General features: G+C 41.8%; 1 protein-coding gene and 1 long non-coding RNA gene across 10 annotated transcripts; one reads left to right on the top strand and one right to left on the bottom strand.

Moving 5' to 3' along the window:
- The first annotated feature begins 162,947 nt into the window (after positions 1 to 162,947).
- Positions 162,948 to 561,796, top strand: EBF1 (EBF transcription factor 1). Of its 9 annotated transcripts, XM_067732416.1 has the most exons (18): positions 162,948 to 163,135; positions 168,739 to 168,857; positions 171,032 to 171,188; positions 171,752 to 171,815; positions 172,447 to 172,502; positions 183,488 to 183,561; positions 193,018 to 193,086; positions 417,433 to 417,514; positions 434,924 to 435,065; positions 463,044 to 463,177; positions 481,886 to 482,012; positions 527,711 to 527,799; positions 544,296 to 544,361; positions 545,354 to 545,531; positions 546,198 to 546,377; positions 550,172 to 550,366; positions 550,719 to 550,787; positions 558,588 to 561,796. In XM_067732416.1, the coding sequence occupies exons 2-17, from the start codon at positions 168,766 to 168,768 to the stop codon at positions 550,784 to 550,786; spliced, it is 1,773 nt and encodes a 590-aa protein (XP_067588517.1). In that variant the 5' UTR covers positions 162,948 to 163,135; positions 168,739 to 168,765; the 3' UTR covers position 550,787; positions 558,588 to 561,796. The 9 variants fall into 9 exon arrangements, with proteins under 9 accessions (XP_067588517.1, XP_067588514.1, XP_067588512.1 ...); XM_067732413.1 differs by lacking the exon at positions 162,948 to 163,135 and having other exon boundaries at positions 167,846 to 168,857; positions 434,924 to 435,041; positions 463,047 to 463,177; XM_067732411.1 differs by lacking the exon at positions 162,948 to 163,135 and having other exon boundaries at positions 167,846 to 168,857; positions 434,924 to 435,041.
- On the bottom strand, positions 540,661 to 551,500 carry LOC137221946 (uncharacterized). Its single transcript, XR_010942215.1, has 3 exons — positions 551,183 to 551,500; positions 549,895 to 549,988; positions 540,661 to 542,207 (listed from the first exon to the last, which is right to left on the bottom strand). It is a non-coding gene; the product is annotated as an uncharacterized lncRNA (long non-coding RNA).
- Positions 561,797 to 576,716: the final 14,920 nt, after the last annotated feature.

Below are 576,716 nucleotides of genomic sequence, written 5' to 3'. Positions count from 1 at the left end.
CAGAAACCTAGTGGAAATTCAGGCAGAAGAGTTTCTTTGGGGTCACCTGTGGTGTCAGTGAACACCTGCTTGAGATGAGTCTTAAAAGACTGGGAATGCGGCCACGAGACAGAGGGCACAAGACAGGATAAGGCTGAGAAGTGTGAATCATCCTGCTATGTGCCAGGACTCGGCTGTCAGATCCACGTTGGCATGGAGGGCAGGGAGGGGAGAGGGGAGAGCTGTGCCTGGACAGGTGGGCAGGGATTGAAACTCGGAATGCCATTCATTCATTCATTCAACAAACATTTGTTGAGTGCCCGCTATGTGCCAGGCAGGTGTCCTGGGGATACAGCAGTGAATAGGCAAAATTCTCGGACTGCAGAGAGCTAACACTCTAATGGTGGAGACAGATAATAAACAGGATAAATAAGTAACATTATAATAATTAAGACGGTGATAAGTGCTAATCAGGAAAATAAAGCAGGGAAAGAGGTTAAAAGGTACTGACTACGTGTGTGGGGGGCGGTGAGAAGTGGCAATGTTCAGGGGTTCAGTCTCAAGAAAGGTGGCTAGGGAAGGTCTGAAAAGGAGACATTTGAGCAAAGACATGAAGGAGGCGAAGAGTGAGCGGTATGTATGTCAGAGGGAAGAATGAGAGAAAGTGGGACTTCCCTAGTGGTCCAGTGGGTAAGACTCCACTCTCCCAATGCAGGGGGCCCAGGTTCGATCCCTGATCAGGGAACTAAATTCCACATGCATGCCGCAGCTAAGAGTCTGTATGCGGCAACTAAGAAGTCCACACGCCCCAACGAAAGATCCCGTGTGCCGCGACTGAGACCCGGCTGAGCCAAAAATTAAAAAAATAATAAAATAAATTAAAAAAATTAAAAAAGAATGGGAGAAGGAACAGCAAGTGCAAAGGCCCTGTGGCAGCAGTATGCCTGGTGGGATTGAGGAATAGCAGTGTGACTGGAATGGAATGATCAAGGGGGAGAGTGGGAGGGGATGAGGTTTGAGTACAAGGGTAGGGGGCAAATTGTGTAGGATCTTGAAGACTACTAAGACTTTGGCTTTTACTCTGATTGAAATGGGGAGCCACTGGGGAGTTCCAAGCAGAAGAGGGACATGGATGGACTTTCATTTTAACGGTATCACACTGGCTGTTCGTGGGAAGACTGGATTAAAAGCAGAGGGTGGGGAGTGGAGGTGAGAGCAGAAGCAGGAATTCAGTTAAGAAGCTACTACAACAGTCCAGGCAAGAGATATGGCGCCTTGGATCAGAATGGTAGCAGTGAAAGGTAGGGAGGAGTGGTATGATTCAATTTTCTTATTATGGAAAATTTCAAACCATGAACAAAAGTAGAATAATACAATGAACCTCCACGCACCATCCCCCATCTTCAACAATTATCAACCTGTAGACAGTTTTTTAAATGTTTATTCAGGTCTTCTGCCCATTTTAATTTTTATTGGCCACCCGGCACGTGGGATCTTAGTTCCCCAATCAGGGATTGAACCCATGCCCCCTGCAGTAGAAGCACAGAGTCCTAACCACTGGACCACCAGGGAAGTCCCAACCTACAGACAATCTTGTTTCAATGATATCTCCATCCACATCTCCCCTCCTGTATTATTTGGAAGTGAATCCCAGACCTCATATCATTTCACTGGCTATATTTTGAGTATAAACAGGTCTTGCTAAAGGATAGAGTGTGATGTGAGAGAAAAATTAGAGTCAAGGACCACTCTAAGGCTTTTGGCCTTAGTACTGGAAGGATAGAATTGTCCTTAACTGAGAAGGGAAAGACTGGGCCAGGGCACAGTGTAGGCGTGAAGGTCGGGAGCTCGGCTTTGGAAGCAAACTTGAGTGTCTAGTGAGATCCGAGTTGGCTAGGGAGTTGCATATTTGAGTCTGGATTTCAGGGACAAAGTCTGGGGTTGAGATACAAATTACCAGCATAGATATATTTAAAGCCATGAGGCTGGATGGGTTCACCAAGGGAATGAGTATAGAGCAAGGCAAGAAAAGGACCAGTGACTGGGCCCTGAAACACTTAATAGTATTCAGTGATTGGGGAGAGGCAAGCATCCGGCAAACAAGAATGCGAAGGAGTAGCCAGGGAGGTGGAAGAAAAATCAGGAGTGTGTTTTGATAGCCAAGTGGAAACATTGTTCTAGGAAAGAGAAAGTGATCCACTGGGTCACATATCAGGTGAATCTGCGCTGACTTTGTCCTGAGGGCAGTGGCAAATCAGAGGAGCGACCAGAGGTGAAATGACCATTCTGGAAAGATTGGTCTGGCTGCTTCTGTGGGGAGGATGGATTGCAGGGGGCAGGGGTAGATATGTAGGGAGACGTGTCAGGACACTGTACAGTGATCCAGGTGAGAGGGAAGGTGACCCGGACTTGGCTGGAGAAGGGATGGGATTCTAGGTCTACCTTGGGGGAAGGGTGAACAGGACTTGGTGACTACAGGTAGGAGGTGAGGGAAAAGACAGGATGGCTATCAGCTCTCTGGCTTGGGTACCTGGGTAATGGATGGAGGGTACTATTAACAAAGGGAGGAAGATACAAGGAGGAGTGGGAAGTGGGGAGGTCTACAAGGGTAGCTGTTTAAGCCAGAGAGCTTTAAAGAGTTGTCCACATTGCCTAATGCTTCCGATAAGTTCAGGAATATAGGTCTGAGAAGCACCCAAGAGGCTACTGGTGATCATTGTGGGTGAAATGTAAGGGAGAGCTGGGAGCAGAAGCCAGATCTTAGGTGCGGGGTTGAAGAGTAAGTTGGGTGAGGAGGATGGAGACCAGGAGTGTAGATAACACTTTCAAGAACTTTGTTGTGAAAGGAAGGAGAAAGGCCAGGTGTTAGCTGGAGGAAGTGGTGGGGTGGAGGGTGTTTGTTGTCTTAAATACCATTTGGGGGAAAAAAAAAACCCTCAATCATGACACGTTTCAATTTAAACTTTCCAACTGGCTAACCCCAAACGGAAAGAATCACATTTTTAATTACGTAGATTCTAAAAGTCTCCATATTTTCAAAGTTTGGTAGTGCCTGGTCCTTAAGCAGTCCTATATTATAACTGTTTAAAGAGCAGTGGCAATTTCGCAAACCAAAGTCAACAATAAAGTGAGATTCCAAACAGTTGTCCTATGTTTATAATGACAGATAATGAGCTTCAAGGCAATATAAAAGTTGTTCAAACAAAAGTTATTCAAACATTCAGACCTTACACCTTAGTTTAAAACATTCTTTTTGAAATATAATTGATTTACAACACTATATCGGTTTCAGGTGTACAACATGGTTATTCAATATTTTTACAGGTTATACTCCATTTAAAGTTATTATAGGCACTTCCCTGGTGATCCAGTGGTAAAGAATCTGCCTTCCAATTCAGGGGACACAGGTCTGATCCCTGGTCGGGGAACTAAGATCCTACAGGCGGCAGGGCAACTAAGCCCGCGCGCCACAACTACTGAGCCCATGTGCCCTGGAGCATGCAGGCCACAACTAGAGAGAAACCTCCACACCACAACGAACAGCCCACGTGCTGCAATGAAAGATCCCACATGCCTCAATGAAGATCTTGCGTCTCGCAACTAAGACCCAATGCAGCCAAAAATAAAATAAATAAATAAATAAACCTTTGAAAAACTAAAGTTATTATAATATATTGGCTCTATTCCCTGTGCTGTATAATATGTCCTTGTAGCTTATCTAGTTTATACACAGTAGTTTGTACCTCTTAATCCCGTCCTCCTATTTTGCCTCTCCCCATTTCCTTCTCCCCACTGGTAGCCACCACTTTGCTCAATAGACTTTACATATTAGTTTTGATTCATTTCATTATTCATTTTCATGAGATATCTGGGAGTTCAGCAGCTTTCAAGATTTCGAAAGGAGGAATTCCCTGGCAGTCCAGCGGTTGGGACTCTGGGCTTTCACTGCCAGGGACCAGGGTTCAATCCCTTGTCTGGTATTTAGGAACCTTCAGGCCTCGCAGTGTGGCCAAAAAAAGAAAAAAAAAACGATTTAAAAAGGGAACATGGGGCTTCCCTGGTGGCGCAGTGGTTGGGAGTCTGCCTGCCGATGCAGGGGACACGGGTTTGTGCCCCGGTCCGGGAAGATCTCACACGCCGTGGAGCGGCTAGGCCCGTGAACCATGGCCGCTGAGCCTGCGCGTCCGGACAGGAGAGGCCACAACAGTGAGAGGCCTGCGTACCGCAAAAAAAAAAAAAAAAAAAAAGGGAACATGCAGTCTATTGTGTATTGGTTTTATGGTTTGTAGAAATGCCACGCAGTTGGGCACATTTCTATGGCAGTGGGGGAAGAGCTAGTGGTTAGGAAGGGTGTGGGCTGGGTTTTAGGAAGGAGGAAGATACATAAAGATAGGTTTTCTCTTAGCTTGTGTTCCTCCAAATGCAGAGCCTGAGACAAGGATTTGCATGAGACTTGTTTTGGGAAATGATCCCAAGGGACAGGTGTGGGGGATTGAGAAGGAGGAAAAAACAGTCCAAGAAATATCATGAAATTGATCACTACTGTGGGCAGCTGAGCTTTGATCCCACTGGGGACCCTCTAAGGAGCAATGCAGAACGTGCCTCAAAATTATTCACCTGAGAGGTGGAGGAGGGGAGTATGCACTCACTGCACTTGCTGGTTCCTGTCTTTCAATGGGCCGAGGCTTAACCCCTGGGGTGTTAACTCCCTGGAACTTCCATATTTGCTCAGAATTACTTGGTAGGCTTGTTAAGACACAGATTGCTGAGTCCCACTACCAGAGAACCTAATTCAGGTAATTCTGGGCTAGCTGCTGAGAATTTTTATTTCAAAGAGGTTCCCAGATGATGTTGATTCTGCTGGTCTGGGGTCCGTACTTTTGAGAATCAATAACTTAGAGGTTTGAGCTTTGAAAAGTGACAACATGGGGGAGAAGGACAGTTGACTCAAAGTTATGGAGTTGTGAGCCAGCATTCAGTGTTCTGGAATTGCAAATGTTTGGCCACGTCTGGTATGTTTTAGAGTGACGAGGAGAGACTGAGAGGTCAGCAAGAGCTAAATGGTCAAGAACCCTGAATGCCCAGCAAAGGAACTTGAACTTGATTCTGTAGGTAATAGGAGCCATTGGAGAATTTTAAGCAGGGGAGGATTCTGTTTCTATTTATGCTTCAGAAAGAGCACAGTGGTCTGGGTAGAAAGGGGTGAGCTAGGGGGACATGACCATAGAAGTCTACAAAATGAACAGCCTGATCTTGGCACTCGTGGGGATGTGGGACCTCTCTTAACGAGCATGACGGTGTCACAATCCTTGATGTGCAGTCTGAGAAGCTATTGATTCCACAGTTTCTGGCCCCAGAACCTGAGTATCTGATCCTCCATGTAAGGTCCTCCAGCCTCTTCAATCTTCTCTTTCAAGTCATGGATGGAGTCATCAGGGTCAATGGTGTAAGGCTTGCCCTGGCCGCTGGAGTCCTTCATGAAGACCTGGATCTCAGGAGGGAAGGTCTCCAGCACGTGGAGGCTCCTGAAAGGAGAGACAGTGGTGTCCACTGGGGTCACATGTCCTCTTGTTTTCATAGTTTTGCCTTTCCCAGAATGTCATATGGTTGGAATCATCCAGTGTGTAGTCTTTTCAGACTGGTTTCTTTCAACTAGCAATATGCATTTAAGCTTCTTCCATGGCTTTTCATACATCACCACTCACAGTAACAAATTATTTTTTTCTTGTGATGAGAGCTTTTAAGATCTACTCTCTTAGCAACTTTCAAATACACAACAATATTGTTAGCTATAGTCACTACACTATACATGACATCCCCAGGACTTATTTATCTTATAACTTGAAGTTGGTACCTTTGGACCACTTTCAGCTATTTCACCCACCTCCCACCTCTGGCAACCAGTCTATTCTATGTATCTGTGAGTTGTTTCTTCTTTGTTTTTAAAGATTCCACATATAAGTGATCTCATACAGTATTTATGTTTCGCCCTCTGACTTAATGCACTTAGCATAATGCCCTCAAGGTCTATCTGTGTTGTCACAAATGGCAGATTTCCTTCTTTTCATGTGGCTGAATAAAATTCCATCATCTATCTATCTATCTATCTATCTATATCTATCTATCTATCTATCTATCTATCTATCTATCTATCTATCTATATCTATATGTCACATTTTCTTTATCCATTCACCTGTTGGACACTTAGTTGTTTCCTAGTCTTGCTTTGCCTATTTTATTTTATTTTTTTACACACACTGCATGACATGCGGGCCTTAATTCCCTGACCAGGGATCAAACCCATGCCCCCTGCAGTAGAAGTGTGGAGTCTTAACCACTGGACCACCAGGGAAGTCCCCTGCTTTGCCTATTTTAGAATCAGATTATTTGTTTTTGTTTGTTTGTTTGTTTGTTGCTATGGAGTTGTTTGAATTCCTTATAGATTTTGGATATTAACCTCTTATCATACATGTGGTTTGCAAATATTTTTTCCCATTCCTAGGTTGCCTTTTCATTTTGTTGATTGTTTCTTTTGCTCTCCAGGAGCTTTTTAGTTTGGTGTAGTCCCATTGGTTGCTTTTTGTTTTTGTTGCTTGTGGTTTTGTTGTCATACCCAAAAAATCATCACCAAGACCAATGTTAAGGAGCTTTCTCTTTATGTTCTCTTCTAGGTGTTTTACAGTTTCAGGTCTTACATTTAAGTCTTTAATCCATTTCAAGTTAATTTTTACAAATGGTGTAAGATAGGGGTCCACTTTCTTTGTTTTGCATGTGGGTATCCAGTTTTCCCAACACCATTTACTGAAGAGACTATCTTTTCCCTGTTGAGTATTCTTGGATCCCTGTCAATTAGTTGCCTGTATGTGTGTGGATTTATTTCTCGGCTCTTGATTCTGTTGCATTGGTGTATGTGTCTGTTTTCATGCCAGTACCATACTATTTTGATTACTCTAGCTTTGTAGTATAATTTGAAATCAGGAAAAGTGTTGCCTCCAGCTTTGTTCTTCTTTCTCAGGATTGCTGTGGCTTTTGAAGTCTGTTGCAGTTCCATACGAATTTTAGGATTGTTCTTCCTATTTATGTAAAAAATGTCATTGGAATTTTGATAGGGATTGCACAGGATATGTAGATTGTTTTAGGTTGTACGGACATATACTCTCTGAGTGAGATGTGCATGTAAATGATTTGCCTAAGACTTATTAAAGCAAAACAAAAAAAGTCAAAGAAACTGCTACATTAGAAAATACTAAACGTGTAGAGTATGGGCGGCTGGTGTGTGCTCAGGATGACCCAGCCCCCTCCAGGCCAGAGAGATGGGTGGGAAGCAGCAATTACAACAGACAAGGATGACCCTCCCTGTTTACCCCTCCCTCTGGGCCCATTTTATTCCGGGCTGCATCATTTAAACTCAAAACACACTTTTAATATAGGGCCCTTGTAGCCATCTTGTTGTGCTACTCTTCACAACCCATGAGCAGGGTCACAGGAAACTGTCAACAGGTCTGGCTTTCCATGTTACCACTCATACAAGCCAGTGCTTTTCCACACTTGATCTACAGATCACAGACACGTGAGGATTATGCAAAAGAACAAGAACAAAGCTTTATTATAAGTTTCACATCGAAACAGGGTCCACACGAGGCCCAGCCTGGGAGGAGGTGGACACTGATGGCCTCGCCCCAAAATTATTGGCTCAGGCCAACTTCCTCCTCTTAAACCCCAAGGTAATGAATCGCGACCTGGAGGAGAATGACTTGCTCGATGGCCCAGTGGTTTTTTGTCCAGCCAAGCCCTGGGCAGGTGATGAGGGGGCCCTAAGAGCAAGGCTCCACCTTGCTGTACCCACTGCGGAGTTGAGGCTGATAGGAGTAGAGGCCGGAACCGACACACCCCTAAAGTCAGCCGTGGCTGGGCATGGGCTGCGCCCTCCGCTGGAAGTAGGGGGGATGCAGGTCATGTGGGTTTGCCCCTGGTCAGGGAACTAAGATCCCACATGCCACAGTGAAACTAATCCCATGCGTCACAACTAGTGAGCTCGCCTGCCTCAATTAGAGAGCCTGTGTGCCACAAACTACAGAGCCCACGCACCATGGATCCAGCGCACCACAACTACAGAGAGAGAAAAAATGAAAACCCCACATGCCATAGCTAGAGAGAAGCCTGCGCACCATAACGAAGGGCCCGTATGCTGCAGCTAAGACCCAACGCAGCCCAAAAAAATAATAAATAAATAAAATAAAATACATGAATAAATAATAAATAAAGCTTAAAAAAAGCTACTATACAACAATGTAGACAATCAACAAAATGAAAAGTAAACCTACCAAATGGGAAAAAAATGCAAACCATAGGTTGGATAAGGGGCCTGTAATCAAAATACACTTTTAAAATAACTCATAAAATGCAACAAGAAATCAAACAATCCAATGTATGAATGGGCAAAGGAAACAGATTATTTTTCCAAAAAGACATATAGATGGCCAATAAGTATACAAAAATGTACTCAACATGACTAATCATCAGTACAATGCACATAAAAACCACAAAGAGATATTATCTCACACCTGTTAGAATGGCTATCATCAGAAAGATGAGAAAATAAGCGTTGGTGATGATGTTGACAAAAGAGAACACATGTGAACTGTTAGTGGGGATACAATTTCACAGCAACTATGGAACACAATATGAAGGTTGCTCAGAAAAGTTAAAAATAGATCTGTTACATGATCCAGCAATTCCATTTCTGGGTATTTATCCAAAAAAAATAAAAGCACTTACTTGAAAAGAAATATGCACCCCCATATTTCTTGCAGCATTATCCACAGTAGCCAATATATGTAATCAACCTAAGTTCCTATCAAAAGATGAATGGATAAGAAAGATATGATATCTATATCTATATACTTATCTATATTCACATACACACAATGGATATAATTTAGCCACTAGAAAGAAGGAAACTCTATGATTTTTCACACTGATGTACCTTGGTTAAATTATGCTGATATAAGTCAAAAAGAGAAAGACAAATACTATGTGATATCCTTTATATATGGAAATGAAAAGAAGCCACACTTATAAAAATAAAGAGTAGAATGTTGGCCATGAGGGGCTGGGGTGTGGGGAATAGGAGAGATGTTGTTTAAGGATACAAACTTTTAGCTAATAGTAAATAATTCCTAAAGATCTGATGCACACGACAGTCAATACAGACCATGGTATTGTATTATAATCATCATACTTGCTAAGAGACTAGATCTTAATTTTTCTAACCATAATAAAGAAATAATAATTATGTGACATGACAAGCGTGATAGCTACTGCTACAATGGCAAAGAATAACACTTAAATGTAGCAAAGCACCATTAAATTCAAGTAATATTTTATGTTAAATATAAGAAAAAAGAAATGCAATAAGCATAATCAATATACAAACAGATCAAGCAGAATAAATTTTCTGTAAGTTAGAAGACAGTAAGTTGAATATATTCACTCAGAGGAGAACAAAGAAAAAAAAGAGTGAAGAAGGATTTTGTGATCTATAGGATACCATCAAAAGAAACCTGTGAATTATGGAGTCTTAAAAGGAAAAGATATAGAGAGAAGGCTTATTTAAAGAAATAGTTGCTGAGAACTTTCATAATCAGGGGAGAGATTTGCATATCCAAGTTCATGAAGCTCATAGGACACCAAACTAAAAACAAAAAAAAGAAAGAAAAAAAGAAAAACATTCCCCAAAGCACATTATAGTAAAACTGTCAAAAACAAAGAATCTGAAAAGTAGCAAGAGGAGAGAAGCTTATAACTTACAGGTGAAACCTCATAAGGTTATCAGTTGATTTCTCAGGAGAAACCTCACAGGCCAGGAGACAGTGGGATAATACATTCAAATTACTCAATGAAAAAAAAACTGCCAACAAAGAATATCCTCTCTGTCATAATTGTCCTTCTTAAATGAAGAGATTTAAAACTCTCCCAAAAAGCTGAGAGAGTTCATAATCACTATATCTGTGTTAAAACAATTCTAAAAGAGTTCCTGAGCTACAATAAAAGTAAACTAAATAGTACCATGAAAACATATGAGAATACATAAGACTTGTAAACATAAGTATATAGTTAAGGTAAGAATACTTTTAATAATGTGATATGGTGGTGTGTTACCCGGTTAACTTTAGTATAAAGGTTAAAGTATGTGATTATTAAAATAACTGCAGCTATAATTATTTGAATATATAAACAATATACAAAGAGGTAAGTTGTAACACCATATACAAAAAATCATGGAGGGGAGTAAAAGTGTAGTTTTGTGTTTGTGTCATGGAATTATATTATTATCAACATAAAATAGCCTGTTAAATCTGTAAGATGTTTTCTGTACACCTCATGGAACCACAGAGCAAAAATCTTATAGTAGATTCAGAAAACATAAAGAGAAGGGAATCATAACATACCACTACAGAATATCACTAATTCACAAAGAAAGGCAGCAACAGTGGAAGGAACAAGAAACAACAAAAAAAATCCAGAAAACAATAAGATGGCATTGGTAAGTCCTTAACTGTCAGTAATTACTGTAAACATAAATGTATTAAATTCTTTAGTCAAAAGTCATAGAGTGGCTAGACAGATAAAAGTACAAGATCGAACTATATGCTGGCTATCAGAGACTCACTTCAGAGTTAAAAACACAAATAAGCTCAAATTGAAGCTCTGGTACAAGATATCCATACAAGTGGAAACCAAAAGAAAGCAGTGGTAGCTAGAGTTATACCAGACAAAATAGACTTTAAGCCTAAAGCTGCAACAAGGAAAAATAAATAAGGTCATTATATAATGATAATGCTTTCAATTTATCAAGACAAAAATCAAAAATAAATATGCACCCAACAGTGGAGGATCTTAATATATTAAGCAAACACTAACAGATTTGAAGAGACAAATAGACAATACTAAAAAAAAAAAAAGTGAAGGGACCTTTAATACCCAACTTTCAACAATGAATAGGTCATCCAAAAAGAAAATCAATAAGGAAGTACTGAACCTGAGCTGTATATTAGACCAAATGGACTGAACAGAGAAAAACAGAACAGTCCATCCAACAGCAGCAGAATACATATTCTTCTCAAGTGCACACTGAACATTCTCCAGGACAGATCATGTGATGGGTCACTAAACAAGTCTTCGCAAATTTAAGAAGACTGGCATTGTACTAAGTATTTTTTCAACCATAATGGTAAGAAACCAGAGATGAACAGGACAGAATCTGGAAAATTTACAAATATGTGGAAATTAAACAACCTGATCCTAAATAATCAATTGGCCAAAGAAAAAAAATAAAAAGACCAGGGGCTTCCCTGATGACGCAGTAGTTAAGAATCTGCCTGCCAATGCAAGGGACACGGGTTTGAGCCCTGGCCCGGGAAGATCCCACATGCTGTGGAGCAACTAACCCCATGCGCCAAACTATTGAGCCTGCACTCAAGAGCCCGCAAGCCACAACTACTGAGCCCGCAAACCACAACTACTGAGCCCGCAAACCACAACTACTGAGCCCACATGCCACAACTACTGAAGCCCGTGAGCCTAGAGCCCATGCTCTGCAACAAGAGAAGCCACCGCAATGAGAAGCCCGCACACTGCAACAAAGAGTAGCCCCCACTCACCACAACTAGAGAAAGCCCGCACACAGCGAAGATGACCCAACATAGCCAAAAATAAAAACAAATAAATAAATTTATTTTAAAAATAAATAAAAAGACTGAATCATGAAGAAATGAAACAATCTGAACAGACCAAATTACTGTTAAGGAGACTGCATCAGTTCTTAAAAACCTCCCAATAAAAAAATACCAACACTAGATGGATTCACAGGTGAATTCTAACAAACCTTTAAAGAAGAATTAATATGAACCATTTTTAATTGGGTAAATCATATAAATCTACTTGTGGGTGATACACTTTGTATATTATAAATACACTAAGGGAGACATACTCACAATGATATAAAATTAGTTAGAGCTATTGGTTCTTAATCTCTGATTTCTTTGAAAAATTATTTGAGTTGAGCTTTATTTCATAAATTAAACACAGTTGAGCATACATTAATAATGAGATTCTTGTAAACTTTTTTGAAAATACAAAGAAGTGATAAAGAAGAGTATGTCTGTTACCTGAGTATGGAGTACAACGGAAACTTACAAGAACAAGGCTTGGCCAATTACAACCTCCAGTTGAAAAGCCAATATCTTTAATAAACAAAGGTGACAATGTTCATTTTCCAAAGAAAACTACAAGCAAAAAAAACAAAAAAAAACCAAACTAAGAAGAAATGGAATTTTCCAGATTTACCTTGATGGTTTATGCACAGTTTCTCGGAGAATCACACCAGACATTTACTAAAGATAAAATATATGAACTTCATAGTGGAGGAATCTTGCAGAAAGCACCTGAACCAGTGAACATCAGGGGTAATGGGACAAATGATTATCAGGTGACTGAAGCTCACAAGAAACATTATCACTACTGTGGTATTCTGGGTGAAAATACATAAGAAAATCATAATCTGAAACTATCATGAAAAAAATGTCACTTTCAGTCCACATATACCTCCCATGTTCCCTGACTGTTACACTGTATTTAAGTAGTCTTTCTTATCAATATACAGAGCAAATCTCTCCTAATTACTTTTTCTCCCAGAACCTTGAGTTATCTGGGCCACTAATGCCATCGCACTTAAAAGAGCATTTTCTTAATCCTGCTGTGATAAGCTGACGTTTCTGTTGTATTCAGAGGTACATTAATCATTCCACTTTCCCTTCTTCACTAATATCCAGCATCTGAAATTATGCCATAGGGCATTTTAGATATTACTGCCTTCCCATGTTGATCTTTCACAAAGAGAATCATTTCAATAGTTGAATGTCATTTATTCCTAGTGAGAATTCTCCATACTCTTTAGGGAACCTGGATGCAGACAATGGAGAAAAGGCTCTGGATCACAGGGGAGAGGTATTCTGAAGAGTGGACTTTGACTATCATAAGAAGGAAAAAAATAAGTAGTTGAAAAACAACTTTGCAAGGCCGCAACATCAGAAGTAGAATATTAAAAGTTTGTAGGTTTGTAATCCATGAGATTTCAGGAGGAAAAGCAGACACAGCCTCTGACCCAGGACAGGACAGTCACCTGAGAAGCTGCCATTCCCTCCTCAACTTCTTCCTGCTCTGGTCGTTTTGTCATGGACATTATGTCAAGGAACCACATCAGCATGTTGAGAATATGCCTTCAGCACCATCAGCACAGCTCCTTCACCTGTTCCCACCACAGCCACAGACAAAAGGACCTTGAAACGCTGAAATGCCAACCTCTTGAAAAAGAGAGATTCAGGAACGATGAGCCCCTGAATGGAGACCAAACTGTGAGCTTTTTCTTTCCTGTCTACACATACTCTCCCCTCAAGCAGATGCTCAGAAACTCTGCTACAGCACAGAGTAAGTGGACTATAATGCTCTGCCCCTTCCAGTCCCATGTAGAGCAGACACCAATGCCTCCCCAAAGGAAGAAGGACAAAAGACTGGAAGCAACTCTTACCCATTACCCAGCAGCCCTCGGGCTTAAACCTGGCCTCACATTAGAATCACCTAGAGTTAAAACAACACGGATGCTCCCACCCAGATCAATAGACAGACTCTGTGGGGAGGGCACAGATGATGTTATTTCTAAATACTCATCATGTAGTACTAATGGGAAACTGCACGGGAACCACGTAGCAAACATTTCTTCTGCAGCTTCAAACTGCATACAAATTTGGGGGGACTCAGTGTCCCATTGTAAGTTATGATCCTCCTGTGGGGCTGATGAAATGGCATCTTTAACAAGTTTTTTGTTGGAGCAGATGTTACTCCCTCAGACCCGTATTCAACAGCACTGAGCTAGAGATATCAGGCATAGCACACCTGAGACCACTGCATAGCATAGAGGTTTGGGTTAAGAACTTCCAGAAGTGCAGGTTCCCTGGGCCTTATTCCTAGGGGATGAGCTCCTCCAGGAATGGGTGTGGCCTTGCTGTTGCCTAAGGTAGATGCTGCTGTGTTGGTGGAAATCACGTGGTGGGTTTAGGGATGAGTGAGGGGTCACTCTTAGAAATCTACCCAAAGTTACCCTTAGTCCTCAGGTCTTCTAGCCCCCTCTCCTCTCAGGGCCCACTTGACCCACAAGACTTCTCGGGGGGCAGAGCATGACCACCAGTCCTCAGGTGAGCTGCGACTCCATACCCCAAAAGATGCAGGGCACAAAGTTGTTTACATCACAGATTTGTTTGAAAATAAACTGAAGGCAGCAATGGAGGGTGGATTAACATTTTGGGTTGGGGATGGACAGAAACTTTTGAAAATAATGCCATGAATGCACATCTGATTAACAAAAAAAGTCGTGATCTATATTGAGTAATAAAGCACATTATAAATGAATCAACAGATCAGAATAATTTGTTTATTGTGTGTGTTATAAACTGTAGTGTCACAGTTTGTTCTCCCAATCCCCACTTTATACTTTCTCACATCTTTAAAGCGCACTAATTAAATAAAAATTAGGGAAAAGCATATCTACTTTTTCAAATATTCTTTGAGAATATTGAATCATTTAAAAATTTTATTTTATTCTTTTCTAAAAATTAAATTTTTATACAATTTAAAAAGTTTAGCCAGGTCATGGAAGCAACCTTAATGCCCATTGACAGACGAATGGATAAAGAAGATGTGGTACATATATACAATGGAATATTACTCAGCCATAAAAAGGAATGAAATTGGGTCTTTTGTAGACATGTGGATGGATTTAGAGACTGTCATACAGAATGAAGTAAGTCAGAAAGAGAAAAAACAAATATCGTATATTAACGCATATATGTGGAACCTAGAAAGTGGTACGGATGAACCAGTTTGCAGAGCAGAAATTGAGATACAGAAGTAGAGAATAAACGTATGGACACCAAGGGGGGAAAGTGGCGGGGGTGGTGGTGGTGGTGGTGGTATGAATTGGGAGATTGGGATTGACATGTATACACTGTTGTGTATAAAATAGATGACTAATAAGAAAAAAAATAAACTTTTAAAAAAATAGAATTCGGAGGGGGGAGGGATAGTTAGGGAGTTTGGGTTTGCCATGTACACACTGCTATATTTAAAATGGGTGACCAACAAGGACCTACTGTATAGCACAGGGAACTCTGCTCAATAAAATAAATAAATAAATAAATTTTTATATAATTTAAAAAGTTTACTTTTCATTTATAATTATTATAAAATATTGGCTATTTTCTCTGTTTTGTAAAATACATCCCCACCCACAGCCAATATTTGTACCTCCCACTTCCTAACCCTTATATTGCTCCTTCACACTCTCCAGTGGTAACCACTAGTTTGTTCTATATATCTGTGAGTTTTCTTTTTTGTTATATTTACGGATTTGTTGTACTTTTTAGATTCCACATACATGGGATATCACACAGTACTTGTCTTTCTCTGTCTGACTTATTTCATTTAGTATAATGCCCTCCAACTCCACCCATGTTGCTGAAAATGGAAAACTTTTATGTTTTTTATGGCTGAGTAGGATGGCATTGTGTGTATATATATCACATCTTCTTTATCCATTCATCTGTTGATGAACACTTAGCTTGCTTCCATATCTTGGTATTTGTAAAAACTGCTGCTATGAACATTGAGGTGCATGTATCTTTTTGAATTAGTGTTTTGGGGTTGTTTTTGTTATCCACCCAGGAGTGGAATCGCTGGGTAATATGGTAGTTCTATTTTTAGTTTTGGTATCTTTTAATATATGCCAATAAGCATTTCATTCTCCACATACCAATGTAAATATTTAAATTTTAAGTGATTGTTTAAAAAGCCATTTAGGTTCATAGCAAAAGTGAAAACATGACAGAGATTTCCCATATGCTTCCTGTTCCCACACAGGTATAGGCCGCTGATGCTCAACACCCTACAAAAGAGTGGTACATTTGTATCATCAATGGATCTACGTTGATACATCATACTTGTTCAAAGACCATAGTTTACCTTATGGTTCTTCCTTAGTGATGTACATTCTGTGGGATTGGACAAATGCATAATGACAAGAATCCATCATTATATCAATAGTATTATACAGATTATTTTAATTATCCTGAGAATTCTCTAGACTTAAGCTATTCATTGCCTCATCTCTGCCACCCTGGGCAACCCTGAACTTTTAACTGTCTTATACATATGTCTTTAACATAATATCATATCTTTGGAATCATATATCTTGTACCATTTTCATACTGGTTTCTTTCACCTTGTAATATGCATTTAAGAATTCCAGGGCCTCCCTGGTGGCGCAGTGGTTGAGAATCCGCCTGCCGATGCAGGGGACACGGGTTCGTGCCCCGGTCCGGGAAGATCCCACATGCCGCGAACCGACTGGGCCCATGAGCCATGGCCGCTGAGCCTGCGCGTAGGGAGCCTGTGCTCCACAATGGGAGAGGCCACAACAGTGAGAGACCCGTGTACCACAAAAAAAAAAAAAAGAATTCCAGCCACTATGGAAAAGAGTTTGGAGATTCCTTAAAAAACTAAAAGCTACCATATGATCCAGTAATTCCACTACTTGGTATAAATCTGAAAAAAACAAAAACACTAATCTGAAAGGATACTTACACCCCTATATTGATAGCAACACTATTTACAGTAGCCAAGACACTGAAAAAAATCCAGGTTACCATCAACAGACTATTGACTTAAGAAAATGTGGTAGGGGGCTTCCCTGGTGGTGCAGTGGTTAAGAGTCCGCCTGCCGATGCAGGGGACATGGGTTCGTGCCCCGGTCCGGGAAGATCCCACATGCCGCGGAGCGGCTGGGCCCGTGAGCCATTGCCACTGAGCCTGCGCGTCTGGAGCCTGCGCTCCACAACGGGAGAGGCCACAACAGTGAGAGGCCCGCGTACAACAACAACAACAACAAAAAGAATTCCAGCCACTATGGAAAAGAGTTTGGAGATTCCTTAAAAAACTAAAAGCTACCATATGATCCAGTAATTCCACTACTTGGTATAAATCTGAAAAAAACAAAAACACTAATCTGAAAGGATACTTACACCCCTATATTGATAGCAACACTATTTACAGTAGCTAAGACACTGAAAAAATCCAGGTTACCATCAACAGACTATTGACTTAAGAAGATGTGGTAGGGGGCTTCCCTGGTGGCGCAGCAGTTGAGAGTCTGCCTGCCGATGGAGGGGACACGGGTTCGTGCTCCGGTCTGGGAAGATCCCACATGCCGCGGCACAGCTGTGCCCGTAAGCCATGGCCGCTGAGCCTGCACGTCCGGAGCCTGTGCTCTGCAATGGGAGAGGCCACAACAGTTAGAGACCCGCATACTGGAAAAAAAAAAAAAGATGTGGTAGGGACTTGGCTGCTGGCACAGTGGTAGAGAATCCATCTGCCAATGCAGGGGACACGGGTTCGAGCCCTGGTCTGAGAAGATCCCACATGCTGTGGAGCAACTGGGCCTGTGAGCCACAACCGCTGAGCCTGCGTGCCACGACTGCTGAGGCCCATGTGCCTAGAGCCCCTGCTCCACAACAAGAGAAGCCACTGCAAGTAGAAGACCACACACCATGACAAAGAGAGGCCCCCGCTTGCTGCAACTAGGGAAAGCCCGCACGCAGCCACGAAGACACAATGCAGCCAGAAATTAATTATTTTTTTAAAGATGTGCTTTATGTACCTGTATAATGGAATATTACTCAGCCATAAAAAAGAATAAAACAATGCTACTTAAAGCAACATGGATGGACCTAGAGAGCATTACACTTAATGAAATAAGACAGAGGAAGACAAATGTTATATGATCACTTATAGGTGAAATCTAAAAAGAAATACATAAATTTATATACAAAAGAGAAACACACTCACAGACATAGAAAGAAACTTATGGTTACCAAAGGGGAAAGGGAGGGGAAGAGGAACAAATTAGGATATGGAATTAACATATACAAACTATTATACATAACATAGATAAGCAACAGGGATTTACTGTATAGCACAGGGAATTTTATTCAATATCTTGTAATAACCTATAATGGAATGGAATCTGCAAAAAAAATTCAGTATGCTGTACAACAGAAACTAACATTATTTTAAATCATTTATACTTCAAAAGAGAAAAAAAAGAATTTCCCATATATTTTTATGGCTTGATACTTTACTTTTTTAGTGCTGAATATTATTCCATTCCCAGAATATACTAGAGTATATTTTTCCATTATCTACTGAAGGACACCTTGGTTTCATTCACATTTTGGCAATATTGAATAAATGTGCTAAAAATATCCGTATGCAGATTTTGTATGAACAAATGTTTTTAACTCCTTTCAGTATACATCCATGAGAACACTTTCTGGATTGTATAGTAAGAGTATGTTCAATGTTGTAGAAAGTGTCAATCTGTTTTCCAAAGTAGCTCTATTATTTTTCATTTCCACCAGCAATGAAAGATAGTTCCTATTGCTCCACATCCTCTACAGCATTTGTTGCTGTCATTGTTCCACATTTTGGCCAGTCTAAGAGTTATGTAGTGGTATATCATTGTATTTTTAACTTGCATTTTAATGACAGCATGTAATCTGGATTATTCTTCCATATACTTACATGCAAAGTGTCTGTATTCTCTGGTGAGGTGGCTGTAAATTGTGTTGGTCCACTTTTTAACTGAGTTGCTTTTCTTATTATTTTTCTACACAATCTGTATTTTATTTCTTTTCTTGCCTTATTGCATGAGCAAGGGACATCCTTGATTTTTAACTGAGTTTAGTGGGAAAGTTTCATGTTTCTTACCACTAAGCACAATGTGAGGTGAAAGTTTTTGTAGATTTTTGTTATCAACTTGAGAAAACTCCTATTTATTTCTATTTTACTGAGAGTTTTCATGAAGAGTGAGTGTTGGATATTTTTTAAAAGTCTTCTGCATCTATTGATATGATAATATAGTTTTCTTCTTTAGGTTGTTAATATGATGGCTGCAATTTGATTTTAGAATGTGGAACAGGCCTTGCATACCTGGGATAAATCCTTCTCATTCATGGTATACAGGTCTGTCAAAACATTGTTGGATTCAATTTATTAGTATTTTTTGAGGATTTTTTCACCTATGTTCTGGAGAGATATTGGTCAGTAGTTTTCTTTACTATTCATGTTTTTGTCTCAGTTCCCACGTTGTGTTTTGGTGTCAGGCATTCATTTGAGGAAATTCTCAGTCATTTAAAAATATTTTCTGTTTTCTATCTTTATTCTTCTCTTGCTATACCCATTATGTATATGTCATAGCATTTTTAGTTGTTCCACAATTATTGATTATTAGGTTCTATTGGTTTCTTTCCAGCCCATTTTGTCTTTTCTTTTGAGATTTGAAGGTTTCTTTTGATAGGTATTCAAGCTAAGGGATATTTATCCTCAGCCAGCTCTTTGGCTGCTAAAATGAAATACCAGAGACTTGATAGTTTATAAACAACAGAATATTTTATTCTCATAATGGCTGAGGCACTGTTTGTAACTAAGGCCCTGATGCTGATCCTAACTAGATACTGTTGCTGTCCCTAACGTAGGCCCTGATGCTGTCAATAACTAAGGTCCTGACACTATCCTTAGCTAATGTCCTGACGCTGGTCCTAACTAAGACCATGACGCTGTCTCTAATTCCCTAAGTCTGTCTTTAACTCATGGCCTAACTTTTTCCCTAATTATGCTATGACACTGGTGCTAACAAAGGCCCTGACACTTTCCCTAAGGCCCTGACATGTCCCTAAATCGATGCTGACACTGTCCCTAATGTAGGCCCTGATACTATCAATAACTAAGGCCCTGATGCTATCACTAAGTCCCTGACACTGTCTCTAACTAAGGCCCTGACAATGTCCCTAACTAACACCTGTACTGTCTCTTACTAAGGGTCTTAAGTTTTCTCTAACAGAGGCCCTGATACTGTCCCTAACTAAGGCCCTGAAGCTGCCCCTAACTAATGTCCTGACAATGGCCCTACCTAACACTCTGAGGCTGGTCCTATTAATGACCAGACCGTGTCCCTAACTGAGGCCCTGATGCTCTTCCTAAGTAAGGACTTGATGCAATGTCTACCTAAGGTGCTAACATTATCTGTAACTAATTACCTGACTCTTTCCCTAACTAACAACCTAACTTTGTCCCTAACTAACGCCCTGACACTAGTCCTAACTAAGGCCCTGATAATGTCCCTAAGTAACAGCCTGAACTGTGTCTAATTATGTCCCTCAAGTTATCTCTAACTGAAGCCTTGATATCCTCCCTAGCCAAGCCCCTGATGCTATCTCAAGATAATGGCCTGAGCTATAACTTATGAAGACCCAAACCTGTCCCTAAGACCTTGACACTCTCCCTAACTTGGGCCCTGACGCTTTCCCTCATAGACTAGTCTGTCACTAAATAACACCCTGATCCTGTCCATTAGTAAAGCCCTGAATATGTCCCTAAGAAAGTCTCTGAAGTGTCCCTAACTAACGGCCTGAACTGTCTCTTACTAAGGCCCTCAAGTTATTTCTGAGGTTTCGACAACACTGTCCCTAAGGCCCTGTTGCTGGCCCTAACTAACGTCCTGATGCTGAACCTAATTGAGGCCCTGATGCTCTTCCTAACTAAGGCCTTATGCTGATTCTACCTGAGGCCTTAAAACTGCTTGCAACTAATGACCTGATTCGTTCCCTAATTAACACCCTAATTTTGTCCCTCATTAATGCCCTGACACTGGTCGACACAACAACCCTGATGCTGACCCAGTCTAAGGCCTTGACGATGTCCCTAATAGCCTTAGATGCCCTCACTGTTGGCCTGACCCTGTCTCTAGCCAAGGCCCTGACCCTCTTCCTAACTAAGGTTATGATGATGTCTCTACCTAAGGCACTAACACTGTCTGTAATAATGCCCCAACTCTTTCCCTAACACCATGATGCTGTCCCCAATAGCCTCATATATCTCTCAATAATGCCCTGATGTTGTCTATAACTAAGGCCCTGAATATGTCCCTAAGTAAGTCTCTGACCCTGTCCCTAAGGCCCTGATGCACGTTCTACCTGAGTCACTGACACCATCTATAGTAATGGCCTGACTCCTTCCCTAACTATCACCCTGATGTTGTCCCTAACTGAGGCTCTGAAGATGTCCCTAAGTAACAGCCTGAATTGTGTCTAATTAAGGCCTGCAAATTATCTCTAACTGAAGCCTTGACATTCTCCCTAAGAAAGCCCCTGATGCTGTCTCAAGCTAATGGTCTGAACTATAACTTACATAGTCCCTAACCCTGTCCCTAAGACCCTGATGGTCTCCCTAACTTAGGTCCTGATGCTGTCCCTCAGAGCCTAAGTGGTCACTAAATAATGTCCTGATCCTGTCCATTACTAAGGTCTTAAATATGTCCCTAAAAAAGTCTGTGAGGTGTCTCTAACTAACAGCCTGAACTTTCTCTTACTAAGGCCCTCAAGTTTTCTCTGAGGTCCTGACACTGTCCCTAACTAAGGCCCTGATGCTCTTCCTAACTAAGGCCTTGATGCTGTCTCTACGTGAGACCCTGACACTGTCTACAATAATGTACTGCCTCTTTCCCTAACTAATACCCTGACGATGTCCCTAATAGCTGCAGACATCCCACAATAACACCCTGACACTGGCCCTACCTACAGCTCTGATTCTGGCATTATTTAAGTCCATGAGAATATACCTAAGGAACAGTCTGAACTATTTCTAACTAAGTCCCTGACAGTGACCCTAATAGACTGAGATATCTGACACTATCGCCCTGATCATGTTCATAACTAAGGTCCTGAAAATGTACCTAAGAAAGTCTCTTATGATATCCCTAACTAACGGCCTGAATTCTCTCTTACTAAGGCCCTAAGTTATCTTTAACTGAGGCCCTGACACTGTCTCTAACTATGGCCCTGAAGCTGTCCCTCATAGCATTTACTGTCACTAAATAACACCCCGATCCTGACCATTACTAAGGCCCTGAATATGTCCCTAAGAAAGTCTCTGATGTGTCCCTAACTAACGGCCTAAACTGTCTTATATTAAGGCCCTCAAGTTTTCTCTGAGGTCCTGACACTATCCCTAACTAAGGCCTGGTGGCTGGCCCTAACTCACATCCTCATACTGTCCCTTACATTGGTGAAGCTCCGATGCTCTTCTTAACTAAGGCTCTACCTGAGGCCCTGCCACTGTCTGTAACTAATGACCTGACTCTTTACCTAACTAACACCCTAATTATATCCCTCACTAATGCCCTGACAATGGTCTTAACTTTGGCCCTGGTGCTGCTGGCCCTAACTAATGACATGACACTGGCCCTTACTAAGGCCTCGCTCTGGGGTTGTCCCAGGCTGATGGGCAGTTTTCTCTTGACCACATCTCTAGCCAGCTGCCTGCCATTGGCCACTCTAAATAAGATTCTGCGATGCAGTGGTCCCACGTGGGATATGCCTGAGTAGGCTGACCTGCAGGAGGAGGGTCAGGACCACTCCACCCTCCAGGGGACTGCGGCTCAGGGTAGCAATCGCTCAGCCAGTGTCTGGACACAGGGTTCAGTGTCCTCGTTTGTTGTAAAACCCTTGGAGTTACCTCTAACATTTTTTAGATGGATCTCCCTATTGGCATATTTATAATATAAATTATTTGCCACATTAAAATTCTAATGAAAACACTCATTCTCATCATCCTCTTGGGCATCAGCACAAGGCAGAAATCATCTGCATTCTTTATTTATCCCTCTGATTTTTCCAGAACCTTTCTTTCGAGGAGAAATCTCTGCATTATGAGGGAACTGTGAGTGGTGACCATCAGGTAAACCAGATTCTGAAAAGCAAGAGGAAAAGAGACAGGGCAGGAGATGAGAATTCGTGATGGGGAGAAGCAAGGGCGTCCAAGTTTAATCTCAGGCTGAGAGTCTGGGTTAATCTCCAATGAAGTTAAGGACCACCAGGAGCTGGTCCCACTGGCCTTGTCACCTGGTGTGGCGATTGGGGACAGCCAAACCACCATGCCCACTTTCAGAGAAATAAAGAAGGTGAGAGGGCACCCCTGGGAGCCAGATTGAAAATGTTCATCTTGTGAAATTATAAGATGCCCTTTTCAGAAAAGTGAAGACTCTTCTCTTGGTTCTCAAAGATTTGCAAATACTCTGTGTCCTTCTGGAGGCATGCTGAAGCCTTCAGCCTTTGAGGGCAGTAATGGGAGGGAATGTGGGCTCAAAACAATCCATCACTCACTCCTTTAGGGTGCTGAGGATGACCAGTGTCCGGCCCTTGGGTGCTGTGGGGTCTGAAATCTCCTGATCACCTAGGACGGGAGGGGCCACACAGACACTCCACTGGACCACTGGGGGCTTGGCTGGTGGGCTACAGTCCTTTATCAGACACATGGTTTGCAAACATCTTGTGCCATTTTGGATGGTGGATTATCTTATTCCTTGTTCCTTTTATACACAATAGTTTTTCATTTTGAGGAAGCCCAATTCATCTATTTTATCTTTTGTTGCTTGCGCTTTTGGTAGCAGATCTAAGAAATCATAGCCAAATCCAAGGTCATGAAGATTTACTCTCATGTTTTATGAGTTTTATAATTTTGGTTCTTACATCTAGGCGTTTGATCCATTTTGTGTTGATTTTGTATATGGGATGGGGGGGCAGGTAAGGGTCCAACTTTATTCTTCTGCGTGTGGGTATACAGCTGTCCCAGCACCTGTGCTAATTGTTTGGGAGAAAATATTTGCAGATGATGTGACAAACAAGGGCCTAATTTCTAAAATATAGAAACAGCTCATACAACTCAAAAAAAATCAAAAAGTAGGCAGAAGGTCTAAATAGACATTTCTCCAAAGAAGGCATACAGATGGCCAATAGGCACATGAAAAACGCTCCACGTCGTTAATTATCAGAACAATGCAAATCAAAACTACAGTGAGGTATCACCTCATAGTGGTCAAAATGGCCATCAATAAAAAGTCTACAAATAAATGCTGGAGTGGGTGTGGAGAAAAGGAAACCCTCCTATGCTGTTGGTCAGAATGTAATTTGCTGCAGCCACTATGAGAAACAGTATGGAGGTTCCTCAAAAAACTAAACATAGAGTTGCTGGGGCTTCCCTGGTGGCGCAGTGGTTAAGGATCCACCTGCCAATGCAAGGGACACGGATTGGAGCCCTGGCTCAGGAAGTTCCCACATGCCGTGGAGTAACTAAGCCCATGCACCACAACTACTGAGCCTGCGCTCTAGAGCCCAGAAGCCACAACTACTGAGCCCATGTGTCACAACTACTGAGCCCATGTGCCACAACTACTGCAGCCCGCGTGCCTAGAGCCCATGCTCCCATCAAGAGAAGCCACCACAATGAGAAGCCCGCACACTGCAACAAAGAGTAGCTCCTGCTCGCCATAACCAGAGAAAGACTGTGCACAGCAACGAAGACCCAATGCAGCCAAAAATAAAAATAAAATAAATAAATTTATAAAAATATAAATAAAATAAAAATAGAATTGCCATATGAACCAGCAATCCCACTCCTGGGCACATATCCATACAAAACTATAATTTGAAAAGACACATGCACCACTATGTTCATAGCACCACTATTCACAATAGCCAAGACATGAAAGCAACCTGAATGTCCATCAACAGATGAATGGATAAAGAAGATGTGATACATATATACAATGGGATATTACTCAGCCATAAAACAGAGTGAAATAATGCCATTTGCATCTACATGGATGGATCTAGCGATTGTCATACTAAGTGAAGTCAGACAGAGAATGACAAATACCATATGATATCACTTATATGTGAAATCTAAAATGAGACACAAATGAATCTACAAAACAGAAACAGACTAACAGATATAGAAAGGAGACTTGTAGTTGCCAAGGGGAGGACGGGGGAGGGAAGGATTGGGAGTTTGGGATTAGCAGATGCAAACTATTATATATAGGATGGATAAACAACAAGGTCTTACTGTACAGCACTATATTCAATACCCTGTAGTAAACCATATGAATATATGTAATAAACAGTATGTGTGTGTGTATATGTATGTATATATATATATATGAATCGCTGTTGTACAGCAGAAATTAACACAACATTGTAAGTCAACTATACTTCAATGAAATAAATTTAAAAAAAATTAGGTGGAGATTATACCATCAATTAGTTTGAAGACACTTCTATAAAGTAGGCCTTGTTTTTCTTGTCCTTTCATCCTGGGACAAATGTATAACAGATAGAAACTAACCAGGATTACTCCAGGCTGAACTCATATCACACAGAACTTTAATTGTTGAACAAACCATTAATACCAATTATACCATGGGATGTCCTGATCCAATATCGTTCGTAAAACTTGTATCAAGCCTGCAGAATCCACTAAATTTGGAAATTCAAACTGAAATGAAGCCAACTAGCCCATGACTTCTCCAAAACTAGTTATAGAACAATCAATTGGAAACCATATGCAATCAAATGAATGTAGACAGAAACAACCATACCCTTCCTTTTTTTTCTTTGAGATGAAGATGGTATTTAAGGTGATGTCTTAGGCCATTTCTGGGTGTTACTCAATTTCCTGGGTATCTCCCATGCACACAGGAGCTACACATGTTAGTTAACTTGTTTGTGCAACTATATGAAGGCAGTCAATACCACAAGTGTATACGTAAAATGAATTAAATGGTAAATGTCATGTTTTGTATTTTTAATGACAATGAAAAAAAAAGTGTAGTGCTGCTATTTCTTACAACATAAATATACATGAAAAACATCCTTAGTGAAACAAGCCATACAGGAAAGGCCACCCAGATCCCATACTCATCTTGTCTGCTTTAAATCCATCAAGGTTGTCCAAATGAGGGAAAAACTCAGTAATTGTTCCAGAAAAAGAAAACTGTATCGGGATGGAAAAAGACATTTTTATACAGTTGGGACAACAGGGGAAAGTTGATGTGGGCCTGTATTCTAAATTATAATGTCGGCATCATGATTTCCTCATTTAGGGGTTATGTGTTGATTCCTAAGGAGGGTAACACTGTTTTGGGTAAAACACACTGAGTATTTTGTGTGAAGTGGCAAATGTGAATACTTTTGCCATCACTGAAACTTTTCTTTACATTTTAAATTACTGGAAAGTGAATTATTTTTCAAAAAAACCATGTCAGTACCATGCCAGAAAATCAGATAAGACAGCCATCAAACTTTGTTATAGAGGCCAAGACTTACCCAAAGTTCAACCACGGTTGTGATTGTTATTTCCTTTGTAGGAGTCCACATGGTATTAAGAGGCACAGTGGGAGGGACTTCCCTGGTGACATAGTGGTTAAGAATCCGTCTGCCAATGCAGGGAACGCGGACTCAACTCCCGGTCCAGGAAGATCCCACATGCAGTGGAGCACTAAGCTCCTGTGCCACAACTACTGAGCCTGCTCTCTAGAACCCATGCACCACAACTACTGATTCCTCATGCCTAGAGTCTGTGCTCCACAACAAGAGAAGCCACTGCAATGAGAAGCCCGTGTACTGCAACGAAGAGTAGCCCCCACTCACCACAACTAGGGAAAGCCCATGCACAGCAACAAAGACCCAACACAGCCAAAAATAAATGAAATAAATAAGGTTTTTTAAAAAAGTCACCGTGAGAGGAGTATATCAGTAGGTACCATGTCTTGGGTCCTGCAGATTACCGGGGATGCAGTAGAAACAGTGAGATTTTAACATTACAATTTTTCACATTACTTCAAAAAAATGTTAAAAAATAAATTCAGTAAAGTTGCAAAATATGGAATCAATATGCACAAATCAGTTTTGTTTCTATACACTTAAAAAGAATCATCAGAAAGAAAAATTAAGAAAACAATCTCATTTACAACTCCATCATAAGAACAAACTATTTAGGAATAAATTTAACCAAGGACATGAAAGACCTATACTCAGAAAACTATAAAGCATTGATAAAGAAATTGAAGACACAATAGAAAACAACATTCCATGCTCATCCATCAGAAAAATGACTATTAATAAAATGTTTATTCTACCCAAAGCCATCAACACACAGTGCCAGGAAAACTAGACACCAGGCTCCAAAGAACGACGCTGGTCACTATCTACACTGCACATAAAACTAAAACCGCACAGTATTCCACATTAAACCCTTTCTCTCCTAAGTCTCTGAAGATGCACCCTACCCACCCAGCAGTCAGCTGCACAGGAAGATTCTCCACACTTTCTCATTTTTTCCTCTCATGGCATCTTCTCACCAGTGGGTCCTAAGAAAAGCCAGCTCCAGTCAGTGTAGACACTGGCCCATGATCCAGAAACCTAAGCCCTGACAGGAGACAAACTCCTGTCTGCTTGTCACAGAGCAAAGTCTGTGTGCTGGATGCACCTGTGTCTCCAGGGTCAGACAGGTGGGTTCGTCGCCCCCTGTGGGATGTCAGAGAAGTGCCAGGAGCACCACACTCACAAACTCAGAGGCCTCACCCAGAATGCTGTTTTGCTGTATATACTAAGTTTGGAAATCCAAACTGAAATGGAGTCAAGTATCTCACTGTATCTTCTCAAAACATGGTTAAGGAACAATTAATTAGAAACCATATGTAATGAAATGAATGTAGACACAAACTTTACAACGTAAACCAAAATTCACTCAGAAGTGCCCATAGACAAGTTTAAATTACCAAAGTATAAAAATTCTAGAAGAAAAAAGAAAATCTAGGACTTCCCTGGTGGTGCACTGGTTAAGAACCTGCCTGCCAATGCAGGGGACATAGGTTCGAGCCCTGGTTTGGGAAGATCCCACATGCCTCAGAGCAACTAAACCTGTGCTCCACAACTACAGAGCCTGCACTCTAGAGCCCATGCACCACAACTACTGAGCCCACATGCCACAACTACTGAAGCCCGTGCACCTAGAGCCCATGCTCCACAACTAGAGAAGCCACCGCAATGAGAAGCCTGCGCATGGCAATGACGAGTAGCCCCTGCTCGCCACAACTAGAGAAAACTCGCATGCAGCAATGAAGACCCAACACAGCCATAAATAAATAAATTTATTTTTTTTAAAAAAAGAAAATCTACATGACCTTGGGTCTGGTGATGCATTTTAAACACACAACACCAAAAGTCTATCAACAAAAGATAAATAATTGATAATGTGGACTTTATAAAATTAAAAATTTCAACTCTATGAAAGAACTTATTCAGAAAACCAAAAGACAAACCACAAACTGGAAGAAAGTATTTCCAAAACACATATCTAATAAAGGGTATATACTCAAATTATACCAAACAATGTCATTAAAATTTGATAAAGAATGAAACACACACCTGTCCAAAGAAGATAAACAGATACTACATAAGCATACGAGAATATACTCAAGATGCTGGTAGAATGCATGTACAACCAACTTTGGAAGACGGTTTGGCAGTTTTTTCCAAATCTAAATAGTCTCACCTTAGGATCCAGGAAGAGTACCTCTTGTATTTAGACAACCGCTTTGAAAACCTGTGTTCAAACAAAAACTAGCATCAGGTAATGCACAGCAGCTCTATTCATAATGGCTAAAAGCTTAAAGATATCAGGATGTCCTTCGTCGATGAATTCGTAAGCAAATTAGGGCACGTACATGTCAAAGGGAGCAGAATACACCACCCCAAAATATGCCCATTTGACAAAAGGATTATTTTGGACTGATTAATTTAAAAAACAGCAGACCCAGGAGAATCTTTGAAAACCAAGTAGAAAATGCCCTTTTATGAGGTAAATTTACATTTATTCAGGATATTTCCATTCATAAGGGTATGTCCCTCTCTGGACCAGAGATTGAATGATGACTAAATAGCAAGAAAAACTTGTTGGGACTTCCCTGGTGGTCCAGTGGTTAAGACTCCACACTCCCAATGCAGGGGCCTGGGTTTGATCTCTGGTCAGGGAACTAGATCCCACATGCTGCAACTAACACCTGGCACAGCCAAATAAAAAATATTTTTTAAAAAAAGCTTGTCAGTGAAATAGGTCTGGATGTAAATCTGCGTAACAACCATACCTGTGTTTACTGTGCTTTGCCTAATAACCTCCCTTAAATGGCTTCCTCCATTCCCTAACATCTTTCTTCTGTTCTTAGCTGAAGGTAGCCTTTAAGGCAATGGCTTGGGCCAGACTAAGTTTTCCTGGATATCTTTCAAGTATACAGGAGGTGTGCATGGTATATATGAAACTTCTGATTGTTTTTCTCTAGTTCATCTCCTTTTCATTACAACAGGAATCTCAATAAAGAACATAGAAGGGTAGAGGGAAAATTATTTTTCCTCTCATATACATGCAATGCAATAGTATTCAGAGATACAAAGGAATGAAACATCAACCCACGCAAAAAAAAAAAAAAAAGATGAATCTAACACTTATATTGCTAAGTGAAAGAATCCAATCTGAAGAGCTACACACTGTATGACCTCATTTATGTGACATTCTAGAAAAGGCAAAACAGACATGGTAAACAGTTTATGGAATTTGTGGTTGAAAAGGTCCGTATGATACTTTAGTGAATACCTGTCGCTATGCATTTGTCTACACCCACAGATTTTTACAACCCAACAAGTAAATTATAATCTATTCAAATTTAGTTACTTCGGATATGGGAGTGTCAAAGACTGGCATACAGAATGTAACAAACAATCTAACTGATTTAGAAAGGTATGAAAAAAACTCACTGTTGGTGGTGGGACAAAATGCGCTGACATAAGTTAACTCTGGAAATGAGCAGACTCTGTAGGCCAAAGGCAAAATATGCCGTACGCACACAGTGGACTCTGTAAGTTCTTTCCCATGGAGAGTGGTAACTAATAGTACTGAAACAACTATATCAGTAATCGAATGGAACAAGCACTGAATTTAATGACAAATGGTGGAAGCCAGTTTTCTTACCACTGGAGTGGGAAGTCACAGACAAACAAAGGGAGAAGGTTACAATATCCGTGTCATAACAGATCAGGTAGGAGACATCAATATAAACTATCTTTAGCCTAATAGAGATACACATAGTTCCACGTGGAAATCTTTATAATTATGTGTATATGTATAGGCTGGGATACATGCATATATTTCCATGCACTGTCAGCTGAGCATATTTAGCTCCCACATGTAATTTTTTTTTTTTTTTTTTTTTGCGGTACGCGGGCCTCTCACTGCTGTGGCCTCTCCCGTTGCGGAGCACAGGCTCCGGACGCGCAGGCTCAGCAGCCATGGCTCACAGGCCCAGCCGCTCCGCGGCATGTGGAATCTTCCCAGACCGGGTCATGAACCCGTGCCCCCTGCATTGCCAGGCGGACTCTCAACCATTGCACCACCAGGGAAGCCCCCCACATGTAATTTTTTAATACCATTCTCTAATAAAAGGAACAAGGGCTCTTTGAAGAAAGGGATGATGCTAGGACTGAGCCAGTAAATATATGAAGCAGGATAATCTTAAAATATCAGAAAGTAAAGAAGTACCAAAAATTTTAAAAACCCACAAAAGAAAAATTATGTAAAATGAAAACAGGAGCAAGTGGAGAAAGCACTCAACAGCCAAAGCAAGAATGAACTAAGCCGTCTAATAATGTAGTGCTGGATTATACCCAAAAATTCACAATAATTATTCATGTGTCCAAACTGGTAACAATAAGTTACATAGTTTATGATGAATGATGTTAAATAGAACTCTCCTATGCAGAAAGCTTCTAACGATTCATATAAACACTCAGCTGTCCATCAAGGATGTGAAGCTAACTACTCTGTCCTCAAGTGTGGCTTCTGCATTATGACTTCCTCCTAAATAAGACACACAGGATGAACATGGGAAAAAATTAACTTCACTGTGTGAAAACTTCACAAACACTACCTCAGCCTGGTGACCAAAGTTAAGAATATAAGTGAGAAGTTCCCTTAAGAGCCTGTTCTCTTGATATATAGTGAAGAGAAAGCACTTTACCTCTGTGATCTGCTTTTACAAAGCCAAGTCTAATTACAACAAAAATACCAAGCAAATCCCAGTGCAGGGCAGTTTACACAGTACCTGACCAATCCTCCTCCACACTGTCAAGGTCATAAAAATAAGGAGAGTCTGAGCAACTGTCAATGCCCAGAAGAGACTAAACAGACATGATGACCCCATGTCCTTTGGGACCCTGGAACAAGGAAAGGTATAAAAAAGGGAACATGAATAGGGACTTCAGTTAATAAGAAAGTATCAATATTTGTTCATTAGTTGTGATGATTCTGTAGAAAATTAGACTGGAAAAATTAAAAGTCAAATAAGAGAAACCTATTGTAACAAACTGGAAATCTAGAGGAAATGGGTGATTTCCTTGTAAAAACACATTACCAAAATGGACGCTAAATTAAGGAAAATACAAAAAGACCAATTAACCTCTGAGGAACCTCTTCCCCTACTGGTTATCCTATCACTTTTCCAGGGTTTCCGTCTCCCAGGACAGGGAAGGAACAGTGACAGAGTTGTTTGGCAGCTCCCCTAGTATATGACCCCAGCCAGTGTCTTCATCTCCCCCAGCCATGCCTACCCAGTGAGGACACCTGAGGATGCATCAGGGATTACTGATTCGGATGTGTCAACTAGGACTTTTTTTATTCCCAGCAGCTGGACACACTTACTGAAGTAAAATAAATTAGTATGTATTGTAAGGGTAGAAATAAATTAATACTTGCAAGTGGCAAGTTTAAGAATGGATTTGGACCTGGCAGGTCCAGTATCTCACACTCTCTCAGTGTGATCTTGTTTCTCTCCAAACCTTTGTCCTGCTCAGTGTCTGTGGGCGACCCCATTCACAGGCACAGTCTCTCTCACTGCCCTTGGGCCAAGAGCAATTCTAGGCTGACAACCACTCACCATCCTTTTTCCAAGAAAAAGTTGCTCCTCTTCTTGGGTTGTAAGAAAAGTTATGGTTTTGAATATCTTTGGCCTGGCTTGGGTTTCATTCTCATCCTTGACCCATCACCAGAAGATGGAAAATGGGACTGGCTAGATGTGGGTTGTAAACCCATGTTTGAGCTGTGTGGAACATGGGCTCATCCTTCTGGAACTATTTGGACTGGAAGCAGGTGAGATGTAATTCCCAAAGGAAAACTGAGGTACTAGACTTGGGCATGAGAACAGATGCTGGCTGGGAGAAAGCAGCAGATTCTATGTCAATGAGAGCTCAATGCACAGCACAGAATCTGGCACAAAAGGAAGGAAGGGGTTCACTTAGGGTCAGGGGCTTCAGCTACTCAACCAGTGCTCTCCCAAGACTGCAAAGAGTTCTTTCACTTGCTGAAAAGGCAGGATAATTGTTGTTGGTAAACTCAAGTCTCCTGCCTTGGGGCATCAGGTCCTCACATCTCAGAGGCTGGCCCAGAACAGACCATGTGCCCTGAGAAGACACAAAGACCTCATTCCTGCCCCTAAGAGGTGGGAGCCCTTGAGTTATGGCATCTCCCTGGTCATATTAATTACCCATCCCTGAAAAACAATACTGCTTCTTTTCCAGTTTCTTCTATCTCCTTTACTAAGGGAAGAAACCAAGTGCTAGGGTGGTAAGGAAACTCTTGTACAATGAAGTAATGGGAGGCTCAAGAATTATTCCATGCCATGGAACCCATAATTGGCAGGATTTCCAGGGGCCACATGGATGCATATGGCTCTCCAAGACAATGCAATCTCAGTGTGAACCTCCCATTGGGAGGCCCAGTTACTCCCATAACTTTGATTCTTAATGAATATGAATGTCAAAATTTCTAACAACTAAAAGGACAAAGGATTGCAGGGCCATGGTCTGCTGTATGGTTGTTGTGTAATGGACACACTCAAATATTTAGAGGGTTATTACCTCTCTTGGCAGGCTATGAGGCTGTGAAGGCTGTGAAGGGGAGGCCCTTTTCTCAACCACATGGATGTTGGTAGTTGAAACATCTCAAAGGAATATCTACAGTGCCCAGGTAGCTGTTCCATTGCTCAGCAGCATGGTCAGCTCACTAATTGTCCATGGGGTCTTGACAGGGCCCAGGCCGAACTGAGCTAGAGGACCACAGATGCCTGCCTGAATGGTCAGAGGTCAAGGACTGTCCTGCCTGAGACTTGATGGTCTATTGACACCCACTCAGATGGGACAAGGGATGCCTGCAGTCCCAGGAGGGCCCCACCAGCCCTCAAGTAGGCAGGGGGCTGGGAGGTTGCTATACCCAGTCCTGCATTAATCCACACATGTCCACTGAGTACCCTCCTGTCTGGGCACTCTGCTGGAACTGGGACTGCCCAGGCAGAGTAGGGCCAGCACCACCTTTCCCAGATGGGAGGGCAGGAAGAAACCATGCATGACTTCTGACACCCTCCACAACCCTTGACTGACATCGAGTTCAATCTGAAACACTCAGAGACAGTACAGACATTTCATTCTTCTCTCAGAGCCCAGGACTGGGGGATAGAAAAACAGTGGTCCAGCTCAACTCCCTGACTCATGTGTGACCCTGGGCAAATCCTATCCATCCTAGAGACCTCAGAGAGGAGAAAGGAAGGGCAATGGGGGCCAGTTATGCTTAAACCTAACCCTAAAACTAAGGAGCCCTAATCTCTAACCCTAACACTCTAACCCCAGACCTGTAGACCCTCTACTCTGACTCTCAAACCCTGACCCCTGACCCTTAAACCCTGACCTGACTCAAATGCCAGACCTAAACCCTAACCCAGTGGATACTGAGGGACAACAGTACTCTGGAATAAACCAAGGGATTCATGACCTTGCATTTAGCAATAGTTTCTTAGATCTGACACTAAAGCACAAGCAATGAAAGAAAAAAAACAAATAATCTAGAGTTTCTCAAAATTACAAACCTCTGTACATCAAAAGAGGCTATCCAGAAAGTAAAAAGACAGCCCACAGAATGGAAGAAAATTTAGGCACATTATATATTTGATAAGAGTCTTTATCCAGCATATATCAAGAACTTTTACCACTCAGTAAAAGAGCAACACAATATTTGAAATGCACAAAGGACTTGCATGGACTGTTCTCCAGACAAGGCATACAAACGGTCAACAGGCACATGAAAAGATGTCAAACATCAGTAGTCATGATGGAAATGCAAATTAAAACCACAATGCGATACCCCTTCCCAACACTATAATGGTTATATTAAAAATAAATGAAAGTAACAAATGTTGGCAACAATGTATGGAAATGGGGACCCTTAACCTTTACTTATGGAAATGTAAAATGGTGCAATCTATGTGTACAAAATTTTGGCATTTTCTAAAAAATATAAAAATGTAATTATCATATGTTTCAACAACTCCACTCCTAGATATATACCCAAAGAACTGATAACGGGTGTTCAAATAAAAACTTGTACACAAATATTCATAGCAGCACTGTTCACAATAGGCCAAGGTAGAAACAATTAAAATGTCCACCAGTGGGTGAATGGATAAGCAAAATAAGGTAGATCCATAAGCTGCATTATTCTGTCATATAAAGGAATAAAGTAAAATTGTGCAACTGCTGTGGAAAATAGTATGGCGGCTCCTCAAAAACTTAAACATGGAATTAACATATAATCTCTCAATTCCGCTCCATGGTATATACCCAAAATATTAGAAAGCAAGGACTGGAACAGATATCTGTACCCCCATATTCATAGCAACATTATTCACAATAGCCAAAATGTGGAAGCAACACAAGTGTCCTTCAACAGATGAATGCATAAGTACAGTGTAGTATATACACAATGGAATATGATTCAACCTTTAAAACTAAGGTAATTCTCACACAGGTTGCAATGTGGATGAACCTTGAAGTCATTATGCTAAGTGAAACAAGCCAGACACAAAAAGACAAACATTCTATGATTCCACTAGTATGAGGTATCCAGATAAGTCAAATTCAAAGACAAAAAGTAGAATGTTTGCCAGGGGTTGAGGGGAATAAGTATTCAATGGTTACAGTTTCACTTCGGGAGAATGAAAACGTTCAGGAGATGGCTGGTAAGGATGTTTTTACAACAACGCAAATGTATTTAATGCTATAGACGTGTATACTTAAAATGACTTCAAAGATAAATGTTATGTGTTTTCAATCACAATGAAAAAAAATGATACATGTTACAACATGGATAAACACTGAAAACATCCTAAGTGGAAGAAGCCATACAGGAAAAACCACCCAGATCATTCTCATCTGGTACACTTTAAATCCATGAAGGTTTTTTAAATGAGGGAAAGCCCCAGGGATGGTTCCAGAAAATGAAAACTGGATTAGAATGGACAAAGACATTTCCACAAAGTTGGGGCAGCTGGTGAAAGCTGAAATGGTCCTGTGGATAGGATTATATTGTGGAAACCATAATTATCCCTCATTTTGAGGTTATGTCCTGGTTCCCTGGGAGACTGGCCCTGTTTTGGCTAAAACACACTGCAGTATTTGGTGTGAACGTAGAAAACTTTGTACTGCTATTTAAAGTTTAAACATTTGAAATTTACTAGAAAATACTTTTCAATACAGCCATGTCAGTAACATGGCAGCAAATCAGAGATGACATCAAACATTGCTAAAGAGGCCAAGACTCACCCAGACCAAATTCAAACAAAGCGGTGATGCTAATCACTTTGTCCACATGGTATTAAGAGGCACTGTGGGAAGATAATATTAGGATTCACTAGGTCTTGGGCGCTGTGGATGACCTGGATGTAGTGGAAAACAGTGGGATTTGTGAATTCTAGGTTTCCACATAAAACCACCAAAAAAATGGTCAGAACTAAAAAAATGAATTCAGTAAACTGCAGGATCATTTGTGATTCTATACCCTAATGACGAACTATCAGAAAGAGGAATTAAGAAAACAATTCCATTTATAATTTCATCCCTCAGAAAACTAGGAAAAAATTTAACCAAGAACTTGAAAGACCTGCACACTGAAAATGAAGACATTGATGAAAGAAACTGAACAGACACAAATCAATAGAAAGATATCCCATGCGCATGGGTGAAAATATTGCAAAAATGTCCATGCTACCCAAAGCAATGTACACATACACGAAACCACTACCAAAATTTCAATGACATTTCATAGAAACAAAACAATCTTAACATTTGTGTGGAGCCACAAAGGACCCAGAAGAGCCAAAGCGACCCTGAGGAAGGAGAACGGGCTGGAGGCATCTCGCTCCCTGACTTCACACTTCATTACAAAGCTACAGTCCCAAAAAAGTGGAATTGGCACAAAAACAGGCACACAGACCATAGGAACAGAGCAGAGAGCCCAGGAATAAACCTGAAGGCATGTGGTCAGTTAATTCACAAGAAAGGAGCCAAGAACATACACCAGGGAAAGGACAATCCCCCCAATAAACAGTGCTGGGAAAACCAGATGCCACACGCCAAAGAACAACACTGAACTCTGTCTATATCACAAAAAATGTGGCCAAAAACCCAGTTTTCCACATCAAGCCCTTCCCCTCCAGGGTCCTCTGAAGACAGACACCCTCAGCGGTCAGCCACACACAGGAACCTTCTCCCCACTTTTCCTCACCTTTTCCCTCAGTGCCATCACCTCCCGGCAGGTCCTGAGGAGACCAGGCTCCTGTCAGAGAGAAACGGACTCCACGATGTCCCAAAGCTGAAGGGCTAGCGGGTCCTGAGGAGACACGACTTCCGTTAGTGTGCACTCGACCCCGGGTTGTCCCAAAGCCCAGCCGTCAGCATGGACTCAGCCCCCCGTGTTCCAGAAGCCAAAGGCCCATTGGGTCCTGAGGAGACGGGGCTACCATCAGCTGTGCGCGGAGCCAAGTCCGAAGGCTGAACGCACATTCCAGCGGAGGGTCGGGGAAGCAGGCTCACGTTCCCTGCCAGCTAATGGGAACGTGCAGACCAAGCCGCCTCTCAATTCAGTGGAGGCCCCGCCCCCTGAGGACACTTCTGAGGCATCCACTAAACTGTGGAAATTCAAACTGAAATACAATGAAGTATCCCATGACTTCTCCAAAATAGTTAAGGAACAATTAACTGGAAACTGTATGAAATAACTGTAGACACAAACTTTAAAACTTACGCCAAACTCACTCAAATTTATTAACAGACATTTAAAATGTGAAACTGTAAAAATTACAGAGATAATCCTAGAAAATCTACATGACCTTGGGTTTGGTCTGGAGATCATGAGCTTTGAGTTTTAACACACAACACAAAAAGTCAATCCACAAAAGAAAAAAGTAATCATATGGACTTTATGAAATTAAAACTTTCTACTCTCAAAGACCTTCTTCAGAAAATCAAAAGACAAGCCACAAACTGGGAGAAAAATATTTGCAAAACTTGTATCTGATAAAGGATTTGGATTCAGAATAGACAAAGACCTCTAAAACAACCCCATAAAAAATGGGTTAGGATCTGAACAGACATCCAGACAAAAAAGATATACAGATAGTAAAAGTCATAATAAACATGGTCAACATCATACACCATTAGGGAATTACAAATTAAAATCATGAGATATCACAGCACACCTATTAGGACTGAGGTAGGAGATAGATGGGCTCCAGGTTAGACATTTACAACTGGCCTCCTGTTCACACTTCCTGGGGTGAGAAGAAGATGGGCTCCAGGCTGGACATTCATTACCAGCACCCTGTTTACATTTCCTGAAGCAAGAGACAAATGGGCTCTAGGACTACATGTTTATGACTGGACTCCTGTCTATATTTCAAGATCTGCACCTCAATATAAAATCCAGCAACAGAAACAGGGTAAATAACTGGACAATGGATATTTTTATGGCAAGGACAGAGTGGGACTAAACCCTGTTAAAAGATCAAGAGGGCATACATTTTCTATCCTTGGGGCAAGGGAAACATTGCACATGTGCAGAAAGGCTCCTTGGGGGTCAAAAAGGAAGGGGCACCACCCCGTAATAGGTGATGCTAAGGCCACCCCATAGGTCTCTGGGCTGTAATCCATCTTGGAAAAATGTTGCACACATATGTTGGGCAGAGTCCTAGGGCAGGGCTGGTGTGGAAAAAGAAACCGGGTAATTGGCCAGAGGTAAACAGAGACCCGGAAGAACTGCCCTGTATAAGTGACTTAACCGCCTCCTTACTGCGCTTCTCCTCATTGGGGGGATGCCCACACCCTTTCCCTCTGGGTGTGCATCTCTGCCTTGCTTCTGTCTTAACTAAACAAACTGTTCCTCTGTGTGCTCTCCCACCTGTTGTTGTGCTATGTCTCTAATAATAAACTTTGTACCTGTTTTTACAGTTTTGCCTCAGTGAGAAATGCATTTTTCACTGGGGGCAAGAGCCAGAGGGTATAGTGGCTAGCATTCCTAGTTTTCATCCAGGCTAGCCAGGTTCAATTCCTGGGCAGGGAATTAAGATCTCACTTCACGCCACCACTCACTGGTGCCTCTGCAAGATCAGGACAGCCAAATTCAAAATAATGACAAGACCAATTGCTAGAGGGTGAGGAACAACAGGAACTCTCCCTGCTTATTGGTGGGATGCATGTGCAGCCACTTTGTAAGACAGTTTGTCACTTCTTTCCAAAGCTAAACAAGTCTCACCTTGGGATCCAACAATCATGCTTCCAGTATTTAGGCAACTGCTTTGAAAATCTATGTCCAAATGCAAATAAAGATGCAATTATACACAGCAGCTCTACTCATAATGGCTAAAAACTTGAGGAAATCAGAATGTCCTTCAATAGATGAATGCATAAGCAAACTGGGGTACATCCATGTCAAGGCAAGTAGAATATGCCACCCCAAAATATGCCTCTCTGGCATAAGGATTATTTCAGTCTGCTTTAAAAAAAAAAAGGAATCTCAGAAAGCTGAGTAGAGATTACCCTTTTCTGAAGGACATTTACAATAGAGAAGTCTCCATTTATAAGGGTATGTCCCTCTTTGCACCAGAAATAGAAGGATAATGAAATCTCAAGTACCTGTTGTCAGTGAAGAAGTCCTGACTTAAATGTGCAAACAATCATACCCTTGTTTACTGTGCTACGCATGATAACCTACCATAACTGGCTTCCCCCTTCCCAACATCTTTCTTCTGTTTTTAGCCAAAGATGGTATTTAAGGTGATGGCTTTGGTCATTTCAGGGAGTGACTCATTTTTCCTTGGTATCTCCCCTGTATACAGGGGGTATACATGTTATTGAACTTCTGTTTTCCTCCTGGTAACCTGTCTTTTATTATTGGGGGGCGGGGGGGGGATCTCAACCAAGAACCTAGAAAAGTAGAGGGAAATTTTTTTCCTCCCATACATGTGCAGTGGAATACTACTCAGCAGTAGAAAGGAATGCACCATCAACCTATGGAAAAACATGGATAAATCTTCAGTATATACTGCTAAGTGAAAGAACCCAGTCTGAGGAGGCTGCATACAGTATGACCCCACTGATGACATTCTAGGAAAGGCAAAGGTACATACATGATAAGCAGATCATGAGGTGGGGGGTTTGAAGTATTCCACGTGATACTCTAGGATGGATACCCGTCACTATGCATTTGTCTAAGCCCATAGATGTGTATAGTCCAAGGGGTCAATCATATAATCTATTCAAATTTAGTTATTTAGAATGTAGGAGTGTTGCAGGATAGAATACATAATGTGACAGAATCTAACTGTATTAGAAATATATGGGAAAAAACTCACTGTAGGGGATGGGGTAAAAGGTGCTGACCTAAGTTACCTTTGGAAATGAATGGAATCTGTAGACTAAAGGCAAAATGGACTGTACATAAACAGAGGGCTTTATTTTATGAAATTCTTTCCAGGGTGTAGTAGCTAACAATTCTGAAACCTCTGCACATGTAACCTGGAAAGGAGCAATGCATAGTTAAATGGCAGATGCTGGGAGCCAGGCTCCTTGCTGTGGGAGTGGGAAGTTACAAGTTATCAAGGGGAGAGCCTCTGCCCTGGTAATCCTGGATCTTCCTGGGCTTCCTGGGAGGATGCTGACTGGCCGGGAGAATTTCACACCCCATCTTTCCACCCATACCTTCTGGAAACACTCAGTCCTTCATAATCAGTCAGTTGCAGATTTTAAGACATTATCACCCGTAGGCAGATAAAGGAGCATAAGGGTCTTGCTTACCCCTAAGCTGTCCCAGAATCCAGGCCCTGGGAATGGAGCCAGGTTGGGGATTCCTGGGCCTCTGACCAACAGGTGAGAGGAAGGAGGAGGACCAGTCCTGAGGGCAGAGGTTCCCTGAAGTCTGTGAGCCACGGTGCCCCGATGGGATACATTCCCAGTGCAGACATGGGCGGGGCCTGCAGTGGTTCTCTGTTCCCCCTGGGCCCTTTGATGAAGCCATGGCAGCACTGGCCCAAGAAGTCTCCTGGTGCTGTCTCAAACTCTGACACAGTGGTTTTACAAAAGAACAAGAGAATGAAGCTGAGCCCCTGATGGTCACTCCTTTCTGGCTCTGAGTTGCTTCCAACAGGACCGCAGTCACCTGCACGTAGTCAGCTGTGACTTACCTGCCCCCACTGGCCTTTCCTCTCCCTCCCTGCAATGATTCCAGTGACATTTCCAGCCTGGACCCCTCTCCCAGGCCAGACACCTCTGTCCAGCCACTGCATCCCCATCTCACCTTGGGGGCTAACAGGGCCCTCAGAGGACTGTGATCCTGCAGCTCTCCACACCCAGGAGCAGCCCCACCTTCCTGGTTTGCTGAGCCCAGGCACCAGGTGTAACCGAGTAGAACCCTATGGGGCCTTCCCAGGACAGACCCCTCCCCCACACCCACTGCTGTAGCTCCTGTCTGAAGTACCTGGATAATAGTATCTAATGAACGCTTCCTGAGTTGTTTTACAGATGCTAAAACCACCACCAAGTGGAAGAAATTAACTACTTGATGATCATGAACAGGTAGCCCCAGAGCTTCTGGTGCCTAAGAATTTACAGTGTTAACTGCCTGTTACCTCACCATCAACCAGAGAATTGTGCACCAGCTGATCACATACCCTGTGACACCCCCCTCCTTAAACTGGCCTTAAAAATGCTTTGCTGAAATCCCGCAGGGAGTTCGGGCTTTTAGAGCACAAGCCACCTGTCCTCCTTGTATTGACACTTTTACACTTAAAGCTCTACTTTCCTTCACCACAACCGGTGTCTGTTGATTGGCTTTACTGCACTCGGGCAAGCGGACCCAAGTTTGGTTCGGTAACACTGGGGCCTCCCAGGCTCTCACTGTCCTTGTGCCCCAGTGACTGTCAGCTCCTCCTCCAGAGTCTGTGGCCAGTCCCCACACTATTTCACCTCTACACCCACAGCCCTGGCCCAAGCCCGATCCCTCCATTAGGCCCTGAAAATGCTCCCTGCCCCCAGGTGCCACTCACATCCCACCCCAAAGAGAGGTCTTTCTGAAGCATAAATGAGACTTTGACTCTTTCCCACCTGTACACCCCCGCAAAGTTTTTCTCACTTTTTCTGATGTGTCTGGTGAGAGAGGCGTCCATCATGGCCCTGAGAGTCCCCGGCATCCCCACTAGGCTGTTGGCTCCTGGGTTCCCTGATAATGAACATCTCAGCAGGCCAGGCGACACGGCACAAAACCCCAGAACTGTTCACCTCAGGAAGGGACTAGCAACACACTGTCACTGCTTGATCAAAGAGAGCAGAGAAGTGTTCCCCAGCTGGGACACAAACTCTGCACAAACTCTCCCTGAGCCATCGCATGATCCCCGTGAGACTTGAGGGAAGGAGAGACTGAGGCACATGTTAGTTCCTAAGCAGAATGGTGTAGGCTTGGCCATGTCCCCCACAAATTCACATGTTGAATCCCTAACCCCCAGGACCCCAGGATGTGGCTGGATTTGGAGACGGGGTTTTCAAAGAGGCTATCAAGATAAAAATGTGGTCACTAGGGTGGATCCTAATCCAATAGAACTGATGTCCTACACGAGGAGATTAGGACACAGATAGGCACAGAGGGAGACCATGTGAGGACATGGGGAGAAGATGGCTGTCGACATGCCAAGGAGAGAAGCCTCAGAAGAAACACCTTGATCTCAGACAGCATCCAGGACTGGGAGATGTCTGTCGTTTTAAGCTGCCCTGTCTGTGGTATTTGTTTCGGCAGCCCCGAGCAGACTCACACACAGGGTAACTCAGGGCTCAGACTGGACAGGGCCCACTCTCCATTCCCCTGTCCGTGAGTTACCGGAGCCTCAGGAACTGAGGAGGGGGTCCCCGAGGGGAGGCACAAGATAGAAGATGTTAGGCATTAACATGTTGCACTCGTGTTAAACGTGCCTGAACTACATTCACACGAGATGGTTTTGTCCTGTATGTACATCGGCACCTTCAGTCTGAACTGCGGATATTTGGCTTCACCACCTCCACTGACAGCATTAGCTTTACGTGCGGTGGACCATCTCCTATAGGATTTCCGGAACCACAAAGCATCAAAGCTTCACAGGACCCAGAGTCTCTGCGCTAGCATCTGGGCGGCCCTCAGAGGAGAGCTGCCCAGCTGCCCATCAGAACCCATTTCCCTTTTTCCTGTTCACGGCTACCCTGCACCCCCAGCCTTCCTACCCCTTACAGCTGAGACCCAGTGTCTCGTGTTACCAAGGGGAAAGGGTGGAGGTGGTGAGGGGCTTGGCCAGCCTGCATTCTAGGATGGAGGGCATGATGTCCCCATGGTCACCCCACCCTGCTGGTTAGAGCCCTCACCTAGAAGCAGGGAGGAGAAACAAGGGGGACAGGGCCTGGCCTCTGACACCCACCTGCCGTGGACTCTAACAAGAAGGGGACAGAGGCATCTTCAGCTTCGGCCCATTTTTGGGAGACACTTTGTTCCAGCAACAAACCTTTGCTCTAAAAGCCAAGGTGCTTTACAAACCCCTCCCCAGCTGCCACAGAAAGTCAGGCTTGATCTCATCACACTTTTCGCAAACTCCAGCTCATGATGAGACCACCACTCAGGTGATGGTGCTTCAGAGTATCCCATTTAAAGGATCCCTGGAGTTCAGCCCTCCCAGCCCTACCTTCAGTTTAGAAGAGAAGCTTCTTTGACAACCTTGAAAAACCTGCTCAGTTTCCTTGACAACCAAGCTTCGCAATCTCTCAAACTCTTCTCCTTGAAACATTCCTAATCTAGGCTTGCTGTGCCTAAACTGACAGTGCTCTCATCACGTACCAGAAAGCAATTCCTCCAAGCCCATAGTTATTGGTTACATGATGCTATTGATTGTGAAATCCCAGAAGAGCCAGCTTTGCAAGGTAACCACTTCAGGACTTGGCACTGGGTCCCTTTCCACGGACAGAGTGGAGTGGCTGTTTCCACAGGCCCCATGGTGGAAGAGCTCACTTTCTGATGAAGCCAGGCTTTGATCCTTTCCAGGTGCCTCTAGGGTCCTCATCATCACCAGACCCCCCCACCCACATGACTGTTGTCTGTACCAACCTATATGAGACCTTGGTAATCTCCTAAAGTGAGGGTTATTTTATACACAGATAATGGATTGAATGGTGGCCCTAAAAGATGTGTCACCCCAGAACACGTGAACAAGACCATATCTGGGTAAAGGGTCTTCGCACATGTAGTTAAGGATCTCGAGGGAGGTCATCTTGAGTTAGAGTGGCCCCCAATCCAATGACAGCATCCTTGTAAGAGACAAAAGAGGAGAGACCTAGATACAGGAGATGCCACGTGAAGACAAAGGCAGAGATGGGAGGGATACCACCACAAGCCTGGGGATGCCTGGAGCCCCCAGTAGCTGGAAAAGGCAGGGAGAACCGTATCCTGGAGCCTCTGGAGGGACATCAGTCCTACAACACCTTGATCTCAGATGTCTGAACCCCTGGACTGGAGGAGGATGAATTCCTGTTGTTTTAAACCACCCAGCTTGTGGTCATTTGTTAGAGAAGACACAGAACAATCACACAGACCCTGCTCTGTAGGATCCTGGAAATGTGGGTCTCACTAAAGGCAGACAGAGGCTGGATTACGGAACACTTAGAGTCAGCATTGGGCCCCCAGAAATCCTAAAGCAGTGGTTGGACACCAGAATGTGGAGGGGTCAAGTCGGAAGCCCTAAGGGTGCTGTGTGCACACGGCCTCCCCAGGTTCTTACACCTGTACATGTGGGGGGTAAGTATTTCAATCCTGATTCAGGACTTTTAACATTACCATTCACATTGTTAATTAAGAACCCACCAGTAGAGACTGGTTCAAAATGGTGGAGTAGAAGGATGTGCTCTCACTCCCTCTTGCAAGAACACTGGAATCACAACTAAATGCTGAACAATCATTGACAAGAAGACACTGGAACTCACCAAAAAAGATACTCCACCTACAAAAACAAAGGAGAAGCCGCAATGAGACAGTAGGAGGGGCGCAATCACAATCAAATCAAATCCCATAACTTCTGGGTGGTTGACTCACAAACTGGAGAACACTCATACCACAGAAGTCCAACAAATGGAGTGAAGGTTCTGAGACCCATGTCAGGCTTCCTAACCTGGGGGGCCAGCAACGGGAGGAGGAATTCCTAGAGAATCAGACTTGGAAGACTAGCAGGATTTGATTGCAGGACTTTGACAGGACTGGAGCAAAAATAGACTCCACTCTTGGAGGGCACACACAAAGCAGTGTGCACATTGGGACCCAGGAGAAGGAACAGTGACCCCATAGGAGACTGAACCAGACCAACCTGCTAGGTTAGAGGGTCTTCTACAGAGGTGGGGGATGGCTGTGGCTCACCATGGGGACAAGGACACTGGCAGCAGTTCCGGGAAATACTGCTTGGAGTGAGCCTTCCCAGAATCTGCCATTAGCCCCACCAAAGAGCCAGGTAGGCTCCAGTGCTGGGTTGCCCCAGGCCAAACAACCAACAGGGAGGGAAACTAGCCCCACACATCATCAGACAAGCAGATTAAAGTTTTAATGAGCTCTGCCCACTGGTGCAACACCCAGCTCTACCCACCACCAGTCCCTCCCATCAGGAAGCTTGCACAAGCCTCTTACATAGCTTCGTCCACCAGAGGGCAGACAGCAGAAGCAAGAAGAACTACAATTATGGAGCCTGTGGAAGGGAAACCACATTCACAGAAAGATAGACAACATGAAGAGGCAGAGGATTTTGTACCAGATGAAGGAACAAGATAACCCCAGAAAAACAACTAAATGAGGTGGAGATAGGCAACCTTCCAGAAAGAGAATTCAGAATAATGATAGTGAAGATGATCCAGGACCTTGGAAAAAGAATGAGAGCAAAGATGGAGAAGATGCAAGAAATGTTTAACAAAGACCTAGAATAATTAAAGAACAAACACCTAGAAGATTTAAAGAACAAACAAACAAAGATGAACAGTACAATAACTGAAATGAAAAATACACTAGAAGGAATCAATAGTAGAATAACTGAGGCAGAAGAACGGATAAGTGACCTGGAAGACAGAATGGTGGAATTCACTGCCACAGAACAGAAAAAAGAATGAAAAGAAATGAAGATAGGATAGCCTAAGAGACCTCTGGGACAATATTAAATGCAACAACATTTGCATTATAGGGGTCCCAGAAGGAGAAGTGAAAGAGAAAGGACCCAAGAAAATATTTGAAGAGATTATAGTCAAAAACTTCGCTAACATGGGAAAGGAAATAGCCACCCAAGTCCAGGAAGAACAGAGAGTCCCAGTCAGGATAAACCCAGGGAGAAACATGCCGAGACACATAGTAATCAAATTGACAATAATTAAGGACTAAGAAAAATTACTGAAAGCAACAAGGGAAAACTGACAAATAACATACAAGGGAACAGCTGATTTCTCAGCAGAGACTCTACAAGCCAGAAGGGAGTGGCACAATTATACTTAAAGTGATGAAAGAGAAAAACCTGCAACTAAGAGCACTCTATCGGGCAAGGATCTCATTCAGATTCAACAGAGAAATCAAAAACTTTACAGACAAGCAAAAGCTAAGAGATTTCAGCACCACCAAACCAGCTCTACAACAAATGCTAAAGGCACTTCTCTAAGTGGGAAAAACAAGAGAAGAAAAGGAACTACAAAAACAAATGCATAACAATTAAGAAAATGGTAATAGGAACATACATATCAATAATTACCTTAAACATGAATGGATTAAATGCTCCAACCAAAAGACACAAGCTTGCTGTATGGATACAAAAAGAAGAACCATATATATGCTGTCTACAAGAGACCCAAATCAGACAGAGGAAAACATACAGACTGAAAGTGAGGGGATGGAAAAAGATATTCCATGCAAATGGAAATCAAAAGAAAGCTGGAGTAGCAATACTCATATAAGATAAAATAGACTTTAAAATAAAAAAATGTTAAAAGAGACAAGAAAGGACACTACATAATGATCAAGGGATAAATCCAAGAAGAAGATATAACAATTATAAATACATGTGCACCCAACATAGGAGCACATCAATACATAAGGCAACTGCTAACAGCTATAAAAGAGGAAATCGCCAGGAACACAGTAATAGTGGGGGACTTCAACACCTCACTTACACCAATGGAGATCATCCAGACAGAAAATTAATAAGGAAACACAAGCTTTAAATGACACAACAGACCAGATAGATTTCATTGATATTTATAGGACATTCCATCCAAAAACAACAGATTACACTTTCTTCTCAAGTGCACATGGAACATTCTCCAGGATAGATCACATCTTGGGTCACAAATCAATCCTCAGTAAATTTAAGAAAATTGAAATCATATCAAGCAACTTTTCGACCACAATGCTATGAGAATAATAATCAATTACAAGGGAAAAATACGTAAAAAACACAAACACGTGGAGGCTAAACAATACGTTACTAAATAACCAAGAGATCACTGAAGAAATCTAAGAGGAAATCAAAAAATATCTAGAGACAAATGACAGCAAAAACACGGTGATCCAAAACGTATGGGATGCAGCAAAAGGAGTGCCAAGAAGGAAGTTTATAACAATACAAGCTTACCTGAAGAAACAAGAAAAAATCTCAAATAAACATTCTAAACTTACACCTAAAGGAACTAGCAAAAGAAGAACAAACAAAACCCAAAGTTAGTAGAAGGAAGGAAATCATAAAGATAGAGCAGAAATAAATGAAATAGAAATAAAGAAAACAATAGCAAAGATCAATAAAACTAAAAGCTGCTTCTCTGAGAAGATAACCAAAAATGATAAACTTTTAGCCAGACTTATCAAGAAAAAGAGGGAGAGGACTCAAACCAATAAAATTAGAAATGAAAAAGGAGAAGTTACAATGGACACCACAGAAATACAAAGCATCCTAAGAGACTACTAAAAGCCTTGTAGTAGTCTCTATGCCATTAAAATGAACAACCTGGAAGAAATCGACAAATTCTTAGAAAGGTATAACCTTCCAAGACTGAACCAGGAAGAAATAGAAAATATGAACATACCAATCACAAGTAATGAAAATGAAACAGTGATTTAAAATCTTACAACAAACAAAAGCCCAGGACCAGATGGCTTCACAGGTGAATTCTATCAAACATTTAGAGACGAGCTAACACCCATCCTTCTCAAACTCTTCCAAAAAATTGCAGGGGAAGGAACACCCCCAAACTTCTTCTATGAGGCCCCCATCACTCTGATACCAAAACCAGAAAAAGATACTACAAAAAAAGAAAATAACAGACCAATATCACTGGCAAATATAGATGTAAAAATCCTCAACAAAATACTAGCAAACAGAATCCAACAACACATTAAAAGGATCATACACCATGATCAAGTGGGGTTTATCCCAGGCATGCAAGGATTCTTCAATACACACAAATCAATCAATGTGATACACCATATTAACAAATCGTAGAATAGAAAACATATGATCATCTAAATAGATGCAGGAAAAGCTTTTGACAAAATTCAACACCCATTTATGATAAAAACTCTCCAGAAAGTGGACATAGAGGGAACCTACCTCAATATAATAAAGGCCATATAGGGCAAACCCACAGCAAACATCATTCTCAATGGTGAAAAACTGAAAGCATCTCATCTAAGATCAGAAATAAGACAAGGATGTCCACTCTCACCACTATTATTCAACATAGTTTTGGAAGTCCTAGCCACAGCAACCAGACAAGAAGAAAAATAAAAAGAATACAAATTTGAAAAGAGGAAGTAAAACTGTCACTGTTTGCAGATGACATGATACCATAGATAGAGAATCCTAAAGATGCCAGCAGAAAACTACTAGAGCTAATCAATGAATTTGGTAAGGTTGCAGGATACAAAATTAATGCACAGAAATCTCTTGCATTCCTATACACTAACAATGAAAGATCAGAAAGAGAAATTAAGGAAACATTTACCATTGCAACAAAAAGAATAAAATACCTAGGAATAAACCTACCTAAGGAGGTAAAAGACCTGTACTCAGAAAACTATAAGACACTTATGGAAGAAATCAAAGATGATATAAACAGATGGAGAGATATACCATGTTCTTGGATTAGAAGAATCAATATTGTGAAAATGACTACACTACCCAAAGCAATCTACAGATTCAATGCAATCCCTATCAAATTACCAGTGGCATTTTTTACAGAACTAGAACAAAAAATCCTAAAATGTGTACGGAGACACAAAAGACACTGAATAGCCAAAGCAGTCTTGAGGGAAAAAAATGGGGCTGGAGGAATCAGACTCCCAGATTTCAGACTATACTACAAAGCTGCAGTAATCAAGACAATCTGGAACTGGCACAAAAACAGAAATATAGATCAATGGAAGAGGATAGAAAGCCCAAAGATAAGCCCACCTACCTATGGTCAACTAATCTATGACAAAGGTTGCAAGGATATACGATGGAGAAAAGACAGTCTCTTCAGTAAGTGGTGCTGGGAAAACTGGACACCTACAGGTAAAATAATGAAATTAGAACACTCCCTAACATCATACACAAAAATAAACACAAAATGGATTAGAGACCTAAATATAAGACCAGACACTATAAAACTCTAAGAGGAAAACAGGCAGAACACTCTGTTACATCAATCACAGCAAAATCCTTTTTGACCCACCTCCTAGAGAAATGGAAATAAAAACAAAAATAAACAAATGGGACCTAATGAAACTTAAAAGCTTTTGCACAGCAAAGGGAAACATACACAAGATAAAAAGACAACCCTCAAAATGGGAGAAAATATTTTCAAATGAAGCAACTGACAAAGGATGAATCTCCAAAATTTACAAGCAGCTCATGTAGCTCAATATCAAAACAACAAACAACCCAATCCAAAAATGGGCAGAAGACCTACATACACATTTCTGCAAAGAAGACATAGATTGCCAACAAACAAATGAAAGGATGCTGAACATAACTAATCATCAGAGAAATGTAAATCAAAACTACAATGAGGTATCACCTCACATCAATCAGAATGGCCATCATCAAAAAGCTCTACAAAGAATAATTGCTGGAGAGGCATTAATTGGAGAAAAGGGAACTCTCTTGAACAGTTGGTGGGAATGTAAATTGACATAACCACTATGGAGAACAGTATGGAGGTTCCTTAAAAAACCAAAAAGAGAACTACCATACGATCCAGCAATCCCACTACTAGGCATATACCCTGAGAAAACCATAATTCAAAAAGAGTGAAGGGCTTCCCTGGTGGCGCAGTGGTTGAGAGTCTGCCTGCTGATGCTGGGGACACGGGTTCATGCCCCAGCCTGGGAAGACACCACATGCCACGGAGCGGCTGGGCCTGTGAGCCATGGCTGCTGAGCCTGCGCATCCGGAGCCTGTCTCTGCAATGGGAGAGGCCACAACAGTGGGAGGCCCACATGCTGCAAAAAAAAAAAAAAAAAAAAAAGAGTGATGTACCACAATGTTCATTGCAACTCTATTTACAATAGTCAGGACATGGAAGCAACCTAAGTGTCCATCAACAGATGAGTGGATAAAGAAGATGTGACACACATATACAATGGAATATTACTCAGCCATAAAAAGAAACGAAATTGAGTTATTTGTAGTGAGGTGGATGGACCTAGAGTCTGTTCTACAGAGTGAAGTAAATCAGAAAGAGAAAAACAAATACCGTGTGCTAACACATATATATGGAATCAAAAAAAAAGTTTATGAAGAACCTAGGGTCAGGACAGGATTAAAGACACAGATGTAGAGGAAGGACCTGAGGACACAGGGAGGGGGAAAGTTAAGATGGGACAAAGTGAGAGAGTGGCATGGACATATATACACTACCAAATGTAAAAGCAGTAGCTACTGGGAAGCAGCCACATAGCAAAGGGAGATCAGCTCGGTGCTTTGTGAGCACCTAGAGGGGTGGGATAGGATGGGTGGGAGGGAGACGCAAGAGGGAGGGAATATGGGGATATATGTATACATATAGCTGACTCACTTTGGTATAAAGCAGAAACTAATAAACCATTGTAAAGCAATTATACTCCAATAAAGATGTAAAAAAAAAAAATGCCCAGAGATAAACCTACACAGCGATGGTCCACTAATCTATGACAAAGGACCAAGGATAGACAATGGAGAAAAGACAGTCTCTGCAATAAGTGGTGCTGGAAAAACTGGACAGCTACATGTAAAAGAATGAAATTAGAACACTCCCTAATACCATACACAAAAATAAACTCAAAATGGATTAGAGACCTAAATGTAACACCGGACACTATAAAACTCTTAGAGGAAAACATAGGAAGAATACTCTTTGACATAAATCACAGCAAGGTCTTTTTTGATCCACCTCTTAGAGTAATAGAATAAAAAACAAAAATAAACAAATGGGACCTAATGAAACTTAAAAGCTTTTGCAAAGCAAAGGAAACTGCAAACAAGAGAAAAGACAACATTCAGTATGGGAGAAAATATTTGCAAACGAATCAACGGACAAAGGATTAATCTCCAATATATATATAAACAGCTCATGCATCTCAATATTAAAAAAACAAACAACCCAATCCAAAAATGGGCAGAAGACGTAAACAGACATTTCTCCAAAGAAGACATACAGATGCCCAAGAAGCACATGAAAAGCTGCTCAACATCACTAATTATTAGAGAAATGTAAATCAAAACTACAATGAGGTATCACCTCACACTGGTTGGAATGGGCATCATCAGAAAATCTACAAACAACAAATGCTGGAGAGGGTGTGGAGAAAAGGGGACCCTCTTGGACTGTTGGTGGGAATGTAAATTGGTACAGCCACTATGGAGAACAGTATGGAGGTTCCTTAAAAACTAAAAATAGAATTACCATATAACCCAGCAATCCCACTACTGGGCATATACCCAGATAAAACCATATTTCAAAAAGACACGTGCACCCCAATGTTCATTGCAGCACTATTTACAATAGCCAGGTCATGGAAGCAATCTAAATGCCATAGACAGACGAATGGATAAAGAAGATGTGGTACATATATACAGTGGAATATTACTCAGCCATAAAAAGAAATGAAATTGGGTCACTTTTACAGATGTGGATGGATCCAGAGTGAAGTAAGTCAGAAAGGGAAAAACAAATATCGTATATTAATGTATATATGTAGAACCTAGAAAAATAGTACAGGTGAACCGGCATGCAAGGTAGAAATAGAGACACAGATGTAGAGAACAAACGTATGGACACCAAGAGGTGAAAGTGGTGGGGGTGGGGGGTGGGATGAATTGGGAGACTGGGATTGACATAGTATACATATTAGTGTATAAATAGATAACTAAGAAGAACCTGCTGTATAAAAATATAAAGTTAAATTCAAAAATTAAAAAAATAAATCAGGTTAAAAAATAAAACAGTTAAGACAAGTTCTTCCCTTCCCATAGACTTATTTATATGAATGAATTATTTCCATGCTTATATCTATAAATACAAAAACGAGGAATAACACCTACCTTGAACCAAAAAAAAAAAAAAAGAAAGAAAGAAAAGAAAAAATAAACCAGAACCCACCAGTTATGCAGTTGAAAACGCTATTGGGACACTTGCTCCAGAGGTAAACAATTCTGAAGTTGGTCAGAGGTGGGGAATCGTCTCCCATGCAGCCAGCAGCCTCCCTGCAAGGAGCGTCCTCATTGCAAAGCTGGGGGACCGTGCGGAGGTGTCCGTGAGTAAACGTGAGCTGAGTCCCAGGCCAGTTGCTGCTGAACTTTTTCCACCCTTCCCAGGTAAATCACTTGAATATGTACAAAGACTTTAAAGCCTAGAGGAAGGGGCTTAGGGCCACACCAGCAACAGCACGCAGGCCGACTTGGTGCCTGAAGGCCAGGCAAGATGGTCCTGGCCCCGGGCGCACTTCTGGAAGTTTTCCCTTCCCCTACCTGAGTTACCCCTCCTGTCCTGGCCCCCAGTGCTTTTTTCCTTCCTCACCTCTGCCCGGGGAGAAATTCCAACGGCAGGTATGGGTGACACATCGTCTTCCTTAGCAGGTGGCAGCCTGGCAACTCCTGCAGAACATCCAGCAGAGCCCCACTCACACCGGCCCACCCACAGAGCCGTGAGCCCTACTCCCTCCCACCAGCCCAGCCCTGAGACTGCTGACGGGGCAGAGAATATGGCGTCAGGCACAGCTGCAGGGGATCTTGCTGCCTGGAGTTGTGTTTATGTTGACCTCAACCCAGGCACACCTGGGGAGGACTGGCTGGCTGAGTCAGGCCGCACAGGTCAGCCAATCCTTGCCCATCAGAGGCTCACAGCTGCAGAAAATGGGCCCTGCTGCACCGACCAGGTCCAAGGAACAGGTGTGGCGTCCTGAGGGTCAGGATAGACAAGGGGCTGCAGCTCTAGCTTGTTTTCTAATTATTTTATCTGGCCCATGAGTGGGAGACAACTTCACGAAGACCCTCTCCTAATGACAGGAACCCAGGAATCAGGGAGAGGAGGGGTGGTGGGTGGAGACAGAGGTCTGGTGCCCCGGCTACAGTGGAAGTGTCTTGAAGATCAGGCGGAGGGAGGCCGCACAGAGTGAAGCCCAGGGTCACAGAGCTGTCCAGGAGCTGCTGTTTGTTAGTTCAGGTCCTGCTCTGAGGTGCTCTGTGTCAGCTCTGACCAACAGGTGAGCTGGGGGTGCTCTGTAACGAGGGCTATGTGCACGGTTCCTGTGTGCCCAGCCCTGCTGGGTGCCTGGCCAGGGGAGCTCTGTATCCTGGGAGGGACCTGACCACGAGAACCCCATGGGCTGGGAAGGGGACGTGTATATGGGCGTCCTCTCTGTGCAGCCTGCACAGAGTTGCTTAGCAACTTCTCTGTTGGCAGCGCTGGGATGAGATGAGAACCAGGAGATGCCGCGGGCCGCATGAACCCCTGTCCATCCAGAGCGATGAGGTCAGTAGGTGGGTGCTGGCCACTGTGCTGCTTGAGGTAGGCCCCACGGGTCCCTCTTGTTTCTTCTACCTGACACCACGGAGGTCTCCCCCGGACAGAGCAGACAGCCTTCCTGGGACAGGTGGGAGCTCCTGGTGACCCTGCAGGGGACACGAGAGGGATGGACCAGGCAGGAGGGGGTGGAAGCCCAGGCATAGCCATGGGGCTCAAGCCGAGGGGGCCTTTGTGGGTCTGAGCTGGGAGTGGACGAGCAGGTGGTGAGTGTGATCCAGGAAAGCTGCCCTGGTGACGTGAGGCTGAACCTGCTTCAGAGTGACAAGCTTCCGGATGATCCCAAAACAGGATAGTGAGATGGATCCTGTTAGAAGAAGTTAAGTGAATCCCCCCAAGAGGAGGATCTGTGAGCTGGCCCCGGGAGGGGGGTGAAGGGAAGAGGTGTGGAACCTGCTGGGAGCGGGCAGTCCCCCTGGGCGGGCGGTGGGTGCAGACCCCTCTCCGTGGCCGCACATCTGTGCTTCTGGCTGGATTACTTGGCTTCTCAGAGCCTCAGCTTCCTGGTCTGTTTGTGGGGTGATGGTAGCATGGATTGGCTAGTAATTTCCTCAGAACAGGGTAGAAAGTGGTCTAGTGGAAATTTCACGGAACACCGTCAGTATGGGAATCGCAGGCCCTGTTTCCTGCAGTTCTGTCTTCAGGATCGGGAGAGCAAATCCAAGCAGACTTGCAGCAGAGCCTGGGGATGGGCTCGGTTTGGTGGGTCCCCCGTTTGTGGAATCTCAGAAGGAGCAGGCTCCAGTGGGCCGTGGCAAGTTCGCCCCACCTGGAAGCATCCAGACCTCAAGGCCCAGCAGTCCCCAAGCCCTGTGTCTGGGCCCCCAGGAAGCAGACGAGACAGGCTGCCGTCCTCCTCGGCCCTCTTCCTGCCCAGAACAGGTGAGGTCCAGTCCGTCATTAGGGAGAAGCAGGGATGGGGGTGTCCCATGTGGGAAGAGGACACGGAGGAGCTTGTGTACGTGGACGTCCACACCAGGAATGTGGGTCTGTGGGACGCGGGCACTGGGAGGGGCAGATGGTGGGCCTGAGTAAGCAGGGCGGGGCCAGGGTTCCTGAGGAGGGGCTGCGACAAGCTTTGCCTGTGCCAGGCCTTAGACTCCCCTGGGCTTCCCTGTCCTGTTCACTGGGGAGGAGCAGCTGAGCAGCGTTGGTGGAGGGACCACTCTCGTCCCCAGGGCCTGGCAGCATCAGACCTTCAGGCTCTGGGTCGGGGAGCCTGAGGGGCGCAGGTCCAGCTGTGCCCACCAGGGAGGCCTGGAGGGGCTGGGCGGGAAGCACTGGTGTGGTCATCACCTGTACAGAAGCTTCCGAGCCAGTGTCCAGCGGAAGCTCTCACCTGGCATGTGGGTTTCAAGTCCACAGCTCAGATCACCTTCTAGCCGCTTGGTTTATTTTCTAGACACAAAGTCCTAATATCTCCTATGTCCCCTGCCCGTGAAAAGGCACGTGTGATCTGGCACCAGGTGCTGCCTCTTGTCCCCCACGACTGGACACTGAGCAGCCACTGTCACCGCATCATGACTGTCAGGGGGTGTCAGGCGTGGGGGGATGAGAGCACACAGTCCAGGCCCATGAGGGGCCGTGCCATCCATGGAGCCGGTGCTGCGGTTGTACGTGTTCCCTCCCCCCACCCCATGGGCAGAGACCACCGTCCCCTTACAGACTGTTACCAAGTTAAGTCATATGGACCTTGCTCAGGCCCTAGACTGGTGAGGCTCTCTGCCTCAGAGGGGAAGGTTTCTTTTTTCCGTTTGGGTTCAAGTAGGCAAATAACAAAACCAAAGCTGAGACCACCACAGCACAGGCTCCATTCAGTGGCCAGAGAATGGAGAAGCGGGAACTAAGTTCACAGATCAACTTCTTGCCCTCCTCGAGAGAGTGGCTTAATTTGAAAGAGGGAGGAGGAGTGAGGCTAATGATGAGGATGAAGAGGCCTTCCGGGGAAGGGGCAGGGCTTTTTCCAAGGGAGTGGGGTACCACCTCTTTTCACCCGTTTTTTGTCCTTCATGTCCAGTCATGGCCACCGGTAGGTATGTCACTTAATATGCTGATATAGTAAATTCAACCTGTGATGAGACGCAGGGTCTGTTGCAGGTCAGATTCGTTGCCATCTTGGTCCCAGCTGGTTCCGTCTGTTTTTTTGTTTGTAGCTTCCTTTCTTATCTCTGGACCCTTTAACTTAAATATATAGGTGAACTCCTGCTGAGGGTGGGGTGGAGGACAGCCCTGTTCAAGATGGGTCCACGGGTTTTGACCAAGGGCCTGGAGCAGCTCTGACAACAAGAGGGGGAGGCTGAGACGGGCGGTCAGTCTGACGCCCGCACTGGGGCCTGTGGTCGGCATGCGGAAGTGGTCAGTAGGGGGCACGTGTCAGGGAAGGTTGTCGGTGTTTACACAGAAGATGAGGATGTGGGTCCACATGCAGAGCTGCCTGCAGACGCTGCTACAGAAACTGCTGATTCTTTCCTGAGAAAACTGGTGGGGGGGCATTCAGGCAACAGGGCAATCTGCTTGCTCTGGATGTTCTTGTGGGGAAGTGGGGGCACAGCAACAGGGGCTCAGCCCACAAAACCCCAGAACCCCTCCCGAACAGCTCCAGAACCGCTTCTGGAATGGCAAGGAGAAGGGGGTCTTCCACCTACTAGATGTATAGGAAAGGGGTGGGGTCTTCAGGGCCACCCTCACCTTCAGGTACTGGCTGGGAGGCTCACAGAACCCAGCACATACTTGTGGCTTGTGTGCTCACAGCTGAGATGGGTCACAGCACGCAGTAGGGATGCACGGGAGGGAGGGTCCCTGTTCCAGTCAGCTCATGACCCTTCATGCCCGCTCCTTCCCTCGAGGGTCTCTAGGGTGTCTCTTCCCCTAGCGACGAAGGGCAGAACCATGACAGTTACCCCCACCCCCGTCCCCCCAGGGAAGCTCACTAGAGACTTGGCACCTGGCTGGGGGGCTGGTCATTTGATGTTCTCTGCCCTCACCATCCAAAATGCCAGTGCCCGGAAGGGGAGCCGGGGTTCAGCATGAACCACATAGTTTGTGCAAACAGCACAGGTGCTGGGGGCTGCCCATAACGGGAGGCGGGAGGGTTTAGATCAGGGCAGGGAGCTGCTCACCAGCTGAATTAACTTCCTGGGACAGCTGTGGCAAATGACCACAAACGGAGGCTCAGAACAATAGAAACCTGTCCTCTCTCAGTCCCGGAGACAAGATGTCTGAGGTCAAGGTGTCCCAGGGCTGCGCTCCCTCTGGAGGCTCCAGGGCAGGGTGCTGCCTGCCTCTTCCAGCTTCTGGGGGCTCCAGGTGTCCCTGGGCTTGTGACCACATCTCTCCCGTCTCTGCCTCCGTCTTCACATGGTGTCTCCTGTGTGTCTGTGTCTCTCCTCTGGTCTCTTAGAAGGACACTGTCACTGATTTATGGCCAGCCTGATCCCGGATGACCTCATCTCCAGATCCGTAACTAATTATGCCTGCAAAGACCCTACTGCCAAAAAAGGTTCCATTCTCAGATTCTGGGGGGCATGATGTGGACGTAAATTTTGGGGGGACCCCCCATTCAACCCACTATAGCACCCAGTTCCCAGATGCCAGCTGACCTTCTTCAGCATCAGGCTGGTGATGTTCTGTCTATCTGCACGGAGCTGTCTTTTGTTTCTTGTGGTAACAGTGAGGTTGGGTTGGGGGCGTTGCTGGCCGACCTCCTGGTCATTCCAGGGACCATGCTGAAGTGTCCTTCCCAGGAGTGTGGGACCATGGCCAGGGCTCCCTGTGAATACCCCACACTGACTGCTTGGTGGTCAGACACCTGCATGGGCTGGACTGGTCCCCGGCACCTTCTACCACATCCACAGCCTGGTGGACTCTGTGCAGGCCTATGACCAGGAGGTGTGGACCGTTAAGATCGGTGGGAGCCCTCCTGCCTGCCACATGGCCTCCAGCCCACCACAGACCCTCCAGTCCTGCCATGGACATCCCCATCTCATAAACTCCAAAGAGGCCTTCTGGGAGGTGTTAGAACTTGGCCATGAAGAAGACAGGGCAGGCCCTAACTGCAGCAGGTGAAGGCAAGTACTAGGGGTGCTTGGCTATTTGTCCCCCAAAGGCCCAGAATGTGGGCTCTGACTTGAGGGGTCCACCTCCACCTGGGCCCACCTGGGGGGGCCGCTGCAGAGAGAGCACATCCTTGGGTGATTTTCCAACTCTCTCCACCCCCAGCTTCACCCCCTGGCCCCCCCTGGCCCCATTAATAGTCTTTAAATTGTGTCTCTCACCCAACAGGCTTGCGTGGGAGATTTTAATATTGTGTGGGAGTCCAGTGGCCAGTGCCCATGTGTCCTGTGTGTCTTGGGAGGGGAAGGAGCCTCGCTCTCACGTTCCTGCCCCAGTGCACCTGGGGGCGGGGGCAGGAGGCCAAAGCTTTGTTTTGGCAGAAGCTCCCTTTCTGTGCACAAGTTTTCCCTCACTCCCGTTATCCTCACTGGAGGCTCAGGAGGCCACAGCATCGGGGCACCTCCAGCACCAGGACCCCACCCTAGGGAATTTCTCAAGAGCAGGGACCAGGCCTGGGGGCTGAGGGGAGGAGGGAGCCGACCTCTTTGGGATCCACGGGGGCTAGGATGCTTCCTACCCAGGAGGACCTTGGACTCAGCTTAACTACCACCCAGGGTCTCCTACCCCTCCCCTGGTAGGGGGGCCCTTCAGATTCCAGGGCCCCAAGATCCTCCCCACCGTCTTCTAACCCTGACTGCAGAGTCGGGGACCCAGAGACCCCCTCCCCGGCTTCTTTTTCCTTGGAGGCTCCCAGAATTCCATGAAGTTGTGATACTCAGGGTATATTATGGTGAAGGATGCAAGTTAAAATCAGCGAGGACAGAGGGGACGAGCAGGGTCCAGCATCCTTGACTGTGGCAGCCCAGGGAAGCCCACCTGAGTCCTGAGGTTCAAGGTTTATTGGGGTCTGTCACGTCAATGTGGGGACCACCTGTGCCTGACCTTGGCCTCCAGCCCCTGGGGCGACTCAGGAAGCCCCACCATGCATAACCCCGTCAGCACACAGCAACCTGGAGCGAGGTCCATGGAACACGGACATTCCCATCAGACTCAAGGTGACCTCTGGGGCCAGGAGCAGAGGCCCGGCCTATCTGTGGGCAGGTGAACCCACACCGCACGGGTCCTGATGCAGTGCCCATTCCGTGTGGTCAGCATGGGTGCACGCAGGTCAGCCAGTGTCTGTGTGTCTCAGCCCGTGACCACTGACCATGCTGTCCTGCTCTGCTCACAAGAGCGAGGCCAATGGAGGGACAACGGGGGTGGGAACAAAGCCGGGTCATGGTCATGCTGGGTGAGAAAGGGTCCACGGAGCAAGAATACTGCTGCCCTTGCCTGGTGAGCTGAGAGCTAACATCCGCCCTGTGGTCAGTCCATCTCCCCACATCAATAGGTAGAGCTGCCTTTCCTGCATCCTGGGGGAGGGTCATGTCTGTGTATACAGAAGGATGCACAGCAGAGCACGCAGCAGGCTTGATGCCTGTCCTTGGCATGTACTTGGGGGCTTGGTGAGGGTGGAACATACTGACAGGTCATGGAGCCTACCCCGGGGAGGATGTTGGGGTGAAGCCTTTGGGAGCATCTGGAGGGGATCCTCACCCGTCTGCACAGGTGGCTTGAGGACACCGACCAAGGCTGGGAATGGCGGCGGGGCCCAGGAAGGGTCCTGGGTCATCCCTGAGGCTGGACGAGGGGTGTGGAGCTGGGGGTGATGGCGGTGGCGAGGAGGGGCTGATCGCCGGACAGTGTGGAGAGGGACCATCTGAGGCAGTGGGGAAGGTGGAGACTGTGCCTGACGGGAGGACGGAGAGACCAGCAGGCAGCGCTGTAGGCGGGGTATCAGGGTTGATCCCTGCAGGGTGGCGCCCAAGCCCCACAGGGCTGGAAACCACCCAGTGTCCAGCAGGCAGCGGTGTAGGCGCGGGGATCAGGGCTGCTCCCTGCAGGGCGGCTCCTAGCCCCGCACCGCTGGAAGCCACCTGGTGTCCAGCCAGACCCCCGCCAGGAAGAGAAAGGAAGCCCCGTGTACACTGCTGAAAACACCAGTGCGGGACGTTTGTTCTCTTCACCCGGCGGGAAAACAGGCAAATTGAAGTGGAGAGTGATGGGGTTGAGGTGGGAAATGTGGGTGCTGGGAGCCTGGAGAGGAGGGTTTCTGGAGGGGGTGAGACCACAGGGCGCAGGAGAAGGACAGGGGGTGGGCAGGGGGACGGGCAGTGAGTGTCCGGCGCTGGAGCACATGCATCCTCCCTCAGGCCGGCCCCGCCTCCCCCGAAGGCTGGGTCTATTAACAGGGGATGCTGGAAGAGGGTTTTCTGTCTGGCTGGTTCACTGAAGCTGGGTGTTTGTGGGGACATGGGCCAGTCTGGAAGCCCCGGTGAAGACATTGTTCACTCTGAGGGAATGAGGCGGACACTCAGTCCCCGGTCTGTGGGTGGTCTAGTCCTCTGGTTGTCATGTCTCTTCTTGGGGGTCACTGGGGCTTTATCCTCACTCCGCGGGGTACAGGCAGGGAGGGATGGATTTGGCTTGGCCTAGCTGTGCCTGGGCTCCTGGGGAGGACCTCTCTGGCCCACATATTCACAGGCCTCAGTCACCCCTGCTTGACACCCCCCTCCCGGAACTTGGCACAAGGACCTGCCCTGTGAAACGGGGCGCCTGGGTCGGGGGCTGGTGGATTGCTTCTCAGATGGCCACACTCAGGTCTCCGGGTGGGTGCGGTGGCCTGCGGCCACTCACCGTGGTCACCACACCGCTGCAGCTCCTTTCTGGGGTCTGAGATGCCCCGGGGGTTGCTGGGTGAGGGGAGGAGGTCGCCGTGACAGGGACGTGTGGGACAGGGGTCCTGGGTCTCTCCCCGAGGAGGAGCGGGCGTCATGCCCAGAGGGGAGGCGGCTGGTGACGGTCCTGGGTGTCAGTAAGCACAGCGCCGCCCCCCGCAGGCCGGGTGTGGGATTCCTGCGGCCCTGGCACAGAACACCAGACGGGGTGTGGGGTTGGTACAGGGGCCGCCTACTCTCAGGCCTGGAGCCCGAGGTGAAGGTATTGGGGGCCCGCTCCTCTCGCGGGTTCTGGGGTCAATAGGTCCCATGCCATTCCCAGCCCCAGCTGTGTCTCTGCCGTCACATCGCCTTCTCCCCCATGTGTCTGTGTCCAAATTCCTCCCATGAGGAACCCCCCAATTACAGGTCAGTGACGTCATCTCAACCCCGGCACCTCTGCGGTGGCCCATCTGCACACAAAGTCCCATTCTGAGGTCCCTGGGAGTCCGTCTTCCGGGACCTCTTGAGGTGACCAATCCTGGTGGTCGACACAGCTCGTGGGGGCGTGTGGGGGGCGGGGCCCCAGGCCTGAATACAGGAGCCTCACGGAGGAAGTGGTGTCGTGACTCAGGGAAGATGGACGGACTGGCAGAGGTGAGAGGGAGGCCGAGGGGCGGTGAGCCCTTCCCTCCGGGGAGTGAGGAGTCTCTAGAAGGCCGGGCCGGAGCTGGCAGGGGGCGTGACGGTCAGAGGCGGACGGCCTGTTCTGCGAAGTGCGGGGTCACTTAGGGGCAGAGGCACGGGGGCCTCAGGGATGCCCTCTGTCTGCTCCTACGAAGGCGGCCGTCCGTTGGGCTCCCAGCCAGGTTGGGCCAAACGTGGAGCGGTTTGAAGATACATCCCAGGGCCGCCTTCGAGAAGTGCCTAGTACCTGGGGACACGGAGCCTCCAGCCTGACGGTGAGTGTGTGGGGTTGGTGGCACGTGGGGCTGCATCAGGGCCCTGAGGAGCTCGAGGTGCCTGCTTCAGGCCTCACCTGGCGGCTGTCCAGGGCCTCCTGCTTCAGGCACCGACCCTGGTCTGGGAGGGGCCAGCAGGTCCCCTGACCTGTCATTGCAGCCAAACTGAGGCTGCTGAGCGGCCACGACCGGAGCACGGCCTGTGGGTGGGATGTGCGTGGGGACGTCGCAGGACAGCGGTGGGGCGCCCGCATCAACAGAGGCGGGTCATCCACTGGACATACGACAGGAGTGAGCTGGACAGCAAGGCCAGCATGAGGCACAGCTCAGGTGGGGAGGCAGCTGCATGTCCTCCATCTTCAGCACCCAGACGTGTGTGTAGAGATGCTCATCCAGATACCGAGGGGCTCTTTCCTCAGATGCCTCGTGTCTCATCATCTGGCAGGTGTGGGGGTCCTAGGGCGACCGTGACAACATGCCACAAGCTGGGGGGTTCACAAGAGCAGAGATTTCGCTCTCGCAGCTCTGGACGCTGGAAATACAAACTGAAGGTGTGGTTGGTTCCTGCTGGAACTTCAGGGAATCTGCCCTGGCCTCTCCCGGCTTCTCTGGTTTCCAGAAATCCTTGGCGCCCCTGGACTTGGGGCTGCATCACCCCCACCTCTGCCTCCATCGTCACGTGGCTTCTCCTCTGTGTCTGTGTCCAGATTTCCCTCTTCTTATAAGGACCAGCTGTTGGATTTAGGGCTCTCCCTAATCCAGCATGACCTCATGTTAACCACATCTGCAGACACCCTGTTTCAGAAATAAGGCCTGATTCTGGGGTAGGAATGGATATAAATTTGGGGGGGGATACTATTGAACCCACAGTAGTAGGTGAGGTGTTAGAGGATGGAGGGAAAGAGAAGTGCCCACCGAACTGACAGGGCATCGTGAGACCGAAAACCGAGACAGGCAGCTCCAGGTAATTAAAGGATCAGTTTATCATTGGGTAGTTTACTCACAGGATGGGATTGGACAACAATTGGAAGGAAGCATGTGTAGCTGCACTCTGTATGGCCAAAGGGTCACCGGGACAATTTATGGTTAACTTGTGGGTGGGGGGTGCTTGGAAACAGGACGTACATTCCTAAGTCAAGGTTCATGAATGGGTAACTGGCCTCATGGGCACTGGGAACACATCAGTGAAGGTCTTCCTTGTTTGGGGACTAACAAAGCATAGAGGCCACCTGGTCCTGATAATTACTAAACAGCCTCTATTAACTAGAAAAGCCTTGAGGACAGAGAAGTGTTTGACCACACAGTACAGTCCTGGGTAAGGTCAGCGGAAGGACGAGCCCAGGATGGCATCAGTTATGCTGACAGCCTTACATGGTGGGGAGGCAGGGCTGGGCAAGGTGCGGGTTTGAGTCCCGCAGGTGCCCCAGAGAAAGGGACGCGGGCCGGGCAGTGGGGTGGGCCTTGCACCTCGAGCGGGACAGGGGCATGGCCCAAAGAAGTAACCTGACACTTGTTCTTAGGGACCCAGTCTATGCAGTGTGGGCATGCCTGTGTCCAGGGTCACATCCTGCTGCTTCAGGGCCCGACCTCTGTGTGACCTCTGCAGGCGGGCCTGAGTGGGAGTATATTGTGTCAGGAGCCTCAGGCAGGACACATCCTCAGGGTTTGGGGAGGATCCCCAGGAGGCCTTGGAGGTCAGTTCTGGTGGGGGAGGGGTAAGTGTTCAACTCTGCCACCATAAGGGCGGCGCCCACACATGAAGGGGGTGGTATTATCAGTTTACCTGAGAAAACACACTTTCAGGTCTCCTGTGCGTTACGGAAAAATCATGTTTCTAATATGCATGTTTGCAGGTAGCTGGAAGTGCTCCGGCCTTACTCTGTGGCTGGGCCTGTGCTCCTGCAGCTCCCAAGCACTGACTGCAGTGCCGTTTGCTTCACCTGGAAGGTCCCAGTCTTGGGGTGAGGGGGATCGGGCCACGGCCCTGGTGTCCAGGGCTGCAATCAGGCAGTAGACGGCCACTGGCCCCATGGGGCTGTTCACAGTGCGATGATAAATCCAAATGGATTCTGTCCTGTGCTACTGGGGACGAGCCCTGGGTCTGCTTCTGGATTGTCCCTGTGAGGGGTTGTTCATGCCCTCATTTACACTCCACGGCCCACACGAGGTCACCCGGGGCCCCAGAAATCACATGGGCAAGCAGACAGGATCTCTTGGCAGAAATGGAAATTCCTTGAGGTGTCAAGATGTTGATGTGACGAATAATTATTTTTTTAGCTGTGATTAAAATATATGTAACATAAAATTCACCATTTACCATTAAATTGAACAACTCAGTGGTATTTATCACATTCACAGTGTTGTGCCAGCACCACCTCCATCTGGTTCTAAAACATTCTCATCCCCCAAAAAGGAGACCCCCTTCCACCTCCCCTAGCCCACTAACCCACTTCCTGTCTCTGTGGATTTGCCTTTTCTGGACATTTGATATAAATGGAATCAGTTTGTGGTTGTTCTTGACTGAATGTTTGTGTCCCTCCAAAATTCACTTGTTGAAATCCTTACCCCCAAGGTGATGGTATTAGGAGGTGGTGCCTTTGGGAAGTGATTGGGTCATGAGCGTGGAGCCCCTATTATGGGATTAGTGTCCTTATAAAAGAGACGTCAGAGAGCTCCCTCACATCTCCTCCATGTGAGGACACAGGGAGAAGATGCCACATACAACCAAGAAGAGATCCTCACCAGAACCTGACTGTAGTGGCACCCGGATCTCAGACTTCTGTCCTCCAGAACTGTAGGAAATACATTTCTGTTGTTGAAGCCCCCAGCCTGGTAGTTTGCTATGGCAGCCCAAGCAGACTAAGACAGTGTCCTTCTGTGTCTGGCTTCTCTTACTGAGCATTGTGTTGTCGAGTTTTGTCAGCACTGTAGCGAGTGTCAGTGCTTCACTCCTTTTCATGGCTGAGTAATATTCTATTGTTTGGATGGAGCACATTGCGTTTATTTGTTCTCTGTTCACCTGTTGATGGTCATTTGGGTGGTTTCCACATTTTGGCTGTTGTGAATCATGCTGCTATAAACATGCATGTACAAGTGTTTGTGTGGACGTGTGTTTTCCTTTCTCTTGGGTTTATACGTAGGAGTGGAATTGCTGGGTCTTGTAGTGACTACATGTTTGACATTTTGAGGAACTGCCAGACTGTCTTCCAAAATGGTGGCACCATTTCACATTCCCACTAGCGCTGTTTGCAGGTTCCAAGTTCTCTCCTTTTTATTGTCTGTCTTTTGGATTCTAGTACCTTAGAGGGAATGAAATGCTATGTCATGGGTATTCTGTCAGCCCATCAGACACTCACCCCTTTTATACCAAGTACTTTGTAATGCTCCCCTCACTTTCTGAAATCAGAGGCAGAGATAAGATAATCTCTCTACACATACAATTTAAGTATAGTTATGTATATGTGTGTATGCAGCTACAGTTACAATAGAGAGGAGAATTAAAGATAAATACATTTTAATGAAATAATACATAATATAATAGGTGAATGCTTGGCTTAAACTACACTAAGTAATCAGATGTTTGCTTAAATTTTTCTTCAATTTAGATTTAAGAAAAGGCAGGTAACATTCAACTCGATTCAAACTTTATATTTAATGTTTTTAAATGAGGACAAATAGGCATTGTTGTATAGAATTCGAATTACTGTGGTGACAGCAATCCTGGTGCATTAACTGGCAATTCAGAAACTCTGAGCCACTTTACCAGGAGATTGGATTTTCCAAAATATCAGAGAATTCTTGGTAAACTTCTGAATAACTGTGAGAACAAGCTTTCCTAGAATCACGTCGTTGTTCTATTCCTGCAAAATTCAGCCTATCTTAAAGCCATATAGAAATAACTTGTGTGTAAAGTAGAACAGAGTCAGATGCGCAGCTCAGAAAATCACGGGCAGGTCCTTCCCAGGAAGGGTGGGCAGGCACAGGACAGCGTCTAAAACAATTGTCAAATGCATAGTTCTATAAGATCGGTGATTTTACTAGTATAACTCTAGATATGGGAAGACGCTACAAGAGGGAACCATTTCCTGGACCATAACAGACTAGTAGGACAGGTGACCCAGTGGCTTTGGGCTACTGTTAACAGGGCCTAGTCCAGTAACAGCACATTGAGTGGCCTATCAATGAAATCCTCACCTGAACTGGGAATGAGTGTTCCAGGTGCCGTGGGATAAATTGGTCATGAAATGCCTCCTAAACCTTGGTCAAAATTATGACCAAAAGAGGGGGGATTGTAACATAAAGAAAGTTGCCCACCATTCAGTTGTACAAGAATTAAGTCCTCAACCACCACAATCGCTGACTTACAGGACACCCTGAAAGGAATTCAGGGCTAAGATCAGGATGAGACACTTTGTACCCTGGGCCAGAAGTGGCCCTCAGAGAGTTCCACATTTTCAGGAGAAAATTTGTATGAACCTGGATTCTTGCCTCTTCCCACATTTAGAAAAGCACTAAAACCATTAGGGTATCTGTCCCTCCTGAATAGCATTAACCTCCTACCAAGCTGTGTGCTTGGTTGCACGTACCCCTTCGTCAAATTCACACAGATGTGTCACTTTTTAAATACAAGCAGTTCTTTTCAGCTTTCACGTAGAGAAAAGCCGTTCATGAGCAGCATTTCACAGGAGTGCAAACTGAACGGGCCAATCGACAGTGGTGAGATGGTCCTCGACACACGCCTTGTCCTACGTGGTCTGAGGTCCCACGTGGCTCTCTTTTCACCCACCGTATTGGGGGAAGATGAACCAGAATGTCTGGCCCTGTGTGTCTGACATGGCCGTGCTGGCCCCCCTGGATATGAGGCTCCTGGTGGGAGAAAGCACAGCCCCTCAAGTCCTTCTGTTTGGTCTCAGGTACAGGGACAAGCTCTCTGTGGCCCGGATGGCTTGGTGCAAGCAGGCACTGGCAGGGCCGGCCCCCGCTGAAGCTGCAAAAGAGGAAGGTCGCCGTCACCACGGAGGTGACCCTTTTCAAGAACTACTTGCCCAGGGGAAGTACTCTGCGCAGGTGCAGCCACTGCGCGGTTGCGGACGTGGGAGCTGCTGGGGCACGTGGTGGGGGAGGGATGCTCCACACCAGGCAGGGTCAGTGGCTCGAGCCTGTGGCAGCACTGCAGCCCTGTGGTGTTCAGCCCGCTAAGATGCCACATGAACCTGATCACGTGAGTGTGTACTGCACCTGATCTCAGACATGTGTGCTCACTGCTGACCCATCACGTGTGCCTGATGTCATACACACAGATGTGCTCACCTGCTCACTGCAGGCCCATCACATATACTTTATCACACACCCACTCACTGCTGCCTGTCGCCCCCACTCCATCTGGGTCGAGTCCTCTAAGGAGCTCGGGGTTGCCCTGCTGGACCTCATCAGCTGGTCCAGTGCTGCAGCTGCGAAGGGGAGCCTCACACGGGTGCTTCCTGGTGTCCTTCACACTGGGGTCCTGAGCCACACTCTCCTGCCCAGTCAGTTTCCAAGAGACCGGGCAGGCTCAGACCTCTTCGAGGGGCTGGCTTAGGTAAGGGGCTGGCTTGTTTCCTGGGCAACATTACTGTTATCTCAGACTGAAGGGGGATTGTGTACCGCCAGGGAAAGAGACATCCATGTCCTGACCCCAGGGCCTCAGGACATAACCTCATTTGGAAGTAGGGCCTGGTTGTGTATGTAGGTAAGACAAGGGCCTTAGGGTGGTCCCAATCCTCTGTAACTGTGTGCTTATATGATGAGTGGAGACAAAGACACAGAAGGGAAACCACATGAAGATGAAGGCAGAGATGGGAGGGATGAAGCTAGAAGCCCAGGGATGCCTGGGTCCCCAAGAAGCTGCAAGAAGCAGGAAGGACCCTCCCCTGGAGCCTCAGCACTTTCCACCTAGACAGTTAGTATGAGTGGGCCTGAAGTGAAGGCAGCACCGTGGTCCCTGACCAGTCTGTCTTGCCCCCTTGACACTGTGGGGAGCACCTCCCACGGAACGCTGACCAGTGAGTTGGTTTCCCATGAGACTGTAGGACGCTGGTCCCGTAAACAGGCAGGCCCATCAAACCCTTCCTCCTGGGCTCTGGTCACACACGGTGACTGTGCACCCTGTGGGGCTGGGCTTTCAGCCTCTTCACAGGACCCCTTGGTGTTGGTTCAAAGTTCAGCTTACACCCCAAGAATGACGGAAGGTGAAATCCTCATCAGCCCTGTGCGGTGCAGGCAGGGAGACACAATTAATTGTAGAGTTAAAAGCAGAGAGGCTAAGGGTTACTCAGCCATGGAAAAGGAGTGAAGCACTGACACAGGCTATGGTGTACATGCACCTCGAAAACATGATGCTCAGTGAGAGAAGCCAGACAGAAAAAGACAATTAGTGGATTCCACGTACATGAGACATCCAGAACAGGCAAGCCCACAGAGACAGAACGTAGACCGGGGATGCCGGGGCTGTGGGAAATGAGGGGTGGCCTCTAAAGAGTGGGCTTCTGGGGAGATGATGGAAATGTTGTCAAATGGATTATGCTGGTGGCTGCACAACCCTGTGAATATGCAAAACACCACTGAGCTTAAGACTTAAAATGGGTTAACTGTGTGGTATAGAAATTCAATCTCAATAAAGCTGTTATCAAAAGTGAAAAACTGGAGGCTTCCAGGCCCACCTCCAGAATCTGACAGCCAAGGTGCGGGGTCGCACAGGACCTGCATGTTTGAAAGCCCCATTGTGTCCAACCAGGTGGTCTGAGGGCACCTTGCGAAATTCTCCCTGTGGCATCAGAAGCGTGGGGCGCTAGTGTGGCTAGGCCTCAGGCAGAGAGGCTGGATTCTGTGGCCTTGCTGTCCTCTCTTAGGGAGTGTGGCATCATCTCCGTAGAAGGAGGTGGGTCAGCTTGAAGCCCGGTTCCCTCTTCTGCACGTTTCTTCTTTCTTTCCCAGCAATGATGCTGGCTGAGCTTTGCCAGAGCAACCAAGGCAAAAGCGTCATGCACAGAATGACTGAGAACTTTGACCAGGTGCCATGGACTCCTCAGAGGCAGTGACCCAGGACTGAGGCCCCAGAGCCTCCTTCTGAGTGTCATGGCCCCGGTGCCCCTCTCATGGGAGTTGTTGTCAGGCTTAATGGTTGAAGCAGCCATGGTGTCGAGATTTCACTGGTAGAAACTATTTCTTTTCTTCCTTGGGAGAAGCAGGTCTCCTTCTACTTTGTTGGGATACCCGCTTTTTAATAAACAAAAATGATAAGCTGTAAGTACATATTAAGGATTAGGTTATACATATGTAAAGAATAATCATAAAGATCAAGAAACAGAACCTGATGAGTGGACACCCAGGAGTGCCCTTCCCTCGTCACAGCCTCCTCCCCACCGTGAGGTCGCTGTTCTCCTGATGTTGTGTCAGTGACTTGTCCTCATAGCTTACGCCCAGGCACGCATCCCTAAATAACGCAGCCCAGCTTTGCCTAGTTCGAAAGTCCGTAAGTGGGTGGACCGTGCTTGCTGCTTTGTTGCTCTTGATGGCTCAGCATCGTGTCCATGAGATTCTTTCATCTTGTGAATATAGGGTTTTTTAAAAAATAATTTTTATAGTTTTACTACCTTTAAACAAAATGTACTCTGTTGCTGTGGAATATTCCTTCATAGGAGCGTGCAGGGTTCATTTCTGCATCCGCTTGTGATGGCCTTCAGGTTCTTTCAGGTTTGGCTCCTGTGGCTGCGGAGTCCATGTCCATGTGTCCTGGTGCAGGGCTGGGGGGGTGGTGTTCAGCTGGGAGGAGCACTGTGGGTCTGTGTGCACGGACTTCGCTCTCTGAGGCCTGATTGTTTCAGAAGTGTTTGCGCCGCCCGCTGCGCACCAGGCTTTCCATTGCTTTACATCCTGCTGATATTTGATACTGTGTCTTCATGTCTGCCATTCTGGTAGGTGTGTGCGCCGTAGTTTTCTTATGGTTTTAATCCCTCGGTTGTTAGTGAAGTTGTGAATCTTGTGGTATTCATGGATTACTTCCTGTTGTTTTTTAAAAAGTTTTAAAAATTTTGGTCAGATACACATATCATAAAATTTACTGTCTTAACCATGTTTAAGTGCACATTTCAGGGTCATGAAGTAATTTGCACTGTTGTACAACCCTGGCCGCCATCGTCCTCCAGAACATTTTCACCTTGCAAAACTGAAACAGTGCCCATTAAACACTCACTCCCCATTCTCCCTCCCAGAGCCCCTGCACCCACCATCCTGCTTTCTGTCTCTATGGTTCTGACTGCTGTATGGGCCTTGTATGAGTGGATCAAGCACTGTTTGTTTTTTTGTGTCTAGCTTACATCACTGAGCATAATGCCCTCAAGGTTCATCCCTGCTGCAGCCTGTGTCAGAATTGCCTTCTCTTTTAGGCTGAATAACATTCCCTTGTATGGATGGACCATGTTTTGCTTCTCCATTCATTTGTTAATGAACACATGTGATATCTACATTCATTTCTCATGTCATATAATTTTTGTGGAATAACATCGGAAAGTCCTATGAATCAAAAGTCATTTGCCATTAACTTTTTTCTTAAACTTTTTATTGTGAAAAACAGCAAAGCTAAGAAAAAGGGAAGAATACATGTCAGCTTCACTTGTGTTCAGGAATTAATGCTTTATGGTATTCACTTTAGTCCCTGTGTGTGTGCTATGCATGTGCATGTGCCTGTTTGCATACATGTGCTGTGCATGTGCATAGGTATGTGCACTTGCACACGTTAATGTGTGCATGGGCATATGCGTGCATGCGTGTTCGTATGCTAGTGTGTGAATATATTTGTGCTGTGCACGTGCATGTGTTTGTGTGTGTGCTGTACCTGCCTGTGTGCACACCTGTGTGTTTGCTGGAACCACTTGCAAGTTGGTTGCAGACTGAATTGTGCCCCACATATGTCCGCACGCACCTGCTCAAACAATCCTGCATAGCCAGGTAAAGGTCACAGATCTCAGGGATTTAAATGGATGGAGCAGGATGTCCTGACACAGAGTCTGTCTTCCAATGACTGTCACTGTCTCAGTAACATGCTTCACACCTTCTTTAAGCCCCATTCAGTGTCCAGCTTAGGCCCCCATTACATTCAGTGACCTGCCCTGGATCCCCTGTAAGCTACAATGTCACAGTTGGAGAGTCTGGCCAGGGCTGGGTGTGCCCCTCCTGTTGGCATGGCCTCCAGGCCCTTAACGTGGCTCCTGTGTTCCCATCTCTCAGCCAGGCCCCGACTGGAATGCGGCTGTCACCTCTTTCCTCACAGGGTCCCATCGCCCAGTCAAGGGGGTTCATTCTCCCCAAACACAGCATCAGGAGTGTAGGGGGGGTGACAGCCCCCGCTGGGTCTCCTTCATGTGAGACCCTGTGCTTTTGACAGAGCAGGCACTTTGCACTCAGGGGTGGTGGGGTGGTGGCATGCGGCCCACGATGGGCAGGCGAGTCACCAGGTGGGGATGAGCCACTGTGCAAGGAGTTCTGCGGTGGGTTCTCCTCTCCAACGGCTTCTGTGGCCCAGCCTCTCCCCGTGTCTCCCATCGAAGACAGCTCGGTGCCCGTGCTGGGTGTCAGCCCCAGGGCATGAGGTCATCTGACCGGGAGCCATAGGTGCCATCAGCCACACACCCCCTCCACCCCCCACACCTCCCGCACACGCTTCAGGGAAGCAGGACCTGAGTGCAGGGCTCTCAGCGGCCCTGAGTGCCCCGCCCAGAATCGGCCAGCGGAATGGACAGACGGGATCTCCCGGCCCGGACCATGCAGGACTGTCCTGCCTGGGCTTCCAGTGTGGCCGCCTCCTTCTGGAAGCCTGGGAGGCTGGAATCAGGCCACTTCTTGTCTGTCCTGGCAGCAGACTGGCCTGCACTCTAAGAAGTTCGTGACTCACCCGTGGATCCTGACTATCAGGTGGCCAGAGAAATTGGTAACATTTTCGTTTTGCCTGTTGAAATGTTTAATGACAACGATTTTGTTCAGTTTCCTGATGTGGGTGTCCAAAGATGAGAGACCCATGTGTGTGATCTGTACCTCCTATGAGATCAGCCCTAAGCTAGTTTAAACATGATCAAGTTCTGTCTACACGGTAGATTTAGACCTCTGCATGTCCTGTCTACTGATTATGTTTAGAGCTGACCATGTGTTGTCTATAATAAGAAGATTTAGACCTGACCGTGTTCTGTGTACGCTAGGACTATGGGAACCTGGGTAGAGACCTGGCCTGGCCTCAGTACTGGGAAGCTCCGTGCATGCATCTGAAGGTCAGTGCTTAGATGTCTGGGTCTGGAGCTGAGGTGGGCTTGTCTAGGTAACAGCCTCTCTTCTGAGTGTGGTTACCTGGTCCTCCCAAGGGTCAGTGCTATGGTTGGGGCCTTAGTCTTAATCCCTGCAAGGTTCACCTTCCCTGGGGCTTGTGGAGAATCTGCAGGGGGGCTACCTGGCAATAATTCCAATTCACCAGCACGTGCATGGTGCGTAGGGAGGCAGGTTTAGCTGGTGAATTGATTGCAGGGCACACAGATTGGGCAAAAGGCCGATGGGCAACAGGTGAGGCTGCTGCTGAGCTCTCCTTCCAGTCTACTGTCCCTACTCAGCAGAGTCCAGAACTGCCTCTCGTCTTTCAGCCCTGCTGTCCTCTGAGTTTTCTCAACATGTAAGTGAGACGAGAAAGGACTGAGCCTGCCAGAACCAAGGTAGTGTGTTCAACTCTAGCATGAAAGCTTTAAAAACTGTTAAACTGTCCCAGAGGACTTCTCTGGGACAAGTGTGGGGAGAGGAGACCCACCTTACACTTTTTCCCATCCCAGGAGGTCCCAGGGACCCAGCTTGTTTCCACAGTAGGGGAGCCACCAGCAGAGCCATGGTGTCCTGACCAAGGGGACGTGTGACCCCAGGTGCAGTGTCTGGGGAGGTGGGGTCACCTGGTGAGTGTGGACCTGTGACCCCAGGTGTAGGGGTTCTGGGGAGGTGGGGTCACCCTGGAGGCTGTGCATGTGTGAACCAAGGTGAAGGGTCTGGGGAGGTGGGGTCACTCTGGAGACTGTGCACATGTGACCCCAGGTGGGGGTGTCTTGGGAGGTGGGGTCACCCTGGAGACTGTGCACGTGTGACCCCAGTTGAGGGTGTCTGGGGAGGTGGGGGTCATGCTGGCGACTGTGCACGTGTGACCCAGATGGAGGGGTCTGGGTAGGTGGGGTCACCTGGTGAGTGAGAACGTGTGACTTTAGATGCAGGGTCTGGGGAGGTGGGTCCCCGTGGTGAGTGTGGATGGGCGACCCTAGGTATAGGGTGTGGGGACTGTGTGGGTCTCACTGCATCTGCATGTGTCGGGATCACATGTACGGGGAGACCCCATATCTGCTCTTTGCCTGAAGAGTTTCTTATCCCCTTTCAGATTTCCAACATCTGAATTAAGAGTGTTGCCCTGATTATCCTGTGGTTCCTTTTCTTCTCTTAATCTTGTCACATTCATATGAGGTCGGGCATGTTTGAGTGGGTTGCTGCTCTGTGTTCTGGTGAGTGACAACACTTGGTGGTATCATATTAATATCATAGCATATCATATGTCTAATGTATGGGGGTCACCACTGCCTGAGTCCCAATGGACAGAGGTCAGGTGAGCACAGACTAGCTCCCCACTAAGAATGGTCTCCCATGTGCCATGTGAAGATACTATGATGTCCCCTTAGGTGGGGGACTGTTTGGTCCTCTGACATTTGTGATGAAGGGGAGTCAAAATGGCATCTCAATTAACAAGACATTATTTTATGAATTTATTTTAAGTGAAATAAAACACACATCACATACCCTTTACCATCATCACCATTTTAAGTGCACGTTTCTGAGGCATCAGATATATTCACCTTCTCGTGGAGCCATCACCACCATTCCTAGAACTTTTCATCTTGCAAAACCAAACTTCCACAACCATGAAAGTCTCACTCCCCTTCCCCTCCCACTCGGCACCAATGTCCACTTTGGTCCCTGAGTTGTCGACTCCAGGGCATCCACTGGAGTGGAATCCTGCAGTGTTTGCTGATGGCTCACTTTGGAAGAGCTGACTTTCAGTCTGAAGCTCTGCCTGTTTGTATCTGAAGAATCTGCATTTAAGGAGAGGGTGTATGAGGAAGGGGGTGTATGAGGGACAAAGGTGTCTGGGGTGCAGATGAGCCAGGACCTGACCAGCTGCCTTTTGGGTCCTCTGGTTCCATCTCTTGGCCTGGGCCTCATCTGCATCATCACTGGCCCCACTGGCACCCCTGGGGTGTTGTTGTCTGAGTGAGATTCCCCTGGTGCCCCTGCTCTCCTTCCCTCCTCCTGCTGGTTGGGGAGGGAACTGCTTGCCATGTGGTCTCTACTCCTGAGGCACAAAGGACCCTGCAGCATGGACCTGCAGAGTGTGGGTGTGGTCCCAAGAGCATGGGACCCACATAGGACACAGCATTGGGGTATGACAAGTGCTAGGGCTGCCTCATCACTGACAGGGAATGTTGCCAAGATCCTGCTCGGGAGGGCGTGGTGGGTGGCCTGGGACCCCAGAGGCCCCATTCCTATCCTGGAGCTTGGACAGTGCATCCCCATGGGCTCCAGATTCACCCCATATCTCAGCCATATCACTCTGTCCTGTCTTTGGACTCAGGAAAATGACCTCTACTGATCATTGTCCACAACATAGGCCTGGCCCTGTCGGTATTAAGATTCTTTAATTTAGCCGTCCTGGGATAGCAGCTCTTTTTAGGTCTAAGAAGGAACAGCTCAGGAGTGTACAACAATTTCAGATGAAACTAATATTCAATGACTATCTCTATACTGCTAGGTTGTTGACTTCCATTAGTCATTATTCTCCTGGTTTTAGCTCTGATGTGGGGATTACAGAGGAGTCAACATTTAAATCTTCATAATCTGTGTATTTGTAGCTTCAGTAACATTACTGACCCATAGTTTGTATGGTTTGGGAAGAGTTATTGATTTCATGTAGCATGTAAAGGATTCACAATGATGACAGGGCAATTAAGATTACAATAATGGCTGGTAAATTGTTCAAATTTTCTCTACCTGTGCATCTATTGTACGTATATGAGTTAGTTTAGTTGTTAATATTAGTGAAATAATATAGAGGACTAGAGAACTTCTTTTAAAAATAACTATTAATGTGTGATTATGAAAATGTAAAAGTTCTTCCATAATCGGCGATGTTGCATCTTGAGAGCCTAGATGAAATTGATATGCCTTAGAGATATACAGGATTTTAGCCTATGATTTAACTTTGAAAAAGTGACATCACTTTTTACTTTTATCTCATTTATTGAGAAAGGCATAATTTTTCTGGTGTTGGCTTGAAACTGGTTGAAAAGGACTTGAGTACTTCCTTATTTTACATTTACGTAGGTAGGATCTTCAAACATAGTATATGGTGGAGGGCATCCATGTAACCATTCTAGGTTAGGAGTAGCAGTTTCCACTGCTGATACTTCTCGTTTGGACACAAAAGCTTTTCAGAGTATGAAGGTTATTAGCATTACTGGTGCTACTGAGATGAATGAGTCTAAAGACAAAATATTTCATGTTGTGTGTGCCTCAGCGTACTCAGACTAACGTAGTGACATCCCTGAGAGGCCAAGAAAGTGCTGCAGGATGTCATATTTACTACGACAAACATACTTGTGAAGTGAATTTTTGCTCATGCTGAGTTAAGTGTATAACCTGAGAATAGTGGGAATCAGTGTAGGCAGCCTCCTATAATAGTGAAAACTGCTCCCATGGACATTACGTCATGGAAGTGTGCTACTACATAGTGTGTATCCTGGAGGACAATGTCTGGGGATGAGTTGGCTAAGATGATTGCTGTCAAAGCACCTACTGTAAAAAGAAAAATCAAGCCTAAAACTCATAATATAGTGGGAGGTCATATAATACCTCCGTGAAGAGTTGCTAATCAGGAACTTCCCTGGTGACGCAGTGGTTAAGAATTCACCTGCCAATTCAGGGGACACGGGTTCAAGCCCTCGTCTGGGAAGATCCCACATGCTGCGGAGCAACAAAGCCCGTGCGCCACAACTACTGAACCTGCTCTCTAGAGCCTGAGAGCCTCAACTACTGAAGCCCACGTGCCAGAGCCCGTGCTCTGCAACAAGAGAAGCCACTGCAATGAGAAGGCTGTGCACCGCAACGAAGAGTAGCCCCCGCTCACCAGAACTAGAGAAAGCCTGCGCGCAGCAACGAAGACCCAATGCAGCCAAGAAAAAAAAAAAAAATTAAAAAAGAGTTGCTAATCAGCTAGATACTTTTACTCCTGCAGGGATAGAAGTAATTGTGGTAGCTGATGCAAAGTATACTCCTGAGTCGACAGCTATCCCTATGGTAAACATATGATGGGCCCACAAGAGAAATCCTAAAAAGCCAGTGGACATGACTCATACTATTCCCAAATAGCTGAAAGGCACTTTTCGTCCTAAATAGTATGTAATGATATGTGAGATTATAACAAACCTGGTAGGCCATGAATACAGACTTCAGGGTAACCAAAGAGTCAAAATAGGTGTTGGTATAGGATTTGGTCTCCTCCTGCAGGGTCAAAGAAAGTAGTGTTTAGATTTCTATCTCTTAACAGTATGGCAATTCTGGCTGCTCGGACTGACACTGGTAATTATAGTAATATGGCTATAGTTGGGGAAGATTAAACAAATACTGGTGTTTGGTATTGGGATATGACTGCTGGTTTTGTATTAAAGACTATAGTAATAAAAGTAATAGCACCAAGAATTGAAGAGACACCTGTTAAATATAAGGAGAAAATGGTTAGGTCAGCAGAGGCTCCTGTGTGGGCCAGATTGCTGGCTAGAGCTGAATATACGGTTCCACTTGTACCAGACCCAGCTTCTACTATTGGTGATATGAGTAGGAGTAAGAATGATGGGGGAAGTAGTCAAAAGTTTATATGATTTATTTGGGGAAATGCTACCTCAGGTGCCCCAGTTATTAGTGGCCTAAGTCAGTTTTCAAACCCTGCAATCATAATGGGTACAACTATAAAGAAAATTATTACAAGTGCAGGGACTGTTATGACTGCCTTACAGATTTGGGCATCTCCAAGTAGCACTCCAGGTTAGCATAGCTCAGCCTGGATTAATATACTTAAGGTGCTGCCTGCTACTCCAGCTCAAGCACCAAATAGTAAATATAAAATGCTGATATCTTTGTGATTTGTTGAAAATAATCAGCAGTGTATGAACAGAGGTAAAAAGACTGAGCTAGCATTCGACTGTAAATCTAAAGGCAGAGATTGAGCCCTCTTTCTCACAAACCCTGTGCTGAATCAACAAATTGAATTGTAACTTCAGAGAAGCAGCTTCAATTCTGCCCGTGATTTTCCTGCCTTTTTTCTTTCTCAAAGGCAGAAGTGGATTGAAGCCAGTTGACTAGAGGATTTGCCTGTTAACTAAAATTTCCTGGGGTTAAAACTCATCAATCTTGTAAGGATTTGGCTTATGCATTCAATGTTTGCTTTGCATTCAATTGATGTAGGATAAAGTCCTGCAGTCCTTATTTTTAGAAATTAAGCAAATTGTACTTGTTTAGGGTTTTGAAAGCTCTTGGTCTAAACTAACCTAAATTCCTAGTCCAGCACCAATAGAATGGGTGTTATGGGTAGTAATCGTGTGGCTATTGTAAGGCCAACTGGCCCGAGGCAGGGGAACACAATCAGATTCACAGGTTGCATCAGACCGAAACTCTCCGGAACACCCAGTTGCAGAAACTGACCTGGAGACTTTCCGGACCACCCAGTTCCAGGAAATGACCTGGGGACTTTGAACCCAGCCTAGCCTTCCTGCCTTTCGAGGGGCGGGACCAACCGTCCCCCAGGATACCCGAAAAGACCACCAAATAAGGAATACCCTGCGCCCTCCCAGATTCACCACACCCCTTTCCCTTCTTCCCCTATAAAGTCTTGACCAGCCCTCGCCCGGGTGCGACTTCTCTGGCCCCTTTCTCTCGGACCAGTGAACCTCGCTCAGGAGCGCTCCCTAATAAAGCTCACTTGAAGCTTTCCTCTGTTTCGCGGTGCCGTTTGTTAACATCCGACCTTACAGCTATTATGATTAGTAATGTGATAGGAAGGTTATTTGTTTTGTATGTTTGTATTTTTGTGTTGTTTATTGAAGGGAATATAGTTAAGTGATGTGGAGTATGTTAGCTGCAAGTAGAAATCTTTGCTGAGTACTCTGATGGCCATTAGTGTTGGTAGAATGATGTTATCATTTTTGTTATCTCTTGGATAATCATTCATTTGGGTCCAAACCCTGATAATGGTGGGCAACCTCCTAATGACACTGTAATGGTGTGGATAAGGATTGTGATGGGAGGTGTTTTATCTCATGTGTGTGATAATGATACTCTTGTAGTACATGATCTGGGTATAAATAGGAAGAAGATAGTGTTGTTATGATATAAATTAGTATGTTTAGGATTGTTATAATTGGAATATACGTTATAATAGCTGTTATTCATCCTATATGGGCAATTGATGAGGAGGGTGTAATTTTTTGCAGGTGAGTATGGCTAAGTCTGCCTCAGCCTCCAGCTATGATTTATAATATCACTATGATTAACAGTATGTTTGATGGATGGTGACGTGGTATAAAACTGATAGGGGTGCAATTTTGTCATGTTGATAGCATCAGGCCTGCTCTTCATGGAATGCCTTGAGTTACTTCGGGCAATAAGAAGTGAAATGGGGAAAGTCCCACTCTTTTTTTTTTTGCGGTACGCGGGCCTCTCACTGCTGTGGCCTCCCCCGCCGCGGAGCACAGGCTTCGGACGCGCAGGCTTAGTGGCCATGGCTCACGGGCCCAGCCACTCCGCGGTATGTGGGATCTTCCCGGACCGGGGCACGAACCCGTGTCCCCTGCATCGGCAGGCGGACTCTCAACCACTGCGCCACCAGGGAAGCCCGGAAAGTCCTACTTTTGTGACAAGAACGATTGCTATGATAGTGGATGCTGCTAGATTAAAGATTTGTGTAATTCATTGTGTTCTTTGACCAGAGTATATTAGATTAATGATAATAGCCATATAAGTAGTATTGATGTGGTGGATTGTTTTAGAAAATATTTGTTGGATGCTTCTGTAGCTTATGGGTTCATGTTTTTTATTAGAATGGGGATACCATTAACCAGTGTGAGCTTGTTACTACAATTATATTTCCTGAGATAATGGTCAGTAGAATGATAGTAAAAACAATGAGAGTTTATTAGTACAGGAAGGATATACAACAATATTTTTGGGGTATGGGCCTTGAAGCTTTCTTAGAGAACCTTACTATATAGCATGTGGTGTAAAGTGGTAGCATGGAGAATGTAAAATTCTTAGGAAGAATTCAATTCCAGGAATAAGAGCATTTAAACCTCTATCATTTACTCTGTCAAAGTAACTCTTTTGTCAGACATATTTCTTAAGTTTGTGGTGGGTTGCCTGGTATGATGACAGGTAGTGAAAAACTCTCATATACATAGGGCTAATGTTAGTAGTAAAAATATTTTTATAAGGGATGTATATGTTGATCATATCAAAATTGTGGGTAGGATGCTCGAATTCATAGAAAGGAGATTGTTAGATGTGTTTTAATGATGACTTGGGCTGTATATAATTCTTGCACGTAGGGATTGTCGAATGCTCCTAAACATAGAATGTTGTGCAAATGTTTATTATAAGGAAATTGACATATTCTCTAGGAAGGATGGGGTGAATGGGCCTGCTACATTTTCTTCATTGAAGCCAAATACAGGTTTTGATTCTACTTCTGTTAAATCAAGTGGGGCTTCGTTGGATTTCTTCTACTGCAGAGATAATCAAATTCTGGGTAGGAGTCAGGAGAAAATTAGTCATAGGTGTTCTTGTGTAATAAATACTGTTGAAAGTGTAAGTGATCCATTTATCAGTAGGACTGAGAATAGAATACCTGCTAACAAGACTTCATATGAGATTGTGTGTGCTACTGTCCGTAGAGCTCCAGTGAGTGAGTATTTTGAATCTGAAGCTCATCTAGATCAGAGGATGGAATAAATGGCTAGGCTTGATATGGCTAATATAAATAGTATGCCTACATTTATATTAATTAATGGATAAGATATGGGAAGAGGAATTAATGTTGTGAGAGCCACGGTTAAGGCTAGCATTGGGGCAATAATACATAAGTTGATGATGTTGATGGTCATGGTGGTTCTTTAATAAATAATTTGAATGCCTCAGCGATGGGTTGTAATAATCCATAGGGGCTGATGATTTGGGGCCCTTTCTGGATTTGTATATAGCCTAGGATTCTCCATTTAGTTAATATGAGGAATGCTATGGTGAATTAAATTGGGTAATTTGTGAAAAAATGTTGATTATAAACATATTCTTAGGAAGAGGACTTGAACCACTGCAGATAAAGGTTTCAGTTTTACATAATTACTGGGCTCTGCACCGTATCAAACCCTGTTCTACAGTAGGGTATGTATAAATTAATTGAATGTAGATTATATCATCATTTAGTTTGAAGACATTTTGTAAAGTAAGCAGTATTTCACTTGTCCTTTCCTACTGGGAGAAGTCTATAATAGACAGAAACCAACCAGGATAACCCAGTCTGAACTCCGATCACGTGGGACTTTAATCGTTGAACAAACAGACCATTAATAGCAGTTATACCATTGAAATGTCCTGATCCAGCATGAAGGTCATAAACCATATTGTCGATATGAAGTCTAGAATACGATTACACTGTTATCCCTAGTCTAACTTGTTACATTGATGAGTGTTTTAGAACAACAGGTGATAAAGCATTTTGACTTAGCTGGTCTAAATTTTAATCATTCAGAGGTGGTTTTATTCTCCAAAAAATAAATGGCGCATGGCTCAAAGCGCACCAGATTCAGTAGTTCTGGCTCATAGGCTCAGTAGTTGCAGCGCACTGGCTTAGTTGCTCTGTGGCACGTGGGATCTTCCCGGACCAGGGATCGAACCCATGTCCCCTGCATTGGCAGGCAAATTGTTAACCACTGCATAACCAGGGAAGTCCCAGAATTGCAGTCTCCCTTTTAATATACCTTAAATCCAAAGAATCCATTGAAAATTGTTACAGAAAATAAGAGAATAAAATATTGTAAGGACTATAACAGAAGCATATAGTACACAGTTCATATAGACACATCCCAAGCAGTTACAAAGTATATTAAAAGGGAGGTTGCAATTTTAAAATAATAAAATAAAATATACCCACAAACTCCCAATATTTCCTGAAAAGTTGCAACCTGAAACCCTACTGTAGGAAGCAGAAAATTCCAGGAGACATTCTACAAATGAAAGATCTAAACCCTGTGGTTGGATAAGGAATTCTGGAAGGAAGGTATCCTCACCCAAGGAGAGCAGGTTCCTATAGTTCTCTAACATCACATCCCTGTACAATTCCCACTGATCTTGGTCCAGGCATTCCCAGTCCTCTTGAGAGAAATCTATGGCCACATCCTGGAATGTCAGCAGTCCCTGAAATTAAAAGTACACAGTCCATGTGGCCACGGGAAGAGTTCATAATGTAACCCAAGAAGAAAACAACAAGTTAAAAGAACTGGTTTTAATTTAGAAGAGTGTTTTGAATTATCCACTTATATATATATATATATATTTACAAAGTAACATTCTATACCTTATTTCTAACTACAAGTAAAGAGTATGACATGTGATCCACAAAACCAGTATAGAGACTATACTTATCTGGAAAAGAAATTACAAAATGATGGTTTCAACACAGGCATATGCATTTTTGAGTGTTTTATTTATGTCAAACTGGATAAAATGTGTATATTTCTCAGACAGAAAAGACATTTCGAGGTAGAAATGTACCTTTCAACTATTCATGGGTACACAAGCACACTAGGGAGATTGTAAAAGTGCGGATTCTGATTCAGTAGCTCTGGTGGGCCCGAATTCCATTTTTTTAACAAGCTCATTTTTAACTAGTGATGCTGCAGTCTCTAATTCATTAACCACAATTGTGAATAGCAGAGAGATAATAAGGAAAGGTAAAAATTCATATTTAACTTTGAACTTAAAGTGTTTTATGGATTTTACACGTTTTATAGAATAGTAAGCACAACAGCAACAATCATTTTTGAATATTTACTACAGACTGTATCTTGCTAACTTTTTGTGTAGGATTACAGTAAAAAGGCCTGGGCTGCGGTCACAGTGGGCGGGGCCCCCAGTGCTGGCCGCCCCTCCAGGACCCCCAAAGGGGCCTGCGCGCTCCTGGCGGCTCCCTCCCCCCGCACCCCCTCCCTCCCGGAAGGCTTCGGGGCAGAGCCGTCCCACCCTCTGCGCCCAGAATGGAGCCCGCGCTTCCGCAGAGTTGGAGCTCCTGGCTTGGGTCTCTTCGCTCCGCCGTCACTGAACTGCCCCGGAGCCCGAGAGGAGGGCGGCCTCACTGAGGCTGCCGGCTCTGTAGGGGCCCCACCAGCCGAAGCCGCGACAGTCCTTGGGACCGCGCGCCAGGTAAGTGGACGCGGACCCTCCGCCTGGTTCGGTGCCGGGGCGGCAGAGCAAGACCAACTTCTGAGGGGCAGGGGTTCGCTGCCACCCGCCGCTGCTGTTTAGAAAGAGCTGCCTCCAGCATCTGGTCCTGGGGAACTTCGGTCCCTCCTCTCGCCCCTGCCCTCGGCCTGGCTCGCGGGGCCTGGTGGGCGTGGGGAGGGGGTCGGCCTGAGCGTCCTGAGGGGAAATCTGGGAAAGGGAGGCGCAGGGTCCGGCTGGAGCGTCAGCGCCTCTCCTCCTGACTGCGGGGAAGGCGGCTTAAAACTCATCCCTAGGCTCGCAGGCCCTTATTCAACCAAGTCCCTCTGAGCCCCTTCCTCCCAGAATTAAAGTACCAGGGGGGAGGGGACAGGGCAGGGGAGTGGCGCAGGTAATGGGGAACATCAAAAGATGATTGTTAACTAAGGAAAACCAGATATGCCAAGTTAAGGAATTTAGCGCTTTTCTTTGTATGGGAGGATGCAAGAGTCTGGGCTCACTGAAATCCTTCCTTTGATATGCACCTCAGCTCTCTGGGGCCTGCATTCTGTATCTGCATATCCTGAGTTTCCTCAGGGCCCACCGGCTCACGTTGAAGGGCTGCAAGTGCTGATGACTGTGACATCCTTTGTTTACTGAGATGGCAAGAAATATTCCATTTCTCACAGGCTTGAGGGGCAGACAGTGAAAAAGAGTCGGAGAATCTCACTCAGCATGTACTTTGGCTTACATACAGATAATATTTATAGTTAACTGTGCTAATAGAGGTTCTCAAGTCCAATCAACTTGTACGACTGCCCTCTATGTATGAATTTCATCAATATCATAAGATAAATGCTTATAGAATCGACTTAATCCATTTAAATAGGAAAATGATTTTTAAAGGAAACATAATAGAAATATAACAACAAAACCTTTACCACTAAAGGCTGGGTCTGGATCAACCTAAATAATGTTCCATTGTTAAAATATTGAAAGATGTATTCAATAGAAATATCGACAAAAATGACAAATAATAAGGGCAGCAGAATGTTGAAATGTTCTATCTTTATCATTAAAGTGGCAGAAAATCATTTATTAGTAGGCACTGGGGGCAGAAGATGCCTGATTTTATATCTTTGTCATATTTGTGCAGTTGTTTCAACAAGTAACTTAAAGACAAAATTGAAAAACAAGGAGGTTTGTGCCCGAGATCATGTTGATGTGAAACCAGGGATGGCCACCTTGTGCCAAGTGAGTTAAGTTTACCTGGCCAGGTAGACCGCAGAGCTCCTGAGAAGCCAGGGTTGGAATTTTTCTGCTGGGTGCCCCTTATGTTCTGGGACTTGATTGATTGTGAGTCATGTTTCGGGAAAGACCTGATCACAGGGAAAGGGTGGGAATAGAGTGATTTGGGGAGCAGCTAACAACATTCATCACGGCTCATGGCCTGATTGAATTTTAAAGAAATAGGAAAACAAATGCTTCTCATGGAATCAGAGAATGTGAGGGCTGGACAATCCCAGAAAGTGAGGAACACCTGTCCCATTTTCCAGATGAGAAAACAGAGGCCCAGCAAGGTGAAATCCCTCACCCAAGTTGCACCCGTCTCTCTTCCGCACTACTTACTTCGTGAAAGCAGGACTCTTCCTGTCTTGATCACTGCTGAACCCCAAAGAGGGCCAGGCATCTAGCAGCTGCTTCAAAAATTTTGGTTGACTGTAGGAACAATGCTGTTTCTTTCTTTCTCACTCTTATTCAGGATTGTGCCAAGAACTCACCAGGTTGCAGTGTAATTCGATAAATGTCATTTTTAATTGAGTTTTGTTGTGATGAGGACTTAGGCTTTGAAGGTAACAGACTTGGTTCAGATCTTGGTTCTGCCACTCAATAGCTGTTTGGCTTTGGGAAAATTACTAAACCTCTCTGAGCTTACTTCCTTCTTTGTAAAGTGGCGATAAAGCTATCTGAGCCAGCAGAGCACCTGCATCAGAGATGTGCACTAAATATTGGTCTTTCTCACTCTCCCACACCATCTCTCTGTTCTTCCCAGAGAAGTTGTACAGAAGTACTTTAAAAAATAATAATAATTATTTATTTATTTATTTTTGGCTGCGTTGGGTCTTCGTTACTACGCGCGGGCTTTCTCTAGTTGCGGCGAGCGGGGGCTACTCTTTGTTGCAGTGCACGGGCCTCTCACTGTGGTGGCTTCCCTTGCTGCGCTTGTTGTGGAGCACCGGCTCTAGGCACACGGGCTTCAGTAGGTGGCAGGCAGGCTCAGTAGTTGTGGTGCATGGGCTTAGCTGCTCCACGCCATGTGGGATCTTCCCGGACCAGGGCTCGAACCCATGTCCCCTGCCTTGGCTGGCAGATTGTTAACCACTGTGCCACCAGGGAAGTCCGATATAGTACTTTTTAAAAAGGGGTTTTGATTTATTTCAGATAGTATACATTTTTCTTGTAGAAAAGATTATTCCATTATAGAAACATAAACACGCAAAACCACTACAAATGCAATATTGTATGGATTAGATATTATCCGTCACATTTTATAAATAATTGGGCAAATGCCAAAGCACTAGCAACTGGGGAGTAAGAGGACTCAAATCTGGGGTGCCCCCACCCCAATTTCAAGAGCAGGGTGTGTTTTTCAAATCTGTATTTCATCTGGTCTTTGTTTCTCATCCATCCTCTGTGTCTGCCTTTCTCAAGAAGGCTCAGATCCTCCGCTTTCACACCTTCCTGGCTGGCTGTGCTGCAGCCCCCGCCCTGGAACATCTGCATGCATAGGTGTGCCTGCTCTCCCAGTGCATCACCAGCTTTGCCAGGGAGCTGCTGTATCGTGCACTGCTTGCTGTACCCCAGAGTACCTAGACCCTTCTGGTACATGAAGTACATCCTCATCACCATGTGTGCACGCCCATCCCCTTATCTTATACCCTGCCTCTAAGCCAGGCTTGGGGGTGACTGCAGTGTGCATTCAGCTATGTTAGGTGCTGGGATGAAAGTGAAGTTCCCAACTTTTGAAGTTGCAGGCTTGAGGGGCACACAGTGACTTAAAGTCGGGTCACCTGACTTAAAGGGGGGGCTGTTTGATTTAAAGCCAGGGCACCTGAATTGAAGCCTGCGTCCCTCAGTTGCAGGACGAGACCAACTTTGGAGGTGTACGGGTTCGTTCCAAGCCACCACTGCTGTTCAGGGAGAACTTCCAGCAGCACCTTAGTCCATGGGAACTTGGTCCGTTGTCTTGCCCCTGCCCTCAGAGGGGGGCCACCTGCTCTTATTGAGGAGAATCAGGGAGGGGGAAATGCACAGTCCTGGCTGGAGTTGCAGCAACCCTTGTCTGATGGCAGGGAAGGTGGGCCAGGGGCTGTGTGGTGTCCTGGGGCTGGACTCGCCAGATTGACTCAGCCTCTCAGCCTCCTTACCTCCCACCACACACCCTACAGTAGTTTCCAATAATATTTAATTGTGCCTTAGGTTCTTGGTCTTCAAACTCATACACAGTCTCACAGGTCCCTTGATTCAGCCAATTCTTCTGTGCTCTTTCTTCTATTAGATGAAGTACCAGAGGGAGGGGCTGGGGGATGGGAGTGGAGGGACCCCGGCAGCACTAGCCTCAGCTGACTAAAGAGAGCCGGGGCCTGCGCTATCACACATGTGTGAGGACCCTTAAGGTGGAATCGAGGGGGCCAGTTAGAAGCAGTCCTTGCTGCCTCAAGTGAGTATGGATCACCGTCGGGTGGGGAGCACGCTGACTCCTGAGAAGTACTGTTAGGAGGATGTGTTCCTCCCTCGGCTTCAAGGACATGAGGGGGCTTTGGAGCTCCAGTTCCCCTCCAGCCCTCCAGTCTGAATGCACCCCAGAGGCCTTGAAGACCTGCCTTCCTGTCCCAGAACTTGCCAGGCTCCAGAATCCAGACTGCAGAGATGGTGCCTGAGCGCTCCAGCTTAAGAAGTGCTGTCCCTGGGGACCCAACAGTGGAGGGAGGAAGGGTGAAGGGAGTAGGGGGTGGGGCAGGGAGGGGTGACGGCCCTGGAAGACTTTGAGAGGAATATATCCCCACCCCCATCCCCTGCCCGCTGCAACTGACGCATTGATGCCATAGGATCTCAGGGCCGTTTAGTCAGAGATGCCTCTGCTTCTTTACTCCTGTGTTCAAAACTATGCAAAACCAACTCTTCATCCTCTTGCTGCCTTGCCAGGACCTTTAAAGCACTGTTCTCTTGAAGCACTCATTCCCTAAACTGCAGTTTGGAGCTGTCCCAGCTATTTAAAAGTGTTCTCCTTAAACTGAGATTAAGTCCTACTCTTTTGGAAAAACGACCTTCACTTTGGAGGAGATCGTCTTTTCTGCCCATTAATTCCTTCTACTGCCCTCTTAAGAACCCCTTTGCTCAAAGAGCTTGGTGATTTATTTTTTGCTTGATGTCAAAAAAAAACCTTCCCCCACGCACCCCAAAAAGCTTTCCTGGAACATAAGTGTTTCAAAACCATGACAGAGTTTTGACATTAGTATACACTGGGTAGACTGCCTAGCAATCCCTCCAAGAGCCAGAGGTGAGCAACACCTTTACTTATTTGATTGGATGACCTTCAAGTTTAGGAAGGTCTCATTCTTATGACCCAGCAGATAAGACAGAGCCCTGGATGGCTGTGGCTGTGATTAGATAACTTCTGGTGATTTTATTTCCCTTACTGAGCTGCTGCTTCTAGGTTAAATTCATTTTATTACTTGTCCATTTTAAAAGAAAGACTGACAAAGTCACTGTAATAGGTCAGGAGTCTGAGCTCAGGGTTGGTCAAAAGTACTCACAGGGTGGAAGTTGGATAAAAATAGGTGGGTAAAATAGGAGGGTTGGCAAGTACAGCCAGGACACCCGTGTTCACCGTGCGTACTAATAAAGGCCAGAATCTCCTCATTTATCTCTGGTGGGAAGTTCTGATGGTTTCACAGGACCAAACTCAAATCATATTCAAACTAGGGGATTTCCCCTGAGCATAAAAGGTAGTATCCATCCCTAGCAGGAGTCACTGCAGAGGAATAAAGATGCAGATGTAGAGAATGGACTTAAGGACATGGGGAGAGGGAAGAGTAAGCTGGGATTAAGTGAGAGAGTGGCATGGACATATATACACTAGCAAAGGTAAAATAGATAGCTAGTGGGGAGCAGCCGCGTAGCACAGGGAGATCAGCTCAGTGCTTTGTGACCACCTAGAGGGGTGGGATAGGGAGGGTGGGAGGGAGACGAAAGAGGGAGGGGATATGGGTATATATGTATAGAATAGCTGATTCACTTTGTTATACAGCAGAAGCTAACACAACATGGTAAAGCAATTATACTCCAATAAAGATGTTAACAACAACAAAAAAAAACCCCAAAAAACTGTCAGTCAAGCCAACGGAGACATTGTATGTGTTTACAGTTGAAGAAATCCACAAGAGAATCCTTTATTCTGTATGCAATGAATGGTCCATTCGAAAAGAAAAAAACTTTCTAAAATGTTTTTCCATTTATTGTTCAGAACATCATTTTTATACCTCTGCATTTCTTACTCTTCAAAACCAAGTCATGTGAGTTACAGGGAAGCAGCTGATTGATTTAAAGTTGGGTCATGTGACTTAAAAACCAGTAGCAGCTGATTGATTTAAATCCCAGTCATATGACAAGAGGAGGGGGTACTAAAAACTGCTTTTTCATCTCTGGCTCAGAATATCATATTTATAACTTGGTTTTTCTTATGATTTAGAAAACTTGAGCTGTCTCTCCTTGGAATCATCAGGAGACAAATACAGTATTTCAGGTTCATTCTTGAAACCAACTTCTCACGGTTAAGGTGTATTGACTAAAAGATCTTCCTTCTTCAAAATATTCCAGACCTCTGTAAAACACTTAATTGTAATTGGAGAAGAAAGAAGAATGAAATCAGGCCAGCAGCTGCAGGAGGCCAAGGCATCCCCCAGGACTAGGGAAGGAGGAGGAGGAAAGGCTGAGAGTTGCCATTATTGCAGACAACCTCCAGAGGGCGCTGAAGCAGCGGCAGAGTCCACCTGCCACTCTCAGTTTGGCACTCCAGGGTCAGATTTGGGTTTGGAGATGGGGTTGCTGTAACCCCAAGGAGGTGAGTAGAGAGGAGTTGATTACCGGTCTCCTCTGACTCTCTGGCCCAAATTGCCTGGCTTCACAGCAGGGACAGAGTTTTGCTTTCAGCAACTGACGGAGCACTTCCAGGCTGGTCGGGTTGCCCAGTGGCCCGACAGCCTGATGGGCTGACTGCGGTGTGACCGCCCTTTGTTTCTCCAGAATCTGTACATCAGGAGGTGCATGGCTGCGGGAGCCCATTCACCACCTTCCCCCCAAGGGGGATGGCACCTTCCCTGGCTGTACCCTATGATCACCAGGTACTTGAAATGAATGCAAGTTTTTTGACTTCAAGGAAAAGCCCACATAACCACTTCTGCCTCATAATGTGTGCGATTTACTATAATGGAAGGACATTATAAAGAACAGGTAGAAAACTCACCTGTTGGTCTCTATGTAGGAGTTTATTTTGCACGAATCCCTCCTACACGAGTAGATAGCAGAGGTTTATTTTTGTTCCTGTGTGTGTAGTTGTGGCAGAGGATGTAGGTATGGTGATTTGAAGCCCTCCAAGAAATATTTTCAGAATTCTCAAGACTTCTCTTGATTGGAACCGAAAGAGACCTGGAAAAGGAGAAGAAAAGGAGGAGGGAGAACGAATGACTGTTTCTCAGTAAATTCACCTTCCTGGTTGATTGTTCTGTCTTCTCATTTCTTTTAACTTCTATGTATGTCTAATGGAATAATGTAGAAAGGCTGATTTTTATGCTTTAAAAGATTTTACATCACAAAGAAACTAGAAGTGTCTAACAGAACTTATTCAAATCAGTTTTAGATAGAGACTTTGATATTAAATTTGTATACTAAACTTGGTTAATCCATATTTTCTCTTTCTTTTTGAGTGAATATTTGTAACATATTTTTGTACATAATAATTTATCCTAGATATACAAAATTGTGAGAATGGGTAACATTTTTTACCACTTAAATGATTTCTTTTAAATGAATAGATTGTACACGTTAAATGCCAATGTTATGTCTTACATGTTGTTTTTGATTTCCTTGATTTCCAAAACTTGTGTTTATGTAATTGATTTCTATCTAATAATCTGTCTCCCCTTTATTGTTTCTCTATATCTTATTGATCTATAGTTAATTTACATTATTATATCAGTTTCAGAGGTACAACATAGTGATTCATACATGTTTAGGTTCTTCTCTATTTATACTTATTATAAAAGAGTGGCTATATTCCCCATGCTATACACTACATAATTGTAGATTATTGATTTTATACATAGTGGATTATACCTCAAAATCTCCTACCACTCTTTTGTTCCTCCACCCTATCTCTCCCTGCTGGTAACCACTAGTCTGTTCTTTAATCTGTGAATCTGTTTTTTTTTGTTGTTGTTTTATTCAATTTTTTAGATGTCACGTGTAATTGATAACATACCATGCTTGTTTTCTCTGCTGCTTATTTTACTAAGCATAATACCCTCCAAGTCCATCCATGTTCTTGCAAATGGCAAAATTTCATTTTTTGTTGAAGTCATCATAAAAAATCTTTTTTATCCCCTAACCTATTGATGAACACTTAGTTTGACTCTGTATTTTGGCTATGGCAAATAACACTGTTATGAACATTGGTGTGCAGTTATTTTTTTGAAATAGTGTTTTTGTTTTCTTCTGATATATACCCGAGTGAAATTGCTGGATATTATGGTAGTTCTATTTTTAGTTTTTTGTGGAACCTCCATTCTGCTTTCCACAGTAGCTGCACTAATTCACATTCACATCAAGAGTGTACAAGAGTTTCCCTTTCTCCACATCCTCACTAACCTTTGTTATTTGTGAACTTTTTGATGACAGCCATTCTGACAAGACTGAGGTGATATATCTCATAGTTATGATTTGCATTTTACTGCCGATTAGCTATGTTTAGCATCTTTGTGAGTTCTGGCTGTCTATCTGTATTTTTTCCTTGGAAAAAATGTCTCTAGGTCTTCTCATTTTTTAAAAAAAGATTTTGGGTGTTTTTTTGATATTCAGTTGTATGTGCTGTTTCTGTATTTTAGATATTAACCCTTGCTTGGTCATGTTTTTGGTGTTAACCTCTTATCATGTGCAAATATTTTCTCTCCTTCAGCAGGTTGTCTTTTCATTTCATCTTTGGTTTCCTTTGCTGTGCAAAATCTTTTAAGCTTAGTGAAGTCCCATTTGTTTAGTTTTGCTTTTGTTTCATTTGCCTTAGTAGACTGAACGTAAAACTGTTGCTGTCATTTATGTTGAAGAATGTTCTATATTTTCCTCTAGGGACTTTATGGTTTCTGGTCTTACATTTAGGTCTTTATTCACTTTTGAGTTTATTTTATATATGGTGTGCTAAAATACTCTAATTTTATTCTTTTCCATGTAGCTGACCAGTTTTCCCAGTACCACTTATTGAAGAGACAGTTTTTTCTCCATGCTGCCTGCTTTGTCATAAATCAATTAAATATAAGTGTGTGGGCTTATTTCTGGGATCTCTATTCTATTCTAGTGATCTTTGTGTCTGTTTTTGCTCTGGTGCGATTTTCTTTGATTACTGTCACTTTGCAGTATAGTCTGAAGTCAAGGTGCGTGATGCCTCCAGCTCTGTTCTTTCTCAAGATTGTTTGGCTATTTGGGGTCTTTGTGTTTCTATACCAATTTTAAAATTACTTTTTCAAGTTCTGTGAAAATGCTTTGGTATTCTGATAGGGATTGCATTAAATCTGTAGATTGTCTTTGGTAGTATGGTTATTTTAACAGTATTAATTCTTCCAGTCCACGCACCTGCTATATTTTCCCATCTTTTTCTGTTGCCTTCAACTTCTTTCACCAATGGCTGGTAGATTTCTGAGTATGTGTCTTTTACCTGCTTAGGTGTGTTTGTTCCTACATATCTTATTCTTTTTGATGTGATTGCATATGGTATTGTTTTCTTAATTCTTTTCTTTCTGGCAGCTTTGAGTTTTGCTTTTTCTTCTTTTTCTAATTCCTTCAGGTGTAATGTTAGGTTGTTTATTTGATATTTTTCTTGTTTCCTCAGAATAAGCTTGTATCACTATAACTTCCCCCTGTGAACTGCGTTGGCTGTGTCCCATAGATTTTGGGTCATTGTGTGTTCATTTTCATTTGTCTCTGGGTATTTTTAGAATCCCTCTTTAATTTCTTCAGTGTTCCTTTCTTCCTCTTTTATTCCCTTCATCTGTGATGTGAGGACTATCTTTAATATTATGTTTGGATTTCTTTCAGTTGTGTGTGTGTGTGTGTGTGTGTTTGTGTGATTATTTTAAGTTGCTGAGCTCTTAATTTCACATGGACACTAACAACCCTGCATTGTTACTCTCCTCTCCCAGAGTTACTGAATTTGACCTTATATTTTACATCTACTTGTTTTGTGTGTCCCTTAACTTCTTGTTGTGAATATAGATGATTTTTTTACTGTTTTCTTTCATCCTTCCTATTAGCTGTGTACATGGTTGATTTACTACCTTTGTTGAATATTTGCCTTAACCAATGAGGTTTTTCCTTTAGTAAGTTTCTTTTCATAATTTTTATGTTTCAGTCGTGGCCTTTTCTTTTTCACTTAGAAAAGCCCCTTTAGGATTTCTCATAAAGCTGGTTTGGCAATGCTGAGGTCTTTTATTTTTGCTTCTCTGTAAAACTTTAGATCTCACCATCAAATCTGAAGGAGAGCCTTGCTGGGTAGAGTATTTTTGGTTATAGGCTTTTCCCTTTCATGACTTTAAATATACCATGCCACTCCCTTCTGGCATGCAGAAAAGTCAGCTAATAACTTTAGGCAAGTTCCCATGATTGTAACTTGTTGCTTTTCCTTTGCTCCGTTTAATAGTGTCTTTTTATCTTTACTTTTTTTTGCCATTTTAATTACAGTGAGTCTTGTTGTGGTCCTCTTTGGGTTGATTCTGTTTTGGCCTTACTGTGTGTACTGGACTTTGTTGTCTGTTTTCTTTCCCAGGTTAGGGAAGTTTTCAGCTCTTATGTCTTCAGGTATGTTCTACACTGCTTTCTCTTTCCTTTTTGCTTCTGGGACCAGTATAATGCAAATGTTAGTATACTTGATGTTGTTCACAGGTCTGTTCAACTTTCCTCATTTCATTTTATTCTATTGTTTTACCGTTCATCTTCAGTGATTGCCAGTACTCTGTCCTTCAGTTTTCTGATTCATTCCTCTGGATCATTTAGTCTACAATAGTTTCCTTTTAGTGTATTTTTCATTTCAGTTATTGTATTCCTTATCTCTGTTTTGTTGTTCTTTAATGTTCTAACTTTTTTCAAACATTCTAACTTCTTGCTCTGGTTGTCGGTTCTTCTCCTGAGTTCTTTGATCATCTTTACAGTCCTTACCTTGAACTCTTTCTTGAGTAGATTGGCTGTCTCCACTTCACTTAGATCTTCTTCTGAGTTCTTATCTCGTTCCTTCATTTGGATAGTGTTTCTGTGTCACCTCATTTTTCTTAACTTGCTGTTTTTATTGCTATGTATGTAGTAGGCTCGTTACATTTCCTGACCTTGGAGAAGTGGCCTTTTGTAGGAGATGTACTATGTGTCCCAGCAGCCCATTCTCCCCTGCTCACTAGAACTATATGCTCTAGGTGTTCCCCCTATGTGGGCTGCTTGGGCTCTTCTGTTGTGGTGGGCTGACTACTGTGGGTGGTCTGGTAGGCTTGGCTGCCCCCAGAGTGCATGTTTGCCAGACCCTGCCTAGTATGGAGGCTGTCTGTGCTGCTTGGTGAGGCTAAATCATAAGGCAGCTGGCTGCACATCTCTGGGGGACACCAAATCTAGTGCTGGATCATTTATGGGTTGAATTGCAGTCCAGGTGATATCAGGGCTAGTGCCCAGTCACTGGTCCTGGGGCGATGCTGGCTACTGGGAGGAAGACACAGGTCCTGAGTTCTGGCTGCAGGACCCAGGAGTCACAGAGTTGGTGTTGGATCACTGTTCCTGACACAACTATCTGCAGGGTCTGCAGTATCCCTAATCTTGTATTGGCATTCTGATGGGCAGGGTCAGGACCCAGCTGAGTCCATGGCTGCTTCTGGCCTGCAAGTGAGTGTTCTGGTCACACCGGCTGCTGGGCTGTGGTATTCCTGGAGATGGTGCGTGCCTGTTGGTGTATGAGGCTGATCGCACTGCTAGAGCAGGTTTGCTGTTGGGTAAGTCCAAGCTCCATCTGGTCCCTGTGCAGTAAACACCTGCCAATGGTGAGGCTGATTCCGAGGCCAGAGCAGGCTCACTTGTCAGAGGGGCCAGGGACTCTGGGGCTGGTGCCTGTCCATTGAGGTGTGGAGGCTGGTCCTGGGGCTTTTGGTCGCTGGGCCCATGTCCAGGGGCAGCTGTGCATTGAGAGGGTCTGAAGGCAGCCTCTTTGCTGGTGGATGGGACTATGCTCCTGCTCAGTTAGTTGCTTGGCCTGCAGCATCCTAGTACTTGTGTCTATAGTCTGGTGGAAATGGGTAGGACTAGGTCCTGAGGCTAAAAAGATAGAGGGAGGATTCTGAAATTATGCTTGCTGGTACCAGTGGCCACAAGGTAGAAGGAACTCCCCCAAACTGCTGCTGCCAGTGTCTGTGTCCCTGAGGCTGTGCTGTAGTTGCCCCTTGCCTCTCTGGGAGATTCGCCAACATCAGGAGGTAGGTGTGACCCAGGATCCTTTCACATGACTGCCTCTGTTCTGATTCTCGGATCATGTGAGATTTTGTGAGCATCTTTTTTTTTTAAATTAATTAATTAATTTATTTTTGGCTGTGTTGGGTCTTCGTTTCTGTGCGAGGGCTTTCTTTAGTTGTGGTGAGCGGGGGCCACTCTTCATTGCAGTGCGCGGGCCTCTCACTATCGCAGCCTCTCTTGTTGCGGAGCACAGGCTCCAGACGCGCAGTAGTTGTGGCTCACGGGCCTAGTTGCTCCGCGGCATGTGGGATCTTCGCAGACCAGGGCTCGAACCCATGTCCCCTGCATTGGCAGGCAGATTCTCAACCACTGCGCCACCAGGGAAGCCCTGTGAGCATTTTTTAAGAGTGGAATCTCTATTTCCCACAACCCTCTGGAACTCTGGAAAATAAGCACTACTGGTCTTCAAAGCCCAACTTTCTAGGAACTCTTCTTTCCAGCACAGGATCCCTGGGTTTGGGAGCCTGATGTTGGGTTCATACCCCTTGCTACCTGGGAGCACCTCTGAAATTTTAATTATTTGCCCATTTGTGGGCCACCCACCTGGTGGTATGGGTCTTGACTATATTGAGATTTTCCCATTCCTTCCTGTCTTGTCGTGGTGCCTTCCTTATGTCTTTAGCTGTAAAACATCTTTTATGGTAGGTCCCGGCCTTTTTCATCAATTGCTGTTCTGTAAATATTTGTGACTTTGGTGTGCCCATGAGAGGCATCAAGCTCTGGGTCTTTCTATACTACCATCTAGGACAATCTCTCCACTTCATTCTTAAATCATATTATTTAATTTTTCTTAGTATCTTATTTGATTAGCGACAGTTTGAAATTTATTATCACTCATGTTTACTTCGCCTGTTTTAAAAAATTGAATAGTGCATTCATTCATTTTGAAATGTAGGTAGTGACCTGTGAATTTCCATACCTCAGAAATCTAGGATAGGACAGAAGCCTTTTCTACCTGTGTTACCCTCAAACTCTGCACCCCACCCCAGCCTGGGGATTAACCTCTTGCACCCATGCTCACCTTCTGTTTTTGGACTGTTAACCATCATATTGCATCTGTATGTGTGTTGACAAAGTGAACTCTAGTCTTTCCAGTTTTTGTGTTTTGTTTTTTGGTTTAGGGAACAGTCCTACTATGAATGTACATTTACTGCTCTGCTGAAGTTCATATATAAACCTGTCAAGCACATTACCAGAATTGGAATTGCTTGTATATATACTTTGATAAATTTTAGAGACAATGGTAGAACAGAAGTAAATTGTATTTCAAATCCCACAATATTCTCAAACCATGAAATCCCTTCCCCTTTTAATATATTTGTGTGTAGTTTATCTTTATGTTCATACTATATTTCCCAGAGATGGGTAAGTGTTATGTTTCTTGCTAGCACATTTACCGTGTTGTTCAAAGTCAGGCGTTTACTGGTTTTAGCATGATCATATTTCCATGAACTCGGAAATACAAGATCTTCTCTCACACTTTTACTCCCTGCTGTTTTATATTGCCCTCCTAATTCTCAGTCCTGGTCTTTCTTTCTGTTCTTTATCAACCTGGATAGGTTATACTATTTTCTCCCTTATTCAAGACCAACAGAATAGAATACGACACCCAGAAATAAACCCTGATATATGGCCAAATGGTTTTTGACAAGTTGCCAAGATTTTTCAAAGTAGAAAGTATAGTATTTTCAACAAATGATGCTGAGAAGTCTTGTTGTCAACATGCAAAAGAAGGAAGATGGACCCGTACCTAACATCATATGCAAAAATTGATGAAAACGTATCAAGAAACTAAATATAAGACCTAATAAAATAAAAAGTCTTAGAAGAAGACACAGGACAAGAGCTTCATGACATTGGATTTGGCAGTGTTTTCCTCAATGTGAAACGAAGGAACAACAAAAGTACAGCTGACAAAAAAATAAACAATTTGCAGTACATAATTTAAAAAAATGTGTATCAAAGAAATGTAAACAGAATAAAATGGCTACCCACAAGATGGGAGAAAATATTTGAAAGCCATCTATCTGACAAGAGATTTCTATTCAGAATATACAGAGAACTCCTACAACTCAACAAAAAGCAAACACCCTGATTCAAAAATGGATAAAAGACTTGAATAGATGGTTCTTCAGAAAGATGTACAAATGACTAAGCACTTGAATAGATGCTCCATATCACTAAATGCATGTTTATATATTTGTGTGCATGCATACACATACAAGCACACAGACACATACACAAGCAGAAAACAAGTATTGGTGAGGATGTGAGGGAGTTGGAAGCATTGTGCTATGTCAGTGGGAATGTAGAATGATACAGCTGCTTTGCAGAAGAGTATGGCAAGTTTTCAGATATTGAAAAATAGAATTACTACATGATCCAGGAATTTTGCTATGAGGTATACCCAAAGGAATTGAAATCAGGGTCCTAAAGAAATATTTGTACGCCAGTGTTTAGAGCAGTAATAATCACAGTAGCTAAAATATGAAAGCAACCTAAGTGTTCATCCACTAGTTCCTGGATAAGCAAAGTGTGGTATACCCATATAATACAATATTATTCAGTGTTAAGAAGGAAGAGATCTAGGAATATGCTACAACATGGATGAATCTTGAGGAAATTTAGCTACCAAAAATGCCATTTTTGTGACTTAGTGAGTCATAACAACTACTTATTTCAATTATATGGGGTACTTAGTGTAGTCAAAACCATAGAAATTGGGAGGGTAATGATGCTTTTCAGGTGGTTATGGAACAAAAAGGTAAGTTATGTTTAAAGGATATAGAGTTACAGTTTTAAAACGTAGAAAAGAATTAGAAAGATAAATGGTGATGTTGATTTCCCAATAATATGAACATATTTAATATCACTGAAGGGTGCACTTTATGATTGTTAACATGTTACATTTTATGTTATTTGATTTTACCAACATACAAAATTGGGAAAGAATGTAATATCAGGAAAGGGAGTGGACCTGGGATAGAGCAGAGAGTAATCGGAAGGGTGAGACACTGCATATGTTGAAGAAGAAGAGTTGAGGGTCTTCACTGGCCAGAAGAGACTTTATAAAAAAGAAAAAATAAATACTATGAGGGTGTATTAAATAGATATCTATGGGTGTACTGCTATCTCCCATGGGTTATCTTAAAGAGTCCTTAATAAAGTCCATAAGGTTTGTTGAGGCTTTTTAAAAAACTGGATTCCCTAGGAGAGAATTAGAGGGTGGTACTTAAGTCTATGTCTAGGTTGACAGATTTTGCAGGGAAGACGAACCTGAGAACAGTGGAGGTCCTGAGAATTTAAGTACCTGGAAATTAGAAAAAAAATAATAAAGGGAATTAGGAAAACTTTGGACTTCGAAGGTCATGTATTACTGAGTCAGACCTGAGGTTTCTAAGGAGTTATATACACAGTTGCTCTTTGGATTACTTGTAGGTAAAGATCTGGAAAAACTAGAGTCGTTTCCAAGTGTAGGTAAGATATAATGAGAGGATGGAGGTGGAAAGTAGGGAGGCCCAGAGAAAAGTGGGAAGGTCATATTGGGCCAAGATGGTGGTAATATCCAGCAGAACAGATGGTAGGGCAGACTATGGATTCATCTTTTTTATTTCGGTTCCCCACCTCATCCTTAATAATTCTTTGGGAATATTTCATTGTTCTGTGATGCAGGTACAGAATTCGAGTGAGGAGACTACACCTTCAGTGTCTAGCTGTCTGAGTCCTCAGTGTGCTTCAAATGATGGAGAGTTACTGCTTCTTTAGGAGAAGAGTTAGTACCTCGTAGCCAAGCTTAAGCAGGAGCTTATGCAATATTGATTCCATTTTATATATACTGTTGGCATGGAGGTTCCTCCTCCTCTTTTCTTGACCATTATGAAATGAATCTATATTTATCAATATTTGGGTATATCAGATAAATACATTAAGTAAAGGAATCTTATATATTGCTCCCTGCATAGTTTGCTCTTTCTTGTTTCTCTTTTAGCTTTACTAAATTAGCACAGGGAGAGACCTTGAAATGTTCTAATCAGGAGAGATTAGAACATCATATTTCTAGAGAGGTTGGTTGGACCAGTGAGAATCAAAGCTTCTGTTTCTACTTGGAAGTGTACCTGTATGGAGTAGAGGGCTCCAGGAAGTATCCTAGAATATTCCAATGTCCCTGCAGGAGATCATTAAGAGAGGCAGGATCTGGTACCAGATCAGTGTACTATGACATGTTTGTCAGTTCTCTGAGGTGAGATTCTCAGAGCCAATCCCATATAATAGGGCTGAGTGCAGAGTGACGAAGAACCTGTGAAAGCCTTTGATTGCATGTTAAAGATGAAGCTCTGATTTCAGGGAGAATTTTCTTACTTGACTGAATGTCATGCTTCTGTGGGGATCAGATTCTGTGCTTTTCCTCTGTTGATGACCACTGACTGAACATCATTAGAGGATCATGTCTAGACAGCATTCTTTGTTTAATTTCTTAAAGAAGAAAACATAGAAAACATTTTAATCCACTTTCAAATTGAGGATCAAAGGGAATGACATCAGTGAAAATGTCAGAGTAGGGAGCTCTGGCTTGTGTCCATCCCCAGAAACACTGACATATGTGGTAAAACCTGTCAAAATGATCTTATCAACACATGTAATTTTCTTTTCGCCCTGTAGATTTATCTTTCATTGAAACTTTACTTACTACAGGATGTGGAGAATAAACAAGGAAGTAGAAACTGTATTTCCTGATGAGAGAATCACTAAGTCACATTAGCTGTTCTGAGCTATGTCTTACTAACCGTGACTGTAATTAAAACAAACAAAACACTTTGTTTTTTGTAAATCAGTTCTGACATTTCCTCATTAAAGACAAGGTAACAGATACAGACTTAGATTTACCAGAATTGAGCAAAATTTTGATTGTACCTGTGTTGAATATATGAGCATGACCTGCTACAAAACTTCATTATACTTATTGCCACAACTGACAAGTTCCCTTTTTCCACTCCTGATATGTTGCATGTAAGGAACGCATAGGTCACTTACCCCAGCTGGTCACAGGTAAACTCTGCCACATGGATTACTGCCTGTTTTCCTGCTGGAAGACCCTACATTCTCGAGTATCATGCCTGAAGAGTATCTGGGCTCTTCTTTTTTCTGGATAAAGGTTAGATAATCACCTAATTTTATGAGAAATATATAAATTGTATTTGCATATTCTTCAGGTTTTTATTTATCCATTCTCTTTCAAGTCCTAAGTGCAAATATTAAAGTGATTTCCAAGAGGGTGGTAAATAAGACAGCTGCGTTTATGCTTCAAAATTAGCAATAAATCATAATACAATTGTAAATGCATTAATGTGTGATTAATATGTAGATACTTATGTAAGTGCAATTTTAGTAATGCTTTGTGGAGAGCTTCAGAATCTAGGTATTAAACAAAAAAAGAAGGAGTTCTTGAAACTCTCAGAATTATAGAGAAGTCTTTGTGCCTATAAATATCAATCTGAAATAATGCATTTTCTCAGAAATAAACTAGGCATAAAATTGTAGGAAAAACTTCATGAAATGAAAGAGCATGTGAGACGGCCATCCAAGAAAAAGAATATTCTCAGAGAATAATGAACAGTGTGGAGTTCAGCAGAAGGGTAATACAGATTCAGAGAGTAAAACTTCGGAGAGCCTAATATTTCAATAGTTCCTCATATTTCATCTTTGGAAAGACGGTAGTCATTTGAAATATGATGTTATAAGGTGACATTAACATACTTAAATACTTTCGTTTAAAAATGACCACTTAGAACCAGAATAAATGAAAGAAAACACAAAATTATGTTTCTGTTGATCTTTAAATACCTCAGGTGAGTGTTGATAATTTAAAAATACATGATGTCTTTCACTGCAAAGTAAAGGAGCTGTTACAGTGGAGGATTCTTGGACTGAATGTCAATATTATGACACAGTATGAGTGTGTTTCATGTTTGGTAATTGCAATCATTGTTGCTTTTGTTGTGGTCATCCATTTACAATGCTTGGTGTCAGTTTATTTATCTCTTATAAAAATAAAATACAGTGTGTGTGTGTGTGTGTGTGTGTGTGTGTGTGTGTGTGTGTGAAAAAAATACATGATGTCTTGAGTAAAGTTGTATGGAATTTGAGATCTGGAAAAAAGCATTTCTTTTCTGTAATGCTAGGATGCTAATTGGACATTTTTGCAAGAAAGAGATTTCAGGATGCAAATCTCATGTCTCTAAGGTGGGAAGTCAGTTCATGGCGGAACATTCTATTAAACTTGCGTGAGTGGAGAAATATTTCTTTGGAAGGGAGAGGTCACGAATCCCTTTTTAATAAAGTTAGTGGTTTATAGTATACTGAATGAGCAAAATGGCTATTTCTGAGCTTTAGAAAAAAATAATATAGTTTTTCTGCCTTTATATTATGAAGCTGATGTGAAATATCAAAAATTCTTTCTTTTGAAAAACAATAATCAATTTGACATAATTCATATATATTGAACCTGTGGTATATACACACAATAAAACTTACATTCAAAAAATTTTTCGCCCTTAAGAAATATTTTCAAGTGTAGTTGATTTCTAATGTGGTGGGTTTTTTTTTAAATACATCTTTATTGGAGTATAACTGCTTTATAGCATTGTGTTAGTTTCTGCTTTACAACAAAGTGAATCAGCTATATGTATACATATATTCCCCATATCCCCCCCTCTTGTGTCTCCCTCCCACCCTCCCTATCCCACCCCTCTAGGGGGACACAAAGCACCGAGCTGATATCCCTGTGCTATGTGGCAGCTTATCACTAGCTATTTTACATTTGGTAGTGTATATGTCAGTGCTACTCTCTAACTACGTCCCTGTCTCCCCTTCCCCCCTCCCCGTGTCCTTAAGTCTGTTCTCTACGTCTGTATCTTTATTCCTGCCCTGTCACTAGATTCGTCAGTACCATTTTTCTAGATTCCATATATATGTTTTATCATACGGTATTTGTTTTTCTCTTTCTGACTTACTTCACTCTGTGTGACAGACTCTAGGTCCATCCACCTCACTACAAATAATACAATGCTGTTCCTTTTTATGGCTAAGTAATGTTCCATTGCATATATATGTGCCACATCTTCTTTATATATTCATCTGTTGATGGACATTTAGGTTGCTTCTATGTCCTGGCTATTGTAAATAGTGCTACAATGAACATTGTGGTACACGTATCTTTTTGAATTATGGTTTCCTCAGGGTATATGCCCAGTAGTGGGATTGCTGGGTCATATGGTAGTTCTAGTTTTAGTTTTTAAGGAACATCCATACTGTTCTCCATAGTGGTTGTGTCAGTTTACTTTCGCGCCAACAGTGCAGGAGGGTTCCCTTTTCTCCACACCCTCTCCAGCATTTATACAATGTTGTGTTAATTAGTGCTGTGCAGCAAAGTGATTCTGTTACACATATATATATATATTCTCTTCCATTATGGTTTATCACAGGATACTGAATATAGTTCCTTCTGCTATACAGTAGGTCTTTGTGGTTTATCCATCCTATGTAGAATACTTTGCTTCTGCTATTGCAAAACTCCCAATCTTTCCTTCACCCTCTCCTTGGCAACCACAACTCTGTTTTCTGTTTTCTATATCTGTGTGTTTGTTTCTGTTTCACTGACATGTTCATTTGTGTCGTATTTTCGATTCCACATATAAGTGATATCATATGGTATTTATCTTTACATGTCAATTGCAAACTCCCTAACTATCCCTCTCTCCCACCCTCCTCGCCGGTAACCATGAGTTTGTTCTCTAAGTCTGAGTCTGTTTTTGTTTTGTAAATAAGTTCATTTTTATCATTTTTTAAGATTCTGCATATAAGTGATATCATACGATGTTTCTCTTTCTCTGTCTGACTTACTTCACTTAGTATCATTATCTCTAGGTCCATCCATGTTGCTGCACATGGCATTATTCCACTCGTTTTTTATGTCTGAGTAATATCTATTGTATACATATACCACACCTTCTTTTTACATTCATTTTTCAATGAATATTTAGGTTGTTACCATGTCTTGGCTCTTATAAATAGTGCTGCTATGAACATAGGGTTGTATGTATTTTTTTGCATTATAGTTTTGTCTGGATATATGTCCACAAGTGGGATTGCTAGATCATATGGCAACTCTCTTTATAAGTTTTTTTGAGGAACATCCATACTGTTTTCCATAGTGGCTGCACCAACTTACATGGCCACGAACAGTGTAGAAGGGTTCCCTTTTCTCTATAGCACCTCCAGCATTTGTTAATTGTAGATTTTTTAAATGATGGCCGTTCTGATCAGTGTGAAGTGATACCTCATTGTAATTTGGATTTGCATTTCTCTAATAATTAGTGATGATCATCTTTTCATGTGTCTATTGGCTATCTGTATGTGTTCTTTGGAGAAATGTTTATTTAGGTCTTCTACCCATTTTTCAATTGAGTTATTTGTTATTTTGTTATTGAATTGTATGAGCTGTTTGTATATGTTGGAAATTAAGCCCTTGTCAGTCTCATCATTTACTAATATTTTCTCCCAGTTCGTAGGTTGTATTTTCATTTTGATTATGGTTTCCTTTGCTGTGCAAAAGCTTATGTTTGATTAGTTCCTGTTTCTTTTGTGCCTTTACAGTAAGTTCCCTACATATGAACAAGTTCTGTTCCAAGAGTGCGTTTTTAAGTCCAATTTGTTTGTAAGTCCAACAAAGTTAGCCTAGGTACCCAACTTACACAGTCGGCTGTATGGTACTGTACCATAATAGGTTTAGAATACTTTTCACACAAACGATACATAAAAAACAAACACAAAAATAAAGAAAATATTTTTAATCTTACAGTACAATAACTTGAAAAGTACAGTAGTACAGTACAACAGCTGGTATACTCAGGCTGACATTGAGGGAACAGGTGAGGAGAGTTACTGATTGGAGGAGGGAGAGGAGGTGGGAGATGATAGAGGTGAAGGATTATCAGCAATAGGAGACAGAGGGCAAGCTGCAATTTCACTCATGCCTGACGTTGATGGCACAGATTCTGGTTCCTTGCTGGATTTAATTCTATCTACCCTCTTGAAAAAATGATCCATTGATGTCTGGGTAGTAGCTCTTTTTTTCTCATCATAGATGATAAAGTAGCACTGGATTGCATTCTGAATGGCTGCGCCGCCTTTGGGTACCATTCTAGGTATGGGTCCTGTGCCTCAAAAACTAACAGTGCTTCCTCAAATAAAGAAGATTCCCTTGCCGTTTTCTGTGTCGTGAATCTCTTCAGTTCTTCAGTTACTTCTTCCTCCTGTCCCTCTTCATCCTTTCTCTGGGCCTCCAATTCCATTAGTAAGCTCCTCATGTTGCACAGCAAGGAGTTCAATGAAATCATCCTCTTGCATATCTAGCTCCAGCTTCTCGCTGAGGGTCACTACGTTGCTGAACACCTCTTTGGACTTCTGACCTACCTTCTCAAATCCACAGAAATAATGAACTGTGGGCAAAGGTACTTCCAAACCCCATTGATGGTGACCGCCATACCCTCACACCAAGCAAAGTCAATGTTTTTTATGGCTTTGTAAATGTTACAGTCCTTCCAAAATTGTCCCAAGGTTGTTCCTGATTTGTCACTTACCTTTACTGCCTGACAAAAAGTGTGACATAAATAATATTTCTTGAAAGTCTCTATAACTCCCTTGTCCATAGGTTGGATGAGCAATGTAGTATTTGGTGGCAGATGTTCTACTGTGACTTTGGGATGAAAGTCATCCATGAATGGGGGATGGCCCAGAGCATTGTCAAGCAGCAAAAGAATGTTTTGCTGGGACATCCTTCTCCAAGAAATATTTCTCTACCTCTGGGATAAAGTGGTGGAAAAACCAGTCCTGGAAAATGGCCTGTGTAATCCAGGCTTTGGTGTTATGCTTCCACACAACAGGAAGAGAGCCCTTGCCTAAGTTTTTAAGGGTTCTTGGGTTCTCTGAGTGATATGAAGAGAGGCTTCAGCTTCATATCACCAGAAGCATTGCCACTAAACAACAGTTAGCCTATCCTTTGCTGCTTTATAGCCCGGCATCAATTTTTCCTAGTTACTGATGTAACTTCAGTCCGGCATCCTCTTCCAGTACAGTTGTGTCTCATCCACATTAAAAACCTGCTTGGGTAAATACACACCATCATCAATAATTTCTCAAAGTGTTTCATGAAGTTCCTGGACAGCTACCCTATCTGAACTTGCTGCCTCCCCACTTACTTTTACATTGTGAAGGTTGGCTCTAGCCTTGAACTGATGAAACCAGCCATGGCTGGCATTAAATGATGTGCCCTCTGATTCTTTGCCATGTTTCTTCTTCAAGTCTTCATAAAGGCTTTTAGCTTTCTCTTGAATCAGCATTAAGCTGAGCAGGACTCAGCGCTGTTGTTGATCCTGTATCTGCACACTGAGAAGTTTCTCCATCTCCTCCATCACTTTTCCATGCTTCTTCGATATTTTGTCAACATCACTGGCACAGCAGACTCCACATGTTCCATGATCTTGTCTTTGTTCTTCAGAATTGTGCCAGTGGTTGAATGATTCATGTTATAAGCATGAGCGATGTCTAACATCTTTTTGCCTCACTCCACTCTCTCAATTATTTTCACTTTTGTTTCCATCATTATTGCTTAGCGCTTCTTAGCAGTACCAGCTACATCACCACTGCTTTTACGCTTGCTTCCAGACATCTTGGGCTTGAAATAAATGTACTGTACTACTGTACTCTATACAGTACTGTAAAGTACACAGAAGCACAACCACTTATAGAGGATGCACACACGTGACAATGTATGCCAGACACGTGAACTAACTTACATGATTGGATGCAAATGGACGTTTGCATCTTTGAAAGTTTGCAACTTGAAGGTTCGTATGTAGGTGACTTACTGTATTTGTACTGCCTAGGGAGACCTACCTAGGAAAACTTTGGTATGATTTATGTCAGAGAGTATTTTGCTTATGTTCTCTTCTAGGAGTTTTAAGGTGCCATATCTTATATTTAAGCATATAAGACGTTTTGAGTTTATTTTTTGTGTATGGTGTGATGGTATGTTCTGACTTCACTGATTTGCATACAGCTGTCCAACTTTCAAAAAAACCACTTGCTGAAGAGACTGTCTTTTCTCCATTGTATATTCTTGCCTCCTTTGTCAAAGGTTAATTGACCATAGGTGCGTGGGTTTATTTCTGGACTGTCTATTCTATTCCATTGATCCATACATCTCTTTCTGTGCCAATACCATGCAGTTTTGATTACTGTAACCTTTTAGTATTGTCTGAAGTCAGGGAGGGTTATGCCTCCTGCTTTGTTCTTTTTCCTCAGGATTGTGTTGACAATTCTGACTTTTTATGGTTCCAAATACATTTTAGGATTATTTATTCTAGGTCTGTGAAAAATGTCTTAGGTAATTTGATAGGGATCGCATTAAATCTGTAGATTGCTCTGGGTAGTATGGCCATTTTAACACTGTTAATTCTTCTCGTCCAAGAGCGTGGGATATCTTTCCATTTCTTTGAATCATCTTCAGTTTTCTTTACTAATGTTTTGTAGTTCTCAGCATATAAATCTTTCACCTCCTTGGTGAGGTTTATTCCTAAGTATTTTATTTTTTTGATGTCATTTAAAAAGGGATAGTTTGTTTACATTCCCTTTCTGATACTTCATTGTTAGTGTAAAGAAATGCAACCAGGGACTTCCCTGGTGGCTCAGTGTTTGAGAATCTGCCTGCCAATACAGGGGACACAGGTTCGAGCCCTGGTCCAGGAAGATCCCACATGCCATGGAGCAACTAAACCTATGTGCCACAGCTATTTAGCCTGCACTCTAGAGCCCACAACTACTGAGCCCGTGTGCCACAGCTACTGAAGCCCGCATGCCTAGAGCCCATGCTCCGCAACAAGAGAAGCCACTGCAATGAGAAGCCCACCCACTGCATGAAGGGTAGCCCCCACTGGCCACAACTAGAGAAAGCCCGTGCACGGCAATGAAGGCACAAAGCAGCCAAAATAAATTTTTTTTAATGCAATGAATTTATGTATGTTAATCTTGTATCCTGCTACTTTGTTGAATTTGTTTATCAGTTCTAGTAGTTTTTTTGTGGAATATTTTAGGGTTTCCTTTATATATATTATCATGTCATCTGCATATCATGACAACTTTAACTCTTCCCTTCCATTTGGTTAGATTTTTTTCCTTTTTCTTGTCTGATTGTTGTGGCTAGGGCTTCCAATACTATTGAAGAGAAGAGGTGAGAGTGGGCATCCTTGTCTTGTTCCAGATTTTAGTGGGAAGGCTTTCAGCTTATGAACATTGAGTATTATATTGGCTGTGGGTTTGTCATAAATAGCTTTTATTATGTTGAGATATGTTCCCTCTATACCCACTTTGGTAAGCGTTTTTATCATGAATGGATGTTGAAGTTTTTCAAATGCTTTTTCGGCATCTATTGAGATGATTATTTGTTTTTTGTTTTTCCTTTGTTGATGGGGTGTATCACGTTGATTGATTTGCATATGTTGAAACAACTTTGTGATCCTGGGTGAATCAAATTTGGTCATGGTGTATGAACTTGTTATGTGTTGTTGGATTCAGTTTTCTAACATTCTGTTGAGAATTTTTGCATCTATATTTATCAAAGATATTGGCCTGAAATTTTCTTTTTTGGTAGTGTCTTTATGTTTTTTTTTAACTCTTTATTGAATGTGTTACAATATTGCTTCTGTTTTATGTTTTGGTTTCTTGTTTGTGAGGAATGTGGGATCTTAACTCCCCAACCAGGGACTGAACCCGCACCCCCTGCACTGGAAGGAGAAATCTTAACTGCTGGACTGCCAGAAAAGTCCCCATCTGTTTTTGTTTTTAATAAATTTCTTTATTTATTTACTTTTGGCTGCATTGGGTCTTCATTGCTGTGCGTGGGCTTTCTCTAGTTGCGGCGAGCGGGAACTACTCTTCGTTGTGGTGCACAGGCTTCTCATTGCAGTGGCTTCTCTTGTTGCGGAGCATAGGCTCTAGGCACGTGGGCTTCAGTAGTTGTGGCTCGCGGGCTATAGAGTGCAGGCTCTGTAGTCGTGGTGCACAGGCTTAGTTGCTCCGTGGCATGTGGAATCTTCCCACACCAGGGTTCGAACCCATGTCCCCTACATTGGCAGATGGATTCTTAAACACTGTGCCACCAGGAAAGTCCCCCACATCTGGTTTTGATATTAGGGTGATGGTGGCTTCATAGAATGTCTTTGGAAGTATTCCTTCCTGTTCAGTCTTTTCGAAGAGTTTGAGAAGAATCAATGTAAGTTCTTCTTTGTGTATTTGGTAGAATTTGCCTGTGAAACCACCTGAACCTGGACTTTTGTTGTAGGGAGTTTTTTTAAATTACAGATTCTATTTCGCTTTTAGTGATTAGTCTGTTCAAGTTATCTATTTCTTCTTGATTCAGTTTTTGTTGGCTGTAAAAAAACAACATACATTTTTAGATTATGTTAAGACCTAAATATTTACCATGTATTACACCACAAAAAAGCAAAGAAAAAGTATTAAAATATTTTTTCAAATAGAAAAAGTGTTGAAATATTGTTTAAGAAATTGGGATAATAATACTAATTACAATAATGACAAACTATTCTGAACTTAAAGACTATCTAAGATGCATATTATATACTAATTGTTTTATTGTTTTTAAATACATGGAATGTATTCTCCTTTCTAATTTAATTCTTTTATTTTACCTGTATATATAAATTTAGTTGCACATAATATAAAAAATTACACTTTATTAGGAGATATTAATCCATTTACATTTACTATTTTACTGAAAATACTTAGGTTTAGAGTTACCATGTTATTGTGTGCTCTTTTTTATTTATTTATTTTTTTAAAGATTTAATTTTGGGGTGTTAATTATTTATTTATTTATTACATCTTTATTGGAGTATAATTGCTTTACAATGGTGTGTTAGTTTCTGCTTTATAACAAAGTGAATCAGCTATACATATACATACACATATATCCCCATAACTCTTCGCTCTTGCTTCTCCCTCCCACACTCCCTATCCCACCCCTCTAGGTGGTCACAAACCACTGTGCTGATCTCCCTGTGCTATGCAGCTGTTTCCTACTAGCTATCTATTTTACATTTGGTAGTATATATAAATCCATGCCACTCTCTCACTTCGTCCCAGCTTGCCCTTCCCCCTCCCCTTGTCCTCAAGTCCATTCTCTACGTCTGCGTCTTTATTTCTGTCCTGCCCCTAGGTTCTTCACAACCATTTTTTTCTTTTTCTTTTAGATTCCATATATATGTGTTAGCATACAGAAGGTTTTGTATTTCTAAGAATTTGTCTTTTCTCTTTCTGACTTAGTTCACTCTGTATGACAGAATCTAGGTCCATCCACCTCACTACAAATAACTCAATTTCATTTCTTTTTATGGCTGAGTAATATTCCATTGTATATTGAAGATGTGCAACATCTTTTTATCCATTCATCTGTTGATGGACACTTAGGTTGCTTCCATTTCCTGGCTATTGCAAATCGAGCTGCAATGAACATTGTGGAACATGACTCTTTTTGAATTATGATTTTCTCAGGGTATATGCCCAGTAGTGGGATTGCTGGGTCATATGGTAGTTGTATTTTTAGTTTTTTAAGGAACCTCCATACTGCTCTCCACAGTGGCTGTATCAGTTTACATTTCCACCAGCACTGCAAGAGGGTTCTCTTTTCTCCACACCTCTGCAGCATTTATTGTTTGAAATTTTTTTGATGATGGCCATTGTTACCTGTGTGAGGTAACACCTCATTTTAGCTTTGATTTGCATTTCTCTAATGATTAGTGATGTTTACCATCCTTTCATGTATTTGTTGGCAATCTGCATATCTTCTTTGGAGAAGTGTCTGTTTAGGTCTTCTGCCCATTTATGGCTTGGGTTGTTTGTTTTTGATATTGAGCTACATGAGCTGTTTGTAAAATTTGGAGATTAAGCCTTTGTCAGTTGCTTCATTGGCAAATATTTTCTCCTATTCTGACAGTTGTCTTTTCGTATTGTTTATGTTTTCCTTTGCTGTGCAAAAGCGTTTAGTTTCACTAGGTCCCATTTGTTTATTTTTGTTTTTATTTCCATGTCTCTAGGAGGTTGGTCAAAAAGGATCTTGCTGTGATTGATGTCACAGAGTGTTCTGCCTATGTTTTCCTCTAAGAGGTTGATAGTCTCTGGCCTTACATTTATGTCTTTAATCCATTTTGAGTTTATTTTTGTGTATGGTGTTAGGGAGTCTTCTAATTTCACTCTTTTACGTGTAGCTGTCCAGTTTTCCAAGCAGCACTTATTGAAGAAGCTGTGATTTCTCCATTGTATATTCTTGTCTCCTTTATCAAAAATAAGTTGACCCTTTGTGCATGGACTTATCTCTGGGCTTTCTCTCTGTTCCAGTGATCTATATTTCTGTTTTGTGCCAGTACCATACTGTCTTGATTACTGTAGCTTAGTAGTATAGTCTGAAGTCAGGGTGCCTGACTCCTCCAGCTCTGTTTTTCTTCTCAATATTGCTTTGGCTCTTCGGGTTCTTTTGTGTTTCCATACAAACTGTGAAATTTTTTGTTCTAGTTCTCTGAAAAATTCCATTGGTAGTTTGATAGGGATTGCATTGAATCTGTAGATTGCTTTGGGTAGTATAGTCATTTTCACAATGTTGATTCTTCCAATCCAAGAACATGGTATAACTCTCCAACTATTTGTGTCATCTTTGAGTTCTTTCATCAGTGTCTTATAGTTTTCTGAGTACAGGTCTTTTGTCTCTTTAGGTAGGTTTATTCCTAGGTATTTTATTCTTTTTGTTGCAGTGGTAAATGGGAATGTTTCCTTAATTTCACTTTCAGATTTTTCATCTTTAGTGTATAGAAATGAGAGAGATAGCTGTGCATTAATTTTGTATCCTGCAACTTTACCAGATTCATTGATTAACTCTCGTAGTTTTCTGGTAGCATCTTTAGGATTCTCTATGTATAGTATCATATCATCTGCAAACAGTGACAGCTTAACTTCTTTTCCAATTTGAATTCCTTTTATTTCTTTTTCTTCTCTGATTGCCATGGCTAAAACTTCCAAAACTATGTTGAATAATAGTGGTGAGAGTGGGCAACCTTGTCTTGTTCCTGATCTTGGTGGAAATGGTTTCAGTTTTTCACCATTGAAAACAATGTTGGCTGTGGGTTAATCATATATGGCCTTTATTATGTTAAGGAATGTTCCCTCTATGCCTACTTTCTGGAGGCTTTTTTTCATAAATGGGTATTTAATTTTTTCAAAAGCTTTTTCTGCATCTGTTGAGGTGATCATACGGTTTTTATCCTTCAGTTTGTTAATGTGGTGTATCACATTGATTTGCGTGTATTGAAGAATCCTTGCATCCCTGGGATAAACCTGACTTGATCATGGTGTATGATCCTTTTAATGTGCTGTTGGATTCTGTCTGCTAGTATTTTGTTGAGGGTTTTTGCATCTATGTTCATCAGTGTATTGGCCTATAGTTTTCTTCTTTTGTGACGGCTTTGTCTGGTTTTGGTATCAGTGAGATGGAGGTCTCATAGAATGAGTTTGGGAGGGTTCCTCCCTCTGCTATATTTTGGAAGAGTTTGAGAAGGATAGGTGTTAGCTCTTCTCTAAATGTTTGATAGAATTCACCTGTGAAGCCATCTGGTCCTGGGCTTCTGTTTGTTGGAAGATTTTTTTTTTTTCTTTTTTTGCAGTACGCGGGCTTCTCATTGCTGTGGCCTCTCCCATTGCGGAGCACAGGCTCCGGACGCGCGGGCTCAGTGGCCATGGCTAACAGGCCCAGCCACTCTGCGGCATGTGGGATCCTCCCAGACGGGGACACGAACCTGTGTCCCCTGCATAGGCAGGCAGACTCTCAACCACTGCGCCACCAGGGAAGCCCTGTTGGAAGATTTTTAAATCACAGTTTCAATTTCAGTGCTTGTGTTTGTTCTGTTTGTATTGTCTATTTCTTCCTGGTTCAGTCTCAGAAGGTTTTATATTTCTAAGAATTTGTCTATTTCTTCCAGGTTGTCCATCTTATCGGCATATAGTTGCTTGTAGTAATCTTTCATGATCCTATTTTTTTCTGCAGTGTCAGTTGTTACTTCTCCTTTTTCATTTCTAATTCTATTGATTTGAGTCTTCTCCCTATTTTTCTTGATGAGTTTGGCTGATGGTTTACCAATTTTGTTTATCTTCTCAAACAACCAGGCTTTAGTTTTATTGATCTGTGCTGCTGTTTCCTTCATTTATTTTTTCATTTTTTTTCTGATCTGATCTTTATGATTTCTTTCCTCTGCTGACTTTGGGTTTTTTTTTTTGTTGTTGTTGTTCTTCTTTCTCTAATTGCTTTAGGTGTAAGGTTAACTTGTTTATTTCACATGTTTGTTGTTTCTTGAGGTAGGATTGTATTGGTATAAACTTCCCTCTCAGAACTGCGTTTGTTGCATCCCCTAGGTTTTGGGTCATCATGTTTTCCTTGTCATTTGTTTCTAGGTATTTTTTTATTTCCTCTTTTATTTCTTCAGTGGTCTCTTGGTTATTAAGTACTGTATTGTTTGGCGTCCATGATTTTGTAATTTTTTACAGATTTTTTCCTGTAATTGATATCTAGTCTCATAGCTTTCTGGTTGAAAATGATACTTGATACGATTTCAACTTCTTAAATTTACCAAGGCTTGATTTGTGACCCAAGATATGATCTATCCTGGAGAATGTTCCACAAGCACTCGAGAAGAAAGTCTATTATGTTGTTTTTGGATGGAATGTCCTATAAATATCAATTAAGTCCATCTTGTTTAATGTATCATTTAAAGCTTGTGTTTCCATATTTATCTTCATTTTGGATGATCTGTCCATTGGTGAAAGTGTGGCATTAAAGTCCCCTACTATGATTGTGTTACTGTCGATTTCCCCTTTTATGGCTGTTACTGTTTGACTTATGTATTGAGGTGCTTCTATGTTGGGTGCATAAATATTTACACTTGTTATATCTTCTTCTTGGATTGATCCCTTGATCATTATGTACTGTCCTTCTTTGTCTCCTGTAATAGTCTTTATTTTAAAGTCTATTTTGTCTGATTTGACATTTGCTACTCGAGCTTTCTTTTGGTTTCCATTTGCAGGAATATCTTCTTCCATCCCCTCACTTTCAGACTGTATGTGTCTCTAGGTCTGAAGTGGGTCTCTTGTAGACAGCATATATACAGGTCTTGTTTTTGTATCCATTCAGCCAGTCTATGTCTTTTGGTTGGAGCACTTAATCCATTTACATTTAAGGTAATTATCAATATGTATGTTCCTATTCCCATTTTCTTAATTGTTTTGGATTTGTTATTGTAGGTCTTTTCCTTCCCTTGTGTTTCCTGCCTAGAGAAGATCCTTTAGCATTTTTTGTAAAGCTGGTTTGGTAGTGCTGAATTCTCTTAACTTTTGCTTGTCTGTAAAGATTTAAATTTCTCCATGGAATCTGAAGGAGATCCTTGCTGCATAGAGTAATCTTGGTTGTACGTTTTCCACTTTCATCACTTTAAATATGTCCTGCCATCCCTTCTGACTTACAGAGTTTCTGCTGAAAGATCAGCTTTTAACCTTATGGGGATTCCCTTGTATGTTATTTGTTGTTTTTCCCTTGCTGGTTTTAATATTTTTTCTTTGTATTTAATTTTTGATAGTTTGATTAATATGTGTTTTGGCATGTTTCTCCTTGGATTTATCCTGTATGGGACTCTCTGCACTTCCTGGACTTGCTTAACTATTTCCTTTCCCATATTAGGGAAGTTTTCAACTATAATCTCTTCAAATATTTTCCCAATCCCTTTCTTTTTGTCTTCTTCTTGTGGGACCCCTATAATTCTAATGCTGGTGCATTTAATGTTGTCCCACAGCTGTATCAGATTGTCCTCAGTTCTTTTCATTCTTTTTTCTTTATTCTGCTCTGTGATAGTTATTTCCACTATTTTATCTTCCAGGTCATTTATCCATTCTTCTGCCTCAGTTATTCTGCTATTGTTTCCTTCTAGAGAATTTTTAATTCCATTTATTGTGTTGTTCATCATTGTTTGTTTACTCTTTAGTTCTTCTAGGTCCTTGTTAAACATTTCTTGTATATTCTCCATTCTAGTTCCAAGATTTGGGATCATCTTTACTATCATTACTCTGAATTCTTTTTCAGGTAGACTGCCTATATCCTCTTCATTTTTTTTTTACCTTGCTCCTTCATCTGCTTTGTCTTTCTCTGTCTTCTCATTTGTCTTTGGGGACTCTGTTTGGGGTCTCCTTTTTACAGGCTGCAGGTTCGTAGTTCCAATTGTTTTTGGTTTCTGCCCCCAGTGGCTAAGGTTGGTTCAGTGGGTTGTGTAGGCTTTCTGGTGAAGGTGAGTGGTGCCTTTGTTCTGGTAGGTGGGCCTCGATCTTGTCTTTCTGGTGGGCAGGCCTGCGTCCAGTCATGTGTTTTGGGATGTCTGTGACCTTATTATAATTTTAGGCGGCTTCTCTGCTAATGGGTGGTGCTGTGTTCCTGTCTTGATAGTTGTTTGGCATGCGGTGCCCAGCACTGGAGCCTGCTGGTCTTTGAGTGCAGCTGGGTTTTAGCATTGAGATGGAGATCTCTGGGAGAGCTTTCACCGTTTGATATTACATGGCACCAGAGGTCTCTGGTAGACCAATGACCTGAACTCGGCTGTCCCACCTCAGAGGCACAGGTTTGACACCTGGTCAGAGCACCAAGACCCTGTCAGCCACACGACTGGGGGTGAGAGCAAGAGGTAGCTTTGGTACATCTCAAATACCACCAATGGGGTTTACTGACCATTTTCTCTCCAGAAGTTAAGAAAACAAAATTCAGTCTTCAGCGAGTCAGCCACTTTGGTAGCCAGCCTCCAAGATGGCCCTAATTATCCCCTAATTATCTCCCAGTCTTCATGCACCTGTGTGGCCCCTCGCACCTGAAAAGGGCTGACTGTTTAATAAGACATTGCATAAATGACAAAGTGCTGCTTCCAAAGGTAGGTCATAAAAGACATTGCAGCTTCTGCTTTGTTTTCTGCTAGATCACTCATCCTGGGGTAAGCCAGCTGCCATGTCATGAGGACACTCAAGCAGCCCTAAGGAGAGATCCATGTGGCAAGCAACTGAGGTCTCCTACCTACAGCCACGTGAGTGAGTCATCTTCGAAGTCAGAAGATTTCATTTTATTTATTTTTGGTTGCGTTGGGTCTTCGTTGCTGCACAGGGTTTCTCTAGTTGTGTCGAGTGGGGGCTACTCATCATTGTGTTGCATGGGCTTCTCCTTGTAGTGCTTTCTCTTGTTGTGGAGTATGGACTCTAGGTGCATGGGCTTCAGTAGTTGTGTCATGCAAGCTCAATAGTTGTGGCTTGCGGGCTGTAGAGTGCAGGCTCAGTAGTTGTAGCACACGGGCTTAGTTGCTCTGTGGCTTGTGGCATTTTCCCAGACCAGGGATTGAACCCCTGTCCCTTTCATTGGTATGCAAATTCTTATCCACTGTGCCACCAGGGAAGTCCAGTGTGCTCTTTTTTAAATCTAGTCTGTTTTCATTATTTTCTATCTTAACTATTCTGTATTAAATTAAAAAAATAATACTCTTTTATACCCCTCCTCTTTGAGGATTATATATGAAGAAGTATGTCTTATCTATTAATCTCAAATTTTCAGCTTACTTTTAAGAAATAATCACAGTGTCAAGTATTTAATACCTTTCACTTCCACCTTGAAAAGCATGGATATTAAAATGATAATATAATTACCTTCCCTAGTCTATCTTTTTTACTTTTTGTTATGTAGAAAAAACAACTAAAGGGGCTTCCCTGGTGGCACAGTGGTTGAGAGTCCGCCTGCCGTTGCAGGGGACACGGGTTCGTGCCCCGGTCCGGGAAGATCCCACATGCCGTGGAGCAGCTGGGCCAGGGCCTGTGCTCCGCAACGGGAGAGGCCACAGCAGTCAGAGGCCCATGTACCACAAAAAAAAAAACAAAAAAAAAAAACAAAAAACAACTAAAAAGATGCACGATTTGTAAGGAAATGACAAATTTCAGAAAATTCAGAATCTGAATACACTCTATACATAGCTTCTAGATAAAGACACAGAAAATTGCCAGATACTCAGAGGCCCCCTGGGCCCATTCTAGTGACTCCCCTTAAGGTTTAATATTGTTCTGGTATCTAAGAAAAAGATCACTTTACCTGTATTTTGTATTTTATATAAATGTTTTGACACAGTATAAACACTTTGGGGCTGGGCTTTTTTATTCCTTGTTTGTGAATATACCTATATAGTTGCCTGTTGTTGTGATCATGCATCGCCACTGTTCCATAGTATTCCATAGTGTAAACATTTAACTATTAATTAATTTATTCCAATGTGTATTAAAATATGAGTGATTTTCAGTTTGTGTCTATTGAGAATAGCACTGGTATATAAATTCTAGAACTTGAGCTTTGGTGGTATGTGTATAAATTATTGTTCAGTATATATGTAGTAGTAAAATTTTTGAGTCATAGCTTTCATGTGTTTATGTTTTAGATACTTCTAAATATTTTCAAAACATTTGTGTGATTTTTCATCCTCAGCAGCAGTGAATGAGATTCAAGGATTATACACATTCTTGTCAAACTTAATAATACCTGTCATTTTCATTTGAACTTTCTGATTGGTGAGTGATAATTCCAGGTATCACTTTTGTTGCATTTAATTGACTACTAAGAAGCCAAGCATCTTTTGATATGTTTACCTATCATTCTGTACTGTCTTTTTTGAAATATCTTTTGCTATATTTTCCCCATTTTTGCTATTACATTTCTTATTGAAGACTTCTTTTTTTTTCCCCAACATCTGAAGACTTCTTATTTAGGAGTTTTTTTATATATGCTTGATATGAGTTCTTCTCTCTGTCTCTCCTTCTCTTTCTTTAGATGAGTGTCAGTTTATAATGTTAATAACATCTAATTTATAATTTTCCTCTTTATTTATTTATTTAGACTTATTTCTATTTATTTATGTAGTCGTCTTCTCTGTAGCAGCGCACATTATTCTAAACCACAAAGATGTTTTTGTTTCTTCAATAAATCTAATTATTATGCTTTAAGTTAACTTTCTAAATATGTTGTGTCATAGTGAAAATTAATTTTTTCTATGACAGCTAAAATGTTACATTTATTCAGAAAAAGTTGTATTCAGCTTTCTTTTCATTTGCTCCTACCTCTCATTGATTCACAGAGGTAAACATCACTTCATCCATGGATCTGACTTTTCTCTGATTTCTCATGGTCATTCTCACTAATTCATCTTGCCTCCTGAAATCTTTAGCAATCCCATTATTCCACAGATGCAAAAACCTTCCTTGGGCCCTTTTCCTCAGAAGATTAATCATTCCCACATTTTAAATGGGAGATTTCAATAAGTTAGGAGAAAATGCCACAAGGGTCTCTCTTTTTTTTTTTTTTCACATCTTGTATCAGCCTCTGCTTGCACTCTGTGTTCAAAGATTTTTGTACAACACATTGATGGAAGATGCCAGTTGTTTCTCTCCTTGGGGCAAAAGACAGATTAATTACCTAACAAATAAAATAAAGACAGTGTCTTGCTCTGTTCAATGCTGGGCAGGATTGCTTGCATCCTGATTTAAAAGTTTCAGGGCTTCCCTGGTGCCGCAGTGGTTGAGAGTCCGCCTGCCGATGCAGGGGGCGCGGGTTCGTGCCCTGGTCCGGGAGGATCCCGCATGCCGCGGAGCGGCTGGACCCATGAGCCATGGCCGCTGGGCCTGCACGTCCGGAGCCTGTGCTCCACGGCAGGAGAGGCCACAGCGGTGAGAGGCCCATGTACCGCAAAAAAAGAAAAAAAAAATGTTTCAGGTGACTGAAGCTTAAGATTCCTAAGCTTTAATCCATACTTGCACCATGCACAGCACCCAACAGGACTGCTTTACATAACCCCATGAGACTTTTGTGTGCAAGTGGAAGAGATAAAAACATAAAAACTATTGCTGTCTTTTTGTGTCATAAAAATGATTTTTTGTCTCATTTAAAATATTTTTTTCTAAAATCCAAAAACTTGTCAGGCTAAAATATTGGAATTTCAAATATGGTAAAATCTAAGACCCTTCAAATTTCTTTCCAGTTTTGGTGATGATGGGATGCCGTCTCAGAGATATGACTTCATTAAACACAACAGGTAAGATTCCTTCATAGGCCTGATGGGGGAATATGAAAATAATCCCTGGAAAAATTTGGGCATTCTTTAGTTCTCAAGTATTGGGTAAGATGGTATTTAAGGGCCCTTCATTGCCCTATATGTGAATGCAGATCAATTGTGAGAGCTGGGGATAAAATAAGCAGCTTAAATAGCCTCTATATTTATTTGTTTGTTGTACTACTAGTAGAAAGAGGAAGGGTCAACATGTCACCACGGTTGATATAGCAAATAAGCTGCTTGAAACTACACAAAAATGTACCTGCTTGTATTTTCTGTGCAGTTACCCTCTCTTTTGTTGTGCCATGATACCTCCCTCAACTTATGTACCAATTCCAGCAGCATTACACAGAAATCCAAAGAAATGTATTCTTTGGAATTATGAGGAAGGGAAGAATCAAACATTTTATAGCATGCTTTATACAAGTATACATGTCACCATCGTTTTCTATGTGATGCCATGCATGGAGGGTCAGTAGGTTCAGGGGATTCTGGAAGCACCAAGGTCTGTGGGGTTAATCACAGCTGCATTCATGGGCAGTAAAAGAGAAGGGCCTTATCTTGGTCACTTTCTCAATGCTAGTAGCTACAAAAAGAAGAGGACAGCAGACATCTTAGGGAGAAGAGCCAACATGAAATGCAATGTCCTAATTACTCTAGGCAACCTCTCATGATAGCCTCCCATAGCTCCTTGAATCCCTACATACTTGCACAAGGGATAGTGTAATATTACTGGAGCATGTGACTCCAGATTAACATTATTGTCGTTGAAAAAAATAAAAACAGGTTCAAGTGATAGGGTTTGAAAAGGGTTCACAGTGGGAGGAAAACTACTGTAACAATGTAGACAGAACCCTTTGGATGGATTCATCATGTTTTTCTTTTTATTCTTTTTTTTTTTCTGCTTCAGAATCTGTAGTAGAGATTGCTGTGTTCCATGATGCATTCCCGCTTCTTATAAGTTGTTATAGGGAATACCCCATTAGGAAGAAGTGCACGTTAGGATGGTTAGTGAGTCAAACTCCTCTGCCCTCTGTCAGAAGTGGGTGCAAAAGGATTTAGACCAAGTGCTTTCATCATTTGATGTTCAAAGTTTTCACTATACGAATGATGTTTTGTTTGTTTGCAGGTCAGTAGCCTTGGTTTCAATATCCCTGTTTAAAAGTGTTATCATGTGTCTGCCAGAAAGAATTGCTGATGATACTGGAAAAAATTGAGTTATCCTTAACAATTAAGGGTTTTGCAGCAACATGGATGGACCTAGAAATTGTTATACTGAGTGAAGCAAGTCAGACACAGAAAGACAGATATCATATGATGTTGCTTATATGCGGAATCTAATAAAGAAAGGTACAAATGAACTTATTTACAAAACAGAAATAGAGTCATGGATATAGAAAACAAATTTATGGTTACCAGGGAATAAGTGGGGGAGGGATAAATTGGGGGATTGGGACTGACATATACACACTACTATATATAAAATAGATAAGTATTGATAAGGACCTGCTGTATAGTGCAGGGAACTGTACTCAGTGCTCTGTACTGGCCTATATGGGAAAAGAATTTTCAAAGAAAAAAACAAGGGGGGCTTCCCTGGTGACTCAGTGGTTGAGAGTCCGTCTGCCGATGCAGGGGACACGGGTTCGTGCCCCGGTCCGGGAAGATCCCACATGCCGCAGAGCGGCTAGGCCCGTGAGCCATGGCCGCTGAGCCTGTGTGTCTGGAGCCTTTGCTCCTCAATGGGAGAGGCCACAACAGTGAGAGGCCTGCATTCCGCAAAAAAAAAAAAAAAAAAAAAGACACAAAACAAGGGTTTGGGGATTATATAATAAACATAAATGTGAAAAACCTTTAACACGAAAGGAAAAATCCATTAACTCTGTGGTCCCTGTTAAACATTTTGTCCCTTTAATTTTCAAATTTTGAAACCCAGCTCCCATGTTGATGGTATTAGGAGGTGGGGCTTTTGGGAGGTGATTAGGTCATGAGGCCAGAGACCTCAAACATGGGATTAGTGACCTAATAAATATAGCACACAGAAGATATTATGCCCATTACATGATTTTATTGCAGAGCCAGAAGACCCACATTATGAACCAGAAATTGGTCCCTCACCAGACACTAAGTCAGCTGGCAACTTGTTCTTTTTTTAAAAAAATAATTAATTTTTTGGCTGCGTTGGGTCTTTGTTGCGGTGTGTGGGCTTCTCATTGGGTGGCTTCTCTTGTTGCGGAGCACAGGCTGTAGGTGTTCGGGTTTCAGTATTTGTGGCACAGGGGCTCAGTATTTGTGGCTTTTGGGCTCTAGAGCACAGGCTCAGTATTTGCGGTGCACGGGCTTTGTTGTTCCACGGCATGTGGGATCTTCCTGGACCAGGTATCGAACCCACGTCCCCTGCATTGGTAGGCAGATTGTTAACCACTGTGCACAAGGGAAGCCCCTGGTAACTTGTTCTTGCATTTTTCAGCCTCAGCAATTATGAGAAAAAAAAATTCTGTTGTTTATAAATTACCAAGTCTCTCCTATTTTGTTTTAGCAGTCAAAGAGCTGGCTGAGGAGAAATATCTGTGAGCTTGAAGACATATCAAGAGAAACCTTTAAATCTCAAAAAAAAGAGAAAAAGGGCAGGAAAGAAATCAACAGAACAGAGTAATCAATAATTGTGGAGCAATGAAAAATGCTATGACCTATACGTAATGGGTATAAGCAGGAGAAGAATAAAGATAACAAAGAACAGAAAATATTTTTTAAAAATGATTGAGAATCTCCCCAAATGAATGTCTGACACTAAAACCACAGCACCCAAACTTAGAGGAGCATATGAATAGTAAAGAAAACTGACCAATATCTCTCAGGAACATCAATACAAAAATCCTCAACAAAATATTAACAAATCGAATCCAACAATGTTTTGAGGGAGTTTTATATCGTGAATGAGAGGGAATAATCCCAGGTATGCAAGGCTGGTTCAACATTCTAAAATCAAATAATTATATCCATCATATCAACACCCTAAAGACAATCATTAGCATATCAATAGATTCAGAAGACCTTTGAAAAAAATCTAACACCCATTCTTCATAAAAACTCTCAGTTAAAGAAATAGACTGGAGCTTTCTCAAGTTGATAACAAAAATCTACAGGAAACTTTTATCTTACAGCATGATTAATGGTAAAAAACATGAAGCTTTTCCACTAAGTTCAGGTAGAAGCAAGGATGTCCCCTTTCATCACTCCTTTTCCATATTTTACTCCAAGTCCTTGCTAATGCAATAAGGCATGAAAATAAATAAAATAAATACAGATTGGGTAGAAAAAAATGAAAGCAGCCTAAGTAAAATGTGGACCAATATACTTTATGGACACCTCACCAAAGAAAATAGACACTTTGCATGTAAGCATACAGAAGAGTAATCCAGATTACATGCTGCCGTGAAAAAGCAAATTAAAAATACAATTACATACCACTCTATAACACTTAGAATGGCTAAAATGTGAACAATGACAAGAACAAATTCTGTAGGGGATGTGGAACAATAGGAAATCTCATTTGTTATTGGTGAAAATGAAATATAATACAGCTATTTTGGTAGTCTGATTGACACTTGCTATAATATTGAACATTCCCTTACTGTACAGTCCAGCAAGTGTTCTCATGTATATTTACTGAAAGTAGTTTAAAACATACTGTCCAGACAAAAACCTGCATATGGTTATTTATAGCACCTAATTCAATATTGCCAAAATGTGAATGAAACTAAGGTGTCCTCCAATAGGTGAATGAAATGATATAGTATTAATATATTCTGGGAATGGGATAATATTGAGCACTAAAAAAGTAAGCTATCAAGCCATAAAAATATATGGGAATTTTTTTTCTTTTGAAATTTAGGTGATTTTCTTTATTTTTTAATTTAAATTTTATTGGAGTATAGTTGATTTACAATGTTGTGTTTGTTTCAGATGTACAGCAAGTGATTCAGTTACACATATGCATATATTCATTCTTTTTCAGATTCTTTTCTGATAAAGGTATTCCCAGAATATTGAGTAGAGTTCCCTGTGCTATATAGTAGATCCTTGTTGCTTATCTATGTTATATAGTAGTATTCGTATGTTTACCCCGAGTTCCTGATTTATCCTTACCCCCCACCTTTCCCCTTTGGTAACCATAAGTTTCTTTTCCAAGTCTGTGAGTCTGCCTGTGTTTTGTAAGTTAGTTCATTTGTACCAATTTTTAGGTTCCACCTAGAAGTGATATCGTACAATATTTGTCCTACTCTGTCTGACTTCACTTAGTACAGTCATCTCTAGATCCATTCATGTTACTGCAATTGGTATTATTTTCCTCTATTTTATGGCTGAGTCATATTCCACTATATATATATACCACATATTCTTTACCTATTCATATGTTGATGGACATTTTGGTTGCTTCCATGTCTTCGCTATTGTAAATAGTGCTGCAGTGAACATTGGGGAAGATGTGTCTTTTCGATTTATGCTTTCCTCCAGATATGCGGACAGGAGTGAACTTGTTGGATTATCTGGTAGCTCCATTTTATTTTATTTTATTTCATTTCATTTCAATTTCAATTTTTTTGGAGTATAGTTGATTTACAATGTTGTGTTACTTTCTGCTACACAGCAGAGTGAATCAGTTATACATATATCCAATCCTTTTTAGATTCCTTTCCCATACAGGTCATTACAGAGTATTGAGTAGAGTTCCCTGTGCTATACAGTAGGCCCTTATTTGTTATCTCTTTCATATATAGTAGTGGGTATATGTCAATCCCAATTTATCCCACCCGCCTCCCTTTACTGGTAACCTCCGTTCTGTGCTCCATAGTAGCTGTTACCAATTGGCATTGCCACCAATAGTGTAGTATTGGTGGCACAGTGGTTAAGAATCCGCCTGCCAATGCAGGGGACACACATTCGAGACCTGGCCCGGGAACATCCCACATGCCGCAGAGCAACTAAGCCCGTGGGCCGCAACTACTGAGTCTGCACTCTAGAGCCCATGAGCCACAACTACGGAGCTCATGTGCCACAACTACTGAAGCCTGTGTGCCTAGAGCCTGTGCTCCACAACAAGAGAATTCACCGCAATGAGAAGGCCGCGCACCACAGTGATGAGTAGCCCCCGCTTGCTGCAACTAGAGAAAAGCCGTGCACAGCAGCGAAGACCCAACAGAGACAAAAAAAAAAAAAAAAAGTAGTAGGTTTCCCTTTTTTCCACACCCTCTGAAGCATTTCTTGTTTGTAGACATTGATGATGGCCATTCTGAATGGTTCCAGGTGATACTTCTTTGTACATCTGTTTTGCATTTGTCTAACATAAAGCAATGGTGAGCATCGTCATATGTGCTTTTTTTAATAAAGTGTGAGTAAAATTTACCTCTTGAAACAGGGTTATTGAAAGTTTGCCTTGTTTTGAAGTCTATTTCGATTACCTACCCCAAGACATTTTTTTGAGGGCTGTTGTCATTTACAGCTCCCCAGGCATTGTGAATATGAAGTGCCTATAAGGTCTAGTTTTAGAGTTGTTATGGGAAACAGAAGGTGGCAGGATTTCTATTGTCCCTCTCTGGTTACTGACACAACCTTAGATGTAGGGAAAGTCCTGTTCCTGGGTTTTAAATTAGAGTGGAATGTGCCTGACCAAGGGCTTCTGTCCCATTCCTTCTTCCCCCTTACCCTTCATCCCCCGAACAAGTATAAACCCCTGCAAAATCACCTGTTGAGGGTGCTGTCTTGCAGAGTGGGATGACCCGAACGAAGGAGTTTGGAGGTTGGAACCCAAACACCAGGATATGTTGAGACCAGGTGATTTTCCAAATGTCATCCAACCCAGAGAGTCCACCATCCTTTGGGTGTCAGAGGGTTGGTTTAGTAGTATGAGGGCATACTTAGATCTGGAAATTGTGATCCCATGAGGAGGGAGCCAGGTACTACAGGTTCAAGGGGGGCGAAGTAGCTGGCATATCCTGCCGAGGCCCTCAGGCCCACAACAGTCCAGCCTTGGGACCAAATTGGGTCTGTGTCCAGGGATGTGACACTAGCAAGTTCACCACGAGTAAACGAATTTAGTGATCATTTTTCTTTTCTGTAATTCAATTTTAAATTTATAATGGAGTATAGTTGATTTACCATGTTGTGTTCATTTTTGATATACACCAACATGATTCATTTATACATAGATGACTATATATTCTTTTTAGAATTATTTTCCCATTGAGGTTACTACAGTGTGTTGAGAAGAGTTCCAAGTGCTCTACAGCAGGTCCATGTTGATTACAAGTTTTCTGTCTGTAAATATGTATATATTAATTCCAGCCTCATGATTTATGCCTCCAAAACACCTTTCCAGTTTGGCAACCATAAGTTTGTGTTCTAAGTCTGGGACTCTTTTTCTGTGTTTTAAGATAGTACCTTTGTATCAATTTTTAGATTCCACTGGTAAGTAATATCATATATTTATCATTGTCTGATTTATGACACTTAGTATGAATGTGTCTAGGTCCTTCCGAGTGGCTGCAGATGGCCTTATTTCATTCATTTCATGGCTGAGTAATATTCCATTGTGCATATGTACCATAATTTCTTTATCCATTCTTCCTTCCAAGGACTTTTAGGTAGCTTCCAAGTAGAGACTCTTGTAAACAGGGCTGCATAAAGGTTGGAGTGCCTGGGTCCTGTCAATTTATGTTTTTTCCAAGATACAGGCCGAGGAGTGGAAGCACCATATGCTCTGAAGCTCTGTTTTTTAGATTTTTAAGGAATCACCATTCACTTCTCCCGACTGGCTGTTAGCAATTTACATTCCCACCATCAGCTTGTCAGGGTTCCCTTTTCTCCACGCCCTGTCCTGCATTTCAGGTTTTACACTTTGTGAGATTGGCCATTCTGACTGGTGCGAAGTGATACCTCTTTGTAGTATTGATTTGCATTGCCCGCCTGTTTTGTTGGCCAAAAAGGGAGTAAGGGTTTTTCCTGAATATATTTAGGAATAACGCATACGGCTTTTTTGGCCAACTGCATCATTGGCGATGTTCAGCAGCTTTGCATGTGCTTTAATGGTGAGTGCAAACTACCTCTTGAAATCCCTTTCCTGCAATTCTGCCTTGCTTACAAGGCCTTTATGAATACTTGGCTCAAGAAATGACTGCATTATAGGTGTCAGTTACAACCCTGCATGTCTGTGAATTGCAGTGCCCCTGAGCACTAGTTTTCAACTTGTTTAGGGAATCAGCCACAAAGGGGCAGGATTTCTACAGAACCATTCCGGTTACTGGGGCACCTGAAGGATAGGGAAATTCTTCTTCCAGATTAGGAAACTAGAGTGGCATATGCCTGTCCAAACATCTAGGGCTTGTGTCTCATTCCATCCCTTCATTCCTCTTCCTCACCCAGAAAATTCCAAGCTGTGCAAAACCAGCTGTTGAGTGTGCTGCCTTCCCAAAGTGGGGAGACTCTAAGGAAAGGAGCTGGACGGGGGAATCTGAATACCAGGAGACGTAGAGATGAGGTGACTTTTCCAAATTCTTCCCAATCAGACGGTGTACCATCCTCTGGATGTCCCATGCATGTTTTAGCTGTAGGAAGGGTCCCCTGCACCTGGAGATATGGGACCAATGGAATAGGGACAAGGCAGTATTACTCTAAAAGGGATGCATTTGCTGTCCCATCCTCACCAAGCCTCTCAGACCGACGAGTGTAGAGCCTTAGGTCCCATCCAGCTGTGTGTCTTGATGTGGTCAGTCCAGGTTGCATCACAGCCCCTGAACAAATTTTGTAAGAATTTCTCTCTCTCACTGTCTTTTTTTTTTGTTCTTGTTATTTAATTTTATAATGGGGTATAGCTGATTTTCAATGCTGTGTTTCTTGCTGCTCTACATCTATCCACTTGATTCACTTAAAGAGAGACATCAATAAATTCTTGTTCAGATTCTTACCATTCTTATATATTCTTTTCCGGTGACAACAGTATGCTGAGTCCAGTTCTTTGAGCTATACAGTAGGTCCTCTTGATTACGTATTTTGTCTATGGAACGGTATCTTTGTTAATTTCAACCTCCTGGTTTATGCCTCACCCCATCCCACCTTTCCCCTTTAGCAGCCGTGTGTTTTCTAAATGTGTGACAGTTTCTGTTTTCTAATTTAGTTCATGTGTATCCATTTTTAGATTCCAGCTATAAGTGATATCTTATGATAAGTCTCTTTTTCTGTCTGACTTCTGTCATTTAGAATGATGGTACCTTAGTCCCCCCGAGTTGCTGCAACGGGCCTTATTTCATTGATTTCACGGCTGAGTACTATTCCATTGTACATAAGTACCACATCTTCTTTATCCATTTTTTCCTTCCAAGGACATGTAAATTGTACCTAAGTTGAGGCTCTTGTAAACAGAGCAGCACTAAATGTTGGGGTGGCTGTGTCCTGTCGATTTTTGGTTTTCCCAAGATATATGCCCATGAGTGGAAGTGCCGTAGGCTCTTAACTCTGTTTTTTAGATGTTTTAGGAAACACCATACACTTCTGCAGAGTGGCCGTTGGCAATTTACATTCCCCCCATCAGCGTAAGAAGGCTGCCTTTTCTCCACGCTCTGTCTTGCATTTGTGGTTTTTACACATTTTGAGGATGGCCCTTCTGAGGGATGTGAAGTGATACCTCTTCGTAGTGTTGATTTGCATTGCCTGCTTGTTTCGTTGGCCAAAAGGGGCGTATGCGTTTTTTCCTGAATATATTCAGGAAAAATGCGTACGCCCTTTTTGGACAAATTCATCATTGGCGAAGTTCAGCTGCTTTACATATGCTTTAATGGCGAGTCCCATCTGACTCTTGAAATCCTTTTCCTGCAATTCTGCCTTCGTTTCAAGTCCTTTTCGATGACTTACCTCAAGACATTTTTCGACGATAGGTATCTTTTACAACCCTGCAGGTTTTTGAATTGCAGTGCCCCTGAGCTCCATTTTTCAACTTGCTTTTTTTGGAACGTGGCCACAAAACAGCAGGATTGCTTCAAGCCCTATTCTGGTTCTGGGGGCAAGCTGAGCCTTTGGGCAATTTGTCTTCCTGATTGGAAATTAGTGACGTGTGCCTGTCCAAGCACCTAGGGCTTGTCTCTCATTGGATCCGGCCCTTCCCCTTCATCATCCGGACAAATTCCAAACTGTCGAAACAGGATGTTTAAGGTGCTGATTCTCCAAGTAGGGAGATTGTTAGGAAAGAGGCTGATGAGGAGAACCCGAGCACCAGGAGATGAGGAGATGAGGTGCCTTTTCCAAACTCTTCCCGATCAGACTGTACCACACTCTGTGTGTCCCATGCATGTTTTAGCTGTTGGAAGATTCCCTTGCACCTGGAGATTTGGGACCCATGGGATGGGTACCAGGCAGTACTACTCTAAAGGGGCTGCCTTTGCTGACCTATCCTCACCAATCCTCTCATCCCAGTGAGTGTCCAGCCTTAGGTCCCATCCAGCTGTGGTGCCAGATGTAGTCAATCCCGGTTCCATCACAGCCACTGAACGAATTTTGTAAGAATTTCTCTCTCGCTCACTGCCTTTGTTTGTTTTTTGTAATTTATTTTTATAATGGGGTATAGCTGATTTTCAATGCTGTGTTTCTTGCTACTATACATCCAATTGATTCACTTACAGAGAGACATCAATAAATTATTCTTAAGATTCTTACTAGTCAGATATATTCTTTTCTGGTGAATAGAGTGTGCTAAGTCCAGTCCTTTGAGCTATAGTAGGTCCTGTCGATTACATGTTTGGTCTAGCAAACGATTTCTGTGCTACTTTCAACCTCTAGGTTTATGGCTCACCGCACTCCACCTTTCCCCCTTTGCAGCCATAAGTGTGTTTTCTAAATGTGTGACTCTCTTTCTCTTTTGTAATTTAATTCATGTGTAATCATTTTTAGATTCCACCGATGTGATATCTTATGATAAGTCTCTTTTCTGTCTGACTTACGTCACTTAGAATGATGAGACCTAAGTCCCTCCAACTTGCTGCAACTGGCCTTATTACATTGATTTCATAGCTGAGTACTATTCCATTGTACAAAAGTACCACATCTTCTTTATCCCTTTTTTCCTTCCAAGGACATTTGAGTTGTACATCGAGGTTCTTGTGAACAGAGCAGCAGTAAACGTTGGGGTGCCTGTGTCCTGTCGATATTTGCTTTTCCCAAGTTATAGTCCCATGAGTGGAAGTCCGTATGCTATGTAGCTCTGTTCTTTAGATGTTTTAGGAAACAGTACACTTCTCCAGAGTGGCCATTGGAAATTTACGTTCCCCCCATTAGCATAATAAGGCTCCCTTTTCTCCACATCCTGTCCTGCATTTCTGGTTTTTACACTTTTTGAGGATAGCTCTTCTGAGTCATGTGAAGTGACACCTCTTTGTAGTATTGATTTGCATTGCCCACTTGTTTGGTTGGCCAAAAGGGGCGTAAGCGTTTTTCCTGAATATATACAGGAAAAATGTATACGCCCTTTTTGGCCAAATTCATCATTGGCGAAGTTCAGCCGCTTTATGTGTACTTTAATGGCGAGTCCCATCTGGCTCTTGAAAGCCTTTTCCTGCAATTCTGACTTCCTTTCAAGTCCTTTTCGATGACTTAACTCAAGACATTTTTCGATAGTGGGTATCATTTACAGCCCTCTAGGTTAGTGAATTGCAGTGCCCCTGAGCTCCATTTTCCAACTTGTTTTTTGGCAAGTGGCCATAAAAGAGCAGGATTGCTTCAAGTCCTATTCTACTTCTGGGGGCAAGCTCAGCATTTGGTCAGTTCCTTTTTCTGATTGGAAATTAGAGTGGCATGTGCCTGTCCAAACACCTAGGGCTTGTCTCTCATTGGTTCCCCCCCCCCCCCCATTCAGCTTCATTCTCCGGACAAATTCCAAACTATGATAAACAGGATGTTGAAGGTGCTGACTTCCCCAAGTGGGGAGATTGTTAGGAAAGAGGCTGGAGTGGCGAAGCTGACCACCAGGAGATGAGGAGATGAGGTGACTTTTCCAATCTCTTCCTGATCAGACAGTGTACAATCCTCTGGATGTCCCGTACATGTTTTAGATGTAGAAAGGGGCTCCTGCATCTGAAGATTTGGGACCCATGGAGTGGGGACCAGGCAGTATTCCTCTACAGAGCCTACATTTGCTGGGGCCTCCTCACCAAGTCTCTCAGGCCCACGAGTGTCCAGCCTTAGGTCCCATCCAGATGTAGGCCTGGATGTGGTCAATCCGGTTGCATCACAGCCCCTGAACCAATTTTGTAATAATTTCTTTCTCTCTCTCTCACTGTCTTTTTTTTTCTTTTCATAATTTATTTTTGTAATGCGGTTTTGCTGAATTTTATTGCTGCGTTTCCTGCTGTGCAAACACTGGATTCACTTAGAGACATCAGTAAGTTCTTTTCAGATTCTTAAAAGTCTTATATATTCTTTTCTGGTGACTACAGTGTGCAGAGTGAAGTTATTTGAACTATACAGTTGGTCTTGCTGATTACATATTTGTTCTATGGAACGTTATCTATGAAATTTCAACCTCCAGGTTTATGCCTCTCCCCACCCCGCTTTTCCCCTTTAGCAGCCATAAGTATGTTTTCTAAATGTGTGACAGTTTCTGTTTTGTAATTTAGTTCAAGTGTAGCCATTTTTAGATTCCAGCTATAAGTGATACGTTATGTGTCTTTTTCTGTCTGACTTATGTCACTTAGGACGATTGTATATAAGTCCATCCGATTTGCTGCAAGTGGCCTAATTTCACTGATTTCAAGGCTGAGTAATATGCCATTGTACATAAGTACCACATCTGCTTTATCCATTTTTTCTTTCCAAGGACATTTAGGTTGTATCCAAGTGGAGGCTTTTATAAACAGAGCAGCACTACACGTTGGGTGCCTGTGTCCTGTCGATTTTTGGTTTTCTCAAGGTATATGCCCATGAGTGGAAGTGCCGTAGGCTCTATAGCTCGGTTTTTTAGATTTCTTAGGAAACACAGTACCCTTCTCCACAGTGGCCATTGGCAACTTAAATTCACACCTTCAGCGTAACAGAACTCCCTTTCTCCAAGCCCTGTCCTGCATTTCTGTTTTTTACACTTTGTGAGGATGGCCCTTCTAACTACTGCGAAGTGACACCTCTTGTATTGTTGATTTGCACTGCCTGCCTGTTTGGTTGGGCAAAAAGGGCATATGCGTTTTTCCTGAATATATTCAGGAAAAACGTGTACGCCCTTCTTGGCCAACTGCATCATTGGCGAAGTTCAGCCGCATTTCATGTGCTTTAATGGCGAGTCCAGTCTACCTCTTGAAATCCCTTTCCTGCAAGTCTGCTTTGCTTCCAAGTCCTTTTCGATGACCTACCTCAAGGCATTTTTCGCCGATACGTATCATGTACAAGTCTGCAGGTCTCTGAATCGCAGTGCCCCTGAGCTCCATTTTTCAACTTGTTTTTGTGGCAACTGGCCACAAAAGTGCAGGATTGCTACAAGTCCTGTTCTGGTTCCGGGGGTAAGCTAAGCCTTTGATCACTTCCTCTTCCTGATTGGAAATTAGAGTGGCATGTGGCTGTCCAAGTACCTGTGGCTTGTCTCTCATTGGTTCGCCCCCTTCTGCTTCATCCTCTGGACAAATTCCAAACTGTGTGAAAAAGGATGTTGAAGGTGCTGACTTCCCCAAGTGGGGAGATGGTTAGCAACGTGTCTGGAGCGGGGAAGCTGACCACCAGGAGATGAGTATATGAGGTGCCTTTTCCAAACTCTTCCTGATCGTGTGGTGTACAATTCTCTGCATGTCCCAGGCATGTTTTAGCTTAGGAAGACTCCCCTGCACCAGGAGATTTGGGATGCTTGGAATGGGGACCAGGCAGTATTCCTCTAAAGGGGCTCCATTTGCTGGCCCATCCTTTACCAAGGCTCTCAGTGCCACGAGTGTCCAGCCTTAGGTCACATCCAGCTGTGTGTGTGGATGTGGTCAATCCAGGTTGCATTAAACGAATTTCTCTCTCTTTCACTGTCTTTATTTTGGTAATTTATTTTTCTAATGCAGTTTTGCTTAATTTTTTTTTGCTGCGTTTCCTGCTGCTGTACAATCACTTGATTCACTTAAAGAGAGACATGAATAAATTCTTTTGCAGATTCTTAAAAGTCTTCTATATTCTTTTCTGGTGACTACAGTGTGCTGAGTGCAGTTCTTTAAGCTATACAGTAGGTCTTGTCGATTAACAGTTTGGTCTATGGAATGGTATCTATGCTAATTCCAACCTCCCGGTTTATGCCTCTCCCCACCCCACCTTTCCCCTTTAGCAGCCGTAAGTCTGTTTTCTAAATGTGTGACAGTTTTTGTTTTCTAATTTAGTTTATATGTAGCTATTTTTAGATTCCAGCTATAAGTGATATCTTATGATATGTCTCTTTTTCTGTCTGATGTATGTCACTTAGGACGATCGTAGATAAGTCCACCTGAGTTGCTGCAACTGGCCTTATTTCATTGATTTCATGGCTGAGTAATATGCCATTTTACATAATACCACATTCTTTATCCATTTTTTCTTTCCAAGCACATTTAGGTTGTATCCAATTCAAGGCTCTTGTAAACATGGAAGCCCTAAACATTGGGGTGCCTGTATATTGTCGATTTTTGGTGTTCCCAAGGTATACGACCATGAGTGGAAATGCTGTATACTCTGTAGCTCTGTTTCTTAGATGTTTTAGGAAACACAATACACTTCTCCAGAGTGGCCGTTGGCAATTTGCATTCCCACCTTCCGCGTAACAGGACTTCCTTTTCTCCACGCCCTCTCATGAATTTCTTGTTTTTACACTTTGTGGAAATGGCCCTTCCCACTGCTGCAAAGTCATACTTTTTTGTAGTGTTGATTTGCATTGCCTGCCTGTTTGATTGGCCAACAATGGTGTATGCGTTTTTCCAGGATATATTGAGGAAAAACGCATACGCCCTTTTTCGCCAACTGCGTCATTGGCGAAGTTCTGCCACTTTTCATGTGCTTTAATGGTGAGTCCAATCTACCTCTTGAAATCCCTTTCCTACAAGTCTGCCTTGGTTACAAGTCCTTTTCGATGACTAACCTCATGACATTTTTCAATGATACGTATCATGTACAAGTCTGCAGGGTTGTGAATTGCAGTGCCCCTGGGCTCCATTTTTCAACTTGTTTTTTTGGCAACTGGACACAAAATAGCAGGATTCCTTCAACTCCTAATCTGGTTCTGGGGACAGTCTGAGCCTTTGGTCAGTTCCTCTTTCTGATTGGAAATTAGAGTGGGATGTGCCTGTCCAAACACCTAGGGCTTGTCTCTCATTGGTTCGCCCCCTTACACTTCATCTTCCGGACAGATTCCAAATTGTGCGAAACAGGATGTTGAAGGTGCTGACTTCCCCAAGTGGGGAGATTGTTAGGAAAGAGGCTGGAAGGGGCAACCCGACCACGAGGAGATGAGATGCCTTTTCCAAACTCTTCCCGATCAGACAGTGTACCATCGTCTGGGTGTCCCATGCATATTTTAGCTGGAGGAAGGTTCCCCTGCACCTGAAGATTTGGGACGCATGGAATAGGGACCAGGTAGCATTACTGTAAAGCAGCTGGGTTTGCTGACCCATTCTCACCAATCCTCTCAGCCCCATGAATGTACAGTCTTAGGTCCCATCAAGCTGTGTGTCTGGATGTGGTAAATGCAGGTTGCATTCCAGCCCCTGAACGAATTATGGCAAAATTTCTCTCTCTCTCACTGTCCTTTTTTTGTTGTTGTTAATTTATTTTTATAATGCGTTTCCTGCTGCTCTACAACCACTTGATTCACTTAACGAGAGACATTGATAAATTATTTTTCAGATTCTTAAAGTCTTGTATATTCTCTTCAAGTGAGTACAGTGTGCTGAGTGCACTTCTCTGAGCTATACAATTAGTCTTGTCGATTACCTATTTTGTCTATGGAATGGTATCTATGCTAATTTCAACCTCCTGGTTTACGCCTCTCCCCACCCCACCTTTCTCCTTTAGCAGCTATAAATTTGTTTTCTACATGTGTGACAGTTTTTTGTTTTGTAATTTAGTTCATGTGTAACCATTTTTAGATTTCAGCTGTAAGTGATATCTTATCATAAGTGTCTTTTTCTGTCTGACTTATGTCACTTAGGTTGATCGTATATAAGTCCACCCGAGTTGCTGCAACTGGTCTTATATTTCATTGATTTCATGGTGGGTAACATGGCATTGTACATAAGTACCACATTTTCTTTATCCGTTTTTTCTTTCCATGGAAATTTAGGTTCTGTCCAAGTCGAGGCTCTGGTAAACAGAGCAGCACTAAACGTTGGCTGCCTGTGTCCTGTCGATTTTTTGTTTTCCCAAGATATATGCCCTTGAGTGAAAATGCCGTAGGCTCTGTAGCTCGGTTTTATAGATTTCTTAGGAAACACAGTACACTTCTCGAGAGTGGCCATTGGAAATTTACATTTGCACCATCAGCGTAACAGGGCTTCCATTTCTCCATGCCCTGTCCTGCATTTCTCCTTTTTACACTTTGTGAGGATGGCCCTTCAGAAGGCTGCAAAGTGATACCTCTTTGTAGAAATGATTTGCATTGCCTGCCTGTTTGGTTGGGCAAAAAGGGCGTATGCGTTTTTCCTGAATATATTCAGGAAAAACGCATACACCCTTTTTGGCCAACTGAATCATTGGCGAAGTTCCGCTGCTTTTCAAGTGCTTTAATGCCGAGTCCAATCGACCTCTTGAAATCCATTTCCTGTAACTCTGCCTTGCTTACAAGTCCTTTTAGAAGACTTACTCAAGACATTTTTCCACGATAGGTATCATTTACAAGTCTGCAGATTTGTGAATTGCAGTGCCCCTAGCTCCATTTTTCAACTTGTTTTGTTGGTGACTGGCCACAAAAGAGCAGGTTTGCTTCAAGTCCTATTCTCTTTCCGGGGTCAAGATGAGCCTTTGGTGAATTCCTCTTCCTGGTTGGAAATTAGAGTGGCAAATGCCTGTCCAAACACATAGGGCTTTTTTCTTATTGGTTCACACTCTTACGCTTCATCCTCCGTACACATTCCAAACTGTGTGTAACAGGATGTTGAAGGTGCTGACATCCTCAAGTTGGGTGATTGTTAGGAAAGCGGCTGGAGGGGGGAAGCTGACCACCAGGAGATGAGAAGATGAGGTGCCTTTTGCATACTTTTCCTGATCAGAAGGTGTACCATCCTCTGGGTGTCCCATGCATGTTTTAGCTGTAGGATGGGTCCCCTGCATCTGGACATTTGGGACGCATGGAATGGGGACCAGGCAGTATTTCTCTAAAGGGGCTCCATTTGCTGGCCCATCCTCACCAACTCTCTCAGGCCCACGTGTGTCTAGCCTTAGGTCCCATCCAGCTGTGTTTCTCCATGTGGTCAATCCAGGTTTCATCACAATCCCTGAACCAGTTTTGTAAGAATTTCTCTCTCTCTCACTGTCTTTTGTTTTGTTTTGTTTTTGGTAATTTATTTTTCTAATGTGGTTTCGCTGATTTTTAATGCTGTGTTTCCTTCTGCTGTACAACCACTTGATTCATTGAAAGAGAAACATGAATAAATTCTTTTTCAGATTCTAAAAGTATTATATATTCTTTTCCGGTGACTACAGTGTGCTGTGTCCAGTTCTTTGAGGTATACAGTAGGTCTTGTCGATTACCTATTTGGCCTATGGAACGTTACATATACTAATTTCAACCTCCTGGTTCATGCCTCTCTCCACCTGATCTTTCCCCTTTAGCATCCATAATTGTGTTTTGAAAATGTGTGACAGTTTCTCTTTTTTAATTTGTTAATGTGTAGCTATGTTTGGATTCCATCTATAAGTGATATCTTATGTCTCTTTTTCTGTCTGATTCATGTCATTTGGAATGATCGTACCTAAGTCCAGCCGAGTTGCTGCCACTGACCTTCTTTCATTGACTTCATGGCTGAGTAATATGCCATCATATATAAGTACCACATCTTGTTTATCCATTTTTTCTTTTTAAGGACATTTAGGTTTTATCCAAGTCTAGGCTCTTGTTAACAGAGCAGCACTAAACGTTGGAGTGCCTGTGTTCTGTCGATTTTGGGTGTTCCCAAGGTATACGCCCATGAATGGAAGTGCTGTAGGCTCTGTAGCTCTGTTTTTTAGATCTTTTAGGAAACACAATACACTTCTCCAGAGTGGCTGTTGGCAGTTTACATTCCCACCTTCCGCGTAACAGGCATCCCTTTTCTCCATGCCCTGTCCTGCATTTCTGGTTTGTACACTTTGTGAGGATGGCCTTTCTGACTGCTGAGAAGTGATGCCTCTTCGTAGTGTTGATTTGCATTGCTTGCCTGTTTGGTTGACTTTTCCAAACTCTTCCCAATCAGACGGTGTACCATCCTCTGGGTTTCCCATGCATGTTTTAGCTGTAGGAGGGGTCCCCTGCACCTGGAGATTTGGGATGCATGGAGTGGGGACCAGGCAGTATTCCTCTGAAGGGGCTGTATTTTCTCCCATCCTCAACAAGTCTCTCAGCCCCCGAGTGACCAGCCTTAGGTCCCATCCAGCTGTCGGTCTGGATGTGGTCAATCCAGTTTGCATCACAGCCACTGAACGAATTTTGTAAGAATTTCTCTCTCTCTCACTCTCACTCTTTTTTTGTTGTTATATTTTATTTTTATAATGGGGTATAGCTGATTTTCAATGCTGTGTTTCTTTCTGCTGTACATCCCCTTGATTCACTTAGAGGGAGATATCAATAAATTCTTTTTCAGAGTTTTACCTCTCTTTATATTGTGTAAACACACAGTGGTTACAGTGTGTTCAGTCGAGTGTATGTGCTATACAGTGTGTCCTTATGGATTATGTATTTTGCCTATGGAATGGTATGCATGCTAACTTCAACGTTCCTGTTTATACCTCCCCAACACCATCTTTCTGGTTTTATAGCCACAATTGTGCTTTCTAAATCTGTGACTATGTTTCTGTTTTGTAAGTTAGTTCATTTGTATCAAATTTTAGATACAACCTATAAGTGATATCTTACGATAAGTCTCTTCCTCTATCTGAATTATGTTTCTCAGTATGATCACATCTAGGTTTATCCAAGTTGCTGCAACTGGCCTTATTCATTTCATGACTGAGTAATATTCCATTGTACGTAAGTACCATATCTTCTTTATCCATTTTTTCCTTCCAAGGACATTTATGTTGCTTCCCAGTCTAGGGTCTTGTAAACAGGGCTGCATATATATTGGGGTGCCTGTGTCCTGTCGATTTATGTTTTTCCCAAGATATATACCCAGGATTGGAAGTGCTGCATGCTCTGTAACTCTGTTTTTTAGATGTTTTGGGATACATCATACACTTCTTCAGAGTGGCTGTTGGCAATTTACATTCCCACCATCATCATAACAGTGTTCCCTTTTCTCCACTCTATTTGCTCTATTTCTGGTTTTACACTTTGTGAGGATCCCATTCGGACTGGTGTCAAGTGATATTTCTTTCTAGTGTTGATTTATATTGTCCGTCTGTTGGGTTAGCCAAAATTGGTGTATGTGTTTTTCCTTAATATATTAAGGAAAAACGCATACGCCGTTTTGGCAAACTGCATCATTGGGGATGTTCAGCAGCTTTTTCTGTGCTTTAATGGCGAGTCCAATCTACCTCTTGATATCCCGTTCCTGCAGTTATGCCTTTCTTTCAAGTCCTTTTTGATAACTTACCCCAAGAAATCTTTCGATGATATGTGTCATTTACAACGCTGCAGGCTTTTGAATTTCAGTTCAGTGTGCCCAGGTTTTCAACTTGTTGTTTTGGGAACCAGCCACAAAGAGGCAGTATTCCTTCAAGCCAATTCTGGTTGCTGGGGCAACCCAAGCATATGGAAAATTCTTCTTCCTGATGGGAAATTAGAGTGGAATGTGCCTGTCCCAAAACCTAGGGCTTGTGTCTCATTCCTTCCCCCCAGCTCCCTTTCATCTCTCAGACTATTGCAAGCCATGCAAAACAGGCTCTTGTGGGTGCTGCCTTCCCCAAGTGGGTACACTAAGGAAAGCGGTTGGAGGGGGGAACCTGAACACCTAAAGATGTGGAGATGAGGTGACTTCTCCAAACCCTTCCCAACAGTAGGATTCACCATCCCCTGGGTGTCCAGGCATGTTTTAGCTGTAGAATGGGTTCCCTGCACCTCTATGTTTGGGACCCCTGGAATGGGAACCAGGCAGTATAACTCCAAATGGGCTGCATTTGCTGGCCCATCCTCACCAAGCCGCTCAGCCCCACGAGTGTCCAGCTTCAGGTTCCATCCAGCTGTGGGTCTAGATGGTGTGACTCCAGGTTTTTGTTACCGCCCCTGAATGAATTTTTAAGAATTTCTCTCTCTCACTCTCTTTATTTTTGTAGTTGATCTTTATTTTTATAATGGGATATAGCTGATTTTCTTTTTTCTTTTTTTTTTTCATGGTAAAATTCCATTTATATCAAGCTCTGGAAAACACCGATCAATAGTGACAGCACATCAGGGTTGCCTATGGTCAGTGGTGGGGATTGAATATAAAGAGGCACAAAGGAACAACCTTTTGGGGTGATAGAAATATTCCACATTTTGATTATTACACAGATACATACGTGTGTGTATGGATGTAGCTGATTTTCAATGCTATGTTTCTTTCTGCTGAACTTCCACTTGATTTACTTACAGAGAGACATCAATAAATTCTTTTTCAGATTCTTATTTGTCTTATATATTCGTTTCCAGTGATTACAGTATGTTGAGTCGAGTGTATGTGCTATACAGTAGGTCCTTGTCGATTACCTATTTTTTCTATTGAACGGTATTTATGCTAATTTCTATGTTCTGGTTTACGCCTCCCCCACATCTCCTTTCCCCTTTAGTAGCCACAGGTATGTTTTCTAAATCTATGATTCTGTTTCTGTTTCGTAAGTTAGTTCATTTGTATACATTTTTATATTCCACCTCTAAGTGAGATCTTATGGTAAGTCTCTTTCTCTGTCTGAAGTATGTCACTCTGTATGATCGTGTCTAGGTCCATCCAAGTTGTGGAACTGGCCTTATTTCATTCATTTGTTGGCCGTTGTACATAACACCACATCTTCTTTATCTATTATTTCCTTGCAAGGACATGTAGGTTGCTTCCACATCAAGGCGCTTGTAAACAGGGTTGCACTAAACGTTGGGGTGCCTGTGTCCTGTCGATTTTTGGTTTTCCCAAGATATACGCCCATGAGTAGAAGTGCCGTATGCTCTGTATCTCTGTTTTTAAGATTTTTAAAGAAACACCATGCAGTTCTCCAGAGTGGCTTTTGCGATTTACATTCCCACCATCATAGAAGCAGGGGTCCCTTTTCCCTACCCCTCTTCCTACCTTTCTGGTACAGTTTTTGAGGATGGCTATTCTGACTGGTGCAAAGTGATACCTCTTTGTAGTGTTATTTGCATTTTCTACCTGTTTGGTTAGCCAAAATGGGAGTCCGGTTTTTCCTTAATATATTAAGGAAAAACGCTTACGCCCTTTTTGGCCAACCGAATCATTTGTGATGTTGAGTACCGTTTCGTGTGCCTTAATATCCAGTCCAATCCACCTCTTGATATCCGGTTCCTGAAATTCTGCCTTGCTTTCAAATGCTTTTTGATTACTTACCCCAAGACATTTTTTGTTGATAGGTGTCATTTACAACCCTGCAGACTTTGTGAATTGCAGTGCCCTTGAGCACAGGTTTTCAACTTGTTTCGTGACAGGCCACAAATGGGCAGGATTACTTCAAGCCCAATTGTTGTTCCTGGGGCAAGCTGAAGCTTAAGGAAATTCCTCTTCCTAAATGGAGATTAGAGTGGCAGCTGCCTGTCCAAACACCTGGGGATTGTGTCTCATTCCTTCCCTCCCTTCCCGTATAACCCCCGAACAAATTCCAAGCTATGCAAAGCAGCCTCTTCAAGGTGCTGCCTTCCTCAAGTGGGGAGAGTGTAATGAAAGAGGCTGGTGGGTGGAACTCTGAACACCATGAGATATGGAGATGAGGTGACTTTTCCACATTCTTTCCGACCAGACGATCCACCATCCTCTAAGTGTCCCAGGCATGTGTTTCTGTAGGTTGCCTCCTCTGCACCTGGAGCTTTGGGACTCATGGAGTAGGGACCAGGCAATACAACTCCAATGGGGCTGCATTTGCTGGCACATCCTCAGCCATCCACTCAGCTCAGGAGTATCCAGCCTTAGGACCCTAGCCAACTGTGGTCTAGATGATGTGCTCTGTTTCTTTCTGCTATAAATCCACTTGATTCACTTGCAGAGAGACATCTATATAAATTCTTTTTCAGATTCTTACCAGTGTCATATATTCTTTTCCAGTGATTACAGTGTGTTAAGTAGAATTTTTTGTGCTATACAGTAGGTCCTTGTCGATTACCTGTTTTGTCTATGGAAGGGTATGTTTGGCCATTTCAACGTCCTGGTTTATGCCTTCCCCCACCCAGACTTCCTCTTTAGAAGCCATAAGTGTGTTTTCTAAATTTGACTCTTTTTTCTGTTTTGTAAGTTAGTTCATTTGTATCCATTTTTGATTCCACTTATAAGTGATATATTTGATAATTCTCTTTCTCACTCTGACTTATGTAACTTAGTATGATCGTGTCTAGTTCCATTCAAGTTGCTGCAACTCTCCTTATTTCATTCATTTCCTGGCTCAGTGATATTCCATTGTACATAAGTACCACATCTTATTTATCCATTGTTTCCTTCCAAGGACATTTAGATTGCTTCCAAGTCGAGGCTCTTGTAAACAAGCCTACACCAATGTTGCAGTGCCTGTGTCAAGTCAATTTATGGTTATCCCATGGTATACGCCCAGGAGCGGAAATGCTGTATGATCTGTAGCTGTGTTTTTCAGATTTTTTAGGAAATGCCATACACTTCTCCTGAGTGTCTGCTACCAATTTACTTTCTCACAATCACTGTAGCAGGATTCCCGTTTCTTCACGCCCTCTCTTTCATTTCTTGTTTTTACACGTCGTGGCGATGGCCATTCTGAGTGGTGTGAAATGGTATGTTTGTAGTGTTGATTTGCATTTCCCTCATGTCTTGTTTGCCAAAAAGGGTGTAAAAACTTTTCCTTAATATATTACGGAAAAATCATACACCCTATTTTGCCAACCCATTCATTGGCGATGTTGTGTGGCTTTTCATGTGCTTTAGGGTGAGTCCAATCTACCTCTTGAAATCCCTTTCCTGCATTTCTGCCTTGTTCAAGTCCTTTTCAATTACTTACCCCAAGACATTTTTCAAGGTTAGGTGTCATTTACAACCCTGCAGGATTTGTGAATTGCTGTGCCTCTGAGCACCAGTTTTCAACTTGCTGTTTTGGGAAGCGGCCACAAAGCGGCAGGATTGCTTCAAGCCCCATTCTGGTTACTGTGGCAACATAAGCCCTCTGGATATTCCTCTTTCTGATTGGAATTTAGAGTGACATGTGCCTGTCCAAGCACATAGGGCTTGTGTCTCCTTCCTTCCCCCGCTTCCATTTCATCATTGGGACAAATCCCAAGCTGTGCAATCCGGCTTTTGAGGGTGGTGCCTCTCCCTGGTGTGGTGACTCTAAGGAAAGAGGCTGGAGTGGGGAACCCCAGCACCAGAAGATGTGAATATGACGTGAATTTTCCAGACTCTTCCCGCCCAGACGGTCCACCATCTTCTGGGTGTCCCATGCATGTTTTAGCTGTAGGTTGGCTCCCCTGCACCTGGATATTTGGGACACATGGAATGGGGATCAGGCAGTACAACTCCAATAGGGCTTCATTTGCTGGTACATACTCACCAGTTCGCTCAGCCACACGAGTGTCCAGCCTTAGGACCCTAGCCAGCTCTGCATCTACATGATGTGACACCAGGTTGGGTCACGGCCCCTCAAATAAGTTACTAAGAAATTTGTGCTCTCTTTCTGTTTTTGCAGTTTATCTTTATTTTTATTATGGAGTATAACTGATTTACAATGCTGTTTTTCATTCTGCTGTACATCCACTTGATTCACTTACAAAGAGACATCAATAAATTCTTTTTCATATTCTTACCAGTCTTACATACTCTTTTCCGGTGATTACAATCTGTTGACTCGAGTTCTCTGTGCTGTATAGTAGGTCCTTGTCGATTATCTCTTTTCTCTATGGAAGGGTATGTATGCTCATTTCAACCTCCTCGTTTATGCGTCACCCTTTCCACCTTTCCCATTTAGTAGCCATAAGTGTGTTTCTAAATCTGTGACTCTATTTTTGTTTTGTAAGTTAGTTCATTTGTATCCATTTTTAGATTCCACAAATAAGTGATATCTTATAATAAGTCTCTTTCTCTGTTTGACATATGTCACTTAGTATGATCATATGTAGTTCTATCCGAGTTGCTACAACTCTCCTTATTTCATTCATTTCATGGCTGAGTAATATTCCATTGTACATAATTACCACACCTTCTTTATCCGTGGTTTCCTTCCAAGGACATTTAGATTGCTCCAAAATCCAGTCTCTTGTAAACAAGGCTGCACTAAACTCTGTGGTGCCTGTGTGTTGTCGATTTATGGTTTTCCCTAGATATACGCCCAGGAGTAGAAATGCTGTATGCTCTGTAGCTGTGTTTTTCAGATTTTTTAGGAAACACCATACACTTCTCCAGGTGGCTGTTAGCAATTTACATTCCCACCATCAAGGTAGCAGGGTTTCCTTTTCTCCATGCCCTCTCCTGCACTTCTGGTTTTTAGAATTTCTGAGGATGGCCATTCTGACTGGTGGGAAGTGATAGCTCTTTGTAGCGTTGATTTCCTTGCCTGCCTGTTTGGTTGGCCCAAAATTGCATACGTGTTTTTCCTTAATATATTTCCTTATATTTTAAGGAAAAAACCTTACGCCCTTTTTGACCAACAAAATCATTGGTGATATTGAGCAGATTTTCATGTGCTTTAATGGCAAGTCCAATCTAACTCTTTAAATCTCTTCCTGCAACTCTGCCGTGTCTTCAAGTCCTTTTTGTTTACTTAACCCAAGATTTTTTTTTTGCGGTAAGTGTCATTTACTGCACTATTGTCTTTGAGAATTCCAGTGCCCCAGAGCACTGGTTTTCAACTTGTTGTTTCGGGAACGGGCCAGAAAGTGGCAGAATTTGTTCAAGCCACATTCTGGTTTCTGGGGCAACCTGAGCCTTGGGGAATTTCTACTTCCTGATTGGAAATTAGAGTGGCATGGGCCTGTCCAAACACCTTGGGCTTGTGTCTCATTCTTACCTCTCCTTCCCCTTCATCCTCTGGACAAATTCCAAGCCTGCAAAACCAGCTGCTGCGGGTGCTGCATTCTTCAGGTGGGGAGTCTCTAAGTAAGGAGACTGGAGGAGGGAGCCCCACCACCAAGCAATGTGGAGATGAGGTGACTTATCCAAACCCTTCCATCCCAGATGGTCCACCATATTCTGGGTGTCCCAGGCATGTTTGTGCTGTAAGTTGGCTCCCCTGAACCTGTAGATTTGGGATCCATTGAGTGGGGACTGGGCTGTACAACTCCAATGGGGCCGCATTTGCTGGCACATCCTCACCAAGCCACTCAGCCCCGGGAGTGTCCAGCCTTAGTAACCTAGAGAGCTCGGTGCCTCAATAATGTGACTGCAAGTTGGGTTACTGCCCCTGAACTAATTTTTTAAGTATTTTCCTCTCTTTCTCTCTCTCTCTCTCTTTTTGTAATTTATCTTTATGTTTATAATGAGGTATAGCTGATTTTCAATGCTGTGTTTCTTTCTGCTGTACATCCACTTGATAAACTTACAGAGTGACATCAATAAATTCTTTTTTCAGATTCTTACCAGTCTTATATATTATTTTCTGGTGATTACAGTGTGTTTAGTCGAGTTCTGTATGCTATACAGTAAGTCTTAACGATTACCTATTTTCTCTACGGAAGGGTATGCATTCTAATTTCAACCACCTGGTTTATGCCTCCCCCCTTTCCACTTTTCCCCTTTGGCAATCATAATCTTTTTTAAAATCTGTGACTCTGTTTCTGTTTTGTAAGTTATTTCATATGTATCCAGTTTTAGATTCCACCTTTAAATGATATCATATGATAATATGATCTCATATCATTTCTTCCTCTTTCTTATTTATGTCACTTAGTGTGATCATATCTAGGTCCATTTGAGTTGCTGCAACTGCCATTATTCATCATTTCATGGCCGAGTAATATTCCATTGTACATAAGTACCACATCTACTTTATCCAATTTTTCCTTCCAAGGATATTTAGGTTGCTTGCAAGGTGATGCTCTTCTAAACAGGGCTGCACTAAGCGTTGGGGTGCCTGTGTTCTGTCGATTTATGGTTTTCCCAAATATACTCCCAGTGGCGTTAGTGCCATTTGCTGTGTAGCTCTATTTTTTAGATTTTCTAGGAAACGCCATACACTTTTCCAGAGTGGCTGTTAGCAACTTACATTCCTAGCATCAGCTTAGCAGATTTCCCTTTTCTCCATGCCCCCTCCAGCATTTCTTGTTTTTAGAATTTGTGAAGGTGGCCACTCTGGTGCAAAGTGATACCTCTTTGTAGTGTTGATTTGCATTTCCCGCCTATTTTTCCTTAATTTCCTTAAATTAAGGAAAGACACGTATGCCCTTTTTGGCCAACTGAATCATTTGTGATGTCGAGCAGCTTTTTTTTTTTCTTTTTTTTTTTTTGCGGTACGCGGGCCTCTCACTGTTGTGGCCTCTCCTGTTGCAGAGCACAGGCTCCGGACGCGCAGGCTCAGCAGCCATGGCTCACGGGCCCAGGCGCTCCGCGGCATGTGGGATCTTCCTGGACCGGGGCACGAACCCGTGTCCCCTGCATCGGCGGGCGGACTCTCAACCACTGCGCCACCAGGGAAGCCCCGGGTAGCTTTTCTTGTGCCTTAATGGCGAGTCCAATCCACCTCTTGAAAACCCATTCCAGCAATTCTGCCTTGTTTTCAAGTCCTTTATGATTACTTACCCCAAGACATTTTTAAATGATAGGTGTCATTTACATCCCTGCAGGCTTTGTGAATTGCAGTGCCCTTCAGCACAGGTTTTCAACTTGTTGTTTTGGGTACCTGACACAAAGGGGCAGAATTGCTTCAAGCCCAGTGGTGGTTACTGGGCCAAACTGAACCTTAAGGAAATTCCTCTTCCTGATTGGAAATTAGAGTGGCATGTGCCTGTCCAAACACCTAGGGCTTGTGTCTCATTTCTTCCCTCCTTCCCATTCATGTGCCAGACAAATTCCAAGCCATGCAAAATCGGCTTTTGAGGATGCTCTTTTCTCTAGGTGAGGAGACTCTAAGGAAAGTAGCTGGAGGGGGAACCCCACCACAAGGTAATGTGGAGATGGGGTGACTTTTCCAAACTCTTCCACCCAGATGGTCCACCATACTCTTGATGTCCCAGGCGTGTTTTTGCTAGTTTGGCTCTGCTGCACCTGGAGATTTGGGACCCATGGTGTGGTGACAAGGCAGTACAACTCCAATGGCGCTGCATTTGTTTGCACATCCTCACTAGCTCGGTCATCCCCACGAGTGTCCACCCTTAGGTACCTAGCCAGCTTTGGGTCTAGCTGATGTGTCACAAGGTTGGGTCACCTCCCTGAACAAATTTAGTAAGTGTCTCTCTCTCTTTGTCTCTTTCTGCAATTTATCTTTATTTTCATACTGGAGTATACCTAATTTTACAATGCTGTATTTCTTTCTGGTATACACAACTTATTTCACTACAGAGAGACATTTATATATTGTGTTTCAGATTCTTAGCAGTCTTGTATATTCTTTTCCTATGATTACAATGTGTTGAGTTAAGGTCTGTATGCTATTCAGTAAGTCCTTAACAATTACACTTTTGTTTATGGAACAGTATGCATGCTAATTTCAACTTCCTGGGTTATTCCTCCCCCACTCCCACCTTTTCCCTTGGCACCCATAATTTTGTTTTCTATATCTGTGACTCTGTTTCTGTTTTGTAATTTAGTTCATTTGTATCCATTTTTAGATTTCACCTATAAGTGATATTATATGATAAGAATGTTTCTGTCTGACTTATGTCACTTAGTATGATCATATCTAGGTCCATCAGAGTTGCTGCAACTGCCATTATTTCATTCATTTCGTGGCTGAGTAATATTCCATTTTACCCAGGTACCACATCTTTTTTATCCATTTTTTCCTTCCAAGGACATTTAGGCTGCTTCCAGGTTGAAATTCTTGGCAACAGGGCTGCACTAAATGTTGGGGTGCCTGTGTCCTGTCTATTTATGGTTTTCCCAAGATATACTTCCATGAATGGAAGTGCTGTATGCTCTGTATCTCTGTTTTTAAGATTTTTTAGGAAACACCATACACTTCTCTATAGTGGCTGTTAGCAATATACATTCCCCTTATAAGCCTAGCAGGCTTCCAGGCTTCCACACCCTCTCCAGCATTTCTTGTTTTTAGACAAGTGAGGATGGCCAATCTGACTGGTGAGAAGTGATACCTCTTTGTAGTTGATTTGCATTTCACACGTTTGGTTGGCCAAAAAGGGCGTATGGCTTTTTCCCTAATATGTTAAGGAAAAGCCCGTATGCCCTTTTTGGCCAACCCAATCATTGGTGATATTGAGTAGCTTTTCATGTGCTTTAATGCGAAGTCCAATCTACCTCTTTAAAACTGACTGCTGCAACTCTGCCTTGTTTTCAAGTCCTTTTCCTTTACTTACCCTAAGACACTTTTTTTTTGCGATAGGTGTCATTTACAGCCCTGCAGGCTTTGTGAATTGCAGTGTCTCTGAGCACCCATTTTCAGCTTTTTTTGGGGAACCAGCCAAAGCGGCAGGATTGCTTCAAGCCCCAATCTGATTACTGGGGCAACCTGATTCTTTGGGAAATTCCACTTCCTGATGGAAATTAGAGTGACATGTGCCTGTCTAAACACCTAGGGTTTGTGTCTCATTCATCCCCTACCCCATCCCCTTCATCCCAGGGACAAATTCCCAGCCAGCTGTTCAGGGTGCTTCTTCCCCAAGTGGGGAGACTGTTAGGAAAGAGGCTGGAGGGAGGAACCCGACCACCAGGAGATGTGGAGATGAGGTGACTTTTCCAAAGTCTTCCCGACCAAACGGTCCACCATCTTCTGGGTGTCCCAGGCATGTTTTAGCTGTAAGTTGGCTCCCCTGCTCCTGGAGATTTGCAACCCATAGAGTGGGGACCGAGCAGTACAACTGCAATTGGACTTCATTCGCTGGCAAATACTCTCCAAGCCTCTCAGCCCCATGTGTGTCCAGCCTTAGGACCCTAGCCAGCTGTGGGTCTTGATTATGTGACTCCAGGTGGGTCACGCACCTGAACGAATTACATAAGAATTTCTCTCTCTCTGTCTTTATTTTTTTTTGTAATTTATGTTTATAATGGGGTATAGCTGAATGTCAATGCTGTGTTTCTTTCTGCTGTACATCCACTTGATTCACTTACAGACAGACATCAGTATATTCTTTTTCAGATTCTTACCAGTCTTGTATATTCTTTTCCTGTGATTACAGTGTGTTGAGTTGAGTTCTGTATGCTATACGGTCACTCCTTATCAATTACCACCTTTGTCTATGGAAGGGTATGTATTCTAATTTTTAAACGTCCTGTTTTATGCCTCCCCCCCGCCACCTTTCTCCTTTGGCAGCCATAATTTTTATTTTTTTTTTTGCGGTACGTGGACCTCTCACTGTTGTGGCGTCTCCCGTTGCGGAGCACAGGCTCCGGACGCGCAGGCTCAGCAGCCATGGCTCACGGGCCCAGCCGCTCCGCGGCATGTGGGATCTTCCCGGACCGGGGCACTAACCCGTGTCCCCTGCATCGGCAGGCGGACTCTCAACCACTGCGCCACCAGGGAAGCCCTGGCAGCCATAATTTTGTTTTCTATATCTGTGACTCTGTTTCTGTTTTGTAAGTTAGCTCATATGTATCCAGACTTAGGTTCCACCTATAAGTGATATCTTATGATAAATCTCTTTCTCTGTCTGACTTAAGTCACTTAGTATGATTGTATCTAAGTCCATCCGAGTTGCTGCACCTGACCTTATTTCATTCATTTCATGGCTGTGTAATATTCCATTGTCCATAAGCGCCACATCTTCTTTATCCATTTTTTCCTTCCAATGTCATTTAGGTTGATTCCAAGTCGAGGCTCTTGTAAACAGGGCTGCACGGAACGTTGTGGTGCCTGCATCCTATCAATTTATGATTTTCCCAAGATATAAGCCCAGGGGTCTTAGTGCCGTATGCTTTGTAACTGTATTTTTTAGATTTTTTAGGAAAAACCATACACTTCTCCAGGGTGGCTGTTAGCAATTTACATTCCCACCTTCATAGAAGCAGGGTTCCCTTTTCTCCACACCCTCCCCAGCATTTCTTGTTTTTAGACTTTTTGAGGATGGCCATTATGACTGGTGCAAAGTGATACCTATTTGTATTGTTGAATTGTATTTCCCAAATGTTTGGTTGGTCACAAAGGGCATATGGGTTTTTCCTTTAATATGTTAAATGCCCTTTTTGGCAAACCCAGTCTTTGGCGATGTTGAGCAGCTTTTCAAATGCTTTAATGGTGAGTCGAATGTAGCTCTTGAAATCCAGTTCCGGAATTCTGCCTTTTTTTCAAGTCCTTTTCGGTTATTTACCCCAAGACATTTTTCAGGGGCTGGTGTCCTTTACAGCCCTGCATGCCTTGTGAATTGCTGCCCCTGAGCACTGCTTTTCAAGTTGTTGTTTTGGGAAACGGCCACAAGGCGGCAGGATTTCTTCAAGCCCCACTTGTGTTACTGGGGCAACCTGAGCCTTTGGGAAAGTCTTCTTCCTGACTGGAAATTAGAGTGGCTTGTGCCTGTTCAAACACCCTAGGGCTTGTGTCTCATTCCTTAACCCCTCTTACCGTTCATCCCCTGGACAATTTACAAGCCCTGCAAAACCGGCTCTTGAGGGTGCTGTCTCCCCTAGCTGGCGAGACTCTAAGGAAAGAGCCTGGATTTGGGAACCCCACCACCAGGAGATGTGGAGATAAGGTGACTTTTCAAATCTCTTCTTCTCCAGGTGGGTTCACCATTCTTTGGGTGTCCCAGGCATGTTTAGCTTAGCTTGGCTCCCCTGTACCAGGAGATATTGGACCCATGTCTTGGGGATTAGGCAGTATAACTCCAGTGGGGTTGCAGTTACTGGCACCTCATCATGAGCTCCCTCAGCCCCATGACAGCCCAGCCTTGGGACCCAAGCCAGTTCTGGCTCCAGATGATGTGACACCATGTTTGGTCACCGCCTCTCATCGAATTCAGTAAAAATTTCTCTGTCTCTTTTTTCTTTTTTTGTACTTTAACTTTATTTTTATAATGGACTGTAGCAGACTTACAATATTGTATTTCTTTCTGTTGTATAGCAACCTGATTCACTTATGCAGAGGTATCTATATATCGTCCTTCAGATTCTTACCAGTCATATTTTTTTTGGCTATTACAGTGTGTTAAGTCAAGTTCTACATGCTATACAGTAGGTCTTGATTGATTACCTATTTTCTCTATGTAAGGGTATGTATACTGATTTAAACCTCCTTTTTTATAGCTCCACCCCTGCTTTTCCCTTTTAGTGGTCAAAAGTTTGTTTTCTAAGTCTGTGACTTTGTTTCTGGGTTGTAAGTTCATTTGTATCAATTTTTAGAATCCGCCTGTAAGTGATATCGTATAATATTTCTCTTTCCTTGACTTATGTCACTTGGTATGATTGTATCTAGGTCCATTCGAGTTGCTGCAACTGCCTTTATTTCCTTCATTTCATGGCTGAGTAATATTCCACTGTACATATGTAGCACATCTTCTTTATCCATTCTTCCTTCCAAGGGCATTTAGGTTGCTTCCATGTCTAGGCTCTTGTAAACAGGGCTGCACTAAACTTTGGGGTGCTTCTCTCTTGTGGTTGTTTGGTCTTCCCAAAATATACGCCCACCAGTGGAATTGCAGCATCCTCTGTAGCTCCATTTTTTAGATTTTTAAGGAAACTCCATTCTGTTACCCAGAGTGGCTGTTAGCAACTTACATTCCCACCATCAGTGCAGCAGGGTTCTCTTTTCCCCACGCCCTCTCCAGCATTTCTTGTTTGTAGACTTTGTGATGATGGCCATTCTGACTGTTGTGAGCTGATACTTCTTTTTTTAATATATAATTTATTTGTCTATTTTATTTTTCATTGCATTGGGTCTTCATTCTGCGTGCGGTCTTTCTCTGGTTGTGAGCGGGGGCTACTCTTCGTTGGGGTACACGGGCTTCTCATTGTGGTGGCTTCTCTTGTTGCGGAGCACAGGGTCTAGGACTGCAGGTTTCAGTAGTTGTGGCACGTGGGCTCAGTAGTTGTGGCTCGCAGACTCCAGAGTGCAGGCTCATTAGTTGTGGCACATGGGCTTAGTTGCTCTGTGGCATGTGGGATCTTCCTGGATCAGGGCAGGAACCTGGGTCCCCTGCTTTGGCAGGCGGATTCTTAACCACTGCACCACCAGAGAAGTCCCCCCGATACTTCTTTGTAGTGTTGATTTGCATTTCCCAAATATATGGTTGCCCAAAAAAAGGGGCTTTCAGTTTTTTCCATAAGTTTTTATGGTCCTTAAGCCAGAAGGGTTCCACCTGCTTGTTTATTAAAGTGAAACACCTGCACTTGGATTTTTAATCTGAGGGGCTATGAGGGATGTAATGCAACTGCTGGTTACTTTGGTAACTGATGAACCAACCTGTCATCACTTCCCCATATAAACAGTGGCCTCCTCCTCCTCTGAGTAGCGAAGATGACTCCCATGTCCTACCTGCCATTTGCCATTAAGTGGTGCGCTGTTGCTCCAGCACCTTTTTGCTTTGCAAGAGTAGGATCCTCTAACCAATAAATCATTGATGTCTCTGTTGCTATCTCCTGGCTGTTTTCAGTCTCAGAGCTGGACAAGTATAGGCCTTCCAGGCCTGCTGGGTGCAGCCCACCAACCATATAGTGATTCAATATTTTTATAGATTATACTCCATTTAAAGTTATTACAAAATAATGGCTATATTCCCCTGTGCTCTAAAATATACCCTTGTTGTATATTTATTTTATATATGGTAGTTTGTCTTAATCCTATACCCATATCTCTCCCCTCCCTACTTCCCTCTTCCCACTGGTAACCACTAGTTTGTTCTCTACATGTGTGATTCTGCTTCTGTTTTGTTATATACATTGATTTGTTTTATTTTTTAGATTCCACATGTTGGAGAGGGTGTGGAGCAAAGGGAACCCTAGTGCACTGTTGGTGGGATTCTAAATTGGTGCAGCCACTATGGAAAACAGTATGGAGGTTCCTCAAAGAACTCAAAATAGAACTACCATGTGACCCAGCAATTCCACTGCTGGGTGTATATCCAAAGCAAACGAAAACACGAATTCGAAAAGATACATGCACCTCAATGTTCATACCAGCATTATTTACAATAGTCAAGATATGGAAGCAACCTAAGTGTCCATCAACAGATGAATGGATAAAGAAGATGAGGTATGTATATACATCCATACAATGGAATATTACTCAGCCATAAAAACAATGAAATTCTGCCATTTGCAACAAAATGTGGATGGACCTAGGGAGTATTATTCTTAGTGAAATAAGTCAGGCAGAGAAAAACAGAAAAATGCCTTCCATCATTACTATTGAGAAAATAGTTGACTGTTGTTTAGAGGTCAGTCTAACTGCCATGCCTTTAAAGGTAATTGTCTTTTTTTACTCTCAGGATTTTTCTCTTTACCTTTGTTTTTTGCCATTTTACTATCATGCATCTAATTGCAGATTTTTGTTTTATTTATTCCTTCCAGTTTTATTGAGATCTAATTGACATACAGAATAATGACTTGACATTCGTATATGATGCAAAATGATTACCATAATGTTTAGTCCATCACCTCATACAGTTACAATTTTTTTTCACCTTGTGATAACTTTCAGGGCCTGCTTTCTTAGCAGATTTATTTAAATTTATTTGCATGGGGTTCCTTGGATCTCCTTGATCCATAGATGAATGTGTTTCTTCAGTTCTGGAAAATTCTCAGCCATTTTCTCTTCAAACATTTCTTCTGCCTCATTCTCTCCTTGTAGGACTTGATCAGATGCACGTTAGATCTCTCACTGTACCCTCCTTGTGTCTTACTCTCTTTTAAATTTGTTTCCATGTTTCATGCTGGAGAGTTTATTCTAATTTATGTTTAACATATATTTATATAATACATAATTAACATATAAAATTAGATAGTTTCATATCTAAAAATATGTCTAATTAATGAGTTCATTAATTCTTCCTGTATTTTATACAATCTGCTGTCTATCTCATTCATTGTATTTTAAAATTTTTATTTATTTATTTAGTTAGTTAACTATTTAGGCTGCGTTGGGTCTTTGTTGCTGGGCGCGGGCTTTCTCTAGTTGCGGTGAGCGGTGGCTACTCTTCATTGCGGTGTGTGGGCTTCTCATTGCGATGGCTTCTCTTGTTGCAGAGCATGGGCTCCAGGCACGCGGGCTTCAGTAGTTGCGGCATGCGGGCTCAGTAGTTGTGGCTCACAGGCTCTAGAGCACAGGCTCCGTAGTTGTGGTGCACAGGTTAAATTGCTCAGCAGCGTGTGGGATCTTCCCAGACCAGGGCTCAAACCCATGTCCCCTACATTGTCAGGCAGATTCTTAACCACTGCACCACCAGGGAAGCCCCTCATTCACTGTATTTTTTTTATCTTCTCTGCAACCTGCCACCTCTTTCTGCCCTTAGCTCTAGTAATCTGAGTGCTGGCTCCAGTACAAACGCATGGATTTATAGAGTCTAATTTAGACTCACAATTGGTTAGAAAATAGGACCCATAAGCCTAGACTCATCTTTTCTGAAGAGAGAAATATATATTGTGTGCTGTAATGTGAGGGAGAGTTGGTGTGGGAGTGGGGAGCTGAGTGGAGGGAGGGAAAGGCAGCACATCAAGTACAGGTGGCATTGATGTCAACGTGAGTGGCTGTCGTGCTGTAGCTGCCACACAACAGCATTTGGCCTAAGGTTACATTAATAAAGATATTGTCTCTAGAATAGGGAGGTGCTCTACACTGATCATTCATTCAACTGGTATTTGTTGTGTGTCAGAGATATTACACAGTATTTTTGCATCTAGGAAAGCTCAGTGAACTAAAAACAAGCAAACATTGCTGGCTTCATGGAGCATATGTTCTATTGGTAAGGGGCAGACTGTATACTTTAAGCACAGTAAATGAGAGAAGTGTTTATATTAGAAGTTGGTAAATGCTTTAAAGAAGGTGATTCAGAGTACAAGTGTGTGGGGAGAGGGAAGATGTCTGTTGTGGTCAGTGTGGGCCTCATTGAGAAGCTGACCTTTGAGAAAAGATTGAAGGACCTGAATTTTCCAAGAGGATGTCTGGGGGATGTTCTTTCCAGGCAGGGAGGACTTCCAGTGCAAATGCACTAGAGCAGCAATGTGCCTGTGTCCATTCACTGCATTTTTAACATTGGTTATTTTAATATTTGTTTATAACAGCTCTGTTTGTTTCTTTTTCAAGTTTGCTATGACAAATTTGATAGTTTCCTATAATGTAATCTGTTTCCTATGATATACCTGTTTTCTGCAGGTATTTTCAAGTTTGTCACTTAATTCTTTAAGCTTGGTAATGAATGTGATGTCTTAGTCTGTTTGATAGTCTCCATGTCTGAGGGGAGTGCAGATGTGTTTCTGCTTTTCTGCTTCCTTTTGGTTCTTCTGGATCTCAGAATGGAGGGGTGCTTCTTTCTGTTCCTGCTAACCTTTGACTGCTGGCCTTCTTTGCCTTTGTAAAGTTACTGGTAGGGTAAGCAAGGCCTGGCACAGGTGTTCCCGCCCCCAAGAAGCTTTGGGTTCGCTCTGTCAGGGACCTGGGTCACTCCCACTTGGGTATCAACTTAAACCATTTTCACAATTTGAGATTCCTTAGTCAACTCAGCTTGTGAGTCCCTGGGTGTCAGTTCTTTTGGGGTCCAGTCTGGACTCAAAAGTAGCCCAGTTTTGGGAAAAGAGGGATAGGTTTCCACTAACTTTGCCCTGACATTGAAAATTCAGCTTTTTGAAACCCCAGCTTAAAGTGAGCAGGTTTCCTAAAAATTTTTACCTTTCATAGGCTTTGTGCTCTGACTTTTGCTGCCCCTCCTACATGCAGTCCCTGAGCAGAAGCCCAAAACAACAATAACTTGAAATGCTTGCAGGCATAAGTGCTTCCTATATTCCACTTTTCTCTCTGGTTATGTGTCTTTCTCCAAAAATTGGCCTGGGAACAACCAACTGCTGTTTGGGGTCCTCAGTCCATTTCAGGAGATGTTGAAAGTATTGAAACCAGTGTGTGCAGGGTGTGTTTGTGTGCAGGGGGGAGTGATCTGAATGATGGTTGTTTTTAGTCTCTCATATCCTTAAATGTGTTCAAGTTGGCATGGGATCCCCAGAACATAATGGAATTTGGGTGCTTAAATCCTTGTGAAGTGCTATACACATGGCCATGGACCAGCACAAGAGAAAATGCACTTTGTTTAGACTTCTTACCTATCTCCAGCTGTTTAAGAATGTGTTTCACGTCTTTACTAGACAACTGCTTGCATGTCTTAAGGCTATGATTTCCACAAGTCTTAATACAAGAAGCTGAGCAGTCTTTCTAATTGTTAACATATTTACTGGAGAGGAAATAGATTCATCTGTACAAATGATCAGGCTTAAGAAGTGAAGCCTTCAAAGATACACAGTTAAGGAATCGACAATTGCTCTTATTTATTAGGAATACAGGCTGTATTTTATATTTTAAAAATGTCAGTCTCATTCATGCTCTTATGCAAAGTTAATGAAATAGAATATTTTCATTAAAATATTTTCAAATAGCTATGTTACTGAAATTAGGACTACTGTGAAGACTAAAAAAATTTAACCCAAATTATAAAGCATTTTGTTCTGAAGACATAAGTGTACTCTTAATTGTCCTATGCTTACCACATTGTAAAGTTTAAAATCCTTGTGAAAATTGCAAGTGTCAACTTTCCTACTGATGCGGTACACAGATTTCAAAATCCAGTCTTTATTCTGTTTTATAGTACATGCGTTTTGAAGGGCACAGTCCATCACAGAAGAAAATATTTCCTTTTCTTAGTTATGCAACACATGTGTTCATGCCATTCAGTTTTAAAGTAGAGTGAGTTGATTGTTCTTCATTCTTTAAAAAGTAAAGTGAGATAATAATCGCCTTAAAGTACCTATCATAGAAAAGTTATTTCCTTTCTCTGTGGGTTCCAGCAGCGATGTTGAAGTCAAAGTCGTGCCCTGAGTGAAGGTCGTGAGGGCCTTTCCAGGGCCCAGGGCAGTGGTGTGGAGCAGCATGGGTTTCTTTCCTTGTGCAAGAAGCCAGGCCAACTCAGCCCTTCCTGACTCCATAGCCTCTAGATGACCCACCTCAAGTTCCAGAGGGCTGAGGTTCTCAATGACCCCTGAGTAGCTGACTCGAGTCATCGTGGGTGATTTCTTCCACATTGGTTTTTGCACATTTACTCAGAAATTGGAATCTCAAAGGGGAAAGCACATCTCTCTCTTTAGAGTCAGCAGGGCAGAGTGGGGGAGGGGGCAGTGTGGTCTGGGTGGGGGACTGGGACTGAATGTTGATTCACCACTTACAGCCTTTGGAACTCACACAAACGCTCGTCTTTCTCTGCCTCAGTTTCCTCACTTGTCAGAGAAGAATAAGGACTGTTTCCACCTCATGGACTTGCTCTGAAGAAAAAATGAGGTCGTAAGTGGAAGGAATTTAGTCACTGGCATATAAAAAGTGCTCAATAAATGTTTGATTTTAATATTCAGACACGAGAAATGTTTTGCACAGATTTGGTTAACTCACCTGGGGAGAGTAATATTCTTGAGAGAGAGTTTTGAATGTAGTTCAGAAATAATTAAATGCCTTCCTTGATTGAAATAGAAAGGCAATTAAGACAATGAAGCATTTTTCTCTGTGTTATCTAGGACATATTTTTCTCATTTTCCTCTTGTAATGGGAAAATTTGAAACTCACACATAGTGGTGACAAATTACTCATCCTGAGGTTAATTGTTCCCCAACAAATACATTACCAGTAGGGAAGGTGGATGATTCCACAGGTTTCAGAATCCAACTGTGGGTAGCATGATGCTTGGGATTCACACAGGCCTGGGTTTCTGGTGTGGCCAGGACAGAATTTTGGAAAAGTTTTTTTAATCCCCTGCAGTCTCAGGCTCCCTCACCATAATTAGGGGTAAAAGTACCAAACTGCAATGGTGGTATCATCAGGTTTGTAGGTGACAGGCTATCACATGCCGAGCCACAACTGAAAGCTGACTTTGCAATATGTTCCAGGGGCTTACTTATTGTAAGAGGGAGCAACCTGTTCACATAAAATGAACCAATTAACCAAGCTCTGTTCACTTTACGCAAGCAAACTGTCTCCCAAATATGTGTCTCTGGTTATCTGGGATGGGGCACAAACAACACTAATATGTGCCCAGGAATAGGGTGATGGGATGGAGAGAGGGGACAGAGATGACTTTGAATGTCATAGCTGTTGCATCTGTTAATTTCCCCATGCACATGATTATCTATTTGATGGTGCTTTTTAAATTTCACTAATATGTATTGGGAAGGCTTTGTGACAGATGAATAACTCACAGTCCCTGTCTTCAAAGGAACATAGGGCAGAAGAGGGACTTATGTGTTTGGGTATGATATCTGTTGGTTTAAAACTTCAGGAGCTTCCTGGGTGAAATCTGGCCTCTGTACACGGAGGGCAAGGAGAGACCGAAGAAAGAGACAGACCACTCCAGATTTGTAGGTGGCAGGTTTGATAAGCAAGAGAACTTACATGCAAGGCTTGTCTTCGGTAGCTGCAAGATGAGTAGATCTCTGCACGTGCCCGACCGAATCTTAAAAGTTTAGGTAGATTTGGGATGATGGGATTCAGTCTCGTATCCTGTCCAGATGGTCTCAACAACACATTGCTCTCTCAAGACTGTGTCCTTGAAAACAGTTCCCACTGTGGGAACAGAGGGCAAATGTATATTTCAAGGACAGGGGAGGGGGCTAGCAGCCTCAGATTGCCCTTACTCAGCTCGAGGGTCAACAGGAGGTCACGTCTCCTCCATGACCTCCTCCAAAAATGTCTGAGTAGGCTAACACTGACAAAACTCTAAAATCTCTTATGAGTTAACATAAGTTTATTTCTTGCTTGTATTAAAGTGCATTTCCTCATGCAGTTTTAGGGACCCAGATGCCTTTGACCCTGTGATTCTAACATCCCAGAGCCGGAGTCAGCATGGCTCGTGGGTCAAATTTGAATACTTTTTTTGTGAATAAAATTTTATTGGAACACAGCCACATCCATTTGTATGTATTACCTGTGTTTTGTAGCTGCTCTCACACTACGACGGCAGAATGAGTACTTGTGACAGAGGGAGTATATAGCCCATGAACCCTAAAATATTGACTCTTAGCACTTTACAGAAGAAGTTTGTTAAGCCCTGCCTTATAGCATTGGAATCTTCTCTTGGATTATCTGATTCAGCTCACAGAAGGGGGAAGAAGGGTGGAAGATCCTGTGGGAGGTTTTTATAAGCTATATTTGGAAATGGCTTCCATCAATTCCACCTACATTTTATTGGCCAGAGCTCGGTTGGAGCTTCCCTGCTAGGGAAGCTGAGAAATGCAGTCTTGGCAATGGCCCAGGAGGAAACACATAGCAGTTCTCCACAGACTGGTACTGTGCTAGACTCTTCCATTTACTCTATCTTCGTTGTTCCTCAAAACAACTGTTTAATGAGTACAGTACTACTTTGCTGATGAGGTACCTGAGGTTCAGAGAGGTTAAGCAACTTGCCTCAAGGTCGCTCAGCATCAAAATAGTGGGAGTGGGGATTTGATAGTCAGGATATCTTGCTCTGAAACTTGCACTATTCTCTCTGAAAAAAACTTTTTTAAAATTGTGGTAAAATACACATAACATGTACCACTTCAGCCATTTTTAAGTGTACAGTTCAGTGGCATATACAATATATTTTGGAGAGTGGGGAGTTTCTTAGATTTTGACAGGAATTTAAAAGCACAGGGCTTTCATTTCAATGATACTATTAAAAAGTTAAGCATAGTCAGACTTATCTGGTAATTTCCATAAAACCGAGTACTGACATAATATTTTTAATCTCACATTTTAGTTTGTGTTTATTGGTGCCAACAGTGATTCTTTATTGTCATAAGCTGGCAAGAAAGGGACAGAGGTGGATTTGCTACTGAAATAACTCCTTTAAGCTTTTCCACATGTATTAAGGAATGTTTTATGGTGGTTCAAAAAAAGAGAAAAATGGTAGAAGAATTGAGACATTACGCCAGACATAATTATACAGGATACCAGCCTCAAAGAACCTACTTTTTTGAACTCAGAACCATCTTGACATTTGAGTGGCAATTTAGTTTCCACAAAACAATGTTTTCCAGTGTTTCATTATTGTTCATTGATAAATCTTTGCTTTTGTGGTGTTTTTCATTATTTTTATAATTTGTTTTCACAGTTGTTTGTGCTATATGCATGAAGAATTTATCCCTAGTTTTATGCTTGTGCGTATTTAAGTGAGATAGTAAAATTAATTTAAATTAAAACATGAGGGATCCAGGAGAATATTTTCTTTTTAAAAGGTATGTGTACAGTCGTCCCTGGTATCCGAGGGGGATGGGTTCCAGAACTCCACAAATAGACGAATCCAAGGACGTTCAAGTCCCTTATGTAAAATGGTGTAGTCCAGCCGGCCATCCGTATCCACAGGGTTCCACATCCAGTGGATTCAAGCAACCTTGGATCCAGAACGCAGGGATACGGAGGGCTGACTGTATATGACTCAAGTTTACAAAAGACCACCCCACAGAGATAGTTTTCTTTTACAAAAGAGTTATATTTGAATTAGGAAACCATACCAGTCAGGGCAGACTAAGCTAAGCTGTGATAAGCGAACCCCAAATCCCTGGTGGCTTAAATCACTTGCTTACATTAAATCTATTGGGTAGGGCTTCCCTGGTGGCGCAGTGGTTGGGAGTCCGCCTGCCAATGCTGGGGACGCAGGTTCGTGCCCCAGTCCGGGAAGATCCCACATGCCGCGGAGCGGCTGGGCCCGTGAGCCATGGCCGCTGAGCCTGCGCGTCCGGAGCCTGCGCTTCCGGAGCCTGCGCTTCCGGAGCCTGTGCTCCGCAACGGGAGAGGCCACAGCAGTGAGAGGCCCGCGTACCACCAAAAAAAAAAAAAAAAAGAAAGAAATCTATTGGGTATTGGCAAAGACCTCTGCTCATTGTGATCATGGGCAGCAGGACCCCAACTGATGGATCTACCCTTGGTAATACCTCTGGTTGAGGGGAGTGACTACTCTGGGTCCTCTCACTTCTAAATAAATGCTCTGGCTCAAGTAGGTCAGATGACCACACCTAACTACAAGCAGAGTACTGTAATTTTGGGGGAGTACCCAGAGGAGAGAGAAACCAGGAATCAGTTCACAGCAATAATGTGTGTAACAGAAAGCATCCTTCATCTTTCTGTCAAGTAGTACCCTGTGCCCTGATTTCAACACTTTCTATTCCCTGGTAGAGTTGCAGACAGCTTTCTTAATTTCATGGGCAGCTGTGGCTCTTGGGTTACAGCCAGACCTGGCTGCTTACTAGCCACGGGACAAGGGCAAATCTCAACCTCAGCTCCTCCCTTGTGAAATGGGGGAGAAATGTCACTTGCATGGTTTGTTCAGAGGAGTCAAGACAATAACTCATGTGAAATCTCCTTCTCAGTTGTAAACTATTATCCAAAGGAAGGTAATAGTATTGTTTTTGGTAGTCAGTCATACCACACTGAGGATAAGGAACGGAGAGTAATGATTTCACCCTACAGCACTTGTTACATGATCAATATTTTCTCACAAAAATTTACTGAAAATTCACGAGAAATTTCCTTAGGTGATCTGCTCTTGAAACCTGAAGAGAACAGCTCTCCAATAAAAAAGCAGAATGTTCCTCTTGGCTAGAAAATGAAAAAGCATTTTACACGGCCCCAAATCTATATGGTCCAATTTTCTAGCAGATTCCTACCTTAAAAAATGTGAGGTTGAAGAAAAGAAACACTATCTATCTTCTTAAGAAGCAGTAGCTTTAAGTTGGGGATCAGTGTGAAAAAAATTATAAGTGTCCCACAAAATAGTGCTGAGGATAGAAACAAGATTCTTGTACTACTGTAGTGTTGATTCCTAAAACTGAAATCACCCAAGTATCTTGGAGTTCTAGTTTAGTAGAACTGGATGGCATCCTAAGATGGTCTTACTCCAACACTCTTATTTTCCAGATGAAGAAAGTAAGGTCTGGAAATGTTAATTGATTTGCCCTAGATTATGTTCCTTAAACACAAGTTGATAAGTCAAGTATTTTTCCCTTTTCCCCAAGCTGAAATTATAGAGATGAACCCAGTGGAGAAAGAAATGTTTCTCTGTTCCCTCATACAATTGCTAATAAGAATCTTTTCTAATCAGAGCCTATAAAATTCCCTACATTGTGTATCTGCAAGTGGACAAAGGGCTCACTGGAAATTCTTATGAAGGTCTAGCAATGATTTTGAGATTCCTTTTCTGCCTATCTAAAATTCAATTGTTTCCCCATTTCAGAATTTTCAAAATGATGTTTTAATCCACAGGAAATGTATGAATTGAGTAAGAAAATAAGATATACCAATTTCTCATTGAATAATTTCGTTATCTGATTATTCTATTTAATTAGAAGTGGAAGTGTACTTTTCATCTTAGGAGAATTTTCACATTGTCTGCAAAAAGAAAAAGAAACATAAGCTACCTTGCTAGGCATATTAGTCAGGAGAGGCCGGATTATGCTGCAGTAAAAAATCTCTGGGACATACAGTAAGAAAAGATTATTTCCCATTCACGTTAAAAGTCCACTGTGGGTTGGAGGGCTCTTCACTTTTTGCAAAGAGTGGCAGGTGGAGCGAAACTCCATCTGGGGATGGCCAGCAGCTGTGACACGGGGAAGGGGATTTGGTGAATTGCACACTGGCTCTTAAAGCTTCTGCCTATAAATAACACATACTGCTACTGCTAATTCCTCATTTGTGAAAGCAAATTACAAGGTCATATCTAAATGCAGAAGCATCAGAATACTTTAATCTTACTATGCACCTGGAAGAAGAAAAATCATAATTTTGGTGAGCATCTCTAATGGCTACCATACTAGGAATAAAAAAAGAAGAAAATAAAAACAGAACAGGACCCACACAGCCCCACAGTACGTGACCCAGCTGTCAAAAAGCCAGCGTCTCACACCATCAGTATGAATCAAATCCCCAATCAGGGTTAATAAAATACCTGTCAGCTATACAACAAAATCTCTTAACACATTAATTTGAGGCAGGTAAGATTTCCTGAGTCCATTTATTCATCTTCATACATTAGTATTGCATAGAATAGGAAGCAGGTACAAATGAACTAAACTAAATGGGCTGGGATGAAGTTTCTAGAAATTCATTTTGGGCCAGCTAAATGGGGAGACACATTTATGCCTTTTGTGGATTTTTATTAGACTCATTTCTCTGAGGAGAAATCAGTTCTTTGACATGATTATACCAATCAATAGAGTCTTTCTAAAATAATTTGACAATAGAAAAGTTAGAGCCTGATTAGATAGAAAAGTTCATATTCACTTAAATTGCTAATAAGAGTAATTGTTTAATGGGTCACTCTACAAAGGCACCCTGAACCTTTAAAACTTAGCCTTTTGGGGAAATGTCTGAAGGTCTGGAATATGTTTAAACAAGCTTCATTTGTTTCTTTTATTTGGGTACAATTATTTGCTTAGATACATATTTTAAAACTTTTAGTGTATTACTAGCAACAAAGTGTTTCAAGTGGGGGGAAAAACTAGCCCAGAACATCCCCAAAATTAAAAAATAGAGTTTTGTACTTTCCAGAATAGTAAGCACTTTTATAGTCTTTCTTTAGATCCTTCTTGGTAAAAACCTACAAAGCAAAAGGAAAGGGTGAGAGTCAAAGTCTGCTGATCTACTGTTTAATTATATCTTCCCCCCCCCACCCCTTAAAATCTTATAACAGAGCAGGGTTAACATTAACACAGTAACCACAGTAAACCAAACATATTTTACTACATATTTTATGTTCAAGATGAAAATGAAGATATAATAGTGAGATAATTTTATACAGAGGTACCATGAATTCTCTGTGAATAGGGGTAAGTCGATTTTGTGTTTTCTGCCTTACTTTCTTAAGCTATCATTACTAATTTTATAAATAGCAAACTTTTATTGAATATTGACTACAGTACCAGGGGCTGTACCAAATACTTTATATTTTCCCCTCACTTATTCCTCACAGCAAACCTACTTTTACAAACAAGGAAATTGAGGATGAAATGACTTGACCAAGGTCACCTATCTAGTTAACAGTGGAATCCTCTTTTGGGATAAATCATTGTGGTAATATTTCAACTAAGGTATCTGATAATTGCAGTGTTTTTCTAATCCAACTGTCCTGGAAAGAATTTAAATTGGCAGTGGTTCCTTTATTCATAAATATATGAATGCCCACTCTGTGCCTGGTCCTGTCGTAAAGCCTGTGGATATAGAGCTGAATAAATTTGCAAGAGGCACAGAGGTTAAGAAAAGTGGGTTCTGGCATCACACCAACAGACTTGGTTTGGGATCTTCAATGCGACCTTGGACAGGAACTCTAGCTTCACCTGAAAACTGGGAAATTATACTGATGCTTACTTCATGGTTTTCCTGGTAAATTAAATGAGATAATGAAAGTCAAGTGTTTAGAACAGTACATTGCATAAGATGCTCCATGATATGCTCTCAGTAAATACCAGCTTTTATTGTTATTTTTGTCGTTGTCGTTGGTATAAGCAACAACAGACATTGTCGAGGAGCTCCCTGTTTAGGGAGGACGGGGAGACATTTAAAGGATATTTTCCTGTCCGATATGATATGAACATTAGGCGAATCAGGAAAAGGCGTGAGTGACTGCCTATAGAATGGGTTTGGAAAGTTTTCGCGGAAGAGGTGAACTTGAGCCGGTGATTGCAAGGGGAGAGGAGCTTCTCTAGGTGGAGAAGGGTGTAGGCATTCCGCTCCTGTACAAAGGTGCGGCGGCAAAGGTGTGTTTGGAGGAATCTCTAGGCTCTGGCAAAGTGGAACATTCTAGTGAGGGCAAGAGGAATGAAAAGCAAATGGAAAACCAGTAGTGGGAACTTGGGTGGTCTGAATCAGAAAAGGCTCTGCCTTGGCCGGCAGTGACGGGAGGGAGGCCGGGTGATCGCGAGGTGGCGCTGTGGCTCCACGTAAAGGGAAGATTCGGGCACCCGCGGGGTCACTGCATGCCCAGGGCAGCCTCGGAGAGGCGGGGCACGGCGGTCTTGGTGGGCTTGGCACCATCTTCATACAGCGACCAAATAATGGCGGTGATAAAGATAATAAATACGCAGATAATCCGAAGCAGTCTCTTTTAGGACACACGGCATCAATAATCAGAAACCGTCCGCGAGGAACAATTAAGAACGCGGAACTGTCCAGCAGGGATTAGTGCGCGCGCATTCCGGGTAATTTGTGGACCCCGGGGGAACCTGCCTCGCCCGCCTGGAGCCGAGCTGGGCGCTAATCTGTAGCCTCTGGGCGGTTCCTGCGCCCTGTGGACGACCACCTCCTACCTGCATGCCAAAGGAGCTACAGTTTCCACGCCTGCCGTGGGGCGCTCAATCCGCATCCTGCCCGCACCTTTCCTCCGATTGGACCTGAGATCTTTGGGGGAGTACTTCGCTGGGTTTCACATGCAGATATGGACACACGAATCACATATGAGCTCAGGCTCAGACACGTGTACGATGCTTTTGCACACATTACATGCACACCCACTCACATAAACGAGGACTGTCTACACGTGGCACACGCACACACTATACACATGCACTCGTGTACTCACGGTTGTGTGCAAAAATCCTCAAGCACGCGCACACATGCACCCAAGTGCGCGATGTCACTCACTGCCACACACTCGTATTGCACAGATCCACGATATGCAACCACTCTTCGTTTGTACAAATATTTGCACACTCACATCACACACATCCAACAAAGACCTCCAAGCGCGGAGCGGTGCGTAAATATCCAGTGAATTGCACGTTAAAGAAAACACACTCGAGAACTTTTTGTGACTAGGGCATCTCGAGGTTGTCTGCTAAACTCGTCCTCTCTTCTACTTTCCTCTAAGCAAACTGGCCTTCTCCTTCCCTTCTGCTCCAAATCCTCGAAGGCCTCAGTTTCCTTCTTTCAGATTTGCACTACTGAAGGAATGCTAATTTCCAAACAGCCCGGCAACCCCTGTTCTCGCAACCTGGAGTCTCCTTCCGTGCGGGGAGCGAGGGCCATTCAGACTCCAGAATCAATCAGCCGGATCAGACTCCAATCCTGCGGGCTGGAGGACTGTGGGGAAGGGTCAGGGGAGGAGTAAGGTCGCGCCCTGGGGCAGCCTTTGACTGGGACCTTTCTGGCAGTGCCCCTAACTGTGTTCTCTCTGCACAGAGTAACTTCAGCTTTTAGCTATGGTCATTCCAAGGCCATACGGCCTTCCTCCATTAAAGCGCATCCGCAGGTGTCCAGATTTCTGCCCTCTGATGGGCGTCCCATGCATCCCCGCAGTCTTTAATTTATATTTCAATTAGGCAACTTTGCGTGCCCCTGGAGCTCTAAAACTTCAGCTAGGGCTGGGGAGAAGCGGCTGACTGGAGGTCACATAACAAATGTGGCAGAGCCAGGGCTGGAGCTGGCACGACCCTAGCGCGCCCTGCCGCTGGCGGCCCCGAGAGACGCGGGCATTTGTATCTGACCGCTGGAGTGCGCATACAGTTCGCGTATTAGGGCTTTTCAGAACCGTTTACCCTCCTCTCTACTGTCTGCTGCCTGCTTTCGGGGGGACAACTTGCACCCACGCTCCTTTCTCATCCAGGATACCTACAGGCTCGAGAGCTAAAGAGGTCTTCGAGCCATGGGGGTCAAGCACCAAGGCGAATGGGGGAGATAAGCGCCGAAGCTGGGTGAGTGGTTTGGATCCAAGGTTCAGAGGAGAGACTCTGGAGAAATTTGGACTCGGCGAGTTTATTAGCAATGCGGCTGTGGACAAGTTGTTTCATTTTAATCACAGAGCGTCAATTTTCTCACCTGTAAAATAGGGGTGATCTTACCTGCCTTGTTTGTCTGTTGTGGGAATTCGGTGAGTTTATGCCCATAAAACCTTCAACAAATGGGATCTGTTCTTATCGGGGGGCCGCCCCAGAGGAAACCCGAGAGTCTGCAGGCTCGATCCGGGAAAGGTTTGCTCGAAACCCTGGCCTCAAGCCCTCGTCCCATGCAGACTAAGCGCTCCCAAGCCAGAGCCCCAGCGGTGTTATTTGCCTGATTTCGACCTCCTAGCTCTCTGTGGGTGACTTTGTCCCTCTCTAGGCCTCAGTTTCCCTGTCCGTGCTGTGGGAAGAGGCACGCTCCCAGGGTCTGGAAGTATCAGTCAGACTGGGTGAGCAAACCGGGGCTTCTTTGCAGTGCTGGGGGGTCGGAATCAGGGTTCATGGTCCAGGGAAATGCCCCCTTCCTTTTGCCGCTTGCCAGAGAGGACTGAGAGCAAGGAGGGAGGATAGACGGATTTCCGGTGGAACCGTGGCCTCCTGCTCCTACGCATTCCTCGAGGGCAGCGGGTAGACGTATTAGGAGGGCAGGGGCAGGGTTTTGCCGCGGGCGACCGGGATCCGTTGTTTGACCACCCCCTCCGGCGTCTGGGTGCTGCTCAGGGGCCACTGCGGAGTTGCGCCCCGCTCAGATCCTCTCTTTCCCAGGGCCCGGGGCCACCACCCTCCACCCACCTATCCTCCTCCTCTTTGGGGCAGTGCCTTGGCCTCTGTCCAACCCTGCCCGTGACTCCAGGCCGCGGAGGGACGCCTTCGGAGCCGGCCGCGCGCGGCAGGACTTTGCGCCTTTGGCCTTCATCGCCTCATCTTTCCTTTTTCCCTTCTTCCCAGCTTTGAAAGAGGCATCTTTCTTCCGGTTTCACTCTGAGTGGGCTCTGGCTAGCGGCAAAAGGTCGGGGGCACTTCCCAGACAGGCGGCCCTTCTGGGGGCGTGTCTTCATAAGGGGGACCGAAACGAAGGAATTTTCTAAATGACAGGTCCCAAGTCTGGCCTCCTGGGGGCGGACTAGCGGAGAAGATTCCCTCTTTCCCTGGGACGTCCCCCTAGTCTTAGATGGGCATCTTAGCTGGGCATCTTGTCTCCGCTCTTTTGGGGAGCGGGTGTGTTTCTATTTGCTCTCCCCGGAAGTTACCGCGGCGACTGATGCTCTTCAGGAAACGGACTTGATCTCTTTGTGCTTTAAGAGGGTTGGGATATCCAAGAGTGAGACGGTGTCAAAGGTCGGGGTGGGGAGAAGGGCTTGCTCACAGGGCCTGAGTTACCCCCAACGCGGGGAGACCCCGAGGGCTGGGCAGCCTTGTCTACTGTCTGGAGCAACTGAGAGGAAGTGGGTGGAAGCTAAACCGCGTCCTGGCGCTCTGAGAAGCCCTGAGGGAGTCTTCACTCCAGGGGAAATATCAAGTCTTTCCAATTGCTCCTTCCCCATATAAACTCATTCTGCTGTATATTTTCCTCATGTACATGTTCTTTACCCCTCACTTTCTTCCTCCCTAATTCTGCAGGTCTGGACAAGGCCTGGAAATCTGCATTTCTAACAAAATTCCTCCTTCCCCCATTTGATTAAGCTGATAAGCAGGGTTTACCTTATAACTGATTACTCTGATAAGTTACCCTAAAGTCATATCACAGATATGCTACAAAGCCTGGGCAATGCTATACATACAAGTTTGTCTCTCCACAGAGGATGTGACTATAATGTAAAAAAGCATGAAGACAGTCTCAGTACATACTTTACAGTCACCCCTGTACACACAGGTTTTGCTTTTTGGAGGTGGTGCAAACCTACCTGAGGGAAGACTGAAAAGCGTTTAAGGGATTTTTCAAAGTTTAAAACTGCCAGTGCTAGTTCATTATTCACCAGAGGAAATCCACAAAAAGGTACCATTCTGCTGGCCTGGGTGTTGTTCCTAGTTTTCTATCACCCTCTTTGTCTCTTCTCCACCTTCTCTTTAGCTTCCTTCCTGCTTAAACATTTATTACTGGGTAAGAAAGCAAGATTGAAAGCACAAGGATACCCAGAAGAAAAACTACGAATACACTCTGCTTGATTAAAAGAAAGTACACTCACCATCCCAGGTGAAGTATCTGCTGCCTCTGCATAGCCAAATGGACTTGGTCATATCAAAAGATACTTGCCCTCTTTTATTTTTCCCCCCATGGCCTGGTGGATGTGGAGGTTGCCTTCCTCTTATTTAGTTCCTGGAGATTACTGGTTCTGGGGCAGGAATTGGGCTGCTGAAGGCTTCTTTCTCTGGGCCAATTTCTCTTTTGGATCACGCAGCTTCAGGCCCCTCCACAAACACATCTTTTGCAGTGTGCTTCTAGATTTGCTTGACCCCCCTAGAAATCCGTCTGTTGTGTTGCTGTCACTGAACCTGGTCCTCAGAGTGGCTGTGTCTCTCCTTTCTCTGTCACCTTTGGCAGTGATATGATGCCCCATTGTGCGTTCCCCATCACTGGGGTATGTACCTCACCACACTCAACTTGGAGTCCTAGCACTGTTTACTGGAGAGTGAAATGGAGGCTCAGGCAATTAAAGAGATGGAGATCTCGGTCTTATGCCAGTGCTACCTGGGACTTTGATAGGAAGGTGGCCTCTGCTTCCTGGTCCCCCTTCTCTGAAGGATCCCCTCAGAGAAGACAGGGGATGGTCCAGGAAGGGGAAGGGATTGGTTCTGGGGACCCTTTGGGCCTTGGAGGTTAAACTTGGAGCTTTGGGAAATTTTCAGCAGGCCAAGTTTCAATTGTGCACTTAAATTCTATAGAGATAGAGAATGTCCAGCTTCCCCTATTCCCTCTTCACAAAACTATAATCCTTCCAGTGTTTCCACCAACATACCCCTTATGAACATCTACTGTGTGCCAGGAACTCTGGTGGGTAGTGTGGGGATCCTGATGGATCAAACAGATCTCTTCGAGAGCTTCTTGGAGGAAATGGCATTAATTATGATATCAGGGAGGAAAAGAGCACATTAAGTGGTCCAAATTAAATGGTATGAGACTGGGCAGGCTTTGTGCACAAGAGATAAAGCAGTGTTGAAGACAGTGGCCGTGTATCCTCAGGCCTGAAACACAGTCTTTCAACTAGTTTATGAATCTGGAAGTGGCTCCCACTTTCCTGCTCTGCCAAGAGCACTAAGTTTAACTTCTGCTTGTCTCCATTCCATTCAACATGAGCATGTGTACTTTTCCATCACTGACCCCATGAGCTCCCTAAATCAAAAGGCCAAGAAAGGCCGGCAGAAAGGGGACCTGGATTTCTGGCAGAGAATTTCCCCGAAGGAGCCCTTAGCAGATTTGGCTGCAGTCAGGGAGTTCCTTTGAGGGCAATGAAACAGAAGTTCACCATGTGCTTATTAGAGGTTACAACCTGCTAAAAAATGATGGGGCACGTTACGCAGAAACATCTAGCTATTTCCTTTGCCAGCCACAAGCTTACATGTTGAAGGGTCTGAGGAAGGAGATCATTTCGTTTTCCCTTCCTTCCTCCCTTCTTCCCTCTCTCCCTCCCTTCATTCCCTCCTTCCCTGATCTCTCTTTCTTGACAGGTGGCAGAGGCCGAAGTTGGGGGAAGGTTTGTTCAAGCCCCCATTTTAACAGAAAGAATGAGGAAGAGAGAAACCCTACACCAGATAACTAATCAGAGACGTTGTTTTTGCTTTGGTAGTTACTCTAAGGAAAAAACTATTTGGTGGGGCGGTGATGAGGGGGTGGGGATTTATTCCGAGCAAATTTTAAAACGCAGCCTGGCACAGCTCCAGTGCGAGCATTCGTTAGGTAAACGGTGGTTTACCTATCCCGCGGGATGCTCCAGAGAAGTGAGCATGTGAGGACAGTGCCTAACGCCGGCGGTCTCCAGGCTAGCCGCGGAGCGAGAGGGGTTTCAGTGACTTGACTAGGGGCAGAGCCCGGGTCCCCCACTCCCTGGGGATCCACAGCGCCTTGCTTGCCGGAGCCCAGGGTCCACCCCACCCTCCCAGCGTGGAGGCAGTGCCGTCCGCGAGCTCCCAGCGCCGATCTACACACCCATTTTTCCAACCCACCACCCCCTCCTCAAAGCGAAGAGGTGGGCACCTGGCATGCGCGTCCTGCTTTTTCTGCCCGGGCTCTCCCGTCTCCTCCACTTTTGCCCCCGACGTCCCAGAACAGCGGAGCAGGACACGGCCCTGGGAGGGCGCAGCCTGTGCGCCTCGAGCGCGCTCAGGGCGCGGCGAGGATGCTTAACAGACTGCAATGGCCGGGATGCAGACCCCAGCTCAAATCCCTGAGAAGAATATCCTCCTCCCCTTCCTTCTGTCTCCCTTCTCCTGCCCGGCTCTGCCCAGCTCAGCCCCGCTCCTCTCCAGCTCGGACACGGGTACTAAGCGATCCTTCGCGCGCCACTTTGCGAGGAACTTTGGCCGGCTCCCCTGCGCCACCCGGAGAGGGATGTTAATGAGGGAGCGTGGCCCTGTGCTGAGAGCCAGTAGGCTCCTGCGCCGTGATTGGCTGAGGCGAGGCGGAAGGATGACGTTATGCAAATGAAGGGGCGGGTCATTGCCGCGCGGGCCCCGCCTCCTCCCTTTGGGGTTAGTGTGCTTGTGTTTAGCTCTGGGGAGAGTCAAACTGGATTCCATAGGGAAAGCCTGCAAATCACTTCTATTTTAGCAAGGAGAAAACAGAATCTCCATTCAGCAGGGTCCACCTCTCTCTCTTTCTCCCTCTCCTCTCCTCTCCTTTCCTCTCTGTCTTTCCCTACCCCCCTCCCCCTTCCCCCCACCCCACTCTCCCTCTCTGGTGTATCTGTCTATGGCAACCAGCGTCCTCCTCATCTATACGCACTGAAAGGAAAGAAACATCTTTGGTTGGGAGAGAAGGAGGAAAAAAAAGAGAGAGAGAGAGAGAGAGGAAAAACTTGCCTGGTTGTGGAAAATGACACTTGAAGTAGCAAAGCCGGCAGCGCGAGTTGAGTCTATTGTTTCTTAAATTGCCATCAGGGTTTTTTTTTTTCTTCCTGCTTCTTCAAGTGAACGGTACCTCTACAAAAGGAAACTCCAGCCCCTCCTGTCCTCCACCGGCCTGTGATCATTACAAAAAAAAAAAAAAAAAAGAAAGAAAAAAAAAAAGAAAAAAAAGCACCCAAACCAAAAATTAACCAACCAAACAACCCCCAACAGCCAAGCATACATCTCTATTTTTTTAATTTTGGTCTTTTTGTTGGATTTTCCCTTCCTTTTTTCTCTCCTTTTTTTTTGTTTTTCCTTCGGGTTATCGCTCAGTTTTGAGCGAAGGTTTACATTTTTAAAAAATTTGCTTTCCAGCCCGTCTTGATCTTCTAGCGCGAGTTCAACAACTCAAAAAAAAAAAAAAATCTCTGGCTGGCGTTTTTCTTTCCTTTTTTTTTTTTTTTTTTTTTTCAAATTTTCAAGGGGGAGGAGATTTTCCACAAGAAAAGGTTGTTTTCATGTTTGGGATTCAGGAAAGCATCCAACGGAGTGGAAGCAGCATGAAGGAAGAGCCGCTGGGCAGCGGCATGAACGCGGTGCGGACGTGGATGCAGGGCGCCGGGGTGCTGGACGCCAACACGGCGGCGCAGAGGTGAGTACCGCTCGGGGACCGCGGCCGGGGAGGCAAGCCGCGAGCAGCAGAGCCGGGAGGTGGTAGCGGAAGCCGCCGCCGCGGGGCCGGGCCGCGCTCTTGCGTCTGCCGCTCGGCTCTGCTCGTCTCCGGGGCTCCGCTCTCCCCGGCCGCTCTGTCTTGGTTGCCTGCGGCCGCAGAGCCAGAAGCTGCCTGCGAGGAGCCCGCGCTTTACCGGCACTTTTCCCTGCCTGGTCTGTGACTGTTTTCATTTTGTTTTAAGCCTGAAGAGGCGTCTCACCAGTATGATGTTGGATATCTGTGTTTTTCTGTGATTGCTGTTTCTTTTCAGGCCGCCTGTCTTTTTTTTCTTTCCTTCCTTTTCCTTTCCTATTTTCTTCTTTCCTTTCTTTTTCTTTCTTCTTTCTTTTCTTTGCCTTTTCTTCTCTATTTCTTTCCTTCCTCCTTTTCTCTCCTTCGTTCTTCCTTTCCTTCCCCCTTTTTCTTTCTTTTCTTTCCCCCCTTTAAAAAACTTTCCTTCTCCTTCCTTTCCTCCCTTTCTTCCTCCCTTTTTCTTCCTTACTCCTTTTCCTTCCTTTCTTCGTTCCTTTCTTCCTCCTTTCTTTCCTTTCTTTCCCCCTTTCTTTTCCTTCCCTCTTCCTTCTTTCCTTCCTCTTCTTTCTTCACTTTCTTCCTCTTTCCTCCCTCTTCTTTCTTCACTCTTTCTTCCCCTTTCCTCTTTTTCCTTCTCTTAACTCCATTTCTCTCCCCTTTTCTCTTTCAATTTCCCCCTAGAATCATCTCTTATTTCTCCTCTCTGGTTCTCCCTCCCTCTCCCTTTAGCTTTCAGTTTTTCTTGGTCCACCCGAAGAACAGCAACTCCTAACTTTAATTCTGATGTCTCTTAAAAGTCTTCCCCGCCATCTATGACCATGGCCTCTTCTAGCCCCTCTGCCACTCTCAGCTCCTGCATGCTAGGCTGTATGGCCTAGAGGCACTGCTTTTGGAGATTGACCCGGGGGAACTTTCCTGGGCACCCTCAGTACCCATTCTGGGGACTCCTGGTCCCAAGTGAGAAATGGTCCCCCCCCTTTTTTTAGGCCACCAGCTGGGCTTGGGGGAATGGGAGATCTGTGGCTCCATGCTCTCTCCGGCCCAGAGAGGGCGGAAGGGGAAGAATGAAGATGACTAATTACATCATCCTCATCTTCTCCGGGCTGGGGACAAGTGTCCACAACACTGTTCCCATCCCCGATGATAATAAGGATGGGGGTGGTTGGCAGTAAGAGTGTGTTGGGTAACTGGGCTAGAAGCGAAAGTGTGTGTGTGTGTGGCGCGTGCGTGTGTGTGTGTGTGTGCGCGCCCTTGTGTCGGGCAGGTCGGGCTGTCAGTGGCCGCCCTGCGCCCCTGGTGCCCCAGGCTCCAGCCCCCGGGAGGGCGCGCTCAACCCTCAGCCCTTATCCATAGGATTTCTGGAAAGGGTGTGAGGATTTCTGCGGAACAGCGAAACTTTGTCAGGACAGGTCTTTTAAAAAAAACACCCAATTCCCTTTCCCACAGCGACCACTCCTGACTGCTCTGAGTTCCACCCACAGATCCTTTTTCTCCACATGCTTTATTTGTGGGGGTGGGGACAGACAGCTTCCCGAGGCCGGGCACCCGCGGCTGGCCGGGGGCGGGGAGGGGGCGGCACATGAGGTTTCCCGGAGGATGGCTGCTGCAGCGAGGAGCTGAGCATGTTCCCCATCCATTCTCACCTGCCCACGGGAGATTCGAGGGAGTGGCGAGAACCAACTCCCATGCCCACCCTCCCTTTAAGTTGTAAACGACCGGCTTTATTCCACGATCGCGCTTCACCTCATGCACCGCTACTTTTCTTCCTCCCCACGCAGCGCGCGTCTGGTCGGAGTAAACGCGTACAGCGTTTTATCTCTTGCGCAAAACCCAAACAAAACTTTCACACCTCTTCGTCAAGTTCGGGGGGCGCGCAGGTCCTCGGCGGGGAGGACTGGGCAGGCGAGAGCACGCATGTCCCGTCGCCGGGTGGGCCCGGGGCGCCTGAGGGGGCGTGTAGGGAGCCCACAGGGCGTTTTGGGGGGGCAGAGGTGTTTGAGGGTTCGCGCGTGTGTAAGAGGTGACAGGGGGTCGCGGTTGTTGTCCCGCTTAGCCGTCTAACTCTGCGTCTTTGACCGCAGCGGGGTGGGTCTGGCCCGGGCTCACTTTGAGAAGCAGCCGCCTTCCAATCTGCGGAAATCCAACTTCTTCCACTTCGTCCTGGCCCTCTACGACAGACAGGGCCAGCCCGTGGAGATCGAGAGGACAGCCTTTGTGGGGTTCGTGGAGAAGGAAAAAGTAAGTGGGCGCAGCGCCGCTGCCCCTCGCCCCCAGCCGGGGAGCAGGCTCAGGCGCTTCGGGAGGCGAGCTCCTCGCGAGTGCAAAGCATCCATAACACACTCCCGCGCGGGGTCCCCCAAGCCACTTCCCGTTCTGGGCGAACCCGGACTCCTAGTTCCTGAGGTTCTGCTCCAAAAAAGCTCGTGCTTAGTCCCCAAAGATGGAGAGAGGCGAGCCCGTCTTCGCACTCCAGAGTCAAGGGCGCTGGGGATGAGCCCGCCCTCGACCGCGCGACCACGCGTGGCTCCTGCCTCTGCTGGCCCAAGCTCGAGCCCCCAGGCCCTAGGAACGGGATCTCCCGTGCGAGCCCCACGGAATTTTTTAGAAACTTAGAGGGAGCAGTAAGGGTCGGGAGGGCGGCAGAGGGATCACAGTTGGCCACAATTTCTGCTGCTCCCGGGCCTGTCTGGCTCCCAGGCCAGGGGTCCCTGCTTGGGGAAAGTTGCCTCGAAGTCTGTCCACTAGCTCACGCCGACCTCTCTCCTGCGTCTCTTGTGTCTTTGCGTCCTGCTGCAACCCAGGAAGCCAACAGCGAAAAGACCAATAACGGGATTCACTACCGGCTCCAGCTCCTCTACAGCAATGGTGAGGTTCCCGTCGGGTCTGCGCCGGCACCCCGGGGCTCCGGGTGAGGGTAGGGGGCGCGGGGAGCTTCAGGTGGACGAGAACCCTGAGCAAAGCTCAGTCGTCCGCCATCCTCGGGGTAAAACGGCCTCTCCTAAGTTTCTCCTGAAGAGGTTTCACCTGAGGAGGCCCTGAGTGGCTCGAGGGCGGCGGCATTAGCGGACGCGTACCTGGGTCCAGGTGTGGCGCCTTGGCCCCCGCTGGGCTGCTTTCTTTCTTCTTCCCCTTCCTAAGGCCGGGTTCCTCCGCTTAGCGTAGACTTCATGCCCAAGTCCCTTGAGTTCAGGGGGCTACAGCGGTCAGGGCCTTGGTGGCTCCCGGAGAGCACGCAGAGGGACTCCAGCCGTGGGAAGGGAGAGAACCCAGGTGGGGGTCCGCCTTATTCCCAGCTGCTGTGCTTGAGGGTGGGGCCGCCTTCCAAATGCGCTCGGGCTGGGCCAGAGGCCCTTCTCCGGGAACTGGGGAAGGGGGTCCTGGCTGCTTCTCCGGGACAGTCGGAGTTCCATCAGCCTTGGAGCCCCATTCTTTGTTTCCTGCAGATCCTCTCTCACTTAATTCTCCTTCGTTCCCCTGTCCCCCGCCCCTCCACCAGGAATAAGGACGGAGCAGGATTTCTACGTTCGCCTCATTGACTCCATGACAAAACAAGTAAGTTTCTTAAATTCGCGCCGCGGGGGTGACTCTACGGCCGCGAAATTTGGGAGAGTCTAGAAGCTGGCTACTCCTTAGCGGGAGGGCTGGGACTCGAACTCTCAATGCCAGGGCGGACCGCGCTCTCAGCGCAGCCTTCCAAATGCCCAAAAGCACGTTGACTCGCCGCGTGGAGGAGATGGCTCGACGTCTCCTTCTTTATAAGGGAAATTCAGACCTTGTGATTTAAGACTACGCGGAGTGCTGCGTGGGGAGAATATGGGCTGAACTTCCTTTGACCCGGCCGGGGAGCCCCAGGGGCGCAAAGGTGCGCAGAGACCCTCGTGCAGATCGGGCTGAACTAGTGAAACCCAAACCATCAGGGCCTCCCCCGGGAGGCAGAGGTAGAGGAAGCCGGTGAGGGGCAAAGGCAGCTTCCCCAGAAACGGTGAGATGGTCTGAGAGCGCACTTGACCCACTCTACACATTTTTTAAAAAAGAGATGGTGGTGGTGGTAGTGTTGGAAGACGGAGCGACAATTGTTAGAAGATATTTTGCAAAAATCCTCCTGGCTTTTGCCTCCAAGTTTGGCAAGAAGCCAGGCAGCATGAGTGAGCTTGTGGTCTTAAAGGTACATAGACGGCGTTTTCTTTAGCTCCCAACACGCGGGTGCCAAGCAGTATACATTAAGGTTGAGTTATGGTTCAAAAGATACAATTATGAGCCGAGTCAGAAAAGAGGTCTGACGTTTTTACGAGGGGCAGGAACATTTTTTCTTTTTAATTTTAAGAAAAAGTTTAAGAATTAAATATCTGGTTAGGTAGTTGGAGGATTTTGTGACAAAAAAGGAGACAGTTTTATTGGGTGGGAGAAAGAAATCAGAACAAAGAGAAAAGTTACCCATTGTGTACTGACCACCAATTTAGTGAGAGGGTTAAAACTGGTTTGCTTGATTGCGATTTAAAAATATTCCCTTTAAAATAAGGGATGTAGTTTTCATAGATACTGGCTTGGAAGGTTTCAAATTAGAGAATACATGCATACTTAAAAAATGTTTTTAGATACCCATGGCTTAAATATGTTGTACAAAATGCACGTTAATAAGCTGTTGGGAGTTTTAAAATCTGCTCAGCAAGAACCAATTTAATAACAGCTAATTGTAATTTTTACCTTTATTTCATTGTGAACCAAGTAGAAAGCATGAGGGTATGACATGTATTTTTTCAAATGATAAATACATATCTCTTGAAATCTATTTCAAGTTATTAGCCTAAAATATTTGACTTTCTTAAAGATCTGTTTTATTTCTTAGTTGATAGTTCAGAGTAAACGCACATTTATGCTTTTACTCTTGGTATTATTATTGTTTTTTATTATTATTACTATACTGGTTCTGATCATTACATAGGATAATTCCCTTTGATTTGGACTCTCTGTATTTTGTTAAATTTTTTTCCTGCCAAGCAAAAAATGCAAAAGCCTTATTTCAGTAACTTTTTTAAAAAATGATATCAAAACAAAAATGTCTTAAGTGGAATTTTGTTGTTAAAAAATTGTCTTTGATACCCTGGGTATCTTTTCCTGCCATTCCCATCAGAGGAAAGAAAAGATGGGAGGGGGAGAGGGAAAGTATGATTTCTAATACATATTCTTTATGTACTTATTAGAGTTTATTTTTTAAAGAATAAAAACTCCCCACAAACCAGTATGTAAGGCCTGTCTGCCTGTGAAACATTGGCCACTTAAATATTAAATTATCGGCAACTCTATGAAGTGAACAGTTGTAAGGCGCACAAAATTAGGACATGTTTGATTTTAGGCCCCTTAAACCAAAAGTGCCACAAGAATTGATCTTCCCATTATGAGATGAACTGACTTTACACACTCTTCTAAGTTGGAAGAATAATCTTGATTTTTATAAAGCAATACATCTAATATCATTTTACTAACAAGGTCATAGAGCTTAAGAAAAACTTTGGCTAAGGCATTCTTTGACTGCTTGGTGTCATAAATTCTATCGGTGGTGGGGGTGGGAGTGGGACCAGAATAAGATATAGTGTAGTAATAGCAGGTATAAGAGAGTTACTTGCCATACTGTGACATCTCACTGAAAGTTAAAATTATAAATGTAGGCAATTGTATATTTTGGTGGGGAGCGACCTGAAAAAAAGGCTTAGTAATTATCTGAATTTAGTCTAAAAATATCAAGAAAAAAGATTTTTCCAGGCATACCTGTTTGCTTTCATAATAGTTGTCTAATGCCTTCTCTGTAGCTTTTACTTTGAAAGGCAATCCCTGCCCGTTATCCGGTTGCTTTTTCCTTGATTATGTGCTGTAAGAGTTTGGGAAGTAGGTTAGCTTCTTGTGTACACAGCTAATACAATAGTCTTCAAAAAGCAGATCAGCACGAAGAGCATGACTTTCCTTAGCTGTGACATAATTATTACGTTTTAGCTTTGATGAGTAAAACAGTGGATTCTCATCTAGCTTGAAATTATTCTGTGATAATTAAATGCCAAGTCTGATTTTTAAGTTTCTTAAATTTTTTATTTTAGTTAAGTGTGCAGTGACCCCTTCAATCAGAAGTAAGTCTTGACATAAGGTGACCAATTAAACGCTTACTTCTTTTTCCCCTGTGAAATTATTCCAGGTAGATAGACTCAGGATTTTGATATTTAGAGTGCTGAATGGAATAATTACAGTGATGTGATGAGTTCTAATAACATCATAAGTTTCAGTGGGAGTATCTAAGCAGAGTTCAAGTGTCTTCTCTTAGCTGCTTATTTATCGCAACGTTTTTCACATCAGAGATGCAGCTTTATGTATGTGATGTCATATCTTTGACTCAGAAGTTGGGGTTAAGACTTGAAGGGAATCTTTGGCAAGCAAAATTCAAAACTAGCTGTGCACTTTATATTTTCATAGAATGTTCGTGATCTTGGGTGGAGTTAGCAGCTTTGAGATCAAACAGAAATGTACTCAATCAACCAAGATGTATTGGTATGACACAGTATTTCACACCTTTTCAAAGTGTCTCATTACACTATTTGGGGTAATGACTCTTAATTTTTGACTCTACCAGGAAAGGGAAAGCTTTATTAGAAGTGAATGTGTAAGGATCTGAGCCCTCTTATCCCTATGCTTTTCTTATAAAACACTAAGGATATAATTATATTTAAAATATTTGTCCACCAGCTAGAAAATAAGAAGCTTGCTTTTGGGAAGGGTTTTGCAAAACCAAGTTTAGCTGGACTAAAAATAGGGTTTTTTTTTTTTTTTTTGTCATTGCTGTTTTTGGTATTCCATTAGTGAGCATGCAAAAAGGCCTGTAGGATCCAGAAGTTGATGGCTGTTGCATCCAGAAATGGTATCTACTGCAGAAACTCAAATGAACTCAGTGGGAGAGGTCTGAGTTTTAATGTGCCTCAGTTCAGATTTTCCTGTAGTATTTGAGATATAATTACATTCTGTGATTGCTTCAGTGAGTTATCTTTAAATAGTTTTTTTTTTAAAAAAAAAACAACCTTTAACTTATCTGCCCTCTTACCATCTTGCTTTGAAAAAAGGGGAATTTTTATAATTCAAAGAAAGAGTACCAAATTCCATAAAGTTATCAAAAACAAAACATTCCCTGCCCCCAAACCAAAGCTCTTTTTTGGAAAGGGAAAAATAATAGTCACATAATCTTTTTGTGTATGGATTTGAAGGTAGGTGATATGGTGAGGGGACCCCTAAAAAGTCCCAGCACTGTGGGAAGTCTAAGGTACAATAATTAGAACTGCTGTCATAGTTCTCTTTCCAGCTAATCTTTATATATTTGTTTTGATATTCCCGGTATTTCAAGTTATTGATGCAAGTGCACTTTTTCCGATTGATTGTTTCATCATGTCCTGCCACAGCTACGTAGATTTGATTAACAACCCTTTCTGTTCATGGTTCTTCATTGGTAGATAAACACATTTTTAGTGTATCAATAAGTTCCTAAGGAATTCAACTAGGCCAGCAGAGAGGTTCTTTCATGTATTTGGGGAAACAAACAAGCAATGACAGGGCAAGTTTATAGTTAGGAGCCATATTTTAGCAGCTTTCTCTCTTCTTTGGTAACATGTCAAAAATGCAGGTGATTTGAATTTCCTTGCACATAGAGGAATGAAGAAGTTTGGGATTTTTATGCATGATCAGGACCTGTGTTTGGGAAAATGTAAACTCATCACAGTGGAAAATGTGTTGTTTGGAGTCTGGGGGTGAAAACAAAGCTGATGGTTTTGGAGAGATTGCCGGAGCCAGATGGCCTAGTACTTTCCCAGTCTGGCGGTCCAACTGCTCCCTCCTGGATAATATACAGCCATTTGTTCGGGGATATTTACGCTAGAGCTGTTTCCATGTGAATGTTTGAACAGCATTAAAAATGAACATATTAGTAGTGATGCATTTATCGAACTTGTATGACTACACGGATAGTCTGTTCTTGTGTCTTTACTTATATTGCTGAGAGGAATGAAGGAGGGTCTGGATGTTGGTGAATTGTTTATATAGTTGTTGAGCAAGAATGATTTGGTCTTAGTTATTAAAATATGTAAGCATTTGGAAACTAATTGAGGTAATGGTAGCACCTACCTGGAAGCTCAGTTGTGAAAATTAAATGAATTCATACATGGAAAATGCTTAGAACAGTGACTAGCATACATTAAGTGCTTAATAAATTAGCTGCTTTTATTATTTTACTATTATTACTATTATTACCCCATTGAGTTGACAAAGCCAGTTGTATCTACTAATATAGATGTAAATGTAGTTATCGTATGAGTGAAATATCTTTTATTACTGCTAGAAAAAGAAATATTGCATGATATTGTTAGAATGATTCAGTTTTTATCTTGGTGTTTGAATAATATGAGAGATTTTATTTCTTTGAGACACAAAAGATGCATTCTGAAGCTAACTGCTTTTGGTACACATTCTCTTTTTATTCAGGGCTGTGATGTAACTGAACAGCATACTGAATATGATATCATTCCTTTGCAACTTTCCTAATTCAGTTCTGCAAACAGGCCTGCTTAGCTGCTGAGCTTAAATTACATCTTTGTAATTTGTTCACCAGTAGCTAAGCTGCTAATTGAAGCAAAATAATTTTTTATTTTATTTCACTATTAATTTTGGATTGCTGTTTGACACAATTGTTTATGAAACGTCAATTTTGTAGTGTTTTCTTTGTCACAGGTTAATTTTTAACTAAGGCTCCCTCACATACTGGAAATTTCTTGAACCGCATTAGCTAACACTTTTTTTTATTTTAATGACAAGAAGTGGAACTTGGTGGTCGAAAGTAATGATTAATATTACAGCATGTTGATAATGTAGGTGTTCATATTTTTTTATTAGTTTTGATTCTTGGTAATTTGCTGCCAAAGTCGTGTTGACAGTCTGTATTTATAGGACACTTTACTTCTGGTTGAAGGAGATACTTTGTACATTCATGAATGTATTCTTTAAGGTGACAAATTAGGTTTAGCCTTTTATTTTGTATTTGGAAAAAAGAGTGATGTATTTTCAAGGTTACTGTTTTGATTTAAATGGAAAATTAGGAGTTTTTGTTAGTTATAGGTAACCTATCTACCTGTCTTCCTTCCTTCCTTCCTTCCTCCCTTCTTCCCTCCCTTTCTTCCTTCCTTCCTTTCTTTCTTTCTTTTTCTTTCTTTCTTTCTTTTTCCTTTCTTTCTTTTTTTTCTTTCTTTCTTTTTTTCTTTCTTTCTTTCCTTTCATTATCTTTTTCTGTCTTTCTAAATTAATGATGACAAGTCTCTGATTGTTGGTTTGTAAACCAAGAAAGACTCCCAATGAAAACATTTTGTTCCTAAAAACCTTTCAGATTTTAATGAACCAAAGTCAAAAGTATTCTCCTTGCTCACTTTATTTTTGCATGGAACACAAAGAGTTAAAATTATTAGAAAAGTAAACAAAGAAAACTGTGCTCAATTCTCTGTATTTCTTTTGGCATCCCATTGAAGTGTGATCCCTGTGTAAGTTCACCATCTATTTTTTGTTTTACTGTGTGGTCTTTATCCATAGTAAGTTTCAATTAACTTTTAAGACCCAGTGATATTTTAGAAAAGTGGAGATGAACCACAATTCACAAGATGCTTTCTAAAACAGTGGCAACAGAGGCAGATTTTTTCTATTGATTGATTTCTTTTCGAAGTTGGTATAGGTTAATGTGTAATTGGGCATTTGAAACTGATGGCATTTCATCCTCTCACAGCAAACCTTCTGGCACTGTTGTGTAAGGATGTGAAAGTTTAACAATTCCTATTTTTTCCTTCATTTTTGTTATTATAAAAAACTATTCTTGAAAAAAACCTCAATCAGAAAGTCAACAGAGTATTAACAATAATTGTGATATTTTCATTATGCTCATTAGAGGAGAACGTTAAGAAAAGGGAGGCTAGTATATCAGAAGAATAAACCTGCTCCAAATATGTCAAGTTTTGACAACTTGTTTATCAGTTCCACCAGGTTTTTAAAGTTGAGATGAAGTTTGTGCTGTTTATTCTTTTACTTTTTTTCCTGTACAAGCATTCCTGCCACCTTAAGGGATTTATTTGCATTGGCAGGATTAACGTAAACATCGTTTTCTATTTTATTGTATTTTGTTGTTGTTTTTGTTGTTTCTTAGGTTAAAACCTCAACTTGCTTCACCATCAAATCATTTATTTAAATAATGTATTTGATATGCTTTCTCTCCTGCTCCCGCCCATCTCTGTAACAGGCCTCCCATCCTTACTGCTGATGAACACACTGGTTTCTTTAAACCACTGTTGTTTTTGTCACTCTCACAGCAGACTACCTTCCTCCCAGTGAGCAGATGCATGACTTACTATGGAGGATGAAGATAAGCCTTCTTCTTGGTGTTCCATTGTCTAGGTCCTAGACGAGCTGTTTATTAAAATGGTTTCAGTTAAAGTAGTCAGTGCTGTTTATATGCTTCTGTGATCTCCCAACTGATCCGGCCTCAATGAGCTTCACTCACACCGCACAGAGGCACATATTTAAATTGGGAAAAGAAGCAGAAACTTCTCCCTAAGCTGGTGTTAGAGAACCCCTTTCCTTTTAGGCTCGAAGTCTGGGTTTGCTGAACTGTGAACCAGTCTTGACGTGTGCACTAAATGTACATGGTAGAGATTTGATATGTGTGAAAGCTGGAGGGAGAACTTGTAGGCATTTTTAAAAAGTCTGTTTTATTGTTGACACTCTACATTGAAGATGTTCATCAAAATAGATTTATCCTGTTTTCCTATGTTGGATCTCATCAGAATGTCGATTTCTTGGACCATACTTTTATATAATAGTGTGGTGTGTGTGTGTGTGGTGTGGTGTGTGTGTGTGTGTGTGTGTGTGTGCATGTGTGTGTTTTAACAAGCTTTTTCAGTAACAAAAACTGCTTAGGCAAGGTTGGAGGTGGAGCTGCCTTTGACAGAGTTTCACTGTGTAGCTAACTTTATTACACTGAGGTTCTAGATTACTCTATTTCCAGAATTTTAGTTCTACTCCTTAGGAGAGGGAGAGGACTCTGTTTCACTTGTTTTTATTTCAGAAGTCACAGAAGCAGCAAGCACTTCTTTATCTGTGTTTATGTGCTGAAAAGTATTGTTCTGCTGAGGCCCCAAGGAAAGGGACAGAAGAAACTTCATGCTTCCTTCTGTCCCCAGAGTTTAACTATTTCTGAGCAAATCCAGACTCATGCTTTCATTTTTCTATGCTTGATGTAGAGAAGATTCTCCATTTTGACTCTGCTGCCAGAAGCGAAGTGGCAGGTTGACATTTGGTAGACATGTATTACGGAGGCCATGGGCCTTCAACAAATGATGTCCAGTCACCAAAGACAAAAACATGGGATACCTGGGAAACCATGGGTCATCTACTGTTTGGGGGGGCGTCAACATATTTTCACTGCAGCATATCTTTAATTGAGTATCATCATGGGCCCACTGATTTCAGTGGAACCAGCAGCCTCAGTAAAAAATAATATTGGTATTATCTAGAAAGAGTCAAAATGAGAAGGTCTGATGTAATTGATACTCCTTTCTCCTCCCAAAACCAATTTTTTTTTTAAACAGGAAGGAAAACCCCATTAATACCTATGAATTTTATTCACCAAGTTATTTGTATTAGTTTAGCATGACAGAAAACTAAAGTTGAAACAGGTTTTCAGGGGTATTAAGAGAACACACAAAATGGTAGTGATAATAGGATTTCTCAGAAATGCATAATAGAATTTTTAGCACCATGTATGAGATCTAATCAGTTATTTACAGTGTCTCTGATTTTTTAAAGCAGTGATTGTAGTAAATAAAGCAGGCAGATATAAGTTTTGGTTTTTAAAACATTTTCAATTTACTTAATGCATTTTCTCGAGTAAAGCAACTTCCTGGGTATTTAAAAGGTCCTTTAAGATTGCAGGAATGCATCATCAGTGCATGCTAAAACTAATGGGTGAAAATTTAAGTCATAATATGATGTTAACATAATCTAGATGATTTCCCCAGAAGATAGTTATGAATTACTTAAAGTGAGTAGTAACTTTACAGTACACAAATCTGGCTGTGCTCTCTGATGGGTGGCAGGCACCCCCTTAACCAAATGGTCAGAGTTTACTGGCATTAGTGGAATGAGTTGACGGTGTGATGTGATACAGGGAGAAGAACTCAGCGTCATGGCTGTGGTATTCTGGCCCTGAATTACATAACTTTAGTCTAAGTCTGAGGAAACATTAGACAAACCCAAATTGAGGATGTTCTACAAAATATCTGGCCTATATTCTTCAAAAATGTCAATGTCATGAAATACAAAGACTCAGGAATATTCCTTATTGAAGGAGATATGACAACTGAATGCAGTGATTGGTATTGGTTTTGTTATTGTTGTTTGCTATTAAGGACATTATTGGGTATTTGGTGAACCTCAGATGTTTAGATTAGATTATTGTATTGTATCAATGTTAATTTTGTGATTCAGATAATTGTGCTATGGTTATGTAAGATAATTCCTTGTTTTAAGGAAATACATACTGAAGTATTTAGGGCATGTCTGCAGTTAACTAATAAATGGTTCAGGAAAAGAAAACAGAGAAAGAAAGAAGAATAAAGCAAATTTACTAAAATGTAAACACTTGAGGCATCTGGGAAAGAGTATCTTGGAATTCTTTATATATCCTTACAACTTTTCTGTACATCTAAAATTATGGCAAAATAAAACATTAAAAAATATAGGGTTGGGCTTCCCTGGTGGTGCAGTGGTTGAGAGTCCGCCTGCCGATGCAGGGGACACGGGTTCGTGCCCCGTTCCGGGAAGATCCCACATGCCGCGGAGCGGCTGCGCCCGTGAGCCATGGCCGCTGAGCCTGCGCGCCCGGAGCCTGTGCTCCACAACAGGAGAGGCCACGGCAGTGAGAGGCCCGCGTAAGGGGGAAAAAAAAATGTAGGGTTATAACAGGCTAACCATATAAATGCTTTTGATGGGCCAATGGTAGAAAATGTTTTCTCCTTATGCAGGTACTTTTTTTTTTTTTTTTTTTTTTTTGCGTACGCGGGCCTCTCATTGCCGTGGCCTCTCCCGTTACGGAGCGCAGGCTCAGCGGCCATGGCTCACGGGCGCAGCCGCTCCGCGGCATGTGGGATCTTCCCGGAACAGGGCACGAACCCGTGTCCCCTGCATCGGCAGGCGGACTCTCAACCACTGCGCCACCAGGGAAGCCCATGCAGGTACTTTTTGTCATTTTTAAATTTGTTTCAATTTTTGTTTTGTAATGGAGTTAGGTAAAAAAGTCAGAGCCTGCTCTGAAGGTCTGCAGGTCTGCACACATAGTGTCATAAGCTATCCTCCATCATTTACAGTTCTAAAAGTCTCAGGTTCATAAACAAGCACATTCTAGCCAACTATAAGTTAGTTACTGCAGTTTCTGTGTATCATAAAAAAAGGATAGTCTCTGGTTAACTTAAGTAGTTTCATCACCAAGAAATTGAGAGTTACCTGAATGTGTGAAAGTAATTTTGTTAACAATTTGCAGCTGCGTTGTATTAGTACTATGCAGTGCTACATTGTTAAGTTAGTTAAAATGTATCCCCATGCAGAGCCCTGCTCTATCCATAGCTGTGAGCTTTTCTTTGGCCCAGGTGTTAACATGTAGATCTTCCAGTAAGCAGAGGTCTCAAGGAAACTTCCTGGTGACCTTAAGGAAAATGTTTGTACACATATTACTAAAAACAGACAAAAACATCTTGGCTGGTGAGGTGGTTTGGGACTCCAAATTTTGAGAGTCAGATGTAATTCTTCTTAGTTGAGGGAGATAACTATGGCTTAACTCCCCCTGCCCCAACCCTGCCTGTCCCCCCGCATATGCGGGCGAGTATTACTGTTTGGGTGGTTATACACCCCAGAGAGCACATGTTTTCAACCTGTAGGCAGGAAGGATTTCCCCTGATGGATGAATCATCTCAAGACAGTGAATGGACTCATTAACCATACCCTCACTTGTTTTCTACTACTTACCTCTAGAATATTACATGTTGGAGTTGGAAGTAGTAAAATGAGGCGACAAATACGAATCATTTGAAAATAAAATCCATGTGTTTTTCTGTATTTTAAATCACTAGTATCTCAATCTGCTAAGCCTTCTGGGTTTTTCCTTCCCCATTGATTAGATTTATTTTTATTCTGAATTGAAGAGAGAATTGTGGTTGTCTTGACGACAGAAGCCCATCTCATACAAGGATCCAAAGATGTGCGTTATAATAAGGAGGTTGATGGGACAGAGAGGAACATATCCCCTTCCACTCAATTTGGGTTGATCCTTAACAACTGTCTTAAAACAATCAGCCCAGTGAGGCCTTTGGCTCTGAAAGCTAATTGGCCTTGCGGCAGTGGTGAATGGTCAAGAATTTGACTGTGGTAGTTTGTCCTCTGCTACTTGGTTCCATTCTTAGCTCAAATCATGCCTTTGTTTACAGGCCATAGTGTATGAAGGCCAAGACAAGAACCCAGAAATGTGCCGAGTGTTGCTCACACACGAAATCATGTGCAGGTAAGAAATACCTTTTTCTTTCCCTTTAATTAGCAAAGAGAAGATGAATTTGTATCTCAAATCTAGGTGAATTCAGGTCTATTTTTGGGTATATGTTTATCTTCTGTTAGACAGTCTAAAAACTGTTAGATGTGAGTATTTGGTAGTAAAGTGTCAGGCATCACAGTGGTTCTCAATTATTTATTAGATTTCATCCTAAAAAACAAACGTTCCAATTTTGATACCGCATTGTTAATGGACACAAAGCAGTGCCCTCTCCTTTTTCCTTTCAATTGAGTAAAATACAGTATAACCCTTCTAGTGTTAATATATGTGCTCAACTGCATTGCTAGTAAAATAAGAGTTCTATTGAGGTCAGCAGAAACCTCTGTTTGGATAAGACTTGAAAGTTATAGTTCCCCTTTTTAATTCTTCCACTTAACAATGTGACCGTCCGTACATAGGCATCATTCCTCCCCACACCAACCCAACATCTGATCTCTTAATCTTAGTTACCTTTTATATAACTATGACAATGTAGCTAACATTTCTTAAATGTAGTGAGCTTTTGGAAGGATGGCAAAGATGAGTCACTGAAAGGTATAAACATTCATGTTGTCCACAAATGAGTATCTTTATTTTTGTCTGAAGCTACGTTTGAAACCAGGCAAGCAGACCACATTCACTTCCATGGCCTCAGCCAACCCTCCACATGGGAGAGAGTAAACCAGAGAACAGCCTTGTAACTTGCAGTTTAGGATTCTAATTCTTTGTAAAATAACACTGGCACTTTGCTTCTGATATATTCTGAGTAATTGGATAAAGCATGACGATGACACTCTGCATCAGGGAAGGGCTACTAATTGCTTTGTTAGCCACTCAGGCTCTCCTGGCACAAAGCATGCTTGGCTCCTGACTGTTACTGACCAAACCATTTAGGAGTTTCAGCTGCTGCTTCGGCATGGGTGGGTTTATTTGCTGCCCGCAGACTTGCGGGGAAAGCAATCTGAAAACTCTACAGGTGGAAATAAGATAGAAAAGAGATTATTGTGTTTCCTTAGTGAAGTCCCAAGTAGTAACTTCTTCTATATCTGTAATATGTATGTAAAAATTTCTTTTTCTCCTTTTTAAAAAACATTCTGCGAATATATTATTCTAAAATGTACAGGAGTTTCACAAGTTTTCACTTTAGTGATTTGTAAAACTTGTTAATTGTTCCGAAAACAGGTTGCTTCTCTCTAACTTTAAAGCAGCAACAAAATCCAAAAATATGGTCATGGATTTCGTAGAAGATATTAGGCAAAATTAGTGTCATACTGTATACAACAATTGCACAGCTAAAGCTGAGCTGCGCTCTTCAAAATAAAATGAGTAAAATCATTTTGAAAAGCATTAAAAAAAGACCTCCTTCGTATTACTATTTTTCCAGCCATATCTCTATTTCGTCTTCCCACAATTAGCATGTTGTTAGAATGAATTTTCCGTATTCTGTTCCATGTGATTCCAGCAAACAGGAGACAGGAAGATGGATCTCAACCAATAGGCCAACTAATATCTATAAATCATAGATTTGCATCTCATATCTGTACTTGTTTGGACTATGCTAGAAATTATTCTTAAGATACTTAAGATATATTATGCCTTTCACACACAAGCCTACACTCTGTTAATGCAATTTTTATTTTTCTTGTTCTGGAAATTCATTGGTCCAAAGTACTTTATGATGCTGGTTGATGTGCTTTACTGCTGACGTTCTTTCTATATTTTAGAAACATAAAAATAGCAAAAAATAAAATTCTCAAGCCACTGAAGGCAAATGATGTTTGTACTGCATGGCTAAGAGGGAAGAGCCATATTCAAAATGTCATCCTGCTAATGCTACAGATGATGGTTTTCCTGGCTGCCTATAGATGTGTAAGGGGTACTGTTTGTTTACCAGGCCGCCATGACCCTATTACACAAGCCTGTCATCTATTGTGTGGCTAACAGTCTTTTAAATTGCAAATCTGATGCTCTTTAGGGGGCTTTAGGAAAAAAATTCTCACTTTCCACACCATCCTATTTCTCTTGATTTCTTGCCGGTTGTAAGTGGAAGTTGGGATGTGCTGAATTTGCACCAGGGGTGCAAATGCAGGCTCAATTATAAGCATAAAATTAGAGTCTGTTCACCATTAATCAGCCTGGCTAATTGCTATGCACCACCATTAACCATATGGTGTGAAAGACAGCTTGCTCTCCCCAAGATGAAATTTCTTCACTGCAGACATGAAATAGTGAGGGCCCTGGATTTTAAAATAGGTTGTTTTAGATATTTAATTTCTAAACAACTTTCTGCAGTGCTTTCTATCAAGGCTAACGGCACAATAAAACTTTGCATTTATGTCACAAAAGAGGTATATTTATAGTATGTTGGAGCTACCGGTGAAGGAGACACAGAGAATTTAGATCGACAGGAAAGGGCTTGGGATGATTCTGTTTTGTTGTCATCAAAGAAAAAAGAAAAAAAATAAACACCAGGGAATTGTGTATTAGGTGGTTACAAATTTAAAAAATCAGTTTTGTTTTGTTGAGAGGGTAAACCTATTGCATGAGCTGTCTAAAGGACTTACTGCCATGGGATTGTTATTATTGTCTCTCTTTGAGACAAAACCCCTTTGACTTGATGGCATAAAACTCTTTCCATGGAATTCTGGGAGAGGTTCTGCATTTTTGGTAAACTGGAATTTATTATACCAATCATCATTATTACATTTTGCTAATACTTGGTGATTAAGCTCTTGAAAAGTATGGCCCCATGAAAGATTTTTAGAAGCAGGATTCATTCCACAAAGCATTTGATTATAAATGCATCTCCACATCCTGTGTTTAAAATGTGAATGGAAAATAGGAACTCTACTTGGTAGGTGTGTCCAGTTCCTAGCCCCCCAGGCAGGGCAAAACAGATTTTCTCCCTTTCCAGTGAACAGGACAATTGCAGGGGATGGGTGCTGTATTTAGGAAGGCATTTTTTCCCCACTGTCAGTGCCTAACATCTTGTGGACCATGAGCTCCCAGGGCTAGCCTGGTTCCTTGATATGGCTTGTTCTTCCTTCCTTTTTGGCTGGTGTATTCTCATTTTTTTCCTTTAGATTCCCACTTACGCATTCCTGGTTGTTGGCCTGAGCGAGGTCCCCTTATTATTCATTCCTGTGATATCCTGCGCTTTTCCTTCATAGCATGCAGCACATTGTAATTGTGTGTCCAAGGCCTGTCTTTCTTTGCTGGACTAAGAGCTCCTTGAAGACAAAGAAGTTACCCAGTTTTCCTCTCTGCTTTAGTTGCCCATGTGTGAAATGGGGAGAAACTATTACTTCTCTCATAGGGTGGTTGTTAAGATTAAATGCTGTAATCCCGATAAATGCTTATCATGGTACCTGACACATAGTAAGTGCCGAATGTCTATTGTCATTATTAATAGTAGCAGCAGTAGTATTAGTATTGATATTAATAGAAGCAGTGGAAGTAGTGGGCGCAGTAGTAGCAACATCTGCAGTGCCTGGTTAAGTACCTGGCACAGAGTTGCTCAAAGGGAAAGACGGTAAGAGAATATTGAAAGGAAGGGAAGTGTCTACTAAAATGTTAACATGCTTTGTTCATTCTAGCTGTGCTGTTAAGGATATTTTCATTCATTCTTTTAGCACTTACTATGTGCAAAGCACAGTGGAACAAAGAGCCAAAGAGGACTGCCCCTATAGTAGAAGAGCTGACAGGTTAGCCTGGGAGAATGAGACTCATAAAACAGATAACTAGACAGCAGTGTAGAAAGGGTAGACAGGGATAAGAGGTGAGGCCAAAGACCACAGCTGCTCAGAGAAAGGTGGGTTTTAGCTGCAGGGATTGGGAGGAAGGTGAAACAGGACCCGGATTTTAGAGGGTGCATGAAGGAGCGTTTTGGTCCATTTGTTGGCAGTCCAGGCAGGATTTCTCTGGGGAGAGGTCTACAGATCGTGGGCCTTTGGCCTGGAGCTGGGCAGAGAGTCAGGGCGAAGGATAACCAACTTCTGAGGTCTTTTCTCAAAGGTGCAAAGTAAAGCTATGGGCTTACGTGGGATTGACAAGGATAGGTGAATAGAAAGAGAAGAGGCCATGGATACATCCTTGGGCAACAATCTCATTTAGTGTGTTCGAGAATTAGGAAAAAGAACCTTGAGCATACAGAGCATAGAAATAAAAGGAGGGTGTTTCAAAGTTTGGGAGCCATCCATGTAATAAGTGTAAGGAGATCCAGATAGACTTGAATACTGAGAAAAGCACCAGAAAGTCACTGGTGAACTTCAAGAGAGGACATTCAAGTTGGCGCTGAGGCCCAGAAGCCAGCTTTTATGGGGTTCAGGTGGCAAGGAGTGACGGCAACTCTGGCAAGGGGACAGTTGGACAGTGAAGAAACCAACTCAAGAGAAAAGAAGGAGTGTGTCTTTTTTTAAAGAATGGAAAAACTTAAGTTGGTTAACTGAGGGAAAGAATGAGCTTATTACTATTAATCAGACTATTCAGATAACTCATATATCTCATTCTCCAGCCACTTTGGCTAAATGGGTAAGATAATCTTCCTTTTTGTAAGGCTTAGAGATGGAGCTGATGCTTTCCTCCACTTGAGAGAGCCTCTACTTATGGGAAGAAGTTCCATGTCCCTAAGATGAGGATCTGCAGGCCTCGTGACCAGGAAACAAGTATATGTTTCTTGCCATGATTTATGAAGCCATGTGTCAGTGCACTAGAGAGATGCCACCTGTGTCATGCTGCTAAGGAAGAAACTCACAAGCTTGCTTTTCCCTGGACTGGCTTGTCCGAGGGATGCACAATCTTGCTGGGGAAAGGGCTGCTGTTTTGAGTCCACAGTGTACGTAGGACACCGGGTGCTGGGTCCCCACTCCAGTGATGGGCCACATTGCTCTCCTGCCACTTGGGTTGCAGGTTGTGAAGGGATGTGAAGTAGTGGGAATCCTGCCCTGTGACAAAGCAAATGAGGAAACTCCAAGCCCCCTGGCAGATTCCTGCTTTAGGAAGCAAATGCCAGGTCTGTGCCTGGTGCAGTGCCTGACAAACACAGTAGGAGTCTAAAGAACAGCATTTGAAGGGATGAAGATCCATCAGTCACACAGTAATGAGGACATGATTGGCACTGTGATTTCTTCTGTTAACCTGGTAACTTTTCCCTTGAAGTGCTCTTGCATCTGTTGTTCCAGGTACTGTATTGTTTCAGCCCGAGACCTCTCCTGCCTTAAACACAAGTGAATCTGTTCTCCCTTCATTCTGTCCTTCTTGCTTAATGCCTGCCTTGTGTATGGTGCTGGTTGGTACCCACCTTTCTCCGTCCTTCTGAGTTCAGTAGAGGGACATAGGGAGCAGTTTGGCTTGGAGAAGGGAGGAAAGAGAAGGCAAGAAAGACCATCACAGGGAAGGAAGACAGGTCCTTGCTCTGCTTGGCTCTGGGTTAGAACTAGGGAGCTTTATGGGGTTAGATGCCAGCTCAGCCTAAAGGAAGACCTTCCTTCCCCAATTTGCAGTTGATTTTTAGTCTTTTAATAGGAAAATAATATTGCAATACAAAGCAGAAGACTGCAGGAGTACAGAAATAAAATATATATCCTCTATATTTCCCCACTTATTCCACTCCTTATAGGCTATTTCTTTGAAGTTTCTATTCATTCATTCAAAAAATACTTCCAGAGGGCCTACTGTGTGCCACACTCTGTTCTACTTGCTGGGGACCCAGGGATGAACAGAACAGTCTAAGACCCTTGTATTCAAAGACAGACAATAAATAAGAAGACAAATATAAAAGACAATGTGATGAGTGCTAGGAAGAAAAGTGAAGCAGGATGAGGGGCTAGAGAGCTCTGGGGGTAGTCAGGGAAGGGCTTCTGCAGGCTGTCACTTTGTGCAGAAATTTGAGTGAAGTGAGGGTGTGAACTGGCTTGTGAGACTATTTGTCTCTTCCCCTCACTCCCTTCCTCTCTCTCAGTCTTTCCTTTTTTTCTCCTAGAAGTAGGACCATACCGTACATACTATTCTGCAGCTTGGCTTTCTCAGGTCATAAAATGATGTAGATGGTGTGTACAAACTTCTTTCCGTGATGGTGTGTACAAACCCACCTTCGTTCTTTTTAATGCTGCACACAGTTCCATATTTACATGTATATATGTACACACACATATATGTATATGTGTATATGAATATATTTTAAAAGTGGGCTTAAACTGTAGACAGTGTTTTGTTGCCACTCCAGACGCAGAGCAGAGCCCAAGAATCCCGTTTTGGGGATGACGACTACGTGATGCAGTGACATGACTTGAGAGGCAGGAAAGCAGGAAACCTGTTGGGCTATTTTTCATACTTTGTATAGGGTTTTATAAATGATAAATGACCTTCAGCCCTTAGTCTGTTTTCCTTTCTTCGTTATTCCTATTTTATTCCTATTCTGTTAGTCCTATACACTTCTGTTCTTCGCATCTGCTTTTTTCCCTGGGTCCCTTGGGGCACAGCAGAGAGGGGTGGTTCTCACTTAGGCTGTGCTTCGATTCAGCTGGCTGCACTCCAGGGCATTTTTATTTTAAGGGGATGAAGACAGTGCTTAAGGCACAGGGCATATCTGAGGCCCAGTGTGGCCCTTGCTTGGGGAGGTGGTCTGGTGTATGGGGTGGGATGGAGGTGAACGTTCCTTTCCTCAGCAGTGTCTGCTCAGAGGGTCAGCTTGGCTTCCTGTATCTGCTACCTTCCTATTTTCTTGGATTGTATTTTCCCCAGTACATTACATTCATTCATGAAGTCGTCCAATCCACCAACCAATATTTGAGCTTCTCTATTCTGTCCCAGGCCTTATGCTACTCACTAGGTAAATAAAATTGACAGTGTGTTCCTTTATGAAGCATATGAGTTAGTAGGGGAGGGGGTGAGAGGAGACAGTGACCAAAAAAAATGCAAATATATATGTAAGTATATAATTTGCTTTGTGTTTCATGCCCTGAAAGGAAAAACCAGAGGAACCTATCAAGTGTCAGGGCTAGCTTCTCTGAGGAAGGAAGAAGCTTAGAGGCTGAGGCCCAAAGAGGGGGTAGAGGCTGGCTAACCAGGCAGGGCTTGGATGAAGAGCAGTCCAGGCCTGGAGGCCTGCCCAGACCTGGGCCTGAGGTCAGACTGAGCGTGGCCCATTAGAGAGATTGAAATTGGCCAGTGAGGCTGCAGCTTGGCAAGTTGGAGGAGAGTGACAGGAGACTGGGAGGTGGTCTGGCCATAGATGTATTCTCAGTGTGGTGGGAAGCCATTAAAAGGTCTTGGGTGGTGAAGTGACACAGTCCAGTTGACATTTTGAAAAGATCACTGTGGCTGTCATGGGGGAGGTGAAGAGTAGACACAGAGAGACCAGGTGGGAGGCCACTGCAGGAGTTAAAGCGAGAAAGTGAAAGTGACTCAGATGAGGGTGATGGCAGTGAGGAGGGAGAGAATCACATTGTCTTGAGATGTAGATGCTAGTCTGAAATCATCATCAGGTGAGTTGGAAGAGTCCCTGGAAGGCATTCAGTCCAGGCAGGACAATGGTGAGGGTTTGACCAATGGGGATTTGCCCAGTCGCTGTTTTGAAAAAGAAAGGAACAAATGGAAAATAGAAAGGAGAAATAGGCCTTCCCATGCATTCCTTTTATCCCTGGGAAAAGACCTGGGCTCTGTCCCTGGGCTGCTTTTGGAGATCTGAGCCCTCACACTTAGAGGTGGGTACCACAATCACCCCATTTTACACATGAGGAAACTAAGACTCCAGGAGGTGGAATACCTTGCTCCAGCTGCCACAAGCCACTCGGATTCCAGAGTCGGTGTGCTTAACCACTGTGCTCTTCTGGCAAAGCCCTTGAGATGTAGGTGCAGGGGAGCAGAGTTCAGGGAGGATGGAGTTTAGTTTGTAAATTATTATTATCTTTTGTATGCATTTCAAAGACTGTACTCCTCATTCCCTTGTTTCTTCATCTTAGGTATTGGAATCCTTTGCGCTTTCTATCCCCAGAGTACTAGTATAGCAGAACTCAGGCCTGGAGGAAATAGTTTCCTCTAAATCAGAAAAGGAAAGGCTCTTAAGGGAGTGGCATGGTTTTTAGCTGGGGCTTTGACAAAGGAGATACAATTCTTGCTGTTGTTTTCTGAAGATACCAGAAGCAAATCGAATGAGCACCAAATATGGAAGCTGATTCTCTTTTCAGAGATATAGTTACAGCCAGAAGAGAGACTTCCTAACTTTGCTGAAAGACTCCCTGTGCAGGCATATATTTCTGGGTCCTGAAAATGAAGTTCAGTGTTTGTTTCTCTCTAGCAGCTCTCTAAATTTAGGCTCTATGATTCACTAAGTCGAATGAGTCTGTGTGTATGTTTGTGTGTGTGCGTGCGTGCCTGTGTAAGCGAGAGGGAGAAAAGTGCATATTGTGGTGCAAGGCAATGTATAATGCTTGGATAACTCCCTCACCTCCTTGACTGATCAAATACGTGCTTTTATAGTGTGCCCTTGGGTGTAGACTGGCCAGTGGACACATTTCTTATTTGCAAACAAGTCTCAGATGGATAGTTTTCCACTGACCATGGGTAGTTTTCAAAAACCCTAATTTTTCACTTTTTAGAAGCATCTCAGGTTAAGAAAAAACTGTCAACTTTAAGGTCACACATGGGGTGGGATTTTGATAGTAGGTGCTTTACTTGCCCACGTCTGCCTTTTCTCTGACCTAATAAAGAGTGTCCATTGCCAGGCTTTTGCCAGGCTTTGGAGCAACTGTCCTAAATGCTTCCAGGAAACTTGCACAGTGACCAGAGCAGGGCACAAAAGCCAGAGGATGTGTGGATCTCTATTTTCTTTTATCTTGCCTCTTTGTCTCGATTATTGTGTTGTACTTTTATTCTTACATTCTGAACATGGTTCAAAAGCAAACAGTTACAGTTTTAGGATTTGGGGAAGGTTGTGGTTGACGGAAACGTCTCCCATAAAAGAGGAAGGAGAAGAAAAAGGAATCCATTTAATACAAAATGACTGGAGGGGGAGAAATCACTCATACCTCATTATTGACGCGTTCCACACAATTAGTGTGATCTTGAGGGAAGAGTGTTTAAGCCACCCACAACCCTGAATATTCTCATTGGGTAGATGTAATAATAATGCATTTCACAGTGAACTCTTCCAATCCTGCGGGCAGTGATGGGAAGACCCCATCTTAGGGCTGTCAGTCCTCGCTCTGTGGGAGTCCCTCTCCCTCCCTCCTTTGTGCAGGGAGAGGTTAAGCCTGGCCATTAACCCATAGGTGACCCAAATAGAACGTTCTGTCTCAGGGATCCGTTGATTGCCAGGTATGGCTTTGTGGTAATTCTAGCATTTGCAACCCAGCAATTTGAACCTTCTGTCTGCCTAAATGATGATTTTACATGGTAATGGTTGTACTAAATCCTCTTGCTTTTGCTCCATAGCCGCTGTTGTGACAAGAAAAGCTGTGGCAACCGAAATGAGACTCCCTCAGATCCAGTGATAATTGACAGGTAGGGACCGCTCTACTTTCTCTCGGTTCTTTTTCCTCATTATAATGAAACACCTGTCTTGCGTGGCTCATGGGTGAGGGTTAGGAAGGCATGTGGCCGAAATTTGCCTGTTGGTCATGACTTCAGCTGCGCCGAGCTATTGCGATTCCTGGGAAAGCCATATGGGATGTTCTTTGGAGGCCTGTTTTCTTGGATTGCTCCAGTTTTGTGTCTGATTCACGCTCCTAAAGGCATATTTTCTTCTTTCTTGCCTTTCTGTGGCTCAGTCCTCACGCTGTGCCAGGAAGCTTCAGAAATAAAATAATAATAGTTTGTGATTTATGAAATGTGGTTGGGTGCTTATAAATATTTAACTTTTATTTGAAAAATGTTTGAATCATTATCACTTTTAGCTACAGTAGTTCTGTTGGACGCAATCCATCTACATTTTAAGGTTTTATTTATGCATAAAAGCAGTTTTAAAGAGATCTGTGAACCAAGATTTTCTACAGTAATTTCCCGTGTTTGATTGTAGCTCACGCTGCCTTGTAGTTGATTAATTTATCCTGCTTGTCTTAATTATTGTGTTTTTAAACAGAGCCATATTACTAATCTGACATGACCAAGTAAATCACTGTAGAACAATAAATCTGTTTTAGTTGTTCGGCGCAATTTTGAGTCAGTGTGTGCACAGATAATGCAAAGTTGCATTCCAAATATTCGTTTTATATTTTAATTATTGAAATTCATTGTATGGAAACATGTATAATAAACCATTTGTTACATAGCATTACTCATTGGGAGTTAAATGGCCTGGAAGGTTTATAGATACTGTCAGTTGTCAGCTAGGACAAGAGCTAGCACCCTCCGTTAGCTGGAAGAGTCTTGCAGGTAAGACTGACTGATCCCTCATTGAGGAAATCAACAGCTGAACAAAAGTCCCTTTTGGGGTTTGGTAATAATGATTTTTGACACCTCCCCCCTGCCCCGCCCACCCATCTGTCTTTCCAATTCTTTACCTTTTGGAGGCTTGCTCTGTCATTTTTCAGTTGACTGAAAAAGTGTTTGCTTTACTGTAATTTGTGACAAAACATAGGTTGTTGATTTTGACTTATGTGATTCTTCAGGCTTAAACCCAATTTTGATTGCCAAGTAGCTTTATAAAACTTACATTTCAATCAGATATTTTAACTAAATATCTTTCACTAATACTCACCAAAGACATATATCTTTGCTTGATAAGTGACGTTTAATATCTTTGATTCAAAGTTTGAAACATCAACGGTTTAGTGTGTAATGAAGTTGTGTGCTGCCTATAGAATTAGCATAGCATGTTTATCTACAAAAGCAGACATGCCATTATGTAATTTCTTTTTTCTGCAATGGCAGATAAATCTTCAAATGAATAAGATAAAAAATAAATATAACCTTTGTTGTTTGTTTCACTTAAATACCTCTCTTCAAAATGCCATTTGTTATTTTAAGCAGATTTTACTCTTCTATCAAAAAGAAAGTGTTCTGATCAAAGGACCAGCCCAAATATTCCCCCAAACTTTGAAACTATCAACATTCGGTTCTGCCACACGGTTTCTTTTGGTTCAGATGATAAGAACCTTACTTTGCCACCCGCAATGAAAACACTTTTTTTTTTGCTTTTGAATGGGTTAAGCTTTTAAGTTCTTCGTTTGGTTTTAAGCCGTGACTCTGATATAGAAGGTTGATATGACTGTGGTTTGAATAACATTTGATTTTGACCTGTTTCTGTGGGTTGCGATGGCATAAGAAACTTGACTCAGCAGCGCTGTAATTAGCCCGGCCCGTGTTTTTGAAACAGGATTGTGTTACCTGGATTGCATTAGTGTGGCTTCTATTGTTGCCGCCTTGCATCTGTCCCAGTAGGGTACTTAAAACCTTTTCTTGGCTGGGGTAGTTCAAACAATTTAGGCAAAATAAGTATGCACTTTATACTGTCGGTGGCTTTAGAGATATTACTCATGACATTTATCCTTTTCATTTTTTCTTTTTTGGTTTGACAAAGTAGAAAACGGTGTTAGCCAATCTTGGTCTCTTAAGAGAAGGATACTTGAAAAACGGCTGAAACCCAGGGTATCTGCATGAGTCCCAACATATGTTTATTTGCTGGCTGTTGCCACTGTCTCCCGTGAACCGTCTTTTCAAGCAGTGATGCCAGCTGATATGCACAAACCCATTTAGCTATTTTTATTTGCATCTGAGTTTTCAGAATTTATTTGTCCTTCAGTCTGCCAAAGGTTTTAAAAGCTCCAGTCCTGTCTGTGCTGATATGTGAAACTTCCATTTTTAACAACAAGCGAAGAGAATAACAACAGGAAAAGAACTTACACAGGGAAGGGCAAAATAGAAGAGATTTTTCAATTCCATAAAATTGCTGCAAAGGAAAAAAAAATGATGACAACCGTGTTTGAATTTCATACTTTCCAATTTGATTCTATATTACCGATTGCATAATATCTGTGTTACGTGCTTAAGGTTTGATTTGCTTTCAGATTTATGGATGCGAATCCCTGCATATTTTGTAAAAATAGGTTATGGGGCCTGCATTCAGTAGCAATAGTAACTGTTTTTACAAGATGCATACAATGTGCAATTATAGAGCTGAGGGTACAGGCAATCCTTGTGTTAGGATTTAGCATAGGTTTAACACGCAGTCACCTTTTGGGCACCAATAATTTTTAGTTCCCTTTGCTTGTCCTTCGGATTTTGGAAGAACAGTGCTATTTTTATCAGTCAAAAGACTTTTAGCAGTGGTTATTCAGGAAAACTATTTATAGGATTGATAGAAGAGGCTTTCTGGTCATACGGCAATGGTACAGGGTAAGCTATTTCTGTGTTAAATTTTGGCTGTATTTTTTGCTGCCGGTGATTTGGGGACATCAGGTCGGCATACTCTATCAAAAAAGTGAAATTAACAAAATCAGCATTTATATACTGTGATTTAGAAAATGTGTTTCTACTTTCTTCTTTTATATTAGCGTGCGACAAAGTAAGAAAAATATGACCCCAGCTCTTTTTACGATTGTGACAATTTGTCAAGTCACTTCAAACGAGTTTGGAGGAAAATTTCTGTAAATGTACAAAGTGGGCATGTGGAGTTGACTGCCAGGTTGTTTTTCTGCCTAATGCCAAATGGCTTGATTGAGAATTATAAAAATCCAGGTTGTGCCCAATGATCTAGATATCTGGGCTGTGTAGACATGGGAAAAGTCAAATGTGTTATGTTTAATACCTGATGACCAGGAACTAATAACAGCAAATTTCATTATCGTTGAGGTAAAGGGCTATGTGTGGTAAATATTGTTAAAGTAAAAAGCAAAAAATGACTTGCAGTTATTGGATTAAGGTGGAGATTGATTTAACATATTCGCGTAGCAACTCATATTTGAATTTAAAAGGTTTGCAATAAAATTCGTGTTTAGAAATTGAATAAATTGTAGTTTTATTAAAACATTGGATATCCTTGTGTCCTAACCTTTTTCATAGGAGTTATCTTAGTTCAATAAATAAAACCTCATTAGGCTATTCCCATTTCAACGAGTTTATTAAATTTTGCAGGAGTAATTAGCATAAGCTGGGCTAATTTTTCTGGAAGACTAATGAGGGAGGTTCTTAATTAGGTTTACTTTGTAAGAATCAGAAAAGATGATAATGACAAAAGTCACATAGGGTAGTCTGAATTGGGAACCCAGTTTTTCTGAATTCATAAAAAAACTTCCATTTTCTATGTGGAAACTTATTTATAAATGCTTGAACTGAATATATTAAGTGTGCAGACTGTTATTCCTTATCTAGTTAGTTAGGATTACTGTGCATTCTAGATTTGCTTCACAAAACTCTTTATTTTCCTTTGAGCAATGACATGGATGAATACAGATGGTCTTAACAAAAACATTTCTTTCTCCGAAGTATGCTATAGGATTCCTTTCACATAGAGCCCTAAAGTTTCCGGCCAGATTTGTACACTTACTTCCAGTAGGACAGGATAGGGGATGGCTCAATACTTGTTTGTTTGTTTGTTTGTTTCAATTTAAGATCAGTGTGATTGATGAAATAGTTGGATCACTAAATAAAGGGAGAAAATAAGAGCCCAATTCTTCATTTCTTTGTGCTGTGGATCATGAGAATTGACAAGTGGACTGTTTTCTTTTAATAGATAGAAATAATAAAGGATGAAATTCCTCCTCAAATTATCTTCTCCTGTCTTGTGTGAATTTAGACATAGTCCTTTCGGGATATAATGTGGCCTGAGTAACTGGAGAGTTTTGGGTCCCTCACGGCCAATATTAAAAACATGGATTTTTAAAGCCTGCCAACTAATATCCTTGTAAAGATTTTGGGTTTGCTTAGTGCAGCTTTAACAGATTTGTCTTTCTTTTCCATTTATAGGAATCTCTGTATCTACATTTGAGATGTAAGCCCTGACATGCAACATTTAAAAAAAAATACATGAGTTTTGTAACATGAAGAATTTAGCCTGTTCGGAATTAGCTCTTTAGGCCACACTTACCCAAGGGTCTCCTAAAAAGAAAAAAAGAAGTGTATATTTGTCTTTTTCTAGGATTTTCTAAAGATCTTTCACAACTCAATCACTTTCACCTAGGTGACACTAAATGTGTTTTCTTTACGATTGTTGTCTGAAATAGAATGTTCAGGAGTGAAAATATTGGAATGGCCATTTTACCTGTTGAATTACGTCAGGGTTGTTCAGAGAAACAATTTTATTTAAGATCCATTCTTCATCTAAGAGGTTTAAATGCTGTAATAGGACTTTTCAGAAAAGCGCAGTGTTGTCTTATCATCAAGCTAAGTTCTCGATTAAATCGATCCTGATGTGTTTATGTAACATATATATTCATTTGTATAATAGGAAAACAATAGTAAAACTTCAGAATTAGAATATAATTGAGGTTTATTTTTAAACATTGAGCAGGGTGGGCTATATTCTAATTCCTATATCTACAATCCTAAAATGGTGAAGGCATCAGGTTCCCTCGACAGTAAATGATTTCCCTGTCCTTTATAATCAAACTTAAATCTAAAAATTCACTAAAAGTTTTTCCTTTATTTTCTGTAAAAAAAGTCCTCAACTAACATGAACATAAACATCCTTTTATTAAAGTTGCAGATGAGGCTTTTAGTCAGAGTTTCATGGCTTTATTTCATTGACCTTTCAACTCATTATTTTGGTCTTCATCAGTTTTTAGAAGGACCAACCACTAAACATAATCACTCTGCAAGGTGCACAGACAGCTACCTAGGGCTCAAGGAACCAGAGGTATCAATGCATTTCTCAGATTTCTGATATGACTTTTATATTGCCTGATTTCCTAACTTTGAATGCTCCATTAAAATAAAAGGAGGAGGAATTCACCCTTTAAAATTGCCGCAGGCAGGATAATTGCTGTCCTCTTGGTTGGTTTGAGAGGTTTGTGTTTTTCCAAAAGTGGAAAGGCAGCGCTGACCCAGCGCTGAGCGTGAATTTATGGTTGTTTATTAATCCTACCGTATTTAAACATTTGTTTTCTCAGTGGGAATTCATATGTGATTATTAGCGATGAGACTTATGTGAGAGACTATCATTCTAAATTTTATCACATATCAGATAATACCGTTCTGAATATGAGATGAGCCTGTATACTTGTGTGCAGTTTGCTACTGTGATAAGAAAATAATGAATACAAAAAAAAAGAACATAACGAATACAATCAGCTAATAGCAGTCTATATTCCATTTGCTATCAGCTGTTCCCAAATACACAACCAGAATACATTCAAATGGATTGCAAATATGCTGACAATATATCATAATGCAAAGTACTTTTACATGGTATAATACTACTGCAGACACCGTATAATGAACAACAGTGGTTTTCCTGTAAAGGAAATAATGGCAGCAACTTCCAAGAAATGTATTTAACGGAGCTTCAGAGAATCAGCAGCGCATATGTGTAACTGGCCTGGGTGTCAGCCCATGGTGTAGGTTTTAAATCCCATGTCATCATAACTTTGTTTTTGTAACAGTTCTGGAAAAATACAGAAAAGCAGTACAAACTCCTCTGTGTGTCATCTAACAACTTTGCACAGTTTGTGATGAGAATATATCATTATATTAAATATGCTTTTACTTTTCTAAAATAAATTGCTTAGAATGGGGGAAAAAACCCAAATCCCTCCCCAAATGCAACTCTCCATTGATAAATTTTACTTGTTTTTCCCTACTTCAGGCACCTGACCAAACTCTTTAATAAAAATTGACCAGATTTTAAAAACTCTGTTTAGAGGCCCATGCATATAAAGAGATGGCATTTTGGTCTTTTTAATTTGCATCAGGTATTATCTGAAATAGACCATTAATTTTTCCTTCTCTCTCCTCCCACCATCTCATCCCTCCCTTTACAAACCGTGTAATTGTATACCATCCTGGACAATATAAAAGTGACCTAAATACTCCAATTGCAATCAGTGAAATATGGTGAACAGTACAGGTTTGTCTTTGGTTGCTTGCTGCCTTTAAAGGTGTGTGTAGATGGAGATAAATCTCCCTCGCAAACTCTTTCTCCAGTTACAAGCTTTTGTCCAGAGGTAAATGAAGGTTTTAACGTTACAGTACTTATTGTAATAGAATTTTAATTGCCTTAACCCTGCTAATGTGTGAAGCTGAGTGTGTGTGTGTGTGTTTGTGTGTGTGTGTATTTTTCATGAGGAGGGGAATCAAGCCAAAAAAAAACCCTGCATATTTTTCGTGGGGGGAGAGGGGGTCACATATGGTAAATGATGCAAACTTAATGAAACTGGTTCTGGGGAAGAGAATGCCATTGGTGTTTCATCCATGTAATGTATATTCCACTTTCAGGGGGAACAGCGTGATCCTCAGTGTGCTTTGGGGATTTTTATTTTTGAAGGTGAAGTGCTTGGTTCCAGGTCCAAACTTGCCTCCAAACCCTACTTGGAAAGATGTAACTAGACAAGCTGGCAAATTATATAGCTTGATCCCACACAATAACCTCTAAAATGGCACTCGGTAACTATACCATCCTGCTAACTGTTTGAGGCACAATAGTTTTGTAATATAATATAAAGTAATAGTGTTAGCCAACACATCTTTAATAAGATATTGTTCGTGCCTTTGCCATATGCTACAGAGCAGCCTCTCACTCGGTGGGCCTTTTGATTCCTCTCAATAAGATTATTTCAAATACTCTAATCCTGAATCATTGACATGAATACAAAAGCCTAGTGACATCTAATAGATGCCTCTTAGCTTTGCTTTTCCTCTTGTTCCTTTCCTTTTTCTTCTCTTTTTACCTGACAAAAAGCTTATAGACACTTGGGCTCTGTCTCTCAGTAGCAGCATGGGGGGGGCTCCTCATGAGATATAAAGGAGGAAAAAGGACTGACAGAGGCCCGATAAGCTACAGAGTGAAGGGCCATAGATTAAAAGTAAATGCCAGTAAATCCTACCCTGTACACTTAACTTGTCCTTTTATTGTTTTCTTTAACACTTTCCATGCCAGGAGAGGGAAAAAAGAGAAAATAATAATCACATTGCACGTGTCCATTTTTAATCTGGACACGGTCACTATACGTATCGTATAGTGTTTTGGCAAGATTCTCAAATTTTGGTTCATGTCAATGTTATGGTGGTTTAAAAAAATGCCCCTTTAATCAATATCAGGACTCCCTCAAGAACTGTTTTTTTTTTGCTCATTTGCTGCTTGATTGACCAAATATTGATACTCTCTATGTCTGGTGGGTCAGTGGGTGAGTAGGTCAGAAGAGCCCTTCTGTAGGGTATGAACACTCATGACATGGCATTTCCAGGTTGAAGTACCTTTTTCTTTTCTTTTTATTTTATTCATTTATTTAATTTTTGGCTGCATTGGGCCTTCGCTGCTGCACGCGGGTTTTCTCTAGTTGCTGAGAGCGGGGGCTACTCTTTGTTGCGGTGTGCAGGCTTCTCATTGCGGTGGCTTCTCTTGTTGCGGAGCACGGGCTCTAGGCGTGCAGGCTCAGTAGTTGTGGCTCGCGGGCTGTAGAACGCAGGCTCAGTAGTTGCGGCGCACGGGCTTAGTTGCTTCATGGCATGTGGGATCTTCCCGGACCAGGGCTCTATCCTGTGTCCCCTGCATTGGCAGGTGGATGCTTAACCACTGCGCCACCAGGGAAGCCCTTTCTTTTCTTTTTTAATCAATGAATTGGAAATGATCAAAGTGAAAGATCAGGATATCTTGTTCCATGATGGTAGCTGATGCTTTTTTGTGTGACCTTGCTCCCTGCTGTGCCCCAAGCGTTGCCTGCACTGGACGGTGCCTTCTACACAGGCTGGAGGTGAGATTGAGGCAGCAGAGTACAGGCAGAAAACTTGGCTAATGGTCAGAGGTTGTTTGCCCTCCACCTTCCTAAAGCAACCATGATTTGACTAAAGCTTTTTCTTTTTTTTTTTTTTTCTGTCGAAAGGTCAGACTATCATGCTACTTGCAATTTATTTATCATTGTTCAATAGAACAATAACTTCCCCCTATTTTGAATATGCTTTCCATTCATTAGTATTCTGATCTGTTAGTAGTATCTTAAGGCATCATTTCTGATAGTCTTGGATGCACTATTGGTTGAAGTCCCCTCACAAAAGGAAAAGTTAGTTTGAAGAACCCTGGACCTGTGTCAGGGTTGGTTCCTCTCACATGTACACACACACACACACACACACTTGTTACAAAGACAAAAACAAAGATGAAAAATGAGATGTCTCTTTTTTATTTATTAGGAAGTTCTTTAGAAAAGAAAGTTGGTTAAGAGTTATCTTTGAAGCTATTACAATGTTGAAAACTTGTGTTTCGCTACACGGTCTTTTTTTCTTAAAGCCAGATTCTAATCTCAGGTGTATGGCGTACATCTCAGAATATCTTTCAAAAAATTGAGTACTTCTTTCTGTGGCTATAGGAGTGGGAATGTCCTCTTCTGGCCATCCGGCATGTTTTCTTGAAGACCAGCATCTGAATCCTGGCCTATGAGCACCTTAAAACAAAAGAAACAAAATGCCTGACCATTGTGAATTTAATAGTAACTTACATCTGAATGGAACTTGCAAAGTTATTGGTGGCCTTTAAGGTGTAGTACTTCAGAGAGTTCTCTTCACACAAATGTTAGGGCACAAATTAACTCCATTTTACACATATGTAAACTGAGGCACACAGCTGCAGGAACTTTATTAGTGACAAAGCAAGTGATTAGAAAATCGGTGTCCTAGCTCTCAGCCTGATCTTTTTCCTTTTCAATTGCACAGCTGAAATAAAATACTGTTTTCAGTATTTCATGTAGCCTCATTTATTTTTCTTGGAATCCACATTTCATCCTTTCCATGAATTAATCTAAACCTTTTTACCTAAACAGTTTTCTAGTATATCTGGCACTTAACTTCTGGGATTAAAAATAATAGTAATAATATAACATAAATTGTACTCATTGCTAGAGCAATATTTGAGTTCTTGTGTCCTCATTTAATTTGATGAGTAAACCATTGTGTGTTTCACTAGGGGAGAAAACAGGCACTAATCCAAAGAGAAAACTGGGAAAAGGCAGAGTATAATGGAAAAGGCCTAGAATTTGGAGGCCATTGGCAGAAAATCAAATTCCTCCACCATTAATTCCCAATACCTGAGCCTCATGGGGTTCAATTTTTTTCATCTTTGAAATGGGAAAGTCATCTCAATTTTGAAGAATTGCGTGGGTTAAAATACCTAGCACAGAGTTCGGCATATATTAGGTGCTTGAAATCAGGCAGCTCTTGCAATCTGAATATAATATATTCCATGTGGATTGTTATTCTTAATGTGATGATTGCCATGGTACTTTCTAATAAGCAAAATTACCTTACTGAAGTTTATCGTGGTGACTCAGTCCTTTTGGTGAGGAGTTACTCATTTTTTTTTTCTTTCCACAAATATTAATTTAGCGTCTACTATATGCCATGCACTGTCTTCAGGGTTGGGGATAAAACAGTGAATAAGACACACATGGTTCCTGCCCTCGTGGAGCTTTTAGTGCCTCAGAGTTGAAAAACAGAAAATTGGAATAGTAAGTGTAGAAAAGAACATATTGATTTTTTTAAATAAAATAGGAGAATGTTATTTCAGATAGATAGAGATCATGGTGCAGAGGAAAAATATCCCTGGGTTCAAAGTTGCCTGTTAGCTCTTACTCAGTGGTATTGAACTTGGGCAAACTCCGTGGTTTTATTGCACTCTCTGAGGCAGTCTGCACATTGGTTAAGACCACAGGCTGTGGAGTCAGACTGCCTGGGATCAAATCAGACTGCTCTGCCGGTGATAACTTCGGGCTGCGGTCAGATCGCCTCACTTCTTTAAGCACCAGTTTCTTCATCTGTAAGACCAGGATAGGAGTAGTAGTTCCTACTTTATAGGGTTGTGGTGAGGAATAAGTAGATAATGCGTGGAGAGCACTTAGCACAATGCCTGGCACATAAATCACATTCAATAGAAGGTGGCTGTTATTTTTTTAAAAAAGGGCTGGAATGAAAAGATCTCTAAGATGCTTTCCAGCTATGAAATTCTGATTTGAGTTCCCTCTGGTATTGCTGAGGCTGATAAACTCTTTAGGAGGTAGACTGTAAACCCCAGCGGGCAGTGGTTTGCGTGTATTGGTTGCTGCTGTATCCCAAGCACTGAGCACATTTGCCTCACTGCTGTGTAGCAGGTGCTTAGAGTATGTTTTTGTGAAATGAAAGAATGGAACTAGAAATGGAGTTGTTGAATCTGGTGGTCTCATCTCTCTGCCTAAAGACAGGCTTGTTATAACTACACAATAAAGTGAAAAGGCACTGCCATTAAAGAATGATGAGAAACAGAAAATGTAAGATAAAATATTAAATTTGTTACATTTAAAAATGTTAATCTTCACACGATTACCATGCAAATCCTCTCATTGCCTGTTTAACTGATCAAGTAAATCACAGAGCAGACAAGTGAAAAACCCTGCTGTTGACATTCGCACAAAGCACATTTTCAAGAATATATTCTGTTAACTAGTATGTCTGTTACACATGATAATGTGAATTTAACACACACGCGCGCATGCACACACACACACAGTATCCTTTGCAAGCAAGCAGATTTCAGAGAGTTTGGGGGGAAAGCTTTATTTTTGTATAGCAACTTGGTAATCTCCCATTATTATATCAAATGTGAAATCAGTGTTAGGTAACATATGTTTCAGCAGTGCCTTTGTTTTATATGACGTTAGAAGACTTAAGAGTTCACTGTTCTTTCTTTCAGGCAGGTATAATATTGATGTGCTACTCTGGTGATTGAAGGGTTAATGAATGTCCCCCCTCCCTCCAACGGCCCCCCCATCCCCCCCCTCAATCCCATCATGTGCCTGGTTGACTCTGAAAGAAGGGGCTTGAAGTTGCCCACAGGGCATCCCTTTTCCCAGCCTTCTCCAAGGCCACCTGGGCAGATGGGAGCTTGCCTCCTGTCCTTAGGACACAAAATCCAATCAGGCGCTGTGTCTGCTGGTCTCCCTGACCTGTGTGTGAGCTGGGAAGAGGGGGAAGAAGCAGAGGCCATTCACTGTTTGATAGGCTGCATCTTTGTGGCTTTGGGGGCTCCTGCGCATTCTTGAGGAAGGAAGTTCTCCCTTATTTTCAAGATAAGGTGTCATTCATGAGAGCAATGTGCTGAACTAATCAGGTTAATTGGGAGGCCCCGGATTGTCCTTACTGAGCCCCTCTCTTCTTCCTGTTAAAGGCAGATAGTGCAGACAGATAGATTACACATATTTTAGTTTTCCCCAAGCCCATGAAATCTGTAGGCGTTCGGGGAACGTAGCTTCAGTCGAGTGTCATTCAGGCTATCAGACTGTCGGAGCATGGGTTCTTACAGAGCAGCACAGTATTAAAACAAAACACAAAAAATAAGCTCTTCAAAGGTCTGATCTCTTTTTTGTTTTCTCTTAATGTTGAAATAATGTCAGTGTTTCAGATCAGCCGGAATGACTATTTGTTCTAGAATCCAGATGGATTCCTCCCCGACTATTTTATTTAAGATTGAAACTTAAAAAAAAAAAATCTCATCGTGATATGCCATCATTGACAAGGAGTTTCTCCGGCTGTGTTTCGATTCTTCGGCGTCCAAGCCGGACACTGGGGGCTGTGGCCCTGACTAATGGCATCTCAGCCTCCCCTTGGAGCTGCAGCATGGAGAGAAAAGAGAGCTGCTTCCACCGGATTCCGTGAAGGGCGGGGATCCCTCCTCCTCCTTCCCCACTCCAGATGATTTGTCATAGTTTAATTTTAAACACTGTCATTGACTATTCTTTCTTTCAATCCCACCTCTTTCCTCCTTTTTTTTTTTTTCTTGGAAGTTCCAGGAATGACTTTAATTATCTCCACAATCAAATTCTCATTGCTGCCTCTGTGAAAGTGTGTAGTCATAGATGGCAGGGATTATTTTCTTTAGCACTTGGGGATAGAGAAACCGGTTGTTTCAAAATGAGAACCAGCTGCTTCCACAGAGCCCTATTTAATGGGGAGCCACTTTGTACACAAACCTTCACTCAGGTCGGTCATTACGCCAAGCCCCAAATCAGCAGTGTTTGGTGTATCACCCTTTATTAAATGTCGACCGAGGAGTGATTTAGCCAATAAGATAATAATAATAATAATTTTTAAAAAAACACACCCCATGTCTTTAATTTGCTTCTGCCGAACGAACACTTGGATTTAGAAGGAGCACATCTCAAACTTCCTCCTATGGTAATTATACTGTATACTAGTTTACCACTTCTCATAGATGGCGTGTGTGTGCGTGCGTGCGTGTGTGTGTGCATGTGTGTGTGTGTGTGTGTGTGTGTAACTTTAACCCTCTCTAAATCTAGAAAATAAAATTAAGCTCCTCTTTCAACATAATCTTTCATTTGACAAGCACAGTAGATAGATGAAAGGTAGATAGCCAAGTTGTGGGTCCCATTAATAGAACCAATTGGAGGGCAGAGATAACCACTATTATCAAACATCTTTTATGCCATCCTGTAAAATAACGATGAGGGTGATATACCATTATATATTTTGCTGTCTTTCTAGCTTGTAGAAATTGGTTTGTTGTCATACCATGTTAATCTCTAGCAGCACCAGATTCGATTTGAAATAAGGAAAGTACTTTCACAGTTAACTGTACAAAATACTTTTGAAGCATACAAAGAAGGGAAAAAAAAGCATAAAAGACACGTAAAACCACAGTAGATATTCACTTATGGGAATGATTTGTTTTTGAACCTGGGTTGCATTTTTATAAGATAACCTAATTTTGGGGCTGTAACATTTATTAAATCAGGGTATGAATGATTAAAAAAAAAAGAGCAGCTTCATAAAGATTTTTAAAAATCTAGTTTAACCAAATTTTGTCTTACAAAAGTGAGAGATTAATTTGCATTATTAATAAAAATATATGGCTACTTAAAAAAATTATAACATGCTTTTAAAAATTTTTACATTGACATTAACACAATAAAATAATGTGAAAAAAGGACAAAAATTTAGAAATTTATTCTCACAGGGAGTTTGATCTGTAAGCTGAACACTGATATATATGCTTTTACTTGTTTTATTTTTAGGATTTCCATATTGAAACATAGTTTGTGGAAAATCTTACCTAATGATTTTTTAATTTCTTTGTTTACCAACTACTTTGATTATGTAATATCCCCTTAGTTCAAACTGTAATTCTATTGTATATTTCCTCTATCTGTATTTTTTAAAAATTCTGTGGGTTTTTTAATATAAAAAACAAATAACTGTTATATTTCCAGTCACTCAAATTTGAACTGAATTTTACTTCCTGTTTCAAAGGTCAGGGCAGGCTGACCTCAACAGCAGTGTGGAGGCTGCTGAATTATTCATATCATTGACTTTGTGTCAGCTTCCACATTTGTGGAGAGGGATGTTTTATTCATTTATCTCATTTAGGGTTCTTCTCTGCACCTGTTTCTACCATTAAGTACCCTGTAATTTGCATTTGATGCTAATTTAGTTTCATATCAGCCTGGTCCCCCCTTGTTAATTTAATTTTCTAAGACCCTTTTCATTACAGTAGAACTGTTTTCCTCTTTAAAGCAAACATCTATACAAGTAATTGTATAAACTGCCTTTTAAATAATATCTTTTAGAAGATTCCATCGTTTAATTCCTTAATTCCTATAATTAGCCATGGTTTGATTAATGTTTCAAAGGGTTAAATTAAAATGCAGAATTACTCAAATACATGCTTGAATAATTTCTTATATACAGTAGTGTTAGTGTTTCGGTACTCTTCCTGATCATTCTCAGAACAGTACGTCTTAACAGCAGTAATTTTCTTTATTTAGAGTTCTGTTTAGTTTACTAATAGTAGTTTCTTTCAGATCACGGTGTTCTCAACATTTCTTGTGAGGTGTTAGTTTTTTCTTTCATCAAATTGCTGATAGACAGTGGCTTAAAAATGTTCCTGCAACATTAATAATGACATAACCCAGATAATCAGGGTGGAATTAGCTCTGATTCCTTGACATGTCATGGAAGTCTGGTATACTGAATTTCAGGAAACTGTGTTACATTTCATGTCTGTTTCTCCTTTTCCCAAGTCTTTTTATTTCTGTCTGCTGCTCAGAGTAGATTGCCTGGGAATGTCTCAGTTTCCCAGACAGGGTAGTTTTAGCAAGCTTTTGTTTGTATCTACAAGTACCCACTGGGCTTCATTTGCCACCTAGATATTTGTAGAAATTAGACGTAAGTTGTTTGAGGGGGGCTGACTGAAATGGCGACTACTGTGGTCAGAGTGGCCATGTTCTTTGAGTGTCCATTGGGGATTTGGAGGTCATATAAGCCAGGTATGCAGCCCCGCCAGTCTGGGAAGAAGAAACTTTACCTCAGTCCTTTCCCTGTAACTGTTTGTAAGATCCTTGACACAAACATGGCAGTATTCCTTATATTTGTAAGGTCCTTGACACAAACATGGCAGTATTCCTTGACACAAACATGGCAGTATTCCTTATAGAGGTGGGAATTTAAAACGGGGTATGAACTACGAAATCAGATTCTAAAGTACACGGAAATGGCAGAGAAGGAAAATTTGTGACAGGGGCTGAATGTTACTAAGAAATTAGCCCAAGCTCTACAGTGGCCCTTCACGAATCCGCTGGGTTGGATTAGTTTTATCTCTTGCTGGTATTCTCCGGAGATGCCAAATGGTGTAGATGCTTTGGGTTCCAGGAGGATTTCAGGTCTATTAAAACTGGAGTTTGAAGGTGGCTTCTCTTGTTCTCTCAGTTATAAATGATTCTGGGGACTCCCACAAACAACTTTGTAATTTGTGGAAAAGTGAAAAGAAATCTCGGTTTTCTAGTAGACAGCTTCACCTGTCTGGTTTCAAGAAGGGCTGTGGGTGGACTGTTTCCCAAGGGTCCCCTTCAGTTGGGGACATGTCGGGTATGCACCATCACTATGAATTTTTTGCATCCTATGGTGTATTAAGCTTGCTTTATGTTCTGCTGATGGGCCTAAAATAACGTGAGAATTTCCAGCAATGAAATGCAGGATCTTTATTCATTAGCAAATGTAGTTACTGACTCCCTCCCCTTTCCCCTGCCCCATTTAGATATCCTTTGTAGTTCGGGCAAGTCTGTGAGCTCCACCAGAAATGTCTCCTTGAGGTTTGATTAAACAGCCGGGTTTAAAAACAATAAGGAATATTTGCAGAGCTCTTAAGATGGCAGGCAAGGTTTTCCCACCCAACTCTGGCTGATGCTGGGAATTCTACTGTTAGAGCCTCATCCTTTTAGCTAAGAGCTTTTGATCTTTACTAAGACATATATAACTTTGGGAAGGCTAACACTTTAATTCTATCACTCATTTACCTCTCTGAGGGAATGAAAGAAAAATTTTACATGGGTTTGGCTGTTTTCAGTTTACGTTCCTACTCTTTGGCCTACATCATTTTAGTTCCCATGGCAACCCTGTGAGATAAGCAGGGGGTTTTGTACCCATTTCCTGGAGATGGAGAATGAATACTTTAGCTTCATCAAGCTAATCAATAAGCTACCCAGGTCTCAAGGGCAGGTCTTCTGAGGAATCCAGGTTGTTGTAGGAAGAGACGAGGTTTCTATCTGAGCTGAATGAACTCTCAGAGATTACAGTCCAGTCCCTTCATTTTACAGATGAGAAAGCTGGGGGCAAGAGAGCTCAGTAATGTTGCCCAGAGATCTAATTAGCCTCAGAGCCAGGACCTTAAGCCAAGTCCCTGGCTCTGATTCCAGTGGCTTTTCTGCTACTACCCTGGGCCATCTGGGTCCTGCTCTGCTCTCCATTTTACCTTGTGGGAGATCAGCCTCAGGGAGGTGTATAAGTTGTATTTTCTGGATTTGGGTCCAGGGAAACCTGTGAGCTCGGTAACTCCAACAAGGCCCAGCATGGCGCACCACACATACAAGGAGCACGTGTTAAATTGTTTCTAAGAAATAACAGTCATGGGGAGGAGGAAGCACAGAATATCCCATCATATTATATTATTTATTTTTTAAAAACTCACATATTTCATTCATTTGCAACTGTGCTTGTTCACGCTATGTCATAACACTATGCAAAAATAGCATTTTCTGTTTATATTTCATCAATAGTCATCTTTCAGCAGGAATTTTAGAAGTTCTTTCTATTCTAGCTGTCTCATCGTGAGCAGTTGTCTCTATTATCTTTGTCTGGAAGGTACTGACATACATAAATATAGAACTTGGCAATTTTCAAAGTAAGTCCTAATTTAAAAATTATCTTATATTTAAACCTAAACAAATTTAATAAACTGTCCTTTCCAGAAATAATAATAAAGGAAATGCATTGTTATAGAATATAATTCGGAAGAAATCTTAGTGAAAGGGGAAAAAAAAGGACATTGAACTTCTCCCTGCTCAGAACTCCCTTTGTGTAGAGTGTTCCCTGAGCAGGTTTGTCACACCTTTTGAACTGCCAAGGAGGGGCAGAAGTCTGGGATGTGATGCTGAGAGAGACAAGTAGCCCCTGACGTAGTCTGAAGCCAGGCTGCCAGAGAGTAATTCCAAAAGGCAAAGGGGGATTCACCTGGTAAGCTGGGGGTGAGGGGTGGGTAATCAGCAGCTTTTGTACTTCTTCAAGATATGGGGGAAAGGAGGAAGCAAAAAATAGCTCAGCCTCTGAATTCTACGCCTATCTGGCCTGCATAAATGATTGGGCTGATTTGGAAGCATTTTAGGTTTTCTGTCTTGGTTCAGCTCTGTGACTGCATGTAGCCAAGAGCTATGTCTTTCTTTCCTGCATCCACTATCTGGTTATTTAGGGTGCATGCCCTAGTTTAAAAAAGATGAAAAAAGATATATCTTCTTTTCTTGTTCCCAAATTATCATAAACAAAAAAGCTGGATTTGCTTGTGCTCCCAAATATTTGGATGTTGGAACCCAGAAATAGTATTCCTGCTAAACCTATTAAAAATTGTTTCACTATGGAGTGTATTCTTGTTTTCATTCACAGAGGTGACGAGGACAAACACCCATTGATTTCATTGACCTCAAATAGGGAAAACGAACCAGCATGTTAATTTATTCACTAAATGTTCATGAAGCATCTACTGTCTGACATAAATTGTAGCCCCCATCCCTGAGTGGGGACTGCCCTGGAGGTACCATGTGACACTTACGGGGCACTCACTTATTAGAGACATTGCGTTCAGTGTAGAATCCCTTTCTCTTTTCCAGATCACCACCAGTTCCATTGAATCATTCATCTTTCTCCTGCCACCACCTGGCCCCCTGCCCCACTCCCAATGTAAGATTTGAAGTAATTCATTATGCATCAGATTCAGTGTAGGTTAATGCCCTACTGTGCTAATTTTTGATCTTCAAGATACCCAAATTCAAGACTGTCCTTCTGTTATGAACCAGCATGCTTTGGTTCTATTATAGGGCTGGTAAGTTAACTCACTCATGCTGAAGTTGGATTTTTCAGTTATGATGAAAATGAGAAGCAACCTGGTATAGAATGCTGAACCAGGACAGAAGAGACCTGGTTTTTAATACTGCCTCTGCTGTTTTTAAGATATGTGAGCCTCAGCAAGTCTCTTAACTTCTCTGGGTTTCAGTTTTCCCATTTATAAAATGAGAGAATCGGACACTTAGGATCTTTAAGATTCCTTCTCTCTCAATGGTTCTAATCCTCTATACTCCTATAACTCTGGTCACTTCTTATACGTAACATTGAACAGTAGCCTATTATTAAACATTTGCTTGGGCATCACTTACTATACTACAAATAGCAACCTCAGAATTAAACAACCAGCAGTGTTCTCAACCAACTTTTATTCCTCCTCTATTACCTTGGTCCAGGTATCAGCTAGGTGATAAGAAGGTAAGGCAGTAAGCACAGCCCACATCTATTGCTAAGATTTATATTAAGGCAGGCGGCTTTGGGGTGAGGTCTTTAGATGATGTACCTTACAAGGCTAATTGAGTTGGTATATTTAAATTTATTGGTAGCGTAACTTGGGCAAGATGGGGAAGGGATCTAGTAAAATGAAAGCTGTGGGCTTGTAAAATGTGAGGCACGTGGACAGACACTTTCATCTACGTGAGATAGTAACCAGCAGAAGCTGCCTATAGGACATCCCAGAGCGGTCTAACTGGATTCTTCTGGTTTAGACTTGGCTTCCAGGTGAAGCCGACTAAATGTTGGTATATGTATGAAGATATATGATGAGTTGCACATAGCACATGCTCATGCAATAATTGTTCATTGTCAGCATATATGTACTTTTGGGGAGGATAATGTCCTTTAAGGCCAAATAACTCTGAGTATCTTTAGAATGAAGCTATGAAATTATATGCTCTGCCAGTATCCTGTGCTTGTATATGAGAATACAGTGGATATCCCTTAAGCTTAAAGAAATCAGAATCTCACAAAATGTCAAAAACAACTTTTTTGGGGTCATTATGTGCAGAGATAAGAGACTGAGAAACGAACTTTGTTCAGGATAGGAACAAGATTCCATATATCTATAGCTATTTTTAAATGTGAAATTCTTGAATCCTTTCATAGAAACATTGTAATATTTTGACAGAACCTCAAGGAAACAAACTTGTGAGTCCCATGGATAATGACTTCCTGAGAATTCCAGGTACAGAATAGGCCCTCTCAGGCTTTCCTGTTTTTTGTTTGCTTTCCTTCATTTCTTATTTTATGTCTAATAAACCTTTACTTTAAGCAAGATCAATTCTTAAACCAACTACAGAGCTAAAGTATAGAATATTAATTCTGTAGTAATGCCCTATAAAAACCAAAAGAAATAAGACTATTAAAAGAAATCCATATGCCTCTGGAATTTTTATTTAAGTTTATATTAGCAATAATGACCTTGGTTCCAGGGAATTCAGTAACGATTAATGACCAGCAAGGGGTCACTGGCCTATGGTGCTTTGGGCCAACAATCCCTTCCAGCATGGACAAGAACCGGTCATTTATCCCAAGGAAGTGCCCCGAGGTGAGGTCCTTATCCTTTGCCATCTGATTATAATTTAACCTCAGCTTTCAAAGGGCCCCGAGGAGCAAAGATACAATGGGTCCGTGCTTTCAGATTTTTAAAGAGTTTATTTTTGCCATGCAATTCATAGTTGAGTATCATTGAATGGAGTTGTCAAGAAAGGTTGATAATTATGTTCCTTTCTTTCTGGGGTGTGTGTACTCATTTTCTGTGTCCATATCTGCTGGCTTTTAATGGTGTAGAAAGCATCTGTGTATATTATACTCGTGTGTGTGTGTGTGTGTGTGTGTGTGTGTGTGTGTGTGAGAGAGAGAGAGAGAGAGAGAGAGAGAGAGGGGGAGAGAGAGGGAGAGGGAGAGGGAAAGAGAGAGCTGTTGAAACAATGAAGTATAAACAGTATAAAATAAAATTTAGGCTACAGGAACCTTCAGTCAAATAAGTTTTATTTGCCGCTTGGCAAGGATGTAGTTCTGTAATATGTAAAATATGAGACTAGAGGCAGAGTAAAATTAGTCTTTTCCTGGGGTACAGATGACCGGAGGCATGGTGACTGGCATTGGCTTTTACATGTTCTATGTGTTATTGTTGCAATTCCTATAATTACTGTTGATGATGGTGATGATAATAGCTAACCCTTATTAAGCTACATATTTGCTAAGTATTCTCTCATTCAATCCTTACAGTAACTCTATGTTGGGAGTATTTTTATTTCCCCCCCATTTTATAGATGAGGAAACTAGGCTTCTGAGAGGTTAAATAACTCGCCCAAGGTCACCATAGCTATTAAGTGGTAGAGCCGGGATGCCAGCCCTGCTGTGTCAGACCCCAAAGATCAGGGTCTTAATCATGACACCATTCTGCCTCTATTTAAAAACTAACATTTCCATTTTCTGAGTGCAGCCTTTAATATATTCATTTAGGCAAATTTCCATCTTTTGCTGGCATAATCACTATTCCTTTTGTTGGTCATTGCTCCCCTGGGCTTCCCTCAAACATGGTCAGAGGTGCCCTGGACTTTTTAAAGATGGAAGAAAGGCCACATGGCCCTGCATAATTTGACCGAGACAGCTGTGCAGTTGGTTGTCTCATTTAAATTACAACCACAGAAAAGATGTGCCAAGCTTCATTGACACAAGGCTGAGGGCAGGAACACAAAACGGTTTCCTGAACCTGCGCTGGGTTACTGCCAAAGGTAAGCAGGCACGCTCAGCAGGGTCTCATGGACCACTGAAGAGGCAGCAAGCTTCACTAAAACAATTATCCCTCCCTGGGCCTTTTCTAAAGGTTTGCAGCTCCAAATTCTCAGGGTAAAGGATCTTCTGGCTCTTAATTCTAGCTTGGAATGGCTGACCCAGGCAGGACTTGAAGACAATTTGTCTGAGAGTTAGGGAGAAAAACAAAGATATGAGATTTAAAAGATTGGTGTTGCAAAGTATCATCCTGACAGGCTGTGGCTCAGATTTAGAGAAACCCCAAACTGATTTGCTGAAGGCTGAATGCAGAACCTTGTAACCACAGACCACGGAGGCATTCATGAGACCTGACAAGCCTACTTTTAATACAGAATCTGGTACAAAGTTTCATGTGTGTATTTTTGGTTTTTTTCTGCATCTTTTAGAGTTGAGTCTGATAGTCCAAATGGTATCTTTCATGTGCAGTATTTCCCTCTTTGCTTTGAGATAGTTTAGGAGCTTTCCAGGGCTGTGAAGCAATAAATCTATATCTACGGGATATATGATTTCTTCTTTTTTTCGGTGGAATTTTTACATAGTATATTTTTCCCTGTTAAATATATATATATATATATTTTTTTTTTTACGATACGCAGGCCTCTCACCGCTGTGGCCCCTCCCGCTGCGGAGCACAGGCTCCGGACGCGCAGGCCCAGTGGCCATGGCTCACCGGCCCAGCCGCTCCGCGGCATGTGGGATCTTCCCGGACTGGGGCACGAACCCGTGTCCCCTGCATCGGCAGGCGGACTCTCAACCACTGCGCCACCAGGGAAGCCCCCCTGTTAAATATTTTTAACATCAGTTACTTTGTTTTCTTTTTCATCTTTCCAAAACTTCATTCATGGAAGATGCTTCCCAAATCAGATTGGGTTTTATTAAAATTATTATGTCTTTCTGAAACACACATATTAAATCTTCCAGGAAAGATCATTATAGCGATATAATTTTTTTTCTTTTTGCATGTGAGTGTATTATGGGCCTGAGTGTGTGTGTGCCATGTAGGTTTCTGTACTACAAACATATGTATGTAGTATGGCTTTTCTATTGCAGCTATTGATGACAAAAGAACATATTTTGAGACTAGTGAATTTTTAACTAATTATGATAAAAGGGAGGTGGCAGAGATTACCTTTTTTTCCCCTTGTAGAGAAAAGAATTACAACAAAGTGAATGAGGACAAACCGCGTGTGTTGCGCTGCTGGGGGCTGGGCACCTCTGCAAATAGGGGATGGGCTCAAGGGAGGCCTGGGGGAGGGAGCGCGCGGAGCCTTTTCCCCCCTACCCGTGCTCTCAGTGGTGGCATTGTGGGGACTCATGAATTACTTCTTACAGTCGGGGCTCCTTGCTATAAATCCAGCCTGGTGCCGAGAGCGCTGTGGGCAGCGGAGCACAGAGCAGAGGCCTCGGTGTTTGTGTTGTTGTTAGCGACACGTAGCGAGTTCCTCCGAAACGGAAAGGCCCCGGCTCCAGTTTGTCGCCAGTGAAAGCCGAAACATGAGTCGCACATGTGCGGCGGGAGACGCCGGCCGCCGGGCGCGCAGGGGGAGTGCCACCGCCCACCGGGGTATTTGTTGGAGGGAGAAGTGGAGGGAAGGGTGGGAGCAAAGAAAATAGCTCCGGGGGAACCGGGCAAAGGATGCCCTGACCCTTAACTGTTATTTGCCTCCCCGTTACTTGTCTGAATACTTGAGATAATTAAAAAAAAAAGAGGTACCCTTTGTGATGTGGCTTTAAATGGCTTTCTTTCTCAGGATATTCTGTGTCTGTCTTGGGGTGGGTTTTTCGTGGGTTCCTTGGTTGGGAGAGGTCTTCTATCCCTTTAAGAGGTAAAAACATGAAAAAATGTAAATGTAGGGACTTTAACACTTCCCCCCTTCCTAACATTCATATAATTGCTGTTAAGCCACATTGAAAACCCTGGGGCCTGGTGTGCACCAGGGTAAAGTTACATTTCACAAGCAGAAAATTGACTCACCACTTAGGAAAATTGGCTACCAATTATGTGTCAAAGACTCTAAAGTCCGACCTGAGGTTTTCTTTTTTGCCAGAGACTGGAATTAAAAAGAGCACAGGCATCCAGCTTTGTGCCCTCTCCCCGCTCCCTGAGCGACTTCTTTCTTGCAGCTGAGTTTCTGAATTTCCTCTTGAGGCTTCTGGCCAGGGAAGAGGGCTCCTGGCCCACTGAGGGACAGGCTAGCAGGAAGAAGGGAGGCATGAGGAAAGGAGTCCATCGATAGTTAGAAGTTCAATCATGCACAAGGATTAAAAAATTTCTGCTTTATGGCACCTGGGGAGAACATTGCTTTTGCCCCAGAGCAGCTGACCCAAGGTCTGAGAGCTGTGACTGAGGCTCCTGGGGCCGAGGGGTGCTGGGGAAAGAGATGCTGGGGAAAGGAGGTGTCCTGGGACATCTGCTGTCTCTGGTGACATGGCACCATGTACAGAGCCCATTCAGGAAGCTCACTGATGCCTCCAGTTGTAGGAGGGGTCACCTGGGCTGGAGGGAGGGATGGATCCTCGGTCCTATGCGGAAGTGAGTCGTGGAAAGTTGGAGAGAGAACAAGAGCAAGAAAGGAAGAGTCAGGGATACAGAGACCACCAATGGAGGGAGAGAGAGAGAGGGGGAGAGAGAGACTGAGAACATGGGAGAGAGAGAGAGAGGGAGAGAGAGACTGAGAACATAGGAGAGAGAGAGACTGAGAACGTGGGAGAGAGAGAGAGGATATATGGAGGAGAGAAAGCAGAAGTAGATGGAGACGGGAGGGTGAGAGGGGAGAGAGCCAGTGCTCTGTACATCACCTTTTATCTCCCTACCCCTCCTCAGCCACTGTCCTTTGTTTCTCCTCTGTACAACTTGTCACACTCCTTGCCTTCTTTCAAGGTCAGCTTTCTCTTCCTGTTGGAGTGGCTTATCCCAAGTTTTATTTCTAATGCCTTGAAATCAATTCTTATTTAGTGCTTCATTTTCTGCCTCTAGAGGGAGAGAAAGAGAAAGCGTTAGGACTTGCCAAATTGAGTGAATCTGCTGTGGTGTGTTGGAGAGAGTTAGTTTTCGAGGACAACTGGGATGCAAATTCATACTGGAGATGATCCCAAGATAAGCACCCCTCCTGACAACAGGATGTGATATGTAATAATTTTAGTGAGAAAAACCATCCTTGTTTTGCCTTCTGGGAAATTTTATGCTAGCTGTTTCTGTTTGATTCTAACTTTGGAAAATTTCCAGACTTCTCAAGGGCCAACCATCTTAAATCCTCAATGGTTTAGACAGAAAAGACTGTTTTGTCTAAGGGACAGCAATTCTAAGGCTGAGTCTCACTCAAAATATCTAATTTCAATTTAGTACTGGCTTCTTAGCTGGAACAAAGAGAGAAAGAATTTATACTTTGCAGAATAGTTAGTTCACCTCAAAGTCTTTATTGGGTTAAAAAATATGTGGGTATGTGAATTTTTCTTATGTAGCAGTTCAGAATGCATAAAAGCTTGTTTTTCTAATTAAGACTAAAACATTTTGAGTGTTTTTCTCCCTCTGCCATCTTACATATTTAAGAGAGCTTTTCTAGCTTTAAGAATCTCACAGGCTCCCTCAAGTGATGCTTAATTAGAGAAGCCTTCTATCCACTAAGTATTTTCTTAAATGTATAATTGATTGTGCAAGGAAGGAAGAGCTGCAGGAGTGGAAATCATACATCATTTCATTATTAATGGCAATTTCTAAATAAAATGCAGACTTTGTCATGCTAATGGATAGCTGACTATGTTTCAATCAGAAGCTTTCTTTCTTTCTTTCTTTCTTTACTGTTCCGGGATGATTTGGGGAAGTTTAAGTAGCATTTAATATACTGACAAATATGTCCTAATGCGCTGGGCCAAGGTTGGAAAAAAGAGCCTAATCAAACTGAAAAATGCAAGGGAATGTTGTGACAAAACCAGTAATTTGGGGAAGCCACGTACATTACTTCCTTTCCTTTTTACTATAGTGAAGAAGCTGTATTTTTACCTGGACTTAATTTGCAAGATATGCATTTAGCACTTACCATGTGCTCTTTTCAGTGCAACGTTTCACAGATGTCCTCTTCATAGAACAACAGAACTGGAAGAGTTCCTGAATGGCCCTCGCCCTGTTTTCAGTGTGGAATTCATTAGCCAGAGTGAAAGTTGGAGTATCTCATGGACACTGAAATGGCTGCTTTTGATTAGAGGCTATCTTATCAAATAGTTTGAACTTCTCTTGAAAGTAAACCTTCCACAAGGATTTGGTTGCAGGTAGTTTATGTGAGCATGATCCTAGGAAGCAGGATGTGAGGAGAGGGAGAACAGGTAAAGAAGAAAAACTAAGATAATGGTGCATTATCAAAGTCACTGGGTAGGCAATAAGTGTTTGATCCTGTTGGGATCTCCTAAGAGGCAGATTAAATATGCCTCCTAGAATTATGCTTCCGAAAGACAAGAGGCTGGGGCATTTATTCCCTGACTCCTGTCCCCAAGGTTGAGGGTTGTCCCTGGGTGCACTGACACCTTGACAGTTGTAGGCTGTGCTTGTGTTCAGGCCAGGCGGCTCCCTCAGAGTTCTCATGCCACAGAAGGAAGCCTTCTTGTGATGGCATGAAGTCAGGGTGAGATACGTGGCTGAAATCAGAATGGACCACAAAGATGGGAGGCAGGTATCAGAGACATCTGTTACAGAGGCTGAGTAGGAAAGCCTATGGGGAGGGAAGCTTCTGGTGCCTAATAGTCCATCCTTTGTTCTTTATTGAGCACCTGCAGTGTGCATGGGCATTGTAGGCATTCAGTGATTCTTTGTTGAATCCATCGATGAGCACACAAATTCAATAAATATTCAATAAATGTTTGATAAGTACTTATTGTATGTCTGAAGGCTAGTCTGTCTTCTTCCAACAAGTGTGTTCATGTTGTCAGACCAGGTGCTGTGATTTTGCTTTGAAAAATATGGTACCAGAATGTGGAAATACGGTCCCTATCTCTTGACAGGTCCAGGAGATAAAAAGGTGAATGAGACACGATTGGAGCTATGTGTCTTCAGCCTGAAATATAGACTGTTCTGGGGTGGGTGACTCTGTTAGGTGTTGAACATTTGCCTCTCACCAAGAAGCAAGGATTAGAAAGCAGGTTTTGATGGGGGATTTTGGGGAAGGAAATACAGATAGGGTTCCATGAGTTGCCTAAAGGTTTTGGGAAGGGGAAACTCCTGGGGGGAGGGAAATAATAGCATGGCAACTGGTGAGAAAGAAGGTTGGAAAGAAGGTCGGGGTTACTGTGTGAAGGCCTGTAAAAGCCATGATAAGAGGTATGGGTTTTCTACTGTAGGGAGCCATTTTTACATAAAGACGGGGAGTGGGGGGACCTAAAATCCATGTTGAAGAACTCAGTGGTCCAGACATGAACTCTCAATTCTGGTTCCCAAACCACGTCATCTTCCTTCTATTGTAGACAGATTTCTCTGTCCCTTCAGTTGTCGAAACCTGGGAATTATCCTCGATGCTGCCTTCTCCCTCATTCTGCACAGCCACACTAGGCATCTCTCAACCCTGTCCTCTCCGTATCATCCCCACTCCTACCATCACTCACCTTGACTCCTGCCCTATCTCCATGTTGGTGTCTCTGCGTCCATTTGGCCTCTCTAGAATCCACTCCTTCACACAGGAGCCAGAGTAAGCTTTTCAGAATTGACATCTGTTAGTGCCCTTCCCGAGCTTAGAACCCATCAGTGATTTCTTATTCCTCTTAAGATGAAGACCAAATTCCTTATATGCTGTGCCCGTTGCTTGTGTCAGGGACACTCCCTCCCTTTTTGATAACTTAAGTTCAATTCATCCATTAGGTTCTAGCTGCCTTTCTTTGGATTCTTAGACACTTTTACTGATGTCTCCAGCTGGGTCAGTTCCCAGCATAGCGTGCTGCAAGCTCCATGAGGCCAGAGGCTGTGGCTGTTTCATTCCTTCCCAGTACAGTGCCTGACACTTGGTAGATGTCATATTCTACTTCTGTTGTAGAAGCATGTTTGAATTAGCAGTATTCTTGTCATCATGGACGACTCGGCACAGTTAAATGAATAGCTATATTCCACAGTACAGCTCATGGGTTCAATACAACGAGATTATTGAGGGTCTCTTTTGTGCGAGATCCTCTTGCTCGTAAGCTAGTGAAACAGAGGCTTTTCCTGCTCTCACATGCCTATACCCTTGAGAGGTGTAGATGTATGCAAACAGAGAGTTCACCAATAAGATGTGTTAGATGGTGTAATAGAGTATCGGGGAGCACCCATATCGGGAACTGATTAATTCTGTATGGGGTGAGGGAAAGCTAGGAAGAAGTGATATTTGAGTTGAACTTGGAGGGATGAGCAGTGCTGTAGAGAGTGGAGTCCAGAGGCAAGGAGACCAAACTAAGAAGTTACTGGGATAGTAAGCCCCAGAGGTGATGAAATCTTGGTGGCAGGAATGGAAGGGAGTGGGCAGTGAACAAAGTGTCAGATTGGCTGTGAGGGGTGAAGGAGAAGAGAACCAAGGTGACCTGCCTGGATCATTTTCTCATCCACCCCTTTTTATGGTGGGAGGTGGGAGAATTGAAATTGTCTAAATATGGTTTTTTAATGTCCGTTTTATCTTGACAGGACTTTATGACAACTTTATCTCAAGCTACAGCATTTTCAATAGCAATTGGATTGTAGGATACACAATTTGATTTTGCCAAACAGCTTTGGACTTGCACCCTATTTCATTGTCCCTGAGTTTCATTACTATCATTTTCTGCAACCTAATTCCATTTTCATTTGGATCACTCATTTAAGTACCTTAAAGTTATGCATGCAGTAAATTCACAGGATAACCTATGCAAATAAGAAGTACCTCTCACCCTAGTCCTAAATAAACACTGTGGGTTTGTTAAATAAATTTGGGAGTTTCAGATCATTTCTTTTGTGTGATAAAATTGTAGCCTCACACTTTCAATTCATCTAGGACTCTTTTTTTTCTTCATTTAAATTCAAGGAGAAAAAAGAATATAAATATTTGCATTTTGAGTCAGAAAGGGAGGGCGGTGTAGAGGAGAGGGATGAAGGGGAGGGAGGGAGGGAATGTATACAGCTTCTTTTTTTGGTTTTGGCACAAAAGAGTAATTCCCATCAACTCAGCTTGGCTAAGAGAAGCCTTTGGATAAGAATTTTTGAGATCTTTGACTCTTTTCCACATAAAAAATTTTTTAAAAATAATAAAAAAGAAGAAATTACAAATGATCTGGTCTTGAAGTCTAAAAGTCTAACCTTTGATGTTGGCTTTTCGGAAGTTAAATAATAAACCACAGGTTTTTTTTGTTTCATTCCTTTTTTTTTTAAAGAGGGCTACTTTATAAAGCGTATTTTATAATAAAAAGAATGAAAACATAAATAAAAGACAGTCAAATATTTATACAGTTATTCAAAGGATTAAATGTATTTAGTAAGGTCCTAAGGTTATTTAGTATTTTCCCCTTCTTTGGAGTCTTTGTTTTTAGCTCTAGTATATTGAGGATATTTTTTTTTCCTGTGGTTTTATTTATAAAAATTAACTAATTCCCTTACAATCCTGGCAGAAGTTACTTTAGAAATTTGCAAATGCAAATGAATGAGAGAAAAAAGAGAAGGTACAGATGAGATAAAGAAATATATATTTTTAAAAATTTATTTTATTGAAGTATAGTTGATTTACAATGTTGTATTTCTGCTATCCAGCAAGGTGATTCAGTTATACATATATATATTCTTTTTCACATTCTTTTCCATTATGATTTATTACAGGATATTGAATATAGTTCCCTGTGCTATACAGTAGGACCTTGCTGTTTATCCATTCTGTGTATAACAGTTTGCATCAGCTAATCCCAAACTCCCAAACCATCCCTCTCCCACTCACCGTCCCCCTTGGCAACCACAAGTCTGTTCTCTATATCTGTTTCATAGATAAGTTCATTTGTGTCATATTTTAGATTCCACATATAAGTGATATCATATGGATATTTGTCTTTCTCTTTCTGACTTACTTCACTTAGTACGATAATCTCTAGATCCATCCTTATATCTGCAAATGACATTATTTCATTCTTTTTTATGGCTAAGTAGTATTCCATCATATATATGTACCACATCTTCTTTATCCATTCATCTGTCAATGGGTATTTAGGTTGTTTCCATGTCTTGGCTATTGTAAATAGTGCTGCTGTGAGCGTTAGGGTGTGTGTATCTTTCCAAATTATAGTTTTTCTGGATATATACCTCAGAGTGGGATTGCTGGATCATATGGCAGCTCTATTTTTAGTTTTTTGAGGAACCTCCATACTGTTTTCCATAGTGGCTGCACCAATTTATATTCCCACCAATGGTGTAGGAGGGTTCCCGAGATAAAGAAATATTTGACTAATTACTGTGCTCTTTATATTATACTGCTTAGTTAACACCAAGTGTTATTGAATAAATGACAAAATAAAAAATGAGTAATAAGCTACCTGTCTGACTCGTAGATAAAACACCAGGAACCCATAGTCTGGAATAATATAATTTTGCTTTAAATTCTATATTACATGGATACTCTGTGGCAGTGTATACGTTCACATGTATTTTCTCCCACTTAAATTGGGAAAGATCAAAGTTTTTTGTAGCGTTTTAGTTTGTTTCATTACATCAGAATTTAAGTATCCAGACAGCAGTGTCTGGTGGATTAAAACAACAGTAACACCAGCCACAATACCTTGATTCACTTACAGCTCTTTGAAAGTCCCAATATAGTAATTTCTTAGCTGTTCAGTAAATTGGAGGTTGGAACCAAATATTCTCCACTAAGATCATCATCACTTTCCACTTAGGGTGAATTAAATTTCTCTTAAAAAAACATGAATGGGTAGTCTATATAATTAAACATTCTGGTTAGTAGATGATGTCTTCATATGGTATATACAGAAGATCTTTTTCAGGTATGATAGCATGGATATAATATAGTTTTATTCAACAATTATGTATTATATAAAGCCCCTGGAAGAATGGTGTAACATGGTTTCTACTCTTAAAGAACTTCTCACCTAGTGTCATTTTTCTATGATCCAGAGAATACCTTGGTGACTTGCTGTGAATTAGGGTCATAATTATGACCATAATTTATCATTGTACTGTGACTGCACAAGTGCCGGTTAATAGAGGATTCCGAATGACAGAATGCAGGATAAATCACTTCACCTTTTCCTGGAGCAGTGTCTTGGTGAGCTGAAGCAGAAGCAGAGAATAGAACTGATATCATTTCCATCCGCGAGCCCTCATGATGTATGAAGTGCCGTGAGACATTTATGGTTTTCTTGCTACCACCAAGACCTTTGGCAAAGTTCTAACCTTATTCTGGTCTCTCCTTTCTTTCTTTCTTTCTTCTTCTTTTTTTTTTTTTTTGTTAGCTATTTCCAGCTGTTTATTTTGTTTCGAGATGTTTAAATGAAGGGTATAATTTGAATATAAATTGCGGTTGTCAGATCTGGCTAGAACAATAAGACAGCGATAGCAATTTGGGTTCTTCTGGCTATGTATTTTGTACTGAATTCCTCCAGGCAAGGGTAAGTTTGAAGCAGTGGTTCATTCGTTCATTCCTTCAGTGAGCATCTACTATGTGCCAAGCAAAGACTATTAGAGACACTGCATAGACTTTACAGTCTAGTGGGAAAGACAGACATTCAAAGAATCACATAAACAATGGTGAGGTTACAGTTATGTTAGGTGCTATGAAGGCAGGTGCAGGAGGATGATATAAGTGCACACATACGTCAGGGAGGAGGAGATCTGACTTACGGAAGGAGTCAGGGAACATGGCTCCAAGGACGTGATGATCAAATGGAGAGCAAATCTCTATGTCTGCCTTCTCCTTTTAGTCAGAATTCCATGTGGCACAGTAGAAGTAGCATGGATGTTGGGGTCAGATGGACAAAGGTTTCAAACTTGTCTACTGACTAGCCATGTGACCTTGGATGAGTAACCTCATCTCTTTGAAACTTAGGCTTTTTAATCTGCAAAACAGGGAAAGCAGCGTCTATCCTGCTGGATTGTTTGGTATTGTAGAAATGTTATAGAAATAGTACTTTCCTTAAATGCCTGATTCCGTTAGATAGTAGGTGCTTACTACTATTATTTCATCTATGACAATATGTGAGTTATATAAATCAGGCCTTTTCCTTTCCAGAGAGATCTTTTTAAAGGGGCCTTTCCTGACCACCTAACCTAAAGCAATTTCCTATCATGACATCTTGTTTAACTTTTTTTTTTGTACTGTTACTATCTGATAAATAAAAAATACTATATGTAACACTTATGCTATGCAGCATAATAATAAATCAAAACCTGAGAACACTCTACTGAACTTAATAACAGTCTTTTTGAAATTTAAGATATTAATACATGTGAGATCTATGGTATAATTCTGTGTAGAAGATGAATTTTTTTTTTAAGGAAGGCCAAAAATATAGTAATTATTTTAAATTTCAATACAGCTTCTGTTACTTGGGGACCAAGAAACAAACACAAAGACACACACACACACACAAAGAAAAAAAATTTTTTTTTCCTTTGGGAAAACAGTGATATTCCTAAGCTGGTTTGGAAGAAGTTGATTGTTTCCCAACCAGAATGATATTTGGTATAACAATTTGAATTGATTGATCATGGTTTTAGGTAAATAAACTGCAATAGGGTCAGTTTTAGATGTATAGAGAAGGAGGCTCTGGGTTAGGATGCAGGAGGAGCACTGACTTCCGGTCCTGGCTTTGCCATTGCCTTTGGCTGGGCACCTGGGACTTGTTTGCCTTGCTTTTCCAGGCTTCAGTTTCCTCACCTCTAAATCCAATGGATAAAGAGTTTAACAGTCCTTCAGTCCATTCCTCTGGGATCTGTGCTTTTTCTCAGATCTTTCTCTGCTTGGTGAGCGGAGGGTACAGACAAGGGCCAGGCCCCAGTGAGTGAGAGAGGCTGCAGGTGTGTGTCCCTTAATGCCAACGTGCTGTCTCTGATGGGTTGGCGCCGACGGCAAGCTTCTTTGCATGGGAAAAAGTTCCCTTCCAATTACACAGCAGTTTTGTGGTGGCTGAGGGCTATAATGGGAATGCTTTGCAGCCAAAGCACTCTCATTCATAAATTCCACTGTGCCACTCTCTAATTTTTTTCTCGTTTGGATAGATCAGTATTTTGTGGTTCTCTCTACCACAGCCATGCAAGCAAATGTGAGTAGTTAAATATTGTCATGGCATTTAAGTCTCTGTAACAGATGGAGTTGACAGGGTCAATCATAGCAATATTCGGTGCAGTAAATAAAAGTAGATTGACCCTTCCAATGTCTTTTAGAAAGCTGACTTTATAATGAAGTACAGGAAGAAGCTGAAGATGGGAGCCGGTGTGTTTCTGGTTTATTTCTTTCGAAATAGATATTTTATCTTGGTAAAAGCCCTCTGTTCATCACACACAGCTAGATACATATGCTGAATGTCAACCCTTTCTGCAGGTGTGAATATCTATTGTAAATCATGGAAATTTAGGCTGCCTATTTTTTTCTTAATATTTGCTACATCTGTTTTTGCAACTTGCATTATTCCTGGGTTCCCTTGGAAGTAACTAAAATGCAGAAAGCAAATAAAAGGAAATATTGTTCAAGAATAGAAATATATAAAACCACACAGAATCCATATGCGACATGGACTATTTTAGTATTTATTTATTTTTTAAACACGAGAAGTATATTCCCTCAAAGTCAGGGTATCAGTTCCTTTGGTGGTGATCTAAAAGATTTATGCTTCATGAAAAACCCATTCCTTTGAGAATCTATACCCTGTGTTTTTGTGGGTATGTATATTGCACAGAGCATTACAAAAGTTAACATTTGCTTTCTGCCATGCAGTGTTTGCTGTGTTTTCATGCAATGAGGGTTAAGCTTAAGTGTAATTTCAGAATTACTATTAGCTTATTAAAGCATCGAGGATTGGTCAGTCTCAGTTCAGATAACCATGGATGTGTGTGAGGATGGGTACCACATTGTGGTATAGTGAACCTGTAGATCATAACTCTGCCAAGGGTTTGCCTCTGTATTTCCCTTTGAAAAAGATGACTGTTCCTCTGTAGATATGTAGCACAGAATCTGTTTCTAAACAGCTCCAATAAAATCTGTTTATTGGTGTCTCTTGTCTACATACAGACACCTGTCTAAAAGCATAAATTCACATGTATAGAGTGGTCTGGTCTCCCCTGCATAAATATATGTCACCCCCATTGGCATCAATGAAAGCTGTGTGCTTAGCAGCAGGAGAATAGATTCATATGCTGTGAAAAGGTGTGGAATTCTGATTTATGGTCTGTGTTGCTTTTAATGGATATACCTGCAATGGTCACAGAGCTAAAAACTGTAAGGTGTTAAAATAAAACATTTTACAGTGCAATATATTGCCTGCTTGTTAGTTAAAAGCACTACCAGGGAGTGCATTTTAGCTAAATTTGGTGGTATTAAAAATACATGCAGAGTATCTTTGCTTTCTCTTCTCCACTCTTTCTCTCTGTATTTCTCTGAGCATGATTTCCCTGTTCAGGGACTCACTGCCTGTGACCTCTGGGGCACTGAGGGTGGACATCCTGTGTAGCTTGAGACAAAACTAAAATGAAAGATTAAAGCAATTCTGAAAGATTTCAAGATAGGCTGCTGCCAAGTGGACTTTATAGTTTTGTTTTTGTTTTTTTTTTTTTGGCTGCGTTGCGTCTTCGTTGCTGTGTGCTGGCTTTCTCTAGTTGTGGCGAGCAGGGGCTACTCTTTGTTGCAGTGCTTGGGCTTCTTATTGAGATGGCTTCTCTTGTTGTGGAGCACGGGCTCTAGGCATGTAGGCTTCAGTAGCTGTGGCACACAGGCTCAGTAGTTGTGGCACGCAGGCTCAGTAGTTGTGGCGCACGGGCTTAGTTGCTCCGCGACGTGTGGGATCTTCCGAGACCAGGGCTCGAACCTGTGTCCCCTGCATTGGCAGGCGGATTCTTAACCACTGCACCACCAGGGAAGCCCGCAACTGGACTTAAAAAGAAGAAAAAGGAAAAGAAACTAGTTTCTTGAGTCACCTGTACTCTAGATCATAGATAGCCATTTTGGTGTCAACCTCAATGGATGCAAAGTAGCTAGTGCTTTCAAACTCTTCATGCCAGGGCTCAAAAACCTTTGCAGAATCATGTATTAAAACGGGAAGGGGGAAGGGTAAGCTGGGACAAAGTGAGGGAGTGGCATGGACATATATACACTACCAAACGTAAAATAGAAAGCTAGTGGGAAGCAGCCGCATAGCACAGGGAGATCAACTCAGTGCTTTGTGACCACCTAGAGGGGTGGGATAGGGAGGGTGGGAGGGAGGGAGATGCAAGAGGGAAGAGATATGGGGACATATGTATATGTATAACTGATTCACTTTGTTATAAAGCAGAAACTGACACACCATTGTAAAGCAATTATACTCTAATAAAGATGTTAAAAAAGAAAAAAGAGTTCTCATCACAAGGAAAAAAAAAAATTTAAGCATTTCCTTTTTCTGCCTCTTACTCAGCCACTCGGAGAGCCGGAGAAGAGCAGCATTTCCTAAGCCAGTGAGGTGTCAGTGTGGAGCCGTAGTTCCTTCAGTTTATAGTCAAGGGTCAGCTTTGTTTTGGCAGATTATCCTGCAGCCAGTGCCCCTTACCCGTAGCTGAGGGCTCCCGTGGTCAAAGGTACAAATGCCAATGAAAGCACCTGGATCCATGTCCTTCTGTGTAGTTATTAATTGAGGTGGCTTTTTAAAGAAATCCATGGCACTTTAGAGAATGGTTAATATTATGTATGAGCAGAAAACAATTTCAGGCAAAAATTTAGGATTACCTTAAGCAAAGCTTTTTGTTTTGTTTTGTCATCATTTAGAGGTACTCCAGGAAATACTTTAAACTTAACCATATACATCAAGAACTGGTGGGCTGGGACTTTCCTAGTGGCGCAGTGGTTAAGAGTCTGCCTGCCAATGCAGGGGACACGGGTTCAAGCCCTGGTCCGGGAAGGGTTCAAGCCCTGCTCCCACATGCCGTGGAGCAACTAAGCCTGTGTGCCACAACTACTGGGCCTGTCCTCTAGAGCCCGCGAGCCACAACTGCTGAGCCTGTGTGCCACAACTACTGAAGCCCGTGCACCTAGAGCCCGTGCTCTGCAACAAGAGAAGCCACTGCAATGAGAAGCCCGTGCACAGCAACAAAGAGTAGCCCCTGCTCGCCGCAACTAGAGAAAGCCCGCGCACAGCAACGAAGACCCAATGCAGCCAAAAATAAATAATAAATAAGTAAAATTCATTAAAAAAAAAAAAAGAACCAGTGGGCCTTATTATTAGAAATGCTGGGTTGTATACATTCAATATTTTATGCTTTACATGTTTCACTCCCTGCCCAATTGTTGCTTTTAGGTGAGCATGAATCAAATCCAAAGGGATATTTTTAGCTATTTCAAGAGCTCTTGCGAAGGAATAATAGTGTGAGTTGGTTTTAAGTTTCATGGTAAAACCACTTTTAATATTTAAATAATTTTTCTTCTGAAGTGGGGCAACTTCAGTAAGAAAGTTTTTTAATAGCTAAGTTACTTTAGCAACTGACTTTCTTAAAATCTGGAACAGTGCTAAAATAAAGTATAATATAATATTTAAAATAAATGTACTTAAGACCTGTGAAAATGCTACTTCACAGCATTTGTAGGGAAATGTAATGCATGCAAAAGTATACAGTAGTTTATATAGTAGTTTTATTTTAACTAGTACAATATAAAAACCTGACATGCTGTGAAAAATAAATAACTTTTTGAAAATGCGTTTTCCAGGTATGAAAGTGATATTGAAGAACGACTGAGGTAATCACTTTTGTATAGATTCTGAAAGTGGAAGAGAGGGGAAGAATAATTTATGATTTAATGCATAGAGTTGTACAGAGGTGTGAAAGATTTTCTTTTCTGTGGGACCAGGAAGAATGTGCCATGCCATTTTGCCAAAAGACTCAGGGAACACAGCTGACATGTGAGCAAGTGCTTGTAGGAGTCTGGGCCAACTCATTTATACCCCGGACTCTCTTTGTTTGGGTTTTGGGGTTTGCAGATTGAGTGAATGCATTTCTTTTTATTCCTTCACAGGAAAAAAAAAATAAAGACTCTTTTGGCTGTTAAATTAGAATTTTCCAAAGGAAGTAAACATTCCATCTCAGGCTTCTCACACGTTCTGATAAACAAACCACTTTGTATCACATAATGTTTATACAAAGGGAATAGCCTCTCCATTTTATGGATGAGGGACCAGAGAAGAGGAGACTTGCCCAAGGTCATACAGCTAGCCGGCATCTGGACCAGAATCTTTCTACTCAGTCCCATTCAACCTCCTGGTAAGAGTCACTGCAGAGTGTCTGAGACTTTTACAGGCAGCTAGGTGCCCAGGCACTAGATTGAGGGGAACATTGACAGTGTTGCTGATAGTATTGCTAATATAATAGGTCAGGCAACTCAAAACAAACCAAATGTCAATGGGTCATTGGCAACCCTAGGAGTGGCTCTGAGGTAGGGTCTTAGCCTGCCTGCCTTAGTCTCTATCAGTTCCTCCCAGACCTCCTCAAATAAACATACACTCTAAGTAAAAAACATTTGCTTGCTGTGGAACTTAGTTTCTAGATGAGTTTTTGAACTCTCCTCACTGCACACTCCCCAACATAATGACTTAAAGTCCTCTTCTGTTGTATTCTAGAGTCACCGCTGCATTAGGTTTTGTTTAAGTTGTTTTGACCCTGAGTCTTGATATCTCTCTTAGGTATGATTAGCTAGGTCCATCTTGATTGGAGAATATATACATAAAAAGTTATTTTCGTTGACCCTAAAAGTCTGAAATATCTGGGCTGTTACAAAAGTGCTCAGTAGAGAAGATGGGAGTGGGGGTGAGTGGGTTTCCCTCTGCTGCTTTCTGTGGCTTTTTGACTTTTTGTCATGAGGTTTGTAGGTCAAAGGAAAAGGAAGGTGAGTCTACCTTTTTATCTACCAAGAGGGATGGTGGTGGTGGGCATGGGTCAAGGGAGAATAGACTACTTAGAGAAGAAGAGATCATGAATCCCTTGGCTAGCAAGGAACAAAGAAAGATGAGGACAAAATAAAAATCAAGGTACTCTTCCTTCACAGTTTCCCCAAGAACTGTGATAAGTCCTTCAAAAATAGCCTTGGCAGCCAGCATCTCCTGTCACTGTGTCATTGTCCATGAGCCTAGGTGAGGGCATTTGCATAGAAATAGTTCTTGCAAATGAACATGCACCCCAGTCCTATTTTGCTAGAAGGTCTAAGGGCGTCTGGTGTGGCAGGTGGGAAGGTGACAGTGGTTCTTGTTGCTAAGGAAGCTTGGGGAATCCAAGAGGTGAGTTTGTCTTTCTTCCTTTCAGAAGCAAGGTACCCAGCAGTGCTGTCCCGTCCCTGATGAGATGAGGGAGCAGCTGAAGCACAATTCTGGAATCCTTCTCTTCTGATCTTTTACCCGCTTTCTTCAGTCTCTTTTCCTGCAGCATAAACTCCATCCCTCATTCTGCACACATGAGGCCAGTGCTCCCCAGGAGCCAAGTCTCTTCCGACCAGACTCTGAATAGAGTGAAGTAGTTTCATGTTCTTCACCACTGAGTGGAGGGAGAAGGAGGAGAACTTCCATTTTAGATCTTCGGGAAGATAACCCAAGAACTGAATCTTTAATGGGAAAATTCAAGGTCCTCTAAACCCAAGAGAGAGATTTTAAGGAGTGCGTGGTTATCACAGTACTTTTGTGTATACGTGAAACTGGAAAGATCAATAGCCTGGAAGGTAAATTCTGATCCCCGCCATCCTTCAGTCCCCCCACTCATAAAATGAGACTGAAAAAATACGTCTTACGCATATGAAATAAGGGATCTGGTTAAATAATGTAGCCAACATTACTTATTATGTGCAAGACTGTTGTGGTCATCCTTATGGATAGATGAGGAAAACTGAAGCTTAGAGAAGGTAGGTGGCTTGTACAAAGTCCACAACTAGTTAGTAGAAAAATTGTGATTAGAATCCATGTAGTTTAATTTCACCGTCTCTGTTCTAAAGCACTGTTCTATACAGCATCCTGCGAATAGGGTCTAAGATCTTTCTCTCCTGTGATTTAGAGCATCAAATTTCTGCTGATAATTTAACCTTTAGTATTATTGAATACCCAGCACCACCAACTGGATTTTCTGACTTGGAACTGTCAGCTTCCTCCTGGCATTTATTTTTTTGTTTGTTTTGGTGGTTTTTACTGATGCTCCATACAGCAGCAGTAAAGCTGAGAAATTTTTGATGATTTGGGAATTTTCCCTTTTGCATAAGCTTTCAGTTGTTGGTGGTTGATAAGCCTTTGCATTTATTGCTCTCTTGATGAAACAGTGCCCTAAACTCAGCTGGCTTGGCTCCTCTGTCTCTGTCCGTCTCTCTTTGATGACTTCAATGAGCCAGTAATATAATTAAGTGCCCAAAATAGAGAATACCTAAGGCTTCTGTTTTTGTTTTCTAATTTTTATTGGAGTATAGTTGCTTTACTCTGGTTTGTTTTTGATTTTCTAGTAGGAAATATCCTCAATCCTTGATGTTCTCTTATATATGTTTTCCAAAGCTCCATGTTGAGCCAGGTCTTTGTTTATTAGGGAAAAAAATGGGGAAAGGGTACCATCCTGAGTGGATCAGGTAGGTAGGAACCATAGGGCCGGAGGATTCTGTGCTTTGCTCTTGGCTTTCGTTACCTGGAGCTCCATCATGAGTCTCAGGGTAGACTGAAATCCCATAGTGAGGCCAAAAGTGAAAGGAAAACCAGGACAAAGAAATCTGCAGGGCACGGGGCGGGGCTTGCTTAGCAAGGGCGGTGGAAAACAACGACAGTGAAGTAGCTTGTAGCTTGCTGCCTAATATGTGTAAAGCGTTGGTACAGGCAAGATGGAGTTAATTCAATAAAATAAATATAAAATACTCTCTCCTCTGTCAGGCCGTGCTGGAGGCGGGTCAGAGGTCACTGAGCCGCTTCACTGGAGCACTAATCGATTTGCTGTCAAGGTGGCCTGCTGGGGTTTCAAGCTGGAGAGGAATTGAGAGGAGCTCTGGCCCAATTTCCATAATTGCTCACTGCCTTTAGTGTACAACCTTTTATGAAACACAAAAAATATATCATGGAATTGTATTGATTACCCATTGGGCTGAATAATTCACTTAGTATTTATTACCTGACCCCAAGAGGTTAAATAAATCCACTATCTAACTTGGGTTTGTGAGAAATATTACTTATTCATTGAAATGTGGGCTGATTATTGCACAATAGGCCCGTATCTTTGTTTCTTGATTTTGCCATCAAGGTTAAGCCTTCTTGCATTCAGGGTGGGGGGCAATAAGTCGGAATGAAAAAAAGCATTGTTTGAGTTCTCCCCAAAATAAGCCTAAAATCACTGCTGAATATCATTTTGAAGCAGTTTTTTGATCTCGAATTTGAGTCATTTCAAAATGGCCCCAAACTTGATGCATAATGATTATATATAGACATAAACCTGGTTTTCATTGCAAACACTACATTTTTGTAATAACAGGCTTACTAATGATGATGACATCCAAGCCCATTTTTATTACGTCATTTTTGGAAGATCATCCTGTTATACTAAATACTCATAAACGAGTTGTTCCAGGAAACGAAGGAGTGTTGGGAGTGGGTGGGTAGGAAGACTTTCAGTCTTAAAGATGAATCAACCATGGACAGATGAGTGATATTCATTCCAAAAAAGATGATTTCAAGTAACTTGAAAATGTGATGGAATTTAATCTGTTACCTGCCCTGGAGCTCCAGGGCATTTTATGAATTTGTAAACTTTGAGGTCATCATTAATTATTTATAGGCATTTACATATTTCTTTTACTCTGACTAAAGAGTCAATCCATTTTGATGTACTATATATCCCAGTCACATCCAAATCTCATTATGTTCTCAGTTGCCACGAGCTCTCACTGTCAAGATTCAACTGTTCCTCGCCGTGCAGCCCTCCCTCCAAAAAACATTTTTAACTTTTGTGTAAAGTCTTTCTTCAGTTTCCTGTCCGCATCCTCCAGCATCTCAAAGCATTGTTTTTGAAGTTTAATGGAATTTGTTTTAGGTCAAGGAAAGGAAGCCACGCGAAGCTTTTTTTTTTTCTTTTTTGTCTCTCCCTTCAATGAAAGGGAAAGGAAAAAATCATTTGAGTTCAGTGCTAACTTTATGTTTGTTGATCGCTTAACATTTCTGTATCCAGGATCTAACCTTCCGATTAATGGTAGGAAAAGCCTGGGTTCTGGTGTTATACTCAGAATCTGCCTTTCCTGTGCTGTGGAGTGGAAGGAAGAGACGGGCTGCAAAGCAGGGACAATACGCGCAGAGCTTCCTAAAGCATGTTCAGGTGTGCCCCACTTCGCATCTTCCGTGTGGCTGCCCATGTGAACTTGGGCATTGCATTTAATTTCTGTGTTCCATGTTAAAATGATTTGTTGATTACCACTTTGGGAACTTCACCTTCGAGTTTGGGCATTTGGTCTCTATATTTAGCTTGGGGGTGGGGCGGATGTGGGAGGGTGGAGAAGGTAGGGAAGGGAAAGAGAGAGGGAACCAAATATCGGAATTCTTTTTTAAGTGACATTTTAAGTCTTGCTTTCCTTCCCCTCCCTTCTCTCTGTGTGGGGCTCAGTTAAATGGAGAACATAGTTAACAAAATGACTTGAGAGCTCTTGATAGCCTCTTGAGTTAATTTGGTTGTAAGCACTGAACAAAATGCGTTCTCTGGATATGCTCATTTCAAGTGCTAATCGTGAATGCTAAATTTTTAAGGAAGCCAATGTCATAATACTGTTTATAGCAATTCCAAAATAAATATTAGTGAGACGCTTTAAAAGGACAGGGTGGTGTGAGAGAGAGAAAGAGAGATTGTTCTCTTCATAGAATTCTTCTGTTATTTAACATGGGCTCTGCCATAAGGCTCAGGCATCGCCTATATTCAAGAATAATAATATATAGGTGAGAGATCTATGTAAGAGACTAGAAATATCATTCTGTTTTATGCCCGCTTTACATAATAGTCCAAGGAAATTAGTTAAGAGCTGGTGATATGTTTTGATTTCTAAATATAGCTGTTTTTGGAGGATGAGGAGAATTTATTCCTATGAAATAAATATAATGGGAAGAGGCTAGACTTTAGAGTCAGATGGTCTTGGGTTTGAATCCTGACTACCACATATACCTGGATGAGCTAATTAACTTATTTTGTTTCTTTAATTAGTACAGTGGGAGGAATAATACCTACCCTCACTGGGGTTGTGAATTGAGGACTGAGGATTATAGGAGATGATTGTGGCACATAATGTATGAACAAGTGGTAGTTGTACTACTACTGTTCTTTAGAAAATTAAGCAGGGATATTTGTTACTGGTCTTGGTGGAGATTCTAAACCTCAAACGATTACATATTCTAGAGCATTCCAGAATGTATTCACTAGGTAACCTAAAAGGAAAACACAGTTTGACATTTGGAAAAAAAAAATCTTTTTTTAACCATTAAAATTCCTTCAAAGAGGGGAGGAGTATGGCAGATTTTTAACTGCACCCACAAATATGGTGGTTTTGTTTTTTATTTTAACTAAAAGTGGCCAAGATTTCCCAACTGTTCTATTTTTACAAATTTTAAAAGTTTCATCGCTGGGTCAGATTTAGGGCCTGTGTGGGAAACGGCGCTCTCTGCCAGCAGCACTGCAAGATTCCTGCTGTGTTGTGGTTTCCATGTATTTTTACATTCCATGCATTGCTGAACTGTGTATAGAAGGGAGCTCTAAATCACTGGTGCCTTATGCGAGTTTGCAACCTTTTGATTTGAGCTTCAGAGTTAATGCATTATTTTAAAACTGGAGATTGTACACAAAGTGACTGTGCCCCAGATCATGCCTCCTCCCCTTCTCCCAGCTCCACCCTTCACTTCCCCAGTTGAGGTCGAAGGTAAACTTTATATAGCACAGGAAACATTTGGGGCTGCTAATAAACACATGTTACAAACGACGAGGCTTTAATTGTTGGATGTGTGCATGCACACTTGGGCTTTGAAGGAAGCCTGGTTTCGATGGGGAAGGCGAGAAGGGAGTTACTATTTCCCTCTAAGGTACAGACTTCTTAAGGACAGATAAGGTGTCTTAGTGGATTCCAGGCATGTTGCTGGAGAGTTCAGCCCCCCATCTCCTGGGCCCTACTCTCTACACACTCCCCATGTCCCATCCACCGTGCACTAGCACTACAGCCACGTTAGTCCCCATCGAGTCCAGGTCTGAACATGTCACTTCCGCTCACAGACATTCACTGGAGCCCTCTTCCTCCTAAGTCAAGTCTAAATTATTTGACCTGTGGGCTCAAACCACCTTTCAGCTGCATATTCCTCGACTGTCCTCCAGGCACCTCACGCTTCTGCAACCCAGACTTCATTTTCCCAGACCAGTCAGCTCTTGCCCATCTCCAAGTCCTGACTTTCCTTCTTCCTTCTTCTTCCTGCCCTTCCTACCTGGCCCTTCAGCCCTCCAGAAGGAATCTCTCCTGCCTCTCTTTACTGCTTTATTTGGAGTCGGATCAATTTTAAAAATCTATTTATTCAACCAACATTTGTGGAGTATCTCTTCTCTGCTAGCTCCTTTGCTTTATTCTGGGAAGCAGATGATGATGATAATAATAACAATAATTAAAAAAAACCCAGTCCCTGGCCCATCAAGGTTATTTTAAAATATTTTTTCTTTAACAAGTTATAAAAGTAATTTAACTACATTTCAGAAAAATTAGGATAGAAATAAAAAGGATAGATTCCACAATTCTACAATACTCATCATATTGCATTTTTTTATAACATCTTTATTGGAGTATAATTGCTTTACAATGGTGTGTTAGTTTCTGCTTTATAACGAAGTGAATCAGTTATACATATACATATGTCCCCATATCTCTTCCCTCTTGTGTCTCCCTCCCTCCCACCCTCCCTATCCCACCCCTCTAGGTGGTCACAAACCACCGAGCTGATCTCCCTATGCTATGCGGCTGCTTCCCACTAGCTGTCTATTTTACGTTTGGTAGTGTATATATGTCCATACCACTCTCTCACTTTGTCACAGCTTATCCTTCCCCCTCCCCATATCCTCAAGTCCATTCTCTAGTAGGTCTGTGTCTTTATTCCCGTCTTACCCCTAGGTTCTTCATGACCTTTTTTTTTTCTCTTAGATTCCATATATATGTGTTAGCATACGGTATTTGTTTTTCTCTTTCTGACTTCACTCTGTATCATATTGCATTTTTAATTCATGTGTATTTTTAGAAAGTTATGATGGCATAACTACAATTTTGTATTCTTTGTTTTAAATTCCTATATATATATAAATTGCAATTTATATATGTATATAAAATGATTATGATATATAAAAATATAAAATTGCCCATGTCTCTATATATCCCATATTTAGTGAATAATAATAACTTGTTTTCCTATTTTTGAAAATTGAGGGTTTTTTTCATTTTTTATTAATGTAAATAATACTGATGAACATATTTATATTTATTTTTATAACTTGGTATTTCCTTAAGATAGTAGTTTCTTTAAAAAAATTAAGTATCAGAAACTCCCTTTTTAAGTAAACTCTGTTACATATTCAAGAACCTGAAAATATAAAACAGAACTGTGCTGCTGTCATGGGGTAGGGTATCTAAAACCCTACCCGTTCTTTCCCTTTCAAAATCACCAGAGACCTTGAGGCACCTCTGCCGAAACCTAGGGCTTTGCAGGAAATGCTTTGAAAGGCTTGTGATAAATCTCATAAGAAGAATTACTTCTTCAGACCTTATAAACATTTTCATGGCTCTCAATGCATAATGGCAGATTGTCTCGCAACAACTTGAGTTTCCAGTGCTCACCTCTATTGATTATTTGTGAGAGTATCACTTCTCTAGATCTTTGTGAACATTGTACATTATCATTAAATTTACTTTTTTAATAACTTAATAGATGAAAATTGGATTTAATATAGGCATACACTTCTTTCATTACTAGTGTGGTTGGACATTTTTTCCATATGTGCATTTATTATTTTCAAGTTGTTTTTTGTGACTTCTTTATTTCCTTTTCATTGAGGGTTTCTTTATTGGAATCTTAGTATTTTGATTATCAATTGGTTTAAATCTTTATATGGTAAAGATAATAGCTATCTAGAAATAATGTCTTGTACATATTTTAGGGTTATGAAACACATGTGATTGATTCTTCCATTTTGTTTGCAAAATAAATACCTAAGATTTCATTCTTATAAAACTTTGGCTGAGGGGCTTCCCTGGTGGCACAGTGGTTGAGAGTCCGCCTGCCAATGCAGGGGACACGGGTTTGGGCCCCGGTCCGGGAAGATCCCACATGCCATGGAGCGGCTAGGCCCGTGAGTCATGGCCACTGAGCCTGCACATCTGGAGCCTGTGCTCCGCACCGGGAGAGGCCACAGCAGTGAGAGGCCCAAGTACCGCAAAAAAAAAATACAACTCTGGCTTAGCCCACTGAGGTAAAGGAGACTTTGTATTTTCCATAGCAATTGGTATTGAGTCTCTTATGTATCAGAGATTCTGAAAGTGCTAGTTGGATGGATAAAGTTACTATCACAGCTGTTTACTATTTTCCATCCTTAATCCTCATTATGATCCTACTCGTGTTCTCATCTCCAACCCTGCCCCTGTCCCCATTGCCCTGAGCCACTTCCACCACACTCTGGCCTCACTGGCCGCCTTCTGACATGCCAAACCTGTTCAGCCCTGAAGAACTTGCTGTTCTTTCTTTCTGGAACTTTTCCTGCAGAACATTCATAACTGCCTCTTTCTTGCTTTTCAGCTCAAATGTCACCTTCTCAGAGAAGTCTTTCTTGTTCACTTTTTCTCCCACCTTCCCTTCCCTCTTTCCGTTCAACCATCAAACCATCTATCCATCCAACCCTCCATTCATTCTTTAACAAATGTTTATTGCATCCACATTATGGTGCTTGGTACAGGGAATATGGTAAACAAAACAGATGAAGTCCCTGCTCTCATTGGAATATCTTGTTTCCTTGTTAATTATATAATCCCTTCACTTCTTGCTATAGAATCCATGTGAAGAAGTACTTTATTCTTCTTCCGCCCTATATATGCTAAATAAATATCTGCTGAATAAATAAATATTTCAACCCCTTCCCCCCATGCCCCCAATATGGTACCATTTCAATCGCTTGGAATGTTGATGGCATCTTTTCAGAAGCTTAGACTTTCATAGCCCAGAAGTCCATTTTAATTGGTTTCTCTCTTTCTACCTTGTCACCACATTCCTGGATAGAATGAAATTAAGGGGTGTTCTCCCTTTCCCCCACCCCAAGTCTTCCTGTTCCCATCCCACCACCCACTGGGTTTGGCCCAGAGGATGTTTTCTTCCTTTAGTGCTTGAGCCCAGCTCTCATTAGTGTTAATGAGGGGGATGCTCTCTCATCTAGAGCCTGCTGGGATTTTTCAAGCACTAGCCACACACTTAAAATAGAGACACTTCAGAAATTAGGAAGCAGTTGCACAGAGCCCCAACTTCAACCTGCTTTTAATAATAGAAACCCTTATTTGCCAAGTCCATGTCAGTTTTTCCCTTGCAACCTTTATTTGGAAAAGGAATGGGCTGAAGTTCATTCTTCCAAAAGAGAGTAAAGGAAAGGTTCCTATGAGCTGGGGAACCCTGGGCATAACAAGCCAGGGTTGAAAGTACTTTGTACAACTCAGGAGCTACAAAGATCTGTGCAAGATTCAGCGCTGGTCCACCCTGCTGAACAACTGCCCTGTGAGGCTGGAAAATTAGGACTAGAGGAGCAGGAACCAGAATCAGAATGTCCTTGTTTTATAACATTATTTATTTATTTATTTATTTATTTATGGCTGCGTTGGGTCTTTGTTGCCGTGCACCGGCTTCTCATTGCTGTGGCTTCTCTTGTTGCAGAGCACGGGCTCTAGGCACGTGGGCTCAGTAGTTGTGGCACACGGGCTCTGGAGCACAGGCTCAGTAGTTGTGGTGCACGGGCTTAGTTGCTCCACGGCATGTGGGATCTTCCCAGACCAGGGCTCGAACCCATGTCCCCTGCATTGGCAGGCAGATTCTTAACTACTGCGCCGCCAGGGAAGCCCCATCCTTGTTTTAAATCAGTGTTTATCGAATGCCAGCTACATGCTGGGCAAGGTGCTGAGTGGTGGGAAAATGACTGTGATTAAGACATGGACTAGAGGCCTCACAGTGTTAACATTTTGGGACAGTGCGATTTGAAGATCACCTGTGTGTGATTCACTTTGGTCAAATGAAGAGTCCCGAGCCTCTGCCAGAATCATAATTTCTGGGAACAGACAACTGAAAATTTGCATTTTCAACAAGCTCCCCTTAGACTCTTTCACATGCTGAGGCCTGGAAAACAGGTCTGGTAGCATAGGGAAGAACGACAGTGAATAAATATTAAGTGTTGGATGTTAAGCCAGAGGAGGGTCTGTCAGAGCAGCCTAACCTGATGTGGGAATGAGCAGTGGTCTGGGAAGCCTTCCTGAAGAAGTGATATTTCTAGTGGTGACTTGGAGGAGTAGGGTTAACTGGGAGGGGATGGGGGCTAGGACTGGTTTAGGATAGACCATAGCATAGAGGAGGAATTTAGTACCTCTGAGAAGTATTCAGGTTATCAGAGTGAATGGGCATAATGTCCATGTGTTTACCAAGGATAAGGAATGGGAGTTGTATGCAAGTAGGAATTTCTTACTCATGAAAAAATCTGGCTACATAGACAGTGGCACTGCCCCTCCTGAAAGGCTGGGCATACCCTCTCCTGTTATCTAATGGAGGGACAGATGCATCCGGGATGGTCATGAAAATATGCCCTAATGGTACAGATAGATGCCTGAGGCCAGAAAAGCCAACTGGGTGGAGTTAACAGAAATTAGGCAAGACCCAAACCAAATGCAGTAGACCCTGTTTCTTTTTTCTCTTCACTTTTCATTTTGTTGGATACCTCTCCCCAGCCCCCAACCTCCACTGCAGTGGGAATTTGTGTGTGCTATAGACAGATACCTATTTTCCTTCTTAGCTTGGAGACACAGGGAAGGTGTGGAAGATGAAGGCAGATAAAGGAAGGCTTGATGGATAGAAGAAAGTGGCACTGACCCCATGCTTGTCTATCATGTCATTTTCTTCCTGGATAGAAGTTCTAAAAGATATTTGCTACTCTAATGTCATCAATGTCAATATCTAGAGTTGCATTAAGCTTTGGGAAAGAAAAGTTTGAGAATATGGATGGCTCCTAAGGCTTGTCGTTCTGACTTGTACAGTGCATGGAGAAGTGTGAGTCGGCTTCCAGGTTTTTTTCTGTGCTGGGAAACAAGGCCTGGAGAATCCGTGGGAAGGCAGGAGCAATGGTGGCCAGACTGGGAGTGCATATTGATGGAGCACATGGGCCATGGATTCTGTTGGCTGCTGGCATAGGTTTTGCCATCTTTGCTGGTTGGAAATGTTATTTTTGCCCCCATGGTTGTTAACTCTTATGTTTGCTCGGTTTGTAAGCACTGACTGGCTTCTCTCCATATCCTCTTCTTTCTCCTGTGGTCTCAAATGTTCTTGCACTGATCTGGCCACTTAAAAGTATGAATTTCCTGATATGGGATTATTTGTATTCATCCTGGAATTTTTCTTCCTTAAGTCTCAATTCTAAGAAAACTAGTCTTCATTAACACAAGAGTCTGCTCACCAAAATACTTACTAAATCTGGCTGTAGAATTTGACTTCATGACCTTTTAGGGTGGTGAATGTCAAAGACTGAGCCCAGGGCAGTGTGAAATAATAAACAACTGGGCTGTAAGATCCAGCTTGACGGGCATCATCTGAAATCACCTCCCTGAATTTATTAGCGTTAATCAATCCAGGCTGAAAAACGGAGCTAGGAAATCTCACCCACCATGCTCTATTTCATTCACACTTACATCGGGTAATAGATGTTTCTGAGTTTGTTTCACTGGTGGATTTTCTCGAGGCAATCAAAGGTGTCCCCAGATGGACGTTCCTTGGATGTAACTTGAAAAGTGATAAAATGCCCAAGAAGAAAATCACCAAGTTGTTTCACTTGAATTGCTCAAGGCTTTTTTCCAAAGGTAAAACTTATTCCTCTTCTTCCAAGGTGTATGTTGGCAGTGACTAAAGTTAGCAGGAATCACATCTCATTTCAAACATCCAGACAGACCTGTAGAGACACATTAAGGAGACGACCCATTGAAAGAGAACTACCTGTAGAAAAATCTTTCAGGGCTCAGGCTAGGGCAGCTGCTCGTGACCTCAAAGATTGGAAATAAAAAGGCCACCGTTAGTTCCACATCGGTTCTCAGAGTGAATGCTGCAGAGTGATGGAGGGTGTTAAGCTGTCAAATACAAGCAAGGGTTAATAAGGTTAAGGAAGAAATAAAAGCTGGTCAACAATAAAGCAGTACGGATAAATCAGGTCCAATAAATAAAGCATGTCACATCATGTATACACTGTGTGGGAAAAACAAAAATCATAACTCACATACTCGAGCAATAGATGTGGAATTCTTCACTGAGACATCCCAGATTATTTCCTTGGGCATCTGGCATACTCACTTGGAGACCTCAACAGCCCTCTTTCCTCTCTGGAAATCACTTAATCGCTTCACTTGTGGGAGAATTCTCTAACATCAATCAGCGAGTGTAAATGTAAGAAGAGCAGATTCAGTGTAGCTTAGCACCTGATGTCAAGGAGAGGCCGTTACAAACCACTACACCAAGGAGGTGGTTCACTTTAGTCTCCTTTGACCTCAGCCCTGGAAAGGGAGGTCAGATAGATGTCTTCTATGTGGGCTGAGTTTGCCCAGCTGACTGGGGAAATACCGTGGCTCAAGGATTTTGCCATGTCTTTTGTACGTTTCCTCTAAGTAGTGCAAAGTCTTGAGGACTGTGTAGCCGAATTGCCTTCACACCCATAGACACTTTCCACTGACCACATCAAGGCTTCCAGAACAGAAATTTCAGAGGCAAGATGGCTCATTTTACCTAGGTTGGTAAGTGCCATGTTCTGGCTCGGTTTTAAGTGGTTGATAACTGGGCATTCTAGCTGACCCCTCAGCCTCCATTTTATTACTTCCAGACCCATGGGCTACGGAGAATACTTCTGATTAGTAGTCAGTCTCACTTAGAGATGATTCTATAAACCATAAGTACAAAGAGTCATGTGATGTATTTATTTTTTAAAGAAGCATAACCCCACTTACACATCTAAGTGAATAATTGCCCTTGTGGGAAGCCATGGGCTTATTTCATCTCTTTAAACCTTGTTTGCCCCTCAGCTTGTAGCATTTTATTTTGAATATCCTTGAGAGAGTGATAAATCTTCATTTTGGGCAGCTGTGTTTGGAAAGAGCCAAATGTTGGAAGTCAAACAGGTGGTCAACTTGGATGAGTGTTCTTCGTTGCATTAGATTATAAAGTATGAGTACTGATTTTTTTGGTCTGGTTTTGTGTGCAGTAGGACTGTGAAGGAATTTCTAAAAGAGAAATGCCAAAAAAGTGTCAAAGGCCGTAAAATTGGAAAAACTGCCAAGTTACTCCAAGGTTTAAGTTCTGGTAGGCATGTTGGTTAAGCATCAGCCTTATTACCCTTTTACAGTCCTGGGTTGTCAACTGCCGGTAAAGTTTGTGAAAGGTGAGGTTTCTGTTCTCACGAAGCATCTTCTAGCAGGCATTTGGAAGTCTATGAAAAGTGACTTTAGTGGCTTCTCTGCTTGGATCTGTTGAGCCTTTGGAACTCCAGACATTGGCTGAGGAGTGTGTTGGTTTCTAGGATCTCAGCATCAGGAGTGGCCCAAGTCACAGAGATTTTGTCTGAATATTGTTGGCTTTTCCATTCTAGGAAATAAAATTTTATTTTCAGCTACGGTTTTCACCAACAATTCATCTTACCTTGCTTGAGTAATCCCAGTAGCAACCTACAGAAAGAATTTTGATTCCCCCCAAAAAACTCATAAAGCTATGGATTATCAGAAAAACATGCATGTTTTTCATGTGCCCGTCTCTTCTCTCTCCATTTTCCACTCTTTTCCCAACTCCGCATTTAACCTTGGAAGGTTTTATTTAAGAAGCAAGACCCGATCATTTCTACATGGATTAATTTCCTATCATCTGTCGTGCCTCATGCTATTTCATGGTAAGCAATACGTTTGTGACTGTTCTTTTAGGATGCTTCTGGCTTTCCCTGTAAATTGGAACAGAGTGCTAGAATTTTGTTTTTGTGAGTACAAGGCAAAGTAATGTAAAAATTCAACAAATATAATCCTTTCCTATATCACTATCTGCATGTTCCACACCATACACATATGGAACTTTATAAATATAGTATGGTAGAGGAAGGGTTCCCCTGTTCCAAAGACTTAACTCCTTGAGGATATGTTTTCAGGACCCACAGCCTAGTGAGCTTTATGGATATCACTGTGAGGTAGAGGCACAATGGGAAGACTGATGGAAAAAAGCATAACCTGGGCATCAGACAGACTGGATTTGAATTTCAGCATTTTCCTTACCAGTCAGAAGGCTTCACTTGGTTCAGTCTGAGTTTCATTTCCTTATCTATACAACAGGCATAATTCTTGTTTCCTAGGGGTTTTTGTACTGTATCTATCATGTAACTATCTTATGATAAAATGAGCACTCAATGATCTCTTAATTCTCTTTCTTTTGCCGAAAGTTATTCGCATAAAATGAATTGCGCAAACTTAGTATAATTTTTTGGGGAGTGAGAAAATTCTGGCATTGATGTAGAACATAAATTAATATTTGCTTAAGAGTTCTCTTTTCTACAAGTGAAACATAGCTTTGTATTACTGCAAATAGCCCCAAGCTTTCATAATTCCCAAAGTGAGAAATAAGCCCAGGAACTTTGCTCTATTGAAGGAAGAGATGAGAAGGCAAGGGCCGAATTCCCGGCCATTTGGAAGTACAATGATTTCATTTCACAATTCCTTTTCATATTTTATTTAGTGAATTACAAAATATTTTTTAAAGTCGCATGCTAAAAAAGAGAAACCTTTGAATATAAAAGTTCTTGCATGTTCTCATCTTTTAATCTGTCCCTCTGTTCAGCTGCATCTCATTGAATACCACTGAGGTGAGGAATCACTTTGAGAAAATGATGTTGCATTGACCAAGCAGCCTGTACCTTTATCCCCCATGGCCCGTCTTCAGAAAACAGAAAAGACTCTGCTTTCAGTCCCTTTCGTCCTTCATTATATACAAACTGCAAGGCAGAAAGCCTTTTTGCCTGTCCTCTAATTCCTCAGCCCATCCTTAATTAGCGTTTTTATGGTTAATCCCTACCATATATCTTTAAGAGTTTCACATGAGTCGGCTCCCTACAAGTTTTATTGCATTCAAAATAGAGGCAAGCTGGCAGTGTGTGATGGTGGGAATATATACAGTCACCAAGAGGGGGGTTGGCTGTTACTTGTAATTGATTGCTCACTGAAGCCTGCCCGCGCACTTTACCCCGAGGCCTCACTTTCCTCCATATGCCTAGTGTCAGAACTTGGGAGCCAGCTGGTCAGTCAGCGCACATCCTGTGGGAAGCGGCAGACACAGGCGGCCGGGTAGCCATCAGCCTCCCTGAGCACATTTCCTCTGTGTTTTGATAATAATTCTGTAAGCTTTAATTATGCTGTGTGACAACACATTCGTGAACTATCAAAATAAATCCTTTGAGGAGATGGCTGCTAACAAGTTTTGAAGCAACAGTGCTCATTGCAAAGAAGTACGGAGCGAGGCAGTCAGATTTTTCAGGATCCCCCCTTGACGTTGAAACCAGATGAAACATTCTCTTGCCTCTTCTATCGGGCTGACAAATGCGCCTTTGAAAGCTGTGCCCTTAAGAAGTTAACTGAAGACACTTATTGCAACACTCCAGTGTATCTGACACAAGGGCTTTACAATTAGCAGCAGTAATGCGAGCATAAAAGCTGTGCCTCAGTATTGGTATATAATCTGAAGAAACACTGCAGGGTCCATTAAGGCCATTTACAGTTGAGACGGAGACTAATGGTATTAAATTATTACAGCTATTGCTAAAGGGGCATTCTAAGCGAATCCCTTCCAGCTGGGTTGGTTGTATATGCTCTTTGTCAACAGCACAGTCCTTTAAGGATATCCTTATTGTTCACGATCATTTAGCCGTGATGCCGTGTGCTTTACTGAAGGTATAAATAACACCCAACAAAAAGCCTGGGAATTAGTGTCTGATTAAGCTTGGCTTAGAGTAAAGTGGAGCCGGGTCGTTCTTGGGCAAAGCCCTCTTGTCTTTATACACACATACATGGCCTGTGGGCCCTCACATGGGATTGTCTGTGTTCATGAACTGAGTGTGACAGCATCCTTTTGCCTGGCTGCACGTGCACAGGTAGACCTGTAAGTCAGTCAGAGTTACTTGCATTGTTCTAATGCGATGGTTCTGTTTGGAACTCAGCAGATTTTAGGGAATTTGAGTGTCAGGAAAGAATTCTGTCTGAAACCCAAGTCCTTAAGAAATAATGGCAATGTATAATCTTCAGCACACATTTATATCTTTTTTTCCCCTATGAATGTGATTGCCCTCTTTTGGGGTGAGAGAATATATGAATTTCCTTCAAGATTGTTTCCTTCAACTGTTGAGATATTTTAGCTCCCCCAACACCCAATCAAACAAGGGGAATTATTTTATAGAATAGTTGAGCCCTAGTCTTTGGTTTCAATTTACTAAAGCAAGGAAGTTGCAAAGAGAAATTTGGAAATAAATTCAAAGTTGCAACTGAGCTTGAGGAATGAACATAGCATGAATTAATAACACCAGAGACACAAAAGAGAGAAGACTGAAGCACACAGAGTCACCCACCTTCTCAGACAGGAGGCAAAGGTCATTGCAAATAAGATCAAATTGGTTGCCACATTCAGTATATTCATATATATTACAGTTGTCCCTTGGTATCTGTGGGGGATTGGTTCCAGGACCACCCTCCCAATACCAAAATCTGAGGATACTCAAGTCTCTTCTATATTTGCATATATTCCATGCACATACTCCTAGGAATGGCTAGGTATACTTTAAATCATCTCTAGATTACTTATAATACCTAGTGTAGTCTAAATTCTATGTAAATAATTGTAAATACAAGGTAAATGTTATGAAAATAGTTGTCTGTGTGTGCAATGAATTCAAGTTTTGTTTTTTGGAATTTTCTGGAAAATTTTTTTTTTCCTGAATATTTTCAATCAACAGTTGGTTGAAACTGTGGTTGGGCTCTGAGAACACACATGGATAAGATATCGTCCTGCTCTTGGGGAACTTAGAGCCTAGTGCAGTAATTCTCAATCCATGCATCTTTCCACTGAAATAAAAATTTGTTTGCAAGGAATTCAAGGAACTCATGATCTCTTTGAGGCCCATCATTTGATTTCTTGATCTAGGGTTAAGAATTGCTGCCTCATGGGAATTGGGGGCCATAAGTTTGATTTTGGGGGTGCTTGGGACTTAAAATCCTGGCACAGGAGTTTGACTGACATGTAAGGCAACAAGGAGCCACTAAAGAGACCTCCAGAGAGGGTTAGAAATGGGCCATTGTCCATCCACCTCATTTTCAGGTGGGGAAGCTGAGAACCAGAGGTGGAGGTCGCTGCCCAAGCTCCACCAGCCATTCCTCAGGGCTCTTTGTCATCCTCAGCTGATTGGGTAGTGCCTGCCTGGCTCAGGGGCTTTGGGAACTATCAGGGTGGCAGCAAAGGATGCAAGATGAAAAACTGACCCTAGGTTAACATCTCCTTAGCAGAGATACACTGAGAAACAATCAGAGATGGTAAGAGAAAAGGAGACTTTAGGAGGAAGCTAAGAACAAAGGCTGGAGCCGCTGGCATGAAAGAAGCTCAGCCAAATACAGTTTTCATGCACATGGCTGTTGACCCCTGACACACTTCCAGTGAGAAACTTCTTCTTGAACTTCGCAATAAAGTAGAGAATCTTTGCAATCTTTGAAACCTTCCACTTTGGAAATATCCACAAAACAAATGTGAAAAACAACCATTAATGAAGCAGATATAAAACACTTTGGAGAAAAAATAATTTAGCATTTTTATAGTTGCTATAGAAACACCTCAGCCCTCACTCTTGCTAATTAGTTGGATTTACACATTTTATATTTGGAAATGCAAATCAGTTTTCATAAATTATTATTTTTTTGTTTATAGTACTGTTATGCAGATACACATAGAAAGTCTAGGATATTATTTAGTTATCTAGTGTGACATATGTAGTTACATGAGCCTGATGTTTATATCCACAAGACATTTATTGGTTTAAATAGTCTCCTGTTAAGTGTTGTGGGAAATTATACAGAGATGTATAATTTTTACAGAAGAAAATGAGAAAATGTGAATGGTGGGTTGTTTGACTACAGTGTTTTCTCATGGCGTCTTGAGAGAGAGGGGGGGTGTCTCTTCCCCAGTGGACTGTAAATAATAAACATTGAAAAACTTTTCTCTAGTCGTGGGAACTATGGTTGGTTTGGGTGTCTTCTGAACTTTTGGTACTAAACACTCCCATCTGTAAACACTTACTGGACTCTCACTGATTGGAGAAGACACAGAAATGTTTGGAGAAACGGGATTGAAGGACAGGTCCAAGATCTGGAGTGGCTTGTAGTCTTGTGGAGAGGAGGTGAGTGAACACTCAGATCCAGTCTGTGGGGATTATAGCTATATTACTGTGTTTTCAGGCTACAGTCGGAAGACAGGAGGAGTGAAGCTGTAGATTTGGCTTTATTATTGAAAAGGGGGATTCTTGGACAGAGCTGGGTTCAACTCCTAACCCTGCTACTTACTATCTGCAAGATTCGGGGCAGGTTATTTGACCACTCCAAGCCTGTTCCTATAAAGTGAGGAGAAAGAGAATGACTTCTACCTCATAGAGTTTTTGTGAAGATGATAATAGAATATTTATAAAGTGTTTCGTTTGAGCCCAGACCATTACAAGTGCTAAGCCGGTAGTATCTATTATAAAATTATTATCACAATCGATTTTCATCATACATGCATTTATCCATTTTGTTCAACTATGTGTGGTTGAACAAAAAATAAAAAAGAATGCTGAAAGGAAAAGAACAGGGTCAATAATATTCTCCTTTCCACTCACAGTGTACCTGCCTCTGATTGAGCTCTAGATGTAAATTTGCTGATAATCAGGCCTTTATATATATGGATATTCATGCATCAGTATAAGACTGTAAATGCATGTCTAACACCCTCTATGTGTAATTTGTGACTTTCAAGCCTTATTTTGACGTTATGTAATTGTTATCTTCTACACTGAATTCAGAAGCTAACTCCCCCATCACAGCTGAAGCCGCTGTATTATAATTGTGTTGTTAGTGTTATTATTGGCCTGAGGTGAAGGAATCAGTAGGGTAGCTGATAGGATGACTTGAACCTTCAGTTGAGACCTTGAAATAAATCTAGATGTCCCTGGATGATTTTTGATAAGGAAAGAAAACAGGTAGCAGGGAAAAGAGGTAGGAGACTTAAATGTCGGTCGAGTGTGAGGGAGAGAGAAAAAAAAGGGGAGAGCCTGAGGTGAGACGTGTAGGGAGGGGCTGTGGCCTTTTGCCAGGTGGTCTTGACAGGGCTGGTGGAGAGAGGAAATGAGTCTCAGAGAGGAGACCCAATGGGTGATTAGCCACATGTGGGAAATAAGGAACACAGAGAATAATGTTTATCTATGCTAGTATTTTTAGAGAACAAGGTCCTTCTAGTGATGGATTTGAATAACATTAGGTGTTCTAATGCTTCTTAGCCTTTTCAGTCTTATGTCCTCAGTTATTTGAAAAACAGAGTAAACAGGATCACTTCCTTCCCTAGGCTGATTTCCGTCTTCTCCTGAATCAATAAGCAAGGATTTGTTTCTTCTTTGTGTATATGACCCTATTTAAATTCAAGGTTCATGGTAACATAAATGGCAAGTGGGAGGAAAACAAATAAAGTACAAATACATAAATATATTTCTTTTTCAAAATTCACCACATTAAACAAGCCAGTAGTTTTGATGTTATCTCCATAGGTTGTGGCGGTGCTCTTTAGTATGCCTACTGGGGTATGGCCAGGCAGGAAATGTAAGGAGCTGAAGCAGTAGGGAGTGATCGGGCCTCTGGTAACTGGAAAGCCAATGCTTCTGTTAAAGGGAAGTGCTGTAGCTGCTCGTCAGCTCGACCTGCTTCCTGCTTTTGGAGCATCAGAACCCAGGGTTACCAGACAGGACCTTTCAACAGAAGCCAGGAACTGGTATTTTAATGTGAAATCTGATTTTAAATGATGACAACCAATTTAAAAATTAAATCGCTGTCAAAGCCAAAACAAAATTATTCTGTGGGTGGCCTGTTTGTCCCCTTTTTTTTTTTTTTTTTAGAGCTGCACTGTCCAATACGGTAGCCACTAACTAGATAATGGCTATTGAGCACTTGCAAAATGCTAGTTCCAATTGAGACATGCAGTAAGTATAAAATAAGCACAGGATTTTGAAGATTGTAAAATATATTAGTATTTTTAAAATATTGATTTTGTGTTGAAATGATAACGTTGTGGATATGTTGGATTAAATGAAACATTTATTTATGTTAATTTATATTGCGCTTCCCTGGTGGCGCAGTGGTTCGGAGTCCGCCTGCCGATGCGGGGGACACGGGTTCGTGCCCCCGTCCGGGAGGATCCCACATGCAGCGGAGCGGCTGGGCCCGTGAGCCATGGCCACTGGGGCTGGGTGTCCGGAGCCTGTGCTCCGCAATGGGAGAGGCCACACAGTGAGAGGCCCGCATACCGCAAAATAAATAAATAAATTAAAAAAAATAAATTAATTTATCTTGTTATTTTAACTTTTAAAAATTTAAATGACATATATGGTGTGCGTATGTGGCTTGCATTCCGTTTCTAGTGGACAGGTTGTTATGTCTCAGCTTAGGTTTTGGCTGGCTGGCAGGTGTGCACCCAGCTGTCCCTGCCTGAGCCCCAGAAGTGGTGACGCTGACATCTGGTGTCCCAGTCATGGGCACAGAGCCCTTGGTACCTGTGTTCTTCAGAAGCATTGGTGAACGACTGGGAATCACACTTCTTTTGTTTGCCTTAGTGTTTCTTAAAAGCTTATTTTTATTGAAAAAAGAGCAAACACTTGAAATTTGCCCGAGGTGCCGATAAGCTGTCAGCATCACCATGGGAGTCACGTGATGCTCACATTTTAACTGATTCAAATGATTCAGTAACTAATCAAGGGTGGTGGCTGGTCAGTGGGGCCACAGCTAGAAACGCCAGCTTGGAAAGAGGGAAAGCTGCTGGTCAGTTCTTCTCTTCAGTTTTTCAGAGAACAGTGTGTTTGTGGATCCGATCAAGCAAAAGCACTAGATTCAAATCCAGGAAATATTGATCCACCTGCTAGGTGCTAGGTTCTGTACGGAATGTCTTCACAGACGTTATCTTATTTAATTCTCACCTCACGAAACACATCTAGCAGCCTCTATTGAGCTTTTATGTGCTTGATATCAGAGAGGAAAGTAGGAACATGTCAGAGTCTCCGCCCATCCCCAGACTTATGAGGGCTTTAATAATTTTCTGAAAGGCAGGATAGTTTGAATACCCAGATATGAACATATAGACTTCTTAATCTAGTTCAGTGGTTCTCAAATTTTAGTTGGTTGTAAATACAAATCCATATATATGGTACTTTATGAATGATGAAAGTGATTTTCAAGGGTGATTTTGACTGTGTGATTTTTGTCTTCCATGCTAACTTTAGGGCTTGACTTCCTGCCTGAGATGTAATTCTTCTAAATGTGTAAGAGTTCTTAGTGTGTGATTCCAGGTGGCTAGACACAGAGATGTGGGGTAAATAGCCTCTGTTTCCAGAGCTTAGAGAATAATGTGTTCTTAATGTGAGGGTTGGTGGGGTGCAGAGAAAACCCACGGAAGCTTAGGCAGTCTCAGTGTTCCTGAGGCTGGGGAGTGGAGGGCTGACCAGTCTAGGGGAGACATTGTTTGGGAGTAGAGAGGGCAGCAGAAGGCAGTCTGGAAGGGGAACCAGCTGGCTCCTACAGCTGCCTAGGTTCAGTGGCCCACAGACATTACAGCTCCCTCCAGGTGCTTTGGCTTCACTTAAGCCAAATTCATGTTATCTCTAGAAGGATGTTCAAGATCAGCTCTAAGATGAGCCCCTGCAGCTTCCTATGGTGTCAGTTAGAGGGCCTACAACTTAAAGAACAGCCACCTGGATGTTGGAGCTTGGGTGATTGTTATGGATACTTCAGTGAAATTCATCAACTGAGAATTTACCATGAGTTGTGTTGTGCAAGGAATTTGGTGGTGGTAAGATAACGTTCTTTGAGGGCTTATCATTTGCCAGAGACTGTGCTAAACGTTGCAGTTACAGCATAGCTCATCTAATTCACACAATCCTCTGAAGTAGGTATTACCCATCCTGTTTCATAGATTGGGAAATTGAGAGAGGTTAACTAATTTGCTCCAAGTATCACACTTTTCTCTACGTGACTACATCAGCCATGGTTAGGTAGAGCTGCAAGTAAGGGAAACTGCCTTGATCCTCTAAAAAACAAAAAGAAGACAGTGACCTAAATAAGGCAGAAGTTTATTACTCTTATACAAATGAAGTCTGGAGGTAAGCAGTCCAAGGCCTCAGGGGAGGCTCTGCTTTATAAGCCCTCAAGCCAGGCTCCTTCTACCATATTCTTCCACCACCTGGAGGGTGGTCTCATCCCTGCTGTCCAAGATGGAGCCATGGCTGTCACAATGGCATTCCTAGTAGCAGAATGGAAGAAGGAAGAGGGCGGGGTTGATAGTACATACAGCATTCTGTTTGCATCTCATTGACCGGAACTTGGTCACATGGTTGCCTAGCTAAAGGGACGTTGGGAAATACAGTTTTTATTCTGGGCAGTCATGTGCTCAGATAAAAATTGAAGATGTTATTACTTCAGATGAAGAAGAAAACAGATATTTGGGGTCAGCAATAGACTTTGGCCACCACAGTGACCTTGGTCACATCGCTAAGACTCCTCTTGATTTATCTGCAAAATGAAAATGCTGATGATAGTAGATTCTAACTCCAGGGATGTTATGTGGAATAAGTGAGGCTATTTGGAAAGCATTTAGTGTAGTTTCCCATAGCTGGCATCGTTTGAAACATCATAGCTATTTTTAATTATAAGATGACCGATCTTTCCTTATTTCTATTAGTTTTGTGTATATGGTAACATAGTTACTAGAGAAAGATGCTTATTTTCTACATTTTTTCCTTCATGTTCTATTATCACTCTTAAACAATACTTTTGAATCTTTTGGCTACCCTGTGACCTTAGTTCAATATCTATTTCCTTGTCAGGCTGAGGTGGTAAGATTCACTGATCATGAATTCTAAAAGATTGGGAAAAGAAATCATGAACACAATGTCAAGTTGGTTTTCCTTCTCTTTCTATTGATTCTCTCACAGATGGTTTCTTTTTCTTACAGAACTTAATTTTACATTGTGTGCTTGGAAAGCTGAGTGTCAATATAACCACAATTTTAAATAATTTTGGAATTTACTCGTTAAAGGAAGGGATTAATTGTGAAACTTTACATCTGGATCTGGATCTATCCTGGTTGTCACTATATTAGATTGGGCTTAAAAGAGAGGCATACCTTTTAAAACAGAGGCTTCTAGTTTTCTTTTTGGAACGTGGAAGACTATCATTAAAATGCAACACCTTTGACTGGGAGGTTTGTGGGCTAGAGAGGTGTGCATGGGACAGAGTGTTATACCTTCAGTTTGCACCAGATCTTGACAAGTTATGCAGGAGATAGGGATGCACTGGGTGCTAAGCTAAACTCCTTCAGTGGTGTCCCTCTGGATGAGTCTATCTGGATTCAGTCCACAGTGGCAGTGGTCTGGCCCCTCTGCCTCACTGGCCCAGCATTCTCAGCCCTCCAACCACACTCAAGCTCCCTGCTGCCTCAAGGCCCTTCTGCAGTTTAATCCCTTTGCATGGAGGGCCTACCCGCCCTCTGTGCCTACCTACCTGGCCCTCATCCTTCACAGCCCACTTCCAGGAGGCCTCTCTGAGCTCTCGGGTTGGGCAGGCTTCTTGGTATTTACTCATAACACTGGGCTATTTTTTTTTTTTCAGTGTGCCCATCTTGGGCTGTACAGATATGCTTCTTAGGTGATACTTGATTTGTGTCTGCCTTCCCCTTTAGCCTGTAAGCCCAGTGAAGGCAGGGACAAGGTCTGCTTTGGCTCAGTGCTAGGACCCCTGTGTTTGGCCTGGTGCTCAACAAATATTTGCAGAAGGAATGAATTTGGAAATCAATAAATTATCTGCGGGTCATCCTCTGGTGACTCATAAGACCTCTCTATAATCAACTTTTTTTTTGTAAGCTTGGCAGTTGCTTGGTGAGCATCACAGATTCTAGCTAACATGGAAGTTTAATGTTCTTTGCATCACAAGTTAACATTTTCTAAGCAGAGACTAGAGTCACTTCAGCCCAGCCTGGTCTGGTTAGAGCGAGGCGAAGTCAGGAGGCTTCCGGATGACATAGAAAGAAAGGCAAAGAATTGGATCCCTAAGGTTGTGCGGTCCACATTAAAGAGCAAGATTTATTTTCATTGTATTTTTTCTTAACTGAGGGCATCTTATCTAGTTTGACAGGCTTATTTGGGACGAAATTTTGCTCTTTGTGACATTTGGAATTAATATGAGGAAATATTCTTTGTATTGCCTGGTGTTGAAAATGTCAGTAAACAAACTCAGCAGTCAAAGAAGGGGGAGCCCGGTAACAAAAGACATTGTTTCTTGGTGCAGGAGGTAAACAAGAGAGTTTAGAACAAAGGTTTTCTCAAAATAGGCTTTTTAGCAAACTTTGGAGCCAGGCTCTTGAACTCCACCCGACTCTATTCTGCTGAAGCGGGGATGCTGATGATAATACTTGTTATTTTAACCAGCCCCCAAAACTTACCAACACAAACACTGTCTTAATGTCTGGGCTGACAGCAGGGCTGGGAAGGTCCTTATAGGATCACAAAACAACTCGGGCAGTTGAGGGCTTCCGGCAGCCAGCTAACAAAAATATACTCTCAGGATGCAGCTCAGGGAGGCGTGGGACCCGCACAGCAGTGAGCCTGAAAGCCAGCCTTTCCGTTTTTATAGAGCTTCACCCTTCACATCTGGTGGAGCTGTGACAATCAGCGTTAGACCATTTTAGAAATCAGATACCCTGGGTACCAGGAAGTTGATTTGCCTTGCACTTCCTTAAGAAAACACACATTAATATTTAAGCTGGGTTTTCATAAAAGAAGGGTTGTGTGTGAGATGCGAAATAAAGTCAGGGGGCTGGGAAAACGCCCTCAGATACAGTGACCCTGATGCAATTCAAATTGTCCTCCAGATTTGAAAAGGAAAAGGAGAGGGGTTCACCCACCCCCAAGGGCTCATGGCATTTGGTATCTACTATTTTATGGTATGTGTCTATAATTTGGAAAGAACTGGATTTGAAGTTGTAACTTCCTACTCTGTAAACAGAAGTTGGAGATCCATGAAGGTTACCTTCTTAAGTGATCCCAAGAAACAGCGTTTATGATTTCTCCCTCAGTATTGTTTCTTAGCAGCTTTTTTCAATTAGAGGGCCGTGCGGCGCACATCTTCCCATTCCTGGGCTCATGGCGGCCATAGCGCTCCTGGTTCAGCCTTATTCATTTTCCTGCCCTCCTTGGGGTCCACTCTCTGTAGAGATGACTTTGAGATTGTATCAGATAAATCGGGCATGACAATCCTGCTAGTGCCATCTTGAATATAGAGTGTGATCTTGCTATGTCTCTAAAAGAGTTGTGGAGACAAATACAGTTCTTAAAGGGGAAAGGGGTTTTTCAAAGATCAGTGTAAATGGTTTACTTTAAAAATAAACATTTTAAATCACTTTGATCTTGGCTGTCCAAAAGATGCAAACTAGTCATGCTTCTGGGGAGTATTTTCCGGGGTTTTAAACCTAACATAGACCATTTCCTCTTTGCTTGCAAGAAGATAAATAATTTTTCGAACAATAGAACACATGAAGAAACCGTTGTGCGAGTAATAGGCAGGTAGGATATTGAAGGTGTTGTAAGAGCAGAAGTTGGTTTTGCATTTGCAAAAAGAGATTTGCTAACTTCTCTACGTAAGGTTATTCACCCAGACTTGAATCCTGCAAACTGCGTTTCCTCTCTCTGTTTCTATCCACCCACCCTCTCATATCCATTTCATCTGCAAGGATATCATGACATTTTTTTGGTCAGATACCTTATTGAAAATTTGCTCTCGCTTTGCCCTGGCATGTCTTCAATCTTTTGTTTCAATAATTAGACTTTACTCTTTTGGACCATATACTTGCCTGCTCATCAGGCATCATCATTTAAATATGATTCCAGCATGAACTGAATATCTGAATGTATGTGTATTTAGTATTTTGGTACAATGATTAATATTTTGAAGATTGCCTGAATTTTAGATTTTGATTAAGTAATACACAATTACAATGGGAGTAAGTTCTAATGTACTTTAAAAACCCAACCACAAGTTATTTGAAGATAAAATGAAATGATTTTGAGGTTTTCCAGATGTTTCTTTTGCATGGAAAAGCAAGTGTCAGCTGTACTAACATCACATACTATTTAATCCTTAAACTATTTTTTTTTGCTAGTGTTATATGTACTGTATAAAGTGGTTATCTCATGGATAACAGGAAGCCATCCTCAATAGATCAGCCATCTTTTTTGTATTTATACTATGAATTTTGTTACTCTAAAGATTAAGGAGGCAAGTGATCATTTTTAAGGAAGATGCTTTAAGACCAAGATTGACCTTTTCAACTGGCTTCCAATGGCATTTATTAAACAGGGCTTGCTTCTTTTTTTAAGTATAGTCATGAGGTTTGGGGGATGGTGTTGGGTGGTTCTATGTGGGTCTCTTACCACTATGAAGCAATTAGCTGAAAACATGTGCTCTTTCTTGTACAGACAGAACCACATCGTGGACAGAGGATAATCTGTATCAGGATATTTGAGTTCTAATCTGAGATCTTCCACTAACAAGCTATGTGATCCTAGGCAAGATGCTTAACTTTTCTGGGTGGTGGTTTCCTCACCTATAAGTTGAAGAGGGTTTGATTTGACAGAAAATTAGAAACATCTAGAGAATAAATAAAGGCAAAGCTGCTGTACTCAAGCAGACCGAGCCTGGGTAGGATTCCACTGGCTGGGTCTCCCCTCTCAGCTGCACAATGGTCCTTCTACTGCTAGCATTTTACATTCCTTATGTCTAAAAGAGATCATGTTAGCTAGAGTTTAAACTGATAAAGGCCATTTTGATTTCTTTCAAGTGTCTTTTTGCTGATATTGCATGTTGTAGAAAACTTGGAATATATGGGAAAGTTTGAAAAGGAACCCAAAATAATTCATTTGTGTCACTACCCACAGATATGCATTTGGAATACATTTCCTTTTTTTCTTTTCTTTTAAATTTCTTATCTGTCTCTTTCTGTTTCTTAATTAGAATAAAGTACATATATAGTATAAAATATAAAGTACATGTATGTTGTAAAATATATATTATAAAATACATATACTTTTGAAAAAGAATTCTAGTGATTATCATGTGTCATAAACTGACGAGTATGATTAACTGCAAACAAATAAAACCTGACCATCTGTATATGCTGCTTTGAATCATATAACTTCTCTTCATATGATGTCACAAGGATTTTTCTATGTCATCCAGGCATATTTGGAAAATATTTCAGTGGTGATTTACTATCTCATTAACCACCCCCTCGTTATTGGATATTTAGGTTATTTCCAGTTTTTCATGGCCATAAATGTCATCGTGATGAATATCTTTGACTGCCACTCTGATTTCCGTCTTAGGATAGTTTCCCAGACAAAGAATTTCTGGGTCAAAACTTTAACTTCTTATACGTCTAGTGTATATTTATTTTATTTTTCGTTGGTCCTCCTTGTTTTGGTAGAAATAATCCCTTATTCTTATATGCGGAAATCTGATGAATTGTTATGTGAAATAGTATTCTGTAAAGTAGTGAACATGAAACAGTTTTTACAGATTACAGAATAAAATACATCTCCTGTGTCATTATTAAATTGATAATTGTCCTCATTGAATGTTGTGGCAGAGAGTTGCTTTCCAATTTGGAGAACATGACCTGCAAAATCAATGCCATCACTTGTCATATAACTGGAATCTATCTGATTGCTAAGGATTTTCTTTCCTTAACATCATATGATACTTACCATTGGCTTAAACAAACAGAACTTATGTTGTTTCCAACTCCCTCGTTTCTGAACTTCTATTTTTGAAGAAAAATTTGGAACTGTGCATTTTGTGGGGAGTATAAATGCATATTTAAGGTATGAATGCTTCTTTCAAGAATCAATCTGCATCTTGGCTGGCAAACTTCTCAGGTGCACAAAGGGGCCCTGGCTACTTGGTCATTCATGGAGGAATATATTTTAAAACTACTTTCTTGACCTTCTTCTAACTTGGAGACAAGCACATTCCTCACTTTTTCCCAACCAGAGCGAACAAAATTTTCATGTGCAGAGAGTGTGTTTTCAGTGGATTAAACCCAAAGCTATGTTGTTCTAGAGGTCTTAGGACTGCTTATGTAGTGCACAATAAGCTTTGTAGCACAATTTAAATGTTGATTTTAACATATAAACAGTTATCTAGAAGCATTTCAGAAAAGCTCTTTTTAGGAATTGGCTTAAAAGTATATTGGAGAATGATTTTCGAAGCATGTTTATTTTTTTGGTGTCTTTATTTAGGCATATAAAGTTTTTCCTTTTACTTGGACTCCATAAAGAAGTTCTGGGTCCGCCTTCTCTTTCTCTCTTTGTGCTCCCTCCCTTCCTTTTCCAGCTGTTTCTTTTATTCATCTGAGACATTAGGCGACGTTCTTTATTTTGCCGACAATGACTTATTTATACCTAATTGCTTCGATTCTGGGATTGTTAGGAAACTGTATTGACAATGATGATTTTCAGTTGTATCACAATGAGGGCACATGAATTAACACAGATCCCAATCAAAACATGGCAAGCAAGAAACAAAGCCCCCACCAATGGCATGTTTCTCACATTGCCTTTGTTAAGTGTTGCATTAAATAGGAAGGTGACATTCTTTTGAGAAGTAAAGCATATGTAAATAGGACGAGTTTTTAAAAATAGAATTCTGCAAGTCAGACTCATTTTTGTGGCTTCATAAGGCAGAGAACAAGTTAAACAGAAACCTCCTGTTTAATAGAGAATAGAAATTGGAGTTGTTTTCCTGCTTCATTTAGGATCCAAACTTTCTTGGGCATAGCTGGGTATGGTTGGGTATAAGTCTGACAAATCGATTCTGTGTTTGAAGTCATCACCATTGAGAACCCAAGATGGGCCTTTTTGGGCATGACTATGATTGTTTGTATGAGCTTGTGAAATTGCAAACCTAACTTCTGGGCAGCATTAAAAGTGGTATTATTTGGAATGGAGTCCCTGGTTGCTTTGTGATTTGATGATTATGGCTCTTGATGTATTTCTCTTTCTAAGAGGGGAATAAAAGTGCTATACCCACTAATGACTGAATTGGTTGGTTCCACTTATAAGCCCCATACAGCCTCTTCGCCATTCAGCCTTTTCCAAGTTAATCTATTGTAAAATTAGATTGTAAAAATGGACACAGTTGCCACCACCCTGGGACAATAGTGAAGGACTCATGATGTCAGCCCCACTAAACTCCCTAGGGGAAATCATTACATAATTCATTTGTGGTGTCACCCAGCTCCCCAAAGAGCTTGGCTTCCTTTTCGGTCTCAGTTATCTCTTGGAAGTGTGACCCTTCCGGTTTGATTGCCCTGAGAATGCAGTGTTTTCTCTTAATGCTGAAGCCCCCTCTCTCAAGGTCTGCTTCTTAAGTGACAGAGATGCAAAAGCAGCTCTCTCTACAGTGTTAATTCAATTCTCTATGCTATCATGCATAAACTGAGTAACGCATCCAGTGGAGAAGACAGGAAGAGAGGGGTCAGGAGGTGTGGGTTCCAGTAAAATTTGAATAGCCACTGCACTTTCAAGGTTAAATGGTGAACGCCATCCATGACTGTTAGTACGCAGGACAGGTCAATTAGATGAACTGATTTTTCATGGTGTTGGGGGTTGTAATTCAGGGATTATTATCCTATAGGCAATTCAAGACTAGATTTTGAGGGGAGGCAGTGAAACTTTTAAAATGGATGGAACATTTTTTTATTAAGTAATTGATATTTTCCTAGGGCTAGGCTTTTATCAAAATCGCACAAGGGTCCACAGGCCAGAAAAGGTTAAGGAACTGGTGCCTTCCATCTTCATAATTTTTTAATGTTTTATTTTAAAAGTTGATGTTCTATTTCCTTTTATGCAGAAGAGACAAAAGCAGGCACAACTCTGATATGCCTTAATCTTTCATTTCTTCTCTCTCGTGGATGCCCAATAATAAATGTACAGGAAAGAAATACAAAACCCTATCCAAACTCAGCTAATAGCTCTGAGAAATGCACATTGAGAGTGCTTTAAAATCAGGTTACAAATATAATTTTCAATTTGCTGGGGAGAAAATAGGAAGGAAGAATCCTTTGGAATACAGAATAAATTCATAGTATGTACATTATCGGTGTGGGTTCATTATATTCCTTGTTGGCCTACAGCTCAACACGTCTTTAAGAAGCAAAAAGTGCGCACACCGTCCCTCTTGATGATATTTAGGGGAAGGCACACACGTTGTGAACTACTGTGAGTTGGGTTCTTGAAGTCAAAGAGGCAGTAGATGAAGTTTCATTCAAATTTTAAAGATGAGCAGTGCTATCAGTTAGGGACACTTAGGAGATTTGAGATATTTACTGCTCTTGGGGATTATTTCCTCCCTGGTGGAGTATTCTGAATGAGTGTCAAGGCCTTGCCCTGGTAGATTTCAGAAAATACATCCATCTTAATTTGCTGTGAAGCCTGGGAGCGCTTGTATTGCAGTCTCTGGTTCCCTGTGACCTGTAAATCCTGGAGTTTGTAGGAGTGCGCTTTTCCCTTTTTCAAATCCCCCATTTCCCACAACTGATTTTTATTATTTGGTGACATGCTGGAAGTGTTGCGGTGACCATTTAAGAAGTACAGGCAGATGTATTGCTGACTGGTTACTTACTGGAAGAGTTTCACATTATGTTTAGTCTGGCTGTTGATTGTAAGCAGCTTTGCTAGTTTTACCTCAAACTTCTCAGGACTCTTAGCCTTCCCTCCTGAAAAATCCAGGATCAACTGAAGCTGTTGAAATAATACAACAGTGTATCTGGAGAATTCCACAGCACTTGGTAGCTAGTAGGGAAACATTGTATTTATTATATAACAAGGTAAGCAGTTGCAAAATGAAATATGGCAGCAACAGCTACCTTTCCACCAAGTGACTTTGTCACGCTTCAGTGATTTATTTTCTTTTTCATTTTGCTACTTTGTAGCAAAATAATGGACAGGAAAGACCCGAATTCCAGTCCCAGCTCTTCCAGTCATGGCTGTTGTACCTTAAGACAGTGCTTTTGCTCCTCTGGACTTTATTTTCCTCATCTGTAAAATGAGCATAATATTATCTGCTGACTTAATGTGGTTAGAGTGAGGAGGAAATGAGAAATCAAATGGCTACCACTTTATAAAGCATTTAAAAGCCAAGTGGAGATTGCTCTTTCCTTGATAGAAACTTTCCCAACATTTCAGACTTAATCAGTAGACACGAATCTTAGTGGCTCATGGTTCTGGCTCTGGAGTCAGACAGGCTGGGTGAGCATCCTGGCCATCCCACTTACTCATATGTGACCTTGAATAAGCTGTTCGCCTAATCCCTGCCCCCGTCTTCCTCATCATGAAAATGGGAGTAATGGTAGTTGAGACCTAACAGAGTTGGAAAGTGGATCGAAGAAGGTAACTGTGCCTAGTCCCGTGCCTGGCATGTGGTGAGTGCTTAATAACAGTGAGCTCTTGTTAGGGTTTGGGTCCCCTTACCTACATCATTAAGAATGAGAACTTCCTGAAAACAGAGCCCTGCACGTGTGATTTCAGAATACATGATACAGAGGCAAGCTGTCATCTTAAGAAGAAAAATCATCCAGGGTCTGCTGGTTAGTCCTCAGTAATCACCTTCTATCGTGATCACAGCGGATCTCCAAGTGGTGGCAGAGGACCAGCTTTTCTACAGTTCTCAGTTCCCTATGCCTTCCAGTGGTAGTCAAAATACTTCATGATTCAACTCAAGAAATTTAGCGCATCTTCAGAATAAATTATTATTGTCATTAGCACATTACCACCGAAGAAAATCTGTACAGGAACAGAATGCCCAGAGTGAAATGCTGCATGTTCATCAGCTTGTGAGCACCACATGTACGAGGATGTTTTTGTTTCGGTTGTCGCTTTTTGTACACCAAAGCTAAAAGCAAGACACACCCGATGGTGTTTGTTGACCTTGTGCCTAACGGAGTTAGCAAAGATCCAGTTAGGACAGTTCAGACAGGCAGAAAGATAAGTATGCCAGTGCCGAGAAGAGTCACAGAGGCAGTGCCTCCTGATAAAAGGGCAAAGGTGACCAAGAGGGAACCATCTTACCTTTCTTCAGCTTATACATGTAAATGTGTCTGGCAATGAAAGCATTCCTAGCCTGCATTATGAGTACAGAAATTGAAAGGAAAATCTATTTTGGTAATTTCCAGGAGACTTCCTTTTGATGCGGATAGACGTTAATCAACTTTCCTATCCAGCTGTAAATTAATCCTCTAACTATCCATCCAGTTCACTGCTCTCTTTCCTGATTCTTGTCACTTGTGGTTCAGCACCTGACATATCCCTCTTACTTTACAGCTTTCCTGAGGTGATAATTTCTGGCGTTTTACGTGACTATGTGTACTAAAGATGACGTTTTGCTTTAAAGGAAGTATAGTTTTAGGCGCCCAAATTGCTTCATCCTTTTGAATAGCATTCCTTCCTCCTTTTTACATATATATAAATGTCAAGTATTTATGTATATATAAATATCAAGTATTTCAACCCTGAAACCAAACTAAAATTTCTTCCATTAAAGGGTATGTTCATTATTTACTTTGAGACAAATGCCCTATGGATCCTTAAACCTAAGCCTGGAAAATAGGAAATAATTCACTCTGGCTTGAAAAGGGTGGGGATTTCTTTGTTTCTTTTTATATTTATTCAGGAAAAGCTGACAATCGTCCCACATTAATGAACTACACCATCAATCACGGTGTGAACAATGAGCGGAAAAGCGAGGTATATGTCAGGCTGACGGCATATTGCCTTTTTCAGCGAGGGCATGGCTGTTTATAGCACTTTCGTTGGCAATTCCTTTTGCACTGGCACAGGAATAGAAAGAAGAATTAGAAAGGCAGCCAGTGGAAAGAGCTTTATGTTTTCAAATTATGGAAAAAAAGTAGTAGGGGAAAATTGAGAAATGATTATTTGTGTAGTTTGTGTACCTATCCCACAGAACTTAAAAGGTAAATGGAAAATGAGAAAGAAAGGGGTTTCTTTTATCTTTCATCGCATTCTATAGGGCTAGTTGTCTTTTCCTAAGTCCATGCCAAAAGGTTCAGAGATGGTGTATGTCAACTGCATTTGAACCCTGAAACTATCACACAACTGAATTGGTTTACTCCACCCTGAGCATCCGCATGTGTGTACCAGCTGGTGATTGATAATGAAAATGACTTCGGTGCCCTTAGGAAGTGATAGAGTTTTCTCTTTTGCCTGGCTCCTTCTCTCCTAGCACCAGCTGGTAAGAAGAGAGCTGAGCCCTGGTGGAATCACTCTGTCAGGCAATATTGTGGTAAACTGTGGCTCAGACCTAACAGCCTTGTGGCCACATAATCTATGAGGGGAGGCCAGCCTCATCTCTCTTTTGAGGGGCAATTTCTCCTCTCTTTCAAAATCTGAACGGCTTTTGCCAGTGTCAACTTAATAAGTTGGCCAAAAAAGACAAGATGAAGGTGATATCGGCAGCTCATAATTATTAAGAATGCATAATGTGTTAGGGACAAATAGCCGTGACTTCATGGAATTCTCATAATAGCCCTGTGAGGGGGAGGAGCACTGTTATTGTTACAGATAGGAAACTGAGGTTCAGAGAGATTAAATGACTTTTGCAAGGGGCCACAGAGTCAATACATGGCTGAACTGTAATGTGTGGGCCTCTCTTAACTACAGATTCCAGTTTCTTCAAAGCTACACCAGTGCTTATCAAACTGTAAGGCCGGGCTTCCCTGGTGCCACAGTGGTTGGGAGTCCGCTTGCCGATACAGGGGACACGGGTTCGTGCCCCGGTCCGGGAAGATCCCACATGCCGCGGAGCGGCTGGGCCCATGAGCCGTGGCTGCTGAGCCTGCGCGTCTGGAGCCTGTGCTCCGCAACGGGAGCAGCCACAACAGTGAGAGGCCCGTGTACCGCAAAAAAAAAAACAAACAAAAACTGTAAGGCCTAATGACCTTATACTCTTAAAAATTCTTGGGACTCCAAAGAACTTTTATTTATGTGGCTTATATGTGTTCATATTGGCTGTATTATAAATGAAAATGAGAACCTGAAAAATGTTTATTTATTCCTTTTAAAATGACAGTAGCAAACCCATGTTTGCTGTTAACCTAAGTTAATACATTTTAACATAAGTTATGTTATCATAAGTAATATATTGTAAAATGGGTAAAACTCTATTTTCTGAAACAAAATTAGTGAGAAAACTGGAATTATTTTACACTTTTACCAATCTTTAAAAAAATTTCTGGCTTAATAAAAGACAGCATTCTCATATTTGCTTCTGCACTAGGTTGCTATATGTTATTTTGGGTAGAGTATATGACGAAAATCCAGCTTTATCAATGCACGTAGTTGGGAAAAAGAGGACTGTTTTAATAGTTTAAAATAATTGTGAATATTCTTCTTTGATATTATACCAAAATTTTGACAAGTGGTAGTTTCTTAAAAGTTAGTTGTAGTGTTCAATCTGAAACCAAAACCAATGAACTTTTTTTTTATACTCTTTATAATAAAGCCCACTTGTATATCTTTCACTTTGAATGGATCTTTTATCCACCATGATTTTGTAACATCATGCATTGGTTATTTGGAAAATATTGGTCCTATGAATTATGTTCACTGAGCTGAATGACATTTTATTGTACAGTATTGAAAATTCATATTCATATTCATATTCATTAATATCCAAGTCAGTCTCAACAGAGAAGTTATTAGGAAGCTTTCAAGCTCATAGTGGGGGATACAAATTTCCCAAAATTCTAATTTTCACTTGAAAGCTTGAATTTTATCATTGGCAACATATGACTGTCAGTTGTTTTCCATGAAGTGACAGTTCCCCTTTGCTCATTTTTAAGAAGACGTTTGCCAAGTACCCAGTCTGAATAACCATTGTTTATCAGTTGTACTCACAAGTAAAAATGGTGTTCTGCCAAAAAAAAAAAAAGACCTGTTTAGCTCACAATTCAAACAGTTGCACAAGTAGTTTACCTGAATATTATACTTTGGCATGCAGCAGAAAGCTCTATTTGTATTTCCCATTTCATCTCACAGAATCTTAGGAAGATGTAAGAAGGGTTGAGATTTAATACAATTTAATATTTTAATAAAGTTCAAGAAAATTAATAATTTTTGCTACTTCATCAAGAACATTTTAAGTGAAATGGTTTTTATGTTTTTTGTGTGTGTGCAAGTGTGTGTGTTTACTGGATGGTGAAGGATACAATGACTGTTGAGTACGGTTTGGTGTCACTGCCTTGATTCTCACTAAAGCATCGTCATTGCTTTATCCATCATTGCTTTTGCAATTCTGTACAAATGTCAGTACAGTGGTATTATGAGGAAAATAGGTTTGACCTCCTAAAAGAGACTCAGAGACCTTCAGGGTTCCATGGGACCACCTTTGAGCTGCTTTACACAATGCTGTCTCTCAAAAATGCTGGCGATGTAAGAACAACTTTCTGTAGCGGGAAAAGAAAACAGTAGGACAGCAAAACAGAAACTAGTTGGATATTACTATTTTTATAATAAAATTTTAATGTGTATTTTCATACACATATGTTTCTATAATGGTAAATAGAATGTTGATAGGTTTTTATTTGTTATTAAATCTTTGTGCTTCATTTCAAATGAGGAAGAAAAAAAATATTTACTATGGATCAGCGGAGAGCATACTTTTGAAGCTATCAGCCACTGCTGAACTTAGTTTTCACTTTTACCATGTCAACATTGGAACTTACTGATTCTCTGTTTACAATTCTGAAGACTAGCTATTTGGAATAGATGTAAAATACTTGTGTATAGTTGTAGCGTTTTAAGAGGCAAAAAACTACCAACTTCTCACAAATGCTTGGAAAATATTCTTCTCTGTAACCAAAAACACCTCATCTTAGCCAAGAGAGAGAAAGTCTGAAGACTGATCCTTTGACTAGATGTAAGGAATTTTCTAAAAAACTAAGCTTAGCAACAAATTTTAAAAGACTCTTAAAGAAGAGTCCTGACTTTGTTGAAGTGAAGAAAATTTGGAATTTTTATGGAAACTGATCATAATTACTACTATTTTTTAAAAATTACCCGTCCATTGTTTGGAATGACCATTGGCCATATTTCCTATTCTGGGGCATTACACAGACTCCGAAACTGTCTATGTCTCAGGCTGCAACATAGATAATTCTCAGATTTGAGTCTTTGGGTAAGAGCTGTCAATATGGGTCTTTCATTCTGTTTCTTTTTCTGTGAGAATTTTTTTTCTCTTTCAGAGAGAAAATGAAACAGAAAAACTCTTGTGTGTGCTTGAGGTTCATTCACTGCAATCTGAGAAGCGTGGTATTTGGGCTGAGCCTTTGAAGCTTCCATGACAGAGAAATGCTTAGGGTATAGGCACTAAATTTTTCAGGTTGTGGCTATTTTTCAGTAGTAGGTGAGAAGCATGCATAATATACTTTGCAATCTGGCACAGTTCGGGAATCGAAGGTCTCTTTGATTAAGTCAACAGCATTTCCCAAAGTGTGGCAAGTTACCAGCCTATGTACCAGTGTTGGCCTGTAAGATAATTTTAGGAGACCCACAGGCATTTTCCATTTAATCATTCTACACCTATTTTTATGATTATCTTCAATTAGCTGCCTTTCTGTGTATAGTTTCCTTTGCAAATAATTTTACTTAAATGAGAGAGTGAATCATTTTAAAGTAAAATTATTAAGTAAATAATAATAACAGTGGTGGGTAGATTGGCAACAGATATACAAATGATAGAAGTTTGAGGAAGCTGAGATAGTTCAGATGTGTTTAGTGCATTCATTTACTTATCCAACACTATTTATTGAATGCCTGCCTATTCTAGGTACTGTGGACTCAACAGTCATTAAAATAAACAAAGTCCCTGCCCTTGTGGAACTCACATCCTAAATGGGGAAGATAAATACATATCTAATATAATGTCAGGTAGTTGATGTTATAAAGAAAAATAAAGTAGGGCTAGGGGCTAGAGCTTGGTAAGGGGGCTATTTTAGAGAAAGTTGAGGGAAAGCCTGGTCGGGAAGGTTGCATATGACAAGAGACCACCATGAGTTGAGTTTAATTTCACTTTAGCAAGTATGTATTAGGTGTTTGGCTCTGTAATACAAATATAAATAACACTGGTCAGAAGAAGATCTGAATGGACGGTGCAGAGCTAGAAATTTAATAGAGCTCATAGTTTAATAAAATGGAATGCAATATAGGAACATAAGACAGATACTTTGAGAGCACAGAGGAGGGGAATGGCTGTCTCCAAGCAATGGGAAATGAGGTCCCAGAAGGTATCCTAGAAGAGGTAGTTGCCCTGAATCAAATCTTTCAGAATGAAGATGAGTTAGCAAGGGAAGGAGATGGTGGGAGGGTGGGGCCATTTACAGCAGAGATAACAGCATATGGAAAGGTGAAAAACATTCCTAGTAGGTGGAATCTCGATTTGGGGGGATTCAGAAGTAGATGGAGGGTGCGTAATTCTAGGAATATACATTTGCAAGTTTTTGAAAATTGGAAACTGTAAAATACTTAGTACTAAACTATAGAGAATACCCAGTGTTTCCATTTATTCAGAGTGTGGTTGAATGTCCTGTATCATTCTGAGGCCCAGTTAAGAGAGTCCTCTGCTCTTGGACTCTGCTATTCAGAGGGCCCCAATTTGGCCCCGAGCCATAACCCTCCCGTGGATGAGAGGTCCATGGGGCCATCGGGAACCTGCCCACCCTCTAGATCACGCTCAGAGTTTTTGGCACCCAGGAATTTGAACCCCCAAAGGCCCTGAGCCCAATTCCAAAGGGCCTCCTGGTTCTCTCACCCAGGTCTACCCTCCTAGGGTGTGAGCATCAAGGTCAGAGGGCTGCTTGTAGAAGATGGGGAGGGAGATTGGATGTGAGGGCTGGAGTGTTCGTATGGGTGCATGAAGCTCCTTGAGATGTGGATCTGGGCCAGAGGTGGAAGGAGAAGAGAGCTAATGTGATGGGCTGGTCTCTCTGTGTCACCAAGCTCTTGAGTGGAACTTTGAAGAGTTCAAGAATTCTAAAGTCAAACCTGGCCTTCTAGGTCATTATGAAGGAATATTCATCAAGAGAGGAGGTATAACATATTTCACTTAAAGTTTGTTTTATAGCTTTGAAATATTTAGTCATGCGGTATGTGAGTCTCCTTTTATTAGGTATGGGCCTGAGTATCATAATTCTTTACAGTTGTTGCCTTTAAGCTAGAAATACAGTAATAATTGATAGAGATGTCCAGTTCCCCTAAGACTACTTAAGCAGACTTTTACTAAATATGCAGTTTTTTTGAGAAATTATATTAAAGTTTGCCTTACTTTCCATCATTTTTCCATGACTTTGACCTCCTCATTACCTCATAAATTCACATCCAGAATTGAATTAAATAGTTAAAAATAAGCTCACATTTAAAAATCACTTTTAGAAAGCAGATTTGGAGAAAGTAAGAGAAAAAGCCCCCCCCCCCCACACACACACACTTTTTTTCGGTAAAAGATAGGAATCATAATGTTCCACATCCAATATCTAAACTATAATCTTTGTGATTAACCTATAGAGTGAAAGTTAATTGAAACGTTTCATAAAAATTAGGAAAAATTATGTCAAAACCATCACTAATTTACCAAGAAAGTATATTAAGAAATTATATGCTTACAAGTTTTTAAATAAAATTCTTTCTTGATTTGATTAAAAATACTAAGTACTTCCAGAAAAATTCCTTTCTAGATAAAAAGATCCAAGAAATCAGCATGATCATCAGATTTATCCAATAAAAAAAAGGGCGTAGGAAAGAGTGAATTCCAAATAAGTCCTGTGTAATGCTCCTGAAAGCCATGAGGTCACCAGTAAATTAAAGTTGGATTTGGGGCCCAGAATCTGTTAGAGCCATTTATTTTCTCGAAGGCTGGAGGCCAGACTCCCAGAAGCAGGGCTGAGATCCTCAGGGAGGCTGAATCCTCTTTGTTGCAGAACTTGACCCGTCATTGCACCCCTGGAATCAGTAGGTTTGAGCTAACACATTTGGGGAGTCTCTGTGCATCATGCAATAAAATTGCATTGCGTGTCTCTGACCAGAGATGAGATCATTTTTCTTAGCTCATAGTTTCAGGCCAGGACCACCCTACCCATAGGTGGAGTAGGACAGAATGTCTGTGCGCTGTGATGTGAAGCGGGGTGGGGTGGGGGGACCGCCGATTTTAATCTTTCAGCTACCCTGTGCCAGGCAGGGTGCTGGGTTCTTTCTTTAACTCTTCAATTAATCCTCACAACAGCCCTGCAAGAAAGGCAGAGGTTGAGGAATATATCCTAGCTCACAGAGCTTCACAAATGGCAGATCCTGGAGTCATAGTGCTGTTCACGTGATGCCTGATCTAGGCTCTTGCTTCGGCACCATGCTGAGGGATGTTGAAACTTCCTCTGCCCTGGGATATGGTTCTGCCTCCTAGACTTGCAGGCTCAGAGGGACTTGGAGTTTATACCGTCAGAGGATTCTTTTGGTGCTTGCATGCCCACTGCCACAATCCCAGCAGGTCCAAGCCAAACCTATCTAGAGCCCTCCGATCATTGATCCACCACTCTGCCGAGAAATTTCCCCTTCAGTGACTGTGCCACGTTGAATCTTAGTCTCTTGTTAAATACAACATGACCCCAGGAAGATGTCATTAATAAATAGGTTAAGATTATTTTACGTCACTTGTATGCAAGTATCCAAAGAAGATAGGATATTGAGGGAGAAGTAGGAGAGGGAAAATCTGGTCGCTGAGGAAGGCCCTGGCATATCCTTAGTCTAATTTCATACCACTTTCTTCCATAACCCTGCTTCTCGCATCAAGGAAGAGAGGATTTCCAAGACAGAAGCTGACTTTTTTCCAAAGCTTGGCCAGGATAGGGGAGGGGGTGCCTGTCAGACAATGCAGAGGGATAGCCAACTAGAATATCCTCACTTCTCTCAGTCCACGGCTATTCACGCATGAGAGGGCTCCGTCCACTCTTTGAGTGGAGACCAGAGCAGGCCTCTCATGTATATAATTGATGGTGTTTTTGAAATGTTGAATCCAGAATGCACTTCCAAAAATCAAAATATGCTGGAAGAACTCGCTTTCTAGTTAAAGATCTTTACATGATGAGGATAAAAACCAACCGTAAATTTTCTGCATTGTTAGTTTGAATGTTCAAAAATCAAAATGAACTGGCAAACTTAATCATTTAATCTGGAGTCAAGAATTCTAACCTAATGAAAAAAGTCATTCATGAATTTTCTGCTTTACTAGTTTGAGCAAAATTGTGTGTGTGTGTGTTTTTGCCTTATTGAGGCTCTTAATGTAATGGTATATTTGAGATTTTGAGGTAGAAATGAATTTCTGATAAAATAACCATTCAAATGATGAAACGTAAAAATGATAATGAAAGATCAGTCATTCTCATTACGAGGCATCAAGTTAACGTGATATAAGTGTTAAAGTTAGACAAAATTTTAGACTTAAGAGTTTCCAGGAAATATAGTACTTTACTCCAAAGGAATTCAAGTGATGTTTCCAGAGTTGTCACTGGCAGAGTAGACCCTGATGTCAGGGGATGCGCTTCACTCCACAGTTTGTGTTACTCTTTTGCCTGTGGTTATGTTAGCACAGCCCCCTGTAGCAAGGCACATTCACATTTTTTAATGGTGGACTTTGTAAGTTCAAAGGTCCTTTGTCTCTAAGGGCAAGAGTTCAAAGAGGCTAACGCTGGCTTACTTGCTGGATTTGGGTGAAGCCTCTCTACGACAGTAACCAAGGCATAGTGGGAATCAGATTGTTCATTATGCCTATGGAAAATTGGGTTGTGCTTTAGTCTGTTCCTATATTTAGAATGTCACCTTTGTCTCTCATTGTTGGGAAAATTAAAGAGGAACTCACAGTCATTTAATTTGGTGGACCCAAGAGATGAGAGATGTCCCTCATGTTGTCCCCCCTCTAAGGGACACCCACCTGCAGGCCGGACAAACCCATCCCACAAAGGGTTTGAGGGGCTTTCCTAATGCCTGTTCTCTGTCCCTTTTTCCTGGGAAGTAGGAGAGCCAACATTAGCGTGAGAGATGAGAACCCAAGTAACTCACCCCACCTTCCCGTCTTCCTTGACAGCAAACTGGGATCGTTTGTCTCCAATGATGAAAGTGGAGGGAGATGTTCAGAGGCAGGTCTTTCATGTGTCTGCTGGTTGACCTACATCAGCCTTATTTCCTTGATGGACTCTTTTCTCCCCATTGGGCCGGAATTTGAGATTTTCAGTCTGGTTTGTTTTGTCCCTTGCTTCTGACCACAATCTAAGTTTGTTCTTTGGTTTTACTTTTGCTGATTTGTGATTGTGGTTCTCGACTTAGGCTTGATAGAATCAGAGAGAGGGACAAGGACAGTTACTTTGCACATTGCGAGGCTTTCTCTCATTGCCTTTTAAATTCAGAGCAATCTTTCGAGGCTCATAGGATAAGTATTATTAGTCCCATTTTACAGATAAGAAAAAAAGGCTCAGAATGATTGAAGGCCTCGTCCAAGGCCATTCCGCTAGCTGGTGTCTGCCTCCAAATATTTATTCCACTGTTTTCCTCACTAACCATGGTACTTCCCCTTAACACTGTTATTTCTGTGAGTAGAATTTTTATTCCTACTTTTCAACCAGAAAATACTGAGACTTTAAGAAATCTTTTTTTCCCCTTGATAATCCATCGCTTCAATAGCTGAGCCAGATACCAAGCCCAGGCCTTCTTGTAGGCCATGCTCACTCCCTAACAGGTCTAAAGAAAATGTTCTTAATATACCCCTTAGTGGAGATAAATCCTATAAAATTACATTTCAGCAGCAACATAAACAAGCACAGTAATTTTGGTGTGAAATGTGCAAAGTCTTATTTACAGAACATCTCATGATACTGTTCCCAGATGTCTTTTTAAAGAAATTTTTAGTTACATGCAAAGGAACTGAAAACCAGGAATATAATTGGTAAGAAATGTAAATCTGTCCAAAAAAAACAATTACAACAACTTGATGAGATATATATTTTCTCAGCATCAGCATAAAAGAAGGAACATTCTGATCCAGAAATGGTATGTAAGTAAATAAACTTTAATTGGTTTGACAATGCCCCTTTTCCTGGCAGTGCCAAGAATCCTAGCATTATAATTACACAGTTCTGGGCAGACATGTGGTTTCCATTAAGAAAGACTTGTGATTGACTGAGTTCATGAGGCATGTCAGAAAAAACACATCAATGTCTTTATAAGAAGGGAAGAGAAATGGATCTAAATGTATTTATAACTTCACAAGATACACATTCATAAATTGTTCTAAAAGGGCATACATTTCTTTAATCCTGATGACAAAAAAAATCATTAAGGAAAGCCATTGGGAGCATTTTGGCCTCTGCTTCTATATGAACTCAACAGTTACTTGCATTCAGGCAAAAGGGCCACCTTTTGCCCTTACAAGGATTTATTAAAGGGTTCTGCAAGGAAAATGTTGAGGAAAGTCTTTGTTGAATAAGCTTTGGCTTTATGGGTCCTCGCTTTTTTTCCCCCCCTTTAAATGGCCTTACCATTAACAGAAATATTTTTCAGATCTATTCTCTCTTAGCCCCACGTGGGAAGCTGGGGAAGGGCTTGTATTCTCCCTCAACTCTACCCCCAACCCAAATTTTTAGAAGAAGAGGAAACTGAGTCTTGGGAAGTTAGTTAAGTTGCTCAAGGTCTCAGAGCTAGTAAATGCCTTTAATTTAAAAAGTGTTGCAAAAACATTGGAGTGGGGGTGGATTGGGTAGGTGGTGAGGGGCATTTTTAGCCCTTGTGTTGTACAAATGCCAAAAACTCCACAGGTAACACAGAGGAAACTTTTGAAACAGTTTAAGTTTTATAGGCAGAAGGATAAAACTAGCTAGGTTGGAGAAGGGTGAATTTCCTGCAAGAATATTTTAAACCAAAACCTAATGACTTGCCTGAATCACCTAAAGTGACTAAAATATTGAATAGTTTATTTTCTGCTTTTGCATAAATACTTCTAAGATGACAAACATTTTTAGGCTTGCCAAATACTGTCATCTTTTGGCAATGTTAATATCTCAGGCTTGATCTATTTTCTTGACAACAGAATAATTGTGTGTGTGCGCGTGTGCACCTTTTCTTGAAAAACATTTTGTCAAGAAGTGGCAAAACATGTGCTAGTGTTTTTAAAAAGACTATTTCTACAAAGGCATCTCTTACATAAAATATGAGATTTTTCAACTTATTTTAAATAAACCAGTGACTTATTCAATGGAATGTCTCAAACTGTTTTCATAAGCGATTCAGATATTTTTAAGCAGCCATCTGGTATGCTAGAGTGGATATGCAAAATGTTGTAGTCTGAGATTAATGAAACAATGCCTGTGATGTAAACAATAAAAAAAAATAACAATGAATAACAGCTACTATTTGTAAAGTGCTTACTATGAGCCAGGCACTATGCTCTGTGATACATATTTATTTTATACTTTCATTAGTATTAGGCGATAGAAATTATTAACCCTATTTTACAGATGGCGAAATTAAGGCTCAGTAATAAATTCCTCCAAGTTGCACAGACAGTAAACAGCAGGAGTGAGATTTCCTGGTTCTCTCTCCCGCCCCTGACATTATTTCTCTGTTGCTCTTTCTGTAATGACTGGGACACTGAGGCATATAGCATGTCCTGTGGCTGAGGTTCAGTGTTAGGATCCATTAATGGAATTCTCATACATATAATTGGCTCTTGTTATCACCTGGCTCACCAGTGCTCGGGAAAATGGAACGTGATGGGTTTCATTGATATTAGCCTGTGTCTAGAATTGGATTATCTCTGACATAGAAGCCAGGAAAATACAAAGCCTTGAAGGACCACCTTATAGAAATAGTATAATTCTGTTATTAGCCTATGTTTTTATAATTGTTCCAAAAAAGTGAAAGAACATCCACATCTGCCCATCCTAGCCCTAATTCCCCTTAGGTGTAACTACAGAGAGTGACAGACAAGGAGACCAAGGCACAGGGAGGTGAAAGTCACACGGCGAGCTTTGCTTGAGTTGAGGCTAGCAAACTTGAGCCCAGTTCTGGGTGGAATCACATTGCCTCTCAAAGCCAAGCCCGGTGGTTCATTTTCCAGGACTGAGCTAGTGACATTTCAGTGAGAGCCCGTCTTCATGTGGCTACCCTTTGGTTTCACCACCATAGTTCAGGCCTGCCTCATTACACTTCTAATTTGTCTCGCTGCCTAGAAGTTTCCTCTTCTGATCTGTTCCTGCACACTGCAGCCAGGGAAGCCTTCTTTTTTTTTTTTTTTTTTTTTGTGGTACGCGGGCCTCTCACTGCTGTGGCCTCTCCCGTTGCGGAGCGCAGGCTCAGCGGCCATGGCTCACGGGCCCAGCCACTCCGCGGCATGTGGGATCTTCCCGGACCGGGACACGAACCCGTGTGCCCTGCATCGGCAGGCGGACTCTCAACCACTGCGCCACCAGGGAAGCCTTCTTTGTGTGCACTTCTGATTATGCCTCTTTCCAAGGAAGGGACTTCAGCTAGCTTCTCAGAGCTGTGACTGCTGAATGTTGGCTCACGGCCTTCCTGATATGAGCCCAAGTCCTACTCAACTGCTCCCTTCTAAAGCACATGATCTTTTGGTTACAAGCAGTAGAAGGGAACTCTTAAGCAAAGCAATAGGGATTTATTGGAGAAATAACTGGTAAGCTTAAAAGTCAGAAGAGTTGAGTAATTAGGTGTTGGGAAGATGAGTATGTAAGGTAGCCCTGGGTATTTGGGTCATAGGAAGTAATGGTCTCCCAGGATGCCACCAGCCAAAGGCCTGGGCTCTTACCATTTCCTCCCCTGTGTTCTACTCTTCTCAAGATTCAGCATCTCAGGAGAGAGAAGTAGATTGGCCTGACTTGGCTATCAATTTCTCTAAGATAACAAAGAATGCACCACAGGCAGTTCACCAAAGGAAAAGTACAATTACAAAGAGATGATGGAGGGATTGGGCAGGTAAAATAACAAGACATCTGCCAGAATGGGCCAGGGCCACTGCAGATGGGCTCACAGCTTCTTCCATCTTTCTGGACAGAGATATTCATTCATTAATTTATTCAATCAGTCCACCTACTATGAGCACCTACTATGGGGTAGATAATGTGCTCCATGCTGGGAATACCGTATTTAATAATTCAGTTGTCCAACATATACATGGAATCTAAAAAAATTAAAAATGGTTCTGAAAAACCTAGGGGCCGGACAGGAATAAAGATGCGGACATAGAGAATGGACTTGAGGACACGGGGAAGGGGAAGGGGAAGGTGGAACGAAGTAAGAGAGTGGCGTGGACATAGATACACTACCAAATGTAAAATAGATAGCTAGTGGGAAGCAGCTGCATAGCACAGGGAGATCAACATGGGGCTTTGTGACCACCTAGAGGGGTGGGATAGGGAGGGTGGGAGGGAGGTGCAAGAGGGAGGAGATACGGGGACATATGTATATGTATAGCTGATTCACTTTGTTATACAGCAGAAACTAACACACCATGGTAAAGCAATTATACTCCAATAAAGATGTTAAAAAAAATACTTCAATTATCCAGAGTGTAAGATGTGCTCTAGAGACAGGAGTTGGGGAGATTGATGTGCCTTCCCTACAGTGCTGCTGCAGTCAGCCCATAGGACACCATTACTAATTCTAGTAAGTTTGCGACATGCATAGAAGGGGCCCCAGGCCTCTTACTGTCCTCCAGGAACTTCTTCATATGTCCCTATTCCAGCTTCTTCTCATTTAGTCATTTCTTCTAGTGATTTTTTTTTCTGTAAGTATTTATCCATATGATTTTCAGTATATTAACTCCAATTCATTTACTTTTCTTCAGAAGTGCTCTTATAATTTTTTCCTGGACAGTTAGTTATATTATCTATATTATATTAATCTTCCAGGCGCCCAAAGACAAATATAACGTTTCTACTTTTAGGGGTCTTCCCTGCCTAGTTCCTTCTTGAATGTCCAGTAATTGAAGAAAGCTCAGGGTTATTATGGAGCCTATGTATAGCTGTGTGACTTTGGAAGTCTAATGAACCTCTCTGTGCCTTCTTAATTCTCTCATCTGCCATATGAGGTAATCCCTGTCTCACCTATCTCATTAGGCTCTTGGAAGGATAAAATGAAATGATGGATGTTCAAAGGCTTTAAAAAGTTAGAAGTGTTCTTAAAGCCCAAGGAAATATTAGGATTCTGTAACTTTAGGGTAGAAGGCTGAATATAAGGAGTGATGACTTATAGTAAAGAAAATAAAAATAATAACAATAGGGCTTCCCTGGTGGCACAGTGGTTGAGAGTCCACCTGCCGATGCAGGGGACACGAGTTCGTGCCGCGGTCCAGGAAGATCCCACATGCCGTGGAGCGGCTGGGCCTGTGAGCCATGGCCGCTGAGCTTGCGCGTCCAGAGCCTGTGCTCCGCAACGGGAGAGGCCACAACAGTGAGAGGCCGGCGCACCGCAAAAAAAAAAAAATAATAATAATAATAATAACAATACAGTCCAAATTTGTTCAGTGTTTATTATTCTCCAGGCACTATGCTCTAAGCCTTTACATGGATTATCTCATGTAATGCCCACCCAGCAGCCTATATGGGAAATACTAATGCTATCTCCATTTTACAGAAGAAATGGAGGCTCAGAAAAGTGGAGCAGTTTGCCCAAAGGCACGTAGTTAGTGAACATGGGAAGCCTGGATTTTACTAAAAATCTATCTGCTTTATTGCCCCAACTAGACCAACATTTCCCCTGATATTTCTTGAGATCTCTTAGTTCTAAGATGGGACTCTTCATCATTAACCCAGGGTTAGAAATGTGGGTGCTGGAATCAGACAGCCTCAGCTTTCAATGTGTCTGACACTTGAGATGTGTGTGATCTGAGTTATTTAGTCTCTCTGAGCCTCAGCCTCCTTACTGTGAAATGGTGACGATAACATACCTTATTCATAGGGGTGTTTAGTAGAAGTACACACGAAAAGTTATAAAAATAGTAATAATAATCATTATTAATTGGATGGTGAGTGATTGAATTGCTAAGCTGGGGTCCAGACAAGAGTCTTATAAGTCTGGCAAATCCAGTGAAATGAGAGAGATTAAATTCTTAGGAATTTGCTCTCTCCTTCCCCCAACCTCGTGGCTTGCAGAAGTCCCCAAATATGTGGCTCCCTGACTGAATTCAGCCCTCAGATGCTTTTGGTTTGGTGTGCAGAATATTTTAAAATTTTGAATTGAAAACTTTTGAATTTAAAATTCTGAATTAGAAGCTAATATTATAAAATCAGAAGATTTCACATTCAAATCTGTGTACCTGGCTTTTCTTATAAAATTGGAGAATATGTAACCAGGGGCTCACATGCCTGCCTGGAAACCACCGACCCTTTGCTGAGTATAGCTCTTCTATTTACATGGGGATGTACACCTGTTGTGTGTTCCCATGGGCGCTTGAGGTCCCCTGCCTGAGAATCATCTTGGGAAAGCTAGGGGACGAGATAGAAGTGACTCTTTTTAATAAAAACGAAAGAAAGAAAGAAAGAAACCTAGTCCTGAAGTCATACCTGTTCTTAGTTTTTTTCATTATTTGTCATCAGCATTCTCTTGCACCTGTCATACCATGAAGTAGAGAGCAGCCAAGGAAGGGGAGACCAAGGAAGGGGAGATGAAAGGGAAAACCAGGGAGAGAGATTTCTTAACTAAGCTGGGGAAGGAGATAGGGGCTGGGAGAGACAGCATGGCTTGTGGCTCAGCATTTATCACGCCGTTGCCCCCTGAAACCGAGGGCTGTGCTGGACGGAAGAGCCAGGCTGCTCGGAATGGCTTTGCTGATATGCCATTCCTGGGGTAAGTAGTTATTGATGAAAGGGCTTAAGTGGCATATGGAGAAGGCCAGCCCTAGAGCCGATGCTCCAGGCTTCTGCAGGATCCACATTTCCCAGGGGATTTGCCCACAGACCTGCCTGCACTTGGATTCAGGAGCTGAACTTCATGGGTTCCTTGGCCTTCCTTCCTCTTACTTTCCTTCTCCCAGGTGCTGGACTGGGAGTTAGAAATCTGGATTGTTGTCCAGAATTCCTGAGTTTAACTCTGACGCCTCTGTTTTAATGGCTTTATTACTGATCTGAGAAACAGGAAAACAGCTCATCAGTAGCTTTTGTGGATAATGGTGGTTTGAGAGGTGTCACATCAGCAAAATTCAGAAAGCATATTTGTATCTAGAACTTTGAAAGAAAGAGAGGGAAGGTTTGAAAAAAAAAGAGAAAGTAAAAGCAGGGAGAAAACAGACTTCTGCATTCCTTATACCCTTTTTAGTGGCTTATTAGGATTCAGAAGATTTTAGAAATCGTTTCTCTCAGTGTTTCTTACCGCTGGCCTGACATTAGAATTTCCTGGGAATCTTTAGAACAAATACTGATGTCTAGTCCCTATCTCCAGACATTCTGAATTAACTTGTCTAGGGTAGAGCCCAGGAAGCAGCATTTTATAAAAGATCCCCAGGTGATTGTAGCGGACTGTCAGGTTAAAAACACTGATCTAACACTTTCACTTTATGATCAAGGTAGGTGATGTTCAGTGACTTCCAAATGGTCGCAAAGCTGGTTAGTGGAAAAACTATCATGAAAAGCTTAGATTGTCCGTTTCTCAGCTCTGGGTGCTTTCTCTTATGCCAGGGTTGCCTTGCAAACATCATTCTTGTACCTCTTCCATGACTTTTACCATATCCTTGTACCATCTGTACTGTTTAAAAAAAAATAAATTTATTTACATCAACTCACTCTTTAAACTTGAATTTATTTGAAAAGGAAACTTTATGCACTGCAGTAAGTGCTAGTTTGGCCTCACCTGCAGTAAATGGAAGGTAACCGCAGAATACACGCAAGGGAAAGAAAGCAGCATTGTGATCTTCTAGCTGGACACTGCTGCCTGCCAGTGGCTCTGTTAAACGTGGAGGTTGGCAAGTGTTAGGTGTTCAAGAAATGCTAGCACCCAGCGGATACTCTCTCACTGACTTCAGAATAAGAGAAAACTGAAAAGGGACAGACTTCCTCACCGTGTGATTCAGTGCTATTTAATGCTTATGTTCTTGCAACACTAAAATCACCCTGAATACATTATTAGTACCTCTTTCTTTGCCTTAAAAAGGTGATATTTAGAAAAATACTCTAAAAAAGGGTCAAGTCCCCAGAAAATAGAAAAATGAAGTTTAAAATGAGGTCATCAGACAAGAGCCTTGAGAAGCCTAGAGAAGAGAAGTTAGAAAGCTGGAGTAAATCTTGGACAGTATCATAGAAATCAGTTTTCAAACCAAGTGAGAGTATTAACATTTCTGAGTTTGGCTACCAGGCTATATTATTATTAGCACTTTTTGTAGGCAGTGGTCTCCACTAAAGTGATAAGCTGAATTCAGAGGAGCTCCAGGCCCTAAAGGGTTCCTTTAGATATTTCACTCCGTCTTTTGTGATTCCAAGTTTGATTTGGACATTTATGAGATTCATGGGAAATCAGCTACTAACTAAAGTGCCCAAATATCTTAACAGTAACCAGCAGTTTAATTCTACTTTATGTTACTGAATTCCCACTCTAAGAGACAATTCTCTCTATTTTACTTTATTTGGTCGCACATACAAAGTTGTAGGATGAGATTCTGCCCAGATAAATTACTAAAATGCTCTCAGGTATTATTAAAATGACCTGTCCTAGGCTTGGAACCTGTTTATTCTAGGTTTCGGTTGAGTATATTACCTCTGGTTTGGTCCTCACCTCCCCCTTCCATGCTCCCACACCCACCCATGTGGTAGCATTCCCTTTCCAAATTGAAATATTTGCTTCTTATTCTCTTTGATTTCCCAAAGACATTAGAACCGATAGGGAGCCTTAGTCATTCGGTCAATACTCTTTGATACATTTACCTAAGTGGCATGTTCTTCCCTGTGCTGTTGCAGCCACGCAATAATTAAATGTACCTTCAAACAGTATTGAAGGTAGGTAGTCTTTGAGCTTATTGCTTAATTAGTTCAGGTTTGTCCTATCATTTCCCATCACTGTGCAATCAATACTACTCTAGAGAACATTCCACCAACGTCGGAAAAAGATGCCTCCTGCGTCCACAAGTGGATGCAGCAGAGTTCAGATCGGGCTGTAAATTAGTCCTATTGGAAATAGCAAGTCAGTCATACTTTCAGAGAGCTTGCTGAGTGAATGTACCTCTTCAAAACAACTTATATACACAAAAAACCCCTACATGCTTCCTTGAGGCCCATTGTTTCTTCTTTCATGTTTTCAGGTTACTAAGAATTTCAGCCACATGAAAGATACGATTTTTTGAAGGCTTGCTGCCAAAGGAGAACCCTTGTGCTGTTTTACCACCTTCTGGGCCATCACAGTAATTTGATTGAAAGGAAAAGCTGGTATTTTCCTGACGAGAGCTCTGTCCCGGGACTCAGGGAGTCCGAGCCTCCATGATGTATATCCAGGGCCTCTTATCAGATGATGTGTGGATGACAGGTCCTGTGAAGGCTCAGCCTCACGAGGTGACAAAACAGTATTTCTGAGCATTTTTTGTGTTGAATTTCCTTCCGGGATAATTCTGGTTAAATCAAGAGCTTCATACATAGGATGCTGGGTGGAAGTTTGGCCCTATTTAGACCACAATATCTATCTTTCCCCTTGAATACCAACTAGATTGTATTCTCCAAACCAAGGGATCACAGCTATTTCATTAAATTGCTTTTAGCAAGGGAGGAGCTTTCAAAAAAAGCCAGCTAGATTTGTGATAGAAAAATCCAAGTATGGCAAAAGTAATTAGACTGTGAGGGCTTTGTCAACAGGGATTTTTGTTTGGTTATTAATTCATTTGTTCAAGAAATATTTATCGAGTATCTGCAATGTGTCAGGCACTATGCTAGGAACTGGAAACACAGCAGTAAATAAGGCAGACAGAGTTATGGCCCTCAGGTAGCTTAGTCTTGTTAATCTTTGCATCCTCATTGCCTAACACAGTGTCTGACATACAAGAAATAGTCCCTCAATAAATGACGATTAACTTGAGTAGAAAGTGTGCCCAAGTGCATCTTCTCCATCTGGGTTTTTAAGCTTTGGTCAATCTGCACCTTTGATTGAGCCTTACTGTGCAAAATAATACTTTTAGTAACAACTGTAGTGGCTAATGGTTATTTAATAAATGTCAAGCGATTTGCATTCATTAGTTTCTTGTCTCAGGGCACTTATCTATTTGACCTAGGATTTCTAAAGACATTTCTAGGCATGTTCTAAAACCTATCTACCCTTTACTACAGAGTTTCAATTAGTTTGTGGTTGGTCTAGGCTGCTAGTAGCTTATTTTGAATCCTCTTCCCCAAGCCATACATTAACAATTAAATTCCACATGCGTGGCTTATGTTAGGTGCATAGTAGGCACTCAGAGAGTCTGCTTGAGTGATTCGGATGCAATTTAAAATGATGCAGTTCGGAGCCTTGTTGAGATAAATCTTCAGATCTTTACAATAATGACTTAAAGTTATTATTGAATCCTGTTTGGCTATAAATGTCTGGTGGACCCTTTTTTTTTTTTGAAAGTTTCTAGCAACACCGTTTTGATGAAAAATTTTAAAACAAAACAATAGCAATTTTTCTAAGTCCATCAGTGCAGTTCTGCAAAGTAATCTGAGCTTCTTGCACTGTTTTGCTAGGAGTTTAGGGATTACATCATATGTACAACCACCACATAAAACCTTTAAAAATACAGAACTCAGAGTACTTGAACGTTTGTAAAGTATTTTTAAATTAATATTTAATGAGTTTTAATATTTTAATATTGTACTGGATTTTAAGTAAGAAAGTTTTTCTCATATTAGATGGTGGTGTACAATATTACTTGATGGGATAACGTTTAATTAAAATACACTAATTTATGTATTTGTTTATTAGCTTTATCCCTAAAGCAGAGAGAACCCCTGCATGATTTTATGAAAAATGTTAATGAGGGTTTTGGCATCACTAATAAAGTTAAATTAGCATAGGCAAAAATGTATGCTTTCACTTTCATAACTTTATAAATAGATCTTTAAGATGTTGATTTGACATATGATAGAGATCACTTTTCGGTGAAGAGATTAAACTCCCATGAAAACAACCTTCTATTTTTCTAATTTCCTTTTGGCTTTATTAGGTTTTACCTGATTTGTTCTTGTCTCAAAACACTTTCCCTTTTTTTCTGTAATTTCAGGAGTCATTTTGATGCAAGTATACTGTATTAAGATTTTTTTTTTTAACATTTGGAAATAGTTAGCTACCCTCACTCAATATGGTCCACTTTGAGTATTGATGTAGCAAATGAGAAACACCTTACTGAATAGTATATATTCTTTGGTGATTTTGCTTACCCCTAACTTAGATTTTACGCTCCTCAAGATTGGGGCCAGGTTTTTGTGAACTTTTGCTGCGGTTTTGACATCCTTCATATTTTAGAAATAAGCAATTTTATTATAGCCGTAACTTTATAATTATGGAACTTATTAGCTTATTTTTCCTTTTTTTAGAAAAAATGTTTAAATCTCTTGATATAGACAAGGAGAAAAAAAATAAGATGAAATGGCATAGCCCAGTTTTTCTGAATTTTATCTAAATGTTCTAGATATCAGTACACAAACACCTATTGTTTTTACTGCCCTGGGTACCATGGATATACCTTCAGTAGCGTCATGTTTCCAGCAGAAAAGAAAACAGATTTGAAATACATTGAAAGGGGACAGCCCTGAGATATTTTCTCTCCATTCTTCTTTTGTTAGTTATTTATATTCACACTTCTTCACTTCACTACATTCCTTAGTAAACAGCTTGCAGGGGGGTTGACATTTGTTAATGAACTGTCAATAAACACATGTTCTCCCCGACTTCTTAAAAAAGACTGTTTTGGGGGTGAGCATGCGGGTTTCCAATTCCTGTTCACGCCATGGAGACACAGAAGGAATCTTGGCTGAGGACCCGGCCTCAAAGCTGGGCACGGCTTGCTGTCACGTGGTGGGAGTGCAGCCTTTGTGCCGGGAGGAGAGCGGCAGATTTTGATAGAGAGTGTGCTAGCAGTTATAGGAAGAAGTGGGGAAGTGTTTGGAAACAGGGCTGCTAGCATTCCCAACAAAGCTGGAGAAGTCTCTCCAAAGAACAAAAGGCAAACACACACTCAGAGTGAGGACTTGCATCTCTGTTGACATTCGAGTGAGTCAGAGGCTGACCCATGTTTGGAGAGAGAGGACAAATAATAACATCTTTGTCCAGGGAAATGGGTTCCAGTCATTTTCTCTTCTTTCTCCTGTTCTTATGCTCTCTTTGGCTCCTCTTTGCTCTCAAGAGCTAAAATCTCCACTGAAGTGTCTAATGAAGTCCTTATGACTATAAAATACCAATGGAGAGGAACCTCAGTCATTTGAAAAAATAACACTTTCTTGTCCGCTGTGGTCCACCCCAGTGACTTGTGGGCAGAAGGTGGGCAAAAGAATAATGCTGCAGCCGGAGGCTGGACTTGGTGGAGAGGGCAGAAGTATGCCCTTTCATTGCTACACTACAAATTAAACGAAAGAAAGTTAGAACACCCTTTAAAGAAACCTATTTATAATTTCATTAGTACTATTACTGCCCTCTATTCAATTTGAAATAAATTGTCCCACGAGCAACAATTCTGGAAATCTGTGCTTTGGAAAAAAAAATGTTGTATTTCCCAGTATCCTTGTCTGGTGTGTGTGTGTGTGTGTGTGTGTGTGTGTGTGTGTGTGTGTGTGTGTGTGTGTGTGTGTGTGTGTTGTTTTTTTTTTTCCTTAAAAATTTCATGCATTGTTAGGGAAGAAAAGTGTAGTCTAACTCACAAATGCATCCTTATTCTCATGTATATTTGATACCGGCCCCAGTCTAATCTGATAAAGTGCACTTTGCCTGTGGTGTCTTACAATAAGCTGGCTGCATTAGTGCCGGGAAAAATCAATACCGATTTATAATTTACCATCGAAAAAACCTATCACTTTTTATGACCCTCCATCCTGGCTCATTAATATTACATTAAAACACACACACCCACTGTAACAGGGGGAAATTGTAGCTTGTCAGGTCTACAGCCATAAAGAAACCTTTAATTGGGCTTAGTTTGGGAATTCAGGCACAGATTTTGTTTATTTGTTTTCTTTTTAATATATGATGTTTACCTTGGTGGATTTTAAGATGATGCATAATACACCTGTTTTTCTGGAAAGAAAGAAGAAAAGCATGTCACAGAAATTCTGAAATACACTTGCACATAGCTCTCATAACACACATTTTAATTGTACCTAATAGAATCCTTCCCTATAGTCTCCAGACCCTTTTTACTTGCTTTTTTCTTTTTGTGTGAGTGTGGAATTTCTTTCCCCGTGTGGCTGCATTTCACCTGATGGTATTTCTCTTATCTTTTTGGCTTGTCAGAGTTGATATTTATCCCCCAGCCCCAGATCACGAAGAAGCTAAATGCCATCTTTTGCATTGTCTGTCTCCCAAAGAAAGGATGCATATTTGGTATTTCTTCCACACTGAATGGAGAATATTACGCTGACCCTGCTCAGAAACTGAGCGATTCTTGCAGTGCTTGCTCTGGTTCCCCAACAGAGAACTATTGTGTGTGTGTGTGTGTGTGTGTGTGTGTGTCCTCCATTCTTTCACCTTAAAGAAACCCCCAAAGAAAAATGAAACAATACTCTTCCCTTAACCAAGTCTATTAAGCAGCTTTGCCCTCATGTGTTTTTAGACTTAAAAGTCTTATATCTAAATTCTTTCCAGATAATGTAAAAAAAAAAAAATGATGTCACTGTTTATGTTGGCAGCCACAAGGGGCTCTATTTATTTCATACTATTCAAATAGTTTCCAGGGAATTTTTCCTGTTAATATCATGAAGCACCAACCTTACCACACGACTTGTTCCCTCTCCCTCACTGCCTGAAAGGTTAAGGTCTTTCCAACCCCCCTCCCCCAAAGAGGTAAAATGAAGTGTAAAGCAGAGCCAAATAAATAAATAAATAAGGGGAAGGGGAAATTCAGTGTGTTCTCAAGTGTGCAGTAGATCCACACCATGCAGCAAATACATGTCGTGATTGGGTTTTTAAAAGACGTCCGCCTCGCCCCTGACTGACAGGGCCTATTGATTTTTTAGGTTTCTGCCGTCATCGGTTTCCAGCCTCACAGTGGCCACGTGTCGGGGGTCAGGGCGCACCGGGGCACAGTGAGCCAGCCCTCGCCACTTCCCAAAGTGAAGGGCTGCTGAAAGAAAATCAATCATGTCATAAGTGAGAAGCATCAAAAATTTTCCCCCTGTATGGCCAAGACCCATCAGCCTGTCTCCACTCAGTAGCTAAGGTTAGGCATCTGTCAAGTCAGACTAGGTGAAAAGTATTAGAAATGCCAGTTAACCCATGGGTAGACTGTGTAGGTGTGATGCTGCCTGTTCCCTTTGGCCATCCCTGGATGACAAGTCTGGCGTTCTCACTTAATTCTGGAGCTGGGCACCCACTTTCCATCCCCTTCGCCTCTGTGTCTCTCTCTCCTCTCTGCTCCCTCTTCCCCAAGGAGGGGTGGATTGGAGCCTGCTACCCTGTTTACTTAAGAACTGGGGAAGAGTCCTAATAGAGGCTTTCTCTCAGCAACCCATTGGGAGGGCAGCCATGTAGAGTTTTTACCAAGTCACAGACTGTATATCCTTAAGTGAAACAGATTTTCTCCACCCGATTTGTATTTAGCTTTGGAAATGCACATTACACGGATAAGTTTAATTGTAAAATTAATTGTGCACGTCACATGGTAGAAATTTTTATGTGACCGCTGTGCTGATGCTTCTGAACTGATAGGACTCTAAATTTTCCTCCTGTTCAACTGATTGGGAGAAAATATATTTTCACCTCTAAGAGAAATGATCAGGAATATGCCATTCATTTTAAAACAGCTTTTTATATTTCTTACATTCCAAATCTACATAATTCGCTTGTACAGTTTGGAGAAAGAAACAATATTAAGTGTCTAGCTTGGAGAAATCCTTTTATATGTTCCTTCTAATTCTGCATTTGGTAATTGGCTAGAATGTAATGATAGATACCTTTCAAGATATAAATTATAGGTGATGTATTCTGTGGGAAGAGGCTAGGTTTTGATTCACAGATTTTAGATTGCGTTTATTTTAATCAGTCAAGTTAAAATGAATACTTTTGTTTGCTTGTCTGTTTAGCTGGACAGGAAGTGTGGGTGGGAGAACCGGCTGCTGTTAAGCTGGCCTCACTTCATGCTTTCCATCCACTGAATGTGTCTCTTTTCAGGCTTGTCTCTGATGGTTGACACTGGTCCACGACAGTCACTGTCAATTTGAGACCAGTTTCAAAACTCCCGAGAAGAGCTTCTTTTTGGAAAATCTGCAGAAGGAGCTCGTTCGGGTGGAGGGGCAGATTCTAAGATCTCCTCCTCTGCTTGGGATGACCACCCAAGGAGCACTAGAGGATCCTGAAAATGGATTGAATGGAGGGCTGTGTTGTAACTTTCCACCCCTAAATTGACATTCACTGCCTGAACCAAGATATATACACACTAATAAATATTTTAGCTCTCTATACTTCAGTGATTATGCTGGCCATTCCATACAGATAAAAAGACAAAATGTTTCTTTAATCAGTACTGTGATGTGAGACCGTTAAGGTAATAGTGCTTGAAACTATTAGAATCGGGAAGATATCGACTGGCTTGCTTTTGGCATGGCAATTATAATTACATTTTTAGGTTACATTTTATGGGTTTATACTAGTTATTCTAACATAAAAGAAATTTGCTGTCCAGAATTTTAACAGAGGGGAGAATGATCTAGCTTGAAATCCTCAGCCATCCAGGCATCAGGGGCTGCTAATATATGATCTAATTGTGATCAATACTTTTCTTTTCTAGTTTCTTTAACGACAAGGCCTTTGCAATAAAAACACTACCATCTTCTTGAAATCTGCAGAATGATAAATGACCCAGGCCAACGTGGGGGGGAAAGTGTAGTGTATTTTACATTCCTAGTGATTTATTATGGGTTTGTGAACATAGCTGGTGTGAAATCAAGCTCAGGAAAAAAAAGAGGAAAAGTACATGACAAAGCAATCCATCCTGTCTGAAATGTTAGGTTTAAGTCCCATTACCACTGATGAGAGCCAAGTACTCTCATCACAGGCTTAGGTGCCCTTGAGTATTTAGATTCCTTTTGTTACATTACAGGAAAGGGAATGAAACCAACACAATGAAGCAGTACTTTGCTGTGTACGAATGGCTAGGTCAGCCTAACTCATGTATTACATAAAAAGGACCAATTCCATTCTGTCTTGACAATAAATGAAAGCTTGGCTTTGAAGGTACTCTTAGCCGGGGCTATTTGCTTTCAGAGACAGTATATTGGGCAGACTCTGGAGGCAGGTTATTTCAGGTGTAAGAAGGGAAATCTGCTCGTTTCATTAACTATTAGGGACTGAACTTCTTTTGGTGTAAAGCCGAGTCCAATCATCCGTGACCTCGTTTTGCCCGTACAGGGGTGCACTGCTGTCCTAATCAAACCCAGCTGGTCCTTCAGACCCAACAGGTAAGGTTTTTGAGGAAGCCCGGTAGAGATTTGTGAACTCTATAGTGTAAAAAGTGAAAAATGTGTCAACTCGAGCCCCCTGTCAGCCTCCACCCCAGTTGTTTATATCTAGTAGTGATTCTCATGTGGTTCTGGTTAAGTTTCTCCATCTTTCCATTTTTGACTTCTGTTTATAGGTTACCTGTGATATTTCGCTTCAGGCCAGCGCTTAGTATATAATATCACTGATGTCTTTCAGTCTTCCTTCCTTATCTTTCTTGCTCTTTTTCTCCCCTCTCTTTCGTTCCATCCCCCAACTCTTTTTTTCTTACAAAAACTAAAACTCTTGTTAAAAAGAGTTGACAAAAAATATGAAGGCACTATATAGCATTCACAACTTTGGGGCCGATCCAATGTATTTTCTGCTGCTCACGAGACAGACCCTTGTATCTCTTAAGAAAATTTCCAGTGGAGCATTGAAGTGAATGCTTTTTTTTTCTTATTAACCAGAAAGTGTCCTGTTTTCCTGCCTTAGTAAACACAGCACACAGTCAGTATTAAGTACCAGGGCTAAAGGCTCTTAATCAAATGTGTTTTCCTTGCTCAGGACTGTGGACGGAGATACAGAAGGTGTAGGAGACTAGATTTTTACATGTGATTATTAATCATCTCTTTTCTCTTGAATCAGGCTTGAGATGAAAGGGGTAAAGAGTGTTTTCTCCTCAAATACCCAATTCATCCTATCAGATTCCCCACAGTGACTTTCTCCACTAAGGTCTTAATGCACTACTGTTAGAATGTCTCATCAGTGACCAGAGCTGATGGGGTCTTTGAACATTAGACAGTACCCATTAGTCAAGGTCCCTGGGCTAACATCTTCTGGATGGCATTTTCTTCTAAGTGTGCCATTAGTTAGTATAATGGACTGGTGTCTGTCAGCCTTTGGGGCAGCACAGAGGAGCGTCGAAGACCCTTTGTCAGCAGCATGGTCTGTATTTTTTCTCTAACCTGGAAACATGTTCCCAGCAACATTTTTAGCCCTTGAGAGACAATAAATGTTAATGGCTTAGTGAAGTCTTTACGATCTCCCAGGTCAGAAATCTTTTTTTTTCCCCTTAAAGTCTCAAATTAGGATTTACAAAATACTCTTCAGAACCATTATAGTCTTTTGGGTAAATAGTTTTCATTTTAAAACATTTTTATAATACACACACTTTAAAAAGTGTTCTAAATATGTATTTTTACAATTGATCATGACAGCTCCTTAAAGAACCATTATTGCCTATCAGGGAGATAACGTGTGTGTGTGTTCAAGAAATTGTCTGCAAAAAAACCCCGTATCAAAGCTGTGTATATTTCCAATGAGAATTTTTTTCTTACCAGTAAACTTGAAAACATTATGTAAAACAATTAACATTTAGACAGATCATTACAGTGAGACAGTTCAGAATTGAGGCTTTTTGAAATGCCTCTCAAATGGCAATTTAGATACTCCAGGCTGTGAAAGATCAGAACTGCTGGCTCCCCTTACTTGAGACAGTGAACATAGGTTACCAAAGATGTGGGTGATTTGCCAGACTTTCTTCCTCAAGCCTGCGTGCTTTTGAAAGTGAAGAGACAAGGGATTGATTTTGTTGGGGCTCTCTGAATCATAGGTTGTCATCTAATCACAGAGGACTTGAAATCAGTCAGAATAGAGTAACTACTTGTTTGTTTCTTCAGACTTTTATTGAATATGTCACTGTGCTAGGAATTAGAGACAGAAAGAGAATAAGCTGCATTTATAATCTTGGGGAGCATGTAGACCTGTAGACACATTCAGAATGGTAAATTCGACAATGGAGGCGTGAATGAATGGGAGCACCTGCAAAGTGCATTAGAAATGAGAAGGAGGGTGCAGTTTGTAAGATCTGGGAGTCTGCAGGTTTCTTCAGGGTGCAAGGTGGGGCAGATAATTGAGGGTGCAGATCAGATGGGGTGAGATGGCAAGAATCAAAAGGTGACATTGTATATGATAACAATAACAATGACCACGGTTGCTACTCCTACTACTGTTAAGAGTTACTAGGCTTTCATGGAGCTCTTAGCTAAGAATAGTATATGAATTAATGTTTACTTCAGAGGATAAACTTTTAGTTCATTCAGCCAACAAATAGAATTGCCTGTCTTCTGGGTGCTAGTAATTTGAAGCATAATGATAATAGACAGGGTCCTGTTCTCATAAGACTGTGGGGCCTGGGGCTCAGACATTAATTTAAAAAATCACACACGTAAATGAGAAATCTGTAATGGGATAAGTTCATAAAAGAGAGGACACTCGGGAATTTCCTGGTGGCCCAAGTGGTTAGGACTTGGTGCTTTCACTGCCATGACCCGGATTTAAGACCTGGTTGGGGAACTAAGATCCCGCAAGCCATGCGGGACAGTGTGGCTGGAACAGCACAAGCGAGGGAGAGAGTAGTAGGCGATGCTGCCAGAGGCATAATGGTGCCCTTCTGGTGGCCCTGTGGGCCATATGAAGGTCTTGGGCCTTTACTCTGCGTGAGATGGGAAGCCATTGAAGGTGGAGGACAGATAGACGGGAAGGTTTTCAGACAACAAGGGAGATGTCTGCCCAGTCTTTAATAAGCACGTAAATCCTAAACTTAAGGAAAGCATTTCCAGCAATGGGCATTGAGTATTAGAGGTCTCCTGGTGTTTCCTGAGTGAAACCCTAAATAAAACTACTGCAACTTCAGATTCATTTTTTTTTAGAATGGCTTCTGTGTCAGGTCCACTAACAGGGTTTTTAAGCTGACCTTGTTTCATAAAGATGTATTTTGGAACATATACTTCGCCCCATTAAAGATCTGCTTTGATAACCCCATTGCTAAAATTCTGTCTAAACTGTCTAGTGATGTGACAGTTGTGTACCCAGATATGCAGTGTGTATGCTATCTGGGTGAGGTAAATGAAACAAACTCAGCTGAGGCCTAAGTGACAAGGTATTCGGCTGGGAGGGTGAAAGAGAGGGGAGGGAGAAAGCCCAGCTGGGACTGCAGATTGAGGTGGACAGGCTAGACAGTGGCCTGTCCTGATAAGCACCTTTCCACAAAGGTCATCAGTCAGTCATGAAGATGCAGCCTGGACACCTTGGCTTTTGTGTAAACTGAAGTTTCATTCTCTAGAGGAACCCGTGCAATCTCTGAAAGGAAGGTTAAAAATGACTGTCAATTAGCAAGATGACCAAGAAAAAGAAATACGTAGGTTGCAATCGTATCCAAATACTTGTTTACCTGTTCTGTTTCCCTTTTTTAGCTGTATTCCTTTGATATTCATCTTTGATATTAATCTTGCAACACTAGGAAGGAATTCCAAAGTTACGACTTAAGGTTCTAGGCACTTTTCCAAGGTGGAGGAGAGAGAGCATGTCCAGAGCCTTATCTCTTGATTGCAATACTGAATAGGTGTTGGGTCGCTGGTCTTTAGAGACTACAACAAAAATCTTCTGACGTTTATATCTCCTCAGGCTTTGATACCATTTGTGATGTCTCTGTCTGTGGTCTTTTGGTCATCTTCTGTGGCGTTTGTTCCAGAAAACAAAAAAGTTCTTATGAGGCTTGCAGCAAACTCTCCTTGATTTTCAATGAATATTCATCAGCACAGTCAGCCAGCTTCTTTATGCCTTGACCTGAGGTGGGGAGTGTGTGGCAGCCCACACAGAAGCCAAGAAGACCCTAAGAAGGGAACCACTGAGAGCCGGTAATCAGCCCACTGAGCCCAGTCGGGTCCTGGGCTTGAGGCTGAAAAGTGATTCCATTGATGTTTGCTTGTTCAAGTCCACAATTGCTTTTCTTACAGGTCCAGCTCCCAAATCTAGTTGACTTTTTACAATTGCTCTTTTGGCCACAGAGAACCAGAATTCACAGGCCTCCTGGACAGGCAATCTTCCGGGACCAATGGGAATAAGAACAAATAACACTCACTCAGTGATTTTTTATCATCAAAGTACTTTCTAAATATGAACTAATTCTTGTAAGAATCAGGTTAAGCATTCTTATCCCCACTTTATAGATGGGTGTGCCCAGATTTTATTATTCTGAAGATAGATTTTGAGTCCATGATAAGTGTACTTAGGATTATAGTCAATCGAAGATGAAAAGCCCTATTAGGTCCCAGGATTGCCCCTCCCTCTCCACCTCCACACAACCAGAGCAGGAAGCTCCCTGCAATCTACTTTCTAGTGCTTTGGCCAGGCTTGGTTTAAACATCCCAGGGGAACCTCCCTATAAGTCTAACCTTGGAGAAAGAATCTCTTTCTAAAAGCTGCTTTTGTGTTCTCAGTGCTGTGACCACCCCCCTCTGATGAAAGGCTCTTGGAAAGTGAGAGGAATATGGTTGGAAGTCTTTTTTCCTTTTTCTTTTAGGAGAACTACAAATTCCACGAGTCACATGGGTATCTTTTCCTTTCAGAGTAGATTTTTATATGCCTTTCTAGGTTTGCTAACAGACATAAAGGATTTTGAGTTACGGATGGGACATGAGCTCATGAAATTAGTATTAACTGCTTTAACCCGTGGGTGCTCGTGTTTATAGAATAAGCAAGTCATAATCGCTGACCACAGCCATTAAAATCTGATGTGAGTCAACTTCGAGTACAAAGCCTTTCTATAAGCCAACCCTCTTGAAGCAGAAATGATCACAATTTAATATAACGAGAATAATTAATAAGGAGTGTGCCAGTGACCTTGAATATTAATATTGTTTCCTTTTTCTGTAAACAAACCGGGCTATTTTATTATTATTTTAGTGTGTAATTTGGCATAAACACTCCTTTTCACATAATTTCCCCAGGTGACTTTTGTCTCCTTGGCAATTTCCGGCTTTAATAAAGAAAACCTAATTAAGAAGGAGCTGTTGATTGGTGTGCTAGTGTAATTAACACAGGTGATGCTAATGAGTTTCTATGAAACTGGTGGCTTATGGGAAAAATAAACAGACCGCCGTTGCATATGGTCCAACTGATATCTGCACTCTGGAAGAAACGATGATTTCCCAGTCTCCTGTGAGGGGTCTGTGGGCATGGAATAGGCAGATAAAATATTTTATAAGATTCATTAGTGGAACTAGACCAAATTAGGAGCAAAAGTCTCCATGTTAGGCAATATTAAAAAATCTGATCTCTGGCTGTACTTGTTAGGGCTGTCGTTCATGTGCCTAAAAGGGGCAGATTCTTTTGTTTGAGTTGTGTTTCTGCCTTTTAATGTAGGCATTTGAAGTTGGCAAGGCCCCCAGAAGACTTTCTAGAAACACTTTAATGTTCATTCTCTTCTCCCTGACTTTGCCCATTAACCCTTGAGGATGAGTTGACCAGGAGAGCACATGGAGTTCCTGCAAAAATTAAGACTGCTGAGAGCCTCCTTTCCTGGCCTACAACTGCTTCCTGAGGAACTCTTGATATTTATATTTTCAGTGGCATCCATGCTAGCCTGGTCCACCCACAGTTACTTAGAAGAAGGTGATTTTCTCTTTTTTTCCTTTCTTTGTTGGGCTGGGAGGGGAGGTGGGGACTGTGGTTCAGGTTTCATTTAACAACTTTATAAGCTGAACAAGATTCATGGCATCAGTGCAAATTTTCTCATTGTAAATTCTACTCAGCATACCTGGCAGTTATTTTGATAATTTATGAATACCTGGCTCAGTTTCAGAATAGATTTTTGATGTCATTGACATAAAAGACCAGTATATAATGAGACCTTTTATGTTTATATAGTTTTTCTGGACCTCTTCCCTTTTTCATTGGTGTGTCGTCTTCAAACTGGTTTTTGAAACATGTGTTTTCTCTTAATTTTCATCTCATTTTTATCATCAGCTGGATAATTCTTTCTTTTTGTTCTCCTGCCTCCAGAAATGCCTGTTCTACTTTGTCTCTCATCTATTGCTATGTGACAGAAAAGCCAGAGACATTCTGTGTCTAGCATTGCACCTCCAGGGACATCTTTTGAACTCTCATAATTTGTATTTATTGCCACCCACTTTGTAAGTTCACAGTTTAATTTGCCAGCAGTGGCAGTGTTAGGCCGACACAGTAAAACAAGATAACGTTAAAATGTCAGAATGAGAGGGGGCATGAATGATGCATTACCCCTACTAGGACTTGCACTTGTCATTCCTTTCCACCAAAGTGATGTTAACTACCTTTTGAGAGCTTTATCTGACTGGTATTACTCAGAAATAAGATCATTAGTTCACTGTTCTGATTAGGAAGCAGCTATGCTTGATTAACTCTTCTTAGACTAGGATCTCAGTGGAAGCATTAAATGAATCGTACTGACTTAGACATCTAGAACTAATTTATAATTATTTTTTTGCAGTGATTGGTAGTTGTTGACGTGTGTTTTTCCATGATGTGGTACTTAACAGGGATGAGTTAAACCTACTGGAGAACAGACAAGCATGTTTGAGTTGCACTTAAAATCCACGTTTCAGGGAGGGTCTTCTAGATTTTTCAATATTTTCCCTCAAGGACAGATGCTAAGCCATCCTTCTTAAGAGTATCCGTGTACAGTTTGTTCACAAAACTTTTTAAATTCCTGAGTTTTGGAAATTGGCCCTTTTGGAGTTTTCTCAGAATCATTGTCCTAGGAAGAAACTGGGTGAATTCATGTTAATTCATGGTGGTGACTTCATGTGCAAGAAGCAGGGTTAATGTGTGTCTTGAGGAAGCTTCCCAAGTGATAAATCTAAGGTATTGGGACAGGAAACACATTTTCCCTTTCTCATTCCTCAGAACCACAGCACCTTTCTTTCCCCACCTAAATTATTTTTCCCAGTCTTGCCGCTGTCTGAAATTCTAGCATATTGATTTTTTGAATTCTGACCAAATACCTAGCTCTCTTTCCCCTTCCAAACACACACTTGACACTTGCACTTTAGTGTAAGAATCTTTTCAGAGCAGGTTTTGATAGGGAAAGTACTGAAACGCTAGGAGGTGGATATGGGCATGACACTGAAGAAGAGATTTGTCCTAGAACAAGGATCTTTCTTGATGGTAGTGAGGCCTCAATTTGTGTCTCATAGAAAAGGGCTTCATTTTACAATAAGGTATGTATTTATTATGGTCCACAATTCAAGATGGTTGTATTTGAATTCAGACTTTTTGAAATAAGATTGTTTTTCCTTCTTGTATTTCCCAACAGAGTTAGAGATATATGGACCGGTCTGAGCGGGATCTGCGTATCTCTTGCACCTCTGTGTACACAGTGCCTCGTTCTTCTAGGGGCTCAGTATGCATCTGTTAAATTGAATGGGTGAAGCTATCCCTAAAGAGCAGTCTTCCCCAACCCCCCTCAAGTATTGCTCTCTGAATGTCTTATTTCCTGAAAGGGCTTTTTATCTGTGAAGATCCAGAAACTTGGGTTGTTATTGCAGATGCTGCTGATGAACCTGGGGTTACCCTGAGCATATTAACAGCGCCATCCCATTATGTTCCTTTATCATATACTTGACATCTGCCCTAAGTTACTATCCTTCACTATCTCCTCAAGTCAGCGTATGTTCTCTTTGGAGATTTCTTGGCAGCTAACCCTTGCTGTAGGTACAAATGAATTGGCTTTCGGCTCTTTGTATAAAAATGTAACCATGACTTGCTCTAAGAAGATGATTCAGCACTTGTTTTCAAGACCAAGCCAGGTGACTGTCTTTGGAGGAACAAGTTTCACTGGGTATCAGTGTAAGAATTCAAAGGAGGGCTTGGTTTCAGGGTAATGATGATAAAACCCTAAGAAGTATAGAAAAGAGAGTATGTGTTTGGTTTGCATTTCTTGGGTTTATTAATTGCCTCGTAAGAGTATACTTTTCGTCAGGGTGAATCACTTACAGTGAATTCCAGTTTGTTGATATTTTGCTCTGTGAGCCTATTTTTCAGTGGTTTTGCCCTGTATTTCCCAGAGAACTGATGCTCTCTGAGATTTGGCTATAATGCTGCTTTTGTAGAGAGGAAAAATGAAGCCAGAGAAAAATAAGTCGTTTTCTATAAGCTTATGTGAAAAGGTAGTCATCAAGTTGGAAAGACATTTTTTCCCTTCTCATACCTCTCTGGAGGAACCTTTTGATCAATATGGGTCAGGCTTGACTAAAATTAATGTTATTTTAAAACTGCTCTCATTTGGAAGTCCTCTTCCTAATAGCCTTTCTTAGAAGGGGAAGTTGGGAATACAGTTCTAAAAGAGATGTTTGGTCAAGAAAACATGGAAAATTTTCCCCATATCAAAGTTGAACATATGAGCATGTGCTTCAAGGAATCAACAAATACGACTTCCCCTAGAAATAATTGTTGTAACTGAATAATGATTACTTTCCTAAATCTGCCCCTCTGCATTATTCAAGGTTTCCTGTGTCCTGCATTGTCCCAACTAGAGAACAAAACGAAACTCTCACCAATTTTGTCTACCTCTTTTGCTCTAAGCCAAGGCTTTGCAGCACCATTAAGATGTAGATTATCATATTTAAAACCTGTGATGACACCGCTGTACCCATCTGAATGATTAATCTGCTCATTAAAAGAGTGCCGATGGGCTAGTCTAATTGGAACATGGATCTTCTTAAAGGACGTTACAGGGTCGGGAATAGGAAATATTACTCATAACATAAAGTAGGGATTAATTATGCTACCAAATGCTACCATGTGAAATTTACATATGGGTCTGGTTAGAGACAAGGATTAGAAAAAGTGTAACATCCCATTTTATAACTTTTATGTCAACTTTAAGACAGGTGGTGTGTTCCTATTTTAATCCCAAATCTTAAATCAACATTTGCAAAAGCTGTTATAAACTCAAATGCCACAGAAGGCTTAGAGGTTGGGATAAACACAGAATTTGCATATGTGAATCACTGATTTAACTGTATGGATTTTTAAAACAATTGCAAGGATCCAAAGCTGCAGAGCAATCTTTGCTCTCTGTTAAACCCTAACTTCTGGATGTTATTAATCTTCCTAGAGGAGAATGAGAGATGAACTGGGATCTTTAAGAAAATATGCAAATCCATTGAGCACAGGTTTACAAAGGTTTTTTTAAATAACCTTCCTTTAAACAAATAATATGTATAAAATATGTAAGAGGATTGCTGTAGTTGCAGAGGGGACTGGAGATTCAAAGCTCCACTTCAGAGCTGCTCTCTGTCCTAGGGATCTTGGCGGCTGCACAAGTTAAAATACCTTATAAGATGGAGGTGATCCTAGTATCTTTGAGCTGAAAAGAATCTTGAAGGTCTTTTTTCCTAACTTCCTCATTTTAAGGCAAAGAAGCACAAAGCTTACACAGCTAGTGACAAGCCAGAGCTGAAAACCAACGTTTCTGACTCTGGTTAGAATGGTCCAGTGCTATTTTTGGTAAACGACATGGCATCTCTAGTCTGGTTACTAAGTATCTTGACACATCAGGTTATTTGTTTGATGCGTCATGTCTTAAGATATCTCTGTTTACTGAAGTCAGTCTGTTTGACAAATGTGAAGTACACTCTTACACATCTGGAGGATTTGTTGCGTCTCCATGACTTGAAAATTCATATTCCTTTTTACCTGTAGGCAGGTATCATGTCGTATGTATAGTAAAAATGGAAAGTTGCTGCTCCAGTGTAAACACTCTACCACGCTGGCTGGGCTAGCCGAAAAAGAAGTGACAGTCAGGGCACTTGGTTATCAGTTGGTCCCCACCTGTTGGAAGGACTGAAAGGACTGCATATAGTTTTTAGGGTGTTGCCAAGCTTAGAGAACTTCTTTGGGCATCAGTGACCATGTGATATTGATGTTTCTGGGACTGGGGTAGCCTTAAGCTGGGAATGCTGAGCTTAAAAAGGTACCCTCACAGGTTATCAGTTCAAGCGCCTTCATGCTTCTGGACCCTCTTAGCCACCTCTCACGTTTGTTCTCCCCTCTCCATCCCATTGCACTTGTCTGATGGAATTGACTTCACCATCATCTCTCACCCAGATCACTATCGGAACTTCCTGGCTACCTCTCAGCCTCCAGTCTTGACTCTTCTCCATCTGTTGTCTACACAGCAGTTAGAAGCATCCTTCTAAAACGCTTCTGAATCACTCTCTTGCTCAAAACTGGCCATCACTTGGACGGTCTGCCTCCTCATTGTCCCAGAGAGAAAAAGTCCAAGCTTCTTAGCTCTGCGTACAGCATCCCTCCTGGCCTCATTTCTCGCCACTGTTTTCCTTATGCTGGACCACCTTGTGCTAACACAAACTCGCCATGCACTCTGAGGTGGCTTTTGTCTTGGCACCTGTTTTTTTCTGATAACTGGTATGTCCTTCTTGGCTTTCTCCTTGCCTCAGTTTTCATCTGGCTGTCTTTGACTAACCTCAGGGCTAAATTCAGCATTACCTGCTCAAAGAGGCCTTCTCAGACCCATTGGTTTAGGACAGTGTGCAACCCATCCTCTCTCCTAGCACTTTCTCACCGTGTGGTGATGCCTTACCATACGGCTCCGCCCACCAGTGGGCCCCCTGAAGGTAGGGAACATGTAGTGTTGTTTATTGTATTCCTATTTCTAAGTACTGTGTCTAGTTCAGAGGAGGAAATCAATAAACACTGAAGGAAGGAAAGAAAGAAAGAAACTCTGACAAGAGTTTTCAGTCTTGTAAGTTGTGCAGAGGGAAGTGTTCTAGTGTTCTTTGGTTCCCTATTCCATTATATACCTTCTTTCGTTAATAGCTGGATCGTGCCTTTTTACATCAAGCTATAATGTCTTGGTTCAATAGCTTTGTTTTTTTTTACAAATCAAAGTTACCTGGATACAGTAGAAATCAGTTGACCACCACCTTTAATAACACTGTTTCTCTGGGGTTGTCCGTGGTGATTTCACTTCTCTGTAGTATGTTTCGCATGTAGGCAGAAGCCTGTAATCAAAAGAAGTTGGAGAGTTGTTTTCAGTTGGAGAGAAAAGCCTTTGTCATGGGTTTTGGAGTATTCTTTAAGCTTGAGTTGTGGCTTGTCTTGGCGGTCAGTTCTAAAGATATTCTTGCTGTAATCTGATGTAAGAGAAAAAATTTCAAAGAAACCTGTATTGCCATTCTGTGAAAGTTAACAGTGAAGTATCATTGCAGATCTGTTGGAAAATGTTTGTTTTCTGCGGTCAACCTCTGAACATTTTTAAGACTCAAAAGTGGTGTTCAGAGAACCTTTCTTTACAAATTCAAATCTGGTGGAGTACCATAATTGTCCAGTGGTGGAACAGACATTTGAGTATAATATTCTTCAGCGAATATCATTCATTCCTGGACCTCCACAGTCTGCAAGTGAAAATACAAACTATAGACCACCAAGAAGTTAGAGACACATTATTATAGTCAAACCTTGTTGGCCAGAATGCCAGGAAAATGGAGCAGTTTGTGAATTTTTTTCCAACCTTGCTGGTGGAAAAGTAATTCTATGTCTTCCTTAGTAAATAATGGGCTGGCTGTAGAGATGTGATGTAAGAGGCATAGGAAGTTAGGCTGGATGTGAACTAACTCTTGGTACCACTGACTTGTTTTGCTAAGTTACAGAATTGTGGGCCTTTTGAGTCAGCAGGGAACTTAACAACAATCTGACAAAACCTCATCCTTAAAGAAGTGGAAACACAGGGCGCAGAGATGAATGAACTGGCCCAAAGTCCCAGAGCTAGGTGATCCCACAGATGGATTCATACCTGGTCCTCAGACTTCTAATTCATTGTTCTTTGTCCTTCAGTGTGAGTCCCTTCGTGGTCTTTAAAAAAGGCTTGCTTTTTTGTTTGTTTGTTTTTCCTGATTATGAACTCATTACAGAAAGCAATGCTAGTTAACTGAGGAGAGTGAATAGGATGTGGTAAGTTATAGTCTGATGAAACAACACTTTACTATAGTGACACTCTGGTTTATAGCACTGAGGTCTTCGTGATTCTATAAAGTCATAACAAAACATTTTCTCAGGGAGTGTGCAGCCTCAAAGTTGCAGATGGGCAGCTGTAATCATATTTGGCTTGGGGAAGCATTTTGTCTGGGAGGTGCAGTGCTATTGCCTTTTAGATGGGGTGTACGGTCTGCAGGTTGCCCTAATCCCCACTGCTCCCAGCAGCTTCTCTCTGTTAGATTATTGGCCTGGTCTCAGAAGCTTGAGTTTAGTGTGATGGTTTGTTTTGTTTGGGGCTTACAGGATGGTAAGCTGGAGATGCCCATTTTATTTTCAAAACATCTGAGAAGGGGGCTCCATGTATGGGATGGGCTGGTTGTTGACGATGTTGGTCACATATTTGGGAGCATACCGCCCCTCAAGCTGCCGGTGGCTTTATCAAATCACTTACACCAAGTCCAGCACTCCCATCATCACAGCTGGCAACCTTCAGCATTTGTCGGTGCATCGGCACAGATGCAAGGCATAAGCAAGTAAGATTAGTGCATTTGTGCCACTAGTCAAGTTTATACAAAAGATTTCCAGGTATTAAGGATTTCCTGTTTTATCTGGAAGAAGACTTTCTAGGATTTAGGATTTCCATTTTTCTCTCTTCTTGAAAATGTCTTCTCTCTCTTTCTCTCTCTCTCAGAAACATAGACAAAAAAAAATTTTTTTTTTTTTTTAAATAGAGATGACTTCCACACATGGGAGTTGTACTGGTTGGTGGGTGGTAAGTGTGTCATTTATCTCTTGCTTCTAAAATAATTTTAAATTAAAAAAATTAATTAAAAGAAGAACATGTTCTTGTAAAAATTTTGAGAGAATACGGACAAGTAAACGCAAATTATTTTTTATCCAAAGACTTGAAAAAAATCTCTCTTAACGGTTTCTACAGTTTGTTTCAGAATATTTTCTATGTGTTGATAAAATTGAATTACATATACTGTTTTGCATCTTGCTTTTTTCATTTAATACGTTGTGACATTGTGAATATTTTAATGAATCCCATAATTTAAAAAAATAATTGCACAGCATTACCTCCTATAGATATAACTTATTTAACCATCCCCCTTTTGTGGAATATTTAGGCTGTTTTCAGTTTTTTGAGATTGTTAAAATGGGGCAGCCTTGTGTATAAATCTTCAGGTTGTAATCTGTTGTCTTTAGGTTTGATTCCTTGAAGTGTAATCTTTGAATTAAAGGATATGGATATTTTTAAGCCTTCTGGTACGTTACTAAATTCCCCTCAAGAAAGACTATACCTATTTACACTTCCACCATCATTTTTTTTTTAATTTTTATTTATTTATTTTTGGTTGCACTGGGTCTTCCTTGCTGCGTGCGGGCTTTCTCTAGTTGCGGTGAGCAGGGGCTACTCTGTTGTGGCACGCGCGCTTCTCATTGCGGTGGCTTCTCTTGTTGCGGTGCACAGGCTCTAGGCGCGTGGGCTTCAGTAGTTGTGGCACACCTGCTCAGTAGTTGTGGCTTGCCGGCTCTAGAGCGCAGGCTCAGTAGTTGTGGCACGCGGGCTTAGTTGCTCCACGGCACATGCGATCTTCCCGGACCAGGGCTCAAAGCTGTGTCCCCTGCATTGGCTGGCGGATTCTTAACCACTGAGCCACCAGGGAAGCCCTCCCACCATCATTTTAAGAGATTTCACTTTACTGGCATCCTCAACAGACCTCCCTCACTTAAAAGCCTCTGCCAACTTAGTAAGTTCAAATATGTTATTTACTCCTATTTTAATTGGCATCTTGTACTTATTCCTGAGGTTGAATATTTTTCTTTGTGTTTTTTTCATTTATCTATTTTATTTTTTGTGAATGGACTATTCATTTTTTTTCCTTCCTTTTTCTCATGGATTTTTAGTTAGGTTTAAAGCAATAAACGTTTATTATTCACATGAATTCAAGACTAACTGTAGTCATCTGAAGGCTTGACTGGGGCTGGGGGAACTGCTTCCAAGATGACACACTCACAAGGCCGTTGGCAGGAGGCCTCAGTTTCTTATTACGTGGGCTTCCTAGGGCTGCTTGAATGTCCTCATGGCATGGCGACTGGCATCCCCAAATTGACTGACCTGAGAAAGAGCAAACGGGAAACTTTAATGCCTTTTATGATCTAGTCTTGGAAGTCATACATTGCACTTCTGCCATATTCTGTTTGTTAGAAACAAATGACTGGCTTTAGCCCACATTCAGGGTAGGAGAGCTAAATCCCATCTCTTGAAGCAGCACCTCTTAAAGAATTGGAGGACATATTTTAAAACCACCACAGAGCCTATCTTTCAAAAATATTTTTGCAATGTTTAAGTATTTTCCTCTGGTTTGTTATTGGTCTTCCTTTTTTTCACATTCAGAGATTTAAAGTTGTAATGAACTTAAGTCTAGTAATCATTTCCTTATCAAAATCTTAAAATTGTTCCATGCTGGTTGGTCAATAGCTGCTGCTCTGAGCCTCCCATCCCTTCCTCACCCCTCAGTTCAGACCCTTCTTTATCAATTAAAAGGGTCTCTTCTGGCACATTGAAGCGGGTGGATGTGATGCCTCCCAGGCTGAACCGCTGGTGTCAATGCAGGTGTTAGTCCTGCTGTTTTGAATATCAGCCCTCACTAAGGACATGTAGGCACATGGCTTCTTATTCTGTTCCATTGATTGGTCTGTTCAGTCTGATTTCATCACTGTACAATTTTAATTTCTGTAGCTATATAATATCTTTAAATATTATAATTCCTTTCCTTTTTCATAACTATTACTGCTTATTTATTCTTGTATATAAACTATCGAATCATTTTTTAGGTTAAAATAATTCCTTTAAGATATTGAGCAAAATTTCATTGAAATCTGGGGAAGTTGACATCTATACTATATCTGGTCTTCCAACCTTGAATGAATATGTACACTCATTTATTCAAGTCTTTAATATCCTTAAGTAGAATTTTTCTGATATTTTTGGTTGGGCTTATTCCTGTTTATTTTGACATTTTTTTCTTGCTTTTGGGAATAACATTTTCTGAAATACAGGCAAAATGGTTTTTATGGTTATTTATTGTTCATATATGCTTATCATTCTGGGGTTCTTGAAGACAGCAATTTTCCAAGTTTCAGAAAGTGAAAATTTGCTCAAGTCCTTTAAATACCTCCTTCTCCCCCTCGGATATGATTCACACAAATTCTGGTCACTGACATTGTATAACCAGTTCAGAATGACTTCAGGACAGCTTGAGTGACATGGGAATCACACAGGCCAGATTAAGGCTGATATCCAATATACCAGCCTTTGAATTTCCTGTTTCTGAATGTTTCTGCTTGAAATTACTCCTGGTTTAAAATGCAAATGGCGCATGGCATTGAACCTGGGGAATGTTGGTAAGTTTTGAACGGTTTGAAAACCGCTTTTCTGGTTTTATGTATAAGGTCCTTTCATCTGGATGGGAAGCTTGTTCCAGGGAATACCAGGCCTTTACCCCCCAATATTATAAAAATGATTGGGTGACTGTTAGCAAAGCAGTAATACCAGTGGGATGTGTATATTAACCTGTCTGTGGGGGGAAAATGCTGAGAGCAACAGGCCTATAATTTAGGTAATAGCGTTAGTCTATGAAAAACATGCTGCTTTTGCCTTGATGCTAATCAGGAAACCATCATACAGTCTTCCCTCACTGAGCAAGGGCAGGACTTAAAGGAAGTCAGCTGTCGTCATGTTTTTGAAGAAGAAAAAAATGAGAGGTGAACTGAACTCTGTGATAGGAACCTCACTCTAAAGCTGCTTCCTGAATTTAAAGGTGTGGTAGTCCAATCAGTAGCACAAATTGGAGGCATCTGATTTGCATGGATTAACAGGAGTGGGTCACAACCTTCTGATAGGTCAATGGCACCACTGGGGATTTGAAGAAAACTTTGATTCTTCCCCTTTTCCCCCTCTACCATGAAGCAATCATGCTGTTCTATTGTAAAAGAGGATCCCTTACTTATAAAGCCAAGCTTGTCATTTAAATTCACCCAAGTTAGGACACCACGGAGCTCTGTCAGATGTCAGTCTCAATACAGCAGGAGAATGTTTTTCAACAGCTTTCTAACCCCTTTGCCAGGGAAACACAGAGGCCTGGATAAAGGGGGAGGGGCAACTGACTGGGGCTTGGAGGGTTTTTACAAAGGCAAGATTGGAATTTTTCATTTAAGGCAGGTTTTCTTTTTCTTTGCTGCTGCTTCTTATTTTTCCCTTTTTTCTTTAGGCCTTGTGTAAAAGATATTTCCACAAAAGGGGAGTGAAAAAAATCAGATTGGTTGTAAAGACTCCTTCATTCCAGGGTCTCCTTGAAGGCATTGAAGCCTGGGAGTGAGGTTGGTACTTTTCTGCATCGGCGGTGCTGGCTGTTTGCCAGTCACTTCCCTTGCAAGATATTGTTTGGCTTGAAGGTAACTATGAAATGTTTGGCAGAGGAGCGGTCCATGGCAGAATATGGACAAAGAGAAATGGAGATTTTTCTGATTAAGCCTTCAAGGCCCTTGGTGCCCAAATCTGATCAAAATAAGAGGCACATGCCATCAAATTGGGGCTTAACCTGCACTGAAACACCTTGGGTCAGGGGGCTTCAAAATGGTAGTTGCAGAATCAGGAGCATTTTTCCTTAACCATATTTAACTAAATTCTCAGGAACTAGATTTCAGGAATTCTAAAATACTTGTTTGACACTTACTATTTTCTATATTTATTAACAGTTTTTTGCTCAGCATGTCCTACAGGTCAGATACTGTGCCAGGCCATTGGGACCCAACTTGCTACAAGATAGACTTAGCTCTTGCCCTCTTGGGACTTCCTCTTCAGGTCTGCCTCGTCAGTTTGCTTTTCTTACGTGTCTTGGTCTTTGCAGTTTGAATTCCTGGCCCTTGATGAAAAGGATCAATATTTCATACTTTCTTGCATCCACCACCGTGCTTAGCTTTGCAATACCTTACAGACGGGCTTGGTAAATAGTTCTCCTATTGTTTGATTGGTTATTTGTGTAATGTTTAAACTTTTGAAGCCTCAGTTTTCTCCTCTGTAAAACAGGATAATACTACCTATCTTAGAGGGTGCTTGTGAAGAATAAATGATATAATGCACGTAAAACACTCAGCAGAGAGCATGGCAGAGGGTGCTCAGGCGGTAATTGGGAGCTACTGGTGTTTTCATTAGTGTAGAAGCAGTGGAGGTATTAGAGGGAATGGTAGTGGTAGTGCATGCTTAACACCTAGAACGTCTGTTCTTGTTAATTTCATTGCAATCTTTCTACAAGAGTTTGCACTTCTTCTTTTAGTAAGCATTGTCAATTTCAAAGAATCAATGATTATTTGGATGCTTGGAAATAACTTGGAAGACACTAAAGTCATGATCTGAAGCAAGTTCTTAATGGTGGTTGTAGACAGAATGACTGGAAGGTATGTGTGTGTGTGTGTATGGATTTTAAGATAAGTCCTGCAGTTAAGCTTCCAGTTAAATTTCCAGTTTTGGATTCCAGTAGCCAAATGCCTCTTGAACTTTCTCATTTCTCCTCTCCTTTTAATGGCACAGTTGTCCCTTCAGAGGTGATATTGTCATTCTCCTCCTGGTGAAAATGTTCAGAGACCATTAGGCTGCATCTCAGTGAAAGGAAACTGCCTCATAGGATTTCACCTGCGAAGGCTTTTGACATGACAGTGACGTGTCCCTGCAAAGTCGCAGTTTTGTTGGAATAATAGTATTGTGGATTGGATTGTGTGTACTAGAGTTCCACTTGGGTTCAAACCTTGGCTTTGTCATTTATTATCTTTGTGACTTGGGGCATGCTTCTAAATCTTAAAAACACACAAACACAAATCCACATGTATTTATATTTTTATTAACTTAATGCAGTGTCTGGCACATTCAAGCAGGAGCTTGTAAGAAATCAATATTTGTGGCATAAATGAACGAATAACCACTGTGACTACATTGGCTCTTCCTTTCTAATGTCATTGCCAAACGTGTTTTTGCAGGTCGTCTTCCTCTCAGGTGCTTGTTGAACCTGCAGCACCCTCTTAGGACTGTCCTCAGTAGTAGCACTCTTCCACTCTTTGAGGGTTGATTCGAGTTTTGGAAACAGTTTTGGTGCCAAAGCTGGTGTAAAACATTAGCCTGTTACAGACCATTTTGGATCAGAAATGCTGTGCGCCTGTAAGGGAGCTCCAGTGAGGTATATTCAGAGCTGTAAGCTGCAGATGCTCTCCAGCACAGCCTCCTAGAGAAACGGGTTGGGATGGGGTCAAATGCATCTTGATGTGCAGTTCAAGTTTGTTTAAAAAGCAGTCACACTTAAAGTCTCACTCTGGCCTCTGTGCTTTGGAAAGAGGGGGAATGAGATCTGGCTCTTGGTGAAATGAAAAGCAGAGGGCTGAGATCCCAGGCTGTCAAGTTGGTCCTGGGTTTGAATCCTGCCTGTCACGTACTAGCTATAAAACCCAAGCCTTCTTATACTTAAATCATCTACTCTGTAGTTACTTCTTTGTAAATTTTTATCCCTTAGGATTGCGGGAAAAAAATGTGCTTGGCACCTAATACTCCATGTTAAGATTCAGGATAATTGGCCCTTTTGCCTTATTTCAGTTTCCTTTTCACATACATACAAGGCTCTAACTTGCATTGGCTCCTGAAGTCCTAGAAAATAAATTCACGTGAAGCATTACTGCCTTGGTACCTTATTGTTTTGATCTTAAAAACAGTACTTAAAAGATGCTGTCTAGACGGGAATAAAGACGCAGTCCTACTAGAGAATGGACTTGAGCATACGGGGAGGGGGAAGGGTGAGCTGGGACAAAGTGAGAGAGTGGCATGGACATATATACACTACCAAAGGTGAAATAGATAGCCAGTGGGAAGCAGCCGCATAGCACAGGGAGATCCGGTTGGTGCTTTGAGACCACCTAGAGGGGTGGGATAGGGAGGGTGGGAGGGAGACACAAGAGGGAGGAGATATGGGGATATATGTATATGTATAGCTGATTCACTTTGTTATAAAGCAGAAACTAACATACCATTGTAAAGCAATTATACTCCAATAAAGATGTTAAAAAAAAAAAAAGGATGGTGTCTAGGAAGGGCAGTGCCTCATCTAGAGGACTGTGTTTCTAATTTTAGCATCTCAGGGATAGTGAGACTGTCATTTGAGGTCAGAGAGGCCACAGGGCCACACCACCTACCACACTGCTACCAGATTCCACTAGGTTGACAGGAAGGTTAAGCTTCCTGGAATCTGTTCTCCACTGCTCACCGCCTAGTTAGGTTAGTAGCGAGTACCAGTGGCACTTCTGTCAGAGGCGTTACTAAGTAGGGGTGCCCCTAAGAACACTTCATTGCAAACGGATGGCACATTTGTTCTCATAACATGACTTTCAAAAGCAAATTAATTATAAACTGGTTGAGGTTAATTCGGTTTGTCTGGATTGTGTGTTTGCAAGGCCTGGGAGTACATTTGGCACCGCTGCTGGCCCATTTGGATTTTAATGTCTTTGACAAGCCACAGCTTCCTTGGCCTGGGTAAATTGCCTACTGCCACACTTTCGTTGTACTAGATTGTGCCGGAGCGATTCTTTAGCTTCCGGGAGGGTCTGCAGCTTGCAGTCCTCACCCCCGCCCCCATTAGCCGCGTATCGATCTGAACATTTACTGAGAAGCTGGAAACTGCAAGCTGTGCGAGGACACCCTGAGAAAATGATGGTTAATCACCTAGAAAAGTTTAACTATTTTGCATCAGTACAATAATACATAGGCACATAAGACTTTCAGTTCCCCAAACCCAAGAGGTGGTTTAACAATGCTGTGTGAAGTTTAACATCCTGCTATACATATACGTGTAAAAGGCAGGTTGGAAAAAATACGGTAAAATCCCCCCTCTTGTGCAGAACACTGTGCATATTTTTTCCCTAATTATGGAAAGTGCCTTTTTTTTTTTTAAGCCCATGCTTTTAACATGCTATGAAACTGAGCTGTAAAACCAGGGGTTGAAAATCCGGCAAGGCCACGGGCTACACTGTCCTTTGACTTTTGAGCTTCTCGATACTTCTAAGCCACTGCCACTGGCTCATCCACTCCCCCACCATCGTGGAACTCCTCACCCCATAAGTGTCAAATTATGGTGGACTCAACTGGCAGAGTGGCAGCAGACTAATTAAGGGAAAAGAAGGAAACCTTTGGGTGGTATCTCATCTTCCCAAACTGTGGTTTAAGTCCCCCCCACCCCCCCGCCGCCCCAAATCTTCCTCTCCCTCTTCTTCTAAAACAATCTGTATAGTTGGCAGTTTTCTGAGCTCGGGAGATAGCCTTCCTGAGATTTGAACTTGTGACTCAAGGCACTGACTTTTGTGCAAGAGGCCCAAGCTCTTCAGACCAGACAGGTTAAAGCCCTCTCAGTCTCTGTGTTTCTGCTGCCTCTTCCTGAGCGGGATGGTCTCTGACGTTTATTTATCTATGAGGCTTGCAAAATCATGGTCTGTCATAATGGTAAATAAAATGTGTTGGAGTTAATATGAAGAAGAAAGGAGCAATTACAACTGCTTAAAACAGTCTTAAAATATACTTAAGCGGAGGTTTGCCACGTAAACACACAATTAAAGCAGGAATTTGTGATGGATGCAAGGATATGACAGTCCTAGACCTACTGTTTACTGGTGTAGTTCACAGATGGATAAAGTCAACTGATCCCAGCTGTGCAACTTACAAATATAAACTCATGTCTTACTGGTGATGTATGTCTGCAAGTAGCAACGTATTACTTTCTCTTTTAACTCTTGACTATTTGCTGGGGGTGACTCTGTAATATCCACTAGCTTAAAAAATAAAACAAAAGGATTTTTAACGGGTTTCCTCTTTCAGAAGGGGTAACCAAATATCTAGAAAAGGGAACTTTTGTGTAGGAGTTCTTCTAAAGGACAAGTTTTAAATCGGTTTACTTTTTTCTTTTAGGTTCAGTTATCTAAGCCTTATATCCCAAGCCACAGTTTTCAGATATTTGCAGCTAATTAATTCTTAGGGAATCTAATCTGAATTGAATTAATTTTCCCTTTTAGGGCACATGAAGTAACTTTTAGGTAGGAAAAAAAGGAAAGAACAGCTTTTGTTGAACAAAATTCTTGCAACTAATGTAAAGTAATATTGCCGTTCCTTTCAAATAATGCAATAACAAAACACCGAATGAAAGCATTGCATTGTATTGTTATATTTGCTGTTTAAATAATTTAGCTGCAAAAATCTGAAGGCTGCTTTAGCTGTAATTAATTATTCATTAATGACATGCTAATTGCACAATACCTTTGAATATTTAACAAAATGCAAAAGCCAGGCTCTGAAGTTATGTTTTTAGTGCAAGGAGGGGAAAAATCCTTTAGTCCATCACTGCATCAGGAGGACAAAAAAAGTCCTTTTTCAGATGTGAGGTAAAGTAGTAGTAGTGGCCTACTTTCCATTCTCCATCTCAGTCCCCCTTTGTGCAGGGGAATATAATGTCCTTATCTAGACTTAACAATTGACAGGGTGGTAAATCCCTTGACTTTTGTCCAAATGATTTCTCTACAAAAATGGGTTAATTATCGCCTTTCCCTAGCTTTTTGACTAACAAAAGGCCCTGGATCTCTTTTTTCCTTTCTTTCCTATTTACTGTAAGGAGCCCTTTGAAATGTGATAGTTTAATCGGCAACACCTTCTACAGGGGGAACACTGAGAAGCCGTCCTGGCTCTTGCCTGGAGCTCAGGTTCCTGTGTGAACATTACCGTGGTTAGGAGATATGACCTTTATTATGCCAAAGCCATCCTGGACTTTCAGGATGAAAAACTCCTGAGTGCTCGGTAGTCGACTTCATTTGTTTCTGCTAATAAAAGCTGGCGGGTTTTTAACAGTGTCTTTTAGTGGGTGGGATGACTAAAGGGCACTGGTGTTGAACTGGCTGAGTTGTGTTTCATTAATTCCCGTGCAAGGCCGGGAGCTTGCATCTTTCTGCGCCCTGTCTCTGTTTCCCGGCTTCAAAGCTCCTCATTGTCTCTGACTTGTAAGTCAAGGATAGTCTTGGTAGTGGATAAGCAGGGAACAGGGACTGGCTTTTTTTCTTTTTATTTGTCATTATCACCATCTTGGTCCCAATCAGAGAATCCCCGGCCCCCAATTCGGTACAAGGCAGTGAGCTGTGTGGCGGCTTGTCCTTGTGGTTGAGCATATATTTCATGCACTAGGGCCTACTTACTCAGTGATATTTTGCATTTGACTCCCATTACTATTAATGGCATTTATGAATGCACATTGGCGGGAAGGAGACCCCACTGAGTCTGTGCATTATCAGAGAAATGGGGAATTAGCATAGTCCCCTGTCTGGTCCTTGATGGATTTTACTCTGCCTTGGAAATACTTAGCAATTAAATGAGAAATCACCATTGCAGACATTCACCTGCTAGGAAGAAAAAAGAATGGAAAAGAAGGAGGAGCATTCACTCAAGTTGATGCCAAGTTCCTTCTTTTGCTTTGCATTCTCTTGTTTCAGAAATGTTACATCTGCTAGAAGCCATTGTTCAACATGGCAGTATATAATAGAGTCACTGTTTAGTAAACGCATGGCATCGTAGACCCACCCAGCCAAAAGTGTGTCAGGGTCCAAAGTGTTTATGGTCTATTTGGGAAGTCACAGCCTGCTAAGTGAAAAGTGAAATGATGCAAAAGGGTGTATGATTCAGCACCACATGAATCAAAGAGTCCAGGGATTGCAAAATGGTAAACTGTGCATTTAGCCCAGCCCACAGTCAGATGTGTTTTATTTGATTTATATCTCTTTTTAAGTTTGAACTAATACTTTTAAATTGAGAGATTTATATAAAAATCCAAATTTCCATCTTCTCTCGAAAAGTCGGAAGGTCTAGCAACACAGGGCTTCCATTCCCACAAGGCAGCAGTTGGCTGGAGTTATGTACCCTGGCCTTGCTCTCCTCAACTGGACACCACCTGTGCCTGGTTTCTACTTTGGGATAGGGGGATTCAAGGCGGGAGTGAGGCTGGGTTATAGTGGTCAGGGATGTCTCACTTTTGGATAAACTCGATCAAATTAACCCTACACACTCTCACAGTATTCAGCCATGATGAGACTTCAGATGGTTCGCATCACTCATTTGTAGCATGTTCCTTTCTCGTATTCACACCTGAATGGTGTCTGCCAGGTCACTGAGGAAATACCTCTGTTGCTTTCTGCATGGTCCTCAGATCAATGCCTATTTCACCAACATCTGAATTTCTTAGGATATGCTGTATTTCCTTTTAGATTTCAAAATAACTTTCATTAAGCATCTCCTTTTTGCGAGACACAGGGCTGGGCACTTTTCACATGAATCAGCTCCTTTTTGGTTCCATAAAAACTGGACTACAGCAGATGTTAACAGAAAATATTGGACCGCTGTGGTGGAATATTTGCCTGGACTGAAGTTTTGTTGGGAGATGACAGTGTGAAGAACAGGTTGCTATTCTTCACTGACTCTGGACCTTTCGTCTGCCCTGAGTACCTTTTCTTGAGTGCATTCACTAAGGATTAATGAGTGAGGTTGTTACCTAAAACGTTGCTTCTCCCCAAATCCTGATGTGAATAACACCCAAGGGAAGTAGGTAGGAGTGCCAGGAGAAGCCAATTGCATGAATGTTAATTAGAGACTTTTGGGCCCGGAAATAGAAAAGCAGCGGTAATCCATTTCTCCTTAGTCTACTGCCTCTGTGAAACCTTTCATTTTACTTAGCAGTATTAGGGAAACATCTGTGACCAGGCACCACCATACACCTCTGGGAATTGCTTAAAAGTGATACAACATTAATCTGTCGAGTGAGGAATACTGCTGTGGGGAGCATGACTTATAAACCATGTGAATACATGAACCCTTTTTCCTCGAGGTTTGGATTGAGCTGGGGAAGGGTGGCTACCAGAGGAGAATTTGTTCTTAGTGTGAATTAGGGGATGAGTGTTCAACATGTGACAACTAGAGCATGGGGGGTTCTTGGTTAAATACGGGTAGGGTGCGTTTGAGTTTGATCACGTTCATGGTTGGGAGACTCATTCAGTGAACATTTACTGAACACACACGACGGGGAAAGCCTGTATTTGTTGCATACGCAGCCATCTGAACCGGAGTCCCACAGTGGCCAGCTGTGTCCAGATTGGGCATGAGTCATGTTTTGTCTTCTGCAGAATTATCTTGTTGAAATGGCCTCTTTCGGGAAAAGCCAGAACATAATTTCTCTCTTGTGATCTATGCTGTTACTGATGAAAACGCTTTAAAAGAGCATGAAGGATGCGAAATGGGCACACCATCACGGTGTAGGAACTATGGTAAAACAAAAATTAAATCTGCTCAAATGCTTTTGTGGATTAATAACAGACAAGTGATTATGGATCAAGATATTAATATTCATCCACAAATTGAGGAAGAGTAGGAAAAGGTATAAGAGAGGAGATGTAACTTACTATCCTCCTATACACACAGGTGAAATCACAAATGTCTAGTATAAAAAAAGGAGGGGCCTTGAAATCCATTGGCATTTCCAGAAAATATTCCATGACCTACTCCTGTTGCAAATGTGCCTTTTACCATTGCAGGGTGATAAAATGCCACGATCCAGCTCCCGAGTACAATTAGGGGCTTGTGTGATACAGCAGGCAGCCGTTCCATACTTGAGAGTTTTCACTGTATAATTAAAATAAACTGAGGGCAGGAGACAAGAAATGAAGTGAGGGAGGAAGGTCCAGCTGAAGCATATTCAGACATGACATTTTCTGATGTCGATAACCATCAAAGCTTGGCTTCTCTGTCCAGGAAGACAAGAATGTCACGTGTCAGTCAAAGGCAGAGCCGCCAAGCGAGCTTGAGACTGAAGGAAGCCACGTAGGGTCCATCTGGCTCTGGCAGAGGTCAGACTGGCCTCCTCTCAGGCTTTAATTGTGCTTTCTTTGTGTCAAGGGTATCCACGTCCAGATTTCTTTTTTTTTTCTTCAAACATCTTTATTGGAGTATAATTGCTTTACAATGGTGTGTTAGTTTCTGCTGTATAACGAAGTGAATCAGCTATACATATACATATATCCCCATATCCTCTCCCTCTTGCGTCTCCCTCCCACCCTCCCTATCCCACCCCTGTAGGTGCACATCCAGATTTCTGATGAGTACTGATGAATACGGAGAGATAGCAGGTAGTGCAAAATTTGCTCTTCCCTTTCAAGCTGGGATTCTAGGCCATGCTTAATCCCAGTGGAATAGATAAAAATAACACACCCGAGAAGCAATCTCAGAAAGACTTATATTTTTAAGAGCCATTTTAAGCAGTTTTGGCCCTTATTCAGTATACCTGTGTAATGCCCCTGCTCCAATTGCATACTTCTTTTTTTTAAAGCATTCCAATGTACATTCCTCCATGGGGGGCTTTGTTGCTCTATTTATATCTTGTAGTAAACCAACATCCTATTCTTTGACTGAGCAGAAGCTGCCCTTGGTCTGCCCTCAGGCCTCTCCTGACATCACAGAGACAAGCAGACATGTGAGAAGAACCCAGATCACCCCGAGCAAAGAAGGGAGTGAGTGTCCCACCCTGGAGAATGTTGGGGATGTTCTGACACCACCCTGCATCCTCCATCCTGCCCCCAGCACAGGAAAAACTGGAACGTCTGTTCCCCATGGCAGTCTGTCACTTTTGGCTCCTGAATAGTGCTTAGGAAGTACACCTACCCTCTAGGAATGAAGGATTTATTCTTTTATGGATCGTTACAAGTTCTTCAACATATGCTAATATTTTTCATGTTTCAGTTTTAGAGAAAAATATGGAGAGGGTTAGTGTTTTACAGGCCAAGGTTGGATTTTAATGGAGTGAGGATGCTTAGCTCTTTAGCGAGGAACTGTTAAAACAAGCTGCTCCACATTGCTGCTGTTCACCCCTCATTTCTACCTATGAGGGAAATGATTCTCATCCCAAGTCTATTTCAGGTATAGCTTTGCTCTGACATGATTACTCATCCTTACAATTTCTGTTGGCTGCAATCCTTCTGCTTGCCTCCCAAACTCTGGAGTTATTGGTTGCCGTGACATAGATTAGAAAGGACCTTAGTAACTGATGAATTTAAAATACATTTGTCTCTCCTCCTTACACAATTCCATTGCTAAGTGACTGCCTGGAGTGCTTTTTTGAGGAGTATAGCAAGGAAAGAGTGCTATGATAAAGCAGTGGCGTCTTTCCCTATATCACAATACAGCAGAGTGGAGTGACTGTCAGGTACTTTTTTTAATCATTGATTTTACCTAATCTTCTTATTTTCTATAGATTATGAGAGAGGTGATTCTAAGTGACTTGATGGGCCATGACTTATAGCAGTTGTGCTGTGTAGAATATTCCATTGCTTGCCGCTCCCCGTCCCCCCACCGCCCCATTCCAGGCTGTCTTCTGCCTTCCCTTTCTGCTTTCCGTTTCAGCTGAGATTTCAGGGATGGTTCAGAGTTCTCCAGGCATACAGGCTGCTGCTTAGAACAGGCATGAGCACGCTCTTAGTAAAATCTACTCAGCTTGCCTCTCCTGATTCTAGAAGCCACATGGATTCTGAAAGTTAGGTAGGAGCTTTTATATTCGGATTCAGTAAAGGACCTGTCCTGTTTAGAAGCCTTTCCATAGGGACAGATCTGATCAGGGTGCCACTTATATAACACATAGCACAATTGGAATTAATGACTTATTTCTGAATTTAACTGTTTTATAGCTATCTATACATAGATCATAGGCTCCAACAGAGCAGTTTTGTTGTCTCTCTTCATTTCAGTGTCCTCAGAGCCTAGCACAGTGCCTTGTACATAGTGGGTACCCAATAAATGCTTGCTAAATGAATTGAACAAAGGGCCATCAGGAAACTTTTGGACTTTGGAGGCCAGCCCTGAAGGATCCCTAAAGACTGTCTAGTTAGGATGATGACTGGCCTGTGTGTCATTCTGGCCACCCTTTGCATTAATGTCATAAGACAGGAGATGCAGTTTGTTCAGATGACTGCCCTCGATTCATCTCTGAGTCATGATTAGTCATTCTAGTCAGTCACCTAGAACAGTGTTTTCTCCTTCCCTCCCTCCCTCCCTCCCTCCCTCCATCCCTCCCTCCCTTCCTTCCTCCATCCCTCCCTCCCTTCCTTCCTCCATCCCTCCCTTCCTTCCTTCCTCCCTCTCTCCCTCCCTCTCTCCCTCCCTCCCTCCCTCCTTCCCTCACTCCCTCCCTCCTTCCCTCCCTCCCTCCCTCCTTCCCTCCTTCCCTCCCTCCCTCTCTCCCTCCCTCCCTCCCTCCCTCTCTCCCTCCCTCCCTCCCTCTCTCTCTCTGTGTCTCCCTCCCCCTCTCTTTTCTCCTCTTCCCTCCCCTCCCTCCCTCTTCCTTCTTTAAAAACATTCTGGCCCTTTCCTTGCCCTTGCCTTTTTTAACATTCTGATCCAGAGATGTATGGCGTTAGCTTAGATCATTGCAGAGACTTTCTAGACAGCCACTGCGCTCAGCATTTCTCCCTTATAGTATATTAAACCACATGGGTGTGTGCTTCCTTAAAGACCTCCTTATCATAACACTCCTCCTTCAGAAACCTTCACTGGTTCCCTATTTCCTTGTATGTGAAATTAAAACCCCTGTTTGAAATTCATGATAATTGGTAATCTGTTCCCATTCACCCAATCCTAGTGTCCACTGAAGCTTAAGAACCACTGTCATTTACTGAGGGCTAACCATGTCTCAGACTCCGTGATCAGTGCCTTTCCCCTGTGGGGTTCTAGGTATTGCTGTTATTCCCAATTCATAAATGAAGTTATTGAGGTTTAAAGACTTTGACTATAGGTGATTCTGTTTCATTAGTCGATTGCCCAAGGTACCACGACTAGTCAGTGGTAGAGCCAGGATTTGAATGCAGGTGGTCTAATTCCAGAGCTAGAGCCCCTGACAGCTAGTTCACGATGTTATGCCTTCTGTACCTTGTATACTACCAGATAGGGGTTTCATAAGTACAGTGACATGTGCTAAATCTGGTGATATCTAAAGACACTGCTTCACAATGGTAAGTAAGCATTTTACATAGCTCAGTATATTTATTTTTTATTTTACAGAGCAGAGTTTCTCAGTGCAATCCCTTAAATGATTTATGTGTTAATATCTGAATTTTTACCCACTTCTTCCTTTCTTGTGTTCAATATTGGTAGTAAAAACATATTCCATATTTACAAAATGTATCTTTTCTCTAATAGTCACATGCTTTTTGTTACCTCAGAAAGTACTAAAGACAGTATCAGCTGGAAACTATTTTCAGATATACCAAGGTTCCCAGACTCTTAAGGTATCCTTGGATACTTGGGAGGAGAAGCTGAGTTTGAATAATTCAGTGGAAACCCCGGATGATGTATGTGTGCGTGAGTGTGTTTCTGTCCGCATAGTATGTGTATGCGTGTGCCAGGAACAGGAAGAGGACAGAGAGACAAGATGGATGAACAATATTATTAAGCTTTGACTATAGGGGATTGCTTCATTGGTTGCTTTGTCTTGGAATAGCCAAATTCCTGCCTCAAGAAGTCATTTTTCTAGAAGAGGGTCACTGCATTTGGACACGTTCCTGATATGACCTATCCAGTCTTGATTGCGTGGATCCAACCCCTCACAAATGTGTGTGTCTGGCATGAGTATCTCCTTCACTCACAGCAAACCTGAGGACTTGGTGCTTGAATGGCTCACAAAGCCCCCATGTACCATATGCTCATCCTTTTCATTTACTGTCCACCCCAGTACAGCTGGTTATAAGCAGCAACAGATGATTGCTTTCACTTTTTTTTTGCTGTACGCAGGCCTCTTACTGTTGTGGCCTCTCCCGTTGCGGAGCACAGGCTTCGTACGCGGAGGCTCAGCGGCCATGGCTCACGGGCCCAGCTGGTCCGCGGCATGTGGGATCTTCCCGGACCGGGGCATGAACCCATGTCCCCTGCATCGGCAGGCGGACTCTCAACCACTGTGCCACCAGGGAAGCCCCCTGTTTTCACTTTTGTCTTTTCCTGAGGCCAAGAGCTTTACCCTAATGATCTTCAAGGTGGTTGACATTTTTAAATAAATTCTGCTCGGACAGACATAACTTCTCACAAGAAACTGTCAGGAGCTATCTCCTGCCCAAACGTTACACAGATAATGATGATCATAATAATCAGTTTCAACTCATCCACAGGCCATTCTTTCATCTGGAGTGGTTTTAGACCAGGGATAGTCCACGGGGAAGAACCCTCGACTGGGGATTCGCTTCCTATTAAAGCCCATCCCCTGTTTGACCAGTGGGGGGCAGAAGACTAGCTGTGCGAGGAGAGCCCATTCTATCTCCTGCCCTTATAAAAGGCTGGAAAGAGGGTGCCTTGTTAATAAACAGCCTGTCTTCTTTGTCTCCACAAGAATATTCCAAGAAATACAGCAACCAAATAGCTTAGCAAAATTGTTGAGATCCTGGGCTCTGGAGTTAGACAAACCTAGGTTCACATCTCAGCTCTACCACTTGCCAGCTGTCTGGCCTTGGGGAAGCCATTTTACCTGTCTAAGCTATGGTTTCTTGGTCTCTCACCTTGGGCTAATAACACTAGTGTGCTTAAATGGCCTAGAATCCTGTAGTTCTGCAAATGGCAGTAGATGCTGTTGTACTTAATACTGCTCTCTAGACTCACCCCCATCTGATGTGGGACCTCGCATTCTCTGGCAAATCCTACCCTTTTGGTTTCAGCAGGTGCATGGGCTGAGTAAACATCCTCCTTGGGCACAGTCTCCAAGTCATTGTCTCCTCTCCCAGGTGAAGCAGGTGGGAGGTGCCATCGTGATACCACTCTTTAGCTAGTTGCTTTGTGGTTCTCTCACCAGCAGAGGCTGAGGCTGACAATTCTGCTAAATAGAAGTGGGGGCAAGGGAAGCTCTCCCAGGATGCACCAGGGCAAGCTCAACCATGCAGCTTCCCACCAGCTAAATGAAACAGCAGGGCTGGAGTTGGAAGGGGCCTAACAAAACCCCTGGGCACAGCCCTTAGTGAGGAGAGCCATAAGAGGGCGTGCAAGTGTATTTCCTGCGACTATTGCAGAATTCTCAAGTAGAATATTCGGACTCCATAATCCAGGACTTTTGTTAGTTTGGTCGCTGTATTCCTGTATGGGATCCTGGGGTCCATAGATCTAAGAAGGATGGATTTCCTCAATGGCAGTTGGGTAGACAATTTCTGAGGCAAGGGGCCATTTCATAGCCTCCCAGCTCCCCTGGGGAAGGCAGATGTAGTTGGCCCTCCGAGAATACTGACTGCTCACACTGGTAGGTTGCTTAAAAAATGGCAGACTACAGGTTTCCTTACAAATTATAGCTCAAATGTCCACTTCCTATCAAGTCATACCACAGAGCAGAGTCTGATTGTGTCACTCCCTTGTGTACGTAATAAAGTCTAAACTTGATAGTCAAGAGACTTTGTGATCAAGATGGCTTCCTTACAGTTGAATTTCAGTTGAATTCTCTTCTTGAGCCAGTGGTGCTAGAGATTTTCAGCTTCTGTGCCTTTGCTTACTCTGGTCTTTCTATCTAGTATTACCTGCTTTCTGGGTCATCTCCGCATCTCATGGTCTACCAGCCTGTTCTAGGAAGTCTTCCCAACTCCATTTCCCCAACCCAGCTGGAAATGTGTGTCCTGCCTCTGAATTTCCACAGCACTAAGTCTGAAAGCCACTTTTACCTTTGTACCTTGGATATAGGTTATTTATATGTGTATCTTCTCTCCCTGCCTAGTCCGTAAGTCCTTGAGGATGAGTTTCTATTCATCTTTGCATTTTCCAGAAGACCCAGCCCTTGTCCTATGTATGTTAAACACTCAGGTATGCACTGAATCTGTGAGGAGCACAGAGTACCCGTGGACCCCTTTTAATGTGATGCTTCTTGATTCTTTTACCCTGTGTGCCAGGTCTCAAAGTTACAGCAGAGTATGATATGGCCATAGCTCCTGTCCTCTTGTGGACTGGTGGGCAAGTAGGACAAGTTAACACACGTTGTATTAAGTGATTCCACAGAGATAAGTCTGGCACACCTCAGATGCTGATCGGAGGGGCCCTAGCCCACCCTGTGCCAGATCAGGAAAGACTTCCCAAGGCTAACATTTAAGGCTACGTCCTAAAGGAAGAGGATCAGAGCAATGATGTGGATTGAATGTCCCCCTCCCCAGTTTGTATGTTGAAGCCTTAACTCCCAGTATGATGGTATTAGAAAGTGGGACCTTTGGGAGGTGATTGGGTTTAAATGAGGTCATGAGGATAGAGCCCCCATGACGGGATTAGTGCCTTTATAAAAAGGGGACCAAGGACCAAAGTGTGCTCTTCTCCTATGTGAGGATAAACAAGAACGAAGCTAGGTAGTCTGCAAACCAGGAAGGGGGCTCTCGCCAGGGCCTGACCATGCTGCACCCTGACCTTGGCCTTTCCAGCCTCCAGAACTGTGAGGAATACATTTCTGTTGTTTAAGCCCCCTTAAACTGTGGTATTGTGTTATGGCAGCCTGAGCACATGAATATAGTAATGAAAGTGGGGAGAGCATGAGAGTGTTTGGGAGCAGCAGGGACAAGTCCTAGAGGAGGAGGGGACACAGGTAGTTTGAGAAAGCCTAACAGGGGTACGATGCTGGAGTGGAGGGGCGTGGAAAGTGAGTCTGCAGAGGTTGTCGTGGGCACTACAATCCATGTTAGAAATATTGGACTCTCCTCTGAAAGCGAAAGGGAACCATTTAATCGATTCAGAGAATATATTAAAATATCTCAATTTTATATCGGCCACTCAGGATCCCACAGTAGGGATAAAGAGTGTCTTTTGAGTTGAAAGGGTCTCATACAAAATAAAACAAAAATATCACAGTTCCAGGAGCCAAGACTAAGGCACTTGAGCCAGAGAGAAAATTCCTCCTGCAAAGCTACGTTTTGCCTTCAAGTGGGAACACGCCGAGTCCACGGCGAGACATTATCCTCACGGCTCTCGCTGGCAGCAAGGAGCCGTGGAGGGTCTCTTGAAGTGAATGGGAATGTTTCTTGAGTGGCGTATTGAGAAAGCACAATGGCCGGGGGTGGGGGGGTGGGCGGTGGCAGTGCTCTCAGCTTTTGCTGGTGGGTGCCTGATGAAATACATCTTGACGTGTCATTGAAGTGCGGAGCCTGCGGCCCCGTGAGGTCACCTGTCCCACCCCCCGCGTGGGCAGATTGTTCCTCACTGTCTTTCTCTGCTGTTTGTCCAGCGGCTTTATGCACCTCAAGCGATGGGGCTTCCACCGCCTCCCTTGGGAAGCTGTTCCGCACTCGGATTGAGCCTGCTTGTAAGAAGGTTGCCCTGATCTGCAGCCCAAGTTTTCCTTTCTGTAATTACATCCCATCCCTCTCTGCTCTACCCCTCCGCGTGACCCCGAGCAATTCTTTCTCTTCATCGGTGTGCCTACACCCTTGCTCGGGGAGAGTATTTGATCCTTGGTCCTTTGTGTCCTCCCTGAGCTTTGCTTATTCCTGGCTGGTGCTGCGGGAACCCTTATAAGTAGCTCCTGCTGCAGTTCTCTTTAATCCTTGTGGCTTCCCTTCTTTTATTTCTGTCCAATTTGCCTATTTCTTTCAGGGTACTGAAGAGCCCAGAATGAATCCTAGGCTTCCTAACCGTAGTATTTATTAATCTTTTATATGGCAGACTTTCTCAATGATGCTAAACTGGGCTGGGTGGAATGTAAAAATCATTTAGAAAGACAGAGCTGATGTGAACCCCCTATGATAGGACTCCGGGCACTTCAAAGAAAAATGAATTTGACTCTAGGGACCAACCCCCCACCCAAACCTCAGTCCTCTGATATTCATGCACCTGCACTTCATTGTACTATTGAGGGCAGAGAGGGTGTGAATTTAAGCCACGGAGGGACGGGAATGACCCTCCCCAACAAGTCTCACTAAATCCAGCCTATTCTCCAAGGCCAAGCTTTCGGGTTCGCTACTCTACCACCCCTTCTTTGATCACACTGACCCCCACTTTGGTATGACCAGATAACAGTAACCAGTCCTTCCTGTGAATTTCTGTGGCACTTTTATAATGCTTACTTTTGTAGCACTTTCTCTTCTCTATTTTGTTCATATATCCATTCAGCAAACATTTGTCTAGCACATTCTCTGTTCTTGCTGTTATGGCTCATGCTGGGGGAAATGGAAGGCCAACAAGAATAAAACCCGGAGACAGAATTCTTGCCCTCAGGGAGCTTCCCATGCAAAGGAGGAAGCCAGTGCACAGCCACAGACAGATGCTGGATGGAGTTGGGCTGGGAGGACTGGGGAGCGGGAGGGATGCGGAATAGATTTCCCTTCTCATCGTGGATCGTAAGTTCATGCATGTGGGAAGGATCACTGTCCGGTGCATCTGGGTGCCCTTCACGATGCCCAGCACGTGCCTTCAACGTAGTAGGTGCCTAGGAATACCTGTGTGGAGCATTGAGACATGCCAGGCAGTGTGCTGAGCACTTTTTATGTGTATCTCATGAACTCATAAACAACTTTAGTTCCTTTTATGATTTCCATTTACCAAGGAGGAAACCAAGTCTCGAGGATATAAAGCAACTCACCGGAAGTCCCACAGGTGGTGAGTAGTGGAGCTGAGGCTGCATTGAGATGCTTCGTCTCCAGTGTTCGTTCTCCTGTCTGCTGTGTTGTGTATACTGATCGGCCATTCATGCCTGGCTGAGATGGGAAACCGAGGCAGGAAAGATGTTCCTGAGGGAGGGAATACAAAACCATTTTCCTTTCATGCCTGGTATCATCCCTGTGCTGGTGCTGACAAACAGCAAGAATGGAATCAGCCAGGCGTTTTGTACAGTCGGGCACCTTGGGAGCACACACAGATACTTATTTATCATTGGCGGTGTCAGGCAGAGGATGGAAAACCAAGCTTCTCCCTTTTTTTTTTTTTTTAAAGAATCCAGTAGTATCATGTACATTCAGCCGGTCCATCTACTGGACCAAATCCTACTAGGGGGCAGAGGAAAATGGCCATCGAGTGGAAAGATAGCTGAATAAAAATGGAACATGAGTCATCTGCATATTTGGAAAACCTCTGGGCATTTAGCAGATTTTTGGTATCATGTTGATATTGTCTTGTGTACTCAGCACATAGTAGGTGTTCATTACACATTTGTTTAAATGAATACATGGCCACCACTTGTTCTGGTATATTTTATACTTTCTGGGGTGAGAGTTATTCTGTTGTTTAAGTGTGATCCAACCAAGCAATGGCTAATTGTAGTGATGGGATAGTATGGTCATTTTTAATGGAGTCGCTAAAGGGAAGAAAATTATAGTGTTATTTTGCCTTTTTGTATATGCTGCCCCCTTATTAAAAGACTTTTAAGGGGGTAGATCTAGTTTTTCTCCTGCTTACTCTTTTTTGTCTCACTGTTTGTGTGTGTGTGTGTGTGTGTGTGTGTGTGTGTGTGTGTGTGTGTGTGTCTGGCTGCAGCAAGAACCTGCAGCAGTGAATGTTGGTTGTTCTACTAGCTGGCTGGGTTCACTAATGCTAATCTGGGAGTGGACAGCAGCACCTGTGCCTGTGGTTCTTGGGAGGCTCAGTGGGCAAGTGGGGTAGCCGTGCTGCAGCAAGCACATTTGTGTCATGTCTCTGGAATGTTCCGCAGCTCCTTGGTGCCCATGGCCTGTGTTCTCTGAGTTCACCTTAACTGCGCCCTTGGAGCACAGCCTCTGACCAGCTGCTGCCTCCAAGATCCCTCTGGCAATTCCCTCCTTCTCAGCTTCTCTTGGTCAGAGGAGTAGGATTAGGGTCAGGGAGCCAGATGAAGGGCATGTGCCTGCCCATCACCTCCCTAGAGGCCAGGCAAAAACTGGGCCCATCATTTCTCAAGATGAACACAAGTGTCCACTTTCCTTTTTAATAGACTTTCAACCATTATAGATTAAAAATATATAGTGTACCCATTAGTAGCTCAATCTGGAGCCAGCCTTCCGGGGTTTCACCTTAGTTCTATCACTTTCTTGATGAGTCTTGTCCAAATTAATCTCTGTGAGGCTGCTTCCTCTTCTGTAGAATGGGGATAATAATAGCATCTACCTTGTAGACTTGTGAATACAGTCATATACATAATGCGTTTAGCGCAGGACCAGGGTATAAGTGTTACTTCTGCTTCTTTGGCAATGATATTTAGTGGATACTGTGTGCCAGGCACTGCACTAAACGCTCCATGTGCATTATGTCCCTTGATCTTCATAACGGTCTACTAAGGACACTGGGGCTCTGAGAGATTAAATAACTTGCAGGGGTTCGAATTCAAGTATGACGCCTAAATCTGTATTCTTGCCGAGTGTTTGACACGGCCCATTGCAAGGCCTGGGCATTTGAATGGCTTGTTTGAACTGTGGAAGACCTTTGAACTTGAGAGTTGGGGAAAGAGGAAGGGAGAGTCCCAGATTTTTCACCCCAGAAGCTTCTATTTTCCTCCATCTTCCGAATAACCTCCCCTCCTAACTCTACAGAGTAACATGTCATCTAGCTTCCAGGTAACTTTGAGCATCTAAACCAGTCTGGCAATGGGGAGGTTGCTCTTGTGTGTGAGCGCGCATGCGTGTGTGTTTGTGTGTGTGTGTGTGTGTGTGTGTGTGTGTGTGTGTGTGTGTAGTATTGCGCTGCATCGCAGAGGTTGAATGAAGGAAGGAAGGAGCCGGCGTGCCCGTAAATGACACACGGCTCTAAAGTGTGAGTCATCTTCCATGAGCATTCAGGAGGGTCTGTGTCATCGCCACTGCTTGGTAATTATACGGCACATGCACTCATACTCCCAGCTCACATGCATTCTCATTTACTTAGATGTGTGTGGGACGTGGTGAAGATGTCCTGTGACTCCATAGTCTGTTTTCATCTGTAGTTTAGACACTAAACAAGGGCGAGGTTTGTTTTCCTGTGATCCAATAAAAGAGCAAAACACAAAGAGTCATTAAAATGTTGTGATGTTACTACAGATCGTCATTCTGTGTCAGTGTAAAGCAGAGGAGGTGCTTGTTAAAAGGTCTGTTCTTCAAATGTATTCACTCAGGTTCTTTCCTTTCGGGGTATGAGCAGATCCAATTTATTTGTTTTGGTGTATTTAATTCAAAGTGAACCAAAATCACCCAAAAAGATGTCAAGCACCTACTGTTTCTCCAGCTCTATGTTAGGTTACTTAACTTTTCAACCCCCTTTGAGAAAAGCCATGAACAGTTTAGAATTCATTGGCTCAGAGAGGTTCCGTCACTTTCTGAAAGTAATGGGTAAGCAACAGGATAAAGTTGCAAACCTGGGTCTCTTTATTCTCAGCTTTCTTTCCTCTTCCTCACAGCTCTGAAAAGGTTAAACAACAAACAAACAATCCATGAATCCTTTGATGAAGAGTTTAAATTTATTTTATTTACTCTCCAGTTGGGAGAAATCTGTATTATTTTCTGAGCATCTCCCAAACCCACATAAATCCAGTTGGGTTAAGAATGTGATTGGGAAATGTTCGGCAAACAATATATTGATCTCCTCATCTCCAGCTGACAAGGTAGCTTGTTGTGCACTTCTTTCCCTGTCTTCATTTTTGTTGTAATTATGTTATCCTTCAGAAGGATGATGCTTGCCTATTGTGGTAAAATTTCACCTTGTAGCTGGATTCTCCCCTCTTTTCTCTAGTGGAAAACATTTTCAAACGTTCCTTTGGGAAACAATCTCAGTAAAAAAAATTTAATTGGACATAAAAACATTTTCCCATCTGTGGCTTGAATTTTTATTTTTCAAAATTTAAATAATATACAATGTGTATTGATATATATATATAGAGAGAGACAGTTTCTCACTGATTTAGGTAAACAACAACAACAGCACAGCCAAAAAATAAGCCTTGGCCACACGTGTCCTTAGCCCTGTGCAAACTTCTTTAACCTAACTGGAGAGTGGCTTCAGAAGTTCCGAGGAATCAGAGACAAGAGTGTCCATCATCGGTAATAACGTATAATGGAAAAGAATCTGAAAAAAATTGTGTGTGTGTGTATGTGTATATATATATACACATATACTTTAAGATATATATATATCTGAATCACTTCGTTGTACACTTGAAACTAACACGACATTGTAAATCAATTCTACCTCAATTAAAAAGAAAAGGGAAAAAAAAAGTGTGCATCACTGTAAGAGGAGTAAATGAAATCTTTAAGGAAAATATCTGCTCATGAGGATCCCAGATAGTTCTGTCAAACAATTTAGGACTTCAAATGTTGCAGTCTTCCCTCGTACAAATCTGTAGGACACTTTATACAAATGGAGACTACTACTCTGGTTATAAAATGTGAAGGCGGGCTTCCCTGGTGGAGCAGTGGTTGGGAGTCCGCCTGCCGTTGCAGGGGACGCAGGTTCGTGCCCTGGTCCGGGAGGATCCCACGTGCCGCGGAGCGGCTGGGCCTGCGCGTCCGGAGCCTGTGCTCCGCAACGGGAGAGGCCACGGCGGTGAGGGGCCCGCGTACCGCAAAAAAAAAAAAAAAAAAAAAAATGTGAAGGCATCTTTTAAAGGCCTGTTCTGGGATTGCTGTACTGAGAGTCTCATAATAGTAGTTCCCAGCATTTCAATATTCTCTGAGCTTCCTGGGGCTGAACAGTTATGCAGTTAATAGAGAAAAAAGTATTTAGACTGATGGTGTCATAAATTATATAAAGCTATAATTTATAATTTATATAATAAACTATATAAAATTCCTAATACCATGGGTGCATTCTGAAAAAGATTATCGAATTCTACTTTCAATATTTATAAATGACTAATTTTTTACAAAGTATAAAGACAAACATTCAAATTGCTTTTCATTCTGTTTTCCAGAGTTAACCGTTGTTTGCACTTTGGTATTTATTTTCTACTCGGTTTTTTTTGTGTGTGTGTGTGTGATATGCGGGCCTCTCACCGTTGTGGCCTCTCCCGTTGCGGAGCACAGGCTCCGGACGCGCAGACTCAGCGGCCATGGCTCACGGGCCCAGCCACTCCGTGGCATGTGGGATCTTCCCGGACCGGGGCACGAACCCGTGTCCCCTGCATCAGCAGGCGGACCCTCAACCACTGCACCACCAGGGAAGCCCTCTACTCGTTTTTATTGCTTATATAAATAAATGTATTGAAATCTGTAAGTATGAGCACATATCATATATATAATGCCTAACGCCTTTAGCCCTCTTCTTTGTGGTTGTTATATTTATTAAGATGTGTTCCTTGAACATGTTTTTTAATGACTGCATAGTATTACATCATGTGGATATATCATCATTTATTTAACCAATCTGCCAAAGTTAGACATTTAAGATTTTAATTTTTCGTTATTATAAATAGTGCTTTGATGAGCATCTCTGATTTCCTTATGATAGATTCCTAGGAGTGCGATTATGGGATCAAGGGATGTGAATGTTTTTAAACTTTAGATGCGATACCAAAGTGCTTTCCAGAGAGGCCTTGCTGGCTGATACTGCCCCCCACCCCGCCTGGAGAAAGTGCTCACCCACCACACCCTCACTGGTGCTGAATACTAACATTCATTTACATCTTTGCTGTTCTTTTGAGGAGCATCTGGGTGATTGCTAAAGTTAAGGTGGAGAAACCACAAAGAGAAACAGAAGTTTAAATTCCAGACAATAAACCCAAGTTGGCAAAGGCATTCTGGTTCTTCTAGAAACATCCTTCCCTTAATTCAAAGATGAGGATCTCCTGCTTCTAAGAAGCTGCCTCAACACTTGCCAGCCTCCTGGAGTATTAGGTGCCCCTCAGCCTCTCAATGTATGTTCTCGTGTTTCATTAATGCACAGTAGATAGGGATTTAGAGCTTTTACCACCTTGTTAATACTTTTGAGCCATTCTAATGTTTTTCCTATGCTCAACCCTCCAATAAAAAGCTGCTGACCTCTTGTACTTTCATGTCATACAGAGCATTTTGAGCTTCCTCTGCAGCTAACTGGTTGAAAAATGGCAAATTAAGTCAAAGTTTGATTTGCTCCACAGTACTGAATATTTAATTTTCCTGAGATGTTTTAGGGAATTGGTTAATAATTTTGGTGGAGACAGTCTTTGAGACATTCCATGAGGTCACCTAATCCAGCCTCCTGCCCCAGAATCGAACCAGCCCAAACCAGGGATACAGTGAGGAAGGAAAAAGCAAATTTAGTTTCTCAGTCACAGTAGTTAAAAAGTATCTTGAAAAAGTCCACCAAACTTCTCTTTGTCCTGATCTGTGGCTGGGCAGCCAGTTAAAAAAAAAAAAAAAAAGTGCAGAGCCTGTTTAGTTTGCTGTGAATTAGCAGCACTGTTGTGAAAGAATCGTTACTGCTCTAAGTTAGGAAACTTGGTGGGTCAGAATGGGTTTCCTCTGGCATTAAAAAACTCTAGACATGGAAAGCTTTGTGTAGGAGATAATCACTGTAGTCTAAATCCATGTAAGATGTGAAACTTGCTACCTTGATGAAGGGTTTGTCATTAGTGCCAATCTCATTAAAAGAGAAACAGAAACCTTGTCGCACTTTTAAATTTGTGCAAGATATGAAAATGGACTATTAATTGAGTAACTTAAGAAAATCAAGAGTGAATATTTGGAACTGCAGAGGTGGTATTGCTTGGTGAGAAGAAGAGGAACAGGGATTATGCCTGTCTGCCTGCTCGCTCTTCCTCTGACCTGGGCTGAGTTACTTTGCTAGTGTTCCCTATCTGTAGAATGGAGTCATTTTATTGCTTCCCCCTTTAGACCTCTCAGAAATGTGAAAAATCATTTTCAGTTCTTAGGAAGCATATGGAAATTCACAACGTGATAATTAATTTCCCGAAGTGGGTCGTACAACCAAATTGTACGTGGGAGGCTGAAACCATTTTAGAGGAAGAAGTCACCAAAACGTCCTCATTCTTTTTCACATCAAGTGCTGAATGACACAGCGGCGCAGCCTCTGCTGTGGGTGGTGGGGCTACTGAGGCAGCCACCCACGAGGCGGGCAGCTCCGTGCTGGCAGAGCAGCAGCATTAGTGACACAGTGGCCAGACTCATAGGAGCATCTTTTCACCCCTCATCACTCCCTTTGATTCCAGCTTTCCTTGATTAGTCATTTGCATGCTCATTTTTGTTCTGTTTCTCCCTGGGCAGGGTCTGTTAATGACTAAAGAGGGGAGACTTAAAAAAAAGAAAACAAGTCAGAGTGAGTCTTGCTTGCTAAAGTTTTGTTTTAGGTCCAGTAATTTTAATTGGCAGCAAAAGAGAAAAAACATGCAACAGATACACCTAACTTGCGTTTCTAACACTCAAAAGTACAGTGCTTATGGTAATGAATTTTATCTATTACGAGGGAAAACAATCACCTTTGATGACATTATAGAGTAAACACATTTAACAGCATGCTGAATTGCTGAAGTATCATTTTCAACGACCTCATTAGTGTCACTTAATTAAAACTTCCTGCTCTTGACTTTGATGCTGGTACAGGCAAAAACACAGAGGGAATTGAACAAACAACAACAAAAAAGGGTGGGGGGTGCATTTTCTAATGATAAATCGCAGAGGTTGCTAATGAAAGCAAATTATGTACCTTTTTCCTGCAACTCCGATAAAATAATATGAAACACACAGCAACTTTGCATCAAACAAATTAATCAGCTGTCAGCAGATTTGCCTTATAATAATCTCTTGCACTTATTGATCATTTAAAAAAGGGGGGGCTTTTTTTTCTCTGTACACAAGCATTAGGTTGGTGATAATTAAAGCTTCAGCTTCAGAAATGCCATAATAACCGTTAATTAGCAGGATGCTATTTTCAACATAATTTGCTAATTAGGCAGTGAGCTGGTATAGTGTATATACCTAATTATGAAGGGTCTTGTGCTGTAGACACATGTGACTGGAGTGTAAATGACACCATTATAGGGATCCTAGCGAATTTTTTGAAAATATAGTTTGTTCAGAGTGCTTAGTTCTTTGGAGGCTTCTTAGTACAGGGGATATTACCCTTGGCTGTTCTGCATGAGATTTAGAAGAAGAAACATTATATAGAAGTATACCATCTCTTTTATCTAGACAGTGGACAGACAGGATTACTAATTCTAAAGGGGCTTTGTTACCTAGTGCCTAATGCAAGGGCTGATAATTTAGGCACTGAAGTTGTGCTTTCTCTACCAGTAGAGAATTATTCTCTATTTGTCTGCCACACACAATTCATCTGTGCACCAATATGCTGTAAATATTTTAATAATACTATATGCCTACTGTACCTTGATTTTTCTGCCACAGGCTAATAACCTAAAACATGTATTTCTCTGCCTCTTGGTCTCCTCTCCCTCCTGTGTTTCCCTCTGTCATAAAGAAAACCTAGACTTTTCAAAAATGTATGGTTTTTTTTCTACATGGATTTTCTCCAGCCCATTTCCTAACGGTCTTGGATTAAAAAAATTTTTTTTTAAAGAGAGGAATGATAAAGTATGAAAAGTAAGGATGAGCTAGGATGCAAAAGCCTCAAATTATATGCATATTAGTTATATTTATGAGTTTAAATTTGGCTTTTCAGCAGAGCATAAGCAGGGTGAGATCATTTGCAGATATATAAACTGGCTTCCTGGATCATAATAGCCGATTTCTTTTAAATGTTTTACCTTGTTTCAAATAAAACTATATTTCTTTATTCCCTTTAAACGAAATGAACGCTTAATTCAATAATAAATGAGCTTCAGAGCAGCACAAGAGTCACTTAACTTAAATCTTTTTGTAGAGGTTCCCACTTAAGCAGCTTGAAAGACAGTAAATCATTCTGGAGAACGGACATCCCAATTTCATTGCTGCGCTGTAGAGAGCTGAATTAATGGCCTTTTCTTTAGAATGTATGGACGCGCTTTCCAGCTGCTGAGCCTGACAGTGTTATAGCTCAATTAATGTGATTTTGATGTAATTGCAGATAGGGAACGTCGTGCCAAAAAAATTATCCTTTTTCCTAAGAATTACATTTTATCATCCAGATGTGAAGAGGAGAGCTTTGAGGCTGAATATACGTAACAGGGACTCTATTTTTATTTTTAAATAATAGATCTCTGAAGGATGGAGAGAATAATGTCAACAGAGTTATTTGTTGAGCACTTACTGTGTGTCCTGCAGTGTGCTAAAGACTTTACTCTAACATATCAGTTAACTTCCTGTGAGGCAGGCCCTATTGTCATCCCTATTTTACAGATGAGAAAAGTGAGTCAAAGAGAGATCAGGCTAATAAGGGGCAGACCTAGGGTTTCAACCCCCGTATGTCAACATCCTGAGATCTTAATTAACCACTATGTGGGTTGCCTCTGTAAACTGTCATCAGAGGCCTCTGGCAGAATATGGTGGGAATCTATGAATGTTGAAATGCTTAGACTCACTTCCCAGAACATCACAATGTAGTGTGTGAGAAATAGGTTTTAGTCAGGCTGCCTGGGTACGAAGCCAAGATCTGCAATTTTCTAGTTGTGTTTGACTTTAGGCAAGCTATTCAAATCCTCTGAGCCTGAGTTTCCACAACTGTAAAGAGAGAATAATAATGGAGAGACTCTCATATAATTTGTTAGAAGAATTAAATGAGAGACTGTGTACAAAGTGCTTAGAACTGTGCCTGGAACATAGTAAGTGATCAGTAAGTGATAGCCGTGCTGACTGTTAGCTCAGTGCAAGCCAGCAGGGTCATCTGTCTCGTCCATTGCAATTTGCTTTGCCTCATCTTATCTATTGGGTGCAGGCTGCCTCTGGGAACTTGGCTGCTGCGTGTTTTCTGGGAAGAACCCAAAATGGCATTTAGCTTAATATGGGCTGTGCCTGTTACTGAGGTAAGAAGCCATTGCTTTCTTGTTTGGAAGCCATTTTAATTCCTGTGTTATTAGAATGGATAGTGATGCTAACTCAGAAAATGATTAGCTGGGTACCAGTTGGTGTATATAGCGTTACTCTTCAGCCCAAGCTCAGCTGACATCCATGAGAAAAGCCCTGCTTCAAGGCACCATTTGGGACTCTAGGAGACAGAAAGAAGAACAAAATGATGGATTTGTGAACTAAAACAAATTCAGGAAACCTGTTGAGTTCATAGTAGGAAATCCAGTTAAGAAAATAGCACCGAGAATGACGATGACGATGATGATGTCATTGATGGTAACTGACATGTTATGAGTACTTACTATTTGCCAGACACTGCAAAATTATCCCATTCACTGCTACCAGTATCTCTACAGATTAGAACTAGTGGATCCCTATTTACAGTGGACGAGGATGAAAGATCAAAGAAGTTAAGTAACCTGCCCAAGGTAATGTAGCTGTAAATCTTTGTCTCCATCCTCTCATCTCAGCCACTGACCTCTACCGCATAGATGGAGAGTAGCCTCCTGAAATCAACCCTGAGGTCTGGGTGGAGGGAGGCATGAAGAGATCTGGATTACTTTTACTTCTCATTGTTTCTTGAATCAACAAAGAAGGCCCCCTTACCCACTAGCTCATCTCTTTGTAAATAATAATGTCCTCTATTTGTGGTTATACTGATTGAGTTGCAATTAATAAATTACTCAAGTCTCTATGGCCAAATTCGTTAAACAATCTATTATATACAAATAATGTACAATAAATTCTGGGCATTTTCATTGCTATGGGTCAATAATTTAACTATGATTAGCTATTTCTAATAATACACAGGATTGGAGCATTTTCATATAATAATACTAATTTGTATGGTGATGTCATTAGTTCTTACTGTTACCTTCAGAATCAACATGTAAAGATTAATATTAAATTTCGACAGCACATAGATACACTTATGTAACAAAAAGCATCATCATTTGCTCATAGGTGGACCTGAATAAAAATGAGTTGAGTCCTTGGTATAATTGTCGAAATACAGACAATATGCATAGGTAGGCTTCATTATTTTTGCTGAAAGATAGTTCTGGAAAGGATTTTTTTTTTATTGTTGGAAATGTAACTCATATATTAGAGGCACATTTTAATGGTGGAAATGTAAATACAATGTATCAAATAAGTACTATTTACTCTCATGATTTCGCTTTCTAGTAAGCCTCCAAGTTGGACGCTTATTGAGTTAAATTCCTATTGTACCACCTGGATCCGTTTTCTTATTTCTCTATCCCACCAAACTTAGTTCCTGGACAGGTGAGTACTGGGAACAGCATCTTGGACTGTGCCTGCTCACATGTAGTAACATATTGATTCCCTTCTATGAGCACCATTATCTCCTACTTTGCAAACAGTGGGATAATTAATTAGTAATGAAGTTGCAAGTAATACCCTCTCATCTCCACCCACCACACCCTCATCAAATAACAATACTTTAAGGTAGAATTTTTTTTTTTTCTCCTGTCTAAGAAGCCTGGAGATAGTTTAGGGGTAGGTGGTGCTCCATTGTGTTGGGTCCCTGGCTTCTATTTTGTTGCTCTGCTGTGCATGGCTTCAATTCTCAAGGTCACCTACTGGTCAGAATTAGCTACTGGAGCTCCAGCCTTTGTCTCCACATCATAGCCAGAGGAAGGGGAGAAGAAGGGCAGGACCCTTCCCTTATAGGATACTTGAGGAAGTTATGCTTACCGCTTCTCCACACATCCCACTCGTCAGAATTGGTCATATGGCTACACAGGGGGTCAGGAAAGAAAGGGAAGCTCTGTGATCAACTAAAAATTAGGGGTCCTGTTACTAATAGGCTCTGCCACACAATGTCTTATCTTTCAGGAGTCATAAAGCCTTTGGGAATCTGATGAAAACTGAAACCTCTCACCTGAAAAATATACATAGTGGATTTTACGAATAATTTGAGGGCGTTCAAGGACTTCTTAAAGCCCAGGTGCCCATGAACCCCAGTTAAGAACCCCTTGTTTCAAAACACTTTAAAACTCTTTCATTAATTTATTCAATTATGCATCATTTATTAACAGATATTTATTGTGTACTCACTATATGTTTGCTTCATTCCTGGCAATAGAGAGTTGAACAAGATCTGCAAATTCCCTGTTCTGATAGCTCCTGCATTCCAGGGGGAGCTAGACATTGAACAAGATAAAAGTGATACATACTTTAAGGAAAACAAAGCATATTGATATAATAGAGAGTTGAGTAATGACCCAGGGTGGCAGTTACTTTGGATTGATGCAGTCAAAGTTATCTTTTCTGGAAAGGCGACCTTTGAGCTGAATGAAATCTGACTGATGAGACAGAACTGGCCACGTGGTGAGCTAGGGGACGAGAGGAGTTCTCTCATGCAGTGAGAACAGCATGTGTAAAGGCCCTGAGGTGGGAAGGAGTTTAGTATATTTCAGGAAAAGAACGAAAGCTAGGCAAGAATGGCCATGAGATGGGCTTAGAGAAGTAGGCAGGGACTAGGAAATGGTGAGGACTTTGTATTTTATTCTAAGAGCAGTGGAAACCATTTGGAGGGGAGGGGAGGATGGGTGTGTGTGTGATTAGGTTGGTCATATTTTAATAGATCATGGTGGTTGCTACAAGGAGAATGGCAAATGAAACAGACCATAGCACTGGACCATTCTGTTGCAGCGGATGTAAGGAGAGAGGGATTTACCCTCAGCTTCTCTTGTTTGTGTTGAACGAATGAAGGAGATTTTTCTGCCCAGTGGCATCCAGAGATTCGTCTTCTGCCAGGGCTTTCTGATGTGGCTTTAGCAGAACCTGAAAGGCTTGCATATTTAGGGACACAGGCAAACCACATTTAAAACCACCTTTGTTCTGCAGCGCCCCTACATGAGGGACGGAGAGAGTTCACAGTGAAAAGGCAAGAAAACTACTGGCAAAATGAAGCTATGGTTCATCAAATAAGCTGTCTTCTCCACCAATTGTTTATTCACCCATCATGGGGCAGAGCAGATGTTAGCAGGCTACTGGGGACCAGGGTGAACTCAGTAGGAGAATGTTGGAGGATAAAAAGTTAGATAACTAAGAACATATGATTTTATCTTGTAAATCTCACAGGGGACAGTGTTTCTGTGAATGACACATCTGGGCTGTAGGGAAAGTCTCCAGTGTTTAAAACAACAAGCGATTAAACAGCACAAATCTGTGCGAACTTAGTTTCAAGTATGATCATTAAAATGATGCTGAAGCCAAAAGGGCTAAAAGAAAGGGGCGAGGATGATAAGCCATGCCCTGGTTTGGCTTTGTGCTCAGAGGCAGTGGCTTTTGAATCTTCCTTAACTACCCGGAAGCCAAGGCTTGACTGGTTTATCACCAGTTCATGGTTCATGAAGTGTGTTTAAGATTCAGAATCATGGGCATTTGGATCTGAAAGGGACCTGAACTAGTCCAGTCCTTGGTTTTACACAGGGGGAAAATCTGAAGCCCAAGAAAGGTGTGACTTGTGTACTGTTTCTTGATTTAATGCTATTTCCTCTAGAGCTGACTTAAAGGAGCTAGTAGTGTATCCCTTTGGTATAATGGGACTATTTTCAAATCCTGCCCCCTTCCCCAAACACTTTTATTTCTTGCCCAGGGTTGCAGAAGCTCAGCAGAGTTACACAGTTTAATCAAAATGAAATTTCCTGTTTTGAAATCAAATTGGCTGAGTGATCTGAGATCCACCCTCCAAAGAAAGGGAAATTTCCTTAAAATATTTTGAAAGCTGCAATATTTTCTCTCAGCAATAACTGAAAGATGGATTCATTTTCAGCTATAAATATGGGCTGAAAATTTAATCTCTAATTTTATGAGAAAAGGAAAGAGGAGGAGGAGATTTTTATGGATAAGGTAAGGTTGGACATTTACTTCATTTAGAATGTGAAGGTTTACAGGTGCCTGTTAAAATCTTTTTAAAAATTTCCCCCTTTGGGAGGGTGATGCAGTGCTTATTACCTGGACCTGGAGAATTTTAGAGCTATAGGAAAAAACTGACAAAAAGAATTCTCTGAATCTGAGCAGCCTGGCTCTGCTTTGATAGAGAGGCTCCTAACCCTCTTCCTGGGGTTCCTCCAGTCTGTTGGAAAGGCCTCGGCTCATGCCTTAGAGAGGCTTTCTGCATTCAAGTCGCCCCTCCCCCAATGGACAACCTAATTGGTTAATTGTAGGCTCAGCCAGTTCACTTGGGCTGCAATTAGCCACTTATTTCTTACTTTGCAAATATAAGTGGGCACTTGAATCCTCAAAAAGTCCACTGTGAATTCAGTTGTGTCCAATTTCACCTGGACAGAGAGTAGTTAGGAAAAAAAGTGAAATAAAATTAAAAATAGTCCTTGAAATAAAATCCCTCTGAAATCTGCCTCAGGCTTTCTCACTCCTGAAGAGACAATACAGAAACAGATAGTTCCCTTTAAAAAAAAAAATGTATATGAAACATAACACACACAAATATCTCATTAACTGGAGACTTTATTTTTCTCCCAGTGTCCCTAATGTAGCACAGGGTATACCCACCTGCTGGTTTTCAGCTTCATAACTTTCTGTAAGTCTACTTTTCCAATCCCCTTGATCTACTGTGTATAACTTAATTGGCTACTGTACCTTTCTGTGGAAAGTGAATGTGGTACCTTCTAGAGTGATGCGTTAATTCTCTTTGTTATCCTCAAAATGCGGGAGAACTGGAAGATCCATTTTAAATGTCTGCCCCTCACTGACTGTCTTACAGCAAAGTGGAAGAGCTGTTGTTTTCCTACATCCTTTTGATGTGGTTGGTTATTGTTATGTTGGGTCCAAGAGACCTACCTGGGAGATGACGGGATGCAGACACTTTGCCCCCAGTTTTCTTTAGAAGTGCACAATAGCATTGAGAGGATCCTGGGTTGCAAGTTGCATTGGGGGGGAATTCCAGAAAAGAGAAGACTGTGACCTCTGTGACTGCACAGTGTCAAGGACAGATGGGAAGAAGATATAAATCAATATATGTCAACTGCACAGATGGTATAGCCATACAGTGTCCACGTCCTGATTTTCCATCCCCTGAAACTGAAATTAATAATGCCTTCATTACAGGCAGTAGGTGCCAAGCAGTTGAGAGGACCCAGTGCACCTCAGGGCACTGCTCTGAGCAAAGTGTTTGAAACAAGAGTCTCTCTCTCTCTCTCTGTCTTTCTCTGTCTCTTGTCTGTTTCTCTCTCAAGGTTAGCAATGTTCTGGATCATAAAGGGCAGGAAGAATCATCTTTTGTTGCTGAGTTACAGATTAAACAAACCAGAAGACAGGGAGACTGTGGTTGCATCCTGCTTTGTAATATTTTTATGCCAGTGCATCTTTTCCTGGGTCCTGGCAGTGCCGTAGTGAGAGGGTTAATTTTAGTGTGCCAGTTATTGAGCCTGGAGTGTTGAAGATCTCAGACAAGGGTTGGAAGTGGAGTGTAAAAGAAAAATAAGCAACCACAAACCGCCAAAACAAGTATTGGCACACCTCTACAAGCTCCGGCTAGTAATGATGAATTCAGTATTCATCACATGGACTAATTAATGCACGCTAACACATCCCAGTGCAATTTGCAAGTCACAGATTGCATTAGGTGATACAAATGACTCATTTGTGAACCTGAAGGATGACCTTTGGCAGGACTATCTGCTGACCTCAAAAATATTAAAGAAAGGTTATTTCACCTTGCCATTGTCTCCAAATGCCAAAATAGCCCAATTAAAAACCTTGACTTGGAACCATAGGAGCAGATGCAAGTCCTAAAGGGCATTAATTATTTTCAGTGTCAGCTGGTTGTATAACTGAGGCCAAATGAGAGTTTGGAAACCTATTAAGGCACTGTATTACATGCGCTGGGTCTCAGATTTGAATTCAGAATAAGGCTCGATTTCGTCTATTTAGGCAAGCTGTATAGAATTTGTGCTGGCTGTCCTGTTAAGAATTAAGGGCTAACGTAGGTGAAATGAATCTCATCACCCTCGTCTGGGGTTCTCCCCTCTGCAATCATCCATTTATTTTCCCAAGTCTGTTTGCAGAAGCATTGTTAGTTACCATATTGTGAGGTCAAAAGCATAAACGTGTTCAGTATTAGTTTGCTTCCAAGTGGACTTTTTTCCCTCTCTACAAGCTTAAACACTACAATGATTCTGCAGTGTTTTCCCCCCAAATGTGGTGACAGATGAAGATATGTACCCAAGCTAGGTTCCCAAATGGCTAGTTTCTACATTTGTTTTAACAGCACACAGATTTCTAGGCAAATTGAAACACAAGGACCTCAGTATTCATGCCATTCTCTCTAGTTCTGTCATTTCTTTCTCCAGGTAGATGTTAGTGAGTCAGACCAGTGGAATAGCCTGCATTCAAAGGAGAAGGGGCAAGTCCATTAGATGGAATTGGCTTGCAGGGGATCCACTGGCTTTGGGAAAGAGTTTGCCAGATGCTCGTGGCTTTCACATCATCAGTTTTCACAGTGAACATTGTCCAGGCCCACCATGTGTCCAGGTGGCACAAAAAGCAAGTGCTTGAAGGAGTAACACATTCCTTTTAGTCTCTTTATAATTGAAGTTTAGGATTCTGGTTTACCATCATCTACAGTTGAAAGGAATGGAAAAGGAAGATTTCACTCCTAGGAAAAGACAGAATAATGTGGTCGAAAGCCCAGGGGATGGGGGATCAGACAGATCTGGGTTAAGATCCCAGTTTGGTTAGGCGTGGTGTAAACTTGAGCTTGTAATTGAACTCCTCTTGGTTTCAGTGTCCTCACCTGTGACTTAAGAATAATACCTGATGGGATGGTTGAGGAGATCAAATGAAGTCATATATGTATGGCATAAGAGGTGCTAGGAAATTGTAGCTATCATTATTTTCATTGTGGGGAATTTAGGAGCATGTTTTCAAAGACACGTTTTTTCCTCTAGATTTTCCTTTCTGCACTTCTGTGGGGCTGTGTGCAATGTATTGATAACACGGCTGAGATATCTTAGTCCGGTTTTCAAATACCTCTGCAGTTGGGAATTTGCTAAATCTTGATACATTTCACACACCTATCTGTAAACTGAGATAATAGTACCTACCGCAGTGTGGTTTTGTGAGGATTAAATTGGATGATGGATGCATGTAGTGCTTAGCATTTGGTGGGTGTTCGATATATGAATGAAACCCTATTACCCGTGCTTCCAGGACATTCCTGTCCTTTGTCCCCACATATGCTACTAATGAGCCTTTGGTTGAGAGAAGATGTAGTTCTGTTTCAAGTCTTCTTCCCAGGCCAGTTCACTGGTGTTTTATTCTGAAAATGAGCACAGTTGTTGGAATACATCTTCTCTAAGCATTGGAGTAATTTCTCATTCTCAAGGGTGAGGGAAGATCTGCTTTCCCATTTGGTGTCTGTGTTTCTCCATTGTTTGCCAGCACATTGTTTGGCGATGTCCCCTGTTACAGATCCAAGAACGGCAGGCACTGAGGTTGTTCTCGCTGGCCCCTCAAGTGTGGTTGATCTTATCCGTGGGATAAGAACCCTCTCAGGGGTTCCCCCTCAGGCTACTTAGACCACATGTTACCCAGGTAACATGACTACCATTTTCCCCTACAAGGTTGCTATTATTCTGAACTGCCATTAAAAAAATTCTAATTTTATTATAAGATCCTCATAAATGCCAGCAGTTAATGAAAGCGGGTTTATTTCTTGCTCTATGGGAGGTGACCACCCATGTCAGCCTTGGAGGGTGTCTGCACATCCTTGCAGGCCCAACAAGTGGTAAACAGATGGAGTCTGAATGCAGATTTTTTTTTTTTTTTTTACCAAGAAAAAAATTCTTTCTTTCACCAAATAAGATTTTTAACATCCATTTGCAGAGAGCTCTAGGCCATGGTATATTGGGAGTGTTGGCTCCATTGATAATGAATGTATGAGTTGAAAGGCCACACAGACTCTATCAGTAGCTAATTTGTATATACAAGCCCACCCTTAACTTAAGTTTGGAGAAAACATGCATTTTCAAATGCATGTGCTGCCTTTGTACCAGCGTGAAACTTGCTATTGCGAAGTGGCTTATCTTTATTTTGGTATACATGCCTCACCCAGCACACAGGATGCTCCCTTGGATATCTGGTGATTAAGTCATAAATTCATGGTTGCACCATTCTCTTCAGAAAGGAACTCAGTTTAAAGGACACGCCAAGTGTCAGGGTGGGGATACATGGGTGAGAGATTGCTTTAGTTACATAAGAACTAAGATAACTTTATCATAAGGTGGCTTAACCATAAAGGCAGTATTCCACTGAGGGATCAGAAAATTATGAAATCTCAGCTTCTCTTTCTCCCTTGGTCACAATCTCTTTTTCTTTCACTAGTGTTTTTTCTTTCAATCTCTCTCTCTTAGCCCTGCTGGTAATCCATCATTCCATCTTACTGGTTCTTAGGTCTTAGCTCAGGGTATGATCACTTAGGAAGCTACTTAAACATGCAAATTATGGGACTTCACTCCCAGAAAGTTTATAAACAGACTGGATAGCGTCCAGGAATTTGCCTTTTAACAGATTACCCCACCCCACCCCAGGATATTCTAGCATAACTAGTCCTTGAGCCATATTTTGGGAGCAGCTGGACCACGCTAATGGAGACCAGTTTGCTTCCCCATGAGCAAGGTTGAACGGTACGGCAAGACTGAATATAGGAGCTTCCGATAGTTTGAAGATTTTTTATCGTTGCGTCAGTGGAATCCTTTTAAAAATCTTATGTCAGACTTTTTCTTCAAATGAGAACAGACACGGAGCTCCCAAATTAAACCTAACCCGAGTGGAGGTGCTCTGGCTGAACAAGGAGACTGGAGGACACTGCTGCTTGCTCTCTGTCCTCTCATCTTCAAGTGCCCCAGGGCAGCTCTGCAGCCTTCTTGGGGTTCACTTTCCCCTTTCTTCCCAAGTGAACCAAATGAAGGCCTGGCTCCCTGGGTAGAGGAAAGAGCACCTCCCTAGGACATCTGAGTTCCAGCTCCAGCCTTGCCTCTGCACCTCTCTGAGCTCCAGGAAAAAGAGGGGTTTGAGCTAGATAAGTTTTTCTGGAAGTTGTATGCTTCACAGAGTACCCTTGTGACGTTTGCTGTAGATGAGTAGCACCTAGAGTATTATTTACTCCATATTTGTGTTTATAATAATAATAAAAAAAAAATCTCTTCACCACTTCTTACCTAAATATTCACTTAGGTTTGGAGCTAGGCAGTGCTGTCTGTGAAAGCAAAAGTTTGATGTCTGTTTATGGTTTTTCTTTGCTAATACACTTAAAAATAATGTTATAACCACAAAAAAGTGTAAATGTAAAACCAGTGGTGGCATATAAACCTTGAGAAACGTTGAGCTGGAAGATCTCTAAATGACCTCCTTGCTCTAATATTCAGAGGGGTTAGTATCTAGATAGGTCTCTCTTGTTATTATCTTGGGAATTTGCAGATGGGGTAAGTTATAGGAAAAAACAAAGAAATCCTCTGGATACCGGAAGCATTTGAAAGACTAGCAGGGGTGGAGAGGAAAACAAATTGCTTGTACTGCTGGGAAGAATGAGGGCACTTGAGGCTTCGAGTGTATGTACAAAGGATTTAAATGGCTCAAAGAGAGTTTTTAATATTAATTTTGTGGAGACAGAGGGCCACCAGCTGCTTAATTTTATTTGGGTCTAATAGGGAGCTTAATAACCGAGAACATCACTGGTTTCGTGTTTGTTTCTTTTATTGAGTGTCAAAGAGCTAACAGCTTTTATTACAGATCTCCCAGGGCCGAAGTTGGCTACTTAGGACAGTGGCAACACAGGCCTCTAGGGCAGAGTCCAAGGAATGAGCCTTACCTGGTGCCTGTCATGCTTTGAAAACTGAGCTCTAGATATATGGATTCCAAGAGACACTTTGTGGGAGGCAGTGGATGCTAAAGGGTTGCTTTCAGCCCACATTGTAGAATGAAAGACAATGTTAATGACCTGCTTGTTCCATGCAAGGGGGGACAATGAGTCCAAATGTACACTGGCTGAGCTGGCTTGGAAATGGCACAGGCAACTTAGCAGTCATGGTGGGCCAGAGCAAGGAAATGAAAATGTGATTGTAAAGTGAGGGGAACTATAGCATGATTCAATATGTCCAGCATCCAAGCACACTGTTATGAAATGGAAATCAGCCTAGGAAACATACTAGGTTAACAGCTTAGGCTCCAGAGACAGGCAGACCCAGAGTTCAAATCCTGGACAGGCAGACCCAGAGTTCAAATCCTGACTCTGCCAAGTCCTGGTGGTGATTCATTCGTTTTGCAAGGCACCTAATCTTTCTGAGCCTTGGTTTATTCACCTGTCGAATGGACGTAATATGTACTGCCAGGGTCACCTTAAGTGTTTAATGACTTAAACAGCTTTGCACAATGTCTGGCATTTAGAATATTTTAAAAGTAAATTGTAAGTGCTTTTTAAAAAAATCACCATCATCATTATTATGTGATGGGTTTATTTAATTTATTTGTTATATCAAATCAAATGACTAGTATCATTATGACTAGTCTGATTCTTTGTTTTCTTACATCTTTATTGGAGTATATTTGCTTTGCAAAGGTGTGTTAGTTTCTGCTTTATGACAAAGTGAATCAGCTATACATATACATATATCCCCATATCTCCTCCCTCTTGCGTCTCCCTCCCACCCTCCCTATCCCACCCCTCTAGGTGGTCACAGAGCACCGAGCTGAGCTCCCTGTGTTATGTGGCTGCTTCCCACTAGCTATCTATTTTACATTTGGTAGTGTATATATGTCCATGCCACTCTCTCACTTTGTCCCAGCTTACCCTTCCCCCTCCTCATGTCCTCAAGTCCATTATCTATGTCTGCATCTTTATTCCTGTCCTGCCCCTAGGTTCGTCAGAACCTTTTTTTTTTTTTTTTTTAGATTCCATATATATGTGTTAACATACGGTGTTTGTTTTTCTCTTTTTGATTTACTTCACTCTGTATGACAGACTCTAGGTCCATCCACCTCACCACAAATAACTCATTTTCGTTTCTTTTTATGGCTGGGTAATACTCCATTGTATATATGTGCCACATCTTCTTTATCCATTCATCTGTCGATGGACACTTAGGTTGCTTCCATGTCCTGGCTATTGTAAATAGAGCTGCAATGAATATTGTGATACATGACTCTTTTTGAATTATGGTTTTCTCAGGGTATATGCCCAGTAGTGGGATTGCTGGGTCGTATCGTAGTTCTATTTTTAGTTTTTTAATGAACCTCCATATTGTTCTCCGTAGTGGCTGTATCGGTTTCCATTCCCACCGACAGTGCAAGAGGGTTCCCTTTTCTCCACACCCTCTCCAGCATTTATTGTTTGTAGATTTTTTGATCATGGCCATTCTGACTGGTGTGAGGTGATACCTCATTGTAGTTTTAATTTGTATTTCTCTAATGATTAGTGATGTTGAGAATCCTTTCATGTGTTTGTTGGAATCTGTATATCTTCTTTGGAGAAATGTCTATTTAGGCCTTCTGCCCATTTTTGGATTGGGATATTGGTTTTTTTGATACTGAGCTGCATGAGCTGCTTGTAAATTTTGGAGATTAATCCTTTGTCCGTTGCTTCATTTGCAAATATTTTCTCCCATTCTGAGGGTTGTCTTTTCGTCTTGTTTATGGTTTCCTTTGCTGTGCAAAAGCTTTTAAATTTCATTAGGTCCCATTTGTATATTTTCGTTTTTATCTCCATTTCTGTAGGAGGTGGGTCAAAAGGGATCTTGCTGTGATTTATGTCATAGAGTGTTCTGCCTATGTTTTCCTCTAAGAGTTTGATCGTGTCCGGCCTTACATTTTAGGTCTTTAATCCATTTTGAGTTTATTTTTGTGTAAGGTGTTAGGGAGTTTTCTACTTTCATTCTTTTACAGGTAGCTGTCCAGTTTTCCCAGCACCACTTATTGAAGAGGCTGTCTTTTCTCCATTGTATATTCTTGACTCCTCTATCAAAAATAAAGACCATATGTGCATGAGTTTATCTCTGGGCCTTCTATCCTGTTCCATTTATTTATATTTCTGTTTTTGTGCCAGTACCATACTGTCTTGATTACTGTAGCTTTGTAATATAGTCTGAAGTCAGGGAACCTGATTCCTCCAGCTCCGTTTTTTGTTCTCAAGGTTGCTTTGGCTATTCGGTGTCTTTTGTGTTTCCATGCAAATTGCGAAATTTTTTGTCCTAGTTCTGTGAAAAATGCCATTGGTAGTTTGATAGGGATTGCGTTGAATCTGTAGATTGCTTTGGGTAGTATAGCCATTTTCACAATATTGATTCTTCCAATCTAAGAACATGGTATATCTCTCCATCTGTTTGTATCATCTTTAATTTTTTTCATCTGTGTCTTATAGTTTTCTGCATACAGGTCTTTTGGCTCCTTAAGTAGGTTCATTCCTAGGTATTTTGTTCCTTTTGTTGCGCTGGTAAATGGGAATGTTTCCTTAATTTCTCTTTCAGATTTTTCATCATTAGTGTATAGGAATGCAAGAGATTTCTGTGCATTAATTTTGTATCCCGCTACTTTATCAAATTCATTGATTAACTCTAGTATTTTTCTGGTAGCCTCTTTAAGATTCTCTATGTATAGTATCATGTCATCTGCAAACAGTGACAGCTTTACTTCTTCTTCTCTGATTTGGATTCCATTTGTTTTTTTTTCTTTTCTGATTTCTGAGGCTAAAACTTCCAAAACTATGTTGAATAATAGTGGTGAGAGTGGACAACATTGTCTTGCTCCTGATCTTAGAGAAATTGGTTTCAGTTATTCACCATTGAGAACAATGTTGGCTGTGGGTTTGTCATATACGGCCTTTATTATGTTGAGGTAAGTTCCCTCTATGCCTACATTCTGGAGGGTTTTTATCATTTATGGGTGTTGAGTTTTGTCGAAAGCTTTCTCTGCATCTATTGAGATGATCATATTGTTTTTCTCCTTCAATTTGTTAGTATGGTTTATCACATTGATTGATTTTCATATATTGAAAAATCCTTGCATTCCTGGGATAAACCCCACTTGATCATGGTGTATGATCCTTTTAATGTGCAGTTGGATTCTCTTTGCTAGTATTTTATTGAGAATTTTTGCATCTATGTTCATCAGTGATATTGGCCTGTAGTTTTCTTTTTTTCTGATATCTTTGTCTGGTTTTGGTATCAGGTGATGGTGGCCTCATAGAATGAGTTGGGGAGTGTTCCTCGCTCTGCTATATTTTGGAAGAGTTTTAGAAGGATAGGTGTTAGCTCTTCTCTAAATGTTTGATACAATTCGCCTGTGAAGCCATCTGGTCCTGGGCTTTTGTTTGTTGGAAGATTTTTTAATCACAATCTCAATTTCAGTGCCTGTGATTGTTCTACTTATATTTTCTTTTTCTTCCTGGTTCAGTCTCGGAAGGTTGTGCTTTTCTAAGAATTTGTCCATTTCTTCCAGGTTGTCCATTTTATTGGCATATAGTTGCTTGTAGTAGTCTCTCATGATCCTTTGTATTTCTGCAATGTCAGTTGTTACTTCTCCTTTTTCATTTCTAATTCTATTGATTTGAGTCTTCTCCCTTTTTTTCTTGATGAATCTGGCTAATGGTTTATCAATTTTGTTTATCTTCTCAAAGAACCAGCTTTTAGTTTTATTGATCTTTGCTATTGTTTCCTGCATTTCTTTTTCATTTATTTCTGATCTGATCTTTATGATTTCTTTCCTTCTGCTAACTTTGGGGGTTTTTTGTTCTTCTTTCTCTAATTGCTTTAGGTGTAAGGTTAGGTTTATTTGAGATGTTTCTTGTTTCTTAAAGTAGTATTGTATTGCTGTAAACTTCCCTTTGAACTGCTTTTGCTGAGTCCCATAGTTTTGGGTCATCATGTTTTCATTGTCATTTGTTTCTAGGTATTTTTTTATTTTCTCTTTTATTTCTTCAGTGATCTCTTGGTTATTTAGTAGTACATTGTTTAATCTCCATGTGTTTGTATTTTGTTTTACAGATTTTTTCCTGTAATTGATATCTAGTCTCATCACGTTGTGGTTGGAAAAGACACTTGATATGATTTCAGTTTTCTTAAATTTACCAAGGCTTAATTTGTCACCCAAGATATGATCTATCCTGGAGAATGTTCCTTGAGCACTTGAGAAGAAAGTGTAATTGGTTGTTTTTGGATTGAATGTCCTATAAATGTGAGTTAAGTCCATCTTGTTTAATGTATCATTTAAAGCTTGTGCTTCCTTATTTATTTTCATTTTAGATGATCTGTCCATTGGTGAAAGTGGGGTGTTAATGTCCCCTACTATGATTGTGTTATTGTTGAATTCCCCATTTATGGCTCTTAGCATTTGCCTTATGTATTGAGGTGCTACCGTGTTGGGTGCATGAGTATTTACAATTGTTATATCTTCTTCTTGGATTGATCCCTTGATCATTATGTAGTGTCCTTCTTTGTCTCCTGTAATAGTCTTTATTTTACAGTCTATTTTATCTGATATGAGAATTGCTACTCGAGCTTTCTTTTGATTTCCACTTGCAGGGATATCTTTTTCTATCCTCTCACTTTCAGTCTGTATGTGTCCCTAGGTCTGAAGTGTGTCTCTTGTAGACAGCATGTATACAGGTCTTGTTTCTGGATCCATTCAGCCAGTCTATGTCTTTTGGTTGGAGCATTTAATCCATTTACATTTAAGGTAATTATCAATATGTATGTTCCTATTCCCATTTTCTTAATTGTTTTGCGTTTGTTATTGTAGGTCTTTTCCTTCTCTTGTGTTTCCTGCCTAGAGAAGTTCCTTTTGCATTTGTTGTACAGCTGGTTTGGTGGTGCTGAATTCTCTTAGCTTTTGCTTGTTTGTAAAGGTTTTAATTTCTCCATTGAATCTGAATGAGATCCTTGCTGGGTAGAGTAATCTTGGATGTAGGTTTTTTCCTTTAATCACTTTAATTATATCCTGCCACTCCCTTCTGGCTTGCAGAGTTTCTGCTGAAAGATCAGCTGTTAAGCTTATGGGGCTTCCCTTGTATGTTATTTGTTGTTTTTCCCTTGCTGGTTTTAATATTTTTTCTTTGTATTTAATTTTTGGTAGTTTGATTAGTATGTGTCTTGGCATGTTTCTCCTTGGGTTTACCCTTTATGGGATTCTCTGTGCTTCCTGGACTTGATTGACTCTTTCTTTTTCCATATTAGGGAAGTTTTCAACTATAATCTCTTCAAATATTTTCTCAGTCCCTTTCTTTTTCTCTTCTTCTTCAGGGACCCCTATTATTCGAATGCTGGTGCATTTAATGTTGTCCCAGAGGTCTCTGAGACTGGCCTCCATTCTTTTCATTCTTTTTTCTTTATTCTGCTCTGCGGTAGTTATTTCCACTATTTTATCTTCCAGGTCACTTCTCCATTCTTTTGCCTCAGTTATTCTGCTATTGATTCCTTCTAGAGAATTTTTAATTTCAATTATTGTGTTGTTCATCACTGTTTGTTTGCTCTTCAGTTCTTCGAGGTCCTTGTTAAATGTTTCTTGTGTTTTCTCCATTCTGTTTCCAAGATTTTAGATCATCTTTACTATCATTACTCTGAGTTCTTTTTCATGTAGACTGCCTATTTCCTCCTCATTTGTCTGGTCTGGTGGGTTTTTACCTTGCTCCTTCATCTGCTGTGTGTTTCTCTGTCTTCTCATTTTGCTTAACTTACTGTGTTTGGGCTGCAGGTTCATAGTTCCCGTTGTTTTTGGTGTCTGCCTCCAGTTGGTAAGGTTGGTTCACTGGGTTGTGTAGGCTTCCTGGTGGAGGGGACTGGTGCCTGTGTTCTGGTGGATGAGGCTGGGTCTTGTCTTTCTGGTGGGCAGGACTGCATCCGGTGGTGTGTTTTGGGGTGTCTGTGACCTTATTGTGATTTTAGGCAGCCTCTCTGCTAATGGGTGGAGTTGTGTTCCTGTCTTGATGGTTGTTTGGCATAGGGTGTCCAGCACTGCAGCTTGCTGGTCATTGAGTGGAGCTGGGTCATAGCGTTGAGATGGAGATCTCTGGGAGAGCTTTCGCCGTTTGATATTACATGGAGCCGGGAGGTCTCTGGTGGACCAATGTCCTGAACTCGGCTCTCCCATCTCAGAGGCCCAGGCCTGGCACCCAACCAGAGCACCAATACCCTGTCAGCCACATGGTCATATAAATGGACTTAAATTCCTTTGGGAAAACAATGGAGAAATCCATGCTCTATATATTTGCTGTCACACTGTGTAGCCCTCAAGTAGATCCAACTACTCCTTCAGTCAGTGCTTTGGGTCTGAAGACTAGCTTGAATCTCTTCTTGTGGGCTTAGCTTAGTTTTGTTTGCCTGTAGTGGGCTGTGTGCAGAAGCCTCGCACCTAACATGTGGGATTAGTGTTCCCAGCAAAGAACCGCAACGAATAATGTGACAGTTTGGCGCTTAGCCCTGTGGAGAAGTGCTGCCCAGGACGCCTCAATTCAAGATGGCGACAGCAGGCTCTGTGCACAGACGCTGTTCCTCACCCCCGCCTGAAGCTCCGGGTGCCAACTAGTCTTATTCTTGAAAAATTATTCCTTGATGGTCTTGAGTTACCGTGACAGGGTTATCCCCACATGAATTCTGATTAATTTTTCAGGGACAGGAAGTCTTTTGGATAGATAACTCCCGTCCTTGGAATTAAGGCACTTCTCAATGGGTGTAGGAGAACTACATAGAAGTAAAGAACTGTGACTTGCCTCTATTCTGCCAACATCAACCAAATTTGGAGCCCCCTTTGTCAGCAAGGGGGTCACCAGTAGTTGTCAGGAGCTATAGGTGTGGAAGGCATGAAAGAGCAAGGTCTGACAGGAGGCTGTGAATCGAGAAAACCAGACCCTTGCTCTGCCGAGACTCCCAGGAGAAGGTTCTTAATACACTTTCTCACCTGCCAGTGAGTGTGAAAGCCCCCAAATGCAGACCCAGTCTTGATACCAGTGGCATTTTTGCTTTGAGTTTTGGAATCAATTTCTGGAAGAGGTAAAGTAAGTTTTTTTTATAGCTCCTTTTCTTGTTTTTACTTATTCTGTCTTCATGTTAATTAACAACAACAATAAAAGAAAGCCAGCATTCTCTTGTAACATTAACCCTCTTCCCTACCTCCTTTCCTCCTCATTGAGAATGCGATGGGCATCTATTTCTTTAGGGTCCCTCTGTGCCCTTATTGTTCGTTTCGTAACTAAGAGTTGTGTGTGCCTCCAAGGAGTCCCCCTCCCCCAGTTGTTTCATATAAATGTCCAGTTAATACTGGTTAAAAAGTTCTTGTTCCTGGTCTATCTGAAGAAAGAAACAATGAAGGGAAATTGAGACGGCCCCACTGCTATGGCTATATCCTTCGCCTGTGATGCATTACCATAAACTTCATTCCACATGTTTTTGGATTGTCTCTTCTTACATTTATCCTCTGAATATTGTTTCCTTTTGTTACAGCAACAGCTGGAAACGGTAAATTTGTGTTTTAAGCCAATGTTTTCTTTTGCCCTGGCATTTCTAAACATTTATTTTCCTATGAGCCAAAAATACCAGCAAAGACGCATTCTGAAAGATCTTCATCTCATGCTGCCCATCAACCTCCGATGCTGTCTCTTTAAATGAGGCCCCCAGAGTTCACTTTCTGAAGTTCATTAGCTTGTGTTATCAATAATTTAGGATAATACTCCAGTGGAGCCTGAGTGCCTGGCCCGCCCCATTTTCACTGTCAGTTTTCTCATACCCTAGCAGTCCAGTGAACTTGATAAGTGTCCCATCATCCTGTTAATCAAATTACTTATGAACTAAAATTGACAGTTTTCATTAATTATAAAGGATTATTCTAATTGCAATTCAAATTTATTCATTTAGAACAGACGGCATTCAGTAATATTTCAGGAAATTTGCATATTAAATGGAGAGGGTCGTCTATTAAGTATGGTAATGTATGCATATTTCCTTATTTTTAACTTCTAGGCCATATGCACTGCTGCTACTTCAGCAGGTGAAAAAGCAGAACGTGCTTAATTTGTTCAACAAACACAGGGGCCAGAGCACATCTTTTGGCACTCGGCTCTGGCCACCTTCTACCTTCACTCCTTCTGCTCTTCCTTTCCCCACCTCCCACATCCCTGCTCACAGCCAAAACCACGGGTGATCTTTCGAAGAAACTTTTTTGATAAACCTGGGCAATCCCCCCCTCCCTTTTCTTTTTCTTAAATGTAGGCACAGCTGGTAAGGGTTGATTGAAATGTTTTGCCATAGAAGCTGTGTTCATTAATTTCTTCAAGATGCTGAAGTAGGCATTAAGGTTGCCGGCTGGAGTCCTTCCCTGTGACATGTGGAACAGCAAGGGGCCTAATAGTCAGCCTTGTAACATCAACTGGTTACCCCCCTCGTGCGGCATGAACCTTTCCCCTCCAGTGAAAAATGAACCTGTCTGAGACAAAAGCACAAACCACGCATGCAATGAGACAGTGCCATTATTCACACCCATATAGGCTGTTTTCAGAGATCATTAAAAATCATATCTCCATGATATTAATAAGCACCTTCCCTGCTCCAGGTCTCGGGTAACAGGGAGGTATATTTAGAGCCAGCCCACCACCTACCTAATCTGAGATCGTGAATCTGGGAGGAAAAAAAAAAATGCATGTAAGATAAAGGCTAACAAGCTGGTGTGCTAGGAGCCACTTGGCTTTTTAAACAGCTGGTGTGTCCCAGCGTTCCTTGCACCAGTCCTAGTGGGGAAAGAAAGGCTGTGGGGCCCCGGCCACATTAAGTTGTTGCTGGTGAGTGTTGCCTCCATTCCTTAGGAATTACTGATATCTGGTCTTAATGATTTGACTAAAGCATCTGCCAGCTCATTCATCTCCAAAAACTCCCATTGAATAACTGGTTACTCATTTAGCCTGGTTTTAAGTAGACTTGTTTTTCATTTTCTGCAGTTAAACTAAAAGCTTTGTTGTTTCACATACAGATATTTTATTTGCTGAGCATATTTATTTCAGTCTGTTTGTATAGCACTAGTGCTTTCGTGGCCATATGTTATTGATTGAAAAGCCTCCATGAACTCGAATTCTGAATAGGCGCTGTGTCCTTGGGAGGCGACCAAGAGGCAGACATGGAGGGCCTGCTCACTGCCTTGCCAAACCCATCCTGAGCTCCTTCTCCGCCGCTCTCCCTCCTCCCAGGCAATACATAAACCAGAACTGGTGGAGGGTCTGATTCTCATTCTTCAGATGTTCACACAACCTCTCCCCACATCTCAGTGGGAGCACACAGAACCATGTTTCCTCTTTTTGGGGTACAGCCACTCCTGCTAGAATTACTAGGAATGACACCAAGAGAACAGACCACCAAAGGCTACTTGAGAAAACACTGATGGAAAATTCTCAGAAATCATTCAAGCCCACTGGCGTGTGTTGAGTTAAGGGAAATTTCCCCCCTGTGTAACATCTTTTCCTCCACTTAGTTCAGCTTTAGAACCATGAAAGCCCTGGTCTTAATCCTTTTTCTGATGAGAGTTAATTTTCAATCAAAGGTTTAAAAAATTTAATTGTCACTGATTACTGACATGCAATAGTAAAATAATATAAAAGAATGCCGCAAATGATTAAAGTAAAACTTAACAACGTATGCATTAAAAAAATCCCATAACTCTACTTTTGTTATGGGAAATATTAAGTTGCATAATGTGACCCAGTGGTATAGGATAATTGCTTAAGAGGCTGTATTATACAGATATTTTGTATATTATATCCTCATGTGCAGTATTTCTGGTGATTAATTCCTCAGCAGAGGGAGGCTCTATTGAACGGATGTTGATTATACAAGAATGTGGACCAAAAGTGGTGCCAGGAATCGAGAGTGGGCACAGGTATGCCAGGCATCCTCTGGGAATATTGGGAGAGAATTTCTCGGGAATTGCTGTGCAGTCAGTGTCCCTACTATCTGCAAGAATAACTATTAGGTCACCTACAGAGTGCTACGTATTATTTGATGGAGGCTGATAGAGAGAGGGAAGGGTAGATGCAAGTGATGTATAAACATGATATAGAGCTGATGAGGTACATTTAAGCACAGTGGAGGGAACTAACCTCTCTGAGCTCCATTTTTTTTTTTTTTTTTTTTTGTGGTACGCGGGCTTCTCACCGTTGTGGCCTCTCCCGTTGCGGAGCACAGGCTCCGGACGCGCAGGCTCAGCGGCCATGACTCACGGGCCTAGCCGCTCCGCGGCATGTGGGATCTTCCCGGACCGGGGCACGAACCCGTGTCCCCTGCATCGGCAGGCGGACTCTCAACCACTGCGCCACCAGGGAAGCCCAGAGCTCCATTTCTTAATATCTGTAAAATAGAGCTAAGATTTGCTCTGCCTTTTTCATGGGGCTGTCGTGTAAATCCCCTGAGATCCATCTGTTTCCCAAACTCTCCTGTTCATCAGAATCACCTGAGAGTAGTCAAAAATACACATTTCCAGGCCCTTCTATCAAGAGATTCCAATTCTTTAGGCCTGGGATGAGGCTTGAGAATCTGTATACGTAGATATTTTCTGGTGATTTTTTTTATGATCCAGCCAATTTGGAAGGTATATACTGTATGTTAAGTGCTCGATAAAATACAGTACTCTGAAGGAGACAAGACTTGCAAAGTAATTAAAAAGTAGTTCAAGACTGTACCTTTACATAGCATGAAACTTTAATGGGAAAAACTCTAGGTTATAGGAATTCCAAGGATTACCTACATTCTGGAATTTGAATTCTGGACAGGTAAGTCACTGGGACCTGTTGATAAAAAGAATGGCTGTCTGAAATTTGCAGTGTTTGTGCAGGAATGGGCTTTCTATGTGTCCATCCAGAAGGATCCATGAGGAAGAGCACTTATTCTCCCTGCCCCCCAATACGACACATACAGCCCAGACTAGTGAGAGGAGCCCTCAGTCAACAGCAGGTGCTTTTGAACCAAATATCTAGGTCATTCTGTGAATGTTCTTTATAGTCAGATAGAATCTGGAGGTGAAACTGTCATTACCCACTAGAGAAATGAACTTGGAGAAATGGAAGAGAGAGCTGTTTCCTCTCTGTGAAAGCATATGGAAATGGTGATAGCGTTCAGGTACGGCTGTATTTATTAACCATTATTGACGCAGAACCACTTTGTACCATGTCAGAGTAGAATAAATTGGATAACAATGGGATGACAGCATCATCTAATCTTTTATCAGTGTTGCTTAATGGTTACATTTTAACTGCCACGTTCGGCTCATGGAGTGGGTGCTGAGATTCTTAGCTCCCAGTGGTCCTGACTAAGGATTAAAGCATGCATAGTAGGTATCCTGTCCTACTTGAGGCATCGCAGGCCTGGGCAAGGTGGGATGGGCTGAGTGACGTGATTTGCTCATCCACTATGCTGTCTTAGCTGGAAATGCCTGTTTTTTTAGGTTGCAGTAGTTACAGCTTTTAGATTGGTTTTAGGAGAGATGGAAAAAAAGATAGGTCTTCCTTCCCTTTCCACCCCGGGGATTATGGAAGTTTAATAAAACCCCTATCTTCATCAAGCACTTTTTGTTCATCATCTAGTTGTAACTAGTGGACTGCCATGCTGGTTAGAGAAAGAATTAAACGGTTGTGTCTCTGACCTCTGGGAGCTGACAGCTTTAGTTAGTCATACTGAGTTAGGCATGAAACATAGAAAGATAAATGAGCAAGATTGAACACTAAAAGAGTAGATTTAAAAGGTCCAGGCATTTTGTGTAAAATGGATGTTACATTTTAGTATTGAATACTTTAAAGAAAGGGAGGAGATTTGTAGAGGCTCCCTGTTCAGATGGGTGACTCATTGGGGAAAGTTTTCTGGCACTTGCTGCAATTTCAGGATGCACTTTTGGTGACAGAAGATAGAAAGGAGCCTATAATACTTAGGAGAAGGAAATTTTCTCTGCTGAGCTGTAAGCACCTGCTCCAGCTTCCCCAGAAGCAGAAGCTAATTGGAAATAGAATTTTGTAGATTACATAAGGACAGCAGTGCTTCCTTCTGGGGCTACATCTTGGACTTTACAATTTCCTACTGAATCATTGCAGCAAACTTCAGCAAGCCATTGTTTGGGGGCATTCCAGTACTTTTCAAGATGCTGCACAAATTGCTGGGGTGTGCATCTAGAAAAGAGGGGACTCACTGTCTCCAGGCCTTTCCATAAACTGTAAAGGCCATTTGTTTTGAGAAATATTTGAAGATTGGAAAAAAGATTACCAGGTATTTATGAGATTAGTCTGAGGGCATGCATCAATTAAATTTTCATTGAGCAAAGGAAATCACATCTAAATAAAATATATGGTTTAAAAAAATCATCTTTGCTGCAGAGATTAAACATACTGTTTCTTTAGTACAGGATCTAATGTCACCAAAGTAACCGAAGCTCACAGGTCTCCTTGAAGAACATTTTCCAAGCAAGAGGTGTGTTTAAGATTTAATGGTGCCTCACCTCCCTCCACACATCCCTATGCTCGTTTAGTTCCATGAATTTCTAAGTACTATTAATGGAAACGAAATGTGTCTCTTTCTAAGAGAAATATTGACAGAAGATTATGCTTGTGTGAAAGATAGGAGGATAGGTCGACATGTAAAAGGCAATTTTATTAAACTGTTATTATGCTAGATGCCAGAATAGTCCTTTTCATCTTTGCAAGGACCGCTGCTTGGTGGGTGGCCTGTTTCTGCTTGGAATGGTGAATATTTATTTCCATTTTACAGATTAGGACACTGAGACCAAAGGAGGACAGATCGTTTCTGGCTAGTGCTAAGAGTCGGTAATAAAATGTCAGACTTATTCACAGCTCAATCTTTTTTCCAATCTTCAAATATTTCTCAAAACAAATGGCCTTTGCAATTTATGGAAAGGCCTGGAGACTGTGAGCCCCCTCTTTTCAAGACGCACACCCCAGGCATTAGAATAGTAAGGCCTCTTCATTTCAAACATATGCACTTGGGAAATCAGGAAACATACATCTGATTATATTAGAAACCCTCAAACTTGCTCTTCTGGTTTGGGCTCTGGTCTTTCCCCTGCTTCTTAGCTGATCTGTAACTGCAAAACCCCTCATAATGACTAGTGCCACTCGTCCTAAAGAACAGGGACCCAGAAGAGGGGTGAATTCTTCCTGACCCTACCAATGATCAGAGTGTGCCCTGAAGCATGAGTTTTGATTACTGTTAATTTAGTATGCATAACTTCAAATGGTCCTAATGGTCATAAAATTATCTGGTCCTCTTTAATATGCAACCAGAGTTCTTGGTGCTCTAGTAAGCTGGGGTATTTTTTCACATAAGCCCTTGTTTGGCATTTATTTCTAAAAACACAAGAAAACAAACAAATTTTAAAAATTAAAAAAAAAAAATAACACTACAACCCTAACCTGAGCATATTTTCAGGCTCCGTCAGAGAGGAAACTCAAATATTCGGTGTAGTTTATGACACGTCCATACATTTCCCATCTCACATTTCCGTTGTTCTTTTTTGCTGCTGCCTATGAGTTTCATTTCCCCGTGTGCCATAATATTAATGTTTTTCCCTGCTGGCTTCCCAGTCCGGGGGTCACAGCTCATGTTTCACAGCACGAGACACCCAACCATAAATCTCCTTTAAATAATACAGACGGCAGGAGGGTCACTGTCAGGCGAGCCAGTCAGTCTGAACAAAGTGGCATTGATGCATGGCAAGTGCAACAGCTTGACCACGGCCCCGCCGGACAGGTAGAGTATGGAGCAGCCTTTAGTTAAGGGGAGGGAGGCAAGCACTCTGCACGGTTCCAAAGAGCCAACCAGTTCTGGTTCTCAGTAGGAGTTGGCTGCCGATGATGGAGGCTTCCTGAAAATAATCACACCTCCTCTTGCTGGCTCTGGCTGGACCACCTGATTAGCATAATTTGTGTTTGGAGGTACAAACACATCTCTTTGGGTATAAATCTGCATTTCTTGAGGCCTCTTAGCCATATTTAAATTAAAACGAAGTTGGGAACTGCCAAGGTGGAAGTAGCAGTGCACACCTGATTGGAATACATGCTATGCTTGTGAGGAAGCTGTTTCCCTATTGCAGGACTCAGCATGGTTAATTTAAGGGGACCAGAAACGGCTCGGTGAAACTCAAACCTCATAGCTGGGGTTGAGTTAATGGAAGCCTCAACTTTCCGAGGAACTCGATAAGATGGGGAAGGAAAGAGCTGAGGGTTTAGCCAGGGATTTGGTTTGTAGACAAAAGTTATAATGTATGGACACACGGACCAAGGTATCATGTTAGGATAATATATCTGTGACTACGCCTTTTGTGAGCAAAAATAATACACGTGCAAATCTGTATAGACACACATAGAGGGAATACGGGTAATGTGTACGAAGATAATTCCTTTGTGCATGAAGATATATAGTGCATGTATCACACCCCAGTAGTTTGGGAAATAATTGGCAAGCATACAAGGTAATGTGTGTTACAAGTGAAGATGGGGCTAGTGAGAGGAGCCACAAAGTTCCTCCTGACATGATTTTTCAGGATTTATGTGTTGCTCATCAGTTGCCAAACTCCAGCTCAGTAATTTTCATCTGCCAAAACTTCCTGGTGGGCTGTAGGGGGGAAGATTAGCATCTCATATGTTTTTCTAGACTCCTTTTTCTGCAACTATTTAGTCACACTTTTGAAAAAAGTCAGTGTGACTTCGAATCCTTCAATTCCTTAACTCATTGTAGTGGTATGGGGTGAGGTTTCCATAGATGTGATTTCTAGAATCTACCACCTACCTGATAAATGCGCTGAGAACAAAAGAGTATGCATCCATTCAGGGGATGATTATGCTGGTGTTGGTTGGTTACATCCCTGAGCATTTGTTATTTTTTATATTGTTGACATTAATTGCTACTGTGATGTCATAATTGCTCAAAAAGTACATTTTGTGTGTTGGTAGTGGTGGTGGAGGAGAACTGATTCTCTTACTCATTTAAAATGACAAATGATATTGATTACGCAACAATTCATCTAATGGAACCAGGAGACACATGAAAATGGCAAGGTTTTGGTTACATTAACGTGAACTCTTGCTTATGTTCAGAAAATTTTGCTTTTTCAGTTTCCTCAGTTTTACACAGGACATCTCAGAGATGAGTAAATATGTTACAAAATGACTCTAAATATCAGCTGACCATTTAATAAGTCTAAAATACATAAGCATTTTCTAATATTTGTAAGCAGTGTGCATAATTTCAGCCTCATCTTTTAAAGTTCATTAAAAAACGTATATTTGCAATTCTTTGAAGAAGCCACATGTTTTTAGTTTGTTTCTGATTTTATTTATTTGGAAGACATTTTAGACCTAAGAGAAGTGTACTGATAGCATCCTGTGTGTCTGTGCTGTTGCTGGGCACCATACTCCCCTCCTGGTCTCATTTACCTTACTCTGTAACTGTCTGAATCCCCCTTAGACTAACTGCTGGCTGAACGCAGGGCTGACGACTGTCTAGTTCACTATTGTACCTCTGGTTTCTAGCCACAGTTACCTTTAGGATGACCTGCCCTGATTGCCTGGGGCTTTTTTGGTTTTCTCACCAAGAGTCCCAACTCCAGGGAGCCCCCTCGTCCCAGGCAATCTTGGCCCTTAGGTGCTCATCAGTATCTGAATAAATGAGGTATCTGTAGGAATAAATCATCCTCCAGAGTTATGTGAGAGAAAAGTACACTCAGCTCCTGTTTAAAATTAGCATGATATATCTATACATCACCTCCCCTGCTGATGGATAGGGATGGGAGGGCAGGGACTGTGTCTCTTCCATTTCTTTGAATTTCCCACGGTGCTCTGGAAACCCTTCAAGTTATAACTCAATCAGGTGCTAAACAAAACGTGATCAAATAGCAAATTGTTCTGTAGTGTCAACTCAGACTCTGTTCCTTCCTGGCTCTAGGAAGTTGGGCAAGCTACTTGCTCTATCATCTTTCTCTATTCTCCTCACTTGTAAAATGGGGATGGATGATAACAGTACTTTCCTCACAGGGCTGGTGCCAGGATTCAGTGAGACAAAGGCCAGAGCACAGCGTCTGCTCTAACAGCAGGTCTGTGGTGTGTGCAGACTCTTTCTCCTCCTGCAATACATGACGAATACTGAGTGTATTCAGGTAGGTGACAGAGTCTTTATGGTGGCACGTCTTGTTAGACTGAATCTGGAGTTATTTCTGTGTACAGTGGTTTGCCTGGAAAAAGAATACTTTTCTGTGTGTATGATCGGTTTCTAAAATGCCGCATCTGTTTTACCCAAAGTCTGCGTGACTTCTTTCCACACGGCCGGGGTTAGAAAGACAGGCAGCCAGCCAAGCGAGCTGTTACAGGTGGGACAGGATGAACAGGAAACAACACCCAGACTGGCCAAGAGGGAAGCTTTGGGTGGAGCCATACTGATTCTACCTTTACCCCTCTCTCCTCACCGAATCACCCTCCCCATGGTGGCAAAGCTGGGACCTGGTATGTCGGTGGCCAAGTTTATGTGCAGCTATCCTTAAAGGGACTAAAAGTATACTTGAATGAAATGAAAAAGTAAATCAAGAGTGATTTATAAATAGCTCCTGTTAAGGAAGGTATGTGTTTCGTGGAAATAATCTCATAAAAGTGACTGCTTTATTTTTTCTCCCTTCCTCTGTGTACCCATATCCTTCCTGCTACCCAGTAAATGGGGAAAGGGCAAAGGTTTCCTTACAGGTTCCTTGTTTTCTTAATTTTTCCGGTGGCACACAGTAGAACAGAGAGGAAGTGTCACTGGGACGGCTTTAGAACTTGAGTCATTAAATCCCCTTTGCCCCAGCCCTGGCGACATGACACATATTTCAATAATGAGCAAGAAAAATTGTTTTATGATAGTTTAATAAAAGCAGAAGACAAATGTTGCCCCTGTGCAAAGGAACTGAATTACACACTTCATGAACCAAATTAGTACGACAACATTTGGCTTTGTTCAAAAGGTGATGCGCATTCACGGGCCCATGTTTTCAGCAAGTTAAATATGACACATGCCAAGATTTCCCTGAAGTAAATATTGTAAATAATGAAGGCTCTGCCAGGGAGAGCTGAGAAATGACTTCATCCTCACCCAGTTATGCCGTGGTGCCAAGATGCCACTGTCCGAACTCTCCAACCAACTGCCCATTTAATTGACTCATCTCACGATTAAGAGAGCGCAAGGCCCTTTAATTTTCCAATAAGAGTCAATATTCCTCAATTCTGGCTTAACTAAAATATTCACATAGGATCTAGGGCGTTTTATGGCATAAGCAAATTTGATTACCAAGTAACAAAATACATTTTGAGGACAGTTTGGAGTCACACAGCAGAAATGTTCACGTGAATAGGCGCAAATTGGGAGATTTTTACAGAAAGTAAAAGCTATCACTCTAGGCCTAACTCTTGTGTTCCTCCTTTAGTTTCAGCTTTTTCTGGTTTGACTCCAGTTAAAGTTTTCTGCTCACAAAATGGGCTGAATGTATTTCTTCCCTCCATTCAGATATGCTTGTGAGAAGCTGGGGTGATAAAGAGGGTGCATTGAAATGCCATAGTTAATATGAGAATTCACAGTGCCGGCAAGTACAAGTCATCCGTCTAGCTCTAGGCCATCTTATGGCAGTTCCTGTAGCAGGGCCCTCTGTTGTCTTAGTGCTGGAGAAGAGACAAATGCAATTGCTGCCTGAGCCAGGCAGTAACGTAGATGGCTTGAGTATTGAGGTTTGAAACATGCATGAGGGAGTGGTGGGGACTGGGGTGAACTGGTGAGCATGTGCACTCTCTAAAGGTGGAGTCCCTGCTGAGTCCCAGCTAATTGTTGCCACGCGGGAATGCGGACCTAGTATTGCCAGAACATCTCATTTTCCAAGAAATTTGAGAAACCTTGATTTTTCTATGAAAGCTCCCAATTTTCAAATGCTGGTCAATAAAAAAGTGAAAACAGGAAAGTTCTCTGTCCCCAAGAAAATGAAGGTCATGGGGTCAGAGTCTGCGACTTTTGCTTCTTTGCAGTTTAGGACCTGTAGCAGGACAAAACAAACATGCTGTGATGGACAGCATGATGTGGCAGAGATGAAGAGGGCAGCTTGTGTGGTTGAGGCTGAGCTGTTTGCCAGGCTCTGTCCTCAGCAGTGCATGCTTCACCTCATTGTTTCCTCCTACCCCCTCAAGTAGGTGCTATGAGTAGGCGCTGTTACGTCTCCTGTTTTACAGATACGGAAACTGGAGCCCCAAGAGACAGAGGTGGGATTTGAATTCAGAGCAGCTCTGTGAGCTTCTGAGCACCACACTGCAGTTCCCCCACATTGATTTGTTGGTGTGACCCAACAGGAAAGAAAATGGGATGGGAGTCAGGCGCTTGGGTTTTGGTGTTGCGGTGGCCCCCTTCCTGTGAGAGTGGGTCCTTTTCTGACATTCATTCTGAGCTTGCACGTCTCACCTTGGCAGGTGGAGGTAATATCACCTGCCCAATTTGCCTCACAGGCTGCGGGGAATGATTATACCAGGAGTAAGTGCAGAAGAGCATGGAAAATTATGAAGAGCTCTGTCAACACGAGCGGGGGGAATAGTGTTCATAATTAATCAGAGGATGCAGAGAGGTGAGATTGTAAAGCCGCTCATTGTCTTTGGATCAAATACAATTAAAAAACAATCCCTTCTTGATTCTTCAACTCAATGAAGTGTCTATTTGTAGAAGTGGCTTAAAAGTGAACTCACTTTGAAAATTAATCAGCCACTGCTAATGGCTAGAAAGTGAGCAGCCTGCATTTATTTTAAGTGGAAAAGAGCAAGAGAGAAAGAGATCCACCAGCTGAACAGTAGTTAACAGCCCAAACCTTGCCCGTTGTCTGCCAGGCTCGTGACAGGGAGGACAGAGGATGAAGGCGCCCCCACTGCCAGCGCGTTCCACATCCCCCAATCAAGGGACTCCCCTTCAGAGAAGTCAGGGAGAGAGACCATTGCTGGCCCAACTTGGAACTGTTAATTGATGCTGGCTGGTAGGGAAAACTCATCATGACCCAGACACAGTGAACATTCAAAGATGAAAACAGAAAAGAGACATACATGCAGGAAAGGTGGAGGGAAAATACCCCAAGGATGATGCAGAAAGATGTTGATGCATGTAGGCAGTGAGTAATCTTCTTATTTATAAATGAATGAGCTGGCCTGGGGAAGGGGGGTTTTGTGGCTTATCATCCCAGTCCCATGTGACAGGCTTCCTCACTGAAGGGGCTCTCTCCTCACTGACAGCCAAGTCCATGCGGTGTTTTCCTCTTCATCTTGGGGTCTCATCCTCATGGTGGTGCTAATTTGTCCCCTGAACTTTCGTTAACTGAAGATCCCCGCTCTTTGAACTTACGAGATCTACTTTGTTTCAGGAAGATTTCTTCCGTGAATTCTAGGTGTCCATGATTTTCCTCTCCTCTCCTCTTTCCCCTTTTGCTCCAGCCTGGCAGAATCTCCCACTACCCTCCCATAGAACCTCTCCCATCTCTGGGATTTGGGTCAGAATATCGCACCCCCCCGCCCCGCATTTGGAACCCTTGCCTGCTCTTCTCCGTGAACAACTGTGTCTTTGGGGACCATGTTGAAATCTGCTCTGCTCCTACGAGAAGCTTCTTTTGGCCTCACCCTACTCTGATCACTCCATTACTCAGGTATACTTAGGATTTGGGCACAGAGTCCCATCAATACCTTTGCTCTGTGATTGATCTGTGCTTCTTTCAGAGGTGGAGTTTTGATTGCATTGTGTGATTGTCTCTAATTTGTGAGAGGCCTTCATGTTAGCTTCCTAAGAATTTTTTCTCCTTTCCTATAGCAAAACAAACAAACAAACAAATAAGCCCACATAGATAAGCACTCCTTTATTGCCAGTCAATGGAGGGCCATATATTGTAGGGGTAAGGGCATGGATTTTAGTATCAGAAAACTTGGTTTTGAGTTACTTCTTTACTACTTAATGTTGATGTAAACCTGGCAAGTTACTACCCTCTTTAAACCTGCATTTTCATATCTCTAAAAAGGAAGTTAAGAGAATACCTGCATCATATCCCTATAGCATATATCTTGGTAAAGTACCCAACATGTACCTTGGTAAGCTCTTAATAAATGTTAGCTATTTTTATTATTATAATAGTAAGTTCTTGTTGACTGACTGAATCTATCACCTAACACTTTTCCTGGCACACAGTTGGTGGATATGCTCAGTTGAATGAATGAACAGAAGAACAAATGATTGAGTGGATTCATGAGTTTACTTGAGCCGGAAGACACAGATGTAGTCACCCATTTATTGTTGACTACTTATCTAGTGGCAGCTGGGAGTATAGCCGTGACTAAGGCAAACAATATCCCTGCTCTCATGGGCTTAAATCCTAGCAGGGACAGACAGATAATAAGCAAGTTGAATAAATAACCAAGGTAACTTCTCAGACGGTAAATTTTAGTGGTCACAGGTGAATATGAGGAACATTAGCGAGAACTAGTTGACTCTAGCCAACCTAGTGGAGACCAGAGAATGGGTTCAACTGTGGGTCCAGTGAAGTGTGTGAGAGAGAAATTATTCTGTGTTACTGCCAAGAGCAAGAAGCAGATCCAAATGGTGGAGGTGAACAAAGAAGTTGATTTTGGCTCTGATTAATTGAGACGCTTCTGGTTCAGTAGTCTAGGAGTGGCATGGACTGGCTGGAGGGCAGCGAGAACATCATTGGAAGAGGAGTACAAGCAGAATCTAAGGGACATTCCAGCACCATTTGTAGCACTCTTTTGGATAATCTCTAAGGTTCTGTCCAGTGTAAGGATTCTTGACTTTTCCACTATCCAGTTGACAGATGAGGATGTCTCTTAACTTGTTTTGATAAACTCTAAGTGGTATCTGGGGGGAGGTGGTTGTGGTAGAAGGAAAAGAACACAGGCTCTGGGATCAGATAGAGCATGGTTCAAATCCCAGGTCTTCTACTTACTGTGTGTAGGACCTTACTTCTCTCAACTTTACTTTCCTCCTCTGTAGAATGGGTAGATTTATAGGAACGATGTGAGGATTAAATTAACTAAGGTACCTTGCATAGTACCTGGTGTCTAACAAATGGCAATTGCTGTTACAATTGATATTTCTGTGGTTATTGTGATTATCACCAAAACTTGGGAGCAGTCACCTTAGTCCTGCCAAGGCAGTGACTGGAGAATAAGTCAAGGGAGTAGCTCGAGGTAGGTGGGGAACAGGTGTTAGCTGTCATGTTGAAAAATATTAAGGGTCGGATACGTGCTACCAGTTCCCAAGCCCAGTGCTCATATTATCATAAAATCAGACCTACCCAGAGAGCTCTCTCTCATCCCAGGTGACAGACAGTTCGTTTCTCAATTTTTCCCCTTCTGAGCTGCCCTTAGTGTTAATTAAAATTTGATTTGAGTAGGAAAGAAAACGTTGGGGTAGAAGGTGATGGAGGAGTAAGGGCACAGTATGATTTGTTTCTGCAGCCACCCCCCTGCCCCCCAGCTCAGCACTCAGGCCTCCAGGGAGATGGCTCTGATACTATATTCATATATGCCATTGTATCCAGACGTCTTTGAGCAAAATATAACCCCAGTGGGAAAAACATAAGATCCGCTTCTCAGATAAGAACCTGCCAGTTCTTCTGGTCTAAAATGACTTTGTGTAAAAATGCCCTGCAGGGGAGGGAGGACACTCACAAACAGAAGAAGCATGAGACACATCTGGAGGGAACCCAAGCTGGGAACCTGAGGGCCTGACCATCTGCCAGAGGGCCAGATGCTGCTGCTGGAAGCCTCTCGCCTCCCGGCTTGTCATCTGGGTCCGATGATGCCATCCAAAAGGATCACAGAGTGGGAGGGCAATGAGCAATCCATCTTCCCCCACCCACAGTTTTGTATTGTGTGACATGGCCCGGGGGGCGTGGGGAAGGAGATTAAAACATTTGCCCACAAAACTGCGCCTTCCTCGTGGAAAAGGCTGTCCCAAAACACGTGGCTCTGACCACCCAGAATGTATTAATTATTCCATTAAATATCCCTTTCTTATTCTTTAGTCTAAATAGAATGGACAGAGAGGTTTAGCTGTGTAGTTGTCAGTGGGAAGTGCCACCTTCTGTCAACTTGGGGGTGTATTGAGAGTGTCTAACCGACCGCATTCGTCTTTACGTTATAGGATTTCCCGTATTGCAAGTGTTCTTCCTGTTAACAGCTTTGGTGTCTGATTTTGGCCAAAGCAGATCATTGGGATTCAGAGGGACATCCTTTTCTTTTTCCATTGCAGAAGCAATCAAGAGTCTGTGCATACGGCCCTCATAAAAGGAGAGTGATCAAAATCACACACATACAAAAAGGACTCTTAAACTGCAGATGAGATTACTGCTTCATGTGATTCCCACCATTCGGGAATGCCTTTCTGCCTCATAATTGCTCACTGATAGATAGACGACCCCCTCAGACAGTCTATCACTGCTCTGCAAATGTGGGTCCTGCCTCAGGCTTCATTGTCTTAGTGTGTAGCAACTTCTGCTGATTAGAGTTGCTTCTGGAACCGAAAAGCTAGGTTCCTGAGAGATAAAAAAGATAATCCACTGCTTAATGTGGGGATTCAGCCTCCACTGAATGCAGTGAGACTAGTGGAAAGTCTGAGGTTTTGAAAATAGCAGAAGTGGGGAAAATGAAAATGTGATGTCAATTTATATTCAACATTGTCTTCTATCCTTTTAAAGCTGACAGATGTCCCAGTTAGAAAAACCTCTGGTATTGGGTTGTGTGAAAAAATGAAAGCTACATTGTGAAAATTAAAAGAAACATCTCACTCTAAGACTGGGCAAATGCCTTAAGGCTCCGTGGTGGGAAGAACTTCTGATTCTGGTTGGTGATTCACCTCATGTGCTTCAAGGCCTTGGGCACATTTGACTACAACGAGTAATTTCTGAGAAAGTATAGTGAGGGGCAGGAACTTTTCTGCCAGTGTCAGAAATTCTTAAGTCTGATGTCAAATGTTTAGTAATGATGTGGAACCGTTGCCAATGCAAATATTGGTAAAAGGAGAGCACCTAGAGATATCAAAAAAGACCAGGGGCTGATCAGACCCAAGATGGACGTCTCTGGTGTTTAGTAGCTGATGACATACTTTCTATAATAATAACACCATTTTTAATATTGTTTTAATGTTTCGAAGACCAAGGGTGAACTTAAAAGTCATGGTCCTTAAATAGCAAAAGGGTTAGAGTCTTCTGGGGAACTGGACTCTGGCAAAACATTTCCTTTCACACGGTTTCGGAATTGACAGTGACTTTACAGTGGCAAATTGTAGTGGGTAGTGTTTGTCAATCGCTCTAGACACCTTGTCTGTCGACTTTTGTATATCGTCTCATTTCTTCCTTCCTGCAGCCCGGTGGAGGTACTATTAATATCCCCAGTTTCCATTGCTGAAGCTCACAGCACTCTTCACTGGTTGAGATGAGACATTTTTCTACTTTCCCAAGTTCATCATCTTGATCTTGTAAGAGGAAGGTGAAAGTGATTTGGCCAAAACAGCCCTGGAGACGGGGACAGAACTTGCGGACGCAAAGCTAAGTCTTGTGGCTCTAGGCCAGTGCCATTTCCACCTTTGCGTGATGGCTCTTCTGAAGTTTTGTTGCATGTGATTAGTATTGTCAACTTGAGAAGTTCATTTATTGATTTCATGTGTCTAAGAGCTCTTCTCTTGAACTAGATGAGAATAAGAGCAGTTTTAGTTGTCTTACAGTAGTACCGAGTGGCTAGTAGATCCTTAATAAATACAAACCGACTGCTCAGAATGTCTCTTGAGTTAAATGTGCCTTGGGCTGAAGTCAAGGGACACAAATTCTAGCCTGACCTCCATTATTGTCTGACCGTATGACCTTGGGCGCATCTCTGACCCTCTCATTGAGCCACCTGGTTAGGCTGGGTAGAGGGGAAACATCCAGGTTTCTCCTGATTCCCCAAGGAGCAGGATGAGGTATCAAAAAGCCTTTGGGTTTTTTCTACAAAAGATTTGTAAAGGCTTATTAGAGTTATTTTGGATATAGTTTTGATGGTGTCATGAAAGAAGGTGGCGAGATGATGGAAAACAAAGCAACCATCCGTGTGAATGTACCCTATGTGTGTAAATATGGACAACACATATGCACAACATCAGAGAAGCAAGAACTTTGAAATCATACACTTTAAGTCCCAGCTTCTGCCACTTAGCTGTGTGGTCTTGAGCAAATTACTCAAGCTTCTTAAGCTTTGATTTCTTCGTCAGGAAATTGTGGATAATGACACTCCCTTTAAACAAGACTAAATGAGAGAATTAAGGAAAACAGTCAGCACATGGGACATTATGAGTCAACAGAAATGGTAGCTATGACTACTATTATTGAATGAAATATTTATTGGGTATTTAGTCTTTCAGAAATTCGTATAAAGACTAAGGAGATACAATAAAGTATGGGGCAGAGCTGCTGCCCTCTGGGTACTTACTACCTAATCTGTAATAGATAAAGAAAAAAACCAAACCTACTTACTATCAGTGTAGCAAATAGTAAGGTACAGTAGATAAATGAATAATATAATCCTACACATAGAATCATACCATAGTCCTCAAAAGCTCTTTATCCTCAAGTGATTAAGGAACGTTTTATTTTGATTGCAAGTGATTTGAAACTTGTCGTCTGTGAAGGGTAAACAATTCATATTATTTTCTCCTTTTATTGTCTTTGTGTCTAAAGGATCTTTCCTTGTTCAGCCTACCTTTGCCCTTAAGTTTTCTTTCATTTGTTATCTGTTGTCTAGAATACTTGCAATTTCTCTCTTCTTTCCCATCTTCTTTGAATCTCCTCCTCTTCCTTGAACGTATTTCAGGAGAGGAAATGCTTATATGTGTCCATAGTTCCAAAAGTATAATGTGGCTGATCTCGGGAGTTTTATTTTTAGAACTTGGAAGTTGCATGTCAGCAGCTGGTTGGGGAACTCAAACTTCAGATACGTTTACAACTGGGAGAGGTTTCCACCTCTGCCTCAAGGGATCCAGGTTACAGGTTGGGTAGCTCTGGCTATAATAGACTTCAGAACGTCCCTTGGTTAGGTCTCTCCTTCCCATTCGAATTGCTTACCCTTGTGCTCTCAGAAAGTAACTTATTAATTGGTGGTCCACCACTAGAATGATCGCGTTGTCTTCAGTCCCTGACCTGGGCACTTGACTTCTCTTCTTTAAGCCTCAGTCTCCCCATCTGCAGTTTGGGCATAACACTTGCGATAGTTGTGAGTGTTAAATGAGGTAACGCATGTAAAATTCTTAGGATCCATAGTAAGCACTCAGTAAATGTTAATTGAAGTTATTATATTGTCCTCCAAGTATTATTTTTTCTGCTTTTGTATACTTTCAAAATGTTGCACAGAGGATTTTGCTCATAGTGGACACTCAGTGGATAATGTTGATGATCAACATTTCCTACTGACATCTGACTTATTACTGATGTTTAGAGTCCTATAAAAGAAAATGAGAATCCGTTTTCTTCAATTGGCAAATGAGGAAATTTGGACAAGATTCTTATAGGCAGAAATAGATTTTGGTACTCATGATTTTATTACATTTAATGTTCATATTCATACATTTCACTGATGGAGTGTTACATACTATACAGTATGTATAGTATATGCGCTGTATTACCTTTCTAAAATCTAAAGAATTCTGAATTCTGAAACATATGTGGCTCCTTAAAGGTGTTCAGATGGGGGATTGTGGATTTAGTGATGCGGAGGAATTTGTTCTTTATAATGCTTTTGTATACATTAGCCCATCTGATTGTTGCAAAAGTCTACTGAAATCGGTAGGGTAGGCACGAGCTCTGTTTTACATGAGGGAATGAACATTTAGGGAAGTTATATGACCTGCCCCTCTGACACGGTAAATGGCTGAGTTCCCATGTTCTTTCTACAACATTCTCTGCTCCTCTCTGTGAAGCTGAAAGAACAACTAATCCTGCCAGTAAGACCATGGAGGAGGTGATATCAGGTTTGAGCTTTAAAGGATGGATCACTGTCTAGATCCACAAATAACTAGAAAGGGATGGACTGACGATTCTCGCTTTGGGACCTTCTTCATGTCACAGAGAATAATCTGCCTCTTGACTTAACCCAGGATAGTTTTAAGAGATATGAGCAAAAAAAGGGGAGAAAAAAAATCGGAAAGGAATAAAGTTGTATTTAGGTGTTAGGAGAATTTTACTTTTTTTACTTCTCTGCCCTCTGTCCTATGTTTTCTCATGTTTGTGAATATAGATGACTTAAAAAAACCAAAGGAAAAAAAAAAAAAAAAAAAAACCAAAGGAAAAGACCCTCAATACCCTTTTCCCTAACTCAAGCTTGGAAAAAGAACAGAAATCAGATTTGATTTGACTCCACTAATACCTATTCTCCCAGCATTATATTTTTGCATCAGAAAAGTTTAAAGATTGTTTCATTATACAAGAAATAGTCTGTGAATCCTATCACTCTTGCTTGGAACTTGAAAGTGGCATTTTAGAAGCATGTTAATTTTTTAGTAGTGACTTTATTCCTTTGGTCATTTGCAGGACTTTTAATATTTTGGCCAGAACTGCATAAAATACATTTTAAATGAAGCTTCTCAATCCTTCCGCCTTTTTTAAATGACATAAGCTTCGATTATTTGAAATGTTTTAACAGAGCTCTTTGAAGAACACCACATCTCTGCCACATTTCTCAGATAATATTGTCCTACACCTGGAACATGAGCCCCATTTTAAAACAGTAATTTGGTCCCTGAAGGGCCCTTCAGGCTCTGTCCTGCTGCCTGCCCTGGCTGCACTGTCTAGGAGTAAAGCCCAAGACAAATAGGGCTGGATTTATGCAGAGTAATTTAAAGCCCCCTGCCTATTCTTGCCTTTCTTTAGAGAATATACTTGGAAATTCGTTTTAAGTCTGAAGCATTCTTTGGACACCTGATTTTGTGATTCTGTTTTCTTCCTTCCTCCTCATAGAACCTTTATTAGAATGCTGACGAACCTTGGCCTCAGCAAAGGATTAAGTGAGCAGATTCTTCGAGCAGTAAATCTAAAGACATATGAAAAGCAAGGAAAAGGGATTTCCCCAGTGTTTTGGGGGGATTTATCAGTGCCAAAGGCTAAACAACTTACACGAGAAGTAAGATTGTCCCTTTTTCCAACCTGGACATGTTCTAATATTGTGACACAGGGTAGAATTAAGCTGGCTTACTAAGTAGAAACATGTAACATAATTGAAAATGCACAATACAGAGAGGAATTCTCAATACAGCGATGTCCTGTTGTAAAGATTACACTGATTTATAAGGAATGCCTTAACTCCTAATCCCAGCCATGCAAGACCACTGAGTCGAGTCTTTTACAACCAGGGAAAGGGGGAAAAAGGCTTAATAATATATATTCGCCAAATTGAATATAAATTTGGAATTGGTGGTTGAGCAGGCCATTCATTTTTTCTAAAACAATGTAGCAATGAAAAACATTTTTTATTATGTTTTGACATGTGGATTTTCAAAGAAGTTCAGGCATTCTCTATTTCAGAAATGATGGGTATAGCCAAATCACGGAAGAGTAATGAAAATGAATGGTGTGTGCGGGAGAAGAATAACTATTGTGGGATATGAACTGTTTAGAAAAGATCAGCAAAGAAGAAAAGTGTCAGGCTGGTGAAATAAAACCTAAGGAATAACCTTATGTATAAGGTAAGGGTTAGAAAAAATTGAGGTAGAAGGGGACCTCGGAATTCATGCTGACGGAACAAAATCATTATAGCTTGAAATCAAGGATAATAAAGAATAGAAATTGAGTGCCCCATTTCTTTTCCTTTTTTCTTTTTGTAAATCATGATATCAGGAAAAGTCATATCATAAGCTCTGATCAATATGGGGAATTTTGAGAGCTGTTTATGCACCAGAGACACAGATTCCAACCTTGGCCAAGTTCTGAGAGGTCTGTTGATCCTTCCACCGTAACTTTTTTCCTTCTTACCTGTGAAATGGGAAAATAATATTCATCACTCATGCTGAATTAGATGGTATATAGGTTGAAGAAGGAAATAGTATTGAACAGAATATTAAATGTATCAGGCAGAACTGTAAATGTGTGTGTGTGTGTGTGTGTGTAGGAAGAAAATGGGGGGGTTCTTTGGAAGATAATATTCCCTGGTATGTTGCACAGTCACAGTAATGGTGAATAAAATCAATAAAGGCCAGGTTGACTGTATATACACAGTGAGGGGAGCTTTTGATTGAATAGTCACCAGTTGGCAAAAATAAATAAATGAATAAACAAACAAACAGATATTTCAAAGTAAAATAAAGCCAATATTGCCCTTTGCTTCATTTGTTTTTCAGTGAGGCAAGAAGAATGGAAAATAAAATTCCCCCACATATTCCTAGTCCATAAGAATTGGAAAGCTGTAGAGTAAGAGAGAGTTGAATATTCAGGACATTACCAAGGAGAATTTACTGAGCCAAGAATAGCAAATTACTGTGTAAAAGCAAATGTACAGTGTATACATACATACACATAAACACACACATGTAAGTACACATATATACATGTGTATTCATACATGGACACATAATAAGCGCACGTATACACAAACACACACAAATGCACAATTTAGCTGTCCCTAAGAAGAAAAATATCAGTGAAAAGGATTAGCCCGAAGATGAGACTTGGGAAAGTGGTGGCTCTGACAGTGGCAAGGCTTTAGCACTGAGTCCACTTTGATTCCAAAGAAAAAATAACAGGGAGAGCTGCTGGGGAGATTTATTTTTTGTTTGCAGAGAATGAGCATTAGGGGGAAAATACACACATATGTATCGATAAGAAAGGAAGAGGATTTGCTACCACAGGAGAAGGTTGAGCTCCTTCCCACAGTTATGGGTATGTAATTCCTATTGAAATAAATTTTCATTGTACTGAGTTTTCTAACTTCAGAAGTTGGTAACACACAGGAATGGGGTCTTAAAAAGCCAAAATAAAGCAGTGGCAACAGGGAGACATGGTGTTTAAAAAATGCCACTCCACTCCCCCCAAATCAGAAACCATCGTTGTGTTCAAACAAAGACAAGCACAAACCCAAAAGTGAGTGTGAACAGTGGGAAATGATGAGCTTTAATGTCCCCTGACTTCAGAGTAGTTTGTGATTCTTTTGTGGAAAAGAGACTACAATGTACTAGTTTGTTTGGGGGATTAGCTTCCTGAATGGACAGAAAGTGTGTCTTGTACTCCAAATTCGAGGTATTTTATTTGTCTTTAACATTTTAACATTTCAGTCAGGGGGAGGAAACGAATAGTGGCCCTTTGAGTGCCCGTAATGAGATACACACTAGCCCAGGTTGCAGAGAAACGGCAGTGACGCTACGTGGCACTAAATCATGTCATGAAGACTTGGCTAAAAGGAGGGCAGAGCTAATGCCATCAAAGCTTATCATGTTTTATTTTAAAATGTTAAACAGAAAACCTACACCTTCAAGAGTGATCCATCCCCAAGTCAAGAGAAAATGGCATAATTTCAGCTGCAGAATATAAAACTCTCATCTGTTTGACACCAGACTCAATAGCAGGTTGGTAGGGGCAGGAGGAGGGACCAAAAACAAAGGCAGCAGACAAAATGAAAAGTATAAATAGAAGTATTGAATATAGAGTAACCTGGAGGAAACCACTATAATGCTGCTTTCAGTACTCTTCTCCATTTGTAACAATGAGAAAGAAATGACTGAGGTATGTAACATAATTCTAGAGGAGTCCCAGGCTTAGACAGGAAGAAGGCCCGTGCCTTTTTTTTTTAAAAAATCACTTTTTATTTCATATTGGAGTCCAGTTGATTAACAATGTTGTGTTAGTTTCAGGTGTACAGCAAAGTGATTCTTTTTCAAATTCTTTCCCGTTTAGGTTGTTACATAATATTGGGCAGCGTTCTCTGTGCTGTACAGTAGGTCCTTGTTGGTTATCCATTTTAAACATAACAGTGTGTACATGTCAATCGCAAACTCCCTAACTATCCCTCTCTCCCACCCTCCCCGCCGGTAACCATGAGTTTGTTCTCTATGAGTCTGTTTTTGTTTTGTAAATAAGTTCATTTTTATAATTTTTTAAGATTCTGCATATAAGTGATATCATACGATGTTTTTCTTTCTCTGTCTGACTTACTTCACTCAGTATGACAATCTCTAGGTCCACCCATGTTGCTGCAAATGGCATTATTTCATTCTTTTTATGACTGAGTAATATTCCATTGTATATATGTGCCATATCTTCTTTATCCATTCCAGTGGACATTTAGGTTGCTTTCATGTCTCAGCTATTGTAAACAGTGCTGCAGTGATCATTGGGGTGCATGTATTCTTTCAGACCATGTTTTTCTCTGGATATATGCCCAGGAGTGGGATATGATATCCCTTTTTCCTGTGTCTTTAGAAGAGAAATAAAACAAAAAAACTAATATAGGCTTGTTGGGAAGTTTGCACAGTTCTGAGAAGCACGAAGAAGTGGCTGGTGGCTATTTGTTTTGGTGTCACATATGGGATAAGGGTTTTTAAATGAATGAGCAAATGGAGATGATCTTTGACTTTCTTTGTAGGAAAAGAGTAATTATTATTACAAAGAGTAAAGGCTTTGTGCCCTGAACAACAGGGATTAAACAATTTTAAAATTATATAAGTACATCATTTAGGGAAAAATCCAATGTTGTTTGACCCCTTATAATATTCCTTGGGTGAAAGTTTTTGCTTTGCAACGTTCTTTTGCATCTAGCATATATATTTTCTTTCTACTCATTCTCACAACAACCTGGGGGATTAGAAGGGCAAATATATTGTATCCAATTAACAGAAGAAGAAGAGTAGCAAAAGTGAGTATTAAAGACCTAGATTTTGCTTTGGCTGTGCCAGTAGCTCACTCTGTGTCTTTTCACGAATTCCCTTTATCCGTCAGCATCTTGGATCTACAAAATGGGAGTTTTTGAGCAAGTAATTGATGAGGCCGTTCAGCTCTAAATTCTAGGAATCACTGGATGCCTACTATCCCTAATGAATTAGGGATAGCAGAGGTTAAATTTCTCTTTTCTTGCTTCAGCATCATAATTGCCTTAGATGCATTTATTCTCAAGCTTTCTACTCATCTTTGCTAACATTTCTGAGGGTTCGCTCCCCTCTTTGGGTATACAACGTTTGGCAATAGAGCAATTACTGAGACTTGAACAAATTCACTTAAAAAATTTAACCTTAAGAAATCAAAGTAGAAAGACCATGTGAATACCTTCAGCTGTTCCAACTGAAAAGCTAAGCTTAAATATTATCTTTGGCAGAATTTTCCAGCGTCCTTCCTTTCAGCCATTTTATGCTTGCAAATCTACCCCCCCCCACCCCACCACCACCACCGCTGCCATCTATTGATTTGGATACTAGTGGTTCATTCAGCAAGTATTTATTGAATGCCTTCCATGGACAGGCAGGCTTATTGTATTAAGCGTTTGAATTAGCATTACAGAATGCCGGTCACTTTCTAAAAGGTGAGGTTTGAGGTCCTGGGAAATCAGGGTAGTTTTTGGTAGTGATGCGATCAGATCTTGCTCAGTAAGGTACACGCTTGGAGAAAGGCTCTAACACAGTCATTGGGAATTTGATGACTTGAGACATTGGTGAGATGAGGGCAGCGAAGGAAGAGAATTATTCAACGTATTGGTGGGAGAAATAGAAGAAAGAAAATTCTACTTGATTAGGAGAAGGACACATCTATTCAGGGTAGGGCAGCAGGAGGAAAATCTGGTGGGAAAGTGGAGAGGAAGGAGGAAGAGAATCTTAGGTTCATAGGTGGAGGTGGTGGTCCTTATTTCTGGGGTGGGTGAGGCCTGAGGAGAGTTTGATTGTGGGAGAGGTGAAGGAGGACTAGCAGAAATACACTGAAGCAAATTCACATAGAGACAGAAATCAAACCTTTTTGGTTACTATTTTTTTTCCAATTGCAAACTTTTCTATTCAGAAACGTATCAGTACCAGTTCCATGGTCTTTAATATAATTTGTCAATTTTTATTGGGATCCGGTGGAGGTATAAATTTTAAATTGAGAAGATATAGTCATAGAAAATGTTTTCTGCCAACTCACTGAACACATTTAGACGTTGGGTGTGAACACTTTCTGTAGCTATGCAGGTTTATTAGCTTCGTATCTCCAGACTCGGTGCACGGTCTTGCCCCTTAGGAATGTACAGAACTTTTTATGAGAACAATTAGGCCCACTTACGTTTTATTTGCCATGTTACATGCGAGCCATAGTCAATACTATGATATTTTGATTTTAACTCAGACATCGATTCCACACTCTACATACACAACATGCACACATACACAGAAGAAAAAAAAGACTGAATTTTAAGAGCATCTTTTATTTCTTCAACCAAGAGAGAAAAATGGAAAAAAAATAAAACCCCTCAGAAGTAGGAACTGTTAATATATGTTGTCTTTGTGGCTCTCTTTCGATGAAATAAATAATCTGTAAGGCTCTGAGGGCAAAAGGATGTGACTTTTGCTGAGCCCTCACCTGCCAGCACCCCTCCATGCAGTCCGATTTAGACATATAAGCGGAGAAATCATTCTCCCCTTTCCCCTGGAAACAGAGCACCCAGTAGTAAGGTTAATCATTTGAATTTTGCAGTTCATATTGAGGCAAAACAGAAATAATTCTTCACCTTGGACCTTGGAAATTTGTTGACAAACATTTTAGAGCTCAAGATTAGACTTTTCTTCCCCTTTGAATCATAAATATGAAAAGCTTTAAATATATTATTTCATAACTTGATCTCCCACCAAAGTGAATCCCACTAGACGATATAAAATGGAGTGAAAAATCACTTCTAGAGTACCAGGTTAGAGTGAAAATAAACAGAGGAGTGTAAAAGGAGCTTCTGACCACAGAGGAGCTGAATGGGATGATGGTAGAATCTGCCCATGAAGGTGGTTATTCAAAGAGGTAATTTCCCCATAAGCTTTTCTTCAGAGTTGTCTCAAAAAATTTATAAGGATATTGATCTAAGTTACTACATATGAAAATTAGGTTAAAACCATTTCTGATCAACAGGACATTCCAGAGACGAGCCTGAGCATAAAGCTTACTAATTCTACGACATTACAGGTATACTTTAATAGGTACAATGGCTGGTTCTGAGGGAACTATGTATAAGTTGAAACCTCTTTTATTTTTTTAAATCTAGGGAAATTAAACTATGGTAAATTTTGGTAAATTTCAATGTGTACGTGATTAATAAAGGCTGTATCATTGGCCTGACTGTTACCACTTAGCAGAAATCCATGCACCTGCTAATTTTGTTGATCATAGTGATCACATCAAAATGGGGACGTGTGGTCTTATAAATCCACGAAAAGTTATTAGGAGAACAGAACAGAAGACATTCATTTGCTCAGTCATTGAAAACAAGTGTTTATTAAGTACCAACTTGTTTTTGCCAGCCAGTGTACCAGAAAGAGGCTATTTGAAATTGGGATCTTTGAAAAATCTAGGTTTCTACATTGATGGTGTCTCCTTCTGAAATGCAAAGTCTTCTTTTGTAAAGAGAATATTCCATCCTCTCTATATTTTGGAATTCAAACAAGTATTCATTTTCCCAAAGTGGCTATAATTAATCTCCTAGTGGTTAAGCAACACTACCTTATAAAGATGTTGGGTGAGAGTTAAATTTTTTTTTAGTTTGAAAGAAAAACAGAAACATCATTTACTTGAATTTAGTTTCAGATAGACATAGGCTCTGGGATTGGAGTTCCCCACGGCAAACACCCTCCTTTATCCCCAAATCGGAACAGAAATGCTTGAATTTGAGGAATGTGTTTGTGAATCTTTTGGACTTGAAAGCCCCAATGCAAAGCAAACGCCCATCCGTCTAACTTGGAATGTTATACTTCAGAAAATAGCATGGAATTTGTCAGTTATTGATGAGTATTGCTGGAAGACACAGAGCGTATGGCTTTAGACCAGCACTTGATTTGCCAACGCAACACACGTCTGTTGGGTTTCTAAAGTGTATGGTTTTGCTACTGGTCCCTACTGCTTTTCCAGTGCCACACACTGATGACAGAAATACCTCCGATTATGACTTTTCTTCTAAGAGGCTGCACAGATAACAGCTATATCCTTGCAGATAATCTGGAAGGCAAGCTTGATGGGTCCCATTTAAGGATCAGGACGGGAGAGCTGGGCACCGGCGGCAGCACACTTTTCCGTTCCCACTGAGCGCTGCGTAAGGCCAGCTTCCTAGGCCTGTTTCCTCTCTTCCTCCTGCCTTAGAACGACCTCCTTCAAACTGTGCGTGGAATGGGGGCTGTGGAGTCCTGCGGACGGCACAGAGGGAGAAGTACTTCAATACGTACTTTGCATAGTAGACCCGCTGGATTCAAGCACACATTTGCTGACATTTTACTATGCTAGGAAGAGAAAAATAAAAAAGATATAGAACATCATGGCAGCGGAGAATAATGATTAAGAACATAGACTTTGGAGCTTGGCACACCTGGGTTCGAGTCCCAGGGCTGCCACTCATAGTGCAGCATGTAAGGGACTTGCCCAGACTTTGTGGGTCTTGTTTCCTTGTCTGTAAAGGAGCAGGTATCTTGCCCACAGAGGAGTTAGAAGGATTTTATGAGCAGATGTGGGCAAAATGCTATAGCTGAGTGTCTGGCCCATAACGCGTGCTCAGTAAACCTCCAATAACATGGCGGTAGTAATTATCATGTGTGCCATTTCTGCTCTGACAACTCCCCTGAAGCCTGGGTGTTATTAGCTGATTTTCTCCCCAGACCCAAGAGAACCACTATCCACCAGCTTGATCAGCCCCGAATGTGGATGTCACCTCACTGTATTTGCCTAGGTTGACTTCTAATAATTGAAATGGATGAGACTTGATTTAATATCACTGCAGCTATTCTATTCCATGAGCCAAATGCTTCTGAAAATACTAGAGCAGTGACTTAAGCATTCAGGGGAGAAAATGTTAACAAATGACAGTGTTGTACCAGAAACTTTCAGAGGCACAGGGCATTTGTGTACCTGTTGTGGCAGGTTTGTCCTAGAGGAAGGTGGGATGTGTGTACGTGCTGGAGCGCACAGTCTCCAGGAAAGCCCCTCTGCTCTCAGTCAGTGCTGAGCTACCCCGTAACTTTTTGCCCTGCTGAAATGAAGCTGGTTGGTTTCCACCTTGTTAGTTCATGGTGTTTGTGGCTTTTCTGCCAGACTGTGAGCTCCTCCAGGACAGGGGCCACGTCTTCTTTGTTGTAGTGTCCTCCCTGATTCCTTACACAATGCCACAGGGGTTACCAGGTTTTGGAGGCAGGCAGAACTCAGGCTCTGCAGCTTATCAGCTGTGTGGTTTGGGCAAGCTACGTCACCTACCCAGCCTTAGCCTCCCCATTCGTAAAATGGGGCTAATGACTCTTGTAGGATTGTTACGAGGATTCAATACAGTAATTTTTCAAGGTACTGAGCACAGTTCCTAGTACTGATTCAAGGCTACCATTGATGGAGTACATATCACGTGGCCGAACGCAGTACCTTTTCTATAGGAGGGGCTCAGTAGGGCTTGCTGAATGTTTTTTAACTACCCATGTACCTTGAGCATGCTTATCTACACTGATGTGTGTGTGTGTGTGTGTGTGTATAAATATAAAAGTGAAGGGAGGATATATACATGTATGTACATATATATACACATACATGTATACCTACCATAAATGAGTGTCCCTCTATTTTGAGATGGCCTGCCTTCACTTTTTCCAACATCAAACTTTTTGAAGAAAAAAAGATTGATAGGATCAGTGTTAGTGGTTGCAGGCATTTTATGAGCTTGTCGATTGTCTTCTCCACAAAGAAGTAATAAAACAAAAAGAACGAAGGAGAAAACAAACAGAAAAGATTGAGGAATGGAAACAGAGGCATTTTGCCCACCTCCTTTTTTTTTTTCAAGGGCTGTGTCCTTACCCACAGAGAAGTAAATTTCTAATACCATGCAGATTCAAGCATGAACAGCAAGGCTATGTGACATCTTGGGGTGTACATGTAGTGCTGGGTACTGGACAGTGTGTGACATGATCGTGTGTATTGCTCCATAAATATCCCTGTGTTAGTGAAGCCTCCTATTGGAGAAGATACGTCAGAAGACCACTATCTTTGTAGTCCAAAATCAATTGCACCTCTATGAATTATTGAGTTGTTTGCCACCACTTTCCTGTCCTTTCTTATTATAAGGGCTCTTTGCTGTGGTAAGGTTGGATAAGAATTTTTTTCATTTAAGAAACTTGGTATATCTTTGTGTATTGTCACAAAATAATTAGGAGTGTCCACCTTTCTCCACACCTCTCTTTCCAGCTTGAGCATTTAAATGTTCCAATACTTGGATTTAGCCCTTTGCTGGTTGAGCACCAAGCTTCTAGCACATGGCAACCCAGAAGATGTGGCAGGCTCTGGGGACTCCAACTCATCTTAAGGAGAAGACACTCATTTTTCCTGTGACAATGAGCATGACATTCACATGCTTGCATCCAGTACCATCTTGCAGCTTTTATACCAAACGGAGAGACGTTACTAAATGAACATTTCTTGCTCTTATGTAAATAGATAGATTAATGGCGTTAAGTGAAAGCCAAGGCTGACTGAAATGTTAACTTCCTTATGGGGTTTTGAGTTTCTCTTATTTTTGATAAATGGACCAATCTGGCAATAAAATCCTTGCACAGTAGGTTAATAATGTCATAGCTGAACTGTGAAATAGTAATGTGTGTACCATCTCTCAGCAAACAATAATCCTTGAAGCCTGATAAATCTATTTCCAACCCAATTGCTGTTCATTGTTACCCAGGACTCCTTCTTTGCAAATACAAAGCAGTTTTGTCACATGCATTTTTAAGTAGAGGCAACTGGGAAGGCAAGGGCACATAGGCCTGTGAAAGCAGGGGGGACAGATTCCTTTTCAGCTCTCCTGGGCCTCTGCTGCCCTCAATGTCTAAAGACCCTCCTCAGGATTCCTGCATTGCTGGTACGGGGGCACTGTATAACCTTCCGATCCTTCCGGCGCCCAAAGCACTGATGTGGTGCTAGAGGCAGAGAAGGATTGGGACCTAGGAAGTGAAAGTCCCCCCTGGCCCTTCAGTGTTCATTGATCACTTAGTAGCAGGCAAGGTTTGGTGCTGTTTACCCCAAATCCCTGATGACAAGAGAGGCGATGGAGACACTGCTCTACACCGACTTCCTGTAGAGCTGGGAATACAGGATCTGGCAAATGTCTGCCGGCTTCAGACAGCCCGCAGCACACACGCTCTGTGAGGAACACTTCAGTGCTGCGGATTCTAAACAAAAGACAGCCAAATGCCCTCCTGCTACTAAAACGAGGGAGAATTGCGCCCCCTCCCCCATCTTTAGCCAGTGGCGGTCAACTCCAAGGTAAAATTTATACTGTGCTGGTAAAAAGAGAACTGTATCCAAAATCATGGCCGATTTTGAGGGAATTATTTAAGCGTCAGAATCTAAGTAGCTTGGGGCAGTGCACATAAACTTGACAAACAGGCTACTTTAGTCCTGTCTGACTGTATCAGCATAATAGGGCAATGAAGCTTTTATTCATTCAAAGAAAGGTTGAGTTTGATTGGCAGGGCAGGCTGCCTGCGCGCAAGTGGCTCTTTTCCCCAACACTTCACTGCTATCAATTACCGTTTTGAATACGAAGTGTTTCTAATGTAAAATAATGCCAACCTCTGCCTCTATCCTCAGGCCAGAAAGCTTCTTTGTGTTATTTATTCCTAGTATGTGACTGCTCTGAACCTTCCTCTCTCTGCTGTTTTGTTTTCCCCCTCTTCTTTCCTTTCAGTATCTAAACGATGTAACATTGCCGGCAGAAGTGAGGTTCATGCAGAAAACATTCCTGTTCTTTATTTTAATCAATAATCTCCTGGGTGAATGACATTTCTACCTTAGTGATTTAAAATCAGTAGACCTGGGGATGTCCGTGCTTGTGAATCACCCCAGGTTCCAGGAACAAAGGAGGCATTTTTTTTTGTAATTTCCCCTTCGTACTACAAGCAACTGGGCTCTGAAGTTGATTTCATTTAGCAGTCAACTTCTGTCTAGAAAAATGCGCGCAACTGAACCGAATGCTGTTCTTATTTAAATCGGCAAGTGATTTGCTGTAGCTGCCATCTGTTGGCCAGTTAGCTATTTTAATTTGATGCCGGGGACATTACCTGACTTTGTATATTGCATTTTGATCTGCATCGTGTTTGAGAAATGTCTGAAAGTGACTCTAAGGGAGAGGACTTTGAAGGATTCTGTTGAACAAATATGTACATATGTTAATACAGCGCTGGGCATACAAGCGTGGCAATATACAAGTGTATATATTTACAGACAGCATGTGTTACATCTTACCTAATTGTCTTTATGACCCGATTGATAATAAATCCTTCGAACTTTTCTTTCCTCCACATTTCCAAGTAGCCCTCCTCATTTAAAGATCGTTAACTTTGAGCTTTCACGGTATCCTTACCCATTTTTCCAAAGCTGCAGTTTCTCTTGTTTGAAACCCTGTTGATCAAGGCTTGGATGGAAGGGACAGTGTCGTGGAGGACCTCTGTACTCCTGAGGTACACCAGACCCTCTCTTCTGTCCTTTCTCAGAGCCCCCAGAGCTTGGGAGTGTTTATCGAGGCAGCAGGGCAGTCTGAAAAATGTACACGGTAAGGAGTCAACAGGCCTGGATTCTTGTTGGTGGCTGAGCTTCCTGTCACTAGTTAGTTATGTGATTTGGGGACAGTCACTGAACCCATCCGCACCCCCATATCCTCGTGTGTAAAACGAGGTGATTGTACTGTGGAATCTCTAACTACCTTTCCTGCCCTAATGTTCCAGGGAGCCTCATTCAGGAGAGAGAAAAGAAGGCACGTGGCCCAGTCCTTGCCCTCAAGTTTCTCACAATCTTATTGAGACCGTAGGAATTATTCATATTCGCAGCTCATTGTAGAACCACGGGCGCTGATCAAGTGCTAGATTGTCCTCCTGTCTGTGTTTTTCTCTCTTCATTAATAAAGTCAAACTTCCTGCAACTTTTGAACGTGATTTTATGTTTCTCAGCCTCGCCTTTCATGTGATGTGCTTTTCTATGTAAGCTTCTTCCTGTTGGGTCTCTGTAATATTTGCTCTCTGTCTTTCTTTTCTCCCATTCATTAACACTCAGGTAGAAGTACACAAGGGCATTTCCACTTGAACTTGCCTCTCTCGACACAGCTTCTTTGCCAAACTCACCTTGATGCATGCAGTTCTCCCTTGGGTGTGTGTACTTACAAACGCTATGTAAGGCTGAATGTTTTTTGACCACATTGAAGACATATGAGGTGCCTCGAGTTTATATGTTCACCGTTATGACCATTGATATCATTTAAGTGCCTGGTTTCATACTGTACAGACCAACCATCCTAGTCAGATATTTACGCACAGAACATTCAGGCAACAGAAGGGACATATCTGATCATAACAAGGCAGAAAGGATGGTAGAAATCCAGAAAGAGTGAATCATGGAATTTAGACTGGACAGAAAAAACTGTGTTTTAGTTTCAGATTTGGAATGACGGGAATCTATGTTTTTCTTCCAGTTATTGGATTCTTGGAGTATGGGAAGAAATTTAGGCTGGCTCATAGTTAGAAATGGGTGCTCTTGGGCAAATTATTTAACTTGTCTGAGCTTCAGCTTCCTCACTGAAAAATGAAGGCAATAATAGTATATACCTACATTATAGGGTTGTTGTGGGGATGAAATCACATAATGAGATAAAATGAGATAAAGCATATGTAGCAGGACACCTGGCCCACAGTATGCATGCAGTAAATATTTTCTCTTGTGGCTGTTGTTATGTGGAAGTCATAATACCAGAAACTAGTGTCTTAATTGGAGATATTCTCTTAGAGCATTGGGGCACCAGCTAAGACTTTGGGAGGCTCTGTAGTCAGAAATCACTCCAATCTATCCAGTAAACCTTGCTCTCTCACCTCTCTGTCTCCCCATGTCAGTTTCTCACGCTCATTTACAGTTTTTTTTTGCTGATAGTTATACATACAGATCTGTCCCCACCCGATAGCAGGTCAATATGCTACTCCTTTTAGTTGGAAAATTGCAGGTGATTTATTACTAGTGAAAATACTTTTGGGATTCCGCACTTGCGTACTCAATTTATTAGTATTTTCTGGGTCATTTTCTGCTTGCACATTTGTTTAAACTTCTTCCAGGAGCAGCAACAAGCTCCCTCTGGAAGGGAGAGCTGCCTGACAGAGCTGCACTTGGTTTGGGTTCCATACAGCAGCCACGTGGGGTTATGTTCTTTTCCACTGTGACTCAGGGGTTGGCGTTTGAGTTCTATTTCTTGTTGGTTTTACGGGCATCTGAAGCTATTATTTCCATAGCAAGATATGACAAACGGAAATGACTTCTTTTCTAATTATTCTAATGAGGCTTCCTGAGCATTACTGGAAAGGGAATCCACGGAAAGAGTGTATTATCACCAAACTTTGTACTTGCAGCATAGACTTAGGTCTAAAAAGGTCTCCGAAATAAAGTATCAATTAAAAAGGGGGCGTGTGCACATGTGTTTGTAGTATTTGGTTATCGTCATAACTCAGGGTCACCAAAATGTCTCTTTAAAGGGAGAACAGCCTAATCGGAATGAAATTATTTAGTCTCTATTTCTTATGAAGCTACAATAATATTTTTGAACAGTCAGCTGAATGCCTCCTAAGTTGCCTGGGTGACTAAAGGGCTTAAAAAGTTCTTCCATGGAGATAAATAAGCTGTCAATTCATGATGAAGAAAATCAAACTCATGGTGTTGATCTTGGCGGAGGTGGCTGTACAAGTATGAAAGAAATTTTTGCCGAGATGCAGCACAGCCCATGTGTTAGCAGTTAGCACTGCAGTGCCACACTGCGCCTCTGCTAGCCTTTTCGAAAGATAAACATGGTTGTCAAAATAAAGAAAAGAAAAGATTAACCCATTCAGGTGCATGTAAATAATAAATGACAGTCCAGCTGCTGAGAGTCTATAGGAAGAAAAGAGGCAAGGGTCCAGAGAGTGGTTTTTAGTCAGCTACTTGGGTTTCCTTTTCAGAACATCTTCTCAGGCTTGGGCTGGGAAGTGCGGGATGGAAGCTCTGAAGTGAAATCTGGGCTCAGTGGGAAAAGGAGGTGGCACAGGGAGAGGCTTAAAGGAAGTACGTGCCAAAAGCCAATGATTTACTTTATTCCTTACACTCTTACAACATCACAGTGTATTTCTCTGAACTGTGATCTAGAGCCAGGCATATTTTGGAGTGAGTACCTAAAAGAAAACAGCAAACAGGATAATTCTGTTTATACCAGATTAGTGCACTAGTGTAAAAAGACGTGTGGGTGTTATCCTCCTGATACTAAAATCCAGAACTGGGCATGATCAGGGAGAGAGGGAGATTCATACTACTTTTATTTCCTTTGTGTTAATAAAACCCAAAGAGGGCTATTAAAACACAATACTAGCCTGCCTATCGGTTGCTGTGGTAGGTGGTATCTCAATTTATAGCCTTGGGCTTTATAGTTATGCCTCAAATCCAACACGAGGGGCACACCCAGTGGAGCAGTGGCTCACACCTTTTACACTGAATAATAGGGGAATGCCAAATATTTTATGGAAAGGTATTGTTTCTCTTGACATTCTTGTGGCGCAGGTTATAGCAACTTCCTTTTTGTTTTTTGCCCTTGGAGGTCCTACAAAGCAGCAGGTACAGTAAGATGGAACACGTTGTGTCTCACACTTAGAAAGTTTCTGGTAAAAATCAATGGTTCTATGTGCTAAAGGTTCTCATAGCTGAGGCTTAAGGAGAGAATTCAGCAGTAGCTTGCTGAAGAGTACGGCCGATGGGAAGGGTCACGGGATTGAGGGTAGAAGATACTCTTAACCTGTTGAAGCCTCTGTTTCCTCATCTTTAAATGGCGACAGTAATGGTACCCATTGGAGGTATTGAGAGGCTAAAGGAGACAGAACCTGCAAAGCACAGTGCCTGCCTTTTTGCAAGCTTTCTGTAAATACCTGACGTTGTTACTGATTCTTTTTGTTGCTAATATTCTTATATCTTATTATTGGTCCTAGTGTTTCGACTAGTCATGTGATATTGAAGATGCTCTAGAACAGGGGTCCCCAACCCTGGGCCATGGACCAGTACCAGCCTGTTAGGAACAGGGCCTCACAGCAGGAGATGAGCAGCGGGCCAGCAAGCAAAGCTTCATCTGCCGCTCCCCAGTGCTCCCCATTGCCCGCATTACCGCCTGAACCATCGGCCCCCCAACCCCGTCCTTGGGAAAATTGTCTTCCACGAAACCGGTCCCTGGTGCCAAAAAGGTTGGGGACCACTGCTCTGGAACATTTTTTAGCTGTTAAACTTTTCTCATCTGCATAGTGAAGGAGTTGGGCCAGATGATCTCTGAAGTTCTTTCCTGTAATAAGGTTCTAGAGTTCTCAAGATCCATTGTTTTTGTTGTAATCAGGTGAAAAATGCCCACATTCATACCAAAAGTATCAGAAATCTAGAGCTCTTGTATGAAGGAACTGGGAAAAGCCTGAAAAGTTTTAGGTTGTAATTAAGAAAGTGGATTATGCAAAATTGACTCAAGGAAGGCAGTAGTGTTTCTCTAACCACATGGATATTATCTGGGTATGTGTAAATAAGAGATGGGTGAAAAAGATGAATACTAATCTCTGCAAAATTCAAATGAATATTAACTCTTATTCAGATAGTGCAAGTACGTTGCATAGAGAAATCAGGACAGGACATGAATTCTTATGATTTCATTTTTTTCAGCTGTGCACATCCTTTGGTTACAGAAGCAGCACAGGACTTGTGGTTTTGCTCATTTCCTAGTAAAGTATGACATCTGGGCTTCTTCTTTAAATATAGTACCTTGTTTGCTCAGGCTCATGGCTCAGTAATATTTGTTTTGTTTTATAAATGTAGTGAAAGCAGGGATTACAGGTATTCCTCAAGGAATAATTAGAAATAAAAGCTTATTTATACCAGGGAAGTTTTCGTGTAGGTGTGTTCTTGCTTGAGTCACAAAGAAGTGATACTGGTTTCAGTTTCAATTTTGATGCGTTGGAACTCTATGGGTTTTGTAGAGTCCATTTAGAGAGGTTAAAAAAAAAAATCACTCAGAATTCTCTGCACAAGTTCAGGTTAAAAATGGCTTGTTCTTCCTCTACTTCAAGCTCTTCTACCCTATTGGCAAGTCTGCTCCTCCATTCCTCTGTGTTTGGATTTTAAGAAATAAATTCGAGAAAGGAAAAATATATAACTATGGGCACTGTTTCTGTAAAATAAAGGTGTGCCAGGGATCAAAGAGAAGCCTTGTCTTGGAATACAATTTGGCCACAACTGCCTGGTGTGTGTGTGTATGTGTGTGCGTGTGCATGTGTGTGTGTGTGTCTGTGTTCATCTCTCCATGATTCATTCTGAGGGCTGTTTTAGCCTTCATAAAATATTCATGCTAGTTGTGCATGGTTCTATAATTGCCATCTCAGGCCTTGAATTATTTATAGGTTGTACTGTTCACATAGTCTCATTTACTGATAGAGAAGATAACACCATACGAGAGGATCCCAAACACTCTGAGGCCTGTTACTTTGCATTAAGTAGTGGAATTATATTACTGTAGGTGTAGAACGCTGGCCTTTTTTTCCTCCTCTCCCTTTAATATATCATTTTTGTATTTATAATATGCTAATTGTCAGGATGCTGTTAAGCCTCATAATTCCTGCCGAGTTTTGCAAAAATCAAGATGTGGCTGAAATGATTTAGCTCTTGATCCCAGAATGATTGTTCTAAAAAAAACCTGTCTTTACACACAGCATAATTTATTGAAATGATGTATGACTCTACATGCATACCTGAGCCCTTTTGTTTTGTACTATTGATCAGTTTGTATGTCTCAGTGTTAACCAACATGTGGTTGGTTTAGGTAGACATTTACAAGGAGGCTTTCAAGCTTGCTGTCCCTAATTAAATACTGATTCTCAATTTGGTTGTGTGACAGTTTCTCTGCACCTATTTATTTTACCTTCCTAATGCTTCTTTCCCTTTTCTGCCAACTTGATCTCTATTCCACATACATCATACTGTTTTGAAATTTATCCTAGGGTGGGAAGATATGGTGGTTGTATCTCTTCTCTCTTTCTGTGTGTAATTTAGTTTCAAAAGTACATGCTAATGTTAATCAATATCAAAAGCCAGATTTACCACAGATTGCACTTTTCTAGTATTTCAGTATCATTTTCCATGTTTAAAGAAAAAAAACAGAGAAATTCATGGCAGCTCATAACCTACTGCTGATATATTTTTGTTCTCTCCTCCACCAGGGAAAACTCATGAATTTTCTGCTGGTTTAGGAACTTCCAACTCTTTACAAATCATGTAGCAAACCTTCCTCCATCTCCTCTCCCACAACTGATCAATTTTTTCCCTCCAGCCTTCTTGCCCTCCTTTCTGTGTGTGATGTGCATTTCCCACACCTGTATCAGCTAACTCACTATTTCTCAAGTATACCTGCAGGCTGCTGCTGGTACATGGGATGATTTTAAGTTGGCAGTCAGACGATTTTTAAGTGGTACCCAAACTTAGCTTTTAATAACACTAAATCAGCTAAGGTGGAAATAATTCCATGTAAAATTTCTTTTAGTCCTCCTAACTGGGCCAAGGTATCAGTTTGGTGCTAATCTGTCTTTAACACCTCTCTCACAGTTGCTTCATCTCTCTATTGAATAAATATGCTTTGGCAGGAAACAGTATCTAGCCAAAGTTTAGCTAATATTTTTGATTTTGTTTTTATTGACTTTTATTTGTATTACTTCCCTTTATCTAAGGCAAGTGGCATTGGTTCTCATGCATAATGGTAATAGAAAAGTGTCATTTAAAAATAAATTTATTGGGAGTAAAAAGGAGGTGAGTCAATATCCATAAAGTATTAAATAAATACTATTATAGGTAATATGTAAAAGTGGCAAAAAATATGAAAGTGCTTTTATGAATGATTGAAGTTTAGAGGACAGTAGGATCATGCCAAGGCAGTGATGAATCGTTCCAGAGAGCTAGGGATTCAGTAGAGCCAAAGAGAAGGATAAGCTTGAGTGATGGGCAAAAAGAGAAATTGATATGATGGTGAGATGAAGGCTTTTTTTTTTTTTTTTTTGCAATTCAGCTATCTTTGTTTTTAGACAGTAAAAAGTTCTACTAACTAAATAAGGTGCTATTCAATTTTTTCTTTGTTACTGAGGATCCACCTTTATGGATAAAAATGTTTTCTAATGGTGCAGGAGTCCCCTTTCCACCATAGTAAGACAGTGCCGGGGTGAAATTGACTATCATTAATGAATGAAGGCTTTTAGGGCTCAGAGAGGTTGTCGTAAACCACAGTGGATCTTATAGATTAATGTTGATAGGAGTGTAGGAAATCAGTGTAATTTTTTATAGAAGAGCCCTTGGACAAGCTACATTTCTCAGTAAAGCCAGAATATTAGCTTGTTTTGTTATCTAAAGAGAATGTGCTCTGGAAGATTTCTGGCCTGTGCCCAGGGACAGCGCCTGGCATGTCTAGTGGCTTAGCACGTCTCCATTGTGCTTGAATTAGTGCTAGATAGCAGGGCTCTGATTAACTAATATTTCCCTAAAATTTACACACAGAAAAGTGAAGTATGATTGAAGATGAAATTAGATTACTGTTTCATCTGCTCAGTGTATCCTGTGGAGTAAATGCCTATGTCTGTACACTGAGGGGTGGCTGAGGAATAAATTATATAGTTCTTTAGGAGCTCATGGCAATTGACAAGACTGAATTGTATGCTAAGCAGGTTTTAAAATTAATTTTTAAAATTCAGATCTGAATGTCTTCTAATTTCTTAGAATCAGAAAAGACCAAAACCTTTCTATTTGGGTAGATAGGGGAGTCTTGTCTAAAGGCAGAAGAGGCTTAAGATTATCTTGAGGCTGAGATGACTGTCCCTTCTGGCTACTGGTTAGTGTTTTGGCAACAGAATTGAGTGGTGAAGCATTTTTAAAATTTTCTCAGCCAAGGTTTTGTGTTTTGGAAAGCCACGGCTGCAATTCCACGAAGCACCTCTGCACCTGCTCTGGTAACTGTCTTTCTTCTTTTAGGATTTTATCCCATTGCTTCTGACTATTCCAAGCTCGGGCCTTGTGATTCCTTGAAGTTCCGTGTTTGTGTTTTCTTTCAATTTTAATTTTTAACATCTTTATTGGAGTATAATTGCTTTACAGTGGTATGTTAGTTTCTGCTTTATAACAAAGTGAATCAGCTATATGTATACATATATCCTCATATCTCCTCCCTCTGGAGTTCAGTTTTAAAAGGATGAATTTGGTGCATTGTTGTAGAAAAATGTCCTGTACCTCAAGGCCAGGTCTGAGGAAGGTTGTGACCCCAACTCTGCTGCCAGTGAACCATGTGTCATTCAGTAAGTCCACCAAGCAATCTGTTCTAATTTTTTATGGTTCCATCATTCACTGTTCACATCTATGGTGATGGAATTCAGATCCTTGGCCCCCTTAGGAAGTCAGAATATCATTTGTCATAACTTAAACAAGACTGCTTGTTGAACACTTTTAATTTTTGCCTCCATATACATGTGAGCACATGTAGGAAGGACTCTCTTGCTACTTCCTCCCTCTTCTGATTGTTCTGTATATTCTGTTCTGTTATGTAAATATATCTGTTAGCAACAGTTGTGTTAATGCAGTTGAATGGCATTTTTCCAAGATAGTCAAAGTATATCTAGAACATTATTTAATCAAAAAGGGGAAGAAGATCGTGAAGAATTGTAGAACTTTGTTCTTTCAAAGTCTGATATTTGACTCTGATATCTTAATCTATTTTCAGCAGCCATCTGCATGTCACAGGTTAAAACTCTCCAAGCTTCTGCTGGTCTTAGACTCATATGACTTGAAGTGAAATGAATGACCAGCTCGATGAGCCCCTCACTTCCCTGGTATTTCTGCCAAGTGGCGTCTGGTCTTTTCTTGAACATGTACAGTGATGGGGAACACACCATCTCATAAGGCAGCCCATCTCACCCTTAGAGCATTCTTTCCTTCTGTCGAAGAGACATCTGCTTGATGAAATGTTCACTCTTTGGTCCTTGTTCTGTCTCATGGGCTTTTAAAGAATAGATCTGCTGCTTCGGCCACAGAGCAAATGGTTCACATATTTAGAAACAGCTTTCTTGTCTCATCAAGGCTTCTCTCTTTCATTTATTTATTTATTTATTTGCCTTTGGGTGATTTTTATTATTTTTCAAGTATTTTTTAATTTGCATTAACGAGCTTATATTACCTTTATAAAGAAAAATAGACTTTTGAAATTTAATGTTAACGCTTCTCTCTTTTTAGACTAATATCTTTCACATTTTCTCCCTGTGACATTGAATTGAGTCCTCTGACCTCTTGACCACTCTATGCTAAACATACATGAGTGCAAAGAGCTAGACCATTATTAGGTCAATCAGATGTCAGTTTAGATTCCGGATGAGCTACTTACCTTGCTGTGGGGTCATGACTCTGTGGTTAAGCCTCAGATTTCTCATAATTAAAATGGTAATAATATTGAAAATATCTACCATCATCCAGGGTCTGTAGTAGGTACTAAATGAAATTTTATTGCTTCTCATTGTTAAACTTTTCTCTTTGTCTATATCTTAAATTATGACATCCAGAAATGATGTGGGACTCCAGGTGTACTGAGCACTTTGGAGAGTCGAGCAGAGTCTTCATATCACCTCGGTTCTGAACGCCATATTTCTAGTACTATGGCTAAATGTTACTTCATCTTTATTTTATTTATTTATTTTAAAAATTTATTTATTTTATTTTTAATTTATTTTTGGCTGTGTTGGGTCTTTGCTGCTGCGCGCGGGCTTTCTCTAGTTGTGGCGAGCAGGGACTACTCTTCGTTGTGGCGTGCGGGCTTCGCGTTGCGGTGATTTCTCTCGTTGCGGAGCACGGGCTCTAGGCATGCGGGCTTCAGTAGTTATGGCGCACGGGCTCAGTAGTTGTGGCTTGCTCGCTCTAGAGCGCAGGCTCAGTAGTTGTGGTGCATGGGCTTAGATGCTCCGCGGCATGTGGGATCTTCCCGGACCAGGGCTCTAACCCGTGTCCCCTGCATTGGCAGGTGGATTCTCAACCACTGCACCACCAGGGAAGCCCCTACTTCATCTTTAGTTGGAGTGGAGGACGTGTACTTTTCTCTTTCAGGCCCTCTATATCTAGCCCTTGCCAAGGTGCTTTGGCAAAAAAACTTTGACACCGGGTGGACTGCTTGTTGATAAACAGTAGCAGCTTTGGAGCATGAAATCCTGCTCTTTATGAGTATTTGGCATTTTGTGGAATTAGAGTTTTGCATTCTCTGGATTTTCTTGGCTTTCTTCAACAGCCTCCCTACCTAGTTCCCAAAACAAGACAGCAGGAATAAGTATCACCTGGAAACATGCCTCTTTCAAATTCAAAAGAATGGCAAGCAAACTGGTGTCCCCTAGAGCAGCAGAGAATGGACCCTCCACTCATCTTCATGAAAGAATAAAGATAATCTTCCCAAGTTCACAAGATGAAGAACTGAATTCTTATGCACCAGTCCAAGTCACTGGCCTGGATGAAAAGGCAGGATAGTGAAGCAAAAAGGGAATGGGGAAACTTTGGAGTTAGGTGGGTCCCCAAAGATAAAAACAAAACAAACAACAAAAGTTAGGAGGAGGAGGGAGTATGGGAAGTGCCCATGAGGACCTGTACCAAAGGTGGAAAAAGAAAAAGGACACCACCCACCACCAATATAGAAAAACAAATGCTTTGGAGAAGAGGAAACATGAGGGTCTCATTGATTTCCTGTGACAAAGTAATGTTGAAGGGGGGGTCCTTCCTCCTCTGCCCCCACAAACTGAACACCAATGTCCGTCTCTACAATGGGCTGGACTGAGAACTGTGGATTTTTCTCTATGAGGATCCGATCCCTTGGGTCCCCAGATAAGCAACAGCATATTGTTATGCAAATTGTCCCTATTCCCTGCGGGATTTTGTTGCCCCTTGTGAAGACCTCTGCTGGGAAAAGCGCTTTTCAGCTGTCTCCTCCTGGGTTGATATCTTTATAGAGCGGCCAGAGCAGACGGCGTTCTGCATTTCTTTCCACACAGTGCCTAAAATTCTAGTGTCTTCTACTTCTGCCTCATTTTTATGCCTACACACACCCAAACACCCAAGTGCCTTTTCATTCTGACACACCCCAGAAGACACCAGCCCTGGAAGGAGAAATAGTTGAATGCCTCACTCTTTTGGCTTCCCAAGGAAGAGTACACATCATCCTTCTTTTCTTTCTCCAACTCTCTTTGTCGAGGGAACATAAAACCTCTTTTGGTCACTTTGAGTTGGTTTCATGAAGTTATTTTGAATCTTTTCAAGAGTAGGTTACAAGTGAATGCTTTCAACACCACACATGTTGCAAACGTCTCCAGCTTTGCTTATGCCATCCCCACCCCTTGCCCCCAACAGGGTATTGCCATGGCTCTTGTCTGCTGTGCAGCATTTTTACCATCTTTACTGCCCAAAAGTTGTGCAAACATCAGGAAACTGGGGACACCAAGTCATCACACAACTTTGTGCACTAGTCCTTCCAGTTGGCTGTGTTGTATGTGACCCCAGGCCGTACTTTGAAACCACTTTCTTGAGCACCAGACGTTGCCCAATTTAAAAATAACAAAAGAGCAATGCACTTGCATCACTGTCGGTTTCTCTCCACTCGTTTAGGGTGTGTGAAGGGTGTTAACACTTGAACTAGACAGTCCCAGACCCCAAGGAAACAAATTGGCCAATGTGGTCCCCAGCAGACCAAGTGCAGCTCTCTTTTGTAATAAACATGTAATGAGGACATTTTTGCGGTGCTTATCTTAGTTTCCTTTACATTTCTGAGTGATATTTTTAAGAGAAAAAAAAAAGCGTCATATTTAACTCTCTAATGTTTCTTGGATCCAGATGAGAAAGACTAAACTCTCAGCCACACCCAAAATTAAAGTCTTTATAAACTCTGAGTTGATAAAATACGAATCTTTGTCTAGACGTTCAAGTTAAAGCTCTTATTTATTACTATTAATTTAATGGTGGAATGGGGGAATATGGCAAAACATTTATGGAAGCCTTTTTTGTTGTCGTTGTTGTTTGCTTACTTCTTGAACAACTATACTGTAAATGTTGGCCACTGTATTTGAGCTAAATCCTTGGGACAAAAACCACATAGAGAATTCCCAGATATAAATGTACACATATAACTGTGCCTTCAGGGGGAAATTAAAAAAAAAAAAGTTTTCGGAGGCTTTGTGTAGTCAGGTATAATGGTATCTTCTGAATCTTGTAAGCAAGTAGAAAAAAATAAATGGAAATGGGTTCTGAGAGATAATGGTTTGGAAACATGTCAAAGAGGAGGATAATGAGGACCCTGTAGGATCCATTCCAAACTATGCAAGTACATAATTTTTCCAGTTTTGTTCATTTTAATGTCTATTACGACAGTTAGTTTCTGAGGTTTAGATAGGATGTCATGGAGAAAGAAAAAAATAAAAAAATCTAACCGTATGCAAGTTGTAGTACTCGTCAAAAAATGGAGAGTTACGTTTTTCCAGAATCAAGGCAGGTGGAGAGAGATGTCGTCTACACGAAGGACTCAGCTCTCAAAGCTTCAGTCTTGAATGTAGACTGACTCCCACGGAAACCCCTGGTCTTCTTTGCCCCGGACTTTTATCATTGTGTATAGCGCTCAATCCACGTGTATGAGGATCTGGCTCTTCCCTCATTGCCAGAGCTGCCTTGGACATGGGCAAAGTAATGAAAAAGGGACACCAGTTAAAGAAACATTGTCTCTCTTCTTGAATCTTGAATTAGATGACAAATATGAAGGTCAAGGTACACCCAAATTATATACTAACGATTTTGTGAAATATGAAGTCATGGCTTAGAAGGCGATTATAAATTATTCAGGTCTGTTTAGAAGCAAATAAGTACCTTCCCCCACCCAAACACCAAATGACCATCAGTTTTGCCATAAAAATGCAGACCCTTCCTCTAACTGTTGGTATTTTTGGCATCACATCGACCCTCCCCTTTTCATCAACACCACTGGGGTTTCATTATTAGTTAGGATGTCAGGTTGTCTTGAAACCTGGCCAGGACTGATAGACCAGAACTTACAACAAATTTGAAGTTGACATTGACCACATTTATGGGACTGTCATGGTTCCCAGTGCTGCATGTTTAATATTTGAAGAAGAAAGAACAGGGGTTATAACTCAGCTCCTCACCACAAATTATGCATCACATTTATTCCACGTTTGTGCTTGTGTGTGTGTCTGTGTGCCTTGTTAGTTTGTGTGGGTATGTCTGTGTGTGTTTAGATGTATGTAATATGTAGCTATATATATATATGTATTACTGGTGTCCCCAGTGTATAGTTTATAGTTTGGAAAGAAATCATCTTCCATCATTCGTCACTGCCTAGCTGTTGTAGACTGGCCCAGAACATCATTTGTTAACTGCGACAAAGCCGCACTCATAAACGCCGACATGTTACATTAATTTATAGGCACTGAGTGACTTATTAAAAGTGACGTGTGAAATATAACAGGGCCCGGTATGGATGATTAGGTTTCGGGCTTTGAATTGTTGACAAGGCAGGGGTAATGAATTGCGGGACGCCAGCTCCTGCGTTTCCCCCTCATTAGTCAGTATTAGCTGCATTAATAGTAATAATTGGATATATTCATCATTTAAAATGTTTTAATAAATGTTTGGACAGCACCCTATCGGAGCTGTCAAATATTAGGCTGGAAGCGTTGTGACAAGAGAAAACTGATGATGTTCCTTAGGTGAGAGAGATGTGCAGCTTTGGAGGATGCCAGCCTTGAGTTTCTACTCCCTAAGGAACTCTGAGTTCAGATGAGCTAGGGATACACACCATGGAAATGGGGAAACCCAACTCTCTCTGCCTCGTAGGACATTCCTGCTGGAAGGCTTTGAAGGAGGACAGAGGACCTGTCCAGGATTCAGGTCTGTGACTGGTTTGCTCAGGATGGTTTTCTGGGAAGAGATTAATTAAGAGTCCCATTGTAGAGCCAAGGTGGCTGTGTGGCTCTAGGCCAGTCCCTTCACCTTTCTGAGCCTCCGTTTCTGTGCTGATGATATGTTTCATTTGGGTTCCTTTGAGAGCTTTGAGAGCAAATGTGATCCTTTGAGTCTACGTAGACCTTTAATTGACTTCCCCCTTCCTTCACACTTAGCAGTATCTATTGAGGACTGATGTGTGGGCTCTGATGAAGGCTGAAAAGATGGATGAGACTTTTCTCTAGTCCCGAGAAGGTGATCCCCAAACACTGTTCAGTATATGCAGCGTGATCTGAGTCATATGGACAGGGTTATATTTCCTACAGTAACTGGGATCTAGAAACATCCCAGTTTCATGGTTTAGCTCTTTATGGATCTTTCTTTGTTACTGTGATCAGATTAGGGCTATTGTATTATATGCAAAAGACGTAGGGGGAAAAGGTCCAGTCTACATTCACATGGCTCCTAACCCCCAGCCCATTCCCTGGATCCCTAATGCAGACACAACAAAACAAAGCAAAAAAACCACGAATGTATATTTAACTTGCATTTGAACAAATACAGATTTTTAGACCAAGATGGAGAATGACTGAGGTCCCATAATAATAAGTAATAATAGTAAACTTTATTGAACATTTGCTGCATGCCATTTATGGCCCTTTGGACTTTACATATATATATATATATATATATATATATATATATAATCTTATTTAATCCTCACAATAATCCTCCCAGGTAGGTACATTAATTCCCATTTCATGCATGAGAAGACAGGGGCTTAGAGAGGTTAAATGATTTGCTCAAAGTCGCACAGCTGATAAGTGGTAGTAGGCTCTACTAGATTTGCTCAAATGATTTGCTCAGAGTCACACAGCTTTTAAGTGGTAGTGGGCTCAAACTAGATTGGAACCTAGTTTGTCTGACTTCGTCTCTTAGCCAACCTGCTCACTGCCCCTAACATTTTGGGGGCCTGCTCAGTTCTGATGGCATAATTCAGGAGGGATGTCGTCTAATGAGAGAGTATTTGGAAAAGGATGAACAGGATGGTGAAGCATTTGGAGTCTTGTCCTAAGTTGGTAGAAGAATCAGGTTTGTTTATTTGGAAAAGAGGCCTGGGATGATAGAGTGGCCAGGTGAAATTATTTAAGGGTTATCCTGAGGAAGAAAGTTGAGTGTTGTTCTCTGGGTCCAAGCTACAACTGAAATTCCTGAAGGTGAATGACAGGAGAATTCAGTTCTCAGGAAGAGGGGGCCTCCTCACAGAACTGTCCAGCATGGATGCCAAGGCCAGCCTCCCCCTAATGGGTGCTTTCTGTCACAGCTTGAAAGATCTTGCTCCCTCTGGGACATTTCTTACCACTTTCTTCCTCACTTACTATTCTTCAGTGGCCTTTGCGCTTGCAAGAATGCTCTTCACCTAGAATTTGGCATGGCTCATCCTTATCCTTCAGGTCTCAGCCAAAATATCATTTCTGAAACCTTCCCTGACCACCTTTTTAAAGTTCCCCCTTTCTACTAGCAATCACTTCTCATCTTGTCTCTTCCAATAGCTCTAATCAGTAACTGACATTATCTTGTTTACTTGTGGGTCTTTTAAATAACTTGCTTTTTGTCTCTCTTCCACACTAGAATGTCAAATCCATGAGGGGAGGGAGCCTTCCCCTCTCTGCAGTCTGTCTCCAGCTCCCAGGACAGCCATAGAACTGCCAGAGCATCATTTGGCTGGGACATTGGAGAAGGGATTCCTTCTTTGGGTTGGAAGCTGTACTAGATAACGCCTATATTTCTTGCTCATCCTTGCAGCCTGTGAGCATCTCAGTGTTACAGTAGTTCCCCTTGTTTCTTTGCCTTATCAGAAAGACAAGAGAGTGTTTGAGATTTTATAAGACCTCAGTATCAGCTCTTGGTCGGTTTATAACCAGTACTCTCTTCATATCTAAGATAACCCCCAAGTTAATGGGTTTAATTTGCTGCCTCAGTAACTCTGTGGGAATTCTCTACATTTACTGCCAGTGAACTTCAGGTTCACGAGTATCAGCATGACATTTTGGCATCACTTATGTAAAATATGTTTAGAATGCACCAAAGAAAAAGTTTGGATTATACCAACGACACTTTACAGAATTGGTGTTTATTAGAGATGACATTCCCCATTTCATGAGTATTAAGATTATTGCCACATAGTATGAAACTATGGATGTTTTCCATTAGTACAATTTGATTTTGCAAACATTCCAGCATATGGTTCTTTACAATAAGTCAAGATGCTCTGTACACACAGGTCACAGCTAGAATGTTCTGGTGTCCTCAGCTCATTTACTCTGGTCTTAGTTCTTTCTCAGGGGTAGGTAGCATTTTATCATGCTACCTCCATTATCTTATCATGCTACCTACATGCTTGTTGTTCTTTCAGAATTAAGCAGCTATTTATAAACTCTATCCCAGGTTCTGAGGATACAGAGGTGAAAAAACATGATTCTTATCTTCCAGGATATTTACTGTGTAGTTCGGGAGGGCAGCAAGTAAGTAGAGAGTCACAGAGTCATGTGATAGACATGGTTCTGGAGGAATGTGTCAGGGGAGCCCTGCAGTGGGAGATTGCATATCTGCCTGGAGGAACTTGGGAAGGCTTCTCAGACAGAGAGGTAGTGTTTGTGGTAATTCTTGAGCTACAAAGGATTCTTCTAGATCAGGAGTGGGCTGGAAGGGGTGGGAGGTCCATGTCAGGAGGAAGAAAGAGCATTTAAGGAGGCCTGAGAGAGCTCAGAGGGTTTTGTAGCATAGGGAAACATAAGGGACAAGGGATGAGATGGAGCTGACCGCGTTGCTGGAGGCCAGGTCATACATTGTAGCTTTTGTTCCATGAGACAGTGAGGAGGCATCATAATATCAGTTATATTTGAGGCTGATGTCTCAGATAAACAAGATAGCTCCAGAAATCAGAGGCAGGGTCTTGGAGAAAGTCACTTGTTGGAGAACGTGAGTCTAACAAATGACTGCTGTTCCTGATGGGATGGTCTTGTTGAACAGTTTCCGGGTATGATTTTAAGAAAATGATAACCATATTGTAGGTCGCTTGCTTTGACTTTTTCCAAAAACCTTAACTCACAATAGGATGCCTACTCTACAAAGGATGCAATTTCTCCCAGGGCATATGACTCCATTCAGTTTTTAAGCAGAGATCTTTTAACATGGGCTTTCTCTCACCCTACTCTTGATATGGCGTCATTGTGGGAGCATGGGCCTGGTGGAAACGCTGACCATGTTCAGTATGTGACTTGCTTTGCTCTAGTTGAATCCTTTTCTCAGCCCTGCAGCAGGCTCATTGAGACCAGCATGAGCACTGGTGGCAGATAGAGAGCTTCTCTTCTGCCTCCTCCATTTGTGGTTAATTATAACTCCAGATGTTGACTATGTTGTCCTGGGTATCCACACGTTCTATGCCTGCGGGTGAAACAGGTTGGACCTGTGGATATGCAATATATTCACTGTGTTTAGTTAGTTAGTTCGTTATAAACGGATGCCTGGAGACTTCTGGGCCACTGGGCACAGCAAGGGCCACTGTTTAGAGTTTCTCCAACCTGGTTTGGCTGAATCTCGATTTACCTTGACTCATGTCAACGTTGTCAAATGAAACCACTTTATACTTGCTTTCAAACAATATGCCACTTTGACTTGGCAGTTCTTGTCCTAGGAAACTATAAGCAAATATTCAAATACGTGGGCAAAATTTTATGTACAAGGATGTTTACCAAAGTATATTTATAATAGCAAAAACTTGAGAGTAATCAAATAATAGGAGATTTGTTGAATATCTGCTATATATGATGAAATATTATAGAGTGAAAAAAATCACATTTTGAAGATTATTTGACACCAGAAAAGGATATAAAATCTATATAGCATTGTAAAAGTTGTATATCCATGAAAAGATTGGGAGAAGATGAGATAGAGGTGGTTTTAATTTATTATTTTGAGTATTTAAACTTTTTTTCTTAGCTATAACTCAATTTTTATAATCAGGAAAAAGCTAGATACTATTTTAAAATATATTAAACTGGAATTTTTAAGAGGAATCTACATTTCAGATGCCATATAACCAAAACAAAAAATAAAAGATAGTGCGATGCATGATGGCAAGACAGTGGGAATTTCTAAGGTCAAACTAAAACTGCTTTGGCCCTAGCATCTTGTTAAGCACCAGAGCAGCATTTATTTAAGGCAGCATTTGACTAAGCTAATTCCAGACATTTCTCCCTACTCCTGTGCAGTTGGTTTTAAGTTGCAGAGGAGATTTCTGACTCAGGCCAATTGAGGGAGTATACATAAACATGGGGTTTATTTTGTCAGGGATGTTCTTGAGAGACTCAGTTTTTTACTGATCTTTTTTGTTCTTTGTGGCCATTTATTTACTTTTGAAAATACCCCCGCAGATCCTCACTTGAGTGAAAAGGAGATCTGTTCTCACGCCAGGGCTCAGTCACCAATCAACAAGGCTCTAAGAATTGACTCTAAATTTGGTTACTGCTGTTTTTAACATTCCAGCAGGTTGGCTTGCTTTCTGTAAATGAATGATGTTGCTTCACATATTTTCAGAAAATCCCACCCATGTTTCATATTCTGTGCTTACCGTGTAAAAGAAGGCATTAATAATGTTTCTCTACACCCTCCAGTTTCTTTTTTTCTTGTTTCTTTTTTGGCTTGCCTTTAACCGAGGTTCACGATGATGAAAGTTCTTACCTGCTACCTTGAATCCTTCAGGAAACATAAGAGACAAGTGACTAGGAAAGGTCTGAATTGATTCTACTCATCCCTTTAGTGAGTGCATGAGAAGAGAGGAGATTTACAGTTAAGGTCCTAAATCAGAGCTGGCTGTTAAAGTTTTTGTTGAGGATTTAGGGAGGCTAAAGCTAAAACTGAGTGTCATCTTGGAGGTTAATCCACCCGGCTCTGGAATGCGTGTCCCGCTGCCTGTGATACTGACATGGTGGAACAGCTGAGGGTGAGAGGCCCCGAGTTTGCCTGTGTGCGGGGCGTTGGAGGTAGATGTAATGATGGCAATGCCAGGGTTCTGAGGCCAAGGTGTTTATTCCCTGAGACAGAAGATGCTCCATGGGCTAGGGCTGAAGGGGAGCAGTAACAGGTGAGTCTGAGTGGTCATAAATGTCACACGTCTGTCTTGCAAAGCATTAAGCAATAGCCCTTTTAAAGTTCAGGTTGACCACGTGGACTGAGGAAAGTATGGCAGTGAGGGAGTCAAGAGGCTGAGAGGGCTTTCTTGTCCTTCTAAAAACCGAAAAGCACACAGTTGCACCAAAGAGAACCATGCAAAGATGGCGCCCAAGTCCATTGCCGGTGGCTACCACCTTCCACATGATGGCACCTTGTCTCCAAACTCTGAATGGGACCACTTTTATACTCCAAATCCTCATTCCTATACCTGAGAGCCAGGGTGAGTAGGCAGGCAGAGTAAAAGTACCCTTCACAAGCATTCCGAGTACCCTCCGAATAGTGATAAGCTGGATACAAATTGTGTAGTAAGCAAGAACATGATTTTTGACCTTAGCCAGACCTGGATTTGAACCCAGGCTCTCTCACTTACTATATTTGTGACCGCAGACAAATGGACTATTAATACCATCTACCTTAATAGTTGCTACCTTAGGGTTGTTGTGGGAATTAAATGAGATAATATTAGTAACGTGCTCAGCAAATTACCTTGCACATAGTAAGCGCTCAAATAATAGTAATTCTAATAAGAACACAGATAATAGTAATCACGGTATTATCATGGTAGTAGCAGAAGTAGAAGTATTATTGCCAGTACTGTAGTAGTTTATTTATCAATACTTGTATTATTTCTGTGGAGATCCTGAAGTAAATATTCAATCAATGTCTGTTCACTCACTGTACAGTGGATGTTTGTGATGCACAAACAAGATTCTACTGAGCACTGTGGAGGATAAGGGATTGTATAAAACATGATCCCTCCGCTTAGATGCTTATGATCTAGTTGGGTAGATAAAAAATGTAAATGCAGATAAGCTAAGGGACCAGTGTGGTATAAACAAAGGCTGTGGTAACTTAGTGCTATTTGGGCCAATGTGATTAAGGAGTCTCTGGCAGTGGCCTTGAAGGATGGATTTGATTTCCTTTCAGTAGACTGAATTCCATGCAATGGGAACAGTATGTGCAGAGGCTTGCAGGTGGGAAATAACAACCTTTCCGGGAACGTTGAGACGCTTGACCAAAGGTTAAGTGAAGGGCAGCTTTGGCTGAATTTGTTTCAGCCAGACATGGCCCCAAACGTGGTCACTGAGGTTAGGCAAAGTCTCAACACTCATAACCCTCCTGGATGTTCACAGCCAAGTGAACCAATCAGATTCCTGCATAGATAACCTAAATATAAAATGACCTTGGGAAGAGCCCTGAGAAAGACACTTGTTGGATGCCTTAGGTGTATGGTGAAGTGAGACAGTAACTCCAAATTGGGAGAATCTGGACAGTGTTATTGGAAGGGGAAGAATCTTAACAAGACCTGGAAGGATGGTGGGACTTGAAGAGGGAGAGAAAGACATTACAGATCAGAGGAACAACGGAGCTAAAGCTTGGAGGTTGGAGAGTACTCTTTTATTTCCCAGCGAACATGGTTGTATCATGTTTGTGGGCTCACAAGGTTATTCTACTTTGGGATAAAGACCACTATAGTTTCCCACGTGTCACTTGGCTAAAATGGAAGGCAGATGAGGAAGACCTCTCATCTGCTATTTCTTCACATTCCATCCAAGATGGGTGTCTTATAGGGAAAATGAATTGGGGCTGATTCTTCCCTTGATAAACAAACAAGAGGGAAGATGATTGCTGTGGACGTCCCAAGTTACCGATGTGTCCCAGGCAGAAGTCTGTCTGTATTCTCTATGCCTGGAACTCACTGTCCAAGGAACCAGGACAACTGTCCATTTTATCCATTGTCTCCCATCACTCACCCAGCCCCACTCTGACCTCATCAGGAAGGGGTTACCTTCCATTAGAAGTGAACCAACTACCGTAACACCGAAAGATCTGTTCAAAGCAAAGATCCTCTCCTTCGCTCTGAGCCCCCATCTTCCTGACAAGGCTGTAGACCATCTCAGTATGAAATACAGAGGCATAATTTTTTATCTGTGTTTCAGAAAAAAGGGAGCAGGAGTTCAGCCTCTACTAAGTGTCATTTAAACCTTGATTTTTCTACTACTTTGCTGCATAAAAGGACAAAATCAGGAGAGAGAAAGAGCAAGCTCAGTGTCTTGCAGATTTGTTATTTGATGATGACTTTGTTATCTAATGGTGACTTTATGTTGATGCGTGTGTGTGTGTGTGTGTGTGTGTGTGTGTGTGTGTTCTTCCCATCCTCTTCATTCTCTTGAGCCAACAGGTCTTGAAGAAGGCGGCATGTGACAGGCAGGTCTGCTGTGCTCTTTAAAGAATTGTGGTGTCTCAGCTTCTGAATTTCTTAGGCACCTGAACTAATGCTAGTTTACCACTAGAAAGCACTGAGTATAATGCGAGTGTCATATTACAATTAACAGTAATTCTGGTGGCTGTCATCACTTACTCTGAACAGAGGATCTCCACACAAGTATGACACCGTTATGGCTGCTAATTCAAAGGCATCGTGTGAACTATGACAGACCCTGGTGCACTTTTTATGCTTATTCAAATGAATGAAGTCTAGCAGTTTAAATGGAGTAGAGGGAAAGTTTTAACACATTTCTGTAGATAAGCCCAGGAAAGGTCAACTTGGAAAAAGAAGTTGTGTTAAGGAAAGTAATTAAACAGAGCCAGAAAAATTGAATATTAGTGTTTTAAAGAGTAAATGAGGATAAATTCTGTTAATTATGTGACTTTTTCCAGTACTAACATGATAATAAAGTACTCTAATTCTGGAGAGGCTTGTCACAATCCCAGCTGAAGCAGTGACCCTTCTTCTACTAGGTGAGACCAAGCAGTGACTTATAAAGCTTTCTAGCAAAAAGCAAGAAATCAGAGTTAAATGGATTTTTTTCTTCACTCTCTGTGTTTAGTATAGAAAACCACTACCCAACACCGACCCGAGACTGTTGGTGAATGGACTGTCTTACTTGAGACACAAAGCACTTGTACTTGCTTTTATGTTTAGTTCCTAAGGGAAGCAATGTGAGCAATTCAGAGTATAAATAGCCCAGTGCAGGATTCTAGTTCAATGATTAACAGCACCAAAAAGATTATACTTAGGATGTTGGTGAAATTTCAGTCTTCAAGACTTGAATCTTATAAAAATTGATGTCATGGTGAATGAGTGGGAACTTGTGTTAGGGCAGCAGAGAAATGAAACTTGATTGTTTGCAACATTATAATTCTGGTGGGAGCACAAAGGAGAGAGTTTGGGGATGTTGCTTTGGGAGGGTCAGGGCAGTGCCCTAATACATGTAACGTTTGAACTTGATCTTGACTGATGATGACTAGTTGCTCAGGTGAGAAAGGATGGGAGAAGGAAAGAGGAAGTGTGCTAGGAGGAGCCATAGCATGTGCAAAGGTGCAGAGTTAGCAAAGCAGAGAGAGTGATGAATGGAAGGAGAAGTGGTCTACATAAGCTTGAAGGTGCAAAATCGGAGGAAGAAGATTACAGGGGTAAGTTTGGTCCAGATCGCGAAGGAGAGGGGTGCTTCAACAACAGAAGAAAGCTTAAAAATTTTCAAAAACAGATAGGCATTTGCACAGATTTTAGCACATAGTGTCTATGGTCAGAGAGAAATACAATAGCTGTCAGTGCATGTTGACTGCTGTGTCCTCCAGGAGCGCAGAGAAACTATGTGCCTGGAGAGCCCTGTTCCAGCTCTTAGAGCACAGGCTGCCTAGTGAGCCCCTGTGTTCAAATCTTGTCTGTACTTGCCAGGAGCTGTCTCTTGGTAGACAAGTTAATCTCTTTGTCATTCAGCTGTTTTCTTCCCTGGAGAGTTGGGGCAAGGATGGAGGGTGAGTGGGTGGATGGAGGAGTGTCAGGTTGCTGTGAGGATTAAAATAAAGTGTGTACTCCCCTATGTTCATAGCAGCACTATTCACAATAGCCAAGACATGGAAACAACTTAAATGTCCATCAACAGATGAATGGATAAAGAAGATGGGGTATATATGTACAATGGAATATTACTCAGCCATAAAAAAGAGTGAAATAATGCCATTTGCAGCAACATGGATGGACCTAGAGATTATCATACTAAAGCGAAGTAAGTCAGAAAGAGAAAGACAAATACCATATGATATCACTTACATGTGGAATCTAAAATATGACACAAATGAACTTATCTGCAAAATAGAAACAGACTCACAGACATAGCGAACAGACTTGTGATTTCCAAGGGGGAGGGAAGGATTGGGAGTGTGGGATTAGCAAATGCCAACTATTATATATAGGATGGATAAGCAATAAGGTCCTCTTGTATAGCACAGGCAACTATATTCAATATCCTGTGATAAGCCATAATGGAAAAGAGCATGAAAAGAATATATATATATATGTATAACTGAATCACTTTGCTGTACAGCAGAAATTAACACGTTGTAAATTCAACTATACTTCAATCAAATTTAAAAATAAATAAAGTATGTACTAAGCACAGTATCTGGCACATAGTAAGTACTCAATAAGTATCAGCTATGCTTTTACTCACTACTGTTTTTCTAAAACCCAACATTTGGTAAAATATTCAGTTAGGCTACTTTGGAGCTCTCTTTCCCTTAAAAAAATCAGCCATTATCAGAAGGAAATTGGTATTCTGAGGCATGGTTAAGAATCATCGCAGTAGAGAGTGCATACACACTTGATCCTGTAATTCAAGGAAGAATACATGAAATCCCATATTTCCCCAGACTTTTCCCTTTGAGAACAACTTATCATCATCACTGTCTTTGTAAGGGAAGAGCCATCTTTTTTAAAAAAAAGAAAACTCAGAACTCTATGGGTTCAGAGAAATGTTCTGGAAGTGGACTGTTTGGTTGGGAGAGAACACATACGGGGTTCAAGCAGACCCACTGCCCTCCACAGCTCCTAGCCTGAGTTGGGGTGGGGGGATTGTCAGGTTTCAGTTAGGGGCCTCTTTGTTACACATGGTAGCCATCTGAGGAGCACCCCAGAAGGAGATGAAAACTCAGGGAGAATTAGGGACCTCAACTGTAGCCTTTCGCACCCACCTGCAACTTCTCTGCTTAGCTCTGAGGATGCTGTGCTTTCCATTAGGAAGGAACACTATTCATTTATCACCATTTTTCTTATCTCCACCATGTTGTGTGGGTCTTCCCACCAGAATTAAGAAGCTAGCCTTGAGTCAACTGGGAAAGACATTTAAGATCAAGTGTGTGCATTTGGGGGGGGCAGGTCACATCATGGTCTCCTTTCAGCAGATGACCCTTAAATATCTCTGGGGCAGGATTCATTTTTGTCTGTCACACTCCAAGGGATTCTAACTGGAAGTGACGGGGAGAAAATCCTTTTGTTTAGTCACTACTATTTTTTTTAATTTTTACTTTGTATTGGAGTATAGTTGATTAACAATGCTGTGTTAGTTTCAGACATACAGCAAAGTGATTCAGTTATACATATACATATATCTATTCTTTTTCAAATTCTTTTCCCATTTAGGTTATTACAGAATATTGACTAGAGTTCCCTGTGCTGTACAGTAGGTCCTTGTTGGTTATCTGCTTTAAATATAGTAGTGTGTACATGTCAGTCCCAAACTCCCAATCTATCCCTATTAAAAATTAGGAGACTCAGAAAATTGGGAATTCCCCCAGGCATTTATTCATTCACTTACTTGTTCATTCATTGCCCAAATATTTTAGTGCCCGATGTCAAGCCCTATCCTAGGCTCTGGGTAAAAAAGACAGTGATGGGGACTGAAGGGAACCACAGAGGTAGGATGCAGGAAAGTCATCCCTGGGGAGGCGATGTCTAAGGGAGATCTAAAGGATGAGAGACAACTGGGCCAAGTCATTCCAGGGCCCAGAGTGAGGAAGAGCTTGGCATGTTTGTGGAAGTAAAAGGAAGACCCCAAGGCTGGAGTTGAAATAGAGGCTGCCACTAAGCAACTGAGTGACTTTGGCCATACCACTTGACCTCTTTGAGCCTCAATAGACTAATCCATCAAATGGGGGCAACTCTACTCATCCCCTAGCACATCTTTCAAGAGTTTATTTTGAAGAGCAATTCAAGAAAAGTTAGAAAAGAGATGATTTTTCAAGTGAAGCACAGTTTAAAAAGTATACCATTATTTTTTATTATTGATTTAGCAAAGATTTATTGCTGGTAGACCTTAGCACAAGTTTGAATACCTGTTTTTCATCTAAGGAGATTTATCCCTGGAAGTAACAGAAGCCCACTCTTATCCTATAGTTTCACTTTTAACTTGGTCCAGGGGTAGGCAGTGAGCCCTACACTGTAGTCTTGCTCTCTGCTATGAACTATAACCTGGCCTCAGGTCCTGGTTCTGCTACTTACAGCCTGGATGAGATGTTGTGCTCTTTTACCAACCTCTCTGGCCTCAGTATATTCACCTGTGAAATGGGGCCATTAATAGGACCTAACTGTCTGGGAGTGTCAGGATTCATTGGAATGATCCCTGTAAATGCCCAGTGCCTGGCACCTGCTGAGTGAAATGGGGGATCTAGGTGAAATCACGAGTGATTCCCATGCTAGTGAGGCCGCCCAGACTCATGTGTCCTCCCATTAAATGTAAGAAGGGAGAAAACTTGCTTGTACCGGGTTGGTAATATCTTCTGCCATAGACATTGTTCCAAACTGCTGACTTTCCAGGCCACAGGCTCTTCAGAAGCCAGGAGGAATGCACCGAGTCAGGTGTTTTGTTTCCTGCATGGTTAATTGGTTGTAAAATGCTAATAAAACTTACTGCTTCTGATTGAATTAAGTGCCCTAGGAAATCCAGCTCTGAACAGGTGGGCGTGGACGGTTTTCCCTGTGTCTGTGTTCATGTCTGTGGGCAGCCTCATGCTGGTAAATGTGCTTCTGGGTGCAGATGTTTTTCCTAACTTTTCCCATCACCCAACATGTCAGCTGCCAAAAGTCTGGGGGAAAAATCAAGCTTGAGTACATCTGGATTTCAGGTGACAAGGATTCTCAAAAATAACAAAACAAAACATGCCATTACCTCAAACACAAAAACTACTTTTTTTTTTTTTTATTATGAGAGGAGTCCCATTTAGTGGAACCACAGGGCTCCTTTTCTTTAAATTACTTTTTTAAATTAAAAAAATGGGCCCAAAGAAGCCCTGCCCTAGCCTCATAGACAAATGACCTGCTGCTAATTTGGTTATTACACTTTAGAGCAAGTGATGCAAACTGGGACTCCACTCCCAGATCTGTTATATCTGGCCCTTATATTGTCTGGAAGATTGGCAGACTTCACACTTATATGTATTTCTAGCTTCTCTCGAAATGGGAAGCTCTGGCAACACTGTCCCCAAGTTCCCCCGTGGAGTCCGTTAGCTGGAGAAGAGTGAGGCTGCCCCACGTGGACCAGACATCCTCTCTTCAGTTACTACAGTTCCTGGTACTGTCTGAGGTGTTACATGTAGCCTAGTTCACTCATTGTTGTTACCTGCCTGGAGAGATCTATCTATCTGTCTATCTAGCTATCTATCTGGACAGAGAGTTGAGAAGGGGCCATAGCATACTGAGATTGTACAGCCTGAAAGTTACCAGGGCTCAATAGAGTAGAATATTCTCTCTTTCACATACACTTTTTTGGGGGATCCTTCCTTTTGCTACCTTCTCAGCTTCATCATTCTGTCAACATCTCCATCTCCACTTTCCTCCTCCTTTCCTGGAGGGCATCCGATGATGTGAACTCCTCTACATTCTCTCCTCCCCACCTAGCAGAGTCTCCTTGTCCTGTGATCTCTATTAGGTGGGATACTAGTGGATTTTATTCTATTATGGTTTCATCTCGAAGAATAGAATTTTCCAGGACACACAGCCTCACATTTTTCCAGGTTCAGCTCTAAGAAGAATGGAGCCCATCTCTGTTTTGAGCCACTCGGGCAAAAGTCCTCCAGCTAGCTTGGACTGGGCCTGATTGGCTTGACTTGGATCACATGCTCATCTCTAAAGCAGTCATACAGTTGGGGGAGTGATGCCGTGACTGGTCTGGCCTAGATTACAGGCACTGCTGGGGCCCAGGTGTGGAATAACTTAATACTGATGAAATACAAGGACTCTTGTGTGTGAACAAGGAAGTTTTTGAAAAGCAGCATGGAGGACTGTTATCAAAAATAGGGGAAAATGGATTCTGGGCAATCAACTCACTGATTCCTTCCACAATCTGGACCCATTCTACAGAAAAAAAGTATGGATAAAACTTTGGATACAACGTTCAGATATTCAAGATCTGTATGTAGACCATCCATTGACTCTAGATTAACAATATCTGGACTAGATAATTTCTAAGTTCTTGTCCCATTTTACTAAATGATCAACCAATTTTTGTGATAAAAGCTTCTTTGGAGTTTTGTTTCCAGTGTTTCTGGTTTAAACTGAAGCTGTTTAAGAGTGACTTGTTGGGAGGGGACGGCAAGGGAGTGTGACCTATGAGCTGCAAAGCACCCTCAGAAATCTCAATTATGTCATTGTTCATCAACAATATTGCTTTAGTTTCATATTCCATCAGCATCCTTATGATATCATGAGAAATAGTGCTTAATAACATGTCAGACTCTATTTTGCATTATGATTTTAAGATGATAAATTTTTTCTTATATTTTTATGAACTAGAACACACAGACTTATTGGATCGCCCATAATATAAACTGGAATAATTTGGAGCTCATGAGATTATTGTCAGTGCTCTGTGGGCATGATGACCACTGGTCATTTTTATTTGGAGACTGATCCTGAGCTTTAAATCCAAATTAAGGAGTCACTTGTTTTTGTCTGAACTTCACTTGTGTGGCATGTTGGAATGCACTGATTTTTTTCAATGAAAGCCATTGCTCAAATTAAATTCATTATCCCCAATGGTGTGTGAGCCTGGAGGATGGGAGGCAACACAGAATGATGCTGAGATTGGGACGAGGAAGGATGTGTCCAGAAAAGTGAACAGACAAGGGGAGTGAGATTTTTAAAAAAGCGATGATGATGGTTTAAATAGGCTTCGAAATAATTTTCATCCTAGCAAGACTTCTTGCTTCTCTCTTGGGGAACAGCTTCTTCAGCTGATGCGTTTATCTTTTCTTTCCTTTTTGGTAGAAAAATGAGCTTATTTCTTTTCCTTGAAGCAAAAATTTGTCAAGTACAGCTTTCCCTGGCAACCAGGAACTCCTTTCTTTCTCTGTGGCTTATATTGGACAGGAGGTGGGGTGGGTGAATGAATTTAATTTTTCTTCTTACTCAGAGGTGATTTGACATAAGTTTTTACACCTGGTTTCAATGACACATGATTAGATGTCCATCCCTTCTGTGCAGTTCACTATTTCTGGTGTATAACTTTGCATTTGTCACATGGTATTGACATGACTTTTGACTTTAAAAAATAAATTAGATATCAAGGCTCAACATTCAGTGTACATCCGAATTATCTGAGTATCTTATCCCCTAGCTTACTCCCACCAGGGCAAGTTTCCCAGTTAATTCTGACACAGGTGGCCTGCACTTTGATGAGCTTCTATAAGGGCAGGGGTGAAGTTGTCTTCTGTGCTTGAGCTTGGCACGTAGTAGGTGCTTAGTTAATACTTAATGAAGGAGGGACTGAATAATTTAATGGATAACTTAAAGAAATAGGCTGAACCAAGAAATAGCAAATCACCAAGAGCTTTAACCACTGGGTTTCAATGAAGTCGTCAGAAGGGTATGTAGAATTTTGGAGAGAGGTGATCCATTTCATACTATTAGTTACATGACATTTTGTCCCTTTGGGTTATGCTTAAATGCTTTAAGACAAATGGCAAGTTTAACTTAAATAAAATATTTTAAACTTTGATGTTGAAGAATTTTAAAGTAAGAAATTGAGGATACCAATGGTGTGGCATCTGCCCAGCTGATACTCTTTTATGAATTATGCATATGAGAAACTAATAAATGACCTACATTTTATAGAGTATGAGATGGACTGCTCTTCGGTGTTCTCATTTGAATTAACTGCCATATCTTAGAGCATAAAGACTTTGGCAAAGACACTCATTCTTTTTAGTTCCTAATTTATCCCTTGCAAAATGGGGGCAGCATTCCCTAGGTTCTATTCTGAATGATATTCACTTCAATTTTTACAAAAATTAAGTTGTTTGTCTTTTCTTAAAGTAATGCCTATTCAGAAGAAATTCAGAAAACCAAGAAAAAAGTGGAAAAAAGAAAGATGTCATCTTTGTGCTGTAATTCAAAGTTAACTGCCATTAATACTAACGGTCCATCAAGTCGGATATTTACTTACTGTTTTCCAAATACAGCTGTACCTGGTGTTGTGGGGAAGACGGAGGCACTCTAAAGGTGTCTGCAGTGCTATGGAGGGGGTAGATGATTACTCAAGTGACTGGAGAATGTGAAGACCAAGTGTGACCAGAGCTGTAGCAGAGTGGAGGAGGGAATGATTAATTCTAGCTGAGGTTCTTGGGCTCAGTGCATTTAAACTGCACCTGGAAGATAAGTCGGATTATGGGAGGGTGAGATGGTGTGGGGTTGGGGAAGGCATTTCAGACCCAGGAATCCAGCCTTTGGGGAAGGCAGGAAGGAAACTTCATGTTCAGGGCGCGGGGTGTATCTCGACGTGACAGAAGCGAAGAATGCAGGAACGTAAAGAGTAGGGGACCAATGTGCGTGGAAAGGTAAAATCTTGACATTATTAGGGACTTTGACCAATCCCCTGATCCAGCCATGGCCGGAACACTCACAACAGATTAATACTTTACGAGTATTCAACCTTTCTTGGTAATTACTCAAAAACGCTATTACCTGCAGAGTCCATTTTTTTCCTCTGGAAGTTCTATTTTTAAGTGGTTTCGTTAAAAATAAAAGTTTTGTTTTTTCCTTTGGAGAAAAACTTGAACCATAGTCAGTGTGATCTTAGTACAGTTGGTATTTATTTATTGATTGAGTAAATGAATGACACTGAACATTTACAGTTCATAAAGTCTTGAAAAACAATAGTGACTTGGATGTTCAAAAAAACCCTCATGTTTCAGTTACTGTGGATTTGAACTTCTTGATCTTTCTCTGGTGTCGGTCACCTCCGCAGGGGAAATTAATATCGAAACTCTTAGAGTCCTTAGGAGGAAAAGTGAAATTGTAACATCAGATTCTAAATGAGTCTGCTTTAAAATTTTATACACGTAGGTATTAAACAGAGGGGTACTAAAAGCCTTTTATTTTCAACCTGTGGCTTTCTGTCTGCAAGAAAGACATTCAAAGATAGTGACTTGTGGAACTGGTAACCACAGAGAGTATAACTAAATCCTTAAGGTGATGTTCACTGAGTCCTCCCAAGAGACCAAGGTTACATTGATTTTGCTTTGGCCATCATTCTCTGAACCTGGTTTGACTCTACTACAGACCCACTGGTCATTAATTGTGGTTAAAATGTATTTGAAATAGGCGAGGGTGTTCATAAGCAAAATCGAAACACATTAACATTTATAATTGGGAATATTCTAGTGGCAATACCAGAAATTTGTATGGTGACTTCACCTCTAATCTTGAATGAATTTGATGATGCTGATAAGAGAATAGCTAGATATGGTCAATGATCTGTACTCCCATAATATCTATCATACATATAACATACAAAGGAATGTAGTTTCATGGATGTGGGTTTTGGAGCCAAACTGCCTACATTCAAATCCCAGCTCTACCACTTACTTGATAGGAAACCCTGGACAAATCTCATGACCCCTCAGTAGTGTTATCTATAAAATGAGAATTGAGATAGTACTTCATAGGGTTGTTGTGAAGAGTAAATGGATTAATACATGTAAAGCACTCAGAGCAGTGTCTTGTACAGGGTACACTCATGTGTCTGCTGTAGTACCTGCTAAGTTGAGGTGTTGAGGCTCCTCCTACTTCACCTTTTAGGCCGGGCTTTGTGGGATGGGCCATTGTTATTGAAACAAAGTTGCCACTGCGTTTGCATCTTTTCCAGCCTGGGGAAGGATTTGCACCAGTGACCCAGAAATGCTTGTCTCAGATCCTATCCCTGGGTCTGCAGGAACTCTGTGCCATGTGATTCATTGCAGATCATGATCCTTGTAATGGAAACAGTTTAAGACAAATACATTCTCAGTCTATGCCCAGCCCCAAGAAGGACAAATACTTGGGTTTGTTTTTTGTTTTGTTTTGTTTTTAATTAATTTTTATTAGTATAGTTGGTTTACAAAGTTGTGTTAGTTTCTGCTGTACAGCAAAATGAATCAGTTATACATATACATATATCCACTCTTTTTTTGATTCTTTTCCCATATAGGTCATTTACAGAATATTGAGTAGAGTTCCCTGTGCTATGCAGTAGGTCCTTATTAGTTATCTATTTTATATATAGTAGTGTGTATATGTCAATCCCAATCTCCCAATTTCTCCCTCCCCACTTCCTCCCTTGGTAACCATAAGTTTGTTTTCTACATCTGTGACTCTATTTCTGTTTTGTAAATAGTTCATTTGTATCATTGTTTTAGATTCCACATATAAGCGATATTATATGATATTTGTCTTTCTCTGTCTGACTTACTTGACTCAGTATGACAATGTTTAGGTCCATCCATGTCACTGCAAATGACATTATTTCGTTCTTTTTTATGGCTGAGTAATATTCCATTGTATATATGTACCATATCTTCTTTATGCATTCCTCCGTCGATGGACAATACTTGGTTTTGTTATTTGCTTCATTCCTGCTGCAAATCAAACTACTAGGGTGACTCAAAATGTCTGCCCAGAGCCAGGGTTTGTACCTTAACACATTTTAAGCAAGAAACACTTGGCATTTGAGTAATCTTCATAAAAGAATATCCCTGAAGATGAATGCCTGCTCTGCCACACCAAGTTCTACAGTTCTTTGGATGTGTGATGCTTTCTCATTTAATATCCAGTCTAACCTTGTAGCAGTTGGTGTAAGCTACAGCACCCTTGCTCTGGCTTCCCTTCTCCATGTCATTTCTAAAGAATGGTGATTTATTCTTTCCCCATTGGCCACTGGTTATTCTGTCCTCCCCTCTCACTTTCCTGGTGCTTTTTCCCCACCTTTCAGATTTGACTTTGAGCGCCGGGAGACCTGTTTGTTGTGGGTCCTTTTACTGAAAACTATTTTTAAATTCTTTATTCTGCTGCTATGCTATCCCAAACACCTTTTTCTTTCTTTTTGGTAAATCCTTGCCACTAATTATGTCCTTCCATTACGGCCCAGCTTGAGCTCTGAGGTCACGGATGCTTTTCAAGTTGATCATGTTCGTCCCTTCAGGCTGAGAACACTTTCCAGAAATGTCTAAGATCCGAGAGACCTTGGCCAGGGGAAAAGGTAAACTCCTTGAAGTCAGTGGCCAAGAATAGGGGCAGCACGTGCTCTCCCTCTGGGATCCCCAAGATAGAGCCACAGCTTGGTATCATTCCACCTCCCAGTGCGGGAAGGGAGGAGAGAATGCGCCTCATCTGCGTAGAAGCCTCTCTGTGATCCTCGTTCTCCCCTTCCTGCCTTCCTCATCTCTCAGACAGAACTGGGGGGGTTTGAGTCAAGGCAGGTCCTCTCTCAGCAGCGTACTTGAATATCAGGAAAGGAGAGGAGGTCAGCCAGGCAGTGAGAAACCTTTGCCCTCACAGAGGTTCAGCCTCCTCAGCCTGCCCTGGTGGCATCCCTAGGATTTTGGCAGACTTAGGGGTATCATATTTTCACATGCATGAACTGTACTCTACAACTTTTCCTGTGGACTAGGAACCCAAAAGTGTTGACACTGAAAATAAAGTTTTCTCTTTCTAGCTGTTTTCGTCCCCTGTTTTGAAGGGAGATCTATTTTTCATGGCAGTGGCCATGGACTCGTGTTTACGTCTTCATGGCGGGCTCCCATGGAGTAGTGATGGCATTTCTGAAACAGTCTCTGGCATCTCGGGAGGTCTGGATAGGGATAGGTGCTTTCTGGTTAAATATTTTTAATTTGAGAGAATCCTTGTACTCCTGGAAAGTCTTCCTTGGTTACCTCTGGGCGGTAGATCTGGTCCTGGGGTGGGCAGTTCTGCGCTTCGCCGTCAAAGCAAAGAGAATGGCTCAGTCTATGACAGGGACTCCTCCAAAGAGGCCCTTTGAATCATGAGGCATTTCTCTCTCTACCCTCCAGCGAGTGTGTGTGGGAACAGCTTGAATTTCACACAGAAGGGACCCCACAGTTGTTTCCACACAGCTGTTTCCTTCACTGGGCCAGAGTGAGTCTCCGTGTCTTGAATATCTTTGAGAAGGATCGTCTGCCACATAACCATCTGTGGGCATAAGTCAGAGGAACTTTCAGGGAGGCTTAAGGCTGCAAATGGGGCTTTTATGTCTTAGTTTAGGTGTGCCTTGATGCTTTTCCTTTCCAGCCTGGACATTATGAGAGCGGCTGAAAGACATGATTTTTCAGAATTTGGGTGGGGGAGGTGAAAACTCAACCTGCTCAACCCAGATCTATTGCAACACTTTGCATAATCATTAATGATGTATAAGCTGTTGCCTAATGGACGGTTTTACTGTGTATGCCCTTCAGTTGTGACTAGCTGGAGTTCCTCTGTGATTTAAGCTACTGCCTCTCTCCTTTGTGTCTTGGCCTTTGGGTAGAGCTGCTGTAGTCATTATTATCTCTCTTTGGTTTCTTTTTTATTTCTTTTTGTAGGTCACTCAATGAAACCTATAGTTCTCGTCAGTTACATAGATCTTGGCTTCTTTTCTTAACCTTAGCATTCAAAGAGAGGAGAATACTTTCTGTACCTGAAAAAATCTCAATATCTCCGAGTGTTAGGCAGTGAGCAGTGGCCAGGGACAAATGATAATGAAAATAATTATCTCTTCTTCTATGCCAGGTACTATTTAAACACTCCACATATATTACTCATTTAATTCTCAATAACCCTCTGAAGTAGTTTCTTTTATTGTCCCCATTCTACAGATGAGAAAATTGAGGCACAGAGAGGTTAAGTAACTTTTCTAAAGTCACACAGTTAATTAAAGAGTAAAGCTAGAATTATGATGAAAGCCACACCATGTTGCTAGGAGGGAGGTACTGTTATTCCCATGTTTTATTGAGGCCACTGAGGTTCAGGGAATTGTAGAAATTTACCCAGGCTTGTCTTATCTTTAACCCCGGCTCCTGTCCAATATACTCTACTGCTGTCTTCATTTTAGAATGTTCCCATTTCTACCCTTAGGAGGTCCTGGATTCTGTTTAGTTGTACAAATATTTACTGAAAACCCATTGGTTCTGAGTCTTGTGCCATGTGCTGGGTATACAGAGATAATTTTTTGTTATTTTACGTCCTCATATGGATGGGTCATATCCTCTTGGCTAATTTCATCAACTTTCCTTTTGGGGGGGCCTAGTGGTACCTTTGGTATCCAGCACTGTGCTTGTCACATGAAAGGTGCTCCTAATACTGAATATCTATTGGTTGGTAAAATGTGACACAAGGAAATCACTGAATAAACAGTTATGTTCTACAGATGTGTGTGGTCGGTTCAGTTAATGTTCAACGATGGGTAATGTCCTACATTAGCCTCATTGGTGAACCTAAACACAACTTTCAATAGGATGTCACTTTTGGTTTTATGACTGTCGCTTTCCTAATTGAGGTAGTAGACTAAGTAGTGCAGTAGCTCCGGTGTTGAGCTTTTATTGGGTTGGCTTTTGAAAAGCTAACGCTGTATTGGAAAAATCATGCAACTAGAAGTCAGGACATGTGGATTATAGTTTTATATCTCAGAATGATTATAACTGTGTGAGTATTGTCGTGTCTTCTGATCTCTCAATTTTCCCACATGCACGACGAGGAAGGTAGACTCAGTGTTGGTTTTGGTCACTTATAAAGTCCTGTAAATCACGGAGAAAATTCATACCATGATGAGTCCTTTGGGCTAATATAGGGTATTAGTTTAGGTTTGACTGTAGATAAATATATTAATTTTGTTGAGTCTTAGTTTTTTTTTTACCATTCAAATGGGTTGATCATTCCTGGCCTGCCTAATTTGTAGGACTTTTGTGAGTATTTAGTGAGATTCTGGGTATATAAGTGCTCTGGATAATATAACACTGTATGAACACAAGATATTATTCGTATGGAAAGTTAAGGGAAAGGTGTCAGGTTTCTCGCCACTCCTCCCCCCTACCAAAAAAAAAAAAAAACCCTGGAGTTTGGTCCTGGTTGGGCTGTTTCCTGTAGTTTATGGAACTCTTTGGAACGCTAAAGGGTCAATAGGGGCTTTGTCCTGCCTTAGGTCAGTTTCCCACGGTTGGGGTAAGGCTGCACACTCTTTCCTCCAACAACGTTATCAAACACACCCGACACTCAAAATGTGGTAATTTGTTAGACAAAAGTGAGGGTTTGAGTTACACTAACCTCCGCTTTGTTCAAAGTACCCCCTCGGAATCTGAGATCTTCTCCATAGGCCAGCAGAAGTGCACGTGTCCCCCAGGTTTACAAATGCCTTAAAAACAGCCTGATAAATCATCCCCCAAGTTTGTGTACCATGTCCAACTTCTTGTCTCGGTGGGGATATTTTTAACTCCTGCTTCTAACTCCTCTCAGTTCCTTTAAGGAAGTGTGATCCGAAAGGGTCAGACACTTGGCATCTACTTGGGGGAAAACTTTGAAAGAGTTCCTGATGCTCCCCCTGGGGTAGGGCTGCCTTTCTCCAAAAGAACTGGCCCTTCAGAGTGTCTTTTCCACATAAGGGCTTGTGCGAGGCCCCAGGCACCAGTTGATGCCGTCTCTTCCCCACAACAGATGGTCAAGCCTTCAGTTTCAGCTAGTGATCTGCTGTTGAGAGGGCGGGCAGGAGATTCTGCCAGCGTGCCAAGTGACAGGGCTGCTTAGGGTAATGGGGATCTGGTGTGTGCCCGGCATAGCTTTTGTGCTAACGATGGGCTGGTGACAGGTGCCTTGCCCCGGCTCATTGCTGAGACAGAAGATCCCCTGCTCCCTTGATTCTGTTTCTCTCTGGCAGAGCTAGTGTCCTGTTTGCCGGTCTTTCAAAATCCATTTTGGCACCAGATGGACCCCCTCACGGTGGCTAGCAGTTGTCTGACTTGAAGATGTCAGAGGGTGTGCTGACAGCTCCTTCTAACACAACCTGAATCTGGCTGTCGAGTCTGGGCTCAAATGGCTTAAACACACACAGGCAGCAAATATTAGCAACCCTGGGGAACTGGGAATGGGAGCCGGGTGCCCACTGGATGGAGAAAGGCAGCGACGTCTCCCTCCACAATATTCATGTTGACGGAGTGGAAATAATCGTACTAATAATTATTCTTATGATTACACTTATTTGTGCAATTGCCATTATAGTACAGTTGCTGTCAATGGTACAATTAGTATTAATATCAATACTGCAGTACTTCTATTATTATTAAAACTACTATAGCATAATGGTTAAAAGCACAGGCTCTGTGCACATTAGAGTCAATTCACATTTAATAACCTTTGGGCAACTTAACTTCTCCGAACCTCAGTTTCCTCATCAATAAAATGGGATTAATACTAGAGTTTATTTAGGAGGCTTGAGTTGGGAAAATGAATTTGAAGTTCTTAGTGTTCTGAGCACAAAGTAAGCACCTAATACATGAAAGACATGATTATTTTTACTGCCACCATCACCATGCTTACTGTGTTCCAGACACTATGCATCATTGCAGTTAATTTTCACATTTGCCTTATATGGTAGGGACTGGTATTATACCCAATTTATAGATAAGGAAAGTGTGATGCAGAGAAGTTCAGCTATTTATCAAAGTCACACAGCAGTACCTGTCAGAGTTTGGATGGGAATCCCATTCTGGGTATTTCTAAGGGTTGTGGCTTTTCTATCATACCAAGCTGACTCTTACTGTCAACTTAGTGATAATCAGCCCTGTCCTGGGGTTTGGGTGGCTTTTAAATATTCCCTTCCAACCAGCTATGTTTGGAAGAAGCAGCCAGTTTTCACATCTCAGGTGTCTTTGGATGTAGGCTTGAACCCCAGCAAGATGGCAGACTCACCGTCCCGACCTCCACCACATTAAACAGAGTCTGACAGCGGTGTGTGATCACTAGGACTACCCAGCATTTGCCTCTGAGAGTTCAGAGGAAAGGGACAGTGCAGAGGCACTTAGGATTGTGACCACTCTCTCAAACTCCTTTCCTTTCCCCCAGACTACGACTGAAGTCAGGAGTCAGCATGGCCAGTTGGGCTAGGGAATGACACTGTTGCTCTTTGAGCTGGATTTCATTTGACACAGTTGGGTTTCAGCAGTGTTCCATGAGTCATTTGTCTTGTTCAAAATGTTGATAAACTTTGGCCTCTGTGAAGAGAACCTGGAAGTAGGGATGAAGGATTGTTCAGAAGCCAGCTTTTACTGATGGGCAGTTGAATGTTGCATGATGTTGAAAGAGCCATTTCAGGAAGATGTTTACATTTTAAAATGTTATTTTTGGGTTAGCAAAGTCATTGTCTCTCTTCAAAGAGTTATTCCCACGCCATACTTCCCTCTTGGCAGATTCTAAGAGACCAGGGAGGAGAGAGATTCTGCTGGGCTATCTCTCAGTTTGGTTTTCAGAAATTGGCTGAATTTGGTGCATCTTTGTGCTATGCTGTCGTTACAGAGGTGTTATTTGGTCGATAGGCTTTGTACTCAGAGCTAAGTCCGGACTGAGGCATCCTGGAGTGATAGTTCTTCACAAATTATGTGTGTTGAAGTAGGGATTTTACTCCAGTGTAGACTTGAAGTGGAGAAAAGAGGAAGACAAGAAAATTCCTATGGGAATTGAACTAATCAACATTTTAATGCAGTGTAATATTTTGGGAAACTATTTGGGCCTGAAATTCACAGCACTAAAAGTAAAAAGGAATGAAGAACTTTCGGCAGCTTTTAAAATGCTTCTTTCCCCAAACATAGGCAGGTGGAGAAGTTTAATTGTAGGTGGCCAACAAGAATGCCCTAACTGGACACTTTTGATCCTTGCTGCCTTTCCGTGATGAACTTTAACAACTGCCAGCTAAGAAATATAGAAATAACTCATCTAATTTATCACCCAGACCAGGACACTTTTGAAAGTTAAAGTGGGTACTGTTCATACTTACACTAATACAGCTGGTGTAAACTAGAATTATTCCTGGCAAATTGGGACCTCTGGTCACCCTAGCCAGTAAAACCCATGGATCTCACTCTAGAATCAATTCAGAGATCAAGGTGGCAGTGAGGCAGGGCGTTCCTTCTTCCATCACAAATAGCTTTTGTCTATAGCATGCATGTAAGGAAAACGTTCAGGAAGCCAAAGGGCTTCAGTCAGTATGTGAATCTTACCTACTTCTCATAAGTACTCCTAATTAGAATATTTTATTTGGAGATGCTAAGATAAAAAGTGTTTACCATCTCCTTACGTTCATCTAGCATGTATCTTGCCGGTTCATCATCTGTGAATTTACGGGGCTTAAATTACATGTTGTTGTTGGGGACTCTGAGTAATTCTCAGGCAGTTATCTCCAGTTGGACCCTGCCTTAAATTATCGGGAAGACTTACCCTCTTTATGAGTGAAAATACTTCCTTGGGGGCTTAATTCTTTTGTGACATCTGTTGGCAGCACGGAGAGCATTCTCTTCATAAAGAAGGTCCAGCTTGGATGCAAAACAAAGGCTAAAGCTTTAAACAAAATACTGGCTCTAACATCATTCTGAATATTTCAGGAAACATGCAGAGAATAGAATGCATGACCCAGAAGTGACTTACTACTTTTTTCCCTTCTGTGTCAGGACTGAAATGCTAACCGTGATAATCTGTTTCTTCACAGGTTCTTCTTGAAATTTTTCCTCAAGTGTAACCAAAATTGCCTAAAGAATGCGGGAAACCCACGTGACATGCGGAGATTCCAGGTGGGTCTGTCTTGTCTTTCTTATACCTCAATAATGACATGAGTATTGGGAGAGGGTAAAAAAGTCTTAGGTGGAGAAGAAACAGAGTATCATGGTTTTCCCAGAGGTGAAGAGCAGGTGAGACTTTGGGTACTCTAGAAGTTGTTGTTTAGATTAGAGAAGAATTAGGACTGAGCCACCTGCGTTCACTGGTTGAAGCAATGGTACCCTTTGAGCCTAGTCTGGCTTCCCAAACGGACTCATAAGCTTAAACCACTGCAGGTTAAGTGAAGTACATACAAAGTGATGCATCCTTTTGCCGAAAGTTCTACAGGTAGAAAACTGGTAAATAGGACCTTTGTGCTGTCTTGGAATGATGTCACCTTCCTCCCTCCTTTCTCTCTGTTTTCCTTTTCCAGTCTTGGAAATTGTTGTCAGTAATTATCTATTAAAAGTGGACCCCTGAAGAAGCAGGGCATATCTAGGGCGGTATGGGTGACACTCAGTCTGTTTCAGAAATGTCCTTGTACAGCAACACGTAAATGTTTTCAAGCATCAGTCATATCTGCCACCATTTAAGGCATGAGTGGTATGTTAGCCTCATATAATTATACATTTACTAAAGGAAAAAAGATGTGAAAATACATGTGTTGACTTCCAAGACACAGACATGGCGGTTGGGTTTTAGGAAGGGTTGCTGAGTTCTAGATACATGCTTCTCAAGCCCTAAAGTGCTGAGAATCCTCCGGGGGTCTTGTTAAAATGCTAATTGAGGTGTGAGATGTGCCTGAAATTCTACCTTTCTAACAAGCTCCCAAGTGATGGCAAAGCCATGGACCACACTTTGAGTAGCGAGGTTCTAGACCCTTGTGTTGCTCTCCGTCTAATTTTATGACTAACTCACTTGCATGGTCAATGTTAGTTTCTCCGCCAGAGTAATGATTCATCTATGGATGCCCGTGGGGTCTGTCAGTGAAAAATAGCATGGTGTTTAAGGTATGTTCTTAGGTATAGTTAGTCCGCTTTAAGGGTAGATTGAAATATATGATGTCTGAGAGGATCTTGACAGATTTTAGCTGCATATTCTCTGATGGGAGAAAGGGAAGGGATGATTCTGGGCACTGATTTTTGGATGTCAAGATCTCTTAGTCTCCAAGATGATTATTTTTATTTTTATTATTATTATTTTTAACATCTTTATTGGAGTATAATTGCTTTACAATGGTGTGTTAGCTTCTGCTTTATAACAAAGTGAATCAGTTATACATATATGTATATCCCCATATCTCTTCCCTCTTGCATCTCCCTCCCTCCCACAAGATGATTATTTTTAATAGGTGAGACTCAGTAGTCTCATGAAAGAACAAATTCAGTAGAAAGAAGACATTCTCTCCTGAGATTCTGAAGCAGCTCTGGAAATCATTTGGCCTTGCCACCTTTTGTCCTGACAGATAAATGGGGAGAATCCCTAGATTCCTAGTGTCCTGGAAAATGTTTCTCCTGGGGAGCTTCTGACCAAAGCGGGTAGACTTGGGTGCTTTCATTCCCACCCAGGACATTTTGTGTTGAGTTGGAGTCAGCTTTGCTGGTGAAACATGTGATGCTATTAAGTATGTGTTGTTGAGTGTCTTGGAACATGAGGTTGGGTTTCAGTATAAACTGTGTTGTCACTTACCTTGGCCTTGAAATGGGCCATAGATCTCCTTTGACCAAACTTGGATTAAGAACAAGGCATATCCAAGCACGAACCAATTGATGTGTAATAAACGTGTCTAGTAGACATGTGTGATGCCTTATGAATACTGGGATCAAATTTGCTGTGCTTCTCAGGGCAGAAAAGTTAGAGATGGACTTTGGTGACACCAGGAATCTAAAAGAGTGTGTGTGTAAGATTTCTGGGGCCTTGTTTTTCCTCACAGGACCTGCCAGTGAAATGTCTGAAAGCTTCGAATTATAGGAATGTAGCTCTTGGATGAGATGAGAACCAACTCAGCCTATTATTTTTGAGAGTATCTAGAAAGTTTTATTTTTACAGACAAAATAGTTATTCTTGTTTAGCATGAGGGCTATTGAGTCAAGGAGGCGTGAGTTAGATTTCTGCAAAACCTCAATTTCCTCAACTGTAAAATGGAGTAAAAATGATGATTCTGCTGATTTCACAAAAGATAGTATTTTGTAAGCATAACTAATTTGCACATGATCAAATATAAATGTAAGCTTTTGGAGAGAATATTTGCTGTAAATAAAGCTGGGTCATTAGTTCAGTATCGGGTTTCTCAGCCTGGGCACAAATGACATTTTAGACTGAATAATCCTTTGTTTGGAGGTGGGGGTGGATTCGTCTTGTTTATCATAGGATGTTTAGTAGATGTCACTGGCCTCTACCCACTAGATACCAGTAGAGAGACCATCCCCCCACCGCAGTCATGACAGACCACAATGTCTCCAGACATCGACAAATGTCCCCTTGTGGAGGTGGGAGTGCAGAATTGCCCCTACTTGGGAATCATTGGTTTAGTCCTATACCTGATGACCTCCGACCCTCCCTGGAAATATCCAGCAACTTAAACTCAATGAGCCCTAAACTCCATTGTCAGCCTCGTTTTCTGTGTGTGTGAGCCTCCACCCCAAGCTGGCGTCTCTTCCTGTGTTCCCTGCCTGGGTTCATTCCTAACTGCCTTAAGTGCTGGGGAGATGACTGTTTACATTTGTGTCTGCATTCAGGGTGTTCCGTAGACATATGTATAACTATATGTGTCCATGTGTGTACCTTGATGTATGACTATGGACATTGTCCGTAATGATGATGATGAAACTAACATTTATTGGGTACTCACTATGTGAGAGGTACTGTGCTAAGTATTTTACATGAGTTATCATATTTATCTTCACAATATATAGGGTTTAGGAATGTGCAAATAGGGATTATTCCCATTTTACAGATGAGGAAACTGAAGTCTAGAGAAGTTAAGCAATTTGCCCAAAGTCACCCATCTACTAAGTAGTGAGGCAGTGATTCAACCCAGTCAGTCCGACTCAGATGTTCTCTAGTGTCATGGGACAGTAAATAACTTGTCCAGAGCCTGTAGGCAGATACTTAGTGAGGCAGTAAAGAGGTTTCTCAACACCTGAGAGCCCCAGTGGCTACCCATGAATATGTGTTAGAATCCCGGGAAAGCTGAGGAGCATTTTCAAAAGGGGTATTTGCCCTGAATAGAACCTAAGGATACCGTCTGCATGAAGGACACCGGGATGCCAGCAAAGCTCACCAAGCAGTGCGTGGAGTTGTGTGGAAGGGGAAGAACTTGAGCACTGTTTCTGATCAGAGCCACAGTGTTGGTCAGTGTTTATTCGTATGAACTTTAGAGAAAGAAGCTGTCGCTCAGAAAACTGCCTGCGCGTCACCTAATCGATGGAGGTTTTAGCCAGTTCGCCAGGGCAAGAAAGACCCCCTCACCAAGTGAAGCCTGAGTCCAGTGGCCCCTGGCAGCTCAGAGAGCTCTGTTCAGAAATCACACTGAAGTTCCCAACTGTTAGGACTAAATCAAGCGCGGGAGGATTAGTCTTCCCTGCAGCTTCCCTGGCTGACAGAGGTGTGTCCTAGAAACACTGGTGGAACTTTTCCTATGAATAGGCATTGATTTCCATCATTTTTCTCATAGTACACTAATTAGGAAGCTGGTTTCAAATATATATATATTTTTTTTTTTTTTTTTTTTTTTTTTTTTTTGCGGTACGCGGGCCTCTCACTGTTGTGGCCTCTCCCGTTGTGGAGCGCAGGCTCTGGACGCGCAGGCCCAGCGGCCATGGCTCACGGGCCCAGCTGCTCCGCGGCATGTGGGATCTTCCCGGACCGGGGCACGAACCCGCGTCCCCTGCATCGGCAGGCGGACTCTCAACCACTGCGCCACCAGGGAAGCCCTGGTTTCAAATATTTTGATGTCACTGTTGCCTCTGGGCAGGGGGTGGGGGGAGTGAGAGAGTGTCGTTTGGGCACGAGAAAGCTCCCTTCTACTCTTTACATCTCAATGTGACTTTTCCCCATCATACTGAAAACCGGAGGCCTGGAGACATCTGAGTGAGAAGGCACTCTTCTGCCAATTCAGTGGGCTCCCCCCACCTGTCGTGGGAGCCGCTTTTTCTCTCACCCCGTTTTGTATGCTTACCAGGCCAGCCTGATCTTCATGCAGCCGTGCCAGAGCGTGTCTCCTCTGAACAGCAATCAGGGGCCTGTGTAGGTGACTGAGGAGGACATAAGAAAGGTTGTTGATCTCTTGACATGTAAAGACATTCTGTCAAGCAAACTCAGACTCACAGCGACTGAGCTTCTGGTGTGTAAACAGAGACTGCTTAATTACACAGGTCATGTCAATTAGTGTGACCTTAGCGTTTTCAAGAAATTAATCACTTGCTGTAGAGCCCGGCTGTGTTCATATTTTAAGGCAGTATGGAATAAACCTTGTAGAGAATCTGGTACAATCTTTTTTCTTTTTTTTTTCTTTTTATAATGGATGTTTTCTTTTGAAATCCCCAGGCTGTGGTTAGGGTAACAAACTTGCTTAAATACAACAGTGGATACAGGCTTCATTCAGTTCTGGCGGGTGTGGGGACATGGGGAGGAAGAGAGTAGGAGGGAAAGCTGTGAATGAAGACAGCTCATGACAGGGAGAATTTCACTGTGACTAAATGAGCCCATTTCTTCATCTTGACACTAAAAACACACTAATGTCAAAGGACTGTGTTAAAGCCATGTCACAGGTCTCGTTTTTAACTGACAGGAGCTAGACAATTCTAGGTTAAGATTTAAATCCTTATCAATAGCTTTCCTTGTTGGGGCTGGCGGAGTGGGGTGTTGAGGGGAGGAACAAGAATTGGGTACAAGCTGTCATCACAGTAGATACCATAATACCTGGAGACTGGGAAGTAAATCTCCAGGTTCATCTTATCTCTTTAACAAAGTTTTCCATAGGATGTAAATCTCTATCTGTGTATAAATGTTAGCTCTGTAACTACATGTGAACATAAATGTAATATATCTTTGTTCCTGCATGCATGCCTGCACTCAGTAGTATTTATTGACATGGGAGGTGGTGAGTGTACCGTGATGAACAAAAAAGACTGAGTGTTTGCCCTAATGAAACTTATATTCTAGTCAGGGTCTATTAGTTCGGTTAATACTAGCTGCTGTAAGAAATAGACCAAAGAATATATAATGGCTTGTGTACAAGAGAAGGTTATTTCTTGCTAGTGTAATGGTACAAGGCAGGTGTTCCTGGTTGGTTAGCAGATCTTATACATGAAGTAGTTTGGGGACCTGTGTCTCCACCATTCCCTAGAACCTCGTTGTCTCCATCCATCCAGTTGAAGGGTAAAGAGTGCATGCAGGGGGCACGTGGACTTCTTAAACCCTGGTCTTCGAAGTGATCCTTGTCAAATCTGCCCACATTCCAGTGGCTAGAAGTCTGTCACACAGCCATGTGTAACCACAGAGGGACCTGAGAGTGTCTAGTTGTACCACCCAAGAAGAAGAGAAAATGGATATATAAGGAACGATTACCATCAGCTGCTATGCTGTGTACAAATAATTACACATCATTAAAATTTTTAATTATTGCTATAAAGGAAGTGAAACAGGATATTATGAGAGAGAATACCAGTATGGGATCAGGGATGGGAACCTACTTTAAAGCAGGTGACCAGGGAAAGCTTCTGAGGAGGGGACTTTCAAGCTCCAAGATAATGGATAAGAATAACTCATCCTAGGGCTTCCCTGGTGGCGCAGTGGTTGAGAGTCTGCCTGCCGATGCAGGGGACGCGGGTTCGTGCCCCGGTCCGGGAAGATCCCACGTCCCGTGGAGCGGCTGGGCCCGTGAGCCATGGCCGCTGAGCCTGCGCGTCCGGAGCCTGTGCTCCGCAACGGGAGAGGCCACAACAGTGAGAGGCCCGCGTACCGCAAAAAAAAACCACAAAAAAGAATAACTCATCCTGAGAAGAGCCAAAAGGATTTTTTGAGCAGAGAGAACAGCAAGGCCCCAATTCATGTTTATCTCACATTTATCTGAGGAGATGAACAATCTTCTTTCACTTACTAATCATTTGGAGTGAGGGGTAGGAAATAGGAGAAACGACCAGGTTTTTCTTCTCAAATTCCCACCAAAAGTGTCTGGTCTTTCAAAAATGATGACATGGTAAATGACATTAAAAGGCAACTCTCTGCCCCCCGTTTTTGGGTGAATTCTATAAATTTTGGAGAATCCTCGTTACTTATTCAGAAGCCCACAGTGTATGATTAGAGGATTCTTAAAATATATGCCCAAACCCTGCAGTTTCGTTCTGCTTTTAAAGGCGCTTAAATAAAGAAGGAAATATTCTTATCCCTTTTATTTCTCTCCCACTGTCCGCACCCCCTGTCTTATATTATTTTGACAAACAGCACATCTTGCAATTAAATTCTTTACCAACAGAAAGCTAGGGGCCCGAGCTGCCATCACTTTCTTCCTACAGAATAATTTCAAGATGCACCATGCTGATTAATTATACTGAAAGCAGCTCTAATGATAGTTTCAGAATATAGGATTAATTCACCTAACACGGTAAATACAAATGGTGGATTTTCAACCTGATATATTAAACCATTACGGCTTACTGGGCAAATATGTATTTTGGCATGAGCCTTATGCTGGGCCTTGGCAGAAAATATGTATCACTGAAAAGGAATCCTTATGAATGGGATTTGATGAGTGGTAGCTCTTCACTAGGAGGAAATAAATTCCTACATTAATTACAGTTGCTATTGAAAAAAATGTAAAATACATTAAACGATAGATGTAAAAGTGTTTGGTTTGATCAGTGTTGCCAATGGATATTGGTTCTGAGGATGCCTACGCTTACTGAGACTTACCAACAGAAGGTATTCTTATATTCTTCCACTTTTTAGGCTGTAACTTATAGAGCTCTTAGTATGTGTGAGACCCTGTACTAAGTGTTTTACATATATAATTTTATTTATTTTTCTACCCTTTTCCCCTTGTTTACTTTCCTCCAAATGGGCACATTGGCTGCCTTTCTCTTCCATCATTTCTCTTCCCCAAATATACTAAACTCATTCCTGCCTCAGGATTTTTGCGCTTGCTTTTCCATCCCCCTGGAAATTCTTCTGCCATATCATTGAATGGCTGGATACTTCTTATTACTCAGATTTCAGCTAACATGTCACCTCCTTAGAGAGGCCTTCCTAATCATCCACTCAAAAGTAGCTCCCACCTAGGCGTCACCCCCCTCTCCTCATTTTATTTTCTTCTTGGAACTTGTCACATTCCACAATTTTCCTTCATTGCTTATTTATTTATTGTCTGAAAACCCTTTTTTGTTCCCAATGGGAACTAAGCTCTTGATGGGCGAATACTTTGTCTTGTTCATTGCTGCTTCTCCAGTACATAGAATAATGCCTGGCACTTATTCCTATGATTAAATGACTTATCTAAGGTTACAGACTGGTAAATGATGGAGTCGGGGTTCAAACTCAGCACTGTCTGACCCTGGAAACTGAGCTGATGACTAATATGCTACTTTCTTTCTCCCAGTTTCCATACCTGTGTGCCACGGTCCCATCGGCAGAGAGCACGCATGGAAGTTCTGTTATGTTTGGGTTTACTGCTACTTAAAATGGCCAATGGGAACACATAAATGGAGAGCACCAGTTAAATGCCAATTACACCATCAGGAGTCATCAAAAGTATCCTGATCCAGAGAGAGAGAAACTAGGTTCAGATCAATGATGAGCTTTTTATGTCTACAGTGTGTCACAGTTCAGGAGACAGAAGCTGAGTCTAGTTTCCAATAGTCCAAATTAGTCTAGCACAAGAATCTGAGGATTTAGAAGTGTCTGTTCTTGTCTTACTGTTAAAAGAAGAGCGATTTTTGCCTTGAGCCTTAAAGGGCGGATTTAATTCAGCTACTCGCTCCCTCACTCCTGCAGTTCCACTCTGTTACATCCTGTAGGTTTATGCATCCTCCATAATTTTTAATGAGTTATTTGGGCTCTTTCAACCAGATAGAAACTAGCAGTCAGGCTGGTTTCAGAGAATATCTCGTTTCATATCAGTCAAGGATATTTTAAAGGACAGAGTTAATGAAGACCCAACTGCAGCAGACCATTTTTATGTAAATAATACCTAAAGTGTGGTCAGCCAGATAGACACAGCGAAGTGTACTGGAAGAGACCAGAAGCAGGGGAGAGAGGGCCTAAGCCAGGAGCTTGTCTTGAGAGGCCAGAAGCTGTTAGTGAGAGAAGTGGGCCTGGAGTCTGAAGTTTCCCTTCGGGTTTGCCTCTGCTCTTAATTTATCCTGTGGCCTTGAGGGTGTTTTTAATCTCTTGGACCTCAGTTTTCCAAGCTGTAAAAGGAGGCATTGGACAAATTTGCAGTATCATAACTACTAAGGACTCCTTTTGTGATTTTCTTCTACAGATGTCTTGTGGTGACACATTTTTCAACGTAATTGCATTTATTGAGTAAGAATCACACTCTCTATTTTAAAATTAGTCAAGGTGATGTGAAACTGCCAATTTAGAGCTTCTCATGTGCATGAGATAACCGTGTTTCCACATAGAACTGTTATGATCCCATATCAATAAAGGAAGGTAACTGAATATTTTGGTATGCATCCTTACTATGGATGAATTTAGGATGCCCTCTCTGAAATGTTGTCCCCAGTACAACATTTGAAAACTTGTAGTTGGAAGCCACTAGATTGGCTGACCTCTTGGGTCCCTTGTGGCTTGTTGGAGGAGACTATAAAGAGTAGTTCAGTAGACAGGTTGGATGTAGAATGTGGGCTGTGTGAAGTAGAGGGTAGAATTTTGATCAGTAGACTTTATTTTGTAGAGCAGTTTTAGGTTTACAGAAAAATGAGGGGAAAGTACAGAGAGATCACAAATACTCCCTTAATACCCCCTCCCCAGTTTCCCTTATTATTAACACCTTGCATTAGTGTGATACATGTGTTACAATTGATGTGTCAATATTGATATACAATATTGTTAATTATTAATTAACATCCATAGTTTACACTAGGACTCACTATGATGTACATTCTTTGGGTTTATACAAACTCATGATGTTATGTATCTACCATTACAGTATCATATAGAATGGTTTCATTCCCTACCCACCCCGCAAATCCTCTGTGCTCTACCTATTCATCTCTCCCTCCCTCTTCCCAAACTCCAGGCAACCACTGATCTTTTTACTATCTCCATAGTTTTCCCTTTTCCAAAATGTCATATCGTTGGAATCATACAGTATATAGTCTTTACAGGTTGGCTATTTTCATTTAGCAATTTGCATTTAAGGTTCCTTCATGTCTTTTTGTTCCTTGATAACTCATTCCTTTTTTTAAAATTTTATTATTTTTTATACATTTTTATTGGAGTATAATTGATTTACAATGTTGTGTTAGTTTCTGCTGTACAACAAAGTGAATCAGCTATATGTATACACATATCCCCATATCCCCTCCCTCTTGAGCCTCCCTCCCACCCTCCCTATCCCACCCCTCTATGTCTCACAAAATACCAAGCTAATCTCCCTGTGCTGTGCGGCTGCTTCCCACTAGCTATCTATTTTACATTTGGTAGTGTGTTTATGTCAGTGCTACACTCTTACTTTGTCCCAGCCTCCCGTTCCTGCCCCGTGTCCTCAAATCCATTCTCTACATCTGCATCTTTATTCCTGCCCTGCCACTGGGTCCATAAGTACCATTTTTCTAGATTCCACATGTATGCATTAATATACGGTATTTGTTTTCCTCTTTCTGACTTACTTCACTCTGTATGACAGACTCTAGGTCCATCCACCTCACTACAAATAACTCAATTTTGTTCCTTTTTATGACTGAGTAATATTCCATTACATATATGTGCCATATCTTCTTTATCCATTCATCTGTCGAGGGACATTTAGGTTGCTTCCACGTCCTGGCTACTGTAAATAGTGCTGCGATGAACACTGTGGTACATGTATCTTTTTGAGTTATGGTATATGCCCAGTAGTGGATTTGCTGGGTCATATGGTAGTTCTATTTTCAGTTTTTTAAGGAATCTGAATACTGTTCTCCATAGTGGCTGTATCAATTTACATTCCCACCAACAGTGCAGGAGGGTTCCCTTTTCTCCACACCGTCTCCAGCATTTATTGTTTCTAGATTTTTTGATGATGGCCATTCTGACTGGTGTGAGGTGATACTTCATTGTAGTTTTGATTTGCATTTCTCTAATGATTAGTAACGTTGAGCATCCTTTCATGTGTTTGTCGGCAATCTGTATGTCTTCTTTGGAGAAGTGTCTATTCAGGTCTTCTGCCCATTTTTGGATTGGGTTGTTTGTTTTTTTGATATTGAGCTGCATGAGCTGCTTGTATATTTTGGAGATTAATCCTTTTTCAGTTGCTTCATTTGCAAATATTTTCTCCCATTCCATAAGTTGACTTTTTGTCTTGTTTATGGTTTCCTTGCTGTGCAAAAGCTTTTAAGTTCCATTAGGTCCCATTTGTTTATTTTTGTTTTTATTTCCATTACTCTAGGAGGTGGGTCAAAAAGGATCTTGCTGTGATTTATGTCATAGAGTGTTCTGCCTATGTTTTCCTCTAAGAGTTTTATAGTGTTTGGCCTTACATTTAGGTGTTTAATCCATTTTGAGTTTATTTTTGTGTATGGTGTTAGGAAGTGTTCTAATTTCATTCTTTTACATGTAGCTGTCCAGTTTTCCCAGCACCACTTATTGAAGAGGCTGTCTTTTCTCCGTTGTATATTCTTGCCTGCTTTGTCAAAGATAAGGTGACCATATGTGTGTGGGTTTATCTCTGAGCTTTCTATTCTGTTGCATTGATCTATATTTCTGTTTATGTGCCAGTACCATACTGTCTTGGCTACTGTAGCTTTGTAGTATAGTCTGAAGTCAGGGAGCCTGATTCCTCCAGCTCCATTTTTCCTTCTCAAAGTTGCTTTGGCTATTCGGGGTCTTTTGTGTTTCTATAGCAATTGTAGAATTTTTTGCTCTAGTTCTGTGCAAAATGCCATTGGTAATTTGATAGGGATTGCATTGAGTCTGTAGATTGCTTTGGGTAGTATAAGCTCATTTCTTTTTTTTTGCTGCATCATCCTCCATTCTACGGATTACCAGTTTGTTTATCCGTTTACCTATTGAAGGACATTCTGGTTGCCGATGCCTTTTATTTAGTCAAATTTTTGTTATGGATATAATCATAGATTCACATGCAGTTGTTCAAAATTATACAGAGGGGTCCTGTGTATCCTTTACTCAGTCTACCCGATAGTAATATTTTACAAAACTATTGGGCAATATTACATTGTACCGTACAGTATTCATACAGGATATAAACATTGATACAGTCCATCCATGTTATTCATATGTCACTAGTTTTACTTGTACTCATCTGTGTATGTATGCTTTTAGTGCTATAAAATTTTATCATGTGTAGGTCTGTGTATCTATCACCACAGTCAAGATATTGGATATTTCTGTCCACACAAGGATCCCTCCTGTTGTCCTTCTATAGTAGCCCCATCCACCTTCCCTCTGTCCCTAATCCCTGGCAACCACTACTTTGTTCATTTCTAAACTTTTGCTATTTCAAGAATAAATAAATAGAATCATGCAGTGTACTAGTTTGCTATGATTGCTGTGACAAAATACCACAGACCAGGTGGCTTAAAAACAGGAATGTATTTTCTCAAAGTTCTAGAGGCTGGAAGTCCCAGCTCAAGGTGTCAGCAGGTTTGGTTTCCTCTGAGGCCTTTCCTTGGCTTGCAGATGGCCACCTTCTCACTGTGTCCTCACATGGTCTTTCCTCTTTGCATGAACACCTTGTGTGCCCAAATTTCCTCCTCTTATAAGGACACCAATCAGATTAGATTAAGTCTCACCCGAACAGCCTCATTTTAACTTAATTACCCCTTCAAAGGCCCTATCTCCAAATACAGTCACATTCTGAGGTTCTGGGATTAGGACTTCAACATATGAATTTTGTGGGAGACAAAATTCAGCCCATAATATGCAGTATGTAGCCTTTTGTTATTGGCTTTTTCACTTGACATAATTCTCAGGAGATTCATCCAGATGTATCAATAGCTTGTTCCTTTTTATTGTCGAGTATTATTCCATGGAATGTTGCTTAATGCCTTTTTATTTCATGTACTTCTGGTCAGTGCATTTCATGCCTCATTATTAAGGGCTCTGAATTAATGCAAACATAGAATAAGCTAAACCCCGAGGTAAGGAAGCCATGTAATAGACCAACTTTAGCACTAATTTCCTTACACTGAATTATCATATATTAGCATTGAAAACCAAGATTTATAATTTTTAAATCATTATTCAAAATTAAGTTGCTAAAGTGGTTATATTTTAGAGGTACTGCCTACCAAAATATTCTAAATTTAAACAGTGAAAATATTTTTATGATTTAATTTTCCCCCAGCGCTGTATTTGTTCTAGAAATATTTAAAGACACAGATTTCAACTCTTTTTGTTGCTTCTGTCCTAACCCCTTCTTCCACATGAGCTGCTACTTTTGTTAATGTGATCTGCCACTCATGACTGAATTTAGCTGCTTGTGTCTTTCTGAAAATCTGCTCATGAGACAGAGATCATGCTTCATGAATCTGAGATAATATAGTTGGGACATACGAAGTCTCCGGCTTGATAGGAAGGGAAGAGGGACAACCTAAGGAATGATAGCAAAGAAATAATTACCAATAAGAAAACTCTCAGAGAACCCCTCATTCAAATGAAGTATTGGGGAAACTAGACTGCATTGATAAGATGCAGAAAATTTATGGACTGTTTTCAAAGCTGTAAGGTTTTATTTCATTTCAAGCCTAGAATGTAAAAGGCCAATAGGAAGATGGTTTATAGAGAGCAAAGTTACATAAACCATTGAAACTTGCAATTCACAAGAGGTCTAAATTATATAATTATGTATCATGAGCACGAAGGTCTTTAAATTTGTAAGATTTCAGTGTTAAACTGATAGAGCAGTGAATGTAGAAGAAATAATTTCTGCAGCCTTGCATTTAAAATAACAGTTTATAGGCTCTTGAACTTTTTGACGAGATCACCAACAAAGCAACAACTATGCTACCACTGCTAACATTTGCTCTATAAGAACTGGAAACCATGCTAACCACTTTAAATAATATAAGCCTCACAGTAACCTTATGAGTTAGGTACTATTATCATTTCCATTTGAGAGTCAGGGACACTGGGGCTTAGAGAGGTTAAGTTAAGCTGGCCAAAGACAACATCAGCTAGGAAAGATTGAGAGTCAAAAGTCATAAATTTTGTGTTGAATTTTTTCTAATTCTAAATAGATGGGGGTAGATAGTAAAAGTAATAACCTTCAGGGAATTTAGATCTAGGATATAACAGAGAAGATTTCTGAACCACTGATATGAGCCAAGAAGTCAGAAACTTCATTGTAAAATCCCCGAAGTCTGTGGGTACCTGTGGACTTCCCTTCGCCCTTTTTATCCCCTCACCTGGAGGGTTGGTTGCAAACAGAAGATACCAGGGAACACACTGGGTATTCATCAGCACATCTCTGGATTGCTATACTAAAAAGCCATGCCCCTCCCCCAAATAGAAATTTACTTCCAAAAAATACAGGGATAAAAATATATATGTATACGACCCTAAACATGTCCACCTGGCTTAATACTTATTTCAGGAGGAATAAATTGGGCATCCTCATGAATAAGTTAGAACAATTTATTTCAAAACCATTCTATAGGGCTTCCCTGGTGACGCAGTGGTTGAGAGTCCGCCTGCCAATGCAGGGGACACGGGTTTGTGTCCCAGTCCGGGAGGATCCCACATGCCGCGGAGCGGCTGGGCCCGTGAGCCATGGCCGCTGAGCCTGCGCATCCAGAGCCTGTGCTCCGCAACGGGAGAAGCCACAACAGTGAGAGGCCCGCGTACCGCAAAAAAAAAAAAAAAAAAAAAAACCATTCTATAGCAGCACTGTCCAGTAGAATATTCTGCAATGTTCTATAACTGCCCTATTATAGTGACGTCCAGCCACATGCAGCTACTGACCACTTGAAATGTGGCTATGGAAACTTGGGAACAATGGAATTTTAAATTTTACTTAATTTAAAATTAAACAGCCACATGTGTGATTACTGTATTAGTGCAGTTCTAGAGAGTAAAGTTTTAATTATAAGAGATATCATAAAATTCTAAATATACCTGTTCCTCATCTTACCCTGGGTCAGGGGAGTGAGGAAGGAGGTTGAAAGGGAAGGGGTGGTTGAGTCCAAGTGTAAAATCATTTTCCATGTTTATCTGTCTCAAATTCAAGCTGGGTTTTGTTGACACAATTTGGGAAGGTGGAAGATTTGGCAGGTCCATCTGTCCCTTTGCCTGCATGAATGTGTCAGCACCTCATTAATCTTGTGTTTAAACTGTAAAGGCCCTTTTCCCTCCTACTATAGGCTTATTTTTAAAGGACTTTTCAGTGCTCCCTTTGCATCTCACCATTAGATTTTTTTTTTATTTACAAGTTGCTCTGTGGATTAATTGCAGCATTTATTTTATTTAACTATATCCTATCCTGATCATTTCCAAATTGGAATGAGAGAAATTTTTTCAGGGTAGGGAAGTTAAAATGTGTTGTGTTATGAGTTTTTGAGAAACATAATAGGTGTTTATTTGCTAGAAATTAAAGGCATGAGGGTTCTCTGTATCATCTTTCTCCAATTGTAACTGGTCTTTCAATGAAATGATCTTACTGCACATGTGGTCTTGGTGATCCTTCTCTTACCAAGAAAATAAAAACATATAGGGTGTAGTTTTCTTTTTTTTTTCTTAACCGTCTCGATATTTTTGTTCAATGTAGGAATTAGATGACAGGGTCTTTAAATGATACTGAATATTTTAAGCCTGTAGCACTCAGTCTTACAGGTGCACAGTGGATTGTCATTGCCTTTTTTTTTCTTAAGACAGACATCTAGAATAACCACTTTCTGTATTTCCTGACACTGCGAACAGATACCGTTTGTCATTCCTTTTATAGTTTCTTCAGCTAACGACTCCAGTGACCACTCATTTGTGGTCTTGCAGTAAATCAAAATTTCTCTGAAAGACCCAGCTCTGTTACATAATTGTAAATGCCCCACGAAGTCATCTTCTTAACTAAAAAGAAAAGTGAGTTTCCGTTGCTTTAAATAATATGGACTCTGCCACCACTCATAGTACTTTTTGAAAATAAAAGAATAGAGAACTTTCTTCTCCTCTCCCTCCTCCTCCTCCTCTTCCTTCTTCTTTTAAATTAACCTACAATTGATGAGACATACACAGAAACGTCAGGCTGTCACATCTGGTTGATCAATCATGAAGAAAGAGAAAAACCACTTTGCAAACTGCTGCTTCAAACTTACTGCATCCTTCCATGAATGACTTGCCCTGGCTGGAATTTTGGGTTTCACAATGACTAAAGAGAATACCCTGAGTCCCTGAATGGACTCTCTTAATTGTTTACTTTGCATTTTAACAAAATAGAGATAAAAAATAAAATCAGGCGAGGCTCCAAGTCCTGGTTGGGGGGTGGGGGTCAAGGTGAAGACCCTGAGGGAGGGTGGAGGGGATCCCACAGAAGCCCTCCCCAGCAGTCATCCCTGGGAGACCCCACGGCAGGATGACCACAGTGTTGCTTCATGGGTCTGAGAAATACTAGAGCCTTGATAAAAGGAGCAGGGCCTTGGGTCCGCAGAGGGGAGGGCCCGAAGGAAAACAACAACAACAAAAAATTTGGTTGCCATCTTGAAGGCAAGGGGGAAGGAAATCCGCCATATTTTGCCAGGATGCCTTTAGGTCAAAGAGGGGACAGTGGAACTTTTAAGTATGGCAACCATTGGTGGATTGGGGGCAGGGTGCTTTGCCAGGCAGGGCTTACGGTTCCCAGGCCTAGCATTTTCCCCTCTGCCCAACTCAGGTGATGAAATCGTAGCATTGCTCAAGGCTCTAGAAGTCAGGGTCCCCTTTCCCCAACTTGGAGAAAAGTCTTCCTCAGAAACTGGGGCCTCAGTATGTGCCAATCCTTGTAAAACGTTTCACCTCTTCGGGGGCTTAGGCGTCTCAAAACCAAGAGCAATTAAAGCACGAGTCTTTCCAAGCAACCAGGGAATTGAGCAAAAATAAATCAGAAAACCTCAGCCTTGGCTCTGGAGGTTCGCCTCATTATAAGAGCAGATCTATTAGCCCTCTTGCCATTGTCTTTCATTTCTCAAGTGAGGTGATTCTAATTAAATTAATCTGCATGTCAATCTATCGGTGATCAATCAAAGAGCCTGAGGTCCCCCCTGTGCTGCAGGGTGCTTGCGGCTGACAGGGGCTGATAATGGAGGAAGAAATAAACTGTGGAGCAAAGTTAATTAGTCAACATAATAGGTGGATTAAACGGGAGCCGGCTGATTGCTGTTTCCCATGTCAGAGCATGAGGTGGGTGCTGAAGCTGCAGTTACAGACAATTATTATATTTGGTTGTAAGAGGTCGCATGAATAAACATATCTCTGTGGGGTTGGATTTTAATCCTCTTACCCATTTAATATAAGGAGAACTGTAGGTCATTTTGTCTCAGTGTTTTAGTCAAAGTTCTCTGAGAAAACACCTTTGCCTCTGTCCTTTCCGGCAAACTCCGTTCAGTCAGTTTATGAGACCGCCACAGTAGCTGAATGTACCTTGGGCCAGGGCTATCTTTTTTTCTTTTTTTTTTTGGCTTTGAAACACAGCTCTAAGTCCCTTGATGAGCGTGGATTTTGGGGTGGTGGTGGTGATGGTGGTGAGGGGGGCTTTGGTCTGATGTCTGATTAACTACACTAATGTGGTAAGAAAAAAAGTACAAGAAACCCCAAAAAGACACCCAGGAGAGAAAGCTTCATCCCAGCTCTCACTGAAACCTCTCTTTTTCATTTCTCTATCCCCTTAACCCTGACGCAGTGCTGGGGGGAAGAAATATTTTAAAGATTCAAAAGAGTTTTATTTGCATGATCAACTGTGATATCTGCTTCAGTGTCTAAACTGAAGGGCAATTTAGGTGAAACACAACCACCCTTGTGTAAAAAAAATATGCTAATAAAGATCTTCCTGTTAAAATTATGGTTAACAGTGTACCTTCTGCTGTATAACTATAAACTGTGCAATTTTACTTAAAACTGCATCAAAAGCGTTCCATGCCAAAGACCCACTCATCAATAGCTCCTCTTGTTAGACTTGTACAGCATAAGCACCAGTTATTATGTGAAATAGCTATGCAATTTTCTTCAGCTCCCAGCTGTTATTTATTTAACTTGAGTTTATTACCCTCCATGCTTTTATATTAAAATGTTCCTTCATTTCTCTCTTCTGTCTCCAGGTCGTGGTGTCTACGACAGTCAATGTGGATGGCCATGTCCTGGCAGTCTCTGATAATATGTTTGTCCATAATAACTCCAAGCATGGGCGGAGGGCTCGGAGGCTTGACCCCTCGGAAGGTACGCCCTCTTATCTGGAACATGGTAGGCGAATCATTTTCATTGGTTGGCATTGCTACTTTAACTGTGCATTTGTTTGGTTTCTTTCTTACAACTCCACCACATGTTCTACCCCTTTTCAAATTTCAAATGTCCTGTTGAACAATATTGATGCTGAGTATTTAAAGACAGGAGGATGTCTTTGAGGGCCAGCCTTTCTTGTTGCATAGCTCCCTACCCTGGAAATGGCTGACACATCCTTCCTTCAGGTTGAAAGACAGAGGGAGACTGGACCCCTGCTTTATTTTAAGCTCCCACTTGATTAAAAAATAATGAAGGGCCAAAACAGGGCAACAAAAATCATGATATATTTTAAGTTTATGGTTGACCTGGTTGTATAATGAACTTCACTGTCTTTACAGTCCTGCTGGTGTAGCTCTGTGACTACATACTTAACTTCATTTGGAGATAAGGTCTGAAGTCTAAGTTGGAGGTGTTTTCTGAATATAAAGTCCAAACTAAATGTCCTTCCCATGCCCTGTGCACACCCCTACCCTCATTACCACATGATACAGTCTGCTTTATGTAGGTAGAATTTGGTGGGGAGAAATCACATTTGTCTTGATTTTATGGCTAATGAGTTGTACCCTTGAGTGGACTGGAGGAAATCAGGCAAAAATTTGAACCAAGGAAAGTAAATGCCACTCAAAGGAACTATAGGCTGGATTTAGCATATGTCCAAATGTTTCTGTGCTGCATGTATATATAATGTATCCCTCTGTTCATCCATCCATCCATCCATCCATCCATCCATCCATCCATCCATCCATCCATCCATCCACCCACCCACCCAGGACAGTGACTGAGACTCTACTGGGTATCAATCAACATGGTAGATTTTCTCCAGTCTCCTCAAATTAAACTCTTAACTCATTTCCCCACTTCACTTTCCAGTTTGCTAGGTCATCCAGATTCTTTTAAAAACACTATCACACAAACTACCACCCGATTGTCTGATTTTTTGATGGGCCATGAGCTGTCTGTGATATAGTTTATAAGGTAGAAAACTCCTTTCCCTGTCAGTGTCCCAATTTAATAAACACACCACTGTCATCATTTTGCCTGATTTCTTCCCCTGCAATTAAGGAATACACAAAACTGTACTTTTTTATTAATTAGCCAGGTGTAACACTCTTAGAAGGGATTCTTTACCAATTCAGTGTTACAGTCTTCTTAAAATAAACCATCGTATTCCAAAAGCTACTTCTTTATGGTTTCATTAGTGCTGAGATGTATGGATATTACTTTTTGCAGGAGGCCATTTGGAACACCTGCTCGTGATTACATTCCTAGTTCCATTTCTGTACTTAAAATTATTCTAATCCTCACTTTACAGTAATGTTGCCTTTTAATACCCTTGGAGTCACTTCAGGCATTGTATGATTAGAGATATTTAGGTGAAAGGAAGAAGGAAAAATAGGTAAATACTCAGTCGGTACAATTTGGACAGCACTAGCTTAAAAGCTAAAGTCTTGTTTTCGACTATGACTGGTTAGTTACTGTCGTGTCTGGGAACAGACTTGACTGTCATTTTGGTATCTAACAGTCATGGATTCACAGTTTCAAAATGTGCTCCAAGTGCAGACCACATCCAGCTCCCATGCCTGCCCTTGGGAAGGTCGTTGGAGAGCACACGATGCCTTGTAAATCATCCCTCCACCAAAAAAAAAAAAATCCCAACACAAACCAGTAAAAAACAACCAGCTAGCCAGGACGCCTCTAGGGCTTGGTGGTCAGGAACATTATTTGACATCATGATGTGGAAGAAAAAGAGCCTTGAAATAGGAGCCGGGAAACCAAATTCAGGTCTGAGCTTCATTTCTGGCCTTTGTGTGACCTTGGACAAGTCGACTTACCTTTTGGGATCCTTAGTTTCCTTCTTGGCAAAATGAAAGGGATGATCTGTAGGGGGTTAAAAAAAAAAAAAAATGTGTGCCTTGGGTGGGGGCAGGTCACGTGCACGGGGGAAGTGGGCTGGGTGGAGACTGCGGAAGAAGGACAAGTTCATGCTCTGCCTACCCCAGCCCCAGGCAGTTGTCACCCAGGGCAGGGAGAGCCGGGTGGGGTCAGATGCTCCAGTTTGACCAGAAGTAAAACTCTCCTATTTTTTAATTGCTGGTAACTAATTACAAATGTTTTAGCCCCTGAAGGGAGGAACAGGGGGGAAAGTCACTTAGGTAGAAGACAGCCACAGGCTCACATTTGGAGATCTCTGCATCAGAACGTCGCTAAGCTGCCTCCCAGCTCAAATATTCTCCCTTCTAGGTGAACATATTAATATTTCAGCTGGGCTAGCATTTCATTCTAAGTTTTTTTTTTTTTCGTTGTTTTAATTGGGGTAATGATTAGAATACAGTTTGTCCTAGGTGTACACAATCTGGTTCATTCGTACATCATATATATCTATTCATGTACAGATCCTTTTCCCATGTAAAAGATTACAGAGTGTTCCATAGACCTCCCTTGCTATGTGCTCGGGCTTTTTGATATATGTACTTAATCTGTATTTGTGTAGGTATGGTAAACCTAATCTTAATTTATCCATTGCCACCACCTTTCCTTTTAGATTCGCATAATTTGTAAAAAAAAAAAAACAAAAAACAACAACAAACTATTCTAAGTTTTAAAGACAACATTTTATTCCTCTGCTGTAGGTGACCAGTCCACAAATGGCCATGTTCTTCTTAGCGTGTCACTCAAGAAAATGATGACATTTCACTGTTTATTTACGGTTAACCATCGCTGGGGACTTGGGTGTGTCCTGTCTCCTTCAGCTAGGGGGCCTCCCTCTCACCAAAACCTGACTTCACTTCTATCCAGAAGAATAAAAAGGCAGACACTTTGAGGTTCTCAGTAATGACAATAATGTGGAAATCTGCTTCTCTGCAGAATGAATCAACCAACCACACATAACCACCCACTCATTTAGACGCTTCCCGCTGATACATAAATATCTACTCAGCAGAGAGTGACTATGGGCTCTTCATTGGTGATGTGTGGGAGTGGACTTAGATGCTAGTTTGCATCAATTTGGGGGCATGGTAATGCTTCATCTTGCCATTGAAGAATGCCCTGTTTAAGACTCACAGAGCCATGGCCCTCCTCGGCCGCTCCCGCCTCCACCCCACCTCACACAGCTGCCCCACAGCGAGACTGCGCGCAGTATTTTCACCTCCTAGGTGACCTGTAGGAGTCTTGTTTTCCCTCCTTCTGGGCTCCGTACCAACTCAGTTACAGGTAGCCTGAATTATTTTGAGCCATTCTGCACATCTCTGTTTGTCTTGGGCTTGTCAGAAGGTTGGAGGAAAGTTCTCTTCCACGGCTCATCTTTTTGCATATAAGAGAAATAGTGACCACGTGTTACATTCACGCCTTCTTCCCTGTGTGACCCATGGACTCACAGACCTCTGTGCTCGGATAACTGTCCCTGTATTTCAAGTAGGAGAGTTGACAAAGGTGGATTTATTTCACAGACTCTGGTGTGGTCCAGAGAGGGTGAATCCTGGCGCACTGGATCTCGTGGTGACTGTCCTCCCTCCTATTTTTTTCTTCATTCATAAATACTGAGATTTCCTTTGGCTAGATATTTATGAGCGAGTTTAGGCCAGTGAGGTTTTTCTGTTTAAGCAACAGCTTTGTAGAAGATGTACCGTTGTGGGGAGAAGCAGCCTCAGAAGCTAACTGCTCTCAGGATTGTGATTTTTGGAAAAGCATAGGCTTGGGATCAGAGCCGCGGAGCTGACCCCATGGGCGGTAACTGCACAGCTCTGGCCTGTGTGCCCCTCCCACGCCTTCCCCATCGCTTGGGCAGACTGTGGGGCCTGTGTGCTGGGGATCTTCAGAGGGCCTGCGGAGTGTACTATCGCTGCTCTTCTGAGTTTCAGGTTGTGTTGACCTGAATGTAAGGCCTACCGTGGCGTCAGTTTCTCTCTTTTTTTTTCCCCTGTGGCAAGAAGCGGCGCCCTCAAAAGCTGTAGTGCAGGGACCCTGTCAGCTTGCATGCGCTAACACTTTATTATCCAATGATCTAATATGCAACAAGGCAAAGTGCTGCTGCTCATCATTCTGACATAGAATGCTGGGAGAAGTGACTAAATTACTTTCTGGACCATTAGCGCTAGCAGCTATGGTGAACTCACCAGCAGCATTTATGCAAATGCCTGTGAATACACTACTGGCTTTGTTAGGGAGCCGGCTGACAAGCAGTTTAAATGCTCATTTTATTTTAGGGGACATCTTTTTTTTTTTGGCGTGCATGTGTTTTTCTCCCTCCCTCCCTCCGCTCTCTTCCCTTGCTGCACTGTTGGGGCACTTGCCTTCTCCGGGATCATTGGGCAAATCTGAGCGGGTCGGGCGCCTGGCCAGCACCCTTTCTGGGAGTGGGGTTAAGGCCCTGATCTGCTGTTCTTCAGATCAAGGTGGTTTTTTTTAATTGTTATGAATTTGTACAAACCTTCATATTTATTTGAAAAATCAGTAGGACTGTATTAATCAAGAATTTTTATTTTATTTTATTTATTTTTTGAGAAACAGTTTGAACTTTTTTTTTTTTAAATTGGGGTAAAATTTCTTTACAATGTTGTGTTAGTTTCTGCTGTACAGTGAAGTGAATCAGCTATGTGTATACCTATATCCCCTCCCTCTTGGACCTCCCTCCTCCCCTTTCCCCCTCCATCTAGGTCATCACAGAGTTTTGAGAAGATGAACATTTTACTGTTCATGAGTTCTGACCTGAGGACTTAGTTTCCTGGCTCAAGCATAGATGTTTTAAAACACCTCGCTTTTTAAAATGGAAAGCGATTGAAATTTAGCTTTGTGAGCATCAGATACGAATGAATTAAATTTCCCTTCACAGTAATTACAGAGGTTGACATGTGAAGTATAATGGTGTCAGGATCCCAAAATAAAGCAGAAGTGGAGTTTGGTCAAACTGAAAATCCTTTGTAGAATAAAGAGTGGTGTTAGACTTGCTGGGCCTATCTCCTTGCTGTAAGTACAGCAGTAGAGAAAGAATCAGATTTTCCCCACCACCAGTCAGTTCTGACCTTTCCATTGTAGTGGCCCCTTCCAGCTGCCCCTGACAATATGGTGTTATTCTTGCTCTTTAGCATTTGACCTTCTTTAATCCTTTTGCTCCAGACAAGCAGTTTTTGCTGCTGTTGGTTGCCCCTGGGTATCCGGCCCCATTGACTCCCAGCTGCACTTAAATTTGTTGTTTTCTGGACATGTGGAGAAAGACAGTTCAGGCTTGGGGAGATTACTCCAAATTGAGAGACAGCATGGAGCTTCCAAAGAAACAAGAGACTCCCTCTCCTCCCTTCTTTGTAATGAGGCCCTAAGAAGTGGCTAGTAAGTGTCCGTTGGATCTAATAGGACGAGGATCGGCTGTCTGACTGGAGAGCTGGGTCCAGTCCTGACTCTGCCATTAACTAGCTCTGTGACTCTGGGAAGGTCCCTTTGCTTCTCTGGCCTCAATTTTTGTATGTTTTCTCAGAGCTGGGTGGGGCCGTCTCTAGACCTTTTAGCATGCACTATTTTTTGGTGCTCTGGACTGAAGCCATTGACGCGTGCCTTTGCTCATCTGATACCTCCTGAGGTGCCTTTGGAGAAACAGGTCTTCAGGAGAACAGAGAAATCCACTGGCTGTTTCTAGTGTAGCCCTCTCTTAGGTGTCAGTAAGAGATCATTCTTATGTCATGTCAGTAATGGATCATTCCTTCCTCCATTCCTTCATACTAAGCATCTATTACATGCCAGATGGGGAGCTAGGTGCTGCAGGAGCCCAGGTAGATACAGTGCCTGTCTTCACAAAATTATGATGTAAATAGAGAAGAAAGACGCTAAACACAACTCACAACTAACTCATCAGACTTGTGTATAAAAGGGGGACCGTAGGGCTTCCCTGGTGGCGCAGTGGTTGAGAATCTGCCTGCCAGTGCAGGAGACACAGGTTTGAGCCCTGGTCTGGCAAGATCCCACATGCCGCGGAGCAACTGGGCCCGTGAGCCACAACTACTGAGCCTGTGCGTCTGGAGCCTGTGCTCCGCAACAAGAGAGGCCGCAATAATGAGAGGCCCGCGCACTACGATGAAGAGTGGCCCCCACTTGCCACAACTGGAGAAAGCCCTCTCACAGAAGCGAAGACCCAACACAGCCATAAATAAATAAATAAGTAAATAAATAAATAAAAGGGGGACCGTAAAAGGAGTGAGGAGAAGTGAGGTGTCAGGAAAGACTTCTTTGAGGAAATCTCATTTATGCCAAAACCTAAGAGATGAGTAAGTTTTCCCCTGACAAGGGAACAGAAACAAATTTCCAGGCAGATGGAATAGCATGTGCAAAGACTGTTTTGCTTAGGTGAGTTCAAGGAACCAGAAGCAGCCTGTGATGGTTCCTGTTGCTCTGGCCACTGAGAGTGACAGGAGACAAGGCTGGGGAAGCTGCTGAGGGTCAGATCACACAGGCCTGTGTGGATGCTCAGGCCGTGGTCAGAGACAGTTGTGAAATGTCACTTCTGGGGGCCACGCAAGCCTTTTAAGAGCTCAGTGTCAATTACATGGACTCCTAGTGTGTCGTAAAAGCCCAGGGCAAGATTGCTCTGAGTGGCTTATAACCTTGCGCTTCCCTGCCAGCCTTTGGAAGCTCATGACGGAGATGGCTGTGCCTTGGAGCTGTCCCCCTGATCACTTCTCATTCTATTAATAGTGCATGTGTTCAAAATAAGAAGAAAGTCCAACATTTGGAGAGTTCTTTTTCCAGATGGTTTTGGCTTATTAATTTTCTTTTTTCATAAGTAGCTAAGAAATTTACTTTCTGAACCTGTAGAGTCTTACCTGGACAAGTGAAAATAAACTAAACAACAAAGAGAAACATGCTGTCCCAAGCCTCTCGCTCCCCTCCCACTGTGGTCAGTGACTGAACACACAGCTCACGCTGAGTGAAGAGCCACTGAAGTACAGACGGTCATCTAACACACGCTTCATATTCCAGAGAAGGAAACAGACCTGGAGAGAGCGTGTCACCTGCTTATGCTCACATTGCTAGTTTCCGTCCAAATCCATTTAGAGCTCTTTGCTCTTGCCCATGGTATGCTGGCTGGCAAGTATGGATTTTAGGAGTTGCACAGATGTCAGAGGGCATGGGGTCCATCCCTGATGGCTTTCCAGTTCCGGCTGGCCTAGGCTTGCACGGGTCTCTCTGCGATTCTGGGGATCATGAGAATAATGTCTGTAAAATCTCACCAACTTCCTGACAGAAATGCAATGCACCTTCAAAACACAAGGGCAGAGGATGAATGCTCAGAGCTTTGCATTTGGACAATGGCCCTTTATAGGACTGGTGTTGGTGCAGAACTCCAGCCAGCCCCACTTAGGTAAGAGCATTTTGGTGAAGGGTCTCGTTTAGCAGAAAAATACGGATGTCATCTTTTGTTACTGAGGGTGGCATGTTACATCTTATCAATTGATTTTCCTACTTGAAAAAGCAAGACAGACGCAAGAACAGAACATTAGGGTTAAGAATATCCAGATGTGTCACAAAATAGAGGAAGGAGGCCCCAGATTTTCAAGCATCAAATCAGGCCTTTTTCTTTGAGCAGCGGGGAAGGTGTCTTTTGTCTTCCCTTGCAATAGAAAGGACCCGGCAAGAAGTCAAGATAATGAACAAGGATGTAAGTGAAGACTGATTTTCAAAGTATCCCTTGAGTAATCCATAAAGCAGGTAACACCAGAAATCCTAACACTGGGGATTTGGTAGCCAGCAAGCTCTCGGCATCAGGCAGATTAAAGAGTTCATGAGCCACAGGTCACTGCTAAGCAGGTGATCTACTTTATCTTTATTTGAATATGACACCACCAACAGCATTGCCGACAAAGGAGAAACAGTGCTCAGACTTTGCTGCCCTGCTTAATAGTGACCATGCCAGGTAGTAATATGTATTCTTTTTCTTCTTATTATTGCTGTTGTTGATATTTGGGGACTATTATCAGCTCACATTTTTGGAGCATTTACTGTGTGCCAGCACTGTGGTTATCATTTTATTTATATCATGTCATCAAATCCTCCAACAAGTCTTATAAGCTATAACAGTTATTATCCTCATTTGACAGGTGGGAAAACTGGGATTTAGAGGGATTAATAACTTACCCAAAGGCACAATTAGAGTTGAAACTGGGAGTCAACCCCAGGTCTACCTAAGCACAGAGCTCTGTGGAATAGTGGCACTAACTATAATGACACAAACGCTCATTGAGTCCTGACTGTATTGTGCACATAGTGCTGTGGGCACCCTGCTGTAAAGATGAGGAAAATGAGACTAAAGAGATGTTAAGTAACTCGCCCAGAGTTGCACAGCAAATAAGTAGTAGATCTAGGATTCAAACCCAGAGAGCCCAACTTCAGAGTCTGTACTTTATAGACTACTTGCTCTATACATTATGCTGGTATTCTTTGCATCTCTTATCCTACTGTTCTTATTTTTCCTCGATACAAGTGAGGCAGTTTTGCTGGTATCTTAAACAGACCTTTCAAAAGTTAGCCCAGATATATCTTTTTTTGTTTCTCATGGGCATATTGTATAAGTTTACCTTAGAGTTCATTTCCCTTCAACAGCCTACTTTTCTCATGGCTGTAGTCAAATAAAGAAAATGCTGGTTTTATTTGCTGACTGGTATGTTTTCCGTGGGGCTGGCAAGATAAGAGGGAGACTTGTAATATTTTATTTATTTACAAGGATGTTCTAATTCATCTAGAAGTGGTTTGCTGACCATATGGACTCCCTGGCATGCATACAAGGTAGAGAAAAAGGAGACCAGGAGAAAGTGTGAGATTTTGAGTTAGATGACAGTTAGGGTACTAACAGTCTCCTTGTTAGGGCACTGAAGGGTTACTAAACCTCATGCCACAGGGACCATGGGAAACGGAGATGGATTCGGGGAGGCAGTTTTCTTCTACGAATTTCTTGAGAAACCTGTGAATTGTGGGAAACTTCCAGTATTTGGTATTTTGTGTGACCTAATAAATGACTGAACCACACCTAACTTATTTTAATAAGCACACAGTGTCAGGGGAGGGGGTGGGGTGACAGAATGGTGCTTTCTTACTATGTTTTGGACCGAAATGACAGAACTTTTTTTTAAGCCTAATTTTTTGTTTTTTATTTGGTTACAAAAGCATCATAATTCCAATCGTGTTTATCTGCATAATTGATTGTTTCAAGCCAAGGGCCTCTTCCTAATTACTTTCTACTTACTTGAGAATATGAAAGGATTCAAGTGATGTGAATATGCAGATGAGAGCGTCTATGTATTGGTCATAAATCTTATTAAGATGAGATATTTAGGGGCACTGACCAGGAGTGGGTTTGAAACATTTCTTTGTTTGAACATTTTCATTCACGCATGCAGAAATATATGAAAACAGAGCACTGTCCCTACTTTGCCACGTGACCTCCACTATGTACTTTGATTTCTTTGGGCCTCAGTTTCCTCATCTATTAAGTGGGGCTGGGGACAGGGAGCTTGATGAGCCCTTTAAGCCCTGATGATTTGTTGTTTGAGCCCAGCTGATCTCCTGAGCTGCTATACACACACTGCTTCGGTGAGTGACCACCAACATACCAAGGTAATGTTCACTCCACAGGACAGGTCTGAGACCAACTTCCTTTTGCCTTGGGCATTTCTGCAGGAGACTGACAGTGAGTTCCAGGAGGCCTGGAAAAACCACACGGTGTGGCATACACAGCCACTTGTGCCTTAGGTGGCTCTCACCCGGCGTTGTTCTCTCTAAATTCCTTCAGCTGATATGGTGTAGTGTTGAATTCGCTTGGTTCACTGGTTAGCAGTGAGCTTTTTTACTAGGTTTCCCATGCAGTTAGGTGATAGAGAGAAAAAAATCATTCAAAAAAGTTTTTAAAAACAGTTATGTCTATCTTAATGCATAAGCAAAAAACAAAATCAAAAAAACAAAGCACTCCCAAGTTGTGGTCTCACAGCTATTCTTTTTTTTTTTTTTAACGTCCTTATTGGACTATAATTGCTTTACAATGGTGTGTTAGTTTCTGCTGTATAACAAAGTGAATCAGCTATACATATACATATATCCCCACATCCCTCCCTCTTGCGTCTCCCTCCCACCCTCCCTATCCCACCCCTCTAGGTGGTCACAAAGCATGGAGCTGATCTCCCTCACAGCTATTCTTGCTGAGGGCAAGATTGAATTTAAAGAAAAAGTATAAAGAAAAAGTAAGTCAATGTAAACAAAAATAGCAACTATAATGTTAATTAAGTCATAGAGTAAGTGGTAGAGGATGGAGCAAAATCAGGACTGAAGCTTGGGAAACACTGTTTTGGAGGGCTTAGGGGTTGGGAGAAGTAATACTTTTCTCACGTCACCAGGAAACAGTATAGGACCCTGGGAAACACTTTTTTTTTTATGAGTCAAATATTGTTTTTTAATAGAAAACCTTTTTAGCTCAGTTTACCATGAGAATAGACTTAATGTCCTCACAGGATTTTGAAAATCAAAATGTCTCCCAAGCTGTTACCTCTGTTTTTATTTTTAAACAAGTAGTGTCTGCATGTCAGAAAGCAGAAATTAGTGTGGAAAGGAGGATTTGAGTCAAGGGAGAGCATCAGCCAGGGTCCACCCAGGCAGCGCATTATGATAATATATACGGAACCAGCTGGACGCTGAGCAAAGCTGACATTGTGTTGTCAGGGGCAGAATCGCCCATCAATGTCCAAGATAGGATTTGAGTTCAAATGACAGAAAGAGCAGCAACTGTGTTGAAACCGATGCATGGGGGAGGGGCGGGGCAGGCAGGAACCAGCCAAGCCTAAAGACAGGAAGTGCTGGTACCTCCGGAAGGGGGGTGGCTCTGTTTTCTCATCTGGCTGCTACCCTTCCTTCTAACCTTAACATCTGTCAGCAAGATCCACCTGGGCCCTTGCATGATTAGAGCCCAGTGCAGGGGGAGCTTACTGGTGCTAATTTTAACCCCCATGAGAATGGAGGGCCTGCTGCTAGAAGGGGGGACCAGAGCAGCTTAGGAAACCCGATTCCACAGAGCCACTGCCTTATCCAGTGAGGAAGCCCAGTGTGGGTGTAGTGGCAGTTAATAACCACTGGAAGATGTCTCAACTTTTTTTAAGCTAGTCTGTTTAATGCCTTAATATGTTAACAACTCTGATGATTCTTCTTTAGTTCGCTGGCTTATTCGTTCAGCATTCAGTCACTCAGCTACTTACATTTATTTACTCACTGCCTACTCTATTAGACAATAGAGATGCAGAGATGAACAAGGCAGCCACAATAGTTGACATTATGAGGTATACAGTCACGTGCGTGTGCATATTTATGTGTCGATATAAAGCAAATGATTGCACGTAGAATTACTTAAATTGAAATAATGGTAAGCACTCTACAGGAGAAATACAGACTGCTAAGGGAGCTTTAAACAAGGGAACTCAGCCAAGTCTGAAGAATCAAGGACACTTAAAATTTAAAATAAGAAGGAAGGAGTAGCATTTCGTCAAGCAAGGAGGAAAGAGCAATTTAGGCAGAGGGGAAAGCATATCCAAAATTCCACATGAGAACAAAATATTAGAAGCTTAGGGGAAGAGTAAGCTGGGACAAAGCGAGAGAGAGGCATGGACATATATACAGTACCAAAGGTAAAATAGATAGCTAGTGGGAAGCAGCCGCATAGCACAGGGAGATGAGCTCAGTGCTTTGTGACCACCTAGAGGGGTGGGATAGGGAGGGTGGGAGGGAGGGAGACTCAAGAGGGAAGAGATATGGGGACATATGTATATGTATAACTGATTCACTTTGTTATAAAGCAGAAACTGACATACCATTGTAAAGCAATTATACTCTAATAAAGATGTTAAAAGAAAAAAAAAAAGAAGCAGCAGCTTAGGGGAGACCCAAATGGGAAAGTGGCTTAGGTCTTAGATCCATTTTTGAGAAAATAAATTTGGAAATTTCCCATAGGTTGCTTTCTCTTTGACCTGGAGAAGTGGGTCCAATGTATTTTCACAATCACAGGCTAACAGACCTCTTTGCCCAGTAAAATGCTAACTTTTAGACCAGTGTTTCGAGTGATGGTGATTCTGCCGTTACGATAGCAGCCTTTGAGCGTTTACTAACATCACGTTTAATGCTGAGCACTTTATATCATCTCTTTTAATGCTCTTAACCACCATAGGAGGGCACTACTATTACTCTCTCCATTTAGCAAATGAGGGACCCTGAAGCCATCTTTCAAAAATTTGGTTGTGGCCAAAAAGAAAAAAAAGAGTCAGATTTTTGTATCTGCAGCATTTGGACATCCAAGTAGCTGACGCAGTCGGCCATCACCACTGTTCTTTCCCACTCTTTAGTCATTGCTGATTCCCTCACGTTGGACTTCAGAGGTGGAGAGAAATTCTCCTGCCATTTGATCATGTAATATAATTCCTGCTTCAATTGAAGCAAATTGACGACGTTACTCAAAGGCAAATTGAAAAGCCAGATCTGTGCTAAATCCCCAGGGTACGTTAGTTGGCATGTGCAGTGATATATGGGAAGGTGCTTTTCTGGGTTAAGATAAAAAAATCCTGGTATCACGTCACGCTATCAGGCACCCCATCTCAACCACTCTGTGCCAGCCCTGCAACTTGAAATACTCAGTGGACAGAAATGAAACTTTATAGAAATTAGGTGATCATCATCTTTATCAGATGAATATGATGCCATCAGCATGATTCTAGCGTCCTCAGAAAAAAAAGAGATTTACCTGGAGAGGAGCAAGGGAAAGTCTAAGGCATGGATTGTAGGGCTTTTCTGCCAGCCTGCCTTGGGCAAGTTGGCTAGGAGATGACCTAGTAATTAAAATCCTGCTTAAACGTATGCTGCTGGTCAGTCATAATGAAGGCACCAACATGGGAAACCAGACGGTAACCAGAGAAGGAAAAGAAAAGTGAAACACAAAAGTAACACTGTCGAGACTGTGGGGCGCAGAAATAGAACTGAATTGGCCGAATACTTATCTGACCACTAAGCATGAAAGTGGAACCCATGTATTAATATATTTTTACCCCAATCTGTGCAATTAATATTTTATGTGTGAACATACGCTCCTGTGTTACTGGCTTATTTAACTGACAGTTGCAATCAGCAGGACGCCAGTTGTTCAAACCCACATTCTTCCCCCCTAGTTCGGGAGCGATGTACAGCAGGAGAACATGGGGAATAGAGGCAGAGACAGCGCCAGGTTTGGGGCTTCTTCTCAACACATCAGTTTTTTTCATCCACCTTGGGGCACAGCAATAAAAATGTCAGAAGACATACAAATAGCAGTAGACTCTGGCTGTTATTTGGAAGAATGATTAAAATTAATGTGGTTGGTACAAATCGAGAACTCTCTTTTATTCTTTGGCTACTTCTCTTTTGAGCGCAGTTGGGAAGGCAGCAGGCTGAGCAGGTCCTATGCGCTGGTTTGGAAGCAGATGCTTTTAGGTGTGTTATGTGTGGGGCTGTGGGGGAGGGAAATGAGTGCCAGAGAGGTTCCAGAGTGGTTTGTCATTTCCTAGTAGAGCAGGAAAACAGAGTTTGGGTCATTCTTTTTTTTAAAATTTATTTAGTTTTGGCTGCGTTGGGTGTTCGTTGCTGTGCGCGGGCTTTCTCTAGTTGCGGTGAACGGGGGCTACTCTTCGCTGCGGTGCGCGGGCCCCTCACTGCGGTGGCCTCTCTCATTGCGGGGCACAGGCTCTAGGCGCGCGGGCCCAGCAGCTGTGGCTCGTGGGCCCCAGAGTGCAGGCTCAGTAGTTGTGGCACATGGGCTCGGTTGCTCCACGGCATGTGGGATCTTCCTGGACCAGGGCTCGAACCCGTGTCCCCTGGTTTGGGAGGTAGATTCCCAACCACTGCGCCACCAGGGAAGTCCATGGGTCATTCTTTGCTAAAATATTCTGGCTGAATCACCACGCCAGCTGTGCTCTTCCAGTAACTGTTATGTGCAACAAATCTTTAAAGTCAGACCTCAGATTCCTCTACCTTTCAACTTTGGCAGAAACCTAGAAACTCTTCTTGGTTTGGTTAGCTAAAGCCTGTGGAATCCAATCCTTGTTGCTCAAAAAAAAAAAAAAAACGACAAGTTGGGGAAAATGTTATTAAGTTACTGTTTTAGGATAACCTATTTAATCAGTAAACTTTTATTATTTTCTTTATATGTGCAAAATTCTATAATGAACACCACTGAGATGGATAATGTCCAAGTTGAAAATGAAAGTTAAGGGGAACTGCCCTACAGTTTAAAGATGTAAGTTCTCACAGTGCTGCTATCACTTATATTTGATGTTCGGACTCTTGACCATGGGTTTAGCAGCCCAACTTAACAGCAGTAGGAAAGCTTCTAAGCCTCAAAGTCTGGCAGTATTTTCAGTGTTCCTGTGTTTAAATTGGCACTTGTGGTATTATATTAGGATGCCATTTTTTTGAACTTGGAAACAGAAGAAGGTAAAGAGAGATTTTACTATAATTCATACGTGGGGCTGAGTCTTAGGGGGAAAATAACTTTACTTGGAAATCGAGTAGTAATATTCTGTAAAGTTAATAAATATCCACCCTCTATCTTGGGAATAAGGAATTTCACAACTAAGATTTTATGGGACTTTGGCTGTGTTTACATGGTCGAAGTTTAGCGAAACTGAGCAGAAATTTCAGATAAATACCAAAATTGAAGGGTAGTTTGGGTATTTTAAAGATCTGACTTTATCAACCAATATGGATTCTCAAAGTTTCAAGTTCAAGTGAGTCTCCCAAGATTCAGTTACCTCATTTGTAAAGTGGAATTTAAAATAACATCTCCTTGCCCACCACTTGGGGTTGATATTAATTGTGATAATTATGGGCAACCCCTTTGAAAACATAACAGTGCTAGTTAATTGTCAGGTATTGGTTAAGTGCAGAGCACTGACCATCCAGTTTGTGAATGAATGAGGTCCCTGCCTTCAAGGGATGTGTTGATAGTTGGGTTGTTTTGCATATATGTATATATACACATGCCCAGCTGTATACACACACACACACACACACACACACACACACACACATCTTTTTGTATACAAAGATAAAAGTTCAAGAAAAAGTGAAGTAAGTGACAAATGAAGGAGTTCACTGAAGTTTTCAGTGTTTTGTAGACTGGGATAGAAACAGCTTCCCACAAAAGACCAGCCTTTCAGCAAAGTACTATTTGGGTGGAAGTGAGTGGTATAACCTCCTTGAAAAGAAATGGTGGAAACGTGCAAAGCGTGTTTGGAGACTGTATTTGGAGAGTCCGCCGTCATCATCTTTATTTTCTTCTTCCCGACCTTCCTCCTCCTCCTCTGGCAACTCCTCCCCACCTTCCTTCTGTCTCACATTTATTCATTTCTTCTCTGTGCTGAGCTCTGTAAATTTAGGTGAACTCATTTAAACCTCACAATAACCTCATGAGGGGGGTTCTCTTTAAGTATTATCCCCAATTAGAGTGGTAGAAACTGAGACATAAGAAAAGTAAAGTAGGGGCTTCCCTGGTGGCGCAGTGGTTAAGAATCTGCCTGCCAGTGCAGGGGACATGGGTTCGAGCCCAGGTCCGGGAAGATCCCACATGCTGCGGAGCAACTAAGCCCGTGCGCCACAACTACTGAGCCTGCGCTCCAGAGCCCGGGAGCCACAACTACTGAAGCCCGCGTGCCTAGAGCCCGTGCTCTGCGACAAGAGAAGCCACCGCAATGAGAAGTCCGCGCACTGCAACGAAGAGTAGCCCCCACTTGCCACAACTAGAGAAAGCCTGCTCACAGCAACAAAGACCCAACACAGCCAAAAATAAATAAATTAATTATAAAAAAAGAAAAGAAAAGAAAAGTGAAGTAAGTTGCCCAGCCTGGTAAGTGGAGAAGCTGGAATGTGAGCTGAGACCTCCTGAATCCAGAACCAGTGGTCCCAAGTGCTGCTGAGCCCTTCTTCCAGTTTGGGATAGGTGGAGGGTGAGGTTGGAAGGGGCGAATCAGCCAGACTTGTAAGGGTGGACTTGATCCTGTAGGCTAAGGGGAAACGACAGAAAGCTTCTGAGCAGGGCAGTATTGTTTTGAAAGTGGGCATCAGAGGCAGGTTAATCTGGGTTTTGGTGTGTACGTGGGACTTAGCACCTAATTAATAATCTGATAGTAGAAATGAATCATAAACAGGCAAGTGTGAGTACTTGCCCTTTGCAGTCCAGCTAGAACAGCCCAGACTCCAAAGAGTAATTTTTGAGGTGGCCAAGTCAGTCCAACATGGAGTTCAAATGGAAATGGAGCTCTCACTCTTTTTTGCTCCTCTGTCTGGATAAGTTTGATGATACACATTCTGGTGCTTGTGACGTCACTGATCATCACCACGGAAACATCTGTGCTATGACAAACACTGGAGTGCAGCATCACCGAATGTGTCAGCGAAGAGAGGAAACTGGCTCAAAACGATAAGGTTCTCAATAATAAAAGTTCACTCAAATACGTTAGCAGTAGCAGCCTAGGTTGTGGAGAGAAATGTAAGCAGTGCTATTCTGAAAAGCACAAGGCAAGAGTTGTGCATTACTAAAGGTTGGACAAGGTTGATTTTGAGATGCTGCTCACATTCAAAGCGTAGTTTCCTTAAAAAGTCACTATCTATGCTGTCTTGCATAATGACAGTAGAAATCCTTCAGGAGCACGGAGCTCGTCTCCCAGACTGCTTATAGAAAATCTGCACAGCGGAGGAGGGCTAGCTGGGGACTTCTGTGTTGTTCTGGGAGAGGGATTGAACAATCAGAGACAGAATTGACAGTGGTGTGGTTTGTGTCTGTTGTTTGATGAGTCGGTGGCAGTATTAGTCATGCAGTTTCAGAAATTAATAACTAAAAGATGATTGGCCCTCCAAGGATTTATAGAAGTTGCACACTGATGGATCAGATCATGGACTGAATCCAGCTCTAAGTCATATTTAGGTTTGGTTTGCATGTTGCTTTAAGAAACTATGTATTTGTTGCTTTACAATTAAAAATGAAGATGTTTTATATGAAAATCTGGATGTGCACATTCTCTTAATATTCAGAAGAGCTGGTAGGGCTGGTAGTGCCACATTCTCAAATGGAAACAATTAGGTTAAACTGAGAAGTTGTGTCCCTCTTGGGTAGGGGATATACTCTACAGTTGGCCACACTCCCCACCTCTCCCATTGTGTTGCCCCTAGCCCATTTTATTTATTTACCTTCCTGCCTGGCCCTGTGAGCACTTGATTTTGTGATCACTGTTGGAGGGATTAGAGGTTAATTGTTCCTAGCACAGTTTCTGGCGTGTGGAGGGCACCCCGTAAATGGTAGCTCTATTTATTCTCTGTCAGTGACAGGCTCAGTTATTTACACTTGAACCATAGATCAGCACTGTTCCATAGAACTTCCTGTGATGATGGAAATGTTCCATAACTGTACTGTCCTCTGTGATAGTCACTAGTCACATGTAGCTCTTGACCAAAGTGGCTAGTGTGACCCAGAAAATAATTTCTATTTTTATTGAATTTTTGTTAATTAAAAATTAAATTTCAATAGCCACATATGGCCAGTAACTACCATATTGGGCAAAGCAGATTTAAGTAATGGGATTGAACATCCAATGCAGTGTCCTTGTTTAGGATAAAATGTGGAGAATAGGTGCTAGGACTGTGTTTGGTCAGCATGTTTATTTTACAAGAGATTACTTATAGCGGGCTTCATCAGTTAGGATCACCTATTTGGTACCACCCCTTATCACCTGACTAGAATTCTTGTCCATTTAAGGAGCCAGATACATATGTTCTATGAGAGTTATACCAATAAACCTAAGTCATCCTAAGCTTGAATGGGAAGTTTCACTGCTCTCTGCCCCCTGACCTTTCATCAGTTAAGGGTATTGCGTATTTATAATAACTAGACCTATGTGTAGAAAAGCCTACATTTTTGATTAGCTGCTTGTGCTGCCATTCGTGGTGGCATAGAGCCAGGAATTAGGGTTACCATGGGGGCTATGGGAAGCCGATGGAGCCCTGCTAGACTGCTAGGGGGATCCTCTCTTCTTAGGGCTGGGGCTGCACAGGCTGCTGGCTCTTGCGTTTCCATCACAAGCATAAATCCAACACACCTAATGACCACATTGCCCTAAACCAGCCACAATGTAGGATTCTGAATGATCCCTCTTTCATGCAGCTTCTTTATTCCTTTGCACCTTGGTGTGCTTCACTGAGCCCAGCAGTCAGAACCCTCCCCTTTCCTTTGTCACAGGGTTGGAAACCCCAGAACCATCTACCAGGCTCTGGCCCATTGACAACTTGCCCCAAGCCAGCTTTTCCAACTGAGAAATGAGTAACTTCACTGCTTCCAGGGATAGATGCACAGGAGGGCAAAACAAACATCAGCCTGTTTCATTGAAGATGGAGCTCTGAATTACAAACCCCCTCCCCTGAGAAAGCCTCCTTAAAAACATAGAAAACCTAATGAACATGATAGAAACAGCTGTTGTAGCTAATTTTATCAAACGGTGACTAATACTAATCCTCTTGAAATGGAGAAAAAGAACAAAGCATACATGAATATATTCTGCTTGGATCATTCATCCAGTCGGAATTATATGTCATCTCTTCTTAAAGTCGGATCTGCAGAGAGGATACAGGTCTTGCTTTTCTATCTTTATGTGCAAACATCAATGTAAACCCCTATTAGGACAGTGAACGGAATGAGTCCTAGAATTCAATAGGAGGAGGAAGACAAAGCCCTCTAACAAAAAAAAGTAGATTCTCCGTACGTTTAAATTCCTTCTTAGGAAAATTCTTCGCAAAAATATTTACTAGAGAAAGACCAAGTTGATGTCAACTGAGACTAAGTAGCGAAATGTTAAACTATCTGCACACATCTCTGTTTTGAATGCTGAATTTAGTCTGACTCCCAGACACAAGGAGGCTAAAAATTCATATTCAGATAAGGAAAGGCAAACCTTGGAGAACAGATGGAGCAGAGTTCAGCATAAAGGTTTAATCCTATCAGGCCGATTCCTGTATGACCATCTGGATAATCCGGCACACACATTCAAGGCCTGTTAAAAATACGGCTCCAGCCAAGATTAGCGTCACAGATTTTCCACTAGACTTGCTCATATTTGACTTTATGATTTTCCAGGCCCAGGAAGATTGCTTGCAAATAAACACTTGAGGATTCCATGAAGAAGCAGTGACATGTTTTTTTTTTTTTTTTAACCTGAAAATTGTTTCCTTTCTTCACAATATTGGGTGTCCTTTTTTGGAAAGTGACTTTCATTTCCATTTCTTCCCTGACTTTCATATCTAGAACTTTTCTTATAACAGGATAATCAGGAGAATTGGGCTAAAAATAATTTTGTGCATGAAAGTTCTCATCAGGAAGAAAAGAGTTATTTACCTACTGTATAATCAGAGGCAAGTGAATTTACTATTGTTGCAACAAATATCACAATTGGACCCATGAATAATTCATTTTGAGGATTTTTCCACCCTCCATGATAATTTTTCTCTGTTGCTTTGCAAAGGGGTGGCTGACAGTCATAGGACAAGAAAAAAGAAAAACTGATGGCATTATTTGCTGTGAGCTGCTCTAGGATTGATATTTTGTACATTTTAATTTTGGATTTGACAGATCAAACTTGAGGTGGAAAGCAGTACATTCTCACCTCTTTGAGTTATAAAATTCTGAGCTCCCGAAATGTTTTTGTTTATTTATTTATTTGTTTGTTTATTTGTTTATTTATTTTTGGCTGCATTGGGTGTTCGTTGCTGTGCGCAGGCTTTCTCTAGTTGCGGCGAGCAGGGGCTACTCTTCGTTGCGGTACACGGGCTTCTCATTGCAGTGGCTTCTCTTTGTTGCGGAGCATGGACTCTAGGCGTGCAGCCTTCAGTAGTTGTGGCACGTGGGCTCAGTAGTTGTGGCTCGCGCGCTCTAGAGTGCAGGCTCAGTAGTTGTGGCACACGGGCTTAGTTGCTCCACGGCATGTGGGATCTTCCCGGACCAGGGCTCGAACTGTGTCCCCTGCATAGGCAGGTAGATTCTTAACCACTGCGCCAACAGGGAAGCCCTCCTGAAGTGTTTTTAACAAACAATTTTTGCATATTATGAAACAATGCTGTGTTGTGTGTCATTAAATCAAAAAGCCTTAAACAAGTCTTTCAAGTGCAATTTAGAAGTTACAGGTACATCAAAATGTCAAGATTTTTTACTGTTAAATTTTTAAATCACCCTGTGTAGTGAACCTGCACAAAGTTCTGGATCACAAATAGACAAACTCAGAAATCCCAAAGTGCTTGTCCTGGAATATTCGGATTACGATTGTTGCCCCAGGATTTCTGTACCAGGATTTCTGTCCTTCCTTTGTTCAGATCTATGTCCACTCATTGTTGAGGAATTTTGCTAATTCAGAACAGAATAAGAAATCTGCAAAATAAATGGCAAGTAGATATGATTTGGACTTGCTCTGTATTTAGCAAATGGCATAGTTTGGAACTTAGGTATTCTGCTAAGTTCAGATACACCTAGACAGCCCCACTGGGTTAACTCTGCCTTGATGTAGATGGATATTAGATCCATGTTTCCATCTAGCAACTATGAATTTTTCCTTCACTTGTTTTCTGAGAGAGCCATTAATGTCAAAGCAAAGGGCTTTCTTGCCAAATGAAGTCACTTTGGAATAAAGGATGAAAAACACTTGAAATTCTTGAACTCCTCATTTAATATTTAATAGATTTAATTGCATCTGGTGTTGAGAAATATCTATATCATGGGTTACAGTTCTCTTCAGAGTGACAAACACACCATCACACACAAACACCCACATACACACAGGGGGTTGGGAGAGAGAAGGAGGGAGGCTCTTTTGCATATATAATATGTGATTCTTTGCCAAGTAATATCTAGATATGCTGGTGGATGGGGCAATAAATGCAGGCCAATAACAAAACCAACCCAAATAAAAACCCTAATAAACAATAAAATGCTTAACTGCATAAAGCAATTACTAAAGAAAATAAAGGAAGGCAGAAATAAATCTGGTTAGTAAAGTTAAAGTAAGAGCGTAAGTGTTACAAAGACTGCTCCATCTTGAGTGAGGAAACTGTCAAATTTGTTTATCTGTTTATTAGTTGGCTAGGAGTCTGTGGTGAGGTTAGCATTCTGAAAGTGAAGTTTGCACCCTCTGGTGCTAGGGTTCAGGTCAGGCATTATAACTGCTACTGGTTTCTAAGGCTTCCAGTTGGCGGCTGGGTGAACCCAGAATAGATTCACTTCCTGTACATGGTGAAAATATACAGAGCCAGGTTTCCCAGGAGGGTCAAACCCTCTGTTTGCCCTCCTCCCTGGCCAGCAGCTACTGGATGTCAGGATCAAAGAATGCAGGTGTTGCTCCTGATGAGCTGTGAGCAGTCAGGAAAATCATCATTTCACTTTAGAAAAGATAATAGTTTTAGCAAAAATAATAGTTCCAATTAAACAGGAAGGGCAGATAACTGTGCACTGAGTCCAAGTGGGGGTACTTTGTGTCCCCATCCATCTCTGAAACAGGCTTGCTCCCAAGCACAACCTTACCAAAATCAAGTAGATACAAGGGAGAAAGGCCTGAGAGTTTATGAGGTCACAGGTGTCCCATAGAAATGAGCTGAGCTCATGGGTTTCGCAACATTTTCTGCCAAGTCTCAAGAATTTGGGGCAATAACATTAAAGTTAATTCCTCATTTCTGAAAACATTGCCATTAATATTCATTCCAGGCTAATGAGAGCCTTAAAAAAAAATTCTACTTTGTAATTACTGATGCCAAATTCACCTCCTCAGTAAGCTTAGCTATGTTAGCAAGTCACTGGGTTGGAAATTTCCTAGGGAAGTTTTACAATCCGCCTCATAATCTGCGATGGTGAGACTATGGTGTATTCTAGTAAATAAACTCTGGTTAGTGGGGAACTGATGATGACAGTAATTGTTATTATAGCAACTAGCGTCCTATGTGCATGGAACATAGTAAAACAGCAATACCCAAGCAGGCACTTTCTGCATTTTGCCAGGAGTCTGTGAGGTGGGTACCACCACTGCTTAGAGCGGGTGACTCAGAGAGAGGGAAAGTGACTGCTTCAAGGTCGCACTGGGTGGTAGATGTGGAACTTGAAAAGCTGGAGCTCTGGCCCATTTTCAGATGCTATAATACCCTGAATGTTAGAATCAACTTAACATAGTCGCATCTTTCTGTCTTTACTCAGAAGCCATTAAGGGCTGGTGCTGGCATCTTCACCTCCATTGTAAGCATCAGTATCTGCTCTGTAGAAATGTTCATCAGTAGTAGAGAGTTCTGGTTAACAGAATGCTGGAAAAGGAGGGTTTCCATTTTTTTTTTTCCATATACCATACACAAAGGAAATGGAAAATAACATTACCTCCACTTCAGTGGAACTTTATTTTGAGATTTGGAGTGGGATTAAAGCATTTCTAAATTTGTACCTTTTACCAACTGATTGAGCATTGTTTCCCCATGCTATTTAAATACAGAGATGGAGAAAAGAGCCAAACGACACATCTCTAGTGAGGCTTCTGTAATGGGACATCGACTGTCACAAAAGCCTCATTTTGGGGATAAGAGATGGTAAATGCTGCACCCGGGTCATCTATACAGCTACCCCAAACAAGTGAGGTATTGATCACAGTACAAAGAGATTTCAGAGGCAAAAGTAAGAGCAGCCCCAGGACCCTGTTGATAGCTGCGCACACCACTAATTCACCTCAATGGGCAGGCACCTCTGAGCTCAATTAACCCTTATTCCCAAGGCCCCCCATAAACCCCGAGGTAAACATGGTTCTCCCGGCCCTGGCTTTCTATCAATGAAATAGATCATTGCTATTGGAGGCTGAGGGGCGATTCCAGTTTATAAATTCACCTCGCTAATAAAAAGCCTGATACTTCCAGTGTGGGTGAGCAGGCATTCGAATCTTGTAATACTGATTCTATAAATCAGAAAATTTCAAACTGCTGAGGCCATCCGTGATTTCTTCTGCCTTCTGTGGCTATTGGAAGGAAATATAAACCCACTGGAAGTAGAGCAGGTGATAGCAAATGGCCCCTGGTGCAATTGTCTGCACACAGAACATTAGTTGTTAAATATGTACTGGAGCCTGAACGATTTCTTTCTTTCGTTTTTTTTTTTTTTTTCCCCCTCGTTCTACCCTCTCTTTTCCTTCTCACCGCAACCATTGTTCAGAAGCAAATTGGAAATCTGGTAATTAGGCCCTGACTCACGGTGTAGTATTAGAGTTCCGAGCCAAAGTTCAACACCCTGAAATGAAATTTAAACCAATTAATCTGTTAGATTTTTATCGCTTGTCCGTGTTTTCTCAGCAATTCCCCCAGCACGTGGCCTTTGATCAACTCTCATACAAACGCTAAAATGTGTGCCTGCTGCTAGCAAGATGGGAATGACATTAACATGGTACTCATAAAACAATCAGAGCAGAGAAGCCCTCAAACAGGCAGGGCATAGTAATATTTAATAAAAGCGCACACATAATCTTCAGAATTAGCATTTTGCGCCTTGCAGTACCTTTGGGAGAAGAGCTTTTATTTGTGGAGTGATCATTATTATAACAAAGAAGAGCTACCTAATAATTTCCACTTTAACTCTGCAATGTGCCACGAGCATTTCAGAGCCATTATGCTAAACTGTGGTGGTATAATCATGTTATTGTCATAGTTTGAAGGAAGGAAAAATCTCCTTTACTTGGGTGGCTGTTGTGAGTGGGAGGAGAGGTTTAAAAAAAAAAAAGAGAGAAAAAAACACCCAAACTTTTATTTTTAATGAGATTTAGAACCAGGAATTGGCTTACTGTCCTTGTGAAGACCCAGAGTGTGAAAATTCATTGGCGAGGAAGAAAGACTCTTTCATTAATTAAATCAAGATTTGGCCGGTAGAAGTGGTTTTGTATTCAAATCCACTCCTCTCCCCTATTCCATAATATTTCCTTGGAGATAGAATTGTATTGATTATTACACTCCTGGGCTGGATTGAACTCTTTCATGAGTCTTTTCACCTTCAGATTTCACCGAACACATCCACCGTGACTATTATAAACTACCTTCCCTCTGCATCTCTCTGGATATCCTGAGTGAAAGAAAAACAAGTCGTTGCAGACGTTCTCCGAGCTTTCTCAGAGAAAACATACCCCAAGAGAAGACGGAAGGGGAGGCTCAGGGTCTGTTACTTAGCACATCTGAGCTTAAAAAAAAAATAGTAGTATCAATTTGCTCTAAAACGTATAACCTTTATGTTGCACAGAATTAAACGCTCTGCTGTTATTTTTTTAATTAAAACGTATTACCTTAGTATGTGCTCACTGGAAAAATTCAAACCATACGGCTATCTATAGAGTAGAATTTAATAGTCTCCTTTCTCTAGTCACCTTCCTTTTTCATATGGACCCACTGGGGACAGTTCGTGTACATCCTTCCAGACTTTTGTCTGTCATACCTGTTTACATGTACCTACACATGCTCATGCATATAGGCTAATAGATATCAGTTTTTAAGTTAACAGAATCACACTATTCATCAGGCTACAAACTGATTTTTGTTTTACTTACTGACATATTTTGACATCTTTCCATGTCAGTTTATAGAAAATTTTTTTCGTCCATTCTAATGATACTCCACACATCCTATGATCACTCCCTTACTGGGGGCACCTAGACTCTTATACTGTTTACTGTCGATACTACAGTGAACATTTGGGTACTTGTTATTTTAGGCACGTTTGCAAGTACTTCCTGTGCTGCTTTTAGTCTGGCAAGTTTGTTTGTGACTAGGGTCAAAATGTAAGATGGCAGCCGATGAGTTAAATTTAAGTCCATAAACATTTTGTTTAGCCTACACATTAAAAAAATATATATATTGAATTAGTTGCCAGCATTTAAAGATTGGGAAATTTCACATAAAAATCTGGGCTCCTGGCTTCTTTAGAAAGATCAGAAGACCAGTTCACACTGGGACTGCCTCTGTGCGGGGATACCGGTGGCTGGAGCTTCCCCAATTTGGTACCAGCAACCATACATCTCATGCTTATTCTGAGACCCTGAGCTGCTGTATTCATTTGTGTTTCTTGCCTTGGCCTGTATGGATTTGTGAGTTCTTAACAACTGCTCTTGAGCCTGGTTCATTTAGCTAGTCACAGTGTTTTCTACCCTGCATTATTGACATTATAGCGTTCTTCATTTGCAGGACTGTCTCATGCATGAAAACTTAGCATCTTTGACTTCCAGGTACTAAATGCCAGTAACATCCCTTCCTCACCCCTCTCTCTCAGTGGGTCAGCCCATGATTCCTTTACATATTTTCCAGTCTTCCCAGTGGGGGAGTGCCACAGAGCTTCCTCTCAAGACTGCCATGACACAGATGTATAGGAGCACCTTTGGAACCCTTTGAGGTCTCAACTTAGAAAGGGCTGCCCGACCGACTTGTTCTGAGAATGGCACTTAGTTCCCTAAGCAGGGATAGTGGATTGTGTTGAGCATAGAGGTAGGATGGATCCAGGGGTGCCACTCTTTTCCTTTAGTACTTCCTCCAGCACTTTTTGTTCCTCCCCCAAAACTAAGAAGATGGTATTGTATATTGTTTCCTCACCAGTTTTTCTCTTGAAACTTGATGCTCACTTACCTCTGACTAGTTGACGTGTACCTTTTCTTCTGGATGGTTGAAAACATTATCACTTCCCTTAGGAAATGTTTGAACACATACACACACATCTATACATATATGTACTTACATGCCGTCTATATCTTACAAATAACAAATGGAAAAAAGAGAGCTGGGGTCAAGTATAAAATTGGCAGTTCTTGACCATGTTATTATAGCTTCTTTACAATAGGAGAGTCTGTCAAAGATAAACCAACACGCCCTTGTGTCTGCTTTTGTGCAATGATGAGAAAGCCTGGAGGAGTCCATACTTAACTAAAGGAGAACATGCTTGTGTGATTAAAAAATAAAATTTAAAAAATTAAAAGAAATCCCAAAGCTAGTACAGATAATAAACACCAAGATTATTTTGTGGTTTATGAGGGCAATCACAGGGTCAGCGTTTAATGATACCTTTGGATTCCACACTTTGCCATCAGGCAGGAATCTTTCAAGACCAGTTCAGTTAAACCAATATTCTGTTCTTCTCAGAAGTATCCGGGGATATAGTAATACCTTTTCTACTCCACTCTAGCAACTAAGTACTTATACTGAGTTAGAAATTAAGAATTAAGATTTTGAGACATTAACTAGAATGTTTCCAAACTGCTTATATTTTAAGAATTTTATATAGTTGTTAAATGTAGTTTATTTCTCTTATAAATTGCTTGGAATCATGCATCATATTCTATCATTAGTTTAGGAGTACTCAATTATGCATTTAAACGTGGTTACTTTTAAAGGAAGATTTTACAAAAAAGTCCTATGCCTGTGGAACATTGATCACAACCTTTATATGTGTCAAAAATTGAACAAGAATTTTCAAGCCATGAATCATTTACATTTCCTTGATTAATTATTTTGTTTTTAGGAGAAAGTGGGGGAGAGAAAAGGCATCTGAACTGCCCAGTTTTAGTTGTAAATGCATTGCTGTGAGTTCAGCCAACATGAAATGTTTAGTTTGGATATTTCCAAATTTCTCTGTGCAATTTTATAAGATAAATTTGACTCAAAATCAAACCCATTCTGCTTGTTTGTGTGGTGGCACATGAGCAATGGTTCCAGCGGGCTGGGCTTCATATTTTCTTTTCTTCTTGCAAAAGTTAAAGCATGACATTTTGCCAAATTTGACAAAGTCCAATAATTTTTTTGCCAGTTTCTTCCTGTTAAAATTAACTGGTGCTCTCATTGGCTTCAATACTTGGAAAGTCAGTCTAGGGTACTTAATAAACATTTTATTAAAGAGGAGGGTCTCATTTTCTCTCCTTAGACAATATCTCCTTTGCTTTAGAATTTTGCTTTGTTCCTTTTCATAAACGTGATCATGAAAACAGCAGCATGGCATTGTGGAGTTAACAGTCCTCAGTGGTACGAAAGTACTCTCTGAGAGATTTCATTTTTGCCTAGTAATTCTGTTGAAAGCACGCCATGCTCATCAGGCAAACCACCTCTAGTGTGTTTGGAATCACAGTATTTGCAAATTATTTCCCATCTCCAAGGGCCATTTATAATGGAAAGAAAGGAGATAGGAAGTTTTGAAAAAGCCAGTTCTTGGGTTTTATGCCTGGGAATGACAACAAAGCAAAGGTCATGGGACTTTCTGTGGTTCAGCCCTGACTCAGCTATTTGGTTACATAATTCACCCTGAGTGACCTGCATACTTTGCATCTATAAAATGGGATCCATGACATTTATTGAAAAAAACTTAGTGACTTTTATTCAGGAGTATTGCTCTGTTAGTGGTACAGACAGAAGGCATGGAACAAGAATGATGTTCTGCTCCAGCCTCCTTTCTTTCTTCCCTTCCCATCAAACAGCAATGTTTATCTAAAAAATCTATGAGCTTTCTTTTCAGGAGATGTATTTAATTATGAAGCAATTCTATGAGGTTTCCAGTGTATTTTAAAACATCACCCATTTAAAAAAAATCCTTAGCATTTCATAAATTAAATTTTGCTTCTACATTTTATTTCATAAGATTTCAGGTTTGAAAAAGATTTGGGTAACATATATGTATCTTAATAGAAACAATGAAAAGCATGCTTTTAAAAACTGAAATTGCACCCTGAGGTTTCAGGTCCTAATGTGACTAGGAAATGCTGAGATCTTGAGGGACTTTCTGTTCGTGAAAAGATAAAAGATTTTTTTTTTTTCTTTTCCTCAAGTCTCCCATCATTAAAGTTTGGTTCTAACAGCCGACTCCTTCTCTTTTTCATGTGTGTTGAAAAGCAGCTACTCCCTGTATCAAAGCCATCAGCCCGAGTGAAGGATGGACGACGGGAGGTGCGACTGTGATCATCATAGGGGACAATTTCTTTGATGGGTTACAGGTCATATTCGGTACCATGCTGGTCTGGAGTGAGGTAGGTGTTGTCTGAACATTAATATCTAATAGCTTGGTCTAGTTGAGGAGACTGTCTACACTTGCATTTCTAAGAGAGTGTATAGAATTTAGAGATGGCAGTCTGGGTGGGCCAGCTCCAGTCTATGGAACTCTGGAAACTAGGAAAGATGGGTTGGGTTTACCAGGAGGCATCACTTTCTACTGGAATGACTTCCATCCACTGGCCCATCAGCACCAGGAGACCTTCTGTTTTGTCATTTGTCCTCATGGGCTAGCCACAGTGTGGAGGTCCTATTATGTATTGGGAATTGGAAAGGAGATGCAAAGTCACAAAATATATAGGCAAAGCCCTGTTCAAACTGTAACAAGGTAGTAATCTGTGAACATTTGTAGATGGAGTCTATTGTAGGACCATCTTCAAGGATCACCATTCACGTGACAGTAATAATCCAGGTGTAGGTGGTTCTTGACTTATTCAATGACTCTTCATCAGAGAGTGAGCAGTTTGCCAGGGGAACCTAGAAGAACCCAGAGCCCTAGGAGTTTATACCTCTCAGGCGTCTCAGTGTGGGACTTCAACCATATGAAAATGACTATGCTCTAGTTTTGCAGTACTTTTCAAGCACTGTGATCATTATTTTAACTGCAAGTTGACTTGTCTGGCAATAATCAACATTAGCTCAAATTACAGAACATAAGTATCACCATTCCTTAGAAGCCATGGCAAACTTGCCTTTGCTTTCTAAATTCTGAGCCTCGATTTCTTAGCCAGCATGCCCAGAGCCCCTTTTCTTTCATCTCCCCGAAGTTTAGAGTAAAAACAAGGTTAGAACTGCAAGAGAGCATTGAGCTCACTTATCTCACACACTTTACAAGTGCTCATAGAATGGCTAAACTTTATTGAGACTTACTGGATTCTGGGCACTGTGCTGAGTTCTTGACATAGATCATCTTAATCTTCCCTCTACACCACAAGGTAAATACTCTTAACGTGTATCTTTTCTTGATAAGGATACTGAGACTTAGACATATGTAATTACATCACCCCAAAGCAGCCACCCAGAGCCCATGGAGTGTGAGTGATAGGTATGTGGCCACACAAAGGAGTCAGTAGCAGAACTGGAGCTAGAACTCAGAGTTTCTATTTCCATTTCTGGTTGTCCTCCCATGACACCACTGTTTAGCCCATCCAGATGTTTTGATTGTGTTTTCTCTTTGGAGGGGCCACAGAGATAAGCAGAAAGTTAAGACTGTGACAGTTGAGTACATTTATCTTTCCAAAGCAGAGGCTGCCCTTCCTTTTAAGCCTTCTATGTGCACACCTCACTGACAGTAAGCCACTCCGGCAAGCCCCTTGCCAGCCCGTTCTGCCGTTGCCTTTGTCTTTCCCATGCATCCAACAAGCGGCATGCTCTTGGCCAGAGACTCCAAGCTCCCTTAAAGCTGAATCAGAGATGGACTTCTCAGTCCACCAAACTCATTGCTGTCCACGTTAGAACAGCCCAGGTCTGGAGGTGGACTGAACTCCCCTGGCTGACTGCACCCCATTCTTTGTTGGAAACATTGGGTTGTAACATTAGAAGCATCACGTACATGGCATATGTTTCTTCCTTGCTGCTGGAGACAACAGTGCTCACAAGGATAGCCATTCCCAGGTCCCCTGGGCTGTGTCTTCATCCCTTCCTACCCCTCATTCTTTTGCTTGTCCTGGACCTTGAGAAGAGGGGAAGAATAAATAGAATATGAACTTTTTATCCAGGTCATAGCAGTCACAGTGAGGCCTGAGAAATGGGGCTCAGAATCAGCCATATTCTTGACCCCTGAGAATAAGTGGGGTTAGTGTGATGCTCCCTTTACAACCTCATGCCTGTCTTAGGCCAGGTGCACCACGTTGGATGTGGAATAAAGGACTTCAGCATATCAGGAAATTGTTAATTTTTCCCTCCACCTTGTCAAGGTCCCCCAGTTTCCTCTCAGTTCCCTCACTTTCTTGCCCTTTTTGGTGAACACGTAAGGGAGGTTAAATTCTACCTTAGATTTATCTAAATTGCTTTAAAGGATCTGTTTCCATATAAAAATCAACGCAAGTCATGAAAAGGAAAATCCACTGAGGTGATACCTTTGTCCTCCTCCCTCATGTATCCCTCCACTACCCCTGCCTTGAGTGTACCAGAAGCCCCTCGTGATGGATCTGGGGGGTCCAGCTGGGAGGTGGGGGTTGGAGGGCGCATGCTCCTTCTTTGCCCACCTCCTCCTCACAAACTGCTCTCCTTCGTGGGTATATCATAAATCAGCTATGACTCTTTCCTGGTGAAAGCCCACTATGTAGTTTCCCAAAATGTTTTAGCTAATATTCTTTTAAAATAAATAAATCCCCTGCAGCATTAGCAGTTGGGTGTCTGGATGGAGGACTTTAATTTGGCCTGTTATCATCACGATGGTCCTGACATTCGGAAAAATGAGTCTTGCAGAGGTGAACTTTTTGTAAATATTCTAAACTATTTATAAATTTAGATTTGCATCCAGGCTATTTGACAGATATGATGTTCTCTCTTTTTTAGTGCAGGGAGAGAATCTGGTACTGCTCCAAATCCCCAAATCCATTGTACACTGACGAGAAATTGAGAAGTAGCTCACATTTACTAAGGGTTTTCATGCGTAGGCACTTTACGGGTAGTATTTTATTTGATTCTTATTATAGCCCCATGTTACATACATATAACTAAACCAAGTGTCAGAGAGGGTCAGAGACCCACCATCACACTGACAGATAGGGCTAGAGATGGGATTTGAACCACAATGTATGTTTTTACGAAGGAAATACAAGCCCACGTTAATGAGAGAGCAAATAGGTAGAATCTTGAGAGTAAGGAAGGACAGGAAGAAGAGAGGAAAAAAAAGACATGCACAGTAATCCAGGTGGTACAGTAGTAGGGGTAGTAATAGCAACAGTAGTAATAACTATGACTGTTGTTTTTAGTCAAAATTAAATTGTGTCTTTTATTTTGGTAGGGCCCAAAGAAATTGGGGGCCATTTCTCCAGGCTTCCACTGGATAGAATCAGAACTTGGTAACTGTGACTATTAAGAGAAGATATCTATGAAAGTAGAGTATGACTAATATTAGCTAACATTCATTGAGCACTTAGTTCCTGCCAGGCTCTCCCGTGAACCTGGTGACAGCTCGCATGTGTAGCATGTATAGCGTGCTGTTCTCATTTCACTAACCGGGAAACTGCGCTTGGGGAAGTTAAATAAGCTGTTCAGTTATCAACTGGTGGAGATGCGATGTGAACCCCGACAGTCCAATTCCAGGGCTCACCTTTTTAACCGTCCACGATTTAGGCTATGCCAAAATTTTTACCCTAGGGCTTTACCATATCAGACCAGGATGGAATTGCCATTGATGCCTTATACTTGATGGTATCTTAACAGTTACTATCACCTCCCAAAGTAAGCTAGACTTGTCATGTAGAGAATCAGAAGAGCGGTCCCTTCATTTTCTAGTTGTGTAAGTTTGTGGGTGGAGCCGTTGGCTTACAGGAAGAATTTACCCTTATGAAGGGTATATGCTTTGTGTTAGAGGCAGAAGACAACCTCTTCTTTTTCTATATGAATGACTAAGTTACTTGTATATTTAAGACAGTTAACCTGTCTGGGCCTCTTCTCTAGAGTAGGACCCCAGTCTATCCAAATTCTTTGTCCCTGGCCACATTTTCTCTTGAGGTTATGCCACCTCTGAGATCTAGTACTTTTCATTTTCAGTAGACTTTCATCTCTTCTCCATTTCTTCACTCTGTAGCTCAAAGCATGCAGGAAGCGGGCTGGTGGGCCAGGACAAGTCGATAACATTTTAGATTAGCAGCTGATGCTATTATTTGGAGTCTCTTTTTAGCTAAAGAAGTTTTAAAAAGAGCCAGAGAAAATAGGGCTGGCTTCATTTACCCTCATCTGTGCCCTTCCCCTACCAACCCAATCTTTTGCAAGTGAGTAGTTCATTTTAGCTCACTGATGGCCCCCATTTGGGAAGAAGACAGGTGGCACTGTCCCGTTCCTAACTCAGGGCTGCCTTCTGTGAACTCCCAAGTTTGGGGTGAACCACAGGGCTTTCCTGTGAATTTGGTTTGCTATCTTTGTTTCTCTTCCTTATTGCTTCTTGCCCTTTCTCCTCTCTTTTTACAAAGCAAATTATCTTCCTGATACTCTCGTACTCCTTGTCATGTCTTACACCAGAAGACTCAAAAAAAAAAAAATCTTTGTAGTGTTTTATATATAAACCCAGAGAAACCAACAGGGTTGATGTGTGCTAATGTTTAATGTGGGTTGAGTTTTTTTCTTGAATACACATGTACTTCATTGCTTTTGCTTTTCTACCAACCTGTGATTTGGAGGGGCGAGGGGCTCCTGCTACTGGTTTGTCGTGCCAATTGTTATTTTAATATCTCCTTCTGAATTCCTCTAATTTCTAAACAATGAGTACTGGTTGGCTTACCAGCTGGTGTGGAACACTGGGGTAGGTACTATCCGTGATTAAAGTGAGTCTTTGTGGGATCTGGTATATTATTTAGAAAGACAGCTTGCTCTCATGTAGCAAATTAGAGAGTTACATAATATATTTATGCAATCTAGAGTTAAATTTGTGGTTTAAAATTCCAGCTAAGGTTCTAGAAGGCAGAGAGAGTAGTGTAGTCAGAGGTAGACTGTTCCAATAACCAATCAGGTTTCTATTATGTCCAGGTGGATCTCTGTGCTGGACGTTTTAGGCTCTCACCATCCTTTTAATTAGTCACTGAAATAGCTGAGAGAATTTATACAGCTTATGGTGTTTAAGCTGCCTGTATAAAATGTCCAGTGGTGGGATTGGCAGGGAGCAGAGGGTGGCAGGAATGGAAGACAACCATCCAAGAAAGGATTTAGATTTCACGGGGTAGCAGTGGGCTAGGAGCCAGATAGTAATTATAGTCCTTCCATTGTCCAGTCAGAGCACCTATATTTTAGTCATTGTTGGTCACTGGACCTCCATCTCAACATCTGAAAATGAGGGTCTTAGACCAAATCCTCTTGGAAACCAGCTACAATTCTAGTCATTCCTTTTATCTAGAATTCATTCCCTTGAAACCCCCCCAGCAGTAAGAAGGGTGGGAGTGAGGATGGGTGGGAAGTAACTTCTTCCACTATTGTTTGTTCTTCACTTTTAGAACACACTTGCAGTATACAATATCATGTTTATTTTGAACTTCATCAAAATGATTTAATTAGCCCCCAAACTGGATCTCCCTATTGATATCTCTTCAGTCCATATTTTCACTCTCTACACTTCAGATTCTGGTATCTGATCTACACCTGAGACTTATACCACAATGTTGCTCTAATTCATCTTCCAGATAGTTCTATGGAATATACCATAGAACTTTGGAATATACCATAGAACTTCTATGGAATATACCATAGAACCATATACCATAGAACTTCTATACCATAGAACCATATACCATAGAACTTCTATATACCATATACCATAGAACTTCTATGGAATATACCATAGAACTTTGGAATATACCATAGAACTTTGGGATTTTAATAGGCACCCCATGGGAGATGGGGGTGGGAGGTTTTTCCCAGTAAATTTGGGAAATGTTGAGTCAAACAGATTCCACTGGTCCTGTCCTAGAGTTTTCGAGGTACTTATATGCACTTTGACTATCTAAGACATAGTATGCAGCATGTTCCAAACTTTGTGACCACAGAACCTGTTTTTTCAGGGATCACTTTACAGGAAGATATACTGATAATGGCCAAAGTATATTTAGATTTCATGTTAATGAAGTAAAGTCATGAAACCCAATTATGAAGTGATTGGGCTGGTGTAGATGTAGGAAAATGTGAAACATTTGCAGAGTATTATTCAGATTAGACCAGCAATGTTTGGAGCCATTATTGTTTAATCCTGCAAGGCTCTGAACAGAATTTCTCTCATATTTTGCATCTGGTTTTAGTCCGTGCACACTTGACGTTAGATGCCATGTGATTTTGTAGGACAGCTATATTTAAAGATTGCCAGGACCACTTAGCTCAAATGGAAGAAGCCAGCGTTACATTACTGTATGAACCAGTTAGCCTCATCCAGGGGCCATACACTGTCTTTTTCATCCAGATGAATGTTTTCTTCAACGGCATTCCCAGAGACAGGCAGAAGGCAAAAGAAGCCACTCTTTGGGAAACCTATGGGTGACCATGGTCAGGTAAATAGCAGTTTGTGGGGCTGAGAAGCAGTTTTGCTGCTTGAATCCGGAAGTCGGAAAATAAGGTTTTAAATGCAATTATTGATTTCTTCCCTTCTTCCTTTCCATATCTACTTTCTATTCTCATGTGTGCACATAGCTCAGAGGAAGGACTGTAAATTTAAAAAAAGAAAAATAGTATTTGCTCCTCTGTGACATCAAAAAATGAATGACTACAACTCATACATGCTCCCACTGTGAGTTTCCCAGGCCTTGTATCCGGTCTTGATTTTTACTGAACCACATGTAGAGTCACAAAATTTCGAGGGCTTTGAGGAGCATTTCCAGTCATCAACTGCAGCTGTTTTATTTTGAAAGTGAGGAAAAAGAGGTTCCAGCGCCCGCCGGTGCAGTGACTTGTCCTGAGAATGCCTTAGCTAGTTAGTGCTGGGATTTTAGCCCAGTTCTCCAGACACCAACCTCACTCCCCATTCAGCTTTCTCTTGTACCAGGATTTCTCGTGACATTTCCCTAGTTTTTTAACATACTTCCTTATATTTACCAAACCCTCCCAAGTTTTATACATAATAACATCACAACTCTAACGACTATTATGTATAACACATTTAGATGAGATACAATTCCACTAAAATAAAAAAAATTAAGGTGGAGAAAGACATTGTGTCAAATATCTTCTCTTTCAAAAACTTTTAATATAAATAGGGTACAATGTAAATAGCTGTGTCATCTACTTTACATATATTGAAGCTTACAGGTATAAGTTTAATTCAAAGTTTATTAAATGCACAGGTTTAAAATAATTCCTAATTGCCTACTTTTTCCTAAATACATAAGTTGCCAAGTCTTTATTCAACCTGTACTTATTGATCATCTATTAAGAGGAAGATGCTTAATGCAAAATTTTAAACTTCATTTGTAAAGAATTAAAGGAGTAGCCTGAATCACTTGCATCAAACTTTGAATATGGCTTTGAAGAATACCTTTCAAGTCCAAGTTATTGCACAGGGAATGATTTCTAAGTGAGCCAGCGTATTTAAAAAACATATTAAAAATAGTCTAATGGCCTTTTTAATATAGTTACATAGTTACAACCATGCTCACCTTATGCTTTAAAATCCTCTAGTCTATATTGTTACTTTTGACTAAGGCACTTTAAGTCTATCCTCTATGTTGATAATTACGGGTTAGTTAAAAGCACCTTTAGGTTGACATTTTCAGCTATTTATTTACAGTGCATTCGGGAGGTACACATATGTGCCTATAACTTGTAAACGGATAAACCACAGAAGTGTGATGTGTTTCTAATTTTAACGTGAATCAAAGACAGAATTCGCAGCTGGCTGCAGTCATGTGACTTTAATGAAGAAAGTCAATATTTATATAGTGTTGTGCTCATTTCATCCATGTGCTCAATGCTGATTGCTGGAATGGCTCCCTGATGATCTGACCTAAAGCCTTTCTCCTTATGCAACCTTACTGGCTTCCTCTTTCCTAAAGGCGTAACTCCGTAGTTTGGGATTCAAGTACAGCCTCGTAAGCCTCTGACCTTTCTTTTCAACATCCTTACCCACCATTCATCTTAACTTCTGCTCCAGTCACAATGAGTGATTGGATAAAGATGTGGCTCTTTATGCCTGCAGTGATTTTTTCACCTCTGCACTCTTGTCTTGTTTATGCCATTCCTCCTTCCGCAATGCTTTTCCCTCCTTTCTGTGCCCAAATCCTTCCACCCTTTCCGATCCAGAAAAAAATCATTTTTTTGAAATCTTCCCTCACAGCTCTAGATATTGAATATTTTCTCTTTCTCAATTCCTAATGGCCTTATCTGTACCATCTTATGTTCTTATCACTTTCTATCTTTGATTATTGTGACATAAGGGGCTGCCCTCTCCCTTGAAGGCAGGATCCATGCAAAATTCAGCTTAGTCTACAGAGTCTAGCACAGAGCCTTACACTTCAGAGGCATTAATTTATACAAAATAATGTTGAAGGGCACTGCTTCTCCTTTCATTCATTCATTCAATCAAACAAATGCTACTTTTTAGCAACTGTTATATTCAGTGCTGCTTCATAGTGTCAGTACCAGATAGATTGCAGTTTAGTTTTTGTTAATGCATGTACAATTAGGTAGTTTAGATATATTTATTGTGCAGTAAGGATGCATATAAATACCTTAGGATAAATCTGTTGGTTATGGTGAGGATTAAGTAGTAATAAAACTAACACTTTTTAAGCGATTGATACCAGTGAGGCCTTCTCCTAAACTCATTATAGGTGTTAAGTCAATAAGTCCTTTAATAACACTAGTTAGATAACTAGCCCTTCCCCCTTCCCAGACAATGAAATTGAAGGCCAGAGAGGTTGAGTGACTTTCCAAAGGTCCCACAGCTGGTAATTTGCAAAACTTGGGCTTGAACCAAAATTCTTCTGACTCCAGAGCCATCTTTTTTTTTAACCATCTAAAAAGAAGGTAGGGAAAGCTCATCTATCCAGAGAAGAGTGTTCTAGTCACCGCAACTCTCCAAAATTCAGCATGAAACCAGAAGTGAACCAAAAAAAAAAAGAGTAAGTATATAAAATAACAGACTTTGAGGTAACCAGAAGAGTAATTTTAAACCAACTATGTTATCTGTTTTCCCAGGTCATAGCAAATTAGAAGGAGCAAACTAGAGGCGGGCTGTTAGAAGCAGGCTCAGTGACAGCAGAAGTGACAGCTTAATGTCAAGGGAAGGAAAGGAAAACCTAAAAAGCAGACGAAGAACTATATTACTGCGCAGCATGTTAATGGCTGTTCATAATGACAGTGGCCCTGAGTAGTCAAGAAAGAGATGGCAATTATATTCAATATCTTCTGTCTGAAACAGCGTGATGTGTGTAATGCATCCTCGAAAGACTTCAGTGAAAGCAGTTGTGGTGGCACCGTATTTAAAGGGGGTTGGCTTCAGTTTTCCACAGAACTCACTTCCTGGAGGGATGTGTTAAATCAGGAATTACTGAGTATGTGTGCAAGGATCACCGTAGATAGGATGCAAATAGGAACTATACCACTAAAGAATGTGAGAAAGAGTCACTGTTTAGCATCTTACAGCTTTGATATCCTTTTCTTAGAACTCTGAAAGAACCTAAAAGACTTTCTGGTGAGACGTGAATTCATTCCCTGCTAGTCCACCTTTTGGTTCTTATGTTTTTGTTCCTAATTCCTAATCTTTGCAGGCAAAGATTCTGCCCTGCAAACCACCAGCTTTGATGACATGCAGCCCCTTCCAAAAATGTATCTGGCCTTCCTTTTTCTTTTATATTTTAATTTTCAAACAAACAAAGCAGCAACCCAGGACCCTAAGCCAGGCCCAACTAGGGAATGATATTCCTTCTTGACTGAATGTAGAAAAACAAGCCTCGAGAAAGAGCCCATTGTGCAGTTTCAAACCACAGGGGCTGGCGTTACTGGTGTCCAGTCCTCCCCGTCTGGAATACTGTGGACCTCAGGATCTCACCAGTGCTTTTCCAGCTCCCACATGGTCAGGATGGGATCCAGTCTTTAATGGTGCCCAGTTGGCACAAGATTTACATCCTGGGAAGAGAGCTGGAGAAAGTTTATTTAAAAAATAAATTACCGAAAAATAAATAAATCAATCAACCCACAAAACCAAAGGTAGTTGAAGCATAATATATTTATTTTAGCCTTTTTCTCCCCAATCTGTTATTTTGAAAGATGATCTTATTGCTGTTTTGTTTTGTACAATTAACTGCATTGATTTAGGGACCTGGCTAGTTTCTCGGTCAGAAGAATTGGGTAGTATATTTTTGTGAATGTTTAATGAGGCTACCAGGAAGTCTGTGGGGGCAAAGTTAAAATAATTCTTTTTCTTTAGTAAAAAGATTTTTTGAATGGGGTGGTATTGATGATATCTTTTTGGTAAATTCATAAGGGACGTTATTGAATCTTTATCCTAATTATTAGTGGTGGTTAATCATGTCACGGTATTTACTCATTCAATGTTCAGTAAGTATTTACTGAATGTCTGCTAGGTCCAAGGCACTCTTAAAACTGGAAACAGAGTAGTGAAAACAAGAAAGACCAAGTTCGCATCCTCATGGGGCTTATATTCTAGTTGGGGGATGCAGGCAATCAATAGGAAAATAGATCTATATCTCTCTTCTATGTATCTGTGTCTGTGTCAATACCTATGTGAGAGACATTTCAGACAGTGTTAGGAGATACGACTGACTTAAAACGTAGATTTTAAATCCCCTTTTAACTCAATTCCTGAGACTTTAGTTTCAAAAGTCTCCTCTGACATTCATACATAAAGTTTATCTTTGGGAATTCATGGGACCCAACATATTTTGCTAAACATTGGTTTTGTTATTTTCTTGAAAGGACAAAAGGAAACCAGAATGTTTGTGAAACAGTAAATGCTTCCACGCGCTTTCTCTCACGTTCCCTGAGAAATCATATACTGCCTTTGAGACAGGCAATTCTTGGGAATGAAAAAACTCTGGGTTACGAAACCCAGAGAACCCTGATTAGGGAACAAACCAGAATACACTGAGAGAGAAGAGCTAGCATCCCCTGATTTATGTTGTACCCACTTCAGGGGAATAGAGATAAAATAGGTACAGCCAGCACAGTGCCCAAGAATATACACTGATCATATTTCAACTTTCTTTAAGAACTCCAGAAAATAATATTTTGTAAGCACCATGTTTAACTACAGAAAGATGAATGCCCCAGAGTGGAAGGAAAATAAGTTTTCTTGTGTGGTCACCATCACTGTGGTGTCTCTTTAAAGCTCCTTGGTCGATTTGGTTTTGAAGCTTTAATTATGCTTTTATGTTATAGTTTCCTTATTTAAGTGTCTGTTTTATGTCCATCACTCAGCACCCCCTGCCTATCTCAAAAGAGATGGATATTATTATCCTAATTGAGGAGGAGGGAGAATGCTGTGAGAATTATTAATGCATAAATTAAAAAATTAATCTGGAAAGTGCTTTAGGGTCCCTAGAGAAGCTCTACCCAAACACAAAGCATATTTAACATTATTGTCTGTACTCCCACAGAGCAGGAGCTGGTGCAGGATAAGATGGTAAAGTGAGGCACAGAGGGTGACACTGGCTGAATGAGCCAGTGTACCTTAGAACCCAGACTCTTGGAGGGGTAATACCTAAAAACCACTGTACCAGTGCCCACTTTAGCCTTTTTCTAGTCATAACTGTTAATTATTTTTCCAGAGAAGAAACTTTAACTTTTCCTTCCTTTTACCCCTTCTCTTTAAGTCTTTGCTTGTTTTCGAGTTTTTTGGTTTTGTTTCTACTTTTAGTGTTGAAAGTGATTAAGGCTAAAATATTAAGTCCTAAGGGTGGTGATGAAAAATCACTGGTGCACTTTCTAGTAATCCCAGTTATTTTTTTGGCTTTGTAGCATGGAACTTCAAATTGCATTTATTTCATATAGTTCCATTGGTTGGAAAACGTGCATAAAGGCTTATCTTAGAATTGCTCTTTTGTTTTGCTGGGACGTAATTCTCAGCCAACCTCTCACCAATGAGAAAGGTTATTTTGAGGACCTACTGTGTTCCCAGAACATTTTTGAATGCAGGAGAGGCTGAGGACCCATTCTACCCTGTTAACAGTGGAGGTAGGATGAAAAGTACAAGTGCCAGGAATTATGGAAAAACAATAAACAGTAGTAGGGAGGGACAGCTGTGGTTGTATAAAGGTGGTCATCAGTCAGGCAGACTTGCTTCTTATCGGTTCCCTGGTCATTTTTCTTAACTTTCCTGAAATTCATTTTTCACATCTGTGAACCAGCTACTACCCCTGCCTGTCCCTAATACTATAGGACAGAAATCACTGGAGGAGTTTCTCACAGTACGTGGCACAGAGTAAGAAGACAGTGAAAAGTCACTGCTGCTGGAGTCACCATCAAGGTCATCACCACCATCCATTTAGTGTGAGCTAAAGGGATACAGATAGTAAGAGCTACTGGCTCTCAGAGAAGAAGGTGATTCCCAAGACTTGTCCTTTTCCCCTAGAATTCTCCAACATGTCTCCATTAATATTTTAAAATACTAGGTACTCTCATTCACCCACCACGTGGGTCACACTTTTGATCCTGCTAGAGACTTTTATAAAAACCATTTGGAGAATTATCGTCTCCCATGCCCCTCTTCTGGACTCCCAGGCTTTGCAGACTGCCTCTTTGGGGTTTTGTTTCCAACCCTGTGCATCTTTCATGATTCTCTGTGCACCCATAGAGGGAGTCGTTCCTCTTTCCTGTTTCCCGCTTCTGTCAAGGACAGGCCTCACCCAACGCCCCGCATGTCTGCATCCTGTCTCTCACGGTCACAGCAGCTTCACTTTGTACCCAGAGGCCACAGCAAGTGTGCCTCGCCTGGCCGACCACTCGGGACTCTTCTGCTCTTGTGCTCTGAGTCTGGAGAAGAGAAAATGCTCACACAGGCAGCTCGGAGGGAGCAAAATTGCTGTCACCGGCAGGTCCTTGGTGTGCTGGCAGCCTCTTCTGGGACCTTGCAGAGACCATGTGTGTTTCTTTCATTGCGGTACCACACTTAAAAATGATTTCTTCTGATTATAATATTCTGATTGCTGAGAAGCCTGAAAATTCAGGGAGATAAGTGGAGGAAAATATAATTACCCGTAACTTTACCATCTAGTGGTAACTCCTCTTAACACTTTGATGATTTTCCTTTTGGTCTTTCTTCCATGCAAATATATATCTAATTCTTATATAATCACATGCAATACATATTGCACAAAACTGATAGTATTCTACTTTTGATTTTAGTAATATTTTTCTCATAATAAAAGTAATACCTGTAAATGTATGAATTTATTTATTCCAGAATTATCTATATGATTATTATTTCCTGTGCAAGCACATGCATACTCTCTCACACACACAAATAAACACAGAAGTACACACACACACGCACACGAGGAAGAATCAGGAGAGACAGAAGATGTATCACATCTAATGTCATCAGTCTAGAAATAAACACTGCTGTTGGAGCATTGATCTTTTGTGGCCCACTTTTTAGTATTGCTTAACCATTTTCTTTGTTTCGCCTTATCCCTTCTCGCTGGAATGAGTCCCAGACCTTTAGACATCTTCTTTTTTTACCACTTAGATGATATCTGAGCAGTAGTCTCATGCAGGGACCTGAGTGCTGGGCCAGTTGGATAATTAATTTTAAGAGCAACTTAGGGAATGAGGGTTAAATATTATCAGGTTAAGAACAGTGAGTTCTTACGGATAGGGATTGCTTGCTTAATGCAATCAAACATCTAGTAGAATTCTGGTCCAATTTACACAAGTATTTATTTCAGAAATATTTGGGAAATATCCTGTATGTAAGGCATTCAGTTTAATACTTTAGAGGATACAGATATGAATTAGACCCCGTAGCTGATCTTAGGGACCGTCTAATGGGAGAAAGATGTGTAAGAAAATCTTTATGGCACAAAGTAAGATAGGATGCTTTCTATAGTATACATTCCGTAATTATATAAGTTCTTACAAAGGTGCAGGTAACTGTGGATCAGGTAAAACTTATTGGAAGAGAGAGCATCTGGTGAGGGTCTTAAAGAACAAGAGGAATATCATGGGGGAAAATTTAGGCAAGAAATGGCATGAACAAAGCAAAGATGTTAGGCAAGGCCGTGGTGTTTTCATGTATCCGCATGGCCTTCAGAGTGTGGAAGGGCAGAGTGGGGAGGGTGACTAGCAAGGGTGATCAGCTGTCAGGACTTAGAGCACCTGACTACCATGCCAAGGAGTCTGGACTATACACCATACACAAAGGGGGCAGGTGAGGTTTTGAGTCAGGGCATGCTGTGGTGAGATTGATTTGAAGAAGATAGTTCTGGCGGAGAAGGTAGAAGTAGAGAGAGACCATTTAGAAGGCAGTTATAATATTGCAGTCATCTGAGTAAGAAATGGTGACAACCTGAACAGGATAAAGAAGCCAGGCAAGGGGCCAGTGGAATTCAGTGGAGGGTAAAATCAACATGACTAAAAGAAAAGTTGAAGGGAGAAAAAACATAAGATGATCCTAAGTTTTCTATTTTGGGTGATTCAAAGGAGAGTGTTCCCTTAGCTGAGAGAGGGAACACAGGAGCAAGAAATTCACTTATAGGTAGGAAGATGATAAATTTATCTTGGGTCCTGTTGAGATTGAGGTGGCAATAAGACAAGTTCAGGGAGATTCTGTTACTCTGTTTTTCATAAAAATGTGGTGCTTGGCCAAAGAGATCAAAGCTACAGGTGTGGATTTGGAAGTCAGTTTAGGCGAGGTGATTGAGCCAGTGAGTGAATTCAAGAAATGTCAGGCAAATGAAAAAGAAAGAGATCTAGAACAAGCCTTGTGAAATTTCTACAGTTAACAAGTTGGCAGAAAGAAATAGTTGGCACACGAAGAGAACAGGAACTAATGAATATGAGAGGAGCCCTGGAAAACACTTAACAGGCGTAAGAGATGGGTTTTCTCCTACTGTTTCGAATAATGTTAGTTAACTTGCTTGACCCTCAACTTTTCTCATCTGGAATACATATCCCATAAGGATGGGTTTTAAAAGAGTGAACGTGAAAGTGCTTTGATAAACCATCAGATGCTCTGCAAGTCTTAGGTCTCATAATTAGTGTCACAGAAGTGAAGAAAGTGTAGACTTCCAAAAAGGAAGAAAGTAGTGTCAGATGCTGCAGGGTTTCAGAAGAATATTTATTTTTAGCTCGTTTGGTTTGTGATTTAAGGAAGTTAAGTCAAAAGAGTGAATCTGTTCTCTAATCACTTAGAATAGAATTTCCCAAAGTGTGGGGTACTTGCCCCCTGGTTGTACAAGAGACCATTTTGGATTCGACACAGACATTAAGTAGAACTGAATCACATCATGAGAAAGTGATTTTCCTTTTATTTCTCTTTTAATCCTTCTGATTTATGTTAAGGGACAAAGTCTCACTTGGGGCAAAGAAGTCTGTAACGTCCAGCACTAGCTCAACTCCCTTTTCAATAAACCCACGCAGGTTGTCAACATTATCTAGCTAAGATTTAACATCATATTAACCTTAAGATGACCACCCACAGTTCCTTCTTATTTTGGCAGGGGATACCAGTTGTGATAATAATATAGCTCCCTTTTAAAATAAGTTATTTTAAACAAAAAGTTAACCAATTAAAAATTTTTAAGTACATAATTGTATAGGTGGTTTATAGATATGGCAAAACTAAGAAAGTGGTATTCCGATGATGGAAGTTCGGAAAATTTAGACTTACTAGAGCCCTTCCCCCTTCGGTAACTTAGAGGGGCTGCCTTAGTTCAGCCAGGTTGGAACAATGTGGGAAATTTATCCTGAGATGGGGGGAGGGGTTTGGAGGTAGGTCTTGAGTTCTAGACTTCCAGATCTAGACCCTGTCTTTTCCCTAACATGTTGAGTCAATTTTTGAAGCCACTAGACTTTTCTGGACTTTTGTGTCCTTCGCTAATGAAATGAGAGTGTTAGTTTTAAATGATTACTAGCATTCCTTCCCGTAATAAATACTGTAATTCTTTGAGTGATTAGTAATTAAGCCTCTGCTTTCAACTGACAGAAGTTAGATACAAGTTTTTCCTTCTGTAAACCATCATCAGTATCATGTGTCAGTGCTAGAGCCTGTTCCCAGACTAACATCCACAGCAAGGAAAACATCAACAAATTCACTCTCTAATGATGATTCATATTCTACCTCATTTGCGAGGGATAGTTATTTCAAGAATGAATCTCTGCTTTAGTTAGAGTGATTGATTAAAACTGAAAATAAAATTGTAAATGAAAATTTGTTTCAATTTCCTGAGCCTAGTACTTTATGCCAACACCCCACTCTCTTAGTTTCTTTGCAGTCATATCTAATCAATTTGTAAGGCCCATGAATTTTGTTTCTTAGTGTATCAACTCATAGGTAATAAGTACTTATGCTTAAAAAGATGTCTCAATTGTCTGCTGATATCTTTCCATCTTTTAAAATGTATTTCCCCTGAGAAAAGGGAGGGCAGGTGAAGTATTTTGTAACTGGCTGAAAGTTCTCCTAAATATTCTCGTGAATTAATGTTACTCTACAGTCCAAGCAACTCTTAAGATAGAAGCGTACCACTTATTTGGAATATAACTATATGGCACCTTCCACCATCAAAAACATAGCCAAGGACCAGGCAGTAAGTGAAAAATGGATATAGCATGTAGATTAACACACACACACAGTCTTTGGATCTGAAAATTTTGAGTTTGATAGTACCTTTAAAAAGTTTAAAGGTATGAATATAAACAATTTCTTTTTTATGATTAGATAGGAAGAATTTGTTCCTGTCATTTTTTGAACTGCATTGGGGTCACTTTTTTGCTCTTACTTGCTCTAATGAGCGTGATTTGTGCAAGCAGTTTAACAATTTATGATTCTGTTTTCACATCTGAGAAAAAGCGATAAAAATACTTACGATCGTTCTGACCAAATTAGTGTTTGCAAGTAAAATCCTCGGCAATGTAGTAGATAACCTAGGTACTCAACAAGTGTTAATCCCAACATTGCACAAACACTGTCTGATCAGCTGAGATTAAACATGCACTTGATTTTGGAAGGTCATCTTTTACTGCTCTTCAGAGCCTCTTTTCTTCTCCTATTCTCTATATAATAGTAAACTTGATTTCCTGATTTTGATGCTTAAAGATTAGAAGAGCAGTATAGAAGGTGCAAAGGACAGCAGGAGGAAAAAAGACCAAAAAAAATGAACAAAATAGAAATAATTTAAAACTCATAGGTATCCAGGGCCATTTAGTGCAGGGGAAAATAGCCCCTCACACCTCAGTGGTCACTTAGGGCTTTTCTGTATTATAGAAGATATATAGATCTAAGATAAATAGAGCTTTGATACAAGATATAAGAAGGGGTGTTCCAAACGAAAATCTTGATTTATCAAGGCTAAATTGAATTATATATACTTTGCTTACTTTAGAAAACATACAGTGCATTTTGGAAGAATTTCAGTATGAAAAGGTCAAAATCTTAAATATTTTTTGTGCTTTTATGGATAAACCCTTAGCCGTCTGAAAAACTTAGCCATGGAGAGCTCAGTCTCCAGGGGTTCCACATAAGCACGGTATTACTGAAATATCTTTTGTGTATTTCCAGCAAATAAACTAAGGGTCCACACATTCTATGGAAGAGGATAGGCATTTCTAATTACTAAGTTAAAATGATTTTTATGCAGATGACCTTTATGTTTCAAGAAAGAGCATTTGAAAGAAATTACTTGCGGATTTTAGCAGTAGCAACTTTCTTACATTCTTTCTGCCAGGACTTTGTCCTAGGACAGTTTACCCAGGCAGGACGCAGGGGCTGGCATTTGTGGGTGTCACCTGGATTCTCATGGTGTCACCTGTGATTCTCTGGGCAAAACATTTGAATTTGCACATTGAAACAAAAGCCCTTTCTAAGTTATAAGAACAGCACAAACATGAGTTAGTATAAACTCAAGTGATCACCCATTGCATACTGACTCAGTACCGCAGCACTGATCTAAATGCGTCTGAAAGGAGTAACGGATGGGCTGTTGCACACACCACAGAGAGAGCACGCAGAGTCCAGCACCATCAGAGAGGTCAGCCAGTCAAATACCAGGGCTGGGGTTTTCAAAGAACCAGATAATGCCAGTTTTATGGCCGTTAATAACATTTTAGTTATATAAACAAAGATACGAGTACTAAAAAATAAATTCTGCTTTGCAGTGTACTCTGGCTGCCAACAGGGTTCAGAAATGACCTTTCTCATTGTGCACGTGGCATTGCATAATGGACCACTGATCATCCTCCAGCCCCCTCCCCAACTTTCCATTTCCCTTTTATGGACAGTCCTTAGTTCTGCTAGATCCCTCAGCTATTTCAGGGAGGCACATTCTTGGGTTTCCCCTTTAAAGCTCTTTGATTGTGCCTCTGGTAGTTAATGCACCAAATGGTCTTCAGGGGCATTTCCTACATGTGCTCTGCAGCTAATCAGAGCACCTTGGCCCACTGATTTCCTACCTCTGTGTTTTGCACATGTTTAAGGGCTCACTTCAAACACCAGGCCCACCAGCTTCTGGAGAGGAGTGGCAGAGCTCAGCTCTGATTTGGGTGTCTGCTTCAAACAGAGATTTTCCAAAGGATATCCTGTAGTAGATAAATCATTTCATTAGGCCAGGTTCACTTTTCAAACCAGGAAGCAGAGTGCCTGCCGTGTAGGAAAACTCAGATAAAGTTGTTATGGCTGTGCTCAGAGCACTTGTAAATATTGTCGTCAGTGTCTTTTATACAGGTTCCATCACGATTGTATTTAAACACTGACAGGTTAATTATGTGTTTGAAGGCTATGTTTATTGAGAGCTGATAAGAAACATATGAAATGAGTCCTTTACATAATGCAGTGACAATGTTTTTTTTCCCAAATGTCTCCCCCCTAGTTGATTACTCCTCATGCCATCCGGGTGCAAACTCCTCCTCGGCACATCCCTGGTGTTGTAGAGGTCACATTGTCCTACAAATCCAAACAGTTCTGCAAAGGGACACCGGGAAGATTCATTTACACAGGTAAGAACTACTGCAGATGGTGGACAGAGCTGCCTTGGCCTTGTGGGTCTTTGACGCTATCTTGTATATATGTGTGTGTGTTATTCTAAAATCTGTTTTCTCTTAAGACCCACTTTCCTTCTCCATTTCACCCTATGTTTGACCAAATGAGGTGCTACTACTACTACTACTACTATAATTATTTAAGAATTCATCTGGGTGTCCGTGTTGAATGACAGGATCTGTTGAAATCATGGGTTGGATACCTAAAGCAGCAGCATGAGAAATAAGGGAAGAGGAAAGGAGTGCTCGACAATCCTGAGTCTCTCTGGATGTTAAACCATCTGTGTGGCAGTTCGTTTACTTTATGAAGTAGGGGTGTGCTTTAATGCCCAGTACGACGTTCTTCTAGCTTGGTCGTGGCACTTGTATTAACGACAATTGGTGATTTTCGTATTTCATTCTGGATTGGTGCTTTCTTTCCCTGTAAGCTGCATTTTTCTCCCCCCCCCCGCACCCCTGCAACCGACTGCCCCCTGCCACCCCAAAGAGCCTTGGCACGTGGACCTGCCTTGCAGTAAGAAGCTAGGGTTATAGGGTGAATGTGAATTTCCTCCCGTCACATGGAGAGAACCAGGCATGTTCTCTATGGAAATACATCAAGTGCATAGTCTGAGTGCCCAGTGTGTACTTGAAGAGATCCTCAGATTGTTGTGTGCAAACCAGACAGTCTTTAGGGAACCAAACAGATCCCTAACGGAGGGATCTTTTTTGCAATCCAGATTCTGATTCAGTAGCTCTGGGTGGGACCTGAGACTCTGCATTTCTAACAAGCTCCGAAAGCGAGGTGGATGATCCTGGTCCAAGGACCACCCTGGGAGTGGTAACATTCTAGGTCCTCTGCTGAGTAGCAGTCATCGCTGGGTAGCTGTCTCCAGAAACTGGCCCCATGTTTCCTTCTTCATTCAATAAAGGACCAGAAGGCCAGCTTAAGTACAGAGTGTAAGTTGCTTTCACACAAGGAGACGCCAGAGCATGAAGGGATAACTGTGCTAACACATCCTAATTATAACCATACAATTAAATGGACAAATTTTATTTTGCTGTGACATTTTACCTCGAAGCATCTTTCCTTTTGTATTTTAACACTAGGAACAAAACTGACGGTGCTTATTAGTGACTCTCCAACCCCCCCTCAAAATTATAAAAACAATTAATGCATCCTGACCCTTGGAAATGCCTCCCAGCCCTTTAAACAAAATGTAGGTTTGGTGCCTGCCTGACTATTAGTTTTAGTTAATTGAAAATTATAGGATTGACCCAAGAGGAAAATTTTGTTTGCACTCCAATCACTTTTACAAATTAAGGAAAATTACCACAATTTTGTTTAGCTAAGGTTTCACACTGAGTTCAAGAAATTAACTCAGCCGTCCCAACAAAGTCAGCACTTTGTTAGTGAGCACTTGAAAAAATAATAGTCTATCTGGAGTTTTGTGGTGTATACAAACGAAGCATAGAGAAAGCGATGATGCTTTATAGAAGTAGGCCAAGTGTTTTTAATTAGGCTCATTGGTTCAGCGTAAGTTTTGAAGAACAATCAAACTAGCAGATTAGCTGTTTCTTTTAAAGCTAGGATTTCTTGCCATTCATTTTTCCCATGAGAACTTCCACATAGCGCTATTTTTTTTTTTTTTTTTTTTACAAGCCTCATTATGGGCCTGCAGGAAAAGGACCAAATGAAACTTCTGATACTGTAACATTCCCCACCATCATTCCGATGGATGGGAGTTTTTCACAATGTTCTTCACTGAACTCAGTGTTCTGGAACATATTACAAAACCACAGAGGCCAAATGTTTTCTCTGAGGAGTTTGGACTCTGTTTTTGGCCGAAAACATTTAGGCCTCGCTGGCTGCTTATTTACTCTGCCATTAAGGACAAGAAAAGGAGAAGAAAAAGAAGAAGAAGAAAATGCTCGTGTGATGGGAGGAACGAGAGGCGATCAGGCATGATTCCGCTTTGGTGACAACGTCCCTGCCCATTAATGGTTCCATTTTGTGGTCAAGACTCCTTTAGAAGAAATTATTTTTAATCAGTGTTCAACGAAATATCCCCTTGAGCCACCTGGCCATAAAAGTTAAAAAAAAAAAATCATCCCCATTAAATTACTTAAGTTCTCAAAAGAAAATAGCTAGGGGACCCATCGTTATTGGGAATTTTTTTAACCATTAAAAAAATTGCTATCAATTTAAGAAATCACATCTTGGAAAACTCGTATGAGATGGGAATCAAGATCAAAGTTTTGTAAAAGCGGCCGATTTGCAAGTCTAGCAAGGTAGTTAAGGAAAAGAGAGAGGAATCCTGGGTGTGCACTCCAGGATTTCCCGCATGTGTGTAAGTGTGTGGGAAATTTAAAGTATGAAAAAATGCTTCTGCTGATCTTGCCTCAAACTGTGGGCAAGAGACAGGAAGACTTAGTTTTTTAAGTATTCTAAGAGAGACTCTCACCTCTCCGTGCATTGGAAAAATAAAAGTTTCAAAGAAACTGGTACAAAAACTTCCCTGTTGATGTAGCTGGCTGTTCACAGTCACTGTGACATTACACCATTTCTAGCAAAAGGGAGTCTCTGTTAATTTCTGAACTACACCTGGAACTCTTGATCATTATCATGAAGTGTTTATGGCTGCTGCTGCCAAGCCTCTGTGATTTGCTCAGTTTACCTCTCTGCTTGTCACCACTTTCTAGCGGAGGCACAGGGATGGGTTGTAAATCCTCTCTGTTCTTCATATCCGAACAACCGCTCAGCTCATTGGAAACCTGCAGCCCTCCCCTTCCGTCCACCCACAGAAGCTCACATTTCATTTTCTTTAACATCCACGGCATTTCAAGATGTGAGGCTTGGTTTTCTGGGTGGGGTGAGCTAACAGTTGTTTCTTAGTAGAATATCACTTGGAATTTTTCCCTTTAAAAAGAAAAAAAGAAATGTCCTAGGACTGAAAAACAACAGCCCAAGCTAAGGCACTGTTGTTTTCTGAGAGTGTGTGACAGGGTTTGGGTGTGTGTATGTGCAAGTCTCTAAAAATCTATAATAGATGAAAAAAAAAAAACCCCACACAACTGAGACAGGAACAGCCTGGCCTAATCTATGCAAATAAAGGCAGACTATTGGGGGTGGGGGGAAAGAATCTGACTAAACACAGATTGCCTGCAAGCTGGCTCCACTGGTAAGGACAGGAGGGCAGCTCTCCATCTTTGGTGCTTCAGACCAGGGACACGTGAGGTGTTCTCAGCTGCCAGCTGTGCGGTTCTCTGGTGTTTGCCCAATCAGAGTGAGGGAGGAAAGTGAAGCCCAACTGGATCAGAATAAAAAAGCTCAGGAGCGTAGCTCATCCCTGATCTGATTTATCGTGGCCACTTATTCTTATGTAAATGTAGAGCAAGGCTGACTTTACATTTTAAATCATGTTTTCTAATAGGAGGAAACAAAAACCCTTTCTAAGGACAGGACTGTTTTCAGAGCCCTCGCTAATCGTGTGTCTGGTCCGTCAGTCCAATGGGAAGTCAATCTCCATAAACCTCCACTGCCCTGGAAGGGGTCTCGCCAATATCTTTGTTCTTCTCATAGCTTGCTTTCCTGCAGTTGTTATGTCTTGAAGCGACTTGGATCTTTTAGAATTGTAATCTCTCCCACTAAACTTTAAGTAACCTTGGGAGCTGATAAGAGACTCCCAGGAGGCTTTAGCTGCTTCTTCAAAGTTCTTAGAATTGGTTTTTCCTCATAAGAGGTGGCCAAATCCAAATGTACTTTTTAACTTCAGTCCAGTTATTCCTCCACTGGACGGGCTGCTGACTTTGGGAAAAATATGACTGGAAAAATGGGCCACCAGGATGTTGGACCAGCTTAGGTGTGCACCAAGAGCTATATACTGCCTACTGCCCAAAAGGTGGTGAAAGGCCCCAGTGGATGATCATCTAACAGCTCAGATGTTTGTGTAGGTCACATCTCAAATCCCTTCTACCACTGGGTTCTCCTATTCTTAACGTTTTCCACCAAGCTTCCTGCCCCTGTGAAACATACGTAATCCTTGTATGTTAGTCTCAGAATCCACTTTGACATAAATATTCTTCCTGGAAATGCTTCTTGTTTGTACCTCATGCCCCAAGTTACTTTGCATGTAGAAGGGGCCATGTTGGCTGAATATGTTCCGTGAAACTTGATGACATGTACCATGTCTTTCAAATATTCCATTTTTCTTCCCATTCCTCTTATGTTCTCCCTCTGCCCCCACTCTCTCTTCTTCTTTCTTCCCTTCTCCCTCTTTTCATTCCTTCCCCTTAGTCTTTCCCCCCTCACTTCCAAGGAGATGATGTAGCATAGTGATTGAGTCCTTGGGTTTAAGAGATGATGGGTGTAGCTTGAACTCTCAGCTCTGCCACTTACCAGACGGGTTATTTTTGGGACATTGTACGATGGCTCTGAACCACAGTCGCCTCATCTTTACATTATCACAGGGAATAATAACTTACTGGGGTTGTTCTTAGTATTAGGGAAATGTGTATAAAGCACCTAGGGTGAGCTAGCATGAGCACTTGGCCAGATATTAGTAGTTTCCATGAATAACTGATGACCATTATAATTATTCATTCATTCATTTGTTGCTGAGTCCCTACCATGGTGTAATATTTTATATGTGTTGTTTATCTTCTCCACCATGTTCCTAGAGGTCTAAGAAATGTCCTTTAGGAATTTTAGCAACAAAACTATAGTCATCAGTAAATTAAAGAAGCAACATCAATCAACCACAAATACAAAGAGCACAGTGTAAGGCAGCCAGAAAAAGATTTATAAATGTGACGATAACAATTTTGATATAACAAATATTTTCTTAGAACCACCTCAAACAATACGTATTTTAAAAAGGCAGCCCAGATTTATAAAATTCTCAGGTGTTGAATTTTCAGGAACAACACACACCTGTTCTCTTATTTCCATCCCAAATTTCAACCCCTGATCTGGAGGCCATAGTAACATGGGTACCGTCTATCACCAACCCCCTTCAAAGGTGTTTAGGTTATAATCAGCTTCAATCCCCGTTCAAGAGGTTTCAGGGAGAAAGCTCTCTTTTTAGGTCTTGGAAACCTCCTGCACAAATGAAGGCTGCCATCCTGGGATAAACAAAGTCATCAGTTTTAGGGAAAAAGTTTGCACCTAATGAATCTCTTGTTCTTTAGCCTCTTCTTAAACTAGTTCATTGCCAGATTAAGCTTCTGAAAAGCCACTTTCATAACATGTCCCTGCAGAGAAACCTTCCCTATCTACTCCCTGTATGTAAGATGTAGCCCAAGCCCCTGGACTTGGCATTCACAGCTCGCTATGCTCTGGGCCCGGTGCTTCCTCGTCTCCACTCAAACCAGTCTCCTCACTATGCCTCACGCTCACTTCATGTTTAGCTACCTTGGACATGGTGATTCCTCTGTAAGTTCCAGTTCAAACTCTTATTTCCCCTCGGAGGTGTTCTCTGGCCACAGTAGCAAGTGGCCAGGGCACTGGGCTGAGATCAGGGAGGTCTGAGTTCTAGTCCCAGCCCTGCTGCTAACTGGCTATGAGACATAGGACAAGTTGCTGACATGCTCCAGACTACAGTTTCTTCATAGTAAAATGAGCCAATTGGACTAGGTGATGTTGATGTTCCCTATGGCTCATCTTGATTGATTGGAAGAGTCTCTGTCCTTGGATCTCTTCTGTCACATGTGCTTAGATGGCTCATTCATCATTCACTTCCTTCTACTGTTGGCTCTCTTCTTTTGATCTTAGGTAGACACATCTCAAGAAGTCCACAAGCTGCTTGAGGGAAGAGCGAACCTTCCCTAATCTTACACTGTTTTGCCCACTGTGTTGAAGCACCTTGACTTACTTGACTTACATCTTACTTGCAATAGGTGTTCTCTAATAATTGACTAACATATTGCCCAGAAGCAATGGGTCCTCATTGATTTTTGTGCTCTGGATGACAGGGAATGTAAATAAGAGCTGTTAATTAAGAATCTATCCCTTTTAACTTGAACTTACATGTAGAGAACACAGTCACTGGGGTTTTTGTTAAAGAAAAAAAAATGGGGTTCGATCTATATTATATATACGCTTCATTTTTTTGTCTGTAAAATGAGGATATTTTAACAGTACCTGCATCTAAGGAGTCAATAAGTAAATGTATGTAACACACTCCTGGCAGTGCCTGGTACGGTATGAATGCTCCCTAAAAGTAAATGCAGAAAGAGAGAAGCAGACAATAGGAATGTTTCTCTTCAAAATGCAAAGAATCGGTTGTTAGGGCACATTTTGTTTGGTATTATATGTGTGCCAGCTTTCATCTGATTAAGGAAATTGTTTCTTTCTAGGCCTTCGAGTCAGAATCAAAAGATCTCGGTTCTAATTCTGATTTTATGACTTTCTTTTGTTAGTTCATTCACTCATCTCACAAATATTTGTGGATTGCCTGTTCTATTCTAGGCAGTGTTCTAAAACCATGTTGAGCAAAACCACACACAGTCCCTTTTTTCAGGGATCTTGTAGTCTAAGAGGGAACGTGGATATTCATAAGTTTACAATTTCAAACCTGCTAAGTGCCCAGAAAAACAGGAACAGAGGTTCAGACAAGAATAAAACAAAGGACTGCCAGTCGGTCAGTTGGAGGTGTTTTCTCTCAGATAAAGATGCATGAGCTGAGGTTTGAAGGATGATTAAGAGTTAACCTGGCAACTGATGAAGGATAGGGGTCAGGTGGGGTTGGGGAAAGAAAACGAGTGCTCCAGCCGAGGCATGTAAGAAGGCTCTGAATGGGAGGAAACGTGGCATCTTGGAAGGCTGTAAAAATTCCAGTGAAGCTGAAAAATCAAGAGAGAGGAAGAGAATGGTGAGAGAGGAAAAGAACGGTGAGAGAGAAGATTGGGCAGAGACAAGCCTTTGAAGCCTTGTAGCCAGCGGGAGGAGTCTAGTTGTCATCTCAAGAGCAATCCTTAAGTGGTCAGGTGGACATAACCAGACTTTCATTTTGGGAAAATAAAAACAAAAACAAAAAACTCTGGCTGACTGGAGCACAGGAAGCCAGAATGGATGTTGGAAGACCTGTTAGGATGCCATTGCATTATTCCAGGAAAGAGATTTGATGACTTGACTTTGGATGGTAATGGGTAGAGATGGAATATAGTGAGAGGATTCAAGCGGGTATTTAAGAGGGAAAGTGGACAGGACCTGGCGATGTGTTGGACGTGGGGGTGAGGGGATGGAGGGCTCAGGCCCAGATTTTTGACTTCCTCCCACTTAATAGACGATGGGGTCCTTCCTTCTCTGGGCATCCGAAGGGTCTTGTGAGTATCAGTGAAAGAATGGGCATGAAAATGTTTTGTAAAGGGTAATATTCTACACATATGTTAATTGTTATAAAGACAGGCCTAAGCAAACTCAGGAAGAATTGAGGAAAGGAAGGCAAGAAAGCGTTTTCTTTTATATCAGATTGTTTTCACTTAGGATTCAGCTGAAGGAGGGCTGTGTAATGAACACTTGACTAGCAGTTTTGCCTTAGCAGTGTCCTAATTGGAAAAGACCCAAGAAGAAGGAAAAATTAACAGGCTGCTCCTGTCCACATGTCTCAAATATTACTCCAAATGAGCCATTTACACACAAAGAAAAGAATTCAAGGCAGAGGGAATGTTTATTCTTTTTGCTTTTGTGATCTAAAGGCTAAGTCCCAAGCTTCTTCTCCGCTGCCAAAGGGAATTTTTTCACAAAATATGATTGCTCCTGATCTGATGTACATTGATGTGATTGGTGATCCTGAACCCACTGGCGTTTGTAAACTTAAACACTGTTGGTGCCATAATGGGGACAACAGCAGCAAGAATCACTAAAAGTAACCCATTGTACTTCTGTGACGTCTATAAAATGAAAGCCGTTTCTGCAAAGAATAGAGCTGGTCTGAAGGGAGCATATTATTTTGCATATTTTATGTACATACTCTCCAAGAAATACGACCTTTATTTCCTTTTTGGAGTGGAGTATAATCAGGACTTGAGTAGCTAGTGTAACAGGATCATTAAAAGGGATATTTTCACTGACATTAGAGGTCTAAATGGCCACTAGGCCTTATATACAACCTTGGCTTTTTCCTGTCTACCCAGAGTTAATAAGTGATAAGGCCAGGAGAGAGATAAATCACAGAAATCCCTGTCCAAAGAAAACATATTGACTACAGCCAAGCAAATAACAGACCATAACCAACAGTCCCATTCATCATTCATGTAATAGGGATATAAAGTGTTTCCTACCAATGAAACCGTATGGAAGGAAAAGGCAGATAAGCTTCCCCAATCTAAGGCATGTGATTTGGTTATTAAGGGACATGAACTACTTGTCACATGGCTTTAATCTTTAAGATGTGTTGCCATTTCTAAACTATAAATTTCTAGTCAGGGATTAGAAAGCTATTAACAATAAAGGTAGGAACTGAGTTTTATATGCACTCTTGCCAAGGTAATACAATACTATAAAGTCTTGAACCTCTAATCTATTTAGTATAATATAACATGATTTGGTTTTCAGAACCAATAAACTATTTGGAGATTTTCAAGGCTGTTGTTTTTGTTTTTTACCCAGCATCATGATAAATTAACCCTTCAGTTTTTAAACTATGTACCTTGAAATGGAGGACAGTGAGTGGGAGGGAGATGAAAATAAATTTTTCTTTTTCTCCTTTCCTAAGATATATTCCAAATGTTGGATGGAGGATTATTTTCTATTTTATTTGTCCACAGTTACAGTGGTACGGATACTCGTCTTTCTGTTCATTGTTAACTAAGTGGTGTGGTGCCCACTAGAGCATTAAAACTTGTTTTTCTTTCTTTATTGCAAAGTTGCCCACACTGATTTCAGATAATTTAGGAAGCACCAACAGAAAATCATTAAAATAGTATTAAAATTGCCCACATTTCTGCCAGTTCTTTAAACATAACAGTACATGTTAGCTATTCATATTATTTTTAATGGCATATGTCTTGTCTTTTTCCTATGCAGATTATCTGCGTCATTACCAAAATAGGGTGATACCTTACATAATATTAATTTGTTCTCTCACTTAACTATCATAAACATCAGGGCATTATGAATTTAAAACAATTTTTAGTCTCTCATAATCATTTCACACTTCAGTAGAATCTCATCGTGAGATACAGCTTCATCTTCTCGTTAAAGCATAGATACGTTGAATCTGGGTTCTCATCTCCTTTAGTTCCTGAGAAACATATAGCACAGGGTCATTTGTCCCATACCCTCGTTCTTGGCATCGCTATTGGTTGGGATTCATCAGTCATCCCGGCTGACTGCATGGAAGTAGCTCCGAAGGCCTCCTGTCTCAGATGGCCTGAGTCTCAGAGGTTGGGACCAACCCCCTGACACACAGCTGTTTGTTCTACCTGAACCACTTCTGGGGGTCAATGAATTCTGTAAATTTTCCCCCACTATGTGAAGCACTACTATACTTTCCATAAGTAAAAATGAGAACTCATCTAAAACACTTAGTCTGAAACTTAAGTCCAAAATTATGACAATAGGTGGGGCGATGCAGGCCCCTCCCAAACCACCTTCCCCGGGATAGCAGCATTTCTCACTAGAGTTTTGAACTCCTTTCCTCTCTCTACCCTGTGGGCTTCCAACAGCCTTTCTTGACTTCTATACTGTTTTTTCCCACTCTATCTTCTTTCTACATCTTCTTCCTGTCTGTATTACTAGAATGTAAGGCATGTTTTTCCCCCTGAGAATCTGTGTAAGGCTGACCTATTATTGGCCCATTTTAAAGATAAAAACACTTAGAAAGGTGAAGTGTCTTCCCCAAGGTTCTGTAGTTAATAAATGGAGGAGCCAGAATTTGGACCCTGGTGGAAGGATACCATAGCCTGCACAGTTGTAACCCCCTGGGGTATTGCTTTCACTTATTCAGTTTTGGAATTATGTGATCCCCTAAATTAGATCGCTAGTGATAGGAGAGTGTGGGTATTTCTAGGACAGGTGAGGTCTGACAGGACCTGGAGCCTTACATATTTTAAACGAATCGTATCATTATGAACATCATGCATATTCATATAGGATAGAAAATTGAAAAAACATGAGAAATAGGAAGAGGTCCATTATCCCATCCCTCTGCTAATATTTTTTAGTCTTCTAATATTTTTCTCATAAACTCTTATGTATTTTTATGAGTGAATCACAGTATATGTATATAATTTTGTATCCTACTTTGTAATATGAATTGTAAAGTAAACGTTCCTCTATTAGTTTAAATTCCTCCTAAATGCATTTTAGTGGGTATGTAATAGTCCATTTTGTGGCCACATCATAATTTACCTAATTGTTCTCCTGTCATTGGATAACCACATCTTTTCTTTCACAGAACTTTCAACATCATATGTGCCAGAATAGGGCATACATAACACCTTGATATAAGGTGTTCCCTCATTTTCCTAACAAAAGGTTTTCTGTTTTACGACCATGTTAGCCATATGCATATTTATAGATACCAGTGAATTATCAGTTGTCTATTTATAGTATTTCACATGTTAATTTAGTTAAGTATACATATTGAAAATCACATACATAATTTACAACATTTACAAATATAATTTTTTCCACCTTTAGGGTTTACACTTCTGTTCAGACTCATTACAGCCATCTTTAACATTAGTGCTTTTCTTTTTACTATCAAAGTCAGAGCCATTTTTAGTCCCATCATATTCTCTTCTGTGTTCGTTGTTTGAGATCTTCTTTTTGAATCTGTACATGATGCTTTCACTGAAAATTTTATCAAAGCCATAACTAACCATTTGCTATATTTTAATCTCCAAACATAACCACTTCAGCAATGTTCTTAAAGCTGATCTTTGAAAATCTTGTTTTGACAAACATTTGTAATGGTGAGACATCCAGGAAAAATTCTACATTTATGTAAGTTTTCTAATCGTCCTTGTTGTTTTTACTCTCTTCTTCAGGTGACCTCTTAAGTATCACCATGGATTATAGTTGGTTCATGCCCCAAACAGTACCTAGTTTAAAAATAACATAATTGGGAAAGCACTTTGTCTTAAGAGAGACTTTAAAATTATTCAAATATATAACAAGGGGACTTTTTTTTAGAAGGGTATTCTTTCCATATATGTCAGCATATTGATCCATCTTTCCTATTGGTGGGTCCTGTGGCATATGCGATCCTTGGTGTGAACTGAATACTGTACCACATAGTATTTTTGATTTGAATAAAGTGGATCTTAAGTGGATATTCTATTAGTCAGGGCACTGAAAGTGCAGGTGGAAACCATCCCATTAATGTCAGATTGGAGAATTTCGGCCAAACCTCTCAATGGTGAGGGAGTAGACAGAAGCTGGGACTCCCTAAATCGTGTGCAGAAACAACAACAGAAGAGCAGACTTCCCCTCATACCCACTGCTCTTTGACCTCCAAATGTAACTCCTGTTACATCAACTGTGGCTTGCTTCTTTATAGCACGCGTGGAAGGCCTGACCTGCTGGGGAAGAGCCACCTGGGATCAGCCTCGGTGGTTAGTGTCAGGAAGCCTCAACTCCCAGTTAATATGGAGTTAATTTAGGCCTTTGTTTAGTGCCAAAAATATACTTACATTAAATATCTGCACAGAATAAGGCCTTCCCAGTCATTCTACACATGCGCGTGGTTTCCTTTTAGTGTTAGCTGATTTTAAAAGTGCTCACTGAGGCCAGGCCGACTCTTTGAGATTATTGGGAGGTTTGGGTGGAGGAAAGCGTCCCTGGAGAATCTGTTCTGAGCAAGCTTGTATGTCTCATTCTTCTCCAGTTTGTTTAAGACTAGAAGGATGAAACGTGTACTGACTCAGAGGAAGACTTGGAAATTTTGCTTCATAAAATTACTGACATCAAAGCTAACAAATTACTGTGACTTGTCAGAAAGTTATAAGTCAGGGACCAAAGTACAGGCTAGGCTATTGAACCTCTTTGTCTCATCTTTGTCTTATGTCTGTGTAATTAAATAAATTTACCTCAATGCAGTCTGTACAGTTGACCAAGACTTTCCCATTCAATTCTCTTTGGCAAGGTAGGTAGGACAAGTATTTTTAGCCCCATTTTCGGGTATGAAAAGTGAGGTTTAGAGAGAGGTAGAGAACAAATGTATGGATACCAAGGGGGGGAAGGGCTTGGGACGAACTGCGAGATTGGGATTGACATATATACGCTACTAGGTATAAAACAGATAACTAATGAGAACTTACTGTATAGCACAGGGAACTCTATTCACTGCTCTGCAGTGACCTAAATGGGAAGGAAATCCAAGAGGGGATATATGTATACGTATAGCTGATTCACTTTGCCATGCAGCAGAAAGCAACACAACGTTGTAAAGCAACTATACTCCAATAAAAATGAATTAAAAAAAGAGTCATTTAGGTCACCTAGTGATGGGTCTGATATCAGATCTATATCACTCCAAGGAACTGATTAGACTCTTTGGTATTTCATATTTTTACATCTACAAATGAACTTAAAATACTTTTACTTCACTTTTTAAGTTTTCTACGGTTATAATTCACTAATTAGATTGGAGGCTTCTAGAGTCTTAGGCTGCCTCTCCAGCATTGCACTTTTATTATACATCGCAGTTTTATTTTATTCATAGCACTTACCACCAGTTGATACAATCTGGATTATTTCTTTGTTTACTTGTGCACAGTCTGTGTCTCTCACTAGAATATAAGCTCCATGAAGGCAGGGTCCTTGTCCGTCTTGTTCACCTCTGTGTTCTCAGTGTCTAGTACAGTGCCTAGCACACAGTGGGAACACTCAATAAATATTAGTCAAATTAATGAATGGAAAAATGTATGAAAAAATGACTGAAAAATCTAGCCATAAATTTATGAAATGTGAGCCGTAAAGATAACCTAATTACCCAAGTTGTTGATTTCTTTATAGAAGATGAAAACTAGGCTTACGGAATTTAAAAGACTTGGCTAAAGTTACTCAGCTGGTGCTAAATCTTTATACCAGAGCCCTTTTCTTTGGCTTGTCTCCACATTGTGTGTATCCCCTTAGGCTCATTTGGTTATAAAGAAACTGTATGACTGTAGATCTCTGGAGTTAAGACAGACCCCACTTTGAATCTAGCTATCTTCTTAACCAGTCTGAGACTCTGTTTCCTCATCTTTAAAATGGGGATGATAATATCTCATATGATTGCTATGAAGATTCGATTAGATAATGCATGTGAAAAGCTTAGCACAGTGCATGGCATGTAGTAAGTGCTCACTTAGTGGCAGATCTTATCAAAACAGGGTTTGAGAAAAACAGACTCTTATAAATCTGAATTTTAGAGCTGGAAAGGCCCTCAGAGATGTCCTGAACCAATCTGCCCATTTTGTAGAGGAGGCTACTGAGGCTCCTATAGGAAGAGCCTTTCCCAGACCGACATATAATTGATTTGTATACAGAACCAGAACAAATCATACATAAATGGAGTTAACTAATTATTTTGTGAATGGACTTCCATATTTATGAATATGTAAAGACATCACATTTTTGCATGGATAATAAAATCATTCAACCAACATCACCATAGTATTTAGCAGGCTCGTTTTGAATTAAGGTCGTCAATCTTTGACCTTTCAAAGAAAGGGTGAGATAGTATAGCATGTTTGATTCCTTGGGCCTCCAATACGTGATCTGTTTTTTAAAAAAGTGTCATGGGCACCATTGTTCTGATTTGTTTACATTCTTGACTTTTTGTTGACAAGAGAAGAAGGAGCTTTTCTTCGCCTCTGAGTACATCAAATTCCGAGAGGAAAGTCAAGTGCCATTTTACCATTGATGAAGTGGAGCCTTGCAATCTAAGGGCGTTTTCTTCATCCTATATTTTTGTGAAAGCCCAGCTTAAGAGCAGGACATCTATTGGTCACCAGAAAGTATTGGGAAACCTCATCGGACTAGACGGTCATTTTCCCAAGGTCCAGATCAGGGAGGGACTTGGCGGGGTCTGCCTGAATATACTGTCCCCTCCACATTCTCATGTCTAGTGCCTGTAGTAACTTAACGAGGACATCTGTGGACCCTCCACTCTGCCTTTAAATCTCGGTTCTCTGGAAGTCCTTGAGGAGATAAGATGTGTCAGGCTTTGCTGCATTTAGTGATCTTACGCTTACTAAGTGGGCTTGGAGGCAAAATCACCATCATTAGGGGCAATGAGAGGGAAATACTTGCAAGATGATGGTATCCAGGGACAAGATTAAAATCTGCCTGGGAAGAGATGTCTGCTATGTGCCTGGCACAGTGAGGTATTTCAATTACTGTTTGCTGCCTGACTGGTGACAGTGAATGAACATGTGAATTGTTATAGGCCTGTCCTGCAGCGATCTGGGAAGGATATCACTGTATCAGTGGCATATCCCAGTTCATAAAAAAATCCAGATTGTATAAGGGGATTCTGCTCTAAATCTTGCTTGGGGCTTATGTTCGAATTCAAATAAACGAGTTTTTTTTTTTTTTCCAGACCTTCCCAAAAAGGCACTCAATTGTTGGTGAAAAGCAAAAACGGGCTAAGCTGTTCATTGATGCTAAATGTAATGAGTAGAGTAAAAAGTAAAATATATTAATTCCACTTTCCTAACTGCAGCTAATTAAGGGTGGCTCATTTAAAACAGACCTAATTTAATCTACTAATATAAGTATTCGATTAAAGTTGTTCCCACTGCTTTCTGCTCAGACTACTTTTTTGTATACTTATATATGATGCATTCATGGTGTGACTCCTTCTAAGGGTCCAGGTTGTAATGGAAAAGTGGTTTCAGGACTTGATAATTGCCGAAATTAAATAATATATATGTAAATGGAGATTTGAGTGTAAATTGTGCACGGCAATGCTATAAGGAATTGAGTCCCTTTATCCTGATACCTTTCAGCCAGTCAGAATAAAGTGCTTCCCCTTTTATCCTATACCACTTAGGACAGTTTATTGCATTATTAAGTACATATTACAAGAAGCACATTGTTGTTTAAGACTCATTGATTTAAGCAGAACTATTCTTACAAAGTTTCGTAGCCTTTTGCATAAAAAGAGAAGAGGCCGTATACAATTATAAACTCTTAATGTAACATAACAGCCTATAATATAATATCCTCCCATTTTCTAAAGAAGCCACCAAAGATTTTAATGAGTTTATTAGAAGTACTGTTTGTGAGTTCTGGGATGTCATGTCTAATTAGACTTCATGGATTTAAGTATTTCTTTAATGAAATCTGTAGCTTAACTCACCACGGTTATATTCCTTGTCCTCCCGCCCTTAAAATGATTTTACTTTATTTTTATTTTGGGTGGCATTAAAAAGAAATGAAAGACTATGATTCTGCCTCATCCTCAGATGGATATAGTGAAAAATACAGTGCTTATTATGAAGTTAGTGTGAATTACCATGTAATTACCACTGGCTGCACTGTAATGATTATTTAGTTACCACTGACTGAGCATCTCTGCCAAATAACACACATGATTTCATAGGAAGCATAGAATTAAGTCATCCCGGAGCTCACGGAGGGAGTATATACCCGATCTCTTTCCTTAAGTGTGGGTGCTGCTCACGTTAACAGCTAAATAATCAAGCTTGGAGCAAACTGACAGCAGAACAGGGTATGAGTTTACGTGATTTGATTTGCTGATGTTTTAAACACTTAACAGGGGACAGCTCTAGAAGCCAATTAAATCTCTCCAAGGTGCATAGAGTTATCTCCTTTGTGAGAAACAATTTAAGGGAATTGCATTGGCCCTTAAACTGGAGGGGAGATGAAGCATTAGGAATGAAATTTCAGATGCAAAGTGCTGATCAATCGTGCCTCCTTCTGTTGTTTTCAGCTTTGCGTTGTTTGGGCTGCTGCTGTTTTAAAGGATTTGCACTTTTATTTTGCAAGCACAGGGTTATGTTAAACTTTTCCCCTTAAAAACGTTCCTTTGGCTATTGATTATGATGTGCCTTTTAACAAGGCATTGTATCTAAAAGAGTAAAACAAAAACAAAAACAAAAACATGTCAGTACATTCCATCCCTTTCAAATACTGCATCTTATTTAGTGTACCGGAATTCCCAGTTTAAAGTAATCACAAAATTTATGGAGAAACGGATAAAAAAGGTTGTAAAATATTGATTTGGGGAAAATAATAACACAACTCATCTATAATAAGAAGAAAAATGAAGCAATAATTCAGGGGGTATCGAGCGGCTTGCTGCTGGGTGTATTGATCCAGTCCTTACAGTATAAGATCGCACCTGAGATTGCTCTGAAAGAAAGAACAGCATTCCTCAGCTCATTATTTCTCAGATACTATCACCGTGTTACACGGGCCTTGCAGAGTTGGGATTGTTGCAGCTGGGACAGTGGGACCCGCAATAATAATAATAAATAAATAAATAGCTCAGAAATCTATATTGCCTTAAATCCACTGTGCCTGGTCTTAATAACATATTGGCTCTGATTTTATAAATTCTTCATTGCCTTATAGTAACTAATGACAATTCTGACGCCGTGTGGTTCATTTAGGGACCAAAGAGATCTTCATCTTCTGTAATGGGCTCTCATATTTGGAAAGAATTCTTGTCTTGTCTGAAGGCGTTTGCATCTGTTGTATTTCTTTGTTTAGTCACTAAGTTGAAAGCAACACATTTATGCCACTTTGCTTTGACATGGCATCATTTTATATTTTAAGACAATTTTTGGACTAGGCCATAGTATTATTGTTTCTGAGTGAAATCTTTTTTTTTTTTTTTTTTTTTTTTTTGCGGTACGCGGGCCTCTCACTGTTGTGGCCTCTCCCGTCGCGGAGCACAGGCTCTGGACGCGCAGGCTCAGCGGCCGTGGCTCATGGGCCTAGCCGCTCCGCGGCACGTGGGACCTTCCCGGACCGGGGCACGAACCCGTGTCCCCTGCATCGGCAGGCGGACTCTCAACCACTGCGCCACCAGGGAAGCCCCGAAATCTTTAATATGGCGTGAAACTTTGACATTCATATTCACTAATTATGAATTTATAAATTTATCTCTAATGTTTAAGATGTTGACACATTAACTTGACAATATGCAGTCATCACTGTAACTCCTTAAGATGGTAGAATGTATTTCATTGCTGAAGAAGTCTAGGTTCTTTCTAGACTTTGATTATCCTATTAGTAGTGAATATTTTGCTCTCATTTTATTTAATTTTATTTTGGAGGAGAGAGTGGAATAACATTCAAATTCCAATTTAATAACAAAGTTTTGATACCAATTACCTTCCAGGCATCTTTTAGTCTCTGTGACCCAGAAAAGTGAGGTTCTTCCCTTCAAGACACTTATATTCTAGTAAGAGAAGGAAGGCAACATGGAATTTAAGAAGTAAATAACATAATTGTCAGACTGGTAAAAGTGTTATGAAAGAATAAGAAGTGTGATCTGGTAGAGCATAATGGGGCAGGAGGGCTTCTTTAAATAGCAATTAGTACAGTAGAGTTAGAACAGTATATAAATGGATATCGCTTCTAGCCTGCACAGCATCACCCAGACACGCTTTTGTTTCTAAGCATCTGTGGATTTTCCCCAGTGCTAAAGCCATGCTATCATTTACACAGAAGCTTCACTTTCCCTACCCCATCCCCCAGCCACTCTGTGATCATCATCTAGAAATATGAGCCATGCCAGCTGACTATGTTCTCAGCAGATCAAGCTTCCTGAAATTTCAATAAGCATTGATCCATGTCATTGCACCAGATCCTTGAAATTGTTGTTTCTATAATATTTGTCTCTCCATTTCTGGTTCTAAAAGAAAAAAAAAATTCCATGGAACAAGAGGCCAATGCCTCGTGTCAATAAAGGTGGATGGAGAGGGAAGGATGGAGAAGCAGAAAGAATAAAACATTTAACCATCAAGACTTACTCACAAAATAGCTTTCAATAAACTGCAAAGCATACCCCTCCTTCTTTATCCACAAAGTAAGATTGAAAGTCATCACTGAGCCTTAAACTATGAATATTGAAATTGCAAGATGTGTGGTACATTTAGTGGAGACACTGGTGAAGTGCAGAAGTCATTTAAACTTTGTCTTTTAATTTTAAAGATTTATTGGCTGCAAGGAAAGAAAATATTTATAAGCATTCTTAGGTATTCACAAAACACATAGTTGCCAAACAGTACAAAGAATGGAAAGAAATCATCATTACGAAGCTGGATGATTCAGGAAGTGTGGTGATAAATATGGGCGGGACAACATATTATCTCAGCCCCTTCCAACTCCACATTTTTGAGTCATGATTATCAAGTGTGTCACTACAGGGAGTATGCTAAATCATTTGCAGCTAAAGGAATGTTAGTTTTAAAAGAATAATCAGGCAATGTTTGGGAAATACAAATACAATAAATGATGTCAAATCATCTTAGCTTGAATAAATATATACTGTATAATTGCTTCTACCCTCTAATTTCTTGTAATGAAAGGAAAGTGGCAAGCAACAAGAAGGCGATTAATTGCAACAATGATTACTTAGCTTCTGCAGTGCCCGAATTAAAAAGAACACCAAGATTACTTTTTCTAATAGATCATATTTTTAAAAAATCATTGATGCTTTTAAATGGCAGCTGTGTTTGAATCGTTTTAAAGCACTATTTATTTGCTTGTTGGCAAACAGATTGTCAGAATGAACTGTTGGTTGTTTAGTATGGTCCCAGATAAATAGAGATAAATGTTATATCATAGCTCATCTATTCTAATCCTTTTCTGCTGTGTGCTTCTTTTGAGACAGGCTGATTTTGAAAAACAAACTTGTGGCTGTCACTGTGATTTTACTTGTGTGTACTAGTTCTCTCTTGTCAACACAGAGTCTTGAATACAGCGGTACCCAGTGGTTGTTGAAAGAATGAGTGGACAAGAGCCCTGCTCTTTGGCTTTTGACAGGTTACTTCACTACTTAAAATTCTATTTTTTTATCTAGAATAATGGGGGAAATACACATATCTTCTTCACTAGTTTGTTGTAATGATTAAAATAGATAATATGAGTAAGACACTTAGCAGATTATAAATGGTGCACATTAAGGACTCAAGAAATGGAAGTTCTTATAACTGATGACTTTAAGTAGTTCTCAATCTGTGAATTGATTATCTGACGGTCTATTTCTATTGGGTTCACCAGAGTATTTGCAGTGCCTAGTACAATTTCTGGCCCAGAGTAGATGCTCAAAAAACGTTTGTTGACTGAATGAATCCCCCGATTCTCATTAACAAATAACAACAGCTATTGCTGCTAACACTTGAAAGGTACTTCCTATGCGCCACTCACTGTTTTGAGCATATGACATATTTTTAGACATCTGTTCTTAAAAAAAAAACCTAACGCTGTGAGACAAGTACTATTATTATCCCCACATTCCACGTGAAGAACCTGAGTCAAAGAGGAGTTAAGAATTTGCTCAAGGTCACGGAACTAGAAGGTGGCAGAACCAGGATTTGCCTACTGGCAGACCGGCCTCAGAGTCCTGAGCATATAGCATTATCATCAGTATTTAGCCCAAAGGTAACGTGAAGTGTGGCACTGGGTGCTGATCATTCATTCCTTCATTCGTTCAGCAGACATTTTTTAATCATCGTCCATATGTTACTTACTGGAGATACCATGTATCAGATGGGCACAGGCCCTGCCCTCACGGAGATTATAGTCTAAAGTGTCTGATTTTCTCAAATTTCAATTCATCCCGTACTTTCCTCAGTGACTACTAGAATGAGAGATACTTAGAGGTCTTACTTGATGCAATAGAAGGAAGGCTGTACATGTGCAGAAATGAGAGTGCAAGGGTAAGCCTAAAAGGGTGGCACTGTGATGATTCTTGTGGGCTACGCAGCACACATCCCTCCTTCTCTTTAGAGAATATAGGATGCATGCCTTCTGAAGCCCTAGATCCTACTGAGGCTTTCCAGTTCTGTGAGCAGGTGTGTGGCCTTGTCATCTGCATCACGCCAACCTCTGGGTCAGAGCTGAGCCAAGCATTGCTCCAGGCTAACCATGAGAAGACAAGCCTCTGGCTCGGCCCCTGGAGGAGGGTGATGGGGTATCTGGGAAGAGCCCACTTTATTTTCTTTTCTGGGCATCTGGGTCAGAAGTCATCATTTTTACAGAAAAGTCCCATCAATTCTTTTTTTGGGTTTTTGTGTTTTTTTAAAAAAATGGCCAGAACCTCAACCTCAAGGCCACAGGAATTAGTGGCCAATAAATGCCCACATTTTAAATCTGTGGCAGAATTCCCTAAGAATTTGTATGACTGTTCAGACAATGTCACATGCATACATTTTACTCTTCTCTGCTTGTTTTTCCTATTTGGACTTGCCCTCTTCATGGCTTAGTTCACTCGGTCCTCATTTTCTTTATTTGCCAAATATTTGTTCAGGAACGAAAAATACACAGCTGGAAGGATAGCGTTTGCATTTTGATCACCTCAAGCACAATGCCTGGCGGAGAGTAAAAAGTTTAGTAATAGTTGTTGAATGGACAGATTGATGGATGGGTGAGTAAAAAGAAAATTAGAAAACTACTATGTTTATACTTAAAGAGATTATTTTTAATTAGGAATGGGTTCAAGCAAAATATTCAAAGTAACTCTTGAAGAAGGAATAAGTTATTCAATTAAAAAAAGGGCAAAAAAAAAAAAATTAAAACCAAATCAAAGTTGTCCCAGTAGAGTTGAGTGATTTTTACAAAACAAATCCATTGATTTAGATCTCCCAGTTTTGTCTGCCTCTGGCTAGGGTCACCCGTCAAGATGACTGATTATCCTGGGAAAGGTTCTGTAACCTATCTCATAAACAGAAAAAAACTATCTCACACTTGGTCAGAAGGCAGCCCAAACACTTCGCCTCCAGAGGCTGGGAAAATTTAGCTGTGGTTGAGATTTGGCCAAAGGGAAAGCGCCTGGATCTGAGGGGCTCAACCATGACCGGATGGTGTGAACCCACCTCCAGGGCACAGCACACTCAGTAAGTTAGGACTCTGGCCCAACTCCAAAATTCCCTAAGGTTTGCTCCTAAGTTTTCTAAGCTGTTAAAGTACCACAGACATTTTGTCCAGGTTAGAAATTTCAGGAAAAGAACCTTGAAAAAAAAGAAAAAAATCTGATTTCACACTTTGTTTTTTTCCAATAGAAAAGCCACCAGCAGTCTTGATCTACACCCTTTCATTTAGAGTCTTAGGTGATTGTCAGGTGATCTTTCACCAAACTATGGTTTGAATATATGGTATAGTGTTCACGTCTACTGTCAGACCCTGTCCTAGATTCCCTCATCAGTCTTCACAGCATCTCCCGACATCCCTCCATGGCAGCCATCTTCCAGGAAGTCCTTTCCCCTCCTCCTTGTTTCCCTTAGCGATGTGTTGTGCATGTGCTCAGCTCTGAGCGTACACTTGCTTTGTGCTAGGCATTGTACTGGGTCCCTTGTAAGTCTCAGGCTTTTAATTCTGTGAGAATTCCAGGTCCATCAAATACCTCAAAATGCCCTCTCAATTCCTGTCCTTTCTCTTGCCTTTAGGCCTTCAGCTAACTAATCCCAAGAAAAGTTTAGGAATTGGAAAATAAAATTAACCTCCTAAAGCAGAGAGAAGTCTGCTGTTCCCTTGAGTTTCATTCTCTGCCTTTTATTGAATGCCAACTATGTGCAAAGTATGGTGCAAAGGCCCAGGGATCCAAATATGACTCCAATGCACAGCAAAAATAAATAGAGGGCAGGCTGTGTTGGCACATGATGCCAATCAAACTGATAAAATGCTCTGGTAGAAATCTGGGTAAATGGCCAGGGGGTGGGGGTGGGGTGGGAGGGCAGCCAACCTGGGAGTCCAGGGGATGGGGGACTGGGAGAAGGTTTTGCCTAGGGGACCGAGGATGTAGGATTCCTTTCAATTCTAGTCTCCTGCCTTCTCCCCTTGTTATTGAGCTCCAGCATCTCAAAAATGGGCAGTCTTTATATGTGAAAATTATATATTTTAAGAAATTCTGCCCCACCCATCTCCCTCTCTTCTTTTTTACCTCTTAGAATATGTTCTACACTATTCCAGAATTTATGTAAAAACGATTTCCTAAGCTCCTCGTTTGCATTGCTCCTCCCTGCAGTTATTCCATGCTACTCCCCCGCCCCCGCCGAGAGATTTGAGGGCATTTAGGGTATTTTTCTTTTATTCATCTTGTTAAGGAAAATCCTGAACATTCACTTGCATTCAGTTTTGAGTAAGAACAATTACCTGCACTGAAGTGAGTAGAGCTTCCTACCTTCATCCAGTGTCACCCAGACACTTTTTCTTAGAGAGAAATAAGAGTCAAATATCTGGGGATCCTTGTCAGGTAAACAGGATGGTGGTTTTTTTTGTTTTTGTTTTTGTTTTTTGCGGTACACGGGCCTCTCACTGTTGTGGCCTCTCCCGTTGCGGAGCACAGGCTCCGGACGCGCAGGCCCAGCGGCCATGGCTCACGGGCCCAGCCACTCCGCGGCATGTGGGATCCTCCCGGACTGGGGCACGAACCCGTGTCCCCTGCATTGGCAGGTAGACTCTCAACCACTGCGCCACCAGGGAAGCCCAGGATGGTGTTTTTGATCTGATGTCGTAGATGTGGAAACAAGGCTGAAGTGAGAGGCACAGGTGAGGGACTTCTTACGATAAATGTTTGGAAGAATAAATGAGTGAATGAAGAATGCCTCAGCCTTGGTTTGTGAGTAAGCCTTCTCGTATGCTTCCCTCTCAAGATGCCTTTCTGTGGATACCCCTCTAGCTAGCTTTTTGCATTTTGTGAGCATTTTGCTGTGAAATCCTCCCATTTTACTGCATCATCATTTCGATCAGACTATATCATCAGTCAAACACTGGGGACTGAGATACACGTGAGGTCTGTGCACAGTGGAAAGTCATTGCCTGAGGGTTACGTAACTTGATTGCTACAGGTAGGGAATAGCCTCTTTACCAACACATAGATTTATTGACTTCTGGATGGGAAAATTCAGCTTTTATATTTCAAGAGAGTAAATCATCTCTTGTTAATCGTGATGCCTTCAAAGGACATTTTGGATGGTGAACTTCTGCTAGAGCTTTGTGCAGTAACATGTAAAATATGCAGTTGACCAGAAGTTTGCAGTTTTGACTAATAGGATTATTAGTCAATGAGTAATACTCCCAAGTTTGCCAAGTCCCAGTTTATAGCTGGACCTTCATAAGTCAGAACTTGGTGTTCTAACAATCAGAGGCACTCTATACTTGGAACTTTAGCCCCAGATAGAAAAATTTTAGCAAATACTACATTTTGGCCCAAAAAGAATACCTAGGGGTACAACATTACACCGAGTAGTTGTGTTAAGGTTTGATCTGCTTTGTTTATGGGATACAAATAAAGCAAAGGTGATCTTTGGTCGTCACAGTATGAAAGTAAACGTTTTTGGAAGTAGAAATTGGAGGACGCCACGGTGGTGCTATTACATAGCATGAGCCCTGGAGCAATTTGATCAAAGGAGATTGAGAATTGTGATGAAGCAGTTTATTATCTGAATAATATATTTTGCCTTATACTTAGAGATAGTCTACATTGCGGATTAGATGAAAGCAGTGGTCAGTTGAAGGAATCAAAGAATATATTCAACCCAAAGTTTGGCACAAAGGAGAATAAAACAGCTGGTTGATTGATTTCACTGTTTGCCTTCCAGCTGGTAGTTTTGGTGTCGTAGACACACACCATGGGCTTCCTGTCTCTAACATGCTAGTTCTGGTCCGCTCCCTTGAATACAGAAAGCATGTTGGTCTAACTCTAAGATTCTAGCCAGAACCCAGCAGATGGCTGTACTTTCTTTCCACTAAAGATCTCTTTCCTGTCTTTTGTTCTGTTTCTAGGTGTGCATTCCAATGATTTCGATATTAATTGTTTTCAGTATCAGTAGTTCTGTAGTCAGTGGCACTTTTGGAGAGAATAAGATGGGGATGTACGCAGCCTTTTCTTATTAAGAGATTTCCTGTTATACAATGCATTAAGGTTGTCGGCTTCTACCCCGTTTCCTTTCATTCTTTCCTTCTTTCCTTTTTAACTTTAGCTTGTTTCACCAGAGGGAGAAAGACTAGCTCAATTGTATTATCCTGTTAGATGGCTTAAACCATGTTTAGATAAAAAATTACTCTACGCTTTTCTTACTACAGTTCATGATTTCCATTTTGTAAGGCATCTTTTCTAAATTTTGTGCTTTATTATTCTTGTGGTGTTGAGCAAGCGAAAACAAACTCTAGTTCATAATTCACTTTAAAGAACATACCCTTTCTTTCTATTTTCTTGTTAAAACCAAATTGTGTGCAATTTGTAGAAAATTGGAACCACATTTTTCACTTAACTTTCCAAAATTAAAATTTATGGGGAAAAAGAAGCAATAAAACAGTTACAATCTGGTCATCTATAATTATCTGTGTGGTTTGAGCAGTTCCACATTTGAAAAAAGTGACACTGAGAACTTATCAAGATTTGACAACCATGGGACCTTTCACTTCTCTTTTGCTGCTTTGGAGCCAAGACCTCCACAAAATGCTAAAAGTTATACTATGAATTTAGAAATTAGACGCATGAAGAGTAACTTTGAAATCCATACAAAACAATAGACATCTAAAAATAGTTGTTTTCCTCTCTCAGTAATGAAATTTATTACAGTGAAATTGACCATTCTATACCGTTATTTCGAGTGTTGTCTCTGATTTCAGTTGCTTTGACGTTCTCTTGTCATGCACTACCTGGTAGGAAAAAAACCACAGGGCCAGTGAGACATGCTATTTCTATTTATTGGTGCTGCCATGGCTGTCTTGGTACCTCCACTTCCATTGCGCCTTCTGTCCTTATGGATGCCCCAGGAAAAGGATCCTGGAAGCCATCTGAGTGCTGAGCTACAACATTTTTCTCAGAATAAATAGTTTTTTTCATTGCCCCGCTCTTTTGATAATGCCATCTCATTGTCTCCGTATCATAACAGTAAAAATAAGTTTTAGATCCTAAGAAATTTAACACTTGATTCAACTCTAGTTCTTAATATTTCCCTTTGTGGAAATATGCCCATATTTGGACAACTTGATGCAGCCAGGGTGAAGTACTTCATTCACTGGCTTTTTCACTCAGTACACATTTATTTTACACCTATTTAGTTCTGAGTCTTATCTTAGAGTCTAAGTATAGAGTAGCAAACGAAGCTTTACAAACAATACTGGCACATAGTAAGTATTCCATTGAACCTTAGTATCATCACCAACATTCCTGGAAATGGATGATGGACAGATCTTTGGCAAGTATGGAAAAAACCATGTAAAACTACTACAGTCCTGAGTACTGACCTTAATTCAACAGAACGTTACACTCCTGCCCCAGATGAGCTCATCAAAACACTTACAAAAACTCAAATGTTTTACATGTATTTTGTCCATTTCTTCCTTTGTAATTGTATTCTGATTAATACAAGTCAAAATTTTATTTTACTTATTTAACAAATAATTTAAGTATTTACACCATGTCATACTGTTCTAAGCGTTTTAAAGATATTAATGCATTTAACCTCCTAACATCTCTATGAGGTAGAGATGTCCTGATTTGACATATAAGGCACTGAGACATGGAACGATTAAGTCATTTTGCAGAGTTACTCAACTGGTAAGTGGAGGAGCTGTAGTCAGACCCAGGCAGTCTGGCTCCAGAATTCACCCCCTTAACTGCTCCACTGTGTTGTCCCTCAGAAGGACTTCGATATCTATATAACCATATTCCTTCTTTAAAAATGTGATGATCCCTGAGTGTTCGATACTTACACAAGTCTGGTAGGACTGTAGAAAACTCACCCATAAATGGGTAGACTTTCAAACAGGAGCCAGAACAGATACCCCTGGCATGTGAGGGCTCCCAGATAACCTTGAACCAGGAGTAAACAAAACACAGGTCAGACCTACCATCCAATGCCAGTTGTCCGTCTGTCCATCTTTCTATTATTTGTTTTGTAATTACATTATATATTTATGTAATTACAGTGATTATAGTATATATTATATAGAAATAATGTAAGCTAATTACAGAAAAGTTAGGGACTAACAGGATAGGATAAGAGAAATGAACATTGTCCAATACCCATCACCCAGAGATAACCACTGCTAACATTTTCATATATTTCTGTCATATTTTTCTATGTGTAACAAATATATATAAACATTTTTTTCATATTTGTGGTTATACTGTGTATGTGTATACACACACAGTTTTATATCCTGTTTTTTTCACATAGCCTACTAAGCATTTTCCCACGCATTACAACTTCTTCATAAACATAGTGTTAAAAGGCTGCATAATCTCCCACAGTGCGGGTTTACTAAATTTATTTATCCATTCCTCTGTTGCTAGATATTTAAGTTGTTTTATATATACTTTAAAAATGATACACTCCTTGTTCTCTTTTCTATCTTTGACGCTTTAAAAACCATTGTCATTTCTGGCAATTAAATTTTCTAATCCCTTTTAAATATTTAAAAACATTGTTTAAGTGGTTCCTTTCTGTAGAAGGTAGAGTTTAAAAAATATTTGAAATGATTTTGTTTTTATTATTTTAGCATTTGTACTCTGCGATAATGCTATAAAATATAGAATAGTGGAAATAAGATATGTCTAAGTGTACAAATGAATTTGTGATTAGCCTAGGAAACTAACCATAAAGTGAGCATATTATAAGTTCTTGTATATATTAATACAATCAGCCATAATTTTTAATGTTGAATCTATCAATGTCCTTTCTCCTTGTTATCGCCCAGCTGCAAACTGGATTCATTTGGGATAATTACCTGTGGTACTAAATGTATATTATCTGCTCAGTTAAGAAAGAGATTGGAGGGAATTCAGAAATCAATAGTAATAAAGTAAACAGAGAGAATGGAATCTATTTCCGCTCTTAGAATTTATTTGGATCCACTCTACTAAAGACAGGGACCCTGTCTAATGGACTTTGGACAGAGGACTACAAATAAGACCCCCTGGGGCCAGCAATCCTTTAAGAATTGATCTGATATTTCAGTAAATATCCTACTGTTTGAATATTAAAATGTAGGTCTTTAATGCCCCCAAGAAAGCTTTGACTTCTGTTGTTTACAGAATTTATGTTAGTTTCTCTTTCAATGTTTATATATCCAACTGGGTGTGCCTCTGGTATGCCCACCCTCCCTCTGGCCTTCATAAAACTATTTTTGACAGACGATTGATGTTGGATTCACTGTGTTATGCTAACCACAATCGTATTGTCCAAAGGGAAATAAAATCCAGTGCCCCATATTGCTGACTATAAAATAAGCTCTCTATAAAGTTTCAGTGTTGGTGTCATCATGAGGAAAGATAATTTAATACTCAGATTGGGACAAGTCAATGGCACGTCGCCTTCAGCACAAACGTGGGAGAGTTAGTTTACCTTGCCCAGACCTCTAAATATTCTGGCAGGCAAATGAAACTCAGAGAATTGGCATGCCCAGCCTTCCTTGTTCACATTCTAAATCCCAATGCCAAGAAAATATTCCTGCCACGTAAAGGAAACTCATAACTGCTGTTAATTCAGTGTGTGTTTATCTCCCTCATGTAATACTGTTATTTTGTTTTCTGTAAATCCTAAAATGTCTGGGAGCTTATGGGGTTATGTCACAACTAATGGCATTACTAGCAGGTGAACTAGAACCCCACTTTCGCATCATTTCCTACCAAATGTGGATTGCATTGTAGGGTGGTTGGTCTGGGATTCAAATGACCTGATTTGGTACCTTCAGTACCAAAGCCCAAGGTCCAGGCTGTGGCAAGTCAGGAGTTTCCCTTCTCTGCCCACGGAATTACAGTCATAGTTGATTTTAGAATCGTGGCCAAGGGGAACATGGTCAGATTCTGAGTTTATTTCAAAAAGCAAAATCAGGCTTTCTAAAACGATGGCATTGCCTGTTTTGGGAAATGGGTCTTCCTAGTGGTTTCTGACAATTTCATGACATTTAAAAAAAGTGTTGATAGAGCCCAAATAGTTCCCCGTGCAGTAAGAAATATGCTTATATCTCGTACCAAGTCTAATTATAAATATCTTCATCATCAGAGACATAATCTCACACCCTTCTGACTTCAAGAGGCTACACGCTCGGTAAGAGATCCAGCTGGCATAATTCTCCCTCAAGAAACCAGCTGCCCCCGGCACAGAAGGGCAGTTAATCCAGGGTCTCTTTCACGGGTACCTGCTGTGCTACGGGGAGCAACCTAACGAGAGTCTTTTGGGGACACACCTCAAGACCTTGCTTAGATCTTCCTGCCCTGGAGAGAGAAAGGAAAGTGGAACTTTGAAACAGATCAGATATTTCTGGAGAGAAATGTGCAAACAGTTTTTCTTTCCCCCTTCCTTTTACCATTAATACCGTCTTTTTACATCCACAAGACCACTTGCAAACCTCGTCTTCCCTCGTAGGCACATTTGAAGCCTGCTTAACTGACATTCCAAGAATGGCAGTATGGCATTATTTGTGATTCCCTTGCAGCTGACACAGAACAGTGCTGGAAGGATGTCAATTTTGCAAGGGCAGCATTATCCGCTGTTCCCCCTGCTCAGCCCCTGCTTGTTTGCTGGTGAAGACGAGCGCCTTGCTGCTCTCCCTTCTCTCTGCTGTCCCCTCCCCATTCCTGCTGAATCTCACATTCCTGGCAGCACAGCCCGGAGAGTGCCAGCCTCTCGACAAGCCAGAAAGAAGAGATGACGCTCTATGAAAATGGGGCATTAATGGTTTGTGAATTCGAAGATAGTTAACTGCTGTGTGCATTCAATTAAGATGAGTTTTTCAGTGAAAAGACAACCCAGGAGGAGAGGCTTCCTTCTCCTTTCTGGGTATGAGCAGTTAATGCAGAAAGCATATCAGAATTCTACCTGTGTTACCCAGAGCTGCCTCAAGATTCCATACAATTTTCAAGTTCCTTGATTAAGGAAAACTTGCCAGGTGAGATTAAACAAGGTGGAAGGTAGTAATGGAGAAGCGTGTGTCATTTCTCATCTCTTTTATGGGTGACATCACCACCATCACCACCATACACCTCACAGAAAATGGTTTGGGGCTTAGGTGTGATCCATTTTGGAAAGTTTCCCTTTTTAAACTCACATCTTCCTGGAGTCAGGTCTTTATGTAGCCTATGTGGGTATACATGTATACTTTCAAGTCAAAACCAGATAGTTTTGCTTGAGACATCTTTTATTGTTTGTTTTCTTCCATGGTGCCTTAAAGGCAAGATAACATCATCCCTTCCAATGTGTTAGCTAAATGCTTCCACAGGGGCGGTCCACTGTAAAGGGTGAATAAGCGGGTGGGCACTGGAGACTGCCTAAGTTTGGATCCCGGTTCCGCTCTTACTGCTGCAAAATTTGGGCAGGATCCATCACATCTCTGTCATTCTCAGGGTCTTCCTTTATCTGTAAAAATGGTGATGGTAACAGAACAGACCTCATAAGGATGGCTAAGAATTAATGATATTTAACATAGTACTGAGCACAGCTTCTGGTACATTCTAACTATGCATCATGTCCTATGGGCTACGATTATTATCACGTTTCCATTTCAAGAATTTAGGTCAAGTCAGAGCACATTGTTTTTAATTCCAGGGGCCTTTGCAAAACAGACTTTAAGAAAGATTGGCAATGGTTAAAAAAAAAATGTGGACACTTTGTAGACATGCTCCATGATACTTTCAAGATCCTGGGAGGCTTCGTTGGTCTTCCTTGCAGTTAGTATTCATTTTATAAAATGGCAGGGCCATTTGGCTTTGAAATGGTCAGTAGTTATAGGAGATGGATCTGTTAATGAGGATGTTGTCTAAAGGGCAGGTTTGATGTCTTTTTTCATAGATATAACCCAGTCACACTTCTTTTCATTGCCTACCCACCCCTCGCCATCTCCGTTTTCTCATCTGTTAAAGCAGGAATACCTACCTTTGGGGCCTTTGAAGAAACAGAATAAGTTAAATTTAAAATGCCTAGTACTACCTCTCAGTAAATGATCCTTTTTATTTTAAATCAAGCTTATATGGAGGACTGATGTGGGACCTGGTGTGAATTAGGCTTTTTTTCTTTCTGATTCAACTGTTAACTAGCAGTTTGATCTTGCATTGATCAGTTAGGGTCTCCAAGCTTGGTTGTGTTTGCTGTAAAAGGAAGGATCTTTGCAGCAGTAAAGTTCGGAAGTTGATTGAATGGATGTGCTTTTGCCCCTCTACCTGACTGCATCAAGATCAAGTTGTTAATTCCAGACTTAGAAAGGAGACTTAGAAGAATGTATTCTTCCCTAAAAGTTTCGGTAGCTTTCGAAAAATGCAATCCAGTATGTTTGATTTTGTTCTTAAAGGGCCACAGTACCTATTGTCCCAATATAATCGTAAAAATTTTCCATCTGGGGATAGGTCAGCAGTTTATCAAGCCTAGTGTCTGCCCCTGCAGCTATGCCCCAGCCCTCTGAAAAACCCAGCAACAATATCTGACACCGTGGCCTCAGGAAAAGTAAATTCCACACATGGTGTTAAATATGTATTTTCATTTCCTCTAAATTCACCAGCCTCCAATGGGACAGGCAGATTGCAGAGAGAGAATATGGAAGGGAGGTCAGTTCTTTTCCCTTGTTCTCATTTGTTTTTCATTTTAAGCCACCCCATCGCACCCATCAATCTAGACAGAATTGGAAGATTCGGTTTGGAGAATTTCAGTGTCTATTTCCAGTTTGAAGGAAGAGGAGGGTCCAGGGCAGTCAGAGCAAGAACAGCGTCTTCTTGAAACACAAGGTGGCATTTCTGAAGGCTGACAAGGCTGGTGTGACTGCCGGGAGCCTGTGTCCACTTGGAAAAACAGTGTTGTTAGAAGTGGTTTGTGTGGCCACCGGGCCTCCATTTGGAGACGCCTCCAAACTCATGATGATTTAGTCTCTAAACTTAATCTCTCATCCTCTCCACCCATAGATAGCCAAGTTGCCCTGCAGAAAGCTCATACCCGTTTCCAACCATCAGCGTACAAGAGTACTCGCATTTCCGTGCGCATTGCTGTCATTGAGAAGTTAACCTATAGAAGTCACTTTCATTAGTAAAACTTACCCTGCTGTTGCTTTACCAGCGGGCTCATGCTGTCTTCAGCATCCTGTCAGAATGTCTGTTCAAAATGCACAAACCTTAGGAGAACCGTTTGCAACTCTTAGAGTGCCTAAACAAAGATATTAACTAAATGTTTTCCCAAGAGCTGGAAATAATCAAAGGCAGCAAGTGAAAACAATCATGATATCTTTACACATGGACTGTGCCATGCCATCCTTAAAAGTTCTTGTCATAACTGTGGCTAAGGCTCTCCCCCACCCCCTACACCCACCCGCCCACGGTATTTCATGTGGATCGAGGAAGCCTCTCAGGCATTTGGGATGAGATGTGAAAGATCACAGCCTGCAAGCAGAGGCTGGTTTGTTTCTTCTGCGCGTATCAGTGGGCTACCAGTGTTTGCTCATACAGCACAGCCAGAATTTCCTTCCCCTCTCGGACAGTGTGGTCCATGTTCCAGTTAGACCCCCTTACTTTCTTCTTCTTCTACATTTGGAGAACAAATTATACCAGCATGGTGATTACTCTCCCATGAAGTTTCTAAATCCCTTTTCTTGAGGGCCTGAATTCAAATGGGAACCTGAAAGCCTTGAGGTCAGTGATTTAGTGACTGGTCCATTCTCTTTAGCTCTTGAGAATTGCCATGGCATTCCTGGGGTACATTCATTAAAGTGCTTTTAAACAGATATGCAACATAAGTATTCTCCTGTGCACCTGGCTTAGGTGGGTAGCTTCAAGCTTCTTGCTCGCTGAAGGTCAGAACCAGTGTCAGATTTACAGCAAACCCACTTATGATGCTTGCTGCTCCCTTTGGTTTTTATCGTCACAGTAGGTTTAACCTGACCAAGAAGTAATTACACCATTATTTTTTATGTGGTGCTTTATCACTTGCTTTTCAAAATTGGATTCCAGCATCTCGTGAGCTAATAGCAACAAACGTCTGCTTGTAACATTCACTGCATCAGGAGATGTGGGGTTATTGCGGAAGTGGCCACATACCCATTGCCCACACAATAACTGTTACTCCAAAACAAGTGAATTGCTTAACTAAACAACTATTGATTGTAAGTCACCAGGGACCACTGTTAAGACCACCGACATCCAAAGGAGAAGATTAAATTCTGGTTACATAAACAAATGTATTTTGTAAGTATTTTGTGGCAAGGAGACCCAGTCCTCCTGGCTCACAAGTCCAGACCTAGAGTGGGTTAGAAGCAGTAGCGCCTCACTGGGGTGCTGTGAGGGATCAGCTGTGTTCCGTCCACTTCTTAAAAGACAGGCTTCAAGATTGGGAGCAGAAAAACTCGACAGCCACGGAAAATCCCATCATCCTCACCCCTCCTACTGTACTAACAGAAACTGGCCAAAGCTAGCGGTGAACTTCGCATCATAGTTTTTGTCTCAGGGCACCTGGAGTTCTACACTTTCCTTTAGGACTGAAGTGACTCCAATCAGGGCTGAGTGTCCTCTCCTCTCTCTTACGCCTCTTGTGATTAGCTAAGCTTCAGTTGGGCAAACAGGTTTGCCATCATCCCTTACTTACTTGATGTGTTCAGATCTTTGTATTTGGGGGTTATTGAGTGAGACCAAAGGAAACCAGAGCCTCTGGGTTAGAGCATTCACGAGTCTTCATTTTGGAGTGGTCTCCTTTGACAGCTTCTCCCCAGACCTCTCCTGGTTGATTACCCAGCTACACTAGCTAGTGTGGACAATTTTAAGGTCCTCATTTGACTTCAGTGACATTATTCTCTCCTGACATTCTTTCCACTTTTTTGACCTGCCTTTGTTCTTTTTTGTCTCTGAGTCTTTCTCAAATTATTCCTTAACTGTTGGTGTTTCCCATAGTGCTGTCTGTCCTTGGTTCTCCTCTCACATCGATGTTTTCAGCTATTACCTGTATCTCAGTGTTACCCATAAAATTAACTCCATCCTTGATCTTCTTCCTGAATATCAGTCCTTTATTTCCAACTGTCTACTAAACATTTTCACATGGATATCCTATTGGTATCTAAAATTCAGCATGTCTGAAGGAGAACTCACGATTTTTCCTCCCATATATAGTTTTCTTCTTCCATTCTTTATCCTGATAAATGTCCACTCTGTTCATCTAGTCAGGTAAATTAGAAATATCAGAGTCATCTTCCACTTTCTTCTAATCCCTCACATCTACCATGTTACTAAATTCTTGTAATTTCTGTTCTAAAAATATCTCTGAAATCTACCTTTTACTCCTTTTCTCCATGACCACCTCATAATTAGTTGGTCTTTCATTTTCCATTTGGACTATTGTGATAGTTCTGACTTTAAAATTCATCTTTTACTGGACTCCTGTGGTTATGTCTTCGAAATTTAGATCTGATTGTATCTCTCCTATGATATGGAACACCTTTAATAGCCCCTTGTTACCTACCAGGTAAATTTCTTAGCAAGGCACTCAAGGCCAATACTATTACTCACAGTTACTCTTCAACACCCTACTCCCAATATATAAGCTATGCTCTTTCCAAACTGGAATATCTAATCTTATCTGAACACATCATGTCCTTTTATATCTCTGTGCCTTTGCTCTTGCTGTTTCTTTTGCCTCGGATTCTTCTCCCATCCTTTTCAGTAGAAAAATCCTACTTATCCTTATACATCCAGCTCAGATATGACGTCTTTGGTATATGTTTCCTTGGCTCCAGTACAGATAATTATTTTTCCTTCTTCTGTGCAATGTACTGTTACTACATTAGTAATGCTATAGTTTTGTATCTTTTTGAGTGGCTGATTATAGGCCTGTCTTCCCTGGATTATAAACTCCTCAAGGTCCAGTGATTAGGACCCCCTGCTTCCTCTGCAGGGGGCACGGGTTTGATCCCTGGTCAGAGAACTAAGATCCCAAAAGCCACTGCATGGCCAAAAATAAATAAACTCCTCAAGGGCACATCACAGTGCGTAGGAGAGTTTTCAAATGGAACCATCTCCAGCTGGAGAAGCATAGGGAAGGACCTGTGTTGTACTTCTCTCTCTCTTTTTTTTTTTTTTTTCATTTCCTTTAGCACTTGGCCTCATATATAGCAAGCGTCCAATCTTATTGAATTAATTAAGCAATGTAAAACATCTCAAGTCTGGGGGAAAAAAATCCCAGTTTAATTAGGTGTCTCCCACCTGTATTTTGTTCCCATTTTGTCACAAAATTTATATTGTTTTAAAACAGTTATGTCCTATTCCAGACAGAGCTCTGTTTCAGAGTAACATTCGAGAATCAGAGGTGGTGGAATTCTTTGAATTGTAATTTCCAGTTAGTGTGAGTAAGGGGAAGAAAGCCTGAACCCCAAGGACAAGTGAAGCATGCCCGCTGTTCTCCTATAATACTGCATCCTCACATTGTATTTATCACATTGTTGTAGAATTATGTTTCTGTCTTTCTGCCCCTCTAGACTTTGGAGTTTCTTGACAGTGGGGAATGTGTAAATATGTCTAATTAATCCTGTATTCCCCACACCTCCCCCGTTTCTAGCACACGTCAGGTATTCTGTTATTAGTAATTACAGCTGCCTATTGAGGATTTATTGTGTGCAAAGCATCATACAAATAGCATCACATCACATCTTCACGTTACATATTAGGAGACTTAAAGAATGTGACTTTTCCAAAAGGCACATAGCTGGTCAGTGACATAGCCTGGATGATAATCTAGCTCTGTCTTACCCCAAAAGGGTTGGAACCGAGGCAAGAAGTGGGCTGTTAGAGAAATGAGGGCATGTCAGATAAGGGCTAGAGTAGGACATAACTTGGGACAAAGAAAAGAATTAGAATAGACTGCACATAGAGGGGTATACTGGGAGTAAGAAAAGCATTAGAAGAGTACTGCAGGTCCAAATTGTTAGAGACCTATCCTGGAGGCCTCTTGGTTATCCTAACTAGGCTTTTCTAGCAGAGAGGTTAAGAGCAGGGCTTGGGAGGCAGACTGCCTGGGCTCAAATCTCTAGCCTTTCACTCATTAGCTCTGTGGATCGAGGCAAGATGTTTAACTCCTTCAGGCTTCAGTTTCCTTCTCTGTATAACAGGCATAACAATAATACTTCCCTTTGGGGTTTTGGTAAAGATCAGATACGTTAGTCCATGTAAGTGCTTGGCACATACTAAGTCCTCAGGAAGTGTTAGCTGATGCTCTTAGTATATTAATAATACAAGAAAAGACACAATGAATGAATGCAATGGATTCTCATAGCATCTTCGCATTTAGTTGATTCTACGTTTCTGAGTAGATCCATGTTTCCTAAACTTACGCACCAAGGTGTCCCTTCAAACATACAGGGGTGATGTGGGGTATTTTAAATTTGAGGGAAACAATGATACTTTAAGTCTGTCAGGTACCAGACAAACTGCTAGTTTGAGGTAGTTCATAGCTCAACATTAGATTGCACTGCGTTCCTTTTGATGGTGTCATAGCTTTGCCAGGCTCAGTTTTTAGCAGTTGCTGTGATTCAAGGTAGTGTCCTGTGAAAATCAAGGTGGAATAGAAAAAAGGGCGTCGATGTCCAATCTTACTCCAGGCTTTGAGAAGTTGTACTGTGCTCAGTAGGAGCACACATCCCATGAGTAAGTTCTTGTGATTATTTTAAGATGAATTGAAAGTATTATTGTATTATTTTTGTTTTCCATTTCTTTGTAATTTTTTCAAATGGCTGCTAAGTTGTTAGGATATAAATTTTAAGGATATAAATATTAAGATGTTAGGATATAAACAATATTAAGCTGTTTGGACCTAAGTAGTTAATTAAACAGAATTGTTGGGCATTTCTTTTGGCTTGTGGGCTCTGTGAAAAGATTACTGAGGCACCCAAGGTACTGTGAACAGAGAAAGTTCAAGAAGCTCTGGAGCAGACAATGAATAGAGATATATTCAGAATGTGTGTCAAGGCTATAAAGGGAAGGGTTCCAGTGTCAAACATTCAGGCAGAGGAGACTTTCTGGCTGAGTCGAAGGCTAATGACATGCAGTAAAAATAATCACTTAGGTTGGGTCAATACTGCAGAAGGCTGGCTTCATTTACTTTATATCAAATGCTATTTAGGTTGGAGTTCAGGTCGGCCAAAACTTCTAGGCTCATCTGCAAGACCACTGTTAATGCTCCACATAGCATGCTTGTTATACGTTCTCTTTGAGTTCATTAAAATATAACCAAATAAGCACTTAATCCTCTAATATCTGCCAGTTACAAGTACTTTCCTGTCTTGTTAGGAGAATTAATGGATTATTCGGAATCACTTTCATGTCACTTTTCTTCGGATTTTTTTCTCTCCTCCCAGTCTATCTGCAGAGCTCTGCTGTAACTTCATCATCCAGCTCTTCTGAAACCTGCCCCCTGGTTTAGAGGAGACAGCTCTGTGACGGTGGCAGTAGTTTTTTGAGTTGTCACATAAGACCATGATATTAACAATAATAAGTGGGACCTCGGCCCAGAGCTCTGTGCTCGGTTAGCAAAAGGCGCAGAGAAGGGTTTCCGAGCTTTGGAGCCTGACTCGGTGCTCTTCCCTGCTGAGAGCCATAAGATGCTGGTAGCTTGTTCTAGGAGAGTAATAAGTATTGTTGTTTAACAGTTGTGTTGTTGAAATTCAGCTCCACTATGTCTGACAGTATTTATCTAAAATACTTTCCCTGGTGCGTGTTCAAGTTCCAGTAAACCGTGTCTTATTGTGCGACCTTTTCATTTTCCAGTGAAAAGGGATCAGCTCGTCAGATAAAAGCTGCAAGTCAAAGTACAGGAAAAATGCGTGCTCAGAAAATCCAAGCATGATTGAAAACAAGATGTGTTAAATCAATGCAGTTTATCGCCTGCCTATTCCCGGCAATTGCTGTTCTAAGCTCATTCTGAACACACGCTGTATGATAAAAGTACAGTGTCAAGCACTCGCTGGGGTGGGAACACAAGAAAACATGTTTATCAGACAGGCTGGGTGATTTTACCCCCTTGATAACAGTTACTGTCAAAACTCTTTCGGAAGAAATCTAAAGAACAATTATAGAAGGAATATTACTCTTGTTATATCAGAAGATCTGCCAGTAGGGAAGAAAATGATGGATTTATCTTTGAACGTTAAAGGAGAAAGAGTGTGTTGGCCTCCAGTACTTAAAACACCATCATCCATTACACAGCGACAACCATCCTCGTCTCATTCAATTGAGCAAATCTGGCTTTGAAACCTAATCATAAACGATGAATTAAAAAACAAACAAACAAACAAAAAAACTCCAAAATGAAAAAGATTGAAAGGCAAAAAAAAAAAAAAAAAAAAATTCCTGGAGATATTCAAGCTTCTGTTTGCTTGAGGGATTTAATTTTAGTTTTATACTTGCATCAGATTTGGAAATCTAAATTAAGGATCCTGGAAGGCCAAGCTGTACAGAGCACATCATATGCAGTAACAGGGGCAACTTTTCTCATCAACTTTATCACAATTAGAGAGCAATACAGTTTTCCCTAATTATTGTACATTCACCTACTTCCCATTTTAGATAGAGTATAACCCTCCAGGGCAAAAAGTGGGTCTGTTTAAGAAATGCTCCACTTCTGCCAGTGAGTTCTCACCAAGGATCTTCTAGAAAATACCAACTGGTTGTGGTATGAAATAAGTTGGTTTAATGTATCTCAACAGCATTATGTGTCTCTGTTTCTCAAAAGACAAATCAACTTTAGAGAGCCAGGCTCAGTCCTGTAAGGAGAAGTTGATGAAACAGAAAGCACCGTTTCTCGATTATTTGTGGGGCAAGTTTAAAATGCCAGGGTGGCCTCTCCCACAGGTTTGTGCCTGTTGACATGGTGAGCTTTAAGAAATCAGGCCAAGTGATTGTTTACCCGTGTGAAGTCAGGAGTCTGGCACCAGGATTCCTCGTCGTGCTGGATTTCTGTTTCACAGATACTTAGTAAAAAAAAAAACAAGTGCCATTTAATTGATTTGGTAGCTGGACTTGTCAATATGCTGCAAATTGCGATTTATCAATATGAAAATAAAAGAGTCATCTTGGCATAGTGAGTGAAGCACTGAGGGTTTTGTTCTGATTCATGCAGCCAGCTCTTTCTGTGCCTCAGTTTCTCACCTTCAAATTGGGAGTAATAAATTTTGACATTTATGTCAAGGGCATATTGAAAGACTCAGTGGGATAATGTCTATAAAACACTTTGATATTACTGGGAGAAGTGTCTTGTATGACCTCGGGGTATGTTTGAAATGACACTTCTCCAAGTAAAATCATTGTGATCGTTAACATCTATTAAAAACGTTCATAGGTCCTTATAACTTAGAGAATAATTGAGTTCAGGATGCACAGTCTTAAAAATTTGTTTTCTTCTGCAGATGCCTTTAAAAGTAACCTGTCAACATGTAAATTGGTATAAATTTTAGGAAGGATAGTTAGAAAATATATGTATCAAAAGTCTTGAAATGTACATATTCTTTTATCTAAGAATTTCTCCTGAAAATTTTGAGGAAAAAATACATCCCCATTAACAGGAGATTTGTCGCAAAAGTTATGGCCATCCATATAATTACAATATGCTGCAACCATTAAAAAGAATGAGGGGGATATAAATATGTATATAATCTATATTTATATAAAACAGTATTGTAAGAATGCCCGAAAGCCTACATATTAATAGAAATAGTGATTATACATGAGTATATGTATTATGAAGCTTTTTTCCTTCTTTGTGTTTCTTTTGTATTTTTTACACATTAAGAGTATATTCCTTTTAGACTTCGAAAAACAGTAAAGCTACTTCCATTTTGAAAAACAAAAGCGAGTCACTCAATTCTTGCTTCCTGCTCTTGATTGCTTTTGCTTCTGGAAGAGTTATTCATTTCCTAACATACGCAAGTCCTTTGCGTTCCAAGTGACAATCCTCAGGGTCTTCCATCTCTTTCTCCCGGAGCCCCTGTCTTTTTTCATCCTGGGCTCTGATCCACTTTGCAGATCTCTTTCTCTCTTCAGTCTTTACCTTGCAGGCTCTGGCTCCAGTCTCTGTAAAGAGAACGTAGCCGCACAGGCCAGCAATACCTCTGATGGTACCTTCGGTAGAGAGAAGTATTACTTCCTGTGCTTGATTTTTGAATCTTAGTGTTGTTGCTCCACATCAAGAGGTTTGAAAACTACAAATAAGAGATCAGAGCATGTTGAAAGCCAGTTTGGAAATGTTCCTTTGGCTCCTACATTGGTAAATTCTGCCCATGTTGGCTTCATCCTGACACCCTTCTGGTTCAGTTATAGCTTTCTGCAGTTCAGTGAGCCTCTTCCCGAAGCTCTCCTGAACCTCCTTCCTGAGGCAGGGTGCCAGGCTGTGAAAGCATTTCACACCGGAAGTAGGGGCTCTGCTTGCAAGGGACTTGGTGTTAGGTTTCTTAGGGAATGTATCCCTTCCAGGAAGAGATGACCCGGAATACCATGTGTGCACTGAACATCTAGGCGAGGAATGAAACATCCAAACGGCTGGAAAAGCAACCCATTTCTTCCTTGACCGTATTTCTGGCTCTTGTTTAGGTTTCTGGTTGATTTTGCGGTTTACATCTTTTAAAGTCAATCTTAAAGATAGGTTCGTGAAGATAACTTGCTGTTTTATTGTTTACCTCTGGTTGTTAATTTAGTGACTGAGGGAAAAATAGGGCCATTATGGAACAAAAAGACCACCTAACACATATATCATAACTCTTATGCCCAGCATGGATCTGCCTTGAAGGGAAATGCTCTGCTGTATTCCTTTAGTTCAAATATAGAATAGTCACCAGGGCAGCTTGGAGACCCAGGTGCTGGTTTTATCATTGCCTTTGCTATGAGGCTTTATTTATTACTTGGCATAGAGTCTAGATATTTGTTTGGACATTAAATGGCAATAGAATATAAATATTACCTTTCTAATATCTGCATTTCTTTTTATTTCCAGTCAAAATGACATCATGTCACATAACCATTAAAAAAAGGAAATTAAAACCCCAGAAATATGTTAAAGCGCTACAGTGAGTCACTGAGCTATAAAAGCAGTGGAACTCTGCGCGCTCACGTTGGAATGGCACCCAAACCACTTTTCCCCTGATGTTTGGGAACACAACTGTCCTGCCTTTCATTTCCATTGTTTCCAGGGATAAGTATTGCAGAAGTTAAGGAGGACTGAGGAGTGTTTTCTCTAAAAGGCAACTCTGAAAAGAGAAAAATCAGTTCTAATAACTGAGAATGCATTTGTCTTGACTACATGGTTTTAATTTGCAAATAAATCCCCTTAAAGAGAATTTTCTTTCTTTGATGTGTTTGTGGATAAAAAAAAAAGACAACTAAAGGCATGAAAAGGCCACAATTCACATATACATTTGGTAAGGATTTACCCATTACCAGATGTTTTGAATGAATTTTATAATCTTGTCATTATTAGTAGGACATAAAATCTAGTTGTATTATTCTGAATTTTCTTTGCATATAGCATTTCATGCTGCATGAACATTTGGACACTGTAAATAGCTTTGTATAACCAGAGTTCTTCTGTCTTGACCAGAACCTTGGTTGAAGCCCAAAGGGGAAGGGCTCTGCATAGACTGGTTCTGTATGGAAAGTTACTGGTTTCCTTTAGGGGAGTCTGAGATTGTGAGACTGGGTAGGTACCCAAAGCCATTTATAAGCTGACCCCACGCAAGGCCACATGAAGTGGTTTGATGTTTTTTAAAAATATTTAACTAACTTTTCCCTTTTGAAAAGTAATGACTTTGATACAGCTGAGCCTGCCCCATGCATGGGTCCCCTACTTCCTCCCTATACCCATTCCCCAGTATCCTGTCATAGCTGTGAGAGGACCCTTCTGAAATCTCAGCTGATACGTCTGCCCTACAAGCTTGCTCCTGTGTAGAAGCATTTAATCTTGCCTTTTGTGCATTTATAGGAAAGTTTCACACTTCCTGTAGGATATGTACACAGCTCCATGAGGTCCTACTGAGCTTACTCAGCTAATATGTGTCTACCTCTAAGTTTGAACAGGACAGTGGAAGACATCTTGAATGCAAATCTTTGTGGCTCCGCAGTAGCCTGATCACTCTATAAATCCACGTGGTCCTGTGAAGTGTAGTGTGAGCCTAGTGTCAGAAAAGAGGAGCAGGGCTTCCCTGGTGGCACAGTGGTTGAGAATCTGCCTGCCAATGCAGGGGACACGGGTTCGAGCCCTGGTGTGGGAAGACCCCACATGCCGCAGAGCAACTGGGCCCATGAGCCACAATTACTGAGCCTGTGCGTCTGGAGCCTGTGCTCCGCAACAAGAGAGGCCGCGATAGAGAGAGGCCCGCGCACCGCGATGAAGAGTGGCCCCCGCTTGCCACAACTAGAGAAAGCCCTCGTACAGAAACGAAGACCCAACACAGCCATAAATGAATTAATTTAAAAAAAAAAAAAGAAAAGAGGAGCAGCGGTGGTGACCCACCATCTGACCATCAGGGAGGCAAGAGAACGGATTGCTGAGCAGGAGGGAGGCCTGGCCATGGGAGCTGGAACCAGGTTCCAACTCTACAATCATAGTAGTTCATTTCTGAGGTGAGATTATGTACACCTCTCAGAAAGTTTATTTTTAAGGGCTTATGTGACGTAAAACAGTGAATTCCTACCAGTGCCATCTGAACACTTGGTAGGCAGTAGAAATGATTATTGAGTCAATGGACAGTTTATTATCTCGTGGAATGTTTTTAATGCCCTCACTGGTCCCATTTTATTATGCTGATTTAAAAATTGAGGCTTTTCTTCTTTGGGATTATGGATTTTGCTAAACCTCTGAGCCTCCCTTATTCCGTTACCACCCCTAACTGGTTGAGGAGAACACCCTCTCAAACCCTGTTGAAAGTGTGGGTTAGGTGCTCGGAAGTGGGGTGACACGAGAAGCTCTCATCATTGCATTCCTTTTGCAGTTAACAGTTTCATCGGTTTTTTCTTTCTACAACCTAAGATACTCATGCTTTATTTGCGGTTAATTATGCGCAGTTAAATTTTTTTCTTTCTCTCCTGGATTCTCGGAATTGTCTCAAGTTTTAGGGGGGAAAACTTGACTAGTCCCACTTCTTCTTCTGGTGCCCCCTGAGCCCTGTGCTTGAATACAATGAGGTCACTTTGTTGAAGGATTAACTTTATATTACATTCTTGCAGAGTAGATGTATGTCCCTAAGGTACGACTACCCCCACTGATGAAAACAAATATGCCATTCTTTATGATTCCTCCCCATTACTCTCTCTGTTGATTTTCAGAGAGTTTATGAATAGTCACATATTTATACAACTGGCCAAAAGTATACTACTTATTTTTCTTATGGTCTGTAATAACCTAGGCAATGTTATTAAAGCGTATACAGACCCTTTTTCAGGCAAAGTTTCTTATGTCATTACTTTGTACAAGCAGGTCAGATTCCATCCTGGGAACACTCTCTTGCTCTTAACCTTTTTCTCTGATTATAAAAGTAATATATGTTCATTGTGGAAAATATAGACAATGCACAGCCTAAAGAGAAGGAAGAAAAGCACTTCAAGACTCACTTCTTAGAAATAACTACTGTTAGGCAGTTTATACGCAGAAACCTTTTCTTTATTCTCTGTATATGTTCATTTTTTTAAAAAGTAACCATATTGCACATATGCTCTTGTAATCTGCTTCTTGACATAGCAATATATTTTATGCCAGTAAATTTATTTTTCCAAAAGCATTGCTTTTGAGGACTGCATCATATTCCTATGGGTGTGCCGTAATTTAACCATCCCCCTCCCTAGACAGTTAATCTGTTTTCAGGGTTTTTTTTTAAAGTAACAATCTCTATCAGATGGCCCCTCTCACTCAATAATTGGTTTAGTTTTTTTCTTTAGTTACTGCAATCAGAGAAATCATCAGGCACCTCTGAATTTAAGACAACGAACTTTGCTTGCATATCTTTAGCGTTACCTTTGTTTACAGCACTCGACAATGCCATTGTAATACTCAATATGTAGATTGAGGGCAGGTTAATATATTAAAAAATACGAGTGTAGAGCAAATCATAAAAGCATGGGAAATAAATTAAAAGCCTTTGTCCCTCTACTGAAATATTTCCTCTCACATAGCATACTTCCATAGACTAGATGCTTATTTTTCTTTGAATAATGAGTTTAATATATCTAATTCAATTACTCTTTCTGGCAGCAGAATGACTTCTCCTGAGCTCTTTAGCTATTAGTTCCATATGATATTTGAATCAGTTCTTTTAATTGTGGATACTGAATGTCAGTCATTCTGTTGTGAGTTGTTCCTATGGTCAGAGAAACATATCCTCCCCACCCCATACATCAGTCATTCAATTAACAACCATGGGTTTCTTGACACAGTAGGAATTAATTCATTATGCAAACAACTGAAGGGGTGGGTCAACAAGTCAAGTTTTATTGGTGGCTTACACTGAAAAATAAAACCAAGAATTAGAATTTTCAGGATGCTGAATCATATCTTCAAGTGTTAAAATGATACATTTAATTGCCTAAAGCTCTTTTTATGGTTAAACATCTTTGTTGGCAATTAGCATTATGGGTGGGAGATAGATGTGATATACAGCTTAACCTGGGTGCTCATTCCTGTCATTCTCGGGCATTTCCTTATTAAATACTGGGATTTTATGAGTCACAGCTTCCCTGTGTAAAGAATTGTATGGCTTTTTCTCTACAAGTCTAATTTGAAAAAAAAAGAATTTTTCTCAAGGGTTTAGAAAGTAATTCATGAAATGGGAGGAACAATAAATATTGTGCCTTAACTCATGTACCACTATAGAGAGATTTGGTACACCTGGGTGTAATTTTAGTTAATTTCCACAAGAGGCAGGTTGAAAGTTTACCGTTTGGAAGGGGGCGGGGAGAAGGTGGGGGAAATGGCTAAACCTCATAGTTGCAAAAATGATTACATTGTCTTAAATGGCTACTCTATTAACAGCTTCAACAAGCATTGCATTTGGGAAAAAAGATCTTCTTAAAAAAAGTTACCTGAAGTTCACTCCAACTTAAAATATACAAGTGAGGAAAAAGTACTTACTCTGATTTATATGTCTTTTGGAGGTGTAATTATTGGCTTTTTACTCACCTATGTAAAACAATGTACTTTTGTAAATGGATTTGTGGCCACTTTATGCAGCCTTTTTTTTTTTTTTTTACATAAAAAGTAAGCATTGTCAATCAAGGAATTTTAAGGTTTATTTCCTCTTTAGAAATGATTGATAGCCTTTTAGATTTACAAGTTGACAAGTTAAAGGGTTCTATTGGTATAATTATGTACTAAATTCACAGTCTTTCAATTTAAATGTCCTTTTAAAACCACAAGATTATCATACCTGTATTTTGAAAAGTGGGCCAGTCAGTTTGGGTTGGTATACAAATTGCTTCCATTAGCCTTGGGACCTATTTGAATTTAATACAGTTTTTTAAAGTTAGTAGTAGTATGGATCTTACTTTTAAAATTTAGGTTAATGGAAATGCATTTTAAGTAAAGCATGTGGCAACTTGTTTTCTAAATGTATATAGCTAAATGTCAGAACTACAAAGACTGTCTTTTTATTCAGTATGGGAGAAAATATGTGGTTGAGTACTTTGGTTACATGAAAAAAGAAAAGAAGAAAAAAACCCACTCATTACTGAGAGGAGATGGGGGATGTGGGTGGAGGATGGAGCCGCCATCTTTTCCTGGTCAGGCGAGGAAAGCTGGAGGTACTTCATATCCTGGGGAGGAATTTCAAAAGTGATACACCAGAGTCCACTTTGTATCGAGTTGAATTTAAGGATGCTTTGAAGAAGGTGTAGTCAATATGGGTACAAGAAGGCCCACTGTCTCCAAATATTACTACAGGTTTGCTCTTCTTTTAGTCTTTTAAAAAAATTCTTCTTGGAGAGCCAGCTGCTCTAAGCTAGTGCTCCGTAGAGGTTAGCCTTTTCCTGAAATAATATTGACATTGGTGAATCAGTCTTTCATCTTAGATATGAGGGTGTCGTATCAAGGGCACTTTCAATACCTGTCTCTTTTCGGACTCTTCCAAGGGTAGAAGAGGCTTTCTGGCCTGAGGAGATCTGGTCTCCTCTGCCCCACCACACTTAATTGCTCCCGATGGCATTGCGACACTGTATCAGCTGAGGTCCACTTGATATTCTGTAGCTAAGCAAGTACTTTTAATTCTGCTCTTTATACCTGTAGATACCCTCCAGTGTTGTAACTCAAGCTTCTGACTAAAGGGAATCCTAAAACCTCACACCAAGTTCCATTTTACCTTCCATTTTCAACACTGTAAGGAATATAGAATTTGGCCAGAAGAGCAGAGTTTAGGACCTGCGACTCATGTTCTTTTGAGTGAGTCAGTCCCCACCAAAAGGGATCATTCGTCCAATCACTTTATGATCTAATTCAAAAGTCTCAATGAAACTTTCGACTTCCCAGTTATTTCTGCACCATAAGTATTGCAAATCATGTGCTGTTTTATTTCCTGAAATTGTTCTAATTGTACGACTTCTTCATTGCAGCACTCAATGAACCCACCATCGATTATGGTTTCCAGAGGTTACAGAAGGTTATTCCCCGGCACCCTGGCGACCCTGAGCGCTTGCCAAAGGTAGGATACCTCCTCTTTGGGTTAGGGTCTCTGGAAACACGGGCTCAGGTGATTGGCAGAAAACTTTGACGTTGATAAAAGTTAGTTCATAGATAAGCAACTCAATATTCTTGTGCTTTGTGTGTTTAGTATTATAAGGTAAGCAATAATCAAAGTAGCAAGCACTTATGTGCCAGGTAATGTTTTACTTATATCATGTCATTTCTTCCTCTAAAAAACCCTCTGAGGTTGGTGCAATTACCACCTCTATTTTAGAGAAGAAGATAACCAAACAAAGAGAGGTTAAATCATTTGCCCAAGGTCACACAGCATGTAAATTGCTAAACGGAGATTCAAACCTCTAAAGCCTGGCTCCTAAGTCCAGGTTATTAATCATTATATCCTATCAGTTCTCAAGAGGAAAAAGAACATTGCTTTTCTACCCCCATGAGGATCTTTACTTATTTCTGGTGAGGGGAGAACAGCTAGAGCTCAAAGGAAAGCATATTGGCACACCTTGCACCGGGGCTACTAAGACATGAGTCTGTTCCCTCCAGAGGCATCCCACCTAAGACACAAGTGGGAGAAATTAGACACAAATTCAAGGTAGAGCAATATATGTCATACAGCAATGGTATTAATTGCCAATGCAGAAAAAAAGGAAATGCACATGTATTGGTTTCTATTCTGTACCTGTTGTCAATGTTGGGGATATTCCCATCTCTGTACCCAAGGAACTCGGACGCCCTGTGGGAGAGAAAGCCAAATACAACGCCATACAAAACAGAAAACAATAGGTACATTTAACAAAAGTGCAACCAGAGTTCTGGGAGGACTCAGAGGAGAGAACAGTTAAATGCTATAGAAGTTCAACGAACGGAATTGGTCGAGCTACCATTCACTGTTTACTGACAGCAAAATGAAATTTCATTTACTACACAAGTAAAAATTAGTATAAATTAAATGAGTAGAGGAAAGGTCCTCTCCATGCCACAGCAAGTCTAGAGATATGTCATGTCCAGGTCTGTTTCTGCTCGTAATACACTTATAAAAATGAAGTTGGCATCCTTCCTAGCTCAGCGAACCTCTTTGGGCGATCATTTCATCATCACATCTTACCTGTGGGCCCTGCTGCACTGAAGCAGCAGGACCACTGTCAGAACAGGCCTGTCCAGGAGAAAGCTGCCCCTCCCCGCCGAAACTGATGCACAGATGTGAGGGGCTGGGGGGTGGGTATGGGGCACTGCCTGCCCAGAGAGAGGAAGAACCGTGACAAGCAAATTCTGCCCTCTCCTAGACCCCGGGGGAAGACCCACAGAGCCTTCAGTCTCAACCCTGAGTTCCCATAACAGCCTCACTTCCACTGAGCGCTGTTCACCTTAAAAAAACATCTTGAGAGCATTTCACCTGAGGAAGAAATCATATGATGTGTCGGTCCGTACATATCCTTGTCTTTGAAAGGGGCCTCCATCTTACACCTCCTTCCCTTTCACCCTGACTTATTCTTGGTGAGCAATTACAGAATCTAACAGTAATAGTGAACGGCCCTCTGCTTCCACAGATGGGTGTGCCATGAAGAGAATCACCTTTAGGTTCCTGTCTGGCAAGAACCCAACTCCCATGCATTTCCTATGGGAAAATAATCGGTAATTTTATAGCACGAAGATGTAAATAATGTGTGTCCACCCAATGGTGGGAAGAAGCCATGAGGGCATTGCCAGATTCTTCCCATTGTTTCCATTTGGGGACCATTTTCACTTTCATTTGGCATTTGATGTCCCTAGAGTCTGCTGAAGGGACTGGAGAGCTCTGTGGTCTGGGTCAAAATTCTTTCTCCCCACCCCCCAAATTCTTAACCTCTCTGTGCCTCAGTTTCCTTGTCTGTCAAATGGAGATGGTCATACTTCCTACTTTTTTGGGTTGCTTTAATCACTTATTTAGCGGTCCACAAAAGGTAGCTATAATTATTTGCCAGTTGAGTGAGAGTGGGACCCTGGCTTCTGAGAGCTCTCCTACCCAATCTCTGCAGAGCAGGAAGTCCTAATTCAGGTCAGCAGTGGAGTGTATGGTTTATTTTCTGTGTCTCGGTTTCTTCATCTAGAAAATGGGGGTGAAATAATCGTGCCAACTTCACTGGGATCACATAGGACAAAAAGAAGTAATCCTGTGGGAGCCTCAGCATAGTTTCTGGCCCACAATTGCCACTCTATAAATATTGATTGAAAAACAGGAGACAGATTTGGTTTAATGGCTGAGGTCTACAGCAGCCAAGCAATACTTTTCTTATTCATAAAGAAAGGAGAGAAACAGGACTATATGGTTGAGTTTTGTGTATTTACTTTTCATAACATTTTCACGGCTGCACATCACGTTCAGAAATGTTGAACAAATAGCACAGGCACGTGTCATTTTGTCCCCGGTGGCCTGATGGTGAAATTCCCAGCCCCGTTTTCCTGGGTTTGGGAAGAGTAATCAAGGACACAATGGGTTTGTGTGTTAAGGAAACACTCCACAGTGTGCATCCAGCCACTGGACCGTGCGAGGACTTTGGCCAGAGCCCACCCCAGGAAGCTCTCTGTGTGACTCAGATCAGAGTGGTGTCCTCTTGGCTCCGAATGTGAAGGTGGAGTGAGAGTTCAAGAGCAAGGTCAGGAAGTGGCGGATGGAGCCAGCACGAGGTATTCCTGTGGACCTGGGAGATTTATAGTCCCGCTGTCCATTGTTAGGGGGATGAAAACGGGCTCCGCCTTTCTTAGAATCATGGTCAGTGTTTGTAAAACAGGAGTGTTTCAGTGAGCCATGGACCACACACCTTAAAAAACAAACTCCACTTTATTAAACCCATGTGTTTGCGAATAGACAAAGCTAGATTCATACAACCACCCACATATTCTGTCAAATGAAACTGCTCCAAAGACCAAGCAGACAGCTTTCCATAATAATATGCCTTTGTATACTGGCTTGTGCTTTTTCAAAGAACTTGTACATGCGTTGTTTTATTGGAGCCCCTCTTGTGAGAGAAGTCGGGAAAGCAGACATCATTCCTATTTACCAAACGAGAAAACAGGAGCAAGCCGAACCCTTCCTTCTCTGTAAATTATTTTGTCCCTGAAAGCCACCATCAGTGATGGTTGCTGTACACACAAATTTAAAATACTATAATTATGCCAACCCCAGGTGTGCTTTGGTTTCCTTTTTCACGTGCACGTGGAGAAGGGCAGGCGAAGGTTTTTCAGCTGCAGCATTCCATTCTGTGTCATACAGACAGACGTGCCTTCCTCTCTGGATCCTGGCAGGAGGGAGAGGAACATGTGACCAACTTTGGGGCAAAGGTTGACTTTTCTTATAATGTAGAGGTGCGGAGGATGGGGACTGTGGTCGGTCAGAAACGCTGAGATGCTGAAATGCACGAGGCCCTCCAGAAACACTGAACAAGGAGCTGTCTCTGTTTTGAAGGCCAGAGGTGCCTCTGTCCCCTTTCGATTTGTAGTTGTCTTCCTGAGTGGTCAGTGAGCATTAGCACAAAGGCACCGAGCTTGGCTGGCATTCCGTGTGTTTGCAGTGAATCCCAGGGAACAGGTAACCTTTGCGTCATGCCCTCGATGTGCCTGGCACGGCTTTATCAAGGTTTTTGAAGGGTATTGAGGCCAAGGGAGTGGGCTCTCAGGTCAGATGGACGTGGATTTTGAAAACCACTTGCACTGCTCCGTGCACGGGACTCACCCTTCTCAGCCCCTGTTTTCTCCTTTGTAAAGCAGCTGTCCTGCAGCATGGCTATTGGGCGTTAATGAGATAATGTACGCAACGAGGACTCTCTGGCATATAGTGAGACTTCAGTAAATGGGGGCTACTATTCCCTGCAAGATGGGTACTCCCCATTTCACAGGGTCAGAGTTCCCAGAGGGCTGGTGGCATGCTACCACTCAGAGCAAGCATATGGGAAAACTGAGATTAGCACCTGGGGCCTCCGGCCTCACTGCATCAAGTTCCCATTTCCCTCCCAGGTCTGGAAACCCAAATACTTCTGCCTTGAGGTGACTGGCTTCTCTCTCCTGTCTCTCGCCTAACCTCAGCCCCTTCCTACTCAAATACGCACCAGCTTCTCTCATTCCCCACCCAGAGGGGTTTGCGTGGGGACCTCCACAGGGCAAACGTGTTTTTTCTTCCAGAGCCAGTCCCTCTTTTAGAGAAAATAAGGCAGTTTGAGAAGAGTAACAAAGGCGGCATTTGTGTGTTTTGCTTTATGGAGCTGAAAATATCTGGTAAATTGATCCGGTGGGAGTAATAAATACACATTACTTTATCTTGTTCTTCATGTCCTATATCCCTGAGCCTTGATAGAGCAACACCACTTAATAGACTTAAAAAAGAGTAATTACACTCATTGGTTGTGTGATTTTTCAGCCCTCGCAGCCCTGCCTGACCTTCTAATTTAGCTCACCGCGTCTAACTAATGCATTTATATTCATCTTTTATGAAGCATGTATAGTACAGAATTGACTTTAGAGCCTTTTTCAAGCTGTCCTCCCCGGTTTCCAATCTGGTGAGCAGTAAGGAGAATGGGAACCCTCCATCTCCCTACGTCCGCACCTATAGATAACCCATACACATGGCTCACAGCATTTTCTTTATCCTTTATGAAACATAATAAAAAGTAGTTATTACAGTTTTCGTTTAAAGCTTTTATACATTCTAGCATTATTTACAGCTAAACATGCAGGCAAAAGATGCGAGTGTTTTTAAAATGATTACTGTTAATGTTTCTGCTTGTCAGAAGTACTTAAATTTTCCTGCACTTTGTCTAAAAACTTAGTACTGTTGCCTTTTAAGAACAACACATTTAAAGGATCTTGCAAGTCAGATTTGCAAACACTGCTGACAGTTTGTGATGAATGATATTGCAAAATTTGCAAGATGTTTGTCATTTCGCACAGCTGACATATTAAGGAACAGATTAAGAAACGCGAAACCACTATGGAAAACAACCATCCCAAACAAACCTCAACCAAACCTTGAACCCAGAGAGCACACGCACCAGAATCTCTCACCCGGGTTTTCTCTCCCAACTTCCCACTCAGCCAGTGGAACCCAATTGTTCTCAGTGCATTTTCTCTCACCATATGGTCTCCTCATTACCATACACTAAGAGTCCATATGGGAAACTTGTGAAATGAACTGTATTCATTTTAACTGCCAGATGAGCAGCCTTTTGCTTTGCAAGCTTAGCTTAAGTCATCTGCTGTCTTCGTGTTGTTATGGCAACACGGTACCCATAAAAAATTCTAATCTACTGTAAGTGATCACAGTATTTTAAGTGCTTGCCTATAACTGCCCTCAAAGGGGAGGAAGGAGGAGGGGGTTATCTTTGCCCAAGGAGCAAAGGGTTGTTCTTCACTCCAGCAGGTGTCAGTAAAGAAGCTTGGTGACGTGGAGAGTGAGGTGCTGGGGGGTCCGTGTAGCAGGTGTAGTAGATGTGATGGTAAGGGAGGTGGATTGCAGAGGGATGGATGGTAGTGAGGATGGACTGTAGACCCTTTGGGTGGGCTGAGAAAAAACACTGACTGTCGGACACCATAGTTCTCCCAGCAGACACATGACTCTGCTGGTGCGGTGCACCCCACCATGAATAAAACTCAAGGTTCTGAACAACAACACAGGCAGCAGTTCCTCGTGGTAACTTCTCCTGCACTGGCATGCAAAAAAAAAAAAAAAAAAAAATCCCAGCCTCCTCTTCCTGTACACGGGAATTAGTCATTTCTAACTCTTAATGCTAATTAAGAGTACCTTAAAGTAATGGAAGTAGGCAGCAACATCCTTAAATATAAATCATTTTCACCTCCGCAGGCCACATGATATGTTTCATCTCTGTCGCTCTATCTGTATTGAAAGTGAATGTTTATAGTCTCAGTTCATCAGTTCACATTAGCCTCATGCTGAATAGTTAAACACAGAACAATTTGAACACACCACGAAGGAAGGCAGTGACTGCACTTTCATTTGGAACAGCAAGGGCTCATCTAATAATAATTTAGTAAATCAGCCATTTAGTGGCTCGGTTGTGCACTGCATTGTGCCAAATATTATTCAGTTCCACTGTACACTTGCAGAATTGAAATTCAGCCTCTAGTCACAGGCACTGTTTTTGCTCAATGGAGAGACGAGACCCAAAATCACCCTCCCTAAAGAGCGGTCGTGTTAGTGATTTATCATAAATACAGAGCTGGGGCAAAATAAAACTGGAGTCGGCTGTATACCACGTATTCTAATTATGCTTTTATTGTTTTAGTCTTTATGCAAAGACTATCCGTAATTCAAAACCTGCAGTTGCATCAGTGAAAATACACATAAGAAATTTTTGCATAACCACATTGCCTGTTAGCAGAAAAGGGGATGACTAAGGGTTTCAGAAAAGGATAAAGAAAAACCGTGCATCTTTATCTTCCACACTGTGACACTGGACGTGCTCTCTCGTCTTATTCATTTATTTTTTTTTTTAATTTCAAGAAAATCTATTAACATTTTATCTGGGAACCAAAATGACTCAAACAAAAAAATATAGCAACAAAAGCAAATCATGCAGTATATTCAGCTCTTAGGAAAAGAATGCTTGAGTTTGATTCCAAAAACCATTTTGTCTCTGCATTTTCTTGTCAAAAACACACACTATGGAATGCGGTTCTTTTTCCCCCTCTCTCCTCTGTATCTGCCAGAAAACTCACGGGCAAATTCCACTTCCCCATTTTGATGATATGCTCAGTTTAGGGGCTTGGTAGCCCCTCCTACTTATGCTTCTTTCATCAGGGGAGTTTAGCCTAGTTCTGTGCACCCTTGAAATTGTATATAGAATTGTGTGCGTGTGTGTGTGATGAGTATGCACACACATGCATGCACATACGCACATATTTTTCTGGGGAGTGAGATTATAGCTTCATTAAAAAGGCCATGACCCCCACAAAAGTTTTAATTCTCACTTTTTTTAGATTATTTATTTTATCTTTAACTGACTGACTCTGCAGTAAGTTACTCTGTCGTTATGGAATCATGCCCGATTTAGAGATGAGAAAACTGAGGCTCAGAAGGGACCACTCACACAGCTGTCAGGGGAGGCTTTCTACCTCACCGGACATCCTCACCATTAGTCTGTTCAGAATCTTTCCCAGTGTTTTGCAGATAGGATTGCACCTCAAGGAGCACTCAAAGCATTGACTCTAAGAATGCATATAATTTGCCCAAGTTTTCTGGAAAACAAGTGAGGGTTATCAATATTATTGCTGCCTCTTGCTCAGTAAGCACTCACTGTGTGTCTGCTGAGCCAGATGCTGGTCTGAACCGTACTTTACAGTTGAGGAAACGGAGGCATGCATTTACAATGCTAAAAAAATGGCAGAGCAAGGATTTGAGCCAACTCTATTGGACTCCAGAGCCAGTATCTCTAAGCACTGATTCCTAGAATTAAGAAAAGGGAATTTTAAGAAAAAAGGCAATTTTGTAAACCAATTTTTTAAAATCCCTCAAGCTTGGCCAGAGGGGGAAGGGGAAGGTGCTAGCATAGACTGAGGGTAGCTCACAGATGGCTTAGCCAGAGGGAAGTGGCAGTAGGAGTTAAAACACACACACATACAAACCTGGGAGATAATTCTCTTTCTCTTTAGCCCCAGAGTCATTGCTGTAGGGACTCTGTAATAACAGTTACTCCAATAGCTGAATTCCGGAACCTCCTTCAAGTTCTTTTAGCACTGAGCTCTTGACAAGGGGGGGACTAAGTTTAACCTTTGTATCACACCCTGTGTACAGGGGCTTTGAATATAATTACTCATTAGTTCAAGAAGAAGTCACAGGAGGAAACAGGGGCTCATTTCTCCTCCTAACCACCCAGCATCCTCCTCTTCAAGACCGAAGCCCTTAGAAACAGAGACACTAGGAGGCCTCTGGCCGTGCTTACTATTTTCAGCCTTGAGTAACACTTCAATTAACCACTGGAGTAATAAGAAGTGAGCCCCAGCAGTCTTGAGGCAGTGGATTTTAATTGCAGTTATAGTCAGGACCATCAGTAAAGCCTTGGGAATCATCATTTACAGATACCGTTCTTCTGGAGGTACATATCATAACTGATGATGTTCAACAATTTAAGAAACCAAAAGCAACTCTATTTTCGCCTTCCTTAGATATCGTTAAAAGTCCAGCATAGTTCCAGCCTGCACATAGCACTTACTCAAGTTTAACTACATGTACTTGTCCAAAAATATAAATATACACATACGTTTGTATACACACACACCAAACACATACACAGACATACAGGGACATACATACAACAATAAGTCTCTTTGTTCACTCAGTGTTCCTTTTACTTTCAAATTAGATATTTATTGTCCTTTGCCCTGGGGAAAGGGAAGCCACAGCCAAAAGACAAAGAGAAACACAAGTGGTTAATTTCTGGCTTTTGTGTTTCTAAGAGCCCAGGCCTTGGCAACTTAAAAGAGTTTCAAGGGTAATTTTGACTCTAGGCAGTTTTTGTTTCATGTGCTGACTTTACAACCTAGCCCTGAAAAAGCCACCTCTGTCCACAGCCTTCTCTTTAAGCAGAGACTTTCATCCTGATCAGAAAGTCGATTTCCAAGGCCACTCAGCAGGATCTAACCCAGAGCGTTGGTCTTAAACCAGTACAATGAATTGGAATAAGAAGAGCCAGCCAGAGGTTACCAAGTTCAGCTCTGTACCTCCAAGCAGGTCATATTCACAAGGGTGCAGACACCATTTTTCACTGTATTTGTGCCGGGAAGCACCCCAGGCTCCCATTCACCAATTACCATGACACCATTTAGAAGAGAATGCCAGGAGACCAAAAAGAGGGGGAAAGCCATTGTCATCACTCTTCTCAGGAATACCTGGCTTCACAATTTATACTTAACTGCTGACACTTGAAAAGTCAAACATTTTGGTGAAATGAATCAAGTGTAGTGTTTCTTTTATGAGATCCCCTTGCAGGAAAGGGAGGTTTCGCACCTCGTGGAGACCAAGCTTGGTTATCCATCATAGTAAAGTCAGCTGTCCTAGCCAGCTTCTCAGAGGTCACGCGATCGAATCAGCAGCTCTTACAACTATATTATTGCTTACGGAACAGTAATTGAGGCACCAGATAAAAATTACCTGGTCTAATAGGCAGTGAACAATTTTCAGTCAATAAAATTATAAGCCAAATCATTCATTTCATAACACTCTGGCTAATTTATTTGTTGACCTTTTAATTTCCATAGCTCTTCAGTGGTATTAACTGCAACTCAGACAAAATCTCTTGTTCATTTCACTTTCATTGATTTTTTTTTTTTTCTTTTTCCCATTGAGGCAATAACAGCTGCCTGAAAACAGCCTTTTCCTTTCTACTGTAAAAGTCAGTCATGTAAGTTAGTATGTCTTACGTTGATGTAGCAGCGTTAGCTTACAACCTACCTTAATTTCATGTGATTCAGAAGTCTTCCACGTTTGTAACAAAGGCAAAGCTTTTGGGCGCGTCTCCAGCCACGCGGCACGATGATACCTAATCATATGTTTGAGAAGTAAGAGGGGTGTCATCTAATCTGAACACAAAATCATCTTTAAAATTAGAGGAGGTTCAGAAGCCCACCCCCTTCAAGCCCCTGCATTTTCTTTAGACTAGAACACTTCCGATGCCTCTTGTGTGAATAGCAGTAGACCCTTTTAAAATATTTGATTCCTTTGTTTTGAATATTTCTGCAGATTTTGATTATGGTTTGAATTTTATGTTTCTTTAAAGACTATGGGCAATGAGTGTGCACTAGAATGTTCGTTCGGTAAGCTTCAGCTGAAGCTTCTTCTATAATAAAATGCTATGAAGTCTTCAGAATGCAGGGTTGTAAAATATAATTGTTACACATTTGGCATTTTATGCCTCCCTAGAACTAACCACTTGCTACCTACACCTCATCTATGCTCCTCCTTTCCATTTCAATTTACTCTAAAGTGGTCCTTAGCCATAATGAGAATGCCCCTTTCAGCGGAAACATGTTTAATTATATCCATGCTAGATGAGAGTGACTCCTCTCGGTCATAGGGCTTCTGAGTAAAGCGTGTTTAAAGTGTGACGATAAAGGTTTCTAATGATCTGCGGTAAGCTCTTCGAGAAGTTCATATTACCAGAAAAAATGAAAAATTTAAGGAATGTCTCAGAGGATCGGAAGCTAAACAGTGCTCAAGTATTATTTTGGTTTGTTTTACCCCTTCCCTCACTGCCCTCATTCTATGATTTTTTAGGATGCAAAGTCTACCACTGTGGAATTTTCCATTTGGCTGAATAAACACAACGGAAGTTGGGACATAATACTACCCTCCACAGAAATACCTCTCAGTCAACTAGTATTTATTGCATTGTACATCCAGCTCTGCAGGATATGGGCTGCCAGAAACTTCCAATCACTTTTTCAGCTTTTAGACTTTACAATCAGTAGTTTCAGAAGCAAGTGGGGAAAGAGCTAGAAGTTAAAGGCTAGTAAGCTGAATATACTGTTTAAAATTTGGACCCAATAGTAAACTCCAACGTGAGGAGGTGAACGGATCCAGTGCTGATTTCAGTGCCGATAGGTGCTTATCGACTTTAAATCAGGAGTGATTTTGCCGTTCCTCTTCATTTTGTTTTGCTGATATTTGAACCCACTGTATCTTGAATCTCCTGATAGGGCAAAGTAGAGTGGTGATAAATGGGCGACAGGGCAATGTGCAGTGACAGGAAAGTATTGTACTTCTTTCTCGGGAATCACCCAGGTCAACTTGACTTTGATAACTGATGTTTACGTTTAGCTTCTGTTTTCTTCTTCGTCCCTCAAAACATTATTTTCTAACTGAGGGAGCATAAAGCCAAGCACAGGTTGTCTTCCCAAATTACAGAAGCATCCCTGGGCTTGAATTTTATGAGGGAGTTCCCAGAGTCTCAAAATCTGATCCTGAGATTTGAAATTAATGTTGTGTTGGTAAACGGGTAACCCATCTGGCTTTATGAGTTGGTCTTCATGTGCTCTGAATGAAAGAGAGTTCAGGCCATCTCCCCTGCTCATCTGGGTTTGAATGACTCAAAACATGGAACTGGGTTTATAAATGGGCTCAGTATTGGGTGGTTAGACAGCCTTCCCGCCTTCCCGTTCTCTCTGGAAGGCTAGCTGGGCCCAGTGAATATGAGATTATTAGCAACACATTTGAGATCAGATGCTGCAGAGAAGATTCACATGGAAGGTGATTAATCCTCAGCGGGTTTATTGTCATGAAATGGAAGGAAAGGTGAATGAGCCATGTCTGCGTATCAGACGTGATACGCCTGGTTCCTAAGAGTGTGCAAATACCTAAGTATTTCTAAGAGCCTAGGAGTATAGTTAATAAAAGGCTGACATACATCAAGACAAACCTCATGTTGTTAGCAGCCTACAACTTGAGATAATGTCTGTACCCGACATGATTCATTATATTAATCACAAAATTAAAATGTAAGTACAAGCCAGCAGCAGTGAAGGAGCAAATTCACTTAAAAAAAAAAGTGGTATTAAAAAACCCCCCAGTGATCAAGACTTGACCTTTGGGAATTTATATATTGGATTTAAAGGTCTAGAGCCAAATGCAGCACCAAATTTAAGCCTTCTGCTTGTATAAACTATGCCAAATACATGACTTGGTCATTTCCTCATGTAAATTAAGCACGCGCTTTTAAAAATCAGTAATGATCTTAGAATGAGCTCTTCAACAAGAATTTCTCAAGGGCTGTGGTTTGCTGAACATAGTGCTAGGGGCTTAGAGAAGGAGATTAGGACCTCAAAGAGCCTGTAGTCTGGTTGTGGAGATTGTAGACTCACACATTTAAGACCAGAGCAAAATGACCCCACAGTGTCCACTTCTGTGCAGTGCTGGGCAGTGCATTCAGCACTGTTTTTCAGAGGAATGAGAGAGGTTAGGAGCTGGGGTCTCAGTGAAGGTGGAATTAGTTCTGATACGATAGTGTAATTATGAAGAGCTCAGGCTCTGATGTCTAACAGGCCTGAGATTGAATCCCTGCTCAGCCATTCATTACTCGTGTGACGTCAGGGCAAGTTGGCGGACCTCTCTGAGTCTCAGTTTCCTCGTCTGCCAAATGGCGATACGGAGTCTCACCACGAAGACTGAATGAGTTAATGTTTCCCTTTCCATAAACAACAGTTATGTTTTCCACTACTCTACCACCACCACCAGCACCACCTTCATTATCAGGCCCTAGAGGATGGGAAGATATTGTAAGTGGGCACAGACTGAAGCCAGCTTCCCAAATAAAGGCAAAATGAGTAAAGGTATGGAGATAGGAAGGAGCCCAACATGTTACTTCCAGGCTGGAGAGGACTAACTAGCCCAGAATAGAGGGCAGTTCTTCAGATGTTTAGGGAGAGGAGATTGGATAAAGAGGATAGGACCGGATGGTGGCGGAAATCTTTTGCAATTCCCACAGAACGCCGTACCTTAATTCTGGGAAGACAGGGTGCCTTGAAAGGTGCTGGAGGGTAATATTGGTGTGTGACTGCTGGGACAAGAGAAAGTTCAAAACTTATTTGCTAATTGATTGGGTTGCAACATACGAAGTAAAGCCAAATCTTCTCTCTGCATTTGTAGCCCATTCAGCACTTTCATTATAAAGGTTCCAAAACATGGTAAAACTTGTACCAATTATACTTGAACTGTTTCTCGAACCCCACTCATCCTTGAATCTTCCTAGTGTTTCTACTAACTCTAAGCAGATTTAGTATGGTTCATCCATTTTTTTTTTCCTCTCCAGATCTCCATTCACATAATCAGTCGATGGTCATAGCAAGGCAGGTAAAGACAGGTTTTAATTGAGAAAGGAAATAGGTCAGCGAAGAGTTGTTGCAGTTTTTAAGGACTATATACATTTTCTCTTTCTTTAAGAGAGAAGAAATCCAAAGCCATGAAAAGAAAAATAGTCTGACTCAGGATGTAGGTTGGAGAACAAGCATTAGCTCTATAAGGAGACTCTGAGGCTTTTCACTATTTAGGGTACTGGTATTTGTCTTCTTAATTCCCCAATGGGATATGTATTTTTTTTTAATCCAAGGATAGGATTAATTATCTTGGAAGAGTCTAATCTCTACCCTCATGTTTTAGACCGCAAGCAGCGAGACGTTTTAAACATTATGAAAAGAAGAGACAATCTCTCCTGACAAATAAATGCTTTGAAAAATTAGATATTAGTACTTGTCAAGTGCTCTCTCTTTTCAGAAATATTAAAATTGCATATTAGAATGGAAAGATCCTTACACGATGCTCCCTCCTAATGTCGCAAAAAATAAGACTTTAGGAACAATTTCAGAGACAAAAGATTTTATGAAACATCCAGCTTGTCCCCTTATGGGAAATTTCTCTCTTTAACATCCCAGGCTCAATCATTTCCTAATGTGAAATTACAGAATTTTCAAATTACCATATAAAACTGCAAAAAAATTACACTTGTGACCACCGAAGAGATAGCATATACTATCAGTTTGATTTTAAGAGGCATACATCTTTTATACTACCTGTCATTTTTATAATGCCTTTTACAAATTTAATCAATACATTTTAACATTCTATATACTTTAAGTGCAATATACAATAAATATTCAAGTTTCATCTTAAACATGCTTTAGCCTTTAAATTGTTAAAACTGCAGTGTCCTTTCAATCTACTTACATAATGTCATAAAATATACATTTCAAGGTAAATGAAGTCAGCTACTTCAATTTAGTCCCTCAAACTGGTAGTAAATGAGAGGTTAACACTATGGTGCCAAAACCATTATTGAGTAAATTTAGCACCTTGGACAGCTCTGTAAAATCTTTATTGCTTTCCTGACCTGCTCGTCATGTTCTGTCTGTGTGTTCAGTGGCTCTCAGCTCTGATTGAAAGGCAATATATTAGATCCCCAACACAAACACGCTTGGGGGCTAGTTCACTGGGAGCATAATGACATGGAGGTGAGAGCAATTTTCTGGTCACCGAAATCCAAGCACCTTGCAGGTCCGCTGCACTAACTCACAGAGGACCCAGAAATTTCCTTTCTCCTTCCCGTTTGCAGAAATAACTAATGGAAGCTGAATCACATTGGCAAAGCTGAGCCAAAAGTGGACCCTCCCTTAAACCCCATAGTTGATACCACGATGAAGGACATTTTAAAATAGGCGAGATATCATTTAAGGGAGTCACTTCCAGGACACAACATCAGATTCACGCACTGTCCTCAAGACTGCTGGTCTGAAGCAATGCTGGCTGCTGACCCACCTACAGTGGCAACGTGCCTAGTAGAAAGCACGTCCCGGCTCTTTGTATTGAAGGAGGCGGCAACTCTAGGAAGTGAGATGCACAAGCTTCATTTTCAGAGGATTGAATGGTGATGAGAGCTCTGGGTACTGAATAAGGAGAAAAAGGAACACTGTAGATTATGTTATTGAAAAATGTTATCACCAAAAATATATCGGTTTAAAATATACAGCCTACACTGATAGTTGGAATTTTTCAGGCACAAAAACTTCAAAGATCTTGGAGTTTATTGTGGAGTTTACCTTCCCTCATCCCTGGTTCTGTGAAATTAATTAAAAGAAGAAGAACTGCTCTAAATCCTCAGTGATACTGTTCCAAGATTGAAGTTTGCAAGTGCAGTTTCTGACTGCACCTTATCTTGCTTTTGACAGAGACTTGTATTTTTTTTTTCCCTGAAATGAAAAGAAAAATACCTTCTCTGCCAAGCCCAAACACTGGCATAAATATTTATTTGAAGAAATAAATGAATATAGACCCAGAGAAGTCAAATTTTGGTAAATAAACTAACCTGATCCTGTTTTGTTTTCATCTTTCCTAAGAGCCAGATAAAGCCGTGAGGTTTTAGTGAAGGCAGCACAAGCTGATTGGATCTGGGGATAGGGTTTACTGTGCCCATACCATAGTAAATTATTAACTGCTGTTGTCAGACAGCACTGCAAACAAACAGTGGTAGATTATCTTGTAGCTTGCATTAAAAAAAATAAAGAAATTATTTCAGATGTATTGATTCAAACCCCATTGATTATATAATGTTTTTCACTCCTTATATGAAAAATAACAGAACTGTTTTATAAATGGGGTCTAGCAGCTTAAGGCAAGCATAAATGTTTATTGAGAACTGAAAACCCCTCTATCTCATTTTTGAATTTAGGACATTATATATGTCACAAGTAGTTACTGCAGTATGACAACTATTTTATCTTATAGAGAATTTAAAATCGAAAAATGCTAATATGTATCTAAAAGCGTGTCATTTCAAGAGTTGTTCAAGAATTTTTGAAGAGGCTATGGTGACAGCAAAATGAATGCAATTATTTCCCTATTTTCTGATCAGCGTCTGCAGTATGTGAAAATTGAACAGCACTGCTTCTCCATGCAGAACTCTATTGTGTAAAATGTTTAAAGTTAAACTTCTTTTTGAAACTTTACCCACAGCAAAAAAATTATAAACATATCTTCTTGCAAATCACTTCTGATAACCACACCACGCCTTCATGTTTGCTCCTCTGATAAACCTCCATTTTATTTGTATCAAGCTTAACTTTCCTTTTCACATTCCAGTATAAATGAATCTGCAGAAAATTAGGGCTGAATGAAGAGGGAACGATTTCTTGTGGTTAGAATGAAAAAAAATTACCACCACACACATTTTTGTAGAGCGCCCTATATTATTAGAAACAAGCATGCTAGCTAAATATGGAAGCCCACCTAAATGAAAAGGAGACATTTTTTCTTCACCTGGAGTGAACAGTGGAGCATGTATCTAGAAGGAGAATGAATGAGCAAATGGGGAAAATGACAAACAATACTGAAATAGCAAAGAATTGCTAGAAGAGAAACAGACTCCGCCGGTCATGAAAACTGGTGCAGAGGGAGCTTCCAGGGGCAGGGAGAATTCTTTTGTGAGAACCCCTGACAAAACAGTGCATTGCCCCAGTAGATGGGTTTACTACATCGCTCCCTTATATCATGACTCTGCCGTGCAAGGGAGATAAACAAAAGAAGTTGAATGCTACATGCTTCTAGTTGCTGAAGATTGATTGGACATCTCTTGAAAATGACCTGTCTGATAAGGTCATGGTTCCTGGAATAAGCAGTTAAGTGCAAAATAAACACATCTCAGGGATTCATAACATGCACCAACTGACATCCATCATAGTAATCTAGTAAATGACCTCGCAATTGTATTCAGCAATAAACATATGAGTGCTTTATCGTGCTTATGGCGCACTATTGAGTGATGTATTTTATCTTGCAGTACCAATGATGCTCACCTTTTGACTTGATTAAGTGTGTACGTGAATAGGGATACATTGGTGATTTAATGCCATTCGGGGGTTCTTTTAAAGCAGTGCGTTGGCAAAGGATGGCCAGAGGAAAGTGGTACGTGATCATGTGAAAAGATAATGACATCCTGCCTTCACTCAGAGGATTGTATCTGTTTTTCTCCTTGACAGGAAGTGATACTCAAAAGGGCTGCAGATCTGGTGGAAGCGCTGTATGGGATGCCACACAACAACCAGGTGAGCATAGTGGGTTTCGAACCTTCCACATTCAACTGAAGTGCCTGGAGTCCTTATTAGAATGAAAAAGTATGAAAAATACAAAAGTTCTTGCACGAGTTCAGTGTATAAGTCATTCGGACCTAACGGGTTGCAAGGCCATTCGCGTCTTCTCTCTTCTTTTGTAAATCTTTTAACGCCTTTTCTAGGGAATAATTTTTTCTTATGAGAAAAGGTACTTTATTTAAAAGGACTCTTCTGTGGGAATGTAGTTCATCACTGAAGAAGAGAGTTACCGGTGCTTGGTTTTATTCCTCTCAGGTTTTCAAGAAAATTTAGGAGGAAAAGGGGGATTTAATTTCTTCTCCTAAAAAGTATAATGAGGCCTGAATATTGTCTGCTTCTATTTCGTAGAGCAACTCCATGTATCTGACTCAACTTGCTCAGGAAACTGAGTCTGAGAAATCCTCCTTCCTTGCTTGTGTCATTTGAATCAGTGTCCAAGGGACACAGTCGCATTAATACTCAGGGACACAGGTCATCATGTAAACTTGCCCTTAACTTCATCTGGGGAGATGAGTTGCAGGGTGTGTCTGTGTGTGTGTGTGTGTGTGTGTGTCTGTGTGTGTGTGTGTGACCCCAGAGTTCTCTGTGTTACCTGTGGGGAAGGAAAGGCCCAGGTTGCTGTCCTGTACTGCGAGGTAGTATAGAGGGGACTGGCTGAGTTAATAGGCTTTCAGAGTCAGACGAACAGGGTTATGCAGCCCAGCTCTCTCCTTAAATAGGTAAGTGTCCTGAAGTGAGGTCTTGGCCTCTCTCAGCCTCAGTTGCCCCATCCGTGGTATGGGCGTGATGATGATGAGACTGAACACCCAGGTTGGTTGAGAGGGTTGCAGAAGTTAGTGCCGTTAACCGTGGAAAGCCCTAAGCACGGCCTGCAGTAAACACTTGGAACGTGGTACGCCTGGGAATCTGACTGGGCAGCTAAGGGGGATGTTCCTGTTACTTTTCAGGAGATTATTCTGAAGAGAGCAGCTGACATCGCAGAGGCCCTGTACAGTGTCCCCCGCAACCACAGCCAGCTCCCGGCCCTCACTAACACCTCGGTCCACGCGGGAATGATGGGCGTGAATTCCTTCAGTGGACAACTGGCTGTGAATGTCTCCGAGGCGTCGCAGGCTACCAATCAGGGTCAGGAGCCCCACTCTTCCCCTCCCCATTTCCCTGCCCCTTCCCAACCTCAAGCTACCCCACCCCCATTTATTTGGCACAAAACAGTGTTTATTTTTAAAAAGACTTTTTTTTTCTCCCCAAAAGGGGAGATTCCTAGTCTGTGTGTATCAGATATTACTGTAGAATTTTGGTTCTAGCCATCATGTCTGGTAATTTGGTGGAGGTGCTAGAAAGAATGCACGCATTTAGTTACCTCACCATTTGACTTTTCACTGTAAACCATGAATGACAGATCACAAGGAGGGGTGCAACTAAAGTTCTGGAGGGGCCAAAGCACATCATCCTTGCCCAGGGAGCAGGAACCGGTTACCTCCAGGGTATTATGTCTCTTAGATTGGGATTTATTTCTGTTCCCAAATGATAAGTGATTGATAGGTCCTGCACTGCCACTTCTCACAGGCCCGCTAAGTATCTATGATCTCCTGAGAAATGTGTCTTTTGCTCGCTTCCCATTTTAATCATGGAGCTAGCACCACCAATCCAGCCATGAACCACCTGGCCCCTTCCCTTCAGGATGCAGCGATGGGGCAAGAAACAGAGACCTTCCTTTCCCCAAGCTTCTCAGACCCGCCACCCATCCGCCACCCACCCAACCTCATCCTTGGTTTTGCCCCCGCCCCTCAGGTTTCACCCGCAACTCAAGCAGCGTATCACCACATGGGTACGTGCCGAGCACCACCCCTCAGCAGACCAACTATAACTCGGTCACCACGAGCATGAATGGATACGGCACTGCCGCCATGTCCAATTTGGGCGGCTCCCCGACCTTCCTCAATGGCTCAGCTGCCAACTCGCCCTATGCCAGTAAGTAGAGATGTGTGTCCTGTGTTTCTGCACACTTTTGCTCTAAAAACTGGGCGTCGTGCTGTGTGGCCCACTGTGCAGGTCTCCCCGGTCCCCAGTCTGAGGGCCCCTGCCCCGCCAGGTGCAGGCCCAGGTGATGGGACCAAAGCCAGCACTGTCCCCGAATCTCTGCCCTCCTTGCTCACCGTCCTCCCCATCTCCCTCACAGAACTCGGCTGCAACCCAAACAGCAGCGTGATGTCATTGCAGGAACCCAAGCTTCCAGTCAGATGGAGTTGGGTTTGACTCTTTCTTCTACCAGTTGCTGACTGGTGGCTGCGGGCAGGTTCATCTCCCCTCTAAACCTCAGTTTTCTTTATCTGTAACATGGGGAAGGAACCAGTACCCGCTCCCATACAGTTGTTGTGAGACTTGGATAAAATAAGGCACGTAATGAGCTCGTCCTGAGGCCTGGCCCATAGGAGACGCATTCAACAAATCTAGGTACTAATCATAAGGACAGAATGATGATATTAAGCGGTGCTGGTAGTATAGCATACTAACAACTATCCAAACTTGAAATCTCTTTTTTTAGTGCTTGGAAAGTTTTTCCCCTTTGTGTTCGATATGTACAAAGAAAAAACGAAAACTGAACAAATCAAAAAACACACTTTATTTTTTTCCAAAAATTTGGCATGATGAAAAAAAATTACACACACACAAGAAATTGTTCTTTGGTGTCTCGTCCCTGTCTTACAGAAGCTTAGCTTAAAGGATTTTTTTGTGCACTGTTTAGATTGCATCTAAAGAACCTCAGGGAACTGGCATCTTTACATATAAAATGTCATAGGCTGTGTTTGCGCAATCTCTTTGTCACCCTTTGAGGATCTTTACATAGAAAACCAGGTTCATCTTGGACAATGTGGGTGGCTCTTCCGGTGTATAAAATATGTAAACTCTTAGAATTTTGTGGGATGATAGCTGCTGTGTTGTTTGTTAAATGAAAGAATGGTCATGTTTTTAAAATGAGAGTCTCAGCTAAAAATACGGAAAAGGATGCTTTCTCTGATGATAGTGGAAATGTGGAGTGTGCTAGGCTGTTGAAAAAGGAAAGATCATTCTTGGCCTTTGTGAGAAGTTATTTCTGAAAGTAATACTTAGGGCCATTTACTTTCTTGGTGAATCTGTAGGCTCAGGGTGTCCTGTGTTTCTGCACATTTTTGCTAAATCTCTATATTTCTTTATTTCAACTTGATCTGCTTGGAATCAGCAGCTTGTTGAACATTTAAAATCCCCCCTAATAATCTGCATAGATTACGTCTGTCTGCTTGAGCATCAGTGTTTGGGGTCCGTTTCACATTAGATTTTGATTCATCAAAAAATTGTTTCTCACATATCTATCATTTCAGTGTTCTCCCTTCTACTCAATCAGAAGAGGTTTCAATCATGACCTGAAAATTAAAAGGTGGCGTTCTTAATTAAATCAATAACCTAATCGCTGCGTGGCAGCAATTCAGTTGAGGGGCTTGGACTGCTGTGTCTTCCCAAGCCCTTGCAGACACCCAGCGACCTGAGCCTGAGATTGCATCCATCAGACCACGAAACTGCGAACATTTAATGTCCATTAATTGATTTCCTCAGTGCTCACAAATATAGTATTAAATTCTCAAACAGGCTCTCAGATGGGACAGTTTTATCTGCATAAATGCAAATAAAACAATAAACACAAAGCCCAGCTGATTTGACTTTTTGTCTCCATAATATTTAATTATTCATAAACCACTCATGTTGAAAAATTCCAAACAGAATAAAAAATAAAATAAATAAGACATTCCACTGGTGAACACACTTTCTGGTATAGTGGCTGATATCTAATCATGTTATAACAAATGGAACTGCCTGACTATATTTCACCCCTTCCTCTGTTAACGCCCCCTCCCCAAACTCCCCACCTCTAAATACACACAATGATCGCATTTGCCAAGGAGATTAATTGCCTTCCTCAGTGAACCAGCAGGATTTCAAGTCTACGAATATTTAAAAAATCAAACCTCCAGTGCCGGAGTTTTGCAATTTAAATGGATGTTATTATTGAGCGTATTTTCACATTTACAAATCCTCAGAGATGTATAAAAATGCTGGTCTCATTAAAAGAAAAAGTACAGTTTAGAAAATGTTTGTTTGTGAAAATTCTGATGATGGCGGCTCTGGGTTCTGCTCCATAAAGCATCCAGTGCGTCTGGATTGTGTAGTGCTGAGGGCTGATTACGAGGGGTCATTTCCCCTACCCCCCCACCACCCCGATGCCAATTGCTGCCTGTGACCGATTTGATAACCACTTCCCTAACTTTCCAAAGCCAGTAGGCCAAGGCGGAGGCCACCTAACTGGCAATTTGGACTCTGGTGTGCTCATGGGAAGGCGCCTGTCCGATGGCAATCTGTTTGCTTAGCAGTGTAGCCCAGTAGAAAGAGCACTGCATTTGGGTTTGGTTCCTGGCCTCACCTTCCAGCTATGGCCCTGGGGCAAGTCACTGGACTATTTTCTGAGTCTCAGCTCGCTGGGTTTGCTCAGGTGTCAAAAGGATGTAATAGGTCCCAATTTAAGCTTGCTTGGCCAATGACATAGATGAAAAAGATGTGAAGATTCTTGCAGGTGATAAAGCAATATATAAGGTTTATGACATAATGTGAAAAATAATACAGTGGAGGAGGAAGTGCCTAGAATTTGAACTAAGTGCCTGAAAATCATCAGGCAGGATTCATACTTTTTCCCAGGAGACGGAGGAAATGGAAGGTGAGTGTGTGCTGGCACCAGTCCTGAGTGTAGAGGGCTTTCATGTGCTCAAAATCTGTCTCCTAAAGTGACCTGAGATTATTAGCAACTATCAAAAGATGAATGAAAGGCCGGGCAGAGAGGACTGTGGTTGGTGGAGAACGTGCATCGCCCAAACTCTTTCGTATCCCCAAGCAGCTAGGTTTTCTCTCTCTCTGAACTGCCGAAGGTCTCCTATCATTGCTAATTCACGTCCCCACCACTCCCAGACTGTGAGTATTTACATAAGGTTCCGATCCTGCTGCTTATTAGTTCACACTCATCTCTGTACAGCTCCGCGGGGGATAGAGAGAATTTGAAACTTTGACTTGTAGTCCTGCGTTATTCACACATGTTGCACGTGGCAGACTGTTTACCCGCCTGGCTTCCGACCTACCTCTGTCTGTCTTGTGGAGCATGAAGATACAGTCATATCCTTCAGGAAGCTGTAGCTCCATGGGGAGACAGGCGACACACACACACCACCATCTGCCAGTGCCTTAAGCTGGAATCCTGGTGTTGCCTTCAACTCACTCTTCTTCCTCACACCTCTCCTTCCACTGGTGACCACACTCTCTCAGGTTGGCTTCCTCCTGTCTCTTGTATCCCCAGACCCTTTGCTAGAACCTTAGTTTAGGCCCTACCTGCAATGCTTCCCTTGACACCTCCTCCATGAAGCCTTCTTTGGTCTCCCTTCCCTGCCTCCCCAGAGTTGGCCATACTCACCTTTGAGGCTATCATGTGGTACTCTACCCCTTATAAGAGCGCTCTTGTTTCCTGGCTTGGGGTGCTCTCGCACGCTGCCTGGTACATAGTCGGCCTACAACAAAAGGAAACACATGCTGAGTGCCAAATGATGAGAGCAGACAAGACCCTCAGAGTTCAGGGAAGGCTCCTTCTGGAAGGGCGGCCTGAGAAGGATGGGTGTCAGGGTCGGAGCTGAGATGCCTTGTGTCAGGACACCAGGAGAGGCACTGATTTCTCTTTTCCCATTGCCCCTTAGTCGTGCCATCCAGCCCCACCATGGCCTCCTCCACAAGCCTCCCCTCCAACTGCAGCAGCTCCTCCGGCATCTTCTCCTTCTCACCAGCCAACATGGTCTCAGCCGTGAAACAGAAGAGTGCTTTTGCGCCTGTGGTCAGACCCCAGACCTCCCCACCTCCCACCTGCACCAGCACCAACGGGAACAGCCTGCAAGGTAAGCCCCAGGCCCCACCCGGGCCAACCAGACGCCCTGACTCACCTTCCCAGGGCCTGAAGCAGATGCGCCACTGTTGCGAGGGGATCGGCCTGGGGCCTGCCTGCTTCTGTCCACCCTCATCTATTCTGTTCCCTTGTGTTCGCCCTCGTCGGCCCTGGTCCCTGACGCGCCCCCCTCCCCCGCCGCCCCCCGTCCCCGGCATCCCTCCTCTGCTGGAGTTGCCTGCGCAGTTCTCTTTCCAACTCCAGCAATTCTGCTCAGGCCTGGGATTTGCTTGAGAATACTGTTTCCACTTACTAATGCCATCGTTTCTCTTTCCTCTCTCATTCCCTGTGGTCGCCATAATCAGATCAGTCTTTTGTGGACTCTAGCAAGTTCTCCACTGCAGGGTCTCTCCCGGGACTGGCCTTCTCCTGAAGTAGGTTCCCTTCCTGTTGCCTGTGTCAGCATGCACATTTGGTGGGGCTGATAATGGGGAGGGGGTGAGTTGGCCAAGACAGAGCCCTGAGGTTACAGCATGTTAGACCAAAGACCCAAGACTTACTACTGGGAACCAGAAACCCTGAAGTGCTACTAGAGGACTCTGGTTCATATCAAAACTGTTCGATTTCCTCCCCCTCATGGAATATGGAAAATAACAGAGTAACCAAATTTGAGGTGACCTTTCTATTCATTGAGAAGAAACCCAACCTTTTAAGACGGGTCCCACCATTTCTTACACTTTTCTTACTGGCACTGAGTTGTGGCGTTGACCCGCATGACCTCCCTCCTTCCCCACAGTGGGATCGTGTGAGCAGCACTCAGAGCCCCTACCTTAGAGACGAGAAAGCGAAAGGTCAGCGAGGTTATGGAGTGGCTTGACTTCCGACAGGGGTGGGTGGCAGAGGCTGGCTTCAAACTCAGGCTCGAGAGTTCATCTCCTCCCTCCAGCTTCCAGGCACTTTACTGCTCAGAGCGGGTAAACGGGATGTATCCAGGATTCGTAAGGCAGCTGGCAGGGAAGTAAGATCAATAAAATCATCAGCTGCCATTCCTTGAGCGCTGACCAGTGCTCAGCCCTGAGCCCGCCTTATCCTATTTAATCCTCACAACTTCCTGATGAAACATGAGGACAATTATGATCTCCACTGTACAGAGGATAAAACTGAGGCATAAGGAGAGAAAACACCTGCCCATAGGCATAGCCAGAAACAGTGGGGATGAATATAAACCCTCAGGGTCTATGCCCTAACCCTTAGCCTACCCAGTGCCCCGCGGAGCCTTCCTTCACAGCCGGCTTGCCCATCTTCACTGGTGGAGGTGAGTCATGGAGGTCGAGAGGGGTCAGGGGGGCAGCCCTGTTTCTTACATCTCTATCTATTTATACTTCTATACACGTACTCTGTACAGGACACTTTACACTGATGTAAACTTACATCCATTCTCTTGAAGACCCTATGAGGTTGGTACTACTCCCGTTATATAGATGAGGAAATCAAGGCCCCGTTTGCGCAAGGTCACATATCTAGTAATGGTGGAGCCCAGACTGAACCCCATCTGTGTGACTCCTGAGCCTGAGCTCCTGCTTCCTTTTCTGACTCCATAAGGGCTCAGCAAGGCACTCCTCGGAGACCTGCTGGCCAGTCTGCCCAGCACAGCCAAGGTCAGTGCCCCTGCCCCCTCCCTGAAATATACATACACTGCAAAGCCATCTTCTTAGAGGGAAAAGGAAGATAATCGGACTGTGGAACGACATTTCAGGCAACGTTCCTTGTGATAGGAAATGCCCACCCCACAAAGGGGAGCCACCCATTCACGCAATCTCTTTTTCCGCTAAAAATAATGCTTTGGCACGCACAGTACACCTCCAGCTGGCAAACTGAGGCTATAGCGCTTAAGCGAACGTAACTTATAACGGGTTTAAGTAAGGATAAAACCCATGGAAAGCAGAAATCTACCATTCTTGAACTGCCAATCACAATGCTTGTTAAACAGACTTGACGTCAGGAAGAAGGTATAACGGGGTTTGTAATCCGCCGTGGAGGGCTGGCGCTTGAGGAGAAAAGGCCCACGGCCCTTGCAGGGTCACAGCTGTATCACTGGCCACCGGTGACTCAAGTGGGCAGCTGTTCTGTGAGGCCGAGTGTCTTTTCATGCCATGTGGGCCAAGGAGGGAGCAGGAAGGGACTGAAAGTAGGGACTCAGCTTGAGTTTTAGAACCTCCTGGATCTAGGGAACATCTGGTGGTGTGGGGGGGGGGTGTGGGTGTGTACACTTAAGTAATGATGAAATGGCATCAAGACAGGGACACATAGAAAGTCTGTGCATCTGTCACCCCCAGGGCATCTCTAACCCATGTCTGCACAGATTCCAAAAGTACAGAGACTGCTCCCCGCTTCTCATCAGCGGCTGAGTCTCCATCTCGTTTCTAATGCACAGCTCACAGCTGGGAGGGTTTAGGGTGTGACTCAGGGACACGCTTTGTGCTGGATTTGCTATTGCGGATGACGCTCCCCTTTCCTTCTAGTTGAGCACGCGTCCTGGGGATGCTTTCTGGTGGTTTTTGTGTTTCCAGTACTGTCATGTACCAAACGTCCCTAGTTTGGGGGAGGTGGCAGCAGAGGGGGAATGTGTCGAGAAATTAAAGTCACGTTAACTGATACCACCTTGGAAGCTGTCCTCCCTCCTGCCCACTCCACTCTTCACCATCCACCCACCAGGCAGGGCCCACACACCTGGGATCACACGTCTGTCCTCTGCACGCTGTCCCTGCGGACACGGGTGAGATGCAGCACTGTTTTCAGGGAGCTCTTGCCTTGGAGTCTCCCCTGAGAAAAGTGACATTCTGACTGGAGGCTGCTAGACCCATAACTAAAGAATTACTTCATCTTCAGCTGTCTAAATTCCACTTCTATTAAAAAAAAAAGAAAAGAAAGGACACAGGTGGGTTGTAGAATTGAGGGTGAGGATCTCTGAAGTGTGGCAGCCCTCCTCCTTTGCATTGTTACAGTAACACCTGCTTCATTTGGACCCACCTCGTTCAGAATTGTGATCATTAAGACAGGGCAGGTGACGAAGGAAGAGTTGGTTAAGCAAACTGACCACATAAACAAGATTAGAGGTGACACATTTAGGTTGTTTTAAGTGTTTTAAAGGTCTTTTTACCTCCAGCTATCACTCTTAATTGTCCATCGTTCTTTTTTTTTTCAAGCCAACTCCTTAGAGGCCCTTTTCGCTACCAGGCCCTTTCTCAGCCTCCTCTGGTGACAGCACTCACGTTTATCCCCAACAGATACGCACTGTGGTCTCACGTGATGGTGATGACAATGGTCACAGCCACTAATGTGGGAGGGAGGGCTTCTTCCCAGCCTGGCTTTTTCACTGTCTCATGTGTTCCTCCCAACCAGTCTTAGATATAGGCTGTCTATTGTCCCCATTGTACAGATGCAGAAACTGAGACAAAGCCAAGCTGGCTCATCCAGAGTTACGCAGCTAGCACACAGGGGGAGCTTGGGGTTAAATCCCAGGCTGACTGACTACTGTATCAGCCCTGTGCTAAATGAAATGGTCGTAGTCAAGCCACTGGGCCAGGACCATGTGGACCAGCAAATGCTGACCTTAAAATGCTGACCTTTCCTGTGTTAGGGGAAACATGACACCAGGGGAAAGAAAGCAGATCTGTCTGGGAGAGGCTGGATGCCCAGCTGTGGAAGTTCAGAGGAGGGAAAGATTAGGGAGACTTCAGAGCAGCCTAGTGGAGAAGGGTGCCTTTGCACTGGACCTTGGGTGAAGGTCAAGTAGGATTTGGGTCCAGGGAGATGGGGGAGGAGCATTTCAGGCAGAAGGATCAAGGATAACCTGAGCCAGAGTCATGTGTAGGGGGCTGTGCACCCTTCTGCAGCACAGGCACCAAGAAGCAGGGAGAAGCTTGAACAGGAAGTCCTTACCTGGGAGTCAGAAGTTCCATTCTTTACTGATACTTTAAAATTCACAGTTTCTACTGTGATTCCAACTGGTTTTCTCTCCCAGGTAGCTAAAACCTTTGACGATTTACGATTCGTCTGAGAAATTTTTTAGGACAAAGCAACTCTATCTCAGTACTTCTGGGGTCCCATAGATGTTCTGTTAAAAAAAAAAAGAGAAAGAAAATGTTATGGTCAAACAAACCTAGAAGTTGGTGTTTACTGCATCACTGTCTTCGAGTCACAATGCACGTATGTTTAACTAAAGGCTCTGAGACACCCTGCGGTTAAAGAAAAAAAGAGTCTCCCATTCTGTTCTCTGCACCTCTTTGCCCACAGAACACTTTTCCGAATGTTAACACCAGTGAACATCCCATGAAACACTTGGGAAATTCAGACATATTTTGAATTTAAAGACAAAAACACAGAGAAATCTCCTTCCATTCTTATGTAGATAATGTCACTGATCAGTCCTGATCTTAGAGTCCCCAAGTGTGTCTGTTTTCAGAGCCCAGAGACCTGAGTCACTTCGTACGCTCAGCTATTGTCCTGGAGACATCCTTTCCCTTCTCCTAAAGATGTGCCCCTACAGCATGGATTCTCCGCAATTTCAGGCCTCAAAGGACTTCACTAATCAAGAGACAGGCAGCCCCAAGAATGCTGTCACCATGCCATTGGACCTGTCCCCAATGTGGGGAGTTGAAACCCCAACCATGTCCCAGACAGTCTCCGCAGCGAAGAATTAAAAACAAAAAGGCCAGAGTGATTTTACAAAAACTGTCCGCACACTGTGCCGCTTTCTTTCCCCACCTCCCTGAAGCGCAGGCTGGCTGGCCTCACCCAACTATCTGCAGCCTGGTAGCAAATCTCCTGGAATTGTCTTTCGCTCCACGCACATGTTCAGTTTGTGCAAGCTCTCCCCCCCATTCTGTTCCTGATTAGCTCCTCATTCTTTCTTACACATATGGTGGTTCAAGGAAGACCACATTCCACCCTCTCGCTCCAAACTCTCCCAGCTCGGCAAAACTTTCCGTTTTGTCTTTGTTCTTATCACACTGAAAAATGCACTGCCTCTCAAGCCAGTAGTTTTCTGCGCTTTGGTCAGGGCACGTGCTCACCCAGCAGCCAGGGGAATGGCAGAGCCTCCTCCGTCTTGTGATGTCTTTGGCACATGTTACTGAGACTGTCGTGTCCTCATGGAAATCTTCACGGGCCCTACTGGGCCAAGTGCGTGTGCCAGTGGCATTTCTGGAACATTCTAAGCCTGAAACACCCATCCCTCTCACCCACGTAAGTAATCTTGGGGATTACAGCACGGATACAAGGAAAACAGCTTCTAACATTCCGGGAGCTTCCCTGTAGTCGTGCAATGAGGTTTCTTTATTAAACGGCCACTTTAGAGGTGCCTAAATTCAGAGGCCACAAAGGGAGCTCCTTTCCCAAAATCTACTCATCAGTGAGGGTTCTGCGTCTGGACTTTAGGAAGTGACCGATGAGATTTAGGGAGCTGTAACCCCCTGATATTATGTGCAAAACTCTGGGTGTAAGTACCTCTGGGGCTTCTTCTGGAGAGAGGTTCCCTGGCTTTTGTTAGACCCCCAGAGGAATCTGAAGGCCAACGAAGCAAAGGTAGGAAACTGCGGGCAGACCACAGCCAGCCCTAGATACCCCCAGATATGTACAGTTGTTCATTTGGTTTTAATTTTAACTTTTTGCTAACACGTATAGACTGGGCTATTTTATCTTTTAAAAAATCCACCTGCCCACCTTCTCTAGAAGTAATTGGAAAGCTGGGTGGCTGTGAGCAGGCATTCCTGCACGGCAGCACCAGGGCAGCGTTTAGAGTGCCACCCACCCTACAGACCTCAGTCCACGCTGAGGGGACCTTGCTCACTCATGATCCCAGCCTGGGCTCTCAAGGTGCTGGAGGTTTTGACTCCTGTGTTCCAGACTAAGAAGCAGTTATCTGTGGACTCGCAGCACATCATTTAGCTTTGCTTTATAGCTTTTAATGTGGCCCTAATAGAAGTTTTATCTAATTGATCTAACATACTATTCAGGTAGCAGAACACTGAGTAGCTCTTTTTTAAAAAAATTCTGGTCATCTAGAATTTAAAAAAAAAAAATCCAGATGTTTTTAGGGCCCAGCTGAAACATTCTGGCTGGGTCCACTGACGGTAATAGCAGGAAGTTGGTCAGTTTTCTACTTTGCTTTGTATCATATTGACGCTGCCTGATGTATGCTGCAGGAGACTGCCCTTTAATGCCAGGCACACACAGTAGATTTTGGCGGAAGGCATAAGGAGACACGCTTATTTTGCCAGAGGGTTAGAACTCCCACGGAAAGCCCCGCCTTTAGTAAAGGTGCCTGGACGCACCTCCAGCCTGGAGGAAAAGATCCTACAGCATCTTGAATTCTCAAGGCTTGGATTGAAAGACCCAGCTCCCCATTTCAGTCAAATCCAGGGCTCACTTGAATCTTAAGGGGACTGCATCTCCAGTGGATCCCAAACCTTTGGGGGTTTAAGTTGGTCTGCATTTGGCAAGTGACACTTCCTGTTTCTAAGAAAAATGGCTTATGATGGCTTACAAAAAAGACTCCAGGAGCTTTTGGACTGCGAAACGGCTCTTGCAAAACAACATGTGGATGATTTACGTGTAAATGAATCAGAAACATGTGGATTAAATTTCCTTGTGAATACAGATGGGTTTAAAAATTAACGGAAAAAGTGTTTGGCAAAATACTTTTTTTAGAAAAATTGAATTGAAAATGCCAGGGCTGGGGTAGGGGAAGCAGAGGAACGTGGGGCGCACAGGGCTCACAGCCTCACCTGGCCTTCCGACGTCTACTGCAGGATTTGTGGTAGTTGGGGCTCGCTTACCAACAAAGGCACATTCTCGCAGACGTGAGAGTTGGGAAGTTTACAGGGTCACTTCCTAGATGCAGTCACCACTGACAAGGACATTCATTTAAATTTAGAATTGCCAACAAAAAGAAAGCAATGACTTCCTCTCTCTGCCTGACAGGATGTTAAGCCATCATTGGGAGCCAAAGATGGCTGCCTCTTGCTTCTAATGTAAGCATCGCTCTCATCTCCACATACTTCAAAGTTGCCATCCGGAACGCTGCACTCATCCCTTTATTCCTCATACCCATCCTGTGAAGTGTTCCATATCGGATGGTACCTAGTTCATATGAGGAAACACAAGCCCGGAGAAATTAAGCAGTTCGCACCGGTCACACAGCTAATTTAGCGGCAGAAGTTAAAAATAACAGCAGCCCACCTCTATTAACTAGGAGCTGATCCGGGCTAAGCACTTCGCACTGGTTGTTTCATTTAAATCTCCAACAACCCTAACAATATCACGGCCCTTGCAAATACCGATACGCTGCATTTCTAGCTGAGGAGGCAGAGAGGTGCAAGGAGACAAGCAACTAGCTTGGGGGGGGGGGGGGGGACATACCCAGCAGGCAGAAAAGCCAGGGGTGGAACGCTGTCAGATTCCATGCTTTTCTAAATACAGCTGTGTGTGGGTTCCTAACACGGCTTTGCAAGAGTTTTGATTATCCCATACAGCCTTCCCTTTGCCTAGGATCTCTCTTTAGCTTCCCTAGGCTACAGTTTTCTAGGGACATGGTCAGACCATTCCAGAAACCCTGAGTGAAGCAGTGGCACAGAAGACATTCTGCGTCCGCATCCTCCAGTGAACAATGCCTTCTGGAGCCAGTATCCCCCCTTCTCCCAGGCCTGAGGACCTAAATGGAGTCACTCAGATCACTGCTCTGAGCCTCCGTCCTCATGCTCACACAGAGCACAGGCAGAGCCACGGGTTGTGGCAGAAACTACTGGCTGTTACAATGGACCAGTTTTTTATCGTATATTTTGGAAGCGAAGGGGAGGGGAAAGAAAAGAGTGACAAACTGAAAATTCTCACTATTTTGCAAGCGTTGGGCTGCAACTTTCCCAGCAGCATGCAAACTATGTGACTTTCCAGTTACGTTTTAAAATTGAAATCAGATTGGGAGGGACGCTTAAGATCTTCTTTTCTGTTAAAGACACATACATACACATGCTGACATACTATCATTCTTAATAAAGTACATGTATATTTTATAAGAAAAACTCCTTCCAGGGAAGATGAGAAAGCACATGTGTGGCTAATATTCAACCAACATAGTGGCGTGTGGGTGTTTTTTTCCATCTTTTTTTTTTTCCCCCTCTTTCAGTGAGAAGTTTGGATGCAAAACCATTTACTCTTGTCTTCTCTTTTCACAGCGATATCTGGCATGATTGTTCCTCCCATGTGAAAGAATTGCCTTGAAGAATTTTATTAATGAAGAGGTTGGATTCTGCTACAGAAAGTAATCTGATACAAGTCCCAGAGTGGAACTTTTAACTCAGGCCTTTTTAAGAGGAATCACAATAACTGCAGATTTTTAAACAAACAATATCACCGACCTTGCAAATACTGAAATTGGAAGGGATCTGCTAATGCAGGGTGTTGGTTACAGTTGTACCTCCCAAGTCCTTGGGGGGATATATTTATTCTGTGTTGATAAAAGCAAATCCTCTTTTTCTTTCTCTCTCTCTTTTTTTTTTAAAGCTTAACTCGGCAATCATTTGTCTTTTATAAACCATAAAGCTGTATACAAGGGACACTATAAATGAGACTCCATGTTTTAATTTATGATGTTTTTAAAGCTGTGTAAAAGGAGAATGAAATGGTGATATTTACAAAAAAGTTTAAAAAGAAAAAAAGAAAAAAAAAAAGCTTGTATGGGACAGAATAGGAACGCCAGTTAGATTTTTTTAGAAAACTAAGGGTCGGCTTTTGCGCCTTAAAGCATATCAAGTGGTAGTTACTCGGACAGTGCATTTCCAATATCTAACTTAACATGCCACCCCTTAGCAGTGCAAGCTTATTTCTCTCTTTTGTATTGTTGTCTTAAGTAACTGTGTAAATAAATGCAGCCTGGAAAGTTAAAAAGTGATGTAAGTGATCACATTTTCCCCTTCTACTCAAAAATCCAGTGCCTCTAGACAGATCTTAAAACTGCATATTTAAACCTGACAGCACTCTCTCTCTCTTGCTTATGTCAACTTCTTCGGAAGCCGATGGCCTCTCGAGAGCTTGGTGGCACACGTGCTGTGTGAGAATCTCCTTTGAGACTTCATGGAACAGGGTCAGGCACAGAATTCCACATTATGCCCTCCAGTTATCAACCCCAAATCCCACTTACACTCCGCCATTTACATGGTTAAAGTTTACTCATCCTAAATGCTGACTTCATACCAATCCTTCAAAAGCTGACAAAAGCAACATGGCAGGTATTTCAGATTTCCCATCCGAGATAGCGCCTCTATCAGTCGACCCTTACCATTTGTAACTTAGTAGATTGAAACGACAGGTTAAGTGCTTTGGAATTAAGAATAAAAGGAAACTGGGAGAAAGGAGAAGAAGGTTGAGATCTCCAAAACATGGTTTTCTGTTTGATGGGAATTTTTGCTCTCATTATCTGGGAAGTGTTCTTAAAAATAGGAATTAATAGCAAAGATGCAGCAAAGCTCTGAGGATGCATTTGCCTGATATTTTTTTCTTTGCTGTTGTGTTTTGTATGTAGTTATAAATACTGTAGATTTTTTGTGATTTTTTGCCAAAGTTGTTGTTCTATTTATACATTTTAATGTCTTAAGACAGTTTTTCAATATCACAAAAAAAGATTTTACTGCATATTTTGCAAAGAAAAAAAAGCTCACTACCTTTAGCTTGCACATACTTGCAAAGTTAATTAAAAGGCTTTTTGTTTTAAAGGGGATTTTGTAAGATATCCGTATAAATAATGTATTTATCTTTGGAATTTGTACATTGCTTTCCCCTTCCTCCTTTTCCTCCAACTCCCAGTTTATTTTATTGTGTATGTTTGCTATGTGAAAAGTGCGTATTTGTTTGGCCACCTATAGTTATATTAGCTATTTCAATGTGATTTTTAAACATTTCATTTATAGTTATTTTTAGTATTGTTTTAAACCATGCTTCATTTTTTTAATTTTCACCCAAAAGCCATTGTCTATTTTTGTATTATTTGTAAGTTAAGAAGTTTTTTCCAATATATGGCAAAAAATAGTAGCATATTATTCTTGTAGCATTTAGTTCTGTAGATTAAAAAAAATGTATCCTTTGCTTTGGAAGCTTACAGAAAAAAAACCCTAATGCTGTTTTACTCTATTAATATGCATGGAACCTCTTCCTTTGGAGTGACGCATTTTGTGCATTAAATTCCGGGGAGAAACTTCATAGAAATCAATGAACATACTTTCTTTCCTAAGTCTGCTTGTATATTTCCTCTGTCTTTCACATAAATATAAACCAGCAGATTGGATGCCTTAACAATGCAAATCATATTCATTTCACTTGTACATTGTAACTGTGCACCAGAACTGTCAGTCATCACTAACATTCTAAGAAAAAAGAAAAAGAAAAAAAAGAAAAAAAAAAAAAACAAAGAAATCGAAAAGCACAAAAGAACTGTTTTGTTACCTTAAGACAATGTAACTTTTTCTTGTAGAGCAAGAAATTTACAACAATGCTGCAACTGTGCATGCCCCCATATGGATTTTGCAATGGTTTTCACTAGACTGTCAGAGTGCGATTTTTATGGGTTGGGGAGGGTGGGGGAGGGGTGTTGCGGGAGGGAAGGGAGGGGAGCAAAGCTGATTTTTCTTGGTGAGAAATAATAATAATGATTAATAATAATAATAAAACTGGAAAATGTAAGCAAAGTGGACGCGTTGCTTCTCGGTACTCAGAAAGGTTGTCTGAATTCGTGTGCTAAGCGCTGGCCTGAAGATGTGTACAATTTAAAGCCATATTTTGTCTGGTGAGCCCCTTAACTGTTTGTGAAGGACCCGGGTCAGCCTGTGAGGTGTCGGGCTCAGACCTTGACAACAAACGCCACCCACTGTCAGCCATGTGTAGTGGTTAGAAGTTTTCTTGAAAGTCCAAAGAGCCTTTAAAATGTGTATAATTTGTGTTTTGTTGCCTCTATTGATACTGATTAGATGAAAAGACGTTCTGGCCCTCTGACCCTCTCTCTTCTACACAGAACTTTTTACAAGTAAAAGATGTTACCCTAAATACAGAATATGGCTTTAAGAAGAAAATGAAATAGCGAATTCAATTAAGATTTCAGTTGGGGGCGGGGGGTGGGGGGTGGGGGGGTGGTGGAATACAGCTTCTGGATGACTAGATTGCAGAACATGCCCTGGCCTCACATTGTACTAGGATGCAGCTTAATGAAGTCATCTCTAAATCTAACCTTTCACCTTCTTATCAAACTTTTGGAATAGACACACACTGTACAGTTCAATTGTTAGAGAACCTAACTACTGTAGAGATTGTTATAATTTTTTTTTTTGCAAACATTCAAGCTGTAAAAACTTTTCAACTTTCACAATATTTAATTAAAGTTACTTCCTGTCTGTGATGGCAGCTCCTAGTTGTGTATTCATTTCTCTATTTCAGATGAGTCCGAGTCCAACATAATGTAAAAGGTCTGTGTTTGCAATTACTCAGGACAGTGCTGACACCCAGAGAAAAGCAGCAAGAGTAGTCTGGGGACACCCACTTTCCCTCTTTGTCAATCCTTGGGGATTTGCTAATCTGGGATGCAAATTGAACACACACAGCGTACTGCTGCCCTCTGCTGGCAGCAGCTGGACGCGCAGTGCCCATACTGGCCCAAGGAGAGGCCAAGAGCCCCAAGGATTACACTAGGCAAGCAATGAGATCCCCCGGAAGTGACTGAATTATGATTCCAGGATCTGGCCACTCTGGAAAGCCATCCTCCGTGCTGCAAGTCTGAACCAAGCTCTTCACATACATCTGCTAATTAATCCCAGCGAGACTTCTGGTCAATTAATTATGTGCCCTGGCTCATTGATGAGGAGGCATGTGTGAACACAGAAACTTCTATGATCTATAGTTCTAAATCCCATGTGGATATGACACTTTTCCTGTTGGATAAAACCAAATTTATCTGGTGTCGGGCTTCCCTGGTGGGGTGTCGGGCTTCCCTGGTGGCGCAGTGGTTGGGAGTCCGCCTGCCGACGCAGGGGACACGGGTTTGTGCCCCAGTCCAGGAAGATCCCACATGCTGCGGAGCGGCTGGGCCCGTGAGCCATGGCCGCCGAGCCTGCGCGTCCAGAGCCTGTGCTCCGCAACGGGAGAGGCCACAGCAGTGAGAGGCCCGTGTACCGCAAAAAAAAAAAAAAAAAAAAAAAAATATCTGGAGTTAAACATTCTACAAACACCCAATAGGTCCCTGCTCCTGTAAAACGATTTCACTTTAAGTTCCATCATCATCATAAGGCTTTCCAATTGCACATTCAATGCTTTCCCTACTTTTGCAATTACTGGACAGAATAAGGTTAATGATGCTTGTAAAATGCCTTGAAAACTCAGCAAATAGGCCATGGACCAACAGAAACTTGATGACCAGAGCTAATAGGTCGTCCTACAACCACCATCACGATCATTTGTAAGTGTGCATTGCTGATACACTTTTGCTCTGGATAGAGCCCAATCTGAGGTAATGAAAGACGGTAATGAATAAGTTAATAAGAAGAGAAGCTACTATCTTCTTCTTTAAAAGAAATCTATGTTGATTAGTTTGGTCATACAATATACATTTTTGGAATTCTGTATCAGGTGCAGGTCTCCGTATTAGATGCAGAAGATCAAAAAAAGAATGAACAAGAGGCCCCTGCCCTCAGGACACTCATAATCTCAGACAAGAGAAATCTATACTCAAAGCAGTTTAGAATGTTTAGGGCAAAACAGTCATGTCATAATGCTCCACAGAATAAAACACATCCACACGTCTACATACTGGTTTCTACTTTCCTTAAGGCCTATTTCCTGGAAGCATCCATTCATTCATGTAGACCTTGAGGGTTCATTGTACATCTGGCACCAGGTGAGGCCTGGTGGATTCTATAACAAGCACTGCAACACCGATCCTCCCCTCACGGATCTTACAGTTGAGCGAGGCAAGGAGACATTAAGCCACTGTACAAGTCTAAACTAACAAACCGATGATGGCAATGAAGAAGAAGTCTAGAATGCTCTGAAAGTATATTACAGTGGGATCTGATTTAACCTGTAGGTTGGGGAAGGTTTCCAGAGAAAGTGACACCTAAGATGATATGTGAAGGATGAGGTAAGCAGGTGGGGTGGGCACCTTAAGCAGAGGGAATGAGGGCAGATGTAAGGAGCTGGGCTCTGGGCGTGCATATGGCCCATTCAGGAACAGGAAGACTGTGTCTGTAGAGTATGCGAATGTGCAGGATGGCACCGTGGAGCTTGGGAAGTTCAATTCAGAACACATACTGAGGACCTACTATGTGCTTGGCACTGCGCTAGATGCTAGGATGCACTAGACAAACCAGTCATAGGTCCAGCCTGTAGGGCCTCAAGCATAGCTCATAAACTCAATGCACCGTATTTGTCCACAGGGACCATGCTGGTAAACCATGAAGTGGGTGAGCTGGGGTAAGAACAGACAAGGAACACCTCGCTTGCTCCAGGCACTTGTTCCCACATGGGAATGTGGCCCCAGTGACGCCCATCTTTCATTTTTCAAGAATGCCAGATATATTATTGAATTTTTTTTTTTTTTGCTGTGAAATTCTCATTTTTTAAATGTTGTCATCTAATCCAAAAATGGTGCTTTCAAAACACTGCATTGGGCAAAAAAAGAAAGTGCACGAGCCTCTAAGAATGTCAGTTTGGGACTTCTGACCAAAAGACAAGTTACTAAAGGAGATGTTTACCCAGCTTGACTTGAGGGTCCTACTGCTAAGTCCTAGAACTAGGTCAAGGAAGGCTGTAAAGAAGGGCCTGCCTGAGGGGTGCAAATAGACGCTCTCCAGGCAGGTAAGGGAAAGCAGGGCATAGAAGGCCATGCTCAATGCCTCTGGAGCTGGCTGCAGGAGAAAATCAACATTAAATTAATCAAAAGGAATAGTAATCTGGGGAAATGGAATATATAATTGTGAGAAAACTCTATATCCTACAGTAGCCATGTCAATGTTAAATATACAGATCACTTTTTTGAAAAATCTCCTTTTGCCTTGCCAAAATGCCCTCGTCAAAAAGTTCATTTTTAAATAGACGTCCAGAGAAGTAAACTCTTTCTGGCACACCATGCTCATGGCCATGCCTGTCCTAGCAGGCTCCAAATCACTCACGTTCTCAAGAACGTTGCTCCTGAATTATCATCCTCTCCCTCCAACATCTCCATTTCTTCTTCCTCAATATTGCTATCTAATCAGTCCACACATATTATCTCATCTTAGGGAAAAAGAAAAAACTCCTTGACCTCACTTTGCTCTCAGTCTGCCCATCATCCTTCTGCTCCGTTTTATAGCAAGTCCTCTCTAAAGAGGTGTCTGTGTCTTTCTCTTCTTCTTCATCTCTATTCTCTTATTATCCATATTACAATAGATGTTTGCTGCAATGATGAGTAGTGGGGAGTCTTAAACACTGTAAACAAGGGATCGAACACATATTTTACAAGTATCCTTGTAGCTACCTAGAGAATGAATTGGAGAGAGGCAGAGGGGAAAGAGAAAAATTAGGAGGCCATTACCATGGGCAAGGCAAAAATGCATAGCTTGGACCATAAGAATGGAAAGAAGGAGAATAGATAGGATTAGACATATTTAGTATCGTGATTATAGTCAACAATACTGTATTGTATACTTCAAAGTTGCTAAGAGACTAGGTCTTAAATGTTCTCACCACAAAATGAAATAATTATGTGATGAGATGGAGGTGTTAGCTAGTGCTATGGTGGCAATCATATTGCAATTAACATGGTGTATACCTTAAACTTATGCCATGGTAAACGTCAAGTACATCCCAATAAAAAAATATTTAGTGGATAGAACCACTAGGATTTGGTGACTGATGCAATGTGGGGATTGAAGGAGAGGAAAAAGTCAAGATAAAACTCAGTTTTCTGACTGAGGCAACCGCTATTAAAGAAATGGTCGATTTCTCTATTTGGGCTGTTTCCCTGCTATTGAGCTACAGAGCTTGACGGTGAAATCCCTTCCTACTGTTCCCTTTGCTTTCCTTCCCTCTTCCAAGTATGATCCTCTTCTCCAGAGGCTTCTATATTTACATTAGGAATGAAATTCAGTTTCCGGAACTGGAAATATTTTGCTACTTTTTTTTTTAACTCAAGCATCAAGCAGTTTTCTCTCTTCTCTCTGGAGAGTTATGCTACAGTGGGACTGATTTTTATCTACTTGGCATACTTTTTTCCCACTGATTGTAGAATTTCCACATTCTATATTAAGAAGGAACGTTCCGAGCCCTGGAATGAACCACAGGCCTGAGAGTTGACCTTCTGCAGGAAATATCTTGCACAGGGAATTATGCTATAAGGAGAATCCAGTACTCCACAAAAGAGTCAACAGAAAGGAGGGAGTCCCACGAAGTTAATTCATTCAATAACATAGATCTGGGTGGGATTCTGCCAGGAAAGTCACGGCCATAAAATGAGGGAGAGCAAGGAGAAATGAATTAGAACCAATAGCTATGCCTTCTCTCACACATTTGCCTATTCAATATATTCTTACCACGGACCTTCTCTGTGTCAAGCACTGTGCTAAGGGCTGGGGTTTGACTGTATGTTAAATAGACCCATTTCCTTCCCCCATTACTACCTAAGGAGGATTCTTTGATATGAATCGAAGAATCACAGGAACATCATTTCATACTGTGATAAATGCTGCTGTAACCCTAATATATCTGAGCAAGCATGTGGCTCTATCTCGGCACACATTCAAGCCTACTTCAACACCCACCTTTAATTAAAAAGAAATGGATTCCTTGTTCAAATCCCTTAAAGGCCAGTAAAAAGAACCTAAATGTAAAGTCCACAGCAATACCTACTAAAATTCTCTTTCTTCTACCATCCTTTTCCCTACTCCTCACCTTACTCAGACGCTATTGTTCTCAATCCATCTGACAAAAGCCTATTCTGAGTTTGCATGATTTTTCTTTTTACCTCCTCACTTTCCCCATGTCTCTCAATGCATTATTTTCTTTCTCTCATTGCATTAAGTCTTTCTTCCAGCAAGAAAATCTTTCTCCTTTAGCAGAGCTGGGGAAAGGGGAGATATTGGACTGGCCAAGCATGATTTCCTTTGGCAAGGTGGGAAGAGGGGAAAGTCCGTAAACACTTCCTTGTTAATAATGTTTGATGTGTTGTACTTTCAGGGGCAAGGATAGGGAGCCATGAGCACATAGAGCGAGAGTCACGGATGTGCTCCTGTTTGAGCGAAGACCTGAAGGAGCAGAAGTCAGCAGGGCCAAGCTGGGGGTGGCGCAGACAGCATTCCAGACACAAGCAGGCCACCCGGAGGGCAGGGCTGGTGCCATTCGAGCCTTTCCTACAGAATGCTGCCCCTTCTCAATTCATCTCCCTCCTCTGTCGTGTCCTTTTCTTCTGCCTTCCAACATGGTTTCCTTCCTCTCTGTCTATGCAACAGTCCTGATCAGCGTTCGGTTCACTGGTAGCTCTTCAAGAAGAGCCATTACCTTACGGATTCCGGTACACCTCTGGGGAGACCCTCTCCTTCTCTTTACCTTTACTCCTGCCTGCCCCATGGATTTATTGCATGGGATTCTAGGGATGTGGTGAAATTTTCTTTAATCCTTCAAAAGCAGCTGAAACCAGATGAAAGGTTAGGGGTCCCCAATATTGCTCTTTATAATTCAAAGGTAAACATCCCTACCCTACACTTCATGCCCTAGAAACCACCACAGCCCAAAGTGCTCAACTGGAAAGGCCAACCCTGAGCTCCCATTTCTTCCCACAAGCACTGTATACTGTGGCACAAGCTCATGTCCAGGAAAATCAAGGAGGTGGTATGAATGGCACCTGGCATTCCCTTGCTGGGGGCCTATTTTTACATGAGGTGATATTCTATTAACTTTATGGAATATGTTTATTAAATTCTCATAAGGGTCATGAAACAGGGGTGTACTTGTCCTCAACTAAAACTGAATTACTCACCAACTTTGTATGAGGACGGAGGGTCCCTGCTGGACCTTGAAGGCCATTTATTTAAGACATATGGGCACAACAGTTACTCTATCTATGGAATGAATTAACCCAATAATCAGTAGATATTGAAAATGACTCCAAAAAAAGAAGTCACTCAAATTTTCTAATCCTCAGCTTCTCATCTATAAAAAAGAACTGATAATAAGAGTATTTACCTTAAAAGGTGTCTAAGAAGATAATGTTAAATAAGCCACATAATGAGTCATCATTCAGTGCCTGGAACATATTAGCCAGTCTGTCAATGTTAGACATTGTGATTCCATTGTGTGTGTGTGTGTGTGTGTGTGTGTGTGTGTATGGATGGACAGATAGATAGATAGATAGATCATAATATGTTTAACTGATTTCAGACTGATAGACATTAAGTTGTTTCCTATTTCTTGATATTATATGCAACACTATGATGGGTATGCTTGATTTAAACAAAGTTCTTGCAAGTCCTTCCTACTGCTTAAAAGCTAACAGTATAGTATCCCTGGCATCCAAAGCGCCACCTCAAGAAAGGATTCCTCCTTTAACAAGAAAAAACTATCCCAACAGATCCCAAATCAAACCAGAAGATGATTTGTGGCTGATGCTTGTCATAAGTACAAGAAAAACAAAGATCCCCCAAATCATTATACTTTGGTACCACAGTAGGTACCAGTGAGCTCCAGACAGGAAAGAAGAAGAATCATTCTGAATACCGTCATATGTCAAAGGAAGGGGACTCTGGGCAATAAATTTGCAGGGCAAGGACCTAGCACGATATTGAGGATGAGACAAGACAGAGGTTGAGATGGGTAACTCGGGGACACAAGGAAGAGAGTAAAGAAATATTTCTTATATGTTGGCATCCGTAAGTCATTTCATGACGTGTGAACCTGATAAGCCCTTTCATAGTTCAAAAAAGATAAGTAAAACAGGCTTAGGTGAAATTAGATGAAATTCAGACATGATTGACACAGTTATGGGATGGACTATTAGAAGCCTATCTGCCTCAGAACAAGAAATCTCTTGAAATCACTTATCCCTTCTTTGCTCTCTCACTCTAATATGTAAGGGCCTAGTATGTGCCAGTCATTATGCTAGGAAATGAGTGTAAGAGCAGTTGGATGTGGGCAATAATTTAGCACACAAAAAGGAAATTAATAAGCAAACGTATAATTACATGTTGAGAAGAGCCCTGTGAGGGAAACTGGCCTGGATGCTGTCTGCCTGCTCATCTTACTGATGCTGGGCCTGGACATGTGACTTGCTGAGGTCCATGGAACATGAGCTGACATGATACAGGCAGAGGCCATAGATGTGATTGTGAATTCTGACTAGGTTCTTACACTCCAGAGATCTGCCAGGAGGAGAGCTTCCTCCAGAAAGCTGTTGAAATGTCAACCTGGATCCTGAAGTGTCTACACACAGAACAGACCAGAGGCCACTGACATCTCAGAGCTGAGCTTCACTGACCCTCAGCCTGAAGCAGAGTCACCCAGCCATGCTGACAATATCAGCTGTTCCTTAGATCTACTGCCCTGCAAATCTGCAAGGGTGAGACTTAAAACTTGCTGTGGTTGTAAACCCTTGAGCTTTGTAGTGATTTGTCATGTGACATTATTGTGGCAATAGCTGATTGACACTGAAATAGCAGCCTAGTGGGTGCAGTTATAAGAAAAAACTGGAAAAAAAATTAGTTTAAAACTCAGCGGTGGGTGGTGAGGAACCAATGGGAGGTTGGGAGAAATCACGACCTGTGTTATACAACCGAGGAAACATTTAGTAAGAATTTAGTAAAACATGTAGTAAAGGGAGTCCCCGGGATAATCTAGACAGGAGACCGGGAGTGGAGTAAGGAGATTTGGAAACGAAATATTAAAAGCCTGAGCTGGCTGTAGGTAGCCACATTTGACAAGGTGCTACATGAAAGAGATGAGCTCAGAAAAAAACGGTCCAGTTTACAAACACAATTAAGAAAGAATGCAGAGAACTCAGAAAACTGGGCACATGCTGTGTTGGAAAACGATACGGTTTTTCATCTCTAGACTCTTCATCCAGTAAAATATCCTCTAAGTAAAATACAGCCTAAAGGGAAAGACCGAAACAGGGACATAGCCATTAAGATACAGCTCAGGAACATAGTCTAAACCAAGAATGCGGCCACCACAGTCTTTGTTAAGACCTCTGAAAAGATTAAGCGGATTCCTTCAGCTGGATGAAGAGCCTCCCAGAAAGATCACACCGAAGCCTGAGAGGTCCACATTAAGAAGCACAATTACCTCTAAAAAGAAAGGCATTTTTGACAAGAATTATGAGTATGGCTTCAGTGAACAGAATTCAGTGGAATTCAATACATAAACAGTCCACTCAGTTTTTGAGACAGTTGTATTGGCAGTTACATAGCCATGCTGGATTAGAAGAGACTGTGGCCATTAGAGATGTAAAAAGACATCTGAGTCACTCACATTTCTAACAGGCAGGAAGCAGGCTGAGAAAGTTTCTCAGTTACTGAGAAGGAAAAACCCTTTCCTTGCCCTTTCAGAAATGACTACAGAATAAATGAAAAAGAAAGAGTCTCCCGAAGGCAGAGCCAACAGTTGTGGAAAAAATAGTTGTCTAAGAATCTACTTCAAGGAGGCAGAATGTGGGTGGAGTATAGTACCCCAACTCATTGATGTTGGGTTAGCCATATGACTTGCTTGGACCAATGGAATGTCAATGGATATGATGTAAATGGAAGCCATGGGGCATGCTCAGATGGCTCTGGTCTGGTAGCATTATTGTGGCAACAGCTGACACAGCAATTCCTGCTCTTGCCTAGAATTTGGACCATATGAACCTAAATGACCCTGAACACCCAATTAAAGCAGGTGCTTTTAGTCATCCTCTCTGACATCACCACTTATTATTTTCTTCATAGCCTCCTTTTCTTTCTGGAATTATCTCATTTACATATTTGTCTATTTATAAATATTTTTATTTACTGCCTCACAGTCAAGTGCCTAGAACTATTCCTGACACATAGTAATGATAAATAGATGCCCTTTGATTTAAAGTTCCTTTCTCTCTCAAAGAGTCTGTAATTCTCACAAGCTTAGACTGCACTGGGGATATTATGAAGACATTGTTTTTTGCCTTCAATAACGCTTCAAAATACTGGTATCATTAGTTTAAAGGGTATCTTGGATCAGAGATAGGTATAACTCATTGGGAACACCCATATCATATGGACTCTGATTTAGTGATTTCTGGACGAAAGCAGGAAGTAGAATCATTTCCAAGTAATGATTCAGGAGAACAAGCAATCTGGGAGACAGTCTTCTAGACTGACTTGTGATGAGCAGAAGACCACAGTGTTAATTCCAGTATATCCATCTTAAATTGCTGATAACGTTGTCTATATAGGGCAAAGTGATAATTATTGGAGATAATGATGGAAACTGATGAAGTCAAAACTAGGCACCACAAAATAAACCTTAACTGTAAGGAATAAAACCCAAGAAACGTCAAGCTATCTTTCTCAATAGCTATCAATGTACCTCTGCATTTTTGGTCCATGGAGATCTCTCAAGGTTGAATTGGTTTCTTTATTCAACTGGCAGTATGCTAGGTGCTGGGAGAACCATGGTGAGCTAAGCCAGAAATGGTCTTTGCTTCAGGAAGCTTTCCATTTAGTAAGAGAGGCAGACCTTAGTAAGATATATATGTGACTAAATGCAGTATGTTAAACCCTTCTAGGGGCCATGTAGGAGGACAGGAAACCAAGAGATCATCTAAAGACCGACTTTCTTTGAACCATCAAGGAAAGCTTCCTCTGAAAAAATGTTGTTCAAGCTGAGATCTGAAGGAAGAATAAGGCAAGAAAGAACATTACAGGAAGAATGAATATCATGTGCAAAGGACCTGAGAGAGATCACTGTGGCTGGAACAAGGGAAAGACAGGTGAAAGATGAAGCTGTACAGACGGCAAGACCCAGATCACAAAGAGTCACGTGGTAAGGAGTCTGGTTTTTGTTGTTAAAAAAAAAAAAAAGCCATTGAAAGGCTGACTGAGAAATTTATCAACCAGCTTCCAAGACACTTAGGTAGACACTGCAGACAAATATTGGGGGGCACTTGGAAGACAGTTCTCAAATACCGATGACTCTCCTCCACTAGTGAGCACCTCTGGGCTAGAACCAAGGAAGAGTTCTGTTTGCCGCATCTTGCCCAGGATGCTACGTGTCAACTCGTAATGGTTGGTTCACCTTTACCTTTCCATGGAGCCCACTATGTTTTAAACAATACCCATCAGATCTTGTAAGGCTTGATATTTATTTTATTTCAACTATCACTCTTTTTTGTCAAGTCTAGTCTCCTGCACAGCAGGTGAACCTTAATGGCTTAAGGAATAAATAGAAAGCTGATGGGCTCACCCCCATTAACTAATGGATTACTAAGCAAAAGGGACTACGTTCCACCCCAGCGCACTTAGCCCAGGGTTGCTAGGAATTTTAAAGACTCCAAGCTAATGCTTTGCTTCACGGGCCCAGGGGAAGGGAGCTCAAACTCAAGTATAGTTCCTTTGATAGACAGGTGAATGAACGTGGCTATCATTATGTAATCACACAACTTAGAAGTTATTTATTATCGACTGCACAACACATTCTAGAAACATACTGGAGACACTTGGCCTGCCAGCTTGGTACATATGTTGGCTCTAACCTGGCAGACAGAAGGATCCTGATGGGAGAATCACTTAGCTCTCTTGCTTGTACTCACTCCACTGGTGTCCCAATATTTCATGGGAAAATACGTAAGGAAAAGCAGGCTATTTTAAATACATTTCTTTGAAGTAAAGGTGCCTGACATTCTGTTATCTGGAATGCTCCACACCTCTGTAAATTAGCCACCTTGCATGTTGTGTCCAGACCTTCTTTCCATAGTCTTTAATCAATTGTTTCAGATATATGTGTCTCATTAGCATCCGAGCAATGCAATCACTTTTTAAAATCCCAAATCTCATGATTTTATTGTGCTATTAAGAGCTTGATTTGTGGGCAGTGGCAACAGCAAAAGAACTCATGCCATTGATCACATTTTGCAGAAGGTGTCCAGCAGAATGAAGAAACCAGCAAGTGAAGCCCCAGAAACACACACAGGGTGTGTTTCTCACATATCAGCCCAAGCAAAGACTATCGCTCATATAACCACCTTTGAACACCTTTATTTGGTGGATTAGGGGGTGGGAAGGAAGGGATTGAAAATTAATTGCCTTCAAAGGAGATTCTGGACATGTTAAACCCAAAAATGGGGTGTCAGAAAAAGGGACCAAAAAAACACAGTAAGAGGACCGCTATTTGCTACTAGTCTCACACTCAGACAAATCAGTTGCTAATGATCAACCTCGATCTTTGCGCTGATCCAAGGCCAAAGAATCATAGACCCTTATGAGCTGAAGGGATAGCCTTAGAGATTATTTTTATAATGCCCTTACAAGATGAAGAGACTCAGGAAGGGGGCAGACTAAAGTCATATATCAAGGGCAGAGCTGGCCCCAGACCCCCCCATCTCTACCCTAGTACGAGAGTTGACGTTCTCACTCCCTTTTTGTGCTCCCCTAGTTTCCGGGGCAGTGAGAACAAAGATTTCTCACAGGAATTTTTTTTCTTTTTTTTTTTTTTGCCATGCCACATGGCATGTGGAACTTCCCCAACCAGGGATGGAACCTGTGCACCCCGCATTAGAAGCGTGGCGTCTTAACCACTGGACCACCAGGGAAGTCCTGTCACAGGAATTTTTAAAGCTGAAGAGTTGAATCTAAAAAGTCCTTCTCATTGAGAGGTTTTCACAAAATAATATCCAAGAAATATTAAAATATGTCAATTTTAGAAAGCCCATGTAATTCCCAATTTTTGAAGCCAGTTTAATGATGTATCCAATAATATACGGACAGAATTCCCTGGAGGGATCAGAACAGTTAATTAGCAAACAGGCAGATCTAGGCGCCTCCTTCCCAGAACTGGGTCCAGCTATGAGAGAAGCTGTCCTGGTAGAGTCTGGACACCGGGGAATGCTTGCGGCTATTTCAAGGCAAGAGAGGGTGGCCCTTCCTGACTGCCTCTCGGCATCTCTTCTTATTCTGCTTGCCATTTGCAGCAAGTGTGGTCTGCTTAAATCCCAAATCAGACCATGTAATTCTCCATCTTAAAACCTTTCAATAGCTTCCCATCACACTTAGAAGGAAACACCTGCCTCTTTTGGCCACTGAGCATTATAGGATAGGAGCCCTGTTTATCTCTCCAAACATATCTCGTACAGGTCTCCCCTTGGCTCATTAGGCTCTAGCGATATGCCATGCTCTTTCCGACTATATGACCTTTGACCTTGTTCTTTCCTCAGTCTGGAAGGATTTTTTTTTCCTTTCTCTTTGTATATCTGCTATCTTCTTATCCTTAAGGTCTTGGCTCACATGTCACTTTCTCAAAGGGACTATCCCTGAATCTCCCAAATCTCAACTCTTCTCCAGTCCAGATGGCTCCTACCTCAAGCCCTATGTTTCAGTCTTCCAGTACGGAGCCCGAGCTCCGATTATTTTATTTGTCTGTTTGCTTGTCTCTCCCATCAGAATGTCGGTACCACAAGGACAGAAGCCATGTCTGTCATGCTCACTATTGCATCCTCAGTGTATATTACAGTGCCTGGTGCAATATAGGTGTCAGGAATTATTTTAGGGGGAGGTTATGACTACTATTTTTCCATAGAGAACTGAGGACCAGCACTTGCCTAAGTGGATCAAGAATTAAAACTTAATTTCCCAGGATTTACTGGTACTGTATGATAATGGGCAGGGGTTTCCCCAAGGCTGCACCTGTAAGCAAAGATGCTAGAAAGGGCTCCCGTGGAGTTCATGAAGCAACATAGTGCCTCCAAAGCTTTTGAGAGACTTTCTGAGGCTCTGTCTGTCCTTCTCCTCCTCCTTCTTCTTTTTATTTTAAATAGCTCTAGATCTAAGGAGAATTTTTTTCTGAGTTGGCCCCTATTCATTTCAGAGAGAGAAATTTAATTCTGTAACCTGTCTTCTATGCCTCTCCCTATCCAACTTCTTTTAATCTCTCTAGTCCACAGACTGACAACATAAAAATAAGGTCAAGATGAGGAAGAAGTTTTCATTTCCCTTATATCATTCATGACATTTTTATATGCCTCTCCCTTCTAATAATGTAGACTATATAATGTGTTTCCCTTTTTACTTTGCCTTCTAGGGAGCTCAGGAGAAAATTTAAACTTCAACCACAAAAATGTTACAAACAGCATCCCCTATTCAATGTAATACATTGAATATCATTCCCAATTTTAAATGGATGGGATATAAATTAAAGAAAAATTAACTTAGAAAATTGATCTACTGTTCTTCCTCTCAATCCGTCTGTTCATCCAGTGAGATGACCAGAAGAATTTCTCTCTCTGCCACCCTTTAATTTTGGCTATAAATTACCACCTTCATTCCATTTCACTTCATATTCTGAGCTCTTACGCTACAGATCTGCTCTCATAAGAAGTAATCTGTTCCGTGGTAATGTGTAGAAATAGAAGATGAATAATAAATATTTACTACGTGCTAGGTGTTGTGCACATCTTAGTTCATCTACATCGCCTAATAACACTAATGTAATTCACCCAAGGACCTGGAAGCTTAGAGAAGTTCTTTAGGTTGCGTAAGGCCAATGAGCTATTAGGTGAGTGCAGTACTAGGTCTGATTCCAAAGCTCATGACAGTGCTAATTCAAAGACTATATAACCTGCCATGTAAATGATCTGAAAGACTGTTAAAAGGAACTACTTAGGGCTTCCCTGGTGGTGCAGTGGTTGAGAGTCCGCCTGCCGATGCAGGGGACACGGGTTCATGCCCCGGTCCGGGAAGATCCCACGTGCCGTGGAGCGGCTGGGCCCGTGAGCCATGGCCGCTGAGCCTGCGCGTCCGGAGCCTGTGCTCCCCAACGGGAGAGGCCACAACAGTGAGAGGCCTGCGTACCCCCCCCCCAAAAAAGGAACTACTTAGTAAGATGATCCTGGTCACCAGCATTAACTACGTACACTATTGTCACTGGCTCTTGGTATGATAGAAAAGTTATTTAAACGGTCTCTAAACAAAGGACAGGTGAATTAAGCTGGTTAATTAGCTGCAACGAATATTAAAAAAGGGGGGATAGCTGGTTTACAGTGGCTGCACATTTTTCTTTTCTTCCAGATTTCCCTTCTCCATATCATTCCCACACAACAGTCCAAGTCGCAGGTTCTTAAAATGACGGTGACAGGATTCACAGCAAAGAAAAAAGAAGTTTCTTTCAGGCTTTTGTGTTTCAAAAGCCCTTACAAAGAGGGTTCTAGGCATTCACAAAATGTCTGGGAAAGCCGTCATGAGTCAAGCAAGGAGGCTCCAGGAGAACTGGGCTTCGCCTGAAGACCAGAAAGCTCCTCTGGACTTGAGGAAAGGGAGAGGTGGAGGGGATGTGTCGAGGCAGAAATGTGAGGGTTCCCAGAGAAGGGCTCTGTTCTCTGCTTCCTCAGAGTGCCCCAAGACCCCTGGAGAGAGAGTGGGCAGTGGGGCACGAGGCAGATGGTCTACACAGCCTGGTGGGGATTTCCATGCTTCAGTGAGAAACCTGGTCACCCAACAGCACTCCTGTCCTCGGGAGTAGACGAGTGCCTTGCCAGGGCTGTGGGATGAGGCTGAAAAAAACAAGGGATGCCTCAGCAGCGACCAGCTGGGGTTGCAAGTGAGGACCACACAGGCCACAGCAGCTCAGAAAAGATGCTGAGAGTGCTGCTGAGCTGACCTCCCTAAGTTCTGGGAACCATGCTGATCATCTAGACCTAAAACTCACCCTTGGGGAAGAGGGACTAAGGAAAGCCCAACTTGACAGAGATTAGGTTTCTGCCTCATCAGGAGAATCGTCTGTGAAACCAAAACTTAGTTTAGAAAAAGGAAGAGTTCTGTTTCTTGTACATCTGAGGGTATGGACGTCAAGCTGCAACAGCTACGCCCATTTCCACAGGGCCTCTGATCACGTACGGCATCGGAGACTCAGCATCTCAACACGGACCCTGAGCTACAGTATCCACTGGGTAAGGAAGGAAGAACCTAGCACCCTCCCACGTTCTCAGAGTTTGCAAGGGGAACAGTCTTCATATCAATATACACAAGACACTCCAGACTGCAGACATCAAGAGCTTGCTAGCCCACATGATCAGCCTGCAGCCCCGACAGCACGGGTGCTCGATCAGACACGTGTGGGTACATGGCTGCCACTTC

This window comes from Pseudorca crassidens, chromosome 3, assembly GCF_039906515.1.
Source record: "Pseudorca crassidens isolate mPseCra1 chromosome 3, mPseCra1.hap1, whole genome shotgun sequence".
Taxonomy (NCBI): Eukaryota; Metazoa; Chordata; class Mammalia; order Artiodactyla; family Delphinidae; genus Pseudorca; species Pseudorca crassidens.
This window is presented reverse-complemented; position numbering and strand designations above follow the sequence as displayed.

Bases quoted from the DNA above. Each gene is read 5' to 3' on its own strand.
- EBF1 (XM_067732409.1), top strand. From the start codon at position 168,724: ATGTTTGGGATTCAGGAAAGCATCCAACGGAGTGGAAGCAGCATGAAG. The intron at 435,066-463,043 runs GTAGGCGAATCA...TGTGTTGAAAAG, and splicing joins GCCCTCTTATCTGGAACATG to CAGCTACTCCCTGTATCAAA. The intron at 545,532-546,197 runs GTCAGGAGCCCC...CCCGCCCCTCAG, and splicing joins GTCGCAGGCTACCAATCAGG to GTTTCACCCGCAACTCAAGC.